The 576,716-nt window shown below is 37.7% G+C and overlaps 1 protein-coding gene across 4 annotated transcripts; it reads right to left on the bottom strand.

The window, feature by feature from the left end:
* Window positions 1-284,371: 284,371 nt before the first annotated feature.
* ARAP2 (ArfGAP with RhoGAP domain, ankyrin repeat and PH domain 2) lies at window positions 284,372-532,170 on the bottom strand. Of its 4 annotated transcripts, none has more exons than XM_049886379.1 (33): window positions 532,094-532,170; window positions 510,019-511,060; window positions 477,614-477,672; window positions 476,278-476,354; window positions 475,444-475,511; window positions 472,989-473,342; window positions 457,639-457,708; window positions 441,691-441,811; window positions 432,559-432,737; window positions 415,315-415,430; window positions 413,104-413,303; window positions 408,785-408,870; window positions 407,904-408,086; window positions 404,407-404,581; window positions 403,829-403,963; window positions 391,733-391,877; window positions 389,602-389,704; window positions 388,533-388,731; window positions 387,304-387,367; window positions 359,235-359,398; window positions 352,817-353,029; window positions 349,356-349,461; window positions 345,730-345,877; window positions 343,807-343,875; window positions 340,767-340,841; window positions 337,282-337,399; window positions 325,942-326,070; window positions 315,250-315,389; window positions 300,400-300,482; window positions 299,171-299,206; window positions 297,012-297,075; window positions 292,364-292,498; window positions 284,372-286,981 (listed from the first exon to the last, which is right to left on the bottom strand). In XM_049886379.1, the coding sequence occupies exons 2-33, from the start codon at window positions 510,918-510,920 to the stop codon at window positions 286,583-286,585; spliced, it is 5,115 nt and encodes a 1,704-aa protein (XP_049742336.1). In that variant the 5' UTR covers window positions 510,921-511,060; window positions 532,094-532,170; the 3' UTR covers window positions 284,372-286,582. The 4 variants fall into 4 exon arrangements, with proteins under 4 accessions (XP_049742336.1, XP_049742338.1, XP_049742337.1 ...); XM_049886381.1 differs by having other exon boundaries at window positions 407,904-408,026; XM_049886380.1 differs by lacking the exon at window positions 532,094-532,170 and adding an exon at window positions 529,324-530,010.
* Between the last annotated feature and the right edge of the window lie 44,546 nt (window positions 532,171-576,716).

Genomic DNA, 576,716 nt, shown 5'->3' with positions numbered 1-576,716 from the left:
TTTGCTTCTAAGGTGCATTCTGGCTGTACTTTTATGAAGGCATATTTGTTCATTCTTCTGGCAGTCCATGGTATATTCAACATTCTTTGCCAACACTATAATTCAAAGGCATCAATTCTTCTTCAGTCTTCCTTATTCATTGTCCAGTTTCTGCATATGAGGACATTGAAAACACCATGGCTTGGGTCTGGTGCACCTTAATCTTCAAGGTGACGTCTTTGCTTTTCAGCACTTTAAAAAGGTCCTTTGCAGCAGATTTGCCCAGTGCAATGCATCATTTGATTTCTTGACTGCTACTTTCATGGGTGTTGATTGTGAATCCAAGTAAAATGAAATCCTTGACAACTTCTATTTTTTCTCCATTTATCATGATGTTGCTTATTGGTCCAGTTGTGAGGATTTTTGCTTTCTTTATGTTGAGGTGTAATACATACTGAAGGCTATAGTCTTTGATCTTCATCAGTAAGTGCTTCAAGTCCTCTTCACTTTCACCAAGCAAGGTTATGTCATCCACATAACGCAGTTTGTTAATGACTCTTCCACCAATCCTGAAGCCCTGTTCTTCTTTATATAGTCCAGTTTCCCAGATAATTTGCTCAGCATACAGATTAAATAAATATGGTGAAAAGATACATCCCCGATGCACACCTTTCTTGACTTTAAACTCTGCGGTATCCTCTTGTTCTGTTCGAACTGAACGACTGCCTCTTGATCTATGTATAGGTTCCTCATAAGCACAGTTAAAGTTTCTGGAATTCCCACTCTTCGCAATGTAATCCATAATTTGTTATGATCCACACAGGTGAATGTCTTTGCATAGTCAATAAAACACAGGTAAACATCTTTTCAGTATTCTCTGCTTTCAGCCAGGATCCATCTGACATCAGCAATGATATCCCTGGTTCCATCCCCTCTTCTGAATCCAGCTTGAATTTCTCGCACCTCCTTGTCAATGCACTACTGCAGCCACTTTTGAATGATCTTCAGCAAAATTTTAATTGTGTGTGACATTAATGATATTGTTCTATAATTTCTGAATTCAGTGGAATCAACTTTCTTTGGAATAGGCATAAAAACGGATCTCTTCCAGTCAGCTGGTGAAGTAACTGTTTTCCAGATTTTTTTGGCATAAACAAGCGAGCTCTTCCAATGCAGCATCCTTTTGTCGTAACATTTCAATTGGCATTCCATCAATTCCTGAAGCCTTGTTTTTCCCCAATGCCATCAGTGCAGTTTGGGCCTCTTCCTTCATTACCATCAGTTTCTGTTCATATGCTACCTCCTGAAATGGTTGAACATCAACCAATTCTTTTTGGTAAAATGTCTGTGTATTCCATCCATCTTCCCTTGATGCTTCCTGTGTCTTTGTTTTCTTGAGCTGCCTTTGAAATCTTCTGTTCAGCTCTTTGACTTCATCATTTCTACATTTTGCTTTAGCTACTCGATGTTTAAAAGCAAGTTTCAGAATCTCTTCTGATATCCATTTTGGTCTTTTCTTTCTTCCCTGTTTTTTTAATGACCTTTTGCTTTCTTCATGTATGATGTCCTTGATTTCATTCCACAAGTCTTCTGGTCTTCAGTCATTAGTGTTCAATGTGTCAAATCTATTCCTGAGATGCTCTCTAAATTCAGGTAGGGTATACTCAAGTCATACTTTGGCTCTCATAGTTTTGTTCTAAATTTCTTCAGCTTCAACTTGAACTTGCATATGAGCAATTGATAGTCGGTTTCACAGTCGGCCCTCTGGCCTTGTTCTGGCTGATGATATTGAGCTTTTCCATTGTCTCTTTCCACAGATGTAGTCGATTTGACCCCTGTGTATTCCATCTGGTAGGAGCCACATGTATAGTTGCAATTTATGTTGTTGAAAAAAGATACTTGCAGTGAAGAAGTCATTGGTCTTGCAAAGCTCTGTCATGTGATCTCTGGCATCGTTTCTATCACCAAGGCCATATTTTCCAACTATCAACCCTTCCTCTATATTTCTAACTTTGGCATTCCAATCACCAGTAATTATCAATGCATCCTGATTGCCTATTTGATCAATTTCAAATTGCGGAAGTTGGTAAAAATCTTCCATTTCTTCATCTTTGGTCTTAGTGGTTCTTGTGTAAATTTGAATAGTAGTCTTATTAACTGGTCTTCCTTGTATGGTTATTATCCCATCACTGACAGCGTTGTACTTCAGTATAGATCTTGAAATGTTCTTTTTGATGATGAACGCAAAGCCATTCCTCTTCAAGTTGTCATTCCTGGCATACTGAATCATATGATTATTTTATTCAAAATGGCCAATACCAGTCCGTTTGAGCTCACTAATGCCAAGGACATCAATGTTTACAAGTTTCATTTTGTTTTTGATGATTTCCAGTTTTCCTAGATTCATACTTCATATATACCATGTTCCAATTATTAATGGATGTTACAGCTCTTTCTTCTCATTTTGAATTGAACGCCATCAACAAATGAAGGTCCTGAAATCTAGACTCCATCCACTTCATTAACATAAACTCCACTTTGAGGAGACAGCTCTTCCTCAGTTATATTTAGAGTGGCTTCCAACCTGGGGGGCTCATCTTCCGGCACTATATTAGACAATGTTCTGCTGCTATTCATAAGGTTTTTACTGGCTGATTCTTTCCAGAAGGAGACAGCTGGGTCCTTCTTCCTACTCTGTCTTAGTCCGGAAGCTTAGCGGAAACTTGTTCGCCATAGATGACCTGTTGGTATTTGAATACCTGTGGCATAGGTTCAGCATTACAGTAACACACAGGCCCCCACAGTATAACAAACTGACAGACACATGGGGGAATATTGTTATATATTATGTAAGAAAATCACTATATAATTTAAGGATTATTTTATACTTTATGTTAATTTGTATCTTACTAAAATACTCAAAACGCTCATTTTCACCCCACTTTACTGAAGGTGCAGGACGAGGTGGTATTTCATTCTGTTGCTATGAGTTGGAACCAAATCGACGGCACATAACAACAACATATAACAATATTAGAGCGAAATCAAGCATTCATTATATTTTACAGCAAAAGGAGGGAAAGAAATATTTATTAAAGAGCTACAATTTGCCAGACTTTATGCTACATACTTTACATATGTACCTTTCTTACATCTCAAAAATAAAGCTAGGAGGTTGTTTTGATTTTGTCAAGTGAGAAAATGGGGGCTTAGAGTATTTACATTATGTATATGATTAGGAGCCCTGGGGGCACAGTGGTTAAACACTTGACTGTTAACTAAAAGGTCAGCAGTTTGAACCCACCAGCCACTTCAGGGGAGAAAAGATGTGGCAGTCTGTTTCTATAAAGATTTACAGCCTTGGAAATCTTATGGGGCAGTTCTATTCTGTTGTATTGGGTTGCTATGGGTAGGAATCGACTCTATGCCAATGGTTTTGGTTATTTTGGGTTCATACGATAAAAATGATATTGAGCTTTTCATTTTTAGCATGTTGACTATGCAAAGGCATTCAACTGTGTGAATCATAACAACTTATGGATAACATTGCGAAGAGTGGGAATTCCAGAAGACTTAATTGTGCTCATGAGGAACCTTTACATAGATCAAGGGGCAGTTGTTCGAACAGAATAAGGGGATACTGATTGGTTTAAAGTCAGGAAAGATGTACGACAGGGTTGAATTCTTTCACCATACCTATTCAATCTGCATGCTGAGCAAATAATACGAGAACCCGGACTATATGAAGAAGAATGGGGCATTAGGATTGGAGGAAGACTCATTAACAACCTGTGTTTTGCAGATGAGGCAACCTTGCTTGCCGAAAGTGAAGAAGACTTGAAGCACTTACTAATGAAGATCAAAGACCACAGCCTTCAGTATGGATTGCATCTCAACATAAAGAAAACAAAAATCCTCACAACTGGACCAATGAGCAGCACCATGATAAATGGAGAAAAGATTGAAGTTGTCAAGGATTTCATTTTACTTGGATCCACAATTAACAGCCATAGAAGGAGCAGTCAAGAAATCAAAAGACACATTGCATTGGGTAAATCTGCTGCAAAAGACCTCTTTACAGTGTCGAAGAGCAAAGATGTCACCTTAAAAACTAAGGTGCTCCTGACCCAAGCCGTGGTATTTTCAATCGCATCATAGGCATGTGAAGGCTGGACAATGAATAAGGAAGACGGAAGAAGAGTTGACGCCTTTGAATTGTGGTGTTGGTGAAGAATATTGAATATCCCAAGGACTGCCAGAAGAGTGAACAAATCTGTCTTAGAAGAAGTACAACCAGAATGCTCCTTAGAAGCAAGGACAGAGAGAATGCATCTTAGATACTTTGGACATGTTGTCAGGAGGGATCAGTCCCTGGAGAAGGACATCATGCTTGGCAGAGTTTACAGGGTCAGCAGAAAAGAGGAACACCCTAACGAGGTGGATTGACACAGTGGCTGCAACAATGAGCCCAAGCATAACAATGATTGTAAGGATGGCGCAGGACCGGGCAGTGTTTCGTTCTGCTGTGCATAGGGTCGCTATGAGTCAGAACCGACTCGACGGCACTTAACAACAATAAAAATATCATACTTATGCTGCCACCACTGCCAATAATGAAGAATTTAAACTCTTTGGCCATATTGAGGATTAAATCCCAACTTCATTCCTTAATAGCCTACTGGGTCCACTGAGGACTCAGATTTCCCATTAGTAGTATGGGAATAATAGTGTGCACTAGATTCAATGATGTAGGTATTATATGAGAAAATCCCATTAAAGAGATTAGCATAATACCTACCACATAACAAGAATGCAAAATATATTAGCTTTATCATTGTAAAGTAATAATAATAATAGTCGTTTTAAATAGAGAAATTACAAATACTTGATCCAAAGAGGCAGCACAAAATTTCTGTCTTCTCTTTTAGAAGGTGACTATGTCAGGTTTGAGACCTATTTCTGCCCCATTGAAAGCCCCACGCTCTTTCCTCTGCAAGATATGCATGAGTCAAAGACCTTTTGGAAATCATTTGGACTGAAGGGCACTTTACATACATGCGTCAAATGCAATGCTGACTTTTTTTTTTTTACAGATAAGGAATTTGCAAGGACAAAAAAGGGCAAGTTAAAAACACAAGGCATCTTAGGAAACATAAGGGAAAATATTTATCGAACTCTATGAATAATAATAAATGACAAAATAATGAGCTACTATGAAAAGGCAAAATCAAAACCCTTGATCTTAAACTTTTTTTAGACTCAGCTCTTCTGCATTCCCAAAAGTTTCTCAAGAATTCCCCAGGGACCACCTTGTCCTCAAACCAAACAACAGAAGCAAGCATGCATCAAATGAGTGCTTTGTTTGTGTTCAAAATAAATAAAATAGAATGCAACAGTAGCACCATAAAACTCATTAGAGGCAACATTTCAACTTTTAATTATTAATGTTAAAAACAATATTTTCCAAATACTTAAGTATATATTGGGCAAAGTTGTAACTGTAAAACAGCTGAAAAAGATAAGAATTGAAAGATATTAAAAAAAAAAAAAAAAGTTGATTCAACCCTGGAAATGTGGCATGCCAAGTGTCAAGAGCAACTGCATACATATAGCTTAGTTATGAATCCCTGGAAACCAAGATTTAAAAGAAATCTTGATAGATCGTTAACATTTAGTTAGGTTAGTTGGTGCTGCCATAATAAAGGTTTAAATTAAGAGGACTTCACAGTTTGGCATGTATCAAGCAGAGACATGCTAACAATGTCCAGGCTCATTTCTGAAAGAGTCATGAAGGAGTCCTGGCAGGCCAATTGAATTTATAGAGTGATAAATTAAAAAATAATAAAACATTCACCTGTCAGCATAAGTCTGGTTGTGAAGTATATGACCATTATTTTACAGTTAGTGTCAATTACTAAAAAAGTAATCTGCTGCAAAAGGCATCTTTAAAGTGTTAAAAAGCAAAGATGTCACCTTGAGGACTAAGGTGCACCTGACTCAAGCCATGGTGTTTTCAATCACCTCAAATGCATGTGAAAGCTGGACAATGAAATAAGGAAGACCGAAGAATTGATGCCTTTGAATCATGGTTTTGGCAAAAAATACTGACTATACCGTGGACTTACACAACAACAAACAAAACTGTCTTGGAAGCAGTACAGCCAAGGATGGCTAGACTTCATCTCATGTACTTTGGACATATTATCAGGAGGTACCAATCCCTAGAGAAGGACTTCATGCTTGTTAAAGTAAGGGGTCATCGAAAAAGAAGAAGGGTTTTGTTCTGTTGTACATGGAGTCATTACGAATCGGAATTGACTCAAAAGCACCTAAAAACAACAACGCAATTGAAAAAGTGCTTTCGCAGAGATTCAGCCCTGAGCCACATTTTTCTATAGCATTTCCTTTCATCAGTTTTGAAAATCATTGTGGAAACAGTCACTCAATATTAAGTCAATCTCTAAATTAGTGACTGTGGGAGTTGACTCTTCTGTTCAAACTATAGGCATTCAAAAGGTAGAGCTATTACTTCTTTTAGAAAGTCATGGAGTTTTGCATCAGCTCAAAGCTTACAGAAAGATTCAGAAGGCTATCTCTCAAATATGCATTTCTACCCTATCTCATCCATTCAGAGCAAATCTCTGAGCTCTCCATTCTGTTATCTAATCTAGCTTAGCTAACCCTTGACATTAATAATAACCTCAGCTTTACTATTTTAATTTCTACATTTGAACTTTACTTGCCCTGTTTAACACACCCAACTTCTATGGAAGTTTTCTTACTAAATATATGTATGTTAGCAAGTTAATTATTTCCTTTTTTTTACCCTTCCTAAATGACATTTGCATTTCAAAACTTGATTCAAGCTACTGTGGGATTGAAGAGCATGAATTGATTTATAGGGCTTTCTAGGATGTGCTCTGCCAAGAGCTACCTGTCTTAAGAATAATCTATAATACACTCCAGTTTCATTTGCAAAGCTGAGTACCCTGGCTCAGGGCTGAGTCAGCCAGGAAGAAGAGGCCCCTTATTCTTGTTCACACAAATAGGCTTGGGAAAAGGAACTCTTACTACATTGTTTGATGATATATACAGAAGTGAATTGACATTGTGCAGGCAGCTAGTCATGTTTTCTGTTCCAATAAAAAGGGTTTAAAACCTCCTTCTCAGTAGAACAGTAAATGAAAGAATGCCAATGCTACAGAAAAAAAAAAAAAAAAGCTTATTTTAAAGAAATAGCCTGAGTATAACATAAGCACAGCCACAACTGTAAAATACACTGGAGACAATCTGAGACTCACAGTGAGGCATCAGTCAATAAGGACCCAGGTTTGAAAACCATACAGGGCTTCAGGGCTTCTGAACAACTGCAGCTACCTAAATCTCAGTCTCTCTTGACTTTCATCTAAAACTACTCAAATTGACAAATAGTGAATAAAACCACACTCGACATAGCTTAAAACCAAACCAAACCCATTGCCGTGGAGTCGATTCCAACTCATAGTGATCACACTTAAGCATGTAAGTCAAGCAATAAACATCCAGACCTTGCAGCACTATCTCCAGAGTCAATGTCTGACCAATCAGATGAAGAGTGCATGGAAAAGAAGACAGGAAATTTTCTCCTTATCCAGAAAACCTCAGTTTTTTGTTCTTAAGGCCCTCAACTGAGTGAATGAGTCCCACCCACATTACTGAAGGTAATCTCCATTACTTAAAATCAACTGATTGTAGGTATTAACCATATCTAAAATACCTTCGCAGCCACATCTAGGTTAGTGTATGATTAATAACTGGGTACTATAGCTTATTATGCAGTGGTTAAAGCGCTTGACTGCTAACCAAAAGGCCAGCAGTCTGAAACCACCAGCATCCATGGGAGAAAGATGCAGTAGTCTGCTTCGGCAACGATTTATAACCTTAGAAACACTATGGGGTCACTATGAGTCGGAATTGACTCCATGGCAGTGGGTATAGCCTAGCCAAGTTGACACATAAGATTGCCTTTCACAATGGCTGAGGCCTACTGAATAGGTTGGTGACTACTAAGGAGTTAAAAGGAAGGGACTTGAATGATGAGAATAACAAGATGAGAATAGCAGTCTCGTGAAGATACTGTTTTGGTGGTGGTGATGGGAGGGGAACACATTGCAAGGAAAGCATCCACTGGAGGCCTGGTTAAAGGAAAGAAGCTAGCAAATGGTGGAAATCAGAGTATTACAAGAAAAAAAAAAAAAAAAGATCGCCTCAAAAGCAGAACTTTTTTCCAAAAAACCCAGGCCTTATCTATTAGTGACACTGAACTACATTGTCTCCTAAAGAGAGTACCCTTGAACTAAAAAAATTTGTGAGCCATGCAGATCTCTCACCATCAATACGTCAAGGTAGTGTTATTGTTGGATGAGAAAAATAGATATTTTCAAATAAACAGAAAAAGCAGGCCACAGCCTCACAAAGCTAATTTTTTTTTTTTTAAAGAGAACTGAAAATGTGAATCAAACCATTTAAGGAGAAACATTTGCAAAAGCAACACACAAAACAAGAAAATTTTAACAGAGTCCTCAAACTTGGAAAAAAAAAATAGTCTTTGAGCATTTGACGTAATACCTTGAATCATAAATTCAGAAACTCAGAACAGAAATAGATAAAAAAACAGAAATTTGTGAAATGGCAGGTGAGCTCAGGAAAGAAACCCTGGAAAAAAAATACTACATAATTGAAGAATAAGTAACAAGGTAAAATAATGGGAGATTTATCTGAAAATATGAGAAGGGACATTTAGAAGAAATGAAAGCAATGGAAAGAGTAAAATTGAAATATCTAATTAAAAAGGATCAGAAAGAAAGGGATATAGAAGATAGGCAAAAAAAATGAGCCAATAAACATAATCAAAGAGCCCAAAAAAGAAAGATAAAACTATGGAAAAGCACTAATAAGAAAACTAGAACCTGAGAAAACTATAGAAAATGTGCGTCATGATACATTCTCATTGATGATTGTTTCATGTAAGGCCCACTTTAGTTAGTCATTACATAGTTATTTTTAATAATGCAATACACGACCATAAACCTCCCAGCCAAAGGAAAAACAGACCTTGACAAACCTACATCTGACCACATAGTCCCCATTTCATCAACCTAACTTCCTGTCCCTCCCAATTTTCCCTGAGTCATACTTCCTGGGCAATGGTTAAGCACTTTGTTGCTGACAGGTAGACAGTTCAAAAAATGTTTTGTTGGTATCCATCAGGTTTTCACTGGCTGATTTTCATGAGTAGATTACTCTATGGTAGAAAAGGCCTGGAAATCTGGACCTATAAAGATTTCAGCCTAGGAAACTCTATGAGGCAGTTCTACTCTGTCATATATGGTCGCTATGAGTTGAAATTGACTAGATGGCACACAACAACAATGTACACGCTTTTCACATTCTGATTACTCATGGATGTTTGCAGATGTTTATTCTCATTTTGAGTTGTGCCACATTAGCAAACAAAGGTCTCAAAGGTTTTACTCTATAGCATCATTAAAGTCTACCTCACTTTGAGAAGGGAACAATTCCCCAGTCTATTCTAAGTACCTTCCAATCTGAGAAGTTCATCTTCCAGCACTACCTGGACAGTGTTTTGTTGCTATACTTCAGGTTTTCATCAGCTAATTTTCATAAGTAGATCACCAGGCCTTTCTTCCTGGTCTGTCTTAGTCTGGAACCTCTCCTGAAACCTGTCCACCTGGGTGACCTTGCTCACATTTGAAATACCAGCAGCATAGCCTCGAGCATCACAGTAACAAGCAAGTTACCACAGTATGACAAACTGACACATGGGTGGTAGCTTATAATTACATCACTTTTGTGGACTTTTTTTTTTTTTTCTAATTTTTGCTATATTAAATGGTGCTATAAATCTAGCTAATAAACTTTATGAATGCTTTGTTGAAAGAAGTTTTGAAGAGCATAAATGCAAAACACAAATTCTTCTTTTTATTTTGAATAATTTTTTTTAACTGAACTTTAGATGGTTTACATGAGAAACTAATTTCTCATCAAAGAGTATACACATTGTTGTATGACATTGGTTAACAACCCCGTGACATGTCAACACTCTCCCTTCTCAACCCTGGGCTCCTTATTACCAGCTTTCCTGTTCCCTCCTGCCTCCCAGACCCTGACCCAAGGCTGGTGCACCCCTTTAGTCTTGGTTTGTTCCATGGGTGTGTTCAATCATTGGCTGAAGGGTGAACCTCAGGAGTGGCCTCATTACTGAGTTGAAAGGGTGTCTGGGGGCCATACCCTCAGGGTTCCTCCAGTTTCTGTAAGGCCAGCAAGTCTGGTCTTTCTTTTTGAGTTAGAATTTTGTTCTATGTTTTTTTCCAGCTCTGTCCAGGACCCTCTATTGTGATCCCCGTGAGAGCAGTCAGTGGTGGTAGCAGGGCACCATCAGGTTGTACTGGGCTCAGTGTGGTAAAGGTCGTGGCAGATGCAGTCCATTAGTCCTTTGGACTAATCTTTCCCTTGTGTCTTTACTTTTCTCCGTTCTTCCTTGCTCCCAAAGGGGTGAGACCAATGGAATATCCTAGATGGCTACTCACAGGCTTTTAAGACCCCGGATGCTACTCACCAAAGTAAGAATATGAAACATTTTCTTTAATAACTCTGTTCTGCCAGTTGAGCTAGATGTTCCCTGAGACCATGGTCCCCACAGCCCTCAGCCCAGCAATTTGTTCCCTCAGGGAGTTTGGATGTGTCTATGGAGCTACCATGGCCTTGCCTTGTACACGTTGTGCTGGCTTCTCCAGTACCGTGTACTGTCTTACCCTTCGCCAGAGTTACCACTTATCTTTTGTCTGTTAAGTGTTTTTCCATTCCCACCTCTCCCCTCCCTTGTAACAATCAAATAGTTTTTCTTTTTCTATGTAAACCTTTTCATGAGTTTTTATAGTAGTGGTCTCACACAACATTTGTCCTTTTGTGGTTGACTTATTTCACTCAGCATAATGCCCTGTTATGAGATGCTTCACCGATTCATCACGGTTCTTTATCATTGTGTGATACTTCATTGTGTGTATATACCACAGCTTGTTTATCCATTCATCTGCTGATGGGCATCTATATTGTTTCCAGCTTTTTGCTATTGTGAACAATGCCACAGTGAAAATGAGTGTACATATATCTATTCGTGTGCCAACTCTTATTTCTCTAGGATATATTCCTAGGAGTGTGATTGCTGGATCGTATGGTATTTCTATTTCTAGCTTTCTAAGGAAGCGCCATATCGTTTTCAAAAATGGTTGTATCATTTTGCATTCCTACCAGCAGTGCATAAGAGTTCCGATCTCCCCACAGCCTCTCCAATATTTGTTATTTTCTCTTTTATTGATTCATGACAGTAATGCCAGAGTGAGATGGTACCTCATTGTGGTTTTGATTTGCTTTTCTCTGATGACCAGAGATCATGAGCATTTCCTCATGTGTCTGTTGGCTGCTTGAATGTCTTCTTTGGTGAAGTGTCTCTTCAATTCCTTTGCCCACTTTTTAATTGGATTATTTGCCTTTTTGTTGTAGAGGTGTTGTATTTTCTTGTAGATTTTAGAGACTGAGTTTATTGCTGTCATTTCGTAGTGCTTTTTTTGTGGTGCTAATGTTTTCTTTGTTCCTTTTACTCTCCTGTGCTGAGTTCCTTTTGTTTGTGGATTTCTTTTGTTTTTGTAGATTTTGCTTTTATTGAGGCTTTATGTTTTTCTTCTTTATTTTGATGAGTAGGTTTGTTAACTTTCTTTGTGGTTACCTTGAAACTTACCCTTATCTTCCTAGGTTTGAACCAGTTTATTATTACTTTGTATCACTTTGCCTTCCTCTCCATGAGAAAGTTCTAACCTATGCCATTTATTCCCTCTTTTATTGTTCTGATGTTGTTGTCATTTACAGTTTAATCTCTCTGATTCCCTGTTGCAATTCATTTAGTTTTGGATAGTCCTTTAAAGTTCATTTTCTAGGTTGTTTTCTGGCTTGTACAATCTTGCCTCTAGATTCAGGCTGTGGTCTGATCTTGTTTGTTCTCAGACTGAAGGACTGCCTTCAATAATTCTTGTAAGTTTGGTTTGATTTTTACATATCCCCTTAATTTCTCTTTATCTGGAAATATCCTAATTTCACTAACATATTTGAACAAAAGTTTTGCAGGATATATTCTTCTTGGGGAAACCCTGGTGGCGTAGTGGTTAAGTGCTATGGCTGCTAACCAAAGGGTCGGCAGTTCAAATCTGCCAGGCGCTCCTTGGAAACTCTGTGGGGCAGTTCTACTCTGTCCTATAGGGTCGCTATGAGTCGGAATCGACTCAACGGCACTGGGTTTGGTTTGTTTTTTTTAATTATTCTTTGTTGGCAATTTTTTTCTTTCAAGGTTTTATATATATCATACCATTACCTTCTTCCCTGCATGGTTTCTGCTGAATGATCAGAGCTTAGTCTTATTGTTTCTCCTCTGTATGTGACTTTTTGTTTTCCTCGAGCCGCTCGCAGGATTTTTTTCTTTGTCTTTGGTTTTAGTGAGTGTGATTATGATATGCCTTGGTGATTTTCCTTTGGGGTCTATACTACACAGGGTTCGTTGAGCTTCTTGGATGGTCAGTTTTTCATCATTCATGTATTAGGGAAATTTTCTGTCAGCAATTCTTCAGTGAGCCCCTCTGGGTTTTCTGTTTTCTCTCCCTGCTCTGGAACTCCGATCACTTGCAAATTTTTGTTTTTGATTGTAACCACATAGTTCTCCATGTTTCTTCATTTTTCTTCATTCTTTTTTTTTTCTGATTTTCCCTGAACAGAGTTGTATCCATGCGTTTTTCTTCAATTTTGCTGATTCTGTCTTCCATCATTTCAAGCCTGCTGCTCAGCTCTTCTATGACAGTGTCCATTTCTGAAATCTTACTGTTTATATTTTGGATTTCTAATCGTTGTTTTTATATGATTTCTAGTTGTGAATTTGTTCTGGTATTTTGTTCCTGTATTACTTTCCTGAAAATTGTTCCATATTTTTGTCTGTATTTTTCATGATTTTTTCTGCCTTTTCCAAAAATTTGTCCATTTTTTCCCTCATTTTTATCTGCTTTTTGCTTCAACTCCTGGATTGCTCTGCATATTAGAGATTTTAATTCCTTGTCAGGTAGTTCTAGCACCTTTTCTTCTACTGGAAAGTCATCTGGTGTTTTATTTTGGATGCCTACTGGACCCATCCTGTCCTGTTTTTTTATACATTTTGATATTGTCTGCTGTCTACAGGGCACTCAGTAGTTATTTTCTTAATTTCTTGATTGTAAAATTTGTTTGTTTTGTCCTGCTTTTTTGTTTTATTTGGTTATTTCTGAGCAGATGGTTTCTTTGTTGTTTGCTCATCTGTAGTCACGATATTTTCACCTCCTTGTCCAATGGGAAGCACCAGTCATTCATCTAGGATGCCGGAGGGCAGGTCCAGCTGAAGGGGAGGGGCTGGGATGGGTTGCTTATTGCCTGTACTAGGGTCAACATGGAGAGCCAGGAATCAGTGCTAGGCAGGTTCCAGTAGGCTGTGCAGTGCTGCTTGGGGGTGTGACATTCAGTGCATGGTACAGTTAAGTGGGAAAGAGGGGGAGGGTTGTGATGTGTGGAGCTAATAGGGGTATAGGGAAGAGAAGAGAGAGGTAAGAAAAACAGGAGCCAAAAACAAATAAGCAAAAAAAGGAGAGGAAAAAAAAAAGAGTGCTAAGGGAGTTTGCTGTTGGAGTGGAGAGAAGAAAAACTGAGGAATGAAGAAAAGGGAAAAAAAAGGAAAAAGAAAAATAGAAAAAGAAAGAAATAACTAGATAAAAATGTGGAAAAATAAAAAAAGAAAAGCCCCCAGGAGCCCCAGAATCCCACCAGTGAGGATGCTAAGACTGGGGAGTGGCTCTCAGGCTGTGCAGTATAGTCTGGCTAGAAGGGGTATAGATGTCACACAATACCAGGTATTCAGGAGACTTGAAAAGAAGGTAAGTGTAGAGAGATGAGAACTGAGAAAAGAAGACAGAAAGAGAAAAGGAGAGAGAAAAGAAAGACAAAAAAAAAGAAATGCCCCCAGGGATCCCACCTACACAGCTGTGAAGATTGGGGGAGTGGCTCCTAAGCTGTGCAGTGCAGCCAAGCTAGAAGAAGCTCCCAAGCCTGGAAAAGAAAAGGAAAACAAACAAACAAAAGAAGGAAAAAGAAGCCATAGGGATCCCACCAGCGTGGTGTCGTGGGCCAGGGGAGTGGTTCCGCAGTCAAGCATGGCTTCACTGCCTTTCAAGAAGAAGCAAAGATGGCACATGGAGCCAGTTGTTCCAGAGAAAGGAGGGGAAGGTAGTAGCAGGCACAGAAGAAGCCAAAAGAGATGGAAAGAACCACCAGCTCAGAGGCCTGGCAAGTGTGGGCAGGGCAAATCCAAGGAGGCTGAGGCCAAGGCAGTTGCCTCCTGGACAAGAGACTGTGGCTGGCAGGAAGCAGAGGAGGCGGAAGGGAGGGTGTGAGGAGGAGAGGGCTAGGAAAGTGTATATCACTCGTTACTGGGTGCTCTGTCTTCTGCTGGGAACTTTGTGAAGCGCTTTCCCATGCTCTCTGTTTCCTGATCCCTGACTGGAGTTCAAAATGGCAGATCTGTGCTGTGTTAGCTGATGGGGCCCTCTGCATGAATCTCTCCTCACTCTCCTTCCTATGTCAGTTTCTTATTCCATTTGGTGCTTGGCTGAGTTCTCTACCTCTTCATTTGGCACTTCAGTTTCCAGGACAGAGCTGGAGAAAAATGTAGAACAAAATTATAACTCCCCCAAAAAGACCAGACTTACTGGCCTGATAGAGACTGGAGAAACACTGAGAGTATGGCCTACAGACACTGTATTAGCTCAGTAATGAAGTCACTCCTGAGGTTCACCCTTCGTCCAAAGATGAGACAGGCCCATAAAACAAAATGAGACTAAAGGGGCACACTAGCCTGGGGGCAAGGACTAAAGGCAGGAGGAGACAGGAAAGCTGGTAATCGGGAACCCAAGGTGGAGAATGGAGAGTGCTGACATGTCATGAGGTTGTTAACCAATGTCGTAAAACAATATGTGTACTAACTGTTTAATGAGAGCTAGTTTGTTCTGTAAACTTTCATCTAAAGTCAATTTAAAAAAAGAAAGAAAGAAAGAAAAGAAAATTGGAATCAAATTGTAAAAAAAATAAGAGCTCTACAGAGCTGCCTACACCAACAGTCGCTTCAGTCCTGCCAAAGCAAACACTGGGCCTTGTGAATCTCACCTGTAGGGTAATCACTATTTAATTTGAAGAGCTACTGAAGGAGTTAAGGTTGTCTTGCCCAGATTCGCTATTATTGTATTGTTTAAATAATATATGTGTTGGGTGAGATTGTCTGTCCATCCGTCTTATCTCCAACTCAGCTGTATTTACTGGAAGGTGGGAAAATGAGATTATAGAGGAGGAAAAAAAACAAAACACTTTTTTCTGACACAGCACTTGATTCTTCTATTTCTACAAGTGGGGGTAAAACTATAGGCATATATTTCATCCATTTCCCTATTCCAAAATTTTTAAACCTATAACTAAATGGATAGAGTATTTTTAGTATAAATATATATAGATCTGAAGAGAACTGCAAGAGGGGGCAAAAAAAAAAATCTACAAATGTCTTATCTAATTGGAAAATCTAGAACATGCATGTGGCTGACAGCATCTCCTATGTGTCAAAATATCAAGTCATTGAGAAACACTTAAATTCTGGACATACTGATGAGATGTTGAATTGTATATACGAGCAGAGGCTACTCTTGTTTAATAAAGATTCATGCAAATTCCCCCCCCCAAAAAAGAAAACTCTTCCCTTTAACTATTTGTTATAATTATTTTGATGTGCTTATATGTATTTAAAAAAAACTCCACTTTCTAGAAATGTTGAACATATTCAAATGTTCTAAATTTTTTCCCTCAAAGTGAATATTCTACCATATTAAGGTGAAAGTAAAAGTTAGACTATTGTATTCCCTCCAGAATTTTTGTTATCCACAAATCACTTAATTTGGATATAAGATTTATTTACTAATATAAAATTTTATAATCTATATCATATTTTTTTAAATTTGAATATATACTTTATCATTAAATATATTTATTACAAACTAAGATAGAAAATGGTCAGGCAAATATCTAGGAAATTTAACTTGTGTGGAACTGTAAAGAAATATTGTGCAAAAGAAAATAAATTTGGAACAAGCAATGTTGTTTTTGATCTACACTAAGCATAACAGTAAAATTAAATTTTAAAATATACTCACCTAAAAAATAAAATGAATCATAAATAAAATGCCCTGTATGAAAATTAGAGATTAGATGCTTACAGATTACTTTGGAAGAAAAGGCAGAGCTCCAGTAGAATTAGAACCAGCTATGACATAAATCATAAACTCCTATAATGAAACACATCTATTAAAATAGCAGTTCCTGTTGTGGTGTTAGGAATAGCAATTGCTTTCAATGGAAGAGAAAAATCAGCCAGCATGATTTTATCTTCAATTCCACCAGAGTATCACATCCATAAATTCATCTAAAACGTAGATGAAATACAGGAAAAAATCTTCAATAAACATTTTTGAACATTTAGCACAACTAAAAGGTTTCTAGTTTATTGAATAATCTATATACTTTTGATTTTGAAAAAAATAAAACATGAAAATAATCTTAGTGATGATAGAGCAATATAAGAAGGTAAAGTGTTTTCAAGGAGACTGAGCAAATTCCACTTATACCAGGCCACATGGCAAAATTGATGGAATGAGTCATTCATAGCTAATTCTCACTTTTATCATTTATTATCCCCCACATAAAATTCATTTAAATTTACTCTGCTTCAGCATCTGCTCTGTGCAACACACTGTGTTTAGTTGGATGAAAAAAGAATGGCACACTGTCACACTCTGATCCTATTCAGAGAAGAACAATGTTACTATATCTGTAATTTGTTTTAAAATAACCTTCAATAAAAAAAAAAAAAAAAAGATGTGGTGAAGTCGATTCCGACTCATAGCAACCTTATAGGACAAAGTAGAACTGCCCCGTATGGTTTCCAAGGAGCGCCTGGTGGATTCCAACTGCCAACCTTTCAGTCAGCAGCCGAAGCTCTTAACCTCTTCGCCACCAGGGTTCAAACTTCTATATAGAAGGTGTGATATTATGTAGGTGTTGGTTAGTTTTAGCTGGACTCCAGAGACAGCTCCTAATTAGAAGTTCACACTCTGAGGGTAGGCTGCTATCATTTAATCAGAAAGGACAAGCCCGTTCAGCTTCTTATCTTGAACAACAACAGAAATGCTGCTAATTAGCAAAATAAACACTAGAAATGAGACTTCATGGATGAAAGTAATGGCTTATTTGTGAGCTTAACAGATGTTTAATAATAATAATAAGTTTCTCCTTGGTTATACAGGTTTCCCCTGCTATCCGAAAGTAGAGTTGTCCTATAAAACCTTTCATAAGTGAAAGTGTCATAAAGTGAAGAGGCAATTACCATGAATTTATATAAGATATTTTTTTGAGCATTCTCAGATCCCAAAAATAACCTACTAAATCATACAAATAGTACATAAAGCCTAAAATAACACTAACATAGTAAAAGCAGGAATGATATGATAAATACCCAGCCTATGCATTGGCCCACTAACCAAACGGTCGGTAGTTAGAATCCACCAGCCACTTCTTGGAAACCTAATAGGGCAGTTCTACTCTGTCCTTCAGGGTCGCTGTAAATCGGAATCATCTCCACAGCAACAGGTGCAGTGCAGTTTCACTTACTGGAATCAGTAAGACAAGAAGCACACTGTAAGGCTGAGAGGTGTTGGTGGTGATGATGGTAGCCTAGCTGGCGATGGCACATGGGGCTGGTTGAAGGTCTAGGGTTCAAATCCACAGACAAGCTGGATTTATATCAACTGTGTGTGCCAAGAGGTAAGTCCTACAGTTAGGGAAATACACAGGGGACGACAAGTAGAGGATGGATCTCCCGATGCATGGGGAGTTTCTTTGTTACCAGGCATTTGGCTGGGTGTGGCTGAGTCATTCAATAACGGTGGAGGGGAGTTTGTGTGTAAAACCCGTAGCGAACACCTAAAGGTAGACACTTGATCCGAGTGTCCAGCTTGCTGGAGAGGACTGAGAATAGATGTGGCCCTCCTGCTGAAAGTTATTTTCACTTTTTGACTTTTTTCTTAAAAGGAAAAATCCCCTTTGTATTTCTTTCAGTTAGCGAAAACAGGTACAGTGCTCCCTTGGTATCCTCAGGGCGCGGGTTCCAGGACGCTCCCCTAAGGACACCAAAATCGTGGATGCTCAAGTCCCGTATAGAAAATGGCGTAGTATTTGCCTATAACCTATGCACAACCTCCCATATGCTTTAAATCATCTGTAGATTACCTATAATACCTAATATAATGTAAATGGTGTGTAAATAGTTTCTATGTAAATAATGTGGAGTAGGTAGTTAGATACGTAAACATGGGGTTCAATGCTGCCTAAATAGAACTTTTTTTTTTTTCCTAATGTTTTCTATCTGCAGCTGGTTGAATTCACGGATGTGGAACCTATCGAAACAGAGGGCCGTTTGTACTAATACAGGTCTTCCGTGAAAGCAGTGGAATAAAGCAAATTTCAGAAAAGTGGAGGATTCCTGTATTTAAATTATTAAAAAATGTATTAAACCATATGCAAAACTCTATCAGACCCTTCACCCTATACCTTCAAGAGTAGCATGAAATGCTGTCATCCACCTCTGGTTCTGAGGAATCTTGATTGATTTATTCTGCTAGATGATCAGACAAATGCAGTGTTAGAATATTGTGGCATATACCTAAGAGGAACCTTTCAGGTGAAATCACCTAAAAAGACTAACAGCTGGAATTTCTCTGAGCTTACAGAATGTGAGCTGTGTGACTGGTGACTGCTTGCCAAAAAATGTCTGTCTGGGTACTAGATTTTGGTCTGGGACTTTTTTCCACACGATTTGATAGCGAGATTGTGTAAGAGTAGCTAATCCTTAAAATCCTTACCTACTGCTAATTATAGACAGCTACTATTACCTCCCAAATAAATGAATAAAAATCTTTAATAACTGCTTAATAAAGGGTTTAGTCCAGTTCTCAACAAGTAACATTGAAGCATGAAGTTGTGTCAAGACTGCTTTCAGTTTTTCAACAAGAAAGCCAACTCTAGAGAATATAAAATCACCTTAAAATTGATACCACAGAAGGAAATAGCCACTTACTCGATGTCTAAAATACATTTCTTTATACTGCTATTGCACAAATTATCTCTTAATTTTTATTTGATGTAATGCTAAGAAGTACAAGGAACACAACGATAGTGTTATTCAGTTGTGCTTAATACTTAATTCATTCAGTACACTACAGTCTCTGAATTTTGTTAATGTGTTTCAGTTTACCAAGGAAAGAAATTTATATAGGGTATTTCCTCTCACCTTAATTTTTACATGCACAGCAAGTAATAAGAGACATTATTACATCACTAGAGAATCTTTCTGCCAAAGAATCTGTTGCTTTACTTTAGGCTGTGGGAGAAAAGAGTGATTGCTCTAATGCTAAGCAATATTTCATGGCCTCTGTTTCTTAGTTTACGGAGCACTAGTGGCACAAATGGTTAAGTCCTTGGCTGCTAACAAAAAGGTTGGCAATTTGAACCCAAAGACCTGGCAATCTGCTCCCTCAAAGATTACAGCCTAGAAGACCCTATGCGGCAGTTCTACTCTGTCATTACGGGGTCGCTATGAGTTGAAAATCAACTCCGTGGCGCTTAACAACCAACAAGAATTTCCTAGCTTAGGTACCTGGATGGCACAAATGGTTTCTGCTAAACTACTAACCTAAAGGTTGGCAGTTCAAACTCACCCAGTGGTACTGAGAAAGGAAAGGCCTGGTGACCTGATTCTGTTAGGGTTATAGCCAAGAAAACCCTATGGAGTAGTCTACTCTGTAAAGCATGGGATCACCGCAAGTTGGAAGCAACTTGATGGCAACTAACAATAATTCTTAGTTTGGAAGTAGCATCTAGTTTGGGGGCCAACTTTACTATTCAAGTGGTGTGGTTAGGAAGGAAGATTGTTCAAGAAAGGAAATTTCTGGGGTAGGATCCAGAAATTCGTTTTCTTGTGAATTTGCTTGGTCAATTATGTCTCTTCAAAAAAAAAAAAAAAAAGCATCAGATCATTGCAAGATGGAGAATTCAGAAAGTTTTTAAAAATTAAGCAGTTAGGGAATTCATTCGAGACAGCACAGTGAAAACATGATTAAAATCCAGTATTCAATGAGTGAACTATAATCTGCTAAATGAACCCAAATTCATATTAAATACAAGGTGGAAAAATCAAGGACACTTTTATGTACAAATGATACAAGGAAATGTTGATTTATGGAAAACAAATGAAGCGAGAAAAATAAAATTCTTACTTTAAAGCAGGTATTTCAACTCTTCTCCCATACAACCTCAGTCATCTCAAATGTAAAAGAAATAAAGTTAAAGGTATTATTTTTAAAATACCAGAATAAAAATAATAATGATTAAGCATAGATATTAAGTTTTTAAGTTGACACTTTGAGATGTAATGCTGTCAAGCAGTAAAAGAATACTCCGAAGTTCTAAAGCTTCTCGCGAAGATAAAAGAAATACTCAGAAGAATTAAACACAGGCGTATCGACTGCAACCCATGGCAGTTATCATCTGGCATTAAGATAATTGTCTTGCAGACTCATTAAACATCTCTAATTATTTTGACAAATTCTGAGAGTATTAGACTGATATCAAAAGACTGGAGGAAGTGGAGAAATCTTCATAAATAGAAATGATTGATTAATTAAAAGTGGTGAAACAAAAATAGAAGTGGTATTATGCATATAAATGAGAAAAGTCAGATGATTTACAAGGTAAAAATGGTGCTAAAACAACCACAATTCTATAGCAATATGTAAGCACTTGGCATGAAGAAAATACGTGAGGAATACCGTCGTCACAGTGGCTACTGTATCTATTTTATGCTGGAATATATCTTTTTTTTTTTATTAACTTTTACTAAGCTTCAAGTGAACGTTTACAAATCCAATCAGTCTGTCACATAGAAGTTTACATACATCTTACTCTGTCCTCCCACCTGCTCTTCCCCTATTGAGTCAGCCCTTTCAGTCTCTCCTTTCGTGACAATTTTGCCGGCTTCTCTCTCTCTCTATCCTCCCATCCCCCCTCCAGACAAGAGTTGCCAACACAATCTCAAGTGTCCACCTGATATAATTAGCTCACTCTTCATCAGCATCTCTCTCCCCCCCGCTGACCAGTCCCTTTCATGTCTGATGAGTTGTCTTCGGGGATGGTTCCTGTCCTGTGCTAACAGAAGGTCTGGGGAGCATGGCCGCAGGGATTCCTCTAGTCTCAGTCAGACCATTAAGTATGGTCTTTTTAGGAGAATTTGGGGTCTGCATCCCACTGATCTCCTGTTCCCTCAGGAGTTCTCTGTTGTGTTCCCTGACAGGGCAGTCATCATCGATTGTGGCCGGGCACCAACTAGTTCTTCTGGTCTCAGGATGATGTAAGTCTCTGGTTCATGTGGCCCTTTCTGTCTCTTGGGCTCTTAGTTGTTGTGTGACCTTGGTGTTCTTCATTTTCCTTTGCTCCAGGTGGGTTGAGACCAATTGCTGCATCTTAGATGGCCGCTTGTTAGCATTTAAGACCCCAGACGCCACATTTCAAAGTGGGATGCAGAATGATTTCATAATAGAATTATTTTGCCAATTGACTTAGAAGTCCCCTCAAACCATGTTCCCCAGACCCCCACCCCTGCTCCGCTGACCTTTGAAGCATTCATTTTATCCCAGAAACTTCTTTGCTTTTGGTCCAGTCCAATTGAGCTGACCTTCCATGTATTGAGTGTTGTCTTTCCCTTCACCCAAAGCAGTTCTTATCTACTGATTAATCAATAAAAAACCCTCTCCCTCCCTCCCCCCTTCGTAACCACAAAAGTATGTGTTCTTCTCAGTTTTTTCTATTTCTCAAGATCTTATAATAGTGGTTTTATACAATATTTGTCCTTTTGCCTCTGACTCATTTCGTTCAGCATAATGCCTTCCAGGTTCCTCCATGTTATGAAATGTTTCACAGATTCGTCACTGTTCTTTATCGATGCGTAGTATTCCATTGTGTGAATATACCACAATTTATTTACCCATTCATCCGTTGATGGACACCTTGGTTGCTTCCAGCTTTTTGCTATTGTAAACAGAGCTGCAATAAACATGGGTGTGCATATATCTGTTTGCGTGAAGGCTCTTGTATCTCTAAGGTATATTCCAAGGAGTGGGATTTCTGGGTTGTATGGTAGTTCTATTTCTAACTTTTTAAGAAAACACCAGATAGATTTCCAAAGTAGTTGTACCATTTGACATTCCCACCAGCAGTGTGTAAGAGTTCCAATCTCTCCGCAGCCTCTCCAACATTTATTATCTTGTGTTTTTTGGATTAATGCCAGCCTTGTTGGAGTGAGATGGAATCTCACTGTAGTTTTAATTTGCATTTCTCTAATGGCTAATGATCCAGAGCATTTTCTCCTGTGTCTGTTAGCCGCCTGAATATCTTCTTTAGTGAAGTGCGTGTTCATATCCTTTGCCCACTTTTTGATTGGGTTGCTTGTCTTTTTGTGGTTGAGTTTTAACAGAATCATATAGATTTTAGAGATCAGGCACTGGTCGGAGATGTCATAGCTGAAAATTCTTTCCCAGTCCGTAGGTGGTCTTTTTACTCTTTTGGTGAAGTCTTCAGAGGAGCATAGGGATTTGATTTTTATTAGCTCCCAGTTATCTGGTTTCTCTTCGTCATTTTTGGTAATGTTTTGTATTCTGTTTATGCCTTGTATTAGGGCTCCTAGGGTTGTCCCTATTTTTTCTTCCATGATCTTTATCGTTTTAGTCTTTATGTTTAGGTCTTTGATCCACTTGGAGTTAGTTTTTGTGCATGGTGGGAGGTATGGGTCCTGTTTCATTCTTTTGCAAATGGATATCCAGTTATGCCAGCACCATTTGTTAAAAAGACTATCTTTTCCCCAATTAACTGACACTGGGCCTTTGTCAAATATCAGCTGCTCATACGTGGATGGATTTATATCTGGGTTCTGAATTCTGTTCCATTGGTCTATGTGCCTGTAGTTGTACCAGTACCAGGCTGTTTTGACTACTGTGGCTGTATAATAGGTTCTGAAATCAGGTAGAGTGAGGCCTCCCACTTTCTTCTTCTTTTTCAGTAGTGCTTTGCTTATCCGGGGCTTCTTTCCCTTCCATATGAAATTGGTGATTTGTTTCTCTATCCCCTTAAAATATGACATTGGAATTTGGATCGGAAGTACGTTATATGTATAGATGGCCTTTGGTAGAATAGACATTTTTACTATGTTAAGTCTTCCTATCCATGAGCAAGGTATGTTTTTCCACTTAAGTATGTCCTTTTGAATTTCTTGTGGTAGAGCTTTGTAGTTTTCTTTGTATAGGTCTTTTACATCCTTGGTAAGATTTATTCCTAAGTATTTTATCTTCTTGGGGGCTACTATGAACGGTATTGATTTGGTTATTTCCTCTTTGGTGTTCTTTTTGTTGATGTAGAGGAATCCAAGTGATTTTTGTATGTTTATTTTATAACCTGAGACTCTGCCAAACTCTTCTATTAGTTTCAGTAGTTTTCTGGAGGATTCCTTAGGGTTTTCTGTGTATAAGATCATGTCATCTGCAAATAGTGATAACTTTACTTCCTCCCTGCCAATCCGGATACCCTTTATTTCTTTGTCTAGCCTAATTGCCCTGGCTAGGACTTCCAGCAGGATGTTGAATAAGAGCGGTGATAAAGGGCATCCTTGTCTGGTTCCCGTTCTCAAGGGAAATGCTTTCAGGTTCTCTCCATTTAGAGTGATATTGGCTGTTGGCTTTGCATAGATGCCCTTTATTATGTTGAGGAACTTTCCTTCAATTCCTATTTTGGTAAGAGTTTTTATCATAAATGGGTGTTGGACTTTGTCAAATGCCTTTTCTGCATCAATTGATAAGATCATGTGGTTTTTGTCTTTTGTTTTATTTATGTGATGGATTACATTAATGGTTTTTCTGATATTAAACCAGCCTTGCATACCTGGTATAAATCCCACTTGATCAGGGTGAATTATTTTTTTGATGTGTTGTTGGATTCTATTGGCTAGAATTTTGTTGAGGATTTTTGCATCTATGTTCATGAGGGATATAGGTCCATCATTTTCTTTTTTTGTAATGTCTTTACCTGGTTTTGGTATCAGGGAGATGGTGGCTTCATAGAATGAGTTGGGTAGTATTCCGTCCTTTTCTATGCTTTGAAATACCTTCAGAAGTAGTGGTGTTAACTCTTTTCTGAAAGTTTGGTAGAACTCTGCAGTGAAGCCATCCGGGCCAGGGCTTTTTTTTGTTGGAAGTTTTTTGATTACCCTTTCAATCTCTTTTTTTGTTATGGGTCTATTTCGTTGTTCTACTTCTGAATGTGTTAGTTTAGGTAGGTAGTGTTTTTCCAAGAATTCATCTATTTCTTCTAGGTTTTCAAATTTGTTAGAGTACAATTTTTCGTAGTAATCTGAAATGATTCTTTTAATTTCATTTCGTTCTGTTGTGATGTGGTCCTTCTCGTTTCTTATTCGGATTATTTGTTTCCTTTCCTGTATTTCTTCAGTCAGTCTAGCCAATGGTTTATCAATTTTGTTAATTTTTTCAAAGAACCAGCTTTTGGCTTTGTTAATTCTTTCAATTGTTTTTCTGTTCTCTAATTCATTTAGTTCAGCTCTAATTTTTATTATTTGTTTTCTTCTGGTGCCTGATGGGTTCTTTTGTTGCTCACCTTCTATTTGTTCAAGTTGTAGAGACAGTTCTCTGATTTTGTCTCTTTCTTCTTTTTGTATGTGTGCATTTATCGATATAAATTGGCCTCTGAGCACTGCTTTTGCTGTGTCCCAGAGGTTTTGATAGGAAGTATTTTCATTCTCGTTGCATTCTATGAATTTCCTTATTCCCTCCTTGATGTCTCCTATAACCCAGTCTTTTTTCAGGAGGGTATTGTTCATTTTCCAAGTATTTGATTTCTTTTCCCTAGTTTTTCTGTTATTGATTTCTAGTTTTATTGCCTTGTGGTCTGAGAAGATGCTTTGTAATATTTCGATGTTTTGGATTCTGCAAAGGTTTGTTTTATGACCTAATATGTGGTCTATTCTAGAGAATGTTCCATGTGCGCTAGAAAAAAAAGTATATTTTGTAGCAGTTGGGTGGAGAGTTCTGTATAAGTCAATGAGGTCAAGTTGGTTGATTGTTGTAAGTAGGTCTTCCGTGTCTCTATTGAGCTTCTTACTGGATGTCCTGTCCTTCTCCGAAAGTGGTGTGTTGAAGTCTCCTACTGTAATTGTGGAGGTGTCTATCTCACTTTTCAATTCTGTTAAAATTTGACTTATGTATCTTGCAGCCCTGTCATTGGGTGCATAAATATTTAATATGGTTATGTCTTCCTGATCAATTGTCCCTTTTATCATTATATAGTGTCCTTCTTTATCCTTTGTGGTGGATTTAAGTCTAAAGTCTATTTTGTCAGAAATTAATATTGCTACTCCTCTTCTTTTTTGCTTATTGTTTGTTTGATATATTTTTTTCCATCCTTTGAGTTTTAGTTTGTTTGTGTCTCTAAGTCTAAGGTGTGTCTCTTGTAGGCAGCATATAGATGGATCGTGTTTCTTTATCCAGTCCGTGACTCTCTGTCTCTTTATTGGTGCATTTAGTCCATTTACATTCAGCGTAATTATAGATAAATAAGTTTTTAGTGCTGTCATTTTGATGCCTTTTGATGTGTGTTGTTGGCAATTTCATTTTTCCACATACTTTTTTGTGCTGAGGCGTTTTTCTTATTAAATTGTGAGACCCTCATTTTCATAGTGTTTGACTTTATGTTAGTTGAGTCGTTACGTTTTTCTTGAGTTATGGAGTTGTTATACCTTTTTGTGGTTACCTTATTATTTACCCCTATTTTTCTAAGTAAAAACATAACTTGTATCGTTCTATATCACCTTGTATCACTCTCCATCTGGCAGTTCAATGCCTCCTGTATTTAGTCCCTCTTTTTGATTATTGTGATCTTTTACCTATTGACTTCCATGATTCCCTGTTATGTGTATTGTTATTTTTTTTTAATTAATCTTAATTTGTTTGTTTTTGTGATTTCCCTATTTGAGTTGATATCAGGACATTCTGTTTTGTGACCTTGTATTGTGCTGGTATCTGATATTATTGGTTTTCTGACCAAACAATATCCTTTAGTATTTCTTGTAGCTTTGGTTTGGTTTTTGCAAATTCTCTAAACTTGTGTTTGTCTGTAAATATCTTAATTTCGCCTTCATATTTCAGAGAGAGTTTTGCTGGATATATGATCCTTGGCTGGCAGTTTTTCTCCTTCAGTGCTCTGTATATGTCATCCCATTCCCTGCTTGCCTGCATGGTTTCTGCTGAGTAGTCTGAACTTATTGATTCTCCCTTGAAGGAAACCTTTCTTTTCTCCCTGGCTGCTTTTAAAATTTTCTCTTTATCTTTGGTTTTGGTGAGTTTGATGATAATATGTCTTGGTGTTTTTCTTTTTGGATCAATCTTAAATGGGGTTCGATGAGCATCCTGGATAGATATCCTTTCGTCTTTCATGATGTCAGGGAAGTTTTCTGTCAGGAGTTCTTCAACTATTTTTTCTGTGTTTTCTGTCCCCCCTCCCTGTTCTGAGACTCCAATCACCCGCAGGTTATCCTTCTTGATAGAGTCCCACATGATTCTTAGGGTATCTTCATTTTTTTTAATTCTTTTATCTGATTTTTTTTCAGCTATGTTGGTGTTGATTCCCTGGTCCTCCAGATGTCCCAGTCTGCATTCTAATTGCTCGAGTCTGCTTCTCTGACTTCCTATTGCGTTGTCTAATTCTGTAATTTTATTGTTAATCTTTTGGATTTCTACATGCTGTCTCTCTATGGATTCTTGCAACTTATTAATTTTTCCACTATGTTCTTGAATAATCTTTTTGCTTTCTTCAACAGTTTTATCGGTGTGTTCCTTGGCTTTTTCTGCAGTTTGCCTTATTTTGTTTGTGATGTCTTTAAGCATTCTGTAAATTAGTTTTTTATATTCTGTATCTGATAATTCCAGGATTGTATCTTCATTTGGGAAAGATTTTGATTCTTTTGTTTGGGGGGTTGCAGAAGCTGTCATGGTCTGCTTCTTTATGTGGTTTGATATGGATTGCTGTCTCTGAGCCATCACTGGGAAAGTAGTTTTTCCAGAAAATCTGCTTAAAAAAAAATGCAGTCAGATCCCTATCAGAGTTCTCCCTCTGGCTCAGGCTATTCGGATGTTAATGAAGCTGCCTGGGGAGGGTGGGGGACGGATCAGAGAGATAGGAGAGTAGCACCTCAGAATATATCCAGAGTTGCTTGTCTTGCTTGGAAAGACTATTATATCTGAGATTTCCGCGGGGCGCGTCGCCTATGTGTGCTGGCTGTATGGAGGTTGCCCCCGGGGGGTCTGGCCCACTGGAGTCACGGTCAGATCCTCCGCTGCCAGCCCCACGTCCAGCGTCAAGTTTCCCCTACTGGGACGGTGCACTCCCGACTCCAAAATCAGTTGCTGCCTTCCGGGGACTCCCCGTCCCAGCAGCCACTGTGCCGCACCTACCCCGCGAACTGGCTAGGGTCCCCCCTGGGGTCAGCTCAGGCGAGCGGAGCAGCTTCCCGCACCTGCACCGCGACCGTGCGTCCTGGCTGGGACGCTGCTCTCCCTGCTCCAATACCAGTCGCTGCCCCCCGGGGACCTCCCCCACCGGCTGCGTTGCCACGCCGTCCGCGCGAACCGGCTGGCCCCCCCCCGCGGCTAGTTCAGGGGGATGGAGCAGCTCTCCACACCTATGCCCTGCCTGGGCTTAGTCAAAATTCCGGCAGGATGGTTCCCTGGCTGGGACGCCGCTCTCCCCACTCCAAGACCCGTCACTGTCTCCCAGGGACTTATCCCACCGGCTGCGTTGCCACTCCGCCCGCGCGAACCTGATCAGCTCCCCCCGGGGTCAGTTCAGGGGGGTGGAGCTGCTCCCCGCGCTTATGCCATACCCACGTACCGCCAAAATCCCGGCGGGACGGTTCCCCAGCTGGAAAGCTGCTCTCCCCACTCCAAGACCCGTCACTGTCTCCCGGGGACTTCTCCCACCGGCTGCGTCACCACGCTGCCCGCGCGAACTGGCTGGTACCCCTCCCGGAATGAGTTCAGGGGCCAGGGCTGGGCCCCTTGTTTGTGCCGTCTGCCCCCTTGGGCTCTGCCCCAAATCGGGCGCTGAAGGTCACCTGACTGGTACGCTGGCTCCAGGCTCTGAAAACACTCGCTGCCTCCCCGTATTTGTTCGTTCTCCGTCTCTAAATCTGTGTTTCTTGTTCAGGGTTCGTAGATTGTTACGTATGTGATCGATTCACTTGTTTTTCCGAGTCTTTGTTGCAAGTGGGATCTGCGGTAGCATCCACCTAGTCCGCCATCTTGGCCCTGCCTCTTATGCTGGAATATATCTTAATGATCTCATTTAACTCTCACATCAACTCTAGGAAGCTGCTCATTCTTACCATCATTTTACAAATAATAACCCAATTTCTGAAACACTTGTACAGCATATATATGATGTAATGCCTATGCCACAGGATCTGTGTTCAATGCCTTTTAAATCCTGATTATTTATTCAAACGTTTTTTTAACACCTTGACTAGGGATGCCCTGTTACAGCTCTAGGTTTCCCATAGAAAGACCACTAAGTACACAGACAACATCAGCATATGAGCACCAGCCAGGTTTCAATGAAAAGTACTTGGTTCTTGGAAAAATTTGAGGCTAGTTTACATCATCTACTTTAGATGGTGTTATAGCTCCACGATGTTGCAGCACCATGTTTAATATCGTTGGTCAAACCGGATATTCTGCATAGAGGGCCATTCATTAGCCCCATGTGGCTCAGAAAAAAAGCCATTAGACAGATTTGCTTCATTACTGGGATCCCAGCCACAAAGTCATCCAAAGGAGTAGTTTTTCCAGTGGCAGACCATAAAAGAGTCACAGTAGTTTTTACTGCATTCATTATTACTTCATGTAACTTTGCGGCATTTTAAAAGTCCCCGTGGAAATGCCTTTGAGGGCTGAGTCCTAAGACAAACGGAATGCAGCTATAGATAACAAAATCTAAAACTGATGAACAGACAAGGTCTCTTTTTTGTGTTTTCTGAAGACTTTAAAGGAAGAAATCCAACATGTTTAAAGAAAAAAAAATTGTAAATAGAATTTATGTCTACATTCATTATTTAATCCCTCAGTAGTCATACTTGGGAAATGGCAATAATCAGGACTCCTTATTAAGGATCAAAAGAAATTCCTTACCAGAAACTTTTGCCAATTCAATTACAGGAATTTTTTTTGTGTGTGTATGTGTATGTGTGTGTAAACTAGTTTAGAATTTGACATGTTTAGAGAAGTAACATATGATGTGATCAAAAACATCATTCACTTTAGAAAATACATAATAAACATATTTCAAATGAACATCCAAAAATATTTGGTTGAGATAACTTTTATTGAAATCATATATTTTAAATTTTCACAATGTCTAGTTCTAGCAATATCATTACCAAATAGCTTGGAAAATTTGGAGAGCATCCAGAACAGAGAAATCTAAATAATTAGAGAAGTTAACACAGTGTCCTAAGTGGAAAATGTTAAGGAGCTAAATTTGTATAATTTGGCAAGAATAAAACATTTACAAATATTTGAAAGGTGTGAAGAGGAGAAAAGTGAAAAGAATTATTTAACATAGCTCATAATAATATGATATAATAAGAAAAGTGAAATATCAAAAAGAAGAAAAAAATTCCTTTATATTACTCTGAAGACTTCATAATTTCAGTAAAAACTGTGTAAATAAAAGTTAATTTTTAACTTTAGTAACTCAGATTCCATTAAAATAATTAGTGCCTCTGAATGGGTTAGAACCAATTAACATTTGCAAAATCCAGGGACTCAGTGATGTCCTAAATTAGCCTATAAGATAATGTGCATTTTGCAAAAAGGCTTGAAGGCAAAGCCAATTATAATAATGAGAATAGCTAGTATAATGTGGCAAGCTCTGTTCTATCTCATTTAATTTTTACCATAATTCTATTGTCATCATTTGATATGTGAGGAAACTGAAACAAAGAGAGGTAAAATGAAATAAATGATTTTACTATTTTGTATGACTGTGCTATCAACCAATTGCCATTGAGTGGATTCCAACTCTTAGCGACCCCATGTATGTCAAAGTAGAACTGTGTTCCGTAGAGTTTCCAAAGGCTGATTTTTCAGAAGCAGATCATCAGACTTTTCTTCAAAGGACGCTCTGTGTGGGCTCGAACTGCCAACCTTTTGGTTAGCAAAAAAGTGTGTTAACCATTTGCAACACTCAGGGACTCTACTGTGTTATTATTGTTGGTCGTGGTGCCTTGGAGTCTGTTTCAACTCATAGTGACCCTATGGATAACAGAATAAAACACTGCCCAGTCCTGAGCCATCCTCACAATCATTGCTATATTTCAGCCCATTGTTGCAGCCACTGTGTCAGTCCATCTCTTTGAGGGTCTTCCTGTTTTTCACTGACTCTCTACATTACCAACCATGATGTCTATCTCCAGGGACTGATCTGTCCTTACATCCAAATTATGTGAGATGATCTCATCATTCTCACTTCTAAGGAGCATTCTTGTTGTGCTTCTTCCAAGGCAGATTTGTTCTTTCTTGTGGCAGTCCATAGTATATTCAATATGCTTTCACTAACACCATAATTCAAAGGCATCAATTCTTCTTCAGTCTTCCTTATTCATTGTACAGCTTTTGCATGCATATGAGGCAATTCAAAATACCAAAGCTTGGGTCAGGTAAACCTTAGTCCCCAAGGTGACATCTTTGCTTTTTAACACTTTAAAGAGGTCTATTTTATTGCAGTAGATTTGCCCAATGCAATATGCCATTTGATTTCTTGACTGCTGCTCTATGGGTCCAAGTAAATGAAATCCTTGACAACTTCAATCTTTTCTCTATTTATCGTGATGTTGCTTACTGGTCTAGTTGTAATATTTTTGTTTTCTTTGTGTTAAGGTGTAATCCATCCTGAAGGCTCTGGTCTTTGATCTTCATCAGTAGGTGCTTCAAGTTCTCTTCACTTTCAGCAAGCAAGTTTGTGTCATCTGCATAACGCAGGTTGTTAATGAGTCTTCCTCCAATCCTGATGCCACGTTCTTCTTCATATAGTCCAACTTCTCAGATTATTTGCCAGCATACAGATTGAATAAGTATGGTGAAAGGATACACCCCTTACACACATCATGCAGTGTCCTCTTGTTCTATTTGAACTACTGTACTGATGTACAGGCTCTGCATGAGCCCAATTAAGAGTTCTGAAATTCCCATTCTTTGTAATGTTATACATAATTTGTTGTGATCTACCTAGCTGAATGCTTTTGGGTAGTCAATAAAACATAGGTAAGTATCTTTCTGGCATTCTCTGCTTTCAGCCAAGATCCACCTGACATCACCAGTGTTATCTCTCGTTCCACGTTCTCTTCTGAAATTGACTTGACTTTCTGAAAGTTCCCTGTCAATGTACTGCTGCAACTTTTTTGAATTATCTTCAGTAAATTTTACTTGTGAGCTATATTAATGATATTATTCAATAATTTCTGCATTCTGTTGGATCACCTTTCTTTGAAATAGGCAGGTGTATGGATCTCTTCCAGTTGGTTGGCCAGGTAGCAAAGTTCTTGGCATAGATGAGTGTGCACTTCCAGTGTTGTATCCATTTGTTGTAACATCTCAGTTGGTATTCCATCAGTTCCTAAAGCCGTGTTTTTTGCCTTTGCCTTCAGGGCAGTTTGAACTTCTTCCTTCAGTACCATCGGTCATTGATCATATCCCATCTCCTGAAATAGCTGAACGTTGGCCAAGTCTTTTTGGTACAGTGACTATGTGTATTCTTTCATTTTCTTTGAAAGCTTGCATTGCTCATTTTTTTGCCCATAGAATTCTTCAATATTGCAACTCAAGGTTTGATTTTTTTCTTCCGTTCTTTCAGCTTGAAAAATACCAAGCATGTTCTTCCCTTTTGGTTTTCTAACTTCGGGTTTTTCCACGTCATTATAACACTTTACTTTGTCTTCTTGAGCTGCTCTTTGAAATCTTCTGTTCGGCTCTTCTACTTCATCATTTCTTCCTTTCACTTTAGCTACTACACATTCAAAAGCAAGTTTCAGGTCCTCTTCTGACACACATTTGTGGGATTAGATATCTAATAATATAAAAATTCACATACAATATACATTACCAGTCATATAATAATGACACCTGTTTTGACTATTAATAATTATAACAGGATAATTAAAATACACAATTACATCAGAATAACTATTTTCATTCAATTGTTTATAATTAGGTAATGTTCAGAAATTCACACATAACTGGTTTTATACCTTAAACCAGGGAACACATGGTAATGTGATGTACCCCATTCTTATTTTTTTTAATATCCTTATAATTGGTATCTATTTTATGGACCAATTCATTATTTAAAAAAATTCACAATAATTCATTGATTACCACACATACGTTAGGAAAAGCACTGTTCTACTCCCTTTTTTTTTTTTTTACTCCCTAGGAATGTAGCCAAGAGCAAGACAATTGAGGCCTCTGCTCTCATGAAAAATACCTCTATTAGGGGAGGAAAAGATAATAAACAAATAAATAGTAAAATAAGGTGATAGAAGTTTTCAAGTTTGAGAGGTCAGGGAAGTCCTCTCTTAAGAGGCAAATTTAAGCTGAGATCTGGATAAGAGGAAATGAACACCCATGGAACTGTCTGTGGGAAACGAAATAACTCCGTTAAAGGAATGAGAGGGCTGTCAAGGGATAAATGAAAGCCCTCTGTGGTTGGAGTGTTGTGGGCATGGAGGACAAGTGGTACCAGATAGGATCAGTGAAGACTTGTGCAGGCTATGCTATGGCTGCTAACCAAAAGGTCGACAGTTCAAATCCACCAAGTGCCCCTTGGAAACCTTGCGGGGCATTTCTACCTTGTCCTATAGGGTCGCTATGAGTCGGAATCGATGCAGCAGGTTTGGTTTTTTGGTTTTTTATGGTCTGTGTGGGAGAGAAAAGTTCTACATGATTCAAGCTGTAGACAACCAATTAATCTGAGAAATCAATTAGCCCCAGCATGACTCTCCTTCACAAGCTATTGGTATTTTTTGAAATAATATTCCTCTACACAATCAATAACTTGCAGCCCACAGACATTTATTGAACACCTAATATATGCCAATGACTTTTTAATCACAGAGGAATCAAAGAATAATGAGACATCGTGCCTTCCCTCAGTACATTTCAGTCCCAAGCATAGAGAATAATGTAAAAGCATAATTTTACCTTATATTTATTCCCTATGTGGAAATTCTCTCTTGGTACAGAAAGCTTTTGGGTGATACATAGGAGTATTAATTCTAGAGCCCCACTGGTGAATGTATGCATGCAGAAAAAAACAAAGATAGAATTATTAACAGCTTAAACATATTTTTTATATTTATTTGTTTTTTATTGATAAGAATTTATTTAAGCCCATTGTATGATGCAATAAATATTACTTTTGGACTCCTTATGAATATCTGAATGGACAATAAAACATTTTCTTTACCTGTGTAATTTAAATTAAATCACACTCATAATGAGCTATGCTAAAAGACAAATATATCCTGAGAACTTGTGACAAATTCTAGCTTTAAATCAAATGGAAATTCTCTGTCAATTGAAAAAATAAAATCTCAGCATAATAAATGTTATATTAATAAGGAGAGACTTAAGTGGTATAAAATCCTATTTTTATAGACCCTGTCCTCTATAATAATAATCTATTCAAATAATATGTCCAGATGATAGATGACAGATAGATTAGAGAGAGAGATGGAGATAGAAAGAGAGAGATGGAGTTATAAGTATGATTTTTTTTACTGACCTCAATACAGTGCAAACGCTTTGTTTATGGTTGCCAGATCAGCATTTCCCTATTTATGTGTATTACTAATCCAAATTCCAAATCATCACAGGGTTAGGGCTTTAATTTCACATTCATAATATCTCCTGAATATGCATACAAATTGCTTCCGAAAATACGCTCATTAAAAGAGGGCTGAGTAATAGCCCTTGGAAAGCACTTTAAAAATACAAACCTTTGTGTAAATGCTAAGTAGCATTTTTATTAGTGTTAGCCATTAAACAATAGCAGAGGGAGTAATAAATTTAGATTTATGGCTTGGCCAAGGAAGAAAAATATTTTCATAAGGAATGTCAAAGGACAATAAAAGGAGACTCAAGGAAGCAAATCTTCATAGCATTACAGAACAGGAAAAGTATCAAAGAACAAGCTGGCCTGTAATCTAAGGACCTAAAAACAAAAACCAAACTAGTTCTGTGGAATCCATTATGATTCATGGAGACCCCATGTATGTCAGTGTAGAATTGTGCTCCACAGGTTTTTCAATGGCTTATTTTCAGAAGTAAATAACCAGGTCTTTATTTTGAGACATTTCTGGGTGGACTCGAACCTTCAACCTTCCAGTTAACAGCCAAGAGCTTAACCATTTGCACCATGAAAAGAGTTCATTCTAAGGGCCTAGCTCTTAGTGTAAAATTTTAATATCAATAATAGTCATAGAAGTAAAGGGGGTCAGGAGAAGAGGCATTTAAGCTCTTTGAAAAGGAGTTCTAGTAAAGGATAACGTCAGTCAGATTCTTCGGCACCCACTTTTGATAAGGACAGTCTAGTATTTCAGGTTTTTCCTGAACATATGTAACAGTATGACTAATCATTTTGTAGTACAAAATAATCTTCTCAAAATCTTCTAATTAAAATGGCTCAAGTCTTCCACTCTGCCACCTTCAACTCAATTAGCAAAAATGTCTTTTTCTCTCTCAGTCACCTCTCCTGTGTTGATCCCAAGTACTTCAAGTTTTGGCTAACAGACCCATGAGGAAATTATTGCAATCACTAGCCATTAGAAATACAAACTAAAACTATAATACCTGCTCTGATATCCATGGTATGACATTACTGGCATGAATCAAAAATAAATAAATAAATAAATAACAAATATTACAGAGGTTTTTGGGAAATTGGAACATTTGTGCACTGCTGGTGGAAATGAAAAATGGTACAAAAACTTTGGAAAACAGCAAGGCACTTCCTTAAGAAACTAGAAATAGAAATACCATATGATTCAGCAATCCCACTACTAAAAATATATCCCAGAGAAATAAAAGAAATCACACAAATACACATGTGCACACCCATGCTCACTGAAGCATTATTCACAATAGCAAAAAGATGGAAACAACCTAAGTGCCCATCAACAGATGAATGGATAAACAAACTCTGGTACATACATACAATGGAATACTATGCAATGATAAAGGACAATGATGAATCTGCAAAACATCTCACAACATGGATGAATCTGGAGGGCACTATGCTAAGTGAAATAAGTTAAACACAAAAGGACAAATACTGTATAAGACTGCTATTATAATAACTCATGGAAGTGTTTCCATACAGAAAGAAGCAATCTTTGATGGTTATGAGAAAGGAGAGGGGTGGGAAGTTAGTTATCTACACTATCTAGACATTAGATAAGTGGCAACTTTGGTGAAGGGTAAGACAATACACAATACTGGGGAAGTCAGCACAACTTGACAGGGGCAAAGTCATAGAAGCTTCACCAAACCCAAAAACCATACCCATTGCTGTGGAGTCGATTCTGACTCATAGCGACCCTATAGCACAGAGTAGAACTGCCCCACAGGGTTTTCAAGGAGTGCCTGCTGGATTTGAACTGCCAGCCTTTTGGTTTGCAGCTGTAGCTCTTAACCACTACACCACCAGTGTTTCCAGAAGCCTCACAGACACATCCAAATGCCCTGAGAGACTGAGCTACTGGGCTGAGGGCTGAGGACCAGGGTCTCACGGAACAGCTAACTCAACTGACATAACATAGTCTATAAATAAATTGTTCCATATCCAACTGTGTAGAGTAGTGCTTGGGTCTTAAAATCCTGTGAGCAGCCCTGTAAGATACATCTACTGGTCTCATCCCGGCTGGAACAATGAAGAAGACCAAAAACACAAGAGAAAAATTAGTCTAGTGGACTAATGGACCACCATGACCATAACCTCCACAAGACTGAGCCCAGAACAACTAGATGGTGCCCAGTTACCACCACCGACTGCTCTGGCAGGGATCACAATAACAGGTCCCAGAAAGGACAGGAGAAAAATGTAGAACACAACTCAAATTCACATGAAAATAAATAAATAAAAGACCAGGCCTGCTGGTCTAACAGAGAATGGAGAAACTATAAGAGTATGCCCCCTAGACACCCTTTTAAACTCAGTACTGAAGTCACTCCCAAGGTTCACCCTTCAGCCAAAGATTAGACAGGTCTATGAGGCCAACAATAACACATGGGAAGAACGTGCTTCATAGTTTGGTTCATGCATAGGAAGTTAATGTGAACACCAGCCCAAAAGCAAAGATGAGAAGGCAGCAAGGGACAGGAAAACTGGATGAATGGGAAAAGAGAACCCCCGGACAGAGAATGCAAGAGTGTTGATACATTGCAGGGATGCCAACCAATGTCACACAACAATTTGTGTATTATCTGTTTAATAAGAAACTAATTTGTTCTGTAAACTCTCACCTAAAGCACAATTAAAAAAAAAAAAAATTGCATCCAAGCACTTCAAGTTTTGAATGGTTATTTATAATCAAAGAGTGAAATCTAGTTGTTCTCACTTTGCCCCGGACATGGACCTAATAGTGCTGGTCAACTCCTCTACCAGTTCCAAGCTGAGAAAGATCCTCCACTTGCCATTTCTATGGGGCTGAAATATAACACTGGAGTAGGGTCTGAGGTGATGCTTGCTGGGTCTGGGGCTCTGATAAAATGCAGATAGTTTCTGCTCATATCATTCGAGACTGAAATAGGACAGGTGGGTGACCATTGCCTGTGCTCTCATAATTATCACTCTTTAAAACCAAATGAATAGTCATATTGCTGGCTCCCAAGCCACCTAGAAATGACTCAGGTAAAGTTGTGGTATCCACTGACTAATGGATTCAGAACAATAAGAGTTCTAAAGACACTGTTCAATGCAGAAGCAAGCTCAAGTGACAACCATCATCAATGCTGTTTTGCAAAACTTCAACAGCCTCCTTGGTTTTCCCTCTCACTGGAACTTTTTTCAGAACAAGCTTAGTTCATGCTGACAAAACTAATTAGATTAAATTTCAGGAAGGAGGAATTGATATTCTGTCTCTTCCTCTAGCAGAAATCCCCACCCGTTCACATACCGGAAGTTTTCAGAGCCCGTATGGCAGTCTTTTTTTTAGCACACACACACACAAAAAAAACACGATTTTAAAGCTTTGTGTTTGCAGTCACCACTGTATAATATACATATTCCCATTTAAATGCTTTATTATGTTATATCAAAATGTTATCTTGCATAAGAAATTATATCTAGTAAATAATTGTTTTATATGTTATCTATTTTTTTATTATATATATAAAATAAGATGATCCAACAGAATGTGAAAATTATCAAACAATATCATAATATTATAAGCAAGCAAAATTTTGCTGAGATAATTCAAAAGTGGTTGCATCAATACAAAGACCGGGAAATTCCAGAAACTCAAGCCAGTTTCAGGAGAGTACACAGAATGAAAGATATCATTGGTGATGTCAGATGGGTATTGGCTAAAATCAGAGAATACCAGAAAGATGTTTGCCTGTGTTTTATTGACTATGCAAAGGTATTTGACTACGCGGATCATAAAAAATTATGGATAACATTGTGAAGAAGGGGAATTCCAGAATGCTGAATTGTGCTCATGAGGAACCTGTACATACACCAAGAGGCAGTAGTTCAAACAGAACAAGGGGATAATATGTGATTTAACATTAGGAAGGGCATGTATCAGGATCGTATCCTTTCACCAAACTTATTCAACCTGTATGCTGAGCAAATAAATAATCCAAGAAGCTGGACTTAATGAAGAAGGACTCAGCATCCGGAGTGAAGGAAGACTCATTAACAACCAGCAATATGCAGATGATGCAACTTTGCTTGCCGAAAGTGAAGAAGACTTGAAGCACTTACTGATGGAGATCAAAGACTACACCCTTCAGTATGGATTATACCTCAACACAAAGAAAACAAAAACCCTCACAACTGGGCCAAAAAGCCATGTCATGTTAAATGGAGAAAACATTGAAGTTGTCAAGAATTTCCTCTACTTAGATCTTCAATCAATGTCTGCTGAAGCAGCAGTCAAGAAATCAAACAATGTATTGCATTGGGCAAATCTGCTTCAAAAGATCTCTTCAAAATGTTAAAAAAGCAAAGATATCACTTTCAGGGCTGTGGTGCACCTGACTCATGCCATAGTATTTTCAGTCTCCTCCTATGCATGCAAAAGCTAGGCAATGAATAAGGAAGACCAAAGAAGAATTGAAACCTTTGAATTATGATGTGGTGAAGAATATTGAATATACAATGGACTGCCAAAAGAATGAACAGATCTGTCCTGGAAGAAGTACAGCCAGAATGTCCCATAGGAGCAAGGATTGTGAGATTTCATCTCACATACTTAGGACATGTTATCAGGAGAGACCAGTCTCTGGAGAAGGACATCATGCTTGGCAAAGTAGAGGGTCAGTGAAAAAGAGGAAAACCCTCAATGAGATGGTTGACTCAGTGGCTGCAACAATGGGTTGAAATATTGAAATGATTGTAAGGCTAGCTAAGGATGAGGCAGTGTTTCATCCTGTTGTACATAAGATTGGTATGAGTTGGAACTGACTCTAATTCTAATTGTAAATTATAAATTCTATATATATAGTTCTATGTATATATAAATTCTATAACTATATAAGTTTACATCTCCCACACATCTGTCAGTTTGTCATAATGTGGGGGCTTGTGTGTTGCTGTGATGCTGTAAGGTATATCACCAGTATTCAAATACCAGCAGAGTCACCCATGGTGTACAGGTTTCAGCTGAGCTTCCAGACTAAGACAGACTAGGAAGAAGGACACGTGGTCTACTTCTGAAAAGAATTAGCCAGTGAATACTTTAGGAAGAGCAACAGAACATTTTCTGATACAGTGCCAGAAGATGAGCCCCTCAGGTTGGAAGGCACTCAAAATATGATGGGGGAAGACTGCCTCCTCAAAGTAGAGTCAACCTTGATGATGTGGATGGTGTCAAGCTTTTGAGACCTCCATTTGCTGATGTGGCATGACTCAAAATGAGAAGAAACAGATGCAAACATCCATTAATAATCAGAACATGGAATGAACAAAGTATGAATCCAGGAAAATTGGAAATCGCCAAAAATGAAATGGAATGCATAAAGATTGATATTCTAGGCATTGCAAGGCTAACACATAAACTGCTGCTGGTCATTGTGAATTGGATAATCACATGGTCTACTCTGCCAAAAATGACAGCTTGAAGAGGAATGGCATTGCATTCATCTTCGAAAATAACATTTCAAGATCTATCCTGAAGTACTACGCTGTCAGTGATAGGATAACATCCATATACCTACAAGGAAGACCAGTTAATACTATTATTCAAATTTACACACCAACCTCTAAGTCCAAAATGAAGAAATTGAAGATTTTTACCAACTTCTGCAGTCTGAAATCGATCAAATATGAAATCAGGATGTACTGATAATTACTGTTGACTGCAATGCAAAAGTTGGACACAAAGAAGATCAGTGGTGGGAGAATATGGCCTTGGTGATAGAAACAATGCCAGAGATTGCACGATTGAATTTTGCAAGACCAATGACTTCTTCATTGCAAATACCTTTTTTTCACCAACATAAATGGTGACTATACACATGGACCTTGCCAGAAGGGATACACAGGAATCAAATCAACTACACCTGTGGAAAGAGACAATGGTAAAGCTCAATATCATCAGTCAGAACAAGTCCAGGGGCTGACTGCAGATCAGACCATCAATTACTCATATGCAATTTCATGTTAAAACTGAAGAGAATTAGAACAAGTCAACGAGAGCCAAAGTATGACCCTGAGTATATCCCACCTGAATTTAGACACAATCTCGAGAATAGATTTGACACATTGAATGGTAATGACCTAAGACCAGAGGAGTTGTGGAATGATATCAAGGACATCATACATGAAGAAAGCAAGAGATCATTAAATAGACGGGATGAGAAAAAAGGCATAAATGGATGTCACAAGAGACTCTGAAACTTAGGCTTGAGAGTTGAGTAACTAAAGCAAAAGGAAAAATGATGAAGTAAAAGAGCTGAACAGATTTCGAAGGGTGACCCAAGAAGACAAAGTAAAGTATTATGATGACCTGTGCAAAGAGCTGGAGATAGAAAACCAAAAAGGAAGAACACCCTCAGCATTTCTCAAGCTGAAAGAACTGAAGAAAAATTTCAAGCCTCAAGTTGCAATACTGAAGGATTCTACAGGGAAAATACTAAACTGCACAGGAAGCATCAAAAGAAAATGGAAAGAATACACAAATACCAAAAAGAATTGGTCAGCGTTCAACCATTTCAGGAGGTAACATGTGATCAGGAACCCACGGTTTTGAAGAAAGAAGTCCAAGCTGCACTAAAGGCATTGGCAAAAAACAAGGCTCCAGGAATTGATGGATTACCAATTGAGATGTTTCAACAAACAGATGCAGGGCTGGAGGTGTTCACTCATCTATGCCAAGAAATTTGGAAGACAGCTACCTGGCCAACCCACTGGAAGAGATCCATATTTATGCCTACTCCCAAGAAAAGTAATCCAACTGAATGTGGAAATTATCAAACAATACCATTAATATTACATGCTTGCAAAAATTTTGCTGAAGATCATTCAAAAGTGGCTTCAGCAGTATATAAACAGGGAACTGCCAGAAATTCAAGCCAAATTTAGAAGAGAAAGTGGAACCAGGGATATCCTTGCAGATGTCAGATAGATCCTAGCTGAAAGCAGAGAGTACTAGAAAGATGTTTATCTGTGTTTTATTGACTATACAAAGGCATTCAACCATGTGGATCATAACAAATTATGGATAACATTGGGAAGAATGGAATACCAGAACACTTAATTGTGCTCATGAGGAATCTGTACATGGATCAAGAGGAAGTCCTTAGAATAGAACAAGGGGATACTGCATGCTTTAAAGTCAGGAAAGGTGTGCATCAGAGTTGTATCCTTTCACCACATCCATTGAATCTCTATGCTGAGCAAATAATTTGAGAAGCTGGACTATATCAAGAAGAACGTGGCATCAGGATTTGAGGAAGACTCATTAACAGCCTGGGTTATGCAGAAGACACAACCTTGCCTGCTGAAGGTGAAGTAGACTTGAAGGACTTACTGATGAAGATCAAAGATCACAGCCTTCAGTATGGATTATACCTCAACATGAAGAAGACAAAACTCTTCACAACTGGACCAATAAGCAACATAATGATAAACGGAGAAAAGATTGAGGTTGTCAAGGATTTCTTTTTACTTGGATCCACAGTCAGCACCCACGGAAGCAGCAGTCAAGAAATCCAAAGACACATTGCATTAGGCAAATTGGCTGCAAGAGATCTCTTTACAGTGTTAAAAAGCAAGGATGTGAGGCGGAGCCAAGATGGCGGACTAGGCAGACGCTACCTCGGATCCCTCTTACAACAAAGACACGGAAAAACAAGTGAATCGATCACATACATAACAATCTACGAACCCTGGACAACAAACACAGATTTAGAGACGGAGAATGAACTAATACGGGGAAGCAGCGATTGTTTCAAGAGCCTGGAGCCAGCGTACCAGTCAGGTACGGCACAAGCACAGAGACCTGCTCCACCCCCCTGAACTAACCCCGGGAGGGGGACTAGCCGGTTCCACGGGCGGCGTGGGACGCAGCCGTTAGGAGAAGTCCCTGGGAGGCAGTGACTGATCTTGGAGCAGAAAGAGCACCATCCGAGCCAGGGAACCGTCCCGCAGGGATTTGGACTGCACGCAGGTACGCCATAAACACGGAGAGTTGCTCCACCCCCTGAACTAACCCCGGGAAGGTGACCAGCCGGGTCGCGCGGGCGGCGTGGGACGCAGCCGGTAGGAGAAGTCCCCGGGAGGCAGCGACTGGTATTGGAGCGGGGAGAACAGCGTTCCAGCCGGGACACTCGGTCGCGGCACAAGCACGGGGAGCTACTCCACCCATCTGAACTAACCCCGGGAGGGGGCCCACCTGGTTCACGGGGGCGGCACGGCCACGCGGCTGGAGGGACGAGAAGTCCCCGGGAGGCAGCGACTGATTTTGGAGTCGAGAGTGCACCGTCCCAGTAGGGGAGCCCTGACGCTGGGCGTGGGGCTGGAAGCGGAGGATCTGACCGTGACTCCAGCGGACCAGACCCCCTGGGGGCAATCTCCACACAGCCAGCACACATAGGCGACGCGCCCGCGGGAATCTCAGATATAATAGTCATTCCAAGCAAGACAAGCAACTCTGGCTATATTCTGAGGTGCTACTCTCCTATCTCTCTGTTCCCTCCCCCACCCTCCCCAGGCGGCTTCATTAACATCTGAATAGCCTGAGCCAGAGGGAGAAGTCTGATAGGGATCTGACTGCTGTTTTTTTTTAGCGGATTTTCTGGAAAAACTAGTTTCCCAGTGATGGCTCGGAGACAACAATCCATATCAAACCACTTAAAGAAGCAGACCGTGACAGCTTCTCCAACCCCCCAAACAAAAGAATCAAAATCTTTCCCAAATGAAGATACAATTTTGGAATTATCAGATACAGAATATAAAAAACTAATTTACAGAATGCTTAATGATATCACAAATGAAATTAGGATATCTGCAGAAAAAGCCAAGGAACACACTGATAAAACTGTTGAAGAACTCAAAAAGATTATTCAAGAACATACTGGAAAAATTAATAAGTTGCAAGAATCCATAGAGAGACAACATGTAGAAATCCAAAAGATTAACAATAAAATCACAGAATTAGACAACACACTAGGAAGTCAGAGGAGCAGACTCGAGCAATTAGAATGCAGACTGGGACATCTGGAGGACCAGGGAATCAACACCAACATAGCTGAAAAAATATCAGATAAAAGAATTAAAAAAAATGAAGAAACCCTAAGAATTATGTGGGACTCTATCAAGAAGGATAACCTGCGGGTGATTGGAGTCCCAGAACAGGGAGGGGGGACAGAAAACACAGAGAAAATAGTTGAAGAACTTCTGACAGAAAACTTCCCTGACATCATGAAAGACGAAAGGATATCTATCCAAGATGCTCATCGAACCCCATTTAAGATTGATACAAAAAGAAAAACACCAAGACATATTATCATCAAACTCACCAAAACCAAAGATAAACAGAAAATTTTAAAAGCAGCCAGGGAGAAAAGAAAGGTTTCCTTCAAGGGAGAATCAATAAGAATATGTTCTGACTACTCAGCAGAAACCATGCAGGCAAGAAGGGAATGGGACCACATATACAGAACACTGAAGGAGAAAAACTGCCAACCAAGGATCATATATCCAGCAAAACTCTCTCTGAAATATGAAGGCGAAATTAAGATATTTACAGACAAACACAAGTTTAGAGAATTTGCAAAAACCAAACCAAAGCTACAAGAAATACTAAAGGATATTGTTTGGTCAGAGAACCAATAATATCAGATATCAGCACAATACAAGGTCACAAAACAGAACGTCCTGATATCAACTCAAATAGGGAAATCACAAAAACAAACAAATTAAGATTAATTAAAAAAAAAAAATACACATAACAGGGAATCATGGAAGTCAATAGGTAAAAGATCACAATAATCAAAAAGAGGGACTAAATACAGGAGGCATTGAACTGCCATATGGAGAGTGATACAAGGCGATATAGAACAATACAAGTTAGGTTTTTACTTAGAAAAATAGGGGTATATAATGAGGTAACCACAAAAAGGTATAACAACTCTATAACTCAAGACAAAAACCAAGAAAAACGTAACGACTCAACTAACATAAAGTCAAACACTATGAAAGTGAGGATCTCACAATTTACTAAGAAAAACGCCTCAGCACAAAAAAGTATGTGGAAAAATGAAATTGTCAACAACACACATAAAAAGGCATCAAAATGACAGCACTAAAAACTTATTTATCTATAATTACCCTGAATGTAAATGGACTAAATGCACCAATAAAGAGACAGAGAGTCACAGACTGGATAAAGAAACACGATCCATCTATATGCTGCCTACAAGAGACACACCTTAGACTTAGAGACACAAACAAACTAAAACTCAAAGGATGGAAAAAAGTATATCAAGCAAACAATAAGCAAAAAAGAAGAGGAGTAGCAATATTAATTTCTGACAAAATAGACTTTAGACTTAAATCCGCCACAAAGGATAAAGAAGGACACTATATAATGATAAAAGGGACAATTGATCAGGAAGACATAACCATATTAAATATTTACGCACCCAATGACAGGGCTGCAAGATATATAAATCAAATTTTAACAGAACTGAAAAGCGAGATAGATACCTCCACAATTATAGTAGGAGACTTCAACACACCACTTTCGGAGAAGGACAGGACATCCAGTAAGAAGCTCAATAGAGACACGGAAGATCTAATTACAACAATCAACCAACTTGACCTCATTGACTTATACAGAACTCTCCACCCAACTGCTGCAAAATATACTTTTTTTTCTAGCGCACATGGAACATTCTCTAGAATAGACCACATATTAGGTCATAAAACAAACCTTTGCAGAGTCCAAAACATCGAAATATTACAAAGCATCTTCTCAGACCACAAGGCAATAAAACTAGAGATCAATAACAGAAAAACTAGGGAAAAGAAATCAAATACTTGGAAAATGAACAATACCCTCCTGAAAAAAGACTGGGTTATAGAAGACATCAAGGAGGGAATAAGGAAATTCATAGAAAGCAACGAGAATGAAAATACTTCCTATCAAAACCTCTGGGACACAGCAAAAGCAGTGCTCAGAGGTCAATTTATATCAATAAATGCACACATACAAAAAGAAGAAAGAGCCAAAATCAGAGAACTGTCCCTACAACTTGAACAAATAGAAAGTGAGCAACAAAAGAATCCATCAGGCACCAGAAGAAAACAAATAATAAAAATTAGAGCTGAACTAAATGAATTAGAGAACAGAAAAACAATCGAAAGAATTAACAAAGCCAAAAGCTGGTTCTTTGAAAAAATTAACAAAATTGATAAACCATTGGCTAGACTGACTAAAGAAATACAGGAAAGGAAACAAATAACCCGAATAAGAAATGAGAAGGACCACATCACAACAGAACCAAATGAAATCAAAAGAATCATTTCAGATTATTATGAAAAATTGTACTCTAACAAATTTGAAAACCTAGAAGAAATGGATGAATTCCTGGAAAAACACTACCTACCTAAACTAACACATTCAGAAGTAGAACAACTAAATAGACCCATAACAAAAAAAGAGATTGAAACGGTAATCAAAAAACTCCCAACAAAAAAAAGTCCTGGCCCGGACGGCTTCACTGCAGAGTTCTACCAAATTTTCAGAGAAGAGTTAACACCACTACTACTAAAGGTATTCCAAAGCATAGAAAAAGACGGAATACTACCCAACTCATTCTATGAAGCCACCATCTCCCTGATACCAAAACCAGGTAAAGACATTACAAAAAAAGAAAATTATAGACCTATATCCCTCATGAACACTGATGCAAAAATCCTCAACAAAATTCTAGCCAATAGAATCCAACGACACATCAAAAAAATAATTCACCCTGATCAAGTGGGATTTATACCAGGTATGCAAGGCTGGTTTAATATCAGAAAAACCATTAATGTAATCCATCACATAAATAAAACAAAAGACAAAAACCACATGATCTTATCAATTGATGCAGAAAAGGCATTTGACAAAGTCCAACACCCATTCATGATAAAAACTCTTACCAAAATAGGAATTGAAGGAAAATTCCTCAACATAATAAAGGGCATCTATGCAAAGCCAACAGCCAATATCACTCTAAATGGAGAGAACCTGAAAGCATTTCCCTTGAGAACGGGAACCAGACAAGGATGCCCTTTATCACCGCTCTTATTCAACATCGTGTTGGAAGTCTTAGCCAGGGCAATCAGGCTAGACAAAGAAATAAAAGGTATCCGGATTGGCAAGGAAGAAGTAAAGTTATCACTATTTGCAGATGACATGATTATATACACAGAAAACCCTAAGGAATCCTCCAGAAAACTACTGAAACTAATAGAAGAGTTTGGCAGAGTCTCAGGTTATAAAATAAACATACAAAAATCACTTGGATTCCTCTACATCAACAAAAAGAACACCGAAGAGGAAATAACCAAATCAATACCATTCACAGTAGCCCCCAAGAAGATAAGATACTTAGGAATAAATCTTACCAAGGATGTAAAAGACCTATACAAAGAAAACTACAAAGCTCTACTACAAGAAATTCAAAAGGACATACTTAAGTGGAAAAACATACCTTGCTCATGGATAGGAAGACTTAACATAGTAAAAATGTCTATTCTACCAAAAGCCATCTATACATTTAACGCACTTCCGATCCAAATTCCAATGTCATATTTTAAGGGGATAGAGAAACAAATCACCAATTTCATATGGAAGGGAAAGAAGCCCCGGATAAGCAAAGCACTACTGAAAAAGAAGAAGAAAGTGGGAGGCCTCACTTTACCTGACTTCAGAACCTATTATACAGCCACAGTAGTCAAAACAGCCTGGTATTGATACAACAACAGACACATAGACCAATGGAACAGAATTGAGAACCCAGACATAGATCCATCCACGTATGAGCAGCTGATATTTGACAAAGGACCAGTGTCATTTAACTGGGGAAAAGACAGCCTTTTTAACAAATGGTGCTGGCATAACTGGATATCCATTTGCAAAAAAATGAAACAGGACCCATACCTCACACCATGCACAAAAACTAACTCCAAGTGGATCAAAGACCTAAACATAAAGACTAAAACGATAAAGATCATGGAAGAAAAAATTGGGACAACCCTAGGAGCCCTAATACAAGGTATAAACAGAATACAAAACATTACCAAAAATGATGAAGAGAAACCCGATAACTGGGAGCTCCTAAAAATCAAACACCTATGCTCATCTAAAGACTTCACCAAAAGAGTAAAAAGACCACCTACAGATTGGGAAAGAATTTTCAGCTATGACATCTCCGACCAGCGCCTGATCTCTAAAATCTACATGATTCTGTCAAAACTCAACCACAAAAAGACAAACAACCCAATCAAGAAGTGGGCAAAGGATATGAACACACATTTCTCTAAAGAAGATATTCAGGCAGCCAACAGATACATGAGAAAATGCTCTCGATCATTAGCCATTAGAGAAATGCAAATTAAAACTACGATGAGATTCCATTTCACACCAGCAAGGCTGGCATTAATCCAAAAAAACACAAAAGAATAAATGTTGGAGAGGCTGTGGAGAGATTGGAACTCTCATACACTGCTGGTGGGAATGTAAAATGGTACAACCACTTTGGAAATCTATCTGGCGTTATCTTAAACAGTTAGAAATAGAACTACCATACAACCCAGAAATCCCACTCCTCGGAATATACCCTAGAGATACAAGAGCCTTCATACAAACAGATATATGCACACCCATGTTTATTGCAGCTCTGTTTACAATAGCAAAAAGTTGGAAGCAACCAAGGTGTCCATCAACGGATGAATGGGTAAATAAATTGTGGTATATTCACACAATGGAATACTACGCATCGATAAAGAACAGTGACGAATCTCTGAAACATTTCATAACATGGAGGAACCTGGAAGGCATTATGCTGAGCGAAATGAGTCAGAGGCAAAAGGACAAATATTGTATAAGACCACTATTATAAGATCTTGAGAAATAGTAAACCTGAGAAGAACACATACTTTTGTGGTTACGAGGGGGGGAGGGAGGGAGGGTGGGAGAGGGTTTTTTATTGATTAATCAGTAGATAAGAACTGCTTTAGGTGAAGGGAAAGACAACACTCAATACATGGAAGGTCAGCTCAATTGGACTGGACCAAAAGCAAAGAAGTTTCCGGGATAAAATGAATGCTTCAAAGCTCAGCGGAGCAAGTGCGGGGGTCTGGGGAACATGGTTTGCGGGGACTTCTAAGTCAATTGGCAAAATAATTCTATTATGAAATCATTCTGCATCCCACTTTGAAATGTGGCGTCTGGGGTCTTAAATGCTAACAAGCAGCCATCTAAGATGCATCAATTGGTCTCAACCCACCTGGAGCAAAGGAAAATGAAGAACACCAAGCCCACATGACAACTAAGAGCCCAAGAGACAGAAAGGGCCACATGAACCAGAGACCTACATCATCCTGAGACCAGAAGAACTAGTTGGTGCCCGGCCACAATCGATGACTGCCCTGACAGGGAGCTCAGCAGAGGACCCCTGAGGGAGCAGGCGAGCAGTGGGATGCAGACCCCAAATTCTCATAAGAAGACCAAACTTAATGGTCTGACTGAGACTGGAGGAATCCCGGCGGTCATGCTCTCCAGACCTTCTGTTGACACAGGACAGGAACCATCCCTGAAGACAACTCATCAGACATGAAAGGGACTGGTCAGCGGGTGGGAGAGAGACGCTGATGAAGAGTGAGCTAATTATATCAGGTGTACACTTGAGATTGTGTTGGCAACTCTTGTCTGGAGGGGGGATGGGAGGATAGAGAGAGAGGGAAGCCGGCAAAATTGTCAAGAAAGGAGAGACTGAAAGGGCTGACTCAAGACGGGGAGAGTAAGTGGGAGTAGGGAGTGAGATGTATGTAAACTTATATGTGACAGACTGATTGGATTTGTAAACGTTCACTTGAAGCTTAATAAAAGTTATTATAAAAAAAAAAAAAAAAAAGCAAGGATGTCACCCTGAGGACTAAGGTAAGCCTAACCCAACTCATGGTGTTTCCAATCGCTTCATGCGTGTGAAAGCTGGGCAACGAATATGGAAGATTAAAGAAGAGTTGACCCCTTTGAATTGTGGTGTTGGTGAAGAATATTGAATATACCGTCAATTCCCTAAAGAATGAACAAATCTGTCTTAGAAGAAATAGAACCAGAATGTTCCTTGGAAGCAAGGATGGCGAGACTATGTCTCACATACTTTGGACATGATGTCAGGAGGGATCAGTCCCTGGAGAAGGACATCATGCTTGGTAAAGTACAGGGTCAGCGGAAAAGACCTTCAAGAAGATGGATTGACACAGTGGCTGCAACAATGGGCTCAAGCATAACGATTGTGAGGATGGTACAGGACCAGGCAGTGTTTCCTTCTGTTGTACCTAGGGTCTTTATGAGTCAGAACTGATTTGAGGGCGCCTAAAAAAAATTTTTTTTTTTTTAACAACAACATAATCATATATATATATATATATATATATATATATATATATATATATATATGCATATAAATTCTCAATAAACCTTCAATAGCATCCCTTTGGGAAGGTCTAAGGTAATTTCTGTGGAGCCTACAGATTTAGACAGATTAGAAAGAAAGGCCTCACTGTACATGTCTCATAATCAGCCAGTGAAAACCTCATGAATCAAGACAGTCTGAATTCCATTGTTCATGGAGTCACCATAAGTTGAGGGCCAATCAACAGTATCTAACAACAAACAGAAAATTTTTAATAGTTTACAGTATTTTTGCTGAAATTATTAAATTTGAAATACATTTTCAAGTAGCCTGCTTTGTATATGTGTTAAAATTATTTCTAATCAACCCCCTAGGGTTGGATAATTACCATATATAATGCCTTAATCTGAATGTTAAAAATATTTTCACTGGAAAAATTTTCAGCATAAAAGACATATAATTGATTTGGAGTCATATAATAGAATTCCCCATCCCTGCATGAAAACCAGCAAGTCCAGTCTTTTATGCCAGCCATGCGAGGCCTAGAACTGGTTATCGCTGCCTCTGCCCTGAAGATAAGGTTTGAATATCCTGCTGTAGAAATTCTATGCTCTTTTCAAACTAAGCTTTTCATGCAAAGTGGTGATCAATGTATCAGAGTCAGGAGAAAGAGATCTACTCTCAAGTATGGACAGGTTTCAGAACCCTTTTATGTCTGCTTGTTTATAAATGTGTTTTGCTTTTGTGAAGTTTAGTCTGGGGTTTTGTTTCATTTCAACATGCCACCTAATACTGAGTTAGATAGAGAAGGGGAAGCTGAGGTTCTAAACCCTTTGGCATGTGCCTGACTTGGACCAACAGAGACTATACATATATACCAAAAAGCACTTGACCAATCAAAATCTAATATACTTTACTTTGTTTCTCTGTGCAGCACTAAAGGGCAAAGGAGATGCCAGGGATATGGTAGCTAATTTTGGTAGATTAAGGAAAATGCATCCAGGACAATAGAATACTAAACATACTTAGTAAAAAGATTGAAATAAATACATGTTTTTGAAAACATCTATTTATGTTAAATTGTTAGCTGGTCAATTTAATAAGTATTTAAATGATAAAGAGAACTGAAGCATTTTATTTCCCAGGAAAAGAAAGTAAGTATTATAAGATGGTCTTTTCTTTTGCCTACTGCCTCCATTCCTATTTAGAAAGTTAGTACAATGTGATGTCTGGAGCTAGAGCAGCTTTTTTATCACCCTGAGGCAACAAACATAGAAAGAATATGTAACATGATTTAGGACAGGAGGAAGAAAACACGAGAAAAGTTTGAGTCTTGGATGAAACTGGAACAACTCTGAAACTGCTCACTGCAAGAATCTTTGCTGAATAACATAATGAATGTCCGTATGACTTAACAGTTTATTGGTCTTCTAACTTTTAGCTGAGTGCATCTAACATGATATAGAATCTTGCTCGAGAGTTTAGAAAAATAATAATAATAAGGAGTAAATCTAAAGAAGGAGAAGGAAGTAAAAAATAAATAGCAGAAAACAATGTAAGGGAAAATGAAGAAACAATAGCCATAAAGTAACAAATCAGTTACTTGAAAGGCTAATAAAATAGACAAAAGTTAAGCAAATTTGATCAAAAAGCTATTTCTATACCCTATAAAATAATTAAATGTACTTACCAAGTTTCAGTAACAAGATCAGCCTACAAAAATCATTGAATTCCTATCACCAAGAAATAATGAATAAAATTTTCTTAGCTATTTTTAATGGCAACAAGCAACATGTGGTGCCAAGGAATAAAATTAGCAAAAATGTGAAAAGTTCTCTTATGGAGAATACCACAAAATGTAATTGAAAGGTGTGAAAGAACACACAGATAATAAATAAACATAGATAAATGTGGAAGTACATCACTTTCATCCATGGAAAGATTCAATATCACAAAGATGTCAACTCTTCTCTATAAATTCCAAGTTTTCTCCATCAAAAGCACAAGATTGTTTTTATAACATGACAAACTCATTCAGTAATTCATACAGAAGAACAGAGCTTGAAGACTAGGCAAGACATTTCCATATATTTTAAAGTTTAATTTTTGTCTCTTAATTTTAATTGGAGCTATAACTTCTGAAATTTATACTTTCAGGTAACAAGTGAGGTTTCTTATGGGCCAGTATATAAATTATTTTTGTTGAAATTCCCCAGATAATTTTTCAAAATGTGTGTTTTCTCTTTGCAGTACAAGTTGCTTAATCACTTAAATAGAGCTTTTTTTTGACAAAGTGAGTTGTTGTTCTAAGAATGGACTCTAGTCACATAGTCACAGGAACTAAAAGAACATGCCCAGTGCTGTCACTAAGCAACAATGGCCCAAGGGATACTTTATTCCTAAATATACATGAAAGAGCCATCTCAGCCAAGTCAATTTTGAAGTAGAATAAAAGAGCAGTTTTTCTTAAACAAATATCAAGATTTAGTCTAAAGTTAAATAAAACAACTAAAATTAGAATATTTATATTCAGAATGGGCAATGGAATTAAACAGAAACTCTAGACACATGCTTATATACAGATGTTATATTATATATGGATATTAAAATGGAATATATATAGAGAGATTATACACAGATATTATTTATGGAACACACACATCAAAAATATCACTGCAAATCAGGGGTAAAAGATGAACTTGTCAATAAATGCCACCAAGTAAACTAGCTTCCCATATCCAAAAGGAAAATAATAAATAACTTCCCTTCATATCAAATTTAAAAATTCATTCCAGATGGAGTAGGGGCCTAAATGTTGAAAAGAGAAAGAAGAAAGAAAGAAAAGAAGGAAGGAGTGAGGGAGGAAGAAGGAAGGAAGAACAGAAAAAGAAAAGAAAGCCTATAATGCTTTTAGAATAAAACATTGAAGGATCTCTAACATCAGATTTTAAAGAAGGATTTCTTAATTGAGACACAGAAAGCATAAATTATAAGATAGTAGATTGGCTTTTTTTTTTTCTGCTCTGTGTGCCCCCTTTCCTTTCAGTTCTTCAAGCTCCAACTCACATCCAGGCCTTTGAACATTCTATTTCTGTTGCCCAGAATTTGCTTAAACCCCGTTTCCAAACTCCACCTCAGTTAAGTCATGTTCAGATCTGGGCTCAGATGTTCCATTTTCTCAATAAAGCCTTTCTTGGCATCCCAACCCAAGGGAAATTTAAGTTTCCCCACTAAATGGTTATGAACTCTCAATGCGTTCCTTACTTAGTGTTCATAATTGTTTGTAATTATATGTTTACTTGCGTGATTGTTCAAGTAATAGCTGGCTTCACCCACTATGCTGTAGCCCCAAGTTCATCAATATATCCTCAACCCCTAAAACAACGCCTGGGGCAAGGCAGGCATCCCATGAGTATTTTCAGGATAAACAAGGAAATAGGCTGGTTTCATCAAAAGGTGAGGAGAGCAGCCAAACGTATTGATAAAAAGTTTGTGTATATGCTGGACCTTTGTAAACATACAGGCTTTGGAGATAAGAAGTGTGAACAGCATTTTCAGATGAGGCAATAATACGAATGTCAGGAAAACTCACTACTTATTATGCTGGCTAACTGTGAACATTCCATCATGGGAATCAGTATCCCGTCTCTTTGCATGGAAACCCTGGTGGTGTAGTGGTTAAGTGCTGCGGCTGCTAACCAAAATGCCAGCAATTTGAATCCACCAGGTGCTTCTTGGAAACTCTATGGGGCAGTTCTACCCTGTCCTATAGGGTCGCTATGAGGAGAAGTCAACTCAATGGCAACAGGTCTCTTTGTAACTCACTTTGGGGCAGGTTCCATGTTTGTTTTCTGTGGGCTGATCTTCATTAATTTACTTGAGCCCAGCAGACAAGGAATCTTCTTTCAGGGAGACTTCATTCTTTTGGGGGGAGGGGAAGACAGAAAAATAAATATTTATAAGAAAAATATCAAATTCCAGGTAATAATTGAAAAGTGCCTGAATAATACATTATAATAAAAATAGGATGTTGTGCTTTTGAGAGACTGGATTGTACTGGATAGATGCATAAGGCTTGACTGAGAAGGTGACATTTAAGCTGATATTTTAAAATGTACCTCCAAGCTCTTAACTCATTGTGGTGGTTTATAATGTTAGTAGCGGCTTGATAATTGTGTGTTGGATTTAAATGAATATTTATGCAATTGCTTAAAGTCCTGATTGCTCCCTGTAGCTTTCTGTCACTAAACTAGGTCAGGGGATAAAAAGTTCTCTCTATAATGGTTAAATAACTTTTCACTAGTCATTTAAAACTGTAATCAAAGGGAGAAGAATGCCAACTCTGACCTAGCTTCTGATTGTCCGTGTTATGAGATACAAATAATAACCCTCATTTCCAGTCCCAGCCCCATTGCAGTTGAAACTGTGCTGAATTTTCTTCTACTGGCACTGTCTCTAAATTAAAAAATGCAGCCACAGAACTCTAATCAATATTTAAGTCCTACTTAACTCCTCATTAAAAAGCCTATATCCAGTTACTCTGTTGACGTTTTTGCATATTTCTAAAACCAAGCCTTTTGCCACTGTGTCGATTATGACTCATAGTGACCCTATAGGACAGAGTGGAACTGCCCCATAGGGTTTCCAAGAAGCGCCTGGTGAATTCAAAATGCCGACCTTTTGGTTAGCAGCCAAACTCAACCACTGTGCCACCAGGGTTTGCAGATATATCATTCTTCTAAAGTTAACATTCATGCCAGACAGAACTTAGGCTAAAAGATGGCAGTTGTCAAGAGGTATTCTCTGATGCATTGTAGAGAAAAGTTCCCTGTACTATTTTTCTATACTGCAAAACAAATTACCACAAATTTAATGCCTTATAAATGATACATCTTTACTCTTCCATAGGTTTCCTTGGATCAAGAGTTGGAGCACTGCTTAACTGGGTTCCCTGCAAAACTGCAATCAAGGTGATGATCAGGGCTGGTTCTCATCTGAAGGCTCAGTTGGTGAAGGATCCATTTCCGTGCTTGGTCAGGTGGCTGGCAGAATGCACTTCCTCTCAGCTGGAGAATTCATGGTAACTTGCCTCTTCAAAGCCAACAATGAAGAAAGACAGAATCTAGAGTGTGTTTGTTAGCTAAACAGAGTCTTATTTAACATAACACAATGATAGAGGCGACATCCTGTCACCTTTGTTATTTTCCATTGGTTAGAAGCAAGTGACAGGTCCCACTCACTCTCAACAGGAAGGGATTGCAAAACGATGTGGATAACAGGAGGTGGGTATCATGGGAGCCACCTTAAAGTCTGTCTACAACAGTATTTTTTTTAAAGCTTTCTGCTTAAAAATTTGATATAAATCTTGTGCTAAAGGTCTCCATCATGTATACTGTTAACAACTGAAATATAGCCAGTATTTAGATAATGTTATTTTCACATTCTTTGTAATGTTATCCTTTCAAGAATATGATGCAGTAAGCAATAGCAGCAGCAGTAGCATACCTATTTGATGTCTAAAGAAATAGGAGGAGAGAGCAGTTATCTAAGCTCAACACCCCATAATATATAAGTAACAGAGCAGAAACCTGAACACTAGTTTTCTAAGAAAAATTCCAGCCCTTTGAATGGCCACCTTGCTTCCCTGTGGAATATACTTGCGAAGATTTAGGCTTTCTCAAATCCAGCAAAATAAATGTGACAGCCAGGAGAAACAGAAAATCATCTACCGCCTCCAAAATTTAGTGTACGAATCTTCTTAGCACTTAATGACTGGGGGAAATTAGTGATATTGTATTCCAGCCAGGATCTGGTTGCCATATTGATAAAAAAAGAGTATAGTTACCTGCTTAGCATTTCGGTGCCCCTAACTAACTGTTCATGTTTTTTTTCTTCCTCTCTGACCTGTAGAAACCAGTTGTGTCCTTTTTCCCATAAGCACCTAAATTTTCCTCCTTGAAAAATGCCACACAAAATAACTCTTTAGCCATAACAAACTTTAGGGCTTAATGACTTTGTTATCCTCATTCCATTTGATAATCATCATCTGCAAAGGGCAGGAGCCATGGCGGTGTAGTGGTTAAGCACTCAGCTGCTAAGCAAAAGGTCAGTGGTTCAAACCTACCAGCTGCTCTGCAGGAGAAAGATGTGGCAGTCTGCTTCTGTAAAGTTTACAGCCTTGGAAACCCTATGCGGTTTCTACTCGGTTCTATAGGGTCACTATAAGTCAGAATTGATTCGAAGGCAATGAGTTTTTTTTGAGTTATTTGTAATGGGAGTGGATACCTTTTCTTCTGATAATTTAAATTTACTAAGTGAAACAAATGTCTTTCAAGCCAGTTTACACAGGTTTCTTCATACCAAAAAAAAAAAAAGAGAAAGAAAAAAAATTCAATGATCTATTGCAAATAAATAAATAAATTTGAAGTCAACATTAGAGAGCATATGGAAGTGCAATTTGACATCTGGGCATCTGTCTGGGCTGATAATATCCATAGGGTATTCTCTTTTCAGTTATTTGGAATTCTACTATTCATCCATGTTTGTTATATAATGCCCTGGTTAGAATGTTTGTCAGATTATCTTGTGTTGACTTCAAAAGTCTTATTGAAAAGGTCAACAATTACTCTAAAGTAAAGATGAAAAAATAAGGGGGCAGGGAAACTAGAGTACTGGAAACTGAACAACCAGAACACAATTAAAGAGAATGTTGACACATTTTTAAAAAGTAACTAATGCCACTGAACAATTTGTGTAGAAATTGTTAAATAGGAATAGAATTTGCTGAGCCAACTTTCACCAAACATGCAATAAAATGTTATTTAAAAACAAAAAAAATAGTCCTGATAAATTAAAAAAAAAAAAGCCTTACTAGAGCAGTGCACAAGACAGCTTTGTTTTAGAGAGAGTGGAAGAGTTGAGCTTGTGGGAACAGTAGTTGACTTTATGGGAACACTTTGATAGCATTTAAGGATTGTACTTGAGTTGAAAGAGATAGCATGAGCAATAAATACGTAGACAGGAGAAAAAGGAAAAAGAGAATGCAATACAAAGATTATAGTAAAGCACTCTGCTCATTTAAAAATTTTGCTCAATAGTATTAAAAAAAATAGACAATATAGTTCTGAAAACTCTTGGAAATTTTGAAAAAAGTAAGAATTTCAAAAATTCAGGGGATTTAAAGTACTGGGTTATTTCTGAGGTTATTAGATTTGTTCAAAGGAATCATAATTTACAGTAATTTTTGGAATACAAATTAGCAATATGTATTTCAATTAAAAATGCCAGATCTCCCCCATAAAATTACATGTACCTTAGGATATTTACTACAAAGGCTTATTGCAACATCTTTTGTAATTACAAAACATTAGAAGCACAGTAAATGTCCATCAATATGGGAATGGTTGAATAAATTGAGATTCAGCAATAACATTAAGTAGACTGCATTAAATTTATACTGATTTGAAGAGATTTCTAAGAGTTGTGATTGAGGTAGTGTCCCTGGATGGCGCAAATGATTAACATGCTCAATTGCCAACCAAAGGTTAGAGGTTCAGTCTACCCAGAGGTACCTTGGAAGAAAGACCTGGTGATCTTCTCCCAAAAAAACAATTGAAAACCCTTTGGAGCACAGTTCTACTCTGACACACATGGAGCCTCCATGAGTCAGAAGCAACTCATTGTCAACTGGGTTGGTTTTAGTGACTGAGGGAAGAGAGCAAGGAAGCAGTGTGTATGATGTGAACCACATGTTTTTTTTTTTTTTAAAAAATCAAAGTTCTGTGTATTTATGTTTTCCATCACAGGTCTGTCATTTTGCCATACTGTGGAGGCTTGGGTGCTACTGTGATACCGCAAGTTTTGGCACCAGTATTCCAAATAGCAGCAGGGCCACCATTAGTAGACAGGTTTTAGCAGAACTCCCAGACTAAGACAGAATAGGAAGGACTGGGCAGTCTACTTCTAGAAAATTGGCCAGTGAAAACCTTATGAATAGCAGTGTAGTACTGTCTGATGTAGTGTCAGAAGATGAGCCCCTCAGGTTGGAAGGCACTGAGACTATGACTGGGGAAGAGCTACCTCCTTAAAAGTAGAGTCGACCTTAATGACATGGATAGAGTCAAGCTTTCAGGACCTTCATTTGCTTAAGTGGCATGCCTCAAAATGAGAAGAAACAGCTACAAACATCCATTAATAAATAGAAGGTGGACTACAGGAAGTATGAATCTAGGAAAATTAGAAGTTATCAGAAATGATATGAACCACATAAAGATCAATATCCTAGGCATTAGAGAGCTGAAATGGACTGGTACTGGCCATTTTGAATTAGACAATCGTATTTTTTTATGGACTACTATGCCAGGAATGACAAATTGAAGAGGAATGGCATCACATTCATAGTCAAAAGGAACATTTCAAGATCTATCCTGAAGTACAATGCTGTCAGTGACAGGATAATATCCATACACCTACAAGGAAGAGCAGTTAATATGAACATTATTTAGGTATCAAACACTAACACCAAAGATGAGGAAATTGAAGATATTTACTAACTTCTGCAGCCCGAAATTGATCGAACACGCAATCAAGATGCATTGATAATTATTGGCAATTGGAATGCAAAAGTTGGAAATGAGGAAGGTCTGGTAGTTGGAAATTATGGCCTTAGTGATAGACATACACCGGAGATCACATGATAGAACTTTGCAAGACCAACAACTTCTTCACAGCAAATACCTTTTTTTACCAACATAAATGGTGATTATACACGTGGACCTCATGGGATGGAAAACACCGGAATCAAATCGACTACATCTGTGGAAACAGACTATGGAAAAGCTCAATATCATCAGTCAGAAGAAGGCAAAGGATCAACTGCGGAACACACCATCAATCGCTCATATGCAAGTCAAGTTGAAGCTGAAGAAAATTTAAACAAGTCCAAGTTCATGAGATCCAAAATACAAACTTGAGCATATCCAACCTGAATTTGGAGACCATCTCAAGAATAGATTTGACACACTGAACACTAATGACTAAAGACCAGATGAGTTGGAAGACATCAAGGATATCATACATGAAGAAAGCAAAAGATCATTAGAAAGACAGGAGAGAATGAAAAGACCAAAATGTATGTCAGAAGAGATTCTGAAGCTTGCTCTTGAATGTAGAGTAGGTAAAGCGAAAAAAAAAATGATGAAGTAAAAGAGCTGAACAGAAGACTTCAAAGGTGCAGCTCGACAAGACAAAGTAAAATATTATAATGAAATGTACAAAGACCCGGAGTTAGAAAACCAAAAGGAAATAACACACTCTGCACTTCTCAAGCTGAAAGAACTAAAGAAAAAATTCAAACCTCAAATTGCAATTTTGAAGGATTCTAAGGACAAAATATCAAATGACACAGGAAGCATCAAAAGTAGATGGAAGGAATATAGAGTCCTGGTACCAAAAGAACCGGCTGATGTTCAACCATTGCAGAAGGTAGCATATGATCAAGAACCAATGGAACTGAAGGGAGAAGTCCAAGCTGTCCTGAAGACATCATTAGCACAAAACAAGGCTCCAGGATTTGACAGGATACCAACTGAGATGTTTCACCAAATGGATGCAGCGGTAGAAGTATTCATTCGTCTATGCCAAGAAATTTGGAAGACAGTAACCCGGCCAACCCATTACAAGAGATCCATATTTGTGCCCATTCCAAAGAAATGCAATTCAACAAAATGTGGAAATTATTGAACAATGTCATTAATATTACACACAAGTAAAATTTTGCTGAAGATCATTCAAAAGTATTTGCAGCAGTACATTGACAAGAAACTGCCGGAAATTCAAGCTGGATTCAGAAAAGGATGTAGAACAAGGGATAAAATTGCTGCTGTCAGATGGATCTTGGTTGAAAGCAAAGAATCCCAGAACGATGTTTCCCTGTGTTTTATTTACTATGCAAAGGCTTTGACTGCATAGATCATAACAAATTATGGACAACATTGTGAAGAATGGAAATTTCATAACATTTAATTGTGTCCAAGAGGAACCTATGCATAGACCAAGAGACAGTCTTTCCAACAACAAGGCTTAAAATCAAGAAACGTCTACATCAATGTTGCATCCTTTTACCATACTTATTCAGTCTTTATGTTGAGTAAATAATCTGAGAAGCTGCACTATGTGGAGAAGAATGTATCATCAAGATTGATAGAAGACTCATTAGCAACCTGTGATATGCAGATAACACAACCTTGCTTGCTGAAAGCAAAGAGGCCTTGAGCACTTACAGATAAAGATCAAAGACTGTAGCCTTCAGTACGATTACATCTCAACATAAAAAAAAAAAAAAAACTCCTCACAATTGCACCAATAAACAACATCATGATAAATGGAGAAAAAATTGATGTTGTCAAGGGTTTCATTTTACTTGGATTTACAATCAACGCCCATGGAAGCAGCAGTCATGAAATCAAAGGACGTATTGCAGTGGGCAAACCTGCTGCAAAAGACTTCTTTACAGCTTTAAAAAGCAAAGATACCACTTTGAGGACTAAGGTGTTTCTGACCCAAGCCATGGTATTTTCAACCACCTCATATGCATGGAAGAACTGGACACTGAATGAGGAAAACCAAAGAAGAATTGATGCCTTTGAATTATGGTTTCGGTGAAAGAATATTGACTATACCATGGATTGCCAGAAGAGCAAGACTGTCTTGGAAGAAATACAGCCAGAGTGCTCCTTGGAAGCTAGGATGACAAGACCGCGTCTCACATACTTTGGACATGTTTTCAGGAGGGGCCAGTCCCTGGCGAAGGGCATCATGCTTGTAAAGTAAAGAGGTGGTGAAAAAGAGGAAGACCCTCAACTAGATGAACTGACACAGTGGCTGCAGCAATGGGCTCAAACATAACAAGGATAGTGAGGATGGATACAGGACCAGGCAGTGTTTCGTTCAGCTGTACATAGCGTCACTATGAGTTGGAACTGATTAGATGGCTCCTAACAACAACAGCAAAATATTTTTTTTTTATAGGTGACTAGAAGAGGCTCTGGAAAGATTCATGAAACATTGATAGCTTAAAGAGGAGTTTGGGAGGAAGTTCAAAGAAAAAAAATCTGTAAAATTTGCAAAATAAATTATAACCATAAAATATAGGATAATATGATATTTCGTGTACATATAGAGAGACATACGAAAGTAGAATTGCTAAAATAATAATGGTGTGTATAACAGAGTGGTAGAATATTTTGTGGTTTCTATTTTTTTCCTTTATTTTATTCTATTTATGTAAATGTTTTACACTGAAGATGACAAGGGGGTGACAAGAAATGTTAATTTTAGAAAAGGAAATACAATTTTCGTAACCCACGGTTGCAGTTCAGAACAAAGTACGGCCTATATACTTAAGAGGATATAAAGACTTATGAGGCACGTAACTTTTTATGCAGCATTACCTTCTGCATGAAAGTCACTTTCAAAAGCCTTGTCTTATTTTCTACACAAAATGTTTGCCTTGGGGTTCTCATCTCCTGTCACTAGGCAGACAGGAAACCTGTCTTTTCAGGGCTTCAGGGTGCCAGATCAGGCAGGAAGTCTGTAGCTGTATAAGTTTCCATAGATTTTTTTTTTTTTTTTTTTTTTTTTGGTCTTACATCTCAGTCTACACTTCTGAGACCTAATGCCCATGGATGAGCTTTCTGTTTTTCATGAATTATTAATTACCTTTTCAGAAAAGCCTGACAGCTCTCAAACTGATATGCAGTCATGTAGACATACTTTTTTTTTTTTTCTTTTGTTATATGCACAAAATTAGAGTTCTTGCAGGCCAAAATCAAATTGGGGTCCTAGCCCAGCAATTACAAAAATAAAGAAGATAAAAGGAGATGAGGTATCTATGCTTTATCTATATACATATCTCTATCTATCTATGTATCCATCCTTCTGTCCGTCCGTCCTTCTATCCATCTATCTATCCATCCATCCATCCATCCATCCATCCATCCATCCATCCATCCATCCATCCATCCATCCATCCATCTATCCATCCATCCATCCATCCATCTATCTAATCTATCCAAAGCCCTGACACATTCATTGCCTAAATTATCTTTTGTCTCATGAGAATATTAATATTTGATTTAAAAAAAATGAGCAACTCAAATACATAACTATGTAGCTAGAACACAGTAAGTTCTTTCGCTTGATTATAAAAATTAAGTTCTTTCTAATCTAAGATATTGAATTGAGGCCAAAAATAATATTGTAATGATTTAGCTTTGCTTCAATAATAGATTATTCACAGTTTAAACATTTGTTTTCTTTCAGCATATGAGAGCTACTATTTTCCTTTTCCTCCTGACAAGTCAGACTCCAGAGAAAAACAACGGCAACTTTTAATTCATTTTAAAGCTGAGCATTATTATCGAGATTTACCATCAAAGGTAATTACTGGTAACAATGGTGACTAATACTCAGCTAATAAATGTTATGCCTTCTCAGCTACAGAGGAGTAAAACATAACATGTTCCAAGGTCAAAGGCAACAGAGGAATGAATTGCTGTGCTTGTCTGAAGTGTCACGGACATGAATCCTGTTTCCCTCCCTTACCTCAAACACAAAGTAATTGCTAGTGGTTTGTACTTTTTTATTCTGTGAAGCTCTCTTTTATAGCAAATGTAAATATAATCAAAGAGAATAAACGTACGTGTCACAAATAGTTTTTGTTGCTTACTGAAGATCTCACATCTGCGTTTAAAGGCATATAAATTATAGAGACTTTTCAACCCCACTGATTATTTTTAAACACAGGAGTCATATATTTAAATGACTTCTTAGATTCCTGCTGCATACGCCTGAATTATAGTTGCTAAAACTGTGAATCAAATGTTATAAGGCTTAAGTCTATTTTACAATACAACTGAAACATTCTTTTTGCGTACATGTCACTAGAGTGAGTCTCTGTATCTGGCTTTCTCTGGCTCTTTTGTTCTCTTTCCCTATCAGACACACATCCACACACTACACACATACACACTCTACATGTGCAAGCCTACACACAAACTGTACAGTTCTGCAACCCTGGCTGCCGCTAGCCAACTCAAGTCAAAATTTTTCAGGGCCATTGAAACTCTGTCAAATTTGGAATTATCCTCTATAGCTCCTTAAGCCCCCAAAGCATTCAGAGGATTGAACTAGAATTTACTTTGAATTTCCTAAAATGGCCTTAGCCATATAGCCTTCAATGCTTTTTTTTTTCACTCCATTCCATGCGACTTCACACATTCCACTTTGTCATTTGTGTTACAAACTTTTGTTTACATTGAGTTCATCCATGAGGAAAGGTTTCCATATTAATTATCTGTGTATCCTCAGTGATACTGTATATCCAACAGTATTTTCAACACAGAGAGCAGTCAATAAACATTTGCTGCATTTAATTAAAGTCTAATAGCTGAATTAACAAATCCAACAACAAAAGTAATAACACGGGTTTGGGTCCCCTTTCATCTTTTCCCCCTTAATATGCTCCCCAAAACATGGAATGCACACTTTTCAATGGGTGTTCTCTCCTTTTCTATCAACACTTGGAATAATTTCCATGAACTTAGAGTGTATTGCCTTATCGGGCATCATTTACCAAGTGTAGCTTTAAGCAAAATGAACGCTTTTCCAAAGGAAGGGCTTACAAACATTCCCTAGACTAAATCAAGAGCGGTCCCTTAATCCTTTATCCGACAGAATGACAAATTCATTGAACAGATCACTATTTTTTAGCAGGGATTTATTTCACATTCCCAATCATTTAGGCCCTAAAGCTAAACATGTGTGCACTGAAATTAATTTACAAATATACTAGGAGATTTTCCTTGTATTTTTTGATGCAATGATTAACCTGGCCTTCTTTGCACATGTTGAATATATAATATCTAGGGTTGCTATGAGTCAGAATCAACTCGATGGCACTGGGTTTGGTATTTTTTTGGTAAAGTTTAGTTGCTGCTCTGGAATCTCTTCTTTTTTTTTTTTTTATTTTTTCTATTGTGCTTTAGGTGAAAGTTTACAGCTCAAGTTAGTTTCTCATTCAAAAACTTACAGACACATTGTTATGTGACCCTAGCTGCTATCTCTATAACGTGACAGCACACTCCCCTTTGCCACCCCAGATTTCCCGTGTCCATTCAACCAGCAGCTATCCCTTTCTGACTTCTCATTCTACCTCCGGACAGGAGCTGCCCATTTAGTCACGTGTATCTACTTGAACTAAGAAGCACACTCTTCATGAATATCATTTTATGTCTTATGTCGTTGTCGTGTGCTGTTGAGTTGATTCCGACTCATAGCGACCCTATAGGACAGAGTAGAACTGCCCTATAGGGTTTCCAAGGTGGATTCGAACTACTAACTTTTTGGTTAGCAACCTGAGGTCTTAACCACTTCGCCACCAGGGCTCCTTAGGTCTTATAGTCCAGTCTAATCTTTGTCTGAAGAGTTGACTTCAGGAACGGTTTTAGTTCTGGGTTAACAGAAGGTCCAGAGGCCAAGTCTTCTGGAATTCCTCTAGTCTTAGTCAGACCATTAAGTCTGGTCTCTTTACATGAATATGAGTTCTGCATCCCACTTTTCTCCTGCTACATCAGGGGCTCTCTGTTGTGTTCCCTGGCACTGTAATCTCTTTTGAAGACAATCTTTCTACCCACATACAAAAATAGATTTAATAAAGAACAATCTGCCCTTAAGAAGGGATACAACGAAATTAGTACAGATGTAGATATAATTCATTGACCCAATAAATATTTAACGAGAATCTATGAGGTTCCAGGCTTTGTATTAAATGGTAAGGCAGATCTGAACAGAACCTTATCTGCACCCCTATTGAGCTTAGGCACAAAGAAGGGAGGAGGTAGACCATAAATAAGTACACGCAGTTGAGCCTGTCATGGATTGAATAACGACCCCCCAAAACGTGTGTATCAATTTTTCTGGGCCATGATTCCCAGTATTGTGTGGTTGTCCTCCATTCTGTGATTGTAATTTTACGTTAAAGAGAATTAGGGTGAGATTTTAACTACCTTACTAAGGTCACATCCCTGATCCAATGTAAAGGGAGTTTCCCTGGGATGTGGCCTGCACCACCTTTTACCTTACAAGAGATAAAAGGAGAGGGAAGCAAGCAGAGAGCTGGGGACCTCATACCACCAAGAAAGCAGTGCCAGGAGCAGAGTGCGTCCTTTGGACCCAGGGTCACTGGGTGGAGAATCTCCTAATCCAGGGGAAGATTGACGAGAAAGACCTTCCTCCAGAGTCAACAGAGAGGGAAAGCCTTCCCCTGGAGCTAACACCCAAAATTTGGACTTCTACCTTCCTGGACTGTGAAAGAAGGAAACATCTGTTTGTTAAAGCCATCCACTTGTGGTGTTTCTGTTATAACAGCACTAGATGACTAAGACAGTGTCCTATAATTTTAAGTAAAGATCAGTGTTTTGAAGCACTGATGAAAACAAGAGTCTGGTGTGAAGCAGCATTCTCAATAAGTTGGTTGGTGAATTCTCTGAGGATGAGACATTTCAGCAGAGAATGGACTTTAAAATTCAGGAAGAAGAGGAGAAGCCAGTAAAAGAAATTAAGATACAGAAACCCATAAGGTAGAATGAAAATAAAGGAATCAGAAGTTAGTTAAAGAAAGCATTTCAAGTTTTTGTTTTTAAGGCTTTCAGTTACCTTTTAGTGTCTTAATTTTAACTATCAACAAGGAGCCAAGAACCACCAGATATTTGATGAAAACCAAAAAAAAACAAACTCTTTGCTGTCGAGTCGACTCCAACTCATAGCGACCCCAGAGGACAGGATAGAACTGCTCCACAGGATTTACAAGGAGTAGCTAGTGGATTCACACTGCCGGCTTTTTGTTAGCAGCTGAGCTCTTAACCACTGTACCACTAGGGTTCCATTTGATGGAAGTCTTATATGAAGAGGGAGATACTAAACAGAAAAAAAAAAGTGGAGAAGTAGAAGAAGCTGGGAGTAGAATTCCTCAAAAATATCAGTATTCTCAGAGAGGGAGTCCCTGGATGGTGCCAACTGTGTGCTCAGCTGCTAACCAAACAGTTGGAGGGCTAAGCCCATCCAGAGGTGCCTTGGAAGAAAGACCTGGAGATCTCTTACAAAAAGTTAGCCATTGAAAACTATACGAAGCACAGTTCAGCTGTGACACTCATGGGGTCGCTGTGAGTCAGAATTGACTCAACAGCAACTGGTTTTATTCTCAGAGACTTCAAAAAATATATGGCATGCCAAAAAAATATACACACACACACATACACACACACACACGCCTTTCAGCTCTATTTTGTTTACAAACTATATGTATGTATTATGTTAATAAAAATAATTTTACCAATAAACTAATTTGGAATTTCTTTATTTAATAAGCAGGTTGTCCTGGCTTGTTAGAAAGTATATTGATTTTTTGAAGGTAAATTTTGGCAGAAGGTCAGAGAAGAATATAATAAGAAATAAAACAAGAGAGTTGTGAATGATTAGAGGGACGTTATATTGATCTTTTTCGAAAAGCAAAATGTTTTCTGATTTATCAACTAAAGTACTATGGCTTCAAGTCACAGAAAAACCAATGCACACTTAAATAAAAATAATAAAGTCTGAAAGTAATGTGGGCTCCAGGGTCAGGTTAATCCCATGACTGGTTTCTTTGCACTGCCACTGCCCTCCCCTGTGGATTTGCTTCTTCTTCAGGCTGTTTCCTGCATGTGAGAAAATGACTGAAGCATTTTCTGTCAGCATCCAGAAGAAAAGTTTATGAAAACTCATTTGTAAGAATTTAAAAGTCAGGAATAACTTTCCCCTAACGCCCCAGGAAATCCCTTATAATGACTCAGTGGCCCAAAATGGGGTGATGAGTCCATTAACGAACCAATCACTTTGAAGTGGGATGGAACACTTCTTAAATCACTTATCACCTGGAGCTGGGGTGTCCTAGGGTTTTTCTGAGTCACATGGGCTGTTCAGCAAGGGGTTCTCATAGGAAGGAGGGAAGTGAAGATCAGTGCTAAAAAGCCAACCAGGGTTGTCCATTACAGCCTGTCCATTACACTGGGGTAGTCTTTACAGTACAAAGCATTTCAATTATATGTTACCACCATCCCCAGCACAAAGCAGTTACTTAAAATATTTCAGTTGAATAACCAAATGAATGAATGTTAGAGATGATATGAAGGATGCATAAAAATTGGTGAATTTATATTAGAAGAAAACAATATTCTAAAAATGCATCCCTGAATAGAAATTGGGTCTGAAGGACCATCGTGTTCTCACTAACAGAGACTTTATTGAATGTAGGGCAGCATCCTTGGCTCTTGAAGCCTACTGATAGCCTACCTAGCATGTGTGACAGGCTAGGGAATGGCAGAATTTCTGGCAATGCCGTTTAAGATGACTTATTTGAATAACTATTCTAGTATTCCAACTTAATATGAGGATTCATAAAGCTAGTATACATCTTAAATGCCTCGCTAACTCTCAGAAATGGCAATTAAAAATCAAAGAAAGTTTTGCCTCTCTTTCTTTTTTTCCCTGAGTTGAGTTTCCTACATCACAAGACAGGATTAGCAAGAAGTCAACTTTCATTCAGAGGACTGACTCTGTGAAATCCCTTTGTGGTTTATTTTTATTTCTGGTGTTTATATGACATTTAAAGCACCTTTGCTTTGTTGATAGGTATTGAACACCAGTAATTGTACTACCTGAGCTAATTAGGCAAGTAGAGCGTGTTTACCATATCTATCAATTTTCTGTCCAGAAGAATATCTCAAAACCAGTTAACAAGGAAGAGCAGTGTGAAATGCCTACTTAATTGTGTATACAGTATTCTCTAAAGCTAACCGATGACCTCAATTAACAAATCGAGGTTAGCATTGTTCATTTCACTGTCGTTAAGCACCCTTCTGCAATCGCTTTCCCAAAAGCAAGCCTTTATCTTGTAGACAAGCTTTACTGAGTTTGCACTAAGCAGAGGGAGAATTGTCAAATCATGGAAGAAATTATGCAGACTTAGGTTTAACCTAAACCTGAATAAAGCAGCAAAGAACAAAACAATTTTAAAGTGTTTTTCTTTTCAGAATGCTTTAAATATGTATGAATAGGAAAAATGAGACTTTACATCTTCATAGTGTGAACTTCTTTGGGAGTATGCTAAAAATGAAACTTTATGTCTTCATAGTGTGAACTTCTTTGGGAGTATGCTAGAATGTTGATAAAACACTCAGGGTTACACATATAATTTAATAGTGGAAGGAATGTGTTCTTTTTGCAAGCATTAAATAAGCTACGTTTTATCTTGCACATTAGCTCTATAACTTAAAATAAGTTTTGAACATAGCTTACATATATTTGGTGGTTGGAACCTATCATCAAAAAGGAAAGGCATGGGATTGAAACCCTTTCATCTGAGTGGAAAGTTGGACAGATATACCCAGATATTCATTTAATCTTTCAGTAAAATCTAACTCTTAAGGGTAACCATGGTCAAAGGATAGCATTAGAGGAAAAGAAAAGAAAAAAAAAAAAAGACTAAATCTTACTAAAATCAGACTACATCAAATAAGTTATATGAAATTATGAAAACATTGACAAGAAAACTGTTGTTGTTAGGTGCTGTCAAGTCAGTTCCGACTCATACTGACCCTATGCACAACAGAACGAAACACTGCCCAGTCCTGCACCATCCTTACAATCGTTGTTATGCTTGAGCTCATTGTTGCAGCCACTGTGTCAATCCACCTTGTTCAGGGTCTTTCTCTTTTCCACTGACCCTGTACTCTGCCAAGCATGATGTCCTTCTCCAGGGACTCATCCCTCCTGACAACATGTCCAAGCATGTAAGACGCAGTCTTGCCATCCTTGCTTCTAAGGGGCATTCTGGCTGTACTTCTTCCAAGACAGATTTGTTCGTTCTTTTGGCAGTCCATGGTATATTCAATATTCTTCCCCAACACCACAATTCAAAGGCATCAATTCTTCTTTGGTCTTCCTTATTCATTGTCCAGCTTTCACACCCGTATGATGTGACTGAAAATATCATGGCTTGGGTCAGGTGCACCTTAGTCTTCAGGGTGACATCTTTGCTCTTCAACACTTTGAAGAGGTCCTTTGCAGCAGATTTGCCCAATGCAATGCGTCTTTTGATTTCTTGACTGCTGCTTCCATGGCTGTTGATTGTGGATCCAAGTAAAATGAAATCCTTGACAACTTCAATCTTTTCTCCGTTTATCATGATGTTGCTCATTGGTCCAGTGGTGAGGATTTTTGTTTTCTTTATGTTGAGGTGTAATCCATACTGAAGGCTGTGGTCTTTGATCTTCATGAGTAAGTGTTTCAAGTCCTCTTCACTTTCAGCAAGCAAGGTTGTATCATTTGCATAATGCAGGTTGTTAATGAGTCTTCCTCCAATCCTGATGCCCCGCTCTTCTTCATATAGTCCAGCTTCTCGGGTTATTTATTCAGCATACAGATTAAATAGGTATGGTGAAAGAATACAACCCTGACGCACACCTTTCCTGACTTTAAACCAGTCAGTATCCCCTTGTTCTGTCTGAACAACTGCCTCTTGATCCATGTAAAGGTTCCTCATGAGCACAATTAAGTGTTCTGGAATTCCCATTCTTCGCAGTGTTATCCATAGTTTGTTATGATCCACACAGTCGAATGTCTTTGCATAGTCAACAAAACACAGGTAAACATCCTTCTGGTATTCTCTGCTTTCAGCCAGGATCCATCTGACATCAAGAATGATATCCCTGGTTCCAAGTCCTCTTCTGAAACCGGCCTGAATTTCTGGCAGTTCCCTGTCGATATACTGCTAAAAACAGCTGTTTTTTTAATGATCTTCAGCAAAGTTTCGCTTGCATGTGATATTAACGATATTGTTCTATAATTTCCACATTTGGTTGGATCACCTTTCTTGGGAATAGGCATAAATATGGATCTCTTCCAGTCAGTTGGCCAGGAAGCTGTCTTCCATATTTCTTGGCATAGACCAGTGAGCATCTCCAGCGCTGCATCTGTTTGTCGAAACATCTCAACTGATATTCCATCAATTCCTGGAGCCTTGTCTTTCACCAATGCCTTCAGAGCAGCTTGGACTTCTTCCTTCAGTACCATCGGTTCCTGATCATATGCCACCTCTTCAAATGGTTGAATATCAACTAGTTCTTTTTGGTATAATGACTCTGTGTATTCCTTCCATCTTCTTTTGATGGTGGGGCTAGAAAATTACTCTTTAATATTTGCAACTAAGCTTGGCATATTCTTCTCATACAGGGTATTCAACTTCCATTTACTGAGAAAGCGCCTTCCAGCTCAGGTTATAATGAAGAGAAATGGTGTTGCCTTGTATGCACTGTATTGTACTAATTTCATTGTACTATCTGAACAAACCCAATTTCATTTTTTGTACTTCTTTCTATACGCCAAAAATGCTACAATAGTAAAACAGATTAATTAAATGAGGTTGAAACTGTTTTATCTATTTACAGAAAAACAAAATAAGTCTTCTATAAAGTTTTAAATAGGAGTATGAATGGAAAAAGACAAAGGACAGACATTATATTTCTACTAGTCTCATGAGAAAAGAAGAGAATTTTTGCTAAAAATTTGACTACATTGTTTTGAATCTTTTCTGGAACATAAAATTGAAAACAGGAATATTTATGTTAATGCAGAATATCCATTTTCTGTTGTTTCTATCATTACTGGTTACAATTCTCCTCTACTTGTTGTTATGAGTTCAATCGTGTCTTACCAAAAATAGATACGTTGAAGTCCTTACTCTTAGACACTCGCAGTGTGACCTTATTTGGAAATAGTGTTTTTGCAGATGTAGTTAGTTTAGTTAACATGAAGTCACACTGGAGTAGAGTGGGCCCTAATCCACTATGACTGGTGTCCCTATAAAAAAAGGAAAAAAGACATAAAGATATAGATGCAGCAGGAAAATGGCCATATGCAGACAGAGACAAAATTAGAGTAATGCAAGGAATGCCTGGTGCTATCAGAAGCAAAAAGTGAATGAGACAAGGGAAACTCTTCCCATTCAACAGTTGGAAAGGGTGTGGTCCTGCACACACTCTGAATTCAGACTTTAAGCCTCCAAAACTGCGAAGGTATACATTTCTTTTGTTTTAAGTGCAGGAGAAAGATTTGGCAGTCTGTTTCTGTAAAGATTAGAAGCCTTGGAAATCCTATGGGGCAGTTCTACTGTGTCTTAAAGGGTCACTATGAGTCAAAATCAACTCAACAGCAATGGGTTTTCATTTTAAGCCACCCACTTTATGGTAATTTGTTACAGTAGCCCTAAGAAGCTAATACGGATTTTGGCACTTGGAAGTAGGGTACTGTTGTAAGAAATACCTAAAAATGTGGAAGTGGCTTGGAATGGGGTATGGGAAAAGACTGGAAGAATTTTGATGTGTGGAGTCATAAAAGCCTAGATTGCCTGGAAGAAATGGTTGGTAGAAATATGAACATTAAAGGTGCTTTGGTGAGGTCTTAGATGGTGAGCATATTATTGAACACTGGAGGAAAGGTTATCCTTGTTATAAAGTGGTAGAAGTCTTGGCTGAATTAAGCTTTAGCTTCTTGTGGAAAGAAGAACTTATAAATTGTAAATTTGGACACTTAGCTGAGGATATTTCTAAATAAAGCAATCTGGTTTCTTCTTGCCACTTATAATAAAATCTGAGAGGAAAGAAATAAATTGAGAAAGGAATTGTTAATTAAAAAAGGAAGCAGAACTTATGATTTGGAAAACTCTCACCATATCCATATAGCCTATTCAATACCCATCCATACCTATTAAATCTGTATGCTGAGCAAATAATCCGAGAAGCTGGACTATACAAAGAAGAACACGGCATCAGGATTGGAGGAAGACTTATTAACAACCTGTGTTATGCAGATGACACAACCTTGCTTGCTGAAAGTGAAGAAGAGTTGAAGCACTGACTGATGAAGATCAAAGACCATAGCCTTCAGTATGGATTACACATCAACATAAAGAAAACAAAAATCTTCACAACTGGACCAATAAGCAACATCACGATACATGGAGAAAACACTGAAGTTGTCAAGGATTCCATTTTACTTGGATCCACAATCAACAGCCATGAAAGCAGCAGTCAAGAAATCAAAAGACATATTGTATCAGGCAAATCTGCTGCAAAGGGCCTCTTTAAAGTGTCAAAAAGCAAAAATGTCACCTTGAAGACTGAGGTGTGCCTGACTCAAACCATGGAATTTTCAATTGTATCATATGCATGTGAAAGCTGGATAATGAATAAGGAAGGCTGAAGAAGAATTGATGCCTTTCAATTGCGATGTTGGTGAAGAATATTGCATATAACATGGGCTACAAAAAGAATAAACAAATCTGTCTTGGAAGAACAACCAGAATGCTTCTTAGAGGCAAGCATGGCGAGACTGCATCTTACCTACTTTGGACATGTTATCAGGAAGGATCAGTTCCTGGAGAAGGACATCATGCTTGGTAAAGTATAGGGTCAGCAGAAAAGAGGAAGACCCTCAACTAGATGGATTGACACAGTGGTTGCAACAATGGGCTCAAGCATAACAATAATTGTGAGGATGGCACAGGACCAGGCAGCGTTCCATTCTGTGGTACATAGGGTCGCTATGAGTCGGAACTGACTCAACGGCACCTAAACACAACAGTAATATGCATATTGCAAAAAATGTGAAACAGTGCTTTGGAGAGAACATAAAGGGTATGGCTGGATAAATGCTAAAGGGGTTAGGTGTGTGACTTATGGATCCAACAACCAGCTCAGCAGAAATGCTACCAATTTGGACTGAAAAACACAAAAATGAAATGAAATGAAGGAAGGTTGTTGGACTTCTGGGAGTCTGCAGGCAGGAAATGGTCCTGTAGCACTATTTAGCTGTGAGCATGTGTTGTGCTTCAAAAAAAGAGAAGAAAAACTCTGAGTGTATGGGTATAGGACGTGTCACCACCGCCTTGGCTTCAGAGGGTGGGGCTGCCATCACGAGCCTAAACATCAGAGGCCTGCTCAACCCTGGAATGCTCAGAGCCTGACAGGGCCTCTGCAGGCCCTGAAGCCAGGACCAGTGGAGATTCTGTGGGCCCAGAGGTCAGATCAAGCCGTGGAAGTTCATTCTCAACTCTTGGAATCTAGTGGAATTTGCCCTATTGGGTTTCCAGCTTACTTCATACATATGACTCATTTTTTTCCTTCCAATTTCTCAGTTTTGGAATGGTAATGCCTGTCCTATGCTTGTCCCTTCATTGTATTTTAAAAGCAGATAGCTTGTTTTCTAAGTCTCACAGGTCCATAAATAGAGAGGAATTTTGCCCCAAGAGTATCATAACCAGAAGTTCACTCATACCTGATTTAGATGATTCAGAAGATAAGATTTTGGACTTAAAGTGGATGCTAGAATGGGTTATGGCTCCAGAAGGTGATTGGATGAGGAGAATGTAGTTTGCATGTGGGAAGAATATGATTTGGGACAGAGGACAACAGGTTGTATTGAATTGTGCCCAACTCCCAAAAAAGATATGTTGAAATCCTAACTTTTAGAACCTCAGAATGTAACATATTTGGAAATAGTGGCTTTGCAGGTGTAATCAGTTAAGGCACCATGAGGTCATGCTGGACTGGGGTGGAGCCTAATTTAACATGACCAATGTCCTTATATAAAGGAGAAGAGACTTAGAGTCATAGATGCAGAGGGAAGACAGCCAGGTGAAGACAGAGATGGTAGCTGGAGTGATGCGTCTACAAGCCAAGGAACACCTGGAGCTGCCAGTAGCTGGAATAGACAAGGGAGGATCTTCTCCTAGAGTCTTTAAAGAGAGCATGGCCCTGCAGACACCCTGAATTTGGACTTCAAGTCTGAGAACTATGCAAAATAAATTTCTGTTGTTATAGTCCACCCATTTTGGTAATTTATTATGCTGGTACTAAGAAATTAATACATTTCTTTTAGTCTCTGCCTCACATAGCCCTTGCTTGTTGTACATAATACATCTATAAACTAGTTGGTTAAAAAGTGGCATTGCAGAGAAAAATTTTACTCTTACAACAACCCCCTCATACCCAGTTCTTAATGAAAGTATGGCAAAATATTTTAGAGTGTGGGTTCTAGAAACAAAGAGACACTGACTTGAATTCAAACCCTTATTATTAGCTATATAATGTCATGCAACTTACTTTTCCAAGTTTAAATTTTCTCATATTCTAAATTAGGATAACACTAAAAAGTTTTTTTTTTAATTTTACTTTAGTTTCATTTTAGTTTTCAGTTACTTCTTCCTATTACATTGCGTATTACATTGTATGTATGAACTAAATATTAAATATTATTTTGCCATTATTGCTATTGTCATCATGGTTATGGATTCAAAATAAATACGTGAGTCACCCATCCTCTTCTAGTGGGATTCTAAGTCAAAAGGAATAAATGCAAACCAGTGGTGACTGAAGACCAGAGATATGAAGTTTTATAAATGTGTTTCTTAATCTCATGAGCATTAATAGAAATCTTTACAAAATAAACAATTTACAAGGCAAAATGGCCATGTAATGTCAATCTTAAGAAAAAATAAAGTCTTGTTATACATAACAAGTACAGATAGTGTTGAAAATCCATGGATTTGTTCTACTCATTACCTGCATAAAAATAGGCCTCAAATAACTGTTTTCATCTAGATCTCCTTTTAAATGTATTTTAATTGCAAGTCTCTGAAATAGAAGCTCTTTTTCTATAGATTAGTTCCAAGAGAACTATAAGCCCACAGAAATTGAATAGAAGCATCAAAATGCATAGTTTAATACATTGTGTTTAAGATCCACACTTCTCATCATTCAGTCCTTTCTTCAAACTTTTCAAGGGAGCCACAGCAATATTTTGAAATACAAAATACATTTGGTTGAAAAATAACACCAGTACACCTAATTGAGTAAGCACATATTAGATTTCTCTTAATTTTAGGGTAAATACAAAAATGCTTAACTTGAACCTGAAAGTTCTTTATGGTTTGAATTTATCTGCCAAAATACTAACAGTTGTGTCCTTTTTCTTTCTAAAATATGGTGTTTTCCCTTCCTGCCACAGGGCCTTAACACATGCTGGTTCTTCTGCCACAGTCATTGTTCCCCTCACCCCTACTACATTCTAGTTCATCCTTTAGATATCAATTAGATCACTTTTTCCTGAGGTCAGATAATTGTATCATACCTTTTCATAGCCAAATGGGAGCCCCCATTTTGGTTTTTATTATAGTTCAATTTTAAATTCAGTGATGTGTTAATCTCATTAATTTCTGCCTTGCCTACTATACTACAAGCTCTATATGGCAAGAATTTCATCTACACTGGCTCACCTTTGAATCACACCCTTTAGCACAATGTCTAATACAATGATACTTGTTAAATGAATGTATTAATATACAAGTGGAGAAGAATGGGAAGGTTCATAAGTTTTGTCTACAAGTTAGAAACCACATTTTTCTATTTCCTATGCTTATCACACTATATTGTCATCTCTCTGAAGGCAGAGAATTTTTCCCATTAATATTCTTGTTCTTAGATTTCTGGCCTAATGTCTAATACACAAAAATTAATCAGTAAATCTTTCTGAATAAAGGAAAAAATCTAACACAGTGCAGCAGATAGACTAATCTCTTAACGAATGATAATTAGTACTAACGTACCTTTCAGTTTCTCATACTGCAGTGGCTTGCATGTTACTGTGATGCTGGAAGCTATGCCATTGGTACTTCAAATACCAGGAGGGTCACCCATGGTAGATAGGATTCAGCAGAGCTTCCAGACTAAGACAGACTAGAAAGAAATGTCTGGCTACCTGCTTCCTAAAATTAACCAATGAAAACCCTGTGGATCAAAACAGAATATTGTCCAATATAGTGCTGGAAGATGAGGTTGGAAGACACTACATAATAGCCTCAACAATGGGCACAAAAGTACTAGTGATTGTGAATATGTCACCGGACCGTGCAACAGTTCCTTCTGTTATAGATAAGGTTGCCATGAGGCAGAGCCATCTCAGCAGCTAACAGTAACAAGAAGTGCTGATGTTACTATCATTATTTTTGTTGTCACTAACGGCCTAGAGGTAAACTATTATCCATCAGTAGAAACATGCTATTCAATACACTTGAAAATTTTGAAATGCCACAGTTTGCTCTTTGCTTCAAAAAAGAATTTTTAAATATTTTGTTGAAATTTGTAAAAACTGAGATTAGAATCTTAACATTCAATGATATTTTAAACTAAGTCTAACATGTTTATTAATCTAATCGTTGCACCCAAAGTCCCTGAGAGACCAAATTACTGGACTGAGGGCTGTGGGGACCATGGTTTTGGGGCACACCTAACTCAATTGGCATAATTGGCATAGCATAGTTTATAAAGAAAATGGTCTACATTCTACTTTGGTGAGTACAGTCTGGGGTCTTAAAAGCTTGTGAGTGGCCACCTAAGATACTCCTCTAGTCCCACCCCATCTGGAGCAAGAGAGAATGAAGAAAACCAAAGACACAAGGGAAAGATTAGTCCAAAGGACTAATGGACCACAGCTACCACAACCTCCACCAGACTGAGTTAAGCACAACTAGATGGTGGCCAGCTATCACCATTGACTGCTCTGATAGGGATCACAATAGAGGATCCTGGACAGAGCTGGAGAAAAATGTAGAACAAAATTCTAACTCACAAAAAAAAAAAGGTTAAACTTACTGGTCTGACAGAGACTGGAGAAACCCTGAGTGTATGGCTCTTGGACACCCTTATAGCTCAGCAATGGAGTCACTCCTGAGGTTCACCCTTCAGCTAAAGATTAGATAGACCCATAAAACAAAGTGAGACTAAAGGGGCACACCACCTCAGGGGCAAGGAGAGAAAGCCCAAGGGAGCAGGAAAAGCTGGTAATGTGGAACCCAAGGTCAAAAAGGGGAGACTGTTGACATGTCATGGGTCAGCAACCAATGTCACAAAACAATATGTGTATTAATTGTTTGATGAGAAACTATTTTGCTCCTTACAATTAAAAAAAAAAAATTTCAGTATTTTGAGATTTGTAAAAACTGAGATTATAATCTTAAAATTCAATGATATTTTAAAGTAAATCTAACATGTCTATTAATCTAATTATTGCATCAAAGATATTATCATGTTAATATTTATTTGCCTACTTTGAAAAAGATCAAAAAAATATTGATTCAAAAGTGCATGCAAACCCTCATTTGGAAACTAAGAAGATAAGCATCAAACCGGAGTTCTTCATTCTTCTTAATTAAACATGCATTTAGTTAATCTTAGGTATAAAATTCCAGCTTAATGCTAAATTTCCCCCAATGCCCAAATATTACCAGAGTAAATAATAAAACTTACATATATATATAATTTTTTTCTTAAACCCACAGCAATTGATAGAGTTGAGTCAAAAAAAAAAAAAAAAAAAACTCTAAAGCATCATCTTGAGAGTCAGGTAAAATATATAGACTTAACACTTTATCCAAAAGCATTAACAACAGAAGCAAGAATTTAAATGGAGCATAAAAGACTTTGGAGTTATACAATAATGCATATGAAAAATTGACCTAGAATACTTGAGGAAAAATAACAATTTAGCAATAGATGCAATTAAAATCTACTTATTTTACAAAATCTTATTTCTTACTGTTTTGCTTGATCAATTTTTGTCTACCTTTTTTTCCCTTAAGAAACAAAAAGCTGGGTTGTGACATGGTGCCCAACTGAACAATTTAACAGCAACATTAATAAAGTAAAATAAATAATTTCCTCTAAATGTATTTCATCATTGAGTGAATTACTTGAGCTAAGCCAGGAGTTCCAACAGCTTACCTCGTGGGTATCCTAATGCCATATTCTTTCCAGACTTCTGTAGGGATAATCCGAATACCAGGATCTTTAACCTCTACCAGCTGCTTATTGTTGATTGATATTTGAGGAAATGCTAAAAACATAAGACTGAAACAGGACTATTTCTAAATCAAACCAAAACATTTTCTTTTAGTAACAATAAAAAGGAAAGAAATACAAAAAATGTTAATACCTTGATACATATTTTGCATTTTAAATTCTGATTTTTCCTAATTCAGGTAAAACTATGAATTCCAAGACATGAAATTAAATATCCATCTGTAATGAAACAGTTAAGACAGCCAAAATGACTTCAACCCAGAACCATCAGTATTTCAAAGCAAGTTGAACATAAGTTCACAAGTATTCTGCAGCTTTTGTCCAACTAAGCTCTTTAAAGTCTCAAATGTATTGGCTGAGTAATCAACATCCAATTACATGGGAGAAACAGCACATTCTTGATAAAATTCCACTTTCATCCTGAAACTTAAATTCTGCAGGAATAATGAAAAAAATACATTCAAATATGTTAACTGCCAGGGTATCTCAGTTATAAGTTTTGTTGTTCCAGTTATTGGAACCTACCCATCCTTTATGTTCTGGTGTGTGATGCTGAGGCTAGACTCAGCTGTCAGTTTGTCATACTGTGGGGGCTTGCATGTTGCTCTGATGCTGGAAGCTATACCACCAGTATTCATATACCAGTAAGGTCACCATCTTGGACAGATTTCAACTGAGCTTCCAGACTAAGCCAGACAAGGAAGAAGGACCTGGCAGTCTACTTCTGAAAAAAGATTTAGCCAGTGAAAACCTTATGATATTTTGGACATATTGTCAGGAAGGATCAGCCCCTGGAGAAGGATGCTATGCTTGGCAAAGTACAGGGTCAGTGGAAAAGAAGAAGACCCTCAATGAGATGGATTAACACAGTGGCCGCAACAATGGGCTCAAGCATAACAATGATTGTGAGCATGGCGCAGGACCAGGCAGCGTTTCGCTCTGTGGTACATAGGGTCACTATTAGTCGAAACCAACTCAACGGCACCTAACCACAACAACAAAAAGCACCGGAAAAGGTGGAGGAAAAAGAAGTGATATACTCCTTATTTGTTTCCTGTACCTTTTGGCTTCCAGCACCACTCCAGCAACACTTTTTCACCCTGGCAGTGACAGCTTATAGCTGTAGCAGCAGTTGATTTCAGTTTGCACTTTTCCCAGCACTTTAAGAACCAAGCTCATCATACTCTCTCAGAGTCACCAGCTTCAACAGAGTGAGCAGTAACTCCTCCTCAGTCAGCTGAGTTTCGGTCCTGTAGATTCCCTATCCATCACCAAAGTTTTAATAATTCCAACTTTTTCCTTGTATTGCCCTAGTCTTAGGGGGGAACCTGTTTTCATCAGTTCCTCTCCCATGATACCCTTCTGCCTTTTCAGTTCTCCAAGATTTGGTATCAAATCCCTGTATTAAATGCTTTAGGTTTAAAAATAAACAAATCAATAAGAAAACAAACAAATGCTGTTATTTCTTTCCCCTGAATGGACCCTGAATGATACATGTATGTCATGATATGGATTAATACATGATTAATTAAATCTTTTTGCCTACATATCTGTTTATTGATATATTAAATCAATGCGTGATTTTTTAAAAATGTTTCATCATACATAATCCCTAGAGACCCTTCATAAAGAAACCAGAGTTGCACGCTAATAATCTTACTTTTTTAAGTAAAAAAGTGAGCCACTCCTGACCTTACTAGCTCACTGAAAACTGGTTTTCAACACGCTTTCCATCATCATCAACAGTTTTGCAGAAGTGATTGCTCTCCTTTATATCTCCATTCAGTCTAAATGGGCTACACCAAGACCTTCGTCTCCAACTTTTAACTCAACTGCATGTACTTATCTCTCTTCCCATTAAATATATCCTTATATGCATGATGGAGCCCTGGTGGTGTAGTGGTTAAGAGCTCGGCTGCTAACCAAACGGTCAGCAGTTCAAATTCACCAGTCACTCCTTGGAAACCCTGTGGGGCAGGTCCTCCATGTCCTATAGGGTCACTATGAGTCAGAATTAACTCAACAGCAATGAGTTTAGGTCAGGTTTTTGTATATGTATGATAACTACAATCCCAAGAATCCCCAGGATGTTAAGCTTCCCCGGAAACTCTCTTCTTTCCAACTCGACTTATATACCTCTTCTGTATTTCCATACCACCACACATATATTCCTCTCCTTTGCTGATTCCTGAGCTTCCCTGCTAGCTTCTTGAAGGTAGAAAGTTCTGTTAAAATAATTTCTCCTGAGAAGAGTTCAGCTTACACAATGTCAAGCTTGCAGCATGCACTCAACAAATGTAGAATAAATTAGTTAATTAATAGTTTTAAGTCATGACTAATAAACTTATGTTAAGTAATAAATATACACACTAGCTACACATTTCTGTGGTCTGAACTTTTGTTCTTTAGCCCCTCAAATCACAATCTAATCAACAACCATGTTTTTGTACTCTATGCCCTTTTATTTCTGCCATGTTCTACAGCCTTTGAATCTTGTGTACTTATGTAAAGTACTTCTAAGGAACTTTGGAGTCATTAAAATGATTAAAGTGTATTTGATTTAATTTAGTGTTAAGTATATTCTATTGTTTTCTAATTCTTTGGAAAATTGGTAATTCCCCTGTATCATGTATGTGATAATTCCTTACTAATTAAAAATATGTTTAACAAGGTCATCAAATTCTCTCACATCATCTGGTAAAAGAGAGTTTATTCTGTAATTAACTTACTGTCACAGTTCTTAAAACTAATTCTATCTTAGGTTCTTTTGTGAGATGTTTTGGCTCTCTCTATGGTCCTGCAAACCATCTGGTACTAAATCTCCCTTAATTTCTATATTTCCTGATACCATTTTCATACATAAAAACTACAATTTAGTGTGTTTTACTTTAATATAACTATAAACCAAAAGGAGCCCTGGTAGTGCAAGGATGGTTAAAGCGCTGGGCTGCTAACTGAAAGGTCGGCAGTTCAAGCCCACCAGCCCCTCCGTGGGAGAAAGATGTGGTGGTCTGCTTCTGTAAAGATTTGTTGTTGTTGTTGTTGAGCTTAGGTGACCTCAAGTCAGTTCCGACTCATACTGACCCTATGTACAACAGGAAAAAACACTGCCCAGTCCTGCGTCACCGTCAAAATCCTTGCTGTGTTGGAGCCCACTGTTGCAGCCACTACGTCAATTCATCTCATTGAGGGTCTTCAACTTTTTCAATGACCCTCCACTTTACCAGCTGTAAAGATTACAGCCTTGGAAACATTATGGGGCAGTTCTGCTCTGTCCTATAGGATCACTATTAGTCAGAATCGACTGGACAACAATAGGTTTTGTTTTTGGTAGAACTACCCCCATAGAGTTTCCAAGGTTGTAAATCTTTATGAAGGCAGACAGCCACATCTTTTTCCCATGGAGCGGCTTGTGGGTTTGAACCACGGATCTTTCGGTTAGCATCCAAGCCCTTAACCACTGTACCACCAGGGTTCCTTTCCACTACTTCACTATATTAATCAACTCTTGTATATATTTTAAATGACTAGTTATATTTTCTCTTTTTTTTTTTTTTTTTAACCATGCCTCTTGTTAGAATACTTGTCTTACTCTTTAGAGTGACAGGCTTGGGTCCTAGTCTATGCTGTGGCCTAGATGTACTGTGTGAAAGTAAAAATTATCATAGAGGTTATGTCAAGCTCCTTAACTTTGAGGAAATCAGTATTCTTTCCTCAGTATGAGATTATAATACCTTTCATTTATTGCAAGTGTTGTCGAGAGTGTAAAACAAAATTACATACATGTGTGCTTAGAAAATGGCTATATAAGCTTAAGGCAGATGAAACCTTCCTAATTTTCAGATTTGGGCTTTCCGTAATTGATTGTATTAAATGTTCATTGGTTCTAAGTCTCATATACCTACTTCTCTGCATTTACAGCTCTTGTTTTCTCTAGCTAACTCTAGTCATGATAACATTTTATTTGTATAACTTTCTAAATGGTGTTGAGACTCCTAAGTGACTCTTTTACAATATAAGCAGAATCAAAAATTATTCCCACCATCATTCAAATGTAATGTAATTTCTCCCATCTTTAATAGGACCACTTTTGATTCCACATCTCTGATCTCTTTTAACAATAACACACTTCAACAACTCAGATGTTTTTGATATTTGCTGAGTCTCATGACTTCTTTCCCTTTTTTCTTCCTGGAACCAATTCTGTTCAGGCTTTTGCCCCACCTTTCTGTTGAAACTGCTTTTGTCAAATCCACCAATGACCTCTACGTTGCTAAATCTAACGACCAATTATTGTTGATCACTTACTCCTCCTTGAAATAATTTCTTCCTGAGATCTTCCTTGGCCTCCAGAATGATCTCCTGATTTCCTCTTCTAAGTCAATAGTGCTACATTCTCCTTAAATCTTCAACCTTTAAACACCGGGAGGATCCAAGACTTTGTCCTTGGACCTCTGTCCTTTTCTATCTACCCTACTCCTTTGGTGACTCATTCAGCCTCATTGTTCTAATTACCAACCCATATACTGACAACTCCCAAATGTATCTGTTCAAGCAAGACTTCATGAACTCATGGAGCCTCCTGCCTAATCTACATTTGCACTCAGATTAATAACAAAATGTCAAAACTATCACAAGCATCATAAAACCCTGATATTGTCTCTTCTATCCTTCTTAGAAAATGGCAGCTCTATTTTTCCAGTTTTCCAGGTCAAAATATTGGAATCATCCTCAACCCTTTTATTTCTTTCACATCCAACCTATCACCATTCTTATCAGCTCTATAATCAACTCACTTCTTACCACTTTCTCTGTCCAAGCCACTCTGATCCATGTCACCATTATGTCAATCAGCATTTGATTCATTTTTCTACTTCTGAACTCATTCTCTTCCTTTTATCTATTCTCCACACTGAAGCCGGAGTGATTTCTTTCCCCTAAAATGTAGGTTATATACAGTATGTCGCTTGTCTGAACCAAACATTTAAATAGTTTTACATTCAACATGAAAGGCAATATCTTCACAATGACATACAGTACCATATGTGATGTTTGCTCATTACAACTCTAATCTCATTTTTTATCATTCTCTTCTGTTCACTCTGTTCCAGCTACGTAGTCCTCCGTGTTATTCCTCAACTACACTAAATTCACTTCTGCCTCAGGACTTTCATACGTACTAATGACTGTACTTTGAATACTTCTCTCCTAGATTCCCGTAAAAATTTCTAATATTTTTTCTGAAATGTCATTTTAGGAGTGAGTTCTTCCCTTTTCACCTGTTAAAAACTGAAGCCTACCCTCTCACTCCTATCAACCTTCTTGCTTTTTTTCCATGACTTGTATCACTTGTCATACATATTATTTATTTATTTGATTTCTGTCTCTCTTCCCATGCTAAAATAAAAGCTCTGTGTGAGTGGGGTCATGTTCTCTTTCATTGATATATTCTCTGCACCTAGGGGGCTCTGAATAAATATTTGTAATGCCTTATAAACTCAATAAATGTTTATTGAATGAATAAATTAAGTGGGATTTAAAAAATAAGAATATAAAAAATAAATCTAAAATACTAGAAATTGGTCCATTTGCCATAAACTTAGAAATTATCCCCTGTAAATAGTAACATACAGTGTATGATAAATAACCCTGATCCTATGAACACAGACTAAAACATTATATAAGACTTGGGCATCCAGAAGAAAGGCAGTTGAACAAAGAATTGAGGACGACTTTCCTTAAAGAGTGTACTGGGATAATTGTTCCTACAATGCAAAATAGTTTTGAAAGGCAACAATAGATACTTTAAGAAATCTGCGGGGTGGGTGGGGAATAAATGTTAGGTGAACACGCCAAGGACTTTGACTAAAGTCTGAGTTTTAGTTTAGAAAAGGAAGGCGCATTCACAGTTGGAGAAACCAAAAAGCAGAACTCACTGCTGTCAAGTCAATTCCAATTCATAGCTACCCTAGAGGACAGAGTAGAACTGCCCCATTGGGAATCCAAGGAGTGGCTAGTGGGTTCAAACTGCCAGCCATTTGGTTAGCAGCCAAACACTTAACCACCGTGCCACCAGGGCTCACATCTGGAAAGAGCCTTTCAGATTAAGAAGGACTCCAGAGCAGAAGGCGTGCACGTAGAATCAGGGTAAACTGGTTTTCTGTAGTGTTGGCTGCTATGCATGCACTTACTAAATGTTTACTATACACATTATTCAAGGAATTATAGTGATCAAATTCTATAACAAGATGCAGACATGTAATAATAAATTGAAGAACATTGATCTTTAAAAGGAAAACTATAGATGACATATAACAGGCTCTATCTATTTTATCAGAAGAATATTTTCTGAAATTAGAAGCCTAGATCACTGAATTCATTGCTCCCATATTTTAAGAGTATCTAGGATCATAAAGGGGCCCTGATGGTATAGTGGTTAAAGCACTCGGCTGCTACCCGAAAGATCAGTGGTTTGATCCCACCAGTTACTCCACAGAAGAAAGATGTGGCAGTCTGCTTCAGTAAAGATTTCAGCCTTGGGAACCCTATGGGGCAGTTCTACTCTGTCCTATAAAATCGCTATGAGTTGTTATCTACTTAATGGCAGTAGGTTTGGCTTTTTTTTTTTTTTTTTTGGATCATATACAGGACAGGATGTGAAGTAAAAACATCATGAGGTAGAAATTTGCATATAACAAATAATATGAGCTGAATTTATAGCACTTCCAAATACAGAAATTAGGTCATCACTAAAACTCACAGTTTTACACTGGGTACATAAATTAACATAATTATTTTCATCATATTATTTTTATCACTGAAAATCTCCTTTTGATTTTTTCTTAAAATTATTAATCTGGCTTAAAACACTTACCAATTAAATCTAATGAAATTCCTAGAAGGGGGATCGTTTAGTAATACTGTCAGTTGACTGCACAGTCACTCTACAGAACTGAAATTGACCTTAGAAATGTGGTTAGGAACAGAAAAGACAATGCAACTTGATTTAAATTTTTTTTGTTGTTGTTTTTTAGCTTTTTAAACTAGAAGCTCCACATTTTATTTTTGCAATAAACCCGTGGCTGTAGAGTCGAGTCAAGTGGATTCTGACTCACAGCGACCCCGTAGGGCAAAATAGAACTGCCCCATAGAGTTTACAAAGAGCGCCTGGTGGATTCAAACTGCCGACCTTTTGGTTAGCAGCTGTAGCACTTAACCACTGTGCCACCAGCGATTGCTCATTTTGCAGTAGGCCCTACAAATTATGTAGCCAGTCCTAGTAGTAGTAGTAATAGTCCTGATAGTGGTAATAGTAGTGACTTCCTGCGTGGTACAAACAGTTAACCCTCTTGGCTGCTACCTGAAAGGTTGGAGGTTTCAGTTCATCCAGAGGCACCCTGAAAGAAAGGCCTGGTGACCTACTTCCAAAACATCAACCGTTGAAAACTGTACAGATCACAGTACTACTCTGACACACATGGGGTTGCCCTGAGCCGGAATCCACTTGATAGCAACTGGGTGCTGGGTGGTGGTAGTAGTAGTAGTAGTGGCAGTAGTTGTTGTTGTTCTTGTTGTGGCAGCAAAGTCAGCATTTATTATGTGATTGCTCTGGATCAGGCTGTGGTCTAATATTTTACATGTATCAATTTATGTAATCTCACAGTAGCAATAAGGTACTGTACTAATACTAATCTCATTTCATATTTGAAAAACTGAGGCAACAGAGATGTAAAAAACAGACAGTGAAAATAGACTCAAAAAAAATGATGAAAGCTTAGATTGAAGAAAAAACTTCTATGACAATTTTTTTCTGGTTTTGGTGTTGTTTTATTTGTTTGTGTTTGATCTAGGTGATTAAGTAGGTGGTGGAAGAATAACTGAGATGGTCTTGAAAAATAAGATAATGATAAGTTTAGTTTTAGTTAAACTTAGTGTAAATGAAGCTTTAGGCAAACTGAATTTATTAGAAGATATCTAGCAGCTAAGTGGAAATGTGAGTCAGTTGTTCAAGAGAAATGTAGAAGCTAAGGATGGAAATTCGTAAGAAGCCATTAAGATGATATTTGAGGCCATAGGAATACACAAGATGGACAAATAAGAAAGAAAGCCAAGGAAAGAAACTTAAACAAGATGTTGTTTAAACGCCTGAGAGGAGGAGCCAGAAATGGGGACAGAGAAAGACTCAAGGGCAGGCAGTGCCATTTAGGCCCGGAAGGGAGAGAGTTTAAGTAAGCAAGTTTTCAAGAGTTCTAAACATTGCAGTGAGCTCAAGGAAGGATGAAGAATTGCAGAGAACAAACTACTGGAATTAAATATAAGCTTTGGTGACCATCGAGAGCGCAATTTCAGTGTGGTGAGAGGCAGGAACCAGACTGCAAATGTTCAAAAAGGGAATTCTCGGTGAGAAAGTGAAGGTTGTTTGTTCTTTTCAGATGGCTGAAATTGAAGGGAAGGAATGAAATACAATGGCGGAAAAAAACTCGAGCCAAGGGAATAAATTTTAGGGTCAGAGAGGTTTGTCTTGTTTAAAAGATAAAAAAAAAAAAAATGTTTAAAAGATAAAGGGACAAAAATAACTGAAAAGGAGAGAAAGACAAGGAAAAGACCTAATTATGGAGAACTGCTTCTTTGACTTCTCTTTATTGACATCTTCTGAATCCCCTTTTTATTGTCAACCATTTGTGTAGGCCATGAACCTTGCTATTCTGGGTTTAGTCATTTTCAAGCACATAACATTCAGCAAGCGACTGTATCTCTCTCTAGGTCTCACTTTCCATCTATAAAATTGGAATAATCATAGTAGTCTTCATCTGGTCTGCCTCATAGGTATACTTACTCTGTGAAACATAAAATCTATGAATAAAAATAAAACAAAATAAAATTCTACTAAAAGTTTAGTAATTTTTGTTATTATTATTGCTTGTTTCCCACCTTTGGAAGAATATCTAAGGAAAGCCATTAGAGTTCTCTTTGCTATTCTCATACAAGGGCCTACCTGAAACTCAAACCCAACTCCTTATGTCTCTATATACAGAAAGCAAATTTGCTGTTTTTCTTTTTAACTGTACCCACAACCTAAAACTATAACTCTAAGGGTAGAAAAGAAGTAAATTTGCCAGCCAAATATCTCTGGGTCAGTTCCAAAAAAAAATGACTTACCATTGTTCATTTATGGACATAGACTTACATATATTTGTGCCTTCATTTCCATTACTCAATAAGCCATTCTGATTTCTAAGTTTAGTGTACTATGGTTATAGTACGATTATGAGTGGCATCAATTTCCCTTCCTGCTACATTCCCTTTTTACAGGCTGTAAGAGTCATAAACTGGAAGGATTTTATTGGAAAGTCAAGGTGGCAGAGTTATGGAAACGACTCAGAAACGATGCTTCTCTGCCGAAACAATGTTGATTTACTTGTAATGCTAAACACTCTCCACTAAGTCACACATAGCTCTTGGAAAAAGGATGACTAATTAGCTCAGTGACTTATCCGCCCACAGGCTTTGCTGATTCTGATACATGAAAACATTTTAGTTGCCTGCAAGGTCAGGAAATCTTTCTGCGTGGGTAGTATTTCTGAAAATTTAATAGCAATAGCCCGATGTTAGTTCCTTTGCATCTGAAGGTTGATAGGAATCCTCAAAGATAAATACTCATATGTTTATTTCTGGGAACTTCTTTTCACACAGAGGACTCCACAAACATGAAAATTTTTAAAAGAGAAATAATCACTGGCAAAGTCATTCAATTGATTATTCATATATTGATGGATAAGATCGGTTGTTTAAAACCTTAGAATTTCTCAAGGCATTAAATACATTTGGCTTTTCAATATGAGGTAAAGACTTGAAGTTCATAGTTGAATGTGACATGCACTCTTTCAGCATTCCCTGACAGTTGATCTTTTTCAGCAAATATTTCTAAAGGATGACATGTCTCAGGATGCCCAAGGTATAACTGTTATCAGTAAGGCTGCAATTAAAACCAGAATAATCAAATATTCCGATAGACATTCTTTGCTCGCAAGTCCCATTAGCCTATTCTATTCAATCTTTTGCAAATGGAACACTCGCAAATGGAAAGTTTAATTTTCAACATCACCACCACTAATCATTAGTCGAGCACAGAAATATAACATTACTTTAGGCTACTGTGGCCCATGTTGAGTTAGGGAGAATTACAGTCATCCCTTAGCATTGGATAAATACTGCCATCAGTGCACTGTCTTCTTTCTGTACAAAAGATGGTAACATTTATGGTTAGGCAGATTACTTCCTTCCCTACTAATCACTTAAAATACCCTGTGAATTTGATTAGCTTTTTTAACAGTAGAAGATACTGAAGCAAAAAATGCTGTGGGAACAAAAGGAGGGAATCGTAATAAAGGGAACAGAATGGAGAATGAGCAGAGTACTTGATTTCGTAACCAGATTAAGAAATAAATTAACTTGTAGCAGCAGAAAATTAAGGTCCATATATTTTGCAACCTTTCAAAAAGTATCGTGTTCCAAACAATTCCCTGTAATAACGCACACAGTGGGCTTTTTATTTATTTATTTATTTTGGTCCCAAAGTCATCATTCTTCAACTAAATTTCTATAGTCTAAGGAACCATCTATAAGGCAATATAAAAATATTTGAAGGTGAGAAAAGTGTAGAAACAAAGTTAATGAATTATCAGTTATTTTTATATTTTATGTATAAGATATGAATATTCTTGGGTAATATTCCCAAACTTGGGTAATTCCCACCATCCTTAGACATTCAACATTTTCCTGTGCCCTCAAGTCATGCTTTTCCTCCCATTTTTGAATGTTTCCTCACTCTGAAATCTTGTATCCCCACATAAGTAATGTAAAGTCTATCGTGTGCCAGTTTGTTCTCTCAAACTGTTCAGTCCTGACAACAAATCATGGGTCTCAAGGTCTGGAGCACAAGAAAGAGTACAGACGAATGAGGTGCAGTAGATCTGAGTTAAAATCCAGTTTTTCATGCAAACTCACTGTGTAACCTTGAGGCTACATCATACCCTACCTTAACCTCAATTTCTTGAGCTATAAACTATGAGATTGAGTCAAATGATTGCCGAGATTCCATCTAACTCAAAATCTCCATCAGTGCTTGATGACAATCACCTCGAGTCTCAACTTGTATGCAAATAAGATGTGGATGAATGGGAGTTGTAGAGATCTGTGAAAAATGAACTTTAAAACACATTAGAGATCTGAGCTGAAATGAAAAAACAAATATTTAAATCAAGACAGAAAATATCTTTAAGCATTCTTGCCATAGTTAAGGCAAGGTATTTTGTGATTTTTCTAGTTAAAAATGTGCCCCCCTCGCATCTTCTTTAGGGGGCGGGGGAGTATTTAACCTACCAAGTCATCTATTAAAAAGCACTATACTGATGTAAGGATTCTGGTTGGAGAGCAGGAATTCTGTTCTAATCAGATAGTGTATACCATATCTCTATTAAACCCCCAAAGTCTTATCAGCCTCAATCTATTTCCTATGGATTTTACTCGTGGAGCTAAAGTGGCATAGCACATAGACTGTTCATATCCATTATACCTACTTAAACCTAGCTGAATTTCTTGGAGCCACAACAAGGAGTTATTTTTTTAGCACATCTGAAAGGGAAAACAATCTGCCATTCAGCTAGATTTATGAAATCTGAGGAAGCCAGCTAACAAACAATCATAATGTCAGCAAAAACAACATTGAGGATAACAAAACAAACAGATTATTTATAGAACTTTTTTCATTAGTATTGCAGTGAATTAGAACCTGAGACTGCAAACAATTATGCAGGCAAGGAAAAAAAAAATCACTTTTTACTTGAATAATTTAGAGAACAAATTACTCAGATGCCCGAGACTGGTGTAAACTACCCCCACATTACACTCAGTCATGTAGAGATGCCCTAGAAGCAGGCTTCCCAGGCATCCATTTGTAGGAGGAGCCACAGTGTCAAAAACAAAAGGGAAAAGAGGCTCGGGAGCCATGTGCTTTGTCCAAGGATAAACGGTCAAACAAGAGGCTTTTAAAAAGGTTAACCTTGGTCCTCTGCTCATAGACAGCCCCACAAACTCCCCTAACATCCTGGTACACAAAAATTTTTTTAAAAGACAAAATTGTGGTTTTTTCCATATTACTAAATGTGTTTTGGCAAAGAATATTGAATATACCTTGGACTGTCAAAAGAACAAACAAGTTTGTCTTAGAAGCATAATCAGAATCTCCTTAGTAGCAAGGACGGTGAGATTTTGTTTCATGTGCTTTGGACATGTCATCAGGAGGGACCAGTCCCTGGAGAAGGATATCATGCTTGGTAAAGTAGAGGGTCAGAAAAAGAGGAGGAAGACCCTTGACTAGATAGATTGACATAGGCTACAACAATGGGCTCACATACAGCAACAATTGTGAGGATGGTACAGAACCAGGCATTGTTTTGTTCTGTTGTACACGGGGTTGTTATGAGTCGGAACCAGCTTGATGGCACCTAACTAAAACAACTAACAAATGTGTTTCAAAAATATATATGTATATATATAATAAATGAAAAGGAAAATAAGGCTGCCCACTTCAAAGCAGTTACTTTTATGTCATTATGAACACAAATGCACGAGAGGACAGTACTTTGGAGAGTAAACATAATAATTTCCCTGGTGTCCTCTCAATCTGGTTAGGAGCAAATTACAGCTATAGATTTCAATTGATTTACCACTGTGAATGGAGACAGGGACAGTCTCATTATCAACAATCAATAACTATCACAACTATCAATTGTGTGACCTTCTTTCATGCCCAGGCTGGTTTGAACTGCTGAAGTGTAGACTATATTTGGAAGAAAAAAAAAGAAAAAGGAAGATAAAACCTGTGTTTCCAAGCCCTTCTATTGTCTTCAAGGAAAGAGGAGTGGAAAATGGCATATGAAAGGAATTTGTATTGCTTGTTCAAGCAACAATCGTTAAGTCCTTAGCTATTCTGCAATTTGCAAAATAGTGAGATTACTCTCATGAAGTATGTTGTGTGTGTGTGTGTGTGCTTCTGTGCATATATTCCTTTAAAGGTGTTATGCTTTCTGGTCTTTACCTGGTTTACATAGTTTAACTACTGCAGTTTCTTGAGCCACAAAATGAGATATGCAGAGATCAAATACATGCTATTAATTTACTTGCATGCTATCACCTGTGTAATTCCAGGTTCATAGGCTGCGAAAGGGAAGTACGTCATAAACATGAAAGCAGCAATGAATTTGTAACTCTTTGGCCTATTCAACCCTCAGTTCTGAATTTAAATCACTTTTGAAAATAGAAAGTGTGAACATAAGTGAATTTAGACTACAGAAAGAAGAACTGCATTAAATCCTTAGCCAAAATAAACAAATAAAATTCCTTTAGATGGGTAACAATGTGCAAATTCAGAGTTAAAATTTAACTGTGGTACAATAGGTTTTCTCTTACATGCTCTTTTCGGCCCTGGGTTTGTTATTCTCCCCAAATGATTGGTCAGGCCACAATCTTGCAAGGAATTGGGGTAGTTTACTATCTGCCTAAGAGGTTGCAGGGATTGGCCAGTTTGCAAGCCACATAGGAGGCTTGCAAATCACCCAGTAATGTTGGTTGGTTTAAGATGCACCTAAGGGATTGGCTGATTTAGAGAAGCCACACCCTGAAACTGACAAGGAGTGTTCCTATGTAAGCAGCCAGGCCAATCTCACAGAAGTTTTAGGAGCTTCATGATCGAGGACAGTTAGGAGGGGAGCATGTCCTTTAGACGCGAGGCCCTGTGCTGAGAACAGCGTAAAACCAAAAACAAAACCCACTGCCTTCCAGTCGATTCCAAATCATAGCGACCCTATAGGACAGAGTAGAACTGCCCCATAGAGTTTCCAAGGAGCGCTTGGTGGATTTGAACTGCCGACCTCTTGGCTAGCAGCCGTAGCACTTAACCACTACGCCACCAGGGTTTCCAAGAACAGCGTAGACGAGCTATATTACAGTTTAAGGACTGGAACACTGAGCTGGTAACACCCACTAAGCTGATAACACTGAAGACCAAGAGAAATGGCAGCAAGCACAGCAGAGCCAAGCAGCAGAGAACCAGTGACAGTAATGCGAGCAGTAGGTACCATGAGACTGGCAGATGGCAGCAGTGGGCAGAGAAGATGGTTGGGGTGGGCAAGCCAGCCCACGGAGCAGAATTGGGCACTGCCAGGCAGAAGGTTTGCCAATGGAGCACAGGCTTGGGCATACATCGTACAGGGATTGACCGTAAAATGGTTTTGCCTTGAGAGTTGTCAAAATGCCAGCCTAACCCTGGTACTGGCTTCCACTTGTCCCAGGTGACTGGTTGAGAGCTGGACAGGTAAGCACAGGAGGCCACAGCCAGCCAGGAAAAGCAACAAAGAGAGAGAGAACTAACACAGCCAGGCTGCACCTGGTCTGACTTGTTGACACACCTGCTGAGAGAGAGGGGACACATGCTGACACCTGGCCCATAAAATGCCTGCTCAATAACACAGAAATGGACATAGGTAATTTGGGAAAGGTGAGTGGATACCCTTTTAGAAATAAGAGAATTCCTGCCCAATGATGCTAAGTGGGGTATTCGTAGTGATAGAGGGGACCAGTTCAACTCAAATCTGTTCCTATTGTTTCCTGTCTGCTTTCTACAAGTAATCTGTTCTTGTTGCTTACTGTTTACCTTTTATAAACAATAATAGCTTTTAATTGCCAATGCTGTAGGTGGCATGTGTGTGTGACCCAATCAGATAGGATAGTAGTGCCTTCATCTTTGCAGTCTTATCACTGCTTTTAGTTTTGAGGCAGCAGTTCAGTTACAACGAATCTTTGGATTTCTTAGACCTGCATCTCCTTTCTGGAAGTGACCACACCTTTCCACAACCCCTTGCCAAAGTAATAGACTTGAACTGAAGAAAATTACGATGTCCCTAGTGTCTTCCAGGTTAGGTAACTAATTTATACTATAATGCCCTTTTAAAAAATACTTTTCCTGCCCATAGAGCATTCGGAGTCGTATATTCATAATTGTTTATAGATGTCAGAAATGAAAACCTTAGTATTTATTATTGAAGGTGGAACTGCCAATAGTTTGAAGGACAAATTTTAAAAATTCTGGTCCATAATATTTTTTAATTCACATATTAAATCATTCAATAATTATTTATTGAGTTACTGAGTCATTGTGTCAATCACAGCACCATGGTTACAAATATATTAAAAAAAATCTTGATCTGTAGCCTCAATGAGCTCAGAGTCCAATACGTTACAAAGAAGAGCAAAAATATATGTGAGGAAAGTAGTGGCACAAAAGGGGATATTTCTCTTGGGTGAAAAGAAAGGGAAATGGTCAGGATGCCAGTACCCAACTAAACATGCTTTGCCCAGTAACCTAGTATAATTAAAACTGGATCCACTTGGTACTAGGAGAAGAAATGCATGCTCAGTAAAATGAATTGAGCTAATTTCTCTGATTATCTGTTACTTTTCCTCTGGCTGACTCAGTCATTAATAGATGCTATCTTTGTCTATGTTGGTCCTTGCTGACATCATTTTTTACAGTAAAGATTTGTTTTGTTTTTAACGAGCATAAACAAACAATCCATGCTAATATCATTTCACAAATCCATTAGAAAATGCCCAGAAAACTAGAAGCAGAAGTCAAATGTTACTAATAGAAAATGTGAGGAAAAATAACTAGTACATTTTATAAAGAATTTTATGAATAAGCCAAGCATGAAATGAAAACAATAATGTAGCCAACATTGTCATTCTAAAAATGTGGAAAATAATGTGTCTGGCTCTAAAACCCCAACATAAAGTACATATTTTTCTTTAAAAATTTCAGGGTTTCCCTGTAAAACAGAAAAAGTAAATGAAATTTAAAAAATCTGAATTTCATTATACCCTTGAATTTTCTGATGGAAAGATTTTTTATCAATGCAATGAGTTAATAGCATCTACTTTCTCCTTTAAAGTTTTCACCTGTGTAAGAACATATTCAGGACTTCCCTTGCCTTAAAAGAAGCAAGCCTCCAAGGTTATTTTAAAATTACTGTCTTAGTTATCTAGTGCTGCTTTAGCAAAAATACCGCAAGTAGATGGCTTCAACAAACAGAAGTTTATTTTCTCACAGCCTAGTAGGCTGTAAGTCCAAATTCAGGGTGTCAGCTCCGGGAGAAGGCTTTCTCCCTGTGTTGGTTTTGGAGGAAGGTCCTTGTCATCAATCTTCCCTTGGTCTAGGAGCTTCTCCACGTACGAATCCCGGGTCTAAAAGATGAGCTATTGTCTCGGCATTGCTTTCTTGGTGGTATGAGGTCCCCCACTCTCTTCTTGCTTCCCTAACCTTTTGTTTCTTGTAAGATAAAAGGTGATGCAACCCACATGCCGGGGAAACTCCCCTTACCTTGGATCAGGGATGTGACCTGAGTAAGGGTGTTACGTCCCACCCTAATCCTCTTTAACGTGATCTAATCTTGCCTCATTAATCACAGGTAGAGATTAGGATTTACAACGCATAGGAAAATTACATAAACCACAAATTGGAGGACAACCACACAATACTGGGAATCATGGCCTAACCAAGTTGACACATATTTTGGGGGGACACAATTCAACCTATGACAGTTATTATTTGACAGTTTAAGCTCTCTCTAGGTATACAGTGCTATAATTCTTAACCTGCAATCTATATGTCATGTATGGGTTTCCATAAATCTATGAAATTCTGGAAATTGGATGGAATTATTGATGAAAGTATGCAAATGCACATATTTTGAGAGAGGCAACAAGACTTTCATTGATTATTAAATATGTTTATGACCCACAAAACATTAAGAACCACTGAAATTTCTTGCAACTATGGTGATCTCTATTAATCATCAAAAATTTAGTAATAAATCTAGTTTCTTTCTGGCTCTACTTTATTTACATTTGTAAAAGATTAGTCATCTTCTCTTCCAATTATACATGTTCTGGCTTGTAATTTCAGCCACCCTCTTGGTTTTAGCTACCACTTTTATACTGTTGAATGCTCTCTTTTAATTTCAATCCCTGATCAATCTCCTGAGCTATAAGAATCAAATTTTAGCTACCTATCATATTTTTTTTTTTTTATCATATATCCTTACTAGATGTCTAACAATAAACTGATTAATAGAAACCCACTCTTAGGGATTGAATTGTGTCCCCACAAAACATATATTGAAATCCTAACTCCTGCACCTGGGAATGTGACCCTGTTTGGATAAAAGAAATTTTCTTTTGTTATGTTAATAAGGTTATTCCTGAGTAGAGTGGGTCCTAAACTTAATTTCTTTTGAGTGGTATCGTGTGAAAGGGGAAAAGAGACATGGAAACACAGACATAAAGGAGATGTATCGGTAAGCAGCATAAGAGTGCCAAGGATTGCTAGGAGGAAAAAAAGGCCTGTAGAAAGATTTAATATCCCCAAGGCACTGATTTAGACTTTTACCATCTAGAATGTGAGAAAATAGATGTCTCTTCTTTAAAACCACCTTGCTTGTGTTTGTATGTGTTTTCTGTTTTTGTTTTGGTTTGGTTCAGTTCGGTTTGGTTTGACAGTACTAGATAACTAAGGACCAAACCAAACCTGTTGCCATACAGTCAGTTTCTATTCATGATGATCCCATGAGTGTGTCAGAACAGAACTGTGCTCCACAGGATTTCCTTGACTGTAATCTTTGTGGAAGCAGATTTCCTGGCCTTTCTTCTGCCGTGCCACTGGGTGGTTCAAACCACTGAACTTTAGGTTAGTAGCCAAGCACAAATCTTTTGTGCCACACGGGGACCTAGATAACTAATACACTCACTCAAATTTTGTCTCGACTTCTTTATTCCCTATATGGTCAATGTCATCACGCATTCAATTTCTCAAGGTCGGCATTAAATTATGCCTTACTGCACCTTCTCTTATTGTCCAAAACACTTTGAATTTTGCCTAATAAATGTCTCTTGGATATGCTCTGTCTTCATACTGTCAATGCCTAACTTAAATCTGCATAAAGAATTGCAACTTTTTCTTGAGTCTTGTCTCTCTTAAGTCTACTCAATTTTTAATTTCATCAAAATTAATTATCCTCTTCAAGAAAACTTTCTGATTAAACATTGACTGCTTATTTTCAACCCCTAGTACTTATCATAAGGAGCCCTGGTGGCACTCAACTGCTATCCCAAAGGTTGGCGTTTTGAACCCACCCAAAGGCTCTGTGGGAGAAAAAACCTGGCAATTGCTACCTTAAAGATTACAGCCTAGAAAAACCTATGGGACAGTTTTGCTCTGTCCTCTGGGGCCACTATGAGTTAGAATTGACTGTACAGCACACAATGACACTACTTACCATGCTGTGTTACAATTTTAAATTTGCATACGTAATTACCCTAATAGACAGTAATGTTCAACATCCCACTCACTTTTCTGATGACTCACCTGGTACAGCATGCAAATAATGTGTAAATAGTATTATAGCTGAGATGACTACCTGCCTACCAAGATGTTATCTTCCCCTTCCGTATTGTTAAGTCGTTGGAAAACAGCTGCCCATCTGTGGACTATGTTTCCCAGCTTCCCTATAATTCATTTGACTAGTTCTCCACAGCAAAATTATAGCCACGTTTTTTACAAATTGGTCTTTTCTATTCTCACTTTTGCCATTCAATGGCTGAATACAAAGAATTCTAAGACCAAGCAGAAAGGAGAGGCCCAAAAATGGAAGCATCCTGGGTCCTTGAAGCAAAACCTAGGGAGAGATACCCTCCTGCTAGAAGGACAGAATGAGAATAAGTTTCTATTGTATTAAGACATATTTGGTTAGTGTATAACAGCAGATGTTTGGTTTATGTATTACAGCAACTAGTTACTCCAACAAATACAAGTAGGTAGCCAACAAAGTATTTTGAAATAAATATTTAAATTATATATATGTATATATATTTGTATGAATATGTATATATATAGGGCGGCTGGAGAAGACAAAGTAAAGTACTATAATGAAAGTGCAAAGAGCTGGAGTTAGAAACCAAAGGGAAGAAAATGCTCAGCATTTCTCAAGCTGAAAGAACTGAAGAAAAAATTCAAGCCTTGAGTTGCAATATTGAAGGTTTCCACGGGTAAAATATTGAATGACACAGGAATCATCAAAGATGGAAGGAAAACACAGAGTCCCTGTACCAAAAAGAATTGGTTGGCATTCAACTCTTTCAGGAGGTAGCATATGATCAAGAACCAATAGTACTGAAGGAAGAGGTCAAAGCTGCACTGAAGGCACTGGCGTAAAGCAAGGCTCCAGGAATTGACAGAATGCCAGTTGAGATATTTCAACAAAAGGATGCAGTGCTAGAGATGTTCATTTGTCTATGCCAAGAAATTTGGAAGAGAGCTTCCTGGCCAACCAACTGGAAGGGATCCATGTTTGTGCACATTCCAGAGAAATGTGATCCAACAGAATGCAGAAATTGTTGAAAAATATCATTAATATCATGCACAAGTAAAATTATGCTGAAAATCATTCAAAAGCAGTTGGAGCAATACATTGACAGGGAACTGCCAGAAATTCAAGCCAGATTTAGAAAGGGATGTGCAACGAAGGATACAATCTGGTGTCAGGTGTATCTTGGCTAAAAGAGAATTCCAAGAAGAAGTTTACCTGTGTTTTATTGACTATGCCAGGTATTCAGCTGTGTGGATCGTAACAAATTATGGATAACATTGCTAAGAATGGGCATCCCAGAACACTTAATTGTGCTTATGTAGAACCTGTATGTAGACCAAGAGGCAGCTGTTCAAATAGAACAAAAGGATACTCCGTGGTTTAAAGTGAGGAAAGGTGTGCCTCAGGATTTTATCCTTTTGCCATACTTTTTCAATCTGTATGATAAGCAAATAATCCAAGAATTTGGACTATATGAAGAAGAATGGGGCAACAGGATTGGAGGAAGATTCATTAACAACCTACTATGTGCAGATGACACAACCTTGCTTGCTGAAAGCGAAGGAGACTTGAAGCACTTACTGATGAAGATCAAAGACTACTGCCTTCAGTATGGATTGCACCTCAACATAAAGAAAACAAAAATTCTCACAAGTGGGACCAGGAAAGAACATCATGATAAATGGAGGAAAGACTGAAGTTGTCAAGGACTTCATTTTACTTGGATCCACAATGAACACCCATGGAAACAGTAGTCAAGAAGTCAAAGGACATATTGCATTGGGAAAATTTGTTGCAAAGGACCTCTTTAAAGTGTTAAAAACCAAAGATGTCACTTAAAGAGCGAAGGTATGTGTCTTGCTCATCTAGTGCTGCTATAACAGAAATACCACAAGTGGTTGGCTTTAACAAACAGAAGTTTATTCTCTCACAGTCTAGTAGGTTACAAGGCCAAATTCAGGATGTCAGCTCCAGGGGAAGGCTTTCCCTCTGTGTTAGCCCTGGAGGAAGGTTCTTGTTGTCATTCTTCCCCTGGTCCAGGAGCTTCTCAGGGACCCAGAGTCCAAAGCACGCACTCCTCCTCTGGCACTGTTTTCTTGGTGGTGTGAGATCCCCCATCCCTCTTCTGGCTTCTCTCTTTTATAACACAAAAGAGATTGACGTAAGACACAATCTAATCTGGTACATCTCATCAACATAATTGATGCTAATCCATCTCATTAACGTCATAGTGATAGGATTTACAACCTACAGGAAAATCACATCAGGTGAGAAAATAGTGGACAATCACACAATACTGGGAATCATGGCCTAGCCAAATTGATACACATTTTGGGAGGATGTCATTCAATCCATGACAGTGTGCCTGACCCAAGCCATGGTATTTTCAATCACTTCACATGCATACGAAACCTGGACAATGAATAAGGAAGGCGGAAGAAGAACTGATGTCTTTGAATTATGGTGTTGGTGAAGAATATTGAATATACTGCGGACTGCCAAAAGAATGAATAAACCCACCTTAGAAGAAGTACAGCCAGAATGCTCCTTAGAAGTGAAAATGGTAAGACTTCATCCAGGTGCTTTGGACATGTTGTCAGGAAGGGCCAATCTATGGAGAAGGACATCATGCATGGTAGAGCAGGAGGTCAGCAAAAAAGAAGACAACCCTTAAAGAGATGGATTGACACAGTGGCTACAATGATGGGCTCAAGCATAACAATGATTGCGTGGAAGGCACAGGACCAGGCAGCATTTCTTTCTATTGTACATATGGTCACTAAGAGTTGGAGCCAACTGACAGCACCTAACAACAACAAAACTATATATATAATAAATTTGCACAAGTGGATGAATGCCACAAAAAGGAAAGCGCTCCCCTGTTGCACTTCCCAAAATATCGTAGAGTATAATGATCTGTGATTCATTATGTGTCACTTGCTTCACAGATAAAGCGGAAACATTGTAGAATATGCATTTGGAACATATCACAAAATTTGCATCTTTATAAAACTTCTCCATTTTAATAATTTTTTTCATTTTAGCACAAAATCGAAAATACTGTTTTTCCTCCAAAAAGAAAAAAAGAACAGTACAAATAATTAAAGAGAGTCTAGAACATGTTGACAACTAATTAGGGCAATGAAAGCATTTGGATGAGGGCCCAGTTAAAACTATCCAAGAAAAATAGACTTAGCTATTTGAATAACCAAATTACGCACGTTGCTTCTTCATATAAATCATTGTATCTTGGGATTGTTTATTTTTCCCAATTTCAATGTCGATGTTTTTTCCGATTTTTGCATAGTCAGTCAATTTATTTCAGCAAAATTGAATCAAGTGGGAAAAGAAAATTCAATCAAGACATTTACCCTCCAGCACTCTACCCTTCCCATGATGCATTAGAAAACTGTGTGATGAGGTTTTTTTTTTTCCCCCATATGTGAAGTGGTGATGAATGAGTAATATGGAGACCTGTTTAGAATTGAATATACATAGATAGAATTATTAGATTTTTTAAAATATAGCCCAAGACATTTTACAGTCCAATAGTACTCATTATTGTTGATCTTACTTACTATCTGCAAATGTTTGAAGTCCGGTGTCCACTAGTCTCTTGCTACACAGAGTGTGCTCCATGGATCATCTGCACCAACGTCACCCAGAGCTTTTTGAAAAGCAGAATCTCAAGCTTTTACCTAATGGAATTGATAACAGTTCCAAGGAAGTTCCACTACTCTATATATATATACTTTATACCAGTTTATTTAAAATGTTTCATTAAATTAGTAGTTTTGTAAGTAATATAATCTAAGCTGTTTAATTCCGTTGTACACTGGGTCTCTACAAGTCAGAACCCACAGGGCAGCAACTAACAACAACAAGCTGTCATTTTCCTTTTCAGCCTCTGAGTACTGACATTTGTTCCAGGGAAAATAGGCAGGATTTTCTTATATAGGCCTTTGTATCAGTTAAGACATTTCCAACTGAAAGTAATAGAAACGCAAGTCTTAAAATAGTAAGGAAAGCCTGGAAGTACTCCAAGCAGGCCTCCTAGAGAACTAATCGAGCCTCTCTTGCTTCCTTTGCTGGCTGTTCCCTTGGTTTTAAACTCCTTCCTGTGTGGCTTCATCCAGAGCTGATAAAAGATAGCAGTTAAAGTGCCAGGTCTTGCACATGGCAAATTATGCTCAGAGGAATAGAGACTGTCTTTTCCTGTGGCAAAGATTTTATCGTTTGATTGGGATAACATACCTGTTCCAAAATCAACCCCTGTCATCCCAGGAAATGTGATTTCTTCTTTGGCTAGGCACGGTTCCTGAGATAATGATTGTCAGGAAGTATTGTATTGACCTGGACCCAATTCTCCAACTGCTTTTGCAGGAGCCAATCCATAAGGGAGGGGAATGATTGTTAAGAAGTCAATCACAAGGTTTGTCAATTCTGTATTTTTTCCATTAGACTTTTCATTATTGTGCCTCTCTCCCTCTCATTTCCATCCCTCAGTCACATAGCCACATGGCCTTCTGACACTTCTTAGAATAAAAAAAAAAAAAAATTTTTTTTTTTTTTTAAAGTAGCTGCTTAAACCTCAAGGCGCTGGTATTTACTGTACTCACCGATCCCTTTCGGTCCAAAGTTTTCCCTCTGGCTCTTTGGAGGGATGAATTTTTTGGTTTTGTTTTTTTCAGCATAATTACCACTTCCTCAAGAGAGTCTGCTGAGGCCATCTAAACTACTGTATCCTCCATGCCCAGGAATTTCTGTCATTTGTGTTTCCCAGTGCCTAAGCATGTTCTGATACTGTGAAGCCAGCAGTGAAATTAGCTGTGCCCAATGTTCACCCCATGGGCAAAGCGAGAGGGAGACAGTCCTGTCGCATTTTAGATGAATGCACTCATTCTGGGTTCTTAAAAGGTATTTATTTTGAATGATTTCAAAGCAACCTGGTAATCATATCTTCTCTTTCAGGTCAATACCTACGGCACACAGAAATGAAAGCAGATCACCCAGGCACAAGTCCAGAGAGAGGCAGGGCAGCATTCTCTAGAACCTCTAAGCGAATTCCAAAGTAAACCTGAAGTTAGGATAATTGGGCTGCTGCAGTGACAATGTTTTCTTCTCCTCTCTGTCAATTAACTAGATTTTTCTTTGTTTTCCCTAGAATCTGGCATACAGTATTCCTTCAAAACATATTGGTTGAATAAAAGAATTGTAATTCTGAGGAAATTGGCTGAAAGTTCCTTGTATCCTTTTTTAAATACAAGCAGTCCCCCAGTTCCTAACATCTGACTTACAGACAATTCCTCCTTGTCCTTAAATGTTATATAAATTTGCCCTCTGTCTTAGTCATCTAATGCTGCTATAACAGAAATTCCACAAGTGGATGGCTTTAACAAAGAGAAATTTATTTTCTCACAGTCTGATAGGTTACAAGTCCAAATTCAGGGTGTAACTCTGGAGGAAGGCTTTCTCTCTCTGTCAGCTCTGGAGGAAGGTCCTTTTCACCCATCTTCCCTTGGTCTGGGAGCATCTCAGCACAGGAACCTCAGCTCCAAAGGACACCATCTACCCTCTGCTCCCAGCACTGCTTTCTTGGTGGTATGTCGTCCCCAACTCTGCTAGCTTCCCTTTCCTTTTATCTCTTGAGAGATAAAACGGGGTACAGGCCACACTCCAGGGAAACTCCCTTTACATTGGATCAGGGAGGTGACCTGAGCAAGAGTATACCACAGTAATTCTTTTAACCCCAGGCAGAGATTATGATTTAAAACACATAGGAAAATCACAATATGGAGGACAACCACACATGAACTAATCAAGTTGACACATATTTTTGGGGGACACAATTCAATCTATTATAACCTCACTATGAAATAATTGAACCAACCCCTACTTGCAACAAATTCTTCATCATAATCACCTTCATTTGCTGTACATGTAGCTTGAAAAATCATTGAAAAGTCTCTGAGCCTTTTCTTGCACTAAAGTAGGACTAAATAAGAACCATATGCGCCTGTTCCAACTTACCTACAAATTCATCTTCAAGACTTGAAGACATAGGAACAGATCTTGTTGTGTAACCCAGGGACTGCCTATAGTCTGTGAAATTTGCCTTAGAAATAGTTATCAGTGCTTAGTTCTCCAAACAATGATCAGAGCTGGTTATATTTTAGTGAAGAGTTTTTGCAGTTTGTGCCTATCTTCCTGGCACTAGAATTTTTTTTTCTTTCTCATTATATAGCTTTGAATTAATCACAAGGTTAATGAGCAAAGACTAAACAATAAGAAGAGATATTAATTATAAAATTGTTTAAGCAAGTCAATTTTCTCTCAAATTTACCTGATCTGAGTCAACAGTAACATCTTGTAAGTGAAGAATAAATAAGACATATATGTGTCCTTCGGAAACCCTGGTGGTTAAGAGCTACAGTTGCTAACCAAAAGGTCAGCAGTTCGAATCCACCGGCGCTCCTTGGAAACCCTATGGGGCAGTGCCGCTCTCTCCGATAGGGTCGCTATGAATTGGAGTTGACTTGACAGCAATGGGTTTGGTTTTGGTTTTTTGTATGTGTTCTTCATATTTAATATACATAAGTGAAATGTCTAATAAACTAATGAAATCCATGGTCCTTCAGAATAGCTGGAAGATTTTTCTCCTTTGACATGTGATTATTTCTTTCATCTCCCCAGTGCTATCCATTTTCCACTGTGCAAGTGTTGCCCCCCTGAGAAGATTTTGCAACTACCCAAGTCCACAGTACTATATATATATATTTTTCATTTCTTGAATTTCCACAGCCCTTATTAACTGAATATTGGTCTCTAAAGCTTTTTGAATATTAATCTCCTTTTGCCAATTGTCTTAGTTTGCTAGTGTTGTAGTAACAGAAATACCACAAGTGAGGAGCTTTAAAGAACAGACATTTATTTTCTTATACTTTGAAGGTTAAGAGTCCAAATCAGGGTCTCATCCATGTCAGTTTGTTCTCTGAATCTTTCTCCTAGTCTCTGGTGTCTGCTCATGATCCTTGGCATTCTTGGCATTCCTTGGTGTTTCATGATGTCTCACTTAACTCCTCTGTGTGGCTCTGTACCTATTCTGCTCATTTTATAACTCAGAATTAATTATGTTTAGTATCTGCCCTACTCTGGCATAACTTCATTAATATAACAAAAGAAAAACCCTATTTCCATAGAGTGTCATACTTACAGGCACCAAAAAACAAACAAATGAACTTGCTGCCATTGAGTCAATTCCAACCCATAGTCACCCTATAGGACAGAGTAGAACTCTGTCCCCATAGGGTTTCCAAGAAGAAGATGGCCACATCTTTTTTCTATGGAGTGGCTTTGAACCACCAACCTTTTTGTTAATAGCCTAGCACTTAATCACTGCACCACCAGGATGCCTTCTCTCAAGTACAGGGGGTTAGGATTATAGGGCTTTTTTTTGGGGGGGTGCATAATTCAATCCATAACACCAACATAAATAGATTTCTCAAGCACATGGTAAAATCAGTATACTCTTTATATGCCATAGAGTTTGGAGCAGAGAGTATACACTTAAAGAAAACAGATTTATTGAAAAAAAGAAGAAAAATTCTGAACTAAATATGATGTTTAAAAGAATATGATGAAAATAGTTACAGTTCTACCTTAAAATCATCTCCATATTTCCAGCCTCACCCTTCTCTTCGTGACTGGTTAAATGATGCACTCCTTGTGCTGTGCTTTTATTATTTTGCTTCCTTTAGTGCCCAACCCACCAGCAGTGACAGTAATAACGGTTTGACAAACACATACGACTACTCTTCCTTTCTTTCCACTCCTATCTTTGTACAAACATATTTGCCTAGCGAAGAGTAAACACATAAAAAATAATTAAATAAGTAAATTATATTTTAAAATATAAAATCTAAATTGTTGTTACCCATTGCCATCGAGTCAATTCCAACTCATAGCAACCCTATAGGACAGAGTAGAACTGCCTCATAAGGTTTCCAAGGAGTGCCTGGTGGATTCGAAGTGCCAGTCCCTTGGTTAACAGTCATAGCTCTTAACCACTATGCCACCAGGGTTTCCTTGTGGTTGTTAGTTGCTGCCAAATCAGCTCCAATTTATGGTGACCTTATGTATAACAGAAGGGAACATTGCCTGGTCCTGCACCATTTTTATGATCATTGCTATGTTTGAGTATATTGTATTGGCTACTATATAGATCCATTTCATTGATGGCTTCCCTTATTTTTGCTGACCTCTATTTTACCAAATATGACATTCTTTCCTAGCAATTGGTCTTTCTTGAAGACATGTTCAAAGAAAGCAAACTGAAGTCTCATCAGTCTCACTTCTAATGAGCATTCTGTTGTACTGCTTCTGAGACTGATCCGTCTTAGAGGTCGATTTTCTGGCAGTTCACAGCAAATTCAGTTTCTTCACCAACACCGCAATCTGAATATATCAATTCTTCTTCAGTCTTCTTTTTTCATTGTCCTGCTTTCACATGCATATGAGGTGATTGAAAAAACTATGGCTTGGGTTAGGCACACCTTAGTCATCAAGTGATATCTTTGCTATTTAAAAAATTAAAGAGATCTGTTGCAGCAGATTTGCCCAATGTAATATATAATTAGAGTTTCCAAGGAGCGCCTGGCGGATTCGAACTGCCGACCCTTTGGTTAGCAGCAGTAGCACTTAACCACTACGCCACCTGAGTTTCCTATATATATATATAATATAATTTGATTTCTTGAATGCTCGTTCTATGGATATGGGTTGTTGAATCCATCCACTTCCAAGCAGAATGAAATCCTTGACAACTTCAATTTTTTCTCCATTTATCACGATGTTTTTTATTGGACCAGTTGTAAGGATTTTCATTTTCTCCATGTTCAGGCATAATCCATGCTGAAAGTCTTTAATCTTCATCAGCAAGTGCCTCAAGTCCTCTTTATTTTCAGCAAGCAAGGTTGTTTTATCTGTATATTGCAGGTTGTTAATGAGTCATCCTTCCGTCCTGATGTCACATTCTTCTTAATATAGTCCCGTTTCTTGGATTATTTCTTCAGTATACACATTGAATTAGTAAAGCAAAAGGATAAAGCCCTGCTGGACACATTTTGCTGTTTTGAACCAGGCAATATACCCTTGTTCTGTTCGAATTACTGCCTCTCAATTTATGTACAGGTTCTATGCACCCACAATTTAGTGTTCTAGAATCCTATCACACAGCTCATTACTACATGAAGATCACATAGCAAAAGAATGTCCCTGGAAACATCAAGATAGATTAAAATTGTTAAACACAAGGAGTTTACAAAGTTCAGTGTCTTATCCTTAAAAAGGTAGGACCACGGTTACCAAAGTTTTGTTCCTTGGAACTCCTCCATCCTGGAGGATGCTAGTAAAGATGCCCTGAAAAATATGGTGCTTACATGAGACTAGGAAATCTTGAACCTCAATCTCTTTCTTGTGGATTCAGCTAGTATGTTAGCATAATTAAAACTCTGAGATTTAGCACAGAAAGAAAACTCTCTTGACTCTGTTTAAAACTACAAAATATAATTTTCAAATTTAATCAAGCACAGGTGAATATTTATAGGAAAAGCCTATTAACTAGTGGAGGTGTTTGGAGGGGCACCAACTAGAGAAAAGCTGGGACAGGTAAAAGGGATTTGTACTGGGAATCAAGGTAGCTTATTTCCAGTCTTAGTTAAGTAGCCCTAGGGTTCAGGAGTCCATTCTATTACAAAAGGACATTCTGCATGCATTTAGTCCAATTAAAATAGAATTCTAAATGCATTTCATCCAATGAATAAAAACATATGATATTAATATTTATGTTTGGAAGCTTGCAGTTTCAATAACAGCAAACCCAATTCAAACATTTTCCTGAGTTATTCTATTCTCTGGTGAGGCTTGAGCCAGGACCACAAGGCTGTTACCAAACAAGAAACACTTTGTTCTTCTCTTTGCTCCATCTACGACTTGGTTTTCTGCTGTGTAGGATTCCCCTCATGGTCTTACAATGCTTTCTCTGTGTACCTGGATGCACAATTCCTCTTCCACATCCCGTGAAAATGGGAGAGTATCTTTATCTCAAAATATCCAACAAAATGCTGAGATTTACTCCAATTAGATTAATTCATACACCACCTATGAACTAATCATACCTGCCAGAAAATGAAATAAGCTGAGAGGGTTTATTCAAGTTCATATGCGTCATCCCTAAAAGCAAGAATGGCTTTGTTGTTGCTGTTGTAAGGTCCTGTAGAGTTGCTCTGACTCCTGGGGACCCTATGTACAACAGAACGAGATGATAACTGACCCTGCGCCATCCCACAATTGTTGCTGTGCTTGAGCCCATCGTTGCAGCCACTGTGTCAATTCATCTTGTTGAGGGTCTTCCTCTTTTTCACTGACCCTCTACTTTACCAAGCATAATGTCCTTCTCCATGGACTGGTCCCTCCTAGTAATGTGTCCAAAGTAAATGGGAAGAAGTTTTACCATCCTCACTTCTAAGGAGCATTCTAGCTGTACTTCTTCCAAGACAGATTTGTAAGATCTCTTAGTGACAAATGGGGTATTGATGAGAAGAAAAGCTGACACCTGCACACATACAGTGACAAAAATATATTCTTCATTACAGGAGAATGCAAGGATAAAACTTAAAAAAAGCATAAAGTGATAGAAGCTTAAAAAGGGTAGTCAGTAAAAACAATCAAGTGATTCAGTTGAATTATCACTAGCTGTTGCTATGATGGCACAGTGGTTCCAAAAGGTTGGTAGTTCGAATCCACCAGCTGCTCCTTGGAAACCCTATGGGCAGTTATACTCAATCCTATACAGTCTCTATGAGTTGGAATTGACTGAACAGCAATGCTTTTTTTTAATTATTGCTATCTAAGGATGTCTTTTTTTAAATGTACTCTTCCCTCTATAAGTTAATCAAATCAATCTTTTATAAGAAACTAATCTGTGTCCACTGGAAGACATCTGAATGACTACAGACATTGAGTAGTTACTGGTTTTCATCTGAAATTTAATTTGGGACACAATTTCAGACAGTAACTCACACAAAGATCAATTAAGATGAAATATTATTCACTACTTTTCCACATCCTTAAGAAAATACACTTTCAATTTTGCCAATGGAATTTTATGGCATTTTCTCAGATTTTGGACAACTATTAATTGTTGTCATCAATATAATATTAAAGAAAGATATGTCCAAACTTCTGAATTGGGAAATGGTTGTTCTTGTCAACTGTTGATTAAATTTTAATAATTAGGACATTTTTTAGATTACCTGCACTTGAAACCAATAGCGCAGCACAGCTTTACAAAATTACTGGTATTATATAGAAAATAAGAATTAACTTTATAAGACATAAATTATGCTTTGTTTAAAACCAAATGAAAATAATAGAGTGTTTACTTACATAATTTGTTATTCTTAAAATTGCTTAAGAAATCAATTTCCTGAGGTTCAGGGAAGTATTAACTGCCTTGAGAATAAATATCTCTATAACTCAGAAAAGAGAGTCCGCTACCCTTTTTCTTACTAGCTAGTCACAATAGTTTCAAGTAGGATTATGTGGGCCTAGTTTAACCACTCTGTTTTTTGCCGGGAACAATTAATGTAATTGATATAGTATTGATGAACATTTGAGATTAAGCACCCCAACTCTTTCCAATCAGAATGCAATGCTGTTCCCTTCTTATTTAGAAATTTTCAAGTAACCACTACTACAAATCTTATAGTAGCAGAACACATTTCTTTTGGCTTTTTTTTTTTTTTTTTTTTTGTCAGCCTGGATTGAGAGAATCCTGAGAAATTCTTTGTGCTAAATGTTCAAGTTCTATTTACTCGCTGAATATAACTTAGCTGTGGTCTCTACCAGTCTGAGACTCTGTCAAATGCTGGTAAAAACTTCCTCTGGACTAAAGCATCTCAATGGCATCTGTTAAAAAAAGTTATGATAGAAGACCTTTAGATTCTGCAAACTCCAGTGGATATAGAAATATTTTCAATTCACTGTAGTTATATTGAGATCGAGTTGGAATGATGTATACCACAGTGAACCTAACAAACAAAAATTTACTGAACACACATGTTGTGCTCAGTACTGTGTTAAGTGCAGTGGGGTTAGAGAAGTTGTGTTAGGTGCTATTATCAAGGAGTCTGCACCTGTGTGGTGACAATGCTACAAAGTGAAAATATGGCAAGCAATATGGAAAATAAAGAGTAAAAATACTAAATTGTGCAGTTGGAAGAGCTACAGTCATACCAAGCTATAACAATTGCAAAGAGTTTCATGAGAGAGAAGACTAGCCTTAGGTGTATCATCATGGACAATTGCAGCATGGTGATTTCCCTGCTATTGACCATTCTTGTCCCTCCCACCTCTTATTTTGCATTGTCTACATATTTTAACAATATGATAGTCTCCTAGAAGATACTCAATGAGCGATTATAACATAAATACTGAATACGACTCTCTGATGTATGTTCTACTACAAAGAAAAAAAAAAAAGCCCACTGCAGTTGAGCCGATTCCAATTCATAGCAACCCTATAGGGCAGAATACGACTGCCTCATAGGGTTTCCAAAGCTGTAAATCTTTCCTGAAGTGGACTGCCACCTCTTTCTCCCATGGAGCAGCTGGTGGGTTCAAACCGTCGACCTTTTGGTTAGCAATCGAGCGCTTTAACCACTGCACCCCAGGGCTCCTGTGTTTCTATTAGAGGGTTTGGAACTTCTTCACCAATAACATCATTTCCTCATATCTCCAGTAGTCAATGAAATGTAGTGGTAACTATGACAAAGTTCTCATTCTGTAGTCTAACAGTGTTCATAATATATTCTACCAACCTGCCTTCCAACTCAAATGGGATTTCAGTAAAGAACACCATAAGCCCCAGTGATTAATTCAGATGGTGGAAGAAACCTTTCTCTGTAGAAACATTCAGCTTAACTTCAGATAGAAATTCTATCTTAATAATACTACCTTTCTTCATGAAAATATTTATCCTCTTGGAAGATTCTGATCAACATTTCCAAGTCGGCCCTGTTTTGCTTTGGCATAATGAAAAGAGGGCGAAGATGTATTTCCTACCCAGAATATTGATATGCATCTGTTCCTTGTTTTTACTGTGAGGAAAATGTATCTGGAATCCCCATAGGCATACTAACCTTAACATATTTCACTGCTATCCAGAATCACGTGATCCTTCAACGGTATGTGGTAAGCTCATCCTGGTTGTGGATAGGAATAATGTTAAAAAAAATAACTACGATAAATCAATAGGGACTGAATTAGACATTAACACAGCAGGTAAACTAGTCATTTAAATTCCCTGGAATAGTTCTCAGTGAATTATCCATCATTCACTGTTCTTTGCAGTTTAAGTGAAATATTACAGTAAACATCTTCTTTCTAAAAAAAAAATCAATTTTCCTTTGCAACCATATTTGATTATAAAAAGAGCAATAGTTCATGAAATGTGAGTAATAAGAAGTTCACTGTCTTCTCCACTCTGTTTTCTGTTTTTCTTCTCCGTATGAATATGAGAATAGTTTGCATGGAAATAAGAGGAGACTGAAATTAGAATGCATCATAATTTTGCAAGCACAGTATTTGGTTCTTGGATTTAGATTTAAAAGCAATGAGCATAAAGTGGAGGTGGAGACAAATATGTAATTTTCTACACGTCTTTTAGCACAGAGCTGTACTATTCTTACAGTGGTTACTTCATGTTATCAGAATTTCAAAACATTTTTAGTTAATGCTTCAAATTCACCATTTCAAAAGTTTGTTTTATGGAAAGACTGTAACTTGTGGTTTCTCCTTCTAAACCCAATTTTCAAAATTGTACACATATCAAAATTGTTGAGTTTGAGCAGGAGATATCTGCCCAGAGACTTTACTCCAGTTTGGGTTCTTATATCATCTTTTCTGATATTTCGCAGAACTGAGCTGTATTTCTTGAAAGTACTAAGCAAAAGGGACTATAAAAATTGGAAACAATAAGGTCACAGCTTGTTCTGAGCTCCTCCATACAGAAGTAAACTTGAGTCCTCTTATTACTTGTGAAGTTTTTCTGGCATAAAATCTTCAGAGCTCCAAATAGTTGAACTTTGAACACTTGCTGATATTTTTAAAGCAGCTTTGTGTGGAAATTTTTTCCTATACTAGAAAGCCAAGGAATTTATTTCCTTTATGGTATTAAAATTGTTTTTTTTGTGTGTGTGTGTTATGGATTTGGCTGAGGTATTCTACTGATTCTATTGGGTAGTTAAAAGTTTAGACAAAAGTTAGCTATTAAGACCAAGTTTCTTGCAGTTTTCAACTCTGTCGTATCTATCTAGTTTTCACCCCAGCTAATAATATGGAAATTTGGAAACTTCCTTGGACAAACGGCAAAAATAATTAACACTAATATGAATATGTGCAGCTTATAAGTACTTTAATAACCAATATTTTACATCGAAACATAAACACCACTAAAATTTTGGTGGTATAGATACTATGACTATTCCCATCTTACATATGAGAAAACTAAAACTCTGAGAAAAACTTGACCCAAGCCCAAAAAACTACTAAATTGGGAAAAATTCCAAAGTTTTTTTATTACAAGTTTTCAACTCTTTCCACTTCAACAATAGACTTTTCCTGAAGTCAACTTACCCATGTAAGTTTCTTACAATGTATCAAAGCTCAGTTGGTGACTCAGCACTTATTTTAGCACTATGTTAGTGTCAATGAGATACTAGATTATATCCATGAGAGAGAGAGAGAGAGAACTATCAATGAAAGAGCCTTCCAGATGCAATTACAGGTACAATAACAAGAACGCTTGTTTGTTTCATTAGGAGACTGTGAGAGTTCTCTTCAGTCATTAAGATTATGAATGTCCTACAATCTAGCACTTCCATATAAAAACAGCACTTGTGAAGACCTAATAAAAATCGGGGAGGACTTCTCTGATTTATTCAGTCTTTATTGATATTTCTCTGCTCTTGGATAGAGATTAAGGCACAATTCAGCAGCTAATTGCATGTGATCTTTGATTTGTCTCTTATGTTTCGTAAGTGTCTAATCTCTCTGACAAGTAAATACTTTGGGAGAATAGACCTCCACAAACTCTCCATTTGAATTCTAGAGATAATTTAGCCTAGGTCCTTGTACACACACACACAAAAAAAACATATTAGGGACTCAGTAAATATAATTTATCAGCTCACAATAGAAAAAGTTCCCTTAGTCAACGCTAGAGACCCCAATACACGGCATAAATAGAATACAAACTGTAGCTAACGATATAAAAACACCAGAAGATAAGCTAGATAATTGAGATCTTCTAAAAATGAAACAGTTATGGTCATCAAAAGACTTCACCAGAAGAATAAAAAGAGGACCTATAGACTGGGAAAAAATTTTTTGGCTACGACATATCCGACAAAGGTCTAATCTCTAAAATCTATAGGAAAATCCAACACCTCTACAAAAAAAAAAAAAAAGACCAATAATCCAATTAAAAAATGGGTAAAAGATATAAACAGATGCTTTACCAAAGAAGACATTCAGGCGGCTAACAGACATTGAGGAAATGCTCGAGATTACTAGCCATTAGAGAAATGCAAATCAAAATTACAACAGTCTCGCATCTCACCCCTGCATTACTGGCATGAGACAGTACACCAAACCAAAAAAACCAAACCCAGTGCCATCGAGTCGATTCCGACTCATAGCAACCCTATAGGACAGAGTAGAAGTGCCCCATAGAGTTTCCAAGGAGCACCTGGTGGATTTGAACTGCCGACACTTTGGTTAGCAGCCGTAGCACTTAACTACTACGCCACCAGGGTTTCCACAGATTATTATTATTAACCTCAACCTATATTGATATTTTTAACATCAAAGAATGACTCGCGGACATTATTACTGTACTTCAGGCATTGGGATTTGAAATTAAAAGGCACTGCAAGATAATGAAGATGATAATTTCTCCAATAACTGTGAGCTCATCAACATTCATCAACATTAAGAGCATTTTGATAATTTAATATCGTATTAATCTACCTGGAAAATATATTACTTAAGTGGATAGTAATCTTTGAATTAATTAATAAATATTTACATCAGTATAGTGAACCGGGATATGTTGTGCCCATTTTACAATTGAAGAAACTGTGTTTCCATGTGACTAAATGGCTTGCAGAAGTTTATACAGCTAAAAGGGGGAGCAGTATAGCACAAGACCAGATATTAGAAATCTAAGTCTCTTTCTATTTTATTGTATTGGACATAAGGGCATACACAAAAAGACATACTCTAAAATGGACACACTAAGATATTTAAGATTTTGAAGAGAGTACAAGGGTATTGAAATAATAAATATAGAATGAATCACTTATACATCACTGCTCTTGGATTATGTATTAAATTTGGTTATGTAGTTTTCAACTCGGGAGCAAGGAAATGAAAACAGGTAAATATCAGCCCTTGCATTTAATAAAAGTATGAAGAATAAGGGGAGAAAAAAAAAAGATAGACAAAAGAGGACACCTATCTTCATTTCTGAGCAAGGTTTTTTATGGCAGGGATGCTGCTCAATCAGTTGCTCTCTCTGGCTACAGAGGAAATGGGCTTATGTCAAAACAGGAAAAATATCCTTTCGACAAACCACTTTCATGTTTAACAAACAGGGCTTCGCAGTTCCTGGGATACCATGCGGGTCTGTAACCATCCTACAACATTGATGCGCACTTCCACAGCCTCCATCCTGTCCCCACTGTCTCTTTCAATTTCTCACTTTCTACGAAACAGTTGCAGTAGCAAGCATGCTTTCTTTTTCCAGCTTTAAAAAAAAAAAAAAATACTCTTCACCCACTATTATCCTCCTTTCTATATTCCCTTGAGTATTTACATGTAGTCATTGTTTTTCATTTCTCTCCAGCCATTTTCTTTTCTTAAACCCTTGAAAATTAAACCATTGCCCCCACATTCCACTGAAACTTTACATACTAAGGTTCCTGACGGCACTAAATTTCTAATTGCAATGCCAAATTTGCAGTTCTCATCCCACTTGACCCATGAGCAACATATGACAGGTTCATTATTCATCCTTGAAACTCTTACATACTTGACTTCTGGGACACCATACTCTTTTGGTTTACCGCCCTCCTCGTGCTCTTTCCTTCTCAGTTTCCACTGCTGGTATATCTTAATCATCCCAAACTCTAAACCGTGATGTGACCCTGCGCCCATTAATCAAACACTTCTGTTCCTTTTCTACACTTACTCACTAGGTAATCTCATCTAGCCCCTTGTCTTTAAACATAATTTATATGCTGCTGACTTCCACATTTAGACCTAGACCAAGAACCTTATCCATGAACTTCAAGAACATAAATCCAACTACCTTTTCAACAACAGTGCTTGGATATCTAATAGGTGTTTTAAAATTAACACGTTCCGAAACAAATTCCTGATCTCCCCATCAACCCCCAAACTTTCACCTCTCACAGTCTTCCTTAGTTTAATAAATGGAAAATCAATCCTTTTGACAAACCCATTTATCAGCAAATTCTGTTTCTCTTATACTCCAAATATAGGCATTATTTCTGCTTTGAATGCTTGTTCAGATACATCTATGGCTTATTCCTTGACGTCCTTGAGATTTGTGCTCAAGTGTCACCTTTAAGTAAAGCTTTCCTTACCCATGTAGCAATTATTAAATTTCAGAAACTCTATCACTTATTCAGTATGGACTCCCCCCAACTAGAAATTAAGCTCCATAAGAAAAGAGACCCCTCCCCAATCTATTTTAGTTCCAGAATAATGCCTGGTACATAACTGAGCACGTTAAAAAAAAAAAAAAGTTGCCTTTGAGTCAATTTTGACTCATGGCGACTCCACGTGTGTCAGAGTAGAGCTGTGCTACATACGGTTTTCACTGGTTGTGACTTTTTTGAAAATAGACTGCCAGATCTTTCTTTCAAGGCACCCTAGACTCCAACAACTAGCCTCTTAGTCCAAAAATGTGTAGTTCAGTTACTCTAACTGTATCTGTATGTGTGCATATGTGTACATTATTAAAATATTTGTCAGTATTAATGATTATAGCTTCTATAGTGATTGAATGTATATAAAGCTTATTTTTACACAGTCATGAATTACGTGTACACCTCAACCAACTGAAAGTACATTTCGGCTCCATAGGATTCTTTATTTATTAAAACATTATTTTTTACCATAACAATTACTTCAACAAAAGTTGCATTCTTATTACTGTATTAGCAAATAATTTTAAAGCATTTACAATCCCATTTGCAATAATGACAGATGCTTCCTCTTCCACAGAATGAAATTGAAATAGCTTTCTTTTGAATTAAATGGGAAATTGATTTAATCGTTAGAATTATGTTAACTGATATTTGGTTTGAAGCATCTAATGACACTGATAGAAAAGTGACAGAACTTAATTGTTTGTGAAACACCTGATTTCTTTTACTAATGTAGAAAATACATTAATAGTTTTTGTTTTTCACCCGTTATACATGTATGCTGAACAAATAATCCGAGAAGCTGGACTATATGAAGAAGAATGGGGCATCAGGATTGAAGGAAGCCTCTTTAACAACCTGCGTTATGCAGATGACACAAGCTTGATTGCTGAAAGTGAAGAGGACTTGAAGCACTTACTAATGAAGATCAAAGACCACAGCCTTCAGTGTGGATTACACCTCAACATAAAGAAAACAAAAATCCTCACCACTGGACCAATGAGCAACATCATGATAAACGGAGAAAAGATTGAAGTTGTCAAGGATTTCATTGTACTTGGATCCACAATCAACAGCCATGGAAGCAGTAGTCAAGAAATCAAAAGACGCGTTGCATTGGGCAAATCTGCTACAAAGGACCTCTTCAAAGTGTTGAAGAGCAAAGATGTCCCCCTGAAGACTAAGGCGTGCCTGAGCCAAGCCACGGTATTTTCAATTGCATCATATGCATGTGAAAGCTGGACAATGAATAAAGAAGACCAAAGAAGAACTGACGCCTTTGAATTGTGGTGTTGGCAAAGAATATTGAATATACCATGGACTGCCAAAAGAACGAACAAATCTGTCTTAGAAGAAGTACAGCCAGAATGCCCCTTAGAAGCAAGAATGGCGAGACTGCATCTGACATACTTTGGACATGTTGTCAGGAGGGATCAGTCCCTGGAGAAGGACATCATGCTTGGCAGAGTACAGGGTCAGCGGAAAAGAGGAAGACCCTCAGCGAGGTGGATTGACACAGTGGCTGCAACAATGAGCTCAAGCATAACAACAATTGTAAGGATGGCGCAGGGCCAGGCAGTGTTTCCTTCTGTTGTGCATGGGGTCACTATGAGTCGGAACCAACTCGACAGCACCTAACAACAACAACAACATGTAAGAGAAACTTGGAATTGTTACTCAGCAAATTTAGACGAACTGTGTTCTGATCAAGAAAAAAGTCGTATTTTTCAAAAAATGTTATGTAAAAGCACCTTATGAGTTTTTGTCTCCTTCCTTAGACAGAGTCTCCTTCAACCTGTGAACAAGGCACTGGTCCTTCTTCATCAGATTTCTGGCTTCTGAGTTTTGTATAGCTGCCACATTCCCACAATCCCTGTGGTGGAGGGTAAATGTCAACAAACATTTTGGACAAATTGCACATTCATCATCAACTTTCTCGAAGCTAGAAACCTGGTGCTTTAATATTTTAACAGAATTGCATTTTTATTTCTATTTTTAGTTTATTACTGCTGAGTGTATTTCAAAAATAAAAAAAAAAAAATGGTACCAAAAATAAAATAAATAACTTGGTTTACACCACACAATTTGTGCCAAACTCACTCTAGAAAGGGTACTCAGAATATTCTTAATGGCAAAACAGCTTGGTCCCACTTCCTACGCATATTTTGTTAGTACCAAACCTATAACTTACCAAGTCTCCCATTGGTCCCATCATTTGGCAGCTTTGCATCTTCCCACATGCTTCAAGCCACAGCATGGACCACATCACAATGGTTGGCACAGCGGCAGGCATCAAATACCTCTACTAACACCCCAAACCAGAACTTAGCTGATCCTAGCCTCCTATGTCTGAATCCATTTCATTTTGCTAGGCTGTGCCCTACCTGATGGTTGGAACAGGAGGTGTTGGTTACATTACATATGCAATGGGTCAGGAAAAGAAAGGCAGGTAATCTCAGCTTTTGTTTTTGTCTTACATTTAGCTACATGTGAAAGTGAGTTTCCTACACTTGCATTTCACAAGGGCTAAAAGAGACGATGGCAGAAGTTAGAATACAAAATGGAAGCTGACGGATTTTATTCTGGTTTATTTTCATGCAAATAGCAATAATACTTCCTTAAAATACGAGAAAGTTGGAACAAATGCCAGGACAGCAGGCCTAAACCAAGACATATCAAGTGAGTTCATTGGTGGTGATAGCTCTAGCAGGTAGTATTGTCCCCAGATGCCTATCTGTGTGAGGAAATCTGTGCTGTTTCTGGAGAGTTATACCTTTCTAAGCTCTGCTGCTAGCCAAAAGGTCAGCAATTCAAATCCACCAGCTGTTCCTTGGAAACCCTATGGTGCAGTTCTACTCTGTCCTACAGGATCACTGTGAGTCAGAATCGACTAGAAGGCAACAGGTTGGTTGGTTGGTTGGTTGGTTGGTTGGTTGGTTGGTTGGTTGGTTGGTTGGTTGGTTGGTTGGTTGGTTGGTTGGTGGGTTGGTGGGTTGGTGGGTTGGTGGGTTGGTGGGTTGGTGGGTTGGTGGGTTGGTGGGTTGGTGGGTTGGTGGGTTGGTGGGTTGGTGGGTTGGTGGGTTGGTGGGTTGGTGGGTTGGTAAGAGTGCTCTGTGTTACCACCTGCTTTATAATCTCCATAAATTTCTGTAAGCTTTGCCACTTAAAACATCTTTCACTGTGTCTGCAAGCCTTCATCAATGCCACCACCATCCCATTGGGACAATCAGAAATAAAAAAAGAAACCAACATTTTTCCCCACTGTCTTACCAAAAATATTTAAATTTTCATCTGGAAATAAATACAGTAAAAAAAAATTAAATTGAAATGCTTAAATGAGAAAATCAAAACAAATGGTACAGCCACTACAGAAAATATTTGGCAGTTCTTCAAAAAGTTAAATATTCAAAATATGTTGATCACCAAAAGACACATACTGTATGATGTCACTTATGTGAAGTATCTAGAATAGGCAAATGCATAGAGACCAAAGTTTATTAGTTTATTAGTGGTTCCTACGGGAGGATGGGAGAGGAGAAAGGGAGAATCATTGTTTAGGAAGCACTGAGTTTCCATTTATGGTGATGGAAAATTTAGCAATTGGTGATGGTTGCACAACATTATTAATGTAATTCATGTCATTGAATTGTACATATGAATAATGTTAAATGGGCCATGTTTGTGTATATGATTCCTAAGGAAGCTAGCAGTAGCAATGTGTTTTAAGCTACACTCCTGACAAAATTTGTTGCCATTGAGGGGATTCCAACCACATCAACCCTGCAGGACAGAGTAGAACTATACCATAGGGTTCTCAAAGAGTGCCTGGTAGATTCAAACTGCTGAATTTTTGGTTAGCAGCCAAACTCTTAAAGTCTCTATTAATGGCTGCTAGTTCCATGCTTGGGAACAGTGTTAGAATTATCTCCTCCCATGCCAGAGACTTGAGTTCAATTCCCAGCCACCACCCATCCCTCAGTGGAGGGTTACCTGTTGCTATGATGCTGAACAAGTTTCAATGGAACTTCCAGAATAAGGTAGACTAGAAAGAAAGACCTGGCAATCTACTTCTGAAAATCACCCAGTGAGAACCCCATAGATCCCAACAGTCCAGTTCGCAATTGCTTATAGGGTGGTGCAGGACCTGGCAAAGTTTTGTTCTGTTGTGCATAGAGTCACCATGAGTCCAGGGCCAACTGACAGTCGCTAACAACATTTCTGTGCTGAGGCCTGAGGAGAGAGGGGTAGGACTGACACTTTCTTATGAAGCCAAAACATAAATGTTCACATGAAAAAGTCCATCCCACCACTGCACTGAAGGAGCAAATATGCGTACAGTGCTACTGTGCATCAAGGCTATCATGCGCCCTCAACAACTACTGTCTCATTTACTCCTCACATCAACCCTATGAGGTGGTTTTACTTTCTTTACATATTTTAAAGGTGAAGAAATAAGGGCTCTGGAAGGTTAAGTTACTTGCCTTAATTTATATACAATTACACAGTCAGGTAGTAGCAAATTTGGATTTGAACCTAGATCTCTCAGATTCCAAATATATTTGATTTTTTTTTTTCACTACACTAGGCTAACTATCCTATTAAAAAAAAGGGGGGGAGAGTCATAAAATCAAATACTTTCAAAGAAATACAAATAACATAAATGTGCACTGTTGGTGTTGCATAAGATACACAGGGACGTAAGAAATATTTCACTTTTCTTCTCATTTGACAATAAGAAAAACACAAATGGTCTGCTAGATAGCAACTGATGCTTGGCCTCACTGGTAAGATGCAATAGGGAATAGTGCGGACTGTGGTGAACAGGAGAGAAGGTGCCCTCGACCCCAGCCAATAACCACCATGTTTGAAAAAAAAAAAAAAAAAACACTCATACCAAATACTCTGATTCCTTTTTTCAAGAGAAGTCAGTTATTCACATCTGAAGTGAAATCTCCCAGTTGCAATGAAAAATAAAATGTAAATACTACATAGGCCAACATGTATGAGTCAAACAAAATACATCTGTGGACCATCTGGGACAATTCAGATGCCAGTTTACAACCTCTGATAAGAAAACACGCACAGTATAACACAGATTTGTAAAGGACAAACACAGCACAGGCAGCCAAGAGAGGTAGGGATGGGATAAGAGTAAAATGTTTCTAAATGAATTGGATCCTCTTCTCCTTCCTCTTACTCATGATAGGGCTTATAAAGCAATGAGGTCAATATCTTAAAGAAGGGAGGATAAATCATGTTTAATAGGCTTTTTTTTTAATAAATTAGAACTATTTGTATCCCATTTACATACATTTTGGAAAACACACTCCACTTTAGAAAGTTAGGTTAAATAAAGAGATAATCTTGTACTAGAATTATTCTGTTCTTAGCTATTTTTAGCAGTTTTATTTTAAAGATAGACAAACCGTAGAAATGCTTCATGTAACTTGATAATCCCAAGTGGGAATTAGTAGACATAGATCTCTTAGGCTGATTACTTCAGATAGGTTTGAAATACATCAATATATAGATGTATCGGTAATAAATAGATTATACAGATAAACAATTCCTAAATGTAAACACAGAGAGAGAGACACACACACTCACTTCACTCACTGAAGGACTCCCTCTCATGAATTCCAAACACTTGTCCTGTCCCTGTGGTGCAAAAGGTTAAGCACTCGACTAGTAATCTAAAGGTTGGTGGTTTGAACCCATCCAGTGATATCTAAGAAAGGCCTAGTGACCTGCCTTCATAAAGCTTCTAGTAAAAAAGTCCTATGGAGCATTTTATTGTGTACACATGGGGTCACATGAGTCAGAACTGACAACAGCAATGGCTACTCAAATGGGACTTAAAGTATACTATTTTTTGTTTTAAATTTCGTTGTGTGCATAACCTATTACTACTAGTATTTTGATGTTCTATGATATTAATGATAATTCACTCCAAGTCTGCCTGATTCCAATACTTTTTCATCTACATTGTGTTGTCTCATTCACTTTATCATTTCTGGTAAAACTAGCCTCACGCAGTTCATGTAGTAAATGCTCAATAAATATCAATTGGCTGAATACATATATATACACATACATGTATTTTGTTATAATTTTGTTGTTAGCTACTGTCAAGTTGGTTTTAACTTATAGTGACCCCATGTACAACAGAATGAAACACTGCCCAGTCCTGCACTGTCCTCACAATCTTTGCTATGTGTTGAGCCCATTGTTGCAGCCACTGTGTCCATCCATCTAGTTGAGGGTCTTCCTCTTTTTCACTGACCCTCTACTTTACCAAGAATGATGTCCTTCTCTGGGGACTGGTCCCTCCTGATAACATATCCAAAGTATGTGAGATGAAGTCCCACTATCCTCACTTCTATGGAACATTCTGACTGTACTTCTTCCAAGACACATTTGTTCATTCTTCTGGCAGTCCATGGCAAATTCAATGTGCTTTGCCAACACTGTAATTTAAGTGCATCAATTCTTCTTTGGTCTTCCTTATTCATCATTCAGCTCTCACATGCATATGAGGCTATTAAAAATACCATGGCTTGAGTTAGGCACACCTTAGTCCTCAAAGTGACACCTTTGCTTCTAACCTTTGAAAGAGATGTTTTGCAGCAGATTTGCCCAATGCAACACGTCCTTTGATTTCTTGACCACTGCTTCCACAGGCACTGATTGTGAATCCAAGTAAAATGAAATCCTTGACAACTTCAATATTATCTCCATTTATCATGATGTTGCTTATTGGTCTAGTTGTGAGGATTTTTATTTTCTTTATGATGAGGTGTAATCCATACCGAAGACTTTAGTCTTTGATCTCCATCAGTTAGTTTCAAGTCCCCTTCGCTTTTAGCAAGCAAGGTTGTGCCATCTACATAACACAGGTTGTTAAATGAGTCTTCCTCCAACCCTGATGCCACCTTTTCTTCATATAGTCCAACTTCCTGGATTATTTGATCAGCACTTAGTATATATTTATAAACGAATAGCTCAGCAAAGGATTTATCAGTGTGAGAGGCAGAAAGTACTGGGGAATAGCATAGACTTGGAGCTAGATTTATACAAGTTTAAGGTTATGAATAGTACTATTACCTAAGAGCTAAATGAATTTTGACAAGTTACACATCTCCAGTGAGTAACCTCATAAGATTATGGTGAGGAACATGGAAAATGCTACATTCGAGGATGTTTTTTCTCTTTTACTCTTCCTCTGTGCTGATCTTTTTTGCCCCAGATAATATGCTATTTATTACTACCTAGTGCCTGTGAAGGAAACCCTGGTGGCATAGTGGTTAAGTGCTACAGCTGCTAACCAAAGGATCAGCAGTTCGAATCCACCAGGGGCTCCTTAGAAACTCTATGGGGCAATTCTACTCTGTCCTATAGGGTCGCTATGAGTCGGAATCGACTAGACGGCACTGGGTTTGGTTTTTGGTTTTAGTGCCTATGAGGAAACCCTGGTGGGATAGTGGTTAAGTGCTACAACTGCTAACCAAAAGGCCAGCAGTTCGAATCCACCAGGTACTCCTTGGAAACTCTATGGGGCAGTTCTACTCTGTCCTATCAGGTCACTATGAGTCAGAATTGACTCGACGGCCATGGGCAATGGGTATAGTGCCTAGGAGCTAACAGCATGGATCACTGCTATGCATGGTAAAGAAACATGAGGTGTCACCAGGACCAAATATTATGTCTTGACATCTGTAGAATTCAGGTCTGTATGTACGCGTGGTACTGAATCCAAAGAACGGAAAAAGGCTAATAGTTCATTCGCTTCTCCAAAAGGGAAAGGTTCATATGTATCCAGAATAGAAATGGCTAGAGAACAACAACCAGATTTCAAAATTTTTAAAAGTGGAAGGAGGAAGGTATGATACAAATGCAGAGAGGAGTGCAGCATAACAAAAAAGAAAATCAGAGCATGATGTTTCTCCCTCGTTGTCCACTCTCTGCCCCATTAATGTTACAGTGGGCTTTTCTTTGTTACCAGCCTTTGAGTTTATATGGTAGCAATAATATTCGTTGACATTCATGGATGCAAAGAATAGGTAAAATGTGTGTCCCAGAGTTACAATTTTTTTAAGAAAACATTTGCTTTATGATAAAAGAAGCAACTTTGCTCTTAGGCTTAGGGAGAAATGAAGAAAACCCATATCTTGGTTATGAATTATCTCCAAAAAAATAAAATGTGCTGATAGTCTCAAAATGGCAGAACTGTGTTACCATGTGAAAATAAAGCAAGAAGTGAATTTCTTTTTCCTCGAGGATAGCAAATATGTAAGCTTCACTGGTTTCTGGTTTTCCTTTTATGAAAGTAATAGCTCAATGCTGCTTCAAGGTTATATTATTTAAAAGGTATACTGTATGTGCGAACAGAGAATCTGTGAGGCTTTTCAAAACATGTGTCTAAAACAGAGCTGTTTAGTTTGACAAGGCTTCAAATGCCAAGAGATTGTGTTGAATGCAAAATCAAGCTCTGATAGTGAAGAGCTGAAAGGTAGTTGGACAGGCTTGAATCTTGACAAGTTCAGCACTCCTTTGTCTCAAGATGACAATCAACACATTTCAGACTCCTCTCAAGGTTTTTTAAGAGGAACCTTGGGACTTTCCCATGAAAAGTTTCTGGTGCCAATACTTACATCTGAATGGTAGACACTTGTATATTTTTTTTTCAATCATATGTAGTATGTCATTGTGTAACTTATTATTTTGATAAAATAATTCAATATTCAAATTCTAGGAGATGGGAAACATGTCAAAATGTTTACTTCCCTGAAATGCATTTATACTTGTATTCTGATAATGTCCACAGTTAAGCTGGTTGGTGAAAAGTGAATAGAGAATATGAAAATACAGCAAGTGTACACCAGCCACATTTTAAATCAAGTTCAGAAAACAGGGACCTTTCCTGTTTTTTTCTCTTCTTTAATTTCAAAGACCACCAGTGGTTTGGGAAAACAGTTAAATATTAATATATATTTGGTTTATTAATAACTGAATAAATAAATTTATATAATCCATTGCCACCGAGTCGATTCTGACTCATAGCGACCCTATAGGACAAAACAGAACCGCCCGATAGGGTTTCCAAGGAGCCGCTGGTGGATTCAAACTGCCAGCCTTAACTATTGCACCACCAGGGCTCCAAATCTGCATAAGGAAATATAATTAAAAGTATAACATGACCAGGGAAACTGATTTCTAATTACCATCCACAGACATTTGGGTAGTATCCCAAGAATGCATTGAATCTGAGTTCAGAGATGTGGGGAAAAGAACCACCCAGAAGCCACATCTCTGAATTCAAGTTTTGTTATTACCAGTCTGATCTCAAGTACAGAACTACCTGATCCAGAGCACAGGTTAAGATGTCAGTGTTACTTTATATTTAGACCTTAAGTTTGCTCCATTAGTTAAAACTAGAGTAATAAAATTTCCATATTGAAAGGACTGGCCACACTGGTATATGTTAAGGCACCTGGGCTGTGTGCCATCCTCTGAATTTTCCTTTTCTCCTACCAGGTCTCTACTTTCTTGCCAGGAGATGGCTTCCTAGCTCACTCACCATGTGGTCCACAAGCTCTGATCTCTTAAACCCTGGGACCCCTGAGTCAACAGTCATCCCCTGAGCATTATGGATTAATGAACCCCTGTCCAGTGAAATTGGAACATGGCCTGGTTTGTTGTAGTGTACCATAAATGTATGTTAGAAGGAAAGAAAGAAGAAAGGGAAGGAAGGAGAAAGAAATTGAGGAAGAAAGGAAGGAGAGAAAGAAAGAAGAAGGAGGAAAGGAAGGAAATGTATTTATATGAATTGATTGGGCAAATTATTACAAAACACACTTTTTATAAAAATTGTGTTTTAATGTATGTGATAAGAAACAATTAGATATACAAAGTAGTGTTATACCCTATAAAGAGCTTAAGACTAAGATACATTTCTATATATCTTATATATATCTTCAGCTCTTATGTTTACTACCTATGAGAACTTGGATAACAATGTCTCTGAAGGGCAGCACCCTCATAAAATTGATAAATGTAATCATTGTTGTTGTTAGCTGCCATCAAGTCAGCCCTGACTCATGAGGATGCCATGCAGAATGTAAGGAGATGCTCCAGGTCCTGCACCATCCCCATGATTAGTTGGGGATTGGACTGTTGTGGTCCACAGGGTTTTCACTGGCTGATTTACAGAAGTAGATCGCCAGGCTTTTCTTTCTAGTCTGTTAGTCTGGAAGCTCTGTTAAAATCTGTTTAGCATCATAGCAACACAATCATACTCATCTCACAACATTTTTGAAGGAATTAATGTAACTCATAATGGGTGAGAGAGGCTGACTGACACACCCTGGACACTAATTTTCCCATTTCTCCATAATACTGAGAAGCCAAAACTTCTCATTTTATTTGATGTCCATAAACTTTCCATTTATGACTATATATAATATACATATATACATATAAACACATATATATACACACACACATATATATATTAAAAACAATTTCAAACTCAAATCTCTGAAGTCCAGTTATGGAGGGATCGAAGCAGAGGAAATTGGCTTGAAATGTAAGCAAAGCTTTTAAACTGCATTATGAAACCGAAAACAGAGCAAAAACGCACCCACTCTGACTACAGGCATCTAGTCATTCTTAAAGCTAACAAGATTTACCTGGGAAGTTTATCTGGCCCAATAAAGCAATTTTTCTCTGGCTAAGTGTAAGGAATTACATTTCTTAGTAAGCTGTGAGAAGAAAAACAATTATAGTTGAAATGTCTGGTGGCTGGAGCTCTGCCAACATTTCAGTCCCTCTACCCAATCTGTTTTATAGTGTTTCCCTCTTTGCTGCCTTTCTGTTTCTTTCACAGTGAACAAAGAGAAAGAATGTTCTTCTGATATTTTTATCTTGGTCAGTCAGTATTGCAACCTGTACCAGTGGCAAAGATCAAACATTTCCTAATTCCTAATGCAGTTTTACACAGCTTCTTTTCATTTCCCGCGTCCATTTGGTCCACCTCTACAGAAAATTACCATTTCTTACATAATTGTCAGGAGTGGTGGGAGAGAATTATTTTCTATGTCTTCATCGCATAAAAAGTTTTTCAATAAAAAAAAGGAAGTATAGAAAATTATATTTGGTTGGATAAAAATATTTTTTAGCTAAATTTGTTTCAGAGTAACTCCATGTTTATTTGTTGTTGGGAAAGTTTAAAGGAAATGAGTAAAGACACAGGGGCCACAGCTGACCTTCAGATTTAGCTATTAGAAACTAGAGTTGGTAGCAGAAGACATCAATTGGTCCCAGGACAAACTAACATTTAATAAACTATTGATATTCATGTCGATAAACTATTGAGATGAGATTTCAGTTTGATAATTTAAACAAAACAATTAGAAAGCCAAGATGACCACTGCAAAGTATGGAACTCTTTGCAATAAACAATTTGGCTTTTTGATCCTGTTTCTGAGAGTTGGACCACACTTGAAGTCAATAAGTGGGGAGCTACCTGACTAAGAGGGATCACCTGGGAGCCTGATGCTGCCTAAACTTCAGTAGAGCATATGGCGAGGCCAATAAATGCCTTGGAAGATGGGGGCTCACTGGAATTCCCCAGGTAGGAGAGTGCAAACATATGGCTTTTAGGGAAAGGAGTAAGCATATCCCTTGGGGATGTTGAAACTCTGTGCTATTGAACCCCCACCCTCAGTCTTGGTCCCAGAGTGGATATGTAAGCCAGGGAGATGAGAGACTGAAATTTTTTTAAGAACTAGAAAAGGGACCAGTACCCCTGATCTGGCCCCAGGTAAATGCAGATGAGAGGGAAAGGGTTGCACGGAGCAGCTGAGGTCTGAACTGATCAGGGAAGGGAGGCTGAGATTTCCCTGGACTGGTTTGATATTGCACGGGTTTCTCTCCTAAGGTGCAACATGGAGCGTGTGCAGAGGTGTCTCTATCTCACCCAGACTGCCTCCTGAGCCCAAGGGGGACTGATTCACCATGAGTCTGTTCCTGTTGTTTGCTGGCTACTTTCTATGAGTAAACGACTTTCATTTTGACAACACTGCGTAAGTGTGTCAATCATATCAGATGGACATAGCACTCATGGGGTCCTCATCCCAGTAGATATGTGATTGCTTGGGATCTTAGGACTGCCTCTGAGGTAACCTACATGTGCAATGCAACCGGCCACTAGGATCTTTAACTATCACATTTTCTTGCTGTGGTCAAATACAGCACAGTAGTTTAGAGAGTCCATTCTGGAGTTAGAGGCCTAAGATCTTAATTCTGGCTCCACCAAGTAGCAGCTAGGAGTCTTTGGTCGAGTGACTTGACCCAAAGTCTTAGATGACTCATCTGAAAATTGACTATGCTGATAGTAACTTCCTTACAGGATTGTTGTAAAGATTAAGTTATATAAAACATGTAAAGTGTTTGAACAGTACCTTAAGTGCTCAATACATGTTTAAGTTTCAGAATGGGCAGGTCTGAAAGTAAAATCAGAATATTTCTTGGTGAATGAGGGTTACATTTATGTGAGGTATCCCTTCCAGGATGGAGACGTATCTACCCCTCAGACTGGGGAGTTTATGTGGAGTGTTTATATCCCTAGGCCAAGGTGTCGTCATCCCCAGCAAGCGTTAAATGGGCTTTTTAAAACCCTATTTCTGTTCCATGGAAGAACAACCAGCCCATAATGGCTTCTTTAAACAGGGTAAGACATTCTACTTAATTACAAACAAGTTGTGTTGAAATGGAATTATTCTGCTTTTTTAAAGAAATACTTTGCTCTGAACCGTTTTTAAAGTCCTTAAAGTTAAACTCTCAGAAAATGTATAGCTTAGTCAAGGTCCAGTAAGAAAGAGACAACATGTTCAGCTGAGATTTTAAAATGAAGATGTCTTCCATTTTTAGTGGAGGAAACAACAAGGTATGTTGAAACACCCAAGAAGTAAGCAATATCAAGAATCTGATAACATCCTCCTAGGCTTGAAGGGGAAAAAGGAGAAAATGGAGTCACCAGTGGTTGACTGAGAGTCAAAGCTATGATATAGGAGCCACCAGACAAAATCCACAGTTTTAGGCTAGAATCACATTGAAGCAGGGACTGAATGATAAGGAAAAAAAAAAAAAAAAAAACCCTGATCCTCAAGTATCTCTCATTAGCTAATTCCAACCAGAAATCAGAGGGCAAAGGAGTCCAGGTGAGTCCAAAGGAGCCAGCCTTCCAGGATGCACAGCAAGGCAGAGAGTGAATCTGAGGGCAAAGGAGAATAACAAATATCTGTTAGATGAGGATGTAGGTTAGAGAGTTAACCTGATGTCCCTATTTCTCAGGATATCCATGAGCAGTTTGTGATGTTTGGGATATTCTAAAACTTAAGATCTATAAATAACAGTAACTAAAATTTGTGGCGTGATTTTCAGCTTACTAAATGCTTTCAGAGTCAGCGAGAGGCAGAAATGTTGACTGCATTTGTTTATACCTTCCAAGTTTGAACTCAACACATCTGCTTTGAGATTTTCCCTATTCCACTTGGTGACTATTAATGTGCTATTATTGCATGCCCCAGTTTTCCACAGCAATGATAACCTAGATGGGTTAGGTTTACTTTCACATAATGAGCTAATCCCCTGATACCAGTTCGTTGCCAGATTGTGCAGGCAGAGATCACGGTGCATACGAAAGGAGCAAGAGAAAAACATTAGGAAACCTTCCAATCCGAGTTACTATTATTTCCCCCAAACCTGACAATTTCACAGTGATCCAATTTCAGTCTTCAGTTAATGACAATGTTACCTTCACATTTTAGTCCTGGAGGAAGGTTGACCTCAGAAGAGTTTAAAGAATTGACTCATGTAGCTGCATTTTGAATTTTAAATGCTAAGCCAGTTCAAAATCTTCTCAATCACTTGTTCGTAAGATTTCCTGAGTAAATACACCTCCATTTCTGCAGACCATATAATGCTTTCAAGCTGTTAAGTGACCAGGCTCCCAAAATGGTGCTAAAGAAGTATTTCCTTCTTAGAATAGTCCTTAAGATGATCAAAGAACATTCGACTCCTTTGCTAAGGTGACAATTCGCCCTTTATTTTCCCATGAAACACACTAAATTTAAAGAAGCAGGTGTGTCTTTGTAGCATCTTCTCATCAGGAACCTACATGAAAAATAAGGATAAAGATAGCTTTAAACATCATTTGCTATTTACAGTAGGCAGCTGAGTCTTCATCATTTTTCACATTAAGCCCAGAAATATATGTACTGCATTAGTGGAATATGCAATGAATAAAGTTTTACAAGGCCAGGGAATCTATTTATTACATGTGTTAGGGAGACTCTGGAAATAAACATTAAACAGTATAGCCTATGTAATCTTCAGCTCACGACAATTTTAAAAATACTAAAGCATGTGCGATATTTTATCACTGAATTAGGACATATTTAAAAGGCTCTATGTTTTTATATGTATTAAACTGGTACTGTAAGCACATTTATTTGATACCTGTATTAGAATTTGTGCTTCAGAAATATTGCCCAAGCCTAACCTTCATAGAATCTTTTATCAGCCCTTCTAAATAGGTGTATTTAGAAGGAATCAGTATTTGCCATTATTCGTATTCTCTTTATTCGCTTGAATCATTCTTACCACCAGTTTCCAGTATGAAATAAGGTGGAGACTATTATATAAGAAAAATTCTGAATCCTTTGGAAAGGGGGTCAGAGAGGCCTGGGTCTTAGATCATGGTCTGAGGCTGCAAATTACACATTGGAGTTTTCTGGTAGACTTCACTGTTCTCTCTCAAAGGTTACCAGGGCTGTTTTTGAAAGCTGTGAAAAAAATAAGATTAGAACTTGGTCTCTTGACTGCCATTTTAAAAAACCTCTTCATGTTATTACTAACATAGAGTCACTCTGTCCTCACATGGAATTGTGTATGTTTTGACACCTCTCTCGTCTCCCTGTTTATCTGCAAACATGACTGGGTATAGCAACAGCACCAATCAGGAAGGCAACAGCTCCTTGTCTGACTATAGAAGACTCAGAACCCTCTCACTGTATTTTATCATGGAAGGACTTGATATTCTAAAACCAAAAAAAAAAAAAAAAAAACCATTGTTAAGTAGTCGATTCTGACTTATAGCGACCCTATTGGTCAGAGTAGAACTACCCCATAGCGTTTCCAAGGAGCAGCTGGTAGATTCAAACCACCAACCTTTTGTTTAACAGCCGTAGCTCTTAACCACTGTGCCACCAGGGCTCCTGATATGCTAAAAGTAAGTCTGAAACATGGAAAAAATGGTTTTGATGAATGTGGCAGGCTCATTCTTTTCCTGTTCCGTTCAATGTATCTCCAGTTAGCCTCTGAGGACAGCAGAATTTGAATGGTGTACCATACTGTTCTCTCTAGGGAAGATGCTCCTGGACACCCAGTAATTCATAAAAATAATTCCGCCAGAGCCTGTCACTTCCCAAGGGAAGGGACCATCACTTACCCACTTACTCGAGATAGTACCTCATTCCAGAAAATGCTGTGTCCCTCAAGGAGAATTTAATCAGTTTTTTACTCAAGAATACTGATGATGGGTTCACAAAGCAAGATATACAGAGTCTGGGGATTGTAATGGGAGACATGTGGGTAAAGGGGACTGAGAATCAGAACACGTGCTCCTTGTCTACCAACTAAATTTCCAAAAAGCCCCCCTTGCTTAGGTGGCAGGGATGGTGGAGAAGGCTGAAGAATGTCGAATACGAATGGTCCCTACACTTTCAGAGCCTGTTTTACATAGATCTCGCAAGCTCTTTACATCTGTCTCTTCTCTTACTCTCCATAATCATTTCTTTTTAAGCCCCTCTGTTTTTGGTTTCCCCCAGCCAGATGTAAATCTCAATGTTTGTTCTTTCAAATATCTTACAAATTTCACAGACCTATTGCTTGTCCTCGGTGATTTTCCTCTAGCCAGCACTTTCTGGAACTACCCAAAAGTGTGAAGTCTGTCCTCATGACTATTTGCCCATCCTGAATCAGTTGAAGTGAGCTGGTCCTCTAGCTGACTGGGGAGGATAAGAAGGAGGAAGCAAGGAAGGATGACAAGGGGTTTAACTCTTGGTTATAATCTTGACTCCCAATAAATTCTTGAAGTTAAAATAATCTTTCCACAAAAAAAGGATTGTTCCTCCTGCCCTCCCGCAAAGATCCCTATATGGCCAACATAGACAATTTTTACCCTCCAGTTAACCAAAATAATTTTATTCTTTGCAAATCAGTATACTCTCCTAATGATCCTGGTAGAATACTTTCAAACTCCCTGCCCTGGTCAACATTAAATCTTGCCCTCCTTCACCCACTTCACTAACTCCTGTTTTATCTAAAAAATATTTCTCAAATCCATCTATTTCTCTCCATGTTGTTCCAAAGCCATATTGCCCACCAGAACTATAGAGTTTACTCTTGATTTGCTCATCTTCAACTACACTCAACATCTTCTAAACAGTCCTATTCTTTATACTCTGAAGCTTTGAATTTTCACCTTTCATTTTACAAACTTTCATGGGATCCTATAGCTCGCACAACAAAAATGTCCTACAGAGTTTGGCTCCTATCCACTTCCCCAGCCTCATTTTGAACTATGCTCCCACTTCAGTCTCCCTACTATAGCCATACTGTCTGTCTCAGTTATCTAGTGCTGCTATAACAGAAATACCACAAGTGGGTGGCTTTAACAAAAAGAAATTTATTCTCTCACAATTTAGAAGACTAGAAGTACAAATTCATGGTGCCAACCCCAGGAGAAAGTTTTCTCTCTCTGTCGGCTCAGGGCGGGGGTGGGGGTAGGGGGAAGTTCTTGTCATTAATCTTCCCCTCGTCTAGGAGATTCTCAGTGCAGGGACCTCAGGTTCAAAGGATGCGCTCTACTCTGGCACTTCTTTCTTGGTGGCATGAGGTCTCCCATCTCTCTGCTCACTTCTCTCTTTTATATCTCAAAAGAGATTGACTTAAGATACAACCTAATCCTGTAGATTGAGTCCTGCCTTATTAACATAACTTCCTCTAATCCTGACTCATTAACATCCTACAGGCTAGGATTTATAACACAGGAAAATTACATCAGATCATGAAATGGAGGACAACCACACAATATTGGGAATCATTGCCAGGCCAAGTTGACACACGTTTTTGGGGTACCCAATTCAATCCATAATACTGTCCTCCTCTAATCCCTCTACCACAGGACCTTTGCAACAATTGATTCTCCAACACAGACGGCACTTCCTTCTCCCCTTTGCCCAGTTAACTAGCATTTAATTCCTCTCATTTCTTAGTAGTTACTCAAAGTTGTAGCTTTTTGGCTACATAATTAAGGTTTGTCTTCCCAATAAGATCCTCAACTACATGAGACATTGTTTATTTTTGTTTTTCATTATATCCCAGAACTTAGCCCTTATGTCTAGTACATAATACATGTGGATTAATAAATGCTAACTTTAACTGATGTTGAAGGATATTATGCTCAAATTGATTCCCCTCAATCTTAGAAACGTGGCTTGGTGAATAGACTCATTTTCTTTATTATATAATTAGCACTTATTTGAGAAGCACCTAAGTGCAAGTCGCTGTGTCAGTCCAATTCACTGACAATGGGGCAATACATTGGGACATTGTGTATGCATGTATAAGTAGCACAGATGTGGGCCCCATAATAAATTGATTATCAGTCTTTTACAATTTCAGGTAATAGCACCTATAAACTGTCTGAGAAGTTTCATTCAAATGCCTAAAAATGAACTGGTATTACTATCTCTTAACTCTGTTTTGAGCTTGGTTTCTGTTCAGGACCACAGAGCTAGTGAGGCACAAGTTGACAACAAAATTGCCAACAGGAATCCACTTGAGTTTTTGGTAATGAGTCATGCTGATCACAACGTTCTCTCATTATTTGTTTGCATACACCCTGATGTGTCATCTCAGAACACACGTGCACAGATGGAGAGACCAGGACTCAGTTGTGTGTTTGCTTCTTCCTTTCCAACACAGATGTTTGGTGGCACTCAGGAGACAGGGCATTGCGGTAATATTGTGCCATGTTTATGTTTGTGCTTATCTTCAAATAGATCTAGCTGGTTTGAAGCCATGAATTTTTTACCCATATTCACAACTATAGCTCTGGGTGACATTGTGGATAGTTTGCTATATTTCTAAAAAGGTAGTAAAATTTGCTTCTGAGAATTAGTAATGATTCTAGAAGCAACAATGTGTCTCATAAAGAATCCAAATCAATATTTTTAAGGTGAAATTTGATGTGTTTGTCGTTGTTTTCTAAGAAAAAAAAAATCAGGATTGGGGAAAAACAACTAACATTTGTATAAAAGTTAGGAAATCTAAATGCACAGGTTCTTCCTAAAGATGATAAAAGAATTTGAATAATTACACAATGAATTCAGCTGGTAGAAAATAGTTGGAATTCTCCAGGCCTCCAAACATCCTGAAACACACTTTCTACCTGAACTCCCTTTGCCTGTCTAGACAGGTTTTCAGAGTGCCTTAAGCTGAAGTCCCCTCACGAGGAAGAAATAACCCGGAAATGAACTGACGAGAGACCAAAAATGGTAACATTTAGATATGCAAAACCGGTGGGGTACCCTAAGACAGAGTAGGACTGTCCCATAGGGTTTCCAAGGAGCACCTGGTAGATTTGAACTGCTGACCTTTTGGTTAGCAGCCATAGCTCTTAACTACTTTGCCAGTAGGGTTTCCTTTTATTTACAGAAAGGCTGAAATTATACCTTTAATACTGGATGATATTAACCTTCATTGCGTGCTCATTGTGTGATTGGCCTTGACCAGGGACTTAAAAATATCATCTTGTTTGCTCATTTTCATTGGAGAAAACTGAGTCTCAGTAACGTTAATAACTTGTCCAAGAAGCTAAAGTTAGTAATCAAGTAGAAATGTAAAATACCAAAAGGTTTATTCGATCTTTTTTATATAGAAATATATCTAAGTTAGAACCTATGCAAACTGCTCTGCCACTGCATAACAGAATATACATAATCTCAGTGCCCAGGACTGCACTGGTACATCACACACACTCGATATTTATTGAATTGATGAAAGAAAGAAAAGGAAGGACCAAAAGAAAAATTATGAAAAAGGATGGAAGGAAGGAAAGAAAGAAGGGAGAGAGAAGGGAGGGATGAAGGGAGGAAGAAAAGGCTTAGTTTTGTTGGTAACTCAGGGACATCATTAAAATATCTTTAAAACCAGAATTCATATGACCCTTTTCCCTTCTATTTTTCTGTATCTAATTGATACTGGCTTAGAAAATGTTAAGCAAACTTTTGAACTGTATGTTAAGTTCAAAGCATGTCAGTTCTTAGTGAAAGAAGAGAGTGTAGATGAATGTTTCCCTTTCGGCATGAACACTTATGACATTATTTGGACAACTCATTGCCTTTTTTTTTTTTTTAACTTTCTGACTTGGAGTTATATTCCCCCAAAAAACCAAACCACATTGCAGTCAAAGTGCATTTCAACTCATAGCTACTCTATAGGACAGAGCAGGACTGGTCCACGGGCTGTAAATCTTTATGGAAGTAGATTGCCACATCTTTCTCCCACAAAGTAGCTGGTGGGTTTGAACTGCCGCCTTTTTGGTCAGCAGCCAAGCACTTAATCACTGTGCTACCAGGGATCCTTGGAATTATATTGGAGGAACTGACATTGCTGGACATATGAATGACATTAACTTCATGTGTTAAAATTAAAGCTCAACAATGTCTATTTTATATTGTCCCTCTAAAAAGAGAAGTCATCCAAAGTGGGAAAATCTGTACTTGTACTTGAATATGAGTTCAATATTATTGCTTATTGTTTACATGTTTTTCCTACGCATAGAACTATGTTGACTTGTAGACATGGATTTCTACGTTGCCCTCACTCGCTCTATCCATTCCACCCCCGCCATGGAGCGAAGTCAGTGCTGTAACTGAAATCTAGAGAGACCACAATTTCTGAACAGAAAAAATCAGCAGCTTCTAGATCGTATGTTTCATGGGTCACTTTCCTCGTCTTTTCTATCCTTCTCCCAGTAAAATTTCCTGGGAAGGAGGGCCTTCCCAGCTGACTCATGTGTCAAATTGACGTGTAGTAAGTTCTAAATGGAAACCCTGGTGGCATAGTGGTTAAGAGCTACGGCTGTTAACCAAAAGGTCAGCAGTTCAAATCCACCAGATGCTTCTTGGAAACTCTATGGGACAGTTCTCTGTCCTGTAGGGTCACTATGAGTTAGAATCCACTCAACGGCAATATGGTTTGGTTTGGTGGGTTTTTTTAAGTTGTAAATTTATGATATTATTTGTAATATAATAGTTCACAGGGGTCTTAAACGTTGCCATTTAATTTAGTTCATGGATGTCTTAACCAAAGAAGTGGCTAATGTGACAACCAAAAGATTAAAGTCTAAAAGGAAAAGTCAGAGAATAGAAGAATGAATCGGAAAAGAGAAGTATTAGATGAATCCAGCTCTATCAGAAAAAATACCTTGCCTTCATAAAAAAAAGTTGTACCAAAGAATGACATGCGTCAAAGACTTCTGAGGCTGGGCAAGCTGCATTTTCTGATAACCCTAGTCTCAGTCTTCTTTCTTTTTCACTCAAGCTTTCATTTTTTTTTTTTTTTTTTCCATTTCTGGAGCCTGTTAATCATCATTTTATAGATCAAAGGAGAAAGAAAAAACTATCAGCAATTTGTCAAATATATTATAAAGTATAGAAATTCTCAAGACATGCATCAGTCTGGAGTCTAGGAAATTGCTTCTCAAATGTAACCACTTACAAGTGGATATCTGCCTTCTTAAATCACCAAGACCTAACTTCATTGAATCAGTTGAAAAGGCTCTTCATCTTTTTTTTCCTGTTGATCAGAATTTCATTACGCTGTTCTTTAATGCTCCATGAGTTTGTTTGCTCCGGAATTACATTACTCAACCATATCCCTTCAGCTTAATTAAGTTTGTTTGTTCATGCTTTGAGCATTTTTCTCTGTTCTGCAACAAAAATAGGTAAAAATCAAGGGACACTCATTCATCTGTGAAGCTGTCAGTCCATCATTACTTGAATATTGATTTTGGGGGAGTCTGTGACATTCCCTAGGTGAGCATGTCAAGTTTGTTGACAGAAAGCTCTCTACTTAATTGAATATGATGTCTGTATGGGAAGTGATGAAGTGTGTCCGTGATGTATAAGTTTTCTCTCTCACTGTGTGTGCAGTAGAGGGTAATGATTTTCCATCGTGTGCTGACCATACTCCATGTGCCTTGTCTTCTTTCTTCAGTATTTTTCCTCTTAAAGACCTGGGAGCAATACAGTTATTCATCCAAGAGACGATTATGCATTAAAAAAATTTGAAGCATGAAATATCAGATGGGGATAGTCATAAATGATTTGTCAGATGAGTAATAATTTTAATCTGGTCACGAATGTGCAGTGCAGTTTTACTCATCTGTAATATGGGAGTAATGATCATCCTTTCTGTCATTAACTACTTCTCAGCAGTGTTGTAAAGATTAATTTATGTTCTTAAATGGCTTTTCAAATGAAAAGTGCAGAGTAAATGTTAGTTTCTAAAGCATAGCCCTGCCTGGCCTGAGCTAGCTTTGTTTCTGATTAACATCTAAAATGTTATATGAGGAATCAAATTTTGGATGGACGATAGCAGAGGAATATTTGGGGGTTTGTTTTAAAGAGAAAAGGAGATATGATTCTCGATACTTTAACAAAAATAAAGCAAAAAGTTTATCTACATCAATGTAACAAATATATTATCTAAATCATTACTTTGTCATTTATAGTTCTGACGGAAAGAAAGTGCACAGGCTTTCACCCTAACAAATTGCATTGAAGTGCACTAATAAGTCATACAAGTTAGCCTAAAACCATTTCTTCTGCTAATGTATGCAAAAATATTCTAAGGTAACATTTTGTACAGTCTGGATTTCTCAGGGTTTCATTTGGCTCAAATATATATTTAAATGATTGGTCACTAAGGCCTCAGGCTATTTCTTATCTGGCAAATTATAAGGTGCAGATTCGCATAAATGTGAACAAAAACAGAAGAAGTAATTTTTTCAGTGTGTTGGAACCTCTGATTAAGCATTAACATTGCTATGTAGCTAAGTCAGAGACAGGGTGTTAAGAAACTATAACATCCAAAATGTCTAGTCTCCAGCTCGTTCCATGAATGAGGGAATGTGGGTTAAATTTTCTGCCCCCTTGCCATTTTTACTTCTGTGTAAATGTGTTCTTCCTCCTACACTTCCGTCCAATCACTCTTTTGCACTCTTTTTTTCTAGATGCTGTTTCAATTGAATGAATTTTAAACTCTTTATCCTGGCATTTAAACACCTCCATAATACTCAAGAGCAGACACAACATCCCCGTTGACATGACCCATAGGCATTTCAAACTCAACACCTACAAAACTAAACTAAAGCTCTTTCTTCTACCTCCTATACCTGTTCTTAGTTTATCCTAGTGAATGGTATCGTTGGTCGACTAGTCGTCATACCAGTATTTTATAATGCATCCTTGAGACTTCCTAATCATTAGTTTCTAGAACAATTTTTATTGAGTGCTTACTGTACACCACCGTATGCCAAGCACTATGTTAGCACTGAGCAGCATAGGAACAGCCCAATTCTAAGGTGCTTACAGTCTAAAGCAGGAGATATGTTTTAATGAAATAAGCAGGAAAATCATTAAACCTGGGATAGGCAGCAATGGGATTCTGTGACACCATTTAAGACTATACCATCTGGGAAGGCCTTCCTGAGGATGTAATAACTAAGCTTAAATCTGAAGGTTGAGAAAAGAGTACAAAGATGAACAGGCAAAACAGGTTGCATGGGGAGAGCATTTCAGATATTTTAAAGAAAAGAGCATGTAGCATTTTTGCCACATCTAATCAGGAGCCCTGGTGGCACAGTGGTTAAGAGCTTGGCTGCTAACCAAAAGGTTGGAAGTTTGAATCCACCAGCCACTCCTTGGAAATCCTATAGGGCCGTTCTACTCTGTCTTATAGGGTTGCTGAGTTGGAATCAACTCGACAGCAATCGGTTTGGTTTTTTTGGATTAATCAGACCCCAAATCATGGAACTGCAGGCCAATTCTCTCTCCAAGGCCAATTCTCACATCTGTCCACCACTTTCAATCTCTATTGCTTCTTCTTTCCACTTTCAATGTCATTACATTAGTAGGCTAATATCCAGGCCACCACATTTATGTATTCTTAAAATCTCTCTCTTTCCCTTCCAAAACTCCTCCAACATCTCTTACTCAAAACCCATTGAGTCCTCATGGATTCTAAACTCTCTTGCTCCCTTCATTTTTCTGCAAATTTCATTATGTTATTCCTAAAACTCTCTCTCTTCTAGGAGAAATCCTGACAGCCTTTCAGTTTTTTTTAGGATTTTTTTGGTCAGCAGAGATGTAAAGCCTTTCTTGTCGGATTGATGGAGAAGATGGAAAGGGGAAGAGAATTCCAAATACCTTTCACTTATTTTCTTTACTTCTTCAAGTAGAGAGAACATAATTATATTTGGTAATTTTGTTTTTTTCCTTGCTGTGGCTTAAATTTAGACTGATATGTTTTCCTATATATTATTAAATTGGAAAAATGCTAATTCTAATTTAGCCTAAGTTTACAAGTTTGTTTTGTGACAAAGAGAGAAAAGATTATTTTTTATAACAGAGGATTTTAACTTTGATTTGAATAAATTAGTGGTATGGTAGACCATAGCTACCTCCTAAGATAGCTCCTTATAAGCAAGAATGGCAAGGCTTTCATCTTGCTGGCTTTGGAAAAGTCATCTGGAAAGAAAATCACTAAAAAAGGGCACCATGTTTGGTAGAGAGTCAGTGAAAATGAGGAAAACCCTCCATGAGATGGAATAACACAATAGCTGCAACAATGGCCCCAACATACCAACCAAGAATTGTGAAGATGACTCAGAACCAGGCAATGTTTTGATCTGTTATAGATAAGGCCACCATGAGTTGGAGCTGACTTGAAAACAAATAACAACAATAACAACACGGTACACCTGAAGATAAAATCCAAACATCATAAATTAATTACTCTTTCTAAGTAAGTGGAAAATATTTTGTATGGTGTTATGGACTGAATTGTGTTCCCCAAAAATATGGGTTGTAATTCTAATTTCTATGCCTATGGTTATAATCCTGTTTGGTTATGGGTTGCCTTTGTTATGCTAATGAGACAGGATTAGTAGAGTGCATTTTAAATCAATCTCTTTGAGACATAAAAGAGATTAAACAAGCAAGGAAAAGAAGCAGAGATGGAGGAAGAAAGATGCCAAGCCACATAGTGATCATCAAGAAGCAGAATTTTAAAGAGACAAGGACCTTCCTCCAGAGCTGACAGAGAAAGAAAGCCTTCCCCTAGAGCAGTCACTCTGAATTCAGACTTTTAGCCTCTTAAACTGTTTGTTAAAGCCACCCATTTGTGGTATTTCTGGCATAGCAGCACTAGATAACTAAGACATATGGTAAAAATGTAATTCCATAGTTCTATTTTTTTTTATTCTACCCAACCCACAGTCCGCAATGATTATGTTAATATTCTGACTTGGTTTTGGAAAACTCATTTGACCTTCCTTTGTTGGTCAGGGTTGATACATTAAGGGTTAGAGGAATCTTTATTTCATACTCTAGTCCTTTAAAGTATTCAAGAACCATGAATGTCCCATTTTACAAGAGAAAATTGAAATTCAGAGAAGTTAAGAAATTCATTCCAGAACACACACGAGTTGAAGAATTAGGATCAGGTTTGAGATCTACCCTGATGCTGAAAGAAAACAAAAATCTTCACAGCTGGACCAATAAGCAGCATCATGATAAATGGAGAACAAATTGAATTTGTCAAGGATTTCATTTTACTTGAATCCACAACCAATGCCCATAGACACAGCAGTCAAGAAATCAAAAGATTCATTGCATTGGGCAAATCTGCTGCAAAAGACCTCTTTAAGGTGTTAAAAAGGAAAGATGTCACTTTAAGGGGTAAGGTACACCCGTTCCAAGTCATGGTGTTTTCAATTGCCTCATATGCATGTGAAAGCTTGGCAATGAATAAGGGAGATAGAAGAAGAATTGATGCCTTTGAATTATGCTGTTAGCAAAAAACATTGAATATACCATGGACTGCCAGAAGTAGGAACAAATTTGTCTTGGAGGAAGTACATCCAGAATGCTCCTTAGCAGCAAGGATGGCAAGACTTCGTCTCCCATACTTTGGACATGTTATCAGGAGGGCCCAGTCCCTGAAGAAGGGCATCATTCTTGGTAAAGTAGAGGGTCACCGAAAAAGAGGAAGACCCCCAACAAGATGGTTTGACGCAGTGGCTGCAACAATGGGCTCAAGCATAACAATGATTGTGAGGATGGTGCAGGACTGGATAGTGTTTCGTTCCGTAGTATATAGGGTTGATTTGAGTTGGAACCAACTCAATGGCACCTAACAACAACAACAACGGATGCTGAGTCACCCTATATTTACACAGCACTGACTTTGTCAGTTAAACAGATTGGTAGCCAACTTGGCTTTCACTATTTCTTCACCTTTTCAAGCACCCCACTTACTGACCATTACCTTTCTGGGTCAAACCTCCAATGACCCAATTCCAACAATTCTTCTCTACTGTCAGGTTCTCCAATCTACTTAACTCTCTTTAATAATCCCTTATATTCTCACTTCTTTCTATACCTACTGGAATTTTTTAATCATTATAACTAGTATGGCAGTTTATGGATTGAATTATGTCCTCTTTCCCCTGCCAAAAAGTATGTCTTAAAATCCTAATTCCTATATCTGTAAATGTGACTCTGTTTGGAAATATGAGGTTTTCTTTTGTTGTATTAATGAGGTCACACTTGTGCAGGATGAGTCCTAATTTGAATCATTTCTGACTTATAAAAAGAATAGAATAGACACACAGAAATGTACAGACGCCATGTGAGGACAGTATACAAGCCACGGAACTTCAAGGAAACCTCAATGCTACAAGGTACGAATTAACATATCTAAGACTCTGAATTAGACTTTTAGCCTCCAGAACTCTGAGAAAATAAATTTCTGTTTTTTAAAGCCACCCACTTGTGGTATTTCTGTTATGGCAGCACTAGGTAACTAAAACTGGCAGACACAGCTATAAGTCCACCAAAATTTATTCTACCCTTCTATAGTAATAAATGTATAGTTGAAAACCAGATACCCAACCAAGAATTACCTTTGCCCAACATGCTTCATGTAGGTGTGATCATATGATTAGTTCTCCCCAATAGAATGTGAGTGAATATAATGTATGCTACTGCTCTTAAGATAGTTCTCCTTCTTTTCCAGGATTTCTTTTTTTTTTTTCTTGTCTTCCTACTTGGATGCAGAAAATCAAGACCTTAGGGGATAACAAAGTCATAAAAGAGAAAAATTGTCAATCCCTCAATCGATTCATGGAGGAGAGATGCCCACCAACCTGACATGTATATAAGAAATACAATTAAATTGCATTAAACCATTACTTTGTCTATGTTTACAGGGTAGAGACTAATATAAGCATCAATTTCTTTGCCTATCTTTCCCTCAATCGTACTGATTTGGCCAGTTCAATCTACCTCTCTGCTTACTCCTATTGAAACTGAACAGTTAAGTAGGTCTGAAGAAGAAAAAAAAAGCAAGACCGTGGTGGCTGGTCTCTATTTACATTTTTTATCTCAAATACAAATTGAGCACTGAGTGCTAGTCCAGAATATGTCTCTATTTCTCTGGTCAGTACGTTCTCCTACTTATTCAGGTGACTTCATCACATTCTCTCTTTTCTCAACTTCCAGGATCCTTTCCATCTAACTTTCACCTGATGACTTTGCTTCTTACTTGACTGAGAATATGAAGCCACCAGGAGAGTTCTGCCACATTCTCCACCACCAAATCCACCAGCCGGTGTGCATTTGTGCTTGATTCTCATTTTCCTTTCCTGTATCCTCATTATTATCATTATGTCTAAATGTTAGAGTATCCAAGGGATTAGTCTTTAGATATTTTCTCAGTCTACACCAGATTCTGACCTTAATCACTAATTCAATTCTTAGAAACAGCTAAATTTATATCTCCAACCACAATTCATCTCTTGAACTCCTGGCTCATTTATCCAGCTGCCTGTTTAACAGTTTCTCTTTAAAATATAATATTCAAAACAATATATCTTAAATATCGCATATGAACAACATAATTCAATTTTAATGCAACCTGCTACTTCTCTAGACTCCCTATCACAGTAAATGGTGCCTTTATTGATCTATTAGGCAAAGTCCTCTTTTTTCCAACCCATGTCCACCATATTAACTAATCTTGTTACCTCTATGATTAAAATAAATGTTGAATCAGAACACTCCCACTACCCTACTATCACTACCCTATTCCAATAACATCACCTCTTCCCTGGTCTGTTGCAGTGACTGCATAACTTGCCTCCTTTGTCGTTGTGAGGTACCATTGAGTCAATTTTGACTCATAGCGACTCTATGGACAGCAGAATGAAATGTTGCCTGGTCCTGCCCCATCCCCACAATTGTTGCTACATTTGAGCCCATTGTTGCAGCCACTGTATCAATCTATCTCGTTGAGGATCTTCCTCTCTTTCCCTGACCTTCTGCTTTACCAAGTTTGATGTCCTTCTCCAGGGATTGGGCCCTCCTGATAACATGTGCAAAGGACATAAGACAAAATCGTACCATCCTCACTTCTAAGAAGCATTCTGGATGTACTGCTTCCAAGACAGATTTATTCATTCTTCTGAAATCCATGGCATATTCAATGTTCTTTGCCAACATCATAATTCAAATGCATCAATTTTCTTTAGTCTTCCTAATTCACTGTCCAGCTTTAACATGTACAAGGTGATTGAAAATACCATGGCTTGGGTCAAGTGTGTCTTAGCCCTCAAAGTGACGTCTTTGCTTTTGAACATTTTAAAGAGGTCTTTTGCAGCAGATTCACCCAATACAATACATCTTTTGATTTCTTGGCTGCTGCCTTCATGAGCGTTGACTGTGGATCCAAGTAAAATAAAATCCTTGACAACTTCAATATTTTCTCCCTTTATCATGATATTGCTTATTCATCCAGGTGTGAGAATTTTTGTTTTCTTTATATTGAGGTGTAACCCATGCTAAAGGCTGTAGTCTTTGATCTTCATCAGTAAGTGCTTCAAGTCCTCTTCTCTTACAACAAGCAAAGTTGTGTCATCTGCACATTGCTGTTTATTAGTGAGTCTTCTTCCAAACCCGATGTCATGTTTTTCTTCATATAGTCCAGGTTCTCAGATTATTTGCTCAGCATACAGATTGAATAAGTATGGTGAAAGGATACAACCCTGATGCAAAATTTTCCTGATTTTAAACCACGCAGAATCCCGTTGTTCTGCCTTTTGATCCATGTTTAAGTTCCTTACAAGCACAATTAAGTGTTCTGGAATTCCCATTCTTTGCAATGTTATCCATAATTTGTTATGATCCACACAGTTAAATATCTCTGCCTAGTCAATAAAACACAGGTAAACATCTTTCTGGTGTTCTCTGCTTTCGGCCACAATTCTTCTGACATAGCAATGATGTTCTTCGTTTCATGGCCTCATCTGAATCTGGCTTGAATTTTTGGTAGTTCCCTGCTGATAAACTGGTCTAACCATTTTTTAATTATCTTCAGCAAAATTTTACTTGTGTGTGATATTAATGATTTTGTTCAATAATTTCCACATTCTGTTGGATCACTTTTCTTTGGAATAGGCACACATTTGGATCTCTTCCAGTCGGTTCGCCAGGTAGTTGTCTTCTAAATTTCTTGACATAGCCAAGTGAGCATTTCTAGCATTGTGTCAATTTGTTGAAACATCTCTATTGGTGTTCCATCAATTCCTGGAACCTTGTTTTTTGCCAATGCCTTCAGTGAAGCTTGCAATTCTTGCTTCAGTACCATCACTTCTTGATCATATGCTACCTCCTGCAATGGTTGAACATGAATCAATTCTTTTGGGTACAGTGACCCTGTATTCCTTCCATCTTCTTTTGATGTTTCCTGTGTCAGTCAGTATTTTGCCCATAGAAACTGTCAATACTGCAACTTGAGGCTTGAATTTTTTCCTTCATTTCTTTCAGCTTTAGAAATCCTAGCGTTGTTATTTCCTTTTGGTTTTCTAACTACAGGTCTTTGCACATTCCATTATAATACTTTGTCTTCTCAAGCTGCCCTTTCAAATCTTCTGTTCAGCTCTTTTACATCATCATTTCTTCTATTTGCTTAGGTACTCTGCATTTAAGATCAATTTTCAGAGAGTCTTCTGACATTCATTTTGGTTTTATTTCTTTCCTGACTTTTTAATGACCTTTTGCTTTCTTCATATATGATGTCCTTGATGTCATCCCACAACTCGTCTGGTCTTTGGTCATTAGTATTGACTGCATCAAATCTATTCTTGAGATAGTCTCTAAATTCAGGTGGGATATACTCAAGGTCATACATTGACTATCTTTGACTTGTTTTCATTTTCTTCAGCTTCAACTTGAACTTGCATATGAGCAATTGACATTCTGTTCTGCAGTCAGCCCCTGACCTTGTTCTGACTGATGATATTGTGCTTTTCCATTATCTCTTTCCGCAGATATAGTTGATATGATATGATTCTTCTCCAGATGGACTACACAGGGATGTCCCCATTAGGCTACAAGATAATGTTAAAACATAATTCATATCATGTATTTGCCTACTGAAAATTCTCCAATAGCTCCGCCATCTCATTCATAGTAAAAGCCTAATTCCTCAAAAGCTCTACCTGATCTAGCCCCCATTACCAGTGTGTTTTCATCTCCTACTTCACTCCTCCTCCAAACTGCCATTATATGAAGCTCTGGATTTTAAAACCAGCTTCAGGGAGGAAGATGGGTGCTATGGACTCAATTGTGTCCTCAGAAAATATGTGTTGAAGTCCTAACCCATGTATGTGTTTTATTACCCTGTTTGGAGACAGGGGGTTTCATTTTGTTATGTTAATGAGATCACACCAGTGTAGAGTAGGTCCTAAACCTAATTACTTCTGAGCTATAAAAAGAGTAGACTAGACACAGAGACACACATAAGGGGAAGAGGAAGACAAATGATGAAGACAGATACATTAACAATTCCAGGAACACCAAAGATTTCTTGCAGCTACTAGAAGCTGAAATGGACCAGAAACCCTGAATTCAGACTTCTAGCCTCCTGAATTGTGAGAAAATTAATTTCTGTTTTTTTTTTTTTTTTAAGGACACCCACTTGTGATATTGCTGCTAGGTTAGCACTAAGTAACTAGGACAATGGAGAACACCAAAATTAATAAAATTAAGTTTCTTTCAAATGGTAAAACAAGGCTTTTGATAAGAAAAGCAATGCAGACATGAAATTACATTTATTGTCTACCTGAGTTTTGAACATAGATTTATAACTACTGTCATAAATATGCTTAAAGAGATCCAGTCACTCTGGTGTTACCATTCCTTAAACATGCTTAGGCATACAACCATGTCTGCACTTTTGCACTAATTGGTTCTTCCTAGAATGTCTTTCCCAAAGTACTTATGTGACTTCATCTCTGATTTCATTCAGAGACTGACTAAAGAGCCAGCCCCTCAAAGATGTTTTTCCAGATTACCCTATAAAGAGAACTCTCTACCTTGCTTTCACCTTGCTCATCTTTAATTTAATTTAATGACCCTAACGTGTTTTTCTTTCCATTTTTTTTCTCTCCACATTGTTTTCCAAGTCTCCTGAGAACAAGGATATTGTCTACTCTCTTCAGTCCTATATATTCAACCCCTAAAACAGTGTTTTACACAGAAGAGGCACAAAATAAACACTTATTGAATAAATTAACTGTCCTCCCAAACATATTTTTGATGCACTAGGAGTAGTTTTAATAACCATGATTGAGGAGTATTGTATTTATCAAGGGGGGGTGTGTAAAAGTTCATTCGAACTGCTGTCTTTTTCCTCCTATACTAAAATATTACATCAGATCTTTTGGGTAAAGGAAAAAAAAAGATTCTGATAAAACTCTCTTGATGATTCTGATGTGAACATCTCTCCTCAAGATCTGTGCAGCTCTTGGGCTCCCACTAGCTCCAGATGGCATAATTGCCTTTATGGAGAGCTTTATAGTCACCTAAGAACTGTTTTTGACATCAATTAGTAAAGCAGAATGAGTTATGAGACCGCAGTTAGTGTGAAGGCTCAGAGTCAATGCTTGATGCATTATAACTCATCTGGGAGGATATAGGTACATGATAGATAGACTCCAAATGCCTAAAGAACTGCTCACTCTACAGCTAACTACTGAAAATGGAGAGGGCACAGCAATACCTAAGAATACTTGAAGAACAAAAGCAAACCAAGAATGTTTGAGAAGGTGGATCTGTCTGAGCATACTTATTACAGCAGTTGTAAGTCTATCTGAAAACTCAGGTAGACAATAAATACAATTTAATTTTTGTGTCTGAATTTAATTTCTAATCAGAAACTACATTTCACCATTTCACAGAAACTTAATCCCATTCTCCTTCCTGAAGCTTATTCTAAAATCTAGATCCTTCATATAATGGCATGGTTAAAAAAATAAATAAACCAAGACAAACCTGTTACTGTCAAGTCAATTCCAACCCATAGCCACCCTATAGGACAGTGTAGAACTGCCCCATAAGGTTTCCAAGGAGAGGCTGGTGGATTCAAACTGCTGACCTTTTGGTTAGCAGCCATATTACTTAACCACTGTACCATCAGGGCTCCACTGGCATGGTATGGGATGGATATGAAAGGCAGTCACAATTTATCTTCAATAAAGACCTCCACTAAGAGTTAAATCTTTCTGTGTAGCTACCTTTCACTTTTCTCTCAACTGCTTTCATAAGACCACTTTAGTTCTTGCAACTTTTTAACCAATCAGGTAAACAGGTATAATTTTGCTGCTTTAGTGAAAATTCTAGGGCATTACATAGGGTCTTTTGTCACTCCCACTTTCTTATGGTCCTTAAGTAATAAACAGAGTTTATTTTGCCATATTACAAGACATCATACATATCTGTCTACCAGGACACACTGTGTTCCACAACATTCATGCCACTCTTGCACACACGAAACTCATTCAGCTTCTTTTGTACTTTTCTGAAAATTCCTTCAGGCTGTCAAAAGTCCTGTCTGTATATCACAAAACCATATATTGTCTGGAATTTTAACACTTCCCAAGGAGGGACTCTATTATCTGCTGCTCCTGCATTTAAAAATCCTATGGGACTTAAAAAGCTCTTGTTGTTTTTCTTCCAACTCTTCCCCGCCTCCCAGACCAGAAAGCATTACAAATCTCAGGGACAGAAAACTTTGCTCTAAAGTCATAGCCTTTTTAGCATGTTTTCACTCAAACACATTATCTTTTCCTGGAGTCCTTTCTGTTTCTTCCCACTTTTCCAACTCCCACCCTTTTGTAAAATCCACGCTTCCTCCATTGAAGCAATAAGCACTATACTAAAAGGGTTGAGGAGAGAGAATTGTGGAAGGTGCCAAGAGATAAAAGAAAACACAGGAATAGCAATGAGGAATACAAATTATATTTAAATAATACAAAATCTTGCCACATAGAAGAATATACAATTTATATCAATGATAACTGGTTTTCTTGATGCCTCAAAACCCCCTAAATAATCCCCCTTATATAATCAGTGAAAACCCTGGTGGCATAGTGGTTGAGAGCTATGGCTGATAACCGAAATGTCAGTTCAAATCCACTAGGCACTCCTTGGCAACTCTATGGGGCAGTTGTACTCTGTCCTATAGGGTCTCCATAAGTCAGAATTGGCTCGATGCCAACGGGTTTATATAATCAGTGCTTTTCTTGTTCTCCTTAGGAATCTCTATGGGACCTGTCATGGATTGAATTGTCTCCCCCAAAAATATCTGTTAACTTGCTTAGGCCATGATTCCCAGTATTGTATGATTGTTTATAATTTTATCATCTGATGTGATTTCCCTGTGTAATCCTATCACTATGATGTAGTAAGATGGATTAGCAGCAGTTATATTGATGAGACCTACAATATTAGACAGTGTCTTAAGCCAATCTCTTTTGAGATATAAAAGTGAACAGGGAGACCTGGGGGACCTCATACCACCAAGGAAGCAGTGGTGAGAGCAGAGCACATCCTTTGGACCTGAGGTTTCTGCTCTGAGATGCTCCAAGACCAAGAGAAGACTGATGACAACAGCCTTCCTCCAGAGCCAACAGAGAGAAAGCCTTCCTCTGGAGCTGATGCCCTTAAATTGGACTTGTAGCCTACTAGACTGTGAAAGAGTAAATATCTCTTTGTTAAAGTCAACCATTTGTGGTATTTCTGTTACAGCAGCACTAAATGACTAAGACAGGACCTTTATAATGAATTCCTAAAGAAATGTTATGTTGTTATTCTGTGCCGTCGAGTTGATTCTGACTCACAGTGAGCCCACTGGACAGAGTAGAACTGCCCCATAGGGTTTCCTGTTGTTGTTGTTAGGTGCCATGGATTTGGTTCTGACCCAAAGTGACCCAATGTACCACAGAACGAAACATTGCCGGGTCCTGTGCCATGCTCACAATCATTGTTATACTTGAGCCCATTGTTGCAGCCACTGTGTCAATCCATCTCGTTGAGGGTCTTCCTTTTTTTTGCTGACCTTCTACTTTACCAAGCATGATGTCCTTCTTCAGGGACTCATCCCTCCTGATAACATGTCCAAAGTATGTAAGATGCAGTCTCTCCATCTTTGCTCCTAAGGAGCATTCTGGTTGTACTTCTTCCAAGACAGATTTCTTTGTTCTTTTGGCAGTCCATAGTATATTCAATATTCTTTGCCAACACAATTCAAAGGAGTCAATTCTTCCTTTTTCATTGCCTTATTCATTGTCTCCCTTATTCATTGCCGAGCTTTCACATGCATATGGTGCAATTGAAAATGCCATGGCTTGGGTCAGGGGCACCTTAGTCTTCAAGGTGACATATTTGCTTTTCAACACTTTAAAGAGGTCCTTTGCAGCAGATTTGCCCAATGCAATGCATCTTTTGATTTCTCAACTGCCATTTCCATGGGTGTTGATTGTGGATCCATGCAAAATGAAATCCTTGACAACATCAATCTTTTCTCCATTACAGCCTGGGGTTTCCTAGGCTGTAATATTTATGGGAGCAGATCTCCAACCTTGTCTCCAGCTGAGCCACTGGATTTGAACCAGCAAACTTTTGGTTAACAGCTGAACACTTAACTATTGTGCCACCAGAGATTTTTAAAGAAATGTCATGCTAATGTGAAAAATGATATTAATTTCCCACTTTTATTCAGAAAAGAAATAAACAATTGAAACATAAGATCATATGGAGAGGATTTAAGAATGAGATATGGAAGGCTGGTAGGTAAGCCTGTTGAGGTGCTATTTTGACATAGACATGACTTATGCTGCTGTAGGAATCCCTGGGTGGTGCAATCCACTAAGATGATCAGCTACTAACCAAAAGGTTGAAAGTTCAAGTCCACTCAGAGGCCCATCAGAAGAAAGGCTTGGTAATCAACTTGTGAAAAATCAACGATTAAAATCCCTTTAGGGCACAGTTCTACCCGGACACACATGGGGTCACCATGAGTCAGAATTGACTCCATGGCAACTGTAGATTACAGTATATAAGCCTAGACATCACATTGAATCTAGTTGCCGTGTGAACGGAAAGTGAACGGCTCAGTGGAAGTAACGCTAGCTATTGTAACAAAACACATGTCCTCCAAATCTTAATGACCTGACACAATAAAAGTTATTTCTCACTCAAAATCAAGTATGGCTGTTCCTGGTTAGACAGTTACCCTAGTGTCTTGCCTCTCAGAAGTCTCTCAGCCTTGGGATCGAGGCCACCTCCATCTTAGCTGCCATCATTCTCAATTCTTGTACTACAGTGTTGTTGCAGAAGAGGAGGACTTCTATTTTGTCATATCTGCAAGTGGCATATATCATTTCTACCCCCATTTCATTGGGCAATGTAATTAATGTGACCCACCTAGACTAAAGGGCTGAAACATGTAGTCCTTCCACGATAAAATTCTTTGGGGAATGCATAGTGTTATCTTTTCCCCGGTATTTTTATGACCAACTCTTCGTAAAACAGAAAGGAAGGGTAGAACTGTTAATAAAAATAGGCTCTCCTGATAGCAGCTGTGACATAAACTGTACAGATTAGTTTGCCAGTGAATGAAACATTAAAATGACTGATGGTCAGGCATTTGACTTGATTGTCATTCCCTTTCATCACTGATAATAACAACTTTTTGGAATATGAAAGCATAATAGACAGCAGTATGTCTATTAAGTACCAAAAGGAAGAAGAATCAGATAAAAATGAATGATTCTAAACAATGTTTGTAATGGATTAAATTGTTCCCCCCATAAAAATATATTGAAGTCTCGGTACCGAGTACCTGTGAATGTGACCTTGTTTGGAAATAGGAACTTTAAAGATGTTAACATGGGCTCATCCTGGTGTAGAGTGGGTGCTAAGCCAATACTAGTGGTGTCCTTACAAAGGGGAAGAAGAGACACAGAGAGATACAGAAAGAAGATGACCATGTGATGATGAGTGGAAGCTGGTGTGATGCATCTGTAAACCAAGAAAAGCCTAAGATTGTCAGGAGCCACTGGAATCCACAACAGATTCTTCCTCAGAGATCTCAGAAGGTATCAGCCCCGCCCACACCCTGATTTTGCACTTGTAGCCTCCAGACAATAAATGTCTGTTCTTAGAAGTCACCCAGTTTGTGGAACTTTGTTACAGTGGCCCTAGGAAACTAATACAGTGGCCTAGGTTTAAATTGTAAGTCTTCAAAAAAATTTGACAGGACGTTAAATATATTTATTTTATGAGAGGATCCCCCATCTTTTATATAAATTCTCCCAGCATCCTCTTCCATGACCACTATCTCTCTCTCTCTCACACACACACACACACAGAGCACAAAAAGATAAAGGAAGAAAGAAGTTGAGGTTTGTGGGAAACAGAAAAGGCAGACGAAATTATGAAAAGGAAGCAGAGAGGAAATAGGAAGCCTGGATGATTTCTAATATTAGTGAATATTAGGAAAATATTTAAGCCAATAAAAGAAAGTGAGGGAGGATTTCTCAAGTAAGTCTTAGAAATAGAAATAAAATAGTACAGAGGGGGTAAAAAAAGCAAGAGGTGATCATTCTGCTTTTCACTCTAGGATTTAAATTTGGCTTTTAAAATTTTTCTACTCTAACAGTTTTGACATTTAAAAAACTAAAGAACTTTTACAAAGTTAGAGATTTCCTGTTGCATTCAAGATACTCTGTGTGTTCAGTAAATGTCATAATGCCATTAAGTCCCCTTCACAGACATGCAATTTTATTCTCTTACCTTGGGCTGTTAATGCAGTGAGTGCTTTAGGGAGTACAAGGTAGAGCCTGGGACCTGGGAAGGAGTTTTCAAATCCTTACAGTTGGGCTTGAATTTTAATATTGTGTCATTAAGAAAATGTCTCTCAATTAGTGTGCTATTTACTTTCTTTTATTTTGCTTTTACATGAGCCATTCTACAAAATATCCTGCTGTAAAATATATCCTTTTAGTTAGAAATGTGTTTAAAAATTAATACCTGGAAAATAGCATTTTATCATATTGCTTTTATTCCATGGCATAACCAAGCGCGTTGCTAGGCAACTAGCGATGGCTTCTGGAAAACTGCGTACATACTCTATAATAGATTACTTTAGAGGCACTTTTTCAAAAACAAATAGAAGCAAGTTATCTAAAAGCATCTTTTGAAATTCTGTGTAGAAAATGGTTTCTAAAAAGTCAACATCTCCAAAAGTGAGGAGATGGCTGCTGTCATATTGCTACTGCGATTTGCCTTTAGCAGAGAGAGATCTTAAATCTCTGACAAGAATCCATAGCACTAATGAAAAGGTTCACTGTAAATTATTCATTAGATTCCATTTTCATTCAAATATTCCTTTGGTGAAGAAAAACATAGTATAGTCATTTGGAGGTACAGAATTAAAATAATAATAGTAATAACAATAAATATTGTAACACTTGAAATAAATACAAATAAAATAAACTGCTAATAATCTGGTTCTATCTACAAGTTCCTAACTGCTCTCTTACTTATAGAAATGAATATCAAACTTTAAAGAAACTTTTTTGGTGACTAACACCAGTCAGTACGGAGGAAATTATTATGTTGGGTAAAATTAGTTTAGAATAAATTATATCTAACGTCTATTACAAACTTGTTTCCATAACTCTATAAAATGTCACATTTTGTTCTTTAACATGATATTTAAAACAATAAAAGTGATGTAGGCTAGCTCTAGAAAGTCTGGGAAACATAGAAACATACAAAGGATAAAAGTTTTATTACACATAATCTTAAAACCTAGAAAAGAAAAACTGCTGTTGATATTTTATTATAAGTCACATCAGAATTTTTGGTCTATATGCATTATTTTGATTTGGATTGTTTGTTTATACTTTTCTATTCACGAAATGGCTATTTTATGATACATCATATACATATGTATATACATATATATATAGTTTATAGTTACTTTTTTCTGTTAGTTATATTGTGAGCACTTTTCCATGTATATAGTTTTTTAGATATATTATTGAATAATAGAGTGGCAGTCCACTGTATGGCCATACCATAATTTATTTAGTTATTCTACCATAACTGGAATTTTCCACCAGTTTTTTCATTACTATAAGTAAGGCTGCAGCGAACGTCCTTATTCATAAATCATGGTCCACATCTCTATTGATTTCCTTAGGGTAGGTGGCTGGAAGTGAATTTACTGAGTCAAAGAGTACACATTATTTTAAGGCTGTAGACATATATTTCCAAGTTATTTTTCAGAAAATAAAAATATAAAAAATCTCTCCTTTTCAAAAAGTCCACCAGCAAGGAGAGGAAAAGATGGCGCAACCTCAACAGCTTTGTATACTGCTGAATGCAATGGAATTTCTCAATTTGAGAAGTCAGGGTCAATTGCATTTTGTGGTTTTAGTGAAATTTAATATAATTTTTCTTAAGTTTACTGTCCATCCCTTTTGTGTGTGTGATTTTGCATCATTTGGCTATTTTCCAGTTAAATCATTCATCCCTTTTTTATTCTTAATAATTTCACATTTTTTAGTCTACATTTATTAGGGTGATACCCAACATAGGGCTACGATCAGTTTGGACTCTTTTCAATGCAGAGAGATGGAAGTTTGAGGGTGTTAAAAAAAGACAGAGACAAGTCTAAGCTTTTTATATTTTATGACAGGACGGCTATCTAACTAAGGCTTCCTTGCTTCTCACTGTTGTCTTGTCTTTAGTTCTTTTAATGGGAACTCTTTCATTCTACCTTTCTGCCAGTCAGATGCTGATTATGACTAGATTGTAGAGGATGGCAGAGCCATAAGACGGAAAGAACTCAGATCTCTGAGTCACGAAGTAAAGAGTTGTTACCCACCAACCAAAAGCAACCTACTTGGAATGTTTTTTTTTGTAAGAAATAAATTTCACTAGTGTTTAAGTCTTTATGGATTTTTGTGTCTACTTGTTACAACGGCTTTGACCATTTAACTAATGCACTGTTAATCTTTGTTCCCTGAACAACATTTATCTCATCTGTCTTCAGCTCTCTGCAAAGGTAAGTCCTGGTCTTCACTTGCTTTTGGGGCAAACCCAGAATTGTTTACCAACAACCTACAGCCAAGTTCTAAGGTCACAATCAGGAGACAGCCTTAAAAGGGGTAGGTATTCGGACTCCTTGAATTATTTTCCCTGGGGAAGAAATGACTGGCCATTGGACCACAGCTCACAAATTTCTTACCTCCTTTTATGTGGGATCATTGATGATGTCCATTTGGAAGTTTGTTTTTGTTTGCTGACCACCTTTGAGACCTTAAAAGGCAGTCTCTCTTCTCTCAGTAAAATTTTGAACAGGAAGTAGAAAATGATGAGAAAATTTTCATAGAATTTTTTAAAATATTAGATTCTCCTGCCCTTGTAAAATATTATCTTTTGGGAACTTTTTTTTTAATTATTTTTTTTATTGTTGTTGAAAATATATGCAGCAGGACATACACCAATTCAACAATTTCTATATGTACAATTTGATGATATTGATCACATTCTTCAACTTGTGCAACCATTCTCACCCTCGTTTCCCAAATTGTTTCCCCCCTATTAACATAAACTCCCTGCCCCTAAGCTTTCTGTCTAACTTTTTGAGTTGCTGTTGTCAATTTGACCACATATAAATAGCTCTTAAAAGAGCACAATGCTCAAAGCCAACATTCTTTACTAATCAACTCGATGGCAATGCACATTGGTTTTGGTTTGTTTTATTGTTTGGTTTAAAGAAGGCTTCAGGGAATAATTTTGGTTTAAGGTTTAAAGATTATCTCAGACAATAGTTTCAGGGGTTCATCCAGTTCCTATGGTTCCAGAAAGTCTGGATTCCATAAGAATTTAAAATCTTGTTTTGCATTTTCCCAATTTTGATTATTCTTCTTCTACAGAATCTTTGATCAAAACATTCAGTAATGGTAGCTGGGCACCATCCATTTCTTCTGGTCTCGTGGCAAAGGATACAGTTATTCATGGAGGAGATTAAGCCACACATTCCACTTCCTCCTTCTCCTCCTGGATCTCCTTCTTTCTCTGTTGTTCCAGAAGATTACAGACCATTTGCAAAAAAAGTGAAAAGACAAGCTACCAACTGAGAGAATATCTTCAGAAATCATAGACCCAGTAATAATCTAATAACCAAGATGTATGTAAAACTTCAACAGCTTAGCAACAAAAAGACAAATAACTAAACCAAAAAATGGGCAAAGGACTTGAACAGACATTTCACCAAAGAGGACATTTAAATGGCCACCAAACACAAGAAAAATGCACAGCATCATTAGCCATCGGAAAGATGCAAATCAAAACAACAATTTCACTCCCACTAGGAGAAAAAAAAAAAAATTTTTTTTTTTTTTAGGAGGGCTAAGATTAAAAAAATAATAATAATAACAGAACATAATAAATATTGGCAAATCACACCAAAACCCATTGCTATTGAGTCAATTCCAACCCATAAATATTGTCGAGGATATGGGAAAATTAGAATCCTTATCCATTGCTGGTGGGAATGAACAATGGTACAGCTGTCGTGGAAAACAGTGCAGTAGTTCCTCAAAAAACTAAAAATACGGCTACCATATGACCCAGCGGTTCCACTTTTAGGAATATACCCAAGAAACTTGAAAGCAGTGACACAAACACATATGTACACCAATGTTCACAGCAACATTATTCATAACAACCAAAGAGTAACAACAACCTAAATAGTGATGTCACTACAGGGATGTGGGGGTACAGACTGCACCAGGTAACACTGTCAGGGAGGGTGACATCAAAATGTCAGTCTATAAAATTTTTTGCAGTGTTTCAGCAGAAATTTAATATTTTTTATAAAAATATTCTTGTAGTTAGTTATAATAACAAAGACATTTTTCATAAGCCCGGTTCCCATGTATCAATATACCCACAAGGCTAAAACTCTATGCTGACTTTCTTGTTGAACCTTCTAATGTGCTCTGGTCAGAGCTATCATTATTACCCAATTACAAGGAAGCTTCAAATCACTTGATTTTTGTCTGCACGCACTACAAGCATCTGCTGTTGTTTTCGTTTCTGCCAGTGTTTTTATAGCTACCAATTTTGTCAGATTTTCTGGTGTTTTAGCTACAGTATTGTGGTAACTAGTATTAGCGAATCTATATCAATACTTTTTTTGAGAATGAAGTAGTAATTAAAGGAAAAGAAGAAGAAAAATCAACAAAGGCTTCTGCTCAGCTACTAATAATGTTGCAATTCAACGTAGATTTTACAAAACAATTTTGTTAGTATTCATATAATCTGAGAAATATTACATTTCAGCAATTTACAGCTATATTTATTATGTATCATTCTATTATTAAAATTAGTAACAAACATTACTAAGGCTTCTGTATATTCTGGTATGAGAGGAGGTCCATGGAAGGGGGTGGTAATGCCATGAGTTACCACACTAGGTGACACCAACCCTAGCGATGTCACTGAATCTAAATGTCCACCGGCAGACGAACGGATAAACAAAATGTGGTGCGTACAACGTACAAACAATGGAATAGTACTTAGCCAGAAAGAGAAATGAAATCTTTTGGGAACTTTTAAACACAATAGGCAACAGTCACTGTTTTCTTTCCCCCGCATCCTAAACAATTGCTGAAGGAAAAGGGAGGGAAAAAATCAGTTACAAAGTGGGGGAGGTGTTATAGTTAATGTTATCTGTCAGTTTCGCTAGGCTATGATTCTCAGTGATTTAGCAGGCACCAGGTAATCACTTTCTATTTTGTGACCTGAAGTGAACAGCCAATCTAATCTGTTGACAGGGGAGTTTCCTTGCAGGTGCGTTCTGCCTCCAGTGTGTAAATGGATGTTCTAGCAAAGTTCATTCTCTCTCTTGACCCTGCACTCTTCTCATCTCCTGACCTCCAGTTCATGGGACTTCAGCCAGCAGAGGTGGTCACCCTACCACCTGACCCATGGGTTTGGGACTTGCCAGCCCCCACAATTGCCTGAGCCATTTCCTCACACCTGCATAAGCCACTTCCTTGAAGTAAATCTCTCTGTATACAGCTTCACTGATTTTGCTAGAGAACCTAGACTAAGAGAAGATATACCTTGAATTCCATTAAGGGATATTTGATTGATTATCTCCCAGAACAATGGGGAACTGTGCTAAGATTTTATATAAAAATCAAACCAAACCCACTGCCATGGAGTCGATTCTGACTCATAGCAATGCTATAGGACAGAGTAGTACTGCCCCATAGAGTTTCCAAGGAGTGCCTGGTGGATTCGGACTGCTGACCTCTTGGTTAGCAGCTGTAGCACTTAACCACTACTCCACCAGGGTTCCCAGATTTTGTATAGATATAGATGAAGATATAGGTACAGACACAGATATATTCCAGCTGCACACACACACAAAAAAACTAGTGGTGGGCTTTTCCAACAGTTCCAATTCCCAGACACCACACCTAGATTCTGTTTCAAAAGTCTAATATGAGTCCTGGAGATGCATATGCTTAACAATGTGCCCAGGTGACTCTTAATGTGCATTTAGTCTTAAGGTATGCTTTGTATTTTAAAAAATCAATACCAAATGATTAATTGTAATTATTGACATCAGAAAAGGAGAGGAAGGCTTTCAACAAGATGGACTGACACCATGGCTACAACAGTGGGCTGAAAAATACCTACTATTGTGAGGATGGCACAGGAGCAGGCAACATTTCCTTTTGTTATACATAGGGTTGCTATGAATTGGAACTGACTTGATGGCACTTCACAACAACAACCACTGTTATGGATTGAATTGTATCCCATCCCTCCAAAATACGTGTCAGAATCTTAACCCCTATACCTGTGGATGCAATCTTGTTTGGAAATAGAGTTTTCTTAGTTACATAATTGAGGTCATATCATTGTAGGTGATGTAAACCTAGTCACTTTTGAGTTTGTGATGGTTAAGACTGTGTCAACTTGGCTGGGCCATGATCCTCAGTGTTTTGGCAGTCACATAATGTTGTGATCACCTTCCTGTTGAGATTTGATATGTGATCATCCCCATGACGGGATCTGCTGTGAATAGCCAATCAGTTGAAAGGGAGTTTCCTCAGGCTTGTGGACTGCATCCAAATATAAGCAGACATTCTGTCAAGGCTATAGGGTTTTTCATTGTCCTGAATCTGCAGCTGGCTCCTGTTCATCTGATCTCCAGTTCTTGGGACTTGAGCTAGCAGCTTATCTGCAGTCTTGCCTGCCACTCTTGGAGTGTGTCCATCTTCAAAGCCTGTGAGCAAGAGCTCTGCTCTCCAACATGCTGATCTTAGGTTCAACAGCCCCTGCACCTACATGAATCAGGAAAAGCCTTTTTCCTGTTTATGGACTTGGATGTTTCAGCCTCTACAATGGCATGAGCCTTTTCCTTGTTATAAATCTCTCTCTCTCTCTCTCTCTCTATATATATATATATATATGTTAACAGGTTTTGCTTCTCTAGAGAGCCCAACCTAAGATAGAGTTATAAAAGAGAAGTTTAGACACAGATGCAAGCACAGACTGGGGAAGACAAATGTTATGTGAGAATCTTCAAGGAACCAAGGAAAGCTCGGAGCTACCAACCAGCAAGGAAGGAATCAGAATTGACATGGCTAAGAACCTGATTTAGACTTTTAGCCTCCAGAGCTGTAAGAAAATAAATTTCTTTTCTTTGAGTTTACTCACATGTATTTCTGTTATAGCAGCACTAGGTAAGTGTAAGGAAATCATCAACTAGAAACCCTGGTGGCATAGTGGTTAAGAGTTTGGTTGCTAACCAAAAGGTCGGCAGTTCTAATCTGCCAGCCATTCCTTGGAAAACCTATGGGGCAGTTCTACTCTGTCCTATAGGGTCATTATGAGTCAGAATCAACTCGATGGCAACAATTTTTTTTTTTTTAAATCAACTGAGAAATTTCTACACTTTCACTGGTTCCAACTTGTTATTTTTATTGAGATAACAATTTTGCTGCAAATTACTATGTGTTTTTCTTAAAATTTCATATTTCAAGATCTATTTTCAAAATTCTCCTTGTATTTTATTATATCAACAATAATTGTTTCTATCTTACTTTTTTCTGGTTTTGCTGCTCTTCACATTATTTTTTTATGCCATGCACATTCTCTATTGAGAACTTTATTTTGATTCATGTTTCCATTAGCTGGATATAGCTTCAAGTAATTTTTTCAGGATGAGTACCTAGGTGGTATAATTTTCGTGTCCTTACATGTCAGAGAAAATCTTTCTCCTGCCCTTGCAAATAAATGATGGCTTCTCTAAGTATATAATTCTTAGACCTTAAACTTTTTTGCTTTCAAAGCTGCTGATGTTGCTGTATTGATTTCAGACTCTTAATGATCAGGAAAAATATGTATAAATATAACACCAACTTCACCATATCCTTTGAAGGCACCATATTTTCTGCTGGATATGCAGGGTGTCTATATTCACTAAATTTGCCTGGTACTCTTGGACCCCTTTTGAACTGATGTCTCAAGTCTGTCTTCAGGTCAGGGACTTTTTTTAAGTGTGGTATTTGATGGTTACTCTTCCAACATGTTTTTCTGTTCTTTTTTCTTCCAAATAGAGCATATTACCTGATAGCTTCCAAATTTAGTCTCCAAATAGATTTTTTTTTAATCAGAATTCCATCAAATAATTATCACCTCCATTTAAAAATTTCGTAGGAATGATAGGGACACAAATAAATTCCTTCGGTCTCTTAGATTGCTCTTTTTATATTTGTTATATTCTAGGAGATTTCATTTTAATGAAAATTAGAAATTCTAATTTCTACCCATTCCTTTTAGTACATCCACTCTATATCTCCTTTTTTTCAATGGATTTGCTTCCATTTTTTTGTGCTTTCCAGTGTTTCTAAGATTGTATTATGTATGTATATCCTGTTCAAGTATAATTTCACCACACCCTCTTTGGTTTTGAATCACGAAGATGATAGTGTGCTTCCACTTTTATAACGTAAAAGTTTTTTCTTAATAAAAGCCAGATGAAACACACTGTTGTTTGTTGCTCATGCCAAATCTAAGAGACAAAGATCTGGAAACTAGCACTTCATTTTCAGGTATTAAAAAAAAAATGTAATTTACTCTTTTATTGGCTTATATTGATTAGTTTGGTAAAATCTACCATAAATATATAACAGCACTTAATAATAATCTTTTCAAAACTTCTTTGGATTCTCAACAGTAAAAGAACAAGGCACTATGTGTAAAATTTGATGGACCAATGTAAACATTTGACCATTAGGGAATTTTTTATGTTCAGTTACCCAGGACATGGCTCAAACCCCTGTTTTATCAATACTCAGTAATCCCCAAAACAAAGAAACCAAACCTGTTCCCGACAAGTTGATTCTGCCTATCAGACAGAGTTTCCAAGGAGTGCCTGGTGGATTTAAACTGCTGTTCTTTTGGTTAGCAGCCACTTAACCACTATGCCACCAGTGTTTTCCAGTAATCCTCAGCTCTCCTAAATAATGGCTTTTGGGATTTGCATGGAGGATGTTGTTTGCATATGCTAATCTGTTTATTTGCATTGGTAGTTGTATGATAATAATTCTATTTTCTCTAAATACTTGTTATTAACCAGAAGGTCACATTTCGAAGAGTCAAGTAGGTCCCTGAATGTAAGTGCTCAAAAATCCAGAACCAAACCCTTTACTATTGAGTCCGTTCCAACTCATAGTGACCCCAAACGACAGAGTAGAACTGCCCCATAGGGTTTCCAAGGAGCACCGGGTGGATTTGAACTGCTGACCTTTGGGTTAGCAGCTCTTAACCACTACACCACCAGGGTTTCCTGTATGTGCCCAGGTAGGGCTAATAGTGAGTGCTTGGTGTATGACTTGGCCTCTTCCCAAGTTTTCTAACTTTAATTATGTATGCTGGAAGCTGTGTCATAAGAGAAAAATCATTACATGGAGCCTCAAAAGCTAGGTTCAACTCTTGGTTCTTCGACTCACTATGTTATCTTAGCTAATTCATCTAACCAGTTTGAATCTTCATTTACTTCTCTGTAAAATAAGAATAATAATTTACAGATGAAAGGTTATGAAGGTGAAATAATATGATAAACATTGAGCAGTTTTAAGGCTGTTACTCTCTTATTTTTATTTTCCAAAAGCTTACTTTCCAAGAGATTTATTTTATTCGAACTCTAAAACATAATAAAAACAAATATGGCATGACTGTTGCTATTAGGTTTCAGCACCTTACGGGGATTTCACTTAAATCTGCCCAATCTCTCGACAATCGACCACTATTGAATTTAAAGAAAGTTTTTCATCAACTTTATTTCTGAGGTTCACTAATAAATAGAGTAATAGGGCTTAAATCCAAATATACAACATTCTCAGGGGCAAGATTCTGGAAAGCCATGAAATCAAGTAGAATAGTATTTTGTTTCATTTCCCCTAGACAATAATATTTTGCATAACTTATTTTAAATTGACAATATGTGCTGTTAATACACACATGTGTTTGTGGAAGAGGTAGATTATTTCTACATTAGTTAATAAATTATTGGAAGTCATATCTGATCCCTTTATATTACCAAAATAATAAAACAGAGACATAAACCTCAGCATACAAAATGGAGCCTAAACCCACAATTAAAAGGGAAAAATGATTAACAAAAGTATCACAAGTAATGTTTATAACTCTTTTTAAAAAGTTTGGCTCTACAAAGTACAAACTTACAGTGGAAATAGGCCTCTTATCTCTTGGAAACACATTTGTCAGGCTTAGAAACAAGATATAAATTATGTATACCATTGCTGCTATGACAAAATACAACAGTTCCTTGAAAATTTCATTAAATTGTAAATAAATTGCGGTTAACCCATGAGTTGATTATTTATCTCAGGAATTTTTAGCAGGGGTTTGAATGCCTATGTACTGAAGAGAATTAAGGTAGGCAGTATTCTGACATTTTATCTAATTTTGGAGGTTAAAATCACAGAGAGAGGAAAAGATAATAAAGGTAATTGAAAGCTGGTCTCAAGGTCTGCACTACACGAAAAGAATCAAGTCGAAGTAGAGTAGTGGTTTTTGTGCATCTTAATCTGATTAATCAACTCACAAAGTGCCAAACATTCTGATGTATGAGCTCTACAGATGAGATCTAATATATACCAGTTTGAAAATTGATTTTAAGAGACTTGAAATGGCTTCAGAAATGAAAAGAAGTGGCAATTACCTGAAATCTTGGATCAATCTCGGTTTTGGTATCAATTCATGGCAGACTTCTAGCTACATGAAATGGTAGAAAGGGATGTATGTTTATCTTACTTTTTTTCATCTTCATCATACAACAACCTCCTCTATTTTTTTTCAGTAACTAAAATCACCATGCTACTGATGATCTCCTCATGCCCTGAAGAAATAACTTTATCATTCCATTAACATCCTTCCATTTCTATAATGAAAGAAGTTTCCAATGGCTTAAAAGTGCTATACTCCTTTGTGATGCAAACACTGTTGGGGAGGGGGGATAAAGGCCATTTTATGGTTTTAAGTAGAAGGTTTTTGTATGTTTTGTATGTTTCCTGAACCAAATCAAGCAACAAAACATTTAATTTCAAATATTTGCAACAAATCTATAATCCCTTTGAAGGCAGGAATCTTGTGCTACAGTTAGGTGTTAATTTACTACCTCCAGAATAGGCTACATGCAAGTGCTCAGTAAATGTTCACAGTGGTATCTACAAGGAAACGCTATTAATTTCTTTACAGCAGGTAAGTGGCATCATGAAAGCAGCAGTTAAGGGTGAATTAATTTTCCAAAGAAAACTTTAATTTTTAAACCATATTTACTGTTACTAATATTTTTTAATATTAGGAGTCTATGTTTACTAAGTTCCCCAAGACAAAAATTAAAATACTCTCATTTTTCTAAACCTCTTATTTGCCTAATTTGCCTTGAGTCGCTCCTGCAAAAAAGTTGGAAACCTGCTAAACACACTTAAACCAAACAGATAAAAAAAGTTTTTGCTTCAAATGATACATATATTTACCCTGCTATAATTTTATACTAATATTTTATTATAAAAGTCATGTCACAAATAAGAGTTACTAAATGATCATTGGGGGAATTCTTTACTATGAAAATTTGTGATTCTTTGATATATAAAGCAGGATTAATTGACAATTGTTAACAATAACTGTCATTATCTCATGACTCGGACAGTGGTTTTGTTCTTCAAAGAAATACAATGCGAACAAGTAAAGAAAAGGACCTCTGGCACAGAACATCTTCACTAGTGCGAAAGAGACTGGAAGAAGGGTGGGTACAAGTGGGTCAGCAATTAGTTGAAGCTTGTCTGCACATGGAGAACAAAGTTTGTTGGCATGTGACTTCTAGTAGGTCACAGCTTCTCAATCAAACAGGTAAACTAGGTGGTAGTGTATCTAAAACTTGGGTCACATTGTCACCTGGTTCCCCTCCACCTTGACAATGCGACCATAAATGAAGAATGCACTAGCCGCTAGACATGGACTCAGGAGTAGGGTCCCAATCCATCAGAGACAGGATGACCAGGACAAGGTTAAGAACCAGAAAACAAAGAAGATTCCTTCAATGGGGCAGAGAAATGCAAATAAAACTTAAAGAAAAGCAGTAGTGATAAAAGATAAAATAGTGACAAAAGAGACAAAACTTAAGGAAAAACAACAGTGATCTTCCCTATACTACTGAACTCTGAATCTTGAAGGATAATTAGTATTACCCTTCAAGACTGAGAATTACTTCCTTACTAATTCCTCACTGGAGAGGTTGGTTAAAATCCAGAATTGGGACCATTAAGAGGATTCAGAGCAGTGGTGGTTCGGTGTTAGAATTCTTGCCTTCCATGCAGGAGACCCAGGTTTGATTCCCAGCCAATGCACCTCCTCCCCAGCAACCACCCATCTGTCAGTAGAGGCTTGTGTATTCCTACGATCCTGTGAAGCTTCCAGACTAAGACAGGCTAGGAGGGAAGCCCTGGTGATCTGTGTGTGTGGTGATCTACTCCCCAAAAATCAGCCAGTCAAAGTCCTGTGGATCACAACAGTCTGACCAACCACCAATCAGTGGAACACTTCAGGACCTGCCAGCGTTTCCTTCCATTGTACACGGGGTGGACATGAGTCGGGGTTCAACTCCAAGCAGCTAATAACAACAACAAGAAGCAGAGATTGGTATACTAATCCATGAACCATAAGGCTGAAGAAATACCAGGAAAGGGAAAATAAAGAATTATATTAATATTCCCTTAGAAAACTAAGGGTATTATTTCTTTTGGAAAATATCCACTTAATTTTATTTTTAAACATACACCATTTGGAATCTGGTGTTCAGATTTTTCTGATAAAAGGTGAGTTGTGTTTTGTTTTGACAGTTGTAACAATTTTGTAATGAAAGTTTTCCTCAATATGTTTTCCAATATATTGATTTAGATTTAGTGGAAGAGAAGTCTGGTTTTGTATATACACACCTACATATTTATAGACATTATGCTTTCTATTTTGTATTGTCACTTGTCTGTAGCAATTTACTTTGGACTTTTTGAAGATCTAACAGATTTTTGTCCTTTTAAAGGTTTTCCACTTTTTACCTTGTCACATCAGGCATTCTAGAAAATTTTAATAAAAGATGAGTATTTCGTCTTAAGCAAAGCATCAACTAGCACAATATTTTGGGTATCTGACAAAACATCAAGATTGAGAATTCCATTCTGAAGAACAAGCACAAAAATCGAGCATCAAGAAATCTTACTTCTTCCCCTCATGTATCGTATTAGGAAAGAGACTTAAATTTTCTGTGTTTATTTCCTCTTTGGTGGAAAAAAAGAAAATTAATTCTCAACTGATCTAATCACAGAAAAAAAAAATCACAGGGTTGTGGTGAAATGCATATCATATTAGTAAATGCACTTCAAAAATTAAACATAAGTTTATTGCTATTATCACAAATCCACTCACCCGAACACTACATAATCCAAGAGAAACTGCAGAGAATATCAGCTTTCAGCAAAGCATATATTTAGAATTATACTTCTCATTGACTCCAAGGGACCCAGGCTGTTACCCCAGTGTTCCACCAAGGCCACAGTACTGGAGCTGTGGTCTACACAAGCCACTTTTACCAATGCCCTTTGCCCCTTCCTAACCTATTTGTGCTCCCCTTGGAGGGTTTCTTGCGTATGGAAAAAAGTCTATAGCAACAACAGCAAATTCTTCTTTGTACCCATGGAAGAGATCAGTAATTGATCACAGAATTCATTCCCTCTGAACCCAGTGTCAAAATTCTTCAGAACAAGGTACAGCATACAGTCACTGCCAATACACAGGAATTTACACACAAGATGAAGGCCATTGGCCACTCTTGAGCTAGAGCCTAAGTTATTTCTCTTCTCCCACTCATGACATAAGCATTGTAGGAGTAGCCTTGTGGAGGAAATGCCTTTGCTGCCGAGTCCACTCTCTTAATAAAAACTGGGGTCTGAGCTGGTAAAACAGGTTGTTTGTAGTTAATAGTGAAGAATGAGAAGCAAAGTAAGATTAGGAACAGTTAGCAAGCATATTGCAATGCCCTCGTTTTGTTTCGATCACCTGTTGGGGGATAATATAAACTTAATTTGCCAGTGAAAAGGAGCCACAGAGAAGAACAATAAAAATGAGGTTTACGGGTTCTAATTATGTATCTTCTACTTTGAGAGCAGAAGGGGGGGCAAGATATATGTGCTAATTAGGTGAGATTTAAAGTTCTGAGTCAATGACTAAGTAAAGAAGAAAGAAGATTGCAGTGTGGTATAAAGAATACTTAGGAACATTATGTTAATTCCTTAGGAAATGTATTTTCTTCCTTTTTAGATTCCATGGAAAGGTTATATAGAATCGTCTGCAAGAGTCCTACAGCCTAGGAAGAGATTCAGACAAGAGAAGACGGTGTTATGCTTGTCTATGTCTGCCTAACACAGTACTACAAACTTTGTTGTTATTGCATGCCTCTGAATAATTTCTGACTCAAGGCAACGCTGTACGACAGAGTAGTGCTGCCCAAAAGGGTTTCCTATAAAATATTATAATCTTTACAGGAGCAGATCACTAGGTCTTTTCTCCCACTGAAAAGCTGGTAGGTTTGAACTACCACATTTGGGTTAGGAGCCAAGAGTTTAACCCTTGCTCCACCTGGGCTCCTCACTCCAAAATGTAGAGACGGAAATAACAAACATTTTATTAAATCCCATTGTTTTGTTGGGCAGGACTAGGCTGGGTGATTCTTCCGTTTCACTTGGCGTCTACTGGAGTCACTTAGTGGATTTCAGCTGTTGGCTAGGTGAGTCTGGAGAGTCCAATACTGCTTGAATGGTTGGACCTCTCTCTCCTGGTCTCTCTCTCCATGCCATCTCAGGGTCTCTGCACATGGTCTTTACAACACGATGGTTGGACGACTTAAATCATGGCTTCCAATTTCTTAAGACCTGGGCCTAGAAAATGGCACGACATTACTTCCACCGTATTCCAATGGTCAGGAACTCACAGGGCCCACCCAGATTCAAAAGGAGGAGAAAAATTCCATTCTTCAGTAAGAAATCTCAAAGAATTTGTGGCCATTGATAACCTGCCATGGGAGGAAGAAGCTTAGGTGGTACTTATTTTTATCTCACCATTTGGAAATTAGAGTCCTCAGAAAAATTGCTGCTTTATTGTTGACTTTGTTCTTTTTAAGAAGCCATTAAGACTATATAATCATAATAATCAGCTTCAAATGGACAGTTTAAGTTATCTTTTATTTCCTTATTTTAGTCTATCTCTCTTCCACTCTACATTATTGCCTCATAACTTCTCAAGTCAAAACCAGTAGTTTTAAAAGTGCCAGTGATCAGGCTGACTTTTTGGCACAGATCCACTTTACGTAAGAATGATTCGTAAAACAGTTCCCTACATTAGGGACAAGACAATACATTTTCTAATTTTACTTCTATCATTTACCTAGCTGTTAACTTTGAATCAGTCTTTTAATCTCTCTGAATTTTTTTTGGATAATAAGCTTTCTTCTATCTAAAATTTAGAATTGTGGTTAATCAATGAGGTAATGTATATTAAAGTCTTTTACTTTTATGCATGAAGGAGTACTATGATTGAACTCATTAAAATTCCAATGTCAAACATTAAAAATTAACATAAGCAACTTCAAAAGGTACCTTAAAATGTCCAAGTTGAAAAATACATAAAAAAAAAAAGTAACTATAATGCACTCTTAATGATTTTGCCTTCTTGTTTCCACTTGAGAAATTTCTTTCTGATTTATGATGTTCCTTCAGTTTGTCTCATCCTGGTGGTTTTCCAGGATCTCACATTTTTCTAGGTTATGCCAAAAGATTATCATGCTTCATTTTACTCATCCCCTTTAAAAAAAAAAAATATGTATGACAACTTAAATTTTAGTTTGATATTTAAGTCTTAATTGTTTTCTTGCACTGACAATTGCAACTGGTGATCTTTCATAGCTGTCCTATTTATGCACATTATATAGTTATACTTAATAAGAACATTTTCTTTGATTAAATGTGGCTGAGAAGGAAATGTCAGAAACTGATGGTCCAAGGCATCATGTCACTAGCAATTCATTCTAGACAAATCTATTGCAAATTATTATTTGGAAAGTTTGCTTAAATGTTCCTGAAAAGTTAGAGAAGTACTTTTATACTACACAATTACTTTTCTTCTGAAACAGATTAGGACTTGTTTCTGTTTTAAGCAGTGAATACTAACTTCTATTTCTTAGAAGCCATCACTGACAATCTTACAACAAGAATAAGGTGGACGCATTTGACAAAGTTCAACACCCATTTATGATAAAAACTCTAACCAAAATAGGAATTGAAGGAAAATTCCGCAACATAATAAAGGGCATCTATGCAAAGCCAACGGCCAATATCACTCTAAATGGAGAGAACCTGAAAGCATTTCCCTTGAGAACGGGAACCAGACAAGGATGCCCTTTATCACCGCTCTTATTCAACATTGTGCTAGAAGTCCTAGCCAGGGCAGTTAGGCTAGACAAAGAAATAAAAGGTATCCGGATTGGCAAGGAAGAAGTAAAGTTATCACTATTTGCACATGACATGATTATATACACAGAAAACCCTAAGGAATCCTCCAGAAAACTACTGAAACTAATAGAAGAGTTTGGCAGAGTCTCAGGTTATAAAATAAACATACAAAAATCACTTGGATTCCTCTACATCAACAAAAAGAACACAGAAGAGGAAATAACCACATCAATACCATTCACAGTAGCCCCCAAGAAGATAAAATACTTAGGAATAAATCTTACCAAGGATGTAAAAGAAAACTACAAAGCTCTACCACAAGAAATTCAAAAGGACATACTTAAGTGGAAAAACATACCCTGCTCATGGATAGGAAGACTTAACATAGTAAAAATGTCTATTCTACCAAAAGCCATCTATACATTTAACGCACTTCCGATCCAAATCCCAATGTCATATTTTAAGGGGATGGAGAAACAAATCACCAATTTCATATGGAAGGGAAAGAAGCCCCGGATAAGCAAAGCACCACTGAAAAAGAAGAAGAAAGTGGGAGGTCTCACCTTACCTGACTTCAGAACCTACTATATAGCCACAGTAGTCAAAACAGCCTGGTATTGGTACAATAACAGGCACATAGACCAATGGAACAGAATTGAGAACCCAGACATAGATCCATCCACGTATGAGCAGCTGATATTTGACAAAGGACCAGTGTCGATTAACTGGGGAAAAGATAGCCCTTTTAACAAATGGTGCTGGCATAACTGGATATCCATTTGCAAAAAAATGAAACAGGACCCATACCTCACACCATGCACAAAAACTAACTCCAAGTGGATCAAAGACCTAAACATAAAGACTAAAACGATAAAGATCATGGAAGAAAAAATTGGGACAACCCTAGGAGCCCTAATACAAGGTATAAACAGGATACAAAACATTACCAAAAATGATGAAGAGAAACCCGATAACTGGGAGCTCCTAAAAATCAAACACCTATGCTCATCTAAAGACTTCTCCAAAAGAGTAAAAAGACCACCTACAGACTGGGAAAGAATTTTCAGCTATGACATCTCCGACCAGCGCCTGATCTCTAAAATCTACATGATTCTGTCAAAACTCAACCACAAAAAGACAAACAACCCAATCAAGAAGTGGGCAAAGGATATGAACACACATTTCACTAAAGAAGATATTCAGGCAGCCAACAGATACATGAGAAAATGCTCTCGATCATTAGCCATTAGAGAAATGCAAATTAAAACTACAATGAGATTCCATCTCACACCAGCAAGGCTGGCATTAATCCAAAAAACACAAAATAATAAATGTTGGAGAGGCTGCAGAGAGATTGGAACTCTCATACACTGCTGGTGGGAATGTAAAATGGTACAACCACTTTGGAAATCCATCTGGCGTTATCTTAAACAGTTAGAAATAGAACTACCATACAACCCAGAAATCCCACTCCTAGGAATATACCCTAGAGATACAAGAGCCTTCATACAAACAGATATATGCACACCCATGTTTATTGCAGCTCTGTTTACAATAGCAAAAAGTTGGAAGCAACCAAGGTGTCCATCAACGGATGAATGGGTAAATAAATTGTGGTATAGTCACACAATGGAATACTACGCATCGATAAAGAACAGTGACGAATCTGTGAAACATTTCATAACATGGAGGAACCTGGAAGGCATTATGCTGAGCGAAATTAGTCAGAGGCAAAAGGACAAATATTGTATAAGACCACTATTATAAGATCGTGAGAAATAGTAAACCTGAGAAGAACACATACTTTTGTGGTTACGAGGGGGGGAGGGAAGGAGGGTGGGAGAGGGTTTTTTATTGATTAATCAGTAGATAACAACTGCTTTAGGTGAAGGGAAAGACAACACTCAATACATGGAAGGTCAGCTCAATTGGACTGGACCAAAAGCAAAGAAGTTTCCGGGATAAAATGAATGCTTCAAAGGTCAGCGGAGCAAGTGTGGGGGTCTGGGGAATGTGGTTTGCAGGGACTTCTAAGTCAATTGGCAAAATAATTCTATTATGAAATCATTCTGCATCCCACTTTGAAATGTGGAGTCTGGGGTCTTAAATGCTAACAAGCGGCCATCTAAGATGCATCAATTGGTCTCAACCCACCTGGAGCAAAGGAAAAGGAAGAACACCAAGGCCACACGACAACTAAGAGCCCAAGAGACAGAAAGGGCCACATGAACCAGAGACCTACATCATCCTGAGACCAGAAGAACTAGTTGGTGCCCGGCCACAATCGATGACTGCCCTGACAGGGAGCACAGCAGAGGACCCCTGAGGGACCAGGAGATCAGTGGGATACAGACCCCAAATTCTCATAAAAAGACCAAACTTAATGGTCTGACTGAGACTGGAGGAATCCCGGCGGCCATGCTCCCCAGACCTTCAGTTGACACAGGACAGGAACCATCCCCGAAGACAACTCATGAGAAATGAAAGGGACTGGTTAGCGGATGGGAGAGAGACGCTGATGAAGAGTGAGCTAATGATATCAGGTGGACACTCAAGATTGTGTTGGCAACTCTTGTCTGGAGGGGGGATGGGAGGATAGAGAGAGAGGGAAGCCGGCAAAATTGTCAAGAAAGGAGAGACTGAAAGGGCTGACTCAAGAGGGGGAGAGCAAGTGGGAGTAGGGAGTGAGATGTATGTAAACTTATATGTGACAGACTGATTGGATTTGTAAACGTTCACTTGAAGCTTAATAAAAGTTATTAAAAAAAAAAAGTGGATGGGATATCATATGTTCCACAAGTCACGAAAGTCTATTTAAGATCTCATGACATAAAAAATCAAACTCCAAAATACATTGTGGTGTTATCCAAGTAAATGATTAACATTAGAAGGTACTCTGTCTGAAGTCTGAAGCAAAGATATTTTTAAATGGAACCGAAAACAGACGATTGTCAAGGTGTCTCCAGTTCTGCCCTGGTGAATGTTAGGTACGTGGTTATGTCACAGGATTAGCAAGAACATCGCAGGTAGAGTTGGGGTTTTCATTCACCTCTGATTCACTCCCTGGCTATAATTTATGCTCACTGACCAACTTGCAGAGTATAACTCAATTTTCTGTGTAGGCTTTCCAACAAGGGATTTGTAGTCTGCCCTCATGAGCTGGTGTAAGAATTAGGATCTTGGAATCTACTCGACTGCACTGGGGTTTATCAGCTATTTGCCATGAAAAATGACTATATCAATGGGGGATTTATACATCAGTCTTTAAAGAGTTTCAGTTTAACGGGTCATCTTTAGTTTCTGAATCAGTAAGCATAAATGACTCTAGGCCTTCATGTCAAAGACAAGGGAAAGAAGCTGAGACATGGTGACTGCCACGATATGGCTGCACCAAAAGGTCCTGCCTCCCTCTCTGACATCTTATTTCTCTTTCACTTTTGCAGTGAATATCATAGTTACACTTGTGTACATTAATAATCATATTCTGAGCAAATTCTTAACTAAATATAGAGAATACAATAAATTACCATCTTTTGTGAAAAAGAGTCATGGTTGTAACTTGTGACTTGAAGAACTGAATATTTAACAAAAACAGGACAGAAAGGCAGAGAAGGAAAACAACAGAATGACATTCCTGAGGATATAAGTGGAAGCATACCCTGAACATATGTCAACAATTTCAAATATAAAAAATATACGAAGTCAAATGTATTAGTGCTACTTGACAATTCTATGCTGAAATGACGTTTCTTGCTACATGGAAATATTATCACTCCTATTATGCTCGCTCCTTCACAGACCCCAGATATATGATTCAAGGGATAGTCAGTATTCATCAGCCTTGTTTTGACAGCAGGAGATAACAGATATTAGGTGAATATTTTCTTGAAATGAAATATAAGAGCATGTCTAGACATTATTTTCTCAGAGTAGCACCTAATTTCATGTGCAAACAAGTTGCCCTTAGCAACTCAGGGAAAGCTAGCTTATCTCCCCAAGTTCAGCATAAGGAATCTAGTCAAGTTTTCGTATGAAATGTGTATTGTCTTGCAGAGAGAGCAGATATCCACGTTCTGTTCTCATGCATCAGATTCAGTCACCAAAGCTAATGCACAAGGGTGACAGAAGAGGGAGCAGAATATTCTTTTTTTTTTTAAGTCCTAAGTATAGTAAAGATGTGAATTATTATGAGACTAATTTGTTCTTTTGACATAAGCAATTTTACATTCTTTCAACAACTAGGTGCAACAACTGATGGTGACAATGGGACAGGGTACCCCAAGTGTGAATGGAAGTTATAATCAGCAAAACAGATTCTATCCATATTGATTTCATTGTCACTATGATTTTCAGTGTTTATAGCTGATGCCAGTAGGCCCACTAAGCTATGAAGAAACCACTGTGTGATTCAGTACTCCTCAGTAAGAAGAGAATTTTTGTACTATTCAGAAAGCAAAGGGAGAATTTTCAGAGAAAGTCACATTATAAACTACTAAGGTTCTAAAGAAGAATTTTTTTTTTTTTCCAAAGACTTCATTAGAAGGAATGTGGGAGAAATGAATGAAAGGTTTCATCAGCACAACTGCAAAATGCCCAGAACATGTATTTCAAACTGGGAGAAATTACTGATTTGAGAGGCTGTGATTTATAAGATTTGGTGATTATTATAATTTCTTTCTGATTATATTTAGTTCCATTTAAGCCAATATGCAAAAAAAAAAAAAAAAAGAAATACTTTCTTTGAAATTTGAAACTGAATCAGAAAAGAAAATTTGATTCTCAAGGTTTTTGAAAGGTTTAATTTTAACATCTTCATTCTGTAAATAAATTTAGTTTATAAGAAATGTTTTTTTATTTTATATAAAATTTATGCAAATGATGTAGCCTTGAGTTCAAGTTCTATTGTTATTAGTTGCCATTGACTTGGCTCCAATTCATAACAACCTTATGTTTAGCAGAATGAAACACTGTCCAGTCCTGCACCATCCTCACCATTATTGGTATGTTTGAACCCGTTGTTGCAGTCACTGTATCAATTGGTCTCTTAGAGGGTTTCCATTGTTTTTTGCTTACCCTCTAATTTGCCAAACATGATACCCTTTTCTAGCAATTGGTCTTTCCTGATGACCTGTCCAAAATAAACAAGATGAAGTCACACCATCCTCCCTTCCACAGAGCATTCTTGCTATAGATCCTCCAAAACTGATTTGTTTATTCCTCTGGCAGTCCATGGTATATTCAACATTCTTTTCCAGCACCACAGTTCAAATATGTCAATTCTCCTTCAATCTTTTTTTCATTTTCCAGCTTTCTCATGCATATGAGGCAATTGAAGTGACCATGGCACACCTTAGTCATCAAAGTAACATTTTGGTTTTTTTAAACACTTTAAAGAGGCCTGTTGCAGATTTGTCCAATGCAATAAGTAATTTGATTTCTTGACTGCTGCTTCCATGGGCATTGATTGTTGATCCAAGTAGAATGAAATCCTTAACAATGTCAATTTCTTCACTATTTATCATGATGTTATTCATCGGAATAGGTGTGAGAATTTTCTTTTTATGTTCAGCTGTAATCTGTATTGAAGGCCGTAGTCTTTGACCTTCATCAGCAAGTGCTTCAAGTTCTAGTTCTGTTAGCAAGGTAATAAACTGGCAATTAAAGAAAGTTGTTCCTGAGCCTGAACACATATCAGAATCACCTTTATAACCTTTGAAAATTACAGCTTCTTGGGCCTCACCCCAGACTTATGAATAATAATAACCTACAATGAGAAGTCTATAATCTGTATTTTTCAAAATTTTCCTAGTAATTCTAATGCAGTTAGCCCTAGTCTGCAGATTTATTTTTGAGACCCAATGTTTAAGCCATACTTACAAGGAAAGAAGAAAAACTCTTACTTACTGGCATCTACTATAGCTAAGCACTGGTTAGATGCTTCCAAATGCTATCACAATGAATCTTCTTAATACCAGGACATTGTATCGGATTGAATAGATTCCCTCAAAAACTCATTTCTACCTGGATCCTCAAAAACTGACTTTAGTGGATTGAATTGTGTCTCCCCAAAACGTGTCAACTTGGTTAGGCCATGGTTCCCAATGTTGTGTCATTGTCCTCCATTTTGTGATTGTAATTTTATGTTAAAGAGAATTAGGGTGGGATTGTAACACCCTTACTAAGGTAACATCCCTGATCCAATGTAAAGGGAGTTTCCTTGGAGTGTGGCCTGCACCACCTTTTATCTTACAAATGACATAAGAAAAGAGAAGCGAGCAGGGAGGGGGGAACCTCATACCACCAAGAAAGCAGTGCCGGACGCAGAGCATGTCCTTTGGACCTGAGGTTCCTGAGCTGAGATGTTCCCAGCCCAAGGGAATATTGACAAGAAGGACCTTCTTCCAGAGCCAACAGAAAGAGAAAGCCTTCTCCTGTAGTTGATGCCCTGAATTTGGACTTGTAGCCTACTAGATTGTGAGAGAATAAATTTCTCTTTGTTAAAGTATCCACTAGTGATATTTCTGTTATAGCAGCACTAGATGACTAAGACAGTGACCTTATTTGGAAATAGGGTATTTGCAGATATAAATAAGTTAAGATGAGGCCATACTAGATTAGGGTGGGCCCAGATCAATAACTGATGCCCTTATAAAAAGAGGGGAGGACACACAGAGAAACAGAGAGGTCAAGGCCACATGAAGATGGAGGCAGAGATTGGAGTAATGCAGCCATAAACCAAAGAATGCTAAAGATTGTTGGGAGCCACCAGAAGCTAGGAAGAGGCAAGGAATGAGCCTTCCCTAGAGCCTTCAGAGAGAACATGGTCCTGAAAACACCTTCATTTCAGGCTTCTGGCATCCAGAATCGCGAAGTGATAAATTCCTCATGTTGTAATCCACCCAATTTGTGATAATTTGTTATGGAAGCCCTAGGAAACAGATTCAAACATTGAGGCTTAAAGAGGTTCAGCATTCTGCCTGAGCTATTGTGTAGAAATGACCAAACAGGATTTCAAACCCTGATCCTTTTTATTAAAAAGCACGTGGACGTTTGGGATAGCACAAGCCAAATTAAAATCACCAGGGTTCTGGTTAAAAAAGGAGAATCCTTGATTCCAACTCGAATTACTGAATCAAAAAATCTTTGAAGGTTGTGCCTAAGGATATGCTTTTAAGAAGAATCTCAGAAAGTTGCCATTCACCTTGAAGTTTGGCACCGCTGTGTTAGAGATCTTTAACTTGACATCTATTTGCTTTTTTATCTGAATATGTCTTGAATGCATAAAACAAATAAATCAAGTGACTGTGGTATCATTATAGAAATTAACTTCATGAAGTCAACACGTACTTTATTTCAAATATTTTTTAACATAAAGTGGGAGCCTAAGGATGATGCACGTAACTAATATTTGTACTGCTCTCCTATAAAAAGCACTTTCATATTGATTACATCATTTGATTCTCACCCAGTACCTTCCATATTTCCTCCTCTAAATTCACTTCCCCCAAGACTTCACCAGGAAATAGCACGACCATTTTCAACTATGCAGACGTAAGCGTGGCAGGCATTCTTGAGTCTTTCCTTTTCATTGCATCTCAAAAACTTCCCGTTTGTAAGGCTGTCAATTTTCCTCCAAAATATAACCCTAATCCCATCACTGCTAAAACTCCAAACATCTCCTCCTTTCCCTTGACAGACTTCAGTCGACTTGTAACTGGTCTAAAAGTCATTACTGTCATCCACCACTTTCCAAATCCCATCCCTCACACAGAAGTCAGAGTGGACCAAATCACATTAAACCAAACCAAACCCGTCACCCATTGCCATCAAGTCAATTGCAACTCCGAGCAACCTTGTAGGACAGAGTAAGGCTGTTCCATATGGTTTCCAAGGTATAATCTTTATGGAAGTAGACTGCCACATCTTTCTCCTGCGGAGTGGCTGGCGGGTTTGAACTGCCCACCTTTCCGTTAGCAGCCAAGCACTTAAATGACTGCATCACCAGGGCTCCATAAATCACATTGCACCCCCCCCAAAAAAATTAAGATACGTATGCGTGTGTGTACATACATATATATATATCAAAAAATATTCTTTCCTTAGTCTGCAAGGTCATAATAATTTGTCTCCTGGCTACATGTCTAACGTCATTTAACTCTCTCTACCCTGTTCGCTCCATTCTATTCATATTTAACATTTTTTGGTTCCTTTAACAGTTCAAGATTATTTCTATTCCGTGGTGTTTGTATTTCTTCCCTTTTCTTAGAAGTTTCTCCCTTGTTTCATCACTCATATCTCAACCCAAATGCCACTTCCCTAGGAAAATGTTTGCCAAGCACCCTAGATAAAGCAGTCCCTTTTAATTACAGCCTTCCACATTAGAATATTTTATCTTCTACAAAGTAGTTGTCAATATCTAATATTACTTGATTTATCTGTTTACTTGCTAGCTTTTTTTTTTTTTTTTTGTCTTCCTTTGCTAAACATAAATTCCTTGAGAATAAGGACCATGCCTTGTTCATAGCTACTTCTTGTACAGGGTGTGGCACATAATAAGTTCTTCATAAATATCTGTTGACTGACTGATTCCAGAACAAATTCACGATGTTTACACATTGTGTAGCTAATACAGGTATAGAAACATAAGTACTGGTTATGTTTTTATTGAAATTACTTTAAATGTACAAATGTGCTTAGGAAGGAACATGCCATTTCTATATCTATTCTTTCCATTCAGCAGCTAGAACTGCCCCCACGTTTATTCAAGTGTCCTTAGTTTCTTCAGTCTTTCCTGGGCTTCTTTGTGTGGAAGTCTGTTACATTCTATGCTGTCTGGTGATTTTGCTGTTGCAAATGGAGTTTTGTTTTCCTGCAATTTTTATCTATTATTATCTAATAGGAATATTATTGTTTTTCTAGCAATTGCATTGGACAATATTAGTTCTCATAAAGTTCTCATAAAGGAAAAAAAAGACAGCTTACCTTAGAAGACAATATTGATCCATTCTTTTGTTTTTGTTTATTTTTGAGAATCAAATGAGATGATATAGTTAAAGGTGTTTTACAAACTGCAAGGTGTTAATCAAATGATAGCTTTTCTAATTCTGTTTGTGGTACCTGAGGGTAGTGCTATTTTTGCCTTTTCTTTTAAAAAAAAATGTGTCCCTGACTTGTACCTTAGTTTGGCAGCATACATTTCCAATATTATATAAATTACTAATAGATGTAGAAGAGAAAAAGAATTTCCCATCTCTAGATCTGTATTCATTCAGATCTCTCTACCTGGGAACACTTTGCCCTCTCTTCTACACTATCAAAGCTCCTCAAATAGCAGCTCCTCTGAGAAGCCTTCCTCAACTCCACCGACTACACCAGTGGGCCTACCACTCTTTACATTTCTTCAACTACATTTTGCTATGTATGAGATATTATTTGCTTCCACAGTGTCGTGGATTGAATTGTGTCCCCCGAAAATATCTGTCAACTTGGCTAGGTTCATAATTCTCTTGTATGATTGTCTACCATTTTATCTTCTGATGTGATTTCCCTTTGTGTTGTAAATCCTATCACTATGATGTAATAAAATGGATTAGTGGCAGTTATATGACAAGGTCTACAAGATTAGATAGTGTCTTAAGCCAATCTCTTTTGAGATATAAAAGAGAAAAGCAAGCAGAGAGACATGGCAACCTCATACCACCAAGAAAGCAGTGCTGGGAGCGGAGCATGTCTTTTGGACCTGAGGTTCCTGCTCAGAGATGCTCCCAGACCAAGGGAAGACTGACGACAAGGACCTTCCTCCAGAACCGACAGAGAGAGATAGCATTCCCCTGGAGCTGGCACCTGAATTCGGACTTCTAGCCTACTGGACTGTGAGGGAATAAACTTCTCTTTGTTAAAGCCATCCACTTGTGGTATTTCTGTTATAGCAGCACTAGATGACTAAGACATGGCAACTGATAATAATACAGCTAACATTTATTTAGTTCCAACTCTATACTATGCACTTATCTAAGTCTTTTACATATTTATAAATTCTTTCAATGCTCACAAAAACCCTATGATGTAGTTACTATTTATTTGCCATTTTACAAATGAAGAGACTGAGGCACAGTGAATGACTACTGGCCCATCTAGTTAAGTGGCAGAGGTAGAATGTAAGTTTGTTATCTTTCCCTGCTCAACTTCTTGATATAACTCAATAGAGTAATGAAACTTAATAAAATACAAACGTTAGGCCACATTAAACCCATTGCACCCGAATCGGTTCTGACTCATAGTGACCCTCATCAGGTTCGCCCATGGTGGACAGGTTTCTGCAGAGCATCCAGACTAAAGCAGACTAGGAAGAAAGGCCTAGCAATCTACTTCCGAAAATTAGCCAATGAAAACCCTGTGGATCACGAGATATTGTCTGAAACTTTGGCTCATTTATTTCAGATGCATCATCAGTAGAGACTGGATGCTGAAGAAGGACATCATGTTTGGTAACGTAGTAGGGCAGGGAAGGTGAGAGACACACTCAGTGGGACGGATTGATGCAATAGCCATAACAATGGGCTCAAACATATCCATGATCATGAAGACGGCACATGATTGGGCAACATTTCGTTCTGCTATACCTAACGTTACCAGGAGAAGAAGCCAAAGCAATGGCAACTAACAATAATTATACCCCAAATGGTAGCAATGATGATAGACTTAATCTGAAAGGTACAGGGCATTTATTCTTCAATTCTTTCAAGAAGTGTTTAGAAGAACACACCAAGTGCTAGGCATTGTGCTTGGCACCTATAATTCATAAAAAATAAAAGAATAAATCATCAACTTAGCTAATTCAATTAGTCCTGAGAAAAGGGGAGGAGGAGAGATGCTTGGGGTGAAGAAGAATGAGAGCACATCTAAAATACTGTGGGCTTTTATACGTATTTGAGGACTATATATATATATTTTTTTTTTTTTTAATTGACACACTGGTACAAAACAAATAGAAAACAACCACAACAGGAAGGCAGTTTAGAACCAATGCACAGAAGAAATGATCAAAATATCAGGGGCCACTAAAGCTGGAAAGGAGAGAGGACTAAAATGTTCTCATGTGGAAAGTGATCAAAAATACTTGGGTAGCTTTGGAAGAAAGAACTAGTTCCATTGGGGAAAAGGCATAGGATAAAAGAATAATGACCAGCAATTCTAAATTGTAATAGGCTACTTCACGTGTATTAAATTCCCTGTCACTGGAAGCGTTAAATGTGAAAATGAGCAACTTACTACACAGAGAAGTTGTAGAAAGTCTTCCTGAATTAGATAGAACATTCACCTTCACTAGATGACTTCTTAGATCCATTCTGAATCGAAAATTTTTTTGGCTATAAGGAACAACAGAATATACTGTCAGTAACTGTGTAGGGTCTTGAATTTACTGTCTCATGGGTGCTAGCAGAAAAAGAAAAATGACATTCCTGAATCAGAGACAAAGGGTTTTATTACAGCAAAAGCAGTAGCCAGAGCATCATGTCCCCCAATGCCACCGGGCCAACTCCAAGGGCCCATGATGGGTGCTTACATTTCAAGAGAGACACACTCAGCTTGGGGAAATAGCCACTTTTAATGTAAGTGAAAGCAAGTCTGCTCTTTTTTCCAGAGAGAGCCATTACCTTATCCTTCAAGGTCATCCCCTACAAACACAACGCAAAGATAGCCCAGGTGGCCAAGGCCATGTATTCTTTGCACACCCATCAAGAACGTGCAGAGACCCATGTGACTCATGTAGATTGCCTCTCTCAACACAGACAGGCAAAGCCATTAAAAATGTAGATCCCTCGCTCATACCAGTACCGAAGAAAGCAGATAACACGGGGAAAAGATATTTCAAAGACATAGTTCCTATTAAAAACAATTCCTGAGTATCAAGACATAGATAAGATAAAAACAGTTTGCTTCTGAAACTATTGAATCCAGATGGAAGTTACATATGTCATCAACCTTCTTGTTTGTATGCCAAAAGAACTAACCTATTTGGTAGAGGCTTATTTATAAGGTTTCTAATGGCAAGAAACAACCATTTTTCAAGTTCGGAATTGCCCAAATCAGCTCTTTTCTATGCAGGAATTTTCATTAGGCTAAAAAAAAAAAAAAACTCACAAACATAGTCTTACAGCTTTCCAGAAGATGGAAATTTCTACCTCCAAATTGCAAATAAGTATACGAATCAACAGTGCCACCTAGTGGAATCATTTGTTTATCCAAGCACATACAATTCTATGCTCTCCAGCTCCATCCACCTTTTCCTTGGTGGTTTTGCCCGGAAACATTAGTTCTTTAAAAACCTGGCTTGTCTATCTGTTCTATAGAGTTAAACGAACCTTTTTTTTCCTTCTTATAAATTTACTCATGTATAAATTGTGCATATTGTACAGTAAAAACAATTTATAAAATGGACAAATTTTAAACAAGGCTGGTTGTGTGTATAAAACCAAGAAGCTCACAGTTTCTGGAAAATTTTTTGAAGGAAACAAAAGTTAGTGAGAGCAGAACCCAAAATAAACTTTCTTTAAGTAACTGAAAAAAAAAATCTAGATCACCCTGAAACTCACAAGTCATAGTGCCTTTGTAAATTACTATAATCATGAGTCAAAAACAGATTTTCGGGGTCTTTCCTGACATTTTAAATTTGTCCAAAGTTAAGTGCTTAAGAATAGAGCTGGAAATAAGGAAAAACATCAGAAAACTAACACTTTCGCAACCTTTTGCAAACAGAAAGAATTGCATATAATTTCATCTTTTTATCATAAAAATTATATGGAAAATATATTACATTCAACTCAACAGGCATTTTATGGGAAACAACTATAGAGCCCTTAGATACAAACACTGCTTTTAAAATGAGATTTTCTGGTCTTTTCCGTAATCTTGTTGGCATTGGGTCAAACGGCTCAGGAGAAATTGGCAGAGAGGAAAATGGAAGTATCAGAAAAATTGAAAGGAATTTGAGACTCTTTCAGTGATTCTGAAAGCTTGTTCTTTTTTCCTTTCAGGGAGGCAGTACAACATGGTGATTAAGGTCATGAACTTCGCAGTTGTATTTGTGAAGCTGAATCATGAAATTGCATTTTTTGTCCTTAAATCAAAAGAGATCAAATATCAGCCGTTTAATATGGCTAAACCTATAAAGACCCTAACTCCAGGTGTAGTGATATAACTTTCAGCTATCCAGGCAAGTTGCTTTACCTCAACACATCTCAGTCTCCCCATATGTCAAATGGGGATAATGATACCTATCTCAAAGGATGGTTATAAAAAAACCAATGAAGGAAATATCAGAGAATGCTTAACAACTACCTAACTTACAGTGAGCACACAGTAATCAACGGCTGCTTTACGTTCCTCCTTACCAAATAGAGTTTGACTACGCGGAAGGGGAGCTTATTAGTTAACTGTCAACTATTAGAATATCTGAATAGCAAATTCAAAAACCAGTCTCTTGGACTGCCTCACTGCCAGCCGTTTTCCATGTCTTAGAGCTTCTGCCTAGCCCTTCATCACACACACTCTGTCATTATGTAAACAATTTCTTATTTTAAATATATTATTCCAGTTAATTTGATGAGATACAATCAGCTTTTTTTTTAAAAAAAAACTAGAGCCCCAGCAGGGTGAGCTGCCATTTGGCACTTGCTTCTGTTGACCTAGTCTTCTTAGACATGGACCTGGACAAGATAACAGATGGTGTTAAAACTCAGTCCCCCTTTTCCTGCTCCTCCACCACAATGTGCTTTTCTCCATCCTATTATCTCAGGATCTGCTCAGGGTTTGTGAGCCCCTGATAATATAACCAGATATAATAGCTATTGAGTCTCCTAGTGTGCTTAAATATCTCCCTCTCAATACAACTCATCATTTTAAAAGAATCTTTCTAAAGACAATTTATTTTTTCCACAAAGGAGATGTTACAATGCAGTAATCAAGCGTGCAGGCCTAGGCCAGACTGCCTAGGATAAAATCTCAGCTTGAACAAATCTTAGCTCTGTGATCAAAGGCAAGTTGCTTACTACCTCTAATTTCTTTACTTGTGAAATGGGACTAACGATAGCATTTGCCTGACCAGCTTGTGGTCAGGAATAAATGGACGAGAGTCAGTATTCAGGAAATGCTAGCTATCTATTATCAGGCAAGAAGGGCTGTTCTGAGTTTCAGGCACTGAGACGTTCTATGAGAAAGCGATTCGAGGTATTCATTCATTCCAAAAATAACGACTTAGCTCTACTATGCACTGAGCTCTGGTGTCATAAAAGGGTGAAATTAGACAATGGTCTCTCTCATGGTAGAATTCACAATCAGGTGGCAACTTGTCAGCAGAGCTGACAACAAAGGCTGTCTCTGACACTCTTTTACGTACTCCAGGAATAAATGGATACGAGATGACACCAAAAGGAAAAGAGAAGGCATCGGTGTAGGAATGCCCCCACAGGACTGCAGGGCATCATCACTGTGCAGTACTGAGGCTCTTTAGGGAGGCCTCCAACCTGTTTGGTGCCATGGACAAAAGAGCTCTCCTGGGGAGCACTGTTCCAGGAACAGCAGCTACGGTATTTCATGTGTTTCCTATGTATGGGCTACTTATGTTCTAATTTCAAATTTTGATAATAATGTTCAAGGTCCACATTAAGGAAATGAAAGTTCAGGAAGACTGAATGATGTAGTCAAGACCAAACAGCCAGTAAGTTTTAGGTTTAGGATTGGAACTCAGGTGTGTCTGGCTCCTAAACACATATGCCTGTTTGTTTATTTGTTTCTTTGCTTATTTAGCCTGAGGTTAACTATAAATGAATCTTGTAGATGCTAGGGCAAAAGACCATTGGACTAGAGAGTTGAAATGTTCCCATAATGAAAGTAAGAGGAAAGAAAAAGTCTATGGAATTGCCACGTACAGAACAAGCTCCTGGGAAAACAAATGGGTCTGCATGAAGCCCAAAGGGCCTCAGTGCAGGGAACGCAGGTCAAGCCTGTTCTTCAGTTCCCATGTTCTGCCAGCTCTTTGCCAAGCTTTTTTTTGTACCTCCATGCCTTTCATGATGTCACTTTAAGGACTAAGGTGAACCTGACCCAAGCCATGGTGTTTTCAATCACCAATATGCATGCAAAAGCTGCACAATGAATAAAGAAGACTGAAGAAGAATTGATGCCTTTGAATTGTGGTGTTGGTGAAGGATATAGAATATACAAAGGACTGCCAGCAGAACGAAAAAATCAGTCTTGCAACTAGTAAATCTAGAATGCCTCCTTAGAAGAACAGATGGCAAGACTTTGTCTCACGTACTTTGGACGTGTTATCAGGAGGAATCAGTCCCTGGAGAAGGACATCATGCTTGGAAGAGGGTCATCAAAAAGGAGGAAGACCTTTAGTGAGATGGACTGACACAGTGGCTACAACCATGGACTCAAGCATAACTACGATTGTGAGGATGTCACAGGGCCAGGGGTGTTTTATTCTGTCAAACTGTGCTTCATAGGGCCGCTATGAGTTGGAACCAACTCAACGGCACCTAACAACAGAAGTAACAACCTGCCTTTCACCTTGCCTAAATGCTCTACCTAGTCTCCTGCTTAAGATTCAGGTGGACAGTGTTGAAACACACTGTCCCAGAAGGTTTGAAGGGACAGTAGCTGGATCAACTTTCCCAGAGCAGAAACTTTGCAGTCAGACACACCATCTCTGGATCTCAGTTCAGGCAGTGGATGTCCTCAGGTTGTATCTCAGCTTACTCATTTCTAAAAAGATGTTATAATACCTAGATAACCAAGTCCTGGAAAATCAAGTGAGGTAGCATATGTGAGGTGCCTAGCCACAAGGCTGATGTGTACCAGATACTTGATACATGTTAATTCAGTGTATTTTAGATTTGTTGTTGTTGTTAGGTGCCGCCAAGTGGGCTCCAACTTGTAGCAACCCCATGTGCAACAGAACAGAACAGACCAATTGCTCGTATGCAAGTTCAAGTTGAAGGTGAAGAAAATTAAAACAAGTCCATAAGAGTCAAAGTGTGACCTTCAGTACATCTCACCTGAATTTAGAGACCATTTCAAGAATAGATTTGACACATTGGAGCACTAAAGACTGAAGACCAGAAAAGTTATGGGATGATATCTAGGACATCAAACATAAAGAAAGTAAGAGGTCATTAAAAAGACAGGAAAGAAAGAAAAGACCAAAATGGATGTCAGAAGAGACTCTGAAACTTACTCTTGAACATAGAGTAGCTAAAGCAAATGGAAGGAATGATAAAAGTGCTGAACAGAAAATCCCAAAGTGCAGCTTGAGAAAACAAAGTATTATAATGAAATGTGCAAAGGCCTGGAGTATTTCAGAGTGCAGATTGTGAAATCAATGAAAGGATTCACAACCAGGATTTTTTAATGCACTGGAAAGGAATAGAACAGAATAGAATATATCAGAGTACATCATATTTAATAAGGTTACATATGTTTTCATGAAACTTCTGTCAGATACATATATATGTGTATGTATTCCTGGTTCACAATACAAAATTCACTTAATATCATGAATCACAACTTAAAAACTTGAAAGACACTAAATTAGCTTCCTTCTCCTTAATTCATTTCCAACTAATACAACCCACACTAAGAGATTCGTTAAGACTAAATTCATTCTATTCAGAACTTTACAGGATGGTTTTTACGTTTTCTTGTATTATTTCAGGTATTAATTTCAATTCTCCCAAAATTATTTGTATTTATTATGTAACACCCTACTCAATTATCACTGTTCTTTTATTTGACTGTCCTCCCTCTAACTTTTCAAGGGCAAAGGCAGCACTTTTCCCCTTTTTCAAGATTAACAGTAAGTACTGAAGCTGTCGCTTATCTAAGTTAGCTGTCAATTACATTGCCAGAATGAATTACTTAATGGATTTTACTAAAGAATGCCTTAAATAGCATGCAGCTTAGTAGTGATTTTGTTTTCTAGTTAAGGAAAACATAGAAGACAAATTAAGGTCCATATTTTAACTACTAAAATCTAAGAGGTTACTTTTTATTAACAATTAAATCATATATCTCAACTCTAAGAGCAATTAAATCAAACACTGTCTTCTATGGTTACTTGCTCGAATCTATTCTTGTACTCAGTAGAGCTGAGTTCATGCCTGTTTTCCTGTCTCTTTATTAAGAGGCCATGGCTGTGCTTATAAAATGGCTTCACCCTTCCATCTAAGGGTAGCAATGGAATGCCATAAGGCAGTTAAAAGAATTACAGAAATGGGTCATTTATATGAAATCACAATGGAAATAATTTCAAAAGATAAAATCAGTATGTTGAAGAGTGAAATCTAAAATATATATGATTTTGTTTAGCTATGTCTGTGATGAGGAGGAAGATAGCAGCTGTTTCACTGTGGAGTTCTTCTGTCCCAAACAATGAAATCCAATTCAATCTTATTTCAGCAAAAACAAGTGTATAGAATGAGACAAACCAACTCACAGCACAGAAGGGAAGAGAGAAAAGGAGAAAGGGGGAGGCCCGAAAGGAAGAGAAATTAGACAATCATGACTCTGAATAATAGAAGCGAATTGTTTCTTCAGTATGTGTCCTTCTGAATGACTAAGCTCAGTTTAATTAGAGCCGAATAGAAAAGATAATATGGACATGTTAACTATCCTCAAATGAAAGACATTAAGTCGATGAGGAAAGAGACTTACCCTATATCAAGTTCAAGATGAAGAAGAGAACTCGGGAGTAGAATGTTCATATGATGAAATTACTAAGAAGCAAGTTTCAGCTGAGTAATGATTGCAACTACTTTTTCATGAGATCAAAACCCCCATCATAAACCAAAGCAAACCAAATCCACTGCCTTCGAGTCAATTCCAACTCATAGTGACCCCACAGGATAGAGTAGAACTGCCCCCATAGAGTTTCCAAGGAGCACCTGGCAGATTCGAACTGCTGACCTCTTGGTTAGCAGCCATAGCACTTAACCACTATGCCACCAGGGTTTCCACACCAGCATAGATGGGTCCAAATAGAAACTGGCTGACTACCATGTGATCAAGCATATAACATTAATTTCTATCTTGGTTGAAGGTTGGCCAGGTGACTTATAAGACCATTCCCAACGTTAGATTCTGTGGTTTTTCTCTTGGTGATAATATAACCTGTCTTTAAAATTATTTAGGCCAGGAAATATGCCCAAAGCCCAAATACAGCCTCTTCAGAAACTGCTAAATGGGGAAGAAAATCATATTTTTAAAGTTATTTCAAGAGATATTATGTTAACATTAAAAATTAGTAACTTGCAAGATGCCAAAATGTATCTAGAATTTTTCCATTTAAAACCCTTAAACAGGCATATTTCATTATCATATTTCTTCATCTAACTCCTCTGCTTATCAGCATTAATTTCTAACTGTGGAGCATCTGGGTATAGGGCCATTAAATCATACAGCAACAAAATAAGTCTCTGATAATATGAACGTTCTCAAATTCAATGAGTTCTTCATATAACTAAATAGATTATTAAATAGAGTTTTAATACAGGTCAACACTCTATATAAAAAAAAATTATAATCTCACTGTTTAGAGAATCTTCGTCAGTACCAGTTGCTATAAATCAACAAAGAATGTGCCTTTCAAAAATACTTAACAGATATATTGATAAGCACTCCTGTAAGAAAATACAGGTCCATTAAAAGCATCTTCGCCATTTGTCATTTGTAGCTCATTGCCTTATATTATTTACAAACAGAAAAGGTAGACTCTGTACCTGAAACATGCAAAAAGTGCACACACACACACACACACACACACACATATGCACACAGTAATATATTCGGTGATTAAATTTAAAACTTTTATAAATATCCAATAAAAGTAAAGAACTAAATCATAGCATACAGTTAATGACCATTACCTCCAGCAGCACAAAGTTTCTAGACAACTGGTAGAAAGAAAACAATCAAGTTAGTTGTAAGAATAAAAAGCAATATTGACCATAAAGTCCTTATTTTAAAAGAAAAATATGGCCAGATTGGTGGAAATAATAAAAGGAGGAAAGGGTATAAAATGCATTAGAAATTTTCCCAAAGGAGGTGGCAAGAATTCTTTGAAAAATTAAACTTCTAACAGAGTATAGGATATTTTCTTTATTTTTAGTTCAAAATCTGTTATGAAGGAAGAGTTCCAGGGAAAAGAAATATAAATGGCAGCACCAGACCTCCAAAACACTGCAGACTTCTAACACCTCCAGGAATTGCAGTTGTCTCTTCCGCCTACAAATTTCAATCATCCTAGCAGCCCCAGTTTTCAACCATCTGAGGACAACCCATCAATATAACTGATGATGAACCCAATCTGTGTACTGGAAGGAAAGTTAATAGTGAACATATTCAAAATACCATTCATCCTAGAAGACACACTGACATCCTGGAGTTAAGAAATATGGTTTCTTCACACATTACATCCATTGTGAATAACTATGGACTACTTTGGAGTTCAGCACTTTGATTGCATTTGAATGATAAAGTAACAGAAACTATGGAAAAGAGTCTAGAGGTTGTGCAGGTGAGTAAAAAACACGGATAAAGTGTTGCTCAAATCAATCCACCATGTTACAAAGCAAAGTCTTATCCCTATATGTTCTTCTTCTCTGTCCCATCCCTGTTTTTCTTTATATATTATATATGGATATATATACAGATATTTATATGAATATATACATATATATGAATCAGACTGAATATTAGTCTTATATTAATGCCTTATTCTGCTATTATTTTGTAGCTATGAGACACAAAAAGTGAAACAGATTACAGAAAAGTTATTTTGGAAAGGAGGTAAAGTGATCCTCTCTCCTTTTATATTAAAAATCATTATGCACTGTGAAAAACATTTATGGGTTAGGAACAAATAAAATATAATATTTTTTCATGCTGTTAATGATATAAAAAATTGGCTGCCATCAAGTCAATTCTGACTCATAGTTAGGTCATCAGCCCAGCTTAGAGGGATCACCGTGCTGCAAATTACATTTTTTTGATGCTCCACTTCCCCAATTTATTTTGCAGCTAATTTCCCAATGTTCCAGAAATAAAGTTTTCATACATTTCACAGATTATAAATAATTCTCTTTGATTTACATCTGATTCTGTGTTGTTTTCCTAAAAGAGTACTTTTTTAATGTGCCTGTGGTTGTTTCAAATACTGTAGCAGCAAGGAGATGGCATATGATCAAGAACCAATGATACTGAAGGAAAAAGTCCAAGCGGCACTGAAGGCATTAGCAAAAAGCAAGGCTCCAGGAATCGAGGGAACACCAACTGGAGGTTTCATCAGACAGATGCATTGTTGCAGGTGCTTACCCATCTATGCCAAGAAATTTGGAAGACAGCTACCTGGCCGTACTACTGGAAGAGAACCATATTTGGGCCCATTCCCAAGCAAGGTGATCCAAGAGAATGCAGAAATTATTAAACAATATGATTAATATCACACACAAGTAAAATTTTGCTGAAGATCACTCAAAAATAGTTGCAGCGGTACATCAACAAGGAACTGCCAGTTATTCAAGCCACGTTGAAAAGAGGAGGTGGAAAGACGGATATCGTTGCTGACTTCAGATGGATTTTGGCTGGAAGCAGAGAATGCCAGAAAGATGTTTACCAGTGGGTTTTTTGTTTGTTTTTGACTATGCAAAGGTATTTGACTATGGGAATCATAACAAATTATGGATAACATTTTAAAGAATAGGAATTTCAGAACAATTAATTGTGTTCATGAGGAACCTGTGTATAGACCAAGAGGTAGTCATTTGAACAGAACAAGCAGATACTGCATGGTTTAAAATCAGAAAAGGTGTGTGTAAGGTTGTGTCCTTTCGCCATACCTACTCAATCTGCATGCTGAGCAAATAATCCAAGAAGCTGGACTATATGGAAAAGAATGTGGCATCAGGATTGGAGGAAGACTCATTAACAACCAGCAATATTCAGATGACATACCTTGCTTGCTGAAAGTGAAGAGCACATGAAGCACTTATGATGAAGATCAAAGACTACAGACTTCAGTGTGGATTATACCTCAACATGAAGAAAACAAAAATCCTCACAACTGGACCAATAAGCAACATCATGATAAACAGAGAAAATATTAAAGTTAATAAGGATTTCATTTTACTTGGATATACAATCAATGCCCACAGAAGCAACAGTCAAGAAATCAAACAATGCATTGCATTGGGCAAACATGCTGCAAAAGACCTCTTTAAAGTGTAGAAAAGCAAAGATGTAACTTTGAAGACTAAGGTGCACGTGACCCAAGCCATGGTATTTTTAATTGCCTCACATACATGCGAAAGCTGGACAATGTATAAGGAAGACCAAAGAATTGATGACTTTGAATCAAGATATTGGTGAAGAATATTGAACATACCGTGGACTGCTAGAAAAATGAACAAGTCTATCTTGGAAGAAGTATTGCCAGAGTGCTCTTATAAGCGAAGATGGAGAGACTTTTTCTCTCATATTTTAGACATGTTATCAGGAGGGATCAGTCCCCAGAGAAGGACATCTTACTTGGTAAGGTAGAGGGTCAGCAAAAAAGAGGAAGACCCTCAACAAGAGGGATTAACACAGTAGCAACAATGAGCTCAAACACCAACAATTGTAAGAATGGCGCAGAACAAGGCAGTGTTTCGTTCTGTTGTACATATGGCCACCACGAGCCTGAACCAACTCATCAGCACCTAACAATGACAGCAACAACAAGGTAGAGATTTAAGAATACTTTTATCAGCTAATACAACTGTAAAATTTTTATTTTAGAAATCCATGAAATAATGGGGAGGTTTTTTTTTTTTAACATTGAAATTTTAGCATTTTAATCTTTATATCAAACTGACTTGAAACTTGAATGCCCAGAATACATCAGGGTGTCAGTCATTAGAAGCATCTACGGGCTGAAATACAAATTCAGAGTATATTCTGGAGATTCCCTCTCCCACTTTTTAACTCTAGGTTAAAGATGTTACTGTAATAGAAAAAAAGTAAAAGCAAAAAACCAGTGATCATTGCTAAATGTACATACTTCCCAATTTTCATTGTTTCTCATCCATATACATGTATTTTCATGTGTGTCTTCACACACAGGCACACAAAGTTACCGATGTTATGGTGTATATTATGTTGAGGAATATCTAATCTTTTGAATTTAGGGATATATACCATGGGAAATTTAGTTTTTCTTCAGGAAAACACTTCTCTTTCTCGCTTTCATTTCATTAAATACATTCAAGATACTGAAGAGGTATTTAAACATATAATATAGTGAGGCAATTATAATGAGAGTTTCCTAATAGAAAAGTTAAAAGAATTACTAGAATAAGCACGGGGCCGTGATGCCCAGAGATGAGGAAGACATAGAGGTTTATGTGTTCTGTGACCAACAATTTCCTAGATCGTTGACCTTGTTTTCTACACTCCAAAAATAACTGGTAGGAATGGCAGTGCAACTGAGGGGAGTGGATGAATCCTTGAACAGAAGTGCAGATTGGTAGTCAGTCCAAATGCACTCTGTAAAACAGGATAATAGGCACCTAAGCAGAAAGCCCTGTGCATATAAAAACCAGTACAGGCAGTCTCCAACTTACGATGCATTTGAGTTACAATGATCTGTACTCATGACCATGATTTTGTTTTGTTTTGTTTTTGAGGCATCTTATCATTAGTAATATGAACTATACACAATGTTGCAGCACACAATTTGCTGATGTTATCATTCTCACATGTATGTTTCCAACCCCCAAAGACAAATAAGAATTTATAAGATATATAATAAGATTTATAATAAAAAGATACTGATAATAAAAGGCAATAATAATAAAAACTTAAAAAAATGAGGTATTAGACTTACATCAGAACTGACTTACAACAGAGTAGTCATCAGAACAGAACCCTGTCATAGTTTGGGGACTACCTGTATGTGAAAGACCTCGGTGCCTTGGCACTGTGTGCCACATGGAGCTATTTTATCTCACTCTAGAGAATAACATCCACAATAATGGCTGTTACAACACTTCCTGCATCCTATCGGAATGTGGGATCAGAATCAGATTTAATTTGATTTAAAAATTTAAATATATAGCAAAATTTGTGGTCTCAGCTTGGAAGTCACTGGTTCCGATCTTACAGGCAAAGGTGGAGCAAACTGAAAGTTAGTAACTTTACTCAGACCCATCAAAGAACTAAGTTTGCAGGACAAATCACCACATTAAAGCCTGGAAAGGAAGATACAAGAGTATCTTGTAAAAGAATAAAAGAGATAGAAGGAAACAAAAGTCTCAGAGAAAAGCTAGTCTACAGGACTAATAGTCTAAACGAGTCGCCACATCATCTACCCTGAGACCAGAACTAGACAGTACCCAGGAACACAATAAGTGGATCCCCATAGAACGGAAGCAAATGTGCAACAGAACTCAAATTCTTAAAAAGTCCAGACCTTCTAAACCAGTTGAGACTATCACCCTAAAATACTCTTTAAACCTTGAACCAAAACTATTTCATGAGGCTATCTTTTAGTAAATAACAGATTGGCTCATAAAATAAACAATATCACCCATGAGTTTTGTGCTCCTTTTAAAAATCTACATGAGACTAAATGGTCAACACTTACTCTAAAGAAAAGATGAGACGGCAAGGGTCAGGGAATCTTGATCACTGGAAATGGAACAATCAGAATGGAAATAAAGAGAAAGTTGATATGTGAAAAAAGTAACCAATGTCGACTGAACGAATTGTGTAGAAATTGTTAAATGGGAACCTAATTTTCTGTGTAAACTTTCACCAAAAACACTATAAAACATTATTTTAAAAAAAAGAGAAGAAAATTCTGGAGAGGACGGGTGAAACCAGAGATTCACAGCCAAGAACTGCTTCTTGTTGTTGTTGTTATTAAGTGCCGTCAAGTTGGTTTCTACTCATAGCAACCCTATATACAACAGAATGAAACACTGCCCCATCCTGTGCCATCCTCACAACAGTTGTTATGCTTAAGCCCATTGTTGCAGCCACTTTGTCAATCCATCTCTTTGAGGGTCTTCCTCTTTTTTCACTGACCCTCTACTTTACCCAGTATGACGATCTCCAGCAACTGTCCTCTCCTGATAACATGCCTAAACGTAAAATTCAAAATTATAAAACTCGACAACAGATGAAAATATGAAAAGATATGCAAAGTAATTTGTCATTAGGGAACTGAAATTTAAAACAACAATGAGATACCACTACACACCTACTGGTAGATGCCACTACCACCTATGTGTTAGGTGCCGTGAGTTGGCCTCCTTACTCATGATGACCCCATGCACAACAGAATGAAACAGTACTCAACTGTGTGCCATCCCCATAATTGGCTGAGGACTGAAACATGGTGATCCACAGAGTTTTCATTGACTCATTTTCAGAAATTGATTACCAGGTCTTTCTTCCTAGTCTGTCTTAGTCTGGAAGCTCTGGTGAAATCTGGTCAGCATCACAGCAACATACGAGCTTCCACTGACAGACAGGTGATGGCCACCCCTGAGGTGTATTGGACAGGAATTGAACCCTGGTCTCCCACATGGAAGGTGAGAATGCTACCACTGAACCACCATTGCCATCATATACACCTATTACAATGACTAAAATCCCAAAGAACTGACAATTCTATTAGTGAGGATGTTAAGGTCCCTGGGTGATGCAAACAGTTTGATCTTGACTACTAACCCAAAAGTTAATAGTTTTAAAACACCCAGCACCACTGTGGAAGAAAGGCCTGGCATTCTGCTTCATAAAGATTACAATCCAGGAAACCTTATAAAACAGATATACTTGGTAACACACGCTGTCATCATGAGTCAGAATGGACTCCAAGGCAATGCTTTAGTCAGGATATGGAGCAATAAGAACTCATGTTCATTGATGATGGGAATGAAAAATGCTAAAGCAGACAGTCTGAAAGTTTCTTACAACACTAAATATAATTTCACTATAACCAAAAAAAAAAAAAAACCCAGTGTCTTCAAGTTGATTCCGACTCATAGTGACCCTATAGGGCAGAGTAGAACTGCCCCGTAGAGTTTCCAAGGAGTGCCTGGTGGATTCAAGCTGCCAGCCCTTTGGTTAGCAGCCATAGCACTTAACCACTATGCCACCAGGGTTTCTAATTTCACTATACAGTATAGCAATCACACTCCTAGATCCACACAAAATCCTGCCCGCAAATTTTTACAGCAGCTCTGTTTATAATCATTAAAAACTGGAATAGCCAAGTTGCCCATCAGATGAATGGTTGATCAAACTATGGAATATTACACAGCAAAAAAAAAAAAAAAAAGGATCTATAAAGCCATGAAACACATAAATGAATCTTAAATATACATTGTGAGGTAAAACAAGTGAGCCTGTAAAAACCAGGTAATGTGTGATTCTAATTACACAACAAGACAAATAATAGAGATGGTAAATAGAGATAGTAAACAGATCTGTGGCTGCAAGGGGTTCCAGGTTGAATTGATGAAGTGCTGGAGATTTTTCAGGGCAGTGACACTATTCTTTATGACATTGTGATGGGGAATCACAACAAACCTTTATCAAAATGTATAGATCTTTACAAAACAAGGAGTAAACCTTAAGATACGCAAATTTTTGTCGAAATCACTTAGGAGTTCAGGAGATCCCAGGGTGGAATGTAAATGCGACAAAACGAACAAACCGTATTACAAATATATATATTTTTTAAATTTCACTGAAGTGAGTGGGGGAAATAGATTTTGGCTTAAGTAACTTTGGAAATGCGGTGCATCTATAAGGCACACCAAACCAAAAACCAAACCCACTGCCATCGAGTCGATTCTGACTCCTAGCGACCCTATAGGACAGAATAGAACTGCCACATAGAGTTTCAAAGGAGCACCTGGCAGATTTGAAATGCCAGCCTCTTGGTTAGCAGCCATAGCACTTAACCACTAGACCACCAGGGCTTCCATATAAGGCACAAGGAATGGTAAATAAGCACTGTGCTCTGGTTGGTAAAGTTGCTTCCCATGGGAGTATGAGTTAATTCTGAAACCACTATACATGTATACTGGAATTGAACCATTAAATAAATGGATGGTGAATGGTGGGAGCCAGGTTTCTCACTGCTGGGGTGAGAGTTTAGATAAGCAATGAGAGATGATTCATGTGATAATAGACTAAAGCTGGAGACAGCAGTATGAACTCATGTTTACTTACTATAGATGCAGACAGTTACATACAGTAACATTTAGAGATATATTTATATAATCAGATTAATGTACCTCCTTTATCTGTCACCCAAGAGGGCCTAGAAGTAACCAGACCATGTAGCAATGAGCACACCTAATACCCAGATTTGGTTTCTAATACCATTACTCAATAAAAGAAATTATGCATTCTTGGAGAAATGGCTAATTTTAAGACTCGGATAGGAAACACATAAAATAAGCCTGGAGCATCTTGTAGTTTCAGAAAATAAGAAAGTGGTCAATAAATAAATAAAATCCACAATGATGTAGGTGTTTTGAAAGGACGCTGGAGCCAACTAAAAATGTTCCCAAAAGCCAAAGCTGGAAAGAGAAACAAGAAGTAACTTTGTAGTGGAGAAATTTGACAAACGCGTCCTTAACTCGGGTGATAAGCATCAACATTGATAAGTCATATTGCTTTGACTAATCACTGGCAGCCATAATCATGACAATCAGTATAATCATGAGAAAAGCATTACAGCAATTCCAGTTGATGGGTAGTTTACAAAATACCTGGCCAGTACTCTTCAAAACTGTGAAGGTCATTAAGACAAGGAAAGTCTGAAAAACTGTCATAGCCAAGAAGAACCTAAGGAGGCTTGATGACTACTAAAGTAATGTGTTATCACGGATGGGTTCCTGGAACAGAAAAAGGACATTATGATGAAAACTGAGGAAATCTTAATAAAGCACGGACTTTAGTTAATAACAAGGTATCAATATTGGTTCATTAATTGTAATAAATATGCCATACTAATATAAGACAGAAACCCTGGTGGCGTAGTGGTTAAGTGCTACAGCTGCTAACCAAAGGGTTGGTAGTTTGAATCCACCAGGCGCTCCTTGGAAACTCTATGGGGCAGTTTTACTCTGTCCTATAGGGTCGCTATGAGTCGGAATAAGACATTAATAACAATAGGGGAAACCAGATGTTGGGTATATGAGAACTCTGTACTTTCTTTGCAATAATTCCAAAAAATGTAAAGTTGTTTGAAAATAGTTTAATTTGTAAACTTTCACTTAAAGCACAATAAAAATTATTTTAAAAAAATAGTTTATTTTGTGTGTACGTGTGTGTGTGTGTGTGTGTGTGTGTGTGTGAAAATTCCATGTGCTTTTTCAGTCTCATTTTTGCCATTTTCTCTCAGCACACTTCAAAAATATCAAAGCTCTAAGACTTCTTCTAATACCACATGTTCTCTGGTATCCCTGGCCTTACTTTGTTAAACCTCTCCTTCCACCTTTTTCCCTTACAACTAGTTCAGACTCATCTTTTTGCCTTATTTTCCACACCTCCAGGAAATCTTCTCTATACCTAAAACCAAATTAGGAGTGTCAGCACCCTCTACTTCCCCTGTCATCACAATATTATCATGATATTGTAATGGCTTCTTTAATTACTTATACCTCCGTAAGTGTGGGAGCTCCATATAAGAACGAACCATGTGGGACTAGAAGGTTTTGCTGGAAACACATGACTCCCATCTTACCAACCACATCTCATTGTTATACCTCATTTCACCCTTTGACTTTTATAATTAGGAACAACTAGAAATTACATACACTCACACATAAGCCCACAGATACTCCATACTTCTCCCAAGTCTCTATATCTTTGCTCTGCCTGGAAAGGTTTTTTCATGTTTCTCCATCTTGTTTACTTGTTTGTTGCTCAACCCCTAAATCAGGAGTCAGGACTCCCGGAAGATTTCCCTAAATTCATAGGTTCGGCAACGTGACCATTTTAACTGCTTCCTTAGAGTCCTATCCACTTGAACAAGAAACTATTTTTATGTTTATCTCTTCCAGTCCTCTGAAAGTGCCATTCATTTTTTGTATCCCCGTAATTAAAAGTCAGGTCTGATACATAATAGACTGTCAAGAGATACTTAATGAACTGATCTGAACTGAACTGGCCAGCAATTTTTCTCTGGTAGAGGCATACTTAGATTGGAGGTTCTATTTTTTCCAAAAGAGAAGGAATCCATCTGGAAACTGAAAGAATCAAATTAATTCAAGGAAGTAGCAGCAAAGGCCCTAGGCAATGAAACTTTATTATTAAAAGTAACTAGCAATCTATTACTAAATGCTCTTACTGTTGCTTTTATAAGCCACATATTACTATTTTAAACTCAAACTGACAGAGAGAGAGAGAATTATTCCTTATCCCTCAGTGAGGAATAATTTCAAGGTAACTTACACAAACAATTCTAAAAAAAAACTTAACATTTCTAAAACATGCATTATAATTAAGTATAAAAATAGTATCAATATAAATGCTTTAGCTATTAAGTCTATATTAATGATGCAAATACATGGATATTATACTTTATTATTATTCGTTCCACATAAGTAGAAGGTCCTAATCTATTTGTTCTTAGCACCCTTCCTTCCTATACTTTTTGTTTCCAGAAATGAAAAAAATATGTGCCCCGGTTCCAACTTACTAAACAAAAGTTTAAGACCCTACTAACTTCAGGCTTATGTAATGTTAATGCATTTCTATTTTATTTTCCAATATACTTTGTATTAAATATTAATTTGGGGGAAAAGGTACCAATGTAGCATAAAATACAGCTTTTTAAAAATAAAAGCATCACCAGTGACTAAAGAAAGCTGGATATTGTGCCAAAAAGAGATTTTAATAACAGTGTCATGGTCACAGAAGCCTACTGTTTAAAAATTAATTTTGAGTTTGAAAACATTACTGGCAGCACCAGGAATGCACAAAACATAGTCTTTCATTACCAGAGATGCTCCCTGGAGCATAAAAGCCAAATGCTCTAAGGTAACGATAAATACTTTCAATCCCAGAAAAAATGTGACAAATAACTGGGAATTACACACAATTATCTCCAAATTATATTTTCCCAAAAAAAAAAAAGTGTTCATGATAATAAACAATGAACTGAACATGCACTCCCCTTATGATAAGCATGGTACATTTTATCGTGAGGTCCTTTTTTTTGCTACATGCATTTTAATAGCTCGATTTTTTTTTAATAATTTTTATTGTGCTTTAAGTGAAAGTTTACAAATCAAGTCAGTATCTCACATAAAACCTTATATACACCTTACTACATACTCCCAGTTACTCTCCCCCCAATGAGACAGCCTGTTCCCTCCTTCCAGTCTCTAATTTCGTGACCATTTTGCCAGCTTCTAACCCCCTCCACCCTCTCATCTCCCCTCTAGACAGGAGATGCCAACATAGTCTCAAATGCCCACCTGATGCAAGTAGCTCACTCCTCATCAGCATCTCTCTCCAACACATTGTCCAGTGAAACCCATGTAAAACAATTTGGCTTCAGGAATTGTTCCTGTCTTGGGCTGACAGAAGGCTTGGGGACCCTGATCGCCGGGGTCCTTCTAGTCTCAGTCAGACCATTAAGTCTGGTCTTTTTATGAGAATATGGGCTCTGCATCCCACTGCTCTCCTGCTCCCTCAGGGGTTCTCTGTTGTGCTCCCTGTCAGGGCAGTCATGGGTTCTAGCCTGGCACCATCTAGTTCTTCTGGTCTCAGGGTGATGTAGTCTCTGGTTCATGTAGCCCTTTCTGTCTCTTGGGCTCATAATTACCTTGTGTCTTTGGTGTTCTTCATTCTCCTTGGATCCAGGTGGGTTGAGACTCACTGATGCATCTTAGATGGCCGCTTGCTAGCATTTAAGACCCCAGACGCCACTCTTCAAAGTGGGATGCAGAATGTTTTTTTAATAGATTTTATTTTGCCAGTTGACTTAGATGTCCCCTGAAACCATAGTCCCCAAACTCCTGCCCCTGCTTCAGTGACCTTTGAAGCATTCCGTTTATTCAGGAAACTTCTTTGCTTTTGGTTTAGTCCAGTTGAGCTGGCCTCCCCTGTATTGAGTGTTATCCTTCCCTTCACCTAAAGTAGTTCTTATTTTCTATCTAATTAGTAAATACCCCTCTCCCGCCCCACCTCCCCCCGCCCTAACCACAAAAGAATGTGTTCTTCTCAGTTTAAACTATTTCACAAGATCTTATAATAGTGGTCTTATACAATATTTGTTCTTTTACATCTGACTAATTTCACTCAGCATAATGCCTTCCAGGTTCTTCCATGTTATGAAATGTTTCACAGATTCCTCACTGTTCTTTATCGATGGGTAGTATTCCATTGTGTGAATATACCATAATTTATTTATCCATTCATCCGTCGATGGGCACCTTGGTTGCTTCCAGCTTTTTGCTATTGTAAACGCTGCTGCAATAAACATGAGTGTGCATGTATCTGTTCTTGTAAAGGCTCTTACTCCTCTAGGATATATTCCAAGGAGTGGGATTGCTGAGTCCTACAGTAGTTCTATTTCTAGCCTTTTCAGGGAGCACGAAAATCAATTTCCAAAGTGGTTGTAATATTTTACATTCCCACCAGCAGTGTATAAGTGTTCCAATCTTTCCACAGCCTCTCCAACATTTACTATGTTGTGTTTTTTGGATTAATGCCAGCCTTGTTGGAGTGAGATGGAATCTCATTGTAGTTTTGATTTGCATTTCTCTAATGGCTAATGATCAAGAGCATTTCCCCATGCATCTGTTAGCCACCTGAAAGTCTTCTTTAGTGAAGTGCCTGTTCATATCCTTTGCCCAGTTTTTAATTGGGTTGTTTGTCTTTTTGTGGTTGAGTTTTAGCAGAATCATGTAGATTTTAGAGATCAGGCACTGGTCAGAGATGTCGTACCTGCAATTTTTTTCCCAGTCTGTAGGTGGTCTTTTTACTCTTTTGGTGAAGTCTTTAGATAAGCATAGGTGTTTGATTTTTAGGAGCTCCCAGATATCTGGTTTCTCTTTGTCATTTTTGGAAATGTTTTGTATTCTGTTTATGCCTTGTATGAGGGCTCGTAACATTGTCCCTATTTTTTCTTCCATGAGCTTTACCGTTTTAGTCTTTACGTTTAGGTCTTTGATCCATTTGGAGTTAGTTTTTGTACATGGAGTGAGGTATGGGTCCTGTTTCATTTTTTTACAGATGGATACCCAGTTATGCCAGCATCATTTCTTAAAAAGGCTATCTTTTCTCCAATTAACCAACACTGGGCCTTTGTCAAATATCAGCTGCTCATACATGGATGGATTTATATCTGGGTTCTCAATTCTGTTCCATTGGTCTATGTGCCTGTTGTTGTACCAGTACCAGGCTGTTCTGACTACTGTGGCTGCATAGTAGGTTCCAAAATCAGGTAGAGTGAGGCCTCCCACTTTGTTCTTGTTTTCAGTACTGCTTTACTTATCTGGGGCCTCTTTCCCTTCCATATGAAGTCAGTGATTTGTTTCTTCATCACATTAAAAAATGTCATTGGAATTTGGATCAGAAGTGCATTGTATATACATATAGATGGTTTTTGGTAGAATAGATATTTCTACAATATTACTTCTTCCTATCCATGAGCAAGGTATGTTTTTTCACTTATTTAGGTCCCTTTTGGTTTCTTGCAGTAGTATCTTGTAGTTTTCTTTGTATAGGTCTTTTACATCTTTGGTAAGATTTATTCCTAAGTATTTTATCTTCTTGGGGGCTACTGTGAATGGTATTGATTTAGTGATTTCCTCTTTAATGTTCTTTTTGTTGATGTAGAAGAATCCAACTAATTTTTGTATGTTTGTCTTGTAACCTGACACTCTGCTGAACTCTTCTATTAGTTTCAGTAGTTTTCCTGAGGATTCCTTGGGGTTTTCTGTGTATAAGACCATGTCGTCTGCATATAGAGATAATTTTACTTCTTCCTTGCCAATCTGGATGCCCTTTATTTCTTTGTCTAACCTAATTGCTCTGGCTAGGAGCTCCAGAACAATGTTGAATAAGAGTGGTGATAAAGAGCATCCTTGTCTGATTCCCGTTAAAGGAAAATGCTTTCAGGCTCTCTCCATTTAGGATGATGTTGGCTGTTGGCTTTGTATAGATGCCCTTTATTATGTTGAGGAATTTTCCTTCTATTTCGATTTTGCTGAGGGTTTTTATCATGAATGGGTATGGGACTTTGTCAAATGCCTTTTCTGCATCAATTGATAAGATCATGTGGTTTTTCTTTTGTTTTATCTATATAGTGGATTACATTAATTGTTTTTCTAATATTGAACCATCCCTGCATACCTGGTATAAATCCCACTTAGTCACGGTGGATTATTTTTTTGATATGTTGTTGAATTCTATTGTCTAGAATTTTGTTGAGGATTTTTGGATCTATGTTCATGAGGGATATAGGTCTGTAATTTTCTTTTTTTGTGGTGTCTTTACCTCATTTTGGTATCCAGGATATTGTGGCTTCATAGAATGAGTTTGTGAGTATTCCATCCTTTTCTATGCTCTGAAATACCTTTAGTAGTAGTGGTGTTAACTCTTCTCTGAAAGTTTGGTACAACTCTGCAGTGAAGCTGTCTGGGCCAGGGCTTTTTTTTTTGTTGGGAGTTTTTTGATTACCTTTTCAATTTTTTTTTTTTTTGTTATGGGTCTATTTAGTTGTTTTACTTCTATTGGTGTTAGTTTTGGTAAGTAGTGTGATTCTAGGAATTCGTCCATTTCTTCTAGGTTTTCAAATTTGTTAGAGTACAATTTTCCTTAGTAATCTGGTATAATTCTTTTAATTTCAGTTCTGTCTGTTGTGATATGTCCCATCTCATTTCTTATTCAGGTTATTTGTTTCCTTTCCTGTATTTCTTTAGTCAGTCTGGCCAATGGTTTATCAATTTTGTTAATTTTTTCAAAAAAAACAGTTTTTGGCTTTGTTAATTCTTTCAATTGTTTTTCTGTTCTCTAATTCATTTAATTCTGCTCTAATTTTTATTATTTGTTTTCTTCTGGTGCCTGATGGATTCTTTTGTTGCTCTCTTTCTAGTTGTTCAAGTTGTAGGGACAGTTCTCTGATTTTGGCTCTTTCTTCTTTATGTACGTGTGCATTTATTGATATAAATTGACCTCTGAGCACTGCTTTTGCTGTGTCCCAAAGGTGTTGACAGGAAGTGTTTTCAGTCTCATTGCATTCTATGAATTTCTTTATTCCCTCCTTAATGTCTTCTATAACCCAGTCTTTTTTGAACAGGGTATTGTTCATTTTCCAAGTATTTGATTTCTTTTCCCTGGTTTTTCTGTTATTGATTTCTACTTTTATGGCCTTACGGTCTGAGAAGATGCTTTGTAATATTTTGATGTTTTGGATTCTTCAAAGGTTTGTTTTATGACCTAATATGTGATTTTTTTTTTTTTTTTATGTGATTTACTCTAGAGAATGTTCCATGTGCACTAGAAAAAAAGTATACCTTGCAGCTGTTGGGTGGAGTGTTCTGCATAAGTATACAAGGTCAAGTTGCTTGATTGTAGCAATTAGATCTTCCGTGCCTCTATTGAGCTTCTTACTGGATGACCTATCCTTCACTGAAAGTCGTGTACTGAAGTCTCCTACTATAATTCTGGAGGTGTCTATCTCATTTTTCAATTCTGTTAAGTTTGTTTTATGTATCTTGCAGCCCTGTCATTGGGTGCATAAATATTTAATATGGTTATATCTTCCTGGCAAATTGTCCATTTAATCATTATGTAGTGTCCTTCTTTATCCTTTGTGGTGGATTTAACTTTAAAGTCTATTTTGTCAGAAACTAACATTGCTACTCCTGCTCTTTTTTGATTGTTCTTTGCTTGATATATTTTTTCCATCCTTTGAGTTTTAGCTTATTTGTGTCTCTAAGTCTAAGGTGTGTCTCTTGTAGGCAGCACATAGACGGATCATGTTTTTTTATCCAGTCTGCGACTCTCTGTCTCTTTATTGGTGCATTTAGTCCATTTACATTCAGCATAATTACAGAGAAGTATGGTTTAGTGCTGTCATATTGATGCCTTTTTATGTGTTGTTGACAATTTCATTTTTCCACTTACTTTTTTGTGCTGAGTTTTTCTTTGTAAATTGTGTGTTCCTCATTTTCATAGTAGTTGAATTTATTTTTGCTGAGTCGTTATATTTATCTTGGTTTTTATTTTGAAGTATGGAATTCTTAGACCTCTTTATGGTTACCTTAATATCTACCCCTATTTTTCTAAGTAAAAACCTAACTTGTATCGTCCTATATCGCCTGGGTTTCTTCTCCATATGGAAGATCTATTCCTCCTGTATTTAGTCCCGTTTTTTTTTTTTTCATTATTGTAGTCTTTTACATAATGACATCAATGATTCCCTGTTTTGAGCATTTTTTTCTTTTTTAAATTAATCTTCTTTTGTTTTTGTGATTTTCCTATCTGAGTTGATATCCAGATGTTCTGTTCTCTGACCTTCGGTTGTGTTGGTTTCTGATATTATTGATTTTCTGACCAAAGACTTTCCTTTAGTAATTCTTGTAGCTTTGGCTTGGTTTTTGCAAATCCTCTAAGCTTGTGTTTATCTGGAAATGTCTTAATTTCACCTTCATATTTGAGAGAGAGTTCTGCTGGGTATAAGATTCTTGGCTGGCAGTTTTTCTCCTTCAGTGCTCTATATATGTCATCCCATTGCCTTCTTGCCTGTATGGTTTCTGCCGAGTAGTCTGAACTTATTCTTATTGATTCTCCTTTGTAGGTGACTTTTCATTTGTCCCTGGCTGCTTTTAAATTTTTCTCTTTATCTTTGGTTTTGGCAAGTTTGATGATAATATACCTTGGTGATTTTCTTTTGGGATCTATCTTGTATGGGGTTCAATGAGCATCTGGGATAGATATCCTTTCATCTTTCATGATGCCAGGGAAGTTTTCTGCCAACAGATCTTCAACTATTCTTTCTGTATTTTCTGTTATCCCTCCCTGTTCTGGAACTCCAATCACATGCAAGTTATTCTTCTTGATAGAGTCCCACATGATTCTTAGGGTTTCTTCATTTTTTTAATTTTTTTATCTGATTTTTCTTCAACTATATTGGTTTTTTTTTTATGGTGTCAATTGCCTTTTCCTCCACCCCCCCCCCCATTCTGCATTCCATTTCATTGATTCTGCTCCTCTGTTGCCACCGGCGTTTCCAACTTCCTATTGAGTTGTCTAATTCTGTAATTTTATTGTTAATCTTTTGGATTTCTGAATGCTGTCTCTCTATGGATTCTTGCAGTTTATTAAATTTTTCACTATGTTCTTGAATAGTCTTATTGATTCTTTCAACTGCTTTATCAGTGTGTTCCTTGGCTTTTTTCTGTAGATTGCCTTAGCTCATTTCTGAGGTCATCCCTGATGTCTTGAAGCATTCTGTAAATTAGTTTTTTATATTCTGCATCTGGCAATTCCAGGATTGTATCTTCATTTGGGAAAGATTTTGATTCTTTGATTTGGGGGTTTGTAGAAGCAATCTTGATCAGCTCTTTACGTGATTTGATATTGACTGCTGTCTCCAAGCCATCTATAAGATATTGTAATGATTTTTTTTTTATATTTGCTCACTGAGTCTTATCTTCTTGTTTTGTTTTGTTTCAATACACCCAGATGGGCTACTAGATTGCACTATCTTGATTGTTGTAGCCTTTAAATCACTTACGTCACCAGCTGGTTTGAGCTGTTACCAGATATATGAGCCTATGAGTCCATTCATTATTCTTGAATAGAATCAGCTTAGGTGTCCTGATAGTGGGTCACCTAGTGTGTGGTGTAGGCTGTCACTTATTAGCTTACAAGAGTAGTGGTGATGGTTGTATACACCAGATTCCAGTAGCAGTAGGGGGTCACACTCCGAGGAGGGCAGGATGTTGACAGCCTTTCCCCACATGCCAGTGAGGTAGGAGTGTCTCTATTCTCTACAGTACTATGGTGGGTGGGCTCTGCAGCTGTACTTTAGGCACCCAATGCTTGTACCTCTAAAGATTAGTAGGCACCACTATCTTCAGATCCCTTTAGCAGGTGGCTAGGTGGTGTGGGTTGAGCTTCAGCCCTCAGTTCCCTGCTGTGGATCAGTGAGGGCTCTGTTTAATAGGTAGAGAGGTATCAGACCTCAAAAACTTGCCTTTCCACTGCTCAGCTAAAACAATTACAGTCAGAGCTCTATCAGAATTGCCTTTGTATTATAATAGCCACCTGGTTCCCTGTAGGGGTGAAAGCCAATGACTGTGGATCTCTTATACTTGGCTGGAGCCGGTTCTGTATTATTATTCCAGTTTAGGGGAGTCAGGGAAGGATTTTTCCCCCTTGACTGTTAATTGGTGCTTCTCTCAGGCCAGGAGAATGAGTAAGAAAAAAAAAACCCCGCAGAGCACTTCACTCCTTGGCCCAGGAAATTCCAATGTTAATGAAGCTGGCTGGGGCAGGGAGGGGAGGGATCAGACAGATAGGAGAGGGTAGCAGGAGAGGGTAGCTCAGCAAGATAGACAAAGTTACTTATCTTATTTGTTGAGGACTGTTTTATCTGAGATTCCAGAGGGGTGTGTAGCCTGTGTGCACTGGCTGGGTCGAGATTGCCCCCAAAGGTTAGGGCTGCATCCTGTGCTTGCGCTGTCTCAGGAAGCCGTGACCAGCTCCTCTGTGCTTAGTCCAAAGCCCAGCGCCAACGTTTTCTGGCTGGGTCGCTGTGCTCCAGGCTTCGAAGCCAGTCGCTGCTTCCCTGTGGTTTCTCATTCTCCTGTCAGCTGCGTCAGTGTGCAGCCTGCATGCGCTGGCTGGGTCCCTACCAAGTTTACTTCAGAGGGTTAGGGCTGCCTCCCGTGCTTGCCCCGTCTCAGTAAGCCGTGATCAGCCCCACCACTCTGGCTCCAGGGAACCGCGAGGGCTCAAGGCCGTGGCATGGCACACCGGCTCTGGAAGTGGTCGCTGTTTCAGCATGTGGCTTTTCACTCCCCTGTCACTCAGGTCAACTCCTTAGTTCTGTGTTTGATGGTCAAGGTTCATAGATTGTCATGTATGTAATCAACTCACTTGTTTTTTCGCATCTTTGTTGCAAGAGGGATCAGCAGAAGCTTCTACCTAGTCAGCCATCTTGGTCCCGCCTCTCTGGATTACTCAATTTTTATAAGGATAAGGAAAGAGATAAGCTTTTAAATGAGCAAAGTGACCATAGAATAGTTGTCTCTCAAACCTTCATGCTTTCATTCAAAGTTAACGAAGCATCTGCTGTAAACTAGGGATCAGGCTAGCCCACATGTACAAAGTGGTTACTGATCTTCAGGATCCCTTATTTTAGTGGGAGACCAGACAAACAGACAATTAGAACTTCACTATAAAGACAAAGCACGATGTAGAGCCAATTCAGGTGATCCTTTTTGGAGGTCATGATTTACCAAAAATTTGCTTAATAGTGTATAAGTAGGATACAAAGGATTTAGCCTTCCCACTAAATAAATGAAGTGGTGCCTAGAAAACTCTTGAGATATGGTTTCTAAAGGGAAAATGGCAAAAGACTTTGAAATTTACTGGGTATCCTGGCTAGCTCATTCATCTCATTATCTCCATCTTTGTCTCAGACTAGGCTATTATCTTACTCTGCACACGCAGAAGTTAACTTACAGCAAACTGATGCTAGTGCAAATAATCCCTGTCCATATGAGCACGTTGTGTTTGGTAGAATGCAGTTGATAATGACCCTATAGAAGTTGAAGAGCTTTATCAAATTTGTAGACTTGATAAATTTGTAAACAAATTTGTAAATTTATAGTCCTTATCAGACTCTAAGTGTATAGTACCTTGAGTTCTCTTTTTAAACAGTCGTTATATCTCACTGGTTTTCTCTTTAACCAATGAGTCAAATGATATCTGTGATACGTGTTCATTTTACATCTATATTGGAGTCATAATTTTATCTTTTTTAGAAAAACCAAAGTAATCTTTAACATCTGAATAAAGAAACCTTAAGTCAGATACAGTGTTTCTTCTTGCTTGTGTTACTTACATTTCAAGAGAGTGATTCAGAGCCCTTGCAGGGTTCATATGTTGTTATCGATGGTGCTTTTCAGCATTTACTCCTTCACAAAATGAGAGTGATGGTCTGAGGCCGTGGATTCCAGGAGAAGTATGCCCCAGCTGGAAGAAAAATGTGCAAAAATCACCACATGGTAAATATTTAGAAAGACAGCCCATGATTACTTGCAACAGTTATGCTGACTACTGTGATCAAGAAGTGTGTACACTCTGAAGGATGTGGAGCATCCTTTTATAACCATTCTACAACACTGAGCCATGTATTCATAACTCATGGAGCCATTTAAGACGATATTTCCATTTATTTTTAGAGCAATAACACTTTCTCAAACAAATTAAAAGTTTTAGCTGTTTATGTTAAATCACTCTGTATCTTAAAAACACAGGAAATTCTAAATGGAATAAAATAAGGTTTTACATGTTTTTTGAGTTAAATGAAATGTACTAACTTACCAGTTTGTCAACAATATGGATCATTATATTACAGACACGTGCAGATAAAGATATATGTGACAAGAACTTAAAAGAGAAGCTCCAGATTAACTAAGAACTGGCAATTTCCAAAATGGTAGTGAAGTGACATGACCAAGAATGAATTACAGGACTTTTAAATTCCACGCCACATCAATAACATAAAAGAATCAAGAGATCGGAATATTGAGGGATATTCTGCGGAGAGGGCTGTGCTGGAAGATACCTGCTCCAAGGATAATGTGTCAGTTGTGCTACCTCCTAACCCCAAGTCAGAGGGAGAGTCCTGTCCAAAAGGCTCCCCTAGAAGACATAACAAATCTCATGAGAGAAAAGATAGCATTTTGAAATAATGAGATTCAAGTGAGCCTGAAAAACCTGCAAGAATAACCTCAGTTTATCAGATAATAAAATTAGGGGCAGACCACTCAAAACCTAGGCAATTTTATAACTTTATCACTAAAAAAAGCATAATAATACAAAGTAACACATAAATATACATGTACACATACACACTAGCAGTTCAAAAGACGTGTTAAATCCCTGTAGTGCTCTACTCTGACACACATTGGATTGCCATGGGTAGGAAGCAACCCAAGACAGCTGGTTACTAGTTAAATGGTAACCAACACAGCCAGGAGCTGCTTAAGGGATCCTCCTGTCCATTAGCAAATAAAAGCTTAGGTGATGGTGATGGGTGCGGTTCCCTTGGGAGCTGCTCAGACCAAGGAGTAACTACCACCTCCTGTCCATTGTCCTCAAAGCACTGCGTGTGGCTCAAGCCAGTCAAATCCAGTTTACTAGCCTACATGCCAAAGAAAAAAATGCAATTAATATTACCGAATCTGTGTGTCATGATAACCTATGTAGTCCATAATGTTTTAGGTATTTCCTTGTAAGAGGTAGTATAAAAGGTTCTGTCTCCCTATGTTCATAGAGCTTGATTTGAGCTTGCTCATTGCCTGCCTGCTTACAATAAACGCTCTTCCTCCCTGCTCACCTCAGTGTGTCTTTATTGACAAAAAGCTGCACCGAGCAGGATCTGCTTTGGAAAGATTTTATTTTAAAAATATAGTTAGCTCAATGAAGGGACACATATGGAGGGTTTGAGCCTCCTAAGTTATGGAAGCAAGGGCAAAATGAACACAGAATAGAGATAGGTACTTCCTAGACAGCATACTGCCAAACTGGGCCAAGTGGGAGAATGTGAAGGGATTGGGCATCATGGCCAGGCCAATATGCCTCCATTGCTTCCTGTGACTAGCTCTATCAGTGCACTTTGCATTCAGCTACTGTTACTGGTGGTCAAATATTAACATCCTGGACAAAGATATTACATATGATCACCTAAGATGTCTTCAGTATATTGATATTGTTCACTTATTTGTTAATCATGTATCATCCAATTTGTGTTACAGACACATTCTTTTTATCATAGCAGATTATATCAACTGAAAACTAGGGTCCGAGGAAGGAATAAGCCACAAACTGTAACAGAAATTACTTACCCTTATCATTGTAACTATGAGGGAGAAATCTTTAAAACTGGTAGTGGACAGGGGGCAGCAGGAGAACCCACAATTGCTCTTGAGGGAATGTTTATACTCCCAGGCTTAGAGAGCTCAACATTATCTCACAAAAGTAGCAGTAACTTAAGAACACTCCTGCTTCTTTTTATCTCTTCTTCCTACTCCCATTTCACCTGGGGGGGTGGGGGGTGAGGGAGGTTACTGGTTAGAAATCTTGGTGAATAAGATAGGAGGAAATAAAAAGTTAAATCTTATGGTGTTGTTGTTAGTTGCCCTCGAGTTGGCTCTGACTCATGACAACCTTATATATAACAGAATGAAATGTTGTTGTTCAGTCCTGTGCCATCCTCACAATCTTTGGTATGTTTGAGTCCTTAGTTGCCACCCTGTCAATCCATCTCATGGAGGGTATTCCTCATTTTCAGTGACCCTCTACTTTACCAAATACTGTGTCTTTTGATAGCAATTGATCTTTCCTGATGAGTCCAAAGTAAACAAGATGAAGTCTCATAATCCTCACTTCTAAAGAGCATTCTGGCTATAATTCTTCCAGAACTGACTTGTTCATTCTTCTGACAGTTGTCAATTCTCTTCTGATTTTCCTTTTCATTGTCCAGCTTTCTCACGCACATGAAATGATTGAAAAGACCGTGGCTTGAGCCAGGCTCACCTTAATTATCAAAGTGATGTCCTTGTTTTTTAACACTTTAAAGAGGTCTTTTGCAGCAGATTTTCCCAATCCAATATGTTGTTTGCTTTCTTGACTGCTGCTTCCATGGACATTGATTGTTGACCCAAGTAGAATGAAATACTTGACAACTTCAATTAGAGAAACCGAGAAAAAGTCATTCGTACTCCATCACTGATTACATGCTTCCTTGTCTGGGACAAACAAGCTGGATTAAGGGACAATGCTTTGACTATTACATTGGTCTATAATTTCTAATTACTTACTAGAAGGCTTTGTATGACCACAGAGTGAGCATAAAAATCAGAGAAGCTACCCAATACAGGGAACCAGGCAGATTTTGCCCCACTGAATTAATTTAAAGAGATAATAAAAATGACAAAAATAGAGGCGCTTTATGTCTCAACCCATTTGTCTTGATGTATATATCTCACATATTATTGTCACCAATCAACTCTCAAGTTTTCTGTATTTATATTTGATAATATACATAAAGAGTCTTTTAGAAAAAATCAGACCCTATGTTCCGCAAGTTTTCATTTTAGGAAACTAATCTACTTTGTCTCATCCCTTCTTCAGATACATGGGCAAACATTAATTTACAAACATGAGCTATAGAATTGTTTGTTACTTTAAAAATCTGGATAAATACAATATTACAAAAAAGGAATAATTTGCTAAATTCCGTATGATACATATCTAAGTCCACTAGTTAGAACCATTTGTTTTGTAACACAAAAACTTAACTCACTTAAAAAATGAAGTGGAGGGTAGGGCTCTATTGATTTACGTAGCGGGAAGCCCAAAGTTGTGCTGGCTTTAGGCATTCCTTGAACCAGATAATCAGGAGATACCACCAGAACTTTGGCTGCCTTTTTCTGTCTCTCAGCTCTGTTATTACCTGTGTGGCCTTTATTCTCAGGCAAAGCTGGCACCTGCAAATGGGTTTACATCAAACATTTCAGCTATTGATGGTGCCTTTCTCTCAGTACTTCCACCAAAAGCCCTAGAGTGGTACTCATCCATCTCAATTGTCTTAGTGAATTTTCTTTTGCTTAAACTACTGAGAAGGACCCCAGATTGTGCAATGGTTAAGCACCCAGCTGTTAACCAAAAGATCTGCTGCTGGAACCCACCAGCTGCTCCACTGGAGAAAAGACACGGCAATCTGCTCTTGCAAAGATTAGAGATTAGAAAACCCTGTGGAGCAGTTCTACTTTGTCGTATAGGATCACTATGAGTCAGAATCAACTCCATGGCCCACAACAACACAACAAACTACTGAGGCTAGGGATGTAACATTCTCACTGGCCACAGCTTGATCACATGCTTAGATTTATGGCACTGGGTACAAATTATGAATTCCTCATTAGAAAGAGAGTCTCTAGTACCAAAAGAAAGAGGAAGTGGAAAGTAAATTGTGCAGGACAGATAAGAATTTCAGCCATCCCATTCCACTACAGAGGCCAATAAAATAATGCCTTCTAAAAGATTTTACTGAACTTGGTAAATTGGGACATATTTAAATAAATAAATAAGATGCTTGTAATAATAATATCTTCTCTTCCCTGCATGCTAATTGTGAAGATGGTGCAAGATCATGAAGATGGCCTCTTGTTGTACATGGGGTCACCATGAGTCAAAGCCAAGTTCACAGCAACTAACAGCAACAAAAAGCCATCAATCAACAGGAAGTGAGTGGCAGAGTGAGGACTGGGATGCCACTGTACTGACTGATCATGCAATAACATTCATCAAATCCTTTGCATATTCATTATTTCAATGTGCATTCAAGGAGTGTCTAACATTTGCAAGATACCATGTTAAGCACTATAGAATATATAGGAAAATCATGTCTAGGACAGAAATTGATACAGGTTCACAAATAAACATAATACACAGAAAAAGTGCAAAGGGTTTAGGATGAAGTTATTCTTGGAAGATAAGGAGAAGTTATGGAATGCTAAAGGCACAAAGAAGAAAACACTGTCCGATGTGTTTGGAAATCTATACAAACTGAAATCATATTAGACTCCATAAGGCACACATGGGAATGAAAAATAAATAAATAGATAAAACATTCCTGAGGATACAAAGCATACAGTATATATCTTAATGTATGTATATTATTTATATATGTGTATATGTATATATGTCCTTATCTCCATTTTACAGATAAGAAAAATTGAGGCTTAATAAATTTAAGTAACCAGCCTAAGGCCATTTCTATACTCAAATGCATACCAAAATATTTTCAGTCTTCCTGACAAACCCCGGCAGCTTGGGAAAGAAAGACTAAGACTTCATTCTACTAAGAGTGAGGTTAATTTTAAATTTTTATTATTTTTTGTTATTTAAGATAAGGACATCTACATAGTACAATGTCTATGAGACTCACACCTTGAATGAGGTTGGCACTATGCCTGGCATATAGTCAGGGCACCACAAAAACCCAGACATATCATAATCAAAATGTTGAAAGTCAGAGATAAAGAGAAAACTTTAGAATCGGTTAAAAAAAAAAATCACCTTTTACAAGGGCGTCCCAATAACATGAACAGCTGAGTTTCATTAGAAACAATGGAGGAAAAAAGCAATTGGAATGGCATATTCAAAGCCCTGAAAGAAAAAACTCTCAGCCAAAAATCTTATATATAAAAAAAAAATATAGCAGGGGAATATTTTTAAAATGAAAGCAAAATAAAGCCATTCCCAGGCAAACAAAAACTGAAAAAATGTATTGTTAGCTGATTTGCCTTACAAGAAATACTAAAGGAAGTTCTTCAAACAAAAAGCAAGTGTCATCTAGTAATTATTTGAATCCATGTTAAAAAAAAGAAAAAACAAAGAGCGTTGGAAAAGGTAATTATGCAGGTAATTATAAAAGACAAAATAATTTTATATTTCTTCTCAATGCTTTTCTTAAATGATTTTAAAAAGTAATTGCATAAAACAATATGTACATAATTGTATAGTTGGGCTTGTGACACATAAATATGCAACATATTTGACAATAACAGAAAAAGGAGGGGGCTTGGAACTAAGCTGTTTGGAAATAAGAAAATGAAATAGGATGATAACTTGAATCCACCAGAAGACATGAAGAGAACCAAAAGTGGTAAATAAGAAAGTTGATATAACAAATTCTAAAATGCATATTTGCCCTCCTTTTTTCTCTCAGCTTATTTACAAAAAACATATATTATATAAAGGAATATATATAATAAAACCAAAAAGAGGGAGAAGGAATGGAGTTATATGGAAGTGAAATGTCCACATCTCATCTGAATGAACTTACTTTAAATCTGAAGTTTTATAAGTTAAGGTTTATATTGTAAGCCCTAGAAGAAGCACTAAAAAACTAGTTTGAAAATATAATATTAAAGAACTTAAAATATAACAGTAGACAATATCCACTTAAGACAAGAGAAGGCACTAGAGAAACAGAGGAACAAAAAATATGTAATACAAATAGCAAAATGCCAGACGTAAATCCAACCATATCAATAGTAACATTAAATGTGAGTAGATTAAGTAACCCAATCAAAAGTCAGAGATTATCAGACTGGATAAATAAAAAAGATACAACATACGATATTAATAGGAGACATACTTTAGGTTCAAAGAAGCAAAATGCTGAAAGATATGACAACAAAAGAAAAAATAAATTGAATTCCATGGAATTTATAAGAATGTTATGCTGTAAATTATGTCATCAAAAAAGTGAGAAGATGATCTACATAATAGGTGAAAATATTTACAAATCTGATAAGGACTTATATTTAGAATATAAAGAACCTGATGATAAAAACACAAATAACCAAATTAAAAAAAAGGGCAAAGAATCCAAATAGGCATTTCTATAAGAAAGATAATAAAATGGCCAATAACCACATTACCTGTTGCCACCAAGTTGATTCCGATTCATAGCGACCGTACAAGACAGAGTAGAACTGTCTCATAGGATTTCCAAGGAACTGCTGGTGGATTCAAACTGCTCACCTTTTGATTAGCAGCCAAGCTCTTAGTCACTGTGTCACCAGGGCTCCAATACCACAGTAGGGAAATGAAAATCAAACCGCAATGAAATACCACTTCGTACCCACTAAACCAAAAAAACCCACTGCCGTTGATGGGTACAATAAAAAAGACACATAATAGTAATTGTAGATAATGATGTGGATAAATCATAACATTTATATGTTGCTGGTGGGATGTAAAATAGTGCAGCTTCTTTGGAAAACAATTTTTCAGTTCCTGAAAAGGTTGAGCGTAGAGTTACAATGTGACAAGTAATTCTATTCTCGGTATACACGCAAGAGAAATGAAATCATATTTCCACCCAAAGCTTGTACACAAATATTCAGAGCTGTGTTATTCATAAATGCCCAAAAGAAGGCACAACCCAAATATCCTTCAACTGATGAACGAATAAATAATTATTTGGCTATAAAAAAGAATGAAGTACTGATACATGCAACACTATGAAGAAAACATGAAGCCAGTCACATAAAACCACATATTGTATGTATCCATTTGTATGAAATGTCCAGAACAAATGAAACAGTAGAATGGAAAATATATTAATGGTTTTCTAGAGCTGGGGTAGGGAGTTGGAATGTGGAGTGACTGCTAATGGGTACAGGGTTTCTTTTGGGGATGATGAAAATGTTTTAAACTTAGATCATGTTAGTGGTTGTGCAACTCTGAGTAGACTAAAAATAATTGAACCATACACTTTAAATTAGTGAATTTTATAGTATGTGATTTTTATCTCAATAAAAATATTTTAACAGTGGAACGAAATGCAATATACCACGAGGAGAAGTAAAACCTAGGGTAAGTAAAGCTTTCCTATTCATAGACAAAGTGTTTTTACACAAACGATGAAAATGAAAAAATATATATATATTGCTTTTTGAAAAGGAAAGAATTTATTGGTTTGAGGCCTTAAAAGAAGTAATACTAGGAAAACTGATGTCCTCTTCTTAAAAAATCCGTGTAGATTAAGGATAAAGGCCACTCTGAGAGGTCTGTCTCACGGAAGGGGAAAATATTCTAAAGATTGAATTTTAGAGCATAAAATTGAATGCAAAGAAATTCTAAACCTTTCTCAAGCATTTGAATCTGTGGAGAGTTACCCCAAAGCACAGCAATCTTCTCATTACATTATGTGCAGGTGCTAGAAATGATATATTTTAATAACTAATAAAGTGCCTTGCAAACTTCAAGATTATTTTTTTCTTTCATAATGTGATGAATCACCTTAGTTGCAGATTAAAAGAATTATTTCCATGATGCTTCAATATTTGAACATTTACACAGTATATCCTTTAGCACACACAGTGAAAAATATGCCTTATTAAAAGAACAGTCTTTAGAGAGCTGTCAATGCTATATGTTCATACGCATACATATTTGCATTGTTTTGAGGAGTGGGCATAGCTTCACCAAAGGGAACATCTCAAGAGTTAATACTTCTGTTTTATCACACCATCTTAATCAGTTTTTTTCCTGAAATTTTTCATTTTAGTCTATTAGAAGTCACTTAAAAGTACTTGTGTATGCTCATTAATTCTGCTTTAGAACATACGTACTGTGTGACTAGATCTCAGCCATGTTTGTTGTTGTTGCTTTTAGGTGTCCTCCAGTCAGTTCTGACTCATAGTGATCCTATGTATAACAGAACTAAACATTACCAGGTCCTGCACCATCCTCACAATTGTTGCTATATTTGACCCCATTGTTGCAGCCACTGTATAAATTCATCTCCTTGAGGGTCTTCCTCTTTTTCACTGACCCTCTACTTTCCCTACCATGATGTCCTTCTCCAGGGACTGATCCCTCCTGATAACATGTCCAAAGTATGTGAGATGTAGTCTCACCACCTTTGCTTCTAAGGAGCATTCTGGCTGTGCTTCTTCCAAAACAGGTTTGTTCTTCTGGTAGTCCATGGTATATTCAATATTCTTCACCAACCCCACAATTCAAATGCATCAATTCTTCATCAACAATGTCACTCTCTTTTTTTTTTTTTTTCTCTCTCTCTCTCTCGGATACATATTAAGGACATATTTACCTGTTGGAGTCAAGTCAATTCTGACTCATAGTGACCCTATAGGACACAGCAGAACTGCCCCATAGGGTTTCCAAGGAGCGGCTGGTAGATTCAAACTGCTGACCTTCTGGCTAGCAGGCTGAGCTCTTAACCACTGTGCCAAGGACATATTTACTTATAAATGCTTCTATAAATTTAATTGTGCCACCCCCCAAAAATGATGAAATCCTAACCCCTGTATTTGTGAATGTGACCTTTCTTGGAAAAAAGTTATTTTGTTGAAGATACTGTCAGTTAACAAGGCCATACCAGGGTAGAGTGAATTCTAGTCCCTTCTGAGTGGAGTCTTATAAAAGGAGAAAAGAGAAAGGAAGACACTGTCACACAACAGAAGACAGACTCTGTATGAAAATGCATCTGAAAGCCAACGAACACCCAGGACTTCCAGAAGCTGGAAGAGACAAAGAAAGATCTTGCCCTAGAACCTATGGAGAAAGGGCGTGGTCTTGCTGATGTCCTGATTTCAGACTTCCAGCCTCCAGAACTGTAAGATAATAAATTTCTGTTCTTTAAGGCCACCAATTTTGTGATGCTTTGTTATAGCAACCCTAGGTAACTCAGACAATGCTGAATTCAATTGTTTTACTTTAAAAAGTATACATGAAACACCTATCAAAAGAAAAATATTCCTAATTCTAATATTTTCCATATCTAAATCACAAAAGCATTGACTGAAAAATGCATTTTCCATAGATACTGCAAGCTTCTTCCTCAAAGAAAGAAAGGAAATGTCAGTTTCCAAGGTGTAAACTCCAATTTTGGCCAAGACGGACCAGACTTCAAGTGTTACACCTCATTTTGCTTCTCTGCACTTCTCATCCAACAGAATTATACTTCTGCTTTACCAAAGCAAATTTCACTTAATGCAGGTATTCCTTTTAGAGGTGCTGAAAGGTTAAGAAATGGATAATCTTTATCTTACAAATAAAGAAACCAAGCTACATAAATATGATAACAGATCTAAGATCACAAAATTCAGATCCAAAAATGAAAGCTAATGTTTTTTTACTTGTTTGGTTGGATTTGTTTGTTTCTTTTTGTTTTTTTCTCCACATTCCAATTCTCTTTTCAGTGAACAAGTTTACCTTACCACTTCCTGAAAATAGCAAATTTACTTAGCTAAGGAAAGGAAACCCTGGTGGTGTAGTGGTTAAGAGCTACGGCTACTCACCTAAATGTCGACAGTTTGAATACACCAGTTGCTCCTTGGAAACCCTATGCAGCAGTTCTACTCTGTCCTATATAGTCACTATGAGTCAGAATCTACTCGATGGCAATGGTTTTTTTGTTTGTTTGTTTGTTTGTTTGTTTGTTTGTTTAGCTAAACTCTGTTGTTGTTCTTCTTAGATGTCATCAAGTCAGTTCTGACTCATAGTGATCCTATGTACAATAAGACAAAACACTGCCCAGTCCTGCAACATTCTCACGATCATTGCCATGTTTGAGCCCATTTTTGAAGCCACTGTGTCAATCCATCTTGTTGAGGATCTTCCTCTTCTTCAATGACATTGCACTTTACCAAGTACAATGTACTTCTTCAGGGACTAGCCCCTCCTGATAACATGCCAAAGTACTTGAGAAAAAGTCCTGCCATCCTTGCGTCCAAGAAGCATTCTAGCTGTACTTCTTCCAAGACAGATTTGATTGTTCTTCTGGCAGTTCAAGGTACATTCAACATTCTTTGCCAAAGCCATAACTCAAATGCATCAACTCTTCTTCAGTCTTCCTTTTTCACTGTCCAGCTTTCACATGCAGGTAAAGCAATTGAAAATACCATGACTTGAGTCAGGCATACCTTAGTCCTCAAAGTGATATCTTTGCTTTTCAACACTTTAAAGAGGTCTTTTGCAGCAGATTTGCCCCATGCAGTATATCATTTGGTTTCTCGACTGTTGCTTCCATGGATGTTGATTATGGATCCAAATAAAATGAAATCCTTGGCAGCTTCAATCTTTTCTCCCTTTATTGTAATGTTACTTATTGGACCAGTTGTGAGAATTTTTGTTTTCTTTATATTGAAGAGTAATCTGTACTGAAGGCTGAAATCTTTGATCTTCAACTGGTAAGTGCCCTCAAGTTTTCTTCACTTTCAGTAAGCAATGTTGTGTCATCTGCATATCGCAGGTTGTTAATGCGTCTTCCTCCAATTCCGATGCTGCTTTCTTCCTCATGTAATCCAACTTCTTAGATTATTTGCTCAGCATTCAGATTGAATAAGTATGGTGAAAGGATCCAACCCTGATGCACACCTTTCTTGATTTTAAACCATTCAATATCCCCTTGTTCTGTTTGAACGACTGCCTCTTGGTCCATGTTCAGACTTCTCAGGAGCACAATTAAGTGTTCTGGAATTCCTTTTCTTAGCAATGTTATCTATAATTTGTTACGATCCATACAGTTGAATGCTTTTCCATAGTCAATAAAATACAGGTAAACATCTTTCTGGTATTCCCTGCTTTCAGCCAAGAGCCATCTGGCATCAGCAAAAATATCCCTCATTCCATGTCCTCTTCTGAATCTGTCTTGAGTTTCTGACAGTTCCTTGTTGATATAGTGCTGTAACCATTTTTTAATTATCTCTAACAAAACTTAATTTGTGTGTGATATTAATGATATTGGTCAATAATTTCCTCATTCTGTTGGATAACCTTTCTTTGGAATGGGCACAAATATGAATCTCTTCTAATCAGTCAGCCAGGTAAGCTGCCTTCCAATATTTTGGCGTAGACAAGTGAGCTTCCAGCGTTGCATCTGTTTGTTGAAATGTCTCAATTGGTATTTCGTCAATTCCTGGAGCCTGGTTTTTTGTAATGCCTTCATTACAGCTTCAACTTCTTCATGTAATACCATTGGTTCTTGATCATATGGCTACCTCTTGAAATAGTTGAATATGAATCAATTTTTTTTCTTTTGGTATAGGGACTCTGTGTATTCCTTCCATCTTCCCTTGATGCTTCCTGCATAGTTCAATATCCTGCCCATAGAAAGCTTCAATATTGCAACTTGAAGCTTGAATTTTTTCTTCGGTTCTTTCAGCTTGAGAAATGCCAAGTGCGTTCTTCCTTTTTGGTTTTCTAACGCCAGTTCTTTGTACATTTCATTACAATACTATACTTTGTCTTCTCAAGCTGCTATTTGTTATCTTCTATTGAGCTCTTTTACTTCATCATTTCTTCCTTTTTCTTTAGCTACTCTATGCTCAAGAAGAAATTTCAGAGTTTCTTCTGACATCCATTTTGGTCTTTTCTTTCTTTCCTGTCTTTTTAGTGACATTTTGCTTTCTTCATGTATAATGTCCTTGATGTCATTCCACAACTCATCTGGCCTTTGACCATTAATTTTCAGTGCACCAAATCTACTCTTAAGATGATTTCTATATTCAGGTGAAATATCTCAAGGTCGTACTTTGGCTTTTGTTGACTTGTTTTATTTTTTCTTCAACTTCGACTTGAATGTGCATATGAGCAATTGATGGTCTGTTCTGCAGTCAGCCTCTGGTCTTGTTCTGACTGAAGATAAGCAACTCCATCATCTCTTTCCACAGATGTAGTCAACTTGATTCCTATATATTTCATTCTTCAAGGTCCAGGTGTATAGCAGCCGTTTATGTTGTTAGGAAAAGGTATTTGCAATGAATAAGTTGTTGGTGTTGCAAAATCCTATCATGTGATCTCCCACAGCATTTCTATCACCAATGCCATATTTTTTAACTGCAAATCTTTCTTCTGTGTTTCCAACTTCTGCACTTAAATCACCAGTAATTATCAATGCATCTTGATTGAATGTTTGATCAATTCCAGACTGCAGAAGTTGATAAAAAATCTTCAATTTCTTCACCTTTGGCATTAGTGTTTGGTGCATAAATTCAAATAATAATCATATTAACTGGTCTTCCTTATAGCAAATGAATATTATCCTATCGCTGACAGCATTGTACTTCAGAATAGATCTTTAAATATTGTTTTTGTTCACCAGCGAGCAGCCATCTAAGACGCATCAATGAGTCTCAACCCACCTGGATCAAAGAAGAATGAAGAACGTCAAGGACACAAGGTGATTACGAGCCCAAGAGACAGAAAGGGCCACGCGAACCAGAGACTACATCATCCTGAGACCAGAAGAACTAGATGGTGCCCAGCTACAACCAATGACTGCCCTGACAGGGAACACAACAGAGAACCCCTGAGAGAGCAGGAGAGCCATGGGATGCAGACCCCAAATTCTCATAAGACCAGACTTAATTGTCTAAGACTAGAAGGACCCCGGTGGTCATGGCCCCCAGACCTCCTGTTGCCCCAGGACAGGGATCATTCCCGAAGCCAGCTCTTCAGACATGGATTAGCCTGGACAATGGGTTGGACAGGGATGCTGGTGAGGAGTGAGCTTCTTGGATCAGGTGGACACTTGAGACTATGTTGGCATCTCCTGCCTGGAGGGGACATGAGAGGGTGGAGGAGGTTAGAAGCTGGCCAAATGGACACGAAAAGAGAGAGTGGAGGGAGAGAGCGGGCTGTCTCATTGGCGGGAGAGTAACTGGGAGTGTGTAGCAAGGTGTATATGGGTTTTTGTGAGAGAAACTGACTTGATTTGTAAACTTTCACTTAAAGTGCAATAAAAATTATAAAAAAAATAAAATAAATGTTTTTGTTGATGAATGGGACACCATTCCTCTTCAATTTGTCATTCCCAGAAATTTAGTAGCTGAACTCTGCTAACATTTTATTCAATATTGCCCCTTAACTTGGATTTTAATTTTTTGGAAGTATGTGCACTAGTATATAAATAATTTCTTAAATTTTAAAACATCAGTCTCTCATTCTTTGTTATGGGGATATACAGAGGAAAAAAAAGTATATAATATTTATTGTGCCTTAATAAGTAATATTGTGGAAAGAGCTTTGGCTGTGAATTCGGAAGACCACACTTGATATTTTTGGACTGATATCCCATTTCTACATCTACAAAATCAGTATAATGTTAACCACTTTGCAGAAATGTATGTACTAACTTAGGCCAATGACTGCCAAATAGGAGGAACTCCAAAAAGATAACAGAACCTAAAGCGTGCAGGATTTAGTAAATGTAGTTCAAGTTTTAGCCAGAATTTAGGTAATTATGATTGTATTTGCCTATCATTTGTAGCAGTCTGGCAATATACAAAGACTTGAAGCATTTTAATGCCTATAACTGAGAAAGTTCAAAAATGTTATCCATAACCCAAATGGACGGTTAAAAACAGACACAGTGAGGTTCTAGCATATAAATCATGTAGTATCAAGATAATGATCTCTTGGATAATGTGAGGATTAAGTTCATTCATTAATCAGGTATTGCTGAGCACCAGCAATGTGCTGGGCTATGACTGTTATAGAAGACTGCTTCTCTATTAGAAGGCATGTTATACTAGTAGGAGATAAGCAATGAACAAGTAAGCTCAAACATATCAGGTCATTCATGGTTGCACTGGAGGAAAAAACAAATGCAGTCTAATGCAATGGAAAGGGACTGAAAGTCTGCTTTAGATTGGGTGATCAAGGAAGTATTTGGTGAAGAAGTAACATTTAAACCAAGTACTGACTAGAAAAGGAGGGAATTAGACAAAGAATCTCAAGGCAGGCATTCCTGGCAGGGAGAGCAGCTAGGGCAAAGTCCTCAAGCAGTAACTCAGCATATAAAAGGAACAGAAAAAGGCTCAATGCTACTTCAGTTGACTAATTCAAATGGAGGAGGCTTTTATAAGGAGGACTGTCTTAGTTATCTAGTGATGCCGTTAACAGAAATACCACAAGTGGATGGTTTTAACAAAAAAAATTTATTTTCTCACAGCCTATTAGGTTACAAGTCCACGTTCAGGACATTGGCTCCCCAGGAAGATCTTCTCTCTCTGTCGGCTCTAGAGGAAGGTCTTTGTCCTCAATCTTCCCCTGGTCAAGGAGCTTCTCCGGCACAGAGACCCCGTGTCCAAAGGACACACTCTGCTCCTGGTGCTGCCATCTTGGTGGTACGAGGTCCCCAACTCTCTGCTTTCTTCCCTTTTCTTTATTCTCTTGAAAGATAAAAGGTGGTGCAGGCCACACCCCAGGGAAATTCCCTTTACACCAGATCAGGGATATGACCTGGGTAAGGATGGTGTTACAATCGCATGCTAATCCTTTTAAACATAAAATTAGTCACAAAATGGAGGGCAAGCACAGAACACTGGGCCCAACCAAACTGATACACACATTATCTGGAAGACATAATTTGGTCCATGACAAGGACCAAGTGTAAGGTGAATAGAAGGATGGTAGAAAGACTTGTACATCAGGATAAGGAACATGGATTCTATTCCAAGCAGAATAGATTCTAGGCCTTTAAGCAGGGAGTAACATTGCCTAGTTGTGATCAGTTTTAACTATTTTGACACTGAGATGCTTGAATCATACATCTTTGTTTTTCCTAAGTTGCCATTATTCAATCAGTGAGGATCTAAAACCAGCTGCCATGCATCTAGGATACTGCACTGGTCTCACTCCTTCAGGAACAAAGAATAATGAAGAAAACTGAAGATACAAGGGAAAGATTAGTCCCAAGGACTAATGGACCACATCTACCATGGCCTCCACCAGACTGAGTCCAATACAACTCGATGGTGCCCACTCTGACTGACTGTTCTGACAGAGATCACAATAGAGGGTCCTAGACAGAGCTGAAGAAAAATGTAGAACAAATTTCTAACTCAAAAAGAAAGACCAGACTTGCTGGCCTGACAGAGACTGGAGAAACCCTGAGAGTATGGCCTCCAGACACCCTTTCAGCTCAGTAATGAAGTCGCTCCTGAAGTTCATCCTTCAGCCAAAGATTAGACAGGCCCATAAAACAAAACGAGACTAAAGGAGCACACCAGCCCGGGGACAAGGACTGGAAGGCAGGAGGGGAGAGGAAAGCTGGTAATAGGGAACCCAAGGTTGAAAAGGGAGAGTGTTGACATGCCATGGGCTTGTTAACCAATGCCATAAAGCAAGATGTGTGCTAATATTTAATGAGAAACTAGTTTATTCTGTAAACCTTTATCTAAAGTATCAAAAACAAACACACGCACATACACACCCAGTTGCCGTAGAGTTCACTCCACCTCATGGTGACCCCATGTGTGTCAGAGTAGAACTGTGCCCCATAGGGTTTTCAATAGCTGATTTTTCAGAAGTTGATCAGCAGGCCTTTCTTCTGAGGTGCTTCTGAGTCGACTGGAACCTCCTATGTTGCAGTTAGCAGCCTACCATGTTAATTATTTATGCCACCCAAGGATTCCCAAGGATTCAAAACGCTTCTGTATTTCCTTAAAGAGTGTGATTTCAGGACTGTGAAGTACTGCATTAAATAGCTCTGACTAGGATTGAAAAAAAATATCCTAGTTGTTTGAAATAGGTGCTTTCTTTCTCATGTCTTGTTCGTTCTACAGTACTAAGTCTAGGCTACTTAAATAGGGCTTTTTTTTTAGAATGAGTTTTCACACTAAGTTAATTTTTATTGCAGCTGTTGTGCTTGGCAAAACACTGGTGAAATCCCCAGATAAGCATAAGAATTATACAGAATTACAGTTTTGTGACTTTGTGCTATCATAAATACTTACTGTAAAGGATATTTTAAAAAATTAAAATTCTGGTTAACAGAAGAGCATACACCCAGCAAGCAAAATTCTAAAAATACATATTCATTGTATTTAGATTATTTTCTGCTTACCAACAGGTATGTCAATCAGGAAAAAAAAAAAAAAAGCTAAGCAAATAACCTCAGTACATTGAGCATTATTGTTGTTATAAAAGATTTAACAACCAATTTAAAATGGAGAAAACCTTCCAGAAGAAGCTTAGTGGACAGGCAAGATCAGACAATATTTGTTTTAGACTCACAGTTAAGCTGGTAAATAAATAAAGCGAAGGTGTAGAAATCTTGTTAGATTGCTGTAGTGTACAATCACCTGACTTCCGGGAGAGGAAGAAAGAACTGTCATACATCTTGCATAATATGCCCTCTCTGGTAAGATTAGTTGATAACACGAGAGAATTTTCCCTGGCTTTCCCTGACAGAAACTTGATACATCTTCCAGCAAGAGCAATTTTTCTGCCATATTCAGCAACGCTAGCTTGTGAAGGGCTTTCTTATCTCATTTCTTACTCATCCATCTCCAAAAGGTGCTGTAGCAACAGCAAAATGTAAATCTCTTTATAACTAAATTAATCCAATTCTTTTCATTTGTCTTTTCATGACATAGTCTCATTGTCAGCTGAACATATGTAACAAATGCTTGTCACTTCTGAGTGCTCAAAGAGCCAGATGTAAAAGAAAGATAATTCCTTTTGACTAATGTGTATCAACACAGAAGACTACCTATTTCCTAAAGATTTACTTGTCATGCGTTTTTGAAAATGAATACCTATCAATAATTCATGAGGAAATAGTATGATAGCCACTTTATATAATTATAGTTCTGATGAGGCATGTATCTTTGAGTTTCTTAATTTAGCATTTTGTCAAAATGGACAAAAAGAAAAACATGTAAGTCTATACTCTCAGATTTTTTTAAATAAAATATTCTTATTAACATGCAAATTTTAACCTTTCACTTGGTATTAACCAAAATCTTGTACCACAAAATTCAATTGAACAGACATACCTCATAAAAGAAAAGTAATTTTCCTAAAAGATTAGGTTTGTTTTGCTTTACACATTATTATCATCTGACATTTAGACATTTTTTCCTAAGAAAACATCTATACAAAAATTCTCAGATATATACCAATTTATATGCTCTAAAAAAAATTAAAATTCATGATAAGAATATCCAAGTATCATTAATATATATTTTGTTCTCTCATTTAATATGTCTTTTATGAATACTTTGACCATCTAATAGACATTAAAACAACATCTGATGAAAAAGTTGGTCTCTTTCATTATTTTTATTATTAAAAAAAACATTTTTATTATTAAAAAAAACTAATATAGAGCCTATAAATTAGTTTCATCATTTCCCAACATATCTTAAACTTTCTCTGCCTTGTCACCTATTTAAATTTCAGTAATCAGGGTTTTTTTAATCAATTACATAGCACAGTGCTTGAAGAATCTATAAAGTTATAAAGACTTATAATTTTCTCTATAAATTAAATAGCTATTTATTACTAACTTTGTTTCAAAAACCATTTCAAGGGACTTACAAAGAAATACAAAATACAGCTAAATAGGATAAATTGAATAGTGAGAATAATTAGGCATCCTTGCTTCTAAGGAGCATTCTGGCTGCACTTCTTCAAAGACAGACTTGTTAGTTTTTGGTAGTCAATGGTATATAAAATATCCTTCACCGTGTTGGCCAATTCTTCGTTGGCCTTCCATATTCATCATCCAGTTTTTGCATGCATATGAGGTAGTTGAAAACACCATGGCTTGGGTGAGACGCCCCTTAGTCCTCAAGGTGACATCTTTGCTTTTCAACACTTTAAAGAGGTCTTTCGCAGAAAATTTGCCCAATTCAATGTGTTTTTTGATTTCTTGCCTGCTGCTTCCATGGGTGTTGATTGCGAATCCAAGTAAAATAAAATCCTTGACAACTTCGATCTTTTCTCCATTTATCGTGACATTGTTCATTGGTCCAGTTGTGAGGATTTTTGTTTTCTTTATGTTGAGGTGTAATCTATACTGAAGGCTGTGAGCTTTGATCTTCATCAGCAAGTGCTTCAAATCCTCTTCACTTTCAGCAAGCACAAGGTTCTGTCATCTGCATAAAACAGGTTGTAAATGAGCCTTCCTCCAATCTTGATGCCTCCTTCTTCTTAATATAGTCCAGTTTTTCAGATTATTTGCTCAGCATTCGGATTGAATGGGTATGGTGAAAGGATACCACCCTGATCCACACACTTCCTGACTTTAAACCATGTGGTGTCCCCTTGTTCTGTTCAAATGGCTGCCTCTTGATCCATGTACAACTTTTTATGGATATGTTAAAATGCTTTATTCCCCAGTTCTAATTTTGCCTTGATATGTGAAATGACACTCTGATTTAAACTCAGGCACCAACCTTCTAGATATTGGAGACGTTCATGGTCATCAAAGACAAGAGTCCTACACTCTGCTACCATCCCAGTGCTCCTTCATCAGATGTATATTGGGGAAGCTGAATGACATATAAATGCTCTTTCCTTTCCAGCATGTTCAACCCCTTGTATAGATGGATGCCCTTGATCCCAGTCCTCCTATAATAACCAATAATTGTGGTCTTCAAGTATTTTCAGCTCTCTGCCTTCCAGGAGACATGGCAAGGTAGCATTTCCTGGCCCTTTTATTTTTGGATGAAGCCATTTGACAAGTTCTGCTACATTAATTGTTAATAGACTTGTTCCGACCAGAAGTTTTCCAGACAGTAGGGTCCCCAAAATGAGTGGGTCCCCAAAATGAGTGAGTCCCCAAAATGAGAACTGCTTAGAACAGAGTCGCTATCAAACCTATGATAGATAGTGAGGAATGAATCTTTGCTCATTTATGCCACAGATATTTTGAATTTTTGTCACTGAAGCATAGTCTTGCTTATCCTAATATATTTACCTGATATCAATCTCAGCTTCCATTAAAGACACTTCAAGTCTTATAAAGAAATGTCTGTACTTGTATGATCTTTATTTCACTATGAATTACACAGAAGCTTGGTAAAATAGCTAGATTAGTATTTCAAAAGATATGTTCCTTGGTAAATTTGCAGAAAATAAAATTTCATGTAGACTCAAATGCTCATTAGCATATTAAAGACTTGTGAACTCCCACACTAAACAAGCCCTGCTTTAAAATTTGGCTTAAAAATTAAATTTCCCAGCCCTATTTTATCATGAAATTCTTTTTCCACAGAACACTTAGAAACACAGCATGGAGCACACCGATTGTCAGTACATCAATGTCTGCAATTATTAGTAACCTCTTGCAGGGAGAAAGTGTGATGAGATTGGGGAGGTCACACCTGGGATCTTCAAGAGCACAGGCTCTTTATTTCCTGTGTTGGTTTTTCTTCTTACAGGAATTCTTACAATTATTCTTTAAAACATACATATAGCTACATAAACACCTTCTTGAATGCGTGGTATGTTTCATTTTTTGAAAGTTTAAAGTAAATATTCATTGTTGTTGAAAACTGCCTCAAGTTAGCCCCCAACTCATAGAGACCCCATAAACAGTGGAACTATTGAACTATTGTGATCCATAGGGTTTTTCAGAAATAGATTGCCAGGCCTTTCTTCCTAATCCATCTTAGTCTGGAAGCTCCACTGAGACTTGTTCAGCATCACAGCAACATGCAAGCCTCCACCGACAGACAGGTGGTGTCTGCACATGAGGTGTACTGGTTGAGAATTGAACCTGGGTCTCCTGCATGGATGGTGAGAATTCTGTCACTGAACCACCGATACTCTCACAAACACACCCGTTGTGGTTGAGTCGATTCTGACTCAGGGTTGGCTTAAAGACCCAAAGTCCCCCAAAAGAAGGCAAGGATGATTTCTTAGCCTGGAAAATGGTAACTCATTTATTACTTGCCATGGCCATATGGTTTTGAGCAATTAGAATATCCAGGGAACTCACCAGCACAAACTGACTGAACACTGTACAACAAAGTAACAAATGTCAGTGCTCTAGAGAGCTAATAATACGAAACAATTACATTTTATATGGAGCTCTGGTGGCTCTGGTTAAGCATTAGGCGCTAACCAATAGGTTGGCACTTCGAATCCACCAGCTGCTTTTTGGAAACCATGTGGGGCTGTTCTACTCTGTCCTATAGGGTCGCTCTGAGTTGGAAACACTTATGTATTAGTAGAATTAAGGAAATCTCAAACATAAGAAATAAACTTGGAGGCTCCATTTCTTTCTTCACAGGAAAAAAGATATGGATGGCAGCTTGAGACTATTTTCCAAATAAAAAATGGGAATGAAAACACTTTTAAAACTATAAATAATACTAACACATTATTATTTTATAATTTAAAGCAATATGGGGTCACATGTGTCAATGATTCTAAAACACCTAAAGCATCGCAGGGTGATCATAAACAAAGTGGCCTTTAAGTAAATTTTTCAAGTTATTTATGAGTATAACTACGAAGTATGCTTAATTTGTAATTTTTAGAATGTGTGAATTAAAATTCTACATTTTTTTCAGAAAATGTAAGCTGTGATATCTAGCTTTTTTGGAAAAATCTGTAGCTGTTACTTGGAAACTATTTCTACAGATGCAAAATTTTGCTGAGGCAAAAAGTGTTGGTCTCCTGATACGAGAACATTTCATTTTTGTCAGGTACAACTGGGACTTTAGGTCACTAACATAAACTTGCTTTAGTAGAAAACATGCCATTTCTTCATTGCTAAAATAGTGTTATTCTAAATACTCTAGCTGTCCAGCTGTCTTCATTGATATCTGTTTTTGAAAATTTTGATGTTTTTTAATACTTTATTTGGTGTTCATTGTGACCGGGTCTTAGCAATATGTATACAGGCAATCTCCCAATTATGAACAAATTCCATTCCTAAATCTCTTTATAGAATCCCTGGAGGCCCAGTGGTTAAGCATTTGGCTGCTAACCAAAAGGTCAACAGTTTGAATCCACCGGTCACTCCTTGGAAACCCTGTGGGGAAGTTCTACTCTCTTTAAGTCAAATTTGTACGTAATTCAGAAGAGTTAGGCATGGTTGTATCTAATGTCAGTTAGTCAAATGTCTGTCTTAGTGTGTAGTATGTAGTGAGCATTTCTATGCATAAGAAAAAATTAAACAATTTCAGATACACTGAAAGATCTTTAACATAATACAGTAATAATAATAATAATAATAATGTTTTGACATACGTCTCAAAGTAGCACCCATGTGTTATTAGGAACCATTGCATGCACCTCAAATTTTTAATATAATAGACTTTACGGTCATTGGTTCATAACTATGAGTTGCATATAAATTGGATGATGGTAACCCAGCATTGCCTTTATAGATGGGTCTGTGTATTTTAATGTAAATGCAACCAATATATTTTCTGATTTGTCCAGCAATTCTTGATCTATTTCCCAGCTAATACAATTTCATAAAATTTAGAGCAGAGCATATAATTGACATCAAGCTTCTGATTCACCCAAGTTTTTCAAAATGTGCAGCTCCTAAAAGATCAAAAGGATCATCTCAAAAGGCTGTGTAGTCTTGACCCGCATTCATTGGCATTTCCAAAGGGCACACCTCTTCATGCAGTACAGCCTGTTTCCTTCCAAGTAGGAAGGAGATCTCAGGGCTGCAGAATAGAGCACACATGGGTACTTATGTACTGATGGTCAGAAGTCTCTTAGGAACGCGTTTCTCATTTTGACCTCAGTCCTTCCCTGTGGAGGACATGGAGAGTTTTCTGGAAAACTCATGATTACCAAACTTTGTGAAATAATCAGGAAAGTCTGCTTGATTTTACCTAAGTTTATGCAATTAATATGCATTAAACATATACACACAAAATAGAATTACAGTCTAATATTTGATGAATGTAATGCCTTTCGAAGCAGCACAGTGTAAGTAGGCAGCTGTGAAGACTTTGAAATGGTTTCATGTGTACTGTATGTTACATATTAGATGTACTTTGTAGTTGAACAAAGCTTTGTTCTCCATAAATAATATTTATGTTGAATTATCGGCATTAGGTTCTAAGTGAGAGAAAAGCATTTTTTCAGTGGAAAGACTTTCTGCAGGGTGTACCTTTACCAATATTAAACTATTTTGAACATGGACTCTTTATGATATAAAATCTTCACAAAAATGTTATCATGGATGACGAAAATGTGATATGCTGGAGAGTGCAGTTCTCATTTCCAGATTTTTAAAGAATTGCTACAGCAAGTTTGTTGCAAGCATTACCTTCATCACAATTTAAAGCAAATATACATATATATATATATATATATATATATATATATATAACATGCAAACAAATCACAATCGGGTTGATTACCTGCTCGAAGCCAGTGATTGACCACCTATACTGTGCAAAGGATTTTGTTAGGTGTAGGTAACATAAAGGTTGACTACGGTTTTACTCCTGCACTACAATCAGCAGCAAGGCAAGAATGCCCATTTTTTCCACTGACATTTAACACTGTTTTGGAATTATTAGTCAATGGAATTAGGAAGCCAGGGCATAATAATTGGTAAAATAGAAGCAAAATTATTTGTACTAGCTGATGATATGACATTGGTTCTTACAAGGGTCAATGATAAACATTTTTCAAAAATCAGTGAAGGATCAGAGTATAAAATTAATATTAAAAAATCAGTAGCTTTTATTTTGTAAGCAACAGTTTAGAAGATATAATGAAAGAGAAAAAGCTATGTACAATAGTAGCAATAACGATAAAATATTTAGGAATAAATTTAAAAAGAAAAAAGTCAGAACCGACTCTAGGGCAGTGGGTTTGTTTCGGTGTAAAACCCATATGAGGAAATTTTAAACACTCCTGGGAAATACTAAGGTAGAGTTGAACAAAGCAAAGATATCCTTTTTCTTAGACAGAATGACTCAAATTCATAAAGATGTCAATCTGCCTTAGAAAATAATTAGACTTAATGTCAACCCAGTACAAATACCAAATATCAACATATTTGGTATTTTTGAGCTAGAAAAATTCATTCTACGTTAATATGGCAAAATAAACATACAAAAACATCTACGAAAACAATGGTTAAAAAAAAAAAACCTCAATAAACAGAGCTAGTTGGTGGTGTAGTGGTTCAGAGCTATGGCTGCTAACCAAAACGTCTGCGGTTTGAATCCACTAGGGCATTCCCTGGAAACTCTATGGGGCAGTTCTATTCTTTCCTACAGGGTCATTATGAGTCAGAATCCACTCGACGGCAACAGGTTTGCTTTTTTTTTTTTTTTTTTTGGTTTAGTCCTGCCAGACTTAAAACACACTGTAAAGGCCCTCTTTTAAAAAAGTATGCTACTTGTTCATGACCAGTGAAAGAGTACAAGCCCAGAAAAAGAGTCAAATACTTATAGAAATTTAGTATATGAAAAACATGGCTCCTCAAATCACTGAGGAAATGTGTGTGTGTGGCCATTTCACAACAGAAAGAGAAGTGTATAGGAAATTGTTACATCCAGTATACAAATCTCTCCCCAGGAGTTTTTACTGAAAGAGGAGCTAAAGAGGAGGGAATTGGATGAATGTTGACGTGGTTTCAAGATTTTTTTTAGCTTGCTGCAATGCTGGTTGCAATAATAGAGAGAAAGAACCTTATGAGGAAGGAAAGAGAAGGAAAAGTTAGAAGAACAAGGTCTTTGAGTAGATGAGAGGCATACAAATCCGTTTTGAAAGGTGAGTATGTGACAGGACGAGACCCTGGGTGGTGCAAACAGTTAATGGGCTCAGTCACAAACCCAAAGGCTAGAGGTTCGATTCCATTCAGAGGTGCCTCAGAAGGCCTAGCACTCTACTTCTGAAAAATCAGCTATAGAAAACCTTATGGAGCACAATATGACTCTGACACCAGGCTGTCACCATGCGTTGCACAAAAACAAAGCCGTTGCCATAGAGTTGATTCAGACTCATAGCGATGCTGTAAGACAGAGTAGAACTGCCCCTATAAGGTTTCCAAAGGGTGGCTGGTGTATTCTAACTGCTGACCTTTGGGTTAGCAGCCGAGCTCTTAATCACTGAGCCACCAGGACCCCAAAGGTGGATATAGAAGTTAGTTAAAATGAATGAACCAGAGCTATATCTATCAACACAGATTAATTTTGAAATCACATTCTCAAATGAAAAAGCAAGTTAGTTACAAAAAGATGTGTACAGTATGATAGCACTTAAGTAAATTTAAGGAGCAACACAATAGTATATATTGTTATGAGCATATATGCAAATAAAAGCTTAAAGAAAAGAGATTAGGAAAGATATACATCAACCTCAGGACAGTGTTACCTCTGGGAAGGGAGTCGTAAATTGCAGTAGCAGCTTTGGCTATGTCTGTAGCATTGTGTTTTTTAATACATGCTTAAGGCAAAATGGACTAATATTAATATTTATAAAATCTGGGTGGTATGTACATTGATGTCTGTTCTATTAACCTCTATGGTTCTTGTCTGCTTGAAATCTTTCAGAGTTGAGAGAATTTTAAATGAAATAGAATCCAGATTGTGTTTGCACAGAGTATCTTTAAAAGTTTGTAAAACTAATTAGCAGTAGTTGGTATCTTCGAGAAAGGTAATCAGAGAGCTAAGGGAGATATGGGGTAAACATTTTGCACTTTATATCTTTTGGTAGTTTGAATTTTTATAACATTGTCATGTGTTACCTTCAAAAATACACTATTTCTTCATAATGATCATACCTTGCTGGAAAAAGTTAGATAAATCATACAACCTCTTGGCCATTCTTCAGTTTGAATGACTTGGGTGATCCTCATTATATATTCTTTGAGAGACCTCTGTCTGTCACCCTCACTGGATGAAAAACTTTGAGTTGGCTCCCCATTCCATTTATGGTACTTTTTTTTGACCTTCTCAGGGACTGCTAGAAATTTTCCATTCTCATAAAAGTCTGATAAGGCCACATTCATTCTGACCTTTCACTCTCATTGTCATTTAAAGGTCAGGTTGTGTCAAACCTATGCTCATTTGTTTTACCATATGCTATTTGAAATCACAGAAGCCTGAAAAGACTAAAGCCCAGCACAGAAAATGACAGTTGAAAACTTAAAGAAATACAATATAATTTTATAAAACCCACTTTCAGGTGTATATTCAAATCAGTGTCAAATTAAAAATGAAAAATTAATATCTATTTCCGAAAAAATCAGTCATTTTGGTGTATTTTAAGTGAGGTGGACTCATGCATTTATTCACTTATCAAATATTGTAGGGAGCCTACTGCGTGCCAAGCATAGTTCTTGGTGCTAGGGATACAGCAATAAGCAAAAAACAAAGTCCCTTCCCTCAATCACTTAAATATTGATAAAGAGAGAAAAAGAAAATCATTCCATCACTCACTTAAAATCTGGTAGAGAAAGACAGAAAACAACAAAATCATTATTTCTGTCAAACTATGATAAGCAATAAGGAGAAAAAAAAAATGGAGCCCTGGTTCCACAGTGGTTAAGAGCTCAGGCTGCTAACCAAAAGGTTGGCAGTTCAAACCCACCATTTGCTCTTTGGAAACTCTCTGGGGCAGACCTACTCTGTCCTATAGGATCACTATAGTTGGAATCCACACAACGGCAACAAGGTTTTTTTTTTTTTTTTTTGGCTTATGATAAGCAGTATGGAGAAAAACAAATCAGGATGAGAAAGATAAGAGGCTCTGGAAGATGGAAGGTGTAACTTTTTTGCAGAGAGTGTTTGTAAGAAAATGTCTCATTTATAAAGTGACTTTTAAGCTGAGACTTAAGAAAGTGGTAAGAGCTTCAAGTGGAGCGTTTCAGGCAGAGGGAACAGCATGTACAATGTTCTTGAGTGTTGCTTTAGTATTTATGGAACAGCAAAAAACATGGCTGCAGCACAGTGAGTGAAGGAAGAATGGTAGGGAAGAGATCAGAGAGAAGTAAGGGTCTATGCTAGGATTTTTTGAGTACTTTGGTTACGATGCTAAGTGAAGCCATTGTAAGTACTCTGGCTATTTTTTTCCCTACCCCCAAATGCTCTGGCTACTGTGTTGAGTGAGGATTTCTGAACAGAGAAATAAACTGTAGAAAGCAAGATTGAAAGTGGGAAGAACTCTGAGAAGGCAAAGGATGGTGATGGCTTGGGCTAAAGATATTTGGGGGTAGAAGAAAAAATAATAACAAATTTCATGTGTGATTATTTTTACTCCCTGGTAGCACAGCGGTTAAGAGCCTGGCTGCTAACCAAAAGATTGGCAGTTCAAATCCACCAGCCGCTCTTTGGAAACACTATGAGGCAGCTCTACTCTGTCCTATAGGGTCACTATCAGTTGGAATCGACTCAATGGCAATGGGTTTAGTTTCGGTTTTTTACAACATTTTAAATAAAGTATATTTTTGATCACCCATAAATTGAGTTTAATATATTTACTATACCTATATTAAAACATATGAAAGTTATACAATTTCAAAATCATAATGGCATGAGTTAGCTTTTCATTGTGCAATAAGTGTATCTAGTTTAAAATGCTTTTAGTCTAAAATTATTGTGGCCATGAAATGTAACATTTAGGAGGTTGGAAATGACTTGATGGCAATGGGTTTCATTTTGTGGTTTTGGACTACTTTTTCTTGGATACACAATCAGTGCCCATGGAAGCAACAGTCAAAAAATCAAACAATGTATTGCATTGGGCAAAATCTGATGCAAAATGTGACCTCTTTCAACTGTTAAAAAGCAAAGATGTCACTTTGAGAACTAAGGTACACCTGAACCAATCCATGGTATTTTTAATCACCTCATATTCATGCGAGAGCTCAGCAATGATTAAGGAAGACTGAAGAACTGATGGCTTTGAATTACAATGTTGATTAAGAATATTGAATATACCATGTATTGCTAGAAGAACCAACAAATCTGTCTTGGAAGAAGTACAGTCAGGATTCTCTTTAGAAGCAAGGATGGCAAGACTTAGTCTAAAGTACTTTGGACATGTTATCAGGAGGGACCAGTGCCTGGAGAAGGACAGCATGCTTGGTAAAGAAGAGGATCAGCTAAAGAGAGGAAGACCCTCAACAAGATGAATTGGCATAGTGGCCACAACGACGGGCTCAAGCATAGCAATGATTGTGAGGATGGCATGGGACTGGGCAGTATTTTGTTCTGTTGTACATAGGGTCACTATGAATTGGAACTGACTCAACAGAACCTAACAACAACAACACTACTTATTTGTCCCTATACTAAAGAAGACCCCAAAGTTATTGAGAAGTGCCATGAGAAGTCCTGTGCGAGTAACTGGAATGGCCTATTTTGACATGGGTGTTTGTTAGTTTCAATGGTTGATTAGAAGGTCTGCTATTTGTCAGAGCACCTGGCTCTGCACTGAACTAACAACAACCTAGCATTGCTGCAACCAAGACGTAGAATACAGGATAAAACTCATGCAACGCCTTAAACAAAAGCTCAGTTGAAAATACATACTTATTAGAATTGCCTAAAAATTATGAAGATATTGCATACTTCCAGACATAGGTGGAGGTACCACGACACAGTGATCTGATTAATCTGGACTTTTTAACAAATAAATTATAAATACATGTACTCATGCAAATATGAATAAGACTGATGACTTTTTCCCAATATCTACTTTTCCCATCTTCCACTTAAATAGAACTTTAGCTGAGCATATGCCTTCCTAAAATAAAGACCATATTTTTTAGGCTGCCTTGCTGTTAGATGTTCTAAAGAGAATTCTGCCTATACTTCTTCCAATACATTTGTTCCTTCTTCTGGCAGTCCTCAGTATATTCAATATTCTTAGCCAACATAATAATTCGAAGGCATCAATTCTTCTTCGGATTTCCTTATTCATTGCTCAACTTTCTCATGCATATAAGGCAATTGAAAACATCATGGCTTGGGTCAGGTGAACCTTAGTCCTTAAAGAGGACTAAAGTCCTCTTTTGCTTTTTAACACTTTAAAGAGGTCTTTTGCAGGAGATTTCCTCAATGCAATGCATCATTTAATTTGACTGCTGCTTCCATGGGTGTTGATTATGGATTCAAGTAAAATGAAATCCTTGACAATTTGATCTTTTCTCCATATGTCATGGTGTTGCTTATTGGTCCAGTTGTGCAGATATTTGTTTTCTTTATGTTGAGGCGTAATCCATACTGAAGGCTGTAGTCTTTTATCTTCATCAGTAAGTGCTTCAAGTCCTCTTTACTTTCAGCAAGCAAGGTTGTATCATTACATAGCTCTGGTTGTTAATGAGTCATCCTTCAAGCCTGATGGCCACGTTTCTTCTTCATATAGTCCAGTTTCTTGGATTATTTGCTCAGCATACAGATTAAATAGGTATAGTGAAACAATACAATCCTAACGCACACATTTCCTGACTTTAAACCACCCACTATCCCCTTGTTCTGTTCCAACTACTGCCTCTTGGTATATGTACAGGCTCCTTACGAACACAATTAAGTGTTCTGGAATTCCCATTCTTCACAACGTTATCCATAATTTGTTATAATCCACACAACTGAATGACTTTGCATAGTCAATAAAACACAGTTAAACAATTTTTTTGTATTCTGTGCTTTCAGCCAAGAGCCATCTGACATCAGCAACGATATCCCTGGCTCCACATCTTCTTCTGAATCTGGCTTGAATTCCTGGCTCTTCCCTGCAGCTGTACTGCTGCAACTGCTTTTCAATTATCTTCAGCAAAATTTACTTGTGTGTGATATAAATGATATTGTTCGATAACGTCTGCATTCTGTTGGATCATTTTTCCTTGGAATAGGCATAAATAAGGATCTCTTCCAGGCAGTTGGCCAGGTAGCTCTCTTCTAAGTTTCTTGGCATAGATGAGAGAGCACTTCTAGCACTGCACGGGTCTGTTGAAACAGAACACAGCTCTCAGAGTCAGCGTTCTCCATTTTTGTCTCTATCTTTTCCTTAATCAGCTCAAAAAAACAGCTACTGCCACCTCAAGGTCTAGTCACTGTAGAACTTTAAATGCCCTAGTTAGACTGTTCATGATTCGGTGAAAGAGCTTTCCAGCTGCCTTTATTTGGGGGAGACCAAGGACAGGGAAAATTGAAATATTCTTGGTAACACTTTGAGTGTGCTGGAATGGATGAACTGAATCATTTAGTTGTGTAGCAGCAGTAATTATATACATTTGTAACAGTGTATAACAATGAGGGTTTCCATCATGTCATATCAAATGTTAGCTCTTGAAAAGGAAGCATATTATTACATGATAATCTGAATCTAGTTGGTATGCAGCAGGGGGTTAAGGCTCAAACTCCCCTTCATATGCTGAGAACATCTGTAGGAAAGGCAGCTGGTAATATGGCAGACCACGGAGAAGTGCAAAAATGTTTTACCAAATTAGACATGTCAACCAAATGTTTGCTATTAATCTATATTGCCTGATTTGCATCTTACTGTACCGTATGTGAGTGTTTTTTTCCCAACTGGCATTGCCTGATCATGATAACTACCATTTGATAGTTACTGAACATCAGCAGTGAACTCAGTAACTTGCAGAATGTAATGATGGAGAAATTTCATGGCCAGAAATTTGAGATTGTCCTGAAGGGTAAACAAGAAAATGAGGACAAATGTTGATACAAAATTTAATTGGAAATGATTCCTTCTTCATCCTTTAATGAATTCAAAGAACTGATAATAAAATAAGGAAAAGAAATGGTTTAATGAAAAATATAAGGACTTGTATTAAAAAAAAAAAAAAAAACTTCTAATTTTGTCAAGAGTGAACTCTTGTCCTGGAGTAGCCACATGGGACCACAGGATTAGGTATAGCTATTAGTCTTAGTGCATGCCCCCTAAAACATATATTTTGAAGAATTGACTTGGATACTCTTATGGATTGAATTGTGTCCCCCTAAAATACATGCTTGGAGCCCTGGTGGCACAGTGGTTAAGAGCTATGACTCAGATCAAAAGATCAGCAATTCAAATCTGTCAGCTGCTCCTTAGAAACCCTATGGGGCAGTTCTACTCTGTCCTATAGGGTCCCTATGAGTTGGGATTAACTCTTTGGTTCAGTGTTTTTAAAAAAATATGTTGGAATCCTAAACCTGTAGCTGTAATCCCACTGGTAACAGTTTTTTTGTAATGTTAATGAGGCCATATTACTGTGCTGTTGTTGTTCTTGGTTCCAGCTCATAACAACCTTATGTACAACAGAAGGAAATGCCACCCAGTCCTGTGCCATCCTCACAATTTTGGTTATGCTCGAGCCCATTGTTACAGCCACTGGACAGGGTATGTTTAAACCTAATCAGATGTAAAAAGAGTAGATTAGGCTCAGAAACAAGCAAGCACAAACTGGAAAACCAAAGCACTTGTGAGGATTGCCAGGGAAGCTAGGAACAAAGAGGTTACTGAAGTTGAGACAAGGATCTTCCCTCAGGAATGACAGAGGTAGCACTTTGTCCTATAGTCTTTACTCTGAATTCAGACTTCTAGTCTTCTTAACTGTGAGAAAATATGTCTCTGCCCTTTAAAGACAACTACTTGTGTATTTCTGTCACAGCAGCACTAGATAACTAAGCCACCATTTTTCTGTCAGTTTTTTCTTACTGTAGTGACTTATGGTTGCTGTGATACTGGAAGCTATGCCACCAGTATTTCAAACACCAGCAGGGTCACCCATGGTGGACAGGTTTCAGCAGAGCTTCCAGACTAAGACAGACTATAAAGAAGGACCTGGCGATCTACTTCCTAAAGTAAATTGGCCAGTAAAAACCTTATGAATAGCAGCAAACATTATCTGATAAGGTGCTGGAAGACGAGCCCCTCAGGTTGGAAGGTCTGCACAATACAACTGGGGAACAGCTGTCTCCTCAGAGTAGAGTCGATTTTAAAGATGTAGATGGAGTCAAGCTTTTGGAACTTTCATTTGCTGATGTGGCATGACTCAAAATGAGAAGAAACAGCTGCAAACATCCATTAGTAATTGGAATGTGCAATGTACAAAGTATGAATCAAAGAAAATTGGAAGTTGTCAAAATGAAATGGAATGTTTGAAGATCTCTATCACAGGCATTAGTGAGCTGAAATGCACTCATATAGGCCATTTTGAAATAGATAATCAGATGGTCCACTAACCGAAAAATGACAAATTGAAGAGGAATTGCATTTATCATCAAAAAAGAACATTTCAAAATATATCCTCAAACACAGCACTGTCAGTGATAGGCTAATATCCATACACCTATTTTTTTTTTATAAGGAAGACCAGTTAAATCGACTATTATTCAAACTTACCAACCACTAATACCAAAGATGAAGAAATTGAAAATTTTACCAACTTGCAGTTTGAAATTGATGAAACATGCAATCAAGAGGTGTTGATAATTACTGGAGGTTGGAATGTAAATGTTGGAAACAAGAAGGACAGGTACTTGGAAAATATGGACTTGGTGATAGAAATGATGCTGGAGATCCCATGATGAGAATTTTACAAGACCAATGACTTACTCATTGCAAATACATTTTTTCAGCAACATAAACAGGGACTATACACATGGATCTCACCAGGTAGAATACACAAGAATCTAATTGGCTACATCTGTGGAAAAGAACCATGGAGAAGTTCAATTATCATCAGTCGGAACAAGGCCAGGAACTGACTGCAGAACAGATGATCAATTGCTCATATGCAAGTTCAAGTTGAAACTGAAGAAAATTAAAACAAACCCAGCAGAGCCAAAGCACAACCTTGAGTATATTTCACCTGAATTTGGAGAGCATCTCAAGAAGAGATTTGACTCATTGAACACTAGTGACTGAACACTAATTTGACACATTGAGCACTAATGACCACTCGAGTTGTGGAATGATCAAGGACATCATACATGAAGAAGGCAAGACATTATTAAAAAGACAAGAATGAAATGACCAAGACAGATGTCAGAAAGACTCTGAAACTTGCTCTTGAAAGCAGAGTAGCTAAAGCAAATGGAAGAAATGATGAAGTAAAAGAGCTAAACAGAAGATTTCAAAGGGTGGCTCAGAAAGAAAAAGTATTATCATGAAATGTACAAAGATTTGGATTTAGGAAACCAAAAGGGAAGAATATCCTCAGCATTTCTAAAGCTGAAAGAACTAAAGAAAAAATTCAAGCCTCCCTTGAGTTGCAATATTGAAGGATGCTATGGGCGAAATATTTAATGACACAGGAAGCATCAAAAGAAGATGGAAAGGTTACACAGAGTTACTGCTCCAAAAAAGAATTGGTCGATGTTAAAACATTTCAGGAGGTAGCACATGACCAAGAACCCATGGTACTGAAGGTAGAAGTCCAAGCTGTACTGAAGGCATTGGTGAATAACAAGGTTCAAGGAATTGACAGAATATCAGTTGAGATATTTCAACAAATGGATGCAATGCTGAAAGCACTCACTTGTCTATGCCAAGAAATTTATAATACACTTACCTGGCCTACTGACTGGAAGAGATCAATATAAGTACTCATTCCAAAGAAAGGTGATCCAATAGGATGTAGAAATTCTCTAATGATATTCTTAATATCACATGCAAGTAAAATATTGTCAAAGATAATTCAAAAATGGTTGTAGCAGTACCTTGACAAGGAACTACCAGAAATTCAAACCAGATTCAGAAGAGGACACGGAATGAGAGATATCATTCTTGAGGTCAGATAGATCTTGGCTGAAAGCAGAGAATACCAGAAAGATATTTATTTGTATTTTACTGACTACACAAAGGCATTTGACTGTGTGGATCATAACAAACTATGGATAACAGTGAGGGAATGGGAATTCCAGAATACTTTATTGTGCTCATGCAGAATCTGTACATAGATTAAGAGGCAGTTGTTCAGAGCATGGGAATTGTAGGTGGTTTACAATCAGAAAAGGTGTATGTTGCGGTCATATCTTTTCACCATACTTATTTAATCTGAATGCTGAGCAAATAATCCAAGAATCTGGACTACATGAAGAAGAATGAAACATCAGGATTAAGGGAAGACTAATTAACAACTTGTGATATGACAATGACACAACCTTGCCTGCTGAAAGTGAAGAGGACTTGAAGCACTTACTGATGAAGATCAAAGACTATAGCCTATAGGTTACACCTCAACCAAAAGAAAATGAAAATTCTCACAAATGAACCAATAAGCAACACTGCAATAAATGAAGAAAGTATTGAGGTCATCAAAAATTTCGTTTTACTCGGATACACAATCAACACCCACGGAAGCAGCGGTCAACAAAGCAAACAACATATTGTATTGGGCAAGTCTGCTACAAAAGACCTCTTTAAAGTGTTAAAAAGCAAATATGCTACTTTGAGGACTAAGGCGTGCCTGACCCAAGCCATGGTATTTTCATTCACCTCATATGCATGCAGAAGCTGGACCGAAGAAAAATTAATGCCTTTGAATTATGGTGTTGGCAAAGAATATTGAATATATCATGGTCTGCCAGAAGAACAAACACATCTGACTGCACGTGCTATCAGGAGGGATCAGTCCCTGGAGAAGGACATTGTCATGGAGTGAATTATGTCCCCCCCTAAACAACGCGTGTATTAATTTGGCTGGGCCATGATTCCCAGTATTGTGTGGTTGCCCTCCATTTTGTGATTGTAATTTTACGTTAAAGAGGATTAGAGTGGAATTGTAACACCCTCACTAAGGTCACATCCCTGATCCAATGTAAAGGGAGTTTCCCTGGAATGTGGCCTGCACCACCTTTTATCTTATAAGAGATACAAAGAAACAGAAGCAAGCAGAGAGTTGGGGACTTCATACCGCCAAGAAAGAAGCACCGGGAGCAGAGTCCATCCTTTGGACCCAGGGTTCCTGCACAGAGAAGTTCCTAGTCCAGGGGAAGACTGACAAGGGTGACCTTTCTCCAAAGCCAACAGAGAGAGAAAGCCTTCGCTTGAAGCTGATGCCCTGAATATGGACTACTAGCCTACTAAAAAAAAAGATGTGAGAAAATAAATTTCTCTTTGTTAAAACCATCCACTTGTGGTATTTCTATTACAGCACCACTAGATGACTAAGACAGACATCTTGCTTAAAAACTAGAGAGTCAGCAAAAAAAAAAAGAGACCCTCAAGGAGATGGATGGTCAAAGTGCCTGCAACAATGGCCTCAAACACAGCAAGGGTTGGGAGGATGGCTCAAGACAAGGCAGTGTTTCATTCTGTTTTACAGGTAGTCCCCAGATTATGAAAAAATTCCGTTACTAAATCTGTCTTCAAGTAAAATTTGTACGTATGCTGAAACAGTTCAACATTTGTTTTAGTATATAGTGTACTTCTCTATGCATAAAAATCATTAAAGAAACACTTCCAGATACACTAAAATATCTTTAACATGATAATGCTGTTGTCGCTGTTAGGTGCCATCAAGTTGGTTCCAACTCACAGAGACCCTATATACAACAGAACATAACAACAACATAATAATATGGTAATAATAATACCATTTTGATATGCATTGCCAAGCATGGACTGTGTGTAGTTATGACCCATTTTATGTACTTTGAATTTTTAATATAATAGGCTTTTTGGCGGTTGGTTTGTAACTACAAGTTGTACGTAGGTCGGACATTCATAACCTGGGCACTGCCTGTTCATAGGGTCACTATGAGTCAGAACTGAGTGGACAGCACCTAACAATGACAATAACAGGTAACAGATACCTACACAAAAACACTTCTTCATGTGAAGGTAGTGCTTTTGACCAAATTAAATCTTCTGAAGGATGAAGTGTAAACGTTACATTGAAATTTCCATTCAACTAAGTTTCATTATCTCTAGCAACCGTTGGAATGAACAGCATAAAAATCAGATATTTATCACTTCCTCAAAACTGGCCACATTACAGAGATTTGTGAATAAATTATATATTTGTTCAAAGTAACGTTAGACGCATGTGTAAAACATTCCTCATTGATAACGTGTCATAACAGCATGAGATATACCCAATAAGTTTTTTCCAGATGCCTGAAACACAAGACATGTCTATGGAAATAAATATAAGGAGAGTGTTTACAGAGTAGGTAATGCAGTTTAGAAACAATGCTAGGTACTTTGCCGAGTTTTTTAATCCTCACAATAATCTGACAGGTTGGATTTTATTCCTCTTACATCACAGAATATGTAGATCAAAGATGAGCTAGGGTACACGGGTTTGGAACAGAGAGTGCTGAAATTTGAACATTGTTCCACTATTACCAAAACTCAGACATTTCCTACTACACACTAGCCCAAACTCAGAGAAGGAAAGTAAAATGTTTTTAAAAATAGTTGGTGTAAGAAGTGATATTTCGTCAATATGAGAGGTAAGACAATTGTCATATATATATGTATGTATGTGTATATGTATGCATGTATGTATATATATATAATTAACTATAGGGTTTACATGTACATAGAATGATTTTTCTCTAAATAAGACATATTTCTTAGAAAATTTTTATCTCTAAATAGGGTAGAATTATAACTACAAAATCATGGCAAACTTCAGTTTCCGGTAATTCGAGGCAATACTAACTTACCGCTAAGCCTTAAACGGAATCTGTGTGCAAAGGCAATTTTCCTGTCATCTATAGGGTACTGATATTTTCACCAGAGTCATTGTGTTTATAACCAATCAAGTTGCAGAATTTAGTAATTCCTTCAATAATGAGGTCTGTTGTAGGATTCACTTATCAACTACATATTCAATCCTTTGGGGGCCGGGGGGAAGATTAGAGATAATTTGTGGTCAAAAAGAATTATTAAATGCATTTTTTTAGGGGGAGTGGAGAGGGTATTCCATTCTGGCAGTCTGGGGGTTTTACGTCTACACAAGCTACACTTTACATACTGTTATACATATATACTTTATTTACTGTTATACATAGGGTCACTACAAGTCAGGACCAACTCGATGGCACCTAACAACACTTTAAAAAGTAAGTGGCATATGATTATTTTTAAACCTATTAGTGATAAAGAAGGAAAACAGGTATTAACAAGTGAGGATAAAAGCATCCACCATATGGATTCTAACATTTTAATTATTTTGTTCTTTTTCTTTTTAAAGCAACTCTTAGTGGTAATAATTTTTCAGCTAATTAAAGACCAGCTGCTACTTAGTAAGCTAGATGCCCAATTAGGAGTCTGAAACCTGCTAAACAACCTTTACTGCCAGCCAGCTAGCTGAATCACCTCCTGTCACTGGCATGAAATTGATTATTTTTTGTTTTGTTAAATGCATGTTGTTGTCACACAAATGGGATCTCCAGAATGTTTTTCTTTCAGAAGAGTTGAACAATCTGACATCCTTTTCAATCTCATTTTTTGGATGAGATTGAGATCTGTAGCAAGGTCCTCCATCTATCTTTGTAAATATAATTATGGAATGGCTGTGGGGAATTATATTTTGCAAAAACCAGAAAAGTTGAAATGCAGAAGATAACCACCCACAACAGCTCAATATTACTTAGTGATTGACATTGAGATAATGATATTATGTAAAATAGTTTGTGTATACTTGAAAAAAAATTACGAAAAAGTAATTACATTTCTGCTTATGATGAAGAAGCTTGGTTTTAAATGTTAATGACTTTTCCCCCTCAGAGCATCTTAAATAATGGAATAAAGGTGCCGAGGTTTATTATTGAGAAATATACTCTCAAAGCTTTATTGTATACACCATTTTTTTTTTCTTTTTTTCTCTATGAGAATTCAAAATGTTTTATCTTCACAAAACAAACAAAATCTCCTTGTTGGAGGATATACCCTACTTGGCATTGACGCTATTGAAAGTTTAAAAAGAAATGTAACACTTAAAAAATAAATTGCTTTTCACTATTTTAAATAATTGCTGCTTGTCAAATCTGCCTCGAATGAGTAAATAAGTCAAATTGAAACCAGAAGATAATTGATCATGCATGCTAAATAAGATGTCTTAGTCATCTAGTGCTGCTATAACAGAAATACCACAAGTGGATGGCTTTAACAAACAGACGTTTATTCTCTCATAGCCTAGTAAGCTAGAAGTTCAAATTCAGGGTGCCAGCTCCAGGGGAAGGCTTTCTCTCTCTCAACTCTAGAGGAAGGTCCTCGTCGTCAATCTTCCTCTGGTCTAGGAGTTTCTCTGCACAGAAACCTCAGGTCCAAAGGATGTACTCTGTTCCCAGCACTGCTTTCTAGGTGATATGAGGTCCCCCATGTCTCTCTCCTTGCTTCTCTCTTGTATATCACAAAAGAGATTGGCTTAAAACACAATCTAATCTTGTAGTTTGAGTCCTGACACAGTAATATAACTGCCACTAATCCCATATCATTAACATGATAGAGATAGGATTTGCAACATACAGGAAAATCATATCAGATGACAAAATAGTGGACAATCACACAATACTGGAAATCATGGCCCAGCCAAATTGATACACATATTTTTGGGGACACAATTCAGTCCATGACAATGGACATTTTCTTTGATACGTTAAGAGAATTCAGAATTTTCTCTGAGAATTGTCCAATGCGTCACAAATATTTAGCTATCAGATGTCTTTCTAAGGTGACAGAGACTTAGTCTTCAAGTCATTGTTTTGGTTGTATTGAATAATCTTAATGGTCTGGAAGAACTACTGCTATTGACAGTGGTGTCAGACACACATACGGAGTGTTTCCATCTTCCGCTGCTTTCTTTGCTGTGGCAGTTTTCCGTAGCCCTATTCCTGTGCTCGGAACACAGTGGGTGCTCAATAAACTCTTGATCAGCTACCATTACATCTGCTGTGAATGACAACGAGTACGAGAAGCCTGCATGCAGGGACCCCCGGGCAGCTCTAGCAAATGGTGAGGATATCACATGGGGTATCACGGGACTGGAAGTGTTACGGCCCTCAGCAGGGGATTGACTCTGGCCCCACAAGTCTGGTCTTGGTTTGGAGAAAATATTAAGAGTGGCAATCTAGAGCATACTCTGAGTCTTTCTCCAGTGTGAGGTGCGAGTGATGTTTAGAATGTGAGTTGCCTCTTGGGACAGATGCTGTGGACAGAAGGCACTTTTGTTAAGCTGAGAATTTATCTGCTCCAGGGTGACTATTGCTTACGCTAGATTTTGAAATCGTCTTTGTCAGGAGTGCCAACAGGGAAAGCGACAGCAAGTTTTAGTCCACGGTTCTTCATATCTCCATAATGCTGTTATAGCCGTTTTCTAGAAGTGTTTAAGCACAAGTCATAATTGTGCTTAAACACTTTAATGGCCTTTCACTGCTTGCAAGATCACGTCCAAGGACTTTAGTATGGTAGACAAAACCTTCTGTGAACTGACCCTTGTCTCCTTATTTTAAGCCTCTTTTGGAACTCAGATTTACTTGGATGATAATAATAGCACCTATTTGGCATTTACAGTTTGCTAGGTGTTATTATTCTCTATGTTCTTTACATATATATAAACTCATTTAATTCTCAGTACAGCTCTACAAAAAAGGTACATATTATTTATTACTATCTCCCTTTTTAAAGGTGAGGAAACTAAGGTACTGAGAGGTGAAGTGATTTGCCCAAGGTCATGCAGCCCGGGGAACTGAGATTCTAAACAAAATCCACACTCCTGACCACTATGCTGACTCCCCCATATCCCCATCTACTTGAGAGCTTTCATAGCTTTGCATTTGCTGTTCTCTTCATCTTGAATGTCCCTGGGGGGCACAAATGGTTAAGCACTCGGATAATAAAGGAAAAGTTGGTGGTTCACACTCATCCAGAGATGCCTCAGAAGAAAAGTCTGGTGATCTCTTTCCAAAACGTCACAGACATGAAAGCCGTATGGAGCACAGTCCTATTTTGAAACACATGCAACTCCATGAGTTGGAATCAACTTGATGGTAGCTGTTTTTTTTTCTTGAATGCACTTTTTCTCCATTTCTGATTGAATATCTTTTTCTTTAAGACTCAGCTAAAGAACATAGTTCCTAGTGAAGAAATCTGTGATACTTCAAATTAGTATTGCCTACTTCCTCCTTTTTGGCAATGCTAGACCTAGGGGAAATATCACAACGATAACAATCACCATCACCACCATCACCGCCACCACCACACTGACAACAAAGACAACAGCTACAGTAATGATAATAGCAACATATTTGGTATTTAGTATGGCACTTGTTAAATTGGAAACCCTGGTGGCATAGTGGTTAAAAGTTCAGCAGCTAATTAAAAGGTCAGCAGTTTAAATCTACCAGGTGCTCCTTGGAACCCTATGGGGTGTTCTACTCTGTCCTATAGGGTCACCAGGAGTCAGAATTGACTCAATGGCAACAGGTTTGGTTTTTTAGTATGGCACTTATTATATGTCTGGCATTGTCATATACCAACTTCAGTCTCCACCAGAGCACATCTCAACAGTAGCCTGGTACCGTGAGGTTAAGTGACTTGCCCAAGGACAGGAACATAATGAGTGACGTGCCTAGTATTCAAACCAAGATCTGCCCAAGTCTAAGGTGGCTCCCACATCTCTATTCCTGTACTTATTACAGTGTATGACAAAGATTTGTTTCCATGTCCAGGCTTTCTAATCAACTGTTAGTTCCATGAGGAAAGAATCAAGATTGGCTACATAATTGATAGGTTTAATGCTGCAAAATAAAAATGTGGGGTTTCTTCTTTAAAGAAAAAAAAAGTAAGAATTTCAAGACAGCCACAGGAGAACATTAAACTAAGCATGGAGCCCTTTTAAGTGTAGAGCCCTGTGTGACTGCACTGGATCCACATCCATGAAGCCATCACTGGCAGGGACCAGTGTGAATGTCACTAAATATTTACTTGTGAAACATTTGCTCACTTTAGGACTGACGTACATCAGTGGATGTACTAATAATGAACTACTCTTGTATTCCCAGAATAAATTTCACTTGTTCATAATGTATCATATTTATAATGCGGTGGTGTATCATATTTGCTAATGCTTTATTTAGAAATTTATATCTATATTCCTAAGGGAGATATATGTATAGTTTTCTAGTCCTACTATCATACAAAACCAAAAACCAAACCCAGTGCCGTCAAGTCGATTCCAACTCATAATGACCCTATAGAACAGAGTAGAACTGCTCCATAGAGTTTCCAAGGAGTGCCTGGAGGATTTGAACTCCCGACCCTTTGGTTAGCAGCTGTAGCACTTAACCATTATGCCACCAGGGTTTCCCACTATTATTATAGTAGATATTAAAGTTATATATGCACCATGGAAACCCTGGTGGCATAGTGGTTAAGTGCTATGGCTGCTAACCAAAAGGTCAGCAGTTCTAATCCGCCAGGTGCTCCTTGGAAACTCTACAGGGCAGTTCTACTCTGTCCTATAGGGTCGCTGTGAGTTGGAATTGACTAGACAGCAGTGGGTTTAGTTTTTTGGTTTATGTGCATCATTCAAAGGTTTCCTTTGTTTGCTCTGGAACAATTTATGTAGCATTATGACTAGTTAGTCTCTGCACTGCAGTAAGAATTCTTCCATTAAAAACATCTAGACAGTGTTATTTTGAGTAGTGTTTCTTTGAAAATGCTCTTTTACAGAAATATTGTTTTTGTTATTAGGTGCTGTCGAGTCAGTTCCAACTCATAGCAACCCTATCTGCAACAAAACAAAAGAATGCCCAGTCCTGCACCACCCTCACAATTATTGCTATGTTTAAGCCCATTGTTGCAGCCACCATGTCAGTCCATCTCAATGAAGGTTGTCCTCTTTTTGATGACGCTTTACTTTAAAAAAAAAAATTTTTTTTTTTTTTTTCACTTTACCAAGCATGATGTCTTTCTCCAGGGACTGGTGCCTCCTGATAACATGTCCAGACTATGTGAGATGAAGTCTCGCCATCCTTGCTTTAAGGAGCATTCTGGCTGTACTTCTTCCAAGACAGATTTGTTCATTTTTCTGGCAGCCCATGGTACATTCAATATTCTTCACCAATGCCATAATTCAAAGGCATCAATTCTTCTTTGGTCTTCCTTATTCACTGTCCTGCTTTCCCATATATATGAAGTGATTGAAAATGCCATGGCTTGGGTCAGGTGCACCTTAGTCCTCAAACTGATATCTTTGCTTTTTAAAGCTTTAAAGAGGTCTTTTGCAGCAGGTTTGCTCAATGCAATGAGTCGTTCAATTTCTTGACTGCTGATTCCAGGGACGTTGATCGTGTATCCAAGTAAAAAGAAATCCTTGACAACATCAATAATTTCTTCTTTTATCATGATGTTGCTTATTGGTGCAATTGTGAGGATTTTTGTTTTTTATGTTGAGATGTAATCTATACTGAAGGCTGTAGTTTGTGATCCTCGTCAGTAAGTGCTTCAAGTCCTCTTCACTTTCACCAAGCAAGGTTGTGTCATCTGCATATCGCAGGTTGTTAATGAGCCTTCCTCCAATTCTGATGCCTCATTCTTCTTCATATAGCCAGCTTCTCAGATTATTTGCTCAGCACACAGATAGAATAAGTACAGTGAAAGATATAACCCCAACGCACACCTTTCCTGACTTTACACCATGCATATCCCCTTGTTCTGTTCAAACGGCTGCCTATTGATCTATGTACAGCTTCCTTGTAAACACAATTAAGTGTTCTGGAATTTCCACTCTTCGTAATGTTATTCATAACGTGTTATGATCCACACAGTTGAATGCCTTTGCATAGTCAATAAAACTTTAGGTAAACATCTTTCTGTTTCTCTGTGACATCAGCAAAAAATATCCCTAATTCCACACGCTCTGATTAGACATTCTATCTCTAGTCAAATTTTATAAACTTGATTTTCATTGGATATTTTTCCCTTTCATCTAGGTTTTCGGTAGTTATTTCCCCTTATCATTTTTCAAATTATATGTTAGTACCTTCTTTTTGTTTTTATCACTTTAGCTAGTTAGGAGACCTGGTGGCACAGTGGCTAAATGCTAGGCTGTTAACTGAAAAGTGGGCAGCTCAAACGCACAGCCATTCCAGGGAAGACAGATGGGGCAGTCTGCTGCTGTAAAGATCACCGCCTTGGCAACCTTGGGGCAGGTCTACTCTGCTGTAATAGGGTCCCTATGAGTAGGAGTTGACTCGACAGCAACAGCTTGGTTTGGTTTTGGTTTCATTTCCTGGTGTTGCAAGGGTTAAGGACTAGGTTGCTAACCAAAAAGGTTGGAGGTTCGAACTCATCAGCCACTCCACAGGAGAATAAAACAAACCGTTGACCTTACATATTGGCTAATAGTACCTTCAGTGATTAAGGCAATGGTTTTAATCTATATTTTAATGTCTCTTACAGAGTTTCTAACAGAGCTGTATAAGTAGATGCTGCAGGCATCTATTTTATACAAGCCACTTTGAAGATATGAATACAAATTGGAGAAGAAGGTAAAGATGAGGAGAAATGCCATAAGGAAAATGTGTATCTTTGTAAAAGCTAATTGTGATGATAATTACTTTCTCCTTTGGAAGCACATGGATGATGTTGGCCCTTACAATGGAATTTGTTCAAAGAAATAAAATAGATTGGGCTATTCAACAGTGACTGAATTGTTCATTATGTTAAGAATGGAAAGCAATCTTGTAAAATGTCATCTTTTGCATTTATTTTAATTTTCTAAGAACATTTATGCCAACGAAATGTAAAATTGCCCTAATATCACTCCTACCTTACTAAAGGGGAAAAATAATATGGCTAAATGCCTTTGACGAATAGCCACATTATTTAAATAATTATCTTTGTCTTTTCTCAGAAGAGATACAGACAAGGAAAAATCAGGTGAAGGATTAGAAGGGGGATTCAAGATATTTGTCAGGAACAGGAAGATAAGGAGGAAGAAAAGGTTCTGTGAAAAATTCACCCTCCGCTGCACAAGGCAGCACTTGTGGAGCTCTGCCTCCCTCTGGAAGCATCCTTCACATGCTATTCCTTAGTTACACAACCACTCCAACACACATGCAGAGAAATGCAATGAAAGAAAAAAAAAAATAGCAAAAAATAAAGGATTTCCTGTTCTAGAGTCACCCACCCAGGTGACTGTATAAATCTGTAAATCTCTTCCTGATTCTGTACAGCTGTTGTTAAGTCATCTGGTATAAAAACTGCTTCCTATAGTTTTCTCAGGCCTAGCTGGAACATTGCTTGTGTAATCAGTTTATGTTTCTGCTTATACCTTCCTCCTCAGCATGAACTTGGGTAAGTTAACCTCATTGGGCCTGTCATTACTGGCGTGTACAACTCTCTGCTTGTGCACCCTAGTTGTCTTGGAAATTTGGAAGCCATACCTAGCCTGAACGTTGAGCATGAAAATCCTGCTCGCATTTTCAGACACACTTCATACCCACTCTCTTAACTTTGCTTCATTCCCGGGCCTTGTGGCAACCCATTCCCACATTTTCCTTAAAACAAGTTCCTCGCATAACATGAGTCCTATGTCTGGGCCATATGGCTTGAAATTATTTCGAGCATTTCCAAGTGTCCTTGACTTAGCAAGTCGCTGTTATGAAGAGGCTCAGGAAAGGCAGATCTGAATTAGGTGTCCTAATGAAGAGCATGAAGGCAAGTAGCAAATAAGCATGGAACATCTCCGAGGGCCAACTCCGTATCTTAAAACATACTAACTCAGGAGAAATTTCTGTAAGGAATAAATTGGACTGCCAAAGGACGAAGGCCAAAGAAGAAAAGAGAACAGTGAATTATGAAAGAGGTAATAGGCTTTCTCTGTTTGGGCAAAGCTGTTTAGGGAGAGGGCCATTTTATCCAAGTTGTAAACTCATAGCCAGAGGGATTTTTAGAGGAAGTCATATGAGGCAAAATGTATTCCTATGAACATCCCTGGACAAAGAAAAAAAAATTAATTTACTTAATCTGAGTGAGTAAATTTTAGCATTTGCAAGTTGAATTGTATTCTCATAAAAGAGATTTTCATTAGTCCCTGGATGATGCAAACGTTAAACTCCTTACTACTAAACGAAAGGTTGATGGTTCAAACTCACCCAGAGGTCCCTTAGGAGAAAGGCCTGGTGATCTGCTTCTGAAAGCTCACAGCCTTGAATATCATAGGGAGTGCAGTTCTACTCTACACACATGGGGTCATCATGAATTCAAATCTACTCGATGGCAGTTGATTTGTTTTTTTTCTTTTTATTTACTTTGCTATTCTTTCCAGTAACATCCAAAAGGGTCGGAATGGGGATAGGGAGTTAGCACAAAAAGAAAATTGTAATGAACAAATTTGCCCATATAAACACAAAACACACGTGTTGCCATATCTATGCAAAAATACTGACCAAGATCTTGAGAGGTTCCAAAGTAAGGATCTAGTAGTAGGCTGCTTCTATTTTCCACCATGTAGCAGATGAAAATAAAACATTTACAAGGCTCTTTTACAGGCACATTCATTATGTGAAATTAGAGGCATTAAGAGAGGGCCATTCAGTGATGATTAGACAATGATATTATGAGTTCTGGCAGCATTGGTATTAGAGAACTAAGTTTACTTCCAAAGGGAGGAGAGATCATTAAAATTTTAATTTGTTTCTCAACAGTTCAATTATAACAAGCTTAATGTACTGGGCATTAACCTTTAGAGACTTAACACAATTATGGGGCTGTTCCAATGTATTTGTTCTCTTGCATTTATTTTCTCAAAAGATTAGGTATTTGTAAATGCTTTAAGATCATTCTTGGCTCTCAACCTACTTGATAACATTTTTCTTCCACTTCCCTCACTATTTCTATTCCTTAGATGTTTGGCAAGATTACTTTAAATGACAGGAGACCTCTTCATATCACTGAACGAAAATTTTCAAGTGTGCCTTTTAAATATGGGTCAGTAGATACCTACTTCCAGAGCCCTGGTGGTGCAGTGGATAAGCGCTTGGCTGCAGTTGGAACCCACCAGCCACTTCTTGGCAGAAATATGTGGCAGCCTGCTTTCATATTTAGTCTTGGAAACCCTATGGGCAGTTCTACTCTATTCTATAGGGTCGCTATGAGTTGTAATTGACTCAATGGCAACAGGCTTAGTTTCTTCTGTTTTTAGATACCTACTTAATATCTTCTCTGTGAATCTCATGCTAATGGATCCCTCTTGTCAAGAGTTCATTGGCCACTCACTTATTCATTCAATCAATAGATACATTGATTTCAGGGCATCCTCTCTAAAATGCTTCTACAGACTTCAGTGGACTGACTCCTTCCCTCTCTGGTTCAGCATTCTAATCATATCCACTGCTAAGTAGCCCCACTATAGTGACAAAGCTCCTCTGACACTCCTGAAGGTTCTGCGCTCTGTATTCCAATAATTTACCAACTTGATCACATAATTCCTACTAATGAGAAACAACTAAGCGAAAAATCTGAGAATTGCATTTTTCTTCCCATATTTCATTTAGAAATTTTAGATTCAGAGTCTTCTGAAAATTGTCCTGCCTGAGATTTAGTGTGCATATGGGAACTTTAGTCCAGATCTCAGAAATAACATTTCCAGAGACTAATTAGACAACACATTTGGACTTTGGGGTTGCCTTTAACAGAAACTTTTTTAGGAATTTATAACAAGGATAGATACCAATTTCTCAGGACCCAAAGGCATTCAATTTGAAGTTCAAGAATATTGTTGGTGATGTAAATTTGGAGTAATTAGTGAACAGATAGTATTTAGAGCAATGATGCTGGATGAAATAACTCAGGAAATGAGCACCAATACAGAAAAGGTTAGAGAGTATCAACATTTAGAAGTTTATTTTCATTCAGAGTGTAGTTCCATTTACAAAGCAAGGAAGGTTTTAGAAAAGAAGTGATCAACTGTGTCAAAGGCCATTGACTAAATGAGCTATCTGAAGTATGAGAATTAAACAATTAATATGGCAAAGCAGAAGTCGTTGGAGATCTTGATCAAGAAATGTTTTGGAAAGATGATGGAGAGAAAAGCCTAATTGGAGAGAATTCAAGAGAGAAAGGGAGTAAAGAGAATACAATAAAGAGGATCTTTTGAGAAGGTTTGTTATGGAGATATTGGAACGTATTGGGAGATACTGAGAGGAGTATATGTAATCAAGGAAGCTTTTCTTTCTTTATTTCCTTCCCTAGTTTTTTTTTTTTTTAGTTAAGATGGAACCTATTACAACAATCTGATATGGTCGTGGCGATAATACTGTAGAGACAGAAAAATTAAGAAGCAGGAAACAAAGGGACAGTTATTGGAATTTTAGATATGAGGAAATTAAGACATGAAGGACTGAGAAACTTGCCTTAGATTCCACTGCTAGTAATGAGGAGAATTGGAATAAAATCTCAGGGTGTCTCACTCCAGAGATTCTCCTCTTAAGTTCTACTCTTAAACTGCTTATCTCAAGCAGAGGATAATCAACTGGCACACTGTAAACTGGGTACCACCAGTTGCTGTTGAGTGGATTTGACCCGTGGCAACCTCATGTGTGTCACAATAGAACTGTGCTCTATAGGGTTTTCAATGGCTGATTTTTTGGAAGTAGGCCCCTAGGGCTTTCTTTCAAGGAGCCTCTGGGTGGATTCGAACTTCCAACCTTTTGCTTAGCCAAGTGTGTTAATGATTTACACCACCTATGGACTCCATAAATTGGGTATATGCCTCAAAATATTTTCATTCTAGCAGCCTACAGATAAGAGAGTTCCTGGCCATTATTCCCTGCCATAACATTCTTTTATAAACTTTTTTGAGTAGGGAATGCCAGTATTTTTGTTAGAAAACTTTCTCATGCAGACCACAGAAAAACTCTTCTGGAGTTTTGTGGAAAAGTTTAAGACATCATCCCAAAGGTGGTGTGTAAAACAGCTAAGCAACAACCGCAGAGGCACTAACCAGAGGCCTGGCCTGCAGGCATAAGAAAAACCATCCACCAACCACAATAATGACAAACAAGGAAACGAAGATATTTAAGTTTCTCTTTCTGTTCCTACCCACGTCCAAACAGTATGAGTGAATCAAGTTCAGCAAATGCCCAATAACTGTAATTGTGAGGCACATAGTAAACCATCTCATTAGATCAGGAAAATGACTTCATTAGAAATATGTGAACAAAATATGTTCAAACCATACTAACATATTAATAAATTAAATACAATTTTTCATTCTTTCCTGACTAGTCAAGTACCAGATCTTTCAGGAGCCCCTCTGTCTGGAGATCCCATCCAAGCTTGCAGCACCTTCAGAGGCCCATGTGACATCAGAGGTACATGTTGGAAATCTAATGCCTTATATGTGATGTTGATGAAAAGGATACTCTGTCTCCATCTCCTGGAGACCAGGTTTTCCTCCACCAGGGCCTCTGCACACCAGATGGAGCAGATAGAGACCAGGTCTTTGGCTGTTCCCCTGAAGGCTGCATGCAAGCACTCTCCAGCCAGAAAAGGCTCTCCAATGCCTGGACAACCAATGCAGAAAACAAGTTGCTCCCCACTCAAAAGAACATATGACTTCTAAAAAGGTACAATCCGTTCTGGACACAGCTGAGACTTGAAAGGACTTAGCTCATTCTACTGCATGGATTAAAGTCAGGAAAGGGGTTGTATCTATCCACTATACTACTTCAATCTGTATCCTGAGCAAACAACCTGAGAAGCTGGACTATATGAAGAACAGGACATCAGAATTGCAGTAAGACTCATTAACAACCTGCAATATGCAGATGATACCACCTTGCTTGCTAAAAGTTAAGACTTGAAGCACTTATTGATGAAGATCAAAGGCCACAGCCTTCAGTATGGATTACACATCAACATAAAGACAACAAAAATCCTTACAACTGGACCAATAAACAGTGTCATGATAAAAGGAGAAAAGACTGCAGTTGTCAAGGATTTCATTTTACTTGAATCCACAATCAAATGCCCATGAAAGCAGCAGTCAAGAAGTCAGACGATGCATTACATTGGGCAAATCTGCTGCAAGAGATCTATTTATAGTTTTAAGAAGCAAAGATGTCTCTTTAAGGACTAAGGTACACCTGACCCAAATCATGGTGTTTTCAATCACTTCATATGCACATGAAAGCTGGACAATAAAAAAGGAAGACCAAATAAGAATTGATGCCTTTGAACTATGGTGTTGTCTACATACTGTGGACTGCCAGAAGAACGAACAAACCTGTCGTGGAAGAAGTACAGGCAGAATGCTCATTAGAAGCAAGGATGGCGAGAATTCTTCTCACATACTTTGGACATGTTGTCAGGAGGGATCAGCCCCTAGAGAAGAACATCATGCTTGGTAAAATAGGGGGTCAGTGAAACAGAAGAAGACCCTCAACATCATGGATTGACACAGTAGTTGCAACAATTGAGTTCAAACATTGCAACAATTGTGAGGATGGCACAGGACCAGGCAGCATTTCCTTCTGTTGTACATAGGGTTGCTATCAGTCAGAATCAACTCAACAGCACCTAACAACAACAACAAGTTTTCTCACTTAAACTCCCCAAAAAACTTATAACTTTGGTTATTATAAAAATTATAGACCACTCTGGTCATCTAGTCTCTTCAATACAAACATCCTGTAATGTACAAATTTTGGGTTCATACTATCTCTTGTTGCTCACTTCTTTATTGAACTCTCCACTGTGCCATCAGAAACCCTGATTCCATTTTTACTAATGCCTTTATTCCTCAATGTGCATTGAATATTTCTTTTTCATTTGGCATAAGTGAAATTCATCTCAGTCTTAAGGATACCACCTCCTCTCCATCTCCTCAGGTAGACAGTTATCATTCTCTCATGACCCACATACCTTAAAATCTAGATACTGTAATGCTCTTCATATATATTATCTTATTTAATCCCATTAGTTTATTATTAGCATTTTTCAGATGAGGAAATGGAAGCACAGACATTAATTGAATTTCCAAAAGCCACACAATTAGGAAGAAATAAAACCACAAGGCCCAAGCAGCCTGGTCTTATCCTGGTATGCAGTCGGAATCTTCTTCTTGGCAACATATCCTTCTTTCCCTTTAGACAGACAATGTGGAAATAGTCACAACAGTAAAGATGACTGCTGTGGTTTGCACTGAGAACTCTGAGTGCAAAGGGAATCAGCCATTGAATTCTTTTGGACAATGTTGTGTCTGTCTGGTATACATAACAAATATGAAAGTAAATTTAATTAATGAGAGTTCACTAAATGAATAGATATAAACAAACAAACAAACAAAAAAAAAAAAAAAACCTGTATCAACACTGTAGAAGACAGTAGAAGTGCCCCATAGGGTTTCCAAGGCTGTAAGTCTTTATGGAAGCAGACTAGCACAACTTTTTCCCAGCGAGTGGCCGGTAGGTTCCAACCACTGACCTATTGCTTATCAGCAGAGTGCTTAATCACTTTGGCACCAGGGCTCCTTAAATATACGTTAGGCTACATATATTTGTCAAAAGCTTAACAACATCAGACTAGGAAGGCATTCACTTCCAAAATAGGAATTAGGCTGAGGTAAGCATTTTTCCCCAGATCAGAAAGAGAAAACTGGTGCCCTGAATTAAGACTTCCAGCCTCCTGAACTGAGAAAATAAATTCATTTGTTAAACCCATCCACTTCTGGTATTTCTGTTACAACAGCACCAAGAAACTAAGACATCTCCTCAGTCAGTAAGTTTCTTGAGGGCAAATGTTGCCTATTTTGCTTAGCATTGAATTGCAATTACCTAATACTGGGTTTTTTGGTTAATATTGGAAACCTGGTCGTACAGTGGTTAAGAGCTCAGCTGCTAGCCTAAAGGTCCTGTAGTTCAAATCCACCAGCCCCTCCTTGGAAACCCTACAGGCAGTTCTACTCTGTCCAGTGGGGTCTCTATGAGTTGGAAATCAACTCGAAGGCAATAGGTTTGGTTTTGCTAACGTAGGACCTTAGTAGATTTGTGGCTCCATCCAGGTTTTGTAAGTGAATTTTGTTCAATAAGATTCCCTTCTTTAGCTCTTTCCTGATCCATTATGCTTTAATTTCACAGTTTAGCAATTCTATCGCAATCTCATCTGGGTCCTTATAGGTTAGCTCAGTGACTCTCCAAACACTGAAAAATGCTCAAAATAATCTCCCACTGGATCAAACTGTAAAACCACAGTTGGTACTGTCAGCTTAACATTAGGACCTTAAACTGAGAGCTAGCTCTGGTGTATAACTTTTTTGAATATTCAGTACGTATGACCTGTAACCAGTTGTCTCATTGCCACACCCTTTTGGAACACCATAAACTATACACAAGTTATTAACCTTCCAGTTTGCAAAAATACTCTCTGCCAGTAACCTGGGCATCTGAAGATGAAGTCCAGTGGAACTATGCCCAAGAAACAATTACAAAACATCATTTTTTTGACTGTTTGCATATTAATTGTGTTTTTAATAGTGACAAATTGAACTTACGGCTTATGTTCACATATATATATTTTTTTCCTGCCTCTTTGTGAGAAAATTACTCCCTATGTGTTTTGGTCATCTATTGCTGCTATAATAGAAATACCACAAGTGGATGGCTTTAACAAAGAGAAGTTTATTCTCTTACAGTCCAGTAGGCTAGAAGTCCAAATTCAGGGCACGGGCTCCAGGGATAGGCTTTCTCTCTCTGTCGCCTCTGCAAGAAGGTTCTTGTCATAAGTCTTCCCTTCGCCTGAGAGCATCTTGGTGCAAGAACCTCAGGTCCAAAGGATAAGCTCTGTTCCTGGTACTGCTTTCTTGGTGGTAGGAGGTTCCCACGTCTCTCTGCTCACTTCTCTCTTTTATATCTCAAAAGAGATTGGCTTATTACACTATCTTGTAGATCTCATCAGTATAGCTGCCACTAATCCATCTCATTACATCATAGTGATAAGTCTTATAGCACATAGGGAAATCACATAAGATGACAAAATGGTAGGCAATCATACAATACTGGGAATCATGACATAGCCAAGTTGACATATATTTTGGGGGGACACAATTTAATCCATGGCATTCCACCCTTTGGCTCCCCAAAATTCATGTCCTTACTACATGTAAAACATATTTACCCACTTCTAAATCAATGGGCAAAACAATTCTATTATGAAAACACTCTGCATCCCACTTTGAATTGTGGCACCTGGGGTCCTAAATGCCAACAAGCAGCCATCTAAAATACATTAATTGGTCTCAACCCACCGGGAGCAAAGGCAAAGGAAGAACACCAAGGTCACACGACAACTAAGAACCCAAGAGACAGAAAGGGCCACTTGAACCAGAGACCTACAATATCCTGAGACCAGAAGAACTAGTTGGTGCCCGGCCACAATCGATGTCTGCCCTGTCAGGGAACACAACAGACAACTCCTGAGGGAGCAGGAGACCAATGGGATGCAGACCCCAAATTCTCATTAAAAGACCACACCTAATGGTATGATTGCGACTAGAGGAATCCCAGAGACAATGCTCCCCAGAACTTCTGATGGCACAGGACAGGAACCATCCCCGAAGACAAATCATCAGGCATGAAAAGGACTGGTCAGTGGGGGGGAGAGAGATACTGATGAAGAGTGAGCTAATTAAATCAGGTGGACACAGGAGAGTGTGTTGGCAACTCTTGACTGGAGGGGGGATGGGAAGATAGAGAGAGAGGGAAGAAGGTAAAATTGGCACGAAACGAGAGACCGTAAGGGCTGACTCAATAGGGGGAGAGCAAGTGGGAGAAGGGAGTAAGATGTATGTAAACCTACATGTGACAGACTGATTGGAATGGTAAATGTTCACTTGAAGCTTAATAAAAATTTAAAAAAAAAAAAAAAAAACATATTTACCCCACCATATCATAGCAAAAGTCATAAGTCAGCTTCAAATCCAAAATCCAAAAATTCCTCTTCATCTGAGAAATCTAGTATACAAGTTATCTGATTCCAAAGTACAATGGCAGAACAGGCACAAGCTAGACATTTCTATTACAAATGGGAGAAATTGGAGGGAAAGGATGCATAACAGGCAGCAGACAAGTCAGCAGAACACATTACATTAGCCCTCAAGGCTTGAAAATAACCCTCTATTCTCCGAGACCATTTACACAATGGCCCTGCCCTCCAGGCTCTAGGTGTTGGCTATATTCTCCAGATTCTGAGTGGAGGTCCCTCCCTGGGCTTTAGCTCCACCTTCCATGCCCACTGGGACAGCAAATCTGCTCTCTTGGCTGTAGGCGTACCATTCTCCTAGTTCTTAGTGGCGACTCCACCCTTAGAAACACCAGAGGCCATGGCTCCACCTTTAAAACCCCAGAGGTTGTGGACATACCTTTTGAGACTGAGGCAGCTCAGATTCCTGTGTTCCTTGTCTCTTCAGCTTTTGCTTCATGGTTTCTTGGCCTCTCAGCTCCTCCGTCCTCATGCCCACATCTGCCCTGCTTGATCAAGTGTTCCTGAAAGTGAGACAGAGAGGGTTAACTGTGCTGGTGGAACAAAAGAGATTTTAAAAAGATTGCCATCTAGAAGTTGTGTAAACAGGAACCCACCCTGTCAACGTGAGATAAGATTGGGGCAGCCATGAATTACTACTTCCATCTTAGTGTCTTCCTATTCCCCTCCTCCTTTCCAGGCTCCGTACACACAGAGGAGCAGAGCATGACTGCTTTTTGACCTTCCTTAGCTCTCCGAATGGAATCGACTGGAAGGCACTGGGTTTTGGGTAGCTCTCCGAAGATGGCGATGTAGCAACGAAGATCAAGTGCACTTGCGCTATATCCCGTAAGTGATGCCAAGGGCTGACGAGAGGACTCCATCTTGGATATCAGCGGGTTCCATCTTAGATTCCAGATGAGCGGGCAACCTAACTAACATACACTGCCATTCTGAGAAGTACCCACCCCTTGAAAGAAGCCCACTAAATATTCATTACTCTATTGTCTCCACTGAACCCATATAAGCCCTAGCCCTGCTTCCCTTTTCTAGTCAGTCTTTTAGAGAGGCTTAGATCCCCTCTGACTCCTTTTGCTTGATTCAAGCAAAATAAAGCTTGCTGAAGATAGGGTTTGTCTTTCGTGCATATTCTTACTCGAGAAAAGACAAGGACCCTTTGTGTCAGATTGACAATTGGTAACAAAAGGATCAGCGTGAAGAGAAAGAGATTGTAGGGGCCTAACATCCTGGGTATTGTAGTATTGTTTCTACACGGCTTGCATAGTTAACTTTTTTTTTTTTTAATTAACTTTTATTGAGCTTCAAGTGAACTTTTACAAATCAAGTCAGTCTGTCACATATAAGTTAAGATACATCTTACTCCTTACTCCCACTTGCTCTCCCCCTAATGAGTCAGCCCTTCCAGTCTCTCCTTTCGTGAAAACTTTGGCAGCCTCCAACTCTCTCTATCCTCCCATCCCCCCTCCAGACAGGAGATGCCAACACAGTCTCAAGTGTCCACCTGATATAATTAACTCACTCTTCATCAGCATCTCTCTCCCACCCACTGTCCAGTCCCTTTCATGTCTGATGAATTGTCTTCAGGGATGGTTCCCTTCCTGTGCCAACAGAAGGTTTGGGGACCATGACTGCCGGGATTCCTCTAGTCACATCCAGACCATTAAGTATGGTCTTTTTATGAGAATTTGGGGTCTGCATCCCACTGATCTCCTGCTCCCTCAGGGGTTCTCTATTGTGCTCCCTGTGAGGGCAGTCATCGATTGTGGCCGGGCACCAACTAGTTCTTCTGGTCTCAGGGTAATGTAGGTCTCTGGTTCATGTGGCTCTTTCTGTCTCTTGGGCTCTTAGTTGTCGTGTGACCTTGGTTTTCTTCATTCTCCTTTGCTCCAGGTGGGTTGAGACCAATTGATGCATCTTAGATGGCCGCTTGTTAGCTTTTAAGACCCCAGACGCCACATTTCAAAGTGGGATGCAGAATGTTTTCATAATAGAATTATTTTGCCAATTGACTTAGAAGTCCCCTTACACCATGGTTCCCAAACCCCCGCCCTTGCTCCGCTGACCTTTGAAGTATTCAGTTTATCCTGGAAACCTCTTTCATAGTTAACTTTTGCATACCCTGGTGATTTTGAGCTTTAGTAGTTTCCTTCTTTTCCTCTCTCATTTCTTCCGTGATTCTATAACATTTAAAATTACCTTATGTTCCTCTTTGAGAGGCAGAACAACAACCGATAAGATCTGGGGTGAGACGACCGGACAAAGGAGCCCATCTTGTGACTGAAACCAGGATGATGTCAGAGGATTTCTAAGAATACCCACAGAAGGTCAACATGTCTGGAATGTGATCATCACACCCACCTCAGCCTCCAGCAGGCAGACAGATTTTAGAGAAGCCCATTCCCCTCTGTCTCTTGTATACTGGTATACAACAAACCCCTCTTGCTGCTCATCACACCTCTCTCTCAGTATTGGCTTCTGCAGCAGGCTGCACCAACCCATGAACCCGTGTTTTGGGATAACATTCCAAAGCTCAGTAGCTCCACTTGTAAGGCCAGGAGGCACCTCCTTCTGCAAGTAAACTTCTACCAGAAGGTACTCAGCTCTCTTGCTCCAAGGGTCGGCAAGGTCAGCAAGTCTAGCTCCACCGTTACATGCCCAAAGGCACCCCACTCTGCCAGGAAGCCTCCTGCACCAAGGCAATCAGCTCTCTCTCCATGTGGTTCAGCTCCAGCACTGTCTGGCACTGGTCTCCTGGCTCTGCTACTGCCAGTTCTCTGCTGCTGCCAGTCAACTTCTGCTGCTTCTCACCATCTGCACTGTCTCTAGTGTTAACAGTTCTTCAGACTTCCTTCTGAGTCCTCAGTCCATTCACAGTTTTCAAAACTACTTTCACATTTTAGGTATCTGTTAGAGCAGCACCCCAGTCTCGGTACCAAATTCCATCTTAGGCTGGGTTCTCTAGAGAAGTAAAACCAGTAATGCGTATAAACACATATGTAGAAAGGTTTATATTAAAAGAATGGCTCATGCAATTGTAGATGCTGGGACATCATCCTGGAACCTCCCAAATCCGTGGATTAGGATACACAATTCATGTAGCGACATGGGCTGGTGAACCCAAGATCGGCAGGTCAGAAAGCAGGGCTCCTGCTCACAGGCTGTGAATATCGATGAATCTTAAGATTGGCAGGCAAGAGAGTAAGGCTTCTGACTCATGTAGCTTCAGTGGCTGCAGAAGCCAAGATCAGCAGGTCAGAGATCAGGACTCTGCTCACTAACTGTGAAGTTGGATGAATTCCAAGATCTGCAGATAAGCTGATAGCTCAAGTCCCTAAAACTAGAGATCAGAGGAACAGGAGGTAGCCGAAGGATCCAGAGCAAGCAAAAAGCCAGCATGTCTGCTTATATTTAGATGCAGGCCACACCCTCAGAGGAACTCCCTTTCAACTGATTGGCTACTCACAGCAGATGCCATCATGGGAGTGATCACATATAAACGCTGAGAATCATGGCCCAGCCAAATTGATACACAGTCTTAACCATCACACTATGTAATTAAAATGTTTGCTTTTTCAAAAAAAAAAAGAAAATGTACTGTATCATTTTTTTAGAGAGAATCTCCTTTGAAGAAAAACCCTTCTGCCAACTCTGAAGCCGTTGGCAAAGCTGATATCCTTGCTCTACAAACAGGCCTCCTGATCTGTGTCCCAGGCCTCATTGAAAATGACTGCCACAGGCATCTAGCAGGAGGCTTCCTTTGCCCCTTGTAACTATGCTGCTTTCTTGAGAAGCAGCTGCTTGCTACAGAGCTCCTGCAATTGTTTCAAGTATGTCCTCATTTCAGCATTTAGCTATTTGGAAATACATTGTTTGCAGATTTTCAAAATTTTGGTTTTTCTCAGATTTAGTATTCAGTTCTAACTAAAGTCAAATACCTAGTATACATTAGGAGCTAAATAAATGTCCATTAAAAAGACTTGAAAGGAAAATTCTTTTCAGTGTAGAAAAGCTTACGAGAACCCAATGGCCATGGAACATAATGATTGATATTTGATTTGAGTGCAAAAAGACATGAATAAATATCTTGCCTCCTTATAGAGTTTACCTTTGAGAATTTTCTCAGTTACCTTGTTTTTCTTAGAATGAATTATTAAACAAACTCAATGGAGGAGATAATACAACTTTAGACTATGCTTGAAACTGAAAGTCTCATTTCGTCATTAGCTTATTCATTCATTTATTGATTTAATGCAGATTTATTCAATACATACTTTACATAAGCTTCCATAGAAGGAGGTTTTGACAGCCGCACAGAAGAAGACTTGGGACTTATTTTCCATGCTTTGAAAGGACTTTCTTAACCTTGGTTCTATATATTGACAAGATTTTGCGGTATTTTATAACCGTAACCTCAAGGGTATAATTTTTAAGCTGTCTTGGATTTTGAACTTACACAGATGTGTTCTTTCATAGAGTGGCTACGGCCAGATTCTATCTGGTCTCTTTCTATCAGAAAGTCAAATCCATATCACCCAAGACTCATGTCTTTGGCAATGTTTGTCAGAGTTTTTTTACTTTTAGTTTCAAACAATTAGTATAAAACTCGTGAACAAATAATACTTGCAGGAATTCTTTGAAATTCTCTCACAAAATGAGGGCATTCCCAAACAACGTATTTCATCACAAAAGCTTCTCCCTGAATATGGGATGAATAAATTTTATGTGTGGTGCTCAGTCATCCTGGAAGTCTCTTTTCATTCCAGTCAAAGAAGCTACCCCATCAACAGTTATATAGTAAATACCTGAAAAAGGCAGAAACCTGTCAGAGAAGGAAAATGCAGATATTTTCCACTAGTAAAGAGCAATGGAAAAATGATAAGACTGAACTCTGTCAGAGGCAGAAAACTTGTGAGGTCTGGAAAAACAAGGCAGTCCAGTCGAGTTCCAGCTCTCAGAGGCTTCAGTGTATTTAAACAAGTGTTTCAGGAAAACATTGATTTTAAAAAAGATATTACTGAAAATCTATTTTCTACACTATACTTACCTTTAGAAGATCACAAAAAAGAAAGTAATTCTTTATTACTGAAGAGGAATATAGAAAATCCATAAACTGGGGCATATTGAAATATAAGCACCTTCATCTAACTGAATAGCACACCACCTCCCACGTTGCACTCATTTGTTTAAATATTCTGACAATTTATTTTTGTCTCCCAAAGAAATGCATTTATTTTTATAGCCACATTGTTTTTCATGTGCTCTTTCAACCCTCTACTCAGGAAGAACAAGTGTTTAATTCTTCTTGGTTTTTCGCCTTTCATGAAAAAAGTCTCCTAAACATTTACTGACTGACAGACACATGGATACTGTTGTATCTTTTCACCATACTTATTCAATCTGTATTCTGAGCAAACAATCCAAGAAGCTGGACTATATGAAGAAGAACGTGGTGTCAGGATTAGAGGAAGACTCATTAAAAACTTGTGTTATGCAGATGACACAACCTTTCCTGCTGAAAATGAAGAGGACTTGAAGCAATTACTGATGAAGATCAAAGACCACTGTCTTCAGTACGAATTACACTTCAATAGAAAGAAAACAAAAATCTTCACAACTAGACCAGTAAGCAACATCCTGATACATGGAGAAAAGATTGAAGTTGTCAAGGATTTCATTCTGCTTGGGTCCACAATCAACAGCCATGGAAGCAGCAGTTGAGAAATCAGATGACGCATTGCACTGGGCAGATCTGCTCCAAGAGACCTCTTTAAAGTATTAAAAAGCAAAGACATCACCTTGAAGACTAAGGTGCACCTGACTCAAGCCACGGTGTTTTCAGTCACCTCATATGCATTTGAAAGCTGGACGATGAATAAAGAAGACTGAAGAATTGGCACCTTTGAATTATGGTGTTGGCAAAGAAAATTGAATATACCATGGGCTGCCAAAAGAACAAACAAATCTGCCTTGGAAGAAGTACAACCAGAATGCTCCTCAGAAGCAAGGATGGCGAGACTATGTCTCACATACTTTGGACATACTGTCAGGAGGGATCAGTCCCTGAGGAAGGACATCATGTTGGTAAAGCAGGAGGTCAGTGAAAAAGAGGAAGCCCCTCAATGAGATGGATTGACAGAGTGGCTGCAACAATGGGCTCAAGCATAACAACGATTGTGAGGATGGTACAGTATTGGGCAGTGTTACTTCTGTTATACGTACGGTCCTGTGAGTAGGAACCAACTAGATGGCAGCTAACAACAACAAACATTTACTAGTTATGACAGTGAACTTTTGTTAAGTACTAGACTGAATAACAAGTGACTTTACAAATCACTCCCAGATACTGCAGAGATTTGTCTTCATTTTCTCCATGTTAAAAAAGCCTTGCTCCTCATGAAGGCTTTATACTATCATTAGTTAATACCTCAAGACATAAAATTCCCTTAAGTCTAAATTCATCACTAATGATAATGGATATAATTTCAAATAGTCTTCTTGATAATTACCATTTTCAGTGGACTTTTGGCCAGATAACTTTAGAACACCTCTGTTTTTACTGCATAACAAGGCTGATGAAATGCTTCAATTTTATGTTCGGGAAGATAAGTCAGTTTCATTCTTTTATGTTCACACTATTATCTTCGTCCCACAGTTTGCCTTTCCTTTTCTTCCTTTCTTAATTTCCTTCTCTTCTGGAAATCTTTTAAATCTTTTTCTAAGAGTTAACTTGGTTGAAGTTAGTACCCATTCTCTCCTCCCCCCCCGCCCGCCAAATAACAATCCCCACGTAAATAACACGCTAACACACACACATACATAATGCAAGGGAATGACAAAATTATGTTAAAAAGTTCTGGCATAGTATACCCGTGCATATACTGCTCAAATCTCCTGACATCTTCAGAAGTCAATTTCAGCCTCATTTGTCCTCATTGAATAGTCTGAAATGTTATTTTTGATCATATTTGTATAATAAAGGTATAAGCCACGGTCAAGAAGTCATGGATCAAATTTGATAATACCCCGGTAATCAGAAAATAAATAATTGAAACTGTGTGTTTGCTCTGGGGCAGTTGGCCGCTTGGCCTGAGAGCTGTGGAGTTCCGCATAGTTATCTGCACCAAGCACAGGTCTTTAGGGGCTGCCACAGCTCAAACACAGGCTGGTCCCGCAGCTGGGGGTCTTTGCCCATACATGCCCAGGTCCTGCTGTGCCAGCCCCAGGCAAAGTCAGGAGGAAGGATGGTGTGGGTGAGGGGGACCCCTGGCGGCCAGTGGGACTGTCTCATCCGAGTAAGGGATGTGTTATCTCTTGGGCCTGTGGCTCTCACACCCACTCCGCAGCATCCACATGGGCGAGAGATTCAAACGGCCCAAATTTCGCAGCTAGCTAGCTGGACAACAGAGTGAAAGGCCGGTGGCTGCGCCTGGCGGGCCTCGTCCTCTTGAGTGGCCTCTTTAGCCCAGGGTGTGCAGACCTGCCCACCTACTGGGCTGGAGCCTGCAGTCCAGGCCGGGCTGTTTCCGGGGTGGAGAGAGTGATTTCTTCCTGCTTTGGAAAAAGCAGTTTGCAGAGCAGGGTAGGAATCTTGGGAGAGGGGCTGCTTAAGAACCTCAAGGGTAGGCTGGTGAGGGTCTGCTGCTGGGAACCAAACCTCTGCATCAACAGGCACCAAGACAAAAGCATAACATTAAATCAGTTGGGTAGAAAAAAAAGTTCAAATTGAAGTCACAAACATGTAAAATATTGGTATAGTAAACTTAGGAAAATAACGCGGGGGGTAATGGACTCGTAATTTGCTTAAAAGTGCAGTAAATATTTGTAATTCTACTTAAATGGCCAAGTATATACTACAATATAATATAATGAGCTTAACAGTTAACCTCTTAATATTGCTAAACTCTAACTCTTTCTTTAGGAAATTCAGATACTGTATTCGATACGTGACTCTCTGATAAAGACCAAGTCAGCATGTCCCAGTGAACCTATATATTGGTAAAGCTTTTGTTAAATGAAAATTAAGTGCAAATAGTAGCTGTGACAGTTTCTTCTGACACCTTCAATGAATCTAACCATTTTGGGGACCTCTTCCCTAGTGCTGGAGCTTGGTAGCACAGTGGTTAAGAGCTTGGTTGCTAATCAAAAGGTCAGTAGTTCAAATCCATCAGCCACTCCCTGGAAATCCTAGGGGGCAGTGCTACTCTGTCCTGTAGGGTTGCTGTCACTCAGAATTGACTTCACAGCAGTGGGTTTGGTATGGTCTTGGTTTTGGCTCTAGTTCTTCCTATTAGAACAGTTCGTAACAGAAAAATAAGACATATAAAATTTACAAACTTTTTTTAAGAAAGTTAAATGTTGAACATCCAAATAGAGTCATTAAACTCTTAAATAGAATAACAAACAATGAAACCTGACATTTATTAGGAAAAATATACATTTCAGAAACATGGTAATTTGAATATGAATATAAAAATAAAATTGCAAGGAAACACAAACTTTAATAGCTTTTAATTAGAACACATTGGAAAGGAAGTAGGAAGTTATTGAACTTATTCATAAAGAGCAAACACTAATTTATTCTCAGTTGTTAGTGTTAATATAGTCAGCAACAGTGGACAAATCAATGTTAATTGAGTTCTAAAGGGAACACATGCAGGAAATAGCTTTCAATATTATGAATAGTGAGTACAGGCAGCTTTGAAATTAAAGAGAATTTAATTCAGTCCCGAATGCTTTCATTAACATAAAAAATGCTAGACATAGTGAATAATTGATAGGCATTTTTAATCCCGCTTTCTGTTTTTCAACACTTTGTTATGCAAAAATTTGAACACGCAGCAAAGTTGAAAGAACTTTTCAGTGAAAAACAAAAATCCACCACCTAGATTCTGCCATTAACTTTCTACTGTTGTTGCCTAATTGTATATCTAGCCATACGGCCCTCCCTCTTCCCATCCATGAATTCATCTTATTTTCTACTTGTTTAAAGAAAATTGCAAAAGTCTGAGCACCTTCTTCTAAACTCTTCAGGATACAGTTGTTATATAAAATTTACATAAAGCAAAATGCAGATATCTTAAGTGTATATTTCCTAAATTTTGAAAAATGCATAATCATCCACTCCAGGAAGTTCCCTCACATCTTCCAAGTCCATCCCCACCCCTGCCCAAATCAACTATTCTTATGATATTTATCCACCACAATTCTGCACACCCAAAAAGTAAAAAGGAATTTAACCCAGGAATTTTAGTACTTACTAAAAAGAAATTACATATGCCTCATTTTTATACAAATAAAACATGCCTTCTGCATTTGTTTGCTGTACCCTTACCTTGTGAGGTGCCCTCACAAGCACTACCTTGCCCATCCCCTTCCATAAGATGTTGTAAAAAAAAAATTAGCATAGCACGCTTATGAAAATAACCGGAGGGGGGAGGGCATGTCTAGCAAATATATGCAGAAGGTACATATTATTTGCATAAAAAATATGCTGTATTCAACTGTTGGGCTTCTAGCTTCCAAAGACGTTGAAGTCTCTCTTATTAAAAGAAAAATCTTTCAAATTGTTCTTGTAAAATATTTATGCATCTTTCAAATAGCTGAATAAAAAATAAAATGTTTTTAAGTAAGAAACCATTCGTTAAAAGTTTGTGTTTTCTTGGTGTCTTAGTTATCTAGTGTTGGTATAACACAAATACTACAAGTGGATGGCTTTAACAAAGAGAAATTTATTCTCTCACAGTTTCCCACCAGTTTAGGAGGCTAGAAATCTGAATTCAGGGTGCCAGCTGCAGGGAAAGGCTTTCTTTCTCTGTGGGCTCTGGGGCAAGGTCCTTGTCATCAATCTTCCCCTGATCTAGGACCTTTTCAGGGCTTTCTTGGTGCTTTTCAGGGTTTTCTTGGTGGTATGAGGTTCCCCTGTCTCTCTGCTCACTTCTGTCTTTTATGTCTTGAAAGAGATTAATTTAAGACACAACCTAATCTTGTAGATTAGGTTGTGTCTTAAATTAACATAATTGCCGATAATCACATCTCATTAACATCACAGAGGTAGGAATTACAACACATAAGAAAATGACATCAGCTGACAAAATGGTGGACAATCAGGTAATACTGGGAATCATGGCCTAGCCAAGTTGACACACATTTTGGGGAGACACAATTCAATCCATGGCACTTGGGGACTGAAGTGGAACATTAGGCAGCTTCTTTCAAATGTCAGAGAGCTGGCAAGTCATCTGCATTGTGAATGAATTTTCTTCTTCAGCTAGTTGATTATCTTTCAAATATAGATCCAGTTATGAAACTGCTAACTAGATTAATGTCAGCTGTAGAGTAGATAGGGCCCTGGTGGTACAGTGGTTAAGAGCTTGGCTGCAAACCAATAGGTGGGCAGTTCAAATCCACCAGCCACTCTTTGGAAACCCTACGAAACAGTTCTACTCCATCCTATAGGGTTGCTATAGGTCAGAATTGGCTCGATGGCAATGGATTTTTTTTTTTTTTTACAGTAGATAATAAATGTTGCATTGAGTAAAATAATAAAAGGACACTGGCATAAATGGAGAGGGAACTAATGTTTGCTGAGTGTTTAGGATATGTGACTAACAGAATTCTACATGTTTTAAATAAATTATCTTGTTATCACTTAAAACAATCCTGCAAGGTAGGTATACTTTGCTAATGCAATGCATATCCTAAATAATTATTACATTGCTATAACTTCTAAAATGCATCACTGTAACAGCTGAGTGAGTTTTTGTATAACTGCTGAAGTGTGCAGGCTCTAACTCACTAAGAGGTTTGCATCTCCGAGAACATCAGATCAGCAAATGGATTTCTCATCTGCATAAGCTCAGCACTAACCTTTCCGTATCACAAAGTCTTCTTCTAGACCAGGAAAGACAGTTTTTATGACCATAAATCAAAGGCATTTGGTAGCCAGTTATTGTTCTACTATCCTTAAAAAATGTGAAATTTAGCAACTTTATTTCAGGGTCAGAATTATTTCTACTATTATTGGTAAGCAGAAAGTTACAGAGCTTCTGGTTAGTGGGACATGTCAGTTTCTAGTACACCTTACTAAAGACAATTGCATTTTAATTTAACTGCCCAGGTGGTAGGGTGAGAAGTTTATAAGGATATGAATCTTACTTCCAAAATTATGTTGGAAAGTGAATTTTAATCAGAATTGAGGGAGACTATATCTGGATTTCCAGTATAAAATTACATAAATAGAATAACTGAAAAAGCCTTTCCCAATTTTCCATTTAAATATCATTAACAAAGGGAAAAAGCAAACCAAAAGATGAAACAAACAAAATAACAATAAACAAAAAAATAATTACACCATTATCATGAACTGCCTGTCATGGATTGAATTATGTCCCCCCAAAAATGTGTGTATTAATTTGGCTAGGCCATGACTCCCAGTATTCTGTGGTTGTCCTGCATTTTGTGATTGTAATTTTATGTTAAAGAGGATTAGGGTTGGATTGTAACACCCTTATTAGGTCACATCCCTGATCCAATATAAAGGGAGTTTCCTGAGGTGTGGCCTGCACCACCTTTTATCTCTCAAGAGATAAAAGGAAAGAGAAGTAAGCAGAGAGTTGGGGACCTCATACTACCAAGAAAGCAGTGCTGGGGGCAGAGTGTGTCCTTTGGACCTGAGATTCCTGCTCGGAGATGCTCCTAGACCAAGGGAAGACTGATTCATCATGAGGACCTTCCTCTACAGCATTCCCCTGGAGCTAACGCCCTGAATTTGGACTTCTAGCGTACTGGACTGTGAGAGAATAAACTTCTCTTTGTTAAAGCTATCCACTTGTGGTATTTCTATTATAGCAGAACTAGATGACTAAGACACTGACAGATAAACAGCTATCATAATCTGGAAATAATTTTTACTAACAAAAAAAAAAAAAATCTGGCTTTTTTTAACTATATATATATTTTTTTTATTAATCTGGTGGCATCATGCTCATCTCTATACATTGATCCAGAAATTTTTATTAATTTCAGCACTTAGTCCTGGGGCATAATAGAAAATCCCCAAAGGGCCTGTCTATTAATATAGGACATTTTACAATGATTGTTGATTACAGATGAAGTTGAGAGTTTATTGGTTTTGCAATAATAGTTTAAAATGTGTGCTGCTATGCATTTATTATTCAAGTTTAATAACTTTAACTGATAGGGAGATTATATCTTTGAAAATAATTAAATAACTCTCAGTGTTGAGTTTGTGGTTTAAACTGTCCACTGGTAGAAATGATTTAAATGTTTTTAGTATTTGGATTATGTTGGTTGTATAAGGGTGCATTTAAAATACTTAAGAAGTGGTTGAACCCTCTATAGACAGGGTACACCGTCTGTCAATAAATTAGGTTTAGGTATCCCACTAAAGCCCTATAAAGGTGCTGAAATTCTGGTGATCTTTTTAATATCATTATAAAATCTTGGATACTATCTATCTGGAATGTATGTATGACATTTTTTGCCTACGAGCATGCACTGTTCTTTATGCGATGAAATACAACAGAAGGTCATGTTTTATAAAATCATACTTCTAATAACCATCACGTCTCTAGTCATTTGATCTAGCATGTCAAATAAGTAACTTCTAAATTATTTGAAAATATTAAATGTCTCCTGAATCAACTATGTAACCCTCTAAATACCGTGGGAAAATTATTAATTAAATAATTCTGTATCAGTTATTTGTGTAAGACAATTTCACTATTTTGCTTCAGGGAGAGACAAGAAATGGTATGTAGTTAGAATAATGTTGTTGTGTGTCATCGAGTCACTTCTGACTAATAGCAACCCTATAGGACAGAGTAGAACTGCCCCATAGAATTTTCTGAGGCTGTAATCTGTACAGCAGCAGATTGCCAGCTCTCTTCTCCCTCAGGGTGGCTGTGAGTTTAAATTCCCTACCTTTCTTTTGATTAGCAGCTGAGCACTTAGCCATTGTACCACCAGGGGTCCTAGCTAGAATAATAAAATACATGAAAATACAGGCCAGACAGATCACTTGGGAGCAAAAAAATAAGTACATGTACCAAAGACAAAATATACCTCATTAAAGAATACCCATTATTTTGCTTAGGTAATTGAGTTGTTGTTGTTGTTAGGTGCCATCGAGTTGGTTCCGACTCATAGCGACCCCATGCACAATGGAACGAAACACTGCCCGGTCCTGAGCCATCCTCACAATCGTTACGCTTGAGCTCATTGTTGCAGCCACTGTGTCAATCCACCTCGTTGAGGGTCTTCCTCTTTTCTGCTGACCCTGTACTCTGCCAAGCATGATGTCCTTCTCCAGGGACTGATCCCTGCTGACAACATGTCCAAAGTATGTAAGACGCAGTCTCGCCATCCTTGCTTCTAAGGAGCATTCTAGCTGCACTTCTTCCAAGACAGATTTGTTCGTTCTTTTGGCAGTCCATGGTATATTCAATATTCTTCGCCAACACCATAATTCAAAGGTGTCAATTCTTCAGTCTTTCTTATTCATTGTCCAGCTTTCACATGCATATGATGTGATTGAAAATACCGTGGCTTGGGTCAGGCTCACCTTAGTCTTCAAGGTGACACCTTTGCTCTTTGAAGAGCAAAGGTAATTGAGTGCCTGGGTAGAAATTGATTAAAAGCATGTATTTAAATCAGAAGAAACATTAGGATTAATACAAATCTACTCTACATATACTTGTTACTTCCAACAGATTATGAGCCATTTTGAATTAAAAAATATAAATATAAAAGTCCTTTCACCAGGGTAACGATTTGCAGAATGTGTGTATACATATACACAGTTGCACTGGGGTCAGAGCATATTTGTAGTGCTTGATTTGTTCTGTAGCCAGCACTTCCAGAAACAAGAGCCCTGGATACTCCCTCATGGAAGATTTGAGGAACCTAAGAATGGATCCAACATACAGAATGTGGTCCAAATCGATAGTTGAAGGAAAGTGGTGCCTTATGTTGCTGAGATCTGGTAAATAAAAAGGATTCAGTAGGAATAATCTCAAGGTCCATGGCTTTGGTGATGGCTCTGAGTACTGTCACGACTCTTCTCCAGTTTGGGAATGGACCTTTTCATCTAGAGATTACAACATGCAACCTTGATTCACTACAGTTTAATGCAAATTATTACATCCACTGTTTCCCTGATAATGCTTGTACCTCAGAACAGTTTAAATCCATACAGCACCTATTACCTCTTTTCTATTCTTAATTCTACATACATTATACATGAGCGAAGACAGTATATCATCATTTTGTATTGTTGTTGTTGTTAGCTGTCGTTGAGTCAGTTCTTACTCATAGCAACCCCATGTACAACAGAACGAAACGCTGCAGGGTTTTGCTCTATATTCATGGTCATTATTATGCTTGAGTCTATTGTTAGAGCCACTGTGTCAATCCATCTTGTTGAGGGTCTTCCTCTTTTTCACTGACCCTCTACTTTACCAAGCATGATGTCCTTCTTCAGGGACTGATCCCTCCTGATAACATTTTCTAAGTACGTGAGACAAAGTCTCACAATCCTCACTTCTAAGGAACATTCTGGCTGTACTTCTTCCAAGACAGATCTTTTCCTTTTTTTGGCAATCCATGGAATATTCAATATTCTTCGCCAACAACATAACTCAAAGGCGCCAATTCTTCTTTGATCTTCCTTGTTCATTGTTCAGCTTTCACATCATATGAGATGATTGAAAACACAGTGGCTTGGGTCAGGCGCACCTTAGTCTTTAAAGTAACATCTTTGCTTTTCAACACTCCAAAGAGATCTTTTGCAGCAGATTTGCCCAGTGCAATGCGTCTTTTGATTTCTTGACTGCTGCTTCCATGGATGTTGATTATGGATCCAAGTAAAATGATTATTTTTTAGAGTCAATATTTATTTATGTTTATCTGCATGTTTCCCTTTCATTTGTTCTTTAGTTCTGCATTTTTGCACTTTTATCTGGAACCATTTTTCTTTCTGCCTAAAGAACTCTCTTTGGTATTCCTTTTAGTGCAGATCTTCCAACTAAAACTTTTTTGTTTGTTTGTTTTTCACTATAACAGCCCTTATCCTGTCATCTTTTTTGAAGATTTTTTTTAAGGAACATGGAATTCTAGGTGGCAGCTATATTCTTTCAGCACTTGATAATTCTATTCTATTCCTTTAGGGCCTTCATCTTTTATGGGAGGCCACTGTCATTTCATTGTTTCTTCTTTAAATGTAATGCTTCTTTATTCTCTGGCTGATTTTAAGATTTTCTTCTTAACTGTTTGGTTTTCCACTGTTTTACTCTGATATCATTAGGTGCCAGTTTTTTTCTTTTTTGTATTTAACTTAGAGTTTACATAGTTTATGTAATCTATTGGTTGCTATCTTATATCAGTTTTGAAAAATTTTGGCCATTATCTCTTTTAACACTGCATTCTCTCAAGTTTCTGTCTATTCTCCTTCTGGATGTTTAATTATGGACTGAATGGTGTCCCTCAAAATAATATGCTGTAAAATCCTAACATGTATATGTGTAGATGTAATCCCATTTGGAAACTGGGTTTTCTTTGTTATGGCAATGAGGTTATATAACTGTAGAGTTTCTTAGGGCAATCACTTTTGAGATACAAAAGAAGCAGATTAGGCATAGAAGCAGGGAACCAGGACAAACTGGGAATATATGTGCCACACGAAAATCACCAAGGAACCAATGACTAGAAGCTGAAAGAGACAAAGATCTTACCCCAGAACACACAAAGAAAGAGCCTTGTCCTTGAGCTGGTGTCCTGAATTTGGACTTCTAGCCCCCAAAATTGTGAGAAAATAAATTTCTGTTCATTAAATGCACCCACTTGTGGTATTTCTATTAAAATAGCACTAAGAAACCAAGAGAGAATTTGGTTGCAAGTGTGGGGTGCTGCTCCAGCAAATACCTAAGATGTGGAAGTGGTTGTGGAATTGGGTAATGGGTAGAATCTAGAGAAATTCTGATATACTTTACACTAAGGACCTAGTTTGTCTTAAAAAGTATTTTGGTAGAATTATGGAAATTAGAGATGATTCTAATGAAGGCTCAGAAAGAACTGAGAGCTGAGATGAGAGCTTCTGTTGTCGTGAGCAGAATGTTTCTAGAAATAGGGACATGAAATGTGCTTTTGGCGAGGCTTTAAAAGGAAATAATAAACGTGATTGAACAATGGAAGAAGAGCAATACTTTTCATGCAGTGACATAGAACTTGCCTGAATTATGTTCAAGTTTTGGTGGAAGTTAGAATTTGTAAGTGATTGTTATGCATTGAACTGTGCCCCCCAAAATGTGTGTCAACTTGGCTAGGCCACAATTTCCATTATTGTGGAATCAACTCGACGGCAGTGGGTGGTAAGTGGGTGATTGTCTACCATTTTGTCATCTCGTGATTTTCGTATATATTGTAAATCCTACCTCTGTGATATGATATAAACAGAGAAAAGATTGAAGTTGTCAAGGATTTCATTCTACTTGGATCCACAATCAACAGCCATGGAAGCAGCACTCAAGAAATCAAAAGACGCATTGCATTGGGTAAATCTGCTGCAAAGGACCTCTTTAAAGTGTTGAAGAGCAAAGATGTCACCTTGAGGGCGAATGTGCACCTGACCCAAGCCATGGTATTTTCAATTGTGTCATATGCATGTGAAAGATGGACAATGAATAAGGAAGACCGAAGAAGAATTGATGCCTTTGAACTGTGGTGTTGGCGAAGAATATTGAATATACCATGGACTGCCAGAAGAACGAATAAATCTGTCTTGGAAGAAGTACAACCAGAATGCGCCTTAGAAGCAAGGATGGCGAGACTGCGTCTTACATACTTTGGACACGTTGTCAGGAGGGATCAGTCTCCGGAGAAGGACATCATGCTTGGCAAAGTACAGGGTCAGCGGAAAAGAGGAAGACCCTCAACGAGGTGGATTGACATAGTGGCTGCAGCAATGGGGTCAAGCATAGCAAGGATTGTAAGGATGGCTCAGGACCAGGCAGCATTTCATTCTGTTGTGCATAGGGTCACTGTGAGTCGTAACCGACTCAATGGCACCTAACAAAAACAACATCTATGATGTTAATGAGGCAGGATTAGAGGCAGTTACAGTAATGAGGCAGAACTCAATCTACAAGATTAGGTTGTGTTTTAAGTCAATCTCTTTTTAGATGTAAATGGGAGAGCCTCATATCGCCATGAAAAAAAAGCCAGGAGAATAGCTCATCCTTTGGACACAGGGTCCGTATACTGAGAAACTCCACAATCAGGGAAGATTGATGACAAGGACATTTCCCCAGAGCTGTCAGAGAGAGAAAGCATTCTCCTAGAGCTGACACCCTGAATTCAGACTTCTAACCTTCTAGACTGTAAGAGAATAAATTTCTCTTCGTTAAAGCTGTCCACCTGTGGTATTTCTGTTACAGCAGCATCAGATAACTAAGACAGTAATCAACTTAAATATTTGGCTGAGGAGATTTCTAAGCAAGAACTTAAAGGGGCTGCATGGTTTCTCCTTGCCACTTATCTTAGTCTGGGTTCTTTAGAAGAGCAAAACTAACGAAACATATAAATAGAAAGAGATTTACTTCAAGGAAATGACTCACATAATTGTGTAGACTGGCAAGTCCCAATTCTGTGGGTCAGGTGGTAGGCTGGAGACCTTTGCTGACTCACAGGGTTGTGTTGTTGTTGTTGTTAACCCAGTACCGTAGAGTCAATTCTGACTCATAGCGACCCTAGAGGAAAGAGTAGAACTGCCCCATAGAGTTTCCAAGGAGTGCCTGGTGGATTCGAACGGCCGACCCTTTGGTTAGCAGCCATAGCACTTAACCACTATGCCACCAGGGTTTCCATTGTTGTTGTTAGGTGCTGTCAAGTAGGTTCCCAGTCATAGCGGCCCTATGTATAACAGAACAAAACACTGCCTGGTCCTGCACCATCCTCGTAATTGTTGTTATGCTTGAGCCCATTGTTGCAGCCACTGTGTTGATCCGTCTCCTTGAGGGTCTCCTTCGTTTTCACGGACCCTGTATTTTATCAAGCATGATGTCCTTCTCCAGAAACTGATCCCTCCTGATAACATGTCCAAAATATGTGAGACATAGTCTCTTCTTGCTTCTAAGGAGCATTCTGCTTGTACTTCTTCCAAGACCAATTGTTTCATTCTTTTGGCAGTCCATGGTATATTCAATATTCTTTCCCAACAACACAATTCAAAGGCACCAATTCCTTTTTGTTTTTTTTAATTATTATAATTTTTGTTGTGCTTTAAGTGAAAGTTTACAAATCAAGTCAGTCTCTCACACAAAAACCCATATACACCTTGCTACACACTCCCAATTACTCTCCCCCTAATGAGACGGCCTGCTCTCTCCCTCCACTGTCTCTTTTCGTGTCCATTTCGCCAGCTTCTAACCCCCTCCACCCTCTCATCTCCCCTCCAGGCAGGAGATGCCAACATAGTCTCAAGTGTCCACCTGATCCAAGAAGCTCACTCCTCACCAGCATCCCTGTCCAACCCATTGTCCAGCTCAATCCATGTATGAAGAGTTGACTTCGGGAATGGTTCAGGTCCTGGGCCAACAGAAGGTCTGAGGGTCATGACCACCGGGGTCCTTCTAGTCTCAGTCAGACCATTAAGTCTGGTCTTATGAGAATTTGGGGTCTGCATCCCACTGCTCTCCTGCTCTCTCAGGGGTTCTCTGTTGTGTTCCCTGTCAGGGCAGTCATTGGTTGTAGCTGGGCACCATCTAGTTCTTCTGGTCTCAGGATGATGTAGTCTCTGGTTCATGTGGCCCTTTCTGCCTCTTGGGCTCATAATTACCTTGTGTCCTTGGTGTTCTTCATTCTCCTGTGATCCAGGTGGGTTGAGACCAATTGATGCATCTTAGATGGCTGCTTCCTAGCGTTTAAGACCTCAGACGCCACTCTTCAAAGTGGGATGCAGAATGTTTTCTTAATAGATTTTATTATGCCAATTGACTTAGGTGTCCCCTGAAACCATGGTCCCTAGACCCCTGTCCCTGCTATACTGGCCTTTGAAGCATTCAGTTTATTCAGGAAACTTCTTTGCTTTTGGTTTAGTCCAGTTGTGCTGACCTCCCCTGTATTATGTGCTATCTTTCCCATCACCTAAAGTAGTTCCCATCTACTATCTAATTAGTGAATATCCCTCTCCCACCCTCCCTCCATCCCCCCTCTCGTAACCAAAAAAGAATGTTTTCTTCTCAGTTTAAACTATTTCTAAAGTTCTTATAATAGTGGTCTTATACATTTGTCCTTTTGCAACTGACTAATTTCAGCATAATGCCTTCCAGGTTCCTCCATGTTATGATTATGAAATGTTTCACAGATTCCTCACTATTCTTTATCGATGTGTACTATTCCATTGTGTGAATATACCATAATTTATTTATCCATTCATCCATTCATGGGCACCTTGGTTGCTTCCATCTTTTTGCTATTGTAAACAGTGCTGCAATAAACATGGGTGTGCATATATCTGTTCATGTAAAGGCTCTTATTTCTCTAGGATATATTCCAAGGAGTGGGATTGCTGGGCCATATGGTAGTTCTATTTCCAGCTTTTTAAGGAAGTGCCAAATCGATTTCCAAAGTGGTTGTACCATTTGACATTCCCACCAGCAGTGTATAAGTGTTCCAATCTCTCCACAGTCTCTCCAACATTTATTATTATTATTATTAGATTAATGCCAGCCTTGTTAGAGTGAGATGAAATCTCATTGTAGTTTTGATCTGCATTTCTCTAATGGCTAATGACCTCAAAGGCACCAATTCTTCTTCCCACATGTCCATCAGTTTGTTGTACTGTGGGGGCTTGCATGTTGCTGTGATGCTGGAAGCTATGCCACAGGTGTTCAGATACCAGCATGGTCACGGACGGCAGACAGGTTTCAACTGAGCTTCCAGACTAAGACAGACTAGGAAGAAAGACCCAGCAGTCTACTTCTGAAAAGAGTTAGCCAGTGAAAAACCTTATGAATAGCAGCAGAACACTGTCTGATATAGTGCCAGAAGATGAGCCCTCCAGGTTGGAAGGCACCCCAAAGATGACTGGGGAAGAGCTGCCTCCTCAAAGTAGAGTCAACCTTAATGACGTGGATGGAGTCAAGCTTCCAGGACCTTCATTTGCTGAAGTGGCACATCTCAAAATGAGAAGAAACAGCTGCAAACATCCATTGCAACAATGGACTCAAGCATAACAACAGTTGTGAGCTTGGCACGGGACCAGGCAGTGTTTCGTTCTCTTGTACACAGGGTCACTTTGAGTTGGGACCAACCCGAAGCACCCAACAACAACAACAATTCTTCCATCTGCCTTATTCATCTTCCAGCTTTCACATGCATATGAGGCGACTGAAAATACCATGGCTTGAGTCCCGCGCAACTGTCTTCAAGGTGACATCTTTGCTTTTTAACACTTTACAGAGGTCTTTTGCAGCAGATTTGCCTGGTGCAATTCATCCTTTGATTTCCTGAGTGTTGCTTCCATGGATGTTGATTGTGGATCCAAGTAAAATGAAATCCTCGACAATCTTTTCTCCATTTATTATGATGTTGCTTATTGGTCCAGTCACGAGGATTTTTGTTTTCTTTATGCTGAAACATAATTCATACCAAAGGCTGTGGTCTTTGATCTTCATCTGTAAGTAAGTGCTTCAAGTTCTCTTCACTTTCAGCAAGCAAGGTTGTGTCATCTGCATAATGCAGGTTGTTAATTAGTCTCCCTCCAATCCTGATGCCCTTTTCTTCTTCATATAGTCCAACCTCTGGGATTATTTGCTCAGCATACAGATTGAATAGGTATGATGAAAGGATACAACCCTGAAGCACACCTTTCCTGACTTTAAACCACACAGGTATCCCCTTGTTCTTTTGGAATGACTGCCCCTTGATCTATGTACAGGCTCCTCATGAGCACAATTAAGAGTTCTGGAGTTCTCATCCTTCGCAGCGTTATCCACAGTTTGTTATTATCCACACAGTCGAATGCCTTTGCAAAGTCAATAAATCACGGGTAAACATCTTTCTGTATTCTCTGCTTTCAGCAAGGATCCATCTGACATCAGCATTGATATTCCTGGTTTCACATCCTCTTCTGAATCTGACTTGAATTCCTGGAAGTTCACTGTCAATGTGCTATTGTAGCCACTTTTGAATGATATTCAGAAAAATTTTACTTGCTTGTGATTTTTATGATATTGTTTGATAATTTCCTCTTTCTGTTGGATCACTTTTCTTTGGATTAGGCATAAATATGGATTTCTTTCAGTTGGTTGGCCAGGTAGCTGTCTTTCAAATTTCTTGGCATAGATGAGTAAGCACTTCCAGTGCTGCATTCACTTGTTGAAACATCTCAGTTGGTATCCCATCAATTCCTGGAGCCTTGTTGTTTGAAATGCCTTCAGTGCAGCTTGGACTTCTTCCTTCCATTGGTTTCTGATCATATGTTACCTTCTGAAATGGTTGAACGTTGATGAATTCTTTTTGTTATAGTGGCTCTGTGTATTCTTTGTGTCTTCTTTTGCTGTTTCCTGTGTCAGTCAGTATTTTCCCCATAGCATCCTTCAATATAGCAACTTGAGGCTTGAATTTTTACTTCAGTTCTTTCAGATTTAGAAATGCTAAGGGTGTTCTTTCCTTTTCGTTTTCTAACTCCAGCTCTTTGCACATGTCATTATAATACTTTACTATAACTTCTCGAGCTGCCCTTTGAAATCTTCTATTCAGCTCTTTTACTTCATTATTTCTTTGTTTCGTTTTAGTTGAAGGGGACAGAGACAGGACAAATTAAAGGAAAACTGTCTGCCTCTTGGAATTCTACAGACAGAAAATAGGCCAATAGAGCCACCTGGTTACAAAAACCTGTTGTCCTTCAAAAAAAGAAAAATACCATTCCTAGAGCAGTTCAGAGATCAGCAGAACTGTTGGAAAAAGCAGGGGAAGCTGGGCTGCCTTGGTTTCAAAGGGTGGATCCAGGGCCTACCAGGTTTCAAGTTCAGTCTTCACCACTTCTGTTGTGGAAGGTGGTGCTGCCATTCAGGTGCGCCAAGAGAGTGGGACCAGTGCTCCCCAGAGCTGCAGGAACAGAATTGACATCCCAGTGGACTTGGAAGGTGGGGCTTGCTCCCAGGGCTGACTGGCCTCCACCTAGAATCTGAGAGTGTGGCCTATATCTAGAGTCTGGAGGGCAAGGCCACTGCCCAAATGGTCTCAGAGAACAGATGATTGTTTTCAAGCCTTGAGAACTGTTATTTGTTCTGCTGGGTTGTGGACTTGCTTGGTACCAGTTATTTCTCACATTTGTAATAGGAATGTCTATGCTGTGTGTCTACCCTGTGTCCACCATTGTGCTTTGGAAACAGATAACTTGTATTCTAGATTTCACAGGCCCAGAGATGGAAAGGAATTTTGCCCCAGAATGGAATATACTCAGATTCTCACCCGTACTTGAGTTAGTTGATTCAGAAGATGAGATTTTGGAGTTAGTATTGATACAAGACTTTTGGGATAATGTGATAGGGTGAGTGTGTTTTGCATGTGGGAAGGACATATATTTTTGGGAACCAAAGGGTGGAATATTATGGATTGACTTGTATCCCCCCAAAATACATGTTGTAAATCTTAACCCCTATACATGTCGATGGAGCCCTGGTGGTACACGATTAAGAGCTTGGCAGCTAACCAAAAGATCAGCAGTTCAAATCCACCAGAAACTCCCTGGAAACTCTATGGGGCAGTTCTACTCTGTCCTATAGGGTCACTAAGAGTTGGAATTGACTCAAAGGCAGTGGGTTTTTTTTTTAAATACATGTAGAATTAACCCCATTTGGCAACAAGATTTTTTGTTATGTTAATGAGGCCATATCAGTGTGATTAAGCCAATCACTTTTAAGATATAAAAAGAGCAGATTAGGCACAAAAGCAAGCAAGCCAGCAGGACAAATGGGGAACATGTATGCACCTAGGGTCTCTGTGAGTCGGAATCGACTCGACGGCACTGGGTATGCCACATGAAAATCACCAAGGAACTGAAGAACACAAGTAGGAAAAAACAAAGATCTTTCCCCAGAGCCAACAGAGAGCCTTCCTGTAGAGCCGGTGACCTGATTTTGGACTTCTAGCCTCCTAAACTGAGAGAAAACAAATTTCTGTTCATTAAAGTCACCACTTGTGATATTTCTGTTACAATAGCACTAAGAAACTAAGAAACAAATATATTAGGCCTTTTATCTGTATCCCATATCCCTCATTTTTCTTTACTTTTTTTCCTGTGTGTTCATTTTGAATATATATATATATGTGTGTGTATATATGTATATATTGCCACTACTTTGATTTATCGCATTCTGAAGTACCACGGGTTAGGGCAGGAGAACAAATCCACTTTATTAACAGTTCTAAAGACTTATTACCTAAGATTTGCATTCTGGGAAAAAATATCAAGACTGACTTATAAACGTTATGCCATATGAGAGCTGGGTTTTGGCCTCAACAGAGGAACGTGTACTAACCTGAAGAAGGGCTAAGTGAGATTACAGAGAGAATTCAGCTAAACACCCAATCCATGGATCAAAAAAGACAGCCACACATTTTGCCGAGGCATCTCCCTTTGGGGCATTTCTCTTTTTGTCATCTGCACCTTTTCATTTCTCACCATCCTGTTCATAGTTAATAGCTTGTAATACACATTTTTCTTTTTCTTTCGATTCACCCAATTCACTAATCCTCTTTGGTGCTATGTCTATGATGCTGTTAAACCATTTATTTTAAATTTCAGTTATTTTTCACTTGTAGAATTTCCACTTTTTTTTTTTTTTTTAATTTCAATTATCTGGCAGTTATTCGACTTTTCCTGAATGTTTTTTTTCTTTATTTTCTTGATAATATTAATGATAGTTGTCATCAAGTCCTTGTTTACTAACTCCAATACCTTGATCACTTTTGGATTTGTTGCTATTGTTTATTTTTTCCTTTTGGTTTTTGGTCACAGGATCCTATCTTTTGAATGCTTGATTTTGTTTTGCTTTTGTTTTAATGCCAGATGCTGTGGGGGGAAAAATTGTAGATACTCTAGATATTGTCTTTCTCCAAACAGGATTCAACTTTTCATCTGTAGGGAGGTTGGAGGCCTGATGGTCTTAATCTAATCAAGGACTGAATTGCATTGAGGATGTGGGGCAGTTTGGTAACTTTCTGTCAAAATTCCAGTTCATACCTACCCCCATCATATAGCTCTCCAAGGCTTCCGACTGAAAGCCTGTATGTGCAGACAGGGGCATTTTCCATGATAGTAAATAAAGTTGAGTCCTTATCTCCTTAGATTAACAAGACTACAAAAAACTCCACTGTCCTATCAGAGACTTTCTGATGAGCTTATTGGCCTACTTCCCCATAAGGCATCAAAATTCAACAAATATCTTAAAAGTAAAAGCAGTTATAATTAATTTTTTATTCCTCCCTTCTCCCTGGGATCTTATCACTTTGAGTCTCCAATTTTGTCTCTAGCTCCTCAAGGCTACAAAAGCTCTGGTAGTTTTTCAGTCTGCAAACACCATCTCTCCACCTGGGCAAAGTCCAGGTTTTCCGCCAGCTCCCTGTGTACAGATTCACTAAAGATTCAAAAAGAGCAGCTGCATAATGTTAGCTCACTTCTGTGATGTCACAAACTCATCAGAATTTTGGCACCTCTAGTCAAGAGACTTTATACAGATTTTTTAAAAAAATCCATTGTTTCTAGTTCTTGATGAGATCATTGGTCTTCCTCAAGCTACTTCATTGCACCCTGACTTCCTTTACTCAATGTGTGTATGAGTAGTGATTATGAGATATGGCTCAGGCACTGTTTTAGAAGCTGGGGATACAAGGGTGAGCCAAAAACTCTACACTTTCGGAATTACATTCTAGTAGAAGGAATTGGACCATTAAAATGTATGCTAATAAATATGTAAATTCTCAGGTAGTAAGTCTCAGATAAAGAGAATAGAGAATGATGATGCCATCTTATATAGCATTTGAGATCTAGATTAAATCAACATAGTGAGCCACATGTATATGTGGGTAAAGTCTTGTTTGCAGAGAAAATAAGTGCAAAGTCCTAAGGGTTTTGTGTGTGTGGTATATCTAGTGATTTTGAGGAAGAGTATCCTTTTAGCAAAGTGAGTGAGATGAGGAATGCTAACAGATGACAGAAGTAGCAGGCGGTACAATGAACCCGATCACTTCAGGGCTTGTGATTTATGACAAGACTCATTGGAGTCGAGTCAATCCTGACTCATAGTGACTCTAAAGGACAGAGTAGAGCTGCCCTCATAGAGTTTCAAAGGAGTGCTTTGTGGATTTGAACTGCTGACCTTTTGGTTAGCAGCTGTAGGACTTACCATTACCCAACCAGGGTTTCCATTGTCTTAGTTATGGAGTGACCAAGCATCTTCACTCTGCTGGAAAAGTGGTCTTCAGTACCAGAGAACTTGATCCTTTACCAGCAACCCCAGACTGTAATTTCACTGAATCACAATTTTGTTCATGCTGTAATATTTTAGTGTTCAAGTTACTCAACTAGCTGACTTCTAAGCAGTCACATCTCAACATGGCTCTCTTAGCCTCCATTATTCATTATAGTAGTTGTAATTCTGCTATCAACGGCAATGGGTTTTTAATGGTAACTCTGCTATAACGAAAGATACTCTGAGATTTGGGGAATAAGAAGGCCAAGGAGTATTACTTGCAAATATTAGGGGGCTATTTGCCAATCTCATCTATATTAACAGATTAACACGAAAGTGCGGTAATCTGCTTTATTAGTGCTATTTTAAAAGGGATTAGGAAAAAAAAAAAACTGCTTGAAGCAGTTTGAGAAACAGCAGTAAGAAGTGTCAATTTAGACCAAATAAGAACACGAAAACTAATACATTAAACACTTACATTTACTGAACCTCTTCTATGGGCCAAGTATGTCCCTCATACATATAATCTAGTTGTCACAAAAAGCCTACAGAAGATATTATTCCCTTGTCTCAGATCAGGATATTTGTGCCCTGAACTTTAACCAAATGTTTCACAGAATGTCGTAAATCTGCAGAGATACATTAAAAAAAAAAAAATACACCAACTTACATCTAATATATAGTAGCCACAGCAGAGAAGATCAGGATATACAAAATAGAGTATTTTAAAGAAAAACTTGTTAAAATAACTGGGGAATTTAAAAAGATGAACTTTAGTTCCCTTAAGATTCATTTCTGTGTTCTGCAATTTCACATTAGAGATAAATGATTGTATGAACAATGGAAAAAATGCTCACATCATAAACCTAATTCTGTCTTATGCTGAGTGAAGTTTGAGTACGAATCTTGATGAGATGTTGAAAATTTTAATCACTTTCTCCCCAGAGTGGCTGTCAAGTTTGAGAAAACAAACATGCAAACAATTGGATGCTACAATCTGTCCAAATATATTTGATGCCTTTTCAAAAAATATTTCCTTCTGCAATGTAGTTTGTGTATTTTAAAATTAAAAACTGTCTTTTGAACAATGCAAATCAGCAGTTAATATAGTCATGCAGGCAGATAAGACGTATTTTTACTTCAATTACTTTTTGCTTTATTTTGAATTCTTAGTACTACTTTGATGAAACATCAGGTGATTTGTTTAGAAATCAAATATTTAAAAACCATGTCTAGTAATTAACTTTGGGTTATGGAAATGAAAGAGTGCCATCAATCTGTTCTGTGTCATGTCTGGATATATACATCATTTTAAATAGAACAATATTCATGCTGATGTGTTTTTTTAAAGAAATGACAGATCCAGTTTGAAGTATATATTAAATCCAAATTAAAAAAAAAAAAAAGAAAACCTATTCGAATTATTCCAAAACAACCTTCATCTTTTGAAAATCATTAATAGTCATGTTCAAGTGGACTTGTAAAACAATTTTAATTTTTACTCAAAATACATGTCATCCTTAGCCCATATCTTACACTTGAGACAAGGGGATAATTATACAGGGAAGGAAGGGAAGCACAAGCTATTAGACTTTTAAGTTTAGGTATCAGAAAAATTCAGATGAGGCAGGTTAAAAACTTCAGGTGCTTTCCCACAACATGCCAACAAAGTCACGCCAACAAAGTCAAACATATCAATTCTTGTACACCCCCTCTTTTAATAAAAATAGAAATATTATTAGAAATAATAGTTTGATTAGTTTTCCTCCGTAAATACCATGATTTCTTGCTTTAAAGGAGGCCACCTATTTCATAAACTGACCAGCAGTTTTTCCTTCTTTTAATTTCAATTTATTTGGATTTACAGAATAAATACCACCCGCCATGATAAACTATCTTTTATCATCATCAAATATAAAAGATCGTTATTTTATAATGGAGAACTTCGTAGCATATCACTGGGCTGACTGAAGTATCCAATAGGCCTTTGTATACAGATAAATTCTGGTAACGGATACAGAGAAAAAAGAAATGCTAGGAATATAGCTGAACTTTCCAAAATATATTTTTAATATTAAAACTCCTCAACCCTAATAAAATTTGCAAGTGATGAAAGGTGCTGCCCTGACATGAACTAGAATTCGTGGTACCGTCTGCCTTAGGAAAACCACTAATTTGGCAGCTGACTGTATGTGGAAGAAAAATCGGGGGCTTTGGCATTGTTCAGGATCTCTGAGTGGCACAAATGGTTAAGTGCTCAACTACTAGGGTTAGTTATCAGGAATCAAAATTGACTCCAGGGCAACTAACAACAACAGTCATTATTCACCAGGAAGAATGAGGAGACTACTACTTTATCTTTTTTTTTTTTTTTTTAAAGGACTAAATTAAATGTGAACTACTACCACCACCATCAGTTGCTGTCCAAATGAATTGACTCATGGCAACCCCAAGGGTGTCAGACTAGAACTGTACTCCATAAGGTTTTTAATGGCTGTTTTTTTTGTAAGTACATCACCAGGCCTTTTTCCAAGAGCCTCTGGGTAGACTCAAACCTCCAATCTTTCAGCTGGCAGCCAAGCACATTAGCCACTTGCACCACCCAGGGACTCCGAATGTGAGCTAGAAGCTCCAGCGTGAGTCAACCATCCCCCAAAACGAAATGGCCACATGTTATGCTTTTTCAGTTAATTCTGACATTCCAGAGAAAGACATTTCAACATTACTTGAAATAACAGCAAATAAACATACAAAATAACAACAACAACAACAAAAAATTCAACTACAATGAAACCCTGTGACGATGAATTTAGTCCACACCAGAAGTAATAGTTAGGGACTCTCAAAATTTGCTTGTGTACAGCAACAGTGCAAAGGGCACCAGTGCCAGGTCCTTTCCATACAAGCTCTCCAATGCAGTGTAAGTTTCTTCTCAGCAGCCACCTCCCAGGAACCAAAGTGTAGTGAATATATACTGTGGCTTGTTCACTAACACCATAAATAAGAATGGCCAGTGCCATTAATCACTTCTGCTGGCTGAAGATTACTCTTGGGAAATAAACACTGGACTTTTTTCTTCACAGGCAGTTTCCTATTAGTAAGCTCTGGTCAGCAGCGAACTAGAATGAATCCTAACTCACCTCCTTGGTTTTTAGGACATTTATTAACTCCTTACCTCATCTGAAAACCCCAGTGTTGTCTGTTAGGCAGCCACTAAAATAAATCCCCCCTTTTTTCAACTTCCCTTTCTTTTCCCTAAGGTGGACCCTATGTAAACCTAAAAACATATTGTAACTTAATATACAAGGTTTCTCAAAGTGCAAAATGTGTTACATATAGTTTTGTATGGCCTCATTTATACACAATATTTTATACAACTTGAGATTTCTGCTCATAAGTTATACCACTAAGTGAACTATTTTAAAGTGTTGGTTACTCAACGTAACCAAATGTCTTCTTACACAAGGTTAAACAGTTAAACTTTACAAGCTTTGTTCAGGCCGAAATAAAGTTAATCTTACACTTACCACATATATACATAATATTTAAAATGCTCTATATGTTTAAGTATAGAGAGTGAAATCTCACAAACCAAGAATCACCTTATAGTTTGGTTTCCGGTTTGCACACGAACGCTGTATACAATATTTAAAAATAAGTTGTGGGAAAATTCATTTTATTTCTTTCTGCAACATCTGCTCATCTTCAAACTCTTTTGGAAGCGTTCTTGTCCGTTGTAGGACCACATTAAGTTCTTCAATTACTTTTGACGGTAATTTATTATCAGAGTCCAAAGTAGCTTTACTATTTCTGTCCTCAGTCTTTCTGTCCTCGGTCTTTCTCAATGTCTTAACGCCTTTATAGAATTTTTGTTGGCCATGAGGGACCTCAGCCCCTGTGTCCTCCAGGCAGTTGAAACTACGATGCTTTCTGGTTCGGTTTCGAAGTTTATCTTCCTTGTGCTCCAGGCAGTGGGCCACGATGGAGGCTCTCTCCTTCAAGCTGGGGTCCACAGGCTCTTTATCAGGCTTTGCACTGAGCCTCAGCCTTTCCAGTTCTGCTCTGGCACTCTGCAAGAAAAAAACAAAAAGTCTCACAAGAGAGCAAGACTTGGCACAACCTAAGTTTAAAAAAATACATTTTGCACAAAAGTTGATGCTTCCTACATAAGAGCTTATTTCTGTGACTTGCGTTCTCACTTTCTCTTGACAACAAGCGGCATGTCAGAATGTGTATGTTGATTTTACAGCTATCAAGTCAAGTAAAATGTAGACCACAGAAGTTCATTTTAATATGCACTTAACATGCCACTTCAAAGCTGTCTTTCAGGTTAGTTATTCAAATTAACTCTCATTTAAATTTGTCTCTCCCAACATACTTCTGCTTGGGTGGCTTGGATGTCCTACAGTGACAGACTGCAGCGCTGAGGAGGAAAGGTGGTCTCCATGGCCATGGAAGCTGGGGAAATACTCTGTTCTATAGCCTCCTCCCTGGAGACTCACAATGCGTACTAACATATTAAAGACACTCAGAAGTATTATGGCAGAGAAATCTGTTTAATTCCTTTTTCCTGCTTTTTTTTTTCCTCCTAAATGTATCTGAAGAGCCCCACTGGCACAGTGGTTAAGAGCTACGGCTGCTAACCAAAACGTCAGCAGTTCGAATCCACCAGCTGCTCCTTGGAAACCCTATGGTGCAGTTCTACTCTGTCCCATATGGTTGTTATGAGTCAGAATCAACTCGATGGCAACATTTTTTTTTGGTTTGGTAGTGCAGTAGTTTGAATACTCATCTGCTAACTAAAAGGTCAGTGATTTGAACCCACCAGCTGCTCTGTAGGAGAAAGACGTGGCATTCTGTTTCCATGAAGATTCACAGCCTTGGAAATCTCTGGGGCAGTTCTACTCTGTCCTATAGGGTCATTATGAATCAGAAGAGGCTCAGTGGCAATAGGTTTGGTTTTGTTTTTGGTTTAAACATATCTGGCTAGTGAAAGCTTCCACTCCAGATAATGCCTGGAATCCCAGAGATATATTTTTACAAACACTGAAATGTACTTATTTATTTATGTATTAAAACTCATGTTTGCACCAGTGGGCTACAGTACACATTTCCTTAGTGAACTATGAGGGCCTAGCCATATCAGGACTACTTCATGATGCCTGCGATGATGGTACAGAAGTGACCTTGTAGTGTGGGATGTCTGGTGACCAATTTTCTGGTGAGGGCATACAGAGGTTTTATCAGATTCTCAAAGGGAACTACAACCCAATGGAGTGTAAGATAGAACAACAGAGAATGAAGCATGTTAGAAGTACAGAGCCACAGAGAAAGACTGCCCAATAAACTGAGACACAGCGAGGTTGGGGTGGGAAGAGAAAAGTTATTTTTCTTTTCACAAGCAGGAGAGTTTTCTTCAAAATTTCTTCAGTAAAAATTGTAAAATATGTAAACCAGATGTCTCAAGGATGATTTTTTATTGAGTTGTGAATGTTTGAATGAGATTAAATGAAAACTATAATATTAAGTATGAAGTGGTACAACTGAAATAGCTGAGTAATTAAACTTGTGCAATAATGTTTAAAAGGACCACATTTCCTACTTTCTTTTCTTCCATAGCACTTATCACTTTCTAATGGACCAGTTATTTATATCTCTTGTGATTGTCCCAATGCCCCTGCTAGGAGGATGACACAATGCAGGAAGGGGTTTTGTTTTTTGTTTTTGTTTGACTCATTCACTAAAGAGCGAATTAGTACTGTGCCTGCACAAAGGAAGTGAGCAATAAATATTTTCTGAATGAATGAATAACTAAACTATTTCATAATGAATAGAGCTCTATTCTGTTTTCCTAAATTCCAGCAGGATTAAACATGAAAATACAGCAGAGAAATTCCAGTTGAATAAGAATATTCCTAAGTATAATTTATAAATAAGTTTACAACTTGGAATTTTCTGACAGGATTATGATTATCCATCTTAAGCTGAATACATTTTTTCCTACTTTAAAACTGGTAGGATGAAGTATTTGGTATGCAGTTTAATTCTCAAGTTTCATTAGAATGGTAGGTTAATAAGAGAAGGATTAGTGTTAATGATGGTCAACCAGTATAGGTCCATGACTAGGAATTTATAAATAAATATTAGTCTTGTTAAAAAGTTTCACTTGGCATCTACTACCTGGAAAAAATTGAAGATAATTATAGGGTGGTATATAGCAAGAAGTTTTTATTTCTTAACTATCAGCAGAAATACTTTGGGGCTCTTTTAAGTGCAGAATTTAGGGGTCAAGTATTAATACATATAATGTGGAATTTTCAGGTAAAATATAAAGTCTAATATTAGCCTAATGATATAAGTACAGTGCAATGAATCGGTTCTCACCGAAAACCACTCACGTGGCTTTAGTCTGTGCCCTTACATACTTTCCGTTACATCCAGAGATGTGGACCAATGGCTGGCTATGGGGGTCTCATGACACCAAAACGTGATGTGACCAAGATGTGCAATTACAAAAGAAGCTCTCTTAAAATGATTTCTACTATTAAACTCATTGGACTTGTTAATAATTTCCATGCTAGACAAATATAACCATATCACTTAATTTAATCCTCACAATAATGGTTTAAATTTTATACAATTATTTACAGTATAAATTATATATATTTTAAGATGGAAACTCTGGTGGCATAGTGGTTAAGTGCTATGGCTGCTAACCAAAAGGTCGAAAGTTTGAATCCACCAGGCACTCCTTGGAAACCCTACGGGTCAGTTCTACTCTGTCCTATAGGGTCACTATGAGTTGGAATTGACCTGATGGCAATGGGTTTTAGGTTTTTTAAAATTTTATTTTAAGATGCAGAAATAGAAACTCAGAGAAATAACAATTTGGCCAAGGTTACATAAGAGGGAGAGTTTGGAATGGGACCCCAGGTTGTTCTGTCTGAAATCAATGTGCTGCTTTTCACCATATCACACTGTACTCTGGGATGGCTAGGAGGAGACAGGAGTCCCAATGGGAGGGATTCTAGGTCACCATCTTCTGCTTCAATTGCATCATTCTTCCTTGTTAATTATTTTTATTTGTTTTACAGATAAAATTTCTTTAGGAGTTCCTAAAAGAATTGCAATTTTGAAAACCACTCTTCACTTTTAAGTTCTGTATTTTTGTCTCAATAAATTCTGAGTACCAGACATTATTCTAACAAATTGCATGTATGATATAATCTAATCCTCACAACAACCCTTTGAGTAGGGATTTTATCATCCCTCCTTGCTTACAGATAATGAAGCTGAGTACCTGAAGAAAGTAATGTATCCAAGGCTTTACAGGGAGTAAGCAGGAAGGCCACAGGTAGTATTACTCCAGCTTGTGCATTCTGAAGTACTATGCTTGCTTCTTTATGTGCGATTTCCTTTGCAACAACTTACTTTCCCCGGCTTCTTCAACTAGCTCACTACTAATTTAGCCAATTCATTTTAGAAATCACTTCCTCTAGGAAGTATTTCCTGCCTGGATGAGGTACCTTCATATGACTTCCCACAGAACCTCACAAAAGCAAGAGAGGTCACCAAACACAGAAGTCACTGAATGGTCAAGTTGCCAAATTTACCAATCTGCCAAAAAAATTGTTTGAAAGACAATTCTTCATGAATATATCCACTGATAGGATCATATTTTTTCTTATGACTACATTCTTTTAGTAGTACTTTAGTTCATTTTCCATTTTTAATCATAAGTTCAGAAGTGGTTATTGTATAAATACTTTTTTCTTGAATATTTTCATGAATTGAATATAATTCTATATATTTTGCATTAGGACTATTTATATTTATTTTGCTTTAGTGCTATTTAAAGTAAGTTTCAATGTTTTGCTAATATCTGGACATTGTAAAATTTCCAAATTTGCCAAATAACCAATTCACAACATTTACTAAATTTATAAAACAAAAAACTGAAACTCAAAAAGTTGATTTTCAACTACTCATAAATTTCCAATAATATTCCTTGGGACAGTTCTAAGGGCCTTTAACAATTAGCTTACAGTTCATCAGTTTTCTGACCTTAATACTAAAGAAAAATTAACTCTAAAATTCTGGATTTGGGATTAGGTAACAAAGTACTGTATATCCAATCAATATTCCAATTGTATACTTGATACTAGTTAACATATTTTGATTCTAATAATTTGTCTTCTGCTTTGCTCCATAATCAATCCTAAAGCAGTGTCAGGAGAACCTAAGGTCACTGCTGGGCACATCTACAACCTACGATTGCTTCATTTGTTCCAACTGTGTCCCATGACCTGGGCTTTGGGCAAATGTGATTCACAGATTAGAGATTCGCTGAAGACCCTATAGCTCTGCAGAATAGCTTATTACTGTGGAAACCTTTATGTGCAGAATGGCAGGGTTGACAAAGTCATGGCTTCTTGGAGCCCTACTCTTTCCTTTGATTATATCAGCACAGAAGGACCAGTAAGGCAACGATAGAAATAAGTCATTATTTTCCAACATTTCATCTTTTACAGAAGAAAATATTACAGTAAGGTAAATGTCCAAGAAAAGATACACATGAAGAAACATCCCAAAAAAACCCTGATGACTAGATTAAAACGGTTCTTGTTTTTCAAAAGTTACCTCTGTTTGGAGAGCAAGAGATTCAAAGAGTCTAACTCCAAACCTACGCTCAAAGAAGATATAAAAACACCTTTAAAACACTTTTTTTTCCATTGAGGGGCTTAATTAAGGCACTGAAACACACATTAGTCCCAACATGTCTAATGAGTTCTAAGAGTTAACGGCCTATGTCCTTCCCTGAAGAGAATGTGCTTCCTGGCAAGATTGATGTTACTTATGTTCTCCTGCCCCTCAAAGTGAAAAGAAAAATAACAGTCATCATGAAAAATGCCAAATTTTCTTTACTGATTGTTAAGGGTCACCTTGTATATCCTTAAATTAACTGAGACGCCCCATCGTTTACCATACCGTTGGAATCTGATGGTGTTACTAGCACGTCTAGTTGCCATGGCTCCGGACAGACTCCGCCCCAAGCTCGCTCTCAGGGTGGTGTTATAGGGAAACTTGTAAGGCTAATTCAGTCTGTGACTTTACCACCAGAATTTCTGTTTACATATTTAAAACTGCTTGGCTACTTTAGATGTAAGAAAATAAGTGGCGTTTTATATATTTAATTGGGTAGCCAATGACATTATTAAAACCAAACATTTAAGTTTAAAAAAAAAAACCCACAAAAATTCAGAGATGTATATGATTATTTCTAATGTTTCCTGATGTATATGATTATTACTATGTGTTTCAAAGTGATTATTATGTGGTTTTGAAAGTCAATGAGGTAATTAGTGCACCAAATCACATCAATACATAGGAAAACAAATGCTATCATTTAATTCAATTTCTGCAATTATACAACAAATAAATTCCTAACCTACCTCAATATTTCTCCGGGATAGTGTTGTATTTCTCTCCTGCTGGATGGGAATTAAAGGCAAACCTCCAATTTTGGGATTTTTGGTTATAGAGCGTTTTCGTTCCTTTCCAGCTGGCGGCCATATATCATTTTCATGCTGTCGAAACACAAGTTTTTGCTGTTGGTGTGTGATTTTATTACACTGTACACCATGTTATATAGTCACTGGGATTCCTTTTTCACATATCCACATCAAATTATCGGCTTTCCCTGAGAATGCCATTTGTAATTATGACGTTGACTCTGTGGCAGCATCGCTCCAGGATGTGAAACTCGCTAAGTGAACTGAGCTTTTAGGTCTCAGTTCAATTTCTAAGTTTCAAGTACAAGCCCTCTATACAAACCAAAAGGGGAAAAATATTTGAAGAAACTGGCAAATCTCACTGTGGGAGAAAAAAACACCCTTGTCTACATTTTTAGGCCCTGTAATCATAGAATCTATATATTCATTTTCCCTATTCACCAAAGATGATTTCAGTGCAAAAATAATTTGATCTTACATACCAAAAATCAGCCTGAGGCCCTGCTATCAGAAAAACTGGCCTTATTTTATAACCTTTTGAAAAATGTTACCTTTTCATCTAATTGAATTCCAAAGAAATGTTACCTTTTACACAGACACTTATACTGAAAATCATTGCACAAGAGAGAGTATGGCACATTTGTTCTCAAAATATTGACTACATATTCTGGCCCACTGAGCAATTATAGAATGACTGGAGAAAAGTTAATTTTGCGATGGGGATAAATGTCCAGAGGTAAAAACATAAACTTGAGTGATAAATCTTTGAGATATATGCACAGAAGAAAAATCTTTAAAGAATTTTTCTACTCCTTAGGGTAGATTTAACTTTTTGGAAGGTGGGAAAAGCAAATTGACTTTTTTTTTTTAATCTATGAAATAAATACAAAATAAAAAAAACCACCTATAAAATAAGAAGTTCAAGGACGTTCTGATGAACTGAAAACCAGTTGGTAAACTATGCAGCTAAATGCCTACTTTATTTTTCTCAATTCTTCTGAAGATATGTTAATAGATTCTTGATCTTTTCATGTCACAACTATTGTTTTGCTATGAGTCGAAATCTCAAGGGCAGTGGGTGGGTGGTATTTTATAGCAAAGAATTAATTTCGACAACTATTTACTGTGTACCCATTATATAATAATAGTTAATTTATATGGAGGGATATACTGCCAGTGTTTGTGCTCAGCAGTTTACATGTGTTACATCATTTAACCCTCAATAATCCTCCAGTAAAGGTCCTAGTATTATAAGACTTATAGTATGTGCACCATATCTACTTTAGTGAAGTGTCTACTCTGGTAAACCAAATCTATATAGGTAGATTATGTAACATTTCAACCAGAGAAAAAGTTTCAAGATTCATATTATTATTTTAGGTCATAGTCACAAACTTGGTAAAAAAAAATGACTTAGTATTACATAATTAGGATATTTCTAATGTGTAAAGCTGGAAGAAAACTGGTTGGGTAGGAAGTAAGTAACTCTCCATCATACTTGCCTGACAAAGTCCTAAACCTAGTTAAACTCAATTCTATGCTCTAAAGGCGCCTTCCAAACAGATAGGGTGTGTGGGGGGGCATCCCTCCAAGGACTCATCTCACTTTAAATCTGACCTTAAATTTCAAATGAGCACTCACTACTATCCCAAAGTTCTATTACAGGACAATGGCTTTCTCAGTCTCTGAAGATTATTTCTCTTCCTTTCCCCTGCCTTTATGTTTCTAATATCCTTCCCCACCACACATGTGAGGACCTCCATGATTTAATTAAGGTATTATTAGTAATCACTGAAGAATCTCAATTTTCCACAACGAAGCATAGAAATCTTCCTGCATTTGGAGTCATGTAAGTGAGCTTCTCACCTCCTGCAATCAGCATTTGTTCTAATCAATGACATACAACTGTGCATTTGATGAGATCATTTCAGGTCTGCTCAGGGCCTCTGCTGGTGCAATAATTGCTCTTCCCTGCTATCAATTTTTTTTTTTCCTCCAACTACAGGATTGTTTCCATCAGCATATATGTAAACTATATACTCTTCCATTACAAAAACAAACAAATCAAAACCCCTCAAACCTCCCTTGACTTCTTGTTTCCATTTGGCCACAACCTCACAGCAAAACTCCTTAAAATAATTTTCTTTACTCGTCACCTAGCTCTCAGCTTTCCTTGCCCCTTCTCTTTTTCTGTTATTTTTCTTTTTCTTCTCTGTTTTACCATTTAAAATTTGGAACGTCCCAAGGCTTTGTCCTCTGTATGTATGTATGTGTGTCTATACACACACACACACACACACGTATATATATATATATACACATATAGGTATGTATGTATATATATATATAACAAACACATACATACACTCTAGGTCATCTCATCCAATATTATGATTTTAAATACAATTTAAATGCTGACCTTCCCATATTTACATTTCAGCCCTAAGCTTCTGTCTAAGCTTTAGATCCATACATCTGACCCATTACTCAGCATAGCTATTAGGTTATCTCAAACTTCATATGGCCAAAACAGAACTCTTATTTTTTTTTTTTTCTGCACCCTAGATAATAAAATTTGATTTGCCACTGCCCATGGCCAATAAACTGGAATTCTTCCTAGATTTATGCTCTTTCTCTCACCTGCTATAGCCAAGCAATCAGCAAGCCTTATTGGTTCTACTTTCCACATATTCTAGAATCTGAACATGCCATACCATCGCCATTACTACCATCCCAGGCTGAGCTGCCATATTTCTTCAGATAGATGTTCTTTCTTCTTTCACCTTTGATCCCTACAGTGCAGCCTCAACAAAGTAACCAAAATTATATTTTTCTTTAAGTATAAATCAGATCATATACTCACGTTGTTTCCCATGACACTAGAATAAAATTACAACTCCTAAAGCTGGACTACATGATAACTTCCTGGCCTTCCTCATCTCTTAAAGGACCTATCCCCTGCCATCAGATCTATACTCTGAAGGTCTAAGTGATCCAAAGGTCAAGGAAAGCTTCTCTGAGAATGTGATATTTAAGCTGAAATCTAGGGGACTTTTGAGGCAGGAGTAAGGATGAGAATGGATATTAGGAAAGCATTCCAGGTACCAGGAAGAACTCACTGTTAAAGCCTGGGGCAGGGAGGGGTATTCAGTGGTCACTGCACCAAAAACGTTCGGAATTACAGGGTAGACGCAGTTGCTCTTGATTATTTTTTTGTGTGTATATACTGTCTGTGTACGGATTTATATTTTAATATTTTGTTAAATCCTAGAGGGCCTTTATGTTTAAAGGGAGGAGATGAATAATCCTAAGAAGTGGACTGGGCAGAGGAAGAGTAACTAGGCTACATCTCTGGAGCCAGCCAAGGATGGATATATGCGGCAGGGAAAATCAGCCTGGTCCTGCTCACCTACAGAGTCTATAAAAACAGAAACAATTGAGCTGTACTGTAAACAGACACTGCAACAGCTTTCAACTCTATGAATTTTACTAAAATGTGTTTAATCTGGTTTTTCTAAGTAGTACTTATATATCTGGATTTTAAAAAGTCATGAAAAGAAGTCTTCGAAAAGTCAGCAGTCAGTCTTTTTCTGCAAATGTTATTCGCAGGAAGTATTTGGAGAGTCGGACTGAGAAGAGCAGGGTTTATTAACCACTGGAAAGGTTAATAAATTAAATGAACAGAGAAAATGGTTTTCAAAACAACTCAGGACCAGATTTTGGGGTGAGTTAACTTCACACTTGTAATAGAAACAGGGAAGTACATCTTCAGTAATAAAGAGTGGCAACTTAATCGTTACCAGTGAATTTCAATGCTCTTCTGGGAAGCATTGCTGGGAATTCAGCCAGACAAGGTTGGGAAAGAAACCAATCCTATTAATGCGACTATTTAACCTTTCCCTTAAAGAGTGAGTCCTCCTTTGGGAGGAGACTAAACAGAGAACTAGGTATAAGTGTTAGCCTCTGACACCCCTGCGTTTGAACCACTAACTAAATGTATGTTCCCAAGCAAATGATGGAACTTTTCATAACCTGTACTTTCTCACCTGTAAAAGGAAATGGCTTAGACTTCATTTTTACAAGGAATACACAAGTTGACACGAAGTATCTAGCATACAATAAGTATTAAAGAAATGTAGGTTCCCTTTCTTGTTTCTGGAAAAAGGGGTGTGCAGAGTAGGAGGTCACAGGGAGAACAAGAAGGAAAATAGAACATTTTTCTAAACTAAGATCCTCTGGGGATCCTCGGAAGATGGCAGCTTATTAAACAAGTCTCTTTTTCCTACTCTATGATCACAAGCCAATCTACCTCTCCTAAGCTAGAATCGGCTAGGGCTGGCAAAATAAGACTCTACAGACAGGCTTACTTCATTCTTTCAAAAGGTAATGAATACATTTGAATTCTCGTATGTTTTAGAAATACGAATAAGAAAATAAAAGTTTATGCCAAATATATAAAACTCTTATAAAAATTATTTGAAAATTACTGTCACACTAACATTTCCCATAAACAAAGTTGAAATACACATATATATATATATATATATACACATACACATAAAAAATAGTTGAAATACATATATCATACCTGGGCAATAAAAACACTGGCCATCCACTCCATCTGAGTTTGTAAGCTATCACAACACAGATGCCTGCAAAACAAGGTTTATAAAATGCATTAATTCAAAAAGACAATGGACTTGTCTCATTTGTTTTGTGCCTCATGATCGGAAATTTCTTTGGGTTTCTCCTGATTAATGATGTAATGTAATCAAAAGTGGAATATTTGAGAGCAAGTTGCTTCAGACTTCTGTTAAAGTGCATAACAAAATAATGATGGTAATATGTTAATTAAAAAAATATAGCTAAAGATTTGGTAACTGCTGAAAAAATGATGAGCAATATTTTTGAAAAGGCAGAAAGGTCAATGTCATTTTGCTTTTTCAGGTGTATGATGGGAAAACATTTTTTTTTTTCTCCCTAGAAACTCCGAACCTAAGTAGAAAAATGTGTGCACATTCTCTTAACAGCAAATCTTTAAAAAGGGCTCAGACACAGTCTCCATCATTATGGTCATAAACACCAATACCCACAAGACTCATGAAAAAGAAACTAAATGAAAAAATCATTGCATTTTCGACAACACTGATTCAGTATCCTTTTATTGAAAACCTAAATAAAACAGAGATCAAGCCCTTAAGGTTCTGGTAAGCAATTAGGGGCAGCCAGGCATGTAAACAAATATGTTCTAATACATTGAGAAAAAATAAAAAGTAAAGTTGAGCACAAACACAGTAACAGCAAAGTTGGCAATGGGGTGGGAGTTGTTTCCTAGGGAAAAATTTCATAACTGATGTTAGAATTACATGATGGACATTTCAATGTAATATTTTTCATATTCTCATATAATTAAAAATGATACATTTGAAAAAAAAAGTAAATTTTTCAAAAATTCTTGTTTCCTTCACTAGCTCCTCATGGAGACACTGTCCCTTCCTATTACCGGTGCAAGGCAACTGTTCTCCCCACAAATATTTTAGTTACGAATCCATACATGCAAAATATTGTAGGTGTGAAGAAGCAGCAAATGATACCTAAAGGTTAGAGATACCTGGTAAGCCTTTGGGGCATTTAAAGTATGCTTTGAAAGAAGAAGTATACAGTGGTGTCTAGGGAAAAGAAGAAAGGGGGCCCAGTAAAGGGACCATATACGTAAAGCATGTGGATATGAAGCAGTAAGAAAAAAAAAAAAGGAAGCTTATTGTTTTATCAGTAAATACAAAGGGAAAGGTCGTAGAAAATGAAGCTGATAGAGCATGTATCGCATTTCATACCTGGAATCTTCGGCACTATTCTGTAGGTGATGAGGATTCACAAAAGTTTTAAAGCAGGAGAGAAATATGATACAGCTTAGCAATATCTGTGTGGTGATTAGGTGAATGTATGGGAAAACAAAATCAGACGGGTGAAAAGCACTTAGTGACTCCTGGAATAATGCAGGCAGATGAGGATTTGTCTGGGAATAAAGGCATGGCCCTAGGGATAAAGGTGTGGATCAGAGAGATAATTCAGAGACAGAAGTGACCTGACTTATTAATTAGATTTTTTTTTAGGCGAGGGAGAAAGAAATCTAGTATGGCCTCCAGGGAGATTGGTGGAATAGTGGTAATGCTAATGGAAAAAAGTACGTATACGGAAAAAATAGGTTTGAAACTGGAATAGAAATTTTTTTGTAACTGAGTTTTGGGTAGTGCTTACCCTTTTTTTTAAAAAAAAAAAACAAAATGTTGCTACTTTTTATCCCGTTAAATCTGAGGTTCTACACTCATACTGTGGTTAAGAGCTCAGCTGCTAACCAAAAGATCAGTAGTTCAAATCCATCAGCTAATCCTTGGAAACCCTATGGGGCAGTCCTACTCTGTCTTATGGAGTCACTATGAGTCAGAATTGACTCGATGACACTTAACCATGACAACAACATACTCATATGATTAAGTACGGAAGAAATAAGAAGTACTTCTCTTAAGAGCATTGGAAAATAGAATACATGGGGTTGAAAGAGACCTGAACCCTGACAGAAATCTATTTTCCTGTTATTAGACGCAAAGTATTTGGGCAAGATTTCAACTTCACTTAGGTGAAACATTTCTTGTCTGTAGTTCTATGTGCCAAATAATAAAGTTATTCTTTTATAGAGGTTGTCACCAATATATCAAATCCAAAAGTTGCTGCCAGCTGTTAACTTACCAGTGATGTTTTTCAGAATATGCTGTCAGTCCCCAACTGTATCACATGGAAAACAAAACACAACACACACGCATTAAAAACAATACACTTTACAAGATTGAAAACAAAATCAGATGTTAAAGAAGCAACTGTAAATGGCAGGAATGCACACTAGTATAGATTTCCACGGGTGATAGTTCACTGGTTTTAACTTGTCTACAGATAAATACCAAGTGCTGAAGGATTTGGCTACACATTTAAACAGGGTGAAAGGAGTCAGGGGCAAGGAGTCCCACAGTAATATGTGGCAGTGTCCAAAATAAGGTGATATACATATCAACCTGATACTTGGGTAAATTAAAGAATGTGCTAATTGTAACATGTGTATATATACTTAAACAGAAATTATGTATGGAGGCAAAAATGAGGAAGTTTTCAGTAATATAACTGGAAAAGGAAGTATATACAGTTCATTAAATGTTTCATGATATTAGAAAAAATACTAGTGTAAACTTGTATTAGCTAATCAAGCTCACGTAACAAGAAGGTGTGGTACAAACCAAATGGAGCCCTGGTGGCACAGTGGTTAAGAGCTTGGCAGTTCGAATCCACCAGCCGCTCCTTGGAAACCCTATGGGGCAGTTCTATTCTGTCCTGTAGGGTCGCTATGAGTCAGAATCAACTCAATGGCAATGGGTTTGGTTTAGTTTTGGAGGGTGAATCAAATTTTAAGAAGCACATTAAGTAAAAGAGGGGTCTACTTCTTTCTACTACGTATGGACTCTGTATTCAGCACCAACTGTGGCTGCTTGCACTGAGCGTGTCCACAATGAAAATGGGCAAATTGCAGAGCTAGGACCAGAATGTTCTAGAAACCAAGCAGCAAGAGGCTGGAGAGTAGCGTGTGCTGAAACACGCTGTCTGTCCCCCAGGCTATGACTGGTCAAGGAATGGTATGCAGGGAAGTCTTGGTGCTTCCCAGCAGGCAGGGCTCCTGGGGATTTCTTGGCCTCATGCAAGCCTACAACCACCCAGAGGCTTGGGTTCCACTGGGAACACCATCTCTTCTTATCTACTCACACAAGTTCCCTTGCTCTTTGACAGGGTCCCTGTCACAGAAAAGGCAACTTAAATAATTTGTCTAAAGTTTAATTTATAAGAAAGTTAGACAATGCCTCTGATCCCTAAATCCTCAGACATATTTCCCCATGGCTTATTCCTTTCAATAACCCTTCCCTTTCAAAGTTTACCTTGTTGGGGGCTTCATTTTCTTTTTCACTCCAAGATAAAACTTCATTGAACTGAGAGAAAACATTCTGTCATGTTTACTACTCTGTAAGTAAAATAAAATAATTTGCAATTAGATAAACCTTTTAAGTTTTCTTATACTACCCTGAGTGTTAATGATTAGATTTAGAATTGTTTAGTTTCTCCAATGTTTCACACATGAAATACTAAGTTTTTAGTTACAGAAGGCTCTTTCACTTAGAGTTATAAATACAAATATACAATTTTGGATATATATGTATATATATATGTGTGTATACACACACATATATGCATAAATATACACACACATACAGGTCTACAATTATTCAAAACATCTGGGCCCATATGTGTATCAGAATTCATATTTTTTATTTTAAATATACAGTACAGTGTATTATATCCCATATGTTATGTAACTACTACATCACCAGTGTTGTCTTAGGCAGCTCCCTGTACTCAGATATATTCATATTTCATGGCATTTCACATAACATTTCACATAGTGTGAGATAAATATAGACTATAAATACTCTAATGTTAGTTTGGTCCAAGTTTTATCAGGAAATGATTTAGGGCTTTCAGTGCTTTTTGGATTTCAGAATTATGAAAAACAAACTGTGAACCTGTACGGTAACATATTGGACCACACTAAATATACATTTTAATGAAAATGAAATAATGGCTAGTAATTCATGAAAGCGGTCAATAAAAGAAGAGAATTCACATTTGGCCCTGGAACAATGACATATTCTCCACTCAGGAAAACATTAAAAAAATTTTTTTTTAAGTTACTTGAACACACACCATTAAGAAAGTTGTCTGATGGAGACAAAAATTTCATCATTATATTCTAATTTAAAAACCTAATACCAAAATCACATACATTTTATTATTTATGCTTAGATACACTGCAGTAGATTTTATATAGATATTATAATACATCCCCACATCTCTAAAATTCACAAGTCAGTCTCTGGTTTAAACTGGTAGGCAGATGGTAAGGGGTTCGGGTCATAGACAACTGGGTGCTAATCGGCCTTGCTCCTTACTAGTTTGTGACCTCACATGATTTCTCTCTGAACCTCATTATCTTGTTTGTACATGTTGTTGTTGTGGTGTTCCATCGAGTCAATTTGGACTCATAGGACAGAGCAGACTGCCCCATAGGGTTTCCTAGTCTAAAATCTTTATGGGAGCAGATCTCCAGGTCTTGTTTCCCTGGGAGTGGCTAAAACTGCCAACCTTGAGGTTAGCACCTAAGTGCTTAACCACTGCACCACCAGGGCTCCCTTGTTGTACATAGTGATAATAAAAATACCAAGTGTCTTACATAGAGTTATTATGAATATTAAATGAAAAAGAAAGCCTTATTGTGAAGATTAAGTGAGAAAATACCTATAAAGAAAATAGTCCAGTAATTGGCATGTAGTTAACTCACTGGAAATTATAGATACTGTAATTATAAACATAGAGCACATCACTTCATAGAAACAGCAACCTAGACGGTAGTCAGGATTGCATGACAACATACCAAAGTCCACTTAGCACATATGTAGCTAAACGCGTTATTAAATTCTATGAAAGTTAAGGTATTACTATGGCTTTTCTTCATGAAAGCAGTCTGGATGTGAAAAATATTAGCGCAAACATGTATTAGCTAATTAAGCTCATCTGTAATAAGAAGGTGTGGTATATATGTAAATAAAGGTACACAAGTAAAGAAACAGGTTGGGGTATACAGAAGAGTGAGAGAAGAAAAAATATTTGGTGAGATCAACGAACGACAACTAATGGTTTCTCTGTCGTAATTACAAGGCCTGAGGTTTCCATGGTGAATTTACTCCAAATCACGATTATCAGTAAGTTTGCTACTGTTATTACTGTAAAAAAAAAAAATATTTTAAAACAGACTTTGGAGTTTTTTCTCCTTTGTGACTAGATTTCCAGAAATGGAATCATTGAGTGAAAGGCTGGGAACATGGTTCTGAGTAATATTCTGGCTAAATTTACAGAGCACATTTACTTATAGTTAGACATGTATTCATGTATTTGCTAGTCATTCTTAGTTTTGAATCGTCTACAAATTATCTGTGTTTTCAGTTACTTGTTTCCATTAGTTCTTTACATATTAAATATGAAATTGCTTTGTTTTCTTTAAGGAAATATTCTATCCAAATTGCTGTTTACCTTATGTTTGCTAATTGTATATTCTTCTCATTTTTATGAATTCAAATATGTTGATCTGCTCTTTTGGACTTTCTTACCTTTTCATCAAGTTTAAAACGTTTCCACATAGCTGATATATACTCGATGAAATAATCTTATAGTTTTAAGGGTTGCTAAATATAGTTTTAAAACTTGTATCAATCTGGAAGTTTTTTTTATACAAAGTATAGGTGAGAATTTAAGTTGAAAGGTTTTTTTTTTTTTAACAACTATCATAGTCCTATTTATTGAGCAAACCTTTTTTTAGACATGCATTTATCTATCACAAACTAAATCCTCATATGCAAGTAAGCAGGAAGTCTCTGCGTAGCACTGAGCTATTAAGAAAAGGCTGGTAGTTCAAAGCCACTCAGAGGTACCTCTGAAGACAGTCCTGGTGACCTACTTCTGAAAGGTAACAGCCTGGAAAACCTATTAAGCTGTCCTACTCTGTACACATGGGGTTGCCATGAATTGGAATTGACTGACAACAACTAATGACAACAGCATAATGTTCCTCTTGGAAAGTTCTATAAAAAGACATCTCGTTTGGCAAGATAACTTTACTGTTCACCTATCACAGTTCGTTTTTCTGAGAAGTGTATATCCTGGACACTTTCTTCAAAAAGTTAAATATACTAGAGTATTATGAAGTCTGTAGTGTGTTGCTCAGCCACCATATTTCAAAATAAACTTTTTAACTAAGCCAATTAAATTAGTGCACTTAAAAATTATTCTTTTGACTAAAAGGACTTTGCTTATTAGTGCGTGTAACTTTTAATAACCCCCCCTTAGCCATTTGCTTTTTCACACCATTAGCAGTGCAATGGTAATATTCTTTGAAACCTCTTACCTTTTATTTAAATCAAGTATGAAAACATTTTAATTAACATTTTCTATTCAGGGAAAACTCACAAAATATATCTTCCCCTGTGTAATATCCTAATTTGTTGTTAATGAATATTCGTAAATTATCTCTAATTAACACATAGTCTCTTTAAATACATTTCTCAATTTGTAATTTCTACTTCCTTCTCAGCAATTCATCTTCTAAATAAATCCAAGCAACTGACAAAACCAGAGGCAAATCTTTCTTCAAATAAGTTGGGGCATTTTACACTGACTATTTACTGCAAAATCATTTGAAATGTTAACACTGCCAATGACTTGACCATCAATATTAAAAGGGAAGATATCAGCAAAATGGAAAAATAATCAGCAAAATAAAATCATGTCTTGATAAAAATAGTAGTTCGAGTTTCAAGGAAATACTTAAGTCTCACCTGCCTGCCTTAATGTGAAAATTAAAGTATTAGTTGCATTAATTTATTCTGACACACGTACAGATACTTTTTAACACTGAATAGCCTGAAGTCACTGTGATTTAAAAAAAAAAAAAATGTGTTCAGTACCCTTAAAGAGCACCGTCTTTTGGGTAAGCTCTGGATACTATCACAGCCTATCAATTTATGTGAATTGTCTTAGATTGAACAGGTCTATCCTTTCAAGAAGATACAAATTCTTGCAACATTTTCAAAGCATATTCTGTTAAGGGGTATGAGATTTCTCATCTAACTTAGAAAATCTATCTTTAAGAGTCACTTCTACATGAATAGGCTAGCTTCCTGTGGTTGATTTTAAAGTTTACTTCAGCTTAAAAAAAACCAAAACCTGTCCAATTGATTCCGACTCATAGCAACCCTATAGGACGGAGTGGAACTGCCCAATAGGGTTTCCTAGCCTGTAATTTATACAGCAGCAGACTGTCGCATCATTTTCCCACAGCTAGTGGGTTCGAACCGTGGACCCGTGGACTACCAGCTGAGCACTTAACCACTGTGCCACCAGGGCCCTTTGCTTAAGAGAAAATACAGTGAAAAACTGAATTGTATAAAAAAATATTTGGTACTATTTAAAAAACAAAAACAAACTTATTCTCTTGAGATAAAATTCCGTAAGCACAAACACCAAGCTAAAATAAGGCAAAAAGAATAAGTTTCCTTAGCAAATCCTCACATAGAGCCTTTGGGGTCAGACTCCTGGCTCCATCACTTACTGGCTTATGTGATCTTGGGGAAGTTATGCAATGTCTCTATGACCCAATTTCTTCATCTGTAAGGTGGGAAGAATAACAGTACAAATTTAATAGGGTGATTGTAAAAATGAGATAATCCAAGTGAAACAAATAGAACTCTGACACAGAGTAAGGCCTTGATTTTTTTTTTTTTTTTTTTTTTTGAACATTAGCTGCTGCTAATATGACTGTTGAGCCCTGGTGGTGCAGTAGTTAAGAGCTACAGCTGCTAACCAAAAGGTTGGTAGTTCAAATCCACCAGCTGCTCTTGGGGAACCCTATGGGGACATTTCTACTCAATCCTATAGGATTGCTATGAGTTGAACTGACTTGACAGCAAAGGGTTTGGTTTGTTTTTTTTTTTTTTTTACCATGACTGTGTTGGTATTACTAATACTAAAGACTAGCACTAGTACTATTACTACTACAGCGAAACCTATGAGAACGGGAACTCAATGAGCCTGCTTCATTTTTCCAGGTCTTGCAAGTTTTCTGCCTTTGACTGGGTACAGTCTGATCACTTTTCTATTGCTCACTTTAGTGGAAAATATTTGAGTTTCCCTTCTCTGACAGGTTTCCGCTTTACGTAGGTTCTGGCTTTCACAGGCTTTACTATATTAACACTAAACCAACTTCTAATGCTGAGTACTGCTTAAGAGTCACCAGCTAAAAGGAACCAACTAAAAAGCTCTTTAAAGTGTTCAAGAGCAAAGATGTCACCTTGAAGACTAAGGTGCGCCTGACCCGAGCCATGGTATTTTCAGTCACATCACATGCATGTGAAAGCTGGACAATGAATAAGGAAGACTGAAGGAGAACTGACTCCTCTGAATTGTGGTGTTGGTGAAGAATACTGAATATACCATAGACTGCCAAAAGAACGAACAAATCTGTCTTGGAAGAAGTACAACCAGAATGTTCCATAGAAGCAAGGAAATATACTTTGGACATGTTGTCAGGAGGGATCAGTCCTTGGAGAAGGTCATCATGCTTAGCAAAGTATAGGGTCAGCGGAAAAGAGGAAGACCCTCAACGAGGTGGACTGACACAGTGGCTGCAGCAATGAGCTCAAGTGTAATAACGACCGTAGGGATGGCGCAGGACCGGGCAGTGTTTCATTCTGTTGTGCATAGGGTCGCTATGAGTCAGAAATGGCCAGATGGCACCCAACAACAACAAAAATAAAGCTCTTTTTCTTTCTTCATAAACACAGAAAGGTAAAGTTAAGTTCCCAAATAATGGTGCTGACACAGACTCTTTTTCAAAAGATGGATAATATTATGTATCTAAAGTTTCCAATACACTTGACTGATTGCCAAAAAGAAGCCATCTATTTTTCAGGCAAACAACATGGTAGAGCATTATTTGGAAAGGGAGGGGGTATTATTAATAAGGCACTTCACAAATTTGTAATGAAGCGCTCATTCTGGCTGCAGGGTGACAGCTTAGCTTCTTTGGTAAAGCGTCCTGCCCGGTGCTATAAGCCCGTTCCCTTCCTCATTTAAGAAAGCATATTACAATGCCAGTAAGTGAGAGCTAGCTCTCACGGATAAGGATAGCTCTTATACATACATTTCAAATTATCATAGTTTTAATTATTAGACTTAAAAAAGTACTTATCACACACCGTGACTGAGGACTGCTGGTTTACATCTCTGCTTCTCAAATGCCAGTCTGGAGTTGGGTGAAAACCTCTAATATTTTATTAGCTAGGAGAAGACTAGAAATAGGTAGGTTTTCATTGGCTTTTTTTTAAAATTAACTATTTTTAAAATTTCAATTAACTTTTCAATCCAAGTCAATTGTTTTTGTTTACTGCTACTTTTCCTTTGGTGTTTAAACTTTTTTATATGTATTGCATATGTCAATATTTTTAACATACATATAATAATATGTTTTTCATCTGTAATTGGATCCATTTAACTTGGGTTAATTGATAGAATTATTCTTGGCATTTGGTTAATTGTTAAGAATGCCTAGGTCACTCTGAACCCTGGTTCTGACACATGTTAAGAACTTAAGGGAAGGCATTTAGAGAGGATAAGCTTTGACCAAAAAAAAAAAAACCACAAAAAACAAAAAAATGTTATCAAAGAAACTTTTTTTCTAGCATCCTCCTATTGCTACACAATGGGAAAGCATCAGTTCCTCACCGGAATTAAAGAGTTCAACCTGGCTTTGAAATAACTCCAGGCAAATATCCAACTACAAAAGTGACCCTTAACCAACAGGCCACATAAACAGAAAAGCAACAAAGAAGGGATTCAGTCTAATCAAGATCAAAATGAGTGCCCGTTTACCAAAAACCAAAAAAAAAAAAAAAAAAAAAAATTCCATCAGATTCAGTTCTAGATGGCCTATAAGCTGTAAGTCCAGCATTTAATTACACAAACACAAACCTGAACTCATGAACCTTAAAATCTGGTGGGACATAACCCCAAATACTTACATGACTTATTTCTACAAAATCCATTACTATCCACTGATAAAGTAGAGGAAACCCTGGTAGAAGAGTGATAATAAATAATAACAATCACTTGATGCCAGACAGACTTCCTGCTAGTCTGTCTCCAGTTGAAATAATGACATGAAAGTTCAAGGACACTTTGTAAGAAAACTCTCTGAATAAAAGGATAAGGGCTGCAGAACCCAGTGCTACCTTGTTAGCCTCCTGCCTGGATATTCCATCGTCCTTGAACAAAGTGAAAATGAGATGTATACACAAAGGGGTAATGCTACTAAGATTTACACACACACACATACACACACATGGAGGCTTCCTTGCTAGAGAAACATTCAGGAAAGTGGAGTGTTAACAGAAACCACAACAAAACGGGGGGACACAGAGCCTTGGAAAGCTGCTTAACAATTCTTTCTTCATAACATATTATCAGTTGTTGCTAGTCTGGTCTTTCTTCTGTGTATACAAGCACAAAGGAACATAGCTAAGCACCATGAACTTAAAGTACACAAACAACATCTACTCAAGTGAATTTAATTCAGTACAGGATAAATAAGTATTCTCATTCTCCAGGTCCTGCTTACTGTCATTTTATATTTAAATTAACTGCTTAGCTATTGCTTGAATCTCAAGGAAGTAGAGTTGTTATGAGTTAAACAATAGGTAAATCCTTCTATGTTAACAGCAAGTAGCAATTATGCTCACTCTTATGTATTACCTCCTCAATTCAAAAAACACTCCATAGATAAATCCTGAACCATCCAAAAAACTGAGAACATAGAAACAAAGAAAACTTTTGCCAGATATACTGGTAAATCCCTAATGTTTTGTCCCTTAAATGCAGTCATTGCCATGAGCACCACTGTTACTGAAAGGCAGTATCTTTGTCTAAATAAGGTTGTACACAACTGAAAAATACACTGCATGAGAGGCACTTGATAAGGCACTTGATTCATCATGTTGTTGCTGCTGCTGTTGTTAGATGCCTTCCAGTCAGTTTCCACTCATGGCGACCCCATGTGCGACAGAAGAAAACACTGCCAGTCCTAAATCATCCTCACAATCGATGTCATGCATAAGCTGATTGTTGCAGGCACTGTGTCAACTGATCTCACTGAGGGTCTTCCTCTTTTTCGCAGACCCTCTGCTTTGCTAAGCATGATGTCCTTCTCCAGGGACTGATCCCTCCTGATAACGTGTCTAAACTATGTGAGATGAAGTCTTGCCATCCTTGCTTCTAAGGAGCATTCTGGCTGTACTTCTTCCAAGACAGATTTGTTCATTCTTCTGGCACGTCATGGTATATTCAATATTCTTGGTCAACACCATAATTGGAAGGCATCAATTTTTCTTTGGTCTTCCTTATTCATTGTGAAGCTTTCGAACGCATACGAGGTGATTAAAAACACTATGGACTAGGTCAGGCACACCTTAATCCTTGAAGTGACATCTTTGCTTTTTAATACTTTCAAGAGGTCTTTTGCAGCAGGTTTGTTCAGTGCAATGCGTCGTTTTGAGTTTTGACTGCTGCATCCATGGGCAATGGTTGTGATTTCAAGTAAACTGAAATGCTTTTTAAAACTTCAATATTTTCTCTGTTTATCATGATGTTGTTTATTGGTCCAGCTGTTGAGGATTTTTGTTTTCTTTATGTTGATGTAATCTATACTGAAAGCTGTATTCTTTGATCTTCATCATAAGTGCCTCAACACCTCTTTGCTTTCAGCAAACAACATTGTGTCATCTGAATATCACAGGTTATTAATGAGTTTTACTCCAACCCTGATGCTGCATTCTTATTCATATAGTGCAGCTTCTTGGATTATCTGTTCAGCACACAGACTGAATAAATATGGTGAAAGGACACAACCCTGATTATAAACCACACAGTATCCCCTTGAATGACTGCCTCTTGGTCTGTGTATACATTCCTCATGAGCACAATTAAGTGTTCTCGAATTCCCATTCTTTGAAATGTTACCCATAATTTGTTATGATCTAAACAGACTAATGCCTCCACGTAGTCAATAAAACAGAGGTAAACATCTTTCTGGTATTCTCTGCTTTCAGCCAAGATCCATCTGACATCAGCAAAGACACCCCTCATTCCATGTCATCTTCTGCATCCAGTTTGACTTTCTTGAGTTCCCTGTCAATTTACTGCTGTAACTGCTTTTGAATATCTTCAGCAAAATTTTACTTATGTGAGATAGTAATGATATTGTTGGATAATTTCCACCTTCTGTTGGATCACCTTTCTTTGTAATGTGCAAAAATATTTATTTCTTCAAGATGGTTGGCCAGGTAGCTGTCTTTCAAATTTCCTGGCATAGATGAGTAAGCATTTTCAATGCCGCATCTATTTGTTGAAACATCTCAATTCGTATTTCATCAATTTCTAGAGTCTTATTTTTTGGAAATGCCTTCAGTGCAGCTTGGACTTCTGCCTTCAGAACCATCAGTTCTTGATCATATGCTACCTCCTGAAAGGTTGAACGTCAACAAATTCTTTTTGGTACAGTGATTCTGAGTATCTCTTCCATCATCTTTTGATCCTGCCTGTGTCTTTTAGAATTTTTCATGTAGAATCCTTCAGTATTGCAACTCAAGGCAACAATTTTTTCTTCAATTCCTTCAGCTTGAGAAATGCCAAGTGTGTTCTTCCCTTTTGGTTTTCTAACTCTAGGTCTTTGCAGATGTCATTATCATACTTGTCTTCTCCAACTTTCATTAGATACGTTCCGTTCAGCTCTTTTACATCATCATTTCTTCATTTTGCTTTAGCAAATTTTCTTTAGTGGTTTCCAATTGTCCTAATTTGTGCTTCATACATTCCAAAGTTCTTATTACTACTGGTTGTTTGCACCTGTTACTTCTCATTTTGAGTCGTACCACATCAGCACATGAAGGTCCCAAAAGCTTGACTCCATCCACGTCATTAAGTTCAATTCTCCTTTGAGGAGGCAGCTCCTCCTCAGTTGTATTTTGAGTGCCTTTCAACCTGAGGGACTAATCTTCCAGCACTATATCAGACAATGTAGATGTGGAGAAGGACATCACGCTTGGGGTGATTCATCAGAGACACTTAAAGAGAGCTGCCCTTTTTATTATTTATGTACTTAAAAAAATTTTTTTTTTATCGTACTTTAGCGGAAGGTTTGCAGAGCTAATTAGTTTCTCATTAGACAATGAGAAACCCCACATGTCAACATTCTTCCTTTCTCGACCTTGGGTTCCCCATTACCAGCGAAAAAGACGAAAACCTCAATGAGATGGATTGACACAGTGGCTGCAACAATGGGCTTAAGCATAACAACTGTGAGGATGGCAAAGGTACAGGCAGTGTTTCCTTCTGTTGCACAAAGGGTTGCAATGAGTAGGAACCGACTTGATGGCACCTAAGAACAACATATCGTACAATGTTCTACTGCTATTCATAAGGTTTTCAGTAGTTAACTTTTTTTCAGAAATAGACCAAGTCCTTCTTTCTAGTCTACCTTAGTCGGGAAACTAGCTAAAACCTGATCATCATAGGTGACTCTACTGATATTTGCAGTATCGGCTGCATAGTTTCCGGCATAACAGCAACATGCTGAGTAGGACAAACTAGAGTAGGACAAACTGACAGGGTGGTGGAGTGATTCATCATAGACACTTAAAGACAGCTGTCTTTTTTATTATTTATGTACTTAAAAATTTTTTTTTTATTGTACTTTAGATGAAGGTTTGCAGAGCTAATTAGTTTCTCATTAAACAATGAGAAGCCCCACACGTCAACATTCTTCCTTTCTCAAACTTGGGTTCCCCATTACCAGTTTTCCTGTCCTTGCCCCTGGATTGGTGTGCCCCTTTAGTCTCATTTTTTTTTAATGGGCCTGTTTGATCTTTGGCTGAAGGGTGACCCTCAGAAATGACTTTCATTATTGAGCTATACGAGTGTCCAGAGGCCATACTCTCGAGCTTTCTCCAGTCTGTCACACCAGTAGGTTTTTTTTTTTTTTTTGAGTTAGAATTTTGTTTCACATTTTTCTCCAGCTGTGTCCAGGACCCTATATTGTGATTCCTGTCAGATCAGTCGGTGTTGGTAGGTGGGCGCCACCTATTTGTGCTGGACTCAGTCCAGTGGAGGCTGTGGTAGTTGTGGTTCATGAGTCCTTTGGACTAATCTTTCCCTTGTGCCTTTGGTTTTCTTCTTTCTCCCTTGCTGCAGATGGGGTAAGACCAGCGGAGTATCTTAGATGGCTGCTCACAAAATTTTAAGGTAAAATAATTAGGAACGAACCCCTCCAGGTCATTAAGTCAACTCTATTTTGAGGAGGTAGCTTTTCCCCAGTCCTCTTTTGACTGCATTCCAACCTGAGGGGTTCATCTTCCGGCACTATATCAGATAACGTTCTACTCCTATTCATAAGGCTTTCACTGGCTAATTCTTTTCAGAAGTAGACCGCTGGGTCCTTCCTCCTAGTCTTAGTCTGGAAGCTCAGCTGAAATCTGTCTACCATGGGTGACCCTGTTGATATCTGAATACCAGTGGCATAGCTGCCAACATCACAGCAACATGCAAGCCCCTGCAGTAGGAGAAACTGACGCACATGTCGGGGTGGTGTTGTATAGATGCCCTTTATAATGTTGAGAAATTTACCTTCTATTCCTATTTTATTCAGAGTTTTTATCAGGAATGAGTGTTGACTTTAACAAATGCCTTTTCTGCACTGACTAGGATGATTATGTGTTTCTTTTCTTTTGTTCTATTTATGTGGCAGATTATGATGACTGACTTTCTAATGCTGAACCATCCTTGCATACCTGGTATGTCTCACTTGGTCTTGGTGTATTATTGTTTTGATATGATGCTGGGTTATATCGGCTGGAGTTTTGAGAATTTTTGCATGTATACTCATCAGAGATACTAGTCTGTAATTTTCTTTTTTTGTGGTATCAGAGTTATGCTGGCTTCACAGAATGAATTCTGGAGTATTCCTTCCTTTACTATGTTCTGACATAGTTTGAGTATTACTAATGTGACCTCTTCTCTGAATGTTTGGTAGAATTTTCCAGTGAAGCCATCCTAGTCAGGGATATTTTTTGGTTGTTGTTGGGACTTTTTTTTAATTCCTCTTCAATCACTTCTCTTGTTATGGTTCTGTTCAGACTTTCTATCTCCGTTGGTGTAAACTTAGGTAGGTAGTGTGTCTAGAAATTTGTCCTTGTCCTCTAGGTTCTCAAATTTGTAGAAGTACAATTTTTCATAGTATTCTGTTATGATCCTTTTTATTTTAGTTGGGTCTGTTGTAATGTACCCTATCTCATTTCTTACTTGGGTTATTTTCTCCCTCTCCTGTTTTTCTTTTGTCAGTTTGGCCAATGGTTTATGGATTTTTTCAAAGAACCAGCTTTTGGTCTAGATGATTCTTTTGACTATTTTTCTGTTCTTTCTTTATTTCTGCCCTTATCTTTATCTCCTTTGTTTCTTTTGCTGCTTCTAATTTTTTTTTTTTATTTGTTTGAGTTGTTGGGCTAATGTTCTGATTTTAGCCTGTTCTTTTTTGATGGGTGTGTTTACTACTATAAATTGACCTCTGAGCACTGCCTTTGCTGTGTTCCAAACGTTTTGGTATGATGTGTTTTCATTCTCATTTGATTCTAGAAAATTTTTTGATTCCCTCTTTGATTGCTTCTATTACCCAGTTGTTTTTAAGCAAGGTTTTATCCAGTTTCCATGTATTTGACTTTTCTTTTTTTTTTTCTTGCTCTTCCTATTATTGATTTCTACTTTTATAGAGTTGTAGTCAGAGAGAATGATCTGCATTATTTCGATGTTCTGGGTTTTATCTGAGGTTGCTTTGTGGATAAAATCTGATACATTCTGGATAACGTTCCACACGTGTTGGAAAAGGATGTATAGTTTCCTGCAGTTGGTACTTATGTACTTTTTCACAGAGGTATAATTTACATGCAATAAAATGCACAATATTGTACTGTTTAATGTGCTTTAACAACTGTAAATACTCATGTAGCCATTACCCAAAACAGGATATAGAACATTTCTATTACTTATAGTCTCCTACTGACCCTCTTCCCTGCCAATACCGTAAACATTCTCCCCACCTCAGGCAACCATTTTCTAAGAAGAATCATGTCACTATTTTGTGTCTAGATTCTATTGGATGAATGCATCATTGTCCTATTAACGGGCATCTGGAATGTTTTCAGGTTTGGACTTTTTCAATAAAGCTGCTACACACATTCTTGTTCAAGTGTTTTTGTGGACATAATACCTACAAGTGAAACTGATGGGGTCATGAGGCAGATGTATGAATGACTTCATGGAAAACAACAACAGAAAAAAAAAAAAAAAAGAAAACAGCCAAATAGTTCTCCAGAGTGATAGTGTGATTTTACCCAAATCCGCCAGGCGCTCCTTGGAAACTCTACGGGGCAGTTCTACTCTGTCCTATAGGGTCACTATGCGTCGGAATCGACTTGACGGCAGTGGGTTTGTTTTTTTTGGTTTACCAACAATTTGGAAACCCTGGTGGTGTAATGGTTAAGTGCTATGGCTGCTAACCAAAGGGTCGGCAGTTCGAATCCACCAGGCACTCCTTGGAAACCCTATGGGGCAGTTCTACTCTGTCCTATAGGGTTGCTATGAGTAGGAATCGACTCGACGGCACTGGGTTTGGTTTGGTTTTTACCAACAATTTATGAGAGTTCTAGTTGTTAGTCTTTTTGATTTTAGTCACGCCAAAAACCAAAATGAAACCAGCTGCCATCGAATCAATTCAGACTCATGGTGACTCCATATGTTTCGGTGTAGAATGCATGCTCCACAGGGTTTTCATAGCTGTGATCTTTTGGAAACGTATCACCAGGTCTTCTTCCATGGTAACACTGGGTAGGTTCAGACTGTCAATCTTTCAGTTAGTAGCCTAGCATTTAACCATTTGTACCACTTAGGGGTTCCTTCAGTCATACCAGTGGGTGTAAAACAGTATTTCATTGTGGTTTTAATTTGCATTTCCCTGATGACTAATGATGTTGAGCACTTCTGGTTCAATGGCTTATTCCTAATCGTCCCTTGCCCATTTTTTATTGTTTTGTTAGTCTTCTTATTACTGATTTGTAGAAGTATTCTTTATACATATATTTGTGTATACATATGTGCGTGTGTGTGAATGTATTTTTCTCAGTCTGTGATGTGCGTATTCATATTTTTAATAGCATCTTTTGATAAACATGCTAAGACTACAAAATACTAAATGTTTCAGTTTAAAAAGAACTTTTAGATATATTCTTATTTAAGCATTAATATAACCTAGTATGCAGGACTCATACAATCATCATATTACAGATTCAGAAATTGAGGTGGAAAGGTTAAATATTCACACAACAAACTCTTAACAGAGCGAAGATTTTCTGATGCCAGGTTCAACATTCTTAGAACTACGTCACTAGTTTCCTTTCCATTTTTCATCTCTGCTCCCCACCTCTATTCAACAATTATTAAATAAAAACATTTTATTAATTACTTCAAACCTTTGGGAATATAATAATAAGATTCAATACATAAATACGACATCACATGAGTCAATTAATTAAAACATATAGGAAATGTATTAGTATATTAGTAAGATTCATTTTAACTTCTGGGTTTTGCCTTTTTTGTCCCAGTTTTTATTAATTTCCATTAACTAAACTCAAGCTACTTTTGCCTCAGGGCATGACACATTCTCTCTTAATTTTATTCACTGTGCTGCTAACTTATAGACTATTTTATATAACACATATTTAGATTTTTCTTCAGGGCTAAAGTCATTCTCTGCCAAAAAAAAAGTGAGGCACTTAGAGAGGCCATATGAAATTCTTCACTGTGTTACTAAGTGCATGAATGTCATATCCCAGAGGTTGAATTAGGTCATCAGCTTACTATGCATTTTATTTACTATCAGGCTGTGATTTCGAAGCAAGAGGGCTGAGAGCAGTATAAAACAGGAATGTCAACACCCAAGAAATAAAAATGTACACAAATTCAAATACTTCATATATAAAAAATAATATATATATATCAAAAAATACTTCATATATAAATACCTTCAAATCCTTGTAAAGAAAGAGGTACCCATCTCGTAAAACAAAATACCGGTCTTGAAACTTATTGCCAGATAGTATTTTAGATGGTTCTTCTTTGATTTTCAAAACTCCCTCTTTGATACTTTCCAGGGCACTCCTCTCTGTAAAGTATAGCGATTACTTTTGTAAGTTATGTACATTTCTACTTATTTGGAATATAATATAAACATTAGCATATTTTCAGTTTTGATAATATAAAGTAATAATTTGTTTTCTACCACTAAGCAGCCCAAGATTCATTTCTGGGAATACCATGCTTCAGAACAGTATTACTGTTTATATTAAATAGACTTGTGTTGCCCAGTATGGCAGCCATTGGTCACAGGTGGCTACTGAGCACTTGAAATGTGGGTAGTTTGAATTGTAATGGGCTTTTTATACATGTAAAAGGAGCCCTGGTGGCACAGTAGTTAATAGTTAAGCACTTGGCTGCTAACGGAAAGGCTGGTGTTTCAAACCCACCAGCCTCTCTACAGGAGAAGGATGTGGCAGTCTGGCTTTGTAAAGATTTACAGCCTTGGAAACCCTATGGGGGCAGTTCTACTCTGTCTTTTAGGGTCAATAGGAATCGAAATCGACTTGACAGCAGCAGGGTATAAATGTGAAATACATGGGTTATGAAAACTTGTTAGAAATATCATAGTTTAAAATACTGATTAGATGATGAAATGATATTTTAGATATAAGGGACTAAATTAAAATTAAATTCACCTGTTTCTTTTTACTTGCTTAATGTGGTTACTAAAAAAATTTAAATTACATATGTGGCTTGCATTGTATTACTTTTGAACAGCACTGGAAGGAACAATGCAACTTCACAGGCAAAAAGACAAACATATCTACAAACTCTGACACAGGAATCCAACAGTTGGTAAGGGATTAGAGTAATTCCTATAAATTTGAATCAGATAAAAGAAAGGCAAAATTGCTAAAATAGAGCATCTGAAAACAGTTGTAGCTCCTGGGCATACTGTCAATGTCTCACGCTTAGAAATCATTTTAGCTAATTCTATTAAAGAGAACACTTTTGGGTGAGAACACCAAATTTGTATTTGTTTTATCATGTGTAAATTTGTCAATTTATAGCTCCAGTCTAACATTTTCCCCTAAAATCCAGACTTAAGATATTCAACTGCCTATTTGAGAACTGAAAAATAGCGGAAAGAAAAAGTCAACTAGCCACGACACAGTTGTTAAAGTGTCAACCTCTGCTTCTGCTGTGAAAGAAGAAGAAATTATACTTGCGGACCTGCTGCGGTGATTCTATCAGACAATGTACATAAAAGGTGTATGGCTGGGCACTATGTAAGAACTGGGACCATTTGCAGTTTGTTAGTATTTAGGTGATACAATTTTAAATATTCAGGCATAGTTTTTCTAAGTTATAAAACAGCAACTTGGAAGACTTCAGAGAGTCCTTAGTTGTAGACATAACAATCCCTTGGTTTATTTTTGTTTTTGGGGGGAGAGGGGGACCTTTACTTATAGAACAAGTAATAATAAACATCTCATAAGGTTTTCAAGGAGTGGCTGGTAGATTCAAACAGCCCACCTTTTGGTTAGCATTCTAAGCTCTTAACCACTTCTGCACCAGGGCTCCAACAAATGCATAGGACTGTACATGCCATGAGAAAACAAGAGTTAAAAAAAAAAAAAGAAATTCTTTATAACTTAAATATGAGTGTGGAATGATTACCTAGAAGCAAAAATCCCTAGGATTAACCACTTCACTGATCATAACCACAAACAAACAAAAAAAACAAACAATTTTCATGATATGCATACTTGCCACAGACAATATAGGTTTTATCACACTGTCATACTAACAGGTTCCTTCTAGGTACTTTGTTACTTTAAAATATTATAAAAAACATATTACAAAACTTATATCATAAAAAACATATTACAAATCTTATCTCCTTGGTTCAATCTTTGATGGTCAATTCTGCAGAAAAATATTTTAAAGAATATATCATAGCTAAGTACTTTCTAATTACTTTCTAATTAAAGTAAAAGAATAATTTTCCAACTAAAGTACTTGAAAGGCAGATTTTAACCCAGTTAGAATATCAAGAGAAAATAAACTACATAAAAGTAGGTCCCAGTGAAACACTGTAACACATCCATTCTTTCATCAAGTATTAACTGAGGGTCTACTATGCACTGGGTTCTATGGTACCCGGTAGCTCAGTGAGTAAGAGCTTGGCTGCTAGCTAGAAGGTCAGCAGTTAGAATCTACCAGCCACTCCTTGGAAACCCTATGGGGAATTTCAGCTTCGTCCTATAAGGTCACTATGAGTTGGAATCAATGGCAATGCATTTGATTTTTGTTTTGTTTTAGGCACTAGGTTCTAGGAATATACAACCAGCAAGACAGAAATGGTCTTTGCACTTGTAGTGCATGTTAAAGACAGAATTAAACATGGATTAAAACAATAATTGTATATCTTATGTTACTGGAAGTATAGGATGCAATTTAGAAAACACTGGATGTGCTTGGTGATTCAGTTTAGAAAAGGAAAGTAAAGAAAAGCATTTATAGTACTGGTGTTTTAGAAACAGGTATTCCAAAGAGCACTAAATATATTACCATTAAGGCATGAGCTACAAATACTGAATACAGCTTAAGTCAGACAAATTCCACTTGTATGTTTTGACTTAACCATTTTTCTTCAGATTTTTATTCAAATGAGCAAAACCTTTCAAATTCCAGCAATAAAAAATAAGTTCAGACCATTCATAGGTCAAAGGGAAACAGGCTTAGAATATAAAAAATACACTTTTGATTTTTTGTTGCATATTTGCTAAAATTTAATAATTACTGTAATGGAGCATGTTATCTAAATCTTGGAATACATACTTTCAGGATGAAGGCTTGGAGAGGACCATATATTAAGGCGGCAAGAATTAAAATATGAAGCTCTGATATACCAAGGGTTTAAAAGACTTTCTAAAAACTCTCAGAACTAAATTAGTCTGGTCCAGAATGTTAAATTAAGAAGAAAGACACTAAATTAAGGGCCAAAGCAAAGCTATAGACTTCGGGGAACATGGAGGGAGACCCACAAAAGGTCATGAATTGAATAAGGCTTCTGGTAATTCACTCTCCCAACAGTTCAGGTATAGCTTGGTGCCTGACTTTGGAATACTTCATCCTAATATTTTTCTTTCCGTCCACCTCCCATCTTGGGCAGAAAGCTTATTATGCTCTCTTGCTCCAGAAGACTAGTTCAGTATAGTTTATGCCAGCTGTGTCTACCATACCTGCTGTCCTGACTTTATCTAGGTTTGAGTTCTACGGTCCGGTTTGTCAGTATGCAAGTTTCATAACCTGGATATCCTTTGTGAGCTGGAGTTCAAATGCCTGCAATTTAGATCTATCTTTGCACTGGGGTCCCTGTTTTACAACTCTTGAGATTCTAGCCAGAACTTCTGTCTCCATGCTGTGCTTTCAGTCTCTCTTTCTCTTCTCTGAAATCCTATTCTCCACCTACTCCTCCATAGCACACTGACCTTTTTAGATGTCAAACTTTTCTAGCTCCTAAGACGTCAGAGTATTAATATGTCTAATGCCACATCAGCAGTCTTTCCAGCTACAATCTCTTATTACACTCGTTCAATATCTATCAGACCCCTTTAACCTATACAAAAAGAAAGATTGATTTCATATATCACATGGTCCATGATATAAACCATAGGCATGGTGTTACATAACTTACTATCCACTGAAAGGCGCCTGGTGGTGCAGTGGTTAAGAGCTCGGCTACTAACCAAAAGGTCGGCAGTTCAAATCCACCAGCCACTTCTTGGAAACCCTATGGGGCAGCTCTACTCTGTTGCTATAAGTCAGAACCGACTTGACGGCACCTAACAACAACAACAACATCCATAGAAAACTTCTTTGTAGTAAGAATTTTAAAAAAAGGGGGGAAAAAAAGGACAGCATGTTTATTTGCTTTTAATTGGAAAACAAAAACAGCTATTGCACATAATTAATGTACTGAAGGAAGCCATTAAGTAAGAGACTTGGGAAAACCAATTACTATTTTTTTTCCACCTAGCATAACAGGTCTAAAGATTTAATGCACTCCTAAAGCACTTAATTCCCCCAGAGAAGGATTCTGGGATGCACCTTAATAGCTATTTCATTTATTACCTTTTTGTCTTTTGTTCCCTCTATTGAATTATTAAAACCCTCTCCCATTTTGGTGGTTGCAAGGAGGAGGAAGAAGAAGGCTGGTGGAAGTATAGTGGAGGGTCTTTAGAATTAATACTATGGCTAAGAAAACAAACTGGTATTCTTAGTTGTACTGAACTCTCATATCATATTAATTAGAAAAGTTCTTAAAAATCAGTATGTATGAAACAAAACAGAATGGCCAAATTTATTTCTATAAGAAACTGACATATTATGTTACCAGGACAACGAAACTAGTATTAAAAAAAAGGGGGAGGGAGAGTTCTTCTAAACCATTTAAAAAGGTTCTTACACAAAAGTAACTCCTGTTGTTACTGTTGTACACCTTTGAGTCGATTCTGACTCAGAGTCACCGTACAGGGCAGAGAAGCACTGCCCCACGATGTTTCCTAGGCTGTAATCTTTATGGAAGCAGATCTCCAGGTCTTTTTTCCTACAGAAGCAGCTGGTGGATTCAAACAGCAGACCTTTTGGTTAGCAGTTGTATGCTTTTACCATGACACCACCACGGCTCCTTCAGTGGTCCCTTATCCAAATAAAATAATCAATCTATGGGGGAGTTGAGGGAGGAAAAGAGGAGTGAACTTTTCCGACTATCCTAGTCCAAACGTGTTATCGTGCTCCTAAACTGCAAACATGTGGCTGCCGTGGGTTGGAATTGACTTGAGGGCAACTAACAACAACAACCTGGATAGGAACGAATTTGCAGTCCTCTCAACTTTTGTCAGTACTTGCTCTGTTACAAAGTATTTCATCTATTCATTAACTTTAAAAAGTTTACTTCGCATGTACTTTCAATGAATTAAAAAAATGAGTAAGATACAGTTTTTTTATGGGAAAACAACATGTACAAGAGAAACTAAACAAGTAATGATATCTCCTTGAATGAGAGCATTCAATATTAGAGGAGATGCCAAAAATCACCTAGTTGAACTGCTTTTCTGTGCTCGAAAGCTCTCCATAAGCATCCTGTACAGAGTAGTCATTTAGTGCCTTCTCTTTCTGTGTGTAATCTTATATTTAAATAGGTTTCATATGTCTAGGTTTCCTGTTCCTTGTAGGTAAAGATTATGCTTAACAGTTCTTTAAATTTTCCAAAGCAGATTCTTGCATGAAACAGGGAGCTAATAAACACTCACCAATTAATTTTCTCACTGCAGAGCTATACTATTAGGAGAAATCAGGACATTCATACCCATAGTGAGTATCAAGGATTATCATCAATTTCCAAGAAAAATACTTCCACTTAAAGCGGGCTAGGTCTTACCTTCAATCTTTTACACATCTTTGGATTAAAAAGCATTTGATGGGGAGTAGAATGTAAATTATTTCAGCTAGACCATGATTTATGGACTCATACCATTCTTGCTAGAATCTTCTCTTCTTCCTAAGTCAGTTGATAGTGAATGGCTCTGCATTCCAGGTCTGAATTTGCCAGAAGCAGTTGCATTCTGAGCTACTCTATTCTAATGCAAATTTAATTCCAAAGCATCTGTCATGTGCAGCAGTCTAAATTTAGAACCCACAGGGATTTGCATTAAATCTCATATCTTAAAAGTATTCCTTCCCAACTGAGATCATTCAGAGTCAAACCTCATGTATCACATACTACGGGGGTAATTTTAAAGAACTTCAGTAATTTTAAAATACCACTTCGGTAACATAAAATTATGTATTCTGGAGTCTTACAGAAGCTATAAATTTATGGTTTACTTGCAATAGAAATGCTAAAAACTTAACTGAATATAAAAGATAATGATAATAAAAGGTAATCTAGTAAGATTCGCTATGACAAAGTCTAAATGGCAACTTAAAATGAAGTTCTATTTTCCCTGTTTCAATGTCTCAGTCATAATCCATGGAGTAGAAAAGAAATTTGAGGACTATTATCTTTCTTTTCAAGTTAGTTAAGTTCTCATTACAATAATGGCACTGGCACAAAATGTTTCTAAGAAATAAAATGCTGCTTTTGAAAACATAATTGATTTTTAAGTAGAGGCAAAAGAAAATTCATTTGTACCCATATACTTCTATAAAAGTTATGTATGTTGCCTCATTAACTTAAATGAATGAGCAGAAATTAAGTGTGGATGATTCTAAAGTATCTTCCTACTTATGAAGTCTATGTTTTAAACTGTTCAGATAAAGCTAAAGAAAAAAAAAAAAAAGGGAATTACAACCCCTAAACTACACCAATAGACTTATTATTTGATAAAATTTTGATTTAACAAGACAATGGTGAAAACATAGTATCAAACAAAAACACTAGATGCTTACGATTTTTCCATAAATAGAAAAATCATATATATATGTGTGTATGTGTGTGTGTGTGTGTGTGTGTGTGTATATGAGCAACACCACCCGTCTGTCAGTTTGTCATACTGTGGTGGCTTGCATGTTGCTATGATGCTGGTATTTCTAGAGTAGGTATTCACTGTGATCCACAGGATCACCCAAGATGGACAGGCTTCAGAGGAGCTTCCAGACTAAGAAAGACCAGGAAGAAACACCAGGCAATCTACTTCTAAAAATAAGCCAATGAAAATGTTACAGATCCCAACGGAACACTATCTGACTTGCTTGCTTTGTTCACATCATAGGAGGGATAAAGTGCAAAGGGAGGAGATCATATTTGGCGAAGTAGAGGGCCAAGAAGGGCATGGGAAACTCTCAGTGAAAGGGACTCGCACAATAGCCGCAACGATAGACTCAAACATGCTGGTGATTATGAGGATGACACAAGACTGGGCAGTGTCTCGTTGTGTTATACTTAATATAGCCATGAATCAGAGTTGACTCGACAGCAGCTAACAACAATGACAATATAGCTATATATCTATATCTGTATATACACCCATACATATATTTGTAGACACACATACATACGTGTGCAGGTAGGTAGGTAGGTAGGCAGGCAGACAGAGGGAGAGAAGGAGAAAAGGAGGAGACATATTGGAAAGAACATTTGTGATACTAAAACCCTGAAACCCGTTGCCTTTGAATTGACTCCAACTCATAGCAACCCTAGGGGACAGAGTAGAACTGGCCCATAGAGTTTCCAAGAAATGCCTAGGTGGATTTGAACTGCCAACCCTTTGGGTAGCAGCTGTAGCACTTAACCACTACACCATCAGGGTTTCTTTTGTGACGCGAGGTACCAAGTGTAGGGGGCAGGGTGCAAATGATGCGGTAGTGGTGCTTGAGGTTTTACCAAAATGGTACCATGTTAGCTATTTGTCACTGAGAGGAAATGCGGTTGCAACCAACTACCCTTGTTTTTAAGCTCTGCTGTTTTCTACCCTGCCCACCAGTTGAGAATGAGAAAACCTTAAGAAAGGAAAAGAAATCTTTAACATTGTTCTCTTTCTGCTGTGAAATGCAGTAAGTGTTTCTGAGATGATCCCAGTTTTTCTGCTAACAAATTGACAGAGAAATCACATTTGATTTACTTTCATCTATTTCCTTAGATCCCAGTTCTACAGTGTAGTGGATGTAATGGATGGAGCAATAATTCTGGAGTAGGCGGTCATTGTGATTGATATAGGAGACATTTACCAAGACAGAGATAAAGTAGACTGAATATCCAACCAACCCAAAATCTATCACAAAGTACACCTCGTAAAAGGTATTTATAAGCTCCCGGTTACTGCAGGATAAAACTATAAGAAGAAGAAACCGATAAAAAAAAAAAAGTCCAAGCTTCTTTAAAATGGCAATCCTAAATTCAAGCACGAGTAGGGCCAATTGCGATGAAAAGAGAGGTTATTTTGCATTGACAATCTGAGTGTAAATCAAGCTCTAATTAAAAACATTTATAAAAATTTTATGGGCTTAAAAAGTATTTTTAAACATTTACCTCATAAGTACTGCTATATCTGAGCAGAAATGCAGAACCATGAATATGAAATGGTCTAATGAATGTGTTTGCTGGTAGCAATTCTCTAAGAACTAATTTCTTGGAAGAACTGTAGCTATTACAGTAACAAGTTGCATACTGGTTTGGTAAAATGAGGCAGGGATGGTTCAGGGACAGGGATATGCTTCATAGTTTCTGACCTGTTAGAGGTGTAAAGGAGATATGCGAGCAACACGGAAGTTTGTTGACATTGTTACTCTAGAGAATGTTTCAAACAAATGCCTGAAAATAATATGGTGGCAGCTTTCTTTCCATCCTTGGGTTCTCCAGATCTTATGCAAGATGGCTTATCTAGTCCTCAGAGGCATTTGGTGCTTTCACAACAGAAGGACTCTCTTATCCCCATAAAGAAGATACTTAGGAATATGTGAGGCATTGTTATAACATCCAGTCTTCCTACCCCACTGTAGATAGAGCCAATGCACTGTTTGTCATTCTACCACTTCTTCCTGCTCTTAGACAGCATTAAGATTTTATCCAGATGAGCTTGCTCTCAATCAGCTCACTCTGTACATGGCTGATTTTTTTTTTTTTTTTCAAAGATCAAAAAGTCCCTTCTACAAAACCTCTATATCACAGCTTTTTATGATCTTATTCTTAGGGATTTTTATTTACATAACCAGGGTCCTAGCATTCTAACAATATCTAAGAGAGTATGTTTTGAGTAAAGGTTTCAAAGAGTTTCCAATGTGGAGAATTAGAAACATTTCAGAGGATAATTAGAGAGAGAGAAAAAAAAAAAAAACTCGCCAGAAAGATAAAAATTTACCTGAAAAGATGACTTATTTTCTAAAAGAAGATAAACTATAAGAATCTATCATGCCTATTTCATAACGATGATGGGACTTGGTTCATATGCTCCACGCTTTTTCTTTACCCCAATATTACAGTGAAAGAATAACAGAATTTGAGAGCTAGAACAGATTTCATAGATTATTTAAACCAGGGTGTTTCAGCCTAGGCACTATTGACATTTGGGGCCCGATCATTCTTTGTGGTGAAGAAGCTGTCCTGTGTATTGTAGCAGCATCCCTGGTTTCTATGTGCTAGATCACAGAGGCACCTCCACACCTCAGTTGTGACAGAAAGTTCTCCAGACACTGCCAAATGTTCTCTGGGCGACACTGCCCCTTGTTGAGAGCCACTGCTTTATGCCATGGATGTATGTCACCTGTGTTTAACTAGACAGAAATTCTACTGGAATTCTAAAGAAGGTTTGAGGGGGGTGTAGGCAATCTCATACACAGGAGTAATACAGAAATTTAAGATAAAGAAATTTAAGAAAGGCTAAATTTCTACAGTAAAAGAATAATATCTGTTCCATTTACCTAGATGCTACTAAGACTAAAGTGACATAGTTGTTATATTGTTTGCATTTGGTAAAAAAAAAAAATACTTTCATATGTTTAAAATACAAAGGAAAGTATCATGAAATTAGAGATACTTTATTGGATTAGCTTTGATTTAATTAAGAGCTTGCTGAGCTAGGCCTATTAGTTAGAAACCCCGTAATCATATTGAACAGGCTTACAGCATTTAAGAGCTGTACCATCCCCTCTCCCATTTTTATAATTTGACATTCCCAAATTCAACATTTATTAACTGTGTGATCTAGGGCAAGTTACATAACGTCTCCAAACTTCTCTTTACTCATTTATAAAATTCAAATGAGAGTACAACCCACAGGAAAGTTTAAATGAGCTTTGGTGCCTATATGGTTCAACTAGTAATACATGATTAATAAACAGAAATGATTATTATTAATTATAAAAGTTGTGGTAAATTTCATATTACAAAATTGAATCCTTTTGCTTTTGGTGTTGGTTTACACATAGTGCTGGCAGGGCAAAAAATCTTTTTCTAATCTGTCAATGACCACATGAGGCAAGCATGAAAGAATCTGAAAATGAAAGTTTTCTAATAGCTCATTCAGTTCAGAGACTGTCTTATGTGGTTCACTTGTGCTAGCTAATTTCTAATTTAACCTTACATGTGCATATGTCTTTTCTCTGTTGAAGAGCAAGTAACCTCACTAGAAGTGTTGCCTTTTTTGTGTTTGCTCTCCCAATATCACCATGGCAAAAGTTAGAATTATAGTAAGCACTGAATCTTAGAGCTTCATAGTGTGCACTCCTGAATGCCTACAGAATTTTGAAATATAAGCATAATTCACAAAGAAGACTCATCATCAATCGAAAAATTTGGGAAACACATAAGCAGTGCGAACAATCCTTAAAAACACAAACCATTGTGTCTAAAGCCTTTATTTGGGGACTGCAAAACTAGTCAACAATTACCATCATGCTACAAACCAGGAAAATTCTTACTTTGGCACTTAGTAGTCTTATCTATATACTCTTCTTTTTCCTCTACAACAGTAAGGATTTTCTAATTTCTACTTTGTTGGTAGATTCTGTTTTGGGTTGCCCGTTTTTTACCTTTTCAAATACCACCTGTACAATAATAAGTATCCTTTAAAAAAATCCTTTAGCTACCTGAATTTTCAACTATCATTGCAATGCGAAATAATGGAACCTACCACTGTAGTGCCTGATTGTGTCAATGGTTAAGAATTGCTTCACCACGAGATAAGCAGAACCAGGTTCGGCTAATGAACTCCATTGAAGCACCTGCTCCAGCACATTTTCTGTGTAGTGAAGAGGGCGCTCTGCAAAAAATAAAAACCCAAAAATCAAATTGAAAAGAAAAACATTAAGATACCAATTTTTATTTTATAATTATAAATTAAAAATGTCCTTTTGAAAAGATCTGTATGCAATAATATACATAACCATAGCTTATATAACACAGTAATAGCTCTAGCACTACAGACTAAGAGACTCTAGCACCTAGAATACCTTTAAGCATAAAATGAAATTTACTGTATAAATACATCCATGCAGGTACACTTGCTTGCTACTCAACTGCTTAAAAAAAATCAGAGATGCTTTCCTCAAGATAAACTCTTGGAAGTAATTCTTGCTACATTTTTTTATATTAATTTAAATAATATTCTGGTTTCCTTAGGAAAAGCTATTTGCACATACAAAAATTCAATAATTTTAGAAGTACTAGCAAAATTAATCTTGCTCAGTACTAAGTAAAAAACATAAGTTAACCCTTTTCATAGCACAATAAAATTAGCATCTCATATTTCTAACCAATATTAGTGAACAACTTACAGCTGGTATTTGCATTGTCAATTTATATGAAATTATAAGATATTACTTCTACATAAAATATATAAAAATAATTACAAAGGGGTACTGAGTCATCCATGTTTAACTATTAATAGAAATATCAATCAGAAACATTATGTGGCAATATCATACATTAACTGTTGATAGAATAGGCTAATAAGAGATTAAATGAGAGCTTAAAGATGTTTCCTTTATTCTATCCTTGATGAATACTCATCCATATACATTTTGTTTTAGGTATCCATATTTTTAAGTGCATCACAAGTTCTTAGCACAGATTTAAAAAAAAAAAATTTTTACAATTACCATCAAAGCTTCATAGGAATATTTTTTGCTGATCAAAATATGTCCATCAGTTAATAAAATGTAACAACAGGAGCATATGCTGGGAAAAAAGAAATTTAAACCTTTTCACAGTACACTGAAAATAGCATAAGTGAAATAGCAAGAACAGAAGCTCTGACACAAAGGTGTTGGTGCAGCTTTCCTCCGCAGCCATATATGTCAATTCAGCTCCCTCAGACGCTGTTTTAAATGTAAGGCTCATAGCACTCAGGCTTTTTATTTTTGGTTATAATATAGTCAGGCAAATGACAAACGAACGAACAAACAACATGCCTAAAGCATCAAACTCATATATCACCCATGACATTTTAATTGGTAATAAAATTACAAGTAAAAAAGACCAAATATATCACATTCTCCCTAATACTGCTCTCTCTTGTTATGAGCACATTATTCTATAAGTCATCAATAATCTTCAGGTCCATAAAAAAGAGAACAAGTTTTCTGCTTCAGTGTAAATAACCAGATCATTGCTCCCTAGTCAGTAAACTGAAACCCAGTTCTGCATTCTGTGCTCATTAGAGTAAGCCACTCCTTATAATAATGCCCCCTGCACCCCTCCCCCCGCCAAAAAAGGAGTCAGTAGGTTATATTCTCTTGGAGGTAAACCTGTCTACCTCTGTTTTGCTTAGTATTGTATCTCCTAGATCACAATGCTGAGCACATAACAGATGCTTAATAAGTACTTGAGGAATAAACTATCCTGCAAATTTTTTTCGGTGGTTCATAAATTGAACAGAAAATATTTGCAGACAGATTAGCAGGCAAAAATATAATTCTTTGTAAAACCAGGTGCGATCTTTTGTGATATATCAGTCTTGATTTTCTTCAAATTATTTTCTACAAATTGGGAAAAAATAATTGCCCATAATTTGCTGAAGTTATAATTCAACTGTTTATTAACCCATAAATTTGATGTCTTCTATTAATGGAGATTAAGATCAAAATTAAATGTACTTAAAGTCAAAGGTCAGTTTAGAGCGAGCACTACCTTTATGTCTGGTATTCTGTAACTCTTGGTTCCTCTACTTGAGAGCACTGAGCCATTATTGTCTCCATTAACAGCTGCTATTTACTGAACAACAATCAGGCACTAGGCATTATTTATATACTGGGTGTTTGACATCAGTTACCACTTTTAATCCTCATAACAACAGTGGATATTATTATTCGTATCTCATATAAAGGAAGAAACCAAAGGATCATACAGATTTGGTCACTTGCCTAATGTCATATAGCTGGGTAGGGTGAGGAAAAGTCATCCGACTTGAAAGGCCAAATTCTTATATAGGGTTGCTATAAGTTGGAATCGACTTGATGTCAACAGGTTTGGTATTTTATACTAGACAGCACTGGGTGTCTGGGTTTTAGCTTTATTCTCGGCAGGCACGTGAGCCTACCCAAGATGGGTTTCTCACACGTAATTTAGGGGTTAAAGAGTACCAACTGTCCAAGGCATTTTTGAGTACTGAATAAGGTAACGTAGGCAAAAGTGAAAACCAGTGTCAGTTCCCCTTTTCCCCTTCTCTTCCCTATCCCTTGTGGGAAAATGGTAAGGAAATAATGGCAAGATAGTTTCAAAATCCTGCATGTACGGGGATGATGACACTGTAGTTGCCTTGAAGATGAGAACAGCATTTTTAACCAGAATGCAGGAACTGGACTGAAACAAAAGCTTACTCTATTACAAGATTAAATTGGTAATGAGGCTTCTAAATGTCAGAATATTTATATTAAATAGGGTAACTATTACAAGTAGCTACTACAGTGGTAGCTCTAAAGTTTCTTAGTTATATTGGGAAACATATCATAGCAGATACAGAGGCTTATCAACAGGCATACAATTCATTTTGTTTGCAAAAAGTCAGTCAAATATCTTGTATGAAATACTTCAGGAGAATGAAAACTCTTAAGATTCAAGTTCCTATATAAAGAATGGATGTGAAAAATGGGATGAAAAGATAAGGAATGTTTATTACACTTCCAAATATTAGAATTATGAAATGGCACCAAAACCTACCTTAAGAAAGTGATAAAACTGAGTCATCAAACATTGTTACAATATAAATGGCTACAAATAAACATGTTTTTACTTATAGTTACATTTACAACCATCTGTCATGACAGATCATATGGTATTAAGTCATCTGGCGTACCAGAATTACTAGAAATAAATATAATTCAATTGCATACTAACTATGGCATGAAGATAGCAAAAAATTCAGTGAACAGGTTACTGTGGTGGTTCTTTAGCTAGGCAAAAGTTACCAATTATTTAAAATCTTTTTCACAGAATAAAACGCCTCCCTACTTAAACAGAGAACCATCTATTTTCCACCTGGAATAACAGTTGTCATCCTTAAATTTCTGGTAGTAATGATATGGGATTTCTAAAGACGATTACAACTTTCCCAATAATTAAAATCTTAGTGTCTGCCTTAGTCATCTAGTGCTGCTATAACAGAAAGACCACAAGTGGATAGCTTTAACAAAGAGAAATTTATTTTCTCACAGTCTAGTAGGCTACGAGTCCAAATTCTAGGCATCAGCTCCAGGGGAAGGCTTTCCATCTCTGTCGGCTCTGGAGAAAGGCCCTTGTCATCAATCTTCCCCTGGACTAGGAGCTTCTCCACACAGGAACCCTGGGTACAAAGGATGCACTGTGTTCCCAGTGCTTCTTTCTTGGTGGTATGGGGTTCCCATGTCTCTCTGCTAGCTTCTCTCTTTTTTATCTCAAAAGAGATCGGCTTAAGACAGTATCTAATCTTCTAGATCCTCATCAATATTAACTGCTGCTAATCCTTATTACATCATAGTGATAGGATTTATAACACATATGGAAATCACGTCAGATGATAAAATGGTAGACAATCATACAATACTGGGAATCCTGACCTAGCCAAGTTGACAGATATTTTGGGGGGGACATAATTCAATCCATGACAGTGTCAAACTTAGAGCTGTGTAAGTCTGCCTCTGTCTTGTCCACATAATCAGTGGGTGGCAGCAATTTATGTGTCAGTCTGAAGGGCTGGAAAGAATCCTGATTAACCTTAAACAGATACTCCTTATCATAGTGACTATGAGGAAGAAACAAAAAATGTTCTGCTATGATATTGCAGTATAGATAAAAACTGGTTCATACACCTGAACCTCTCAGTGGAGAAGCCTACTTAAATTACGTCCCTCAAGCAGTAAGCCTCCCCCCCGCCCCCCACCCCCAGAACATGAAGAAACAATGGGGTGTGGGTGCTATATGGGCAGGGGATGAGTTCACTTTTAAGATGAAGAGTCTCCCTCTCTGGAGGTGATACCATCCCCTAGGGTGGCTTTCAGGTTGTCCTCATAATTGGTGGCTATGGGTCAAGGATGCCTGTCGTTTTTCAAAAAGGCAAGAAAGAATTGTTCTCAATCCAGCCCAAATTTCTAAGATCCCACCAGACCAAACATTAGAGGGGAAACCTACTTATAAATTAATTGATCCCAGCATCTCCTTGAGCTTTATAGTCTCAAAATATTTTACACGGTTTTAATATGCACTTATTTTTTCCACGACTGTCATGGCCACATAAACAAAAAAAGTTCGTGCTCTGGTTTAGTCAGAACTTCTCTAAAAGTCCTTCACTGTTCCAGAAAAGCACTTCACCAACAATGGCAATGCTGCTAATGCATTTGGAGTTATCAATACGGCACGCTTATATCATTCTGCCTTTGTAGCTGTCACATCCATGATAACTGCATTCCCAGGTTTAGGAATCTATTTTAATGATCTTTGACTACTTAGGAGTGCCTGAGAATTTACATGTTGTAATACATATTTTCCTCTTATTTATTTTTATACTATATTAGGGTGCTGCATTCATTTTTCAAAAAAAATTAACAGATTATCTTAGAAAAGTAAAGAGAATGTTATATTTATTATATAAAGGGCACAGCACATTAAGTATGACAGGGTGGAGAACCATTTCTTTAAAAACTGCAGATACCTAAAACAAACTACAAGAAAATAAAATGGAGCACTTTGGTTTACTTGCTTACTTGTTGATGCATTTATTTATTTACTCATGTTTGCTTACTACTTGGAGGGTTTATTTTTACATTAAAAAAAGCACCAATTTCCTGCTGACATTCCTCCTATCAACGACAATCTTGAGACTATTTATGTCTTTACTTTTTATCTTATTTTTATATTTCACTTTATCTTCCCTGCACGTTACTAGAAATAAAGCTTTTAACATTTTAGAAGATCAGGTAGTACACACAGGTTCCATCTGCTTCAGTAACCCAACAAAATCGTAGGCCCCTTTGTGGCTTCCCTAGCACTGTTCCTCTAGAAGCACTGAAAAAAATAATCTTAGGTTTTTTTTGCAAATTCTACTTGTGCAGTTGACCTAACTTTAAAACCATGCCACAGCTGAATTCCTAACTCTATTAAATGAATTATTCCTTAGTGCACATGGGGTGTTTCTTTGATTATATATTCAGATACCCACAAATCAAAATAACTCGAGGTAAGTTTTTTATATCTTACCTTTTTTTTTTTTTAGAGACAAGGGCCCCCAAATTAAAAATTTCCATTATATCTTGCCATTTGTGATGTTCTAATTATCGCATGCAAGTTGATAATCAGTCATTGTCAGGGTATCTCCTGATTTCTTCAAGATGAAATTTATAAAGTGTTTTTGGAAATAATACACTCCCTCTTCTAGATAGATACGATTTCCTTTCTACCATCACCCCTTCTGCTCTCTCCTCTCAGTTGGGAGAACCCAAAGGCACAGAGCTCCAATGCTTGGAGGCAGATATATGCTTTAATGTAACTCGAGCCTTAAGAGAACAGGGGTGGTAGGGAGAGGATGCCCACCCAAGTCCATGATTCATCCTACTGCTGTGGATCTCCTAAAAAACAACAGACACAGAAGCATGCAGGAGACAATCGGCTATTCAAGCACTAAGCAGGGCTTTGAGATGTCCTAGTGAATTCTAATCTACAAGCAGGGATCACTTTCTATGTGCCTTTGATATCTGGGTGCATCTCTCCAAGGAGAGACAGTTCAGGTCACTTAGGTCCAGAATGCATCTATTTTGCTCCACCTCAATTAAAAAGGTCACTTATGGGGTACTTTCTACACCAATGCACTATGGAAGTGGTAGTGAGGGATATAAAGGTCTAAGACATATATTGTATGCTCTAAAGAAACATATGCTCTTGGGTCAAGCCAGACACATATACATTACTATTGTATAAAGAAGACAGTATTAAGTACCACAGACCTATAAACAAATGATCAAAAAGAGACTGATGTGAACTATGTTCATCTGAATATCATCCTGGAGCAAAGGTCATTGGATATGGACCTTGAAGGATGAATGAGTAAAGAGAAATTTAAAGTTTAAAATGGTGAAACACTATGATCGGTTTTGCAGTATAAGAAATAATTCTGGCAGTAATTCTGACCATTATCTTTTCCTCACAAATACGACGAAGCTGGTAAACTAGGCAGGCCCTTTCCTTAAAATTAAACAACATCAACAGCAAAAAACAAAAGACCCTACCAACTTTAAACACATAGTTATACAAAATTATGCTTTACTTATTCAAAATACATTAATTGCATGCCTCATATGTATTAGGCACAATGCTAGACACTCGTTATGTGCTGTAAAGTCGGTTCCAACTCATAGCGACCCTATGCACAGCTGAACAAAGCACTGCCTGGTCCTGTGCTATCCTCACAATCGTTGCTATGCTTGAGCCCACTGTTGCAGCTACTGTGTCAACCCATCTTGCTGAAGATATTCCTCATCTTCCCTGACCGTCTACATTACTAAGCATGATGTCTTTCTCCAGGGACTGGTCCCTCCTAATAACATGTCCAAAGTACGTGAGACAAAGTCTTGCCCTCCTTGCTTCTAATGAGTCTTCTGGCTGTACTTCTTCCAAAACAGATTTGTTCATTCTTCTGGCAGTCCATGGTATTTTCAATATTCCTTGCCAACACCGTAATTCAAAGGCAGCAATTCTTCTTCAGTCTTCCTTATTCACTGTCAAGCTTTCTCATGCATATGAGGTGACTGAAAACACTATAGCTTGGGTGAGGTACAGCTTAGTCCTTAAGGTGGTATCTATGTTTTTTAACACTTTAAAGAGGTCTTTTGAAGCAGATTTGCCCAATGCAATGCGTCTTTTGATTTCTTGATTGCTACTTCCATGAGCATTGATTGCGGATCCAAGTAAAATGAAATCCTTGACAACTTCAATATTTTCTCTGTTTATCATGCTGTTGCTTATTGGTCCAGTTGTGAGGATTTTTGTTTTCTCTATGTTGAGATGTAATCCAAACTTAAGGTTGTGGTCTTTGATCTTCATCAGTAAGTGCTTCAAGTCCTCTTCACTTTCAGCAAGCAAGGTTGTGTCATTTGCATGATGCAGGTTGTTAATTAGTCTTCCTCTTCATATAGTTCAGCTTCTTGGATTATTTGCTCAGCATACAAACTAAGTATGCACACCTTTCTTGACTTTAAACCATGCAGTATCCCTTGTTCTGTTCAAATGGCCATCTCTTCATCTATATACAGGTTCCTCGTGAGCACAATTAAATGTTCTGGAATTCCCATTCTTCACAATGTTATCCATAATTTGTTATGATCCACATAGTTGAATGCCTTTGCATAGTCAATAAAACACTGTCTTAGTCATCTAGTGCTGCTAAAACAGAATACCCCAAGTGTATGGCTTTAACAAAGAAAAATTTATTTTCTCACAGTCTAGTAGGCTAGAAGTCCAAATTCTGGGCATCAGCTCCTGGGGAAGTCTTTCTCTCTCTGTCAGCTCTGGAGGAAGGTCCTTCTCATCAATCTTCCCCTAGACTAGGAACCCCAGGTTCAAAGGACACGCTCGGCTCCTAGCGCTGTTTTCTTAGTGGTATGAGATGCACAACTCTCTACTTGCCTTCCTTTCATCTCTTGTAAGATAAAAGGTGGTGCAGGCCATACTCAATGGTAACTGCCTTTACATTGGATTAGGGATGTGACCTGAGCAAGGGTGTTACACCCCATCCTAACCTTCTTTAACCTGCAGAGATTATGATTCATAACACACAGGAAAATCACAAAATGGAGGACAACCACGCAATACTGGGAATCATGGCCTAACCAAGTTGACAAAATATTTTGGGAGGACCCAATTCAATCTGTGACACACAGGTAAACATCTCGCTGGTATTCTCTGCTTTCAGCCAGGATCCATCTGATATCAGTAACGATATCCTTGGTTCCACATCCTCTTCTAAATCCACCTTGATTTTCTGACAGTTCCCTGTCGATGTACTACTGCAACTATTTTGAATGATCTTTAGCAAAATTTTACTTCTGTGTGACATTAATGACACTGTTCGATAATTTCTGCATTTAGTTGGATCACCTTTCTTTGGAATGTGCACAAATATGCATCTCTTCAAGTTGGTTTTCTAGTAGCTGTCTTCCAAATTTCTTGGCATGGACTACTGAGTACTTTCCAGTGCTGCATCCGTTTGCTGAAATATCTAAATTGATATTCTGCCAATTCCTGGAGGCTTGTTTTTCGCCAATTTCTTCAGTGCAGCTTGGATCTTCCTCAGTACCATAGGTTCTTGATCATATGCTACCTCTCCTGAAATGGTTGAACACATCAACCAGTTCTTTCCGGTACAATGATTCTGTGTATTCCTTTTATCTTCTTTTGAAGTTTCCTGCATTGTTTAATATTTTCCACATAGAATCTTTCAAATATTACAACTCGAGGCTTGGATTTGTTCTTCAGTTCTTTCAGCTCGAGAAATATCGAGCCTGCTCTTCCCTTTGTTTTCTATCTCCAGGTCTTTGCACATTTCATTATAATATTTTACTTTGTCTTCTGGAGCCACCATTTGAAATCTTCTGTTCAGTTCTTTGACTTCCTCATTTCTTCCTTTCGCTTTAACTACTCTATATTCAAAGACCAGCTTTCAGAGTCTCTTCCAACATCCATTTTGGTCTTTTCTTTCTTTCCTGTCTTTATAATGATCTCTTGCTTTCTTCACGTATGATGTCCTTGATGTCATTTCACAACTCATCTGGTCTTCGGTCGTTAGTGTTCAATGTGTCAAATCTATTCTTGAGATGGTCTCTAAATTCAGGTGGGATATGCTCAAGTTTGTACTTTTGCTCTCATGGACTTGTTTGAATTTTCTTCAGTTTCAACCTGAACTTGCATATGAGCAATTGATATACTCTGTTCCAGCCTTGTAGTCGATTTGCACACATGTAGTCGATTTGCACATATGTAGTCGATTTGATTCCTGAGTATTCCACTTGGCTAGGTCTACGTGTATAGTCGCCATTTATGTTGTTGAAAAAAGGCATGTGCAACAAGGAAGCCGCTGGTCTTGCAAAATACCATCATGGAATCTCAGGTGTCATTTCTATCACCAAAGCCATACTTTTCAACTACTAATCCTTCTTGGTTTCCAAATTTTGCATTCTAGCCCTTAGTGCTGGACACTGGGAATTAATCCTTAGTGCTACACACTAGGGGTTAATAAAAAAGGCAGAGTCTTTCCATCCGGGAAGCTTCCATCAAGAAAGAAAAACATATGCACTGTAAAAGAAGATATGACAAACTGCAGTAATAGCCCTAGTTTAGATTCTAAAGAAGGTAATCAGGTGGGCCAAAGAAAGCAAGGGTAAAGGTTTATTTGGGGGCAGTGGTGGTTTCTTTCCACGTTGGAGACTACAGTTTGATTCCTGGTCAATGCTCCTAAAGAGAAGCCACCACCCATCTGTCAGTGGAGGCTTGCGTGTTGCTATGATACCAAATAGGTTTCAGGGGAGCTTTCAGACACACAGCCTACCAAAATCAGCCAATGGAAACCCTATGGATTGCGACTGTTCAGTCCTATTGTACATGGGATTTCCGTGAACCAGGGGCTAACTTAATGATAGCTAACGATAACAGAAGTGTGTTTCCTGAAAACCAGTTTACACTTTAGTCAGGCACAAGGAATGTTAGAGATTACCTGTAAAGAATATGTAAAATGAGGAAAGGTAGAAAAGGAGATTAGAGCTGGGCAAACTCAATGTTCAGGGAACAGATGAAAAAGGACTACAAATGAGATAACGAAAAATGCCGAGAGAACCAGGAAGAGAATCCAGTCAGGACTGAAAGCAGAATGAAGACCTTCAAAAAGAAAGAACAGTCATTAACAAAAAATCCAACATAAAGAACACATAAAGTCGACTGCAACGCAATTCCACCGGACTTGGCAGTTAGAGGGCATAGGAGTCATTTTCCATTGCTGTTTCCATGAATGGGGAGGACTGAGCCTGGCTATGGGGGACATACTGTGCAAACTGACACCAAAGCATCACAGTCATTCAATCTTGGCAGTGTAAACTGAAAAATATCACTTTAATACAAACTAAATATTTAAAAAATTGTGCACAATAAAAGAAATGAAGGAATAAAAACAAGATGGAACAATAAAAGAGTATTTTGTAAGTCCATTTCACTCTAACACTGATTTCAACACTCCGAACAATATACCATAGGGTATTTCAATGTTGGATTTTAATTTCTATCTTCAGCTTGCAGGGGCAAGATTTCATTCTTGGCAGTTTGACAGCTGTACTTGAAAGGGTCCCAAGACCTCAAGTAGGTAACAGATGGACAGATGGTCTAGGTACAAAGATGCCCTGCATCTTATTATTTTTTTTTTCCTCGAGGTCTTTAAAACTAAATGGTGTTATTACAATGTTACAGGGTAGTCAAGGTGTTTTCAAAGCTCTCTTTACCCTTTGATGTCTTTGGGATGAAAGATGACAAAATATTTGGTCACTAAAGATATAATAGAAAAATGTAAAAAAAAAAAAAAAAACTTTGTTTAGGCTTAAAACAAGATTGTTTTTATAAATAAATAATATTTTAAACCAATTTAACCCTCTTTGCTCATATTAAATAAGTGGCATGCACGAATAAGGTGAATGGTGGTGAATGGTAACCACATTTAGGATGTGGTTACAAATCAATGAAATTGCTTACCCTTATAGACAAAGTCCCTGAGGCGGCAATATAGGTATCTAAAGCTTTGTACTCTATTTTTAAAGTCTATAAAATAATCTAATTAGTTTGATGAGTAAAATCACAGGACGATAACCTGATGAGGTGATAACATATTTCATCACATGTATTGAAGTAGAAGGGAATTTGTAATAAGATATTAATCTTTAGTAAAACATAAAACTTTAATAATGATACTTCATAAAAATAGTATTTTTCATACTTAAAAAAATTAAGAAATCCTAGCATGGAAACTTACCTAGCTCTTCATTTTCAATGACTTCAAAAGTGGCCCAGACATCACCTTTTTTAGGAATGATATTTTTTATTGCTAATATATCATTAGTCAATTCTTCTGCTTCCATTATAGGTGATATCTGCAAGAAAAGCAAAATTTCCTTAGACGATATGTCAAACAAACAAGTAGGCTATGCTAGGGCAATAATACTCCCCATTCACCACAATGTTGTTGATGTTACGTGCCTTTGAGTGGGTTTTGACTCATAGCAGCCTTACGTACAACAGAACAAAATTTTGCCCCGCCCTTTGCCATCCTCACAATCATTGCTGTTTGAGCCCATTGTTGTAGCATATTTGGATGCCCCAAGTTTCTTCACAATATGTCTAACTAGCTTCTCTATGCACAAAGAAAAAAACAGCATCTTCATATCTACTCCATAAAATGTAATGCGTTTTCATGCAAAAGAAAAAAGATGTTACAACATAGACATAATCAGGAAGAGTATTTTTCTCTTACTGAGTGAGCAATCAGATCACTCAGGAGGAAGACTGTACCTAGTCACACACAAAAAGGGATTGCAATTGTCTTCTAGCAGTAAACCTTTTCACTCATCAGTTCTATAATCAACAGTTCAGTGTGGCTTGGTGTATTCAGTCTGCGCCTTAAATCATACAGTCAGGTGCGGTCCCACCATGCCAAAAGGCCCAGGGTTTTAGCTGTCTGAGATGTCTATGTCATTCCACCTGGCAGATGGTGGGATACCGAAGGCATGCTGGAGCCAGAATTTCAGGTCATAGGGCAGAATCTAGATTGCCAGCCTGGAGTATAGCTCAACAAGGGTCCCCAAACCTCAGGCCATTGTGTAAGCATACCATCCTCTTCAGGAACTTTTGGGATTTGTAGTTAATTTTTTTCATGTTTCTGTTTTTGCCAATCTTAAGTGCATGCTAGCCAAAAGCAAGTTGGCTTACTTCAATTAGAATTTAGTTATAATGCTAAACAAAAGATGTTTCAAGAATTAGAATATTGCCACTTCAACTTAGTTTGCACAGCTCAGTAAAAGTATGTTCCTATTAAAAAACATACTCAAAAAAGAATGGGCTCATTTCCATTTCTCCTGCCCATGACTGCTCATAAGCATACTGCACACACACAAATCACATACATTTTTCATTACAGGTAACTTATACAGTCTATCTTTTGTACTTCATGGAATTTAGTGCTTTCTTTGTAATATATTAATTATACCTTACAGTTTAATGCATTCTATTCAGAAAAGCCCAACAAGATATAAGCTTAAAACAAAAGAAAGACAGGATCTGGGAAAAGTGGAAAGCTTGAAGCAGAAGAAACAGTAAATGACTGACTTCAATGATGCTGTTCATCTGCATATATTTCAAAATTATAAGAAGTAAAGCCCTTTCTTAAAATAATGAATTATTAAGAAACCAAACTTGTAAAATAGGCAGGTAGGGAGTGCCTCTGGTTGAAACGGGAATGGAAGAAACAAACTCTGCTCTTAGCACACCTAGATTCTACAGAGCATAGTTTGGAAATCCTTACTCCAGGGATAACACAGATCAGTACAGTGAACATCAGGATGGAATTATGAAGACCCAAGTTTGAGTACTAGCCATAATTTTTTTTTCCTAGTTTCCATTCCTACAAATTTGGGACATCACTTGCTTCAAATACCTTTGGGGAATAAGTTAATGATCACCCAAGATAAATATAAATAAAGGCTTTACAAAGTCTTAAGAAATCAACAAGTTGTTAATAATTATTTCTGTATAGCTGTTATGTTTTGTAAAAGCATTTGGAGTTGCTAGGTCAAAGTGGATAGTACTTTATCTGAATACACCTAAAATGACAGGAGAATTTTGCCCAATTATAACCTGTCACGGTTCTATAAGAAAGATAAAGTTAAAATGTGCAGCAAAAGAGATTATTTGCAGGTAGAGTTAAGTCATGAGGATGGAGCCGGACTGGACAGTGTTTCCTTCTGTTGTGTACAGGGTCGCTATGAGTCGGAACCGACTCGACAGCACTTAACAACAACAGAGTTAAGTCACATACTCTGAATACCTCTTCTAGCATTAGTGATGGGCTTGCACTGATTAATATGTAATAGTTCCTAAATTTCATTATGATCCATATCAAACACTGAGTATAAGAAACACAGTATGGCTAAGGAGTAGAGAAAGGGAGTCCTGGTGACGTAGGAGTTTAGCACTTGGCTGCTAACCGAAAGGTTTGCAGTTTGAACCCACCAGCTGCTCCATGGGAGAAAGATGTGGCAGTCTACTTCTGTAAATATCACAGCCTTGGAAACCCTATGGGACAGTATTACTGTCCTATACGATCGCTATGAGTTGGAATCAATTCATTGGCTACGGGTTTGGTTTTTTGGTAAGGAATGGAGAAACAATTGCCCTGTAAGGACAAACCCTATGATTATAGTAGTGCCATACAGTCACAGTAAACACTCATTAAAATTAGATAAACTAACAATGACAATATATTTAACATAAGTAAAGTTCAGAAGTACCAAACACTGAGCCTGTTTAATCTTGACTTTAACAAAGATGAGGAGCTAAAGCTCAATCTCTCGTTTACATGGCAGATTATCTATTCCTCACAGAGAAGATAGTCTTATTAAGTAAGATCCTGAAATATCACTGTTGCTATCTATTCTATAGTTTGTTGTTAGGTGCCATCGAGTTGGTTCTGACTCATGGCGACCCTGCGTACAACAGAACAAAACACTGCCCGGTCCTCGTCATCCTCACAATCATTGTTATGCTTAAGCCTATGCTGCAGCCACTGTGTCAATCCATCCTGTTGAGGGTCTTCCTTTTTTTACACTGACCCTCTACTTTACCAAGCATTACTATCCCTACCACAGACTAATTAATGGACATGTTAATATAAGTAAGACCTATTTTTAATCCAGAACAAACAATAAATATTCTCAAGGAAGAAAAGAGTTATCTAATATTCAATTAAATTGGGAGACTGGCAGCTAAAATTGAGGACACAAGAGTGAGGGTTTATTAACAGTATCAGTTGTAATATTTATTGAACATTAACTACACGCTGAGCAATTTGCTAAGTGTTTTACATGCACTGTCCTACTGAGTACTCACATCAGTGCTATGATATAATTTTTCTTCATTTTACAGATGAAAAGCATAAGACTCAGAAAGCTGCTTACTGTTAAACAGCTGAGACAGGAGGAGCTAGTGTTTGCACTCAGCTATTTTCCAGGACCTCTGGAAAATCCTAACCTTCACCTAAACCACATAAGCTGTTCTCTTTCCAAATGACCAGATCATAGAATTCCAGAGGATACTGGCATGAAAAATCAATCCTGTCATGAATCATGGCTTGAATTGGAGATGTAACATAAAATGTAAGAAACACTGGGAAATTCAAAATATATAAATTAATTCTAACACTTGTGATTTTCAAGAGTACTCTTTTCACCCATCTTCAAGACTCACCCGAATTATAATACTACAATCAGGTTCCTTCCTTTCAACATACACTTCAATTAACAAATCTCCAGCCTGCGAAACCTAGAAAAAGGCAAATGTAAAGAAAGGATATGTAAGTATGTGTTGCATGAACACACATAAGCCACTTAAGAAGATTATAAAGTCTTAGTTATGTTTCTAACTATTTTATGATGATGAAGTGAGCTCAATTGCCCTGTTAACAAGTACGAAGATCCCCGTATTTCAGATATGGTAGATTAGGGACAAGGAATCTACACAAATGCAATCAACAGCAACACACACAATGCAATTTTTAATCTTTTACTCAGAGTTCAGTGTCCTAGAAAACCCTCACATTCTGACAAAAAATAATGAGTCTGGCTACAATCAAAATATGCAGACTACAACAACAGAAGCTGTAACAGTGATCACCAAGTATGTTAACAGGATAAACAAAACGAGGAGGGAAAATGAGCCATATGCAATTCTGCTTTAGGCTGCAGTGCAGGCATAACACCAATAATTAAAGGGGAAATTAAGTCCTACTAACTTTTCAAACAGATAATGTGTCCAAAAAAATGAAATTTGAGGATAAATTAGGTCAGAGCTATATTTAAATTACAAACAGAAAAAAGTAAGTTTATCAAGAAAAAAATAACATGAAGTGCTAGAATAAGGCAGGTAATAAGAATAAGTTTTTATTTTAATAATCTTTGGCCAAACATTAAGTTAGTTGGGTCATTATTCTAGAAGGTATAGTAAATGAAGAAGATACAAGCCATAAAATAAAAAAGCATAACACTTTTTTTTTTTTTAGATAGATTAATGTGGATAAGCTTAGTAAAGAGCCATCTGAATCTATAAGAAATCTTTTCAGTAGCATTTTTCAAAACTTTTCTTAGCCCTTTGAAGACCCAATATTTTTCTGCTTTGAATCTTTTGTTGATACCATGTATTTTCATTAATGGAATGCATGCTGAATCATTGACTGTGTCTGAATTTTTTGTAGGTAATATGGACTCTTTTTTCCAACCTGATGCCAAAAATCCAAGCCTCATAGTCCAGCAGTACCCTCGATTCTACCACCAGAATCCAGAGGTACATAAAATTTTTTCCAAATTCTGTATTTTTCCTACCAAAAACATCTATTCAGCACCACCTCATACAAAACCCTGTGAAAACAGTAATTTGTGGCAGATGCCCATTTATTCTGTTTTGGTTATACAGGTCCCCACCTGCCAGCACCAAGTACTGTCAGTGGGACAGCAGCTTCCCAGTGAACCCTAGAAGTAGAAAAAGTAGCTGGTAGCTATATGTACCACTGGTCTCAAAAGGGTTTAAGGTGTGTAATCGCAAAGAAGTAATGTCTACCACTTTTTCGTTTAGTGGTCCTAATGGAGAAACAATGATTCAGAAGTTAAATTTGGCTCAGAATAAAATCTAATAAGTAAATTTGTGGAGGAATCATTTAAGAATGTATTCTGAAAAAGTCTTCTTAATTATATTGGTACCATAAGCTTAGAAAAGCTTACTTCCAATTTTTCTTCCTCACTTTAGATGCTACACAAAAAATTCTGGGGAAGAAAAGGTAGAATTAACGTTTTTGCTTTTCACTATGTCTGTATAAACAACTCTTCAGGAAGGACATATCTTCAAAATTAAAAAAGAAAACACAAAGAATTCATACAGTGAAGCCAAAAAGAACAATAGCTAAGAGGTAAGACAGAGACTGTCAGAAAATGATCTAGAGTTCTAAACAAATTAGAGAAAACTTCAAGCAAAAGAACAAATTTTTCTAAGCTCTTCTACTTTTCTCTCGCAATCACTATATTTTACAGATCACTCTTTCATATTTTTACTTAAATATACTGATTTCGAAAGCATTCAAGACTCATTTGTTATAATAAGTATAACAAAGATAAAAATCCAGAAGGACATTCACATTTATCTAAAAGCAATATAAATAATATTGCCCAAGATTACCCCTTAGGCCCACAAAACCCTTTATTTCATGGTTAAAACCGTCCCCAAAAGTGAGAACTTAAGAGAACTGATGACAAGCCAGACATTTTAGTGTTAAGGATAACTGATTTGGAAGGTGCACAAATTACTTTAGGTCAAAATGTAAGAAATATTTCCTTAGGTATTTAATATCACAGAATTAGTACTTGGCATTAAAAATGGAAGCCTCCTCTATCTAGATTCTTCATATAGACTGACAGCTTTGATGACTCTTCTCAGTAATAACGGGCATTGCAGGACTGAAGAAAACTTAGGGTCTGGCTAATAAGGATGAATTTGCCTAATTTTCTGACTGTTATCTGTAAACAGAGAACATGTGAACCATTTCTACTATATATATTGGTTCTTGAATTCTAGTACAATTCCCAGTTCTCAGACAATTAATGATAAACCTTACGAAGTTCCAATGAATACTCATCAACAAGGAAAGGTAGCTTGGAAAGTATAGTGCAACATGAACACACAAATCCAATACAATGTGACTGAGAAAAGTTAAGACAGGATCTAGAGAAGCTGACTTCAGACAAAAATTAGCATGTTACAAGGACCACATTAGAAATATTTTGATTAACACAATCATTTAAGAGCGTGCAGAGCAAAAGCATGTGAGGAACAATTTTATATTTTCTAAGTCAAATGGAAAGAATCGTTAAGACTCAGGAGTCTGAATTTTCAAATCATTCTAAAATTTTTTTGGCTTTAGATGCTTCCTTTGAAATCCGCTGGCATTTTCAATACTGTTTTTACATATGAAATTTGATTATGTAAAGGAAAGCTTCAAAAGATTAATACTGACTTTTCCCTCTATATTTTGAAAAATTCACATTAATATGCTTTGGCATTCTGCATGTATGTATCATGCTGCAGAATTACAGAAAACTACTTCATCTAGGGTTTTTTCCCCCCATTACTTTTCATTTGCTCCCAGTAGGAACTTGAAAATAAACACGGCAAATGTCTTCACTTACAATGGAAGGATATATATTTATTTAAATTCTTTAGAGATCTCACTAGTTCTACTCACTTGAGTGTCTTTCCACTTGGTAATAAAGCTATTCTCTATGTCCATTTGTTTGACTTGTTCTTCTTTAACCTGTTTAAAATATAATTTGGGAGATTCTAATAATGTAGAACACAAGGATCTATGGTAGTATCCTCAGGGAACTCTTCAGGAATTTAAATACCAACAAGTTAAAAATAAATGAGAATGATCATCTTCATCAGCACGTGCCCACATATCTAGGGCTAGAGATAAAACGAGAGAGAGTCTAACAAAGTTCAGAACATTTTCTGATGACGTGACTTCAGGCTGCAGATGGATAATGGAAGTTCTATGTCTAAGGAGATTTAATGAGCCAGGAGGCTGATGACTGGTTCCATAAAGTTTACGTAGTTAAGAGACAAAACTCATTTTTCATACTGAAATGCTCATTAAGTGCTTATTACATTTCCACCATTCTGTTAAAGTTGAGCTTAGCACAACTATGAAGACAGCTACTGATTTTCTATTAATGGTAGAGCACAATAAAATGAGAAATAAAGAAAGAGAGCATGTAAAGCCACACATTAATTTTTTTTCTAATTATATCATTTCTCAGCATCAGAATTATTGCAAAAAAGTTGCTATTGATCAAAACAGCAGACACATATAGAGAGAAATAAAAAGGAGATGAAAGAGCAAAGAGAGTTCAACAATTCTGGTATCCATTCCTACACAAATTAAGATACACATATTGTTATTTGGTTAAAATAGTTCATTTCTCTTCACAATGGACTCTTGTGATATTATCTTGTGATAATAATGTAAACCCAAAACCACTGCCATCAAGCCGATTCTGACTCATAGTGACCCTATAGGACAGAGTAGAACTGCCCCTTAGGGTTTCCAAGAAGCAGCTGGTGGATTCGAACTTCCGACCTTTTGGTTAGCAGTCGAGCTCTTAACCACCGTGCCCTCTATATAAAAACCTATTACATTAACTCATTTGATTTCATCTGGCATATCCATAGCCCTGAAGGACAAGCAGTGTTATCCAACACATTTTATGGAATACTCAGTCTGAATGAAAAAACTGGGGTGCTAGAACTAGTTAAGTAATAGCGCTGCATCTTTGATCACCCCCCAAAAAATCTACCAGACCTATTGCCATCAAGGCAATTCCAATTCACAGAGACCCTATAGGACAGAATAGAACAGCCCGTAGGGTTTCCAAGGCTGTAATCTTTATGGAGCAGATTGCTACATCTTTCCCCCACAGACGTGCTGGTGGGTTGGAACCACCAACCTTTCAGTTAGCAGCCAAGCACTTTAACCACTGTGCCACCAGACCTCTTTATCATTGACAGATATCCATCAATTTCAAATAGTGTGCTTATTTGCTCACTTTTTATGTCTCTGAACCAAGGAATCATTCTTATTCTAGCAGTTTTCTGATAAAACATGAAAATTTTAACTTCGAAAAGAGCAAACAGAAAAGTCAAATAATTAAAATAGAGATGTCTTAGTAAAAACCATATAACAATAATATTTCAGAATTTTCCTTTTTTCCCCCAATAAAAAATAATAAGTAAAACCTTAAACTAAGTTCAGTTACAGAATTTAACAGCCTCGTGTTTATTACCCAACTTGTGAAATTTATAACTTCACACCTCTAAGCAGACATAGTTAAAACATACACATCCTGAAAATGAAAAAATAAATAAATAAAAGCCCTATAAATAGAACCGTTCTGTCCAGCAGACACCAGATGGTAAGAAAGCTTTAAAAGGAACCTGAATTTCAATGAATGGCTATAGCTTAAAAAGCTAGTTATATCTATAAAGTTAAAGATGCTGTAACTATCCTTTATTTTTAAATATTCATAAAGACCTGAATAAAACATCCTAAAATACATATCTTTGTTTGCATCAAAACTATTTTAACAAGGGCAGGACACATAATATTTACCTCAAATATTTCAACATAATTATTAATTAGGTCCTCGATTACATTCACTTCTTCACTAGTTTGTCCCTTAGTTTGAAACAAACAGGATGAAAAGGCCATGGCCAAATTATGAGCATTCATGTGATTGATTTCTGAGCATTTCTGTACCCTGCCAGGGAAAAACACAGCTCATTACGATTCACTTCTATTTGAACACTGCATAAAACTATAAGCCATAGTACTCATTTATCTTTTGTTTTTTCAAATGCACACATATAGAAGGCCTCTGATATAAAAGGTGTAGCAATGATTCAAAGAAAAACAGTTCTTTCTTCCAAGCAGTTTCCAGACTAGATAAGGATGACATTAGTACAAAAAAAAAAAAAAGCAGTAATTGACTGTTGATTTAGACACGTCCAAGGAATTCCAGACAATAGGACAACCTGTGGCCAAGACATAAAGGTGTGTTTGAAGAAGCATGAAAGTCTGGTGGGACTGGAGCACAGGTGAAAAAAAGTAAAATAGGACAGAGCTTGAGTAGGAAAACAAGGCAAGAAAAGTAGACTGGGAGGCATACAGTGGTAGTGAGCTCCAAATTCCAGGGTCAGGTCTGGGCTAAATTTTCAAGAACATGCACATTGGCTGAAAAAGAATATCTGGTAGTATGTGTTTGATTATTCAAAATAGGATATTACATCTGAAAAAGTAGACACTTGATTTAAAAAAACACAACCACACATTTCCTGGATACAAGGAAGAATCGTTCTTTATAATGAAGTCATTTTTTCTAGATATAGTTTCTTCATGTAACCTAAGAATGCTGGGCTAGATGATAAGTCAGGTCTCTTCTAGCTTTAGTTTTCTCCATGTCTCATGAATCTCTGTATTTGGGGAAGGGAACTTTTGGGCTCATGCTGTCAGATCTGATCAAGCAAGTCAACTCTCCCAATCAGTCGGTCACAATGTTCAGGTCCTACAATGAGCATTTAAAGGGTTCATAAGTTAAAATATTACAACAGTCACCCCAAGAAAGGGAACATTATATTAACAAAAACGCACTATATGAGAAGTGGGATGCATATGAAAATCACTTTAATACTCTCTACTTATTTGTCACTCACTGTGTATACAGCAGCTGCTAGACCGCCTATTTAATTATATTTGGAGAATTTTAAACACAGACTAAATAGAGGAGACCAAACTCTACCAACGGAAGGGAATACAGCAAGGCTGAGCTAGGTACTCGTGTCTATAAAGGAGCACAGATTCTAGTAAAAAAAAAACATGGAAAAGTGAATAAACATGACAGCAATACATATGATAACATAAAACGCATAATAAAATGACAAATTGTACAGCAGGGACAGGTAAAGCAAGCGTGATCATCACATATGATTTATAGGATGCATAAGAAATGGAAAGTTAATAGAAGAGGATGAAATAATTGTGAAAACCCCTCTCACAACCACTTCTGCACTGTTACTACACTAGATTGTAAACATCCGGAATATTTATGTGCAATGTCTGCCTGCATTAACAGAATCCAAACATCTCATGGCTAGAGAGTGTGGCTTTAATCACACTGTAGCTGAATAATACATATTTGGTAAATAGAATTAAGTAATGTTAGTCATGGATTATTAGTCTAGAGAATGAAGTAAATGCTAAGTCAACCTGATCTCATCCAACTTTTGACACTATCAACCATTCTCTTCCTCCTTTAGACTTCTTTCTACACCATTCTCCTTTGGTACTCTGTTTCTCACTCTCATCTTTAATCTCTGCGGTTGCCTTAACTTCTGGCATGAGTGGGTGAAATATATTATTTCCTTTTCTTCCTTCATTTCTCTGCCCCCAGATGTTGGCATTCCCAAGTGTTTTTATGTTCAGTTTGTTCCTTCTTTTCTCACTCAGGCCCTCCATCAAAAAGTCCAAGGAAATGCATACCTAATTAGACTCTGTGCCTCTATTCTTCCTCTTCCCAACCAATACCATCACAGGAGTTACTCTCCTAAAACAGATTTGATCAGTAACTCATCACTGAAAGGAATACAACCCAAATGTCTTGCATGACCTACAAAGCCTTTCACAATCTCCTGCTGACCAACCTTTAACAATCTCATTTCCTAGTTCCCAAAAGATACCCTTTACTCATTTTGCATACTGATCTTTCTTTCATTCCCAATTAATATGCCCTTTTTAATTGGGTCTCTGTGAGTTGGAATCAACTTGAGAGCAATATATATATATATATATATTTTTCAATCTGAGGCACAGAAGAATTCCCTTGACCTCAGCACAAAATTAATCATTTAATCTCTCCTCTATAAATCTATACCACGTACTAAATTTGTCTATATTAAGATTTGTCCCAATATCTCATAGGTGTAGTGATGGAACTACATATCATACGGACTCTATTTGCATGATACAATAAGAAAATCAGTCTCACAGTAACAGATTTTACTCAGCGTGACCCTACAGGACACAGTAGAACTGCACCATAGGGTTTCCAAGGTATGGCCAGTGGATTCGAACTGCCAACCTTTTGTTTAGCAGGTGAGCTCTTAACCACCACACCACCAGGGCTCCATATATGAGAAGTAGTGGTTGGAAAAGGCAGCTAAAGAGAAAAGAAAACAAACTATGGACAATTTCTAAATTTAGATCCCAAATAAGATACCCTTAGTAGAATTCAAAGAATCCCTGGTAGCACAACGGTTAAGCAGCCAACTGCTAATCCAAAGGCTGGCAGTTCAAATCCACCCAGTGGCTTCCAGGAGAAAGATCTAACGATCTTCTTCCTTAAAAACTACAGCCTAAAAAACCCTATGAGGCAGTTCTATGCTGTCATGTGGGGTTGCAATGAGTCAAAATAGACTCAACAGCACATTAACAACAGTGAAATTCAGCTTCACAGAAACACTCAAGAGAGTATTCTATCTACGTAGTAAGCTACAAAAATTAATCCTTAAGCAATATTTAAAGTCTTATTAAAGTTTGTAGAATAATTCTGACCAATAGAGAAATAAATAAACGAACCTTTAGTTTTAACTGAAAAGTTTATTTTCACACATCCTCATCCCTCAGATCTCATTTCTCAAGTCGTTATGCTCCTCCTATCTTTCCAAATGGGGGGGACTTCATGCCCTGACACAGACAATGTTTCTACCTTTTCAAATTTCCTCATCCAATCAATGGTCTGACATCAAAATTGGTAAAATATTAATAAAGAGGTGAGAGTTTATAACTGTCTAACACAAGAACACGTGGTGCTCACAGTGAGATTCCTGCAATAGACGTCTGGACGTCTGTCCCTGTACCTCCTCCCTCCCTTTCCAACTGCCCTCCCAAATGAGTTCTGAAATTCTTGCCTACACACTGGATGCTTTGGCGGGTGCTCTATGTGATTATTTCTGACTCTTTTAAGAAATTCTCTAGTACTATTTTTCTGTGTGTGTAGGTTAGTTACACAGAAAGAGAAGCTCAAGTGATAGTTTAGCAGGAATTTCATTTTCAAAAAGTTCTTAAGATACGGTGAAAGATTCAGGAACATGCCGAGGGTTAAACACACTTTAAATTTAAGAAATAATAACTTATTGAGTGCCACGTTCGAAATGTCTAGAAGAGTGCAGGCATCCACCCACCTGTAAAGGTGTTCAATTATAGCTGCCAAAGTGGCTCGATTGACCGTTGGAAGATTACGTATAAATGTGCCATACTTTTTAATTCTTTCCTTGTCATCTTGTGTATCTGGAGAAACAGAAAATCTTTAGGCTTACTTGACGTGGTAACTAATGATCTGTAGTATTAACTTGCCTTTTAAAGGTATTTTAAAGCAATATTCATAACTGTTTTTCAATAAGTAAACAATCAGATTTCAGTAAAAAATATTCAAGCTTATAAAGTAACTACCTACAATTCGGAAAAGCATGCATTTACATAAGGATAAAGATTCCATAGTGGTGTGCTATAGCTATTATACTTTGTAATTAAAAATAAAGCACTTTCAAAAATATTGAACTTCACTTAACCGGAATACATTAATTACACAAATTAAAGTACAAATTAAATAGAAAAGCCACAAGTATTTTAACTCCTGCTATGTAAAGGTTTCATTATTTGCAACTGAAAAATGACATTTCTGATTCTTCTTTCCTTATGAGATCATAAAACTCTTTTCAAAGTTATGAACAAGCCCAGAGTTAGGAACTGCCTGCATTACCCTTCAGATCTACATACAGGGCCATTTACCAGCCCTGCTACCTCACCTATTTGGAAAAGATGAAGGGATAATCAGAGGAGCCATGTGCAGGCCCTAGAAACTGTGATGCAGACTTAGAGGATGGACCCTTGACACTGGAATGGACAGGACTCGGTTGGTTCACGGAAAAAAGGAAGGGGAGTTACCTTCCATGCTTCTGACTTGAAGATGTCAAATACCTGGAGAAACTAGAGATAGTATTCCTCAAAGTATTAGACTCTAGAGGATGCAAGGTGGTGGTTTGATCTAACCTACTAGCTGACAGGGGAAATAAAAGACCATTCTTCAAATAAATAACTTTGGTTGACCCTAACTGAAGGGGGCTGCATTCATGTATTACCTCTCATTTCTCAACTACATTTGGAAACATGACTTTTCAGTTCCTGCTTATCCCTAGCTATTCTATTCACAGAAAGCTAGCAGCACATTAATGATTCTTTAAAAGCACACAGTCACTTGTAAAGACATTAGGATCCCTGGGGATGTAAGAAACTCCCTGAAACGTTTTTCAAGTATACTCCTTTTCCAAACTGCAACTGATACCTCTTTTGCAGCCTGCACATGAGATGTATAAAACTAAACATGGTCAGACTGACTTAACAGCATAGTAAATGATTCTCTAAAGACAAAGAGGGGGAAACATCCACATTACATTCCTAGACTAAACTGAAAATGAATTAAGAATTACTTATTGTCTCTGATATAGTCCAGGTTAGAGTCCTGGTGGCACAGTGGTAAAGAACTCAGCTGCTAACCAAAAGGTGGGCAGTTCGAATCCACCAGCTAGCTGCCCGTTCGAAACCCTATGAGATAGTTCTACTCTGTCCTATAGGGTCACTATGAGTAGGAATCAACTTAACAGCAACTGGTTTTAGGTAATATAGTCCAAGGACCCCCTGAGTGGTACAAATGGTTAAGCACTGGGCTACTAAGCAAAAGGTTGGCAATTCAAACCCACCCAGTGGTGCCTGGAAAGTAAGGCCTGGTAATCTGTTTCGAAAAGGTCACAGCCTTCAAAACCCTATGGGGCAGTTCTACTTTGCATACGCGGGGTCTGCATGAGTTGGAAATGACTCAGTGACAATAACAACAACAAGTATAATTCAAATACTTATCCTCAAGTCATCCAGTTCCTAATTGTAGGGGTAATTGCATTCATTCAATAACATTTAATTAATACTGTATTAGTAACAAATGTCCTACAAACTCAGCATATATTTTCACATATCTTGTAAGAATAAAGTAGATAATATTGTAAAAATAACGCTAAGCCATTTGAAAGTAAAACTCAGGAAAGATTTCAGGTCATGTAGAAAACACAGTGAGTAATTCAACTTTGTACAGAAGTCAGACAATTTAAAGGTTCTTAGAAGAAGAGGTCATATATCATGTAAATATGTGGTATGCCACTGAAGGCAGTCTTGGCCTTGGGTCTACGGGACCCCAGAGAGTTCTTCTATGAGGTCACCTGGAGAGTTCCAGGATTGTCCTTGTCAGAACAAAGACGAGACACTTCTGGCGGGTCTGGGTGAGCTACAATGGATCTAAATGCAAAGGATTTAAGGATATTTAGCTCAGGATTCAAATTAATCTCCAAGGGAATTCTCAAAGCATTCAGTGCCAGGTCAAAAGTGAACACATTCCTCTGACACATGCCTGCCACTTGCCAACTACCTCCTTCTGGTACATGACAACAGTAAAGACTTCTTTGTCATTGCATTTGACAACTTCAGCAAAAGCTTTCTGACACGGATTTTTGATGACTGATTTTATAAAGACAAAAGGTAAGTCCTTAAAACACAGGTACTATAAATAACTTCATAGTTCTAGACTTAAACTTATTACTTTGAAAAATATTAGGAAGGAAGGAATAGATTTCTGAATTAAGTAGCGAAATAAGAAAAGCCAACCCTAAAAAGGTTCATTCCTTGGGATGATTTTCAAGCTGTGGATGTTTTGTGACACAATTTCGTAATTAATTCCTTAAAATACTTTAAGTTAAAAAACCTGTTTTTCAACAGAGTATCATGCAGTCAAATTTAAAGGCCATTTTACAAAAATTCTTGAAACAGATTAAATTTACAAGAGAAAAACAGACTGGCAAATTATGGTATGATTCAATATAAATTTTAAAAACTTAAAAAAAATTAAGGCTGAAAATTATAATTTTGGAAACTAGAAATGGGGGGAAATGGTTGTGGTATATTAAGTAAAAATAAAGACGCTATATATGTAAATTATTCATATGTGGGGACAAAGACTATAAAATACATACAAAAATAACGGCTTAATTAGAAAGATGGAATTAAAGGCAACATGTATATTTAAAAGTCTTCATTGTAATATTTCAATAAAAGGAGCTGTTTTGAATTAATGGATGTAAAAAGGCATTTTCCTGACAACATCTTGCCCCCATGAGTGGTATTTTTCTAGGATCATTTCTTAAATTGGCTCTATTATAGAATAGTAAACTTCTTTACTTCATTAGGCAGCATCTGGGGAAATGAAGTTAGAAAGACTGAAAAAATTGTTATGAACACTAAAGAGGTAGGATAAATCATAGAACATAAAAGGTCATATGGAGAAATCTTACAAAACTTATCTTTTATTAAACTCTTCATTTTATCCTTAATGAGAAATTAATAGCATACACAGATTTGAATATGATACTTCCAAATTTAAAACAAAGCACTAAGAAATTCACTGAAAACTAAGTATATAAAACACTATTTAGCAACTACTGTTCCTTTCAATTAAATCTTCAGATCATCAGAAAAAGATTAAAGAGAAAACCTAAGTAAGAAATTAAAAGGTAAGCATTTATTATGTCTGATTAGGTATTACCTAAGGCAGAGACCCAATATGGATAAAGCTCCTTGGTAAGAAGTGCATCATCAATGTCTGAGAGAAAACTTTTCAACACGCCTGTCACATCCTCAAGCTGATGTTTTCCAGCCCTCAGTTTAAAGCTTCTTGCGTCCTTTTTGAAACTCTCCAGGAGTTCACTTATGCACAAAGGATCCCCATTCTTTTGATAGATATACTTGCATCCTAAACCTGTGTTTTCAAATAAAGGTAATGAGCAGAAAAAAATGTAAGTTTAAAATCAAAATCTACTTTGACATTAAAAAAAAAAAATACAACAAAATTTTGCACTGGGATGATGAACAAGATGAAGAAATCATTATCCGAAAGAGCTGATATGAAGAGCCTTTACTCCCAAATTTAGTCAGTAGCAAACCTGATGGACCAATGCTACATCCTCAACTTTTAGCAAGTCCCTGGTCGCTCCTTCCTCCAGTTCTCTGTAGTATCTTTTTCAAGTGCTGTTTTACCTCAAGTGTCCTATCTTGCCTTAAGTCTAACAAAATCTAACTTGCCTCCAGTTTTACTAGCTCTCTGATATCAAAGCTCTCCGATATCAAGTTCCCCAACCTCCTACCCTCACATCTGTATATTAACTTTTTCCCCATCTGCACCTTATTCCAGATGAAGACTGGGTCATCTCCATTTCAAGGTTTTTGATTCATCAAGTGGCCAATATAAAGTAAGAGGAGTAGTAATGGTTAGTGGAAACCCTGGTGGCGTAGTGGTTAAATGCCACGGCTGCTAACCAAAAGATCAGCAGTTCAAATCTACCAGGCGCTCCTTGCAAGCTCTATGGGGCAGTTCTACCCTGTCCTATAGGGTCCCTATGAGTTGGAATTGACTCAACAGCAACGGGTTTGTAGGTAATTATTAGTAGAAGTAGGAGTGATAGTCTGGGAATGATGATACAAATACAAAAATCCTCTTCTGTCCCCTCCTGGGTCTCTTGTCTCTCATCCTTTCAAAATCAAGCTACGTTTCCTATACTGATTCTAAGGTTTTACATCCCTGTATTCCTTTAGTCACATTCTTGATTCTGTGCTGAATTCCCACTCTGTTGGAACCATCTTCATCTGGAACAGAAGTGACTATTTTTTAGAAGCTTTTTTTTTTTTTTAATCTTACAAGAATATCCTGTAGCATCTGACATTAGAAATGATTTTCTGCTAAAATTCTTTTAATCCCATGGCTTTTATGACATCATGATCTCAAATCTCTATTTCCTTCTTCCATGGCTATTCTCCCAATCTTCTGTTATTCAGCCTATCTAGAATTAACTGATGATTCCAGGAATCCATCCTCAATTCTTTTCTCCTTCCCCCTCTGCAAAATCTTCTGAGCCTCATCACCTCAAATACTACATATATGTTTTCACCCAGGTTTTAATTTCTAGAATTACATACACACATACCCCATCTACATTGTTTCCTGTCCCCTCCACCACCTCACCTCCAAGTTCAACATGTTCTTCATCTTGTTCCGCTATCTTAATATATGGCATTGCCTTATCCCCAACCTCTCAAAAGTCAAACCTTTCTTTCTCACTCATTTAAAAAAAAAAAAAAATTACTATGTCATGTGTATTCTTCATCATGTTCTCTCTCTCAAAACTGTCCTCTTCTTTCCATCCACATGCTATTATTTTGGGCCCTCAATTCATCGTTACATTTTTCACAACTCTCTATCTCCATTGTTGTGCAGCCTTCCAATGTGCTTCCACAACGATGACAGTGTGATCTAAGATACAAGCCTGTTGGCGTTACCATTGTGCTTAAATATATACCTGTTGCTCACTTATCGACTATCTTGTTATCCAACATTGCACATTTACAATAGTAAAAAATTACTACCCAACTATTTTGTGCATTAACAATGTATACCTGGCAATAACAAACAGCACTGAATACCAATGGACAAGGTGAGAGAATAATGCTGGCTTTGATGGTTAAGGTTATGTGTCAACTTGGCTGGGCCATGATTCTCAATGGTTTGGCAGCTATGTAATGATATAATTTGGCAGTTATGTAATGATGTGGTCATCCTCCATTTTGTGATCTGATGTGGTCATCCTCCATCTTCACATAACACCAAGTTTGTATAATGACCTGGTATTTGGAACCTAATCATGTTGATAAGTGAGGAGAGGGTGTACTACCATCCCGACTGTCTACAGGTTAAAATTTGAATATGTTATAATGATAAATAAGACCCTACATTAACTGGTCTAACTCTTCTGCCTCTTTCATCGACATTATATTCACACACTAAGCATTGGTCACATTTAATTATAGAGTTCCCTCAACAATCTTTTGTCATGACTCCGTACCTCAACACACCTTGTTTTCTCCTCCTGGAATCCTTTCTCCCTTCCACAAACTAGTTTCTATTTTCTCTTTAGGCTCAAGGCACGGTGTCTCACCCACAAAGTCCTCTGTGACCACCCACAGTCTGGATGAAATTTATCTGCATACCATAAACACCTATAACAACCCCTGAATCTCTCTATCACAGAATTTTGTACAGTGAGATACAGCTGTATGCTCAGTTGTTTGTCTTTTATCAATAAATCTATAAACTCCTGGAAAGCAAGAATTTATGTCTCACTTTCTGTATATATCCAGCACCTACACGATGCCTTGAAGAACTCAGTATGTATTCAATAAACCAATGCTGAATGCAAAAATAAGCAAATTTTACAAAAATGTGACTAAGTTTCGGAGATTATGTTCCAGCTGAGTAAATTTTTAATAACTGGTACTCTAATAAAGTTAATATGAACTTGAGCATAATTTTGTTTACATAAACTAATTCCAGCCAAGAACTACTGTTGTTTGGTGCTCTTGAGTCAACTTCGACTCACAGCACTCCCTAAGAACTAGGTACTACAATTCATAAAAATAAACAAAAAAGAACTTAAGTCTAAAAATTATACTGTGAACTCAGTATTTTGACTAAGTTCAAACCTTGACACTATGAGCATAGATTTTAAACCAAAGCACAAGACGGGTTCAAAATAACTGCCTTTTTTGGTTGTTGTTCAAATTTTATTGAGGTAATATAACAAAAGTTGTGCCATTTAAACCATTTCTTACATACACAATTCAGTGACATTAAATATATTCATCATACCTATATTCAAAAGTTTTTTGTCACCCAAAATAAAAACTCAGTATCCCTTAAGCAAGAGCTTACCATTTCCCCATCCCCAGCCCCTGGTAAACCAAACCAAACGTAGTGCCGTTGAGTCGGTTCCGACTCATTGCGACCCTACAGGACAGAGTAGAACTGCCCCATAGAGTTTCCAAGGAGCACCTGGTGGATTCAAACTGCTAACCCTTTGGTTAGCAGCCGTAGCACTTAACCACTATGACTTCTGTGTCTATACATCTGCCTATTGTAGATATTTCATATAAGTGGGATCATATTTGTCCTTTTGTGTCTGATTTATTTCACTCAGCACAGTATTTTCAAGGTTCATTCATGTTGTAGTGTGTATCAGAACTTCATTTCTCTTTATGACTGAATAATATTCCATTGTATGGATATACCACATTTTGTTTATCCCTTCATTTGTTGATGGACACTTGGGTTTTTTCCTGCCTTTTGGCTATTGTGAATAATGCTGCAATGAATGCTGGTGTACAAGTCTCTGTCCGAGTCCTTGCTTCAAGACTTTTGGGTATATAACTAGAAGTAGAATTGTTGAGTCATATAATAACTCTATGTTTAACTCTTTGAGGAACTGCCAAGCTGTTTCCTACAAAAGTTGTATCATTTAACATTCACACAAGCGATGCATGAGGGTTCAGATTTCTCCATATCCTCTCCAACACGTTATTTTCCATTTTTCTTATAATAGCTATCCTAGTGGATCTGAAGTGGTATCTCACTGTGTTTTTTTAAATTTTATTTATTTTCTTGCTGCTGCTGTTGAGAATATACATAGCAGAACATACACCAATTCAACAGTTTCTACATGTACAATTCAGTGTCATTGATTACTTTGAGTTATGCAAAGATTTTAAACCAAAGGGCAACCATTCTCACCCTCCTCTTCTGAGGTGTTCCTCCCCGATTAACATAAACTCACTGCCCCTCAAAGTTTCTAAGATGTTGAATTGCTGTTGTTAATTTGATCCCATATAGATAGTTGTTAAAAGAGCATAAAGCTCAAGGCAGACCTTTTTTACTAGCTAAGCTAAACTGTTGCTTGGTTTTAAGAAGGGATTCAGGGAATATTTTTGGTTTAAGGTTTAAAGATTATCTCAGGGCAATAGTTTCAGGGGTTCATACAACCTCCATGACTCCGGAAAGTCTAGAGTTCAGGGAAATCTCAAATTCTGTTCTGCATTTTCCTTCTTTTGATTAGGATTCTTCTAGAGAATCTTTGATCAAAATAAAAATAACCGCTATCTTGAAAGCCCTGAGCCAGCCACTTGAACTGGGCTTTTCAGAGTTCATATCGAATCTTTCCTTTTACACATGCTGATAACATTGGGGCTTTCTCCCATGTTCTGCTCATTAAAAAAAAATAACAACAACAACAAAAAGAAAACATAAATAGTCCTTCATTGGCTTTATTACCTTTATATGCAAGTTAATTCACCATTTGCTAGAGTCATAAAGAAGTTACAATGTATGAAATTTAGTTGAAAACAATCTAGTGCTTAATGATTTTAAATGCAAATCAACACCACAGGGAAACTTCTGATTTCCCTAGAGGAATATTAAATTGACTACACCGAAGCTAGTCAAGTTATTTTAATCATTCTTCAGTTTAAGAAAGACCCTATGCCACTATGAAGCAAACATGATATGAAAATTTGGAATGAGGTTATATTCTTACTAAAACACACTATGTGTGCAATTCACATAAAAAAAAAAATTTTTTTTTTCAATTCACATACACCTCCAAAATTCAAGTGCTCTAAGACTGAATGACTGTAAAAAATGAAAACAATCGCCTGCTTTCTCTATCATTTTCTAATAAACAGATGATTACAGCTAAGAAAAATATAAACAAACTATCAAAGGAAGGAACTTCACATAGTAATGCTCATGTATGTGATTGCATACATATTTAGATATACAATGCCAACATAAACACAGTGAATCTGGACACTAATGATAATTGTACTTAGATTACATACAAAATAAGTAAGATACTTAAAATGGCAGTCCCCCAGAATAAAGAAGATTAATACACACATATATAAATCTGTAATTTCCAAAAATTACTTTCTTCATAGCATTTGTTATTTTCTGAGATTTTGTTACATATCAGTTTATTATCAGTTTCCCATACTAGGACATAAGATCATGGCTTTGTCTTTAACTCTTTCCCCTACAGCTGCATTTCTAGTACTGAGACCAGTGGCTAGCACACAACAGGCACTCAATAAATAAGTAATGAACTAAAAACACGATGTTTTACTGCAGTGCTGTACTGATTACAACTGCTTTTCAAATTAAAAACACCCAAAGACACCTCTGATATTACAAAAGCAAGAAAAGTTAAGACACCTTTCAAAATACCGGGTCAATCAGTTTACTTTTTTCCACATTTGTAATTTAAACAAACGGCATTTATCTACAAATTTTAAAGTGTAAAACATTTTTATATTAGAAATACACTTAAGAAATTTATACCTTTTGGAGTATTAAGGAAATATGTAATCGAAAGAATGAATTTAAAGGACTGTAATACTCTGAAAATATACATGAGCAATAAAGGTTACTTTATAGGCGTATCTAAAATGTTTCCATAGCATATTCAGTTAAAATTAATATGCTATGGAAATATACAGGTGGATATACAGGCACGGGTCAGTTTTTTGTTTTTTTACTTGCAAATTGTTCATAAAAATATCTGTTGTAAATAAGGCAAAATATTAAAATTAAGAATATTTCTTAATATAAATGTGACCTATAGCATGCTGAATAAAATGCACACACAGAGACTATATGCATGCTCATGAAAAGTGATTTCTTTTATATTTTATCCCATAGTTTCCACTTCCAAAAACATGCTTAGCACACTGAGTCACTCTGGGCTTTTTTCTAAGCTTGTAATCTCTGAAAAATAGTCTTTTATCTACTATTTTTAATGTATGTTTTATAGTACAGATTCTTTCAGTATGTTACTCAAAAATTTTAGGCATGAAAGGAAGAAGGAAATGGTAAAAATAACCATAAGATGAAACATTATATAGTTTGAATGAATTTTACTGGGAGAAGGAATAGCAGTTAGCTGAACAGTGACTACGTTTTTATTTTTCACTGGTGTACTTACAAATATAAAGGACTTTAATTTGGTCCAATAGAGGTACCACTTAAAAACTGTAAGAATGATACTGAGTTCTGGGGGTTGAGTTAAGAACTCGGTGAGACTTACCATACTGTGTAACAAATGCTATACAGCTGTTCACGATAATGGGAACGTCATTTTTGCTGAGCTGCTGATCTTGTAATGCATTACCATCTGTACCTGCTGCTTTTTCAATTGCAGTATGCCAGACTGTGAAATCCAACTTGGTATGCCCATGGATGTATAATGTTCTGCAAAGTTTAAAAAGCATTTCAAGTCATATATTAAAAAAAAAAAAAAATCTTATTTCGAGACAGATTACACTTAAACCCATATAAATGTGCTCCTGTCTCACTCATCATAAGAAAACTCTTGCTTTAACCTCCATCTACCATTAGCTTTCACTCAATTTCTTTTTTGCCTATATAGTCATGTTTCTCCATAGTGGAGAGGGATTTGTGATCTCATCTTATTTCAATCTTCAACCCCTGTTACTCTGTTTCCAAATAACTAAACTGAAACTGTTCTAGCAAGCATCATCAGTGACTTCTAACGGACATTATTGGGTGTACTTTTCAAGACTTTAGAACTGATGATATTTTCATTTCTTAAAAGGAGGGAAAATTATTATCCAATTTGCCTTTTAGAGCACAATTCTTCCTGCCTTTTCTATCTTTCTGGTCACTCAGCCTGTTTCCCAAGCCTATCTCCTCTTTCTGAATAACGGTTATTCACCCACAAACTCCAAGGAGTCTCCAGGGACACATCATTTAGGCCAGTGGTTTCATCTCCCCTCCCAAATCCATATCTCTAAGCTATAAGTTTCTCTCACAAATCAGATTTCCATGTGGCTGAAAGGCAAGATCACAGAGCAGTTAAGAGGGTGGGAACTACAACCAGATTTTCCAACTCAGTTTAGCTCTGCCATTTACGTCTTTTGTGACCTCGGACAAGTTTCGTCATCTGTAAAATGAGAATAATAATAGTACCTATCTACCAAAAACCCATTGTCATCGAGTTGATTTCTACTCATAGCAACTCTAACAGGACAGAGTAGAACTGCCATAGAGTTTCCAAGGCTGTAAATCTTTATGGAAACAGACTGTCACATCTTTCTCTGGCAGAGCAGCTGGTGGGTTCAAACTGCTGACCTTTGGGTTAGCAGCTGAGTGCTTTACCACTGCACCACCAGAGCTCCCTGTACCTACCTAAGCACTCAATAAATGCAATAATAACATTTAAGTAATAAACAGTAATAATAATAGCTAAGATTTATTTCTGGACATCGCCTTAACAAGCAATAGGCATCTCAAACCTTTCTCTCACACCATACCAATCTGCTCTTGGCACCACCCGTTAAAAAAAAAAAAAAAAAATTGTTCTTGAGTCAATTTCAACTCAAAGCGACCCTACAGGCCAGAGAAGACCTGCCCCATATAGTTTCCAAAGAGCAGCTGGTGGAAGCAGCCAAGAGCTTAACCACTGCACCACCAGGGATCCTTTGGCACCACAATTCTCCACTTACCCCACCAGGAATTTAGATTATTTAATTATGACTTGGTTTCCTTCCCCAGTCACTGCCACATACATCTATTCACAAAATTCTGTTGACACCAGCTGCCTGGAATCTCCACTACGTCTTCAATTCATTCTAACATCACCTCATTGCACGTCTTCACATTGCTCGTTGAGGTCATTACAACTCCTAATAGAATCTCTTTCCCTATTCTCCATCCCTTTAATCCGTATTCCTCACTGCTGCCAGAATGATCTTTCTAAAATGCAAAGCTAATGATATCACTTCCTAACCAATGTTATTCTACAGCTCCTGAGTTTTCAACACTAAAAAGCCTTCGAAATGTGGCTGACATTCCTCTACACTCAAAGCACTTGGGGAAGGGGAGAAAATGGAGACTTATCTCTGAAACTATTTCCTTTTTTTTTTTTTAAATTATTATTGTACTGTAGGTGAAGGTTTACAGAACAAACTAGCTTCTCATTAAACAATTAGTACACACATTGTTTTGTGACATTGGTTACCAACACCATGACACATCAACACTCTCCCCCTCTCGACTTTGGATTCCCTATTACCAGCTTTCTTGTCCCGTCCTGCCTTCTAGTCCTTGCCCCTGGGCTGGTGTGCCCCTTTAGTCTCGTTTTGTTTTACAGGCCTGTCTAATCTTTGGATGAAGGGTGAACCTCAGGAATGACTTCATTACTGAGCTGAAAAGCTGTCCAGAGGTCATACTCTCAGGGTTTCTCCAGTCTCTGTCAGGTCAGTAAGTCTGGTCTTTTCTTTTCAGTTAGAATTTTGTTCTACACTTCTCTCCTGCTCTGTTCAGGCCCCTCTATTGTGATCCCTATCAGAGCAGTCAGCGGTGTTAGCTAGGCACCATCTAGTTATGCTAGATTCAGTCTGGTGGAGGCTGTGGTAGTTGTGGTCCATTAGTCCTTGGGACTAATCTTTCCCTTGTGCTTTTGGTTTTCTTCTTTCTCCCTTGTTCTAGTCCTTGGGACTAATCTTTCCCTTGTGTTTTTGGTTTTCTTCATTCTCCCTTGTTCTAGGTGGGGTGAGACCAGTGTAGTGTCTTAGATGGCCGCTTACAAGCTTTTAAGACCCCAGACAGTACTCACCAAAGTAGAATGTAGAACATTTTCTTTATAAACTATGTTACGCCAATTGAGCTAGATGTTCCTCAAGATCATGGTCCCCACAGCCCTCAACCCAGTAATTTGGTAAATATTTCCTATTCTTTGACTGGCTACTCCAATGACTTTCCCAAAGTCATATTTCAGGTGATCCTCCCTGACACTTCATCCCTGATCTCCTTCCTGCACTTATTGGGCAAGAGGTGTCCCTTTTAAATTTTCTAATAGCCACCTTATCCTCTATTATACCATCTATTTTAATTATCTTTAGGACTGTTTTAGCTACTAGGACACAGACTGTGTATAGCCAAGTAGAAAAAGTATTTCAGTACCTCTGCAGGGTCACTATGAGTTGCAATTGACTTAACTGCATCGGGTTTGGGTTTTTTGTTAGTTATTAGCATAGGATCCTAGGTGGCACAAGTGGTTTACAGGATGCTAACCTAAAAGTTGGTGATTCAAACCCACCCGATAGCTCAGCAGAAAAGAAGTCTGGTGAACTGCTTCCATAAAGATTAAACTCAACTCTTGAAATCCATAAAGATTACAGCCAAGAAAATCCTGTAGAGCAGTTCTACTCTGTAACACATGGGGTCACCATAAGTCAGAATCAACTTGACAGGAACGAGTTTACATTTTTTTTTTTTAAGTTACTAGCATATTGTCTGGCGTTTAGTTTTAGAGCTCTATCAGTAGATAAGGAGCCTTGATGGTGCAGTGGTTAAGTGCTCAGCTACTAAACGAAAGGCTGGCAGTTCAAACCCACCCAGCAACTCTGAAGGAGAAATGACCTGGCCATCTTCCTCCATTACAGTGTAGGAAACCCTATAGGCAGTTGTACTCTGTCTTCTAGTATCATTATGGGTCAGAATTGACTTGATTGCACACAACATCAACTGACAAAAATTTTGATTTGAAACACAAATTGCTGATCTATTTCAAGTATATTTACAACAATGTGAAATTATTTATTCTTGCTTTCAGACTATGAGAGGGCTGCTGTGGATTCAAAGAGAAGGGAATGAGTTATACAGGCTCTGGGGCCTTTTTTCTTTTTTCATGATCTATTCTATTCCTGATAATTCATTGTACCATTAAGTTAAGAAAGAAAAGTCCTTCTCTGTCTTCTCTTCATGAAATGTTCCTGCAGGAAGACAGAGCTACAAGCACCTTACCACATTCATTTCTAACATCGTCAAACTTGCCAGAGCTACTATTTTCACTGACACTTGTGCCAGTAATTCTCATTTCTACCTTTTTGACATCTTTAGCTATTGTTTTCATTTTCCACACCACCACAGTGGCCCTGACTTCTAGGCTTTGTAATTTTCTTTCTCTAGAATTCCGACACTTGCTCTAATACCCTTGACATGTTTTAGCCTTTTCTTTTATCTTATATCATCCTTAGCTCAAAAGTATTCTGTTGCTGAGTGTATTTGTCTAAATGAAACATTATAACTAAAGTAATTCCCCCGAAAAACACCAAGCCCCTACATTATGTAGACTTAATCAAAGTTAGGTCTTGCTAAATTTAGGATCTTAGATAAAAAGAAAAAAATTTCTTCTGATTCATTTTTTGCACACTTTCTTTTATCTGATAATACAAAACCTTTAATAGTGTTTGCCTATAAACATCCAAAGGGCGTAAGTATTTCAGCAAGCAGAGAAGGTAATCCAAAAATGCAATGGCTCTCCTAAAATACCAGCAAAAATCTGCCATTAACTGTGAACATTTCAAATGTAAAACTTTCTTTCTAGTCAAAAGAAATCCTGTAATAGGTATAACTGCCTCCTTATAAACTAGGGAGGGGTAGAACGAGCAATGACAAGTTAACTCCTGAGTCAACTTGTCAAAGAGTGAATCCTAAAATACATCAACTAGTGCAGCAGATGTTTGACATTTTATAGCATCAGTTCAACAACTTTTCCCTCTGATGCTTATCTAAACTCTGTGCAGATCGAATAAAGTATTAAAAGATATTTTCAACAAAATTGCTGAATGACTTGCTGATTTGAAGTGTTATCATATAACCATTTCACATTTCTCATTAAGAATTCCAAAGAAACATTCATCTACATATTGAAAATCTGAAGTTATTTTGATGAACTCTAATTATGAAGAAATAAATTATTCTAATTGCCCATTCCCCAGCATAAATTTTAAAAGGTACTTCAAAGCCATATACAGGAAATATTCCTATATCCTATAATGAATCAAGATAGTACTATAAGACTTACATATCGAATCCCAGGACTAATAAAACCATCCTGTCAAAACTGCAACATAATAACTACAAAATGGAGACCATATATTTGAGCCTAGTCTATTGGCAAAAAATAGAGGTGTCTTCAAAAACAAGAAGTCAATAAATTTGACTGCATAAATATAAAAGAACATTTTAAACAAATCTAAAAACCAAGTAACAAACTCCAAATATGAATGAAGACTGAAGATGATAAGATGCTGAACATTTATATAAAAAGGAAAACATTAAGTCCTCAACAGAAATATAGTCATCAGTCATGAAAAGATAACTCAGAAAAAATGTCAATGGCCAATAAATACAGTTTATCAATCAAAGAGACACATTAAAACAGCAATATACCAAATAACAATTCACCAAATATTTACATATGTTCATCACTAAAGAGTACAGCGAGACTGGCACAGTATTTTATAGGACAGATTAGATATCCTGAAAAGGGAATTGACAATATGTACAAAGAATCTTAAAATATGTACGCACAACTTTTGACAAGTAATTCCAACCACAGGATTCTACCATAAGGACACGATTTAAAATGACACAATATCTGTTTCTCTCAATCTCTCTCTTCACACACAATTTAACGAAGTATTTAAAAAAAATAGTAAAAAAGGAAATAAACTTAAATCTCAACAATGAGGGAACGGTTCAGTGATTTAAGATATATCCATAAGATCTATGTGACATGTTTAGTACAATGAATGCAGAATATATAATTCAACTGCATTTGCCGAAGTGTTAACTCATCTCTAGGCAAAGATTTTACAGAGATTGTTTCCTTCTTTATACATGGAATGTTTTCTTTAAAAAAAAAAAAAGTGACTGGGAACAAATCACATACTAAAAGTACGGATTGGTCCCTTGAAAGAAAAGGTATTTACTGCCTCTGAACTACAGCCCTCCTAGACTGCACGTCACTGAGCTTTTGAGGAGATGAAAGAAATCTCTCTGCCAATCCTTTCATTTATACATAAGGAAGCTCAGGCCCAGAGAAATAATTTGCCTAAGGCAGAGATTGGCAAAAACAGTAAATGTGACCTAATGAGGTGGGCTTTTGGTCCTACCTAGTCCATGATTCTTCTTCTACCTGAAGAATTAGATCTTCACAATTTAGAGCCTTGATCCCAGATTCCAAAAATACTCATTCAACAGGTAAAATTCTGGTGTTTCTCTTTACATGCCTTTTTTTTCTCAGTCTTCTTTATTATACATAAATTCACAAAACAGGGTTTCCTGAACAACTTATCAAAGCAAAGTCACATTATTGGAAAGGACCTAAAAGATCATCTCTTAGAGCCACCATAAAGAAAATCTCTCTCATCTCAAAGACGGATAGTTTCCATTCTACCTTGAAAAGTACCCCTGGCGTTTCAGAAATGTAACGGGTAAAGCTTGAAGATAACTTTCACTGTGCATTTTGTTTTTTTTAAATATTTCCTAAGCAACTTCTTGAACCGGAACATACTAAACATAGTGCGCATCTTTTTTTTTTTTTTTTTTTTTTCTGGAAAAGATGAATTATTTTATTGTTGTGAATAATATCTGGTCACAAGAATTCTTTAATAAAATGAACTTATTTTAAGTGCAAAGTTGCATAAGTTTTAACAGTCTCATCCTATGTAACCACAACACAATCAGTTATAGAACATTTCTGTCACTTGCAATAAGTTCCCTCACGACACTTTGCAGTGAATTCCTTACCCAACTCACTGTACCAGCAAAAACTGGTCTGTTTTCTGACACTATACATTAGTATACCAGTTCTAGAATTTCATATAATCATACAATTTACTCTTTTGTGTCTAGTTTCTTTTGCTGAGCATGATGCTTTCTAAGATTCACGCACAGTGTTAATTGCGGTGTCCTGGGTTTTCTTCTCACCTGGTCTTTTGGGCTCAGGGCTTGTGAAATGATTGGTTAAGTTGAAATCTGTTAAACGAATGGTCAGTATGCCATCCACATAAGCGGCTTGCAAGGGATTGGGTGGTTTACTATCCACCTTTATACAGATTGGCCCTGCCCAATAGTTGACATTCATCATTCACAGGGACTGGCTGAGGGCCACACCCAGTTTGATCTTTATCCAGATTGGCTGAGGACAGCCCACTGGATCTGACCTTTACTAGGGTTCTCTGGGGGCCCACCCAGGAACTGATAAAAACCCTAGAACAGGGAGGCTAAATTGGGGTTTCCTGATCTAGAAGAGCTAGGAAGGGAGCCATTCTTTGGTCCCTGCGCTGAGAACCCCTAGAAGACCTGTAATATAAGCCAAAGGCTGTAACGCTGAGCTGACGGCACTCACTGAGCTGATTTAACACGGAAGATCCAGAAACCCAGAGAAACGGCAGCAAACACAGCAGAGTCCAGCAGTAAAGGCAGGAACCTCCAGACATGCAGATGGCAGTGGTGGGCCACTCGGCCCATGGAGTGGAGCGGGGCACCTCTGGGCAGGAGGTCACCAATGCAGGTGGGTCTTTCTGGACAGAAGGTTACCAATGGAAATGGGCACCTCTGGGCAGAAGATCGCCAACAGGGCTGCGCACGCCCGAAAGGGGAACTGGCCTAAGTTCAGACCGTGCAGGTGGACGACCACGAAGAGTCAGCGGCATTATGGGGGCTGAGCTGGTCTGCCTTTGGCAGTGGCAGACACTCAAGCTGTGCAGAGATCTGTAACCTGAGAGGGCTGAAAGGAGCTATGAAGATGTTTGGACATACACCCTATAGGGGTTGCCTGTAAAAGTTTTGCCTTGAGAGCAGTTGAAATGCTGGCCTAACCCTGGCACTAGCCTAGCATTGTTCCAAAGCTGCTGGTTGAAAGCTGAACCAGCAAGCACAGGCACCAAACCTGGCCAAGAAATGCCACTGAGAGAGGCAACAAGAGAGAATGAACAAAGCCACCTGCGCACCTGACCTGAATTGAGACACACCAGCTGACAGAGAGAGAGGGAAACCTGCTGACAACTAATCCACAACTTGCCTGCCCAGTGACAGAAATGGACATGGGCAGTGTCTTAGTTACCTAGTGTTTCTGTAACAAAAATACCACACAAGTGGATGGCTTTAACAAACAGAATTTTATTCTGTCACAGTTTAGGAAGCTAGAAGTCTGAATTCAGTGTGCGCTGCAGCTCCAGAGGAAAGCTTTATCTTTTTGTTGACTCTGGGGAAAGGTTTTTGTCATCAATCTTCCTCTGATCTAGAAGCTTTTCAGCACAGGGGACCTGGCTCCAAAGGACATGCCCTGCTTCTTTCTTGGTGGTATGAGATCCCTCATCTCTCTGTTGATTCTCTATTTTATATCGCAAAAGAGACTGACTCAAGATACAACCTAATCCTGTAGATTGAATTGTGTCTCATTAACATAACTGCTTGAGTTGTGTCTCATTAACATAACTACCACTAATCCTGCCTCGTTAACATCATAGAGGTTAGGATTTACAACACATAGGATAATCACATCAGATCACAAAACGGTGGACAACCACACAATAGTGGGAATTATGGCCTAGCCAAATTGACACACATTTTTTGGGGACACAATTCAATCTATAACAGGTAGAAAGGTGAGCAGGTTTCCCTTCAGACATAAGTGGGTTCCTTTCCCACGATGCTAAATGGGGTATTTGTGGAGGTGGAGAGGAAATGTTCACCTCAAATCTGTTCCTGTTGTTTACTGTTTGCTTTCTGTAAGTAATCTGTTCCTATTTACTGCCTACCTTCTATAAATAATAATAATGGCTTTCAATTGCCAACACTTTGTAAAGTATCTTTGTGTCTGTGACCCGGTCAGTTCAGGTATAGAGTCCTCATCCCAGCAGTCTTATTTATGCTTGTAATTTTGAGGCAACTGGTGTGTGTTTAAAGAGTCCTGGTAACACAGCAGTTAAGCACTTGGCTGCTAACCAAAAGGTTGGCTGTTCAAACCCACTAGCTGCTCCACGGGAGAAAGATGTGGCAGTCTGCTTCCATAAAGATTACAGCCTTGGAAACCCTATTAGGGCAGTCCTACTCTGTCCTATAGGGTCACTATGAGTCAGAATCAACTTGATGGCAACAGGTTTGGTTTGGTTTGGTTTGGTTGGTGTGTGTTTATGCACACAGTTCATTAATACAGGTGTCTTTATAACACTAATTAGTATTTCATATATAAATATTCCACACTGTCTTTTTCCATTTACTTACTGAAGAACATTGAGCATTTCCAGTTTTCGATTATTATGCATAAAGCTGACATACTTATGTAGGAGGCTTTTGATGGACATATGTTACCATTTGTCTTGGCCTGAGATGTATAGTAAGTGCACATTTAACTTTATTAAAAACCAAAAACCTGTTAAACTGTTTTCCAAAGTGATGGTACTATTTTACACTCTAACATTCTTGCTAACACCTTGCTTTGTTATTATTTTTTAAATCTCATTCTTTCTAGGCTGTAGGATGTTATCACACTGGGGTTTTAATTTTTGTTTCCCTGACGCTGAACATTAGGTGTGTGTTGGCTATTCATATATTTTCTTTTAGAAAGTATGCATTTAGTTTCTTTTCCGATTTTTTTTGTCTTATTGAGTCATATGAATTCTTTATATATTCTAGACACAAGTCTGTCATAGGATACATGTGTTGCGATATATATTTACCCCTAGAGTGCGACTTTTCATCTTCTTAATGATGATGTTTGAAGAAAAAAAAGCTTCTAATTTTAAGTCCAACTAAACAATTTTTTTTTTCATTTATGGTTCTAATAGATATATACCTTTTAATTATTTTTGTTGCTTTACTACACTGGCCAGAACTAGCAATAAATTGTTGAACACAAGTGGTGACAGTGAACTTCCTTACCTTAATATAAATTTGCAAGAAATTTTAAAATCAAGATGTGAAATTTATTGGTATAAAGTTGGTCATAATAATCCATTATCTTTGAAATATCTAGAGCACCTAAAATAAACTTTCCTCTTTAATTCCTGAAACTAGTAATTTGTATCTCCTGAGATTTCTCCTGGCTATAGATTTATCAATCTTATTAACTTTTCAGAGAAAAGCTAGATGTTTATCAACATGATAATTTCCTAGAACTGGCTTTTAATTTCACTGATTTTTTCTGCTTTTTTTCTTTCCCCATTTTCTATTTCATTGATTTTTGTTCCTAAGTTCCTGTATGATGTACTTTATAGTGCTTTAATTTGCTCTTCTTTTTTTTTTTTATTAGATTTTTAAGGTACAAGCTTACTGATTTTTTTTTTTTTTTACTTAATATAAGTATTTAACGCTTACATTTCCTTTTGGCATAGTGATTAAGAGCTATGGTTGCTAACCAAAAGGTTGGCAGTTCAAATTCACCAGCCACTTCTTGGAAACCCTATGGGGTAGTTCCACTCTGTCCTACAGGGCTGCTATCAGTTAGAATCGACTCGAGGGCACCTAAAAACAACAACTGATTTATAGCTATATAACTCAACAATTTTGAAAGGTTTTCAATATCATTTGATTCATGTATTTTTTAATTTTCCTTGTGATTTCAACTTTGAAGCTTGGGTTATTATTATTATTTTATTGTGCTTTAGGTGAAAGTTTACAGCTCAAGTTAACTTCTCACACAAAAATTTATATACATATTGTTATGTGACTCTAGTTAAAATCCCCATAATGTGACACCACACTCTCCCTTTCCACCCCAGGCTTCCTGTGTCCATTCAACTAGCTCCTACCACTTTCTGCCTTCTTATCCCACCTCTGGAAAGGAAATTCCCATTTAGTCTCGTGTATCTACTTGAATTAAGAAGCACACTCTTCACAAGTATTATTTTGTTTTATTGTCCAGTCTAATATTGTCTGAAGAGCTGGCTTTGGGAATGGCTTCAGTTCTGGGTTAACAGAGAGTCTGGGGGCCGTGTCTTTGAGGATTCCTCTAGTCTCAGTCAGACCATTAAGTCTGGACTTTTTACGTAAATTTCAGTTCTGGACCACACCTTTCTCCTGCTCCATTAGAGACTCTTCTGCTTTGTTCCCTATCGTGGTGGTAGCCAAACACCATCTAGTTCTGGTCTCAGGCTGATGGAGTCTCTGGTCTATGTGGACCTCTCGTTTCTTGGCTGTTTCTCTTTTATTTTTGATGTTCTGTATTCTCCTTTGCTCCAGGTGGGTTGGAAATGATTGATCCATCTTTGATGGCCACTTGCAACATTTTAAGATCTCAGATGCCACTCGCCAAAGCAGGATACAGAATATTTTCTTAATTAACTTTGTTATGGCAATTGACCTATATGACCCAAAACCATGGTCCCCAAACCCCTGCCCCTGCTACTCTGTCCCTCAAAGTGTTTAGTTGTGTTCAGGAAACTTCTTAGCTTTCGGTTTAGTCCAGTTGTGCTGACTTCTCCGGTATTGTGTGTTGTCCTTCCCTTCACCTAAGATAATTCTTGTCTACTATCTAGTTACTGAATTTTCCTCTCCTTCCCACCCCACCCTCGTAATCAAAAGAATGCTTTCTTCTGCATTTAAAACTTTTCTTGAGTTCTTGTAATAGTAGTCTCATAAAAAATCTCCCCTTTTGTGACTAAATTTCACTCAGCATAATGCCTTCCAGCTTCTTCCATGTTATGAGATGTTTCAACGATTCTTCATTGTTCTTCATCATTGCATAGTATTCCATTGTGTGTATATATCATATTTTGTTTATTCATTCATCTGCTGATGGGTACCTAGGTTGCTTCCATCTTTTTACTATTGTAAACAGTGCTACAATGCACATGGGTGTGCATATATCTATTCATGTGATGGCTCTTATTTCTCTAGGATATATTCCAATGAGTGGGATTGCTGGATCATATGGTACTTCTAGCTTTTTAAGGAAGCGCCAAATAGATTTCCAAAGTATTTGTACCATTTTACATTCCCACCAGCAGTGTATAAATGTTCCAGTCGCTCTACAACCTCTCCAACATTTATTAATGCTTTTTGGATTAATACTACCCTTGTTGGGATAAGATGGTATCTCACTGTAGTTTTGATATGCATTTCTCTAATAGCTAATGGGAAACCCTGGAGGCAGAGTGGTTAAGTGCTACAGCTGCTAACCAAAAGGTCCTCAGTTCGAATCCACCAGGCGCAGTTCTACTCTGTCGTATAGAGTCGCTAGGAGTCAGAATCAACTCAATGGCCATGGGGGTTTTTTTTGTTTTGTTTTAATGGCTAACGATGGCGAGCATTTCCTCATGTACCTGTTAGATGCCTGAATGTCTTCTTTGGTGAAGTGCCTGTTCATATGCTTTGCCCATTTTTTAATGGGATTATTTGTCTTTTTGTTGTTGAAGTTTTGCAGTATCTTGTAGATTTTAGAGACTAGACCCTGATCAGATGTGTCATAGCCAATTTTTTTCTCCAAGTCTGTAGGTTGTCTTTTTACTCTTTTGGTGAGGTCTTTTGATGAGCATAAGTGTTTGATTTTTAGGAACTCCCAGTTATCTAATTTCTCTTCTGATGTTTGTAAATTTAGTTGTGTTTGTCTGTTTTTGCCATGTATTAGGGCTCCTAGCATTGTCCTTATTTTTTCTTCCACACTCTTTATTGTTTTAGATTTTATATTTAGGTCTTTGATCCATTTTGAGTTAATTTTTGTGCATGGTGTGAAGCACTCCTCATTTCATTTTTCTGCAGCTGGATATCCAGTTACACCAGCACCATTTGTTAAACAGACTGTCTTTTCCCCATTTAACTGACTTAGGGACTTTGTTAAATATCAGCTGCTGATAGGTGGATGAATTGACACGTAGATTCTCAATTCTGTTCCATTGGTCTATGTATCTGTTGTTGTACCGGTACCAGGCTGTTCTGACTACTGTGAAGGTATAACAGGCTCTAAACTCAGTATTGTGGGGCCTCCCACTTTGTTGTTGTTCTTCAACAATGCTTTATTTATCTGGGGCCTCTTTCCTTTACATATGAAATTGGTGATTTGTTTCACCATCTCGTTAAAAAATGTCCTTGGGATTTGGATTGGGATGGCCTTGTACCTGTAGACCACTTTGGGTAGAACTGACATTTTCACCATGTTGAGTCTTCGTATCCATGAGCAAGGTATGTTTCTCCACTTATGTATGTCTCTTTAGGCTTCTTGCAGTGGTGTCTTGTAGTTTTCTTTGTATAGGTCTTTTCCATCTCTGGTTAGATTTATTCCTAAGTATTTCATCTTTTGTGGGGCTGCTGTAAATGGTATTCATTCGGTGATTTCCTGTTCAAAGTTCTCTTTGTTGGTGTAGAGGAATTCAACTGATTTTTGTATGTCTACCTTGCATCCTGATACTTTGCTGAAATCTTCTATCAGTTCGAGTAGTTTTCTTATGGATTCTTTTGGGTTTTCTGTGTGTAAGACTTCTTCCTTATCAATTTGGATGCCCTTTATTTCTTTTTCTTGCCTTATTGCTCTGGCTAGGACCTCCAGTACAATGTTGAATAAGAGTAGTGATAAAGAGCACCCTTGTCTGGTTCCTGTTCTCAAGCGGAATGCTTTCAGACTCTCTCCATTTAGGATGATGTTGATTGTTGGGTTTGTATAAATGTCCTTTATTATGTTGAGGAATTTCCCTTCTATTCCTATTTTGCTGAGAGGTTTTACCATGAATGGGTGGTGGGCTTTGTCAACTGCCTTTTCTACATCAGTTGATAAGATCATGTGGTTTTTATCTTTTATTTACATGATGGATTACATTGAATATTTTTCTAACATTGAACCATCTCTACATAAAAAAAAAAAATTTTTTTTTTTTTTTTTTCCCCCTCTACATACCTGGTATGAATCCCTCTTGGTCATGGTGAATTACTTTTTTTGATATGTGGTTGAATTCTATTGGCTAGAATTTTGTTGAGGATCTTTGCATCCGTGTTCATAAAGGTTATTAGTCTGTACTTTTCTTTTTTTGTGGTGTCTTTACCTGGTTTTGGTATCAGGGTTACGTAGGCTTCATAGAATGAGATCAGGAGTATTCCACCCTTTTCTAGGCTCTGAAACACCTTTAGTAGTACCAGTGTTAACTCTTCTCTGAAAGTTTGGTAGAATTTTCCAGTGAAGCTGTCAGAGCCAGGGCAATTTTTTTTTTTTTTTTGTAGGGAGTTTTTTAATTACCTCTTCAATCTCTCCTTTTGTTAGTTTTTCTGCCTCAGTTTGTATAAGTGTAGGTAGATAGCGTGTTTCTAGAAATTTGTCCACTTCCTCTAGGTTTTCAAATTTGTTAGAGTACAATTTTTCATAGTATTCTGTTATGATTCTTTTAATTTCAGTTGGGACTGTTGCGATATCGCCCATCTCATTTCTTATTTGGGTTCTTTGCTTCCTCTCCTATTTTTCTTTTATCAGTTTGGCCAGGGGTTTATCAATTTGGTTGATCTTTTCAAAGAACCAGCTTTTGGTCTTCTTAATGCTTTCAATTGTTTTCCTATTCTGTATTTCATTTAATTCTGTTCTAATTTTTATTTGCTTTCTTCTGGTGCCTGAGGGCTTCTTTTGCTGCTTTCTATTTGTTCAAGTTGTAGGGTTAGTGTTTTGATCTTGGCCCTTCTTTTTGGATGTGTGCATTTATTGCTATAAATTGACCTCTGATCACTGCTTTTGCTGTATCCCAAAGGTTCCAGTAGGATGTTTTCATTTTCATTTGATTCTGTGAATTTCTTTATTCTGTCCTTGATTTCTTCTAAAACCTGGTAGTTTTTGAGGAAGGTTTTGTATGGTTTCCTTGTATCTGATTTTTTTTTTTTTTTCCTTGCTTTATCTGTCACTGATTTCTTTTATGGATTTATGGTCAAAAACGATGTCTTGTAAATTTCAATGTTTTGGATTCTGTTAAGGCTTGTTTTGTAGCCTAATATGTGGTCTGTTCTGGAGAATGTTCCATGTGCACTAGAAAAGAAAGTATAGTTGGTTGCTGTTGGGTGGAATGTTCTGTATATGTCTATGAGATTGAATTGGCTGACTGTGGCATTTGGATCTTCCATGCCTTTATTGAGCTTTGTTCTGGGTGTTCTGTCCTTAGCTTAAAGTGGTATGTTGAAATTTCCTATTATTGTGGAGCTGTCTGTTCTCTTTCCAATGCTGTTAGAGTTTGTTTTTATGTATTTTCAAGCCCTGTCATTGGGTGTGTAAATAAATACTTATTACGGTTATGTCCTCCTGGTGTACTGACCTTTTAATCATTCTGTAGTGTCCTTCCTTATCCTTTGTGGTGGATTTTGCTTTAAATATATTTTGTCAGAGATTAATATTGCCACTTCTGCTCTTTTTTGATTGTTGTTTGTTTGATATTTTTCCATCCTTTATGTTTCAGTTTGTTTGTGTCTTTGAGTCTAAGGTGTGTCTCTTGTAGGCAGCATATAGACAGGTTGTGATTTTTAATCCATTCTGCCATTCTCTATCTCTTTATTGGTGCATTTAGTCCATTTACATTGATAGCTATGTGTTTAGTGCTCTCACCTTGATGTATTTTGTGTTGCTGACAGTTTTTTTTTCCACTTTTCTGTGCTAAGTTGTTTTTCTTTATGCATTTTCTTTTCATCTTTTTCTTTGTTGTTGATTTTGTAGTTGCTGAGTCTTTATGTCTTTCTTCTTTTTTATTTTGACATGTAGGATTGTTTGTTTCCTCTGTGGTTATCTTAGTATTTACCTCTGTTTTCCTAAGTTTAAACTAATCTTTTATTTCTTGGTATCACCTTGAGTTTCTCTCCATATGAAACTTCTATTTCTACATTATTTAGTCCTTCTTTTTTGTTTTAATGTCATCTTATACATATTGAAATATCTGTTTCCCTATTTTCAGTATTTTAGCTTTGATTTATTTTTGACTTCCTATCTGAGCTAATATCTGGTTGATCCGTCCTCTGTTCTGTCTTTGGTTGTTATCTGATGTTATTGATTCTCTAACCGGAGGACTCCCTTTAGTATTTCTTATAATTTTGGTTTGGTTTTTACAAATTCCCTAAAACTTCTGTTTATCTGGAAATGCCCTGATTTTGTCATCATATCAGAGACACAGTTTTGCTGGATATATAATTCTTGACTAGCAATTTTTTTCCTTCAAGGCTTTATATATGTCATCCCATTGCCTTCTTGCCTGCATGGTTTCTGCTGAGCAGTCCGTGCTTAATTTCATTGACCCTCCTTTGTAGATGACTTTTTGTGTATCCCTAGCCACTCTTAAAATTCTGTATCTTTGGTTTCGGCAAGTTTGATTATAACATGTCTTGGTAACTTTCTTTTGGGATCTACCTGTGTGGGATTCGGTGAGCTTCTTGGATAGATATCTTCTCATCTTTCATGATATCAGGGAAGTTTTCTGCCAACAAATCTTCAACAATTTTCTTTGTATTTTCTGTTATCTCCTGCTCTGGTATTCCAATCACTCGTAGGTTATTCCTCTTATAAAGTCCTCGATAATTCTTAGGGTTTCTTTTTTCCTCTTTTATTTAGTCTGGTTTTTTCCTCAAATAAATTGGTATCGACTATTTTATCTTCAGTTTCACTAATTCTGACTTCCATTGTTCAATTCTGCTCCTATGACTTTCTATTGAGCTGTCTAATTCTGAAATTTTACCATTAATCTTCTGGATTTCTATTTGCTGTCTCTCTATGGAATCTTGCAGCCTGTTAAATTTGGCATTATGTTCTCCTATAACCTTCTTAAGTTCGTCTATTGCTTTGTCTGTGTGTTTTTTGGCATTTTGCCTAATATTCTTCCTGACCTCTCGAAAAGCTCTGTATATTAGTTTTTTGAATTCTACCTCTGGTAATTCCAAGACCTTATCTTCCTCTGGGAGGTTTCTTGGTTCTTTGTTTTGGTTGCCTGCTAAAGCCATCATGGTCTGCCTCTTTATATGATTTGATGTTAACTGTTCTCTCCAAGCCATCAATAAGTTAGTATATTTACTTACTTTATATTTGCTTACTATGTCCTATCTTCTTGTTTTTTTTTTGTTTTGATATACCCAAATACACCTGTCATATAAGCAACTTTGATTAGTGGTGTTTTTAAAGCTGTCACATCCTGTCATCAGGTGGTTAGAGTTGCTATTAGGTATGTAAGCCCAGGAGTCTATTTACTTTTCTTGTATGGGTTCAGCTCAGGTGTCCCAAGTCGTCAGTCACCAAGTGTGTGGTGCAGGGTCTCACTTACAGTCCTAGATGGCCAGGGCTACGTAAGGCTGATTGGAGGAATTGTAGGTATCTGGTTGCAGTAGTGAGTTACGTGTTGAGCAAGGTAGGGGGATGATGGCTGCCCGAGTGCCTGAGTGGAAGATGCATCCCTGTTCCCTAGAGCACATAGGTGGGTGAGCTTTGCAGCTGGACTTTCAGCACCCAATGCTGTTGGCTATGAGGACTGGGAGGTACCACTTATTCTCGGACCCCTGTGTTGGGTGGTTAGGTGGAGTGGGTGGAGCTACTAGTCCTCAGACCCCTGATGTGGGTAGGTGAGGACCCTGCTTAACGGGTAGGACAGGGTCAAATATCATGCATCTGCCATCCTCCTTAGCTGTTGCAGTTGAAAGTAGGCTTCAAGTATGTACCCTGTTATACTATGCTAATGAGGGCCTATGCTGTTGAAATGGGCCCACACAGGTCTTGGCAGGGGTGAAAGACATTCAAAGTCTGTGGATATCTTATATCTGTGCCTCGGCAAAGGGGCTGTCCCTTCTCTGAGGTCCCAGTTTAGGCCAGCTAGCAAATTATTTTTCCCTTTTCGTTATTTGTATGTTAAATTGTTCCCCCTCCAAAGCCGGGAGAATGGATAGGGGCATGAGATGGGTCCCACTTCAGGCCCAGGGTACATAGCCATCACTGAAACTAGACCAGGACTGTAGCAGAGTGGGAAGGGGATGGGTAAATGGGTGAGAGGTACTTCCCAGAGGGGGAAGGGTTTTTTTAATCCATGAGGTAGGTTAGATGGTTGCACTTAACTTTTGCAGATCTAGCGCTGCTTTCCCCTTGATTGTGCAGACTCTCCACTGCTCAGTTTCTCCCGGTATGGAAAACACATTCCGAGCACTACTGCTTGTGTCAGCCCACGTGCACCAGCTAATTCAGCCTGCAGGGTGTCAGTGAGCTCAGGGCTGGCAAATCCTCACTGCTTCTGAACTGTCTCTTCCTCCCCGTCATTCATTCCGACTCCTCAACTTTGTCTTTGATGTTCAGGGCTCTTGGATTGTCATATATAAATCGATTCACTTGTTCTATCCGGTCTTTGTTGTAAGAAGGATCACAGGAAGCATCTGACTACTCTGCCATCTTGGCCCTGCCTCTGAAGCATGGGCTATTTTTAGGTGTGTTTAATTTCCAAACATTTAGGTAGTGTTGAGATATATTTCTATTATTGATTTAAATTTAATTGTTTTTTGGTTGGAAAATGTACTCTGTGATTCCACTCTTTCAAAATTACAGAAATTTGTTTCATGGCCTAGGAGGTAGTCTATTTTTGCAAATGTCCCACGTACATGTGACAACAATATGTATTCGGCAGTTATGGATGTAATGCTTTACATATATTAAACAGTCTAAGTCTTCTATATCCTTACCGATTTCCTGACTACTGGTCTCATCAGTTAACGACAGCCAAGAGTTGAAAATTCCAACCAGAATTATGGGTTTGTCTAGTTCTTTCGTACTTCTGTCACTTGTTAATTAAGGTATTTGGAAGTTTGGTTTTAGCCACGTATATATTTAAGACTGTAAGTCTTTTTAAGGAATTGATCAAAATGAGGGCATTTTCTCTGATAATATTCCTTGTCCTAAAGTCTGCTTTGCCTTATATTAATATGGCCTCTCCGGTGTTATTATTAGTGTTTGCATGGTACATCTTTCTCAACCCTTTTACTTTTAACTTGTCTGTCTTTATATTTAAAGTGAATATCTTATACAGATAGTCCCTGACTTACAATGTATTCAAGTTATGATGAACTACACTTGAACAATTTTTTTGGTACACCTGATTATTAGTAATACCTACTACATACAATGTGTTGCAGTACATGATTTGCTGATGTTATCATTCTTTTGCCAACTCCAAAGACAAATAGAGTGGGAAATGCTGATAATAGAAGGCAGTAATAATACAAACAAAAAAAGAAAAAAAATGAGTGTTCAACTTATGTCAGAACCAACTTAAAATGGAGTCATCAGAACAGAACTTCATTGTAAGTTGGGGACTACCAGTACACAGTATGTATGTTTTTATCTATTCTGCCAATCTGCCTTTTAACTATGTTTTTAGACCACTAACATTTAATATAATTTTGAGTTTGACTGAGTTTAAGTAAATTACCTATTGTTTTTCTATTGTTCCCTCTTTTTGTTCCTTTTTCCTCTTTTCTTGGCTTCAAATATTATTATCATTATTATTGTTATTTTTTATGATTCTATTTTATCTCTACTATTGGCTTATTACAGAAACCCTGGCAGCTTATTGGCTTATTACAGAAACCCTGGCAGCATAGTGGTTAAGAGTTTGGCTGCTAACTAAAAGGTCAGCAGTTTGAATCCACCAGGCATCCTTTGGAAACCCTATGGAGCCGTTCTACTCCGCCTATATGGTCACTATGAGTCGGAATCGACTCGACAGTAATGGGTTTGGTTTTTTACTGGCTTATTAGCTATACCTCTTCTTTGTTATTGAATTGTTCTAAAGTTTACAATATCCATCTTTTAATTCTACCTTCCAATGATATTATACTACTTCATAAATAAGAGCCCCAAAATATGTATTTTCATTTTCTCCTTGTTGTCCTTTGTGATGCTGGAACAATTCTAGTGCATACATAGGTTATTTTTGTTTTTTAAAAAAAATCTAATTTAAAAAGTAAATTAGATTTTAAAGAAATTAAATGATTTTTAAAACCTTATTTAAATCTACATATATATATATAATTTCTGGTGGTTTTCTGTCCTTTCCATTGATCCATGTCTTTACCAGCTATGATTTTCTTTTAACCTGTAGAACTTCCTTTAGCATTTCTTGTACTACAGGTCTGAATTCTCTCAAACATTTGTTTGACTGAAGAATTCTGTATTTTCCTTTCATTTCTAAAAGATATTTTTGCCGAACAGGGTATTCAAGGTTGACAGTTGCTGTGTGTGTGCGCTTTCTTTCAGCACTTAAAGATTTCTTTACACTGTCTTTTTACTTTCACTGTTTCTGATGGGTCATTCTCATCTTTGTTCTCCTATAGTTAATATACTCCCCTTCCCCAGTGCTTTAATTCCGCCCCCCCACACTGGCTTTCAGGAAATTGATTACGATGTATATTGAGTGGTTTCTTTTTCCCAGAGGTCACTGAGGCTCTTTTGATTTTTAGTCTTTTTTCTGTGCTTAAGTTTTGATAGTTTCTAATTCCATGCCTTCACTGATCTTTTCTTCTAAAGAATCTACTTGTCTGTTAAACCTATCCAGGGAAATTTTCTTTTCAGCTATTGAATTTTTTATATTTGTAAGTTCTACTTGGTTCGTTTATAATTATTTTTCTTCACGTTTATATTTTCCTTTACATCACTGAATATATTTAGAATATTTAAAATCACTGTTTCAGATTCTTTACTAATTCTATTACCTTTGTTATTTCTGGGTCTGTTCTTTTTTTTTTATTGTCTTGCTAATTTTTCCTATTACTAGTAATTTTGACTGCATGCCAAACATTGTGAATGTTAAGGTGCTGAGAATTTGAATCCTGTTGTCTTCCTTTAGATAATGTTGATGTTTCTTTTGGTAAACAACTAAATTACCTGTGGAGTAGTTGATTCTTTGGAGTCTTTTTTTTTTTTTTTAAGCTACATAAGGTAAGAATGAGGCATCAGTGGTTCCATGGTACAATTCTCACCTTACGTGCAGTGGACTCAGGTTCGAATCCCATCCCTCGGTGGAGGCTTGTGGTTGCTACGATGCTGAACAGGGTTCACTGGAGTTTCCAGCCTAAGCTGGAGCAGCAAGAAAGGCCTGGCAATCTATTTCTGAAAATCAGCCAGCGAAAACCCCATGGATCCCAATGGTCCAATTCACAATCAATCATAAGGATGGTGCAGTATGGCGCGGCATTTCTTTCCATCGCCATGAGCTGGGGGCTGACCGAATGGCAGCTAACAACAACAAGGTAAGAATACAGCAGCCTTTATCCTGGGACTGCTTTAGCCTTAACCATAAGGCGTTACCTTTCTGAGGTCTCTACTAAATACTCTGTGTGTTTAATGAGATTTGAAAATATCTTAACCCCATAGGGTCACTATGAGTGGAAATTGACTCAAAGGCAATGGGTTTTTTTGTGTAAATTCTGAGAACCATTCAGCTCATACCATGCTGGGAATTGTATTTGACTGGCCTCCTGGAAACTGACACTATACATATTCAACCAAAGACACAAGGGAACTCATATGCAGATTTCTGAAACTCTCTGTGAATCTCCCTCTGTGCTGGTAAGGTACCCTGCAAATTCCAGCTCCCTGGAACTCCTCTCTCTACCTCCTCAATTTAGCTAAAACCAGCATGTTTTACTTTGAATTGAAATAAAGAAATTTTTGAAGTAAGATATACTTTAAAATCCAACTTTTGTTAAATAGTCACATATTCCTTTTATCCTAATTCTCTTTAACATAAAATCACTTATAAGTTTGTATGGTTGCCTTTCTTTTTTTTAAGACCTGTGGGAGTGGGGGGATAAGGGAATCTCTTTTTTGCCTTAGCAACATTCAGATTAAACCATCTTTAAGAATTAAATCATCAGAAAGTTACAAAAGCAGTCAAGCTGATATTGTAGGCAATCAGCTACCGTTTAATTTGCAATTACATGCACAATGTAGAAACTACTTTAAGATACTGCAGTCTCCAGAGTACTGCTAATAAAGCAGTTGCTATAAAACAACCTAAAGAGGAAAAAAAAAAAGGATCATATGTAATAAATTGATATGAAATAAAGAATCTTAAATCTAGGGTGTTAATCTCCCTAATTATGAAAAGTAATGTGTTTTATAATTTCAGAACATATTGATAAAGTATTTATTACTCAATTTTAGCATCCTTATGTCTGGAATTCCCAGTTAAAACTGAAACACAGTCAAGCTTGGAAGCCATCATGTGCGTTATACTTTACTACAGGTCAACCATGGAATCTAAAACAAAACAAAAACACACCAATCTTCTTTCGTTTGTTTCTAATAACACAAACTGAGTTATCATACCATGTTTATTATAAGCAAGAGCCTTTCAGCAGAAGCTTAACGATATGCTTCTTTGGCAAAAGGGCACACAACCAGCAGCTATGGAATATGAAGATGCTGAATACAGTGGCTTATTATCAAAAAGTGATCTAAAGTACAGAAATATTTTTCAAATTTTAAGGACTGGTTGCTGTAATCTACTGAACATTCCAGTCATGTGGAGATATGACTTACTCTCCAGGAAAATGCCTTCTGACCTGACAGTCCTCACCATGCACTGATTGACTCACAGATATTCAAAAACATGATTTTCTTCCTCACAAAGAAATTCTGACTAAGAGCTAAAGAAAAACCCAAAATCTAAGTCCCAATAACAGCATCAAATAGCATGCCAGAAACCCTTAAGTGTAATCAAGAAAGCTTTATTTTCCAAAATAATAATTTTCAAAGTATACAAAGAATACACATTAAAACTACACCATCTGGAACACCTTCTGTTTAGAGATTTTTAGAGCAAAAATGCTCTGTGTGTGGAAAATATTATTGCAATATTTTTCTGTCTAAAGACACTCATGCTATGCATATAAACTACCAGGAAGATTACAAACTATATCTAAATAGTGACTATATTCAGTGGATGATTATCAATTTATGGACTTTTCCAGTTCACAGGGTTCCTTCTCCTATTTGCCTTTAAGAAACATTAAAATAGTACTTAATCAAAGGTAGACTAGGACAGGGAAAAACATGTGAAATTAATTCATTAAAGTTATTTACAATACGCGATTCCAGGTCAGGCCGTTACCAGCAAAAAATCAAGGTAAAAACTTACAGATAACATGAGTCTGTTACTTTCTCTCTCAATGATTTACACTATCTCTACACGCCATCAACATGAATAACTGGAAGTTGTTTTATTTCCTAAAGTCACAATTTTATCTGTCATTGACAAGTTTAACACAATCACTTCAGCTTACAGTCATTATTTCCCAAGGGGCTAAGAGATCAAAAGAGATGAAAAGGAGGGCAATGCAATGAAGTTTTCTTATTTTGACATGGTATTGAAACAGCTCTTAAACACTCACATCTAAAATTAACTGATTGGTGTCTGAGTACTGGGGAGAGAAACACATATTCCCTATTTTAGTGAAAAATATTACCACCCACACAGTCACCCAGGCCAAAAGCTCAGAAGTCATCCTTATCTCCCACTGCACAAAGGAAATGAAAACTATCACACTGGTACTCCTTCAACACCCTACCACCAGATACAGAAAGGTACTAACCATCCAAAACTATACACCACTTCCTTCTTTCTTCCTGTTCCACTGAAGGGCCTTGCTCTCATAATTCCTCCCTTTTACTTCCCTTTTTACTGCTCCCATCCCTAAGAACTTAAAACGCACATGTTCAAACCATCTTAAAAGAAACTGCACACATCTCCCTTTCTTTGTCTTTTCCCTCAATAATCCTATAGACCTACATGCATCTTTGACAAGCTGACCTCAGCAACAGTCTCAGTTTATTCAGTTCCCAAGTTGAATTGTGGTGTTGGTAAAGAATATTGAATATACCATGGACTGCCACAAGAACGAACAAATCTGTCTTGGAAGAAGTACAACCAGAACGTTCCTTGGAAGCATGGACGGCAAGACTGTGTCTTATATACGTTGGATGTGTTGTCCCTGGAGAGGAACATCATCGTTGGCAAAGTACAGGGTCAGCAGAAAAAGAGGAAAACCCTCAATGAGGTGGACTGACACAGTGGCTCCAACAATGGGCTCAAGCATAACAACGGTTGTAAGGATGGCGCAGGACCTGGCGGTGTTTTGCTCTGTTGTGCATAGGGTCGCTATGGGTCGGAACCGACTCGACGGCACCTAACAACAACAGCAACCTTAATACAATTTGGTTTCTGTGTTACTACTCCTGCTCTCCCCAAAGTCACCAAATGGCTGCTGAGTTCCTTATCCAATGGGGTATCTGTCCTTAGGGGACCTGTACCCTAGGCAGCATTTGACACCTTTGACTGTTGCTCCTTGAAATATTCTCTTCCCATGCCTTGTGATAGCACTCTTTCTAAGTTTCTTGCCTTACTCTCTGGATAAAGCAGCCCAGTCTCCCAACAAAATGACATACATTTATCAGGGTTCTATCCCATGACTTCCGCTCTTCTCATTCTATTTACTATTCAAAAGTGGTATCACCTCCCTTCCATATACTGATAACTCCAAAATCTCTATCTCCACCTCTTTAACCCTTTCGTGAACATCGGCTCATTAAAAATAACTTCCCCTTAGCAACTTCTTGTTGGATGTCTTAGAAGCACCTCATATTCAACGTATCCAAGATCATACTCATTATATCCCAAGCTCTCTCCGGGTCCTGATTCTTTTCCACTACTCCCTATCTGAGATCTATTTTTCACAAAATTTATACATATATAATATACATATATACATACGAGTGTGTGTGTGCATATAAATAAATACATATATAAATAATGAGGCCGATTCTGTACCAGACAGCGTACCATATGCCAGCACGACTGTATGCTCTTTCTTCTTTCAGGGTCTGTGACCTAGTGAACTCACCATCCACTAGGTGCATCTTTTTTTTTTTCTTTTTCACACTGCTGATGCTCCTTCTCTCTCTGCTCCATTCTTAATTTTATAGTAATCATAGGGATACATATATACACAAACACATACACATATATATTTCTAACAGAATACTTTTTAAAGTTTTTCAAAAATTTTTATTTTCTAATAAAATAATGGAACTTGAAATTATGCGAACTTATATATGCAGGTTCCTAGTACCTTTACTGACTTTTCTTGAGGATGATCCATACAAATTCATTGGTAAATTTACACTTGTTTAAAGAAAAAAAAAATCTTTAGGTTGCTAAGTTAGGAAATGACCTTATTTTTATTTCAAACTGAATGATTTCCTCAATATCATATAGACAATCAAAGGCCAGCTAAGTACTTAAAACAGTGTCTGGCACATGGTAAAGTATACGCAATCTCATCACTGTATTTTTTGTTACTATCAAATTATTATCGGTTTGGAGAAAACAGGAAAATCAAGTAAAATAAAGAGATAAGCATTCAGTAAATAAAGTTGTTTTCAAATGGTGCATAATGCACTGTAGCTATTCAAAGAGATTTAAGGAAAATGGCCTGATTATATACTTGTCCCTGTACTTCTTCTGCTCCCACCCTAGCACGTTCTTTGCTCTTCACTTTTCTAAAAACACTTTCGACATAACTTGTTAGCAACACATGTAGATGAAACACTTTTAAACTATTATCGAAAACATGATCAATCAGATGTGACCATTACTTTGGAATTCCAATACTTTCTAACTATTCCATAAGCTCAGAATGTATCTGTATTGCAAAGATTTCACCCACTGATTCCTGCAGTTGAGGAGAAAGGTCAAGATATACAGAATAACAAACACAGTCTTCTCATTCCATGCTTTGCATTCATGACGAATACACTGCATGAAGAACTAGGCAAAAATTAATCAAATTGAGTAATTCTAACTCACGTTTGCTACATTTTAACTAAAATGTATGTATCACTACAAACCCTGGTCATTACTTCATAGATAAAAATGGTAGAAAAATACCTTGGATATAATAACCTGATAGAAAAATTAAAATGATAAAATAACAAATTCAAACAGTATATTCCTGCTTGTGTTTAACAACTTTTGTGAGCTTAGACACTAAGTCTATATTCTTGGCCATCTTTTCCTGTCATGGAGGTAGCGGGCAGCAGGTACTCCGTAAGTATTAATAAATAAGCACAGAAACTGCATTTTGTGCTAATATTTTAATGCCATAATTCTATCTCATTATTATTTCGGAGGAGTCGTAGGTGGTGCAAACACTCAATAGCTGGCTTGCTAATTAAAAGGCTGGAGGTTCAAGTCGACCCAGAGGCACTCCAGAAGAAAGGGTTGGAAATCTACTGAAAAATCAGTGAGAACCCTATGGACGGCAGTTCTACTCTGACACACATGGGGTTTGCCATAAGTATGAATCAACTCATGGCAACTGGTTTATTTCTGAACATATAATTAACAGGACTCTAATAAATATAGCTTATTTTTTAATAGTATAGCGGAAACCCTGGTGGTGTAGTGGTTAAGTGCTACGGTTGCTAACCAAAGGGTCAGAAGCTCAAATCCGCCAGGCGCTCCTTGGAAACTCTATGGGGCAGTTCTACTCTGTCCTATAGGGTCGCTATGAGTCGGAACCGACTTGATGGCAGTGGGTTTGGTTTTGTTTTTGGTTAAGAGTATATCGAAACCAAAAATCAGAATGTAAAGTATCATTAGCCTTCATAAACCCAGATATAAATATGTTAAAATGTAAAATCCTAATTATGTCTGTAAACAGTTAAAAAACACAACCTGACACAAACATAATCAGCAATATGCTGGCTGTCTAAAGCTACTGATGTCTTCTCATAAAGATGAAGAAAAGACAGGTTCAGGTAACTGTTGAAAGTCATTATCCTTGTCAGCAGCAAGGAAAATAACTAGAGAAGGCATCTTTCTCTCTCTACATATATATACATACATATATGTATATATGTACATATATCTTGCACATATGTATGTGTGTGTGTATATACACATAAATGTGAAATGTTGGATAATGAGATAGTCGTTAAGTGAGGAGGAGGTGTACATCTAGCCATCTTCTGCCTGGCATCTGCAGCAGCATCCTAACTGAACAAAAGGGTTAAAGAGGTGAAGATACAGATTTTGGAGTTATTTGTATATAGAAGGAAGGCAGTGAAATCACTTAGGCGGAGTATATAAGATGGTAAGGCAGGAAGTCATAGGTTAGAACCCTGATAAATACATGTCATTTTATTGGGGGAAGTTGTTGAGGAGTAGCTGCCCTGGGAGACTAAACTCCTTTATCCAGAGAGCGAGGTTAGAGACTTACAAAGAGTGGTATCACAGAGCACGGGAAGAGAGTATTTCGAGAAGTCAAGAACAGTCAAAAGGATCAAGTGCTGCCTAGGGGAAAGGTCCCATAAGGAAAGCCTATTTCACTGGTGGCATGAGTAGTCCTTTTAAAACATCTAGCTTTCAAACTAAGCAGCTTCCCATCACCCTTAGAATAAAATTCAAATCCTTACACACCATGACCTGTAAAATACTGTATTATCTGGGTGGCCCCAGGCTTCCTCTGACATTTCCAACTCCCTTACTCATTTGAATATTCCCAGCTAAAAGAGCTTCCCTGCAGACCTTGAACATGCTGAGCACAACTCTGTCTTAGGGTTTTTTAATGAACTTGACCCTGTGTCTGCAATGCTCTATGCAGACTTCTGTAACATTTGCTTCTTCACTTTGTGCAGATCTCTGATCAAGGATACCTCTCTCATGCCACCCTATCTAAAACACGATACTTTCCCATCAGGTCCATTCTTTCTCTGTTTACCATGCTTACATTCTCTTCATAGCATTTAACACTGAGTGACATAATACTACATAATTATATTTTTGTCTGCTTATAATCTGTTTCCCACTAGTGTGTATTTCATGACATCAATGACCTTGTCTAATTCATCTTTGTATCCCCAGTAACTATAACAGTAACTGATGCACAGTAGATGCTTAATAAATATTTACTGAATGACTATATAAATTCCAGAAATCAAGCTTTAGCTATGGATGATCCACATGCAAAATTAATTCAGGATATTATTTGTATCCACCACTACCTACCTAAATTAAAAATGTATTTATAATTACCAAAGTGCTTCAAAATACTTGTATGTGAATGTCCCAAAGGATCTAGGTCTATAGAAAAATACAGTAATTGATCACATTGATGAGTATGTCATGAGTCAGAATTGACTTGATGGCAATGGGTTTTGGTTTTATATATACATACACACACATATGATTCAGAAAATTTCCATCAGGTTTTAAAATAATGGGTTCTTACCCAAGAGAAAAACCAGAATATTATAACCCAGAACTGTTCCAATAAAGAACAAAAAGCAAACATTCATCACTTACCTCCCTTTTTCTACTAAGAGCAGTACATCCAATTTTTCCCCATTTTGAAGCATTGTGCTGATTGCTGGGAGGGTAAGAAAAAAATACGAACATATTTTTAAAGAATTCTGGGATGAAGAACAACTTTACCCAAAGAATTTGGTCTTTGTTCCTGATTCCTAGGAGGTAATTTCTAAACTCTTGGAATTTTGAGGGACTGGATTATCTTTAAGGAGCCCTGGTAGCACAGTGGTTAAGTGCTTGGCTGATAACCAAAAGGTCGTGGTTTGAATACACCAGTTCCTCTGTGGGAGAAAGATGTGTCAGTCTGCTTCCTTAAAGACTATAGCCTTGAAAACCCTATGGGGCAGTACTACTCTGTCCTACAGGGTATTGCTATGAGTTGAAATCAACTCAACAGCATAGGTTTTTTGGTTTTGAATTGTCGGTATTATTAGTACATGTCTCCAGACCATACCTGAGAGTTGATGATAATGAGATGACTCAGGATGAAAGCTAGCCAAGACAAAAACACACACCACATGATATCAGCCCAATCTCCAATAAGTGGAGACAGCTGGAGACTGAGTTCAATCACATGACCAATCATTCAATCATGCCTAGGTAATGAAACCCCAATACAAACAGTGGACGCTGAAATTCAAGTGCGTTTTCCAGTTGGTGATAAACATCACTGAACCAGAAAGATAATGTGTCCCTAGGGACACAGAAGCTCCTCATTTGGGACCTTCCTAGACCTTGCCCTATGCATCTCTTCTTTATGCAGTTCCTGATTTGTATCCTTTATCATAAAACTGTACTCATAAAAGTGTAACACTGTCCTCAGTTCTGTGAGTCATTCTAGAAAATTATGGAACTTAAGAGGGAAGTGGGAAACCCAAATCTGTAGCTAGCTGGTCAGAATTGCAGGTAGTTCTGGGAACCCCTGAGCTTGCAGCTGGTATCTGAAATCTTAGGCAGACTTGGCACTCTGTAGGACTGAACCCTTTAAGTATGAAATTTAGACCTAACTCTGAGTAGTTAGAGTCAGAAGAACTACATTACAACTAGTGTCAAAATAGAATTGGACTGAAAGATAGAAGGATATTACACTAAATACCTGTGAAGATACATATTCAGGAGTGAACCATCCTAATTTTATGTAAAAAAAAAAAAAAAAAACTTCCATTTTCACGTGTCATAAATAATTGTGAGCTAAAGATGGGGCCTGGGGGGAGAAGACATCTTACTTAGTTCTTGCAGTCTTCTTAAGTGCATTCTATCTTCCTGAGCTTCTTGCATTTGAAGGCAAAAGCGCAAAGTAGATTTGTCCATAGCAAACCAGCCTTTTCTCCATTGATCTAGGGCATGGCAGTCTTTGTAGTAGAGTTGACCAATCAAATCATAGTCAGCTTCTGTTAAGTTTTCAGCGACAAAGGGAACAAAATGCTGTTAAAACAAATACAGAAAGGTAATAAAGACAGTGAAAATAGGAAATCTCTTCTTTTTTACACATATGAGGGAGGATGGAAAAGTTAATCTTTTAAAAAATATTTTAAAGATTTATAAATAAACCAAAATTTCAAAACAATTATCTAAACTTGCTATCAATCTTAAAACTGAACAGCTATAATGCATTTCAAAAAGGAGCCCTTTTAACTGTTTTTCTTCTTTGTGGATATTACAGACAGGGAAGGGAGTTGAAATAAGAAGGCATTCTCTTTGTTAATTTGTGGCATCTTTCTAAAATGTCAACCTTCAATGTATTTATACCCTTTAGTGAATCTATTCCTTTGTGTAAACCATGAATAAGATATCTGCCTACAAAAAGACATACACAGAAATAACTACAATACTGAAAAGATTTTAATCACCAAAAGATTTTCTTAACTGAAACAATGATTTCTTCATAGTCCTACATTAATTCCTTCTCTGCTAAAGGCACTAGAAATGTAGCTCTTCACCTCTTTTGACAATGATCTTTAAAAATCTAATGAAGTATAGACCAGAATGCTGTACACAATTTTCATGGAAACTTGAAGTTCAGTCACAGACCCTGGGTTAAGAATTTTCTCTGGATTTATGATGTTGTTGTTGCGTGTCAAGTTGATTCTGACTCATGCAACCCTATAGGACAGAGTAGAACTGGGCCATAAGGTTTCTTAGGCTGTAATCTTTACAGGAACAGACTGCCAGGTCTTTCTCCCCTGTCGTCACTGGTGGGTTTGAACTGACAACCTTTCAGTTAGCAGCCGAGTGTTTAATCATTGAGGCACCAGGGCTCTTTGGATTTATGATAGTAATACAATATTTAAATACCTTGGCTATTGCCTCTGTCCATTTTCTTTGTGCTTGAGATGTTTCAGCTCCAAAAAGAAACACACGTTCTGAGGGTAAGTAGATCTCAAAGGTAAAGATGGGCCTACAGGTCACATGAATAAAATGATACCATCGGTTATGTGTGTTTCACTCTTAAAAAATTAGGAAGGCAAATAATGCAAAGTTCAAACTGTTAATTAAATTTCTTAGGAAAATGAGATAATGCAGTGAAATCTATTTATCTATCTATAGCATTACTCTGTTGATAGTTTGCATTTTATCCTAGTGATCTAAAGGAGAACATGCTGGATCAGACACAAGGAATATCCTTTTGATGACTGAAGTCACTCTATCACCTGACTTCTGATACACTAGATGCATCATCAGTTGTCTGACATGACAAAGTGCTCTCCTCGGTCTCCTCTTGTCTCTAGAACCACTTCTTCTTGGTTTACTTTGACCAACTGGCCAGTGCCAACACTGTGCAAACTGTTAGCCCTTAACGCCAAGCCAACTGTTTCCTAAAATATGCTAAGTATATACACCCCTATTACCTCAAAAACTCAAAACACCCTATGCTAAAATTTCCTTATTTCTCTTCATTTCTTACCCTAAACCTGTTGTATCCTTTTCATGTCCTGATTTTAAAGCATCACATCTACCTCATCAAGTAATTTAAAACGAAGGAGTTTTATTTATTCTTCTACTTAACATCCATTCTTTATCCAGTCAGTCATTTAATCTTATTAATTCAATCATAAGATTCTCTCAAGCTCACGGTTCCTTTCCTTTTTAAAAATCTCTCCCTCTAGATAAACTCTCATCAATCATAGCCTCTCTTCCATCTCTTACCTACCACTTCTTCCAGATATCTTACTAAAGTACAAATTTGCATAACTCCTGGTATAACTGAGTTATGCAAATTGTTCAAACTCTAATATCCTATTCTAAGGAAATTCAGAATCTGGCTGCGACAATTATTTTTAACTTTGTCTCACTGTAGCTGCTCTCCTTGCACATCTAACTGTACCAGTTGTATTTCATCAACAATGTTATATTTTTGAATGTTTGTATGTTAATATTAATTTTAGGTTATATGTATTTATTAATTAAGCAATTAATTAATTAAGCAATAAAAGAAATACACTTATTTTAACATTCCATGGTAAAAAGCAATAAAAGAAATACTCTTAACATTCCATGGTAAGCCTCATTAAATGATTATGCACCTAGAATAAAAGCACAATTACAATTATGCAAAAGACAAACCAACTAGTAATCAGTTTTGTTCCCATAAAAAAAACCAATTAAATTTACTAGAAAACAACAGTCATCTCAGCTAATTCATATAAGTCATTATATAATGTTGATATATTTAATGTAATTTTATGTAAATAGCACAGCTTTGCAAGTGCCCCCACTTTACCATATAAAATTATTATTAAAATACTATGCTTCTATGTAATTAATTTTTTTAGATTTTAATATTTGTACTTTTTCATTATTTATATCAGAAAATTTGTTAGGAAACTTTCACACCAAAGATCCCAGATGGTCTGTTTCAAAATGTCCTCACAAAAATTCTATTAAACTATTTTGTGAGTCAAATATATTAAACAAATAATACTTAACTTTTAATTGCAGCTTTTTTAGACCATTAAGATGACAAAGTAGATCTTAACAGAATTTAGTATTCCCATATACTCTTAAATATATTTAATATTTTGTTTATTTTAACATAGAGAAATCATCATCTTTTGTGGTCTGTTTCAACAATGTCTCTCCCTAAAAGAACTCATCAACTTTGCAACTGATTCACTATTTTAGAAAATGAGTAAATCATAAAAATTTCAGGACTAAAATGTTCAAGAACAGAATGTTACAAATTCACTTAAGATTAGCTGGGAACATGTTAGCCGTTCATACTACCTAGTATAGTATTTTAATTTTCCTACTTTTCACTGAATTCTCTAAGGACCATGCAGCAGTTGCAAAATAAGCAGGCAGCAAGGGACAAACTCTTCTACGAGAAGCAACTGAAAAACTGAACTGATAACAAAACTCTTACCACCTGGTGTGAAAAATATCTGAAAATACTTTTCACCTCTTAACTGTTTAATGTGAGACCTACCCAGTACTTAAATAGAAGTCCTCTTTGTGTATAGCCAGGCAGATAACGTCATTGATATTAATGGTTCCATTAGGTGTGGTAGACTTATCGTGTTCGTAGTAACTCAAAAAACCTCCTTCCAAGACACACCACTTTTTATTTGTCTCTGTGAATTTAAAACAAATCAATTAAATAAGTTGAAGTATATTAATTTCCTATTTTGTGCACAGAGTATGCAATAACTGCACAAGGTATACATCTGTCAAACTATCTGCTCTCAAAAAACTTAACTATGTAGCAGCCAGGGATCTATAAGACAGAAATAACTATGGCACAGAAGACCAGAGAAGCAGGCAGATCCATAAAGAAATTGTTGCAAGACAACTTTTAAACTGCAAAGACTGATGTCCCCAGAGTATCAGAAAGTTAAAAAATGTACTGTAAAAAGTGAGACAGTGGCTGCTGTTAGGTAGGTACGCAAAGGAAGAATGTATAAGAATCTGTAGTGCCCCTAACGTTTTGTTAAAAAAAAAAAATTTGTTAGGGGACTTAAAATTCATCTTGTACAGGGTCCATAAGCGAAATCTATCCCATCGTCTGTTTTTGTAAATAATGTTATACTAGAACACAACCACTTGTATTTGTTTATGGATTGTCTATCACGGCCTTCTCCAGCTACAAGGACAGAAATGAGTGCTTGCAGCATAGATCATCTGGCCTGCGAAGCCTAAAATATTTACAGTCTCACCCTTTTTTTAAAAAAAGTTCACCAAGTCTTGATTTTGTAGGTGAGATGGTGAGCCATTTTAATGGTTTCAAAAGAGGAGTACAGTCAGATTCGAGTTTTACACACTCTGCTTGCTGTGAAAAATGGATTTGAGAGGAGGAAGTGAAAGGCAGGGAGGCCAATTAGGACACTGCTGACAGGACTTAAGGGAGAGGTAAAGAGGACTGAAATCAGGACAATGGTGGTGGGGAACCATGGGGAAAAATAAAGGCAGGAGAGGGAAGGACAGAGAGACAGAGACAAACACATACACGTGCATATGTGTTAAGGAGATAAAACATTGATTGGATAAGGGCTTAAGGGCGAACTTGTTAATTATTCTATCATTTTTAGCCTTGATTACAAGGTAGGCAGTGATACCTACTTTTATTTAAAAGAAAACAAATTAGGAACTGTTCTAGTGAACATAATTTGAATTTTCTTTTAGATACACTGAATGAGAAGTATCTGTTGGAAATCCAAGTAGAAACACATATCAGGAAGAACAATTCATGAATTTGTATATTGTGGGCCAGGTAGCTGTCTTCCAAATTTCTTGGTATAGATGAGTGAGCACTTACAGTGCTGCATCCATTTGTTGAAACATCTCAATTGATATTCCGTCAATTCCTGAAGCCTTATTTTTCTCCAGTGTCTTCAGTGCACCTTGGACTTCTTGCTTCAGTACCATCGGTTCCTGATCATATGTTACCTCCTGAAATGGTTGAATATCAACCAGTTCTTTTTTGTAGAGTGACTCTGCGTATTTCTTCCATCTTCTTTTGAGGCTTCCTGCATCGTTTAATATTTTCGCCACAGAGTCCTTCAGTATTGCAACTAGAGGCTTGAGTCTTTTTCTTCAGTTCTTTCACCTGGAGAAATGCCGAGCGTGTTCTCCCATTTTTGTTTTCTGTCATGACGTTCTTTGCAAACATTGTAACACTTTGCCTTCTCGAGCAGCCCTTTGAAATCTTCTGTTCAACTCTTTTACTTCATCATTTTTTCCTTTCACTTTAGCAACTCAACATTCAAGAGCAAGTTTCAGAGTCTCTTCTGAAATCTATTTTGGTCTTTTCTTTCCTTCTTGTCTTTTTAATGATCTCTTGTTTTCTTCATGTATGATGTCCTTGATGTCGTTCCACAACTTGTCTGGACTTTGGTCATTAGTGTTCAATGGTCAAATCTATTTTTGAGATGGTCTCTAAATTTCATGGGAAACACTCAAGGTCATAATTTGGCTCTTGTGGGCTTGTTTTAATTTTCTTCAGTTTCAACTTGAACTTGCATATGAGCAACTGATGGTCTGTTCCGCAGTGGGTCCCTGGCTTTTCCATTGTCTCTTTCCACAGATGCAGTCAATTTGATTCCTGTGTATTCCATCTGGCAAGGTCCATGTGTATAACTGCCATTTACGTTGGTGAAAAAGGTATTTGCGACAAAGAAGTCTTTGGTCTTGCAAAATACTATCATGTGATCTCCAGCATCATATCTATCACCAAAACCATAATGTCCAACTACCAGTCCTTCTTCTGGAAACCCTGGTGGCATAGCGGTTAAGAGCTATGGCTGCTAACCAAAAGGTCGGCAGTTTGAATCGACCACGTGCTCCCTGGAAACCCTATGGAGCAGTTCTACTCTTCCTTCAGAGTCACTATGAGTTGGGATCAACTTGAGGGCAATGGGTTTGGTTTTGTTTGTTTGTTTGTTTATTTAATCCTTCTTTGGTTCCAACTTTCAAATCCCAATCACTAGTAATTATCAATGCATCCTGATTGCATATTCAATCAATTTCAGACTGCACAAGTTGGTAAAAAAAACTTCAGTTTCTTCATCTTTGGCCTTAGTAGTTGGTACATAAATTTGCATAATAGTCTGTATTAACTGGTCTTCTTTGTAGGTGTGTGGATATTATACCATCACTGCCAGTGTTGTACTTCAGGATAGATCTTGAAATGTTCTTTTTGATGATGAGTATAATACCATTCCTTTCATATTATTGTCCGATTCAGAATGGCCAATACCAGTCCATTTCAGCTCACTGGTGCCTAGGATATCAATGTTCATGCATTCCATTTCATTTCTGATGATTTCCAATTTTCCTAGATTCATCCCTCGTACATTCCACATTCCGATTATTAACAAATGTTTGCAGCTGTTTCTTCTCATTTTGAGTCACACTACATCAGCAAATGAAGGTCCCAAAAGGTTGACTCCATCCACGTCATTAAGATTAACTCTACTTTCTTTTGAGTGCCTTCCATCCTGAGGGGCTCATCTTCAATGAGACAATGTTCTGCTGCTATTCACAAGGTTTTCACTGGCTAATTCTTTTCAAAAGTAGACTGTCAGGTCCTTCTTCCTAGTCTGTATTAGTCTAGAAGTTCAGCTGAAACCTGTCTGCCATGGATGACTCTGCTGGCATTTGAATACCTGTGGCATAGCCTTCAGCATCAGAGCAACATGCAAGTCCCTACGGTATGACAAACTGACAGATATAGAGGGGCCTATGAATGTTATAAAGCACGTGAGAAGAGGACAGTATATAAAACAGAAAAAGAGTGAAGTATATATAGCAAAGACATTTAATAAAAGAGCTGACAAAATGCCTGTTTATCTTCATAGTAAGGAGGTATCTGGCTACTGAGAGTGCTGTGAAAGAAACCAGGTACAGTATACTGAAGACTATATGAGGGTAAATGGAATTAGTCAAGACAGATCAACACTTCTTGGTATTAAAAATATATAATAAATTACAAAAAAAAAATCACAAGAACGCATGGGAAAAGAACTCTCTTAGTAAGAAAACAATATAAAATCAGATGATTGAGGCATAAAGTCCAAATCCAACTAACATTACTTCTAAGAAAGTTGAGAAAGTATAGATGAGTAGATTTATCAAAGAGAAATCGATAATGTGTATGAATAAAAAGTTAAGGAACAAACTTGTTTTTCATTACAACTATGTGCGTATATGGAGCCCTGGTGGTACAGTGGTTAAAAGCTACAGTGTTTGTTACAGCTGCTAACCAAAAAGCTCAGCAGTTAGAATCCACCAGCTGCTCCTTGGAAACCCTATGGGGCAGTTCTACTCTGTCCTATAGGGTCACAAAGAGTCGGAATCCACTGAACAGTAACGGGTTGTTTTTGTTTCTTAAATGTGCACGTATTCCTTTGGTAAAAATAAAAGTGAGACATAAAAAACAGGTCATCAAGATCATCAATTACTAGGTTACACTCAGATTAGGTAAAACCAAAAAAACAAAACAAATAAACAACCTCACACGCACAAAAATGAATTTGTGGTGAACTCATTAGACATGGGTCCCTAACTCAGGCCATACTACACAGCCTCAGGGGTCCAGAAGCAGAAGCAATGAAAATCGGCCGAAGAGGCTGGCCAAGCTGTTTGCTAAAAACTGTGGGTAGAATGGAATTTCAAAACAGACAAACAATCCTAGGAAGTAGCAAGAATGTGCTTTTGCAATTGCAGTTAGGATTCAAATGACGGTCTAAGCACGCTGATGAATCAAAACCACAAATAGTCCAGGGTTGATAAATAAGGAAACCCAAAAAGGTCAAAGACATACATATAAAAATAAGGCCGAAGCAAAAAAATGTAATTATGGAATTAATACTTTAAAAAAGTATATTGAACAAAATTCTGCTAATACATCAACTATAAAATGAGAATATCATTTTAGAAGGTACAGTAAATTATAGGTTACTAGAACATCCCACTCAATATATCCATGAAAATAAATATGAAAAAAAAAATCAAGCAAATGAAGATTTGATTGATGATTGTTACTGACAGTGGAGATAATAAAAGAGAAGGAGAAGCTATTAATTGCTATTATTTAACTAAGTACTTACAATGGAAGTTAGGAACTATCCTAAAGGCTATGCATGGTTTACCTCATTTAAATAAGAGTTGGAAATAAAATTCTGAGTAGTTTCTAAAAAGATGTAATACAGATTTGTTACAAGAGAGGCTAATGGTAGACAGCAGGGCTGGGAAGAAAATGCCACTTTAGACATGGGTCCGGTCAGGCTTGTTTTACTCCTGATGGATTCTGAAAATTGTGTGCAAATAATAATGTGTCTATTAGGTAAGTTTTCTAGTTGTTTTTATGTTATTACTCACTCCAAAAGGGTCTATGTTATCCCTTGTATTTAACTTATTTCCTGACTGACCCTTGTGGAAAATACAAATGTGAAAGATTTCAAACAAAAGGAATGAATACCAACCAGAAAGAATGACTTTACGTGATCTGTTCTGTATTGCCAAAAATTATTATTAATGTTCATCACTCCTTTTTGATTCTCTATTTAAAAAAATAAAAAAGGCAGCTTTCCAGCTGAGCATGAGGGAAAAAAAAATCATGCCATGCACTATGAATTACCAATGAAAGGCACTAACATGTGAAAATTAAATTATGAAATATTTGTATTATTTTCTATAGCTTTTAATGATGTTATATAATGATGTATAATGATGTCATACAAGGCCTCACTATATTCTGCCAAATAAATCTTTGAACAAGTGATGCAAAATATTAAACTCAAATTTTTTAAATAAAAATACTAGGAAAGAAAACTTTACCTGAAATTTTCAGTTTCCCTAGATAAACAGAATTATTTTTGAATTATCACTTTACAATCTTGTATGTGGAGTCTAGAAATTCCAGCAACTCTCGAACTCCAAGGTACTGCCAAGATTTAAACAATATAAGCAACCTTTGATTTTGCATTAAAAAATACATTAGATCCATAGATGTTAAGACTAATGAAACAATTCTGTAGATTAGACCTAATGGATAAAGTTTGCAGATAATTTTCTGATTTTGGTACCTGTACTGCAGTTAAGTTAGGGAATGCCTTTGTTTTTAAGAAATACAAACTGAGGTACCTAGGGGCACAGTGCATCATGCATGCAACCAACTCTTGATTGATTCTGAAAAAAATGTGTTTATGTACATATATACATATATATGTGAATATGCATATATTTATATACACACAGAAAGAAAGGGTAATATTTAAAATGATAGTATTTGGGAAGTCTGGATATAACACACACTCGTTATACATTTTTTGCCAACCATACAACCCACTTGTATATTATTTTCCTAGGCATGTTATGTGTGTTCTATGTGTGGGTGCATTATTTACATGGGCACGTTATTTGCAAAAAATATGGTATATGACAATTATTTGTACTTTTCTTCCAACTTTTCTGTAAGTATGAGATTATGTTAAGGTAATTAAGAAGTTAAAAGAAAAAAATATTAAATCACTGCTTGAATTTCCCTTTATCAAATCTTTAGAATCTTAGGTGAATATAGTGGTGAACAGCAGAAGAAAGAAAAGAAGATGCTGTTTCGCCTCAAAAACAATCAAGAGGAAAAACAATAGGTAGAAATGCTGAGAACTATATGATCACTATATTCTGAGAAGCTGACTGCCAAATGAAACACCAAATCATAACTAGCAGAAACAAACAGCTTACAGAATTTCTTTATGGACACTGGAATAGAAACCTAGCAGAGACCCATTCTTTGTCCTACTGGAAGGTGATATATCTCACAGTCCTCAAATCCTGTGTCACAGTATGTACCCTGCAGAGTTTTATAAAACTCACAAAAGCCATATGTTTTAAATGAATATTCATTACAAATTTCTAAAATATAAGAAAAGTCAAAGTACTAATCAAAGGTCGTTATGAATTTCAAAACAAAGCAGTCAGATGTATAGAATAATCTTCATAAAACAACAAAGCAAAAGTGTACATTCATTCAGTACATAGATAGCCTTGAATGATGTACAAGGCAGGAGGCTACATGCTTAGAGCAAGGTACTGAATAGGAATTCTGCATTTCTGTCCTCAGGCAGCTTGTTGTGCAATGAAAGCGGACATGTATGTGATGTTCTCACTTTGGTCCCTTTGGGGTTAAAAGCATTCACAAAGGAAAGCCTCCTCAAACTGGAGTGATAAGAAAAGAGTTCACAGAAAAAATAGCTTTTGAAATTGCTCTTTATGACTGGAAAGACATGTTTCTAAACAAAAAATGCGTCCAGAGCTCCAATATTCCATAATTTTGAGAAAGAAGAGTGTAAGGAAAGTCATAGAAAAGGGAAATTGTAGAAACATCGATTTGACTGCAGAGTCAGATTACCCAGAATTTAGGACTTTGGAAACAAGACTGTATGTAGGGTCATAGCAGAGGATGGACCCCAAGTGTCTTCCAGGACAGGTGTTCAAGAGTTTGTTCCTTTTTTAATAGACAAGTAGGAACCACTGGAAGGCCTTAAACAAAATGTGCGAAACAAATAATGCATAAAATAAGTGTGACTGTAGAATCTATTTATGTAAATTCTAATGGGAAACAAATGACAGCTCTCTTTTAAAAAGTGGGTACGAACTCATTTTAAGTAAAGAAAGGCTTGAGGAAATTTATTCCTGTAGTAGTGTCATTACTATAACCATTTACTAGTCTTATTTTTGTAAGTGAAAATGGCCCAGGTGTGAGACAAGGCAGGCACAGATATTACCTTTGAGGACTTAGAATAACAAAAGCTGTGACAGAAAATCTGGACATTCTTATGCATTTGGGAAGAAATAAAAGCTTTAACAAAATTATGCTGAATTATATTGGTCTGCTTAGGCTAATTCAGATGTACCCTCCTGACTTTAAGAACTGTCAAAAGCCTACAGGACACCCTCTCTGCTACAGAAGTCTTACTACTAATCACACATGAGGACACATCCAAAATGGGTAACTTTTAGGACTCAGCTATTTAATATACTGGAGTTTGTAGAAAGTGCCAAGTGCCTTGGACTGGCCAGAGGGGATGGGAATTGTTCATTCATTCTTTTTAATCTTGATGCTTAGATCAGGGAAGAAAAACATTACTCTAGACTTATCCATGCACAGGTAAAGAATTCCTATTTAAATTCTATTATAGAGTAATTGAGTATCTTGATTGTCAATTACAGCTTGCTTGAACGACATACCTAAGGAGTCTCTGGGTGATACAAATGCTAAGCACTCAACTATGAACTGAAAGGTTGGCATTTGAAACCACCCAGAGGCACCTCAGAAGACAGGGCTGGTGATCTGCTTCCAAAAGGTCCTAGCCTTGAAAATCCTATGGAGCAGTTCTACTCTGTACACATGGATTGCTATGAGTTGGAATCAACGTGATGGCAACTAACAACAACAGGACATACCTAAACACAAAGGCTAACTGAAAGTATGAACAGCTGTGCATACGTATAACTCCTCTACTCAGTCATCATCATATTCATATGTTGTGCACTCTTCTAAGCACTTTATATACAGTAAATCATTGAATCCTCAGAGCGACCCTATTGAGTCAGTTCTATTATTATATCCACCCTTTCTACGAGCACAGAGCAGTTCCCAATGTCACACACGCACTTAGCATCAGAGGGGAGGTGGGACCTCCCCTGGAGGTCTAAAAGCTACACTCTTAACTACTGAACATGCTGCCTCTGTACCTATTATATGTTTGAAGTATGTATGCCCTTTTAAAAATATATTAAGGTAAAGAAGAGACTGTTCCTTTCGATACATATGTGCACAATAAATCTGAGATAGCTAAGGTAAAATTATTTGATTAAATCATTGTTTCCAGATAAAGAATTTTCTGAACCAACAAACCAACCCGTTGCCGTCAAGTTGATCCCGACCCACTGTGGCCCTATAGGACAGAGTAGAACAGGCTCATAGAGTTTCCGAGGAGGGCCTGGTGGATTTGAACTGCTGGCCTTTTGGTTAGTAGCCCTAGCACTTAACTACTATACCACCAGGGTTTTCCTAAAAGGTATAGTATGATAGAATTTAGAGTTCACTGATAATAGGAATACCCATTAGGATTCCTTTTCATTTCAAATAAATGTGTTTTAGCTTTGGAGAAACATGTTTAAACTGTACAAGCTAGGCAATCCTACAACAAAAGATCTTCAAAACTCCTCAGTGCTAATCTATAAAATTAAGCACAAACAGGAGAAATGGAGTAAAAAATTTAGAAAACCACATCAACCCCTGTCTTCTTAAAAAATCAAATATTGTGTCAACAAATCAAGGTTAAGGATACCGAGAGGAAAAAAAAAAATATGATCGAGGGGGAAAAAACAGAGGACAAAACCAGGATGCTATTATTCAGCTCTGCACTTAGATTTAACAAGAGCTATCAATCCTTCTTTTCATGAACATTAAATCCAGAAGGAAAAAGAAAAATATAGATCAGTCTTCATAACCAGAGGCCAGAAGAACTTCAAATCCTGAAAACCTGAACTGACAATTTGAAGCCTCTGTAACACTCTGAAGGACTGCGTGCATTTTATTCTCAGGCTTTTTCATTTTTAATCATTTTGCTCTACGCCGTCCCGACAAGAGCTGATGGAGTAGTCCAGTCCAGGTGCTCGCCTTTCAAAGGCAGAGGCGACAATCATACTTATCCTCCAAATCTTCCCAAGTGATTCATTTTTTCTGTAAGCCTGATGTTCAACAGCAGTAAGGAATCTTGGGGGGAAAAAGAAGCAAATCCAAAATTTTGTTTCTTGGTAGTTCAGCTTTTTCTTTTTTGTTCGTAAATAGGCTTTTTCTGAACCAAGGGAATGCTTTGTCCCTGCAATTATATGTTTTCGTGCCCAGATCAAAAACAAAATACTAACGTGGGACTGCACTTTTACATGGTGGTAATCTGATTAGAGAAACAGTCATTCATTCAGTAGGTATTTCTAACACGGCTAGTATGTGTCAATACTGTTTTGGGCACCAAAGATTGGACAATTCTGAACAAGCCAGAAAATGTTGACACCTCAGTGGGTGTACACTCTAGTGGGAGGGGAAAAGCAAGTAAATAAAGGAGGATCATCTTCCTGCACGTCAATTAAGTGTAAGAGTGACAGAAAAGCTGGCAGTGGAAGCACACTTCAGCAGGGTGTCAGAGAGGCCTGTCTGAGTAGGTGGCAGGAGAATTCATCTTTGAGAGGTGAGAAGGAGCTAGACTGGGGGCAGTGTCCTCCTTACAGAACAGGCGGAAAGTGCAAAGGTCCAGGAGAGACGGGAAAGAACATACCATGTTCTCAGAACAGAGAAGAAACCAGTGTGGCCATGCACATGAGCATAGAGATAAGTGATATGAGATGAAATGGGGGAGGTACGAAAAGGCTTTTTAGGCTTCCATGTGGAACAGGGTTATATTCTGGAATGGGAAACCACTGAACATCTTTGAGCAATGGACCTACATGTTTTTAAAGAACGTTAAGGCATATCTGTTGAGAACAGTTCGGAGGGGAGCTAAGGCAGATGTAAATTAGGAGTGCACCTATCACGGCATATGCAGGAGATGATGGTGACTGGGGCTACTGTGGTATCGGTGAAGATGGAGAGTACTCAAATGATTCAAGGTCTATTTTGAGTTTGAAATGATAGAACCTGCTGATAAATTGGATGGGAAGAAATGAAGGCAATCAAAGAATACCCTGCCAGGAGATTCTTTTCCCATGAAATCATTTCTGCTGTGCTGCATAGAGCCAAAATACAAAAGCTTAATTTCACAGTACCTGAAAATGAATGTCCCAAAATGAGAACACATTTCTTATTAAATTATATATATATAGAGAATGTACCAGTTTCTGTTTTTTGGAAATAAATTTTAACAAACGCTTCCATGGTTGACGCATAAAAGTAAAATGTAAGAATGATTTAGTTACAATAGTTTACTACATCAACTTAGATCTCAAGTGATTAAGAAAAATATTTCAAGAAAAATATAAAGGCAAATTGATAGATATATAAAAATCGTAACACCAACTGTGGGGGAAAAAAAGCTTATTTTTAGCTTACAGGATGCTTATGAATTCTTGAAAAGCTTTAGGAAGAAAATGTTATATTTAAAATGCCCTATTTTATCTTTGTATATTTCGCCTTTGTATAAATCAAGTGGAGTCCCTGGGTGGTGACTAATGCACTTGGCTGCTAACTGAAAGGTTGGCAGTTTGAGTCCACCAACAGGTACCCTGGAAGAAAGGCCTGGTAATTTAGTTCCAAAAAAATCAGTCTTAAAAACCCTATTTTGTCCTATAGGGTTTCGATGAGTCGAAATCAACTCACTGGCACACAACAACAACAATAATATACTACCAAGGGAATTAATGCCATACTCCTGAATCTGTCAATGACCACCACCAGTTGGCTTGTAACAGCTCGATCTCTGTTTACACTCTATGTTCCAGTAGAAATCTTTCATCACATTTCCTTGCCTACATTTTTCAAATCAATGAGGATGGATGTAACATGAGCATGAGCTATACACCTCACTCGTTTTTATATTCCTAATGCCTAACACAGAAACTCTAGTGCTGTAGTGGTTAAGCGCTATGGCTGCTAACCAAAGAGCTGGCAGTTCGAATCTGCCAGGCGCTCCTTGGAAACTCTATGGGGCAGTTCTACTCTGTCCTATAGGATCCCTATGAGTCAGAATCGACTTGACGACACTGGGTTTGGTTTGGGTTTTTAATGCCTAACGCATCTCTGTCACATGGAAGTGGACAGAGAGATGTATAAATGCTCACTGTGACTCTGTTCAAATACTGTTTTTAAATCAAATTAATTCTCATTTTTTAAAATCATGCTTACAATTTTTTTTTCACTTAAAACACACACACACACACTTAGAACAAACTGAACCACTTGATTTCACTTAGTACTTTGATAAAATATGTACTGAAAACTTGTCAGTTCTTCCTACATGATTACATTACCTTTATTATCTCCTCAGTTGGGGTGTCCATCTCTAAGGAAGAGAGCTAGATTTCACAGTTCTTTGGGACAGCCCTTAAAACCTGAAACACAATCAGCTGGCTCTAAGGTGTCATTGTTGCCGGGTGCCAATGAATCGATTTCAACTCATAGTGACAAAGCAGAACTGCCTCATAGAGCGTTCTTGGCTGTAATATTTATGGAAGCAGACCACCAGGTCCTTCCCCCATGGAGCTGCTGAATGAGTTCAAGCTGCCAACATTTCAGTTAGCAGCCAAGCACTTAACCATTGTACCACTAGGTTCCTTGGTCCTAAGAAAGACTTCAGGAAATTCTGCTGACGATTCGTTCAGCATTGCAACCCAGTGGTAAATCCCAGCTGCAGTGTATGAAATAGTATTTGTGCCTGGAAGCATTTATAAATTCTCAAAAAAATATTTCTCTACTGCAATATCAAATCTAACATCTTAAGGGAAAAAAAATCAAAATTTAAAATTGCATTGATAATGGAATTAAGTTTTATCAGGTAACAAAATCTAAGAGGAGCAGAAAAGATACCTTCAAACAGTTTTTTCTCTGAAGAGAGTTTAGAAGCAGCAGAAGGGGCTTGGTATAAAAAGTCACAGAGAAAGGTGGACTGGGAGAACTCTTGACTCAATCCACCTTCAGAAGGAATATCATGTTGTGGGAAATCTGAAAAAATTAAAGAAACAATAAATATGAAATCTAAAAAGCAATTTTTCCTTTTGCATATAAATATACAGGTAAGTTCTGAACAGAAGACAAACCGCACGAAATATACCACAGAGTAAATATATAGAGAGATTTATTTTACTTTGCACAAAAGCATTTAAGTCATAAATTGGACTTCATTTTGGTAGGAAAAAATTATGTGAGATTAACTATTTTAATCTTCCATTTATAAGCCTGCAGAAATATATAAGATTTAGTTACTAAACTTTCCTGAAACGAAGTAGAAAATAATTAGTCTTAAGCATCTTCTATGTTTTTTGGTGACTGTGGTTTTCTTCCTGCTTTTTTTTCTTTCCTTATTTAAGAAATAAACATTATTTGAGCATTTTTCCTTTTAGGAGTATACCAGATGAGACGGAACGTGTACAGGGATAACAACTAACCTGAGAATTTGTTATGGTAGAGAAATTCCATTTGCAGACTCTGCCCAGCCTTCTTGGCCAGCAGATAGGGGGTGCTGTACACGGGGTCTCCGGTTGCACACATAACATCTGCTCCACTGAACAGCAAAGCCATCGTTTCCAGGACATCTGGTTTCACTACAGCAGCACACAGAGCCTGGTGGTTCAAAGAAAATATACTTTTTAAGGGAAGAAAATATGATGCTAGCTATCAAAATGAGAGAAAGTCTGGTAATGCATTTATGAGATGAAGTGTATTTCTTTTTTCCCCAAGAAGGCTAATCATTAACTGTGCCCTGAATTAGACAATAGGCACATAAGGCCTGTTTACTACACTTTAAATGACAGCCATGCCCTCTAAGTCTCAATTCATTGTTTTGTTGGTGTGATGTTCCAAGCCTTCCAATCCATCATATTTGCTTTTGAAAATATTTTTACGCTCACATACTATGGCAGTTGATGATGTTTAGAAAACTAAATACATTTCAAATGTAATAAAGAAATACTCAGTAACATTTTATTATGTGAATGCTAATATGTGTGTGTATATATTTACATATGTGCTTGTGTGTGTGTGTGTGTATCTCCTATTTAATCCTGATGTGTAGAATCTTTAAATTACTGTTGTGCTTTAGGAATCTGAAAAATGAATACAAAACAAATTCAAGATCTCTCCCTTTTTTTGAAGGGTTGCCAGGGCATGAGTGTGCAAAGAGCAAGCAAGAGACAATAAAACATTATTTACTTCTGGTATTTATCATACTTGTACAAACAGAAAGGACTTCAGGAATCTAACTTTTTTATCTTTCTTTTGCCTTGAAGTAAGCTAACTTTACATCTTATTCTTTTTCTTCCCATTTTATGTGCACCCCCAGACCTCACTTTTATCAGCTTCCCACTTGCTTCTAAACCCTCTGATTTGGGCACCTAATTCCATCTGACTTTTTAACCTTGGCCTTACCATTTTATTTGCTTCCTGTCACAGTGTTACCTAGACAGATCACTGGTCAATTTTCCCTCTGTGATGCAACCTCAGGACAATCGCTCATTAACTGTCACCATGGACACCTCAGAGTGAGGAACGTTCTTTGGCACGTTCCTTCACAGTTCTAGACCTGGAGGGTCAGTTGGTAAAAAAAACTACTAATCTTTTTCCACCATGGTCCATCTGACCTCTAGAATTCCCTTTAACTCAGAATCAAGAAACCTGAATCCAGGTATCTGACTGCACTAATTTGCTAGGTGATTTTTGGCAAATTTCTTCGCTGCATTGGGCCTTAGTCTTCCTCACCTTGAAATGAGTATATTGCATAAAATAATGGCTAACTTCTCTTTCATCCTAAGTGTCTCTGATTCCCAATTTAATCACATGTGTTTTCTTTTGTTCTTCCTCTTGTCACCCTACTCCTTTCCTTCCAAACACAATGTACTTGATATTTTATATTTATTGGGGTGTTTACCTGTTAAGGAGCCCTGGTTGCATAGTGGTTAAGTTAACCAAAAAGCTGGCAGTTTGAACCTACCAGCCGCTCCGTGGTAGAAAGATGTGACAGAAAGTATATCTTTCTGTAAAGATTACAGCCTTGGAAACCCCACGAGGCAGTGCTACTCTGTTCTATAGGGTCGTGATGAGTCAGAATTGATTTGATGGCAAGGGGTACCTTTTAATGATGGGTTTCCCTACCTGCCTGTCTTTCCCATGAATTAAAAAAAGTCACATCCATATTTTTCCACAATTTTATCCCCAGCACCTAAAAAAGGATTCTCAAATAACAAGTGCATAATAAACCCACCAAACCAAACCCACTGTGGTAGAGCTGATTTTCGACTCACAGCAACCCTATAGGACAGAGTAGAATTTTCTCACAGGGTTTCCAAGACTGTAACCCTTACAGAAGCAGACTGTCACATCTTTCTCCCGTGGAGCAGCTGATGGGTTCGCACCGTTTACCTTTCATTTAACAGCCAAGCGCTTAACCACTGTGCCACCAGGGGTCCTTGCATAATAAACAGCTATTAAAAAAAATTTTGGTTAAAATTGCTCACCGACACTAAGAGTGTCACTTTTAAGAAGCCCGATGTGGATGTACGTCCCAATGAATAGACTTTCCTAAAATATTCTTAGAAGGAATGCAATTGCTAGCACTTAATCTAAAACTTACCTAATAGCTTAGCTCATGTAAACAGTGTAGTGTAGCAGACAGGACTTCACTTGGGGACAACAATATGTACTCACTGACAAGATTTCCATCACCATCAAAGAGGGAGAAGCAACTGGGGGAAGACATGTCCTTGTTCTCCAATCTCACCAATTACCTCTGCAGATCCATAACTTACTATCCACGCACTTATTATTTATTAGGAATTAGGTTAATCATAATCCTTGGTTTATGATACCCTCTCATCACTATTCCATACATGTATGGTATAACTGGTCACTTATTTTAATAATGGAATGAGCACCCATGAAAAAACACCACCCAAAATAAAATTAACCACCTTAACAATAACCTACATTTAACCATATAATCCCCCATCCCATTCGATCCATCTGGTTCTCCCCACTTCAGTTAACCATCCCAAATCCTCAGTTCACTATGTGTTATTGCTTTAAAATTGGCTGGTGATCTCCATTTATTAATATCAAAAATGCACAAGCAAGAAAAAACATTGTTGGGGAAAGTAACCAATAGAATAGAAATGTAAATTGATTTTATATATATTGCAATTTCTAGAGAAGTATGGAAAATTGTCTTTACTTTTTTTCTAAAATATTCACCATATTGCTACTACCTGGCAATCTTTATCAAATAAGCATTACCATTAAAAAGATACTAAAGAATTGAGAACCATGTAAAAATACATCTTCTAAGCATTAAAAATATAGATATATGAGGTATATGCTTAAAATATACCTATACATAGAAAAGCCTCCTAACACACAGGAGACTGAAAAGGCAGTTTAGAAAAAGAAAGGAGGGGGGCGGGGGAGGAGGGTGCTAACAAAACCTTTTGCCGAAAGGGTGAGGACTAAATGGGTCCCATGAAATAGGCACAAGACCCGGAATGACTCAGGCAAAGGCAAACAACACTTCAATACCACTAAGCAAAACACAGTTGGTAACAATAAATTAATTGAGGAAATGATGTCAATTATGATGGCACCAACTGAGTAACATAGGAGTTCAAGTTACGTTTAGTATCCTGTACTTAAAATAGGGAAAGTGGTTAACATTTTAAGAATGACAGGGTAGGCCTGAGTTAGCTGGAATCTTCAGTAAGGAAGAGTTAATCTTCTATGATACTGGATCCTTAAGGGAACCAATGAGAAAACCACCCATGCACTCTTGTAAGCAGAAATAAAATTAAGTAAAAATTTTATCAAATAATATAAGATTTTGCTTCTTACCAAGAGCCTTGGCACATATTTAAAAAAAAAAAATTAAAATCCAGTTTTGTTGATACATTTCATTGAATACCTTATTTAATTCTTCTTTTGTGAGAGACGCCAAAAGGGTTTTTCTGAATCTTCCTTCCCTATACTTCTGAGTGATAAAGCTTTTTCTCTTTTCTACTGGAGAGTCCATGTGTAATTCTTCATCCTTGGGAAGATTACCAGCCCAAAAGTCATTTGCTCTTTTGTTTCCAATGACAATAAAAAGCTGAATTTTCAAAAAAAACCAGATAATGTATCAGTGCGTAAAATGTATTTAAATTTTCAGAAAATGAACTCACATTACAAATTACAGTGTAACAATATAAAATACAGGTAAGCTCAGGAAAGACCCACTCTTTCAGTAAGATGGCGTATGAAAGCAGATACTATTTCTGTTTTGAACACAGCCTACCTGCTCACAATATTGGTAAAAAAAAAAAAAAAAATTAGAAAGGAAATCCAAGTAACGCAAATTGCATAAACACTGTTATTAAGTATGTTTTGAAGCTCACATTGAGACAGATTCATTTAAAATGGCTAAAAAGGTGGGCTAATACTGTCTAGAGTGGCAAGTAACACTAGTAGAAAATGGAGACATCAAGTTAGACATAATCACAGTAAGTCCAGTGTAGACAAGAAAAAAAAAATAACAAATTTTGCCGAATGTCTTCATTGATGCCTCTTATAATTTATCCATGCTGGGTTAAATAGAGAGAAAGAAAATTCAAACTTAAAAAAAAAACAGCCAAAACTTCTTAAAAGTAGTCATTACTATTAAAGCTTCTTGTAGTTTTTATTTTAAATTAACTGTCTCAGTTAGGAAGCAAGCTGAAAGAGTTACTACCCTAAAGAAATCCAAACAGCCCGATTGCATGGTTCTTCCCCAATCTCTTATACTCATCACCACCATTAAATCAGACTTACCTCAATGAGTTCATTGCTCCAAATACTGGCATCCATTTTTAGGCTTCTAACCTTGGAATCTTTAGGACCTAAAGATCTGTGTTGTCCTGGAATCAAAAAACAATTATATTTCTATTTTAGTTTGAATGTAAACTTACTTTACTTTTTAAAGAATATATGAATATGTGTGTTGATTTGGGAGATAATATTGGAGCCACTATTCCCTGACCTTGAGCATAAAGAAGGTGACCCAGTTGGAGCTGGACCCACAAGGACTTACAAGAACGTATCACCTGGGCCCTGAGGTATAATGACAATAGCTTGCTTGGACCATCTTGGTAAACATCTTTCAGGGAAACTTTCATATAAACAAATCATAAACAGAACAAAAGACCCACATACTTTCCACTCATCTTTTTCTTTTAGCATTTAGTGAATAGTAAGATTTGTTGGACAGATGAAGACCCTTCTGACTGTCTTTACAGAAACCCGTACCAATGATTGTTAAGAAAGATGATTCAAAATGTAGAATGATGATGACTTAACAGTTTTTAGCCAATCTGTGAAAAGGTGAAGCTTTCAATGGTTTTGCCCATTTGACATGTTAATATATACTGAGGATTCTGTAATATTCCTCGGACTTGGACAGACATGGCTCTGGCGGCATGCTTGTTCGTTCTCCCACTTTTGCCTGTTCTATAGTATTCCTCAGACTCGGGCAGACACAGCTCTGGCGGCATGCTTGTCCATTTCCTACTTTTGCCTCTTTGAATATATGCCAAATAAAACCTTTCTTTTTGCTTTACTAAACTTTGCCATGTTTTTACCCTAGAACAATGTATACACTTATGTTTATAAGTATATATCTGTATCTTTTCAACCTAAAACATATCAATCTCTACTTTCCTAAATGCTAACAGCACTAAGCATAGTGATGGTAATTTAAAAAAAAACATAGCCAACCACGATGACAATAACATCAAACATCTTAATCACCATCTTATATTGGCCTAAACTATACTTTTAAAAGCATACCTAATTTTTTTTTCCTCATTTGGTAATTAGCTAGAAATTGTAGGTCATTAAAAACGTTTTATAATGGTTCTGTTTAGTTTACACGTACCTGGATATTATTCCTTTACCATTAAAAAAAATTAACCACAACTCTCTAATAAATGCTTACTTAGAAATCTAATGTGATTTTTTTTACAACTGTATATGGAAGAGAAAGGTAACAGTCCAAAGTTCTATTATCATCAATTCTACTCTGCTATAAAAATCATCATTCAGTGATTACTGGGCACCCAGGCATATGTAAGGTGCTTTCTAAGCTGTGAAGGAATCAACCAAAAAAAAAAAAAACATTGCTATCAGATTGATTCTGAATCATAGTGACCCTTTTAGGACTGAGTAGAACTGCGCCACGGGGTCTCCAAGGAGCAGCTGGTGGATTCAAACTGCAGACCTTTTGGTTAGCAGCTGAACTCTTAACCACTATGCCACCAGCGTTCATCGCAGAAATCAAGGTATATAAAACACTGTCCTTGACCTTAAGGACTTACTGCTTTATCATCAGTAAAAGTTCATTACTCCTTCTACATTAGGTAAGAGGTTCCTTTCCTCCCCTCTTTGTGGTGGATACTACTCAGAACACCAAGCCCTAGAATTCTCGGGGCAGGAATTTGTATAAAGTTACATTTTTAAAGACTACCTAAAAAAATAAAAAAATTTAGGTGCAAACTTGGAGGAATATGGGAGGAACTGAAAAGGACTACTGGAGTACCACTGGCAAGAAATTATGAGGCTCTGAATTGAGACAGGAGAAGAAAGAGAGTGGGAGATACTGAGAAGGTAAAATTCATGGACGTGGTAGGCTTTAAGGAAAGGGGAAGGGAAAGGGTTTCCCAAGGTTTAGGTATGAGTATGGGGTAGATAAGGAGCCCTGGTAGCCCAACGGTTAAGTGTTTGTCTTCTAACCAAAAGGTTGGCAGTTCAAGCCCATCCAGAGGTTCTGCAGGAGAAAGACCTGATGATTACAGCTAGAAAACCCTTTGAGGCAGTTCTACTCTGTCACATGGGGTTGCTATGAGTTGAATCAACTTGACTGCACCTAACAACAATAATATAGGGTAGACGGTATTGCTTCTGACCAAGACTGGGAACTGGGAGTACATGAGAATGCACACATTATTTTTCAGGTAGTCATACCCCATTGCCATCGAGTCGATTCTGACTCATAGCAACACTACGGGACAGAGTAGAACTGACCCATAGGGTTTCCAAGGAGTGGCTGGTGGATTTGAACTGTTGTCCTTCTGGTTAGCAGCTGAGCTCTTAACCACTCTGCCACCAGGACTGCATTTTTGAGGTATCGCTGTCAAATTCAAGTAGAGATTCTACTAGCTAGTTAATTATAAGAGTTTGGTATTAAACAGAGAAAGAACCACCTGCTTAAGAACAAGTGTTGAAGTCATGCAATTAAATAATATCACTCAGGAACAACAGAGTGAAAAGACAGCTGAGGACATAACCCAAGGGAACACATACATTTCAGGAGCAAGCTAAGGAAAAATAACCTGAAAAAGTCTGATTAGCATGGTAAGACCACACTAAAAGAAAATGGTATCCTGGATGTCAAGTAACTAAGGGATGTGAAAGACAGGCAGACTGGTCAAGAGTGTCATATGCTGCAGAGAAATCAATAAAGCTAGAAATTGACCACATAGAAATTGAGAGGTAAAAGACTCTGGTAAATGTAGCCAAAAGATTTTTTACTATAGTAGAAAACAAAGAAAGCTGATTATAAGAAGCTAAAGAAAAACTAGGATGTTAAAGAAATGAAGATAGTTCATCCAGGCTACTATTCTTGCAAGTACTTGTTTATGAAAGAAAGAAGGGACAGATAATGATACATAACCCAAAACCAAACCCACCGCCATAGATTGGATTCCGACTTATAGTAACCACACAGAGTTTCCAAGGCTGTAAATCTTTAAGGAGGCAGACTGCCACATCTTTCTCCCATAGAGCCCCTGGTGGTTTCAAACCACCGATCCTTCTGTTAGCAGTTGATTGCTTTACCCACTGTGTCACAAGGGCTCCTTGATGATACATAGAGGAGAAAGGAAAGTTTTCAGAAAGCTTTCTGGTGTTACATTAATGGGAAAGGCTGATGCAGGTTTACACGCTGAAACCAAAAAAAAAAAAAAAAAAAAAAGCTGAATATAAGTGATGGGGTAGGATACTGAGGAGAGAAGAGAAAAGGGAGCATAGTAAAAAGAATAGCCTGGGACAACACAAGGTATTTTTTCCAGTAAGACTGGGAAGAAAGGGAAAAGGATAGGAAAAATACCAATAACTTGGTAAACACAAAGTGGTAGGTGATTAGCTAAGCATTTTTTATTGTTGTTGTTGCTAATTGGCTGGTGAGGAAATTTATGTAGTATAAGAAATGCAGGAGAACTCAGGAAAAGCAGTAAGGGTTTGTAACAATTCTTGTGGCTGCACTACCCACTGCCTTTGCTCTCCCTAAGTTAGATGTTCCTCTACTGTAAGCACTAGCCATTTATGTGTGGAGGAAAGGCCACGTCTTACTCACCTTTAATTTCCAGGACCAGTACAGTATCTATACTTTATGTGAACTGCATTTGGGGGGGGGGGGGGGTGAGAGGCACGGAAGGCTTGCAAATTAAAGTTTAGACTGTAGCTGACTTTCTTCAAGACTTCTATGATAAAATACCCAAGCTGGGGTCTTTTTCCCTTCATTCACCTGGACAATGGTCTGAGCTCCCAATTACACTGAGATGTAAGGGTGCTCAGGTATAAGGAATAAGGTCAAAACAACAACGCCAATCACAGTACTGGTTATCTGCATAAACACCAATATGCCAATGAAATGCTTCTACATTAAAGTCCTCATTATAAGACAATCTGGAGCTGGTACATGAAGTTTAGGGCTCAAAACAACATCGATGTGAAAAACCTGTCTTACAAGAAATTACTGGGGAAAAACAGACAAATCTTCACACAAAGATGCACATCTCAGGGTGTATTCGGAAACCCAAAATTCACAAATTAAAAAAAATGCCCTTTTAAAATCCACACATAGATCCGTAGGCACAAAATACGATTACACACTTAAAAATCCATTTTTACATCTAAGTCATGCACAAGAGAAGTTTAGAACTGTAAGATATTTCTTAGTTTGATTTAAACGTAATAAGCTTCCTCTAGTTCGATTTTTCGCAAACATTGGCTGGGACACATTACATATGACAACAATGAGCATTCGGTGCTGATCTACCGCCCAGCAGTGATGAGCATAACTCATCACTAATTACCTGCGCACTTCTTACAGATGACAACACAGAGATTGATGGATGCCCAGTCAGGATCCGGGGCTTTACAATCTGCACAGCTCCTGTTGGACTCATTAAACCAAATCTTCTCAGCTACTTCATAATCAGAGAGAGTTTCTGCTATCGATTGCTGCACAGCTTCAATCCACTCTTGTTTCTCTTTCTCAGACTCGGCTGTAAAGCTGAAACAATTAACATTTCTGCATTATCGATCTGCCTTGTAAAGGCCAATTAAGCAGTGTGTTAAGCTTGCATATTCACTGCACTCACACATTAAACAGTAGCTGAAAAAAATGCCTTCCAGGCAGTCCGGGACTGTCCTTTCTGTTAAAAATCATCTAATTTAACAAATCTTTTTCCTTTTAATTTTCCACATGGCTATGATTTTGTTTATTTATCTTGAACCAAAATTAGCACACACATTTTTCTGACCAGTATATTAAAATTGCCTTGGTAGGTCAAAAGCTCAAGTGAGAGGCCATGTTTCCTAAGCACTGGTTATATAATAATCAGTAGCTGTCTGGCAGAGTTTCAAGACTATTGAAATATTTTGTCAAGCAATTATGCCATGATAGCCTGAAACTAAATTATCAAAAACACCCACCAGAAACTGTGATTTTTTTTTTCAAACTTAAAAAATAGACTTTTTTTTTTTTTTTTTTTTTAGTTAAAAGAATGTCCAGATGGCTTTAAGAAACTGTAGAACCAAAAAAGTTTTAAGATTTCTAACTCATATTTAGGCATGTTCTAATTTATTCTAATTCTTAGTATTTATTGGGTGCCTAAGAGAAGGAAGAAAGCATTAAATATTAGTTCACTCATTGAAGAAATATCAACTGAGTACATACAATGTGCCAGGGCATGTGCTCTGGTACTATGTATCAGGTCAATGGCCCACAGAATGATTCTTCACATTAAAATTTTCTGATTTAAAGATCAAAATGCACAGAAAAATAATGAACATAAAAGATGACTAAAATCTATTGCAACTGAGCCCACTCGGACTCCTAGCGACGCTAGAGGACAGAGCCGAACTGCCCAATAGGGTTTCCAAGGAGCAGCTGGTAGATTCGAACTGTCAGCGTTTTGGTTAGTAGCCGAGCTCTTAACCACTGAGCCATCAGGCATGAAAGGTGACTAACATGTTCTAAACAATCCACTAAAAAAATGGGTTGCCTACATGGGTTATATTTTTCCTGAAACATCTTATATCTTAATAATAATTACTACAATACTGATAAACTTCCTAATGGTTTCCTGTCCCACATAAGGAGAGATTGATTGGTCATAAGCAGTATCTACATTTTGAGTTAAGGCTAGAATCTGCACATGTGAAAATAAAGCTTATTATTCTTTATGTAATCATTTTCTCAAAATTTGAGCCAGTGAATATATTTTGACAGATAAAATGAATAACAGATATGACAGCATTTTTGAAAATGCCAAGTAATCATTAGGTTCTCAAAGGACTCTATTTTCCACAGAACCTTGTGGTATGCTGATTATTTCAGAAAATAAATTAACGTGCCTAAACTCAGTAAGATACTGACTTATGCCTATTCTGTATACTAAAGTTATGGAGCCATTATAGATTAATAAAACATATTAAGGATTTTAACTTTTCCGTTTCGTTGTCATAATGAAACAATTACTATAGTACCATAATACAAAATATATCATTAAATGCTAACATGTTTGGATCAATAAGTTCTATGAGAATCATTAAATTTAGCATCACTTTAGGCTAGAGTTCCTTATAGGAAATCATTGTGGAGAAATTAAATTAGTGGTTGATCTTAAAGGAGAGATTATATTTGATTTGGCTAAAAGAAGGTAAACAGTAATACAGTTTAAAAACATGTAATATGTATTTTTTTATTCTATTCCTTCCAAGCGTGAGAAGATATGTTATATATTTGATGATTAAAAACTAACATATTCACCAAGACTACTAAGAAAAAGAGTTATTAAGAAAAGAAACAATTCAAATCTCAAACTGCTAGCAAGCTTGTGTGATTATTCAATGTCTATTATACAAGATTTCTGTATACACTGGCTAATAAAACTAGACAATATGGAAATAGGAGATAACTAAGTGTCCTATAAAAGGTAAGATCATCATTACTGGTATAAAGGCAGATTGCCCATGCCTTTCTATAGCAGTACAATTATAAACGTTTAAAAACAGCTTACCTAAAACTCCTATAGGGAGTGATTATTTCAAAAGATTGTTTCACAGTTCGATCCACTTGCTTTACATTTGCTACATTCATAGGAATTATGGTAATGCCAAGCCCGCTCTTAAAATCCTATTTTGGAGAAAACAAAACAAAACAAAATTAAAAGAAACAGAAACAATGGGTTTTGAAACTCCAATCATATTTTCTAATAAACTCTATGAAATTTTCCTACACATAAAAAATACGTGTAGGAAACATAACAATTCGTTTAAAGAATAGATTGAGAGTTTTTTCTCACTTCAGGTAGTCGCTTTTAATAACACCAAGTCATTCTAAACTTGACAGTTCAGCAATCGATAAAGCATGACTGTTTCTTTCACATGGAACGTAAGCTAACTGGGCCACAGATCTTGAACTACAGATGTTTGCTTTTGAAGGTAAGCACCATATTCACCTTCATCCATTCAGTAAAGGAAAATAACAGTTAACCCCAACTATGCGCCAAGCACTTTCCTAAGGTGGGGAACTGAATGACACTGTGATGTTGGCATAAACGCCATTTATAAAAAAAGGAGAACCCAAACCACAGAGCTAGCTATGTTGCAAGTAAAAAGCTAGTTCCACCTGGTAGAAAGGAACTGACACTCGTGCTGTCTGATCCCTCCTTCTTTGTTTTACCATGTTACCTCTGCTCTGTCACTTTTCTCAAGCAGAAGTATTACTAGTTTCATGCAGTACACAATTTTATCTCATTTCCAGTATTTTATATTTCTCTTCATTCTATCAGATTCTTAAAAAATTCTTCTAATGCCATTTTAGTATGAAAACTGGCATTTGTTCAACGACCACAACCACTGTGTCCAGCTTATCTCACCAAAATTAAAAACTGTTCAAAAGGCTGCGGAAAGTCAGCATTCTAAAATCTTTGAAGTTTGCAGTATGTTATCTAGTCACATGGGATTTGGAAATTTAATTTATCAAATAAATAAGCTAAACGTTTTTAAAAACTGTAATTAATCTGTGCCTCGAAAAATGAATTATACTATATTAACAGATTCAGATTGAATGTGCTCTGAATTTCTAAATCAAATCACGATAAGAAAAAGTAACTATAATAAGGGCAAACTACAAAAAACGTAGGTCCATTTTCAACAAGGAGATTTGTGGCAGAGACTGTGAAAGAATTCACAGGCCCTCTGCTCTTTATGTCTCTGGCTTTATAGTCTAAAAGTAAAAATACTACTTTCCCATCTCCCTTGCAGCTACAGGTGGTCATATGTCATAGTTTTGGTGACTAAAAACACACTGCATAGGGCAAATACGCTGCAAAAAACCTTTTTAAAGTGTTAAAAAGTAAAGACGTCACTTTGCCTAACCCAAGCCACGGTATTTGAATCTCCTTGTATATAAGGAATATATGAAGAAGCTGGACAGTGACTAAGTAAGACCAAAGAAGAACTAACACCTTTGAATTACGGTGCTGGTGAAGAATACTGAATATATCGTGGACTGCCAGAAGAACCAACAAATCTGATTGGAAGAAGTACAGCCACAATGCTCCTTAGAACCAAGGATGGTGAGACTCCATCACATGTACTTTGGACATGTTACCAGGAGGGACCAGTCCCTGGAGCACATAATGCTTGGAAAAGTAGAGGGTCAGTGAAAAAGAGGAAGACCCTTAACGAGATGGATTAACACAGTGGCTTCAACAATGAGCTCAAGAATAACAGGGACAGTGAGGATGGCGTAAGATTGGACAGTGTTTTGTTCTGTTGTACAAAGGGACGCGATGAGTTGGAACCAACTTAATGGCACCTAACAACACATGAAAGAAGGAGAAATCAAATTTTCCCAATCTTCCATACTTTGATAAGTTTCAGCACATAAGCACAGTGCTGTACAAACTTATTTAAAAAAAAAAAAAAAAAAAACTCAATTATTCATACCAACGCTCCCACCAGATAATGTAACTGTTGAACTGTTGGATAAACTCCCTGCGCATGTGATTGGGAACTCACGCTGTCTTTTACATATGTGGAAATACAGTGAGGGTAGTAATATCATACAGTTTTAAAATAACTTTCTGGTGGCCTAACTTTATACAGGAATAAACTCTAGAAGAGAATAGTTGACCGCATGTCCTTCAGCTTTTCATAATAAGGCTTTTGACAAGAGCTCAGACCACTCCAGGTTATATCCCCTGATAGGGAGCAAGCCTGCCGGTATTGTACATTACTAAAGGCAGAGTCACATACCCAGACTAAAAGATGGGAAGATTGATAACGTCACTTAGAAACTGACACTCTACTCATGTTCTTGCCTGAATACATGTCCTCCTCATCTCTACAAGTGAGTCATAAAATGTCTACATATAAAGCTGCAAGGTCTGTTGAAAAAGTAATTCAGGATTGGCTCAAGGTCCCAAAGTCCCCCAAATCGAGGCAAGGATGATTTCTTAGCCTGGATAATTGTAACCCATTTATCAGCTGCTTGCCATGGCCATATGGTTTCAAGCAATTAGAATATCCAGTGAACTCATCAGCACAAATTGCCTGCAAAATGTATACCAAAGTAACAAAACAAATGTCTGCACTCTAGAGAGCTAATAATATGAAACAGTTATATTTTATATCAAAAATATTTCTGGTGACATTAAGCCATTTTTTTCAGTCACTATTTAGAACAGTTCTCCTTCCTAGATGCTTGTCAGAATTACCTATGGCAATCCTCCCTCCCATCTCAAGATTCTGATTCCACAAATCAGAGGGCAGGGCCTAAGCATCTTTAGTTTTAAAAACAAAACTATGACCACATGATTCTCATATGCAGCCAACATTGAGAAACACTGAATTAGACAGTATGAGCCTGCAATATTTAAATATCAGGATATAAACACTCCTCTCCGCCTTCTGCAAAGCAAGAAAGCATGCTGTTGGATTATATAAAAACCATCTGAAATTATTAAGACTGTGGGTTAAAAATAGGTAGGCCCGACATAGTGAAATGTCGGCTCGCCAAGATCCTATCTGCCCTCAGTGCCAACTCCTGTGATAATGATCAGATACTTTAAAAGCACCAGTTGTCATTAAGCATATACAGCGCACTCCATAATTGATCTGGTATCAATTTACGTAGTGTTCTGAAGTTTACAAACAACTATAAACTCTCATTTCATTTTCTGAATGATTCTATGCGATAGCTAGAGAAGACACTGCCATTTTTAAAATGGGGAAATTAGTCCTGGCAAAGTTGTGTTTATTAAGTACCTAGTGAGTGCCAGGAATTGTACCAAGTCCTGGGTCCACCCAATATAATAAAAGTACATTCCCTGGGGAAGCTTATAGTCTAATAAAGGAATAAGAAGTATAGTAAGTACAATGAAAAAAAAAAAAAAAAGCATGGTTGTAAGGTAAGCACTGAATCCAACCCAGAAAAGAATGATAGCTATGTTTATAAAAAGCTTTCCAAAGGAAGTGACACTTGACTGTGTCACAGGACAAAACACAGACCAGTTTAATATCAATAACCCCAAAAATTCACTGAGTTATACAAAAAGTAAAAATAAAAAAGGGTGCTGCATACCTGTCCATAATCTGCTTTATACAGTGAAACGTATCTAGGGTATCTGTGTAGGCATCTCAGTAGAAATGCTCATGCTATACACACGCTCTGTTTCCTGTGTGGACGAAACAGGATACAGATAGTGAGCTAAGCAGCCCAGCCACAGGATTAACTAGATGGACAGATTAGACAGTCACAGGTATGTACACACACATACACACACCCCAAAACCCAAACATCTACAACCACTAAACGCAGAAAGTTGAGCTTGAAAACAAAAACACTGAAGAGGGTCTTACAGAGTTCAAGTACTCAAGTGATAACGATGCCTTGCTTTCTCACAAAAAAGAAAAAAGGAAAGTGAATGCTTCTTTCCACGAAAGGAACAGTTGGTTGTGCATGTACTAATTGCTGCCACTAAAACAGGCAGAGTGTGCGAATTTAATAAAATTTTCTAATTAAAATCCTTTCAGAACTTGCACAAACATTACATATTGGAAATCATCTTCACTGTTTCTCCTGTATTAGGTTAAGATACATTTCATCTTAAAATTAGAAAATTATAGTCAGATAGATTTTCTTTCCACTTACAAAATTACTTATAGGTGTCACTTCACAACTGAGGAGAAACCCTCCAGTAGACTCCTCACTTCACAACTGAGGAGAAACCCTCCAGTAGACTCCACAAAGCTAATATCTACGTAAGGCCAGCAAACACTCAGAATGTTAAATACACTGACTGGCAACCATACCTGTAGCTCAGTAATGGGACGTGAAATGTTTCCTCACTGTCCCTATTTAATGAAAAAAAAATTTTTTTTTTTTTTTATCTAACACGTCCCCAGTCTACACAATACAGCTTTAACTTGAACGTATTTTAGCTTGTCAACCCCATCGCTAGTATCTTCCCATCCCTGGACTCCAGGAACTTGCAAACATAAAAGAAGATTCTTTAGAGTACCGTTTTTGGTTTTCCAAAATAAAACAAAGTAGAAAAAGCTGAAATGTACAACTAGGAGAAAATAAGCTGTATATGTAAATAATGAAAAAACTGTAAGAGCTTTTAAATAAAATGGCACAAAATCTTCATGTTGACCCATGTAGTTACTTTTCACCAACATCCTTAATATTTCTAGGTACACAGCGTCGTACACAGTTAGGAAATCATGTAAGTAAGGCTTTTTATACGTAGTGAAACATTTAAATCAATTTCCTTTTAAATTTCTCTTAAGAATAATTCATAGTGGTGCTCTCTGAATATGAAGCTGTTGGTATTCACACAGTTTGTGTGTGTATACTTGTGTTTAAGCTTAACCAGACACTCTAGGTATGTAGGCAGAACTTAATACATAGTCTCTCTAATGTCAAATACTAATCACGTTTTTACTCTGGCTTAAATGTATCTATTTTAATGTGTTTTCTAAAAAGTTTCATAAATGGACAACAAAATGAAGATGAGAAAATAAAAAAACGACAGCAGAAAATAGTCAGATGCATATAATTTCACTGACTTTTCTAGCCAATTTCCTGAAATAAACTTAAAATTAACCCAACAACTGAGTGCATAAATTACATAACTCCACTAGTTATTTCCCACTAATTAGAGTTTACATTTGACTCAAAACAAATTTGTCTAATAATCCAATTATGGAAAAATCTTAAAACTGGAAGGCTCTTGGCTACTTCTTAGGTGATTTGCTTGTCACTAAATTCTACAAAGCCTAATCTGGGCGGGGGGGGGGGAATGGAAAAAGAAAAAAAAAGGTATTTTGCTTAGAAAAAAGTTACTGAAATATAATGCTCCCTTAGGGACCACCAAATCGCAATCAAGACATTAACAAAAGCACTTCCAGTACAATCATCTGATTCTGACTTTACTTGTATTACCCTAAAAAATTCACCCGTGAAATACACACACACACACAAACACACACTTCTTTAAGTATTACTAACTTAACTTTATGAAGCTATGAGAGAAGAGTACACCAATAGAAACTATTTAACAAAATGGCCAAGGGATCACTTTCTTCATAAAGCTTTAGGAGTGAATGGGTGAAAAAGTTTTATTATTCATAGATAACTGATCAATTCCATGTTAAAAATAAATATTTGCAGCTGTAAGTATTCACACCTATTAACTAAGATACCTAAAGCATGGAATCAGGAGTCAAGAAATCAAATGACATATTGCATTGGGCAAGTGTGCTGCAAAAGACCTCTTTAAAGTACTAGAAAGCAAAGATGTCATTTTGAGGACTAAGCTAAGCCTGACCCAAGCGTGGTGTTTTCAATCACCTTGTATGCATGTGAAAGCTGGACAATGAATAAAGAGGATCGAAGAAGAATTGGTGCCTTTGAATTAGGTGCTGGCAAAGAATATTGAATATTGGACTGCCAGAAGAACAAACAAATCCGTCTTGGAAGAAGTACAGCCAGAATGCTTCTTAGAAGCGAAGATGGTGAGACTTCATCACACGTACTTTGGACATGTTATCAGGAGGGATTAGCCCCTGGGAAAGGACATCATGCCTGGTAAAGGAGAGGGTCAGTTGAAAAATAGGAAGAACCTCAATGAGACGGACTGACACAGTGGCTGCAACAATGGGGTCAAATATAGCAAGGATTGTGAGGATGACGCAGGACTGGGCAGCATTTCCTTCTGTTGTACGTGGGGTCACTATGAGTCGGAACTAACTCAATGGCACCTAACAACAAAACATTGATACTGCTGCACCTTGAAAAGTTTACCAGATAGGTAAATTTTGGTTCAGCCAACCAGTGACAGATGTGTCGCTGCAAAACAGACGAGAAAACTCTAGGTACTGGCGTTATGTGATCTCCAAGATCTATCATTAACTGAAAAAAGCAAGATGCTGAAAAGCATATGTTAATAGGTTATTATTTTTTGAAGAGGAAAATAATACATTCATTCACACACAAACACCCAAGCCTTTGTATTTGCTTGATATGTGCAGACTGTCTTTGGAAGGATGCAAAAGAAATGTTATTAGCTGCCTCCAGGGAGTGAAGCTGGATGGGTGGGAACCAGGTTTAAGAGGTAGATAGATGGTTCAGGTATACCTCTATTGTTGCAGTTCACTCACTTGCAAAACGGAGTAATGGGAGTACCTATTCTTTTGGTTTAGTGATGATTAAGTGAACGCACTAAAAATGCTTAGAAGAATGTCTGACACACAGTTTAAGTGCTACACAGTACTAGTTATCTTCTGTTATTATTATTGCTATTGTATACTTTTTGAGTTCTAAAACAGGCAAATATATTACCTATTGAAAACTTTAATTATGTGAAGATCAATGTTTAAAAATAACTACAGGGCATAAGTATATTTAAAAATCACCAAAAATGGAATAAACTGTGAATGTTAAATTTTCAAGAATATTGAAAGTAAATTATCCATTAATTCATGATCTGATCATGAACTCTATATTTATTTTGCACCAGCCAGGGACAAAGCAAACTTTCAACTTTTAAAATATTGTAACGTGGATTCAAAAAACAGTAGCATAGAAATTCAGTGGGTAGAGCTACACTACTATAAAAAATAAAGTTAAACACAGATTATAGTGTAAACAGTTTATATTTAATATGTTGTTAGAGAATGTAACATCACCACTAATACTAACAATAATGGTCATGCTTGGTATAACAGACCTGGTCATTGTAAATGTGATAATGACCAAGTGGGCACTGGGAGTCAGACCTGGGTGGGGGATCTTGGTTGGGTCATTTATTGGCTATATGATCATCAGCAAGTTATTTAGTTTCTCCAAACCTCAATTTCCTCATTTATGAAATGAAAGTAAAACCTATTTTATACAGCACTGTTAACAAAAATTAAATGAAGCAATATGAACTAAGGGCCCGACACACAGTAAGCAGTCCTTTCATTTGAGGATTCTAAATACAGACTTTGGTCTTAAAAAATAAATTTTCATATAATGACTGAAAATATTCACATCAATGATTCTATATTAACCATTCAGGTAGAATTAATGGGAAATAACTACCAAGATGCTGAAATGGGTGATTTATATGAATTCATATAGAAATAGAAGCTGGTTAAAACTACATTTTAAAAAGGCACAGGGAAAGAGCAAAAAGAAAGTTTGATTACTAAACAAAACATTTTAAAGCATTTGTTAACCCCAAATTCACTGAAATCTCAAACTTATTTTTAGAAATACCGGATGCCAGGTTTCCATGCCAGGAATTTAAGAACTCGGTGCTTAAACATTTGCTGAAAACAGATGTGTCATTGTATGACATTGGCACCAGATTTCCTGGAAAACGCCAGATGCAAAGTTTGGCCAGATACAGAACCCAGAGAATCTGAGGGCACCACCTACATCCTGCTGCTTCTTTCTGCACCAGACATCGCACAGCCCTGTGAGGTCTATTTAAATTCTATTAGAGTTTCATGCCTATGCCAGGACACCAGGGAACATAATGTTGGGGGAATGGGTCTCTTTTTATACCCTGATTTGAGAATGTTTAATCAAGTTGAGTTTATGCAGTTAGAACATCAATACCACAATTATCACTAAATGGATACCCAAATCCACCAAGCAAGACATCTGGCTGGGATCAATTCAGTAATATTAACGTGATACTCAAAAAACTCATCGAGAAAAGATGAGAGGCTGGCTATCAGGACAACATAACCACGGAAACAAAAGCTGAGTCTCTAAAAATTCGCCTCAAATCCATTTGCAGCAATTCCATTCTACTAGCAATACCATCAATATAATACTATATATATTTCAATGTGTGCTCATATTTGATGATCTCATTTAAAATTTAAATAATACTGGCTTATATATTGCATCTATGCCATTGTACGGTAAGTTTAGAAAACAAATAATTATTTTTGCAGAATACAGAAAGTTCATAAGCTTTGAGTCAATAAAGGATAATTTAAATATATAAACAAAATTTCTGCACAACAAAAATTAACCTGAAAAAGCAAAGTAACCAATAGCTTAAATTTTTTGTAGAAAATATGACATAAAGATTAATATCTTTATAATTTAAAGAGTTTAAAGAAACTAGCAGGAAAAACAATAAAATCCTAACAATAGGTGAAAAAGACAATTTGCACAGAAAAAAAAATTTTTTAAATAAACATAAAAAAATTAGACTCTTTAGTCATGAAAAGTCATAAATGACCAATAACTCAATAAGTTTCTTCCATAAATGCTGACTGAGTGCCAGCTATGTGTCTGGAGCTCCTAAAATACAGCACTGAGTGAAATGAATATGATCACTATTAAAGTATCACTATTAAAGGTACTGCTCAGAGTGAAGTGGATTTGAAGCACTTACTTATGAAGATCAAATACCACACTTATCAGTATGGATTATACCTCAACATAAAGAAAACAAAAATCCTCACAACTGGGCCAATAAACAACATCACGATAAATGGAGAAATGGAGAAAAGACTGAAGTTGTCAAGGATTTCATTTTACTTGGATCCACAATGAACACCCTTGGAAGCAGAAGTCAGGAACTCAACAGACACATTGTATTGGGCAAATCTGCTGCAAAGGACCTCTTTAAAGTGTTGAAAAGCAAAGATGTCAACTTGAGGACTAAAGTGCGCCTAACCCAAGCCATGGTATTTTCAATCACATCATATGCATGTGAAAGCTGGTCAATAAATAAGGAAGACCGAAGAAGAACTGATACCTTTGAATTGTGGTGTTGGCGAAGAATGTTGGATATACCGTGGACTGCCAAAACAACGAACAAATCAGTCTTGGAAGTACAACCAGAATGCTCCTTAGAAGCAAGGATGGTGAGACTGCATCTTACATATTTTGTTGTCAAGAGGGATCAGTCCCTGGAGAAGGACATCATGCTTGGTAAAGTACAGGGTCAGGGAAAAAGAGGAAGACCCTCAACAAGAAGGACTGACAGTGGCTGCAACAATGAGCTCAAGCATAACAACGATTGGAAGGGTGGTGCAGGACCGGTCAGTGTTTCGTTCTGTTGTACATAGGGTCACTATGAGTCAGAACCAACTCAATGGCACCTAACAACAACATTAAAGGTGCACCTGACCCAAGCCATAGGTTTTGAATCGCCTCATGTGCATGCGAAAGCTTGACAATGAATAAGGAAGACCTAAGAAGAACTGATGCCTTTGAGTAGTGGTGCTGGCAAAGAATACTGAATATACCATGGACTGCCAAAGGTACAAACAAATCTGTCTTGGAAGAAGTACAACCAGAACGCTACTTAGAAACAAGGATGGTAACACTACATCTCACGTACTTTGGACATGTTATCAGGAGGGACCAGTCCCTGGAGAAGGACATAATGCTTGGTAAAGTTAAAGTTAAAGGTCAGCGAAAAAGAGGAAGACCCTCAACGAGATGGACTGACACACTTACTGCAACAATGGGCTCAAGCATAGCAACCATCCTGAGGATGGCGCAGGACCAGGCAGTGTTTTGTTCTGTTGTACATAGGGTTGCTATGAGTTGGAAGCAACTCAAAGGTATCTAACAAGAACAACAACATTAATTTGGGGATCTAAAAATTATAACTCTAACACTTTTCAGGTTAAAATAAAACTAGTACCTATTCACAGAGCCAACAGCAATTCAAATGTAAACAACTCTTTTAGGAAATAGTCATAATCAAAAAGGAAGAAAAGGCTACCAGAAATTTCATTTATTTATGAGTTCATTTATCACTATGTGTTCCCCCTACTGGAATGTAAGATCTCACTGAGTAGGCATCTTGTGGATCACCACTGTGTCCTTTATGTCTAAAGCAGGGTCCAGAATGAGAAGGTGCCCATAAACATTTGCAATACAACAGATGAATAAATACAGAAACATAGTGACTGTGGTGTTATTTAAAAAACCTCAGTTACACAACTCATTCTATACAAAGCTAAAGTAACAATGTGGAAAAACAATCATTATTAGGAATATATTGCTGGCATCTAAAACATCAGCATATAGACAATGAATAGAAGTGAACGTGCAAAAATGAAAACACATGGGGGGTGGAGTTGTGAGACAGTTGTTAAATATTTAAAGAGATGATATTTAATTTATGAGAAAATAACACCTTGGTGTTCTCTGCAAGAGGATAATTAGGTAAAATATTTTAGTGTCAGTTTCTACTATGCCATCTCCCTCTCCCACAAATATTTTTACGTATTTCTTAATAGTTCTACAGTTCTTTTCCACTTCCTCTTAGAGCCCATCTATGTCTGTGGTAGGGAGGGTCGGGGCGGGGGATGAGAATTAACACTGTCTAAGGCATTTTTCCTATGTAGCCCAGACTATTCAAAGTTTCAGTCTCTACAATCTCCTAATGAATGAAACGAAAAGAAAGGGAACAAAAAGTGAATCTTTGAACTGAACAATCAGGAAATCCAAAAATCCCTCTTTATTTCATGTTTAAGTATATTACTTGTTCTGGATTGAATTGTGTCCCTGAAAAATGTGTGTTATAAAGCCTAATCCCCTATACCATGGGTGTGACCACGTTTGAGAATAGGGTTTTCCTTGTTATATTAATAAGGCCGTATTAGTATAGGGTGTGTTTTAAGCCAATCACTTTTGAGATATAAAAGGAGCAGACCAGGCACAAAAGTAAGCAAGTGTGAATGGGGGAAAGGTAAATGCCACTTGGAGATCTCCAAGGAACGTCAGGAACAATGCTGGAGAAACTGAGATGAGGGTTTTCCCCCGGAGAGGACACAGAAAGTCTTCCCCCAGAGACAGTGCCCTGAATTCAAACTTCAGCCTCCTAAACTGTGAGAAAATAAATTTCTGTTCCTTAAAGCCACCTACTAGTGACAGCTCTGATATAGCAGCACTAAGAAAGTAAGACATCACTCACAGAGTTTAGAATAGTCAGGAAACTATCAATGAGAACATGCAGATTGCCATCCCCTTACTACCATCTTGCTGCTTTTCTTGGGAAAAAAAAAAAAAAAGGGATTTCAAAAATAAGTAAAGGTAATAATCACGACAGTCTGTTTCAGTATTTTACCTCAGAAAACATAACTTCCTGATTCAAAAGAAGAGGCAGATTCATAGAAAAGGAAAAAAAAACTGTTGAAAATATTTTTGTACAGATGTTTGACATGGAATCTTCTGGACATCTACTGGATGTACAGAGGAAGATCTAGAAAAGACCAACAATAATCTACAAAATTAGAATAACTTTCTAGACATATGTAAAGTTAAACGAATTCATGGTAAATAATAGATAAAAAATATCTTTACTAGTTTTCAAAGACTTTCCCTTTATGCTGATTTTACAAATGGATTTTTTTAATTCCTCCAAAACAGCATTCTCTGGTAATAAATGTTGTGTTAAGAAAAAGGAATTAAGTAGTTAAAGCAGGATTTAAAAGCTGAAAGATTAAAAGTTTATATAAAAATCATTGAGATTTCTGTAAAAAAATACCAGGAACTACAGATTAGTTTAAAGTGATATATTATTTATTAGTAATAGTTCAAGATATAAAAATTTTACCATTATGAATGGTTTTCTCATCTTTCCACCTACATGTTTGTTTACATTAAGTGTGTGAAAATGTTCACTCAGAAATTAAAGTTAATTACAAAAAAGATATAGCAACCACAGGTGGAGGAATGAACTAAAGAAGCACAGATCTCATAAATGTTGTTGAAAGCTATTGGTACACATTTTCTAACTCCAGAAATATCTGACTCTTTCCCTGGATGCTCACTTGAATACTTATCATTTTTTAAGAGGAAAAAAACCTTAAAGCCATATTTTACTGAACGTGGTTTTTTGATCACCTGTCACTGAATCACTTGGGGTGCTTTCTACTGACTACAGAGTCTAGCACTCCCATTCTCAGAAATTCTCAATCAATGGGCCTGGAATAGGCCCAGAAATCTGGCATGTTAACATGCAACCTAAGTGATGGCCTTAGAGACAATAAGCAATCCCTCTTCTTCATGTTATGCCATTTAAACCTAAAGAGATTAACTTAATTACCTGAGCCAATTAGCAGCAGAGCAACAACGAAAACTCACCACTGCTACCGCCTAGTACAGTCGTCTTTGCTATAAATGAGTTTACTCTTTACTAGCTCTTCAGCATATACTGTAATAGCTACTCTTCCACCTCCATGCACTGTCAGTGACTCCAAAGTAAATTGGTAAAACTACACATACAGAGACAAGCAAAAGGAAAGGAGTTCACACACAAGGGTGGTGAGATCATAGGTCAATTGTCATTATTTTTATTCTATACAAGCTATTAAGCTATGTGGGCAACTAATTCAACTGTTTTAAAATAAAAATAAACTAATAAATAATTGCACTTTGGTGCATGGCACTAAATTAGATCCATTACGAAGATACAGGAGTTCAATCTATCACCTCTTACATTTTTATGATGAATAAATATTTTCCATAACCTCTGAAAAATAACATATTACTTCATGTATGTGTGTACATAAAACTTTAAGAAGCTGCATTAAACTATTTTACTATCATTTTGTGCTCTTCCTAAAACATAGGTCTGATGCCCACACATCCACTGGTTTAAAGCCCCCTGTGTTCAGGAGAAAGATTCCTCAGGAAGTCACACGAGGTTCTCCATACTACCTGATCAACTGTATGAAATAAACTATGGACAACTTTTCTTCTGGAGAAAAACGTGTATACTAGGATGTAAAAGGAGATGAAATCAGAACAGTAGTGTCAGGGTGTAAACATAAAGGTCTTCCTTAACTTACCCACTCAGTCTTGAGCCAATCAATACTTAGAAACTTTGCTCAAGGTCAAGTCCTTTAAGACTGGCTCCATAATTTGATACAGTGTTTTTAAAAAATACATACATAAACAATAGTATGCAGTTTTTTAAGGGTACATATATAATCCACCCATTGCCTTCGAGTTGATTCCGACTCAGAGACTCCACAGGTTTTTCAAGGCTATGAATCTCTACAAAAACAGACTGCCACATCCTTCTCTCAAGGAGCTGCTGATGGTTTCAAACTGCTGACCTTCTAGTTAGCAGTTGATCACTTTAACTATTGCACCACCACGGCTTCTTAACAGTACATATATATGCATGTTAATACATAGAAAAAAAATGACTTGAAATATACATACATCAAAATATAATTACCTCTCAAGAGATGGGGGGAGAAGTCTAGGGCCCTAACACTAATGCTTTAATTTTTCAGAAGGAAAATATATTCATTTATTACTTGCGTCTATGAAAGCAGGAGCCACGGTGGCTTAGTGGATAAAGCACTTGGCTGCTAACTGAAAGGTTGATGGTTTGAAAACACCAGCCACTCCACGGGAGAAAGATGTGGCAGCCTGCTTCCACAAAGATTACAGCCTTGGAAACCCTACGGGGCAGTTCTACTCTGTCTTAAGGGTTGCTATGAATCGAAACTGACTGCAATGGGTCTGGTTTGGTTTTGTTGGTACACTGAAGTATTTCTAATTCTCAGGCTTAGTTAGACATACCATTTCTGCACTTCTCTATAATTCTCCTGCACAACTCCAGTAGAGCACTGAGCTCACCATCCATCATAAAGGCTAATATTCTCTGATTTCATCTCCTAGAAGATAAGGTCTGTGTCTTTCTTCTCAGCATGTATATCATTATTAGAGTTTCTGCCATATTACATGCAGCGTTTATTGAATGCATACTCTGAAACTCCTAAGAAGCTAAATTATTCAAAGAAAGAATCCTTTGGCTATTTCTAAAAATTCACTAATCAGAAAATTTCTTTTTAACATACACCTTTAAAAGGCAGTTTGGTATAGTGGTTAAAAAGCTAGACTAAGAGTTGTAAGATGCATGTGAAAGCTGGGCAATAAAAAAGACGACCGAGGAAGAATTGATGCATTTGAATTACAGTCTTGGCAAAGAATATTGAATATGCCATTGACACTAGAAGAATGAAAAAATCTGTCTCGGAAGAAGTACAGCCAGAATATCCTTAGCAGCAAGGATGATAACACTTTGTCTCACCTACTTTGGCCATGGTATCAGGAGGGACCAATCTCTGGAGCAGAACATCATGATTGGTAAAGTAGAGGGTTAGTGAAAAAGAGGAAGACCCTCAGCAAGATGGACTGACACAGTGGCTACAACAATGGGCTCAAATATAGCAATAACTGTGAGGATGGTGGAAGACCAGGCAGTGTTTTGTTCGCTTTGTTGTACACAGGGTCACTATGAGTCGGAGCTGACTCCACAACACCTAACGACAACAAAAGTTCTGAAGTTCTGGTTTTAAATCAAACTCTAGAAGATAAACTGTAATGTTTGACAAGTTACTGAATCCTCATTTTCCTCATCTATAAATCATGGATGAGAATATCTTTCTCCTAGATTTTCTGGGAAGATAAAAATGAAAGGTTTATAAATTAATTAGCACAGTACCTGATACTCAGCAAATACTAATCACTATTACTCTACTAGGAGTCCCTGGATGGCACAAACAGTCAAGCATTCAACTACTATACAAAAGATTGGCAGTTCAAATCCACCCAGAGATACCTTGGAAGATAGGCCTGGTGATCTGCTTCTGAAAAGTCACAGCCTTGAAAACCCTATAAACCAAAACCAAACCCACTGCCATCGAGTCAATTTCGACCCATAGCAACTCTATAGGACAGAGTAGAACTGCTCCATAGTTTCCAAGGAGCACCTGGTTAACTTTGAACTGCCGACCTTTTGGTTAGCAGCCGTAGCTCTTAACCACTACACAATCAGGGTTTTCTGAAAACCCTGTGGAGAAGTTCTACTTTGTACCCATGGCATCACCATGAGTTGTAATCAACTCGACGGCAACTAACAACTGCTGTTTACCTTCAATTACTAATACTAAAGCAATAAAAAAAAAAAAAAACAGATCTACTGCCGTCGAGTTGGTTCCAACTCATAGTGACCCTATAGGACAGAGTAGAACTGCCCCGTAGAGTTTGGAAGGAGAGCCTGGTAGATTTGAACTGCTGACCTTTTGGTTAGCAGCTGTAGCACTTAACCACTACACCACCAGGGTTTCCACTAAAGCAATACTGTCATATAATTTTTTGCTAATCAGAAAGTGTTACCAAAACTTTAAAATATCTACTTAACTTCTAGGAAATAAAAAACTCAGACAATCTAGCTAATGTGAGTGATGAAACTAGTAATTTGAAGTTCATCAGGTCTGTGCAAGTAAAAAAAAAAAATGAATGCTGCAATTAATTTGACAGAGTAACTTCTATACTGATACATGCAAATTAAGCATTTTTAACCTTTATTCCAATAAGAAAAGTTTTAATCATCTTACTTCACAGACTTGTTATGTTCATATTCAGTTTGTACATGTTATTAAGCTGTACATCACTATTCTTCTTGAGGAATATGTTAACTATCCAAGTTATTAATATGCCAACAGCGTTCAATGATGACTCCCACAGTTAATTGGCTAAGAAATCTTATCCAAAAAACGTAACGAACAGATTCAAGCTGAACTTCAGAGGAAGCTTTGGATAAAGATCTACAGTTAACCGGTTTGAAATTATTGTTTCTTTTCAGTTGACAGCTTTAATATTTATTATGAAAACACTCAGCATTTATATTTAACCTTACCATGACCCATTATAATGTATCATAATATAAATTCATCATAGATCAGATATCCAAAGCACACATTTTAATCCCACAAATACTTTACAAGGCATCTAGTATATTCTGGACTGAAAGAGTAAAGAATAAGAAGTTATTGCCAAACAGGGGCAGGGGAAGAATTTACTCATACACGTTAAAAACCAGAAATGTAAGGGAAAAGAAAGTCTACAGAAGCAAATGGTGTTAAGAGAACGTGTCAAACCTTTATTTTGCCATTATTTTCCTTAAAATATTTATTTTCTCTATTGAATTACTTGATAGTAACCAAATTCAATAACCCAACACTTCAAGTCTATTATTGATAGGCAGACAAACAGACAGATAAACAGACGAGTGCGTATGCATATCACTTTCCTCTAATCAATTAGTTCCTGCGGAAGGCAACACATCTTCTCAAAAAAAAAAAAAAAAAAAAACCACCTGAAAATTCAAGGAAGTATATTACCTGTGTTTGGTTTGGAAACTCTGGTGGCATAATGGTTAAGTGCTATGGCTGCTAAGCAAAAGGTCGGCAGTTTGAATCCACCAGGTGCTCCTTGGAAACTCTACAGGGGAGTTCTACTCTGTCCTATGGGGTCGCTATGAGTCAGAATCAACTTGATGGCAGTGGGTTTGGTTTTTTTTTGGGGGGGGTATACTCGGTCTATAATTTTGTATCACAAAGCAAGAGGAACACAACAGGCACAAAACTGGGCCTATTTCATCAACAGCTGTAATGGTTAATTGGCTCTTTATTCTTCCATGTAGTTTTATAACATTATTTCAACTAAGGAATACTTTTCAAAAATCATTTTCAATGATTCTCTTTCCTCGATCCCTTAAAAAGCAGATGTCCTGCCTCAAATCTGATGTAGACAGCTTTCTTGCTGCTGAAGGAACTGAGAGAATTCAACAAAACAATTCCTTCTTTGTGCAGAGTACTCAAGGGAAAAGCAACTCGCTAAGAAAAAACAATAATTCTAACAGCACAATTATTAATGTAATCAAGGAACAGCAACTTGCAATTACTGTAACATTGCTCACCTGCTCATTTTTGCAAAGCCACACGCTGTTGCCACTTAACACAGTAAAGATTTTGGCTTTATAGCCTCTCAATTCAAGATATCCACATTTCTCAGGCGCAACAACTGCTTGAGACTGTGAGGTAAGGGGTTGTGATTTCAGCGCATTTAACAGTATGCTGATCCAGTCATTTCTCTCCTCTGAAAATGAAGACAAGAGAAAGAGCATAAATCCATATTTATGTAAGTTATATAGACACAGAAATATGAACAATTATCTGCAACAAATAATTCACAGAGTCTTTCCCACAATGACAAAGCTAAATGCTACTGTACGCAAGGACAAACGGCCCAGTTCTGTAAGGGAAAAAGAGAAACTTACTGCTCAGTTGTCCTGAAACCAGTACCAGAGACTTCACCTGGGGCCTTGTTAGAAATGTAAAATCTTAGGCCCCACCCCAGACCTGGTGAATCATAATCTGCATTTTAAGAAGAATCCCCAGGTGATTTGTATGCATGTTAATGTTTGAGAAGTACTCTTATAGACTGTTCAGGAAATGGATTGTGACACTGCTCCCCATCAATTAACAAATCCTACTTGGCAAGTCAGTTACTCAAATACCCCAAAAGTCTTACTTTCAAGTTTACAGTTACTTGGCACCTAAAATAAAAACCAAACCAAACTAAACCCACTGCCGTCGAGTCGATTTGGACTCGGAACAAGCCTATAGGACAGAGTAGAACTGCCCCATAGAGTTTCCAAGGAGCGCCTGGCAGATTTGAACTGCTGCCCTCTTGGTTAGCAGCCGTAGCACTTAACCACTACACCTCCAGGGTTTCCACTTGGCACCTACCCTACTTAAATTGTATGCCTTTACACTCACTTACCCACTCTTTCTCACCACAGTCACTAAGAATATAGCACACCATCTGGCAAAACTTGGTTCTCTCACTCATTCCACAAATGTTAAGTGACCTTCAACTACATACAACAGTCCATGTTACAGGAATAAGAATTTGATCTAGTCCCCAAAGAGCAATCAAAGCCGTAAGTCAAGTTAGATTTGAACACATAATGGAACATAGCATAGTATAAATGTCATATAAATGGTACCAAATAATATATGAGCCACGTTGAATCAGGTAAGCTATTTGCTGAAGGTCATACAGCAAGTGATTATTAGAATTAGGAGAACCAAATGTTTTAACTCTCAGACAACTATTCTTGGCACTATCATAAAAGGGTATCTGTACTAGGCCCTCAAAAGACAAAACTGGAGTTTGGAAGTAAGAAAAGCAGAAACAGAATTCTAAGCAGGGGGAAACACAAGAACAAAGGCAGGAAGAGCTAATATATGTTTAGGGACTAACTGGGAGATGAGTATATTTATAATTTTAGATTCACAAGGAAGTTATAGGAAATGTGGCTAGAGAATCTGCACTGTGTAATTTTGTATTAGGATTCTTAGCAAGGAAGGGAAAAGTTCAGAAGGACAGCAGGTAGACTACCTCTTCTGAAAGCTTGGAAATCAGGAATAAGGCAATTTAAAAAAACCCGAAACAAACCCATTGCCGTAGAGTCGATTCTGACTCAGAGCAACCCAACAGGATAGAGTAGAGCTGCCCCATACAGTTTCCAAGGCTGTAAATCTTTATGGAAGCAGACTGCTACATCTTTCTCCCAGAGTGGCTGATAGATTCAAACAGCCAGCCTTTCAGTTATCAGCAGAGCGTTTTAACCACCGTATCACCAAGCCTCCTGAATAAGGCAATAGGGACTTAAAATAGGTTTGAATACGTTTGACAAGTAGTCACAATAAATTACTCAGAGAAAATATGTAGTTTGGGATCATGAACTGGCCACACAAAGAAGGTAAGAGATTGTTTTATTAACAGAACCATCTCGGTTTTTTCAGTCTCTAGCTGCTAAAAAAAAAAAAAAAGCAACATGTTAATGGAAGTAACCATGGAAGTGAATAAATTTTTAATATAAAAGAAATGGACAAATCTTGAGGTACAACTGTATCTAGGAGGCTGGAAAGGGGTCTAAGTATTTAAAAAAAAAAAAAAAAAAGAGGGCGGGGGAGGGATTGTCAATGCAAAGAAGAGAGGAAGAAGTCTGAATCCCAGGTAAGGAAAATGTTTCAAGGAGAAAAAAGTAAATGAGGGCCAAGCTTTGGAAACAGAGTTTCTCAGATCCTTTTAAGACATATCTGCCCCGAAGAACTTCATTGTGAACTGTCCCCATGTCAGCCTTGTTCATATTCAAGCATGAATCCAAAGGTATTTCGTAAGTATGAGTCTGAATTTTTAACTTATCTTCATTTTTGCACACCTTCAAAACTACTAAAAACAGTTTTGTTTTTAATGACCAAAGCCAAAGTATTTATTAAAAAATTATTCAATATATTATTGCACGATCCCCAAGTAATGGTGCTTGTTCCTATATTTTAGGATGAAATATTTATCAAACTAATTCAACATCACTATATATCATAAACTGAAAGACATGAAATATTCAGGCAGCTAAGCCAATATGAATATGTAGCAGCTACTCTACACATTGGGGCCCTGGTGGCACAGTGGTCAAGAACTCGACCAAAAGGTCGGCAGTTCAAATCCACCAGCCGCTCCCTGGAACTGCCCCGTAGTTCCACCAGCCGCTCCCTGGAACTACGGGGCAGTTCCACTCTATCCTACAGGATTGCTGTAAGTCAGAATCAACGGGATGGCAAGGGGTGGGTTTTTGGTTTTACTCTACACGTTACATCTACAGAAACAGATCCAGATTGCACTATAATTTATCGCATTCTCAGTGACAGCAGCAGACCTTCAACTTAACTTGGTTATTATCACTTGTGATCATTAACTCCACACATGATATTCCTGCCAATTAAATGGGAAGTAATGTTTTTTTCTTTGTGTGTGTTAACCCTCATAAATCACAGCATTTGAAATGTAAATCAAAATTTAATGACCTGGGCCAAAGTGTTTGTGGCTTTACATTTCCATTAGCATATGACTCAATATCTCAGGAATTCACTGGAAACTGGCATTTGCATCTGTTGGATTTAACCATATTATGGCTGCACCTCAACAAATGGTTCCCTTACAGTCTAGAAGAATTATCTAGTTCCTGAGGGCCTCATTTACTAATAGGAAGTAAATACTCATGAGAAAGAACAGGGATTAATAGTAACATTCAGTTTATTCTTAATTACCCACGCCAATGGAGAGAAACCGTGGTACAGATAATTCGAACACAATAAACACGTTACAAATGTCATTTGTATTGGGCCGTACGTGTGTGCATTCTTAGGCATGGGAATACATTCTGATAAATCACAATATTCCAGATTAAATAATAATTTCCCCTTGGAAAGGTGTCTTGGGCACAGCTGGATAGTATGCTAACTTCTACTTGCTCTTCACACCAAGATACTTTTATTCTTCCCAATAACAAATATTTATTGCATGCCTATATTGATCTCAGCGCTGTGCTAAGCACCAATCCTTCTGAGACTGTGCTCTGACCTAGACACTGCTTTGCTATGACTATAACATTACAGGCTGGGAAAAGAGGTCAGGGTAGCAGGGAAAACAAAGAATAACATTTTAAACGGCCACATTCTTCTGATTTTACTAGAGTGTAAACAAAAGATACTATCAGTCCTCTCAATCTTAAATTAGCTCTTAAGGTTTTCAGACATGTCAGCTTATAATGTAAGGATCAAAAAAAGGAAATAAAATAAATTCAACAGAAGAGACTTCATATTCTCTGAACTTCTGGACTTAGCCGGAATGGCACATTCACTGGTCACTAAAGGTTGATTATACTGAGGATTACTACTTAAGGGACATGCAAAGTATCGATACCATATTCTAACAAAGTTTAGTTGGGCTTTTACTTTTCATATGATAATATAATCTAACAAAAAATCCCTCACTGTAACCCAGGATCGATATTAGAGGAAGAAGTCTTGACACCAGAGTTGGTCTTGAAATCAATAACCATTCATTCATACAAATATTTACTGAATGCCCACTCTGTTCCAGAAACTGATCTGAATATGAGGAATGGAGCAGTGAACAAGACGTACAAAGGTCAAACTCTCCTGGAGTTTATGCTCTAGTGAATGGAAAAAGGCAATAAAATGTAGATATATAATGTATTACACAGTAGTAAGGGCAACGGGAGAAAACAAAGCACAGAACGACATGTGTAGACAATGCGAGGAGCTGGAGGAAGGGCTGCTGTTTTTTACAGGTTAGTAGAAAAAGCTGCAGGAAGGAGATGGCTGAACAAAAGTCTGAAGGAAGTAATGAAGCAAGCTAGGAGAAGGGCTGGGAGAAGAGCATTCCAGGATAAAGACAATGGCAAGTATCAAGCCCCCAAGCCAGTGGCAGACTTGGCAAGTTCAAGGAACATGAGGCCCCTGTAGTTGAAATGGAGGGAGAGCACGGAAGGAGACAAGGACAGAAGGGCAGATCACACAGGTGTGTTAGGGTACCATAAGGACTTACTCTCAGGGAGATTGAAAGACAAGGGAGCATTTAAAGTAGACTGACAGGATGTGACTTTCTTTTAAAGCATCACTCCAAGAACCATGTTGAAAATATGACTGTTGTGGATCCAGGGAGGTTACTGCAATAATCTAGACATAAAAAAAAAAAAAAAAAATCCACTGGCATTAAGTGGATTCCAACTCACAGAGACCCTATAAAGTGGTAGTTTATTCCAGAGCGGTAGTGGTGGAGGTGTTGAGAATTGGTCAGAATCCAGACATATTTCCAAAGTGACAATGACAAGATTTGCTGATGGACTGGATGAAATATCAGAGATGGAAAAAGATTCAAGAATGACACCATCGCTTATGGCCTAAGCACTTGGAAAGATTTACTGAGATGGGGAAGATGACAAGAGAGGAAGGTCTGCCGAGGAATGTGGAGATAGGAATTTGGACATAGGACGTTTGAGATGTTATGAAACATCCGTGTTGAGATGTCAAGTAGCAGCTGAATCTATGATTCTGGGGTTCAAGGGGGATGCTGAAGATGGAGAAACACATTTGGGAACAGTCACCGTATAGGCAATTTTAAAACCACAAAATCTGCTTTAAAAAGGTATGTGGGGGCCATAATAAATATTTTTAAAGGCATTTAGAGTTTTAGCCAAGTTCCTGAATTACCTTATGTCAGAAACTTCCTGAAGACCTTGATGAAGTCTACAAAGTAGACACTAAGGGACCTGAGACTAAATATCACAAGAAAGTAAAGGGATATCAAATGTACCATCTCTTGCTTGTAAAAACATTGAAAATCTCAAAAGTAAGCTTGCTTGCCCAAAACAACTAAGAGAAATTTATATGTTTCTTATAAGAGGTAGTCTTTAAAAAAAAAAAAAAAAAGGTTTTGCATTATCATAGCTGCCACTAGAGGGCTGCAGTTGCCATCTAGAAACACAGAGCTGCGAGACAGACAGACTTGACTGTCTTTCAGGGGCCTTATATTTACTAATGTGGCCAGAAATACAGGGAACCTCCAACAGGACCTGCAGTTGAAGAGCTAGTACTGAAAATGCCCCTGGAAAGACACTGACCACTCAGAATTCTTGAGCCCTCTTCTAATGATAAGAGCTGGCCACTCAAAAAATCACCTGCAACAGGTAACACAGCTTCATGAATGACCAAAACTGACTGGAGATACCATTAGCTGTTATGACCTGACCCATTCCAATGGTTCTGCTTGAGGACATGAGGAACCAGACAAAATTTTCTACTTAAGGAATAGTATTTTTAAAGTTATTATTTCCAATAATTCACTCCCAAAAAAGAGAAGCCTTAGAAAACTTGTGGGTAAAGATGTCCGACTGTAGTGCCAGTGGGTGATGCAGCAGTTTAGAAATAGTGACACTAGTCTCAGGGGAGGCAAAGAATAGCTGTTAAAAGCATTGGTTCTGGAGTCACAGTGGTTTGAATTCTGGCTCCAATACTTAAGGGCAAGTTATGTAATCCCTAAGCCTCAATTTTCTAATCTGTAAAAAGGATAAATATCCTACAGCATTGAATTGTGAGGAATTAAATGACAATGTACATTAAAAAAAACAAAACTCAGCACTGCTCATGGCACCAAGTAAACTCTAAAAAGCAGTTATTAGTTTATTCTTAGAAATGGCTAGTATACAAACACTTCTTCCTTTTCACCTTTTCTACACTGGACTGCACCAAGATGTTTTGTATAACTAAGTCATGTCCACTCTTTGGACAAAAACATTGTGGAAGATAACTATTGTTGTACACAGGTTACTCAACACCTTTTCACTGAAAGTGAAGAATCTGTCTCGGTAAGGTGTCAAACCACTTCTTTCCTCTTTCTGTTCTAAACTTTGATCTTGGTTTCTGATTTAAAAAAAAAAAAAAAAAAAAAACCCATTGCCGTCGAGTCGATTCCAACTCATAGCGACCCTATAGGGCCCCTATAGCACAGAGTAGAACTGCCCCATAGCGTTTCCAAGGAGTGCCTGGTGGATTTGAACGGCCGACCTTTAGGTTAGCAGTCGTAGCACTTAACCACTACGCCACCAGGGTTTCCACTTTTTGATTAGGCAGGGGCAAATTCTAATTTGTCTTAATGTTCTTTAACTTACATTTTTCATAAGCCACTATGGTTGGTTTCCTAGGAGCCCTGGTGGCATAGTAGTTAACAGCTCGGCTGCTAACCAAAAGATCAGCAGTTCGAATCCACCAGCTACTCCTTAGAAATCCTATCAGGCAATTCTACTCTGATTTCCTACTTCCCACAAAATGGAAAATAATCAACTACTTACATATACGGGAGGAAGACCACTTAATAAAACTGAAGGGTTCATACTAAATACACACACCCACATAATTCTATAAAGCAGATATTACTCTAATTTCATAAATGAGGAAACTGAGATACAGAGAAACAAAATAATTTACTGATGACTTTAGGGGTGAATTTTTACTATCTAAAAATGACTTTCAATGAAAATAATTTATTCATAATTCCATGTCGATACAGTCTCAGTTTCTACTGTGGAAGTATTTCTATGGTTTCAAAAACTAAAGACCTAAAACTTAACAAACTATAATTTCTTTCAAAATTAATAAAAATACCTATAATAAGTTTACATTACAAAGATGAACCATAAATCAAAGGGCTTACTATAAGCATGTAACTTTTCAGCATGTGTGGGTTGATACATTCTACTTAAATAAAATGTGTCTGTTTAACTTTTAACTGTAGCAAGTAAATATGGCTAAACAGATTTTCACACAAAGTTGAAGGCTTTATTGAGCATGTCTATTCACAGGCTATGTGGCATATGTGAAATTCACTTTGAAAGGCCCATGGGGAAGGTAATAAGCACCTTAAAGAAACAGGACAGTGGAAACAGAGGCAAAATGAAAGACTACCGTGACAGTCAACTGAGAGAAATATGGTGTGTTTCAAAGAACCACAGAAAGAGAAAAACTGTGGTTTCAAATGTAAGTCCCATGTTAAGTATCACAACTGTGGACAACTTTCTGAATTTCAGGCAATGATTCACAAAAACTATCTTCTCACATAGGCAATTCTATATAAAATGCTCTAGAACAAGGATCTGGTCAACTTTTTCTCGGTAAGACAGCAAATAATTAAGGCTTTACTGGCCATATGTATGGTCTCTACTATAACTACTCAACTCTGCCATTGAGCCACAAAACAGCAACAGGCAACATGCAAATTCATAAGAGTGGCTGTGATCCAGTAAGATTTCATTTTCAAAAACAGGTGGCAGGTCAGATTTACACTTCAAGACACAGCTTGCTGACCCCTGCTCAAAGGCTACAGCTTCCAACATTTTTTAATACCAAGTCCTTAAACACTTTTTATGTTACATATGTACAATATATACATATGTATATTTCACGATGCTTACTAAAAGCAATGTGCTTTCATATCCTTATTCTATTTATCTATTTTCTTTTTTGGTATGGTCATATACCACTAAGTTGATTGCATGAATGGAGGCAGTGATCCATAGTTTAAAAATACTGCTCCAGTGTGAACAGCAGCGAGACTGACTCATGTACTGATTATCCTAAGCAATAAGGGGAGTTCTTTAGTAATAGTAATAGATGGCATTACCTATATTATTTAAAACTAGTGCAAATCACAACAATGACATAATAAACCCACTGCCGTGGAGTCCATTTCAACTAATAGCGACCCTATAGGACTGAGAAGAATGTTCCCCACAGAGTTTACAAGGAGTGACTGGTGGATTCGAACTGCTATGAAATTATACAAGAGAACTTTTAATTTCCCTGGCCTTCTGCATCCCCCCAAAAAATGAGTGAGAAAAGACCTCTCCGTACACCTTTTCTTCACACAGAAACCACAAGCCATCTCTAGATCAATTTTCACCATAAAGTGATCCATAGTAGATGATGAAGGTAAAAAGGATTCAATAAATATAAAAGATGCCCCAAAATCTATTAGAGAATGATTACTGTGCCTAAGTGTTCAGCTAAAGTTTTCCATACATAAACCTACATAAAATCAACTTTTTAATAAGAAAAAACCTGCATAAATACCCATTTTGCACTATCAAAACAATAGCTAAAGTGTGAGCTCCTTGAGGACAGAGATTTTTGTTTACGTTTTTCACTGCTGTGTCCTCAGAGCTTAGGAGTAGAGTGTCACTAAATATTTGTCTCATGAAATAAGTAAACAAACAACAAATTACTAGTTAACTTATTTATGTTTAGGAGCTCTGATGGCACTGTGGGTAAGCACTCTGCTGCTAACCAAAAGGTCGGCAGTTTGAACTCACCAGCCACACTCCATGGAAGAAAGAGGTAGCAGTCTGCTTCCATAAAGATTACAGCCTTGGAAACCCTATAGGGCAGTTCTACTCTGTTGCATAGGGTCAATGTGAGTCAGAATCAACTTGCTGGCATTTGCTTTTTATTTGTGTTTTAGCATTATAGCATTCAAAAAAATGAATCATAAAAATACAAATTTTTAGAAATAAATTTATTTAAAGGTTTCTTTACATTTCTAATGTAACTGATTTATCCATCTTCTGACTGGACAGAATTTAATGTCTGTGAATGTTTTTAGAGGAATAAAGAAATCATCTTACCTTCTTTTTCTGCTCTAAAAACAAAAGTTCTTTGTGTTGTAACAACTTCAAATTTGTTGTCTCCTTGAACTCGTACTGTAGATACAGCAGAAAGGGGAATTATTCCTTTTGAATACATCTCCTGTATTGATTAAAAGAAAAGACAGATACAGAAGACACATTAAAATGGAATTCTCTTGATCTTGCTCAAAAAGAGAATGGCAAAAAATATTTACTATTGTCTCCCTTTTATATCTTCAGTCTAAATTTTAAAAATGACATGAAAATAGTATGCACGCTCACACACTGGCTTAATATCCCATAATGGAAAATATTAAATTCCCCCTTTCTTTTAAGAGAGATGTCTTTTCAATTTTCTCTTCATCTGGAATTAAAAGGCAAAGAAAAAAAAAAAAAAACCCTACTAGAACAGCAATATACAGTTCTAAAGTAACAACAACAAAAAAAGTAACAGCAGCATATTTTTTTAAAAAAAAACAATCTGCCCAAAATCATTTTATGGTGTTTGCAGGCATCTGCTGGCCACACCAGGTACTGTAGCTGAACCGTTTCAGAACTACTGCCACTACATATTGTGTATAAGGTTATACACCTAAGACAACAAACTGCTAGAGTGCATCACTTAGCCACATCACTCAATGCTCTCATAATGAGAATCTTAACCTTACGCTACAGCATTTTACTTTTTACCCTCTCCCCTCATAATAAAAAGTCGGGGAGGGGGGCGGGAATTAGGTTGTTTGCAACTGGTATACACGTATTACAGTTTTTCTCAAGAAGGTCACTCCTAGATTCAAGTTGTTCTCAGTCTTCATTTGCCTGGACCTTCCTAAAGAAGTTGGCATGATAACCACTCCATAATTTCCACTACTTACTAAGGATGTAATGTTTATTAAGCCCGGTATGGGAAAGGAAATTCAAACAGGGTTTATACATTCAAAGAATCTCTAAATAAGAAACCATATAATGAAATGAGAGAAAAGTTTAAAACTGAGTACAAACCAAGGGACATAGGAGTACAAAAATGGAAATTCTGCTTAAAAGGAATCAGGAGTGTTTCCACAGACGTGGTCAAATGTGAGAAACCTTACGTTTACCCAAATAGATAAATAAATGGGTGCCATCCTGCCCAGAAAGAGTAGGTAAAGGAGGTGTAAAGTAGAGAACTCATAATGACTCACAGCAACCGTACAGGACAGAGTAGAACTGCCCCAGAGGGTTTCCAAGGCTGTAATCCTTACGGAAGCAGGCTGCCACATCTTTCTTCTATGGAGCAGCTGGTGGGTTTGAACTGCCAACCTTTCAGTTAGCAGCTGAGAACTTAACTACTGCTCCTTAGAACAAACATCCGTGCAAGTGTCCGGGATTGAACCTGAGACCTCAAACATGCAAAGCACGCACTATACCACTGAGCTACACCCCCAGATGTATAAAGAGTCATTATGAGTCTGAATTGACTTGATGGCGACTTTTTTTTTTTTTTTAAGTAGAGAAATAAAGGGAGTCATAGCGTAGAGTCAAAAGAGATTAGGCTGTAAATCAGGGACTACTCAGCCTGAGACCAGGAGAACTAGATGGTGTCTGGCTACAACGCGTGACTGCCCCGACAGAAGACACAACAGAGAACCCCTGAGGAAGCAGGAGAGCAGTGGGATGCAGACCTCAAATTCTCGAAAAAAGACCAGACTTAATGGTCTGACTGAGACTAGAAGGAACCCAGAGGTCGTGGTCCCCAGACCTTCTGTTAGCCCAAGACAGGAACCATTCCCAAAGCCAACTCTTCAGACAGGGATTGGACTGGACTATGGGATAGATAATGATACTGGTGAGGAGTGAGCTTCTTGGCTCAAGTAGACACATGAGACTGTGTGGGCACCTCCTGTCTGGAGGTGAGATGAGAAGGCAGAGGGGGACAGAAGGTGGATGAATGGACACAGAAGTAGAAGGTGGAGAGAAGGAGTGTGCTGTCTCATTAGGGGGTGAACAAGTAGGCATATTTAGCAAGGTATACATAAATTTTTTTATATGACAGACTGACTTGATCTGTAAACTTTCACTTAAAGCACGATCAAAATTAAGAAAAAAAAAAAAGAGAGAGATGAGGCTGAAATCATACACCAAGGCCACATTACAGAATGCCTGGAATATCAGAAGAGTTTAGACTCATCCCTATGGGGGTACAATGGGTTCCCTTATGTTGCCTTTCTGGCCTTGGTTTGCAATCCATGTAAGAGGATTCCTTGGGCTGTGATCCCACTAGGAAGACCTGACATTAAAATTGAAAAGGAGTTCTCCTGTACAAATGGCCAATCTCACCGAGGTTTTGGGGACCTCCTAATCAACAAGCACCTAGAGGAGAGCAAGTCCTTTGGACATGTGGTCTCCACACTGAGAACATCCTAGGCCCAGGTCAAACAGCTGTAACATGGGTAAAGGGCTGTGTAACATTGAATCGTAACACTGAAAATTAAGAAAAATGGTGGTGGCAAGAACGCAGCAGTGGAGCCAAAGTGGAGAGTGCAGCAGAGCCTAGAGTGACTCAATGGCGGATGTGTGAGGCCAAACCAGCTCTTAGAGCAGAGTAGACTGCATTGTGAGGCTGAGCCGGCCTACTGAAAAGGCAGCACAGCAGAAGCCTCAGCTGAGCTGAGAGCTGTAATACTTGGGAGCATAGGGAGCTTGCTGGGAGCGCAGAGAGCCTGTCCACTGAGACTGAGGTCCCCCACAGAGGAGTTCTGCTTCGAGAGCTGTCGTGATGCAGACCTAGAGCTGGGGCTGGCCCAGGGTTGTCCGGAGGCTGCTGGTTGAGAGCTGGACCAGTCAGTGACAGAGACAGAGCTAGCCAAGAGGAACCACAGAGAGACGGAGAGAGCAAGCACACCCACACCACACAACCCAATACCTGAATCGGCAACATGAACACAGCACCTGAACCAGGGTACACCTGCTGACACCCGAGCCAAGGCATGCCCACCCAGTGACCTAAGAGTGGACATCAGTTTTAAGGTAAACAGGTCCTCTTTGAGACATAAGCAGGTTCCTCTGCTATGGTACAAAGTGGGGCATGCATAGGGGTGGGGTAGGGTGGTTGCCCATAAATCTATTGTTTGTGGTTTGCTTTCTACATTTACTAATAATGGGTTTCATTTGCCAACCCTTTGTGTTTCGTGTGTACAACTCAACCAGACTGGACAGACGTAGCACCCATAAAGGGGTTTATACTACTGACTGGAGTCCTCATCCTAGTAGCTTTATGGCTGCTTTGGATTTTGAGGCAACTTGCATATGTTCATGCGCCTATGGGGTTTCTTCTCTCCCCTTTCACAGGGGAGCAGGTCCTTTTTGAGCAGGTCCCAAGTGTCTGAAATCACTGGTTAGGAAAAAAATATACTAAATCACTCCATGCAGAGAACAAGTACCAAGTCCATATTCCGACTAGAATCTCCTGCCATAGCAGATAAGTCAAGCATAGTTGCAGTCAGCGAGATGATGTTTGGCTGGTTGTATCATCCTCTTCTGAAAGTTGGAGAGATGTATACTACACCATCCTGGTTTCCCATTAGTTCTCTGACAGCATCTCTCCATCACTGGCTGTGTTCGGAGCCCCATCACTAAACGCATGTTAGGAATACCTCAAAATTGTATCCATTCTTTAGAGTCATTTAAATGCCACTGCCATTATGATTTTCCTATCTCCTCCCATGCAGCCCCAAAATTGTATTTGCTATTGGAACTACGATTCAGGATGATGAATGGGCAACCTCATATAGAAATGAGGTCAAAAAGCATGTACCTCGAAAATGACTTTTTTAAAATAGTATTTCATTGTGTTTTTGGTGAAAGTTTACATAGAAAATCAGGTTCCCATTTGACAATTTCTACACAGATTGCTCAGTGACATTAGCTACATTTTTTGCAATGTATCAAAATTCTCATTGTGTTCTGGTTGTTCTGTTTTTAGTACTCTCGTTTCTGGTTGTTCTGTTTCTAGTACTCTCGTTTCTCGACCCCCTTTCTCATCTTTGCTTCAGGGTAATTGTTGACCTTTTGGTCTCATATAGACGATTTTTTAATGGAGCACTGTATTCATGCATAATATCCTTTATTTTGTATTGCAATCTGTTATTTCACTAAAAAATGACAGCACAGGATAACTGCAGTTCAGTTTTAGGGAGTATCTCAGGGCAATAGTCTCAAGCAGTCCTCTAGACTTAACTGGTCTAGTAAGTCAGGACTTTTTAAGAATGTAAGTTCTATTCCACATCTTTCTCCCATTCTTTCTATCAGAGTCCATCTATAAAATGACTTATTATTTCTCTTTACTCTCCATTTTTTGTCTTTATTCTCTCTACCTAAGAATGACAATCTTTTCTCAGTTTCAACTATCAATTTTACACAAAAAATTTTAAAATCTCTTCCGTCCATCCTTCTTTCTCCCATTTAACTCAACCCCACGCCCATACCTCAAGTCATCAAAGGGACATACAACTGTCGTGTAAGCACCTTGAACTTTAAAACTGAATTCATCACCCCTTGAAAACATATCCTCTCTAGATCTGTCCATTAAAATACCATTCTTCTAAAATCACATACTCTTTATTAAATAGGATATAACGGTCTTTGATTTGTGCTATCACATCTGCATAACTTTTCCTACATCTACAGTGTTAACTTGTCACCCAGCCCCACTCTCAACTTTGAATTCTATCCACATTGGCCTTTTTGAGGTTCTATGAACCTATGGTGTTTCTGATCAATTCAGAGCTTTTGCACATGCTATTTTCTCTGCAGCGAATATTCTTCATACCCATCTTCAGTTAGCTACTGTCTCCTCATCCTTCATGTCTCAGCATTAATATATGCTCCTGAAGAAAGCTTTTCTAATCAGCTGCCTCTCTCAGGCCCTCAGCCCTCACTAGGTCAGATCACCCTGATTTCAGGTAAAAGCAACCTAGAATTTTCCTTTAGAGCAATTACTAATGATTATGATGGAGATTTTATACTTATTTGTGTGACCATTTTATTAATGCAGTTTCCTTAACTAGACAGTGTATCCCATCTATTTTCTTCACCACCTTTCACAGAGTGGGTACTGTATAAACATTTTCTGAATAAATAAATCCCATGTGCAATTGGTTGCAATACCAAACTCCGACAGTTCTTCATTTTTACTATTTTTCTCAATTCACTTCTCTATCCCTTCCACTAAGCCTATACATTAATCTATAACCTAAGACATTAAGGTCTAGTTTACTGCAACACTCTGATTTGTCTCCCCACTTTTAGCTGGTTTTCATCTTAAACTTTCTTGCATATTATTGTTCAAATGTCATTCCGTTGGAAGAGATAAAGATTCACGGAGGAGGAGAACAAGGTGGGTTATGAAGTTTGCACAGGGTTTGACGGATGGCAATGCCTAGGGAGGTTCCAGGTAGAAGGGAAAAGACATGGGGGTGAAACACATAAAACATATTCAAATTTGGGAGAAATTAATTACAGAGAAGTACATGACATGATTAGCTTAACCAAAAAATAAAAATAAAAACCTAATAAATGTAGGTAGGTTAAATGGTCATATTAGGAAGAACAACTAAGTGCTCTAGGATTTGAGAAGAGATGACAGTGTCTTTGCTAGGCAGCCTATGAGGAGGGAAGGGGCACAGTACCTTTGTGAACAGTACAAGGGTCTCTCTACCTACAAATATGTAGTGGCTGAGACCAGAGCCTGGAAAATTTAGAATGTCCAAAAACATTTACACCTCATTCCTTACATCATGCATTATCCATGCTTAAATTTCAGTTGGCATAAGAATTAGAACTTATAAAAATACATCCTTAGCGACAGAATTAACTTTGTTGAATAAAGTATTACCATTAACCTATTTTTCAGTAGAGAAAAATCAGGCAGCATAGTAGGGAGAGAAGAATAAAAGTGATTTCTCCTTCATCTAGATCTCTTTAAAAAGATTAAAAAACAATTCCTTGAAGAAAAAAAAAATAGGTCACCTAGATGCCTATAATAATGATATTAAATTTAACAGGGCAGTACTTACAGAAGAGTAATAGATGAATAGTTAAATTACCCAGATATGAACAAATGCACTTCACAAACTAAATATGTCATTTTAACCTCAGGAAGTTCTAGTTTCTGTAACAACTCATTTACAATCTCTTATGAGATTCCAAGATAAATCTGATAATTTTTTTAACACAGTAGAGTTCATTTTACATTTCTTTTATAACAACACAAAATAGAGATAATATAGGAAAAAAAAATACTCAAATGACAACAAGCTCAAAAATAAATTCATTTTTCAAAGTATAAAATTTTCCTTAAGGAAAGAAATTTTAAAGCATTCCTTGAAGCCTGTAACATACAGATATCTAGATGAAGTCTGTCATTTACCTACCACTTCCAGACAACGAAATGACCACAGGGCAATTGTGCCCACACTGAGTGAGAATGGGGATGAGTTATATTTCTTAGCAGGTGATAAGACATCAAGGCTGTTGAGATAATACCATTTTCTGTGATACAATGGAAAAGTCCTTACAGAGACAATGATTGGGCAGTATTAAAGAAAATGGAACAAAATGAGGGGAGCAGATGAGTCTGCACATTTCCCTCCAGAGCACAAAACCACATGCTCTTCAAGCGCACATTTAAACATGAGAACACCCAACCACTCTGCCCACATAACCACTAAAGCTGCCAGATAGCAGCTATGGCCACAATTCTGCCTTCTGCTTCAATGGTCTTGAAATTCCCTCTTCTAAATCCACTGACCCATCCCTTTCCCCAGAAGGAGCACAACAAAAACAGAAACTCAACCTCCTTCTAGTAAACCCCCACTCCAGTATTTAGACTTTTTACCAAGAGGAAACCAATCATTTGGCAAGTAAACAGATAAAGTGACAAAAGAGACAAACTGAAACGACAAAAGTTTGATGTTAAGCTAAATGATCTGTAACAACTGATTTTAATACGGATTTTTTATCTCAATTTCAAACCAAGCCAGGGTCACTTTTATTCCATCAATGTCTAAGAATGCAATGAGAGAAGAACAGTCCAGTTGGACAGTTATTAGGAATTCTCTCTCCTCAACAAGGACAATAATACCACCAACACCAGAGCCTCAAGGCTAGGAAGCCTGTCTCACTCCATGAACTGTTTTCTTACTTATATCAATCAAACCAGAGAACGTAAGCTGCTGAAGAAAACCAGCAGTCAGATTCCATCAGATATGGTGACTACTTTGTATCCTCTCTTAATATTCACATGACCAAGCAAGCTACAATTATTAAAGCAGAAAACTAACTTTTAAAAATATTCATCCTCGACATCCAAGGCATAACAACCGGCCTCTGCTCACCTGGAGCAACAAAGGAAGAAGGAGAATCCAGAACAAGAGGAAGATATGGAATGTGCAGCTAATTGCCTCTGTGAAGAACTGCCTCCCTTGCCACAAGGCCAGAAGAACTGGTTGGTGTCCAGCAACCATTGCTGAACATGTTGATCAAAGATTCTACAGAAGAATCCTAATCAAAAGGGGGAGAAATGCAGAAGAGAATTTCAAATTCTCAAGGACTCCGGACTTTCTAGATCCACAGAGAGTAGATGAACCCCCAAAACTACTGGCCTGAAATAATCTTTAAACCTTTAACTAAAAATATCCGATGAAGTCTTCTTAAAACCAAACAACAATTTAGCTTAACTAGTAAGAAAGGTCTCCCTGAGCATTCTGCCCTTTTAAGAACTACGCATATGGGATCAAATTGACAACAGCAACTCGAAAGACTGGATAGGAACCTTAGGGGGCAAAGAATATATTTTAATGCAGGTAGAACAACTCAGAAAAGGAAGGTGAGAATGGTTGCACAACTCGAAGAATTATCAACTTCACTAAATTGTACCTATAGAAACTGTTGAATTGGTGTATGTTTTGCTATGTATATTCTCAACAACAAAATTAAAGAAAAAAAATTAACAACAAAAATAAATTGGACATAGAGCTACCACACGACTCAGCAATCCCAACCCTAGATGTATACCCAGAAGGCATGAAATCAGGACCAGAAACAGAAACCTGTACACCAATGTTCACTGCAGCACTTTTCAAAAGAGCCAAAGTTCATTTTGGATAAACATACTGTGGTATATACCTACAATGGAATATTACACAGCTGTAAAGAGAAATGATATGGACAGCATTGTGAAGAATGGGAATTCCAGAACACTTACTTGTGCTCATGAAGAACCGTTACATAGATCAAGATGCAGTTGTTCGGACAGAACAAGGGGATACTAATTCGTTTAAAGTCAGGAAAGGTGTGCATCAGGGTTGTATCCTTTCACCATACCCATTCAATCTGTATGCTGAGCAAATAATATGAGAAGCTGGACTATATGAAGAAGAACGTAGCATCAGGATTGGAGGAAGACTCATTTACAACCTGTGTTACACAGATTACACAACCTTGCTTACTGAAAGTGAAAAGGACTTGAAGCGCTTACTAATGAAGATCAAAGACCACAGCCTTCAGTATGGACTGCACCTCAACATAAAGAAAACAAAAATCCTCACAACTGGACCGAGGAGCAACATCATGATAAACAGAAAAGACTGAAGTTGTCAAGATTTCATTTTACTTGGATCCACAATCAACAGCCATGGAAGCAGCAGTCAAGAAATCAAACGACGCATTGCATTGGCTAAATTTGCTGCAAAGGACCTCTTTAAAGTGCTGCAAAGCAAAGATGTTACCTTGAAGACTAAAGTGCACCTAACCCAAGCCATGGTATTTTCAATCACATCATATGCATGTGAAAGTCGAACAATGAATAAGGAAGACCAAAGAACTGATGCCTTTGAATTGTGGTGTTGGCGAAGAATATTGAACATATCACGGACTGTCAAAAGAACGAACAAATCTGTCTTGGAAGAAGTACAACCAGAATGCTCCTTAGGAGCAAGGATGTGAGGCTGTGTCTTACATACTTTGGACATGTTGGCAGGAGGGATTAGTCCCTGGAGAGGGACATCATGCTTGGCAGAGTACAGGGTCAACGAGGTGGACTGATACAGTGGCTGCAACAATGAGCTCAAGCATAACAACAATTGTAAGGATGGTGCAGGACCGGGCGGTGTTTTGTTCTGTTGTTCATAGGGTTGCTATAAGTCAGAATTGACTCGACGGCACCTAACAACAACAAAGAGAAATGAAGTTCTGATGCATGCTATGACATGTACGAACCTTGAAAACATTACGCTGAGTGAAATAAGCCAGTTGCAGAAGGACATATATTATATGATCTCACTTATATAAAATAAGCAAATATATAGAAACCACAAATTAATAGTGGTTACCTCGACTCGAGGGCACTGGGTACCAAGGGTGGGAAGAAGGGTGAGAGGGGGAGCTCTTGCTTGGGGGATACTGAGTGTAAGTTAATGCTGGTGAAATACTATGGAAAAGGGAAGCAATAATGGCTCCACAACATGAAGAATGTGATCAATGTCACTGCATAGTAAATGCAGAAATTTTTGTATTGGTAAATGTTTTGGAGTGTACAGTTTCATCACAGTAAAAAAAGTTGAAAGATAATTTATCCCACCATATTGCAAATCACATTCAAATCTGATGCCTTATGTGGATCACTGTAAAATAAACACTAAGCAATTCTCTAAACCTTTTGAGAGCAGTGGTGATTCAGCCCAGAGCCCTGGTGGTGCTGTGGTTAAGAGCTACAGTGAGCTACAGTCAGTAGTTCGAATCCATCATCTGCTCCTTGGAAATCATACGGGTCAGCTCTACTCTGTCCTGTTGGGTTGCTCTAAGTCGGAACCAACTCAACGGCAAAGGGTTTGGTTTTTGTGTTTGTTTTTGGTGGTTCAGAGGTAGAATTTTTGTCTTCCATGAGGGAGGCATGGGTGTAATTCCAGGTTAATGCACCCCAACACAGCCATCACCCTTCTGTTGGTAGAGGCTTGTGTGTCACTTTTATGTTAAACAGGTTTCAGTAGAGCTTCCAGGCAAAGATTGACTAGGAAAAAAGGCTGGGGATCTACATCTGAAAATCAGCCAGTGAAAACCAGTGCAAAGGTCTACTCCCGTTGTGCATGAGCTCCCATCATGCATGGGATCACCATGAGTTGGGGGCTGACTCTGTGGCAACTGACAACAAAAAAACTTTTTATTCTTAGCACCATAACACACTGATGTTGCAGTGTGTGTTAGTTACTTTCTTTTGAAAGGCACATACTCTTATGGCCTGCAGCACTGAAAATACAAGTGAAGTGGAGTCTAAATCTCTATTCAGGTTACAATTATCACTAATATAAGGCAGTAGAACCATCACTCATCTGTCAGTTTGTCATACGGGGGTGGCTTGGGGGTTACTGTGATGCTGGAAGCTATACCACCTGTATTTTAAATACCAGCAGGGTTGCCCATGGTAGACAGGTTTCAGAAGAGCTTCTAGACAAAGACAGATAGGAACGTGGACCTGGTGATCTACATCTAAAAACAAATAGACCACTGAACACCTTCTGAATAGAAGCAGAACACTGTCTGATTTCCTGCTGGAAGAAGAGCACCTCAGTTTGGAAGGCACTCAAAATTTGACTGGGGAAGAGCTGCCTCCTCAAAGTAGAGTCAAACTCAATGATGTAGATAAAGAAAAGCTTTCTGGACCTTCATTTACTGATGTGGCACAACACAAAATGAGAAGGAACAACTGCAAACATACAGTAATAATTGGAATGTGGAACATACAAAGTCATGTCAAAAATGATATGGAACACACAAAAGATCTATATCCTAGGCATTAATAAGCTGAAATGGACTGGTATTGGCCATTCTGAATTAGACAAACATATCGCCTCCTATGCAGGGAAAGACGAATTGAAGAGGAATGGCGTCACGCTCATCATTAAAAAGAACATCTCAACATTTATCCTGAAGTACAACTCTGACAGTGATAGGATAATATCCATTCGCCTACAAGGAAAACCAGTTAATATGACTATTATTCAAATTTATACACCAACTACTAAGGCCAAATATGAAAAAATTGAAAATTTCTACCAACTTCTACAGTCTGAAATTGACCAAACATGCACTCAATATGTATTTATAATTACTGGTGATTGGAATACATGAGTCGGAAAGAAGGTTTGGTAGCCGGAAAATATGGCACTGGTAATAAAAACGATGCTGGAGATCACATGATAGACTTTTAAAAGACCAACAACTTATTCACTGCAAATAAGTTTTTTCAACAATATAAATGGCGGCTATACACGTTTACCTCGCCGGGGGGAATACACAAGTATCAAATTGACTACATCTGTGGAAAGAGACAACAGAGAAGCTCAATATCATCAGTCAGAACAAGGCCAGGGACAGACTATGGAACAGACCATCAATTGCTCCTATGCAAATCCAACTTTAAACTGAAGGAAATGAAAACAACTCCATGAGAGCCAAACTACAACCTTGAGTATATCTCACCTGAATTTAAAGACCATTTCAAGAATAGATTTGATGCACTGAACACTAATGACCAAAGACCAGAGCAGTTGTGGGAAGACATTAAGGACATCATACGTGAAGAAAGCAAAAGGTCATTAAAAGGAAAGGAAAGAAAGAAAAGACCAAAACGGCAGTCAGAAGACACTCTGAAACTTGCTCTTGAACTTAAGAGTAGCTAAAGAGAATGGAAGAAATGATCACAGATTTCAAAGGGCAGCTTGAGGAGACAAAGTATAATAATGAAAAAATGTGCAAAGAGCAGGAGCTGGAAAACCAAAAGGGAAGAACATGCTCGACATTTCTCAAGCTGAAATAACTGAAGAAAAAATGCAAGCCTCAAGTTGCAATACTGAGGATTGTATGGGCAAAATAATGAATGACAGAAAGCATCAAAAGAAAATGGAAGGAATACACAGAGTCACTGCACCAAAAAGAACTGACTGACATTCAACCATTTTAGGAGGTAGCATATGATCAAGAGCCAATGGAAGTGAAGGAAGAAGTCCAGGCTGCACTGACAGCATTGGCAAAAAACAAGGCTCCAGGAATTGGAGCAATTAAGATGTCTGGACAAACAGATTCAATGTTGGAAGTGCTCACTCATCTATGCCTAGAAATTGGGAAGACAGCTACCTGGCCAACTGACTGGAAGAAATTCACACTTGTTCCCATTCCAAAGAAAGGTGATCCAAATGAATGTGGAAATTATCAAACTATATCATTAATATTACGCACAAGTAAAATTTTGAAGATAATTCAAAAACAGTTGCAGTAGTATATCAACAAGAAATTGCCAGAAATTCAGACAAGATTCAGAAGAGGAGGTGGAAAGAGGGATACCCCTGCTGATGTCAGATGGATCTTGGCTGAAAAGTAGAAAATACCAGAAAGATGTTTACCTGTGCTTTATTGACTATGCAAAAGCATTCAATTGTCTGGATCATAATAAATTATGGATAACACTGTGAAAAATGGGAACTCCAGAACACTCGATTGTGCTCATGAGACACCTGTACATAGACCAAGAGGCGGTCATTTGAACAAAACGAGGGGATACAGAGTGGCTTAAAATCAAGAAAGGTGTGTGGCAGGGGTGTATCCCTTCCCTCTACTTATTCAATCTGTATGCTGAACAAATAATTCTAGAAGCTGGACTATATGAAGAAGAATGTGGCATCAGGATTGGAGGAAGATTCATTAATCTGGAATATGCAGATGACACAACCTTGCTTGCTGAAAGCAAAGAGGACTTGAAACACTAACTGATGAAGATGAAAAATTACAGCTTTCAGTATGGATTACACCTCAATATAAAGAAAACAAAAATCCTCATAACTGGACCAGTAAGCAACATCATGATAAACAGAAAAGATATTGAAGTTGTCCAGAATTTCATTTTACTTGGATCCACAATCAACTCCCATGACAGCAGCGGTCAAGAAATTAAATGACATGCTGCATTTGGCAAATCTGATGTAAAAGACCTCTTTAAGGTGTTAAAACACAAAGATGTAACTTTGAGGACTAACGTACACTTGACTCAATCTATGTATTTTCAGTCACCTCATATGCACGCAAAAGATGGACAGTGAATAAGGAAGGCTGAAGAAGAACTGATCCCTTTGAAGAATATTGAATAAACCACGGACTGCCAAAACAAACAAATCTGTCTTGGAAGCAGTACAGCCAGAATACTCCTTGGAATCAAGGATGGCAAGACTTCACCTCATGTACTTTGAACATGTTATCAGGAGGGCCCAGTCCCTGGAGAACGACATCCTGAATGGTAAAGTAGAGAGTCAGCAAAAAAGAGGAAGACCCTCAACGAGATGGGCTGACACAGTTGCTGCAACAATGGACTCAAACATAGTAATGACTGTGAGGATGGTACAGGACTGGGCAGTGTTTCTTTCTGTTGTACATAGGGTTGCTGTGAGTTGGAACCAACTCAATGGCACCTGACAACAACAGGCAGTAGAAATCTAAATCATAAGAAAATGATGTTAGAATACAGGGTATAAATACAGAAGAATATGGTTAAAAGTTAAAGTTAACATGTTAAGATCATAAAATCATCTAATTTTCATCTAAAATATGCTACATTGATTTGTTCTAAATTTTTATTTAAAAAATTTTCAAACATAAAAATGGAAAGAATAGATAACTAACATCTATATATCCTAATCCTTTACCTAGATTCTACAATTGTTATTATCTTCAATTGTTTTATTTAACTATGCCTGAGTTCAGATAGGTGCCCTGGTGGCATAGTGGTTAAGAGCTATGGCTGCTAACCAAAAGGTCGGTAGTTCAAAATCTACCAGCCGCTCCTTGGAAACTCTATGGGGCAGTTATAGTCTGTCCTAAAAGGTTGCTGTGAGTCAGAATGGACTCAATGGAGATGGGTATTTTGGTTTTTGGTGTTCAGATACACACACGTATTTGCAAACATATACACACACACGTACATATTTATCTAACATTTGAAAAAAGTTGCAGACATGATTACGCTTCTTTAAATACTTTAGCCTACATCCAAGAATGATAACATCAACCCCTGAGATAGCCATAATTAATTATCACACACAGGAAAATTAACAATACTTTCAGAATAATTTATAATATCTAGTTGAAATTGACTCGAAGTCAATTGATTTGGTTTTGGCTTTTAGTCTATATTCAAATTTTCCAACTGACTCTATTTTTTCAAACCATGATCCAATGAAGTTTCTTCATGCATTGCACTGTGGAGTCATTATTGTATGCTTAATCAAACACATGTGAAATGAAATTTAGATCTTTTAAGTACATTCGATTGTTATTATGGTATATTTAAGAAGTCTTGGTGTCAAAGTGGTTAAAAAGCCCGGCTGCTAACTGAAAAGTCAGAGGTTTGACTGCTCCATGGGAGAAAGATGTGGCAGTCTGCTTCTGTAAAGACTACAACCTGGGAAACCCTATGGGGCAGTTCATCTGTGTCCTATAGGATCTCTATGAGTCGAAACCAACTCTATGGCAACGGGTTTTTTGTTTTTATGGTATATTCAGTGAAACACACGCAAAATCAAATTCAGATCTTTTTCCCTTCCTCCAAAATGCATATGCCTTTAAGATAAAGAAGAATATAGCTTCATGGAAAATCAAGTCAACAAGGTACCTAAGTGTTGTTACAACTAATGGTGTAGGTAAAGCATAAATTTAGGGAGTTCTGTCTCCTGGTTTCTATTATTTGAATATGAAGTTTTGTGTTGGAGCTAAATAGGTCATGGAGGGAGAGGTAGAGCAGAAAGCCTGCAATTTTTGTTTGTTTCTAGTCATACTGTCTCACAAAATATGAAATCTTCATTTTAAGTATCACATAAAATAGGTCAATTTTTATAAAGAACTCTAGGCTTCAAAACTTGTAATCCAACAATCTAAACCAAAAAAAAAAAAAAATTTTTTTTTTAATTCTCGATCCTGTGTTTGGACAAAGAGAAAGAGAGAAAAACAAAAAGAACATTTTTCTAATGAAACCTGAGACATGATACAGCTCTGAACATGTCATTCTCAGCAAGACTCAACTGTCTAAAGAATGTATTTCAACTACCCTCATGTAATATTCAAGGTTCTCAATGAGCTCTAACTCCACACAGCTTCCTCAGCTTCATCTCCCACAAGTCTCCTTCATAATATTCTTCAGTCAGAAAGATCTAGTCGGTTCTACCACATATGGTCCACATTTTCGCAAGTGGGCATCTCATTCGTATTATCCTTGTTGCTTAGCAGGTCCTATTCTCTCCAGTTTCTATACGTACAAACATTCTCCTTTCTTTACGACCCAGAACAAATGAAATTTCATGCAAGAAGCCTTCCCAGTTGTTCTATCACCTCTACCTGAGTAAGAAGCAATCTAATCTACTTGCTTTGCCATTTTCTACCTGTGGTGTCATTTTATATATATTCCTTGTTGTTCTCTAGGATAAAGGCAACTTCTTATTCACCTTTATATTCCTTATAGTAGTTCATACAGTTTATAAAAGTCATTGGTGGAGCCCTGGTGGGCAGCAGTTAAGTGGCTGGCTGCTAACCGAAAGGTCAGTGGTTCGAACCCACCAGCCGCTCTGCGAGAGAAAGATGTGGCAGTCTGCTTTCGTAAAGACTGACTTGGAAACCTTATGGAGCAACTCTACTCTGTTAGATATATTAAAAAAAAAAAAAATCTGTTAGATATATAAGTAAAAGAAATTCCAAGTATTATATGACTCAGGGAAAAGTTAAACTATGAAAAGACTAAGTATGTTTTACCTTATTCAAATTCTTTTCGTGTTGATAAACTACCTGCTATTCTTGAGAGCCAAAATGCGTGATTAGTTTACTGAAGTACCCTTAATATACTTAAAGAAATTCTTGAAAACTGTAAAATGCACTTACCTTCTCATTATTGTAATAAGAAATGCTCAGGCCATCAAATTTCACCCATCTCTTCTGAAACATGCGCTTTCTGTAAAATATATGAAATTGTTGCTTTATGTTCACGTACCACGAACTTGCACTTGAAATGCAATGTAATGTCATCATGTTCAATACTTTCCCAATTGCTATTCAATGGTAGAAAATAAGAAGCTATGATGATGTATAGCTTTGGCAATGGTACAATGACACTTTATAATCAGTTGACCGAGGTATTAGAAATATGACACACGATACATTGAACAGTGTTATCTACATTTATACAGCTGAGTGTAAAACAAAGTGTGGTCAGAAGCACTGACGCTGCATCTATTTTCCTGCTTGGAGATAATCCTTTAATAACGATAATATGAGTTTTCATCCCTCATTAAGTTTATGGCATTTTTTTCATTTTATTTTTTACTTTGAAGCATGAATAGTATTTTCCTAAAATAACAAAGCTTTGTCAATGGGTTGACATAAATAAAGTGATTTAATTTCAATTAAATAAGCCAAAACAGCCCTGTCCAAGTACAGGAAATCGTTTATAATTATTCAAAATTTGTTGAAATAAGTAGTTTTTTCAAAAGGGGTCATAAGTACGGCAAATGCAACAGTTAAAGTGATAACCGGCATGATAAACAAAGCAAAATAATATAATCTTATGTTTCCTATTGTAGGCTGAAAAGAAAAAAAAAAAAAACTATTTTGCTGACTTTTTAAGGAAAGAGTACAGACCATTTCTGTTTGGGCCTAGGTTTTTTTGTTTGTTTTGTTTTATTTTTAAATTTCCCCTCCCTGGTCAGACAGTCCTACAGGTTTTGAACATCCTGTCCTCTGCATGGCTCTCCATGTGGACTGATATGATATAGACACTTCAGCCTTTAACAAAGATATTTGAAAGTTTCATTTAAATAAGTCTTCTCTAAACAAATAGGTAAACATCAACCATATCTCTCTCTCTCTCTTTTTTTTTTTTTCTTATGCAGTTTTCTAACATGTTTAAGACAAAGATTGGATAAAACTTTCTGTGGCTTTCAGAAGATTTTCAAGATAAAAAAGAACTTGAGGTAGTATGGAGAACTTGTCTTCCAGGCTGCTTCCTGAGTATCACATGTCTATTACTCAAGGGAAATCTAGAGAGGCTCCCCCGTTAATTACTGATACATTTATTTTCCTTAAGATAAAATTATAACAAAACTGATCAAATGGGGAGAATTTTCAAAGTTCATCAGCACAGCCATCAAGCTTACATTTAAGCACTGAATTAATTATGAACTAATAAGAACATGTAACATATAACAACTACTACCTACCAGCCTTCTTTCCGTGTTATTCCTTCAACTTTTTGCTGCTTTTTAACTTCCCTTGGCCTATCTACATAGGGAGCCCTGGTGGCACAGTAGTTAAGAGCTCAGGCTGCTAACCAAAAGATTATCAGTTCAGATCCACCAGCCACTCCTTGCAAATCCTACGCGGTAGTTCTACTCTGTCCTATAGGGTTGCCACTGAGTCAGAATCGACTCGATGGCAACGAGATTGGTTTTTTTTGGTTTTGGCCTATCTGTAAGGTATTTTCTTAACACAGCAACATGCAACAGTATCACAGACATCTAGGTTTTACTTCTTCTAGAAATCCAAAGGTTCTTCAAAATCCCAGCACTCAGCAAACATAATAAATGTACCTTGAATAAATCACTTTGCACTTATTTCATATTTATTTCTGTCATACTTTACAATGCTATCAAATCGATTCCCACTCATGGCAACACTATGTGTTGCAGAGTAGAACTGTGCTCCATAGGGTTTTAAAGGCTGTGGCCTTTCAAAAGTAGACTGCCAGGCCTTTCTTCCAATGTACCTGGGGGGGGTGTTGAGCCACTAACCTTTCAGTTAGTAGTCAAGCAACTAACTTCTTGCACCACCTAGTGACTCCTCTGTCATACTCTGTAATTCCTTAAATCTATATTTTGTTTTCGGCACCCCCTTGCATCATGAAGGTGGTAAACTAGAGCTTAGCAGTACATACAGTCTTTCATTTTAAAATAAAATTAATCAACATCTGTGGGGAGAGAAAAGCCTTAGGGCCTTCCATTACCCCCTCTATTCCCTCTGCTAACTCCTTTGCCTTTCAGAGCGCCACCTAAGCCATCTATTCAGAAATGTCTTCCCTGTTCCAAAGCAAATCCCAAAGTTATTCTCTCTCAAAGCACCTTTTGCTCTTCTTCACAGCACTAAACACAATCTCTCATTATACACACTTAACTTGCTTTATGTCTGTATCCTACACCAGGCCTTAAGCTTTACAAGGACAAAGTCCAAGAACGTTTCATTCTCCACTGTATGATCAGCAAATACACAGAGACAAATATGGCACTAATTTTTTTCTGAAGGAATGAGTGACGTGATTAAGCACAATTCCTTTAGCAATATGTACAGAATGATACGCAAATAAAACCTTCAACGACCAGCACTCAAGTAGTCAGCATCTTTTAAAAAAAAAAAAGTTAGGAAGGCAGGATTGCTTCAGAAAACTTAAGAGTTAAATTCAAAGTTTCAAAACCTACAGCAAAAAAAAAAAAAAAAAGGTTTAACATCTACTTTAACATGTCTTACTTAAGATTATTTAATTGCAGCTGCTTGGACTCGTAAAGCTTTCTCAGAATTTTGTCACCATCTGGAAAGATGGTTTGAGGTCTGTATTAGTTTCCTAGGAAACCCTGGTGGAGTAATGGTTAAGTGCTACGGCTGCTAGCCCAAGGGTCGGCAGTTCAAATCCGCCAGGCGGTCCTCGGAAAGTCTATGGGGCAGTTCTACTCTGACCTGTAGGGTCGCTATGAGTCCCAATCAACGCGATAGCACTGCGTTTGGTTTGGTTTTTTGGTTTATTAGTTTCCTAAGGCTACAGAAATGAATTAACACAAACTTAGTGGCTTCAAACAACAGAAATTTATTCTCTCCCAGTTTTGGAGGCTAAACTCTGAAATCAAGGTGTCAGCAGGGGTGTGCTCCCTCTGAAGGCTCTAGGGAAGAATCTTTCCTTTCCTCTCACCTAGCTTCTGGTAGTAGCTGGCAATCTTTGGTGACCCTTGGCTTCTTAGTAGCATCACTCCAATCTCTGCCTTGGTCTTCACTTGGCCGCCTTCCCTGTTTGTCCTTTCCTCTACTTATACAGTAGGAGTAACTGTGATTTAGGGCCCATGCTAATCCAGTAGGACCTAATTTTAACTTAATTAATTTTATCTGCCAAGATCCTATTTCCAAAAAAAGGTCATATTCAGAGGTCCTGGGAAGACATGAAATGGGGGGGGGGGGGGGCAGCATTCAAGGTCTAAGGCATTCAGGAGTTTAGCATTCATACCCCCAGAAAAATGAGAAAAGGAAAAGGGAGGACAGACATCTCAATATTTGTCAGGCCACCATCTGACTAGGTAATGTCTCATGTGTCACATCGATGCCGCAAAGGGCACGCTCCACTCCTGTTTAAGGAAAGCCAGCCAAAATCTCAACCCATGAGAGGCTCAGCTCCTAAGATATTCTCCCAACCATTTTCATTTTCTCAACTGCCTAAGTAAATATTAAATGTGTTCAGCCATTTTAACTCAGTATTTTTAAGAGATTATTGAATCTCTCTAATATTCTGGTTAAGTGCTTGGATGCTAACCAAAAGGTTGGCGGTTCAATCCCACTTGGCAGCTTCACAGGAGAAAGACCTGGCAACCTGCTTCCATAAAGATTACAGCCTAGAAAACCCTATGTGGGAGTTCTACTCTGTCACATGGGGTCGCAAGAGTGGAAATCAGCTCAGCACCTAACAACAATAATAATTCGTGGACAAGACAAATCCCTGCCTGCAAATAAACGGAATGAGAGGCCACACATGGCGTACGTAGCAGCTGGACAGAGCTACTCTGCAACCCTACCAGCAAAATTTATTTCTCCTGTTAATATTTAGCCATCCAGTCATCAAATTTTGTGGGACACCTCATCCGTGAACACTACCCTGTGCTGTTCATTCTGCCTCCTTTCAGTTCCTCTTTCCTGCCTCATGGCCTTCCTGTACATTATTTTCTCTGCTTGGGATGCTCCCTGACTGCTCTTGACATGGCTAGTTCCTTCTCATCCCTCAGGTCTCAGATTAAAAGTCAATCCCTCCAAGTGGCCAATACTGACCACCACATAGCTCCTTCAGGTCCCACTGTCCTTTTCCTCCATTTCTTTACTTAATGACACTTAGCAGAATTTGTAATTATACAGTTGTTTTGCTTCATCTGTCTCCCATACCAGATTCTAAGATCCTTAACGGGAGACATCATTTGTTTTGCTTATCTATGTAAAACCACTGACGACCACGAGGCCTCCTGTATAAAGTGAGCTTAGTAAATGAATCAATGAATACATTTCCTACTAAAAATACTTACTCAAATTTGTATTTTTAATACATACAAATTAAAAATTTTAACTGCTAAAACACTTCATCCTTAGTTCCATTATTTTTTTGTTCAAGTACTAAAAATCAGACTTTTTTAATATAACGAAGTAAAAACTTTGTAAAACTATGTTGTTGCGAAAGAATAAATCAGAGCCAACAGAAAGCTTGAAATATTCATCATTAATTTCCATGGAATTTTTAATATATTAGGATTTTTTTAATTTTTTAATTTAGTTCTTTATAATATACATCCACAATACATTCCTACTGAAAAATGCAAATTAAATAATTCAAGATGTTTCTGAATTAATTTATATAAACATTAAATAATCTATTTTGCTCATTAGATGTGTTACTATTCTATTACACCCACTCCTCACTTATTGACAGGGTTAGGTTCCAAAGACCGGGTCATTATTGGGAAATAGGCATTATGTGAGAGTCAGGCCCCATCTTTGACACCCGTGTCCCTCCCCCATCAGGCACCCCTGGTGTGGCTCGACATGGGCATGGCGTGGTGGGGTCCCCCCTTCTCCTCTACACCTTCCACATCACCACAAAGCTTGTGGGGGTTGGGTGGTGGTGGTGGTTGTCAGGGGTTGCCTGCTGCCTCCAGATCAGCAGAGGCCCACCATCACCTGGCCAACATCCAGGCCTTCGCAGGGATCCCCGCATCTCGCCTCTCTACCTTCCTGCTTAGTCAGCCCCATAGGTGGGCCTCAGTGGCTGGTGGCTCTAGGGCCTGCAGACGGTTGAGGCGCTGCACCTAGGCCTGGCAGAGGCTAGGCAACTGACAGGGAAATCTCTTTGGAAGAAGAGACTTCTAAGCTCCCAGCACAACTCCTGCAGCCCCGGCTCCAGTCACCTCCTTGCCACCCCACCCCTCCCCCCGCCCACCACCACAGGTCCAGCCTGGCTCCAACTCCCGATCTGGGTAATATGGACTACTGACTGCCCAAGCGGCCTCACTCTCTCTCATAAACCTCCTCTTCCTTCTCCCCAACTCACCTCCGCTGGTTCATGCCCAAAATAGTCAACTAGATTTTTTTCTAGTGTGGTAAATGTGAAATAGCAGATAAGGATGTAGACCACAAGTGAGGAGTAGGTGTAGTTATTTTCTGCAAATGAATTTCAATACTAAATTCTAATTCAGTTACTTACAGGTGAGAACTTATACTAAGATCCTTTCTCACAATATTATTCCCCCTTCTATCAAATGAAAACTTAGATTTTACATTGGTAAACCTACAAATTTATCAAAATTTCAATTAAATAATAACAAGCAGATCCTGAGAAGGACTGTACTTCTAAATGCCAGTATAAAATTTTAAATGAATAAATATTGGTGAACACCAGATATTTAAGTATTATCTTTTTTCTGTGCAAGGGCTAAATACTTCTCTCATGTACATATAAAAATCTATGAAGTATCAGGCAACTAATTCCACTGGAATTGTATACAACTAATCTATAACATACAATTAGAAGTTTACAAAATATTTTAAAAGCCTTCTCTGAAGTAAGTTATGCCTTTTCCTGAAACTTTAATTAACAGTTTAATTTTCTTAATAAACTTTTTTTTAAAAAAGAGACAAAGTATAAAACAAATGTCATCCTAGCCAGTGTTACTACTATCACAAGCTATAAATCAAATCTAAAATAATCAATCATTATTGTACAGAGAAGAGATTTAAAGCCTTAGTCAAAAAAGCACTTATTTGGCACTTGGTAATAAAATTCATAAACAAACCAAAACAAACCCTTTGCTGTCAAGTCAATTCTGACTCATAGCAACCCTACAGGACAGAACAAAACTTCCCTATAAGATTTCCAGGAGTGGATGGTGGATTCAAACTGCTGATCTTTTGGTTAGCAATCTGAGCTCTCAGTAATAAAAACTGCACTTATATTGCGCTGTGTTCCAGGCACTGTTCTAAGCCATATACAAATATTAACTCTTTCAATCTTCAAAGCAACCATAGAAAACAGCAATATTATTACCCCTATTTTTATTATACAGATAAAGATAAAGAGGTGCTGGAAGGTTAAATAACTTGCCCAAGTCATGCAGTTACTAAAGGGCATATCTGTGATTCAAATCCAGGCAGTCTGGTCCCCACGTCTGTGCCCTTCATCACTATGCAAAACTGCTAGGACATTTTAGAGATGCATCTTGGACATCCCTTCAGGTAGCAGTAACATCTGGTTGCTATACATTTTTACATGTGACCTCAATTTTACAAGGTGCTTCAGAATCACTTCGGGAGAAGAGGTGAAGCACACATGTGTTAGCCTGGGTTTTATCTCATTTTGTTTTTAGGATTCTGAGGGAAATATTTCTTTAAGAAGCTTTTTTAGAATAATTTATAAGGCTTGTGCAGTACTATTGAACGGATTTCTATAAACTCTTCCCTTGAGCTCTAGAAGGGTAGGTGGCGTAGTTTCAAAAGCTTTCATAAATACAGCTCACCACCTGGTTATCAGTTTTTGTTGTCTCAAAAATGCTTATATTAAAATTTTTTTAAAAACAGTGCATACACACACAATAAAATCTCTATGTAAGAAGTACTCATGCAGATGCGCTCATGTTTAATTTCATTCCTAAGTGCCAACAGAGTTTTTTAAAAGGCTGTATCTTTTAGCTTTAGTGGAAAAAAAAAATTCCCCAGATCTAGCAAGCTTGCCAACCAGTGACATATTCATTTAAGATGGTACAGGCTATCAAACTGTCATCCTTAAAAATCATGTGACTGGAATGAACCTCTAAGGTTCTAAGCCAATTATACACTTCTTACTAATCATGGTATTAAATCACTGCAAACATATTTCTCGGTGAGTCTTAACAAGCTCTAAGGAAAAAAAATATCAACATGCTGGTCCAGATTCACCTTCTATGCTTATATAATCCTAAAGAATTGTATGCATATTTCATTCTATTCTTATCTCTAGCCATAACTAGTCTCAATTTTTTTTAGAACTACTACAAGCTTCAAAAGTATGGATTTTCGTTAATCTAATTATTATTTTTTTAATTTATCCAATTATTCATTTTACCTAATTACCCCTATATGAAACTTTAAATTGATATTATATAGTGATGGAGTGTCTTATCTAGATAAATGCAGGAAATTATTAAAATATATCTATAAAATGCCAACATTTTCTAACCAATGTTGCATATCGTTTTCCTCATTTTTAAGCAAACCAAAGTGATAATTTCCAAGATAATATGAAGAAAAATGAGTTGGGGCCAAAAAAAAAAAAATTCCCTTTTATCCCAGCTTCCAGCTCTGCTATACCTAACCCTCTCAAATAAGAAGAAAGAAAAAAAAAAAGTTATTTAAGATAAAATTCTAGATACTACAAGGACTTTGGGGAGTTAATGATAAAGACTGAACTTCAATGCGTGACTATCAAATTTTAAAGTTCTCTCAAAGAGTTCACTCAGCCCTTACACGATGTGGTATATGAAAAAGATATATTAAAAGATCCACACCTCTATATTTATGGAATAATACTCTGTAAAATAGCCAACATGAAGCAAGCTTATACTTAGGATGATGAACTGAAAACCTGCTTTCACTTCTACTGCCCCCAAAACTTCACTAAGAAGACAGCAAATGATTAAAGAATAAATAAGCATCTATAAATCAACACTGAAATGAAGCCAGAAAAGTAGACAACAGTAACAATATTTAGAAATCTGAAAAGCAGAATGAGAAATAAGGACTGACTCAGCAAACTTCACAGATCTGACTGCTAAGCCAGCAACAAATCCAGTTGAGAGTAAAGGCAATTTACCCCTCAAAAACCAGAAAGTCTCAGGAAACAGGGGTACCAACTAAGTCTGGAAGTGACTATCAAGGTAAAAAGAAAAAAAAAAAATAATTTGCCATTGGGTGGATTCCAATTCAAGGTGAGGGGGCCTGAAAAGTATAGGAAAATTTGTTGAAAGGCAGTTTAAGAGGTGAACCTGCACCCCAATTACCACTCCATTCCAATACCCCTTTTCTCAGGAAGCCTCAAGGAGCTGTGCTTTACCCAAAGGAAAGAGAGAAAAATAAAATAAATAAAAGACAATGACAAGAGATTCAGAAAAGACAAAAACACTGGACAGAGGCATGGAGAATCTGCAGGATGACAGAGAGAAGATCCCAGGACGCTAGTTCTGCAACAGGCCTGGGAACCAACTATCTCGAACTAAACAACCGTTCTTACGAGGCTCTAGTATCATAAACTGATAGATATATGTATTTGTAGTTAGTTGAGATTTACACTTCTGAGGAGGAAGTTTTGCATGAATCAATGATAAGTTTATGAAAAACTAAGCAAACAAAAAAATTGGCAATTATTAATTCCAAGGAAAACTAAAAGCTAGTGGCATAGTGGTTAAGTGCTACGGCTGCTAACCGAAAGGTCCGCAGTTCGAATCCACCAGGCGCTCCTTGAAAACTACGGGGCAGTTCACTCTGTCCCATAGGGTCACTCTGAGTCGGAATCGACTTGACGGCAATGGGTTTGGTTTCAGTTTTTTGCCATGGCTCAACTATGAATAGCATTTATATAGTCATAAAATTATAAAAGTAAATATAGATGTTGTTATTGCTGTTAAGCACCACTGAGTTGGTTCTGACTCATAGCGACCTTATAGAACAGAGAACTGCCCCATAGGGTTTCCAAGCAGCGGCTGGTGGCTTCGAACTACCAACCGTTTGTTTAGCAGCAAACTGTTAACAACTGTGCCACCAGGAAGCCCTGGCACTTGGTTAGCTCAGCTGCTAGCCAAAAGATCAGCTGTTCAAATCCACCAGCTCCTCCTTGGAAACCCTACGGGGCAGTTCTACTCCGTCCTATAGGGTCGCTATGAGTTGGAATCAACTCGACAGCAATGGGAAATAGAGATATAACCTAAATATTTTATTTATATATGACTATGGAAACCCTGGTGGCATAGTGGTTAAGTGTTATGGCTGCTAACCAAAGGGTTGGCAGTTCGAATCTGCCAGATGCTCCTTGGAAACTCTATGGGGCAGTTCTGCTCTGTCCTATAGGGTCACTATGAGTCAGAATCGACTCGACGGCACTGGGTTTGGTTTTGGTTTGGTTTATAACTATATTGGGAGGATGATAGAGGGGAACTGTGTCTCTGGTGGAAAGGATGAAGAAGGCAGTATGGAAAAAAGAATAAACATTATCTTCCATGGTGGTTACATCAACAGTCAATTCCTAACACTAAAAAGTCAAAAAGAATCAGTATAAAAATATTATGAAGATATATAAAGTAAATACCAAAAGAAACTACTAAAAGAGTTGAAGGTGGCTGCCTCTTTTGAAGAAGTGGGAGAGAAAGAAAAGCTGTTTTTTTTTTTTTTTTTTAATAAACCATGGAGAACTTTCTGAAACTTTAAACTATGTGCTTTCATACCAACCAAAAAAACCTTAATTTTAATATTTCAATGTGAACACACAATTTATATTTCTCAGGGGAAGAAGTGACTAGAACTCACTTTCCGTAACATTAACAAAGGTCACCTGCAATAAAACGAAGCTTGTTTGGACAGAAAGGAAATTAAGGTTAATTGAGCACCAATTACGTGTCAGGTCCAATGTTAGTTACTTTTTCAAATTATCCCGTAATCTCGTTCTTCCACTTTCATGTGGGAAATGAAGTTCTGAGAAACTGAGTCATCCAACAAATGAAAGATGTAATGAGTAACTTCAGTCTCTCATTAAAACCCCCTTATTCACTTCTCTGCAGCTATACTCACTGCAAGAAATTAGCTATGTTAGTTTAATAAAGACTCAAACAGAGTATTTTTCTTCAAACGATAAAAAAAAAAATTTAAGCTTTTCGTTTGCTTCATATGATCTGTGTTCAAGTCATTCATGATTTGAGAAATGACAAAATAATTTGTCAGTATATAAAGGTACTTTTTATCAGGGATTTAAGATTTGACTTTAAGTTTAAAAAGGTGACTGATGAATAGGTAAAGACTTGCCCACTTTCCACAACACTTGCCTTTGACTAAAAGACCAGCCAAAGGATAGTAATATCACAAGGCTTGATGCCTTCAGGCCTGTGTAACCAGGAAGGGAACTGGGCCACTAAAGCATCCCTGCAGGCTCTGGACACTGGCTGGGAAATCAGTCACTGACTAAGCCATGAACAGTGTAAGCTCTGATCTCCCACGAAGATGTGGGCTACTGGCTTCTGGGTGGTCTGTGATTTACAGCAGTTGTCTAGGATTTGACCTTTTCTTGGTGTTTGACCACTGGTTTTTTCATTTGTCCTGATTATCTGTGGAACACAAACACGTAATTCACTGACAGTTTCTTCCTCCTGGTTCTAGAGCCCACGCTTCAATAAAATAACCCCAACCTCCATTTTAGTTTCAAGCCCTGTTCTCCATCTCTTCAGCCATTTGGATACAACCAACCTCAGTGTCTTTTCACTCCCTGCAGCCAGAAAAGAATTTCATCAAAAAACGCCAGTTAAAATCCTATCCATCTTCCAGAGGCCGACTCAACTGCTACCTCTTCTCCATGAAGACATGCTCTCCTCAACCACCTGTGCTCTCGTGATTCCATATTCTCTGTGCTACTTTCTATACCAGTTTTTATACTCTATCTTTTGGTTTTATATTTATTTGTATGTTTCTTTTCTGTCTTAAACAGAAACTACAAAAGCTACAAGAAAAGTTATCCATGAATTCTTAAGCATACTGCATACTCAAACTGACGAGTTAACCTCTCCTGTTCAGTTTCTGTTATCTCAGGCTCACGCTGCCAAATCAAACTTCCCCACAGTTTTTAAAAAAAAAGGAAAAAGAGACCAAAAAAAAGAAGATCCCCCAAAAATCACATCAAGTAAAATAATACACATCACAAATTTTACAAGTATGCCCTGTGCATTATACAAAACACAGAGATCTCTACACACAAACATCTTTAGAAAACAATAAGTTAAAGTCAAATGGATTTCCTTTTCAAGATATTTTTGGAGATTTCAATATGTTCAACTCTTGGTGGCAATGGAGGCGGTGATTCCTGAACACATTCGACCATGTTCTCTTTTTCTTACATCAGTTCTCAAACTACCTGTCTGAGTCATATATTTGGAAAATGCTGAAGTTCTACCCAATCTGTTAAATTTTCACTCACACAGATTTGCTGAAAATCTTGAACTTATTAGCTACAGTTGGAAAAATAGGAGAGGGGCATGGTGGTTTATCATCAAAAACCAGAGATTATTTTCTAAAAACCAGTACCCTTTTTTTCCACCTGCTTTGACATGTTCAAAACACTGGTAACAAACTCATGTCCTGCATTTATCAAGTTTCTTGCGTTCATTTTTTTTTAAACTGATAGTCTCACACTATATTCTAATTATACCACCTAAATATTTAAATACTTTTTTCATACTTTAAATTCAACTGGAAATGTTCCAGCATTTCCTTAATTACATGATATTATACAATTATTTTCTTGCTAAATATTGAGCAGTTTTCATATTCTGTGCATTGGTTCAAAATTGGCATCTGTATTTCAAAAGCAAGCAGACACTCAACCAAATGAAATACACAGATTATGAATCTGATTTTTTTTTAATGTTACTTTTGACGGTGGATAGGTTCAAACACTACTCGAAAAATGATAACTGAATGTAGCTCTTTGTTCTTAAACTGTGTTTTGATACATCATGTTTAATTTTAATAAAGAGTTAAAAAATATTTTTTTAAAAATTATGAAAAGCAGAAATTTTACTGTTTTGTTACACATACCAGTGCTACCAATAGCATCTGCAGATTTTTAACCACTAAATACAGTGTTCAGAGCCCTGGTGGCACAGTGGTTAAGAGCTTGGCTGCTAACCAAAAGGTCGGTATTTCGAACCCACCCCATGCTCCCTGGAACCCTAGGAGGCAGTTCTACTCTGTCCTATAGGGTCACTATGAGTTGAAATCATCTCGACGGCAATGGGTTTGGTTTTTTTTTTGGTAATAGAGTTTCCAGAGTTTAGCAATTTTTCTTACAAAGTCCCTATGAGTAAAAATACTAGCTGTTGTAGAAAAATTAAAAGAAAAAAATAATCTCTGATGCTGAATTTCTTACTAATTCCCTCAACAACAAATATTAAGAAGCAGCTACTACATGCTGGGCGATATTGTAACTATCAAAGATGCCTCACTAAACAAACAGGAAATAAATCATCTAACATATGAGCACTATAAACCCCAAAACCTGTTGCCATCACTCGGTAGGTTAGCAGCCATAGCTCGCTGTAGCTTTTAACTACCGTGCCACCAGGACTCTAGGAGCACCATAGAGAAAAATTATTAAGAGTGATGGCAGGAGGGAAAGGTTATAATTTTACATTTGGTGGTCAGGGCCCCAATGCAAAGGGAACACTAGAGCAAAAACTTGAGGGAAGTGAGGCCCAAACCATGTAGCTTCTAGGGGAAGAACATTCCAGGCAGAAAAAAACAGCAAGCACAAAGACCCCATGAAGGACATCCACTTTTTAGTATGACTGTATTTAATAGACGGAAACTCTGGTGGCATAGTGGTTAAGTGCTACAGCTGCTAACCAAGAGGTCAGCAACTCGAATCCACCACGTGCTCCCTGGCAACTCTATGGGGCAGTTCCACTCCGTCCTATAGCACCGCTATGAGTTGGAATCGACAGCGATGGGTTTGGTTTTTTTGGTATATTTAATAGACAGTGATTTCCCTATTCTGTAATATGTTATAATTTTCCATTTGGGGCCCAGATGAGATGGAATAGGCTATTGGAAATGAGACTTCAAAGAACTATCTAGTTTATCTTTCCATAGCCCATAAGCAAAATCTGGTCTACCACCTGTATTTGTAAATCAAGTTTTATTGGAACTCATTGGTTTAAATGTTGTCTGTGGCTGCTTTCATCCCGTAACTGCTGAGTCGAGTAATTGCGACAAAGATCATATGGCCTGCAAAACCTAAAATATTTCTTATCTGACCCTTTTTAGAAAAACTTTGCTGACCCCTACTCTATGGAATCCAGAATGCCATCTGAGTCCGTGATACCTGTACCAAAGGAACATGTGACCATGCAAGTTTCACAAAGCCTCACAACCTCTGCAAAAAGAATGTGTGGGCATCACTTTGTCTTATTAATGAGCATTTAAACACCCTCACAATAGCCTATGGAGTCTAAACAGGGAAAGGAAAAATTCGGTTTCTACTTCTGAACTAATAAATACATGCTTCTTAGCCAGTTAAAATTTTTCTTTCAGTGCATAGCAACGATACGGCATGGACCATGGAAAAGTTTTTAAATTTCTCGATGATACAACTAGCTCCTTTGTTTACTTTCTCATCTCCATTTATCCGGCTGTCCAGGAGAGAAACCTTTTAAACCAGAACACTCAATTATTTCCCCTGAAATGAAAAAATATAAATCTAGACAACTTACAACATCTAACCTTAGGCAGGTTCTGAACAGAAAAGATGGAAAGTCAGAGTTCTGATAAAGAGAGAGGGAGAATGCTCTAACTGCCCCAGAGGAGATCAGTAATGACCAAGCTTTCTCAGTGTGCCTGAAGCATAAACATACCCAGCCCATAAAGAGCAACATACCACTGGAGACCACACAGGAAACCACAGCTCCTGGGGGCTCTGGACCCAGAGTGGGCTAAATTCTTGATTATTTGAAAGATCACTTGGAACTCCCTAAACCCTTATATTTTATAGAAATGAGATTTGGGGACGTTCAAACTCACTGTTTAATTTCATCAGTGTGCGTATTTGAATGCTGGCTCATGCCTTTGATATCTGAATACGCATTTCTTAATAATACTAATGGCTGATAAAAATAGATACTATACACAGCAAGCTAAGAAATATTCAGCTTCTGTTTATTCAAAATCTAATCTTCTAGAAGAATGCAGTCATAAATTATTAACCATATAATCAGTAACCATAAGACTTTTGGTTTCTTTTTTTTTTTTTTTTTTCCTGCTTTCTCAGGAAATTTAATTCCTGCTCTTACTACTCATCTGAGGCTTCTTCTGGTAAATGCATTGCTAATAAAATTTACTTTAGAACAAACCAAGGCACTCTAGAGATGAACATTTTTAACGGCATGGTAGAAAAAGGTGGGACACTGTAGGGACTAACCAAGTTAACTACTTAAACATGAGAAAAAAGATAATTTAAATAACTCATGAAAAAAATTTCAAGTAAGTATTTCAAAAAGACATCTGAAAATCGGGATGCCAGAAAATACTTAAAATTACACACAATTCCTCTCCAAAGATTTCTCAGTACTGTAACATATTTAAGGGATAGAATTTATCAAAATCAGAAGTGATAAATTACTCAAAAGTATAACATTCAAGGGACCCTGACTTCCTATGCAACATGCTAAAATCAAAACAGCTTATCGATAACAGTGAAAACCGAGATCTAACAATGACATACTTTCCCCTAACTACAATAAGCTCTGTATTCTCAAATAACACACTATCATGACATAAGCAAAGGCCAAACAAGGTGGGCTGAGTAATGCTAACTCGGTTTGTTGTTTTCCTCTGCCACAAATTGAGACACGGGATAGTAGTGCATATTTTGCTAAGAAGTTAGAATCAAACATTGAAGATCTGGGTGTAAAATTATAATTTTCAGCTCTAATCTGCTATTCGAAATCTTAACCCAGCATTCTATACAACAAATTACACATTACTCTTTATGTCTAAAGAACAGCATTTGCAAAAGTATACTGAAAAGCCCCTAATAATTGTATCTCTATGTATTTGGTGGTAAGAGGAGACATGCCCCCCAGGCAGGTTTAGAAATGGATAAACTTCAATGATTAAAAAATATATTACTTATGAAGTTAAAGAAAAGAATAAATACATACCCTTGAGGAGAGAGTTTGTCTAGCCACCCAGATTTAATCCTCCTTGCAGGTGATCCATAAAAACAGGCATAAGGAGATATCGCGTATGAGGGAAGAGTTGAAGAATCAGCATTTCCACTTGGTGAGCTACATGGATAACTGTGCCTAGTAAGAGGGTCCAAATTCAATACTTTCTGAGTCCTAGATTTAGGTGCCTTTGAATTTTTTCTTCTTAAACTGTGAAAACATTCTTCTACTGTTGAGTATTCTGATTCAGAAGCAGAGTCTATTAGAACATTATTTTTGTCTTCTCGAGGTATCCAAATATCTTCCACTTTGTCTTCACTTGTTTTCTCTGTCCTGTTATCATATATGCTAAATGGAAAGGAGAGTTGTTAACACCTCAAAGTATAATATGTAATTTAAACACTTGTTTGTATTTACAAATGACCAATCCCAAAAACCAAAGATCAGGAAAATGTTAAGAGTTCAATGAGCCCAAATGTCAATTTTTAAAACTCTTACAGAAAATTAAATGGAAACCTTCACTATCTTAGGACATATCTGGACACTACTAGCAAGTTTTTCCCTATGTGTAATTTAAATTTGGTCCCTTTTATTTTGTGGGATTGGGTGCAGATGGTAAGGATGGTGACTAACCATATTCTTTGCATTACAATTTAAACAACTTCAACAGCACCATTAAGTGGTCAGCCCAGCTTACTCTCTGGATCACATCATGAACTACTAATTCATCTATTTGGAGATCTTATTTCCAACTTAGGACTCCCTGCATAATGTAAACAGTTAACATGCTTAGTTACTAACCAAAAGGTTGGAGGTTTAAGTCCACCCAGAAGTGCCTTGGAAGACAGGCCTAGCCTTTCTTCTGAGAAATCGGCCACTGAAATCCCCATGGAACACAGTTCTACTCTGACACACATGGGGACACCATTAGTAGGAACTGACTTAAATGACAACTTGTTTGCACATGTATGCTTTATTTTAATTATTTCCAACTTGTCCCCTCTCAAGGTTTCCTCTAATCAACTCTAAGAACTTAGTGTTCCACCATAATACAAGAAAACAGACTATGTCTGACTGCTAAGAGTTTCAGTATTATTTTGCAATATTAATGAGGTAAAAAACTGTACCACATTGCTAACAGAAAACAAGAAACGGTCAGTGTACAGTATACAATAATGTAAATTATTTACTGGAACACATTCATTATAGCTAAGAATACTCCTATAGATTTAAGGAGCGACACAGTAGAATCACACAGTCATTTATGTATAATAAAACCCATTACAATGAAGTTTTTGCTAATCAGTGAAATAGATATAACTAGAGGTCATATAATATCCTCCTGGATATAGTGTTCTAAAAAGCATTTCTTCCTTTAAGATAAATTTAGCCTTCTATACTTTATACAATAATAGGTTCATATCAAATGCTTACTAAAGATAGTTAATGCTTAATAAAGATAGTTTCAACTTAAGGAAACCCACTTAACAAGGCTAAACTTAAGTGTTAGCCTAGGAAAATGAAGGATAAGTAGAAAATAAAATGAACATTAGGTAATGATCCAGTACATCAAGTCCCAATAAAGTTGATGGAAAAAAAAAAAGACAAAAATAAATTTATATTAAACCAAAACCAAATCTGTTGCTCTCGAGTCAATTTCAACTCATAGTGACCCTACAAGACAGAACAGAACTGCCCCACTAGGTTTCCAAGGAGGGCACGGTGGATTCGAACTGCCGACCTTCTGGTTAGCAGCCGTAGCGCTTAACCACTATGCCACCAAAAAAAAAAAAAAAAACTGAAACCATTGCCATCAAGTCAATTCCAACTCATAGCGAACCTATAGGACAGAGTAGAACTGCCCCATACAGTTTCCAAGGAATGCCTGGTGGATTCAAACTGCCGATCTTTTGGTTAGCACCCATAGCACTTTAGCATTACACCACCAGGGTTTCCAAAATTTATTTTATATATAAATTTATATTGGTGCCTATAAATTGTTTAATTTAACATGTGACCCAAATAACTAAATATTGGTCAAGCCTCTTGTCAATGCTGAGCCTCTAATAAAAAGAATACATTACACTATAAAAATTCTGCACCTCACAAAGTGACATATTAAATTGTGCCCTTCTCCTGTATATTAACATAAATTCTCATTTCTAAGGTGCAGTCATGGTCACCACATATTTGCAACTTTGGGTGGAGAGCAGTTCAATCTAGAAAAAGACAAAAATAATCTACTATAGAATATCACTCTAGTCTCCATTTACTGATTCCTTACATTCCACTATTATAGTGTGTGCTGTTATCAAAATATTTAGAAACAAAATATTTGATTTTACCAACATAAATATTATTTCTTAGAATTACAACAGTATGAGCAAGCAGTCAACGTTTCACATTTTTACTTGAAAAAATTAATCATGATCCATCAATGACCATATACCTTTCAGTAGTTGTTTCCCTTTTAAGTGTTTCTTCATGGGTCCAAAATTCATTTTTTATAGATTTCTTCTATAAAAATAAATAAATACATTTATCGGTTTTTTTGCTTTTTTTTTTTTTAAATTTTATTTCTGCAGCAATATTCTACAATGGTCCACAATATTTGGGAGTACTTTTTAAATTAATCATATGTCTAATTGCTTAGATCAATTTTCAGTAAAATTAAGACAATCAGGGAGACTAAATAAAACAATAGAATTTCACTGCCTTTTTCAATATTTTATTTAAATCATTAATAAATCATAATTTCAACTAATAAGAAGATGCTAACCAATAATAAAAGTCATTTTACTTTTCTTGCCCTGGTTTCTTTTTGTCTTCCAACTTCTATCGACTTCAAAACATAAAACAATGAAAGGGCACACGTAGTAGAGAGGAAAGACTAAGTCATAAACCAAATAATTAAGATATATAAATAGCTGGAAGTCAAAACACATCAGAAGTCTGTTTTGAGTGTAACAAAAAATAAAATCTAGGGTTTTTTTTTTTTGGTTTATTTTTGTTTTTGACGTTTTGTTGTTGTTATTAAAATCACTTTATCTTGTGGTAAATTTTAAAAACACAGTTCTGTAACTCTTGAACTTAAACTGTGTTTTCATGACATATAAAGTTATAGAATTAGCATGATTATATTAAACAGAAATTTTACTGATTGGAAATTTCACTTCTCAATATAATGCATTCTTCAAATCATATACAGGAAAGCGAAGAAGTACATACAGGCAGAAAAGCAGAGAATTGAATATGGAAGAAATGTAAAATGTATGAGACTAACCTTGGAATTTTCTAATCTCTGGAAGAGAAAGGTCTCTCCATAAGGAAAAATAGAAGATGAATTCTCCTCGCTTGAATCTTTTGGGGGAATAATAGGTTGAGAAGGGAAAGATGTAAATAATGTGAAACATTGTCAAAAAAAAAAAAAAAAAAGCATGCGTTTATAACAATACCATACCACATCTCAGGCTATATTCTTTGAGAATATAAAATTGAGCTCATAATTCTTACTTATAACTCTCATCACCTTTTTGATGCAGTGCTCACTGTATATACCATTCAGTTGGTTAACACTTTATACTGTGTGAATCACCATTTCTGAAACTGCCATGTGTCACACACGTCCTTGCTAACCTCTAAGATCCCACATTAATATAACCAAGCACATTTTCCACATATCATGGAAACTGTGGTAGTGCCATTTTATGTTAATCTCTAAATAAGAGAACAGTATAAATACCAGAGAATTACTCTTAATTCTATTACTAATTTCAATAAGCAATACAAAAAGTTAACAGCTTTTTTTTTTTTTTAACAAAAACGGAACAGCTAGATGTTATACCCATTGCTGTAGGGTCGATTCTGACTCATAGCAACCCCATAGGACAGAGCAGAACTGCTGCATAGGGTTTCCAAGGAGCAGCTGGTGGATTCAAACTGCAGGCCTTTTGGTTAGCAGCCGTAGCTCTTAACCACTGGGCCACCTGGGCTCATTGTTCAAAATTCCAGAATCTACTTAATACAATTCTTCTAACACCATAGCTACTTACACAACTTTAAATAATTTCAAAAGAATTTCTACTGTCTTTGGAAATTCTAAACACTTGCATTTTCTGCTACTGTAAAAATCTGTTAAAGGTTCAGTACCCAAGTGTTTGCCATCTTTTTGTTGAGAAGAATGTACCCAAACATACCAGCAGAATTTTCAAAAGGAAAATAAGGCCTCTGTCAATGAACAATTTACCCAAGTAATAATGCCAGGCCTTTCCTGTTGCCATGGCAAAATTACCTTCCATACATCTTTGTCCTGTAGCTCAGGCTGCCTGAATCCATTTCAATTTCACTAAATACCTTCGATTGTGGCCAATAATAAATGAAGCTTGTATAAAAAGTCTTTTTACACAAGCATGTGCAAATTTCCAAGGGGACTCAGGGCATACTACTGTCCTTTATTCATTCACCTTTAAAAGTGTCTGAAGCGGTTATGAACACAGGCAGTTATTCCCATTATTGCCTATCCTGCAGGTGGGCTGCCTTCTCAATCACAATTTTAACAAATTAAATAGTATCAAATGAGTGCTGACTAATTTACAAAGACTTTAAATGCACAGACTTACTTTGCTGGGCCACAAATTTTCCAGCTGAGGTAGTTACATTTCTTCTCTCACGGAGGTAGCTTTAAGCAAAGAGGGAAATAGTTAATAGTTACTATCTTGGGTGAAAGATTAATAAGTAGAGACATACATTTTGGGGGGTAGAAAAGTCCATAGTCAAAAATAAGTCCGATTTGAAATGAACAGAATGGTCAAACTCCACAATTGTTTTTTTTCTTTTTCTATATAATCTTAAAGATAAGATCTTTAAAGATATTTCATTAGATTTTGCAAGTATTTGCTTCTTACCTTTAAAATTTACAAAAGTAAATTAATTATTGTGTGCATAGATGCCAGTCCTAACCAGTAAAAATACTCCGTTGTCCAAGTCTGTTGCTGTCGAGTCAACTGCGACTCATAGCGACCCTGTAGGACAGGACAGAACTGCCCCATAGGGTTTCCAAGGAATGCCTGTTGGATTCGAACTGCAGGCCTTTTGGTTAGAAGCCATAGCTCTTAATCACTATGCCACCAGGGTTTCCAACCAGTGAAAATAAGGAGATTAAAACAAAATTTAATAGGAAACTAATACAATCTACTGCTTAAATTTTTGTGTGTGTATACTGATATATATATATATATATATACATGCATGCATATGTGTACACACATATACACAAGAGCCCCAGGAAGGGTAGGGAAGGGAATTTCAGCTCTCTTCTCCTTACGCCTACCTCCTGGTTCCCCACATGGACAACCATCTCTCCATTGGGAATTACTAGGTACTACTTCAGCTTTTTTTTTTTTTAACTTCAGCTTAAAACTGGGGCAGTTCTACTCTGCCCTATAGGGTCACTATGAGTCGGAATCGACTCAATAGCAGCGGGTTTTTTTATTTTTTTTACTTCAGCTTAAAAATAAAAAACAAAAAAAGAGCTAGAAAACATGTATGTGTAGTAACTCACCCACACATATGCACATATACTTTTTTTTTTTTTTATTTCTGTACCTATCTATCTATGTATATCCTTAAAAACTTGAATTCATACTGACACTTCCCAATAGCACAGGGTGCAGGGTACATTTTAGCCTACCCTCTTTCCTCACCTGCAATTCCTCCTCCAACAATGAAAAGCCTGTTATTCGTTATCTACAACATATTTACTTATTTGTTCAATGGTAGTATACACATGGAGTTCCTGGGTGGTAGGAATGGTTAACATGCTCAGCCGCTAACCAAAAGGTTGGCAGCTCAAGTCTACCCAAAGCACCTTGGAAGAAAGGCCTAGTGATCTAGTTCTGAAATATTTGCCATTGCCAATCCTAGGTGGAACAATTCTATCCTGACACATATGAGGTCACCATGAGGCAAAATCAACTTGATGGCAACTGTTTTTTGTTTTCTTTGGGTTTTTTTTTTTTTTTTTTAGTATACACATAAGCTAATTTCAGAATAGTTAGCCATATTCCTGTGAGAAACAAATTTACTAACTACACCTCAGAATTTGTGTTTGGTTCTTTTTGTTTTTACCTTTACAGTATCAAGTCAAAACATTGGTCTGGCTCTATTAACATAATATGAAAAGACCTTATAGACTTAAAAGGTCGTACTTCCTAGAGGAGAGAGACTGCAGGCAATTAATTAGAATACAGCATGACAACAGCTATGACAAAAGTAAACACTGTGGAAACAGAGTGTAATGAATACCTACTAGTATACGAAAGAGCTCCATCATTTCATGTTTAAGCATTACTGTTCCATCTAAATGTAAGGATCAGGACAATGCCCTTAACATCTGTTAGAAAGATACCTGCCTAGTAGAGATATTCCATAAACACTAAATATTAAAGAATAATTGAAACCTGTGCTTCAGTCCATGAAGAAGTAACTCCTATGGAACTACCCTGCCACTACAAAAAACTAGAAAAGTGTTTAAAATATATGAAACAACTATTTTCAGATACTGCACACAGACAGTGCTAGATGGTTACCTTAGAGAAAGAAACTGAATGCGGGAATCCCCACAAATTCCCTGAATTCTGCCTGGCGTAATTTTCCAGAGAGCCATACAGAGAGGGAAAACCCAAAAAGACCACGACATGTCAGAGACTGGGACCAAGCTCAAAGGATCTGGAATGCAGAGTAGCAGTGAGGGTAGTATTCATAGAAAGCGTTTCACAACTATGCAGATAGTGGTCCCTGAGTCTTTGGCACAATACTAATTTATGAAGGCAGAGTATTAAAGTTCACAAGACCAAGCAAAGAACAACTGCCTGCAAAGAACAATTACTAAAGTATTGTAAGCCAAACATTTCCTTAGAGTACACATAAGTCTGGGAAACATTCAAATTCGCAGGAGCCATCGTGAAGATGCCTCACTGAATGCACAGGGGCATTTAGCAGTGTTATGGACTGAATTATGTCCCCCCAAAATGTATGTCAATTTGGCTAGGCCATGATTCCCAGTATTGTGTGACTGTCCACCATTTTGTCATCTGATGTGATTTTCCCATGTGTTGTAAATCCTACCTCTGTGATGTTGATGAGGCAGTAATAGAGGCAGTTATGTTAATGAGGCAGAACTCAATCTATGAGATTAGGTTGTATCCTGAGTCAATCTCTTTTTGAGATATAAAACAGAGAAATGATCAGATAGACCTCATTACCACCAAGCAAGAAGAGCCAGGAGCATGCGTCCTTTGGACCTGGAGTCCCTGAGCAGAGTAGCTCCTTCCCTAGGGAAGACTGATGACAAGAATTTTCCCCAGGACAGAGAGAGACAGAGAGAGAGAAAGCCTTCCCCTGGAGCTTCCACCCTGAAATGAGACTTCCAGCCCCCTAGACCGTGAGAGAATAAATTTCTTTTTGTTAAAGCCATCCACTTGTGGTATTTGTTATAGTAATAATATAAGTAGTACCATCAGAAAGATTATGGTACTCAATTAGCATTAGAGTACAGACTACACTAGGCCCACCATAAAAAATAACTTAAAAAACAAGCTTTGAAAGACTCAATTTGATCCACAAGTTAACTACCTGCCATAACAAAGTCTGACACTCTTCAAAAAAACTAAACAAAATTCAGCATACAAAAAGTAACAATGTAAACCATCCAATCAGTACTTAGTAGACATGCAAAAGAGACATATGTGAACTATGAGCAGGGGAACAAACCTTCACTAGAAAGGATCTAGGAATTACAGACATATGAAATTAGCAGACAAGAAATTTAATATAGATATTATAAATATGGTTAATATGGTTTAAAGGAAAATATGAACAAAATGAAAGAAGAAATAGAAAATATAAAAAGATACCAATTAGAATTTCCATAAATTGAAAAAAATAAAATACATGAAATTAAAATCTCTGAATAGAATTCATAAAAGATTAGAAAACTGCAAAAGAGCAGCAAAGCTAAAAATATAGTGTTATGGATTAAACTGTGTTCCCTAAAAAGGTATGCTGAAGTCCTAAACCCTATTTTATATATATCTATATATATATGAGTCGATTTCAACTCATTGCAAACCTACAGGACTGAGGAGAACTGCCCATAAGGTTTCTAAGGCTGTCAATCGTTACAGAAGAAGACTGCCACATCTGTCTCCCATGGAGCAGCTGGTGGGTTCAAACGCCGGACCTTTCAGTTAGCAACTGACCACTTTTAACCACTGTGCCAGCCCCACTCCTATAAATCTGTAGAGTCAATGCAATCCCAATAAAAAGTTACATGCCGTGTGTGGTGTGTGTGTGTGTGTGTGCGTGTACGTGTGTGTATGTAATAAGAAAAGCTGATTCTAAATCAAACCCATTGCCACAGAGCCAATTCCAACTCATAGTAACCCTATAGGATAGAGTAGAACTGCCCCATAGGGTTTCCAAGGCTATAAATCTGTACAGATGCAGCCTGCCACATCTTTCTCGTGCAAAGCAACTGGTGGCAACTGGTGGGTTTGAACCAGAAAGGGCAAAGAATTACTAAGAAATGTTTGAAGGATAAGATGAGAAGACACGCTTTACCAGGTATTATAATTTATTACAGAGCTATAATAATTTATAGTATGGAGAAAAAAATTGACATTGTCAATGATTTAATTCTACTTGGATTAACAATCAACATCCATGGAAAAAGCACTCTTAAAATCAAATGGGATATCGCACTGGACAAATCTACTGCAAAAGACCTCTTGAAAGTTTTAAAAAGCGAAGATGTCATTTTGATAACCACGATGTGTCTGACTTAAGCCATAGTCTTTGCAATCACCTCATAAGAATGCTAAAGATGAACGATGCAAAAAGAAGACAGAAGAGCTGACGTATTCAAATTATGATGATGGCAAAGAATACTGACTATACTGTGAACTGTCAGAAAAACAAATCAATCTTAGAAGAAAGACAATTCAGAATGCTTCAACAGAAGTGAGGATGAAGAGACTTCATCTTGCATATTTTGGACATACCATAAGGAAAGACCAGTAGCTAAAAAAGGATATCATGTTTGGTAAAGCAGAGAATCAGCGAATACAAAGGGAACCCTCAATGAGATGAACTGACCTAACAGCCACAATAACGGACTCAAACATACAAAAGAACATGAAGTTGACACAGGACTGGGCAATATTTCACTATTATACATAAAGGTACCATGAGGGGAAGCTAACTGGGAGGCAATTAACAACAAAAACATAGTAATATTGTTACTACTGATAAAGAAATGGAGCCCTGGTGGCACTACGGCTGCTAACCAAAAGGTCAGTAGTTCAAATCCACCATCTGTTCCTTGGAAACTTATGGGACAGTTCTACTCTGTCCCATAGGGTTGCTATGAGTCAAAATTGACTCGATGGCAATGGGTTTGGTTTTTCTTGGATAAATGGATGCTGATAAAAGAATAGATAGACTAGTGAAGTACAACAGAGAACCCAATTGTCATTTAAGACAAAAACATCAACATAGAGCAAAGGGGAAAGCATGGTCTCAGTTAGGTATACATATGGAATGAAATGACACTTTATTACTATCTCAGAGCTCACAAAGAAATTAAGTTAAGGTGGATTACTAACCCCAGTGTGATAGGCCAAACAATATAACTTCTTTAAGATAATACAGAATACCCTCACGTGTCTTAAAAAGGAAACAAAAAGTTCCGGGGGAAAAAAAAAAAAACTCATTGCCGTCGAGTCAATTCTGACTCATAGCAACCCTACAGGACAGAGCAGAACTGCCACACAGGGTTTCTAAGGAGCGCCTGGCGGATTCAAACTGCCGAACTTCTGATTAGCAGCCATAGCACTTAACCACTATACCACCAGGGTTTCCTTAAAAAGGAAACAAAAAGTTCTAACTCTAAAGGAAAATACTGGTAAGTGAAATTAAGAACTATTCATTAAAAGTCACTAGTAAGGAATAAAAAAGCAATATGCAGCAAGGGAGAAGATATATCCAACGAAGGGCTCATACGTCAGAGTGTCTGAATAGCTCTTTAAAAAACATTATGAAAGACAGAAAATGCAATTCAAAAAAAAAACGTGAACAGGCACCATACAAAAGATTCAAATACATTGAAAGGTGTTCAACCAATTTAGTCATCGGAAAACGCTAACTAAAACCACAGTGAAATACTAATACAACCAAAGGTTGCTAAGGGTATGAAACAAGAGGGATATACATACACTGCTGGTGGTAATATAAATTAGTATAACCATTTTAGAAGAACTGTTCTGCATTATCTATCAAAGTGGAAGGTGTGCATATTCCATGACCCAGCTAGTCTACTCCTAGGTATATACTCATAGACATCCATCTAGATATACGCTCCAAAGAAACCAGAAAATGCCTGTCGACATGCAAAAAGAAAAACAAATTGTGGGAGACCCACATCAATGAATACTACTCAACAATAAAAGGACCAAACTGACACACGACAGCACAGACAAATCTCCAAAACATGTTGAGTGAAAGATGTCAGACAAAAAATACTATATGCTGTATGATTCCACTTACATAAAATCCAAAAATAGGTAAAAGTGTTTGTCTTAGTTATCTAGTGCTGCTATAACGGAAATACCACAGGTGGATGCCTTCAATAAACAGAACTTCATTCTCTCACAGTCTAGTAGGCTAGAAGTCCAAATTCAGGGCGTCAACTCTAGGGGAAGGCTTTCTCTCTCTGTGGGCTCTGGAGGAAGGTCCTTGTCATCAGTCTTCCACTGGTCCAGGAGCTTCTCACCACAAGGATCCCAGGTCAAAAGGACATGCTATTCTCCTGGCTCTTGTTTCTTGGTAATATGAGGTCCTTGTGTTTTTCTGCTTGCTTCTCTTTTATATCTCAAAAAAAGATTGGCTTAAAACACAATCTAATCTCGTAGATCAAGTCCTGCCTCATTAATATAGCTGCCACTAACCCCACCTCATTAACATAATAGAGGTAGGATTTACAACACCTAGATGACCCAATGGTGGTCAATCACAATACTGGGAATCATGGCCCAGGCAAGTTGACAGATATTTGGGGGGGGACACAATTTAATCCATGACAGTGACACGAGATCAACAGTTGCCTGGCAGAGGAAGTGGGAGAATTTACTGTAAGTGCGCAAAAGAGAGTGTTTTAGGGTGATGGAAATATTCCATATTCTTGACTGTAGTTGTAGTCATATGGGGGTATGCATTTCTCAAAACTCATCAACCTGGACTTGGGATCAGGATGGCGGAGTACTCAGATGCTTCCTGTGGTCCCTCTTAAAACAAAGACCCAAAACACAAGTGAATTGATTTTATATGACAATCTAGGAGCCCTGAACAACACAGGCAAAGCTGAGGAATCGGACTGAGTAGTTCCGAAGCAGCCAGGATTTGCCAGACCTGACCTGGCAGGAATCAGCACCCTACAGGCCAGGTCAACTGTGCATGGTGAGGCAAACAGTGGTATTCAGGATGTGTTTTCCACATTGGGAGAGAACAAGCAGCAGAGAGTGTACTCACGCCTAGAGAACCAGTGAAAAGCGGCACTCAATCAGCAAAAGATAAGTATCTGCGTCTAACTTACCGTGCAGATCAAAAAACATTCCTTTGGGAGAAACCTCTCTCCCATTTACCTGACCCCTCCCTGCTCTGCACCAGGTCTCAAGCCAGCTTCAGAGATTGCTGTGTCCCTTGGGCCAGAAGTAGGACCTATTACATGTCCTCACCCATTCTCCTGGTCTTGGAGTGGGAACAAATTAACAAAGAGTGAAAAATAATCTGCTGCCTCTCCTAAGCCAGGAACTCGGGGCAGGCACAGCTTCTTTGCCTAGGCACAGGCATAAGGGGTCTGTGGATGTTGAATGCCTTTCACCCCTGCATAGACCTATGTGGGCCCATTTCAACAGCATAGGCCCATCAGCGCAGTACAAGAGGGTATATACGTGAAGCCTAACTTTGACTGTATCAGCTATATGGTGGAGAGGCAGCTTTGTGACATTTGTGACATCTGACACCGCTCTGCCTATTAAGGAGGGTCCTCACCTACCCATGTCAGGGGCCTGAGAACTGGTGCCTCCACCCATACCACCTAGCCACACATGAGGGGTCCAAGAATAAGTGGTGCCTCCCAATCCTTACAGCCAACAGCACTGGGTGCCCATAGTCTGGCTGCAAAACCTACCCACTTACAAGGACACGCTTTCCTCACAGTCACTCAGGGGCTGCTGTCAGCCCCCTGCCTTACTCAGAGCATGACCCCCTACTGCACCCAGATACCTCTGCCTACAACAATCACCCCTGCCTCTCACCTAGGACCTGCACCACACACTTGGTGACACCTGAGCTGAATATTAAACGGACTCCTGGACTTAGGTACCTGGTAACAGATCTAACCACTTGGTGAGAGGACATCAGAGCTTGAAAGTCACCAATAATCAAACTAGCTTACACCTGCAGCCTATTTGGGCATTTATCAAAAGAAAACAAAAAAAAAGTTGGACACAGTAAACAAACATAAATAAATATAGCTTACTGATGGCTCAGAGACAACAGCCAATATCAAATCACATAAAGAGACACACCATGATGGCTTCAGCAAGATCCCAAATCAAAGAATCAAGAAATCATTCTGATGACGATAATTTCCGGGAATTACTGGAGATAGAATACAAGAGATTAATATATATAACTCTTCAAGAGATCAGGAAGAAAATCAGGCAAACCGGAGAGGAAGAAAAGAAACACACAGACAAAGCAATAGAGGAACATAAGAAGATTATAGACGAGCCTAAGAACAAATTTAACAGGTTGCAAGAATCCACAGAAAGAGATCAAACAGAAATCCAGAAGATTAACAATAAAATTTCAGAATTAGACAACTCAACAGAAACTCATAGGAGCAGAACTGAGTCAATGGAAGTCAGAATTAGTGAGACTAAAGATAAAAAACCTGGCACCAAAAAAAGAAAATTACAGACCTATATCCCTCATGAACTTAGATGCAAAAAACCTCAACAAAATTCTAGCCAACAGAATTCAACAACACATCAAAAAAATAATTCATCATGACTAAGTGGGATTCATACCAGGTATGCAGGGATGAGTCGACATTAGAAAAACAATTAATGTAAACAATCACATAAATAAAACAAAGGACAAGAACCACATAATTTTATCAACTGATGCAGAAAAGGCATTTGACAAAGTTCAACACCCAGTCATGATAAAAACTGTCAGCAAAAAAGGAATAGAAAGAAAATTCCTCAACATACTAAAGGGCATTTATACAAAGCCAACAGCCAACATCATCCTTAATGGAGAGATTCTGAAAGCATTCCCTTTGAGAACTGGAGCCAGACAAGGGTGTCCTTTATCACCACTTTTATTCAACATTGTGCTGGAGGTCCTAGCCAGAGTAATTAGGCTAGATAAAGAAATAAAGGGCATCCAGATGTGTAAGGAAGAAGTAAAAGTATCTCTATTTGCAGATAACATGATCTTATACACAGAAAAGCCTAAAGAATCCTCAAGGAAGCTACTGAAACTAATAGAATGGTTCAGCAGACTATCAGGATACAAGATAAACATACAAAAATCGGTTGGATTCCTCTACACCAATAAATCAATACCATTTACAGTAGCCCCCAAGAAGATACAATACTTAGGGATAAATCTTACCAGAGATGTAAAAAACCATACCAAAAAAACTACAAGACACTTCTGCAAGAAAACAAAAGAGACCTACATAAGTGGAAAAACATACCTTGCCCATAGATAGGAAGACTCAATGTTGTAAAAATGTCTATTCTACCAAAAGCCATCCATAGATACAATGCAATTCCAATCCAAATTCCAACAACATTTTTTAATGAGATGGAGAAACAAATCACCAACTTCATATGGAAGGGCAAGAGACCCCAGATAAATAAAGCGTTACGGAAAAAGGAGAACAAAGTGCTAGCCCTCACTCTACCTGATTTTAGAACCTATTATACCGCCACAGTAGTCAAAACAGCCTGGTACTGGTACAACAACAGATACGCAGGCCAATGGAACAGAATTAAGAATCCAGACATAAATCCATCTACATATGAGCAGTTGATATTTGACAAAGGCCCGAAGTCAGTTAACTGGGGAAAAGACAGTCTTTTTAACAAATGGTGCTGGCATAACTGGATACCCATCTATAAAAAAATGAAACAAGACCCATACCTCACACCATGCACAAAAACGAGCTCAAAATGCATCAAAGACCTAAATATAAAATCTAAAACAATAAAGATCATGGAAGAAAAATTAGGGACAATGCTAGGAACCCTAATTAAAAAAAAAAAAAAACCAAACCCATTGCCCTAATACTTAGCATAAATAGTATACAAAACATTACAAAAAATGCAGAAGAGAAACCAGAGAACCGGGAGCTCCTAAAAATCAAATACCTATGATCATCCAAAAACTTCATCGAAAGAGTGAAAAGATTACCTACAGACTGGGAAAAAGTTCCCAGGTATGGCATTTTCGATCGGCACCTGATCTCTAAAATCTCCATGATACTACAAAAACTCAACTGCAAAAAGACAAATAACCCAATTAAAAAACGGGCAAAGGATATGAACAGGCACTTCACTAAAGAAGACATTCGGGCTGCTAACAAATACATGAGGAAATGCTCACAATCATTACCATTGGAGAAATACAAATCAAAACTACAATGAGATTCCATCTCACTCCAACGAGGCTGGCATTAATTCAAAAAACACAAAATAATAAATGTTGGAGAGATTGTAGAGAGACTGGAAGACTTATACACTGCTGGTGGGAATGTAAAACAGTATGAACACTTTGGAAATCCATTTGGCGCTTCCTTGGAAGACTCGAAATAGAACTACCATATCAACAAGCAATCCCACTCCTTGCGATATATCCTAGAGAAATAAGAGCCTTTTTGCGAACAGATATATGCACACCCGTGTTCACTGCAGCACTGTTTACAATAGCAAAAAGTTGGAAGCAACCAAGGTGCCCATCAGCAGATCAACGGATAAATAAATTATGGTATGTTCACACAATGGAATACTACACATCAATAAAGAACAATGATGAATCCATGAAACATTACATAACATGGTGAAATCTGGAAGATATTATGCTGAGTGAAATTAGTCAATTGCACAAGGACAAATATTGTATAAAACCACTATTATAAGAACTGGAGAAACAGTTGAAACAGAAGAAAATTTTCTTTGATGGTTACGAGAGGAGGGAGGGAGGGAGGAGAAGAGGTTTTCACTAATTAGATATAGATAAGTTTTATTTTAGGTGAAGGGAAAGACAACACACAATACAGGAGAGGTCAACACAACTAAACTAAACCAAAAGCAAAAAAGTTTCCTGAATAAACTGAATGCTTCGAAGGCCAGCGTGGCAGGGGTGGGGATTTGGGGACCATGGCTTCAAGGGACATCTAAGTCAATTGGCATAATAAAATCTATTAAGAAAACATTTTGCATCCCACTTTGGAGAGTGGCATCTGGGGTCTTAAACGCTAGCAAGCAGCCATCTAAGATGCATCAATTGGTCTCAACCCACCTGGAGCGAGGAAGAATGAAGAACACCAAAGACACAAGTTAACTATGAGCCTAAGAGGCAGAAAGGGCCTCACAAACCAGAGACTACATCAGCCTGAGACCAGAAGAACTAGATGGTGCCTGGCCACAACCGATGACTGCCTTGACAGGCAATACAACAGAGAACCCCTGAGGGAGCAGGACAGCAGTGGGATACAGACCCCAAATTCTCATAAAAAGACCAGACTTAATGGTCAGACTGGGACTGGAAGGACCCTGGAGATCATGGTCCCCAGACCTTCTGTTGGCCCAAGACAGGAAACATTCCTGGGGCCAACTTTTCAGACAGGGATTGGACTGGAATACGGGATGGAAAATGTCACTGGTGAAGAATGGGCTTCTTGGATCAAGTAGTCACATGAGACTATGTTGGCATCTCCTGTCTGGAGGGGAGATGAGAGGGCAGAGGGAGCCAGAAGCTGCCCAAATGGACACAAGGAGAGAGAGTGGAGGGAGGGAGTGTGCTGTCTCATTAGGGGGAGGGCAATTAGGAGTGTATGGCAAGGTGTGTATAAGTTTTTGTGTGAGAAACTGACTTGAGTTGTAAACTTTCACCTAAAGCACAATAAAAATTAATTTTAAAAAAAAGATTAGATAAGAAGCCTAGGGGGCAGTGACTTTATGTTAATGGTGGTGGAATAACACGGAAAAAGATGGCAAGACTGGGTCACACAACTTGAAGAATGTAAACAGTGTCACTGAATGTAGAATTTGTTGAATGAAGAATTTGTTGATGTATCCTTTGCTGTGTATATATTTACAAGAAATAAAATTTTTAAAAAATGATGCCAACTTATTTCAGGAACAATCAGATAAAAAAATTTTTTAAAAATGAAGAAAACCTAAGAATTATGTGGGACTTTATCAAGAGAAATAACCTACAAGTGATTGGAGTACCAAAACAGGGGGGCATAACCGAAAATACAGAAAGAAGACTTGAAAGATTTGTTGGCAGAAGACTCCCCTGATATTGTGAAAGATGAAAAGATATTTATCCAAGACGCTCATAAGATTCCACATCAAGGTAGGTCCCAAAAGAAAGTCACCAAGACATATTATAATCAAACTTGCTAAAACCGAAGTTAAATAGAAAATTTTAAGAGTGTCTAGGGATAAACAAAAAGTCATCTACAAAGAAGAACCAATAAAACAAAGCTCAGACTACTCAGCAGAAACCATGCAGGCAAGAAAGCAATGGGATGACACAATATATATAAAGTCGTGAAGGAAAAAAATTACCAGGCCAGAATTATATATCTAGCAAAACTGTCCCTCAAATAAGATGGTGAAATTAGGGCATTTCCAGATAAACAAAAGTTACAGAATTTGCAAAGACCAAATCAAAATTACAAAAAATACTAAAGGGAGTCCTTCGGTTAGAAAATCAGTAACATCAGATTACAACCCAAGACTAGAACTCAGGACAGAGCAACCAGATATCAACCCAGATAGAGAATTCACAAAAATAAATCAAAGCTAAAACACAGAATATAGGGAAACACAGACATCATTATGCAAAAAATGACAACACTAAAACAAAAAAAAGGGACTAAAATATATTGTCATAGGTCTTTCATATGGAGAGGAAGTCAAGGTGATATAAACAAATAAAAGATTGGTTTAAACTTAGAAAAATAGGGGTAAATATTAAGGTAACCACAAAAGAAACTAACAACCCTACACATCAAAATTAAAAACAAAAAAAAGATAAATACTCAGCAAATACAAAATCAACAACAATGAACAAGATGAAAAGGAAATACATAAAGAAAAATGAGTCAGCACAGGAAATTAAGTGGAACAAAGAAACTGCCAACACCACAAAAAACAACACATCAAAATGACAGCACTAAACTCATACCTATCAATAATTACCTTCAATGTCAATGGACTAAATGCACCAGTAAAGGGACAGAGAGTGGCAGAATGAATTAAAAAACATGATCCGTCTATATGCTGCCTACAAGAGACCTACCTTAGATTTAAAGACAAAAACAAACTAAAATTTAAAGGATGGAAAAAAATATATCAAGCAAACAACAATCAAAAAAGATGAGGAGTGGCTGTATTAATTTCTGACAAAATAAACTTTAAAGTAAAATCCAACCCAAAGGATAAGGAAGGATACTATATAATAATTTAAGGCTCAATATACCAGGAGGACATAACCATAATAAATATCTACAAATCCAATGACAGGGCTCCAAAATACATAAAACCAACCCTAACAGCAAAGAAAAGAGAGATAGACAACTACACAATAATAGTAGGAGACTTCAACATACCACTTTCAGTGAAGGATAGAACATCCAGAAAAAAGCTCACTAAAGACTCGTAAGATCTAAATGCCACAATCAACCAACTTGAACTTGTGGACGTATACAGAACACACCACCCAACACCAACCAAGTATACTTTCTTTTTCCAACCCTCATGGAACAGCCTCCAGAACAGACCACATATTAGGCCATAAAGCAAGCCTTAACAGAATCCAAAGCATCGAAATATTACAAAGCATCTTTTCTGATCACAAAGCCATGAAAGTATAAATCAGTAAGAGAAAAAGCAAGGAAAAAAATCAAACAAATGGAAACTGAACAAGACCTTGCTCAAAAACTACAGGGTTACAAAAGAAATTAAGGACAGAAAAAAGAAATTCACAGAATCAAATGAGAATGAAAACATATCCTACAAACAACCTTTGGGACACAGCAAAAACAGTGCTCAGAGGTCAATTTACAGCAATAACTACACATATCCAAAAAGAAGAAAGGGCCAAAATCTAATCATGAGCCCTGCAACTCAAACAAATGGAAAGAGAGCAGTAAAAGAAGCCCTCGAGCACCAGAAGAAAGCAAATAATACAAATTAGAGCATAATTAAATGAAATAGAGAACAGAAAAACAACTGATAGAGTTAACAAGGTCAAAAGCTGATTCTTTGAAAAGATCAACGAAGTCAATAAACCAGTGGCCAAACTGACAAAAGAAAAACAGGATAGGAAGCAAAAAACGCAAATAAGAAATAAGATAGTAGATAGCACAACAGACCCAAATGCAATTAAAAGAATCATAATAGAATACTATGAAACATCGTACTCTAACAAATTTGAAAGCCTAGAGGAAACTGACAAATTTCTAGAAACACACTACCTACCTAAACTAACACAAACAGAGGGAGAACAACTAAATAAACCTATAACAAAAGAAGAGATTGAAAAGGTAATTTAAAAACTCCCAAAAAAAAAAAAAGCCTTGGCCCTGATGGCATCACTGGAGAATTCTGCCAAACTTTCAGAGAAGAGTTAACACCACTACTACTGAAGGTATTTCAGAGCATAGAAAAGGATAGAATACTCCCAAACTCATTCTATGAAGCCAGCATATCCCTGATACCAAAACTAGGTAAAAAAAAGACATCACAAAAAAAGAAAATTACAGACCTATATCCCTCATGAATACAGATGCAAAAATCCTCAACAAAAAATTCTGGACAACAGAATTCAACGAAACATCAAAAAATAATCCATCATGGCCAAGTGGGATTCATACCAGGTATGCAGGAATGCTTCAACATTAGAAAAACAATCAATGTAATTCATCACATAAATAAAACAAAAGACAAGAATCATATGATCTTATCAATTGATGCAGAAAAGGCATTTGACAAAGTCCAACACCCAGTCATGATAAAAACTCTCAGCAGAATAGGAATAGAAGGGAAATTCCTCAACGTAATAAAGGGCATTTATACAAAGCCAACAGCCAACATCATCCTAAATGGAGAGAGTCTGAAAGCATTCCCCTTGAGAAGGAGAACCAGACAAGGGTGCCCTTTATCACCACTCTTATTCAACATTGTGCTGGAGGTCCTAGCCAGAGCAATTAGGCTAGGAAAAGAAATAAAGGGCATCCAATTTAGTAAGGAAGAAGTAAAAATATCTCTATTTGCAGTTGATGTGATCTTATACATAGAAAACCCGAAAGAATCCAAAAGACAACTACTGGAACTAACAGAAGATTTCAGCAAAGTATCAGGATACAAGATAAACATACAAAAATCAGTTGGATTCCTCTACACCAACAAAGAGAGCTTCGAAGAGGAAATCACCAAATCAACATCATTTACAATAGCCTCCAAGAAGATAAAATACTTAGGAATAAATCTTACCAGAGACATAAAAGACCTACACAAAGAAAACTGTAAAACACCACTGAAGAAACCTAAAGAGACATACGTAAGTAGAAAAACATACCTTGCTTATGGATAGGAAGATTCAACATCATGAAAACATCTATTCTACTCAAAGTGATGTACAGATACAATGCAATCCTGATCAAAATTCCAATGGCATTTTTTAATGAGACAGAGAAACAAATCACCAACTTCATATGGAAAGGGAAGAGGCCGCGGGTAAGTAAAGCAGTACTGAAGAATAAGAACAAAGTAGGAGGCCTCACACTATCTGACTTTAGAAGCTATTATACCATAGTTAAAAAAGCCTGGTACTGGTACAACAACAGATAAATAGACCAATGGAACAGAACTGAGAATCCAGACGTAAATTCACCCACCTATGGGCAAATGTTCAAAGTCTGTTAAGTTGGAGAAAAGACAGTCTTTTTAACAAAAGGTGCTGATATAACTGGATATCCATCAGCAAAAAAACTAAACAAAACCCATACCTGACACCATGCACAAAAATGAACTCAAAATGGATCAAGACCTACATATAAAATCTAAAACAATAGAGATCAAGGAAGAAAAAATAGGAACAATGCTAGGAGCCCTAATACATGCCATAAACAGAATACAAAACAATACTAACAATGTACAAACACCAGAAGAGAAACCAGATTAACTGGGGGTGCCTAAAAAACAAACACTTATGCTCATCCAAAGACTTCACCAAAAGAGTAAAAAGACAACCTACAGATTGGGAAAAAAAATTTGGCTACGACAAATCCGATCAGTATCTAATCTCTAAAATCTACAAGATAATGCACAACCTCAACAACAAAAAGACAAATAACCCAATCAAAAAATGAATAGGCACTTCACCAAAGAAGACATTCAGGCAGCAAGAGGTACATGAGGAAATGCTCATGATCATTAGCCATTAGAGAAATGCAAATCAAAACTACAATGAGATACGATCTCACCTACATAAAAAGAAGGTTAGCATTAATCCAAAAAACACAAATTAGTAAATATTGGAGAGGTTATGGAGAAAACTGGAACACTTATACACTGCTGGTAGGAATGTAAAATGGTACAACCACTTGGAAACTGATTTGGCACTTCCTTAAAAAGCTAGAAATAGAAGTACCATATGATCCAGCAATCCCACTCCTTGGAATATACCCTAGAGAAATAAGAGCCTTCACACAGATAGATATATGGACATCCATGTTTACTGCAGCACTGTTCACAACAGCAAAAAGATGGAAACAACCTAGATGCCCATCAACAGAAGAATGGATAAACAAATTACATATATTCACACAATGGAATATTACACAACAATAAAGAACAACGATGAATCGTTGCAACATCTCATAACAAATATGAATCTGGAACGCATTAAGATGAATGAAATTAGCCAATTGCAAAAAGCCAAATATTGTATGAGACCACTATCATAAGAATTCAAGAAAAAGTTTAAACACAGAAGAAAACATTCTTTGATATTTACGAAGGTGGGGAGGGAGGGAGAAGGGCATTCACTAACTAGATAGCAGACAAGAATTATCTTAGGTAAAGTTTTTTTTTTTTAAAGGGAAGGGCAACACACAGTACGGGGGAAGTGAGCAGATCTGGACTAAATCAAAAGCTAAGAAGCTTCCTGAATGAGACCAAACAATTCGAGGGACAGAGTAGCAGGGGCAGGGGCTGGGGACCATGGTTTTAGGGTACATCTAGGTCAATTGGCATAACAAAGTTTAACAAAATGTTCTGCATTCCACTTTGGTGAGTGGCATGTGGGGTCTTAAAAGCTAGGAAGCAGCCACCTAAGATGCATCAATTGGTCCTCACACACACGGAGCAAAGGAGAATGAAGACCACCAAAGTCACAAGGAAAATATGAACCCAAGAGACAGAAGCTGCCACGTAAACCAGAGACTCCATCATCCTGGGACCAGAAGAACTAGATGGTGCCCAGCTACCACCAATGACAGGCAACACAAAAGAGTCCCTGACAGAGCAGGAGAAAACTGGGATGCAGAATTCAAATTCTAGTAAGAAGACCAGACTAAATGGTCTGAGTGAGTGTGGAGGGACCCCAGAAGACATGGCCCCTGGACTCTCTGTTAGCTCAAAACTAATACCATTCCTGAAACCAACTCTTCAGACAAAGATTAGACAGGACTACATAAGACATTAAATGATACTTGTGAAGAGTGTGCTTCTTAGCTCAAGCAGATACATGTGACTAGATGGGCAGCCCCTGCCTGGAGACAAGACGAGAAAGCTGAAAGGGAGAGGAGCTGGTTGAATGGACACAGGAAATACAGTACGGGAAGGAAGAGTGTGCTGTTATACGTATGGGGAGAGCAACTAGGGTCACAGAACAAAGTATGTATACATTTTTGTATGAGAAACTAACTTAAACTGTAAACTTTTACTTAAAAAAAAATACTTTTACTTAAGGCACAATTAAAAAAAAAACTCATCAACCTATGTGCTTAAAATGGGTGCATTTTATTGTATATAAACTATATATAAAGTTGATTTGTACGTGTATAAATATATATGTGTACATATACATACATATAAAAAATACTGGGGCAACATTGAGAATACGACACATCTATCAATGGTAAAATAAATATCATGGTATATTTATACAATATCATGGTATATTCATACAATGGAGCCCTGGTGGTGCAGTGGTTAAGAGCGCGGCTGCTAAAAAAAAGGCTGGCAGTTCGAATCCACCAGCCACTGTTTGGGAAACCCTGTGGGGCAGTCCTACTCTGTCCTACAGGGTTACTATGAGTCAGAATCGACTTGATGGCAACGGGTTTGGTTTTTGTTTTGTTTTTTTATTCATACAATAAAACAACAGCAATGAAAATGAACAAACTACAACCACAGGCACCCAAATGAAGAAGACTCACAAAAGTTGAGCAAAAGAAACCATACATAAAAGAATACTCATTGTATGACTGCATATGTTAACGAAAATGTCCAACAAAACAGGCAAAACTATAGTGTTTGGGACATAAGAGATAAAACTCGTAAAAAGCAGTAACAGTAATCACTATTTCAAGTCAGAAAAGAGGTAGCCTTTGGCAGAAGAGAGGCATAGAAGTTTGCCCGGTGGTTAAAAAAAAAAATTCACCCTTTTTTTCATTATCTCCAGATTTTTGATACTTTGATACAGCTGTTGTTATTCTGACATATTTGTGTATTACTGACACATGTAAATGCTATTATTGATTTAAATGCTCAAATGGAACAGCTCTCATATTTGCTGTATCACTGGTAACTTGCATTAATAATAAATATTGCTAACTCTTATTAAACATTTACTGCCCTGGTGGCCTGGTTAAGAGCTTGGCTGCTATCCAAAAAGTAGATGGTTTGGATCCACCAGCCGCTCCTTGGAAATCCTACAGGGCAGTTCTACTCTGTCGGATAAGGTCTCTATGAGTCAGAATTGGATCAATGGCAACAGGTTTGGTTTTATGTACCAGACACAGGTCTAAGAATTTTACATATACCAACTGTTACTAACACCCTAAGCAGTAAGAGCTATTATTATCCACATTTTTTAAAGAAGTTCATTGACACTCAGTTTACTGACTTACCCAAGTTCAACAACTCATGAGTAACTACTTTGACATTCAAATCCAGACAGTCTAGTTCCACATCCACGTTCTAAACCACAATGCTTGAAAAAAAATCAACATGAACTTACTGAAAACATAAACAAATTCAAAAAAGACTTTGAATGACTTAAAGTGCATCCATTACTGGTATTTTTAAGCAATATTTTGTTGGTTTTACTACTAACTATATAAAATTAAAAAAAAATTGTGATGATTTTTACCGATTTTGCTATTCAATATCCACCTGCAAGCAATTACCAAATCTATTAAGCAAATTTATCTGATTTGTTGTAGTTGACAGATTAGCTCAAGTTGGAAACAGCTGTTTTGAAAAGGGGGTGGTTAGCAATTTATATTCTCATTTACCTATGAATAAATTATCAAAAGCCACCCTATAATCTGATACCTAATAGCGGAAAAAAAAAAATATACCACGAACTGCTAGAAGAACAAACAAGTCTGTCTTGAAAAAATGCAGCCAGAGTGCTCCTTGGAAGTGAGGATGGTGAGACCTCGTTCTCATGTACTTTGAACATGTTATCAGGAAGGACCAGTCCCTGGAGAAGGACTTCATGCTTGGTAAAGTAGAGGGTCAACAAAAAAGAGGAACACCCTCTATGAGATGGATTGACCCAGTGGCTGCAACAATGGGGTCAAGCATAACAGTGATGGTGAGGATGGCACAGGACCTTGCAGCGTTTCATTCGTTCTGTTGTACATAGGGTCGCTATGAGCTGGAAGCAACTCAAAGGCATCTGGCAACAACACTGTGCCCAAAGCATACACCTGTTGTAGTCAAGTCGATTCCTACTGATAGTGACCTTATAGGAGAGAGTAGAACTGCCCAATTGGGTTTCCAAGGAGTGGCTGGTGGATTCACACTGCTGACCTTTTGGTTAGCAGCGGAGCTCTTAACCACTGGGCCACCACAAGGCTTTATATATCTGTACCTCATATGTCATGCTCAGAACAGCCCTATCAGGCAGGATTTGGTGTCTTAATACTACCAATAAAGAAACAGTGGCTCTATCAAGCCAAATCCCACAGTTTCCAAGAGGAAAAATTAGTATTCAAGGTCAAAGCTGAGGAGGTTTTTTTTCCTTCTTTCTGCTGCCTTCTGCCCTATTTTCTCATCAGTTGCCTGAAAAATGGTAGATGACTTTGAAATTTGACATATAAAGTACAGGGGATGTGCAAAAATTAAAAACCTATAAAGAAAAGCAGCAGTCATCATCTTCTCTAGTTAGTAGGGCTTTGTGACCTTGGTCAAGTTACCTAACAGCTCTGAGCCTGGTTTCCTCATTTAGTAAAGGGGAATAAAAATGGGGGCTGCTGCACAGGAGTAAGGAGTAATGAGCTAACGTTTGTAAAGTTCATGGGCGGTGCCCTTCACAATGTAAGCACTTAGCAAGAATTATGTTATTATTTTTATAAGAGAAAACAATGTTTGGTCTTCCTGGCATACCCAATGAGTGCATTTGTTTAGTAAAGCCTTTAAGAGTATGAAAACACTTCATTTGTAATAGTGAAAAAGTGGAAAGAACCTAGAAGTGGAATAACTGTGTTTTTCTTCTTTTAATGAAAAACTATACAGCTACACTTTATACACAGCTGTATAATATACACTCTACTATCCAGTAGATTTCATACAGTTATTGCATAAAATACATGCACCAATGTGGACAAATCTCAAAAATAATATTAAGTGAAACACCAAATTTCAAAAGCACATCATGTCATAAAAGTTATCTTCATGAATCAAAATACTTTTACTGCATTTGTAGTAAAAGTACAAAAGCATGCATGAATAGGATAAATTATCAACTTCAGGACACTGGTTTTTTTCTGGGCAGGGACGGAAAGGGTAGGGAAGTTAGCTGAATTTATTATTTCTCAACAGAACAAAATTTTGAATTCATTATGGCAAGATACTAATGCTTGTTAAGTTTAAAAAAGTGGTGTTATATCGTATTGTTATTTTACATACTTTTTTCATATGTGTGAAATATTCCAAGTTAAAAATAATCTTTTCAATATTTTTGTTGTAGTTTTCATCCTACTTCTTAAAGGTGACTCATACTACAATTTCTGACAGGGAAGTCAGGTTTAACTCGCTAAACTCCAAAAAATGAGATGGTGCTTCTTCTTCCTCATATATTCCTTGAAAGCTGTGACCTCATCACCTTTGTATCACTGCCCCTCCCCACAATTTCCCAGGGCTTTAGATCACTGTATGGTTCAACAAGCTAATACGTGTTTATAAGAACATTCTCAAGCATCACAAACATCAGAGTATATATGTCACTCTGATAGGCATGGAAACTGTCCAATATGCAAATGAGCCTGTAAGAGTATGCATGTACAGTTTCATTTGTAGCTTTAAAAAAAAAAAAGAAATTTCAAAATTAAAAAGCCTACTGAGTAAATTGTGTGCTCAAATGCAAGTAAGATTTTTAAACTCAAGTAATAGTTTTATGTCAATGATTTATATTGATAAGTTTTTTCCCATGTCAGTTTCATTATTTTCAGAACCCTAAATCAAACTTTTTCTGAAAATAGAGGGAATCTATAGATGTTCTGATCGGTTTACCTATGATGAACAGCCATGCCCTTGGAACATCCTAAGGTGTTTGTAAGGTCTTTGAAAACACCTAAGTCCTACCTCTTAATTAGTGGTCCCTAACTGGTGCAAACAGTTTGCACTTGACTGCTAACCTTGAAGTTGGTGGTCTGAATTCAGCCAGCAGCACCATGGAAGAAAGCCCTGGCAATCTGCTTCTGTTAAAATCATACCCAAGAAAACCCTCAGGTACAGTTCTACTCTGTAACATATGGTCACCATAAGTCCGAATTGACTCAAGGGCAACAGGTTTGGTTTCTTTTTTTTTTTTTTATTCCTTAAGTAGAATTAACAAATTTGTGTGCAAGTAAAGAAAAACAACATTTTGTATAAGAATTAGAATGGTTTATTTAAAAAACCTGAATAGAAAAGAAGGGAAATAATGAATAATTTAGATTATCAAAGTGAATATTCAGCATACGTACAGATATTATCACTATCATATATATTTTAATCGCTAAATATTGCCCAAAAAAGCAGTAGCATAAAGGGTAAGATCAAGAGCTCCCGTTATGAACACTTGTCTATTACTTAGTCAAGGCAGTCACACCAGAAAATAACCATACACCTTAAGTAGATCACCATTTCACAGAATGTTAAAACAACAAACAAAATAAAGTCCTCACGATGCACATCACACTGCCGACAGGTCACTCACTACATAGTCGAATTCAAAAGAAAAACAACCACAAGCATTAGGCGGCACTTTTGAAATTGCCTTGACGTGACATCTAAGTTAAAACACAAACCTGAATTCCAAAATCAAAAGAGTGGGTGTTAACTACAGCCGAGATAGATAATGTGAAACTTACAATGCAGAGAAGTTCCAAAAACCATGTTTAGAATAAGTAATAATTACAAGAGGACTATAAGACGTAAGTCTATATACATCATTCCCATGAAATTTTTTTTAATCAACTAGCAAAAGTTACAGTTTAAAATATTTTTTCAAAGGTTTTTTTTAAATAAAGAAAAATAAAAAGTATAAACCGAATGACTATTTTTTTTTACTTGTAAAGAGTATTAAGCTGATACTTGCCTTTACCTTGTAACATTAAACCAGAGTATTATTTAAACTTTGATTTAATTATTTAGATATTCAAGTTGAAATGTTTCAAGTGTTGAAATCATTAGGCTATTTTCTTAATTAAGCTTATAAATAACTATTTGAAAACAATACAACTGAATTTTAAGATTTCTAAGTATTTTTCTGCTATAAGTTGAACCTTGAAATTTTTTCTGGAACAGAAAAGATGCAATGTTTTTAGTTATTCAGTGTAACAAATTGCTTATTACTTTTCGGTACAATTTTTGCTCATATATTTTAGACACTAAAGTCTAAAATAGTATCCATTTCTAGTATTTATACTGGAGCCCTGGTGGCACAGTGGTTAAGAGCTCAGGTTGCTAAACAAAAGGTCGGCAGTTCGAATCTACCAGCTACCCCTTGGGAACTCTATGGGGCAGTTTTACTCTGCCCTGTAGGGTTGCTATGTGTTATGAGGCAGCTCTACTCTGTCTTACAGGGTCTTTATCAGTCAGAATTGACTCGACGACAAAGGGTATGATTTTTTAGTTTTTAATGTCTATTTTTTTTTTATTATGTATGTCTACAAAGTCTGGGAATTTTACTTTTAATATAAAGCTCAAGGAAGGATGCAGACTTCAGATTTAGATTCCAAACCTCTGAAAAATCCTCAAAAACCATTCTTAATAAATTTTCTCAGTGCATCTCTTACAGCCCCCATTACCTCAGCTGCTTTATGTTCCCTGTCCCCTAAACCATTCAAAGGCACTACACCTAAAGGAGAGGGTTTGGTGACCTGTGCCAAGGATAAAATGACTTGAAAGATGTAGAAAAAAATCATTAAGCCAGTGAGGAGGAGAAGGTTGTTTCTTTCTGCCACAAAGCACTAAGGGGGGCCTCCTAGGAAAGATGACAGGATGCTCCCATGACTCTCGTGAAAATGCAAGATGCTTTCTACTTGGAGGCCTCCAGGTGACTGAGGGACCCTCCGGTGAAGGTGATCAGGATGACGCAGTTCTTAAAGCCTTGCTCTGATCTGACCCTCAAGAAAGATTAAAGGAAATGAAGAGGCTCATTGCGCAGCACAGCCCCAACAAAAATCCTACGGGTCTACAGTATGATCCTTTTGTGCACGGTGTTGCCATGAGTCACAGCTGACTTCACAGCAGCTAACATCACATGAACTGTTTTAATTAGTAATGAAATTAAATTAAATGCATTGGCCAAAGAAATGTTTTTATTTCGGAGTCAAACAGCGCATTGTATATGTTAAAAAATTAATCAAAACTCACCAAGGTTTGAACACAAGGCTTATTCGGAGCAGTTATTCTATATGCCTTTAAAAAAAAAAAACCAAAGCCAGTGGCCATCAAGTCCATTCCGACTCATGGTGACCCTACAGGTCAGAGTAGAACTGCCCCATAGGGTTTCCAAGGAGTGGCTGGTAGATTCTAACTGCCAACTTTTTGGTTAGCAGCCGATCTCTTAACCACCACTGCTCCGCTAGGCTCCCTATACACCTACAGAGAGGCCATTTTGATTCCAGGAAAAGCAATGGCTCAAAGAAGCTAGGTACAATGAAGCTTGTAATGAGAAGAGGAAGGAAAAATATAGAACATCAACCATTGGCTAAATTTGTCTTATCCAGCTAGAAAATAATAACTGTCAAACCATTACCTCTTAAATTAAACCTCAAAAAGCCTAATGGCTGCAGGTGGGTGGAAGGCCAAATTATTAGCAAGCCAGGCCAGAAGCAATCTGTTATCAGTTATCTCAGTAAAAGGGAGGTGGCAGGGTTCAATTAATCATGTTAACATTAGCCAACGGTTGATCTTCTGTATTGTTTTCCTCCTGTTCTCATTATAAGCTTCACTGTACCTAGCTCCTTCCATTCATTCGCTTTTTCTGGAATCAAAATGGCCTCCCTATAAGCATACAGAGTAATTGCTCAGAACAAACCTCACGTTCAGACTTCGGTGAGTTTTGATAATTTTTTAACATACATCATTTGTACGTGTTATTACTTGTCTAAAAAGAATCTCATATAATCCATAGTTTTATTTGAAAAGTCATAACAATTTAAAATCTTGTAATCCCTACTTATAACACAGAGGATGACCACTAGGAAAAACAGACTGCGTGTCTGAAAATATCTTTTTTCTTCTTCTTTTTTTTGATGTTACTTTTTATTCTTAGCCATCATTCACAGCTGCTTCTGCCTCAACTGAACAAGACACTAAAAAGGGGAAGACATTACATAAACTAAATTTTCATCGTTCTGGAACGTATCAAAGATTGCAAAATTTCTGATTTACATTAAAAACCAAAGCCAAACCCAGTGCCCTCAAGCCGATTCCGACTCATAGCAACCCTACAGGACAGAGTAGAACTGCCCCATAGAGTTTCCAAGGAGCGCCTGGTGGATTTGAACTGCCGACCCTTTGGTTAGCAGCCGTGGCACTTAACCACTACACCACCAGGGTTTCCGATTTACAGTAAGGATCAGAAATTAACTTCAAGAGACAAGAAATGGAAAAGTAGAGGCACAGTCCTTCATGCCTTATTACTAAAAAAGGAAGAAGTGATATAATGATAACAAAAAACTTTCTTTTCTTGAACAAAAGAAGAACTATCCATCCCTATTGTATCTGTATGTTTATATCCATTTGTAGGTTCTGCCTACCCCTTAACCCTTTGGACTCACAGGTGTAGCTATTATGCTATATTGTTATGCTATACAACTATAAGGCAACTTTACCTATGCAATCAGTATTGCAACCAGGGTAGAACTAGGGAGCGACAGGAATCAGAGCTCGGACATACCTCAAGCATACCACTTGCTATGTCCCCTCTCAAAGAGCTTAGGTTATCTACCTAATTTATACCTAGTTAGTGGTAAAGGGAATCTAGAATGAAGTCATCTCTCTCCCAGTTTAGTACTCTTCCTATTTAGCACTCAGCTGCCAGCTGCCACAGGGTAGATTCTGACTCACGGCAACCCTATATGTGTCAGACTAGATCTGTACTTCATAGGGTTTTCAAAGGCTGCTTTTGGAAGTAGATCACCAGGCCTTTCTTTTAAGGTACCTCTGGGTGGACTTGAACTTCCAGCCTTTTGGTTAGCAACTAAGCTTGTTAACGTTTTGCACCATCCAGGAATTCCCCTATTACAATGTAAGGACTGAGTTTTGCAATATCAATGTAATAGGAATCATTGGGAAATACATGCTTTGGTGCCAAAAAAATTTTAGACCCTTCCGGATTCATTGTTACCTAATGTTTGCTTTCAAACCTCACAATTCCTCTCTCTCTAACTAAACTCATCACCTTGAATCACGGACTCCCTCCAGCACAGCTTCCTCAGACCTTGTCATCAGAAGGCACCTGAGATCTTCCATTTGACACATCCCATCTCCAACCATACCCTATTTACTAGTCGTCTCTTCCACTTCTCTGTACACACTAGCCTTCTCTTTCACTTCTCAATCTTGTCCTCTTTCAATTCTCCTTTTTTGAGTGCGCTTTTCTGTCTTAAAATCCACATCGTCAGCCACTTATGTAATATTCTTACTAAAATTCTAGAATTCTCCACTTTCTTTTCTTCTGCATATTTTTTAAGGCACATGATCATCTCTGCCAGTGATTTTGTCCATTGCTGCTCCAAGAGTGCATACTCTCACAATTTCCATGGGCCCTAGGAGCCCTGGCGGCACAGTGGTTAAGAGCTCGGCTGCCAAGCAAAAGGTCGACAGTTTGAATCCACCAGCCACTCCTTGGAAACCAATTGGGGCAGTTCTACTCTGCCCTGTAGGGTCATTATGAGTTGGAATTGACTCCAGAGCAATGAGTTTGTTTTTTTTTTTTTCTTAATTAAAAAAAAAAAATACTAAAAATTATATTTTATGATTGCATTGGTATAAAGATGGCTATAATCTTCAACTCTAAAAGTTCATTTTTCCCCTCTGTTTTTTTTTAATTGTGCTTTAAGTGAAAGTTTAGCATTCAAGTTAACTTCTCATACAAAAATTTATACACACATTGCTATGTGACACTAGTTGCAAGCCCTTTAATGTGACAGACAGCATACTTCCCCATTTTGCTCAGAGTTTCCCACGTCCCTCCAACCAGGTCCTGTCCCTTCCTGCCTTCTCATCCTGCCTCTGGACAGGAGCTGCCCATCTGGTCTTGAGTATCTGAACTAAGAAGCACACTCTTCACAGTACAATTTGATGTTTTATAGTCCAGTCTAATCTTTGTCAGCAGTGTGGGCTTCAGGAATGGTTTTAGTTTGGCATTAACAGAGCATCCAGGGGCATGGCTACAGGGTTCCTCCAGTCTCAGTCATACTGTTATGAAAATGTTTTCTCATTTTATGACTTGAGAGTTACAAATGCAAAATATCCATGTGATATCATAATCAAAGACTAAAAGAAAGGCTACAATGGGTAATCTGGCCTAAAAATCACATCAGAAAGAATACTATAATGTAGCTATCAAGAACATTAAACCAAAAACCTGTAGAGTAGAACTGCCCTAACCCTAACCCTAACCATGGCACGGCTGGTGGATTCAAACCACTAACCTTTCAGTTAGCAGCCAAGCGCTTAACCATTGCACCACTAGGGCTCCTTTTATGAACGTTAATTACTACTAATTTTCATGTTACCACCTTAATTCTAATTTACAAAGACTCATAATCACAATGTGAATAACAAGACTTTCTTGTACAATGCTTATAGTTGCTGCTCCGTGATCAAAAGATTCTCAATAAAATTTAAGAAAAACAGTACACTCTGCTTGAAACTTAAACCAAATGTTTCTTATCTTAAATTATCCTTGATTCCCAAAAGGATACTGTTTTGCTAAACAAGTAGGTTTAATACGTGTACTCACAGTAGACTCTTCCCACGTCAAAAGTCTTTGACATGTAAACACTTGTAATTTTTCATTTACTTTCTGTTGTTTTACATTAACAAAATATTTCTAAGCTAAAGTGTCATACAAAAATTGGTGACCTTCTAAATTCCCCAGAAGTAATCCAACTATTATATATATATAATCAACATTTTTAAATATGTATTAAATGCAGTTGTTAAGAAAATGGGCTCTGGAGTCAGCTGTCAGGATGAAACCCAAGTTCACTACCAGAATGATCCCAGGGAAATCATTTAACCTAAGGCTCAGCTTCCTCATATGCAAAAAAAAAAAAAAATTTATTTATTTTTTTTATATGCAAAACTGGGCGAATATTACCAACTTCCCAGGGCTATTGCCAGGATTATATAACCCATGGAAACTAATAAACCAAGATAGCACCTAGGTGTTTAAGAAATAACACTACTATTATTTACTAACTAGTCAATGTAAGACATTATATTAGCACTATGCATTCAAAGATAAACACAAATAAAACAAGATCTCAACCCTCAAAGAACTTAAGTTCTAACGGGAGGCCCTTAAATTAACATAGTCTTGTAAATTGCCATTATTTTCTCTTGCAAATACTACTGTATCTTGCACTGCAATTACTAACGGTGCCTAAGGGCAGGAGAACAATTATTATTTCCCAGAGGTTGTGGAAAAATAGGAACCCTCATTCATCTCTGGTGGGAATGTAAGATGGTACAGTTATTGTGAAAAACAGTTTGGTAGTTCCTCAAAAAGTTGAACATAGAACTACCACATAACCCAGCAATCCCAATCCTAGTGAGGATCAGAATTTTTAATTCTCATGAAATCCCTACTTCTGGATTCAATGGAGGTTGAAATGATCCACCCAGGCTATCGCCCTGAGATAATCTTTGAAACTTGAGCCTTGAGAAAACTGATTTCCTGAGGGTTATCTTTAGGTCAAACAATGCTGCTGTTGTTAGATGCCATCACTCACAGGGACCTTAACATACAACAGAAGAAAACACTGCCCAGTCTTGCACCAGCCTCACAATCATTGCTATGTTTGAGCCCATCGTTGCACATACTGTGTCAATCCATCTCATTGAGGATCTTCTTCTTTTTCATTGACCCTATACTTTGCCAAGCATGATGTCCTTCTCCAGGGGCTGGTCATTCCTGGTAACAGGTCCAAAGTACCTGAGATAAAGTCCTGCCATCCTTGCTTTTAAGGAACGTTCTGGCTGTATTTTTTTCAAGACAGATTTGTTTGTTCTTCTGGTAGTCCATGGGATATTCAATATTATCCACCAACACTGTAATTCAAAGGCATCACTTCTTAGGTCTTCCTTATTCAACATCAAACAGTGGTGTGGCTTAATTGGTGAAGAACATTTTCCCTTGGGAATTATGTTCTTTTAAAGAATTACTTATGTGCAGTTTCAACAAACAGAAACTCCAAAGGTCAGACTAGAAGCTCTGTCTTAGGCTCTATCAGTAATTAAATGTTCTTCAAGACAGTACTGTGTAGAATCCTGCATGACCACAAATTGTTTTATCAATTCTATCCCGACCTTTTTTCCATGGCAATCTATAATTACTACCCAAGGAGTCATAATAAAATGGGATATAAAAATCTTCACAAAAAAATTTTTGGCTACGACATATTTGACAAGGGTTTAATCTCTAAAATCTATAAAATACTTCAACACCACCACAACAAAAAGACAAATAATCCAATTAAAAAATGGGGAAGGGATATGAACAGACACTTCACCAAAACACCAAAGACGACACTCAGGTGGCTAACGGACACATAAGGAAATGCTTGCTATCATTCTTATTAGAGAAATGCAAATCAAAACTACAATGAGATACCATCTCAGCCCCGACATTACTGGCATAATCATAAAAACTGAAAATAACAAATGTCGGAGTGGTTGTGAGGAGACTGGACCTCTTATGCACTGCTGATGGGAATGTAAAATGGTACAGCCACTAGGAAAATGATATGGCACCTCCTTAAAAGGCTAGAAATAGGAATACCATATGATCCAGCAATCCCATTCCTAGGACTATATCCCAGAGAAATAAGAGCCATCACATGAATAGACATATGCACCCCCATGTTCACTGCAGCATTATTCACAATAGCAAAAAGATGGAAACAACCTAAGCACCCATCAGCAGAAGAATGAATAAACAAATTAGGGTACACACACACAATGGAATACTATGCAACAATAAAGAACAATGATGAATCCGTGAAACATCTCACGACATGGATGAATCTGGAGGGCATTACACTGAGTGAAATAACTCAATCACAGAAGGACAAATATTGTATAAGATTACTATTATAAAAACCCAAGAAAAGGTTTACACACAGAAAACCAGAAAAAAAGCTCTCTTTGACGGTTGAGAGGGAGGAAAGGGGTGGGGAGGGGAAATCACTAACAAGACAGTAGAGAAGTGGTAACTTTGGTGAATGGAAAGACAACACACAATATAGGGGAAGTCAGCACAACTTGACCAAGGCAAAACCATAGAAGCCTCCTAGACACATCCAAACACCTTGAGAGATGGAGTTAGTGGGGCTGAGGGCTGGGGACCATGGTTCCAGGGGACATCTAGGCCAAGTGGCATTAACACAGTTCATAAAGAAAATGTTCTACATCCTACTTGGGTAAGTTGTGCCTGAGGTCTTAAAAGCTTGCAAGCGGCCCTCTAAAATCTATTGGTCCGATCACGTTCAGAGCAAAGGAGAATGAAGAAAACCAAAGATACAAGGAAAATGTAAGTTCAAAGGACTCATGGACCACATGAACCACAGCTTCCACAAGCCTGAGCCCAGAAGAACTAGATGGTGCCCGGCTACCACCACTGATCATTCTGACAGGGGTAACAATATAGAGCCTCAGACAGAGCAGAAGAAAAATGCAGAACGCCAATTCAAATTCACAAAAAAAGACCAGACTTAATGGTCGGACAGAGACTGGAGAAATCCCCAAGACTACGGCCTCCGGGCACTCTGCTAACTCAGAACTGAAGCCACTCCTGAAGTCCACCTTTCAGCCAAAGATTAGACAGGCCTATAAAACAAATGGTAACACACGCAAGGAATGTGTTTCTTAGTTCAATCAAGTATACGAGACCAAATGGGCAACACCTGCCCAAAAGCAAAGATGAGACAGCAGGAAGGGACAGGAAACCTGGACGAATGGATACGGAAATCCGGAGTGGAAAAGGAAAGGGGCAGAGTGCAGACACACTGCGAGGATTGCAACCAAAGTCACAAAACTTGTGTATAAATTTTTGAATGAGAAATTAATTTGCACTGTAAACTTTCACCTAAAACACACAAAAAAATAAAATTTTAAGAAATCTTTGAAAGATCTTTCTTCTTCAGAACACTTCTCTTGTCAGAAGTGTTTCCCTGATTTGCAAATCGTATATTAAATAAGCTTAAATCAATGTCTATTACTGGTTTAATATTATTTTTGTTTTAACACTAGGTATATACCCAGAAGAAGTGAAGCAGAAACACAATAGAAACCTGTGCACCAACATTCGCTGCAGTACTTTTCACAACAGCCAAAAGGTGAAAAACGTCAAAATGTCCATCAACGGATGATTGGATACACAAAATGTGGTATATACATACAATGGAATATTACTCAGCCATAAGGAGAAATGAAGTCCTGAGGCATGTCACAACATAAACAAACCTTGAAAACAGGCTGAATGAATCAGTTTCAATAGGGCAAACATTATATGATCTCATTTATATGACATAAGCAAAAATATAGAAACCAAAAATTATTAGTTGTTATCAGGGGTGGGAGGGAGATTGAAAGGGGAGGGGTTTTACTTAGGAGGCTGTGACTTTATGTCAACGATAATAATTTGGAAAAGGATACTGAGAACGGTTGCATGACTTGAATGTAATCAATGTCACTGAATTATATGTGTAGAAATTGGTGAACTGGTATGTTTTTTTTAGTTGTGGTGAAAATATACAAAATAAAACAAAGAGACAAAGGGAACAAGAATTGGTCACAGAATGGATACTAACTAGTGGGGAGGCGGGATCTGGCAGAAATGCTAGCTAGCCTAGAGCCTGTGCAGGAAGTCTGTAATAGCATTTAGTAACTCGGCATTAACAGTCAAATTTGAACATCCTCACGCCTCTCAGCTGGGAGACAAGTGTTAGCTTCTAGCGGAAAAAGTAACATCCCACCTCAATCCTAGAGAAAACCACAACTATTTTTAGGTGTAACTTTGAGAAACAGATGAAAGCTCTCTGCTCAAGTCAGCTCCTCTGAGAGTCTGCAGTCACCACAGGATATCTATGACCCCGCATGCTAGCAGAGCCCCTCTCCTGAGTTTGGGTCTCTACCATATCTGGTTTCATAAGGTACAGTTGCCATCTGTTTACTCTTGCCTCCTCCACTAGACCATAAGCTCTTTAATTCCTCTTCAGATCCCCTGCATCTAATACAGTGACTAGTACCAAGTAGGTATTCAATAGATGTCTGTTGAAAATTATTAATCGGTGCCAAGCATTGTGCCAGGCACTGGAGATAAAAATATTAAAAACACGGCCCCTGCCAAAGAGCACTATCTAGTGAGGAGACAGAGAGTCGGCAACTCAAATATGAGAAGTGCTCTAAATGCAGAGTGTGCCACCAGTGTAGAAGGAAGGGGAGGGAAGGAATATCCAAGTAGAATTAAGGGAAGAAATCTTGCCCAACTTAACTGGGGAAAGCAGAAGAGCCTCAGTCATAAACTGGACTCTCTACATGGCATGAGGAAAAAATTTTAAAAGAGAACAAAGAAAACATTGGCTGAGTAGGTAAATAAATGCAAGTCAAATTTAAAAATGAACACTAAAAATATAATCATTAAAAATAACTAAATTCCCCGAAACCAAATATTTCTAGTTTATTATAAAAGTTCTTACCTTCCTGAAATTCCTTTTGTTGACCCCGGAATCTCTGGTACAGGCCGATGTCTTAGCAGGAAAGATCGGGATGGTCTTGAAACCAACTTGCTACGACTTCGCACAGGTGCTAAGTTTGGCGATGATGGAACATACAAATCATTTACAACCATTTCTCCTTGAAACTGAAAGAAAGGAGATGGTGGTGGCTTTGCTAATAAACCATTAGTCCCATTTCCAGAACTTGCTTCCGATATTGAAGAGCCAGGGGAAGAACGGCATTCAGGATCCGAATTAGGAAGCTTGCTAAGATTCTCTGATGTCAAGTCAGCTCTTTCCGTTTGTTGTTCTTTGATGGTACAATCCACAGTCTTCTTTGTAATCAGAGATTCTGTTTTAAAATTTTCACTACCAAGAGAAGAATCTTGAGAAGAACCCAAATCCAGGTGTGGTTCTTTTCCTGGAAGGGGAACGCTGTGCACAGGAAGATACAACTTATCATCTGATTTAAGAGACTGGCTACTTTCTACACTAACATCATTTTGATCGAGATGCTTTGTAACTGTCTCCAAGTGCACTGGGCTGGGAGTGTGAGCGCTGCCAGAATCTGAAAGCTCTATGCAGGAATCAGAAGACAGGGCATGGCTATTCTCTGAAGTCTTGTCATTCTTCTTTGTTTTATGAACATTTGCATATATCGGGGTATCTTGCATTTTTGATAAGATGATCTGTAATTGCTTAAGTATTCTCCTACGATGTCCTGTCGGTGATATTCCAATTTTGTGTAGCAGGCTGTCATTTATTGCTGCACAGTCCTTTACAGTATTAAGACCAAAGTCACGGAAATGGGAGAGATACTGCTCCAAATTAATGCTCATTAGGAAATCTTTGATATCAACATTTATTTCACTGACTGAGGTCATAATGGTGGCTTCATTACTAAGCTGAATTATTAAAAAACAGTACAATGAGACACACAAGAGAATGTACTTCGAAGTATTGGTTCTTGCGCTGTCATTTGCAAGAGAAAATTTTCTCACATGTTGTTTTCTCCACAGTAAGCCTGCGGGGGGGCGGGGGTGGAAAAAAGAGGTAATTTACTACCACATTTTAATTTTTTAAATCTAGATTTACATTATAAACTTTCTCTGAAGAAAACACAGTAGAAGTTAGGATAATAACTTCCACTCACTAAAATCTTGGAATCTTGGTGCATTGCTTTGTATGCCCTAGAATGCCAATCCTAGGTGTAACCCTAAGGAACAGAGCAGAATTGTTAAGGTAGTGTCCAAATGTGAATTTCAAAAGATAAAAAAAATGGCTCTTATACTAATATAGAATGAACATTCGTCAAAAGTTCAACTCATTAATTAATGAGGGAACTAGTAAGGTGATAAACCCACTTGCGTCAAGTCGATTCCGACTCATAGCAACTCATAGTGGGTTTTTTTGGTTTTAGTAAGGTGATAAAGCTGGCTCCAAGAGCATTTGTGAAATAGTTGTGCCTTGGTATCCATAAGAGTTGGTTCCCAGACACCCTGCATATCCCAAAATCTGAGGGTGCTCAAGTCCCTTATAGAAAATGGCATAGTATTTGCATATGACCTACTCACATCCTCCCATATACTTCAAATCATCTCTAGATTACTTATAATATCTAATACAATATAAATACTATGTAAAGAGTTGTTAACCACTTACACTTAATGCTTTCTCAGTCTTCGCAAGCACTTTATCATGAACCAGAGAGACCAATTTTGGTCATAAGGGCAATACTAACACTTCCATGAATTTCAGCTTCATCATGCGAATGCTCAATTCATTCTTACCAACCTTACAGGCTACTTCAGCAGATGACCTGCCACTTTTCAAAATAGCTAAGATTTTAATTTTCTCAACAAGATAGCACTTTATGCTCCCTCTTAGCCTTTGAGGGGCTGCTCTGACCACTTAATTGCTTTTTAGGAGCTTTTTTTCCCCACAGAAACAAAGGGTGCACAAAACACAAGTAGCAAACGAACCAAGGCGAGCATTGCTCAGACAACCAGTGCTAGGGAAACTGAGGCTCTCTGAAATGGTGCGAGCCTACAGCAAGGGTTGCCTACACATCGCCTCATTCCTGAGGATTCAACACAGTGCTCTGCGTGGGGCAAATTCAGGTTTTGCTTTTTGGAACTTCTTTTTTTCCTCTAAATATTTTCAATTTGCAGTTAGCTGAATCCACAAATGAGGAACCCGCAGCTACAGAGGACCGACTGTACAGCCCATTGGGAAAGGCATTTTAAAATCAGTATTAGAGAAAAAAAAAAAGTATTACAATAAAACTACTAGGTTTTTTTTTTTTTTTTTCACTAGATTAGATTTTAAAAAGCTGGTTTAATGCCCCACAGAGCAATAAAGCCATAAACTTTGAGGTTACAATTTCCACTGGGCAAAAATCTACAAGACAGGTAACTTCACAGTGTCTGGGTTCTAACCAAATAATGAATAGCAAAGTCAAACACAGGAATTAGACTTTAAATTAAATATCCAAAAATCCTTAGGGCGAACCTGTTAAACAATATCCCCAATAGGGGCACTGAAAGAACATGCTGTGCATTCTTCTGATTTTCAAGTTTTAGATAATTCTTAACAGTAGCTGAACATTTTACCCTTTTACTACACTTCCTTTCAAAGACAGCTAGAAAGTAGTTAGTGTATATTTCTCTGTAGTCCCTGGGTGGCGTAAACAGTTCTACACTTGACTACTAGCCAGAGGGTTGGCGGTCTGAACCCAGCCAGAGATGACTGGGAAGACAGGCCTGGCAATCTGCTTCTCAAAGGTCACAGCCTTAAAAACCTTATGGAGCAGTTCTACTCTGCATACATACGGTCGCCCTGAGTCGGAATCAACTCATTCAATGGCAACCAACAACAACAACATATATTTCTCTTATGAATACTTTTCACTGGAAAAAAGCAATAGTCTTACATGTAAATAAATAATACTAATATACAAAATCCTTCCTAGTCTTAGGCTGCAAGGTCTGCACACCTTGAATGACCCTGCACACCACGGATGACCCTGCTGATATTTGAAATACTGATGGCATAGCTTCCAGAATCAAAGCAACATGCAAGCAACCACATTATAACAAACTGACAGACTAGACAGACCTGGTGATCTAATCCTAAAACATATATATATATGTATATATATATATATATATGCCAGTAATAACCTTACGAATAGCAGCAGAATATTGTCTGATATAGTGACAGAAGGTGAGCCCCTCAGTAGAAGGGCATTCAAAATATGACTAGAGAAGAGCTGCCTCCTCAAAGTAGAGTTGACCTAACTGATGTGGATAGAGTAAAGCTTTTGAAACCTTCATTTACTGATACGGCACAACTCAAAACAAGAAGTAACAGCTGCAAAGGTCCACTAATAATTGCAGTGTGGAATGTACCAAGTATGAATCCAGGAAAATTGGTAGTGGTCAAAAATGAAATGAAATGCACAAAGATCAGTATCTTAAGCATTAGTGAGCTGAAATGGACTGGTATTGGCCATTCCAAATTGGACAATCATATGGTCTACTATGCCAGGAATGATGAATTGAAGAGGAATGGTGTTGCACTCATGATCAAAAAGAACATTTCAAGATCTGCCCTGAAGTGAAATGCTGTCAGTAACAGAATGATATCAACACGCCTACAAGGAAGACCACTTAATACGACAATTATTCAAATTTATGCATCAACCACAAAGGCCAAAGATGAAGAAACTGAAGATTTTACCAACTTCTGCACTGTGAAACTGATCAAATATGCAATCAAGATGCACTGATAATTACTGATAATTTGAACATGAAAACTGGAAACAAAGAAGGATCAGTAGTTGGAAAATACGGTCTTGGTGATAAAAAAAAAAAAGGACATGCAAGATCACATGACAAAATTTTGCAAGACGTTTTTTCATGACTTATTCATTGCAAATACCTTTTTTCAACAACATAAATCGTGATTACACACATGGACCTTACCAGATGGAATGCACAGGAATCAAATCAACTACACCTGTGGAAAGAGACAATGGAGAAGCTCCACATCATCAGTCAGAATAAGGCCAGGCGCCAACTACGGAACAGACCATCAACTGCTTATCTGCAAGTTCAAGCTGAAACTGAAGAAAATTAAAACAAGCCCATAAAAGCCCAAAAATGACCTTCAGTGCATTCCACCTGAATTTAAAGACCACCTCAAGAATAGATTTGACCCACTGAACACTAAGGACAGAAGACCAGACAAGTTGGGGGGTGACGTAAAGGACATCATATATGAAGAAAGCAAAGGGTCATTAAAAAGACAGAAAAGACCAAAATGGATGTCAGAAGAGACTCTGAAACTTCCTCTTGAATATCAAGCAGCTAAAGCTAAAAGAAGAAATGATGAAGTAAAAGAACTGACGATTTCAAGGGGTAGCTGGAGAAGACAAAGCAAAATATTAAAATGAAATGTGCAGAGAGCTGGAGTTACAAAATCAAAAGGGAAGGACACACTCAGCACTTCTAAACCTGAAAAAATTGAAGAAAAAATTCAACTCTCAAGGTCCAATATTAAAGAATTCTATGGGCAAAATACTAAACGACACAGGAGCCATCAAAAGAAGATGGAAGGAACACAGAATCACTATAGCAAAAAGAACTGGTTGACCTCCAACCATATCAGAAGGTAACATATTATCAAGAGTCAATGGCATTAAATGAAGAAATCTAAGCTGTACTGAAAGCACTGGCAAAAAACAAGCTCTGAAAGTAGACATAATACCAATTAAGATGTTTTTCAACAAACAGATGCAATGCTGGAAACGTTCCTCCGACTAGGGTAGGAAATTTACATGATAGCTACCTGGCCAACCAACAGGAAAAGATCAACATCTGTGCCCATTCCAAAGAAAAGTGACCCAACAGAATGCGAAAATTATCAAACATTATCAGCAACATTACCCAAAAATAAAATTTCGCTGAGGGTAATTCAAAAACAGTTGCAGCGATTATCAACAGGGAGCTGCCAGAAATGCAAGCTGGACTCAGAAGAAGACGTGGAACCAGGAATATCATTGCTGATGTCAGATGGATCATGGCTGAAAGCAGAGACTATAAGAAAGACATATACCTGTATTTTATTGACTATGCAAAGGCATTCGACTGTGTGGATCATAAAAAATTATGGCTAATACTAAGAAGAATGGGATTCCAGAACACTTAATTGTTCTGATGAGGAATCTGTACATAGATCAATAGGCAGTGGTTCAAAGAGAACAAGGGGATACTGTCTGGCTTAAAATCAGGTAAGGGTTATGTCACTGTTGTATCCTTTTATCTATTTATTCAATTTGTATGTTGAGCAAATAATCCGAAAAGCTGGACTATATGAAGAAAACCGCTGCATCGGGATTGGAAGAAGACTCATCAACAATATGTGATATGCAGATGACTCAACCTTGCTTGCTGAAAGCAAACAGGACTTGAAGTACTTGCTGATGAAGATCAAAGACTACAGCCTTCAGTATGGATTACACCTCAACATAAAGAAAACAAAAATCTCACAACTGGACCAATAAGCAACATCATGATAAACGGAGAAAAGACTGAGGTTGTCGAGGATTTCATTTTACTTGGATCCACAATCAATGCTCATAGAAGCAACAGTCAAGAAATCAAATGACATATTACATTGACTAAATCTGCTGCAAAAGTTCTCTTTAAAGTGTTCAAAAGCAAAGACATCTCTTTGAGGACTAAGGTGCGCCTGACCCAAGCCATGGTATTTTCAATCACCTCACATGCATGCAAAAGCTCAACAATGAATAAGGAAGACCGAAGAATTGATACCTTTGAATTATGGAGTTAACAAAGCATATTGAATATACCATGGACTGCCAGAAACAAGAACAAATCTGTCTTGAAAGAAGTACAGGCACCTTAGAAAGGATGATGGCAAGACTACGTCTCACATACTTTGGACTTGTGATCAGCATGGACCAGACCCTGGAGAAGGACATCATGCTTGGCAGCATAGAGGGTCAGCAAAAAAGAGGAAGGACTTCAATGAGACGGACTGACACCGTGGCTGCAAGAATGGGCTTCATTGTTAGGATAGGGCAGGACCAGACAAAGTTTCATTCTGTTGTACATAAGGTCATTATGAGTCAAAATCGACTTGAGGGTACCTAACAACAAATACACAATAACACTAGTTGAATAATACAGCTACCTTTTAAATACATTATGTAACAGGAAATAAGCTAATGTGAAAGTAAAAGGAAACAGTTTAAAGGTCACATTTTCCTCCAATGTACAAAACAGATTCATATAGGTTAATTTTTCTCCCAGACGACATAATTAAACTTTAAAAAAGGCCAGTTTTATCTCGGTACTGAGTTATACAAACATGTTCAGCTTTTGAAAATGCATGTATGTGTAATTTTATGCATAGTACACTTCAATAAGAACCAAGAAGTACAGAATACACATAATATCCATGAGCGAAAGTAGTGAAATGAGACACACCCAAAACAAGGTAAACGTCTCTGAACAAGCGTTGATGCAATGTTTCTGGAAACCACATCTTAAAACTGCATTCCAAGAGGCACAGCTATGACTCTGCATATATTATGTGCCAACTGCCCCCAAGTGTGGTCTCAACTAATCAGAAGTGTCAGCAAACACCGACAAGCAGGTATAAATGGTAAGAAGGAAAGCACGTATCTTCTTCAAGCATCACCATAGGAGCAGAAAAACAAAAAACAGGAGTGCAGAAAAAATAAAGACGATGAAAGGCAGAAAATGCCTTTGTCAATGACATATTCCTGTGTTACACGCTAAATGCTAAAGTGTCAAAAGAAAAAAAAAAAGAGAGACCACAATACCATATGCAAACCTAATTCTCAGATATAAAACTCTTTTCCTCCACAATCATTTTTGAAATAAAAAACGTACTGCTTAATTTTTTTGTACATAATTATTACCAACAGAACAATAAGCAACAGGCACGTAACACATTTAGTCACAGGTAAGCCCTTTTGCAAGTTGTTTTAAGGTGTGATTTCCAGAAATACAGCATCAAAGCTTGTTTAGAAACATTTACCTTGATTTGAGTTGTTGTCGTTAGGGGCTATCGAGTCAGTTGCAACTCATAGTGAACTTATGCACAACAGAGCGAAACACTGCCCAGTCCTGTGCCATCCTGGCAACTGCTGCTATGCTTCAGGCCATCGTTGAAGCCACTGTGTCAATCCATCTCATTGAGAGTCTTCCTCTTTTTCGCTGACCCTCTACTGTCCTTCTCCAGGAACTGATCCCTCCTGATAACATGTCCAAAGTACGTAAGACACAGACTCACCATCTTCGCTTCTAGGGAGCATTCTGATTGTACATCTTCCAAGACAGATTTGTTCGTTCTTTTGGCAGTCCACGGTATATTCAATATTCTTCTCCAACACCACGATTCAAAGGTATCAATTCTTCTATCTTCCTTATTCATTGTCCAGCCTTCCCGTGCATATGAGGTGATTGAAAACATCACAGCTTGGGTCAGGCACACCTTAGTCCTCAAGGTGACGCCTTTGGTTTTTCAACACTTTAAAGAGGTCTTTTGTAGCATATTTGCTCAATGCACTGCATATTTTGATTTCTTGACTGCTGCTTCCATGGGTGTTAATTGTGGATCCAAGCAAAATGAAATCCTTGACAACCTCAATCTTTTCTCCATTTACCATGATGTTGCTTACTGGTCCAGTTGTGAGGACTTTTGTTTCTTTTATGTCGAGGTATAATCTATACTGAAGGCTGTGGTCTTTGATCTCCATCGGTAAGTGCTAAAAGTCCTCTTCACTTTACGTAAGCAAGCAAGGATGTGTCATCTGCATAAGGCAGGTTGTTAATAATAAGTCATCCACCAATCCTGATGCCCTGGTTCTTCTTCAAAAAATCCAGCTTCTCAAATTAGCAGCTCAGCATACAGATTGAATAGGCATGGTGAAACCCTGATGCACACCTTTCCTGACTTTAAACCATGCAGTACCTCCGTGTTGTTTCAAAGACTGCCTCTTGATCCATGTACAGATTCCTCATGAGTGCAATTAAGTGTTCCAAAATTCCCATTCTCCGCAATGTTATCTATAACTTGTTGTGAATCACACAGTCCAATGCCTTAGCATAGTCAATAAAACACACGTAAACATCTTTCTGGGGTTCTCTGCTTTCAGTCAGGATCCATCCAACATCAGCAATGATGTCCCTGGTTTCACATCCTCTTGAATTTCTGGCAGTTCCCTGTTGATATACTACTTGAATTTCTGGCAGTTCCCTGTCGATATACTGCTGAAGCCATTTTTGACTGATCTTCAGCAAAATTTTGCTTGCCTGTGATATTAATGATATTGTTCAATAATTTCCACATTCGGTTGGCTCACCTTTCTTGGGAATAGGCATAAATGTGGGATCTTCCAGTCAGCTGGCCAGGTAGCTGTCTTCCAAATTTCCTGGCATATAGGAGTGAGTACCTTCAGGGCTGCAACCATTTGTTGAAACATCTCAACTGATACCCCGTCAATTCCCAGAGCCTTGTTTTTCGCCAGGCCTTCAGTGCAGCTTGGACTTCTTCCTTCAGTACCATTGGTTCCTGATCATATGTTACCTCCTGAAATGGTTTAATGTCGACCAATTCTTTTTGGTATAATGACTCTGTGTATTCCTTCCATCTTCTTTTGATGCTTCCTGTGTACAGTATTTTCACTGTAGAATCCTTCAGTATTGAAAATCGAGGCTTGAGTTTTTTCTTCCGTTCTTACAGCTTGAGAAATGCCAAGTGTGTTCTTTCCTTTTGGTCTCTACCTCCAGGTCGTCGCACATGTCATCATAATACTTTATCTTGTCTTCTTGAGCCACCCTTTGAAATCTTCTGCTTAGTTCTTTTCCTTCATCACATTTTCCTTTCACTTTAGAGGTAACACATGATTAGGAACCGATGGTACTGAAGGAAGAAGTCCAAGCTGCACTGAAGGCACTGGCGAAAAATAAGGCTCCAGGAATTGATGGACTATCAACTGAGATGTTTCAACAAAGGGATGCAGTGCTGGACGTGCTCAATCATCTATGCCAGGAAATCTGGAAGACAGCTACCTAGCCCACCAACTGGAAGAGATCCATATTTATGCCTACTCCCAAGAAAAGTGATCCAACTGAATGTGGAAATTATAGAACAATATCATTAATATCACACGCATGTAAAATTTTGCTGAAGATCAGTCAAAAGTGGCTGCAGCAGCATATCGACAGGGAACAGCCAGAAATTCAGGCCGGATTCAGAAGAGGACACAGAACCAGGGATATCACTGCTGATATCAAATGGATCCTGGCTGAAAGTAGAGAATACTAGAAAGATGTTTACCTGTGTTTTATTGACTATGCAAAAGCATTCAACTATATGGATCGTAAGAAATTATGGATAACATTGCAAAGAATGGGAATTCCAGAACACTTAATTGGGCTCATAACCTGCACATAGGTCAAGAGGCAGTTGTTTGGACAGAGTAAGGGAATACTGCGTGGTTTAAAGTCAGGAAAGGTGTGCCTCAGAGTTGTATTCTTTCACCATACCTATTCAATCTGTATGCTGAGCTAATAGTCTGAGAAGCTGGAAGAAAACTCATTAACAATCTGCGTTATGCAAATGACACAACCTTTTTTGTGTAAAGTGAAGAGGACTTGAAGCACTTACTAATGAAGATTAAAGACCACATACCATACAATCCAGCAATCCCACTCCTTGGAATATATCCTAAAGAAATAAGAGCCTTTATATGAACAGATATATGCACACCCACGTTCACTGCAGCACTGTTTACAACAGCAAAAAGATGGAAGCAACCAAGGTGCTCATCAATGGATGAATGGATAAATTATGGTATATTCACACAGTGGAATACTACGCATTGATAAAGAACAATGATGAATCTGTGAAACATTTCATAACATGGAGGAGTCTGAAAGGCATTATGCTGAGTGAAATTAGTCAGCTGCAAAAGGCCAAATACTGTATGAGACCACAATTATAAGATAAGAACTCAAAAAATAGCTTAAACAGAGAAGAAAATATTCTTTGATGGTCACAAGAGTGGGGAGGGAGGGAAGGAGCGAGGGAGAGGCGTTTTCACTAATTGGTAGAAGATAAGAACTATTTTAGGTGAAGAGAAAGATAACACACAATACAGGAGAGGTCAGTACAACTGTACTAAACCAAAAGCAAAGAAGTTTCCTGAATAAACTGAACGCTTCGAAGGCCAGCATGGCAGGGGTGCTGTTTTGGGGACCATGGTTTCAGGGGACATCCAAGTCAATTGGCATAATAAAATCTATTAAGAACACATTCTGCATCCCACTTTGGAAAATAGCTTCTGGGGTCTTAAATGCTAGCAAGCAGCCATCTAAGATCCATCAATGGGTCTTAACCCACCTGGAGCAAAGGAGAATAAAGAACACCAAAGACACAAGGTAATTATAAGCCCAAGAGACAGAAAGGGCCACATAAACCAGAGACTACATCAGCCTGAGACCAGAAGAACTAGATGGCACCCGGCTACAACCGATGACTGCCCTGACAGGGAACACAACAGAGAACCCCTGAGGGAGCAGGAGAGCAGTGGGATGCAGACCTCAAATTCTCGTAAAAAGACCAGACTTAATGTTCTGAGACTAGGAGGAGCCTGGGAGTTACGGTCCCCAGACTTTGTTAGCCCAAGACAGGAACCATTCCCAAAGCCAACTTTTCAGAAAGGGACTGGACTGGACTATGGGATAGAAAATGATACTGAGGAAGAATGAGCTTCTTGAATCAAGTAGACACATGAGACTATGTGGGCAGCTCCTTTCTGGAGGGGAGATGAGAGGGCAGAGGGGATCAGAAGCTGGCCAAATGGACACAAAAATAGAGAGTGGGGGAAAGGAGTGTGCTGTCTCATTAGGGGCAGAGCAACTAGGTGTATACAGCAAGGTGCATATAAATTTTTGTATGAAAGACTGACTTGATTTGTAAACTTTCACTTAAAGCACAATAAAAAAAAAGATTAATGACCACAGCCTTCAGTATGGATTACACCTCAACATAAAGAAAACAAAAATCCTCACAATTGAACCAATAAGCAACATTATGATAAATGGAGAAACAGTTGCGGTTGTCAAGGATTTCAGTTTACTTGGATCCACAGTCAACATCCATGGAAGCAGCAGTCAGGAAATCAAAAGACACACTGCATTGGGCAAATCTGCTGCAAAAGATCTCTTCAAAGTGTTGAAAAGCAAAGATGTCACCTGAAGACTAAGGTGTGCCCAGCCCAAGCCATGGTATTTTCAATCACATCATATGCATGCAAAAGCTGGACGATGAATAAAGAAGACAGAAGAAGAATTTACACCTTTGAATTTTGGTGTTGGTGAAGAATACTGAATATACCCATGGACTGCCAAAAGAACAAACAAATCTGTCTTAGAAGAAGTACAATCAGAATGCTCCTCAGGAGCAAGAATGGGAAGACTACATCTTACATACTTTGGATGTGTTGTCAGGAGAGATCAGTCCCTGTTGTTGTCCTGTGCCGTCAAGTCAGTTCTGACACAAAGCGACCCTACGTACAATAGAACGAAATACTGGCCGTCCTATGCCATCCTCATAATCGTTGTTGTGTTTGAGCCCACTGTTGCAGCCACTGTGTCAATCCCTCTCATTAAAGGTCTTCCTCTTTTTCACTGACCCCCTAATTTACCAAGGATGACATCCTTCTCCAGCGACTGGGCCCTCTTGATAACATATCCAAGTTATGGAATACAAAGTCTCACCACCCTTGCTTCCAAGGAGCATTCTGGCTTACTCCTTCCAAGACAGATTTGTTTGTTCTTCTGGCATTCAATGGTATGTGAAATTGGAGAAGGGCTGGTAGGGATGGTAGAAGTGGATGAGACACCCAATTTGTTAGTGTTTTAGGTGTTTGTCCGTGTGTGTGCATTTGTGTTTTAATACACAAAGCCCTTTCCTTCCTTTGGAGTATGCACATATGTTTCCTGGTAGCTGACTCAAGAATGGATACACCAAATGCTCCACCCAAAATCATCCCTCTCTTCTAACATTCAACATGCTAAATATGGCAGATTGAATGTCACTCCTTTTTGTGAGACGGAAGAGGCTCCCTCCCATAGGCCCTGCAAACCTGTGTGCTTTAATGTCAGCTCCATCTCCAATCACCTGACTTTTTAAGAGACTGACTACCCAAGGGTGTTCACAGATTCAGTTCTTTCCTTAGCCCCCATGCCCATGAGTAGATGCTAAGAGACAGACAGGCATGCTTAACTCTCTGAAATCCTACCATGCGCAAACTCCTTAATATAAAATTGCAGCCCTTCACGTTTTGACCTTTACTTGGGTACAATGGCATGGTTCTCCAGGTACTGATCTGTGGCAGCAGCAATAACAGTGGCTGATGACCAGGTTCAGCAATCTGTATGTGCAACACGCTCCAAAGATGAGTGGGATGTACAGCCAAATCAGTAATCACAGTTCTAAATCCCTTACCCACCCCAAACATGCTCTACACTATCCCACATGCGCTTCCAGTCATCACTTCCCTCCCCTTGGATGGAATGCCCTTCCTAACCCAGAAGTCTGAAGTCAAATGCAAATCCCATCACCTTCACTTTCTAGCAGTAGAAATATATGCACATGTCTGTGTCTCCATTTCCTTACCTGTAAAATGGAAACACTTGAAGGCACCTTAGTGTTGGTGAAGATGAAATGAAGATCCACCAGAAGTGCTTAGTAACCATTCATTCTCTCATCACTATAATAATTTCTTTTCATCACTACAGTCATTATCTTCCCACCGTTGAACAAGAAATAAACTCTCTTCTCTGGAGCTTGGCTCCTAACCAAAAGGTCAGCAGTTCAAACCCAACAACTGCTCCTTGGAAACCATGTGGGGCAGTTCTACTCTGTCTTATAGGGTCTCTATGAATCAGAATCGACCTGACGGCCACAGGTATGGTTTTTTTCTCTGTATTTCTACAGAATATATTTATAAGAGCATTTCATCACACTCTGCTGGTTCCACAAGAACTTAAAGAGCCAGGATAGTGTTATAGCACGAAAGCTAAGACTTTGGATCCAGACAACCTGGGTCAAATCCCAGTTCCTTTATTAGCTTTGTGAGCGTGGGCAAGTATTTAACCTCTCTGTGCTTCAATTTCCTCATCAAGATACAGGAATAGTAACAGTACCTACCCTCACAGGGATGTTGTAAGAATTAGACAAGTCAATATGTGTAAAGAACTTAGAACACTGACTGGCACACAGTAAACACTAAATAAGTGTTTGCCGTTATCATTTTTATTTTTATTACCCATAATTAACTCTGCCAAGATGATGACCAGCCCATATAAGCTGCCTAATAAATATCAGCCAAATAATTTGTTTATGCACATAGTACATGATGTATGTGCAATGTGTACTGACAGAATGCACAAACTACAGATTTGCTCATTACAGATGCAAGTGTCCACATGCGTATTCTACCCTGATCTGTTCTCATGAGGAAGTAAAAGGTGAAAGAGAAGTAATATTTAGGAGCACCTGCTGCATGCCCCCTTTCGATATCACAATAACCACTATCTTATTATCTCATGCAAGTCTACCTTGAAAAATACCCTGATCACGTCCCCTGGTCTTATCCTAGTCCAAGCCACCATCTTGTCTTAGGCCACTGCAATAGCCTCCTGACTGATATCCCTGCTTGCCCTTCCACCCCCACACAGTATACTCTCATTACAATGGCCTGAATGATTCATTTTATAACAAAAGTCAGACCATGTCACTCTTCTTTCCAAGACCTTCCGAAGGCATCCCCATTACAGCTAGAATAAAATCCAAAGTGCTTGCCATGGCCTACAGGGACTGACAAGGTCTCCCTGTGACCTCCTGACTTCATCTTCCCTGACTTTCTCCCTCCATCACCCAATTGCAACCATGTTGATCTCAGTCCTGTGTCCATCTCATGGCCTTAGCACTCACATTTCCATCTCTTTCAAACTTTCTTCCCCTAAATATGCAAATGGTTCTCTCCATCACTTTAGTGGGTCTCAAAAGCGTCTCCTTTAGAAAAGCCTTCCTTAACTAACCTATGCATATAAGCATGCCTTATGTTTCTCGGCTCCTTCCCCCTACTTTGTTTTCATGGCATTTATACTTGACATTTGTTATTGCTCCAGGAAGTGGGGATATTATCTATTGTTCATGAAGTCAGTCTTGCAGCTTTAACACTGTCAGGCATATACATAGCAGGTGCTCAATAAATGTTTGCTGAATGACTTCTTCCCAGCTTTTAGGTAATTCAAGACGAGAAATGAAAAATGTATACAGTTGTAAAATTTTGACTACTTAAGTCATCAAGCTAGTAAGGAGCAGAGATAGGATTCAAAACATAGATTTCTCCTATCCATCTAACCACCAAACATCCTCATATTCAGGGGAGTTGGAAGTTAGGAGAGGTCAAATGGAAGCATTCCAACACCATCTGTGGGGCTTAAGAACTCATAAGCTGATATAGCCTTCCCTCTCCTACTGCCTCAAGTGAGAAAAACCATCATGGTGAGCCCGTTACCAGCAAAGATCTGTCACATTCTCCAGCTGTACTAGGAAAGAAAACATTGAACACTATGGATCACTTTATTAAACCACAAGGTCATTCAATATTCAATTTAACAACTACTGGAATCACCTTTGCCTGACTCTAATATCTTAAAAATAGCATAATACAAATGAATTGTTATATATTTAACCCAATAAGGGGGGGGGGGAAGAAAGCACAACATTCTGAAAATCAGAAACATAACCTTAGCACAGTTAGAAATTCTACAGTTGTTGAAATGATAGATTTAACCACCACTGGGTTATAAGATTGAAACTTAGAAAATAAGTATGAAAAAAAGAAAGCAAAAGTTAGTCTGCTACATTAATAATGAAACTTTACAATGTTATCGATACAAGTCTTACAGATTCTAATAACAATGAGTTTATTATATTCTAGAACAATGGTTCTCCAAGGAATGGAACTATCTCCTAGGGGGAGATCCGAAAATGTGTGAGAAAATGTTTTTGCAGGTCAAAACACTGAGTGGCACCAGCAGACAAGAACCACGATCATGATGACCAACAATGGTACCCATGCTAAAAACCTCAGTTTTTTAATCCTCCTACTCTCACAACTGATCAGTTCCTCATATGGTATCTTATTGTGGACAAATAGCTAATTTCTTGAAAAATAAAGGGAACTCCATACAGATTAACATGCTTGTGGCTCACTGGTAAAATTCTTGCCTTCCATGCGGGAGACCTGAGTTCTATTCCCGGCCAATGAACCACATGCACGGCCACCACCCATCTGTCAGTGGAGGCTTGCATGTTGCAATGTTGCTTAACAGGTTTCAGCAGAGCTTCCAGACTAAGGCAAACTAGAAAGAAAGATCTGGCAATCTGTTTCCAAAAATCAGCCAACGAAAATCCTGTGGATCATAACTGATCCACAACCGATCATGGAGATGGTGCATAACCAGGCAGTGTTTCATTCTGTTGTACATAGGGCTGCCATGAGTCAGGGACTCACCTGAAGGCAGCTAACAGCATAACGACAGGTCTTACAAAATTTCACATTTGCTTCAGCACAGAATATATTCACGAGACATAGGTGTATTCGCCTATCAAGCAAACTTATTCTTTGACACCAAGATATTAATTCCAAGTATTCATAAAGATAACATATTTAAGTTTGACTGTTTCTTATAACCATGCAGCAGAGGAAGTGGTTTTGAGAAAGTATGTTTCTTGCTGTATTTCTTCATCTCATAGTGAAGAGCTTTATTGCAAAATGTCCAGGGTCAGGACTTCTAACTTTTCAGTCTAACCTGAATACTTAGCCCCCAGGAAACTGTAATATCAGTGATTGAGCATCTCTCTCCTATACTATCCATTTGCCTACCTTAGCTTGTAGCAAAACTGCCCCTATTAAACCCCTTACAGGAAGCCCATTTCCCTCAACCTGGCCACCTCTCTCAACTGTGGTCATCCACGGGCTGACCTCCGCTGCCCCATGTTCTGTACATGATGGTTCCATGCCCCTCGAAACACATCCCGTCCTGTTTCACTCCTCCTTGATTTATGTGTGAAGTGTTTATAAAATACTTCTGAAGTATCTCATTCAGTTCTCACAACTGCCTTAGAAGCAGAGCCCCATGCCCAAGATCACACAGCAGGTAAAGTGAAGAGCCAGAATTCAAGAGTCAAACTCTTCAGCCTGTGCAGTTAACTGTGATGCCTCCTAAGAATTTTACAATTAAATTAATAGTAGAGAGGTATCAAAGACTTGTATTTTCCCTCTCTGTTGACTATCCAGCTTAAGCATTTATACTCACTAGGGAAATGCTGCTTAAATATACCATGCATTACAAGTATACAGACCATTCTAGTTTGAAAAAAAAAATTTTTTTTTATATGTGTCCATACAAGTGGTTAAATATCAAAGCCTATATTTATATAGGGTCACTGGTAGTACAATGGTTAAGAGTGCAGCTGCTAACCAAAAGGTTGACAGTTCGAATCCACCAGTTGCTCCTTGGAAACCCTATGGGGCAGTTCCACTCTGTCACATAGGGTCACTGTGAGTTGGAATCAACTCGGTGGAAATTTTTTTTTAATTGCTTGAGACTTAAGAGTCAATGACAAATTAAGGGAGAATACCTTTGAAATCACAGGATAAAAATTTTTTTTTAATACAGGATTTAGGAGCCCTGATGGCACAATGGTTAAGCACTCTAAGGGAGAAAAGACCTGGCAATCTGCTCCCACAAAGATTACAATCTAGGAAACAGTATCAGGCAGTTCTACTCTGCCCTATAAGCTAAAAAAAAAGAAAAGCTTCCATCAAGTCGATTCCAACTCATAGCAACCCGACATGACAGAGTAGAACTGCCCCATAGGGTTTCCAAGGAGAGGGTGGTGGATTTGAACTGCTGACCTTTTGGTTGGCAGCTGAAACTTGTAACTCTTAACCACTACGCCACAAGGACTCCCGCTGTCCTATAAGGGCCTCTATAAGTTGGAATCAACTCCATGGCACATAACAACAGCACGTAGTTTATTAAAGTTCACTGTGTATCTCATTACAAAAAGACAATAAATGCAAGATACAGCACAACAATATGAAGCTAAAACCAAATCATCAAATATGACCAAAATAACCTTTCACTGTCCACCATGGCAGTCAACAGGGATGGTAAAAAGCTACTTGTCCAGAAGAGAAAGTACTGATACAAAAGCACACTGACCATGATCTTGAAGGTTTAATTTTAAATAAGGCAAAAAGAGACAGGAGATATACTAGAAAATTTTGGCCAACCTCTCAGTTTTTATTCAAAGTAAACCACCCTGTAGATACTTGGCTTTTTCTCCCTTTGAGGGACCAGTTCAAGTTTTACAAGTCTAGTACCACCACATCCATAACACTCCTCTGCCTATTCCATCCTTTCCTTAATCCCTCATTAATTTTTTCCACGCAGTAGTACAGACAGCAGAGCGCCCTGAAATCAGGCTGCCTGAATTTCCACCCAGCATTCCTCACTTAATGACCGTGCGCCTTGATTACACTATTGAACTTTCTTGAAGCTCAATGTCCTCATCTGTAAAAGGAAGATAATTTACCTCACATCTTACAGGATTTGTTAAGATAAAGCAAGTAAAACATGCAGGGCATATAACAGTACCTGACATAAACTGGCACCAGTGTTTAAGCGTTTGGCTGCTAACCAAGAGGTCGGCAGTTCAAATCTACCAGCTACTCCTTGAAAACCCTATGGGCAGTTCTAATCTGTCCTATAGGGACACTGAATCAGACAGTGACGGGTTTGGTTTTTTGGTTTTTTTTTTTTTTTTTTGGACATGAATTATAAGCATACAATAAATGAATAAATGTTGGCTATTATTATTATTGATCCACAATAATACATACTGCTAAGGAGCCCTGATGGCACAATGGTTAAGCAATTGACTGCCAACCGAAAAATCAGCAGTTTGAACCCACCAGCTGCTCCGCAGGAGAACGCTGTGGCAGTCTGCTTCCAAAAAGATTTACAGCGTTGGAAACTCCACGGGGCAATTCTACTCTGTCCTACAAGGTCACTATGAGTCGTAATCGACTTGACGGCACAGGTTTGTTTATACCATATTGCACTTGATCATAGTCACTATTATTACTGCACTTGGTTTGAGTGTTGTTCTTCTGCCTGCAGAGTAATATTATCTTCTTTTAAATCAGAACTATAGGTTATTTTTCTAATAAAATTGCAAAGCATCTAACACAGCAGTAAACATAGTTTATCAACTTAGTAAAATATAGTTGCCATCAGAGTAGCAAAAATGATTTTACCAGAAGACTTCAGAGTTGGAGAGCAGAGTACAGTAATTAGCATCAGAGCCAGTGGATCCCAACCACAGCGGCATAGATCCCAGCTCGGCCATTTGCTAGCTACATGTCCTTGAGAAGGTTCCTTATTTTCCTGTGGCTCTCTGTGGTAGTCTGGAAACAGGGATAATAGTGCCTACCTCATGGGCCTGTTTTGATGATAAAATAAGTAAATACGCATAAAGATCTTAGAACAGTACCTGACAAGCAATAAACATTTAAGTAGTATCTGCTACATGGAGAATAACTGAGGTTTGAGCTGAAAAACTACAGCTCTGGGAAAAGTCATTGCGGAGCTGGATCAAGGAAGATTGTTCTATGTTTTGGTTACTGTATTTACTGTACAATCTGAAAAACATAACTTTCAAAATCTAGAACTTAATATCTCTTTCCACATCCAGTCAAGGTCAAGTATGATAGTTATGAGATCATTAGTAGCAAGGATAATTCCTAAGTTTAGCAGTTTTAGATAATATCTCAACAGTTAAATGCTAGATATCTTCTTACCTCCAGAAAGTCTTTTCTCTTTCAAGCTGTCCGTCTAGATTTTAAGTTAATTGGCTGAGGTTTGAGACATGCTTTGAATTCTAATTAAGAGACCTTTAAAGTAGTGCCATAATTCTTGTGTAACCAGGGATGATGGCTTTCATCTTCCCAAGTACCTACTAAAGCAGAAGCAGGGATAACTAAAAGAAAGAGTAAGCCAAAACCTGCATCCCTGTGAAGGACCCCAACCTCTGTGCCCCAACACCTGAACACTGCTGCCCTGTGCTAGCTATTCTTACCCCTCTCTACTGTGGAGCCACATCTGTATCCTGACAGCTGGAATGTAGGAAAATCAGGTCCCTTAGAACTTTTGACCTCAGCATGGGCATATATTCTTCAGGATTCTGTTGCATTCCAGGCTACAATGGACAAAACTTTAATGTTTAACCCATCCAGGTCAAAAACGAGCACAATATTACACTTCAATAAAAGTATGTTAAAATGTACATTTATGATAATGGGTACTTTTTTCTCCGTATGTGTATTTTATTTCAATTTTGGAATTTTAGTAGAAATGCATATGCCACCATTTCCCTGGATGTAAGAGGCAATTTTTTGGACTAGCAATCAGACATTTCAAAATAGCCTACTGTGAACGTTTCCTTTCTTTGCACTTATAAATAGCACCCTGACCTCTTTTCCAACTGAATTTGAGGGCTTATTGCTATTGGTTCGGTGACTGTCAAAGTCTCTTTTCTTATGAAAAGAGCACATCTCAGCAAACCTCTCCTAACTTATTGACTCATTTATTTACATTTATTCATACAACAAATACTGAAGGAACACTATTCTCTCCTAGATAATGGTGGGATGTATTTGCAGCTCATCATAGTGGCAACAATTTTCTCATTTGAGAAGAGTGATAAGGGCTACAAAGAAAGTGAGCATGCAAGTTCTTTGTTCCAAAGTTCAAAATCTAAAGGAGTAGATTAGACATGACCATAAGCAAAGGAAAATGACATGCATGTAAGTATAAGCTTTTTACAACTCAGTCAATGTCAGCAAAGGAATACACATATACATAACATGTATATGCATACTTAAATAGTAATGAGAAAAATAAAATTTTGTGGCCTTTCTTTTCACGTGATTTACAATTCAGTATCATTTTTATTTTTAATCACATAGTGAATCCCTCATTAGTGCTTAAAATCTCTCAAAATCTCAAACCAACTCCACGAACAGAGCAGCAAAATACGAGAGCAATTCAGAACTTTAGGACTGGAGTGATCAGCGAAGGTTTCATGGAGCTGAGTTTCAAGTTGTATACAAGAAATGTAGCAGGTGGAGACAGCAGCATCTGAAGTAAAAGGAATGCCATAAATATGGCAAAAAGAGAGATGATGTTTTCAGGCAACAGCAAGCAAAGGAGAATATCTGGGACTGACCTAGGGCTCAACAAGTAACGGAAGGGGATGCCAGAAAGGAAAGCTGGAGGCAGCTGCAGAGGACCTTAAGTAGCACACTAAGGAGTCCGAACTTAATCAAGATATAGTGAAGTGTCTTGGCAACCCATTTCACCATCACCACTGCCCCCCTCAAAAAATACACAACACTGGATAATCAGCACGCAGGGCACACTTTTCTTCTGCTCTTCCCTAACCATCTCTCCAGTCCTAACAAGAATAAATATTCTCTTCCTAAAACGATGTATTGTAACCAACACAGTCCTTTTTGCATCCTATTTTTGTGAGAAACATGAGGACATACCAATGGTCTTATTAGCCCCTTCCTGAGTATTTCTGCATCTTTCCACCAACCTTTGTACACAAACGGCATAAGAGAGAAAAAGAATTCTCCCCATCTCTCACTAGGAGTTTTCCCACAGAAGCTGCTCAACAAATTAACTGCTCCAACCCAGACCAGGACTCCTTTGTTTCCTCCACAGCATGGGTAAGAAATAAGCTTATGCTGAGTGGAAACTAACAAAATTTCATGGAGTAAAATTTCTAACTAGAAAGGACCAAGTGAAGAGACTTGAGTACTATTTCAACTAAGAAAATAAGTGAGCAAAATGGCTTAACTACCATTACATATGTAATCTGGCCAATACAAAATAACTAAAATGATAAACTATGAAAGTCCAGGGCTTTTCAGAAAAGAGTAAGATGACATCTCATAGCCTCTAATCACACACCAGACACAGTTGACCAAAGCTAAGAAATATTTTCAACATTAATAAGAAGTTCTCTACCTAATTAACATTTGACAAAGCACTTTTAAAAACTTCTAGTTTGATATACACAAAGACTGGACCCTTTAAATAAGCCAAGAAATAAATGAAAAAATAACCATTTATTAAAGCAATAACCATCATTTATACTTAGCATTTTTAATAGTGTCTTTCATCCAGCTTTCTCAACGTTGGTGGTGGTAGGGATAGTAGAAATAACAAAAGGAATCAAAATACCTTCTTGGATACCATTAAGACTATAACCCAGAATCCCAAGCTTCATACTTTCCATGCACTAATACAGGTTTCCCCTGCTATCCAAAAGTAGAGCATTCCTATGAAACCTTAAGTCAGCCGAAATGGCGTCAGCCGAAATGGCGTCAGCCGAAATGGCGTCAGCCGAAATGGCGTCAGCCGAAATGGCGTCAGCCGAAATGGCGTCAGCCGAAATGGCGTCAGCCGAAATGGCGTCAGCCGAAATGGCGTCAGCCGAAATGGCGTCAGCCGAAATGGCGTCAGCCGAAATGGCGTCAGCCGAAATGGCGTCAGCCGAAATGGCGTCAGCCGAAATGGCGTCAGCCGAAATGGCGTCAGCCGAAATGGCGTCAGCCGAAATGGCGTCAGCCGAAATGGCGTCAGCCGAAATGGCGTCAGCCGAAATGGCGTCAAGCAAAGAAGCAATTACCATTAATTTATATGGGGAAAATTTTTGAGCTTTCTCAGAACCAAAAAATAACCTACGAAATCATCCAAATAACACATAAAACCTAAAATAACATTAACAAAAGCAGGAATGATAAATACACAGCCTATATAAAGTCGAAATATTTACGTACAGTGTAGTTCCTGGGGAGGGAGCTGGGCAACACAACTCTCGTTGTTGGGGTTCGCCCTGCCTCTTTAAAGCCTTGCTGCAAAACAAATGATGAACGTTAGTTTCGCTTTTCACTTTTCTTAAAAGCAAAAATTATCTTCCGATTTAAGTTATTGGAAACCAGGTACTAATGTAGGCCTTTCATAAAAGCAAAGTAACGTAAAGCAAACTTTCAAAAAGTGGGGGAAACCTGTATAACAGTTTCCATGAAACCCTGCAATTCACTGTTTAAGCCTGGCAGTTCAAATCCACCCAAAGGCACCTTGGAAGAAAAGCCAAATGATTACTTCTGAAAGATCACAGCCGTTGCGTTAAGAAGGGCAGCTCTACTGAAACACATGGGACACCAGAGTCTAAATCAACTAAGGGCAACTGGTAGCGTTTTTGTTTTGTTTTGTTTTGTCGTTATACTTAACCAGAGTAACCAAGAGTACTCCAAACTGAAAAGTACTTAATTGAACACCAATGTGCCTCACATCCTGCTTGCAGTGGTATTAGCAAAAGAAGAATTTGTTTTTAAATGTACCATCAGCCTATCCTTTCACCGTCGGCTCATATGAAACCTGACAGATTTAAAGAGGAAGAAAAAAATACAAACACATACACACCCACATAAATAAGTTTTAACGAGTTGTTCAACTTACCCTCTAGGTACATTTTAATTTAAATAAATCTTTGAGTACTGACAAATCCAATCTATATAAAACACTCTTGGTGTTAAGACCCATGTTAAGCATGTGTGTGTTTTAAGTATATGTGTGAAAAGAAGATATTTCTACTTTAGGCTGTAGCCTAGTTCCATGACCCAGTTTACGTAAAAAAAAAAAAATCTGTTAAAGAGTAGAATGTCATGATTATTTTTCCTCAATATTTCTGTTCTAAGCACATGAAAGTTCATAAATAAAAGAGTTTAGAGACACTTCATTTTTTTCCTTAAAAAACAGTTGGCTTCCTTTTTAAAACAGCCATAATTTCATTTTCCAATTACTTACGGGCAATGTTCCATAAACTCCTCTGGGTGTAGAGTGCTTAAGTGCGGGGGAAATCAATATTGAGTTTGTAAGAACAATACTATTATTGGTAATAACAATGACATCCGATTAAATGTACTTTTAAAAATAGCTTATTTTTCAATACTTTTTCTTCTTTTAACCAGAAGGATATATTTCACTGAGCATCTTAACTTCAAGGACAAGCTTATGAAAAATAAAAAAAAAAATGTTGCTATCACCATACAAACTTGCAACAGCCTAAAGTGTCATCATTTCACACAACTTTATCGTTCTCTTGTATATTTTCCTCTATCAAACGTTCACAATATAATTTCACAAAGCCTTCCTCCAAATCAAAACAAAATGCCTCCAGATTGCCCCAAGGAGGTGGGAGAAGTGTTTAACAAGCCAGAATGAAATAAAGTAAAACTTACTTTGCTAAATGATATGTACAGCCATTCTCTCAAGAGGCCAGTCTCCAAAATTAAAGGAGAAAGAACAATCTGGCAAACTCACTGCCGACAGGTCCTGGTATATGGTGTTGGGTTCAGGCAGGTGGACGCCAAAAGATTGTAATTAAAATTAACTAACAGGCCTGTCTTCTTAAACAGTGTAACAAGCAGGGTGTGGGGGAGCAGAGCGAAGTCATCTCAATGGAGTCAATAACTTGGTGCCTGAAACTCGCCAATGGCAGCTTCTTTTTATGGGGGGGGGGGGCGGTCTAGTTGTCTGTCGAGATTGTCACCCTCCCGGGCCAAATCCCAGAAAGAAGTGGAGTTTTTGTATCACTTACTGGCTTCTGGTTTCCTTTTAGACGCCCACACGCGGGAGCGAAATCCAAGGGGCAGAAACCAGAGCCCAGCACTTCGCGCTCTGGAAATTTACCCGTAAAAATGCCGAAAAGCCCTGGCCCACCCTGAGACCTCACCCCTACACCCGCCCCCGACCCACCTGCCGAGTCCACCCACGGTCCCACGTACTCGCCTTTGCGCGCGGGTCGCCCAGCTCAGAGGATGAGGCAAGAGAGCCTGGCGTCCGCGTCTCTCGCTGCCTGGGTCGCTCGGTCCTCACCCAGCTGCTCCTGGTGCGGGGCCTGCTCCTTCCCGGCCCCCGCCGGCTGCCCGCAACCGCCTTTGCTGCCGGGCGGCGGCCGCGCGGGCGGCGCTGTCACTCGGGCCGGCGCACCGCGCCGCCGCACCTGGAGGCGGGGAGCGCGGGCAGCGGCCGGGCGCGCAGCTCCGGAAGCGCCGCGCCCGCCGGCGGCGTCCAGCCCAGGTGCTCCCGCGCCGCGCCCCCGCCGCTTCCTCTAAGGCCCCGGGGGCGGGGAGCCGGCGCCCGCGCGGGGGCTGCCCGGGCTTAGCGGCGGGGGCTGTCAAGCCGGCCGCCCTGGTTCCGCAGCATAGTTGGCCGACTGACTCAGTCCGCCGCCTCTCGGCCGCGCCTGGCACCCTAGCTACCTGGCACACCTAAGGCCAGGAGACGCTCGGCCCGGCCGGGCTGGGGAAGCTCGAGGGTGCGTCCGGGAGCCTTGAGCGGTGAGGGCATTCCCCTCCCGGGAGGGAGATACCGGTGACCCTTTCCGTGCTGGTTAGTTGGTTTGTCTGTGCGCACTAATGGGGGGTTGATCGTCGAATGGGCGGAACCTTCCCATGGCTGATTATAGTATTACTGTACTAAGTACTTTCCACGTTACCTCAGCGTTTACCACCTAAGACTCATCTAGGGCGCTAATTTCCCGGGCAGCTTCTTTGTAAATTTGCATATAGTGGCCCGGAATCTGCATTTTTAACAAGTCCCAGTTGTGATTAGGTTGAGTCCATTATATAGGATTCTCCCTCATGTCATCCATTTTAAACCACAAAAAAAGAAGCGAACCCCTTGCGGTGTTAGTCCATTTCTACCCATGGCGACCCTGTGTTACAGAGAACTGAGTTCCATAGGGTTTTCTTAGCTATAATTTTTAGAGAAGAAGATCACCTGTGGCGCCCTTGGTGGGTTCCAACCCCCAACCGCTTGGTTAAGTAGTCCAGTGTAAAAAGCTTGTCCCACCATGGGACCTTCATCCCTGTTGTTATTTGCTATTGAGTGGATTCCGACTCATAGCAACCCTATATGACAGGGTAGAATTATCCCATAGAATTTCCTACACTGTAATATTTACAGGAGTAGATCTCCAGGTCTTTTCTCTGGTGGAGCGCCTGATGGGTTTCAACAGGAGACCTTTCTGTTCGCAGCCAAGCACTCAATCATTTCCCCACCAGGGCTTAATATCCCCTTGATCTGGTTAAATCTGAAGAGCCCAACATCTTCCCTTAAAGCTGATATAGCTTTAAGGGATGGAAATTATTTTCAATTTAGATCTGAACTCTCTCCTGTGAGGAATACAGCCCCTCCACCTATTTTATAAATTCCCCTTTCCTGTCTTTTTCCCTTGGAGGAGTGGGATAGCCATGCCTCAGTCATTCTTGCATCTGAGACTGTTAGATCCAGGAGATAACATTTTCTTCTTGGAAATGGACCTTGACACTCTGAGATCCCTCTAAGTAAGGAGACAGCACAGGAAAATAAGGGCAGCTCCGTAAAAACCCTTGTGGACCCACGAATACCTAAGAGTCCATAAAATCTACTTCTTTGCAGATGACTTCAATGGCCAGCACTTTATGTATTTATTTTTAATAATCATCTCTTCAAAGACTGCCTGGAATCCTCTCCCTTCGAAGGTGAAACGTACTTATCTTTCCCCTGGACCTGTTGATGGAAATGAAGCAATTAGGGAAAGTGCTAAGCTTATTACGAAAATAAGGTAATTGGTGAAGTCCAGAGTGTGTGAGGCTTCCCAGAAACCCAGGCATGTAGGAGGTATCACCTTCACCCAAACTACCTGCCTACCAAAAATTACCCTTCTGCCCTGGGGAGTCTCTGAACTAGTGATGACTCTCTCCAGAGGCACCAAATGTCCGTCCAGTTCCATCAGGAAAGTTTTCTTGACTTTTTCCAAATCTCAAGAATTGTCTGTTCTTTGGATTCCTGTAGCACTGGGGCATGAATTTTATTTAGGTGGCTCTTCCCCGGCTTCGTTTTGGGTGCATACTCTGTTTTTTTCTCTGCTTTCGGAGTTCTCATGTACTTCTCGTTTACTTTTATCTGTGTAAGCCATCTTAAATACTTTTCTGAACAAGATGGGATGTAAGTAAACAAAAACTGTTAAATCAGTTATCGTTTGTGTCAGAAGGTCAAGCATTGCTTTGTCCTGAAGTTACTTTCCCTGCTAGATTTTATAAGCCAAGTGGGTCTTTATGCCCCTTTGCCACAATAACTTGGTTTTTTAATTATTATTCATTTTCCTTTATTTGTTTAAAAATATTGAGTATCTTTGGAATAATGAATCACAACTACCAGGGCCTCTACCAGACTGAGTCCAGTACAACTAGATGGTGCCTGGCTACCACCACTGACTGCTCTGACAGGGATCACAATAGAGGGTTCCGGACAGAGCTGGAGAAAAATGTAGAACAAAATTCTAACTCACACAAAAAAAGACCAGACTTACTGGCCTGATAGAGACTGGAGAAACCCAAGAATATGGCCCCCGGTCACCCTTTTAGCTCAGTAATGAAGTCACTGTCGAGGTCCACCCACCCATCAGCCAAAGATTAGACAGGCCTATAACATAAAACAAGACTAGAGGGGCACAGCAACCCGGGGGCAAGGACTAGAAGGCAGGGGGTGACAGGAAATCTTGTAATAGGGAACCCAACATCAAGGAAGAAGAGTGTTGACATGTTGTGGAGTTGTTAACCAATGTCATAAAACAATATGTATACTAACTGCTTAATGAGAAAGTAGTTTGTTCTGTAAACCTTCATCTAAAGTACAAAAAAAAAAAAATTAAGCATCCACTTTGTGATAGTTTGAAGATACAGTGGCTAACAAAATATGATATCTGTAATTTATTCTCCTCTTGGGGGAAATAAAGTCAAGAACTATTATCTGTAAATCACATCAAGGATTTAATAATAGTTTTAAGAACAGGGCTTCAAACCAGTTCAGCCTGGTTCAGTCATGGCTAACAAAGCAACACCGGAATGGACACAGATTTTTAAAATGTGGGTGTACCAGAGCACTAACTGGAGCAGGGAAAATTACTGGTGGAAGCCCTACTAGCAACTTAATCTTCCTCTTAGACAACAAGGCCAGCTCGCGTGTTGCTTAGCAACCAAATCACTTGACAGGCTGAGTCCAATACAGTGGTGCCCAGCTTAAAGATGGCAACCATCCATGCTGCTTTAAATGTGTGTCGCTCTCCACAGCCCTGGATATAATTCAATGACAAGCATCAGATTCCTGAAAGGGCCGACTCTGCCTTTTCTGAGTTTCTCATTCCAGGGTTTCGACCCATAACTTTTCATGTTCAGGTTCACATTCCGGATCCCCCCAATTTTTGAAATTCGGATCTGTTCTGGTTTCACTTCGTAGGCCATGAGTGAACCAGTTCAAAGCCCTAGGAGTAAAAGAAAAGTAACACTCCCCCACTGAATGTACACATTGGCTGTAAGATGTTTTCTGATTTTAGGAATCTTCACATGTAGGGGAAAATAAAAAATGTCTGATACCAGGTTCTAGCCTAACACTTGATATACATGTATATATGTGTATTTTTTTTTTTTATATATATATGTTGTTGTTGTTAGGTGCGATTGAGTTGGTTCTGACTCATAGCGACTCTATAGGACAGAGTAGAACTGCCCCATAGGGTTTCCAAGGAGCAGCCGATGGATTTGAACTGACATTTTGGTTAGCAGTCGAGCTCTTAACCACTATGCCATATATATATATATATGATATAACTCTATGAGTTGAAATTCTTTTTCCAATTTTATAAATATAAGTTTAATTGAGACTTAAAGAGGTTAAGTAGTAGATAGTGGATAAATTGAACACATCTGGGCTTACTCATAGGATCCCTGCTAGAGCAGTCGTTAAGCACTTAGTTGTTAAAAGAAAGCTTGGCAGATCAAACCCACCAGCCTCTCTGCAGGAGAAAGATATGACGGTTTGCTTCCATAAAGACTACAGCCTTGGAAACCCTATGAGGCAGTTCTACCCTGTCCTATAGGGTAGCTGTGAGTTAGAGTTGACTCGACAGCAGTGTGTTTGGGTTTAGATCTATTCATAAGGAGCCCTGGTGGTATGGTGGCTAAGCACTCAGCTGCTAACCTAAAGGTTGGCAGTTCAAACTCACCCAGCAGCTTTATGGGAGAAATGACCTGGCAATCTGTTCCCATAAGGATTACAGCCTAGGAAACTTTATGGGGCAGTTCTACTGTGTCATATAGGGTTGCTACGAATCGGAATTGTCTCGACAGCATGCAACAACAAGGCCTTATTCATAAGGTACAAGTTATTTACTTATGAGCCCTCACAGTGAGGCATTCAGGGAGCAAAGTAGACAGGAAAATTGACATTATAAGAATTAGGGTATGAGAACCTGTTACTGCCAAGGCAGCTAAAGTATAGATTTCCAGTTATTTCTAACTAGTTACCACTGGAACCCTGATGATGGAGTGGTTAAAAGCTCAGCTGCTAACCAAAAGGTCAGCAGTTCTGATCTGCCAGCTGCTCCTTGGAAGCCCTATGGAGCAGTTCTGCTCTGTCCTATAGGGTCCCTATGAGTGGGAATTGACTCGACGGCAACGGGTTAAGTTACCATCCAGTGGACTATGACTTATGGCTACCCCATGTGTGTCAGAGTAGAACTGTGTTCCACAGAGTTTTCAATGATTGATTTTTCAGAAGTAGATCACCAGGCCTTTCTTCCAAAGTGCCTCTGGGAAGATTCAAACTCCTGACCTTTCAGTTAGCACCCAAGCATGTTAACCATTTGCACCAACTAGGGACTCCAAAATTCCATCTAGGCTAGATTTATTCCAGGATGACCTACTCCCACCCCTATTTCCTAGATTTTTAGTAAGGAAGCAAGTAAAGCTTTGTCCTTACTTGCAATTGCCTTTGTTCCTCCCCTACCTTCTACCCAGGAAGCACTCTGTTTATGCAAGAGGCAGTTTGAGAGAGTAGAAATCCTCCTTCTCTCCTCTTCCTTCCCATTCTCTTCTCTCTTCCTTCTCTCCTTCTCCTCTTCCTCACATCATTGAACACTTATGTGCCAATCACTGCATTTCATTTGTAAGAGTTCATTTAATTCTCTCCAACTACCCCTTTAAGAGACAGTGTTATTATTTATACCCATGTTATAGATGAGAAAATTTTTAAAAAGCGAGGCCAAGTAACTTAAATAAGTCAATCGGTTTTTGGAGGGAAATTCCAATCCAGTTTGCTTGAGTCACCCACCTTTAACACTATATTGCCTCTTAGGAAAAGCAAACTTTGCTGGAATTGAGAAACCCGAGTTCAAAATTGAGCCTGACCATGTAAATTGCGGCATCTTGGGCAAATTAACTAAGCCTCAGTTTCCCTATCTGTAAAGTGTTAATAATAATAATACCTATGAGGACTTAATATGATGATGTATATAACACACCTAAAAAATAGTAGCCCTAAATACATTTAGTTCTGTTCTCTTTTTTCCAATTAATCCTCAAGATTAGGTTCAAGTCCCACCTCCCTTCCAAATCTCTGATGCCCAAAATAACTTACATAACAAAATTTGAGATAATCTCTCTATTTTCTCTATAAAATAATCCAATATTGTTTTACCAACTATATAAAAATTTAGGGATATAGAAGAAATAGGCAAATGTTTATTTATAATATTTAATCCATCAATTTAGATAAACAAATACCGAAAGTGTAATGTAAAATTGCAAATCAGTTTGAAAATACTGCCTTTCCCACTCATCTTTCATGGAGTAATTTCATTCACATTCTTAACATGCAACTTTGACATCAATGCCTTCATCACTGGAGCCACACATTGAATCATCAAACACTTGGAGTTTTTGTTGTTGGGTTCCCCCCCGCCCCCACCCAGAGCTCTTAGTTTCACTTCTAAGTATTTTGAGATACCTAAATTTCTGACTCCTTTTATGATTCTGTCTCTGGGAATTTTATTCCAAACCACAGTTTCCAACTTGCTCAATATTAAGAGACTGATTTTTCTCATTCATTTTAGATATGCATATTAATAATTTCCAACAGTTAATTTAATGTTTTTTTACGTTTTTTTTAAAAGCATAATTGCACTAACATAGGACACTTAAAATTGTTATGAGGTCATACCTTCATACATAATTGCTGAATCTGTTTTAAATTTTTGGACTCCTTGTTTTTTAAACCAATTTCTTCAGGTGACCCCAGAATGCATCCTGTACTAGAACTGATTGAAGATGTTTCATGCTACACCCCATTCCCAGTGGTTTAGTGGCTTGCAGTTCAGAATAATGTACAGTAATTGAGGGAAGACAGGCATTCTGAGATATATATTTTCTATATGCCAAGCACTATTTTAAGCATATTACACATTATTAACTCTTAATCATTTGACAGGACTGGAAGGTAGGTACTATCATTATCTCCTTTTTTAGCAGAAAGGTTATTTCATCTAAGAACTCACAAGCAATAAGGAAGGGAGTCAGGATTCAAACCCAGATAACATAGATTTAAATCCGATTCCTTAAGCATCATGCTGTTAAACCAGTTGCTGTTGATTCCAACTCATAGCAATCCTATAGGACAGAGTAGAATTGCTTCATAGGGTTTCCAAGGAGCGCCTGGTGGATTCAAACTGCCGACCTTTTGGTTAGCAGCCATAGCACTTAACCACTACACCACCAGGGTTTCCATTACGCTGTTCAAAACCAAAAACCAAACCCAGTGCCGTCAGGATGATTCTGATGATTATGCTATTAGGAGGCTTTTAAAGGGTTTGACCATAAAGACCTGTTTTCTGAGACCTAACTTGGAGGGTGAGGGAGTCCCTGAGTGGTGCAAACAGTTTAGGGGCTCAGTTGGTAATCAAAACGATGGAGATTGGAGTCCACCCAGAAGAGCCCTGAAAGAAAGACCTGGTGATCTACTTCTGAAAAACCAGCTATTTGAAAACCCTGTGGAACACAGTTCTACACACATGGGGTTGCCATGAATTTTGGAATCAATTCAATAGTAATCAGTACTGATAATTTGGGGGGGAAAATTTGTCTTCTGTCCAGACATATGCAATACTCTCTCTCTCATGGATTCTTCCACTGCCCTTTGTTTTTACTGTAGTGGAGTATTCTTGTCAGTTTTCTTTGCATTGTGAATACTCAAAGGTTTTTCTTATTACTGTTTGTATCCCCCGAAGTACCGTTAAACCTCAGTTGGAGTACTCTTGTCAGTCTGCCTTGCATTACAAATACTTGGAATTTTTTCTTATTACTATTTGTATTCTCTAAATTATCCATCATAGAGCCTTAGATAAATATTTGTTTTATTAAATTGAAGTATTTAAACATACTGGCATTAACTCCTTTTGGTACTTTGGTGCAAGTTATTAGAGTTGCTCTGAAAGTCTTATTAACTCTCTCTCGACAGGGAGCTGTTTAGTGGATGGCCCCAGCGGATATGGTAGATAGACATAGGAGCAGGGCAAAATATTCAGTTATTTTAATTATTGGCCAAAAATTGATGATATTGTAGGAATAATTTATTTTAAAATATGTGTGTTAGTCAACTAGTACTGCTATAACAGAAATACCACAAGTAGATGGCTTTAACAAAAAATTTATTCTCTCACAGTCAAGTAGGCTCCAACCAAACCAAACCCAGTGCCATCACAAGTAGGCTACAAGTCCAAAATTTAGGGCGCTGGCTGCAGGGGAAGGCTTTCTGTCTGTGTCAGCTCTGAAGGAAGGTCCTTGTCATCAGTCTTCCATTGGTCTGGGATCATCTCAGCCTCAGGGACCCCAGGTCCAAAGGACGCACTAAGCTCCTGGTGCTGCTTTCTTGGTGGCATGAGGTCCCCAAGTCTCTGCCTGCTTCCCTTTCCTTTTATCTCTTGAGAGATAAAAGGTGGTGCAGGCCATACTCCAGGGAAAATCCTTTTACATTGGATCATGTGTATGGCCTGAGCAAGGGAGTTACATCCCACCCTAATCATCTTTAACCACAGGCAGAGATTATGATTTATAATACATAGGAAAATCACAAAATGGAGGACAACCACACGTGGCATAACCAAGTTGACACGTATTTTGGGGGGACACAATCCAATCCATTACAATTAGTCTTTAAAAATCATTAATATCAAGAAAAAGCATAAATTTTCCTAGAAACTAATATTTCAGGAACTCATCTAGGCACTAGAGAATATTTAATTGATACTAATATGTACTGTTTTTCATTTAAACATGGCTGAAATGGGTATTCATCTTAAAATTAATTGCTATTGGTCAAGCAGCAGTTATAGAACTGGTGTTATTCCTATGTGTTTGTGAACTCGGTCATCGGTCTTTATACTGTCATCACTTCTTTTGGTCTATGTGCATTATCAGTGTTACGCATGTTGAGCTTAATTGCTATGTAAAACGTATTCAAAAAGATTTCACTAGGTTTCTGCAGGAAGGAAAAGAAACTGAGCAGTGTGATACTTGATAAAAATCTATGTCTAAATAAATCTCAGAGAGCATGTTCTGTATGTGTAAGATAAAAATCCTAAGTGATTAATGTTTTGTTATAATTTAGTTTACAATGATTTTTTTTTTCTTCTTCTTCTTAGTAGTATAGAAAGTATTCATGTCTCCTAAATTAGATTGGGAAAACTTGGTGGCGTAGTGGTTAAGAACTATGGCTGCTAACCAAAAGGTTGGCAGTTTGAATCCACCAGGCGCTCCTTGGAAGCTCTATAGGGCAGTTCTACTCTGTTGTATAGGGTCACTATGAGTCAGAATCGACTCGACGGCAACCGGTTCAATTAGATTGAATCTTAGAGTTGTTGATATCGAGTAGTTTCTACCACTGCTAACATAAAAATCAAATTTTATTTTCGTATGGAAATAAGTCTCTCAAAGAGCTATCATTGTTAAGAGAAATTCTAGAAACCTATGTTACCCAGATTTGCAGATGAAATACATTCATTCACTGAGTCCAAAATCATTGCTTGCACTTCAATGCATCAGTTCTTCTGATATATTTTTGTAGTTGAGTTCACTAAACAAATTACAAAATTCTATTTCTCTGTTCTATAACATGAAAATACTGTAGTTTCTTTTTTTCCCTTTTTGCTAAAAATGCTGTACTTATAAGAGCTAATTAACTTTGAAAGCTCTCTGACATCAACAAAAAACAAACAGGGTTAGAAGAGCAAAAAATAGGGTTGTAGAAATACAGTGAAACAACTAGAAATAGAATCTGTGCAAAGCAATGAAATTAAGCTGTTAAAAAACTAATTTGAAAGGCACAGAGTAATATCAATGGAAAAGGTAAATGAAAAAAAAATAAAAGGATAAATAAAAACTCATATCACAAAACAACTAACATAAAAGCAGAGGCCATACACTGGCTGCTTGTGTGTAGCAAGAAGTTCTCAGGTGTATGCTTGGGACCACATAGAGTTTAGCAATTTTTAGCTAGTTTTCAAAATTTAGAAGATTATATATTAAAATCTGGATTTTCAGCTTCTCTTTAAAAATCAGAAAGCCTGATAGCACAACGAAAGTCTAAATGGGTTGGAAAATTCCCTGCCCTTTTTGTACAGGACATATAGTCTAGTTTACCATAGTCCCTACCCACTGTGGCTCACCTTGGGTTATGACTCAGGAGCTGTTGAGGTCACAACTACGTGCTGTTGCCTGAAATTATGACCAATTAAAGATAAGCTGCATGAGTGCTCTTCAAGGCAACCTTACAGACTTCTGCAATGGGAATATTGGAAATACATTGTCCGTACCCATTGCCATCAATTCCGACTCATAGCAACGCTATAGGACAAAGTAGAACCGCCCCATAGGGTTTCCAAGGAGCACCTGGTGGATTGAAACTGCCGACCTTTGAGTTAGCAGCCATAGCTCCTAACCACCACTCCGCCAGGGTTTCCATATTGTCCATACCAACATTTAATACCAAGCACATTAAGACTGGTTCATTGTCAGTGGTAGCCTCAAAAAACAATCATGATAATTCATAGTTAACATCTACTGAATTCTTAAAATAGGTCAAATACCATGATAAACACTTTACAGCTATTATTCATTCAACTAATTTCTATAGATTTTATAAGATGTGGTGGGCCACAGGGATACAGAGGTAAACAAAGTAGACCTACTTCACGATCTTCTTGTAGATTACAGTATTATAGCAGAGACAGATATTACTCAAATAAACACACATGTATGTATTACACATATGTATATATCTACTGTCCGTAGATGGCACAAAGGTTAACATGCTCAGCTGCTAACTGAAAGTTGGAGATTCAAGTCTTACCAGAGGCACCTCAGAAGAAAGACCTGGCAATCTATTTCCAAAAAATAAGCCATTGAAAACCCTATGGAGCACAGTTCTACTCTGACACATATAGGGCTTCCATGAGTCAGACTGACTCAAGGGCAATTGGCTTGGTTTTACATATGTGTTATATATACATATATGTATAGACGTACGTTGGAGTCCTCGGGTAGTGCAAATGGTGCACTTGGCTGCTAACCGAGAAGTTGGAGGTTTGAGCCCACCCAGAGACACCTGAGAAAAAAAGGGCTGGCGGTTTACTTCCAGATAAATTAGTCATTGAAAATCCTATGGAACACAGTTTATTCTGACACACATGGTGTTGCCATGAGCAAGAGTTGATTCGATGGAAAACTTTTTTTTTTAGTAAATATGCATTATATATACTGCACAGTATACATGCATGCATACATTTGTATTCATATGATTCTGCTTAAACTATAGAAATTTGCTGATATTTGTCTACATTTAACTTCAAAAATGGCCATTGCATATGGTTTAAATTAAAAAGTTTTTGTTGAGAATGGAGGAAATGCTTTTCTAGTCCTGTTAATCTTTTCTTTATGTGGAGGAAGCTGCTAACCCTCCTGGCCTTTTTTTGCCACCACCTAGTCCACTCTACAGGCTCTACTCTGTGAAAGGTAGATTAACTTGTTTGTTCCAAGTGTTTGGAAGGAGGAACTGATACCAGGAGCCTCTGCTCCTTCATCTCCTCTTTCTCTCAGCGTGGGCTGCCTTCAGTGAGCCAGAATTCTATGTTTCTCATTCAAGCTGCAAGACTTATGGAAGAACTGATTGTAGCCATGGCCTCCAGAGCCTCACATGTTTGTCTAAAAGCCATACCAGTATTTTTTTTTTTTTTGGTACCTTGTCTGCCTGATTCCCATCTATCTTTCCATTCAATTCAAACTAGATACCTCAACATTTGTGGTATTAGAAAGGAACAAGATTCTATGCTAGAGAATAATAAGGAGGGGAAATGGTTTTTGATCGGTAAATCAGAGAAGTCTTCTTTAAACAAGAGACTGCTTAAACTGAGACATAAAGGCTGAGTGGGAGTCAACTATGGACACAGTGCCTGTGTGTGGGAGGGCGGAGATAGGTTCCAGGCAAAGAAGAGCATTTGTAAAACCTCAGAGACAGCAAAAAGCAGGAACTTTGGAGGAACTGAAAGAAGGCCTTTCAGCCAGATAGTGAATAAAGGGATAGTGGAACAAGATGAAATTGGAGGGTCAGGCGTCTACATCGTGCATAGCCTTAGGCCATGTCAAAAATAAAAACAAACCCCTAATCAGTTGCTGCAGAATCCAACTCATGGCAATCCTATGTGTTTCAGAGCAGAGCTGAACTCCAGAGTTTTCACGATTGTGACCTTTCGTAAGCAGACTGCCCGGCCTGTCTTCCATGGTGCTCTGGGTAGGTTTGTTCCGCCAGCCTTTCCGCTAGTAGCCGGGAGCTTAACCATTAGCACCACCCAGGAACTCCTAGGCCATGTCCAATATTTGGAAATCATTGGTAGGAATTCATCAGGTAGATGACATATTTCATTTTATTTCCTTACTGTATATAATCTTCAGAACAACCCTGGGTAGAAGGCACTTTTATCATGCCCATATTTCAGGTAAATACACTGAGATGGAGAGAGGTTAAATTGCAAATATGTTACTTTATGGCACATATATATATATTCCAGGGACCCTACTTTTGGCTATTCTAACTTTCTAAAATAAGTCCATAGTCCAAATCTGTAGAAATTTCATATTAGTTATATATTTGCAGGCTATGATTTACAAATAATATATATGAGTAATTTACTTGCTTTTTGAAATGTTTATAGAAACTATTTTGTCTTTATAATTCAATACCTCTGTGTTTAGGGAAATAAAATGGACAATCCAGTCAATTCATCCTTCCAGTTTCCATAGTAGAATTCTAATCATTTAGGGAAGATTTGATACTTTAAATGCGAGTTGCCTCTTTTGTATTATATAAACAAATTCAACGCTTTCCCCTAAACTAAGTAGTTAAAAATAAATTGGGAGATGGGGAACATAGGATAAGACTATCTTAGCAGTTCGCGAAAAAGGTTTGGTAGATATGAGAATGAAGACGCTGACCAAGTTACTTTCTGTATATCTGAGATCTCCAGAAATCAACACGTGAATGAAAAGTTCACTCATCATTGATTTCATGTACAGTTTGTGTCATTGGTTGATAGTAATCTCTATGCAAACAGCGTGTGTTCTTACTTTAAAAATCAAAGATCCATATACACTGTTTCTCTGTCTCAAAAAGAGCGTATTTGCTCAGTTTGTTTAAAAACCACATTTCTTAAGAAAAGATATCTGCCATTTGATCATTTTCTACGTGTGAAATATGACATACCACCTCAGTTATGCTGAATAGCAGGTGCAGAGACCTTCAAAGACTTAACGCATATGTTCACATTTCCTTCACTCCACATGGCTTCTGTAGCATCCTGTGCGATGGTTTTGTACTTTTTCCTGTGGAAACTCTCATACCCACACCACTTTAGCGTCAGTCTGGTTTAGCAATCAAAAAACACAGCGTCTGCCTAGTACATTTTGCAAGTGTATTAAGAAGCCTGTAGCAGTCACGCTTGATTGGACTTTTCTCTCTTTCACTTTTAAAAAGGAACTACTGGTCATTCATTCAGGCATGAATGCTTGGCATTTTCAAAACAGTTACTAGGACACTAAAAAGGATTTTTTTTTTTTTTTTTTTTTGCTTTTTCTCCAGAAAAAAAACAAGAAAATAAAACAGCACTGGAACCAGTCACTTGTCTTTACGCTCTGGCTGGGTATAATTTTTACTACAGAAATTAAAAAAAAAAAAAAAAAAGACACCAATTTAATTCACTGCGTTATCTTTGCTTTGCAAAGTGTGTAATGTACTTCCAAATGAAAAGTAGCACATTTATAAAATCATCAGTTGGGTAAAGGTTTTATTGAACTAGCTGAATTAGATAGGGACAAGTAAATATAAAGAACTTTAGTCTTTCTTCCAGTGTCTCTTTGAAACTGTGCTTTTGAACTCATTCTCTGCCCCTGAATGAAACATAGGGTGGGTCCCCTAGATTTTCTGATCTGTGCCAATGACAGTAACAGTCTCATTTAGGTGATAAAAATGTCCATTCTGACCTAGCATAAGAGAATAACTCCAGTCCCATTCATTTATTATAAAACTAACCAGTCACCACGTCCTCTCCCACAGGCCTGCCTCAGGTCTGGAAGCATATATTGGGGTGGTGGATGAGACACAGGGAGCGGTAGACTTTTCTCTCTCACTTGCTCACCTCCTCCTTCACTCACTGGGTGCTGCATGAGGCTCCTCAAAGTTCAGATCAATGGGAAGAGGAGATTGAGAGGAAGGGCAGTCTCTCAAGTGGTTGGTGCAGCTGTAGTTTAGCAGCATTTTCTGGCTCTCTCTCACCTAGTTTTCCCCTGAATCCCATCCTCCAACTGCTATTGGAGTATTCCCTGAAATGCTGGAAATACTTCCTCTCAGCCAGCAACTCATAATACCCTTCCTGTTCCCCTTCTTTGGTACATTAAGTTTCTTTCTCTCAGCTGACAAAGTACTCCAAAGGTCTACCTCAAACTGCTCTTATGCCTGCTACAGCCTCTAGCAAAGTTCAGGATACACAGCGGACATTTAGTTCAGATGTGTGAACTGTTGTCCTATTTTTTTTTTTTTTCAGATTGAACCTCAAACCTGCATCTGACATGGCTAAGAATAAGAAAAGAATCTTGGGCCAAGTATATCATTTTGCAGACACAAATTGGAAAAAGAATGTCATTACCCCAACAAAGCTTGAGTCTCATTTTTGCAGGAGTGTGCGTATGTGTACGCACATGCATATGTGTATGCACGTGTGTGTGTGTGTGTGTGTGTGTAGGGGAGTCATAGTTATTAAATACTCCCCACATGCAAACCCAGAACATAAACTATTCCTCTTAATCCTTGCAACCACTCTATGAATTAGATTCTATTATATTCCTCATTTTACAGATGAAAGTACTTCAAGGGTTTAAGAGTTTAAATGATTTGCCCAGGGTCACACACTTTGTTAATGGTGGAGCTGGAACTCAAGCTTAGTATCTCTGTCGGATGCTCAGGCCTAGCTTACAGTAATTACTACAACAGGCCATCTCGCCTCGGGACTGGAGTGTTATTTACTTAAGACAGACTATTAAAATGGCTTCTTGCATCCATAGCCAAAGGTTTACCCAGATAACAGACTTTAACTGACAGCTTTCATCTCTGTATTATTGATAGAAATCTTTCATTGAGGCGTGTCCTGGGTATAGGTAGATACGTGACTCCAATCTTCTTATTAAATAATATGAAACGATAAAAAAAACGGAGACTTCAAAGTAGTCCATTCACTCCCTCACACATCTTTTTGCATGCTAGATCAATGACATAGTCAACAGTACCATGATTCAAATTTCTTTTGACAGTTAATTAAATTAATAGTTACTTTCGTCATGATTTCCCGAGGTCTAGCTATGGATTTTGAATTCTAGTTTACAGGTTCCTTGGGGTATTTTTGAGCATGGAAAACTATCTCATTACTTGTAACAACCAGTGAGAGAAAATAGGCTCATTCCATAACACCAGGCAGGTCATCCACAAGCCGCATTAGTAAAACAGTGATTCAGAGCAGATAGATTTGCTTTACAGGTAAAATAAGTGCTGAGCCTTGAGAAAATTAAGGTTTTGGGCTTTTAGGCCTACAGGGGCCTTAGTGACAAGATTCCATGGAGAAGACAGAAAGCCAGAATGGGGGCTGAGGAGAGGATCTGGGGATGGTCATTCTCATACACAGTGTCTAAAGGGATTTAAGGAGCAAGGGCTTGATCCAAGAAAGCATTTGACTAAGGGTTAAATTGAATGGGACGGTTATTTCTAGCAGAAAACCATGCAGCTCTCCAATGATCCTGCTTAAACTAATCATAAACTAGGGTTCCATAGTAGGCCTATGTAATGCTTTATGAAAACAAGAGCTACTTGATCAACCAAATCAGGAAAATGTTTTAATCAATACTCTCTCCTGGAGATTTAGCATATACATTATCATATTTAAATCTTCAAGGGAGTCCTGCAGAAAAGAAACCTGTTTAATTTAGCATTTCCTACATTTATTTGATCAGGAAGCCTTCTTTTTGTTCAATACCTTTAGTTCACTAAAGCACACTTTTGGAAAAGTTGGTCCAGTTTATTAGGGAACCCCATATCCTATATGTAATCCTCAAAGAATACTATGGGATATTACCCCTTGCAACAAAGCTATTGTGAATTTTTTGATAGGCATGAGTTAAAGGAAATAATCTTTAAAATGTTACTGGCATACAGATATTTTAGGATACCTGCTCAAGGTCCATAGTCTTCAAGTTGGACATTTGGTTGACAAAAAAAAATGTGGCACTCCCCAGAAGATGGGCCTAGGTAGAAGGCCAGTCTACCTCTTCCTAGATAAAATTGAGATTTTACTTAAAAAATCAGTTCTGAATCCAATCCAACCCATAGCCAAAGAACAATAAAGACTAACAAATTCTACACCACTGAAAATTTTACCCTAGAAATTTGTAAGTGAGTGGTGACACATACTGATATAGGCCCTAAAAGATCTCACTCATATGTCCTTAGGACCTACAATCTGACAAAATATAACTTCCAAAGAAACTCTTGAGATAGTAATTTGCCAAAAAATACATCCATATAACTGAATAATTTAACTGCTCTAATAATAATGCTAGTTAATATTTTTGAAGTCTTACTGGGTTGGGGACAGAGGATAGCGCTTACATGGATTACCTATTTTAATTCTCATAGCAACCCACATTTTATAGAAGGATAGGTAATATGAGGCTAAGAATCTTTAAGAAATTGCCTCAAATTCACACTGGTAGTAAGTGGTTGAGCCAGAATCACCTACTCTATTCAATAGCCCAGTATAGGACTTTTATATGTATAAACTGTACGATTTAGGATACTTGTTTGGATGTGGTAATAATTGCCACGGTAATAGTCACCTAAACGAGATAGAAGTTTATTCCTCTCTTAGTTCAGGACTGGATTAATGGTGATGAGGACTGAAGCTTTTTGCTTCTTTACCAACGTGTGGTATCCATCCTATAGTCAAAGATGGCTGTTCCAGACCCCACCATGACATCCGCATCCCAGCAGGTGGGAAGAAACAAAGAAAAGAGGGCATAGTTTACCCTTTCATGGGCTGAACCTAGAGGTTTCCTATTAATTTACCAATATTCCATAGGCTAGAACTTAATCAAAAGGATACACCAATCTTCAAGGGAGGCTTAGAAATGAAGTCTTTATTCTGGGTAGTCATGTGCTTGGTTAAAATGTTAGGGTTTTACTCTTGTGTTGTTGTGTGTGCTGTGGAGTCAATTCCAATTCATAATGACTCTACAGAACAGAGTAGAACTTCCCCACAGGGCTTCCTAGGCTGTAATCTTTATGGGAACAGATCACCACGTCTTTTCTCCTGTGGGTTTGAACCACTGACCTTTAGGTTAGCTGCCAAGTGCTTAACCATTGTACCACCAAGACTTCTCAGGGTTTTATTACTGAAGGGACAAAAAGAGAATGTCTATTTGGGGACAGCTTGAACTTTTTGTCACAGGATCACTAGTTAAAAGTTAGTAATTACAGAAGTTTCTAACAAAAATTGTGATCTAACATTAGAACATTTTGTATTAGAACATTTTGTATAGGTAAGTCTTTTTGCTAGAAACGGAAAAGCAGGGCCAGTGGGATGATATGGCTAGAAATCTGAGTCAACAAAAAATTCTTTCTTCATAGAGATGGGAGGATGTTAATCTTTCTGCTATCATGACAGAAGACGTGTCCAGCTTCTTCAAAAGTATTATAAAGTCACTGGAAAATTTTCTCTGATCCAGCTGAAGATCATATATACTCTACATGTCTCTGTGGTACTATTAAGATGTAGACTGTGTCAAGGCATCAATGTTCAGGGATCTACATTGAGCTCACGCAGCTACATCCATGAATGATACATATATACAAAGTTCAGCTAGTATCGGTCTCCCTTATTTCTAGTGAATCTTAAAAAAAAACTAAATTAGTCACTAAGTAACTTAAAACAGTCACATAGTAGATAATAATGAATATTTATCTTAACTAAATACACACAGACAGTCCCCAGGTTATGAATGTCCAACTCACATGCAAACCGTAGTTACAAACCATAAAGCTTATTATATTAAAAATTCAAGATGCATACTATGGTTCTTAATAATAAACAGGCACTACTCTTATAATTTTTATTACTATATTGTTATGTTAAAGATGTTTAGTGTACCTGGAAGTATTTCTTTAATTTTTTTTATGCATAGAAGTGTACACTATACACTATATACAAAGACAAACATTTACTAAGGGACGTTAGATATGAACCAGACCTAACCGTTCTGACTTACGTACAAATTTCGACAGATTTAGGAATGAAACTCATTCACAATCCAGAGACCACCTGTACATGTAAAAAGCATCAAGCTATATATGAGTTAAACTTAGACAACAAGTAAGAGAAAAATCTGCATAAGAACAATCAATTTCAAAATTTATATGGATAAAACATATCAAAAAAAAGACTAAAATTTTCTATTTAGACTCAAGAAAAATCTATGGAATCACGCAGAACATGTTGCAAATATAATATTAGAAGTAAATGGCACAATCCTTGAATACTAATGTTTTTCCATATTTTGCTTATTTTAACAAATAAACGCTAACATGTGGTGAATTTAACTCTTTAACAGAAATAAGTCAATTGAAAAAAACCCTGTTTGTATGAGGCTTCCACCTATAAAACTTTTTCTTTCTTTGCATCTCCCTTTCTTTCTTTTCAAATATTTTTCCAGGTATCCACTTTTCATGGAGAGAAGCACTGCAAAGATCTACACCTCATTTTAATTAGCTTTCAAATACCTTGCATATATATTTTCCACTTAATTCTTGGCGCTGGTGAATATAAATGCAAAGTATGATTCTTATTAGACATCTCTGAAGCTCAGTACATTTCTTAATTTTCTCTTGTTTAATGAAATCCATGAGTACTGATTTACCATCTATTTGATAGTTCGGAGGGGTTCTCCTTACACCCTGGAGCCTCCAAGAAGCACTAAGTGTAACTACTGTACCTTTTCAAATAAGTTCTTTGAACTCACAAATACAATTTCAAGAATCATAGGCTTTGGGTTTCCTAGGAGAGCACATACAACAGGAATACTCATCAACAAATAGAATTTATTTTTAAAAAATAGCATAAAATTTTGGAGGGATTTTCATACTGAAAGCTAAGAATCAAGATATGTATAGTGGTGGTCCCATTTGAAACTTAGGTATTTTTATATTTGGGTTTAGATAAGTCTGGACATGTCCGGAGGATCTATGGCAATAGTTTCCAAAACAGCAGAAGACTTCTTTGTTCAAATGAGATCTTTAGAGGAAATGAACATAAAATAAAACAGATACAATTGATAATAATCTGGTTGAAGTAGGGCAGTGGCGAAGGTAGAGACTTTGCAGGCCTGCCTAACTGTTGTCCTCTGTGGGAGCGTGGAAAATCTTTAGTAATGTACTCTATCAGGGACACAGATTGCCCTTCAGACCAGACCTATGACTCAGACCTGTCCCATAGGGTATAATGAAGCAGACTGTAAAAGTGAAAGCTTTCCTATGTATTTAAAAGTTCCTGAGAGCTCAACACAAAGGTACTACGTTAAGTATGTGAAAGAATGCAGCCCTGGAAAGTGGAGGTTATATCATGATAGACACTTTCGGGACATGGAGTGGGCACTGTAGACTGAGCAGCAGAATGAGCAGCAAGCCCATATCTGGGCCTTCAAAAAAGACACCATCTTTGATGCTGTCAGCAGTAAGTTCTGCCAGTCCCTTCAGCTTCATCAGGAAGAAGTCCCCGGTCCCTCCTTAGGTCTCAGGGTTTTTAAACCCTTGGCAGTAGACATCACAAGGAATTGGGGAAGAAGAAGAGAATAGCAGATGCTGCCTATGACCATGATCACTGATAGAATGCTTCCTGAGAAAGTTTAAGACTACCCTAGCAATAGTCATAAATAGTTGGCAGGGGAAGAAGGAGACAGGAGAGGGAATTTTATATGATAGAAATCATACGATAGTGAGTGTATCAGACATGGTCCATTCAGGAGAACAGAATTCACATCAGGTAGTTCAACAGAGAAAATTAAATATAAGAACTTGCTTATGTATGTGTTGAAGACCTTACAAGCAAAAAGGGAACAGCTGGTAAACCCACAGCTAATAACTACAGGAAGCAGCTTCTATCCCAAGGGCTGTGGAAACAAAAGAGATGGAGGTTACTGGACTAGGAATTTAGTGGTAGGGCCCCAAGAACGTGAAGCTCAGATCTTTAATAAGGGGGGAGGGGGGTACCACCTGGTCGATTGTGTGATCTCTAAGGCTATGTGATCCTGAGAGTACCAAAACGGGCGGGAATAAATAGTCACTTAGCGGCAAAGTACCGCTGCCAAGTAACGCTGAGAGAAACAATTAGAAAGAGGAAGGAAGTCCTTTCTGCCCTCCTCTCAGCTTCTAAGCTCTCTTTGTTGCTGTTGTTGTTGTTGTTAATTGCTCTGGAGTCAGCCCCCGACTCATGGCAACCCCATGTGAAACAGAATAAAATGTTTCCCAGTCCTGTACTACTCTCATGGCTGTTTGTGGTCCAGAACTTGTGATCCATAGGGTTTTCATTGGCCAAAGGGTTTTCAGAAGCAGATCTCCAGTCTTTTTTCCTGTTCTGTCTTAGTCTGGAAGCGCCACTGAAGCCTGGTCGGCATCACAGCAACACCTAAGCCTCTACAGACTTGTAGGTGGTGGCCGTGCACAAGGTACATTGGCCGAAAATCAGAACCCGATTTCCAGCACAAGAGTCAAGAATTCTACCACCGAACCACCCCTGCCCTCATAAATCTCCTTCTAGTGCCCCCTAATTGTCAGAACAGAATAAGACATCAGTTACCAAAAGGTGTACATCACAGAGGAATAGTGCAGGGTGGATTTGAGTCACCTTTAAAAAAAAAAAAAAAATACAGCAAGCAGAGAAGAACTGGGTGTGACTATTATTTTGGCCCTATATTTTTTTCTCCCAGGCTGGTGTGACAGCACCATTGGTGATTTTTTTTTTCTTTCTTTGATACTTGATTGTTCAATACTTAAAGTTGAAAAATAATAAACTAAACATTTTTAAAAATTATTCTCTGAAAGAATGATTAAATAAATTCTGGCAAAACCATTATTTTGGAAAAATATGTTTCAATGTTCAATTTTATATATTGACAGAGAAATATTAAATAACCCCATTCAACATCTTGACGATAGATTCTGCAGGCAGTTTTAGATACATGAAGAATTATCTAATATTAGAAGCTTGACTGATAATGCCTGATCTTAACATTTTCTTGGTCTACTATGTTATCTTTTACTTTCTAGGACAGAAAAATCTGGAGTCTCAACCAGGTACATTATAGGTGTTCATAATAATTTCATTTAAAGAAGTATTTTTTTTTTTTTTTATGAAATTTTAGCCCTACACATTGCACCGCTCTGAAATAGTAGAATAACTTTGTAGGGGAAACTACAAATGAGGTACTTTAATCTCAATAACTTCTGGTCAAATTTTATTCTTGCGTATTTGGCATTGGAAAAAAGTGGACTGTGCTTGCTTTAAATCCAAAACACAGATCATTGGACTCTGAAGCCAGGCTCCCTGATTTTGATCCATAGGCTAAGCCTAAATTGCCTATTCATTCATTCAACACATGTTTATTGCCCTGTTACAATATCAGCCAGGGTTCAGGTTAGAGAAGCAGTCACTATGTGTTCTGGAATAAGGAATTTATCATATGGATAAAACCTTACACAATTTTGGGGGGGAGCAGGGGAAGTGAAGGTAGAGAAGGAAGAGGTAGAAGATAGGAGGAGCTAGCAGCCAGTCAACTGAAGAAGTCAGGTATATCAGTTGCTAAATTAGAACCATAAAGTGAAACCCGTAGAAAGCTCTAAAGGAAGTTGTTGACTCACTGTAGCAACTACCTCTGTAGGTCCACAGTCAAGCATCTGGTGGTGAGCCTGGGGCAGCTGTTGGTCATCAGGGTCAGTAGGCTGAAAGAAGACATGGTGACGGAGGAAAGATAAGCTAGAACCCACTGAGTACTGCTTCATCTGTTCTTCACCTCACCTAACTGCAAACAACTTTCAAAGATTAATGTCTACTGCATCACTTCCAATTTTCAAGCTTCTTGCAAGGCTAACTCTGTAGCTAAGTGGACTATATAGGTAAGGAAATTTTAGGAAACATAGTTTCTGGGTAGTTCCTAGTTTAACCTGTGTAAGGTAATAGTGGCAGACTTTCCTGCCCATGGAGCAAGAACTGAGCACCTTTGGGCTAAAGGCTTGCCAGCAGAGCTAAAAGAGCTGTAACACTTGGCCATGAGAGGCAGAGGCCTGAGTGTGCACCATGCAGGGGTTGCCTATCTCCTCCTCTGGGAAGTGTGGCAGGAACCACGGGGGCTCTCTGGCAGCGTAGGCCTGGGTACCATGGGAGGCATGAGTAGTGTGGTTTAAGCAGCATCAGAGGCTTGGGAGGCAAGACTCAGGGTGGCCCAGCTGCAGAGCAGAAGCCTTGGGCAATGTGGTGGTAGCTGGAGGCAACAGTGACAGGAACACAACATCTGACCTGAATGAAGAGTCTGCCCAGCCACGAAAGAACGGACAAGGGTAATTCAAGGAAAGTTAAGCATTTCCTCTTTGAGACTCTGTTATTATTTACTCTTTACTTTCCATAAATAATATAATGGCTTTCACTTTGCTAACACTGTGTAAGTACCTCATGTGCCCGGCTCAGTCACAGACGAAAGTAGCATGCATATAATGATTGATTCCAGCGGGTGCATATGTCTCATTACTAGCAGTCTTATTGCTGTCTGGAAGTCTGAAGCATAGCCTGTCAGCATATATAATGCAGATAGACGTGCACATACACTACTATGATGACCATGATCTCTGACAGTGGGAGTGTAACTGCCCATGAGTTTCTTTTTTTTAGAATTCTTCACCTCAGTTACACTGATGCCAAGACTTTTCAGGAGCTGCCCCTACCCAGTGACTGAGTACAGCAGGGACACTGAAGCAGATCTGCTTCTGGGAGACCGAAGGCTCCTCTGACAGCCCAGGCTTTGGTTCAAGAACTCTCCAATGGCCATGCCGAACTTTACTTAGAACTGCAAAACCAATCTAGAATGTTTCCACCCAGACTAACTCTCTCTCTCCCTCCCTTTCTGTCTTCTTTCTTTTCTTTCTTCCCTCTCTCCTTCATGCAGAGTCAGACCAAGGCTCTCCTACCTACCTCCATTATTTTCTCTCAAAGGCAATTCCCTGAATAAATTTCCAGCTCATTTAATTTTGTCTTGGTGTCTGCTTCTTGGAGGATGTTATGGGTTGAATTGTGTCCCCCCAGAATGTTGTTGTTAAGTGCCATTGAGTTGGTTCCGGTTCATAGTAATCCTGAGCACAACAGACAAAACACTGCCGGGTCCTGCGCCTTCCTCATAATTATGTTTGAATCCATTGTTGCAGCCACTGGGTCAGTCCACCTCATTGAGAGTCTTTCTCTTTTCCATTGACCCTCTACTTTACCGAGCATAATATCCTTCTCCAGTCACTGGTGCCTCCTCATAACATGTCTCAAGTAAGTGAGATGAAGTCTCTCCATACTTGCTTCTAAGGAGCATTCTGGGTGTATTCCTTCCAAGACAGATTTGTTCATTCTTCTTACTGTCTAAGGACTATTAAACGTTCTTTGTCAACACCGTAATCCAAAGGCATCAATTCTTCTTTAAAAAAAATTCTTCTTAGGTTTCCCTTATTCATTATCCATCTTTCACATGCAAATGAAGTGACTGAAAACACCATGGCTTGGGTCAATTATACCTTAGTCCTCAAAGTGACATCTTTGTTTTTTAACACTTTAAAGAGGTCTTTTGCAGCAAATTTGCCCAGTGTAATACATCATTTGATTTTTTGATTACTGCTTCCATGGGCATTGATTGTGGATCCAAGTAAAATGAAATCTTTGACAAATTCAGTCTTTGCTTTGTTTATCATGATATTGCTTATTGGCCCAGTTAAGAGGGTTTTGTTTTCTTCCCCAAAAAATATGTGTTGTGAATCCTGTTCTCTATGCCTATAGTTATAATCCCACTTGGAAATGGATTGTCTTTGTTATGTTAATGAGGCAGAATTAGTGTAGACAAAAAAAAAAAAAACCCAAACCCATTGCTGTCGAGTAGATTACGACTCATAGCGACCCTATAGGACAGAATAGAGCTCCCCCTTAGAGTTTCTGAGGAGTACCCGGTGAATTTGAACTGCTGAGCTTTTGGTTAGCAGCCATAGCTCTTGACCACTATGCAACCAGGGTTTCTGATTAGTGTAGAGTGTGTCTTAAATCAATCTCTTTTGACATATAAAAGAGATTAAACAAGCAAGGGAAAGAAGCAGAGATGAGGGAAGAGAGATGCCAAGCCATATGTTGATCGCCCAGAAGCGGAACCTCAGAGAGACAAGGACCTTTCTCCAGAGTTGAAAGAGAGAGAACTTCCCCTAGAACCATTGCTCTAAATTCAGACTTCTAGGCTCCTAAACTGTGAGAAAATAAATTTCTGTTTGCTAAAGCCATTCACTTGCAGTATTTCTGTTATAGTAGCACTAGATAACTAAGACAGAGAACGTGGACTTACACTATTTCAACGAAAAATGTCAGGACACTAAAAAAAATGAAGTTTAGCACTAAAAAGCGAAATCTAAGTAACAGATGATTAATTTAGAAATCTTGACCTTTATGATTGGGTTACAGCACCAAAGAAACTGCCAAATATTGGTTCTAGACTACTTTCTTTACACAGGGTTTCAAGATAAGAATTTCTTTGCATAGAATTTAGAATTTTAGTTGGCATATTTTGCTCTCCCTCACAGAAGCCAGGCTGTTATTGGAGAGTTCTGTTGTTAGAAGAGAAAAATTCTCTCATCCTTTCACATTGATGGAAACCACTCCCATTTCAACTCTCCCATCTTCTTGCCCACTTCTGTTGGGTCAATGACGGATGTGAAAGTATCATTGAAAGAGTATCCTAGCAAGAGTTATTTATACTCCAGGAAATCCAATCTGGTGGAGGTAGACCTATCTTCCCAATTATAAGATAATGTTGAATGGGCTGGCATCTATCTAGCCCGTAGTATAGTTGACATAATATTTGAAAAAGACTAAGAGACAAGCTAATCTCCATTTCTTCAGTTGCTTTACTCTCTATTCCTGCTTCAACTGAGATTATCAGTGTTATGCATATCTAAATTAATGTTACATTGCCCCAAATAAAATTCTTTTTAAGGAATACAATTTAATGTTCACGTACTTTCACTGGATTCAGTATAAGAATCAGATAAATGAAGAAATGTTTAAACTTTTTCAAAGCCTCTTTTGGAGGCCTTATTTACTATGTCAGTGGCCTTTGATTTAGATGCTAAAATCTAGAATTCAGTTCCCGAAATACTTTATACCTCCATTCATTTAAAAATGAGACCAGAAGCCTTCATCCTGCCATTATCTTGGTGGTCATGCAGCTCAGTGTTACGTATAATGCTTTAGAATAATCTTACCTTTTGCATAATTTTTTTTTTCTTTTTCTTATTTGATTTCTGATCTTTCTAGGTTACTTGGCAATTATTATATTGCTTATGGGTTTATTAGGTACCTTTAAATATTTGGATTTTTTTTGGAGGGGGGAAATAAGCAGTATATAAAATCTGAAATAAATTACATGTGTACATTCATGGCACTGTTTTACTCTGCCCAAACCATGAATAGATGATGCTTTAGAAAGAAATAATACTATAGGGAGTTGTGAATAATTTAGCAGTTTCAGTTCAGGTTAGTGTATGAACATCTGTACATCTCAAAGCTTTTTTTTTTATGTAAAAGAATGAATCTTTTCTCCTTGACCTATTGGAATGGGAATATGGAACCCATTGACTGTAGGCCCAGCTGTACAGTCTGCCCTCATGCAATGCAGCTAGTTTGTTCCTCAGCATCCTCATTCATATAAGGGAGTTGAACTAAAGACACCCAAGAGATCATTTCCAGCCCTAGAATTACGTGATTCCTTATAAGTTTAATCTTGTTCAATTTCTGATCAACTTTTAAACACCTAATCATCATAGGAGAACACATTTAGGGATGACAATAAGTTGTGATGGGAGAAAGCTTCCAAACTCCCACCTATTTACAAAGACATGCTCAGGAAATGGCCTTTAATGAAGCATCTCCTTTCAAATTAAATTTGAAAGTTATATTACATAACAAGGTTTTTGAAGTTCCAAGAACTTGAAATTCCATTCAGTGATCTGACATCATGAAAATGGACCATAACCAGTCAGAAGAGCTAATTCGTTATGGGCAAAATAATATTAAAAATGTCTAGCATTCGTTGGTTGTTATAGTACTTTGGTGAAAGTATAACCAGTTTAAAAACACACAGATGCACACAAATACACACATGCACATAGTATAGAACAGATACTGTGCTTGACGACAATGGAGAATAGTCTTATTAACTATTTGGAAATACAGTGCTTTGTTTTGTTTCAAGCATAACTGTTAACAATTACCTTATTCTAGCAGTCAAAATAAACAACACAATCAGATCTGAAAGAATTTGGTGTTAACGTCGTTGTGAAATGTCAGATAATGTTTACATGCTGCAGCAGGTTGAGAACTGCTCCTCTATCTGTATGGCTAAGATAAACTCCAAACAAAAATTTAAATATGAACAGACTACGCAGTACTAGAAATCGCTTCCCTAAGTCTACCTTTAATAGTTAACTAGATAGCTAGTTAGCATCTCCCAGTAGTTAAACTACAAATAGGATATAAGTCTTCCACTTAAATATAAGTTACATGAAGAATGAAACTTGTATTCCCAGTTCCTGAGAGTACCTGACAGGAAGCAGATGCTCAGTAAATATTTGTTAAATGAATATCATTGTTGTCGTGTGCCATGGAGTCGATTTCAACTCATAGCAACCACAAAGGACAGAGTAGAACTGTTCCATAGGGTTTCCTAGGCTGTAATCTTTACAGGAGCAGAATGGTAGGTCTTTGTTCCTGTAGAGCTGCTAGTGTGTTGGAACTGCCAACCTTTTGATTAGCAGCCAAGTCCTTAACCATTGTGCTACCAGGGCTTTTTAAACGAATAAATGTCTTTTTAAATTATGTTGCTCAATTTAAGGTTTGAAATTGAAATTATTAACACTTACCAAAATGGATTGACTTTATTTCTCCATCACATATGGAATACATTTCAGAATATGTTTGTTTATATATATCTATGTACATATATGCATATCCATATATGTATCTCTCTCTCTCTCTCTCTGTCTGCCTGCCTGCCTATCTATCTACATATATAAACCCTGATGGTATAGTAGTTAAAAGTTCAGCTGTGAACCAACAGGTCAGCAGTTTGAATCCACCAGGTACTCCTTGGAAATCCTGTGGGGGCAGTTCTCTGTCCTACAGGGTTGCTATGAGTCAGAATCAACTTGAAGGCAATGGGTTTTATATGTATATATATATATCTCTTTATAAATATATATGTATATTTAGATGCTGCTGATATTAATTATATTTCTAGTGTAGTGTGTAGATGTTTGAGGTAGTTGATGTTATTTTCTTATAAAATACTGAAAATGAACCCGCTGGTTGTGGGAAATCCCTTCAGCCTGAGCTTACTAACTGCTATAAGTTATATTTTGTCTTGGTATTGAGGCTCTCCAAAGGATATATCTTTCAAAACCTCAAAGGAAGCTGTATTTGACTTGGCTGATGCAATCAGCCACAGCACAAAAACACTTTTCTGAAGGCTGACCAGAAATCCAAAGGTTTCAAATCTCAAGACTCAGCTGGAAGAGACCAAAAGCAATTATCTGATAATATATATTTCCCTGAATTTCCAGTTTTCTATCCCAGAAAATTATTTGAAAATAAATACAAGAAAAAAAGCTATATTGACAATTAGCGTGAAATAGTAGTAGAAACCCCAGGATCCCCTAGACAAGAAACAGGTGTGTGTGCAACTGCTTCTTTGAGCTCTTACACATTGTAGGCCAGGGCCAAAAAAAAAAAAAAGCTTAAATTTTCATTCAAACTCATATCCACCCAATCTTTTTGGGCCAAACTAAGTATGTCCACTAGTCTGAGAGATTCAAGGACTGAGCAGAAGAATGTCACTATTAATAATAAGTTGGTATATAACCTAGAAGCCCTTTCTTTTCTTTTCTTTTCTTTTTGATTTCAAGATGTTGGCTGTTTCATAGTTCTTATCCCCAGGAAACAGGATGTGTTTGGTATAATTAGCTGATGAGTGAAAGAGCAGCCTGGATGCCGTGGCTGTCTCCCTAGAGATGGTTTCACTGTGAACTTCTCCTGACTGCTGCACACTTGACTCATCTGTGGTTTCACTGTTCTTTCCACAAGTCGGGGACTTTGCAACAGGTTTGAAGTTGCATTTGAGGATGTGTTGGGTTGTTTATATTTGACTTCCTACCACTCTGCTTGCCTGTCTGTGCTATTTGCCATTTCTTCCCCTTGTTTTACTTATCCAATCTAGATCATGCATTCATTCTTTTAAAACCTGTTTAATACATGGCTAATCTGCGCTTTTTAAGCATGAATTATTGCTTTCCTCTGATCTTTGTTAAATGCAATTCTGGGTCACTCCAACCAGATTTTTAAGATCCCTAGGGATGAGAACTATTTGTTTTATGCCAACTACAGGATTAGAACAATGCTTGTTGTTCTTGTTAGCTACCATTGAGTTGGCCTCCAACTCAGGGCGACTCCATGCACAATGGAATGAATTGCTGCCCAGCCCTGTGTCATCCCCATGATTGGTTGGGGATTGAACCATTGTGATCCATAGGGTTTTCAATGACTGATTTTTGTAAATAGGTTATCAGGACTTTCTTTCTACTCATTCTGAATCTGGAAGTTCTGCTGAAACCTTTTTAGCATCATAGCAACAGGAAAGCCTCCAGTGACAGACAGGTAGTGGCTCTGCATGAAGCACATTAGCCAGGCATGGAATCCAGGTCTCCCACATGGAAGGCAAGAATTCTACCACTGAACCGCCAATGCATCATTTAAACCAAGAATAAATATTGGCTGGTGAACAGATGTCCAACTTCAGGGCTTTTGTTCTTTGTAATGTAGAAGTATACAGGACAGCTGTCCTAGATTTTAGGTGATAAATGCAAATCTCTAATGATTTTGTCTTTCTAATTGTTCTATTCATGGCTCACAAGTTAGATTGATTAACCTTGTCCCAAATGGGTTGTTATATCTTTTTGGTTCAATTCTCATAGCTAAACTGTATGTTAGATACCACCAGTAAAGTTAACATTTTATGAAGGCTGAAGCTGTATCTACATACCACATGATCAACTGCAAACATTCTTAAGAATTAGCTTGTTTTATTGTATCCTCCTTTTTGTTGTTGTTAGGTGCCATTAAGTTGGTACCAACTCATAGCAACCCTATGTACAGCAGAACAAGACACTGCCTGGTCCTGTGCCATCCTCACAATCGTTGTTATTCTAGGGCCCATTCTTGCAGCCACTGTATCAATACATCTCATTAAGGGTCTTCTTTTTCACTGGCCCTCCACTTACCAAACATGATGTCCTTTTCCAGGGACTGATCTCTCCTAATAACATGTCCAAAGTATGTGAAACACAGTGTCGCTAACCTTCCTTCTAAGGAGCATTCTGGTTGTACTTCTTTCAAGACAGATTTGTTCTTTCTTTTGGTAGTCCATGATATATTCAATATTCTTCACCAACACCACAATTCGAAGGCATCAATTCTTTTTTGGTCTTCCTTATTCGTTATCCAGCTTTTGCATGCATATGAGGCAATTGAAAACACCATGGATTGGGTAAGGCACACCTTAGTCTTCAAGGTGACATCTTTGCCTTTCAACACCTTAAAGAGGCCTTTTGCAGCGTATTTACCCAATGCAATATGTCTTTTGACTTCTTGGCTGCTGTTTCCATGGTCATTTATTATGGATCTAAGTAAAATGAAATCCCTGACAACTTCAATCTTTTCTCCATTTATCATGAAGCTGCTTATTGGTCTAGTTTTGAGAATTTTTGTTTTCTTTAATTTGAGGTGTAATCCATATTGATGGCTGTGGTCTTTGATCTTCATCAGTAAGTGCTTCAAGTCCCCTTCACTTTCAGCAAGCAAGGTTGTGTCATCTGCATAATGCAAGTTACTAATGAGTCTTCCTCCAATCCTGATGCCCCATTCTTCTTCATATAGCCCAGCTTCTCGGATTATTTGCTTAGCATACAGATTGAATAGGTATTGTGAAAGGATACAACACTGATGCACACCTTTCCTGACTTTAAACTGAGTAGCTTCCCCTTGCTCTGTTTGAACGACTGCTTCTTGATCTATGTACAGGTTCCTCATGAGCACAATTAAGTGTTCTGGAATTCCCATTCTATGCAACGTTATTTGTAATTTGTTATGATCCACACAGTTGAATACCTTAGCATAGTCAATAAAACACAGGGAAACATCTTTCTGGCATTCTGTGCTTTCAGCCAGGATCCATCTGACATCAGCAGTGATATTCCTGGTTCCACATCCTCTTCTGAATTTGGCTTGAATTTCTGGCAGTTCTCTGTTGATACACTACTGCAGCTTTTGAATGATCTTCAGCAAAATTTTACTTGTGGGTGATATTAATGATATTGTCCTATAATTTCCACATTCAGTTGGATCACCTTTCTTGGGAACAGGCATAAATGTAGATCTCTTCCAGTGAGTTGGCCAGGCAGCAGTCTTCCAAATTTCTTGGTATGGATGAGCGAGCACTCCCAGTGCCACATCTGTTTGTTGAAACATCTCGATTGGTATTCCGTCAGTTCCTGGAGCCTTGTTTTTTTGCCAATTACTTCAGTGCAGTTTGGACTTCTTCCTTCAGTACCGTTGGTTCCTGATCATATGCTACCTCCTGAAATGTTGAATGTCAACCAATTCTTTTTGGTGTAGTGACTGTATGTATCCCTTTCATCTTCTTTTGATGCTTCCTGCAGCATTTAATATTTTCCCTGTAGAATCCTTCAGAATTGCAACTCGAGGCTTGAATTTTTTCTTAAGTTCTTTCAGCTTGAGAAATGCCCTTTTTGTTTTCTATCTCCAGGTCTTTGCACATGTCATTATAATACTTTGTCTTCTCAAGCTGCTCTTTGAAATTTTCTGTCCAGCTCTTTTACTTCAACATTTCTCCCTTTCCCTTTAGCTGCTTGAGATTCAAGGGCAACTATCAGTTTCTTCTGACTTCCATTTTGGTCTCTTCTTTCTTTACTGTCTTTTTAATGACCTCTTGCTTTCTTCATGTATGATGTACTTGATGTCTTTCTACAACTTGTCTGGGCTTTGGTCATTAGTGTTCAACGAGTCAAATCTATTCTTGAGATGGTCTCTAAATTCAAATGGGATATAGTCAAGGTCATACTTGGCTCTCTTGGACTTGTTCTAATTTTCTTCAGTCTCAGCTTGAACTTGCATATGATCAATTGATAGTCTGTTCCGCAGTCAGCCCCTGGCCTTGTTCTGACTGAAGATATTGAGCTTTGTCAATATCATTGTCTCTTCCCATAGAAGTAGTCGATTTGATACCCGTGTATTCCATCTGGTGAGATCCATGTGTATAGTAGCTGTTTATGTTGGTGAAAAAAGTATGTTCAATGAAGAAGTCGTTAGTCTTGCAAAATTATCATGCAATTTCTAGCATCATTTCTATCACCAAGGCCATATTTTCCAACTACCGATCATTCTTCTTCGTTTCCAACGTTTGCAACCCAATCACCAGTAATTATTAATGCCTCCTGATTGCATGTTCAATCAATCACAATTTCAGATTGCAGATATTGGTAAAAATCTTCAGTTTCTTCATCTTCGGCCTTAGTGGGTGGTGGGTAAATTTGAATAATAGTTGTATTAACTAGTCTTCCTTGTAGGCATGTGGATAGATCTTGAAATGTTCTTTTTAACAATAAATGCAAAGCCATTCCTCTTCAAGTTTTCTTCCCGGCATAGTCTATATGATTGTCTGACTCAAAATGGCCAATTCCAGTCCATTTCAGCTCTCTAATGCTTAGGGTATCGATGTGTATGTGTTCCATTTCATTTTTGTCAACTTCCAATTTTCCTAGATACATGCTTCATACATTCCATGTTAGGATTATTAATGGATGTTTGCAGTTGTTTCTTCTCATTTCAAGTCGTGCCACATCAGCAAATGAAGGTCCGAAAGTGTGATTATATCCACGTCACTAAGGTGGAGTCTGCTTTGATGAGGCAGCTCTTCCCCAGTTTTCTTTTGATTGCCTTCCAACCTGAGGGGCTCATCTTCTGGTAGTACGTCTGACAGTATTCCACTGCTATTCATAAGGTTTTCACTAGCTAATTCTTTTCAGAAGTAGACCACTGGGTCCTTCTTCCTAGTCTGTCTTAGTCTGGAAGCTCCGCTGAAACCTGTCCACCATGGGTGACCCTGCTGGTATTTGAATACTGGTGGCATAGCTCCCAGCATCGCAGCAACATGCTAGCTCCTACAGTAGGACAAACTGACAGATGCATGGGGATTCTGCTTCTTAAGTAGTGTATCATACAAAAGGGCTTTACCACAGCTACTGGATCAAGTAATATTCAAAATCTTAGTCTTCGAGATCCTGCAAACATACTAGTATCTCTCCTTTGGACAAGATAAAGAATTCCAACTACTATGAAACTCCCCAGAATGCCCCTGTTTACTCATAAATATCCATCTCATGGGCCACTTCTTCTCAGAAGTATACTGAAGATGCTTTCTTGCATGTGTGTGTTTCTTGTGTGTGTGTTTTTAAACTCCTGGCACATCCCCTGTTATCTATCCCTGAAGTGTTCCACTTTCTTAAGAAAGTTGAGATTGTTTTCCAGATCTTAAGTTGAGAGCACAATACAATATTTGGAAGTCTAGAACTTTAAAGAAAATCTATATCTTCTTAAGGAAAATATTTGTCATCGTTAGGTACCATCAAGTCAGTTCAAACTCATAGTGATCCTATGTAGAAAATGAAATACTGCCCAGTCCCACAACATCCTCAAAATTATGGCTATGAAAATATATAGCATACTTTGAAATTTCATATTTTAAAATCTTCTAGCAAACCCCACAAGGTAAAATCTGAAGGCTCCTAGTACTTCCAGGTATTGAATTAGTAATGATCAATGCTTTGAAATTGCTTTTTTTTTTTTTTTTACTTTTCTAAGCTACCATTAAAATTTTGAAGATTTAATGCATGAAATACTGGCTTTTTAAAGTATCCAAAGAGAGGAGTCAGTTCTTCTCATGGATAAAAGCATTATTTCTTTTGCACATTTGAAATAAAAGAACACCTCTAGTGCTGAACATTCAGGCATGTATCTCCTAGTACCATCAGTCTCCCCCAGGATATAAATGAGGCACTGAGTGATTAACTCCTTTAAAAAACAAGGAAGCCACTGCCTATACAAAAACACTGACTTATTGTACTGACCTACGTAATCAAATTACTTTGCATGGAACCACTACTGAAGTGAAATTAAATCATTAATCCCTCAACACTAAGTTTATTTTCTAGGAGTGATTTTAGACTTTAGAAGAATACAGACCGATTTAAGATTAGGAAGGGACTATAAGCGCTTATCTGCAGAAAAAGGAGTTAAGAGAGTCAAGGTAAGGAAGACAAATTGCTTTATGCTATTTGAATTATAATTTCCTACTCCCACCTTCTCCTGGGGGGAAAAATAGCTCTTAGAGGACTTCACTACCTTTTGGGATTTTTGCTCTTAAAGCTAATGATTATCCTTAGGTAAAAAAAAAAGGTAAGAAAGACATAAAATTGATGAAAAGCTTTTGGATCTAAAGTGGAGACCCGGTTTTAAGATCTGATTTTCAAATGGTTCTTTCAATGTCTTTGTAGGTAGCAGCCAAGAGTTAAAAACGACCCTCTTGTGTTGTTAGATAATACCACAGAGAATATTTCTAACTTCAGCTTCTTTCTGCTTGCTAGACCTATTTAAATTGCCTAACCTGTTTAATGAGCTCCAAAAATAAATGTATATTAAAGAGGAAACTAAAGCACACCCACTATTTACAGAGAAATGACAAAGAGGGCATTTCTGAAGTATGTGACCTCAATAACCCAAAGCAGATTTAATTCAATATAGGCACCTGAGATTACATTGAAGCTGTTATCTGAGTCTATCAGTAACTGCCACAGCATCTTTAAAAGGTGGCACCATCTTGGATTGTTTGCGTTCTAACAAAGATTGAATGCCACGTGACAATAGAAATGAATTCATTCTTGGTCTCATCTTATCACAAACAGTTAAAAGGACTTTTTTTTTTTTTAAAGCAAATGCAATTCCCTTAGATATTTTATAGCTAAGTCTGAGTTAAGAATGAACTTGTAAATAATCATGCATTTTTGACAATGCTCAAAATAACAACAGCAACAAAGTCCACATGACCTAACCCATAGCCTGAGAAGAACCCGGAAAGTCATGCCATAGAAGCTTCAGATTTTTCCTTACAGGTTCATTCTTTAAACAAATTAAGTAATGCTGGTGAGGAAATTCACAGACTTGCCAACATTGTAGGGCAAGTGGGTTTATCCAAGTGATTTTTGGCAGATGGAGGCAGCAAGAAAAAAAGAACAACATGGAAATGGTGAAGTGGGTGGGACACAGGGCCAAAAGGAATGCCAAAGACAACTTAATAATAAAAATGATTGCCTAGCGCCAGCCATGGTGTCCCTGTGTGGTGTAAAGTATTAATGTGCTTGGCTGCTAACAGAAAAGTTGGAGGCTTGAGTCCACTCAGAGGTGCCCTGGATCACCTGGTGATCTACTTTCAAAAAATCAGCCATTGAAAACACCATGGAGCACAGCTCTACTCTGACACATGTGGGATCGCTACGAATCAGTGTTCTCAATGGCAACTGAGCTAGTTTAGGGCTAGCCATGGCTGACCCTCCTCTCACCTTTTGCCATTCCCTTATATCCCAGCAAATAGCCCTGAACCTGGTGTTGAGAGAAGTGAGGAAGGGAAGTGAAATAAAAAGAGAGAGTGGCAACATTTTCTTCTCTGATATGTAACATGGTTAATATTAGCAAGGGACGTAAGTAATTTAAGACAATGGTTGGTAGGATAAGATCAAATAGGTCAAGAGAACAAGGATCTGGAGGGAGAGAGTTGTTATTCTAAGGGTCTTAATACCTTCCTTTTATAATAATTTTTTTTTATTTGTGAGAAACAAAGAAACTTTATTTGGGAGTTCAGTGTGTACAATGTCATCCTTCTAGCAATGATGGGCATTGGGGCTCTTGAGGTGGTCTCAGTCTACCCAAAGTTAGTAGAAAAAGTTAAAGTCTTTCTGAAAAGCAGCAAATTGGGCATCCCTCTGAATCCTTTTTCCCACTTCAAGCAATAGTTGCTATAATGTTGAGGGTAAAGTTCACGCTGCAGAATTTTCTTGTTGTAAATTTGTTTTTGCAGCATGAGGAATAGGTTTTAGATGGCAATTCAGCTTTTCTAAGAGATAAGATCTCGTGTGATACATCTAGGAATAAGTTTTCTAAGAGCTCTCATAGAGTGTAGGTAGAAAGGATATTTTGTGGAGGTGAGATCTAGAATAGGACAGTCACATCCCATTGGTGGATTTCCTAATGATTGTCCAGAGATAAAGAGGAGATCCTGGAAGTGAATTTGAAGGAGTATGTTAGTCTTAAATATATTAGATTTCTTATTCTCCTTTTTTGTTTTTCTAAATCAAATCTCTTTTCTTCTTTCATTTATTTCGATTTTTCCTTTGCCAAAACTACTCCTCAAATCTCACATCACTGTCTGGTAGAAGTAAAACAGTGAGAAGGGCATAGTAACATATTCTAAGTACTAGGCTACCAGAAAGCACGCTGTAGCAATGCATCTGGCAGACACCCAATTTGACAATCTACCACAGAAACTTTTGGCAGAGAAGAAAACCACTTAGTTTTTATTTCACACGAAAATGTGTTTCATTGGTCTCATATTATAGGCCCATTACGGTAAAAAGAGTGATCATCTTTACAAACACAACAATGACTCAACACAGAAGTAGTATAAAAACGTAACCCAAAGACTTAATATTAATTTCAGAAGTGATTAATGCTGTTAAAAAAGAGCTTTTGCAACTGTATTAGTTTCTGACGGCTGCCATAACAAAATACCATAAACTGAGTGGCTTCAAAGAATGGAAATGTATTGTCTCTCACAGTTGTGGAGGCTAGAAGTTCAAAATCATGGTGTTAACTGTGCTGATTCCTTCTGAGGGCTTTGAGGAAGAATCTGCTCCATGCCTGTCTCCAGGCATCTGGCGGTGGGTAGAGATCCTTGGCATTTCTTGGCTTGTAGAAGCATCACGCCACAGCTGCCTCTGTCTTCATGTAACATCTTTCCTCTATGTCTCTGTGTCTCTTCTCTTTCATAAAGACACCACATGCATTGTATTAAGGCCTATTCTCTTCCAGTGACCTCATGTTAACTAATGACATCTTCGAAGGCCTAGTTTCCAAAGGGTCACACTCACAGGTAGTAGGGGTTAGACCTTGAACGTATTTTTGAGGTATACATAATTAAATCCACATAGTAACCAAATGATGGAACACTTGTAATTATTTTTCAATCTTGTGTAGCAACTGCAGAACTTGCCAACAAGAACTTTCAATACTAAACTTCCACACACAAAAAAAATCTAAAAATCAATAACTGCTTTAATTGAATGGTAAAAATTCAGGATTAACTTGAATACAAAGCAATGAAACTAGTTCTGCAAATATGTCCACTCTCGTTTTTTAAATCTGATTGCTTAATTTGGATCACTCCTCTTCTACTCCTTCTAAATAACCTCATCAACATATAAAAATAACAAAAATGAAAGATAAGTCCAAAAGCTGTTTTGAAACTGCTCTATCACATTTTTTGTTGACATATACGTTTTCAAATGAGTTTTTCAGTTATTTTTACTTGTATGAAAGTGAAAACCATTAATAGGGAGTTAGTTGCTGTTTTATTGACCTAATTTGATGCCCAGTTAAAAAGAAATTATATAAAAAAAAATTTTTTTGATTTTAACAAGACAACTGGAAATTTAAAGCCTAACTGAGCAAGTAATGCTATCAAAGACTTTTGTTACTGTATTTTTATACAAATAGCATGCATCTTCTATGTTTGTTTGCCAACTGTGGCCTCCTCCCTTGAGGTATTTTCGCAATCACACTTTGTTGATCTTTTTTCACAGCAATATATTAAAAAAAAAAAATTGCCATAGCAGGGCTTATAAAAATACCTCATTGGGGGAGGGCTCAATTGGCAAACAAACATAGAAGACATGCATTATCTGCGTAAAAACACAGTATTTTTTAGGTGTGAAAATGGTACTATGATTATTTTTTTTAAAAGAACTCGTGGATTGTTTATTATATTTCATCATTGTCTTAATCATCAAACGTTTGTTGAGCTCGCACTGTATCGCTCCGTAGTGCTCTGTGCTCCAGATGAAGTATTTGCTATTCATCCATTCCCAGGTGTAATTACTCTACCACTGTTTGAAGTGAGATCATTTGGCTGCTTTAAGTTCGTTCTTGGGCACTTGCCACTGAATTCCAAACATTTTCAAATGATAAGTTAAGCTTTATAAAGTCAATAGAGTATGGGTTAGCTGTTGAAGTAACCTACTTGATGTGCTACTTTACGTTGACTAAATGACTGAGGTACATGCAGCATTTAGTATTTGTTTTAGTTTGTGAATCTAGTTTATATCAAAGTAACACATGTACACAGTTAAAAAAATAAAATAGTATGGTAAAAACTTTGAAGAAATATAGCAGACACTTGCCCCTTGCCCTCCTCCTAGCCCAAGTACGCAAGCATCCCTCAGTGCCATCAGCAAAAGAACACCAGGAACACATGTATAGTTGTGCAAGTAGGGCTTGCAGTCAGGTAGAATTCACACCACGGGGAGCAGTAGGATGTCTCAATAAAAGGGTGTTATAAAAGGATTTGTTACAGGATACGGACTTTGGTTGGATGATTTTGGGGAAAGTCCTTGCTCTGGGTTTGATACTGTCTAAAAGCGGAGACAATTTTATAATTGGGTATCTCAATAAATCTGTAGTGAGGGCAGATTCGAGCATGCTAAAGCTGTAAATGGCAAGAAGCCCTTTCTCATATCAGCTGGAAGAGGGTGATGTTTCAGGATTTCATGATTTGAACAATTTTCTTATTTTGTCTATGTATAGACATGATTATGGAGTGATCTTCATTTTGCCTTGATCCATCATAGTTAGAGTGGCCTTATCCGATGTTGAAGTTTTGTGGAGTTGTTTATGTTCAACAAGAGAACACCACAGTTTAACTGTGAGTGCCAGGCCAGCTCGTAGCAACACCAAGGCCCAGCTCCTAGAAGTCAAGTATTGCTTTTTCTTTTCTATAAAACTCCCTAGAGAAAAATGCGGAAAAATCAATCACATTTATTTTTTTTTTAGCAGTGTCTTCTGGCACTTACCTCTAGATTCCTAAATATTCATTTCTTCTCATTTGATTTATTTTTAAGAGTTTGACTTCCTATTACAGAAATAAACACTTCAATCTCGTACATCCAGCTTACTACACTCATCTTCCACATACGTGTTTTCTGTATCCATCCTGGAAACGTGTTTATATCGCTATTTGTAGTTAAAGCAGCTATAGACAATGTCATTATTAACTCATTGCTGTCTCGTTGATTCCGACTCATAGCGACCCTGTATTTTCATTATTATAGCTAGGGAAATATTATTCATAGCAGAGACAGGTCACATGCTATGACTGTATGTCTCCTTTTCTTTAGAATTTAGTTTTAGCCTGGTTTTAGTAATTGTGTCATTTTATTTCATTTGCTCAGTTAATAACTCTTCCCCCAAATTCTCTAATAAAACTTTCTCTTAAAATGGTTAAACATCAACCAATTCCTCAGTTTCTTTCTTTCATTTTTTTTTTAAACTGGCAGTCTGTCTGGACTGGGTGCAATCTAGGCCTGAGGCCTTGCTGTCACCTGGGGCATTATTTTAGGATTTGATTTACCTCTCTCCTTGGTTGGATTTTTTTATTTCCGAACCCCAAAGTCTTCTTTCTTTCGTTACTCTGTTGCATTTGGCAGAGTACATTTCTTAGTAGTTTCTCCAGAGATGATACATGGGAGGCTTTTTTTTTTTTTTTTTGAGATTTGCATACCTGAAAATGTCCTTACCCTCCCTGTACACTTGAATGATAACTTGGGGGAAATAGGATTCTAAGTCAGAAATAAGTTTCCCTCAGAATATTGAAATCAAGACAATTATTTTCTAGGTATTAGTGTTGCCACTGAGAAGTCTAATGCCTTCTGATTTAAGTGTGACTTTCTTTCCCTCTCTGGAAGATTTCAGCATCTTTGTCCTTGGTGCTTTGAATTTTCATGATGATATGACCAGTTACTTTTTTTTTTTAAATAATTTTTATTGTGTTTTAAGTGAAAGTTTACAAATCAAGTCAGTCTCTCACACGAAAACTTATATACACCTTGCTACATACTCCCAATTACTCTCCCCCTAATGAGACAGTCTGCTTTCTCCCTCCACTCTCTCTTTTTGTGTCCATTTCACCAGCTTCTAACCCCCTCTACCCTTTTATCTCCCTTCCAGGCAGGAGATGCCAACATAATCTCAAGCGTCCACCTGATCCAAGAAGCTCACTCCTCACCAGCATCCCAATCCAACCCATTGTCTGGTCCAATCCATGTCTGAAGAGTTGGCTTCGAAAACGGTTCCTGTCCTGGGCCAGCAGAAGGTCTGGGGGCCATGACCACCAGGATCCTTCTAGTCTCAGTCAGACCATTAAGTCTGCATCCCACTTTTCTCCTGCTCCCTTGGGAGTTCTCTGTTGTGTTCCACGTCAGGGCAGTCATCGGTTATAGCCGGGCACTATCTAGTTCTTCTGGTCTCAGGGTGATGTAGTCACTGGTTCATGTGGCCCTTTCTGCCTCTTGGACTCCTAATTACCTGTGTCTTTGGTGTTCTTCATTCTCCTTTGATCTAGGTGGGTTGAGACCAATTGATGCATCTTAGATGGCTGCTTGCTAACGTTTAAGACCCCAGACGCCACTCTTCAAAGTCGGATGCAGAATGTTTTCTTAATAGATTTTGTTATGTCTGTTGACTTAGATGTCCCCTGAAACCATGGTCCCCAAACCCCTGCCCCTGCTACACTGGCCTTCGAACCTTTCAGTTTATTAAGGAAACTTCTTTGCTTTTGGTTTAGTCCAGTTGTGCTGACCTCCCCTGTATTGTGTGCTGTCTTTCCCTTCACCTAAAGTAGTTCTTATCTAATATCTAATTAGTGAATATCTCTCTCCCACCCTCCCTCCCTCCCCCTCTCATAACCACAAAAGAATGTTTTCTTCTCAGTTTAAACTATTTCTCAAGTTCTTGTAATAGTGGTCTTATACAATATTTGTCCCTTTGCAACTGACTAATTTCACTCAGCATAATGCCTTCCAGTTTCCTCCATGTTATGAAAAGTTTCAGAGATTCCTCTCTGTTTTTTATTGATGGGCAGTATTCCATTGTGTGAATATACCATAATTTATTTTTCCATTCATCCATTGATGGGCATCTTGGTTGCTTCCAACTTTTTGCCGTTGTAAACAGTGCTGCAGTGAACATGGGTGTGCATATATCTGTTCGTGTAAAGGCTCTTATTTCTCTAGGATATATTCTGAGGAGTGGGATTGCTGGATCATATGGTAGTTCCATTTCTAGCTTTTTAAGGAAGTGCCAAATTGATTCCCAAAGTGTTTGTACCATTTGACATTCCCACCAGCAGTGTATAAGTGTTCCAATCTCTCCACAGCCTCTCCAACATTTATTCTTTTTGTTTTTTGGATTAATGCCAGCCTTTTTGGAGTGAGATGAAATCTCACTGTAGTTTTGATCTGCATTTCTCTAATGGCTAATGATTGTGAACATTTCCTCATATACCTGTTAGCTAACTGAATGTCTTCTTTAGTGAAGTATCTATTTGTATCTTTTGCCCATTTTTTAATTGGGTTATTTGTCTTTTTGTTGTTGAATTTTTGCAGTATCATGTAGATTTTAGCAATCAGGCGCTGATTAGAAATGTCATAGCTAAAAACGTTTTCCCAGTCTGTAGTTAGTCTCTTTACTCTTTTGGTTAAGTCTTTGGATGAGCATAGGTGTTTGATTTTTAGGAGCTCCCAGTTGTCTAGTTTTTTTTCTACATTCTTTATACTGTTTTGTATACTGTTTATGCCATGTATTAGGGCTCCTAACGTTGTCCTTATTTTTTTCTTCCATGATCTTTATCGTTTTAATTTTATATTTAGGTCTTTGATCCATTTTGAGTTAGTTTTTGTGCATGGAGTGAGGTATGAGTCTTGTTTTATTTTTTTGCAGATGGATATCCAGTTATTCCAGCACCATTTGTTAAAAAGACTGTCTTTTCCCCATTTAACTGTTTTGGGGCCTTTGTCAAATATTATCTGCTCATATGTGGATGGACTTACGTCTGGATTCTCAATTCTTTTCCATTGGTCTATGTATCTATTGTTGTACCAGTACCAGGCTGTTATGACTACTGTGGAGGTATAATAGGCTCTAAAATCAGGTAAAGTTAGGCCTCCCACTTTGTTCTTCTTTTTCAGTAATGCGTTATTTATCTGGGGCCTCTTTCCCTTCCATATGAAGTTGGTGATTTGTTTCTCCATCACATTAAAGAATGTCATTGGGATTTGGATCGGAATTGCATTAAATGTATAGGTTGCTTTTTGTAAAATAGACATTTTTATAATATTAAGTCTTCTTACGCATGAGCAAGGTATGTTTTTCCACTTATGTAAGTCTCTTTCGGTTTCTTGCAGAAATGTACTGTAGTTTTCTTTGTATAAGTCTTTTACATCTCTGGTAAGATTTATTCCTAAGTATTTTATCTTCTTGGGGGCTACTGTAAATGGCATTGATTTGGTGATTTCCTCTTTGATGTTGTTTTTGTTGGTGTAGAGGAATCCAACTGATTTTTGTACGTTTATCTTGCATCCCGATACTCTGCTGAACTCTTCTATTAGTTTCAGTGGTTTTCTTGAGGATTCCTAGTGCTTTCTGTGTATAAGATCATGTCATCTGCAAATAGAGATACTTTTACTTCTTCCTTGCCAATCTGGATACGCTTTATTTCTTTATCTAGCCTAATTGCTCTGGCTAGGACCTCCAGCACAATGTTGAATAAGAGTGGTGATAAAGGGCATCCTTGTCTGGTTCCCGGTCTCAGTGGGAATGCTTTCAGGCTCTCTCCATTTAGGGTGATGATGGCTGTTGGCTTTGTATAAATGCCCTTTATTATGTTGAGGAATTTTCCTTCTATTCCTATTTTGCTGAGAGTTTTTATGATGAATGGGTGTTGAACTTTGTCAAATGCCTTTTCTGCGTCAATTGATAAGATCATGTGATTCTTGTCTTTTGTTTTATTTATGTGGTGGATTACATTAATTGTTTTTCTAATGTTAAACCATCCCTGCATACCTGGTATGGATCCCACTTGGTCATGGTGAATTATTTTTTTGATATGTTGTTGAATTCTCTTGTCTGGAATTTTGTTGAGGGTTTTTGCATGTACATTCATGAGGGATATAAGTCTGTAATTTTCTCTTCTTGTGGTGTCTTTACCTGGTTTTGGTATCAGGGATATGGTGGCTTCATAGAATGAGTTTGGTAGTATTCCGTCCTTTTCTATGCTCTGAAATATTTTGAGTAGTAGTGGTGTTAACTCTTCTCTGAAAGTTTGGTAGAACTCTGCAGTGAAGCCATCGAGACCAGGGCTTTTTTTT

The sequence above is a fragment of the Elephas maximus genome, chromosome 5 (genome assembly GCF_024166365.1).
Source record: "Elephas maximus indicus isolate mEleMax1 chromosome 5, mEleMax1 primary haplotype, whole genome shotgun sequence".
Lineage (NCBI taxonomy): Eukaryota > Metazoa > Chordata > Mammalia > Proboscidea > Elephantidae > Elephas > Elephas maximus.
This window is presented reverse-complemented; position numbering and strand designations above follow the sequence as displayed.

What these genes read in the sequence shown, in the direction of transcription:
- ARAP2 (XM_049886379.1), bottom strand. Translation starts at nt 510,920, where the DNA reads ATGACCTCAGTCAGTGAAATAAATGTTGATATCAAAGATTTCCTAATG. An exon ending in GGAGCAATGAACTCATTGAG is followed by an intron (nt 408,087 to 408,784) that starts GTAAGTCTGATT and finishes TTGAAAATTCAG; the next exon opens with CTTTTTATTGTCATTGGAAA. An exon ending in GGACAGAGGCAATAGCCAAG is followed by an intron (nt 388,732 to 389,601) that starts GTATTTAAATAT and finishes TTGTTTTAACAG; the next exon opens with CATTTTGTTCCCTTTGTCGC.